A 576,716-nucleotide genomic window follows, 5' to 3' on the forward strand; every position below is an offset into this window, starting at 1 on the left:
CAGCTGTTTGTAATCATGTATCATTAAAAATGCCACACCCTTAATCACACATAAATTTAAGCATTAGTACAATTTAAACAGGTGAATTATATAAAAAATCCCATTAATGTAGTTGCCATGAAGTTAGCTATCCGGTCGTTAAGTCTGACGTCACTAGCCGTGTCTGGGCCTAAACTCCACTGCAGGTCCATATATCAAACGATCACTATGGCATTACTGAGTTGAAAAACTGTCTAAAGTCTTTCATCTTTAATAAAATGATCAGCGTTCTGCTCTACCAGGTGTAACAATTGGGTTTAACATCCAGGCATCCATGAAAACGGAATTTATGACATTTAACGGAGTTAGAAGTTAACAGGAAGTTAGCTCGCTAGCTTCTATCTAAATACAATATAGCATGTCCTGACTGCGGGGTTCTGGAAACAAATTAAAACGTACAGCTCTGTTATCACTTCCAACATAAATGAAGACAGAAAACTAAACAGCAGTGACGTTTGTAGGGTTACTGAAGTTGGGCTAGCTGCTATATAATGATGTGCTACGTGACCGCCATAGCTATGTTAGCATAATATAAACAAGCTAACTTTTTTTCCACTCGATAAAAGTTAACGTGAGTGTTCTCGGTGGTCAGGAACAAATGTAATCGCATGGCAGGATGCTGTAAAAGGACCAAACTTCAGCCAGGAGAACAACTGAGATAATCCATCCACAATACGAGGTTAGTCATTCATATACTGCTGCATGGGCTGGGCTGTAGTTACATCCTAAGGTTTTAAAAACTGAGCTTAAATAAATGATTAGTGGTAATAAAAGCCGAGGGAGGTCAACAGTGATCACTGATTGTTTTAGGAGCTTTTTGAGATTAAATAGAAGAAAATACATAACATTAAACATGTTAACAACACAAAAGCCATATTAAACGCAGACTACTTTAGGCCCGGAAGTAGGATTCGTCACGTCATCACTTAACGGCCGGATTGGGAGCAAAGCAATGTTTTGTATCTTTCTGCTGTCATTTTTTGATATTTTAACATGGCTATGGGAATTGACTTGCTATCAAACTATATTCAAGTGGCAATTTTAAGAACTGCAGTTTTTTGTCCCGAAGCTTGCTGCTCGATCCTGATACAAGTCCTGTAGCCAGCAGCAGTATAATTAAGTGACTGCGGTGGTCGAGGGAGAGACTGATCTGCTGTGGATGAAAGTGGAAACAAAGCGGACACAAACATCGTCTTGGGCCTCACAGATGTGCTCGACAGTTGCCTGTCAAAATGCGTAGACCAATTTGAATGCACAGCAGGGGGACTCCCTTCCTCTCAATTTGGTGTGCATCTTGTTTATTTCATGCTTTAAAGCTGCATCTCATTGCCAACCACACCGACATAATTCAGATGGAAGCGAGAAAGAGAGTCTGATGTTATAGTCTGCTAAAGGAGAAAAGTGGGGAAAAGGGTGACCGTGAGAGGGAGAAAGAAAAGGGGACAATCAAAGTCATACACAGAGGAACTGAAACTTATGAAAAGAAGCTGAATAGGGTTATAGTATTAAGCAATATACAGTACATGAGATAAAAGATTAAGGCTTACCCTGCCAAACAACTGTTCAGAGTTGAAGGGTTAGGTTTTGTGTAAAAGATGCTCCTTTGTCCGTTTGCCCACTTTGGCTTTGGGAGTGGTCTGCCAACTATGCCACTCAACAGAAGTGGTTTTCAAAGCAGGTATTCAGACCAGCATATGGACAGCTTTGTCCTCAAGCCAAAAGAACCTTTGGAGGGAGATGAGTATTTCTAAGAAGAAGCTGTTGCTTTTACGCATCCCATTTGGAAGCAAGTCAGCAATTTAAAATCACAGGTAGTGAGAGGCCTTTGGCCAGCCGTATACTACAAACCCGATTAATAAAAAAAATACATGCACCGTTATGTGATTGCAGTAATGTTTATGCCTGTGCATTCAGTTTTTAAGGCAGTTTTTTTCACAGTGGTCTGTTAAGAGTGTGGTCACATGAAAGTGGAGACTCTCCCTCATCCTGGTGGCTGTCACACTGAATCCCAGAGCTACGACTGAACAGCGTGACCTTTGGCTCTGCCTTTTAGTGCATTGATCCACCGGACACTTTAGTCCAAGATGGGCTCCTTCGTCTTGCTTGCTCCCACCCTGCTCACCTGAGCACTTGGTGACCACCTGGGCCCTAGCCCTCTGGCAGCTCTGTGCATGGCCCTGTTGAAAATATTGCTTTTAAAAATTGCCTTAAATAATGATGGGGGAAAAAAGGAACGGCGGCTTTTCTTCCAAACCAGATGCACGGGGTTATGCTTTCTAATTTTAGATAGTGTTAATTGCAGCCCTCTCAAGTGTCCTCACTGCCACCTTTGACAAAAGCACCATTCATAGTCAGGGCAGCCAGGCGGACTGGCAGGGTGCCCACTTTGCCAGTTGTTGCTGACATCTCCTTGGCAGCGCCAGGCTGGCACTAGTTGAAGTGTCTGCTGATGCCGCCTTCCCAATAAGAATACATTTACTTCCTATTCTATATGTACTAGTTGATAGTATTTGAAATATACTGTCAACTGGATATGTAAATAATGTAGCCTATGGAGGATTGCAGAAACAAGCTGCATTTATGATTTAAGATACATGCTGTAATTTCTAGATAAGGTTGGTCAAGTCACAGCTGGTAGAAGACAAAAATGGAACAGATCCCATGTAGTACATAAACCTCTTTGGCTGTCTTGATCTAAGTGAGGGCATTTTGTCACTTTAAGGCCTGGGAGTTCACCTCTGAGCCGGGCCTCGTAAACATGCTCCCTGCAAAAGCAATAGAGGCGCGGCACGTGCAGCGCAAAGCAATTCAGCATTCTAACGCCCTGTCACTGGGCTCACATTTCAACCATTCTTTATTCTCCGCCACAGTTACAGCAGGGTGTAAATTGCACAGGGCTGTAATTAATCCATGTCAGGTCAGAGACGAAGAAGAAGGAAAAACGAAGGGAAACGAGCTGAAGTATGAGGTGCCTTTGATGATAGCACCCCTCTTCCCATCCCGCTCCACTTCATGCTACACACACGGCTGTGGTACATTGTTTTGCATTCATGAAGGAAATCTGGAACCCCCAAGGAGCCGGGGTCCTCCTACAGTACTTTCATGTTTCTAAAGCCTGCTAAAGCTCCATTTGTCCCATTGTGCTCTTTCTCCAATATAGAACAGAAGCGGCCTTTTAGTGTGGGTGGAACAAAATATTTATATATCTGTATTCACTCTATAGCTTGCTGGGCTCATATAGTATATGGCCACAGTATAACCTTAATTTCAACTGGGGTAATCAAATCATGAGTGTAGAAATAACTGAAATTAAAATGTGTGATCCAAATAAATTTTTTTTTAAAGCTGTTAAGAATCTGCTGCCCTGCTACAAAAAGTTAAGTTTGGAGAATAAAAGTGTCTACAGCCAATTTTCAGGTGTAATGGAGGTGAAACGTTCATTACCTTCCTATCTTTGGTTGATATAATGGCTGCCACTGTTCCTGAGCAGTTGCTGGTTGACTTTTCTCAGCTTCAAACCAGGAATTTTTAGGCACAATTAACTGTCGTGTTAATTTTGTATTGTCTGTCTCCCACGTTAAACTTGTTGTTTCATTATTATTAGCCAGTCTGCAGGCTGCTACCTTAATGATAGTGGCTAATGCTGGTAAACGCTAATAGCTAGCGTGAACGTGTGCAACGGCTAGTGTAACAACCCTTATTGGGTTATAGCACTATTGGGGGGGGGGGGGTTTGCCCTACTACTGTAATAGTTGTGGGACTCTCCTAGTGGGTGTGTGTTTTTAGCGGTAGCCATTCCATGCTGCTCGTGTTACATTCTCAGGAAAAACCGTACTGTTGTAACGGGCTGGCGCCGGCAATACCGATCTCCGCGCATGTATGCATGCACGAGTACAGCCGTGGAGACCTGGCTCGTAAGGTGTAATGTTGCTGACAGCGAATAAAGGTCTGTTGTTTGATTTAACCAACTGGTTTCGAGTTATCCGCCTAACCTCCATACCACACGCTCGCTGAACCTGCTAGCCGCTCCTTCCTCGCCAGACTGCTGTTACAAAGATGCTAATAGCTAGCGTGAACGTGTGCAACGCCTAGGTTAACATTTATGATTATAAATCTGTTTACTACTTCGGCCTAACAAAATTCTTTATAAAGACTGGGGTGTCAGTTTTTAAGGTGCATCGCCAAGGTTGCTGTGTTACTGTTCATGTGTTCATCTGCTAATGACTCCCTGTCTTCTGCGGTCCTGCATTAAGTTGTGCGAAAGCGCCTTTTTGGTGTCCATACAGTAATAAATGAGTATCTAATCCGATCATTTTTCCCATCATTTTTCCTATTGATTGGTTTCTGAGTATCTATTTTTTTCCTGACAACCCCACTAGGTATACCTGTATTACATTTAGAATTTTGGTATTGAAAGATACTCCAAGTACCAGTTCTGGTGATGCCCCCAGTAGAAGCATTTACTAATGTGATAGGCACATATAAGTTAAATATCTTTGTCTTTTTCAGCCCTATTTGTGGCTCTTGGGAGTTATTGGTTTAATCAGGCAGAAGGTTTTATGCAGCCGTTTGTTTCATAACTACATTCCCCTAAAGCATCCTAATAATTGTGATGATACCTTCTATGACATTAGCAGATGGACATTTTTAGCTTCATGAATACTGATATGCTCTATGGACTGTTTGTTGGTTTGGTATTAAATTTGACAAATATATTCGCATTGCCCCAAAGGGTGAATCTATAATCATTTTAGTGATCCTCTGATTTGTCCTGTAGTGCCACCAGCAGCTCATTTGAAATTTGTCATTGTGAGTCAATGAACAGCAACATTTTTGGACTTATTTGCTACTATGCAGCTTTGGCCTCACCTGCGTGATAGTGTGTGTGTGTCTCGTAATCTTTTCATAAACTCTTTATAATTATATAAAGAGTTTATATTATAATATTGCTCATAGAAGAAAATTCTGAAGCATCTATGGGGTTTCCTAGGCCATTCACTGCTGATTGAGATTGTGCATTCAGCATGGCTGGCCCATACATTTTAATCAATAAAACCTTCAGGTATGAAAAGAATCTATATGATGCTGTAACTACCTGAATCAGAGATCTGACACGAGACTTATGCAGCCTGCGAATGAATAGAGTTAAGTAACCCTAAAGTGCCTCGTCTTCTCTCACACTTCTTTCTCCCCTCAGAGCTTCACAAGTTTTGCTTCATTATTACTTCTGCTGAACATCTCTTTCGTGAACAGAGAGATGAACAGGGGGAGGAATTAAAGTCGGTCCAGGGGAGAAAATGAGCGAAGCAACCGCAGCGTGGAAACTTTTTTCAGGCTTCATTTAAACTTAGAGCAGAATGTGTTTCACCCCAGACTCTCAAAGGATGAGGGATTTTGGGTTTCACTTTCTGGCCTGCTGCTCATTTAGGCCTTATTAATCTAATTACTTGCCCAATTGTACATATTTAACGTCGCCCCGGTCCTTTCCCAACTCTCCTATAAGAAAATGCGCCATGAACTCAGTTGGTTATACCTTTATAAGAAAAATTGCTGAAGCTTGCAGATAGTAAAAGGGAAGCTAAATGGCTGCAATTCATCACACGATTACACCAATTATATTGCAGGAATTTGGACGGGCTCAGATCACAGACCTCTCCGTCTGGGATTCCTGGCAGCCAATCCCATGTGCACACGAGTCTGAGTTACTAAGGCCCATTTATCTACCTTTGGGGAAGTCTGAGCCAATATCAATTCCCTGACTATGATTCCCCATCATCTGCTTCAGCCGGTTGGTGACACTAGCCGTTTACACATAGGTTATTAATAGTCTATAAATATTCACTTGATGTTTAGTGGGACTTTGTGGCAGCCATTAGGAAAAGACGTTTGTGTCGGGCAGGGAGCCAGACGGGAGTTTTTTATTTCTTGACGTGACAGCGCAATGGTGTAGCTAACCTTGGGGATGTAGCCTGATGGGGAATTGGACCTTGGTTTGAGGCACTTCTTTTATTCTCTGGCTTTTCATGACCAGTGAGGCAATGAATGATGAGCTGTATGCTTCAGACCTCTTATTCTTATTATCCCAAAACACAAGGTTAGCGAGGGAAGTGCCCCACCCCACTCTCCCTGTGCACAAAAGTCCATCCATTCTTTTGGAAAAACAAATCTATCAAAAACTTAACCAAACATCCCTCTCAAAAATACACAGAGAACTAAATTAAAGTACATTGTGAAAAATGAGTCAGGTGTCTCTTTCTGTATAATTTTCCTCTCTCAATAAGCGAGCAGCAGACAGATCTGCACAAATCCAAATGCAATCAGACAGCTTCCTGGAACATGCACAGCATTGCATACACCTTGCTCACCATGGATTAAATTGCCATTGACAAAGTCTTGTTGCTCGCTCTTTTCTGGATATGATTTGAATTGAATTTGTGCAGGCATTTCTGACACCGAGAGAGGAAGGGAGCGAGGGGGGGGGGGGGGGGGGGGGAGAGAGGAAGAACAGGTGCTGGGTAGGGAAGGGAAGGGAAAGGTGAGAACAAGAAGACACTGGCGCAATCACAGACTGTGGGAATGAGTAAGAGGAGAGATAAAAGGAAACAAATCAGGAAAGGAGGTTGAGCCGACGAGAGACAGCGACAGAAGAAGAGAAAGGGGTAAAAGAGAAAGAGAGCATGTCTGACTGTTTCACAGGTTAATTCTGATGCATGGAGACAGACAGGAGAATAGATTGGTAGCCTTGGGTGGATAAGGACAGAACCATTCCCCAGAGAGATGGATTAGACAAAGGAGTGGAAATAAATGATCGCAGATTTTAATGGCCTTTTGGCTTGCTGTGCTGTGCCCCACCCCGCATTATCCCCCCCCCCCCCCTTCCCATTTTCACGTGCAGGGAGTTTTACAGTGATGACATTTTTACATGCCACCTGTCTAGCTTTTGAAGTTTAACTCTCTAAAACAATCATCACCCTCTTCCAGTTACAGATGCGAGGCTCGATGAAATTTGCATCCAAGCATGTAGTACACAAACGTAAACTATACAAATGAGGGTGCTTGTGCAACGGCAACCATTCCGGAGGTGATTATACAGAGTGAGAAGAGTCTAAAATTTACTTCATTATGCTCTGCTAGAATTTGCACAAAGGAACAAACAGGCAATTGCTACTACAGTCAGGCGTTTCTATGATTTACAACACCGGGTCCTATCGGCTACAATTAGGGCTGCATCAAGAGATGTAACAGAGAGACGTGGCGGTGAATAGAAATAGAAAAACAAAGGTGATTGTTATCCTTCCTTGTTCCCAAAGAGCCTATCAACAGCTGAACCAGGAAACCTATGAGCCAATCGTGTTATTGCACTGACACATGTGGACAGTAGAAGTTCACAGTAGTTTTGGCTGTAGTAAAAAAAAAAGAAACAACGACTGGGAAAAACGTGTCTTTTAAGGCATTTTTACCAGATCCAACTAGTGCTCTTCTACTTTATTTAGAAGACCTTCAAATTAACTGCCCAAATAACCACCTCAAAACCTCTGGCGTAGCAAGACTTGCTGATAATTTATCAAAAGGATAGTAAAGAGTTACATATAGTAAAGTCTTTAGAAACTTTGCTAAATGCGTGTATGCAGTGCTTGATTTTCACAGACAAATGATCGCTAACAATTGTGCTAATTTGCCTTGCCCATGGCTCTAAAACTGTAGTTCACTTTTCAAGGTTGGCTGTTTCAAAGATACAGTGGGGCAAAAAAGTATTTAGTCAGCCACCAATTGTGCAAGTTCCCCCACCTAAAATGATGACAGAGGTCAGTAATTTGCACCAGAGGTACACTTCAACTGTGAGAGACAGAATGTGAAAAAAAAAAATCCATGAATCCACATGGTAGGATTTGTAAAGAATTTATTCGTAAATCAGGGTGGAAAATAAGTATTTGGTCAATAACAAAAATACAACTCAATACTTTGTAACATAACCTTTGTTGGCAATAACAGAGGTCAAACGTTTACTATAGGTCTTTACCAGGTTTGCACACACAGTAGCTGGTATTTTGGCCCATTCCTCCATGCAGATCTTCTCGAGAGCAGTGATGTTTTGGGGCTGTCGCCGAGCAACACGGACTTTCAACTCCCGCCACAGATTTTCTATGGGGTTGAGGTCTGGAGACTGGCTAGGCCACTCCAGGACTTTCAAATGCTTCTTACGGAGCCACTCCTTTGTTGCCCGGGCGGTGTGTTTTGGATCATTGTCATGTTGGAAGACCCAGCCTCGTTTCATCTTCAAAGTTCTCACTGATGGAAGGAGGTTTTGGCTCAAAATCTCACGATACATGGCCCCATTCATTCTGTCCTTAACACGGATCAGTCGTCCTGTCCCCTTGGCAGAAAAACAGCCCCATAGCATGATGTTTCCACCCCCATGCTTCACAGTAGGTATGGTGTTCTTGGGATGCAACTCAGTATTCTTCTTCCTAACTTGCACAATCGGTGGCTGACTAAATACTTTTTTGCCCCACTGTATAGCCTTGAACAGAATCTTGACAGGGTTTGTAAAAGTTGTAATAAGACTCACGATGTGACAACTTACACCTCATCAACTAATAGGTATCCACAAAGCAAAACGACTGGGATTCCAACAACGAAGAAAGTCGTGTCATACGAGATTGCTAAAATCTCATGTGGTCTCTAGGCACCTTAAGAGAATGTGGTCTCCTGCATGTCCAACATCTCCATTTCTTTGTCATCTTAGCAAAGCTGCAATAATCATTATTTCCCATACTTGCAATGAGTGAAATATTACAGAGTGTATGATATAGTTGGTTAATAGTTCCTTTGAGCCTGATTCTGTAGTTCAGTTTAAAGCAACAACTTTTTTAGCCTTTTTCTCTTACAGCCCACTATTCCCAACTATTCCCTACTTTCATTGGTCGTTCTGTTTTATTTATATAGCGCCAAATCACGACAAAATTTGCCATAGGGTGAGGTAAAGACCCGACAATTATACAAAAAAAATCCCCATCAATCAGACATGACCCTGTGAGAAAGCACCTGGTGACAGTGGGAAGGAAAAACTCCCTTTTAACAGGAAGAAACCTCGTGCAGAACGAGGCTCAGGGAAGGGCGGCCATCTGCTGAAACCGGTTGAGGTTTAGGGGAGGAAGACAGGACAAAAGACACACTGTGGAAGAGAGCCTGAGATTAATAATAACTAATGATTAATTAATTACTACTGCCTTTCACAAACCAGGTAGCACTAGCAAGGCAGCTGATACAGACAAAGTAGAGGAGCATTTTGCACCGTAGCTTCTGAGCCACATATTTCCTCCAGGAAAACACAAGAAGAATAAAAGTAGTGAATTCTGCCCTTTGCCAGGATTCACAACCCAGGATTCATTTTTTATTTATTTTTATTTAACCTTTATTTAACCAGGAATGTCCCGTTGAGATCAAAGACCTCTTTTTCAAGGGAGTCCTGGCCAAGAGGCAGCACATTTCAAGACAAATACATACGAACAAACAAAGTTAAAATTACACAAAACAATTACACATTATTGAGGCAGCCTGTAGGCCTTTGAGTTTAGTTTTAAAAACATTTAAAGACAACAATTCAGTTAGTTTCCAGTCTTTCTGTAACATGTTCCATGAAAAAGGCGCAGAGTGGACAAAGGCTTTCTTACCCAGCTCTGTGCGGACAAGGGGAACAGACAACAGCAGCTGATCATTTGAGCGCAAGGAGTAAGAACCACTATTTGTCCTTGTGACCAAAGTACAAATATAAGGAGGCAGCAATCCAAGCATAGCTTTGTAAATAAAAGTGTACCAATGCCCCTGTCTTCTAATGGCCAAAGAAGGCCATTGACATGAAGAAGAAGCGTTCATATACAGAATGTCACCATAATCTAACACAGATAAAAAGGTTGCAGTGACAAGACGTTTTTTTACTGCAAAAGAAAAGCACTGTTTATTACGGAAGAAAAAACGAAGTTTAAGTCTCAGTTTCTTTACTAGTCTCTCTATATGTGGTTTAAAGGTGAAGGAGTCATCAATCCAGACACCAAGGTATTTATATTCATGAACTATCTCTATGACATTTCCTTCAAGGGTGGACACCACTGGAATAGGCTCCGGGACCTTCTTTGACTTGGAAAACAACATTAGCTTAGTCTTGTCAGCATTGAGAACTATAGCTGAATAAGTGAATGCTGGAAAGCAACAAAGGCTTTCTGTAAAGTTTCAATGGCCTGAGCAAGAGATGATCCATAACAGTAAATAACTGTGTCGTCAGCATAAAAATGCAAATTTGTGTCTGAGACATTTTGACCCAAGTCATTGATATATAAAAGGAACAGAAGGGGACCCAAAACTGAGCCCTGTGGCACCCCCTTGTGGACAGCAACAAATTTAGAACAAAGACCTTCAAGTTTAATGCACTGGGTTCTATTTTTCAGATAATTTGAGAACCACGCTAATGCATGTTCTGACAATCCAAGGCTGAGCAGTCTGTTTTTTAGGACTGCATGATCAACAGTGTCAAAAGCTTTTGAGAGGTCAATAAAGAGTGACGCACAGTACAATTTCTTATCAAGTGCCACAATAATATCATTTATCACTTTCATAGTGGCAGTGTTAGTACTGTGTTTTTTCCTGAAGCCTGACTGAAATTTGGAGACAATATCATTAGAGTACAAAAACTCTTTCAACTGGTCACAAACTAGAGATTCCAGGATTTTGGATAAAACACACAAATTTGATATTGGCCTATAATTAGTCAACACCGATGGATCACCTCCTTTCAATAAAGGCAAAACGAAAGCTGATTTCCAAACCGCTGGAATTTCTTTGGTTTTAATTGAAAAATTAAATAGAATTGAGAGTGGTTCTGCAATAAAATCAGCTGCCAACTTCAAAAAATAAGGTTCCATCAAGTCTGGACCAGGAGGTTTTCTGTGATCCAAAGCCTTTAAAGCTTTATGCACTTCATAAACACTAAAAGGTACAAAGTTAAAACGGTCTCCAGAAAACATAGAGAGTTCTGGGCAAGTATTTGTTAAAAAAGTTTCTGCAGAAGCAAACAAGGAACCCACTGATAGAAAGTGTTCATTAAAACAATTCAAAATTTCAGTTTTATCATTAATTGAGACTGAATCTTTTACAACAGATTTAGGAAAGGTTTGAGTCATTTTATTGGCGGAAAAAGACTTGATTACTTTCCAAAATTTCTGTGGATCATTGAGGTTCTCAGTGGTGACAGACAAAAAGTATTCAGATTTGGCCTTTTTAATAAGAGAAGTACATTTATTTCTAAGCTGTTTGAAAACAGACCAATCAGTGGAAGTATCTGTTTGTCTCGCCTTGTCCCATGCTCTATTACGCTTGTGTATGCTATCTGCGAGTGTCTGCGAAAACCAAGGATTTTCTCGACCTTTAATTCTAACTTTCCGTAAGGGGGCATGTTTATTAACAATTCCCATAAAACTTTCCTTAAAATATGTCCAAGCTAGCTCTACATCTGGTAATAGTCCGATTTTTTCCCAATTAACTAATGACAAATCATGATGAAAAGCCTGTTCATTAAATTGTTTAAGATTCCTTTTGCACACTATGCGTGGCTTACATTTTGGAATTTTAGCATTTCTGCAAACAGCAACAACACAGTGATCACTTAGGTCATTACAGAAAACACCAAGTGAAGAGAATTTATGAGGTACATTTGTTAAAACCAAATCAATTAATGTAGACTTTTCAGGGCATTTAAGATTTGGCCTGGTAGGAAGATAGACTAGCTGGGTAAGATTAATTGAATCGCAGAATTCTTTAAATTCACCAGAAGTTGCATTTAGCCAGTCCCAGTTCAAGTCTCCAGCCATTAGTAGTTCATGATGCTGTGCTGTGTCTACCGGCTCACTAAGTCTCCTATTCCACTAACAAGAAAATCATAATAGCTTCTTCTTCTTTTTTTTAAACAGGAAACTACAGTGTGTCAGTGTTTAAAGTGAGTTTTGTGTCCCCAGAAGTGAACTGCACATCTGTTTTTACTGTAATGCGGCCCTTCTTCAGAGGGCACAAACACGGACTGCCGCTTCCACTGCTATTCCCATGCCAAGCCGCAACGGCACACATTAATAGCACGCCTATCGTATTACCCGGCTCCACCTTATCTCTGAATGCAGCACCGCATTAATCTTCACAATTTTAAAATTATATACACATATATGTATGTTTAAAGTACAGGGGAGCCAGCACATAAGTCAGCATAGTTGAGTAATATACTTGGCCATTAGTTTTTATGGAAATATAGCCTTGGGGTTGTGGAATAAAAAATTGGTCTCACTCCTAATTTCTGTTATGATAAGTTCCATACCTGATTGCCTCCATAAGAGGCAGATCTGTCTTCATAAGGCCTTGTGAGGCTCCTGACAACTATTTAGCTCTGCTAATCCATTTGTTTGATTTATTTCTTACAGTATGTGGCTAATGTCTTTTAAAGATCTAGCGGCTACAGGGAGATGAAGAAAAACCAACTGCTGACAGATAGCATCAAATTTTTGAGCGTCTAATCATTCTTGCATATCTTCCTCTGCTCAGAATTCCTTTTGGTTAATAAATGAGATGCCTTGATGAGCACAAGAGATACGGATGCTATTCTGTGCCAGTCGAGACAAGATAGTAATTCTGAGGGTGAGATAAGCATCATCTAAATAATGCAATGCACTACTCAAAATAAATTGATGACATGAAACAAATCACACCACTCCCGCAGCTTAAATTCTCCCAGAGAAGAACACGGAGGAGACAAAACCTTTAAAGAGGAGGATTTAGTAAACTTTTTTTTCCCCATTCCAGCGCTTTTCTCTCTCTCTCTCTTATACCTTTTCCATCACTCTCTGACCTCTAACCTACAGAGTCATTGCTGGGGGACCAGCAGGCCAGAAAGCTGAGGTGAGGGCTGAGATGACCTTAGGGGGGCTCTCCAGCCCCGTCCGACCAGGAACATCCGTCACCATCAGACTGACCACAACCAGAACTCGGCCTAGCATACGAGAGGTGACTGTGGTGGCGGCCGTGGAAGTGGGGGAGGGCAAAGAGGGAGAGATAAAGACTGATGGGTAAAGAGCTCCTGCTCCTCTATCATCATTTCACAGGTCTGGGACTGTGAGACAGCAGTCTCTCGCAGTGGGAATCACTGCTAGTTTGGGAATGGATGGGAGATGATAAAAGAAGAAAGGTAGGATGCTACAGGAAAGTGGAATGTAATCAGTTTTGTGGACTGGACTCTGCCACTTAAAGAACTACCGGCCAAAGCCAGCGGGTGAGTTGACAGACTGATTGAAATAGTACACAACAGCATTTGGAAGCACTTGAATTGAAATGTATTTGGAATGCTAAGTTGCAGAGTGAGGCACTGGGCGGCTTCATTCAATTTTTGTGCAAATACATGCAAATATACCCTCGTGAGGGGATACATATACATTGTACACGATGTGAAGACTTGTCTACGAAACATAATGTAGGGTAGAATATGAACGTAAGTGAGCGTTCACTTAAATACGCTTCTACATATTAAGAGCACACACAGAAAGGTCCATAAACTCACTGATGCCCACAGTCCCGGGAACGTGCACTCGCACACCTACACACAGATTAGGCTACTGCTGGGACTGAGGAAAATGGCTTTAGGGGACCCATGGCAGCGGCAGTGGTTCCCTGTCTCTGGCTTAGACAGAGCCACGTCGATAACTAATCCTGACCTTTCCCCAGACACCAAATTGAAAAATAAGAATAAGAAAAAATAAAATAGATGGCGGATGCTATCGAGACGGCCTCTGCTGCTTCCTGCGGGCGTAAGAAGCGTTCCATCTATTGGATCGTGAGGAGGGGGGGGAAGGAAAGGGTGAAGGGATGGGTGTTGGGTTGGCGGTATCAAGTTTTCACAGGGTTCCTTCAAGATGGTGAGACAAATTCTAGCCTTGGTTTTCCTCACTGGCTCTGTCTGACCATGAGGAATCAGTCATAAGGTTGATTTTGTCTGTCATGCAATGCAACTGTGTTCTAATTAAAGATACCAATCCAAATCGAAGAGGCCGATATGACATATACATATGTAGACGTTGGCCCGTGATCCCCTTATGAGAGGAGTTGTTCCTGCACACCCTCCCTTGCTCTGTCATACCTGTTAGAGCTCTAAATTAACTTTGCCACAAGCATGGCGAGTGTTGCCACGCATCTTGCAATATAGTGAATATATTTGGTTACATTACCCTACCACCTGTGGTGTGACGCTAAGGTGGCAAAGTGCTTTTACTGGACACCCCACTACCACCAGGATGGATCTAGCCATGTGTGTCCACCATCAGAATAATTGAAACAAACATCCCATTACGAATAAAGTCCATCATATCTGGTGAATAGTGCTCATTGGAAGTAAAGAATATCAGCGCTTCCGCAACATACAGATGAAATTCTTGTCGTTCCTTGATAATCAGCGATTGTGCAAAAAGGGAAATTGGGGGAGCCGAGCGTTACGTGTTGCACGTGGAAATGTCTATTTCATTTTATTGAACAAGATGAAGCAGTGACAAAAGCACGTAGAAATAGTGCAAAATGAAACAAGAGAAAACTCATTTGAAAACAGACATCAAATTACTGCAGTCTTGCCCAATGAGATCATTTTCTCGCCCTGCCCAAGCAAAGAGCGGAAGTATCATTTGTGAGGAATCTGTGTGCAGGAATTGCAGCGGACACGCACACACACAGAACCACGGAGAAAGTAAAGTCTTTAATGTGGATGACTAAAGAGCTCTCCATTATGATTCAATAAGTATAGGCAAATAGGAACAAACATAATGTACAATCCATGTGGGTGAAACAGAGTGATATTCCTATGAGATCCACTAGGGGGTGTAAAAGTTTTTAGTCCCAAAGAGCCTGCTTCAATTCCTCTATAACTGAATCCTTACTTTGTAAGGTCCTCAGGTCAGTTCATTGCATATATTGATTAAAATCCAGTGCCTTTATAATCCAGTGTCCATTCAATCATCACAAAGTGGAACATGTCCGAAAAGAAGCTCAAATTTAAAATACAATAAAAAATATCTGAGTGGAAAACAGGAAAAGAAAGTAGAAGACATTGTACTTGTGAGTATATGTTAACATAAAAGTAAAAAAAAGGTTTAGTGCACATAGATGCAAGCTAAATAAGACAAATGACTGGAGTATAGTAGTATACACACTATAGGATAGACTGCAGAGTGTTGAATGAAACTTCTCTTGCAAATTATGGGTGTTACGCAAAAAAACGAAACAAACCCCCCTCATCATACTTCTGCATTTCATTCCTCTCGCTCTACTGGAAGATGAACAGGTCACACTGGTAGTTGCTTGTCATTGTTAAAAATTTGGTACACTGCATCAGTGAAACCTTCCCTCATCTTTGGACACAAATAATAAACATTACAAAGAGACATTAGTCAGTCAGTGAGTAATGGGGCCAAAAAAGTAGACATTCATGTTTAATACCAAGTGTACTGCATTAATTGCATTATTAAATTAATTCATCATTTAGCATCTTGGGAGCAATGCAACAACCTGCCTAGTTATCTTTAAAAGATGGTCCACTACATCTAACAGGTAGTGGGTAACTTTGTTGTGTGTTGCTCAACAAGATTGGTCTCACTACCAACTCATCACCAATCAACATTTGGACAGAAATTTTTGGCTACATTTTAACACACTGGATCATTTATTAATGTACAGGATTCATCCAGCCCTTACATCATTAAAGCTAAACTATGATCTTCTCCTAAACCTAACCAGGTAAAGTTGGTGCAGAAAACCAATAAAAGCGTGACTGAAACTTAATGTAAAAGTGAGTGAAAACAAACTATGCAGCGATGAAAATGAAGCTCCCGCATGACAGAGGAACTTCTGTCTCTTAGAAAGTCTTCTCCTCCACACACCAAAGAAAACTGACCACCTAAGAATAATTAACCAAAGCAGCTTTTACTTCTCATTTATCCAGCAAAATCAAGTACGCATAGTCTATGTTTTAAACCCATGTTTTAAACCCGAATGAGATCTATTCAAAGGCGGAACAGGCAACAGGTCAAAGTGTCCCGTGTCCGGATGGAGCTCATCCTATACATCATCTGCTTTCCCAGGCTTTGTCAGAGAAGGTCACTGTAGAGCACCCTCCAGTGGTAATGGTAGAGCTATTTTCTGCTGTGTTTTAGCTCTTTTTAATGGAATGTTTGCCTCCAGCTATCACATCCACAGCATGGCTAATTAATCGGAGTAATTATTTGCTTAGGCGGACAAAGCGAGCGTTTTGTCTGTGTTCGGCAGTTTTCGACAGGAGAACATTGTGTCCGGATGAGGGTATGGGGACTAGAGCATGATAACTGGGGACGTAAAGACGGGTTTATGACTCATTAATAGAATAACTTTTTTCCCCTACAATATTCTTTTAGTATATGTGAGTTTGTGCTGGAGTCTTGTACCTTTGGTGCCAGTTTTGCAGTCTTTGCGTGGACACTAAACAAGCAAGTCTTGACTTGTAGGCTGAAATGTGATTCAGTGATCCTGTTAAACTTCTGACATTTGATAAAGAAACATTCAAACAAAATTAGAATTTAACAATGTGGGGAAATTCAAGGCTGACAGCTATTCTAACCCTAATATAACCTCTTTCCGCATTGCTGGACAGTCACACTCACAGATCATTTCTGCTTAGGTTTCCTCCAGTGATGTTCTAAACTGTATCTTTCAAGAAGAAGGGGCAAAATTTAGAGAGAAAACCAAGACCTTAACTACTTGGGCCTGTAAAAAGACATACTTTGAGCAGGTAAAATACACAAGTATATATAGGAAGGAAGTTCATCATCTAATTAAATAACTTCAAGATTTTCTGTTTGCTTGTACAATATGAAATATAAAATACTGCATGGGTAAAATTCACTCCAAAAGTGCTTTGTTCACAGTGATTTCATTGAAGGAATATGTAAAAAGGCTCTGCTCTCCTTGTAAAAGAAAAAGCATGTAGGTTAATAAGGCTACACAAGAGCTCTATAGCCTGTCTGGAGATATACATAATTAATAAAGTTTCCTGTGTAAAGTGAGTACTCCTCGTTTTTCAGTGGTAAATTGTATGGATTCTCCTACAGCTAAAGTCAAAGAAAGAAGGCCAGCTTACTGTGCTCCGTGTGAGGCAGAGTCTAACAACATATTTCAACATTTATGTGAGCTGGTAAATCTGTAATACAATACGAGATGGAGCACAATTGGAGTATCAGGAGAGAGCTCTGATCTTGCGGGCTTTGTAGTTACGAAAAGGCAAGAGTTTAAATTAAAACAACATACAGATTGTACCTTTTGATTATGACAATTATGGTATGTGTGTTGCTGTGATAATAAAAAAAGATGCCTCAACTGTAGCCAGATGAGCTGAGGATACACTAAATGATCTGACTTTGCAAGCACTGAAAACTTGGGGCGTATTCAGTATAAATACAGTGAGCTCCCAGCAGATAACCTTCTATAGGTGCTGTGGTTGGCAAACATAGCAGGTTGCTCAATGCACCCATGTTTCTATTTAAACAATCTTTTTGCAGCATTTTTCTGGGGTCTGAAAACAGCCCTGTTGTGCGCACTCCTTCACACAGCGAAGGCCCAGTGACAGCAAAACAGCCAACAACAACAGAGTAGATGTGGCTGATTCATTCTAGCGAGAGCCATTGAAAGTACAACAAAAAAATACTTTTAGCCAAAAAATAAAACCACTCATCCAAGTACTGCAGTCCCCAGCGATACATCCATCAAGTCTGAAGCAGTTGTTGAAAGAATGAAGAGGAGCCAGACTGCTGGATAAAGATTTCTTGACTTGTTTCATTAACCCTCTCAAGGCAGGCGTTGCAGATTTGCAACAGTTAAAAACTAGCAACCTGATTACCCCACATACATATTTTACAAGTTTTTTTTACTCAGAAGTACCACTGCAGGACTTGGTTGTGCATTAGCAACAAAAAGTTTAATTTGAGCCTGAGAGGGTTAAACAATGCATAATGCATAATATGCTATTTCTAAAATTACAATATTGGCAATATCTTGATAAATGCTCAATTATCCAGGTAAGTAAATCCCAAAAAGTTGATTCTGTTCATCTGGACGTAGCGTTTTCAGTGGGAGAAACGTTTCGTCACTCATCCAAGTGACTTCTTCAGTCTCAACTCAGCCACTGAATGAACAATGGGCTTGTTGATCAATAGTCATGAGAATTTCCATATTAATGATCAAGGAACTGACCTCCCAGCCCATTGTTCATTCAGTGGTGCTATTTTCAGTCATTGTGCAATGTACTGTTCATAAGGTTGGGGAAACCTGGAGTCAGCTGAGACTGAAGAAGTCACTTGGATGAGTAACGAAATGTTTCTCCCACTGAAAATGTTACATCCAGATGAACACAATCAACCTTTTGGGAATATTGGCAATAGATTACCCTCATGAGAAAGTCCTGAAACCGAAATGGTGTTCATGTAAAAGGTGAACTTTATGAAAGGTAATTGGTGGAATTTACTGTCTTGTTATCGCCGTGCGGGAGTAGAGCCGCTCCATGTCCAAGTCACCAAGCGTCGGTTCAGATTTGCCGGTCACATCCTTCGACCCAAGACCTGCCCATGTCGCGATTTCGTGGAACCCGAAGAATGGAAAGAGACGGCGAGGAAGACCCAAAATAACATGGAGGAGGACTTTCCTTGAAGATTTACTCTCAGTCGAACTGTCATGGGATGAAGCAACAACCGCTGCGATGGACCGGGTTCGATGGCGTTCTCTTGTCGCCCGATGCGCCGATGGGCGCGGGAGGATCTAAGTCTAAGTAAGACTGTCTTGTTAAAATGTTTGAGAACATCATCTGTTTTGTGCTGAGGTTGTGTTGGTATACAGCAAACAGCCCTATTGAACTGCTGTACTAGTACTTTTGTATTATGGCAATGCATGGTCAGCTTATAGAAAAGAAAGTCCAAATTATGTTACGCTATAAAGATCATTCAGTTCAGAAAATTTCAAAAACTTGGTTCATTCTCTGCAACAAAAACTTTCTCTCATAGTTACCATCCAAGCAAAGGAAGATGAAGACATACCCACATTAGTTACCTGCCTCAAAATCAATTAATGGCACCCCCAGATTGGAGCCTACATCAAAGGTTCACATTTCAGATACATCTCATATTTGTTGGGACGTGACAGTTGAATAGACTTTTTGTTCAAACTGCTGCAAAGAAACTACAAACAGGGGAATTTCTTGGGAAAAGTAACACAAGAAATGCACATCAAACAGGATATTTAGTGCAAGCTACTATACCCATAATAATTAGAAATATAAAATTGCATAAGCATGCATGGTTCCCATTCTGTACTAACACATCTATGCTTAACCAACATGGCTGTCACAATGGTTTGTAGCAACATGCCCATTTGGTTTAAGCATAGCGTGACATCATGTCAGGGTTTGTAAGGGCTATCTGACGAAGAAGAAGAGTGATGGAGTGCTGTATCAAATGACCTAGAGGAAAGAAAAGTATCCAACAGGCTCGGCACATGAGGACTCCTTCAACACTTAGTTAAGCGTTCCAGGTGACTGGTTAAAAAATATGTAAGTGTGTACAAAGCTGCTAGCAAAGAAAAAGCAGTATACTTTTAAAAATAGTGGGAAATTATATTTTGATTTCCTTACAGTCGTGTTAAACCGTGTCGTGTCATGTCGTGTTACAGTCGTGTAACATAAATTAGAGCATTATTTTATACCATCTCCCAGTCAGAAACTTAGCTAGCTAGCATACGTTGAGGACATTAGCATGCACTTGCTAGCTCAAGTTATAACTGGGGCGTAGTTTTAAATCTAAATAAGGATACTAGTATATGACTATGTATGGGTTTGGTCACTGTGTTGTAATGGCGGTAGGTTACTCGTTACATAAACTCCATTAGATTGCAGTACATCTCCTTTGCTTAATCACATCACTGGACTAGACTGACACAGCCATGCGTCCCTACCCATTACATGACTTTATGTATCAACGAGCAGAAATAAAGGTGGCATGAACTGTACATTTAGCAAATCTTAGCAACCACATATAAACAAGCAGACCCACACGCTAACAAACTCACACTCTTGCTCCTGCCTATATTGAACAGGCTGGGTCCTTCGAGCACTCTAAATCTGTTCATCTGTCAAAGTGTCAGAGTCTATGCATCATCCCTGAGTCTTAGGCGCTCACACAAACATACACACACAAGACAGGGAGCATCTCTCAGAAGCAAAGCAGAAGGCTTTACTATATTTTAAATGAAGCAGGCTTAGAGATATCAGATTGCTCTCCATCTTATGGGAGACTGTCGCTGCTCTTGTGTGCGTGGGAGTAACAAAACATTAACTATTTTAAAGGAGCCTTACCACATCGCTTCTTAAGACCAAAGGAATAAAACAGATTCATATTTCCAGAGTAGTCAAAAGCATACTGATTATGCCGTGCAGAAGAAATTTGTTTACCTTGTTCATATGCTGACAACATACTGAAGACATTTGGGTACACATTTGGATAAATATATTCAGGTTACTCAAACAGATAGGAACTATATATATATATATATATATATATATATATATATATATATATATATATATATATATATATATAATTTTTTTTTTTTTTTTTTTTTTTGTGAAGACAGATGAATATGTTTTTCTGCCAAGACAAAAAATTGGTTATTTCGATTTATGATGACTTGTCAAGGTTTTGGTCAATATTTCTGTTGGCTATGATACCTCTGCTCACCAGATTCATTTCTCATGCTTTTTTTTTAATATAGATAGACTATCCAAACCACTTTAAGAGTTCCAGTAAAACTGGCCACACTACAATCTTCTTGTTTTACAGAGAATAAACATATAAATACGTAAGAGTATGATACTATAACTATCAGATTTTGCTATACTACACTCCCCAACCTTAGTTTTATAGTGTTTTCTGGAGCAGGGTGGGGTGCAGGGTGGTGGTGGTTGTAACTGGCATATCAAATCAGAGTAAATGCCATTATCGGAAAGTAATAACACCATCATAGTGTATAAAGTTCGCCTAGAAATACTTAATAAGTCTCAAAAAAAAAAAGAAACAATTAAGAAAAGACATGTTAAGCCAGTATAAACAAGCATCACGGATGCATACTACATTCAGTTTTCACACAAAATATTGAATTACTGCTAAAATAGAGCATCGCACTACTGTGATTCAAATAAAGCAGCCACAACTAGACACACCTGTGTGTTAAAGTGGAGAGTCATGCAGATAATAAATCTCTTCGGTCAGTCTCAAGAGCTAAAGTCAACAGCATAACAACAGCCTATCTGCACCCGTGTGAGTGACTCAGCCTAAGCAAAGTCTTTCTAAAAGTCTTCAGAAACTTTGTTGGGCAGTTCACTGTCTTTACTCTTAATAGTAATAACTAGTGAAATTATTTCCCTTGTAGCATCAACAAAGTATCTATCTACCTACCTACCTATCTAGCTATCTATCTGTACAAACAGTGTAAAAGGCTTTCTATCTTCACCACAAAATAAGATCTTAAAACCTCCTTCTGCACTGTTGTTTATGTCGACTGCAATCTTTGTGAATGTTTTGTGAATGTGCGTTACTGAAAAGAAGACCTATCCATCATGGTGATTTTTTTTTAGTTCATTAACATATATAATTGTGTTTTGATATCTAAATAAAACAGTAATCATCAATACCACAATACAGGATGTATCAAAGAGAATCATTCGATTTCAAAGTGCTTTAACTGGGCAACCGTCCACCAGTAAGAAAAACGCATACTGTTACAAAGAGCAGATTCATGAGTGCTACGTGATCGTTGGTGTGTAGCCTAATAGCAGTGACTCAAGACATGCTGGCAAAAGTACAGGACATGTTATACTATCTCATAGGCATATGCCCTGCTCCGGTGGGTGACACTTAAAAACATTATAAGCTCTGTATGTAAAACTTTATATTCCGCCATGCATTTTTAAATTTACTGCAGCCTCCATGTCCATTACATTAAAAAATATGGCTTTTTGAAATCATATGATCCTTTCTGATACACCCTGTATTGCCTAACCCATTTATAATACTGAGAAAAACTCCAGGTTTCGTGTCCAAGAACAAGAACTAAATGGTCACTGTGGTGCGATTTTATCAGCTTTGACAGAATGTTATGGTTGGTCAAAGGTGAATAAATAAAAGTTTTACAATCAGTGCAAATAGAAGTTAAACTTGGATAACCTAGTCAGTCTGATCAATGTTTGCAGTCTTGCCTTGTTCCACAATCACAGCAATTAACTTGATAAGGACATTATAATAATAATTATTATTATTATTAGGAACAAAAAATAAAGCAGACATAAACCCATAAAAACATACAGCGTGGAACATTTTAGATAGACTTTCTGAAATGCTCAGTATAATAATGTCCTTATGTCATTGTACCAAAGTAACTCCACTTGTAAAGTACTTGAATTCTACAAAGAGATACTCAGCGACCACAGTTGTGTATTCCCCAGAGGCTCGGATGTAAGTGGCACCAGTACAGTGTGTGCGAATATGATTATGGTTCGGAAAAGGGCACTGAGCCTCCGTACAGGTAAGGGCAATTGTTCTGTTGATGCAGCTATAAACAAAAACTGATTCTCATGCTAGTTAGAGGGCAAAGTCATTTGCAGTATTACACTGTCAGTGGAATGGCAAAAGCACATACGCCTTCTGTTCCCTCTGTCGTCTCCTGTCCCCGTCGTCTCTTTCTCCCTCTCTCTCGCTCTCCCACGCACACATTCGCAGTTTCTGATGGCCATAATTCAAAGGTCACGGGCGCCCTGGAGCGTGTAGTATCTTACCACACCTCGGTGGTCCAACACAGCTCCCAGGTGAGAAGGGATGCTGTGGGCTCAGCATGCTGATGCAAGCATGCTCCTCCACAAAGAACAGAGCAGAGCAAAGTAATTTGTTTGTGTGTCATTGTCTTTGATTGTTGGCAGCTGTGCGTAGATTTATGCATGTGTTTCAAAACGCACAGGTTTTCCTACTTTTCCAGATGCCTTTATTGGCGGACATTGTTGCGGCGGACAAAAACATTATGTGCCGGAATCACTCTAATTCATCAAGCTGCCACTTTCTCCAAATTACCTTTGTTACAATGATTAGTTATTTTGACAGGCTTCATTTAAACATCAGCTATGAGACAAGGACCGGTGCTGGTGGACATTTCAAAAAGTTCTCTCTGAAAATAAAATGGTAAAATGGCCTGTATTTGCGCTTTACTCGTCCCTAAGGACCCCAAAGCCCTTTACACATCCAGTCATCCACCCATTCACACACACATTCACACACTGGTGATGTAGCCACAGCCACCCTGGGGCGCAGACAGAGGCGAGGCTGCCGGACACTGGCACCACCAGGCCCTCTGATCACCACCAGTAGGCATCGGGTGAAGTGTCTTGCCCAACGACACAACGACCGAGACTGTCCAAGCCGGCCAAGGCCAAGGCTCGAACCGGCAATCTTCCAATTACAATGCAAACGCCCAACTCTTGAGCCACGATCGCCCACATAAAAAAAGGTTTGTTCCAGTATTACCAAGGATTAATGTTGCAAACAAAGACACACACATACAATCAGATAGTTCACAATTATGTTTCTGGAGCCCCGATTGTTGTACCCATCAACCTTGGCTACAATTCACGACCCAGTAGTTTTGTTCCATTGTCCCCACATCTGTTTCTTTGACTGCTTTTTGTCTGAATACAAAATAAATTTTTTAAAAAAAGTCTTAAGTGGATGCCCCACAAACCTTTTTGGGGAACAAATGCAATTTTAGAGTAGGTACACAAAATTATTGAGACAGCCATTAGCTAATTGACCATTGGCTAGATTTTGTCCCAGCACAGATATTGTCCAGTCATAGCTTAGCATCTGTAGGCACAACAGGACTGTCAAACTGGATTTTGTCCCGTGTTAGAACAGATGTCATTGGTGCTGTAGTAACATCAATTCATAGAGTAAAAAATACATTTTCACACAACTGTAAAGAGTCACCCATACCGCTACAATTTGGTCTTTAAGTGATGACGTGACGAATCCTGCTTCCGGGCCCAAACTACCCTGCGTTTAATAAGGCTTTTGTGTTTTTAACATGTTTTAATGCTTTGTATCTTGTTCTATTTAATCTCAAAAAGCCCCTAAAAACAGTCAGTGATCACTGTCGGCCTCTCTCGGTTTTTATTACCGCTAATCATTTTAAAGCTCAGTTTTTAAAACCTTACGGTGTAACTACAGCCCAGGCCATGCAGCAGTATATTAATGGCTAACCTTGTATTGTGGATGGATTATCTCAGTTGTTCTCCTGACTGAAGTTCGGTTCGTTTATAGCATCCTGGCACGCAATTGCATTTGTCCCTAACCACCGAGAACCCTCAAGTTAACTTTTATCGAGTGGAAAAAAGTTAGCGTTCATCCTCCAGCTTCACTGTTTCTGTTATGCTAACATATCTTTGTCGCTAGGGATCATGTAGTGCATTGTTATATACCAGATAGCCAAACTTCAGTAACCCTACAAACGTCACTGTTGTTTAGTTTGCTGTCTTCATTTATGTCGGAAGTGATAGCAGAGCTGTACGTCTTAATTTGTTTCAAAAATCCGCCAGTCAGGACATGCTATATTGTATTTAGATGGAAGCTACCGAGCTAACTCCATGCTAACTTCTAACTCCGTTCCATCCATCCGCTTCCGCTTATCCTTTTCAGGGTCACGGGGGGCGTTGGAGCCTATCCCAGCTGTCATAGGGCGAGAGGCGGGGTACACCCTGGACAGGTCGCCAGTCTGTCGCAGGGCCTACACACAGAGACAGACAACCATTTGCACTCACTTTCACTCACACATTCACACCTAGTGGCAATCTGGATTATCCAATTAACCTATCCCCACAAGTTTCATGTCTTTGGACGGTGGGAGGAAGCCGGAGTACCCGGAGGGAACCCACGCAAACACGGGGAGAGCATGCAAACTCCACACAGAAAGACCCTGGCCTGATGGTGGAATTGAACTCAGGACCTTCTTGCTGTGCGGCAACAGTGCTAACCACCGTGCCACCATGCTGCCCTTTCTAACTCCGTTAAATATACCTGGTAGAGCAGAACGCTGATCATTTTATTATAGATGAAAGGATTTAGACTGTTTTTAACTCTTAGTGATGCTGTAGTGATCGCTTGACTTATGGACCTGCAGCGGAGTTTGGGCCCAGACACGGCTAATGACGTCAGACTTAAAGACCAAATAGAAAATAAAAGGGTTAACAGCAGCTAGCTGCTTCTAATACAATGCAATTGGTTAACTAATCATCAGCAAGTGTGAGCACCTCTATAAAAGCAGAAGTTTTGGCACTTTCCTGCTCTGGATCATAATCACAGTCTTTCTCAGGTAAATTTCAAAACTTCTAAGAGTCTCAGACTCTGTAGACATCAGATAGCATGTTAAATATTCAAGTTTAATTTGAAAAAGACCAAACAATTATGGCTTGTTTAGAAGAATTGGCAGGGGTCTTCTCTCTAGCACATGACAGCATGGTTTAGGTTTGCAAAGTCTTGAAATTCTTAAATAATGTCCTTTGACTGATGAGACTAAGCTGGAGATGTTTGCCACAACACCCAAACTCTGTCCCACCCCTCCCTTATACTGGCTGAAGATGTTCCTGTGTTTCATGTCATTGGCTGAAGTCTGATTCTGGCAGCCAATGGATAGTCTCCAAGGCCTATATAATCTGCCTGAAGCTACACTTCAGAGCCTTTTGACAATTTTTGTGGTTGCTGGAATGTCAAGTGCTTGAGCATGCTGCTGCCAACCTGTCTGAAATACTGTTGCAAGAGCTTAAGAGAGCTGTGAATAGATGAAAGCCTGCAAATCTCACTGAACTAAAGCAATATTGTAAAGAAGACTGGTCCAAAATTCCTCCACAATGTTGAGGTGGCTGATAACGTAAAACTAAAAACACTTACTTCAAGTTATTGCTGCCAAAGATGGTTCTACAAGCTACTATATCATCGGTTTACATTCACTTTTACATGATTGTATTTGTACAAGTCATGCTGGCTACCTTAAAATCTAGGAACCTAAGCTTCTTCACAACTGTGGTCTGTATCAGAGTATATGGTAGTTCTCTCCTTTTCCTGTTGGACTTAGGGAAGTGTGTCCTCCAACAACCCCAACCAAATCCATTATCTGAGATAGTGTTTTGTTTCATGAAGTGCATATTTACAAAGTTCTCAATTTAAAATGCCAAACTTTAGACACAAAGAAGAATAAAGCTACCTAATCCCAGATAAAATTGGCCAGTCAGCTGACATTTCAACCGAACATAAATCAGCTGCAGCCAGCTAGAACTGCGATGGCTGCTTTTGTTCATCAATGTATGAAATCAAGGGTCCCTTGTTATGAAAAGCCCTGAGACTATTTAGATTTAGGTAAATCTGTCAAACTGTATACTGTAAACTCTGCTCTGTGCAAGTGGAAAACTTGGCAGCTGTAGCAACAGTGACAAATGGGTGCAGGGCCTAGCGAACAGTCAATTAGGCTGCAACACTGAAAAGATGCCCCCCCCCAAACTTTTTTTTTTCTTTTCGAAACTTTGTCTTCCTCAATTTTTTTTTCAGCCTGCCTTTTCTTTTTTGTATTGTTGCATTTTTTGTCTCTCTGTCTGCTTCTCTTATCCTTCGTCATAGTCGTAATCACACCTTGTCCTCCACTCACTGTACCCTCATTCCTTCCCTCTCTCCTTCACCACCTCATCTCCTCTTGTGAGTAGTAAGATGAGAATGTGTGTTTGAGGGGGGCTGAGGGGAGGGGGGTTTAATGTCAGCCCGGGCCATGATCCGCTCTGAGGAGTTGATTTGCTGCGGCTCAGCACCCCAGAGGCTGATTAGCATTCCACCGCTAACTCCCCAACTCCCTCATACTGTACAGCGGCACAACCGCCTCAGCTTTCCCTCCTTACTTCCGTTTTTTTAAAAGTTTTTTTTAAGACAGTCCTGCCATCCTGTCCCAATAATGAGCGCTACAAATATCACTCTTACGCTCTCTCGCAGCTATCCTGGAGCACCCCGTTTGATTGAGCAAAACGCCTTTCCGGTATGAAATAATTATCAGTGGGCTGAGATGGCCTTTCGTGCCTCTTCCACCTGTAAGTGTGAAGTTTTCTTATTTTGACTGCGCAGTGACTGTTGGCTCACCCCTAAGACAATAAGCTCAGAGGAGCGGCCGAACTTGTGGCCGTCTAAAAACATTTGCCGAGCTCATTGGCATTAAAGCCCCGTGTGTGAGGCTCCTGGGGTTTGATGCTTTTCCTCTCACTCAATGAGACAGCCCTAATGATAGGTGTGCCAAGGCAGCACAGAGACATCGATTGGGAAGAAATAACCAGATTAGTCCCTCATTGGGTCTGGGAGTACGGATAAGCTACAGAACTGGGTGTCAAGATGAATTGGGCCAGATATCGAAAGATAAATGACAGCTCAGTCAGAGTTTCAGGTGCAGTTTTGACCGCCGGTGCCAACGAAATGCAAAGAAATGCCACTGAATTTGCAGAGGTAACCTTTCATACTTATTTTTAAAAGTCGCCATTTCACGATGACCTCTCTGCCGAAAGTTATAGCCCATTGTTTCCTATCTGAGAACGCAACCTAAGTGGACTCTTAATGGACCGCTATTACATCGTGTGATGAGAATACAGCTGTTTGCTTGAGCATCTGGCAATTCAATATCAGTTATGCGAGACATATCTCATGGGCAAATTGATACAGAGTGCTCCTTTATTGAACTAAAGCAGGAACAAACTTTAGGTTTATTGAATACACCCCAGGTGCTCAATAACCGCCAGACCTCATCAGACGACAGGAGCTCTCTATTGAGCAACACAGATTAAGTTTCTTGACTTGAGCCTCTCCAGCTGAGAACCAACATATATACCCGAATAATGTCGAGGAGAGAGACTTAATGAAAAATAAGATACAGAGGAATGAAAGACAGAGCATATATTGGCATCCTATTGGCATCTCTCAGCCCTCGGCCATTAATGTACACTCTGACATGGTGAATAGGACGCAGTGGCTTAGATAAATAATCCTAATGAAGAGTAAGAATTTCAAAATGCCAGATTCAAACAAAAGTGCTCAATCATCTGCATCCCCCACTCCTCCTCCCCACCCTTTTCCTTGCATAGGTGCGGTTTGTGAATGTCCCAGCATTGTGGGTAGGCATTAATTCACCTGAGCACTGTCGCTTTATTCTTTCATACATCAAAATAAGAAGTGAGTGTTGTCTTTTTTTTTGTCTGCAAGTGTATATTTACAAATGAGGGCTTTTAATTTAAAAGAATGACCCAATCCGTAGGTGGTGTCAAAGACATGATGACGAATGCTTTGCCTGGAGACTTGCTGCAAGTGATTGGTTTTCTGTTGCATCAAAATCAGAGATTCATAGATCATGATAAAGTGGTGCTGCTGGGACAATGCTTCATTAATGGCCAGAAAGGGACGCAGGCTGGGGAGGGTTTCTGAAGTTACAATATTTTTTCCCCCCTCATCTTCAGCTCAATAAGGTTTTAACAGGGTTTTTTTTCCCCATCCCCCTTTTTCTTTTTCAAATGTGGCCGACTTCAACTTGGCAGAAATTTGAAGCAAATAAGGGGACCCCTCTTCAGCTTGATCTGTGCCCCTACTGTTTTTACGTGTCTTTAATAAAGACGCTGTCCTCACTTCCTGCCTACTCCCTTCTGATTCACAGCTCTATTTACAGTTCCTGCATGGCCCTGCCAAATCAGGGGCCCTCAAATTGGGTAGTTAAAGGAGCTGCGGGCAGAGAAGCGCATTTTATCACCAGATATGCCTAGAAATCAATGCACCCTCTCAAATGGCTGTCTCTTTATGGACCGTCAGGGAAATATGAGTGGAAATGGAGAAGCGGGAGAGTCGTGATGTGATATGAGTGAAGGCCTTCATTCCTGAGTCTTACCTCCCGAGTTGAAAACAGACATTAACACCAAGGGTCCCATTGGTTAAAACTCCCCTTTCTCTGAGTCTATTGTGTGCAGTCATGCAAGGTTTGTACCTGATTACTGGACATAAAATCACAAAAAAATGAAAGTGAAGAAAGTACCACAGGACAAAAAAGAAGAGAGCTAACATTAAAGAACAGCAGTGTGACTGAGCCCACAGAGTCACATATACATTTCATGCAAGCTTTTCACTAACGAGATAAGTAACAAATTACTTTTCAGTGCTCATCTTCCTTGCCACCACTGTAATATTTGTCAAAACAGACAATATATACTTCAGTACTAAGTCAAATGTATCTGTAGCCCCGGTGATCTCTTTCTACATATGTAACTAGGATAATCATCAGTCTTACTAGTCATCCAGGTAGGCTAACTTACAGGGAATATTTTTCTAAGTTTGGACAAGAATTGTTTTTGATTGGTTCTCTTGTTAGAATTTGCACCGCCTGTTGTTTGGAAGCCAAATCAGTGTCTAAGCACCTGAGAGGGTGGACTTGTTGTTCCACAATAAGTGCTGTAAATTCATCAGTGCTTTACCTCCCTGAAATTTAAAAAAGGGGCTGTAATATTACAGATTTGAACTTGTTTACCCATAGTGCAAAAGCTGGAAACATGGCCATCCTCCATGTCAAACTGAAAGAAACATCTACAACCTGTTGTAGATTTTTTTTGTTGTTGCCCAAGTTTAGATCATTTGTTAGAATAAATCTCCCAAAGTAGCTAATCAAAGGTAATAAGCTCTATTATTTTGATGAAATAATCAAAATTAAATTCAGTTCAGTTTTTTCTTTATATATTTTATATAGCGGAAAAATTACAACCACAGTTGCCTCAAGGCACTTTATATTGTAAAGTAAAGATGCCATAATGATAGGGAGATAGCCCCAACAATCATAGAACCTTTGAGCAAGCAATTGGTAAGCATGGGAAGGAAAAAGTTCCTTTTAACAGGAAGAAACCTTTGGAAGAACTGGGATCAGGGAGGAGTAACTATCTGCTGGTTTTGGGTTGCATAGTTACTCACCATAAGTCTATGTAATAATGTGTATCTTTTACAAGTTTAGAAAGGAACCCTGTTTTAACCCTGCTTGTAAGCCATAGGATCATCAAAATTGGATTACATCCCATCTTTGAAGCTTGTATTTAAGTAATCCATGTATGGATAGCATGTGAATTCCAGAAGCACCTGGAGTACAAATGAACTGACAGAAAACGTCTGACTGCAAGCCAATAGCAAGGTCAGATATTCTATGGTTACAATGCCTGAGTTTTAAGGCAAAAATCTAGTGTTTTGGATTAACATCATTGGTTGTTATGTTAATTAAACCTCTCTCTTATCACTCTCTCTTCACCATTTACTGGTTACAGCAGATAGCTGTCCCTCCCCGAGGTTTCTTCCTGTTAAAACAGAGTTTTTCCTTCCCACTTTCACCATGCTCATAGGGGGTTGGCTGACATTTGGGGTTATCTCTCTATTATTGTATGGTCTTTATCTTACAACATAAAGTGCCTTGAGGTGACTGTTGTTGTGATTTGTTGCTATATAAATTCAACTGAATGTAATAAAATTGCACTGAAATCTCTGACAGACTGATTCAGCTCCACTCCCACAGTCTGCATAGCTAGACTGTGGCCTTGGAAGTGATTGGAACACCTGCCTTCAATGATATGGGTGGGTGAGTGAATGCTTTTGGCAATACAGTGTATCATACTCTTATATTATACGGTATCTATGTGGCAGAGAAGTGTCTGCCAGGTAATGCTAATATTATTCCATTAACATTTTAACTGTCGTAACAAGAGAATTAGTCAATTGTGGCATAAATAAAGTCATCTCAACTCATCACCTTATCCTGGACAGTTAAAAGAAAACAAACACTTACTCTTTAAAGAACAATAGGGTCAAACAATCATCACACAGTGACACCACTGCGTATTTCCCAATATTAGGATTAATTCATTGTAGTTCATGTGCACCAAACTGACATAAAGTAGACAGTAAAGTAACATGATAATAATAATAATAAAATTCTTTTGATTCTTTTAGTGTAGAGAAGTACAAGTAATTCACATTTAATGAACCATCCATTAACAGCCGAGTGAGTAAAATTTCAACAGTTTCTCATTTTTATCCACATATAGTCAGTCCGTTGTAATAAATCAAAGAAATGTGTCAATGCTTGGCTTGACTTCCCCGTCTTACTTCAGTGTGGTGTTTCAGGGCACAGATAATGTCTTTGTCAGGAAGCCTGACAACGGTTCAGACCTCTGACAAGAATCTCACGTGTTTAGTACCCCTGCCGTGCAACGTGAAAACGTTTCATCCGACAGCCAAGGGTCGTATTTACTACTGCATTTGAACAGTCTCTTTTGAGTTTGGTCATCTCAAAGTACATTCAAGGCCATTTTTATGGGTTTAGTGTTACTGATGCAGTTGTTTTACTGTTTGTATTCACATAGCAGTGAGCTACTACAGCAGTTTTGAAAGTCAAAGCAGTTTAACTTACATCAATCATGCACGCCACCGCTACATGCGAGAAACTGTAACGTGTCCATGTAATTGATCTGCGTGTGGCCATTGCCTAAAAGCTGCTGCTTTGGTCGTATGGAATACTCATATCAACTCAGTGGCAACCTGCTCTTTATTTAGAGGCCAGTCTCCATAGATTAGAACCCAAGGTCATTGCATAACACTTTGGACGCAGGCTGCCAACAAAGTAGCCTATCAGTCATCATCCTTAATGAATAGGGTGTGGTGTAAAAATAGATACAAAGACACGCAGTCAGAATACAAGCTTTCACATGCAACAGTGGCATTGGCACTTGGCGACTTGCACCTCTTATTATCAGTCCACATAGCTGTGTCTTTTCATGTCCAAAACGGTTATCTTTAGCTTGGTGAAGGTTATTTTAGGGACCACGTGCAGAATGAGATACACCAGACTACAAGGACAAACATTAAAGATCAGGTCTGAGTTCAATTAAGGGCAGTTTAAAGCTTGCATAGTAAACTCTTTTCATTCATTCTTACATTCTTATTTTTCTTCTACAAGAAATGAAACTGAAATATATGTAGAAAATAACTCACGACTAACAAGTCGCTTTATTTGATGAAACTGCACTGACGCATCTTTGAGAACGCACACATAGAAACAAAGCTTTTCCAAAGCTTGTGTTGATATATGATCAGTCTTTGCCCTCGTGGGATCAAGCCTTAACCAGTGCCCATCATTAGAAACTCTCTCAAAAGCAGGGATTTGCTGCTTGGTTTGATTTTAAAGGCGAGCTTAACGCCACGCTGCGAAGCAGTGTTTCTCTGTCTTTTCTGGGTGAAGATTTTAGCTTTGTTCACCTCGGACCACACGCAAATCCTCTACAGGCTGTGGTTCGGTGTGTAGCACGAATGACTGTTTTCAAAGCGGGATGCAGCCATTGTGAAATCACCCATTTGCCCAACTTGAGGCCTTGCTGGGTCAAAGGAGTGGACTGCTAAGTAATGACTTAACGCTAGCTAGTCCATAAAATGTATGGGTGTATTAAAAATCACTGCTAAATAACATGCATAAATGCTAGAATTTAACTGAGGAAACCTGTTCTACAGATGTTGACACAGCAAGCCATAAAATGTATCTGGTAATTTCATTAGAAATGCTCCAAATCGCTACAAATGGACTAAAATAAGCCGAAGCGGCTACATCCTCCTTTGACCTGTCACACAAAGCAGTAACTTTAAGCAAATATACCTCCTTTACAGTTGTCATGAAGACGGAAATTCACTATAGAAACCAATTATATATTTTTTTATGTGTTTATTTCTGTCTAAAGTTGAACATTTTAACATTTTGGAGTCTGTGAAAATCAATTTTTGCAACCATCCTTCAGGTTTTCTTCAAGTTGGCTTTGTTTGTCTGGACGTGGCTTGTGCAGCACCTGTAATCTGTAACCACACCCAGTGTCGCTTAAAAAGAACAAAAAAAAAAAGAAGATTTTTCAGGGGCTGCTAAATTACTTCTGCTAAATAACGATCTTAACATATTATATTGATAATAGCGTATGTATACATATTAGTACATTGACCGGTCTTGATGAAACTTTGCATAAACATTGCCTATTGCATTGTAAGTGCCTACTTCTACATGGCACATGCAAATATTTTATCAAAATTCCACAGCTATACGTATTTCCACATTTGACATTTCTACATGCAACTTCGTTTGCCGTGTACATATTTGCTGACGTCTCGAGTGTGCATGCTACGTTCGCACAGCTTGTGCACGCTGTGTATTTAAACAGTCAGCACAAATTTTTAATCTTCCCAGAGCAGCTGAGCGGCTGCTGATTATTGATCAAGTTACATGTTTGGTTAAGAAGACAAAGTTTGGATGAGGATCGTCATGTTGGGAGACACATTATGAAGCAACCCATTGAGTAAAATAGTTAAAAATATGACATTTAACAAATTTGTTATATTATTATCATGCAGTAATGTGTGGGAAAGTAATTTTGACCTTTGTGATGTGTTAATAAAGCATTTGTTGAAGCACAGTGTAGGAAACATTTTTCATATTGACTGTAAGAATGCAACGCCGTGTTAACATGCAAAAATCTGTATCACATTTTCAGTGATCAAACAAGCGCTGCGGGCTAGCAAAACCTGTCCATATGAAACATAGAGGAAAAAGATACATATACTTACTAAAATAAACATCTGTGAAACATTTTATATAATCACAATTAAGAAAATATAATTATGATTCTCTTAACAGTTGCTTATTGACCTGACACCAAAGCAAAAGCCTGTGGTAGTAGTGGGAGTTTGCTAGTGGGAGTAAAACAACAATGTTAAGGTTTCAGAAGTTTTTTTGGTCCAAAAGAACAAAAAAACCCAAAATACAGTAAAACCAGCCGTTTTAAAACTCCATTCACAACCATTAAAGTAGAAAATAAGCAAACAGGTTTCTTTGTAAGGCCAAAAATACTTCAGTCAAAGTGAACCAAACCAGAAATCCACAATTAACTTCAAAAACACTAATCTTGTAGCTCTTAAATCTAACTTAATCGTGGGGTCAGCTCCAAAAGATTCTCCATTACCTGCACGAGGCCACAGCCACACACAGAAATTGAGTTTTTTAACAGTGTTGTGTCGGTTCCTTTAATAAACCCAAACTGGTCCTTGGGATTTAGAAATGCAGGGCGGCAGATGGCCGGCCCCCTCGCAGAGTGGCTCCGCCAGCTTGGGCTAGCACACATGTTCCCTGAGTGCAATTAAGTCTAGCTGACCCCTCAGAGCCCCCAGCATCAGCGGGGTGTTTCCGTCACATTCCTCCATGCAGATGCTAGCACCGGCGTGCTCTATGTGCAAACCTTTGCCATGCGTATCACACTACGCGCATATGGCCGCGCCGTGTTCGCCATGTTTAATAACGCGGACATGTTTTAGCGGAAAACGTTAAGGCAGCAGGAGACCTGGACTAAATTGAACATCCGTATGACAAATAAAGCTGTTTCAGGTTTGTACAGTAAGCACGGGAATGCAAACAGTGATAAAGTAATAATAGATTGCAAAGAACACGAATGAGAAATGTGTGCACTCATTCCTCAGCTCTTTAGTTGTTTGCTTATGCATGGGGAAGGGGGGGAGTGTTTTGCTCTCTTGCAGCTCTTAAATCAAATTCTTTTTTTTGATTGCAAAAGCAAATCACTCACCATTTGCAATGTGACTCCTGAAACAGCATCTCACTCTTCCTCCCCTCTCCTCTCCCCCCCTTATCCATATGTACAGTGAATATATCTCTTTATTTGCATGCACAGACCGCAGTGAGGCATGACAATAAAAGAAGCAGCTTAATATATCAAAAAATCTGTTTTATTTATTGCCATCTGAAGTGTTTGCTGGCAACAAAAATCATTCCCATACCAAATAGTCTTTGTAAGGCTTGACTGCTATTTACTGTCATGCGTCTCATTTTAGTGTTATGGGTGATTATGATGGGGAGGCCTGTGCCGCCATATATTAGCATGCGCTGAATGAGCTGTGGGACATGATGCCCCGTGACTGCAAGGTAAATGGAAGCCGCTTGCTTATGCAGATGCATTTACAGCCTGACATGAAGCGAAAATGGCCCACATCATTATGCAGAAGTGTAGCTATGAAGATATCCATGCATTTTTGGTGTATTTATGGTTCATCCATCAATCCTTCACCCCTCCCTTTTTTTCTGCAAGTGCACATCCTCCTATCAGCAAGTCTATTTTTTTTCCCCAGTCGGTCAATCCTATAGTCCAACATCCATCTAATTTGGGATTTGACTAAGGGCCGACCCACTGTTCTCCGGATTCCAGCAGGGAAACCGGAATGCTTCAGTAAGGCTGTCACTCTGTGGGTAAATTACTGTGGTTCCCACTGTCCTGCAGCATGCCTGGGTCAGACTACGCCATATCTGCCCCTTTCATCCAATTAGGAAATGAGTTAAAACCCTTCACTTGTGCTGACACAGACAGACATGCGCACACATACGCACACACACACACATGCGCAAGCACAGGTGATGGCCGCTGCATCTGCCCCATCGGCCGCGCTATTTCTTAATTTAGATCTCAAGTAGGATAACCGGTCAAAACACACATACAAATACACCGAGGGATAAATAGACCGTCTGTCTCCCCACTTCCCCCTCTGTCTGCCACATGGTGCAGACACACATCAATTGATTTGGCATCTCTCTTCCCGTCTCCTTCTTTTTCTCTCTCTCTTTCATACACACAATCACATACACAAGCAGGAAGTCCCTCCCCTGGGGATGCAATCACTTACACACACACACACACACACACACACACACACACACACACACACACACACACACACACACACACACACACACACACACACATATACAAACACACACAAATATCGGGTGGCTCGTTGCTGGAGTGGACAGGCCTTTGTGAGATAACGGGCAAACGCAGCCTGACAGGCTCGGCTGGGCCATTATTGAATTGCAGTGAAGACTATATTACTTTAGAGTGAGATAAAAGACTACATACAAGACGGATGGGTGGGGGACATCAAACAAGACTGTGTCCAGATTGTGCCAGGACTAATCCGGCTGAAGGCAGTGCTGATTTCCCCCAGGCCAGGTGCCATTTCTCCTTGAATAATTCTTATGAGGAATCCAACAGCAGCTCCGCCTTTGTGCCATAATTTGTATCGTCTCTTCGATTCCCTTCCATCATATCTTGTTTTTTGGGGGCTTTTTTCTTCCCCAGATCTGGCCCATTCTTCTGTCTTGATTCTTGGATTGGTGTTGTGCAAAACTCAGATGTTACGATTGTTATTCCTCAAAACCATTTAACTTCATGTGTTGCACCCTCGACCCAGGGTTGTTTCGCAACCATGAATGGAGGTAGGTAGAGGCGGGGATCCTCAGGGGAAATACTTGTGATGGTGTTCGGGAGGTTTGGCCTAGAATGCAATATGGATCGCAGTGGAAGCCATCTGATGTCGAGGAAACATTTGGCACCTCGTGTCATCTGCTGAAGTTGTTTGCAGTCAGAGGCGTCTTTGATCTCCAGACAAAAACAATGTAAGCAGATGCGTTGTGTTTCCTCGCTCTGAACATCTTAAGCTGCAAAAAGGCTGACAGGTATGATGATGACAATGCTGTGAAGTAAGGTGACCATTACTCACTTCAAAGAGGGAACTTAACAAATAAAACAAGGGGAAAAAAGAAATCATGACAAGAAACTGAAATAACAGTGGCCCTGATTTTCCTCTGTTCTATTATCTGCTGTAAGGTAATAGCACTTTTTTGTAGCTGGCAGCACTGAATGGCATTGAACTTGACAGTGATGCTGGCATGTCGTTAATCAAATATATAAGCATGGAAATCATCTGGGCACCCCGCCATAGGTTATGCTCAGGTGGCAAGGAATAAAATAAGTGGAGTGAAAAGAGGCCTTTCCCACAAAGATTCAACACAGTTCCTGCAGACTTTAAACAACAACAACAAACAAAAAACTAAAAAAAAAATCAAGGCTGGCTCGAATATAAATCCATGGTCCACATTAATAAAATATCAATGCTCAGTGATTTGGGAAATCGATCTATTTGAGCTGCTTCTCAGAATCAAAACATCATGGAAATGTAACAGTCTCCAAGCTGTAGACATGACACATTATTAGAGTGTCCTCTGAAATATTCAGTTGCATTGTGGTTATGTTCACATGGTTGGTGTGGCTTATTCCATGCAAGTGCACTTAACAGAAACCATGGAGTTTTTGCACTTTGTCCAGGAGAGACCAAAAAGAATGCCAGTTGTGGCAAGCTGTGGCCAGTCATGAGCTGGTTTCAAACACAAGTGAGAGTGCCAATGTCTGACACAGTCACAAACAGGTCAAAATCCACTTGATATCAGAACTGCACATACATGAAAACAGTGGCGGTAACTGTCCTGTGAAATTACACACGGTGAGTGATTGCCCTGTTCTAGCAGTGTGCTCCATGTGAGAAAGGAAAACTTAAGATAATAATCCCCAAATTGGGAATACATTAGAAAAATTGACATAGCCATAGTTTGTGAAACAATTTCAAAAAGCATCAACAAAGGGGGCTAGAAGTGACCACATTTGGATGAGAGGGTGGCGTGCTAACTTTTTAGCTAATGCTAGCAGGCGTGGTTAGCATACTGCATTTCATTGAGATTTGTCTGCCATATTAGATGTAAGACCAACTTCAGTCACTAAGGGAAAAAGTGTATTCTCCGATCATTTTGTGGATGGTTCCTGGAGGTTGCTGGCTGTTGCTGGGTGATGTCAATCGTAATGAGGATGCTGCACCAAAAACCACCATGTGAGCACTTTGGCTTCTAGCACATCGCCATGGTTGCCCGTATGCATGGAAGATGATGAGTTGCTTTTCACTCATGACATAATGTTTGCCTCCAATGTAAAAGTTGTGCCTCAACAATGCGGCCAATACATAACACAACACATTAAAGATACAATTTTAACTTCAAAGGAAGCAAATTTCGTCTCTGGTCTGTATCACGTTTTTCAGTTTTACTACCACTCAGAGAGTAGCTGGTGAGTGTTTGCAGATAAGTCAAAACGGTCAGTCCTAACTACAGGTCACTGCGGCAAGCTGCTAGCAACAAAAGCAACTGTAAGGACGTTTTGGTTTTTTTGCCAACCAGAGAATTCATTGTTCCTTTGCAACAGGTGGTTGCCAGGTGGTGGCAGACCAGTCTCTGGCCAGTGTGTGACAGAGGTCTTATTAACTTGACAGAATATTATTATGTCTAAAATGGTGGACAAGTTAACGTCACATAGTTATTGGTCACATAGTTATTGGTCACATAGTTATTGGTCACATGGCTAGTGGTCACATGACTGCAAAACCTCAAAAAATATATGGGTGGGTGTCAGAGACATTTTGGGAATGAAATTGAAAATGCCTAAGCTGCAAATGCTTTAACCTTTTGACAGAACTAAACTGTTAAAATCTGCTCTCTAAGGCCCTTCTCATCTGTCTGGCTTTCCAGACAGTGTTTTATGAATAAAGTTTGCTTAGCAGAAAACAGTTTAAATTCCATCGCAATTATTGCTGCAAGAGTGCAAATATACTTACAGTGGCATGTCTTTGCTCCCTTCCTGATTTCCTAATGTTTTTGCATATTTGTCACACGCATCAAACAAATTTTAATATTAGACAAAGTTAACTGGAGTAAATTCAAAATGCAGTTTTTAAATGATAATTTCACTGATTAATGGAAAAAAGTTATCCAAATCTGCCTGGTCCTGTGTGAAAAAGTAATTTCCGCTCTTGTTAAATCATGAATTAACTTTGATTAACCACATTTTTTGGAAAGCTGAGTTCAGTCTCACTAAACACACTCAGGCCTGATTACCGGCAGCCCTGTTGAATCAAGAAATCACTTAAATAGAGCCAGTCTGACAAAGTAAGGCAGGGTAAAAGATCTTAAAAAAGCAACACATCATACCACAATCTAAGGAACCACTGAGAAACAAAGTCACTGACATCTATCAGTCTGTAAAGGATTACAAAGCCATTTCTAAGGCTTTGGGACGCTATTGAACCAGAGTAAGAGCCATTATTCACAAATGGTGACAACATGGAATAGTGGTGAAGCTTCCCAGAAGTGGCTGGCCAACCAAAATTATTCCAAGAGAACATCAATGACTCATCCAAGAGGTCACAAAAAAAACTGAGAACAACATTAATGAACTGCAAACTTGTTAATGTCAGAGTTCATACTTCAACAATAAGAAAGAGACTGTGCAAAAATGGCCTCTGTAGGAGAGTCCAAGGAGAAAACCACTGCTGACCAAAAAGAAGACAAAAGCTCGTCTCACATTTGTCAAAAACATTGTGATGATCCCCAAGACTTTTGGGAAAATACTCTTTGGATTGATGAGACAAAATTTGAACCTTACGGAAGTGTGTGTCTTATTACATCTGGCATAAATTTAACACAGCATTTCAGAAAAGGAACATCATACCAACAGCTAAATGTGGTGGTAGTGTCATGGTTTGGGACTATTTTGCTGCCTCAAGACCTGGAAGACTTGCTGTGGTAAATGTAAGCATGAATTCTACAAAAACATCCTGAATGAGAATGTTTGGCCATGTGTTCGTGACCTCAAGCTGAAGTGAACTTCTACAGCAGGACAGTGATTCAAAACACACCAGCAAGTCCACTTCTGAATGGCTTAAGAAAAACAAAGTGAAGACTTTGGAGTGGCCTAGTCAAAGTCCTAACGATTGAGATGCTGTGATATGACTTTAAAAAGGAGGTTCGTGCTCAAAAACCATCCAGTGAGGCTGAATTACAGAAACTGTAAAGATGAGTGGGCCAGAATTCCTCCACAGCGCTGGAAAAGACTCATTGCCAATTATCACAATTGCAGTTGTTGCTGCTAAGCTTGGCTCAACCAGTTATTAGTTTTAGGGGATGATCACTTTTTTTCACACAGGGCCATCTAGCTTTGGATTTTTCTCCCTTAATAAGAAACACCTTCATTTAGAGACTGCATTTTGCATTTACCTTGTCTAATATTTAAATTTGTTTGATGATCTGAAACATTTAAGTGTGACAAACATACCAAAAAATAGGAAATCAGGAAGGGGGCAAACACTTTTTCACACCACTGTACTATGATCCTGCAATGTCTCGTTTAAAATCACTAGTTCTTTCCAAGTATGAGGTTTACTACTTGGGAGATGTAGTCCAAGTGTAGTGTTAGCCTGGCAGTGTGAGCCTTTGAGTCTGACCTTAGGACTAATGAAATCCCTGAGCTACAGACCACACACATGTGAATACGAAATGCAAAAAGACAGCCAACCGAGAGAACTATATGAGGTGAAAATTAAGAATTATTCATAGTCCTAATATAGATTCTCATTTCTACTTTGTACGTTACCTTTTTTTTTTTGAGTGGATCTTCTGCACATGCACAACCTTTATGGATACTTGCACAAAATAATGAGGGGAAAACCTTTCTGCACACATTTGTAAACACGCTGTAAAACGCTTATTTGTGCTCGAGAGGCTCGTGTCATGCAGCAGTTCTAAAATTGAAGGCCTCGCTGCTAATGTAATGCACGTGCAAGAATGTAATCCTAACCTTTTGTAAGTTTATACAAGGCCTTTGAAGTAGAGCACCTTTCCAAATACTTATATGTAATTCAAAGAGTTTGTCAGAGCAGTTCGATTGACAGTCTGTAATCTTCTATTGTCGCCCCCTTATATAACCTTATTTTTCCTGTAATTGGAGTAGTCACAGTTCACTATAGATTAAAGTCTTTTTTTTAATCATTTACCCTAGATTGAATTCCCTGTTCACCCTGTAGTTTGTGTCAATGACTGTGAGCTAAAAGCTTTCAGACCCCTCTAGAAGAACAAAGTAAAGATATACTTGCTATTCTCTGATTGAAAAACTGGGTTGCGTGTTACCCCTCCCAACAAATGCTCCTCCTGTTGGGGGGTGTTATAGAGCAAGACAGCCTTATTGTCTTATTTATTTGCTGATGTGATTCACAACACCATAATAATAATTAACTGAGGTTATTAATTTTTAATGAGAGACCTAAATGGTGCACCCTAAGGGCCTATAACCTCTGGTTTTAATTAATATGTGGTGGGTGCACATTAGGCTTTCAATTAGAGTGAGGGGAATGGCCGGGCAATCACTGAACACTTTTAATCCATATGCTCATCAATGGTCCAAGTCATGCCTTTTTAATCAGGCACACCAGACCTGAAAAAGAGCAAAAAACACATGTACATCAGTCATTCGGCGGCAGCAGCGAGAGGAGCTAGAAGTGATTCTGGACTCGGAGAAAAGTGCCGTGTTTATTTTAATGAGCTTGGCTAAAGACAGTACTGTGGCATGGAACAGCGAGGGATTTTAGAGAGAAGAAGGAGGAGGAGAAAGTGGAGTTTTTCAAGAAGAGCTGGGAGGGGAGGTGGGATTAATGAGATGCAAATTAGTCCCCATTTTTTTTTCAAACGGTGACAGCTGAAGCGTCGCTTTGACAGGGGACACTGTCAGTCCAACAAGCCCAAATAAACACTTCTCTGTTTTTGCCGCACAAACAAATGGCTTTCCCAACGTGCCAAGACGTGGCACATTCAGCTGGCTTGCCGCAGGTGACTTAATGTCTTTTGCGAAAATGAGAATCATGTGCCATGAGGAGATACTTCCAATGCATGCGTGTTGGACGGGGGTGTTTGTACATCTTGTAAGACAATACCCCCAATGCCATCTCTTCCCAAGAGCGCACACAGAACCCAAACCTTGGCTGAATCACTGGATAAACCAGGTGTTTTTATGTATGTTGGGAAGTTTAATTTTCCTCATAATGGAGAGTCTTTGCTTTTAAGATAGATTTGAATAGAAAGGTTTATGACTAATTAGTGAATCTGTTTTTAAGCCTATATACGTGGAGGAAATGAAATGCTGCTTACTTTAATCACAAATTTAAAAAGCAAATAAAACAAAACACATGAATTTAGTTCTATGGCGCAGGCATAAAGTATGCAGATATAAATGCAGGTGAGACGAATCTTTTTCGAAATGCGTCAGAGGAGAGCGCGCAAGCCTGCATTAAATGACATCAAAGCGCTTCACAAGTAGAATCAGCATTTGAATTAGAGAAGAAAGGGGGGGAAAATAAAAATAAATTGAGACAGAGCGGTGACATGGTGAGGGAAATAAAAGCGAGATTTATGGAGGGAAAGGAAGTCAATAGATACATAGACAGGTAGACAGAGAGAGATCGGGAGGTGGGGGGGCGTTGTGCAGCAGCTAATGCACACCAGCAATTATGGGCCATCATAATCACAGCATCCAGTGACAACATAATCATAGCACAATCAGGTGGCAAATCAGAGGCAATTTGCAGACTATCTGTACAACTTGGAGGGGCTGGCGAAATTCCCCATTTGTGTGCAGCAGGCTGAGAAAGCTTAATTATCCTGATGAGGGGGTGGCAGGGAAGGCACCAGCGACCCCGGCATGTGCTTCGAGCCACCTATGAGACGAACGACGAGCGTCTTTTGAGGCCTTAAGACACCTGGAAAGCGGATCTGTGGGCATCACCGAGAATTCTGTTGGCAACAAACAGGTGTCAAATTGATCCTGATTGAGAAGACAAGGAGGAACAGATGCACGAGCCGCTTGCAATTGGCCCTGCGATCTCCTCTCCCGCGGCTGTATGTTGCGTGAGCTTTCTGCACCATGTGGGTGCGTTTAAATATATCATACATGCGCTTAAAGAACTTCGACGATGAGCTGCAAGAACATCCTATTTTCTTGCCACAGAGGCTGATTGTCTTGTCAAATTCTGGCTGCTGGCCGAGATCCGAGCATAATGATAATCTCTGAGAATTGATAATGTATTCATGTATAGGGAATGCAAAATTCGAAATCTACAAGGAGACAAAAATAACTGCAGAGGAGAAGCTCATGAAAATTTCTGTGTTCAAAGAAAAAAAGGAAACGAAATACCTTTGGGTTATGTTATTAAACTTAGAAATGAACAACAAGGAAGCTGAATTAATCTCCACCATGAAGGGGAGCCAGATAATTCCAGTTGAGCAAATTGAATTGGAATGTAAATGTTAAAAATGATCCACATGCCGTCCCTGGGTTCCTGTGAGCACGGGCTCCGAATTCTGTCTGCGCCTTTCCCTTCATTGCTCAAATATGTGGATAACAACAAAATTAATTATACATATTAATGCTTGCTTGCCAATTTTTCATGTGCATCTCCCCGAAAACGGCTTTCTTCAAAAAGCACCCGTCTAGAATTTGAACTAACTAATCTCCAATTGCCTGGGGAGAGAAAACAAGCGCTTTGAGGGAATAAGTTACATTCTGTTGCGGCGTTTACACGTGTGGCTGAGCACAGAACTTCAGAGCTGGCATTTCAATCGGGAGCCATCAGAGGCATCCTTGGCAGATAAGAGGAGCTGCACAAGCTCTTCTGCTCTAAACTCTAATAGCGTGTTTACGCTGGAGATACACTCTGCATACAGTAGAGTGAATTGGGGGCTACACTGAGACCTTCTGCAGAAGCTTAGTTTTCACTGGCCTATATTCTAATCAAAGGAAAACTTAAATGTAATGTTTATTAAAGTGGGCCTGTCATGCTTTCCCCCCCTCCCAGTACCATATTTTTGTTCTCGTAATGTACGAGATTAACTTTACACGATTCACAGTTCAAAATAGTCCTTCTTTATGTTAAACTAGACAGTACATCCAATATCGGAAACAAGTTGTTTTCAGTTGTTAAAGCAAACTTTCTTGACTTTTCTCCTCATAAGCAGAAGGTCTGAACAGCCGGTGGGTGTGGCTTCTATAGTTACAGCCAGAGCCAGCATTTAGAGCAGTCTGAAGTGACATAACAAGGAGCCTTGCATCGTTATTATTTGAGTTTGGCCAACTTCAGTGTGAGCATTCAAGATTGTAAAAGCAACCAGGCATAACACTGTGACCATGTGTTATATTGTGTTGGTCGTCGGTTGCTGCGCAGCCCTGATCTAACAAGACTGTTAGGGTCCTGGGTCGCCCTGGGCAGTTCTGGACATGTGTATTTTTGGTGCTGCTGTTCCTCGTCTTCCTGGTTTGTGTGCTGAGCACTGGTCTACAGGAGTCTTGTCTTGTGTGTCCTGCCAGGTGGCTGGCCACGCCTGAGGACCTCACACACCTGCAGCTGATCTGGCTCGTCGGGGGAGCCACATAGGAGTGTAGCTAAGAGCTCCTCGAGGCGGGATCGTTGAGTTGCACTCCAAGTTAGTGTGTGTCCAAGTATAGTATCGTGCCGGCCCGCGGAAGTCAATGTTTGACGGCTGCCTCTGTTGTTTCCCTGCAGGAGGAGCGTGGAGCAGAAAAGGACAGCACGCACGGGGAGTGCGGAAACACAGGAGCGGAGAGCACGAGCACGGACGTTTGAGCGAAGACACGACACGGGAGTCTAGGGAGCTAACGGGAATTTATTGTGTTCTTGTTATTTACTTCACTGTAAATAAATGCACTGCCTTCATTAAAGAGTCCTCCTTCCTCACATCCTCATGGTTGGCCGTGACAAATACACAAACTCTACTAGACCCCTGAAGGTGTGCTGTGGTATCTGATACCAAAAAGTTAGCAATTAAACCTTTAAGTCCTGTAAGTTGTAAGGTGCAAGGACTTGGACTTGGATTCGACATGTTTGTCCAGCACATCCCACAGATTCTCAACTGGATTGAGGTCTGGAGAATTTGGAGGGCAAATCAACACTTCAGACCATTCCTGAACCATTTTTGCTTGGTGGCAGGGCGTATTATCATCGCCCACAAAACAAATGGTTCAAATGTCAAAAACCACCTACTGGCACCATGGGAGCTTATTACTGCAGTATATCTTTGTGCTTTTTTGTACTCTTTAAACTAAAACAAACTGTAACAATGACATGATGTGTTAGGACAGCAAACTTTTTTCATCATCAGCAGAGTCCCTCCATGTTGATTCTGAATAATCATCGTTTCCTTTAAGCCACTGTCAGAGATCATCAAACATCCACATGTAATTTTTCTAAAGCCTTAAAGCAGCTACCATGTGTACATACAGAATGACTCAGTCGCTAATGAAAAAAATGCAATTGAAAGAGTTACATCTCCAGCGCTGTCAAGGCCGTTTGCGTTTGCTCTTCAAAACTCCTTTGTTATGTCAGATAGATTTCCTGGATTGCTCCCAATATCCTTAAGGCTTATTGGAGTGATGCATCCACACAACCCACAGAGGACACCCAAAGATAACAGGAAAAGTTGGACCTCTTCCTAAAGTGAGGTATTACGGTGGTTAGCCATGTGGTGCACTGGGATTTGAATCCACAGCATAACAGGTTTATAACACATGGTGTAAAGATTCATTGGCGTGATCACCGAAATTGACTTTTAAGTGACCTGCTTGCTATAAAAATGAGGCTAATTATGCCGGGATGGGATCTTGTCACCTTTGTGAAAATATCCCATCTATCGATGCCTTAATTTTAATGACACGTGTGACCTTTGTGAGTCGCACCCTCGAGCTAGACAAACACAGAAGAGAGATGTCTTGGCTTATTCCGGTGAGCTCAGAGATGCTCAGCCTTGCTGAAAGCTCGTTTCATCTTTTACATTTGCAAAGCCTCCGCTCTGCTTCCTCTTAGCTGTTTTTTTCCCCTTCTTTTAATTTAGTTTACTCCTACATAATTCAGATTTCACTAAATTTAAATAAAATGTTACTCACTTCCAGCTTGAATTGTCAGCAGCAGATTATTGCAACATGTGGCGGTGTCGACAATGATTAATGCGTCACGAGAGCATGGGAGCTACTCCGCTAGTGGTGCTTATCCTATGTGACATCATTTATGTTTATCATTACATGACCAACACACCACATGCACTCTGCATTAGTGTGAGAGGATTTTAATATGATGTCTGGCTGTCAAACACGCATCATGTTAAAATCCTCTCGTGCTATTGCAGAAATAGGTTTAGAAGACCATATGTGTGGCTGAGGGCAACAAATCATGTTTTCCACCACAGACGACTAACAAGTGGAAAAAATAAGTCAGTTGATTTTCTTCTTATCTTAAAATCGTATTATTCTTATGAGAAAAATCTAAAAATAATTGTAGTGCCTGATGATTACATTAGATACATTGGAAAAAGTTTTTCTAACACTCTATATAGGAGTGCTCTGCAAGTCCATATTTTCAGGCTCCAAAGGCCAACTGAAACTTGTATAGATTTCTTAAAAAAGAAAAGAAATGTTGACGAGTCAGCAGTGGCAAGCTGTAAGTAAAATAATACCACTGAAATGTTTATCTTGTGTCGATAACTGTGCTGAATATCTTGTGACTACAGTTTCACAGAGTACACTGCTCTTTATAACTCAGTGCTATATTCTCCTCTCTATTTGATTACTAAGACACATTCTTTTTTGTTATAGTGTTGCTATTTGTCTCGGGTTCAAACCCACATTATGACATAGGGGGTGGCTGTAGCTCAGGAGGTAGAACAGGAAGGTTGGTGGTTCGATCCTTGGCTCCTCCAGTCTGCATTTCAAGTATCAAGATACTAACCCCAAGTTGCTCTCCGATGCGTTCATCGGCGTGTGAATGTACTTAGGTAACACTGAGTATAGATAAAGTGATTGGGTGAATGTGGCATGTTGTATAGAGTGCTTTGAGTACTCCGGGAGAGTAGAAAAGCACTATATAAGAATCAGTCCATTTACATGAGCTAACCAGCTAAGTAAGGAGACACTCTCTACATCATAGTGTTTTGACCTCTTGGGCTGATCAGTCCTTTGTTATGGTTAACTGTCAACCAGAGCCTTCAACTGAATCTACCGTTGTTATTGCAAACCCTATCAGATCTTAGCACATACGTCAAACCCAACTAAGCATTACTAAAGCATTTACATGCTATCCCTTCCTATTCTTTTCATAAGCTGTATAAATGTCACACTTTCCCACTGTATGTTGTTGTATTCTATTCTAATATCTACACTATGTAACTTCACCATATACCAGTATAACAATAAACACCCCACTGCAACAAACTTTCACTAATTTCTTGAACAATGTTTACTTTGTTTAGACTGTTGTGTTTTTAAAAATGTGATGCCTATTGTATTATGCATAACATACACACTGAGATGCATAACCGCTTTTGATTTCTAGTAAATCCTTTGAGAATACCTAATAATCCCGTATATCACTGACTACTTCAAACTGCTATTTATGGGTTGGACCCCCTTTTGCCTTGAGAGTTGCCTTTAATTTTTACAGATTCAACAAGGTTCTGGAAACTTTCGTCAGAGATTTTGGTCAATATTGACAGTTACTGGATTTATTTACACTCTCCCATTCCACTGCATCCCAAAAATCCCAAAATTCTGATCTTATCATCTAAATATCATATATAATATAACACAATATTGACGATCCTGTGTGAAATATAGCCTCAGTTTAAGCTAACAGGAGTGGCAGCTATTGTGGTCTTCTGCTGCTGTAGCCCATGCTCTTTAAGCTTTGACCTGTGTTCAGAGATGCTGTTCTGCATATATTGTTTATTATAGTTAAGTAAAAGTAAATTAAAAACTCGAATTAGGTGTGAAAAATAATTTTAGGTTTAAAGATAAAAAAAAATAGAGTTAGAAAAAAACAATAAAACTAACCGAAACTAGTTTGTGAACTTGACTGATGTTGGTTTGGTGGATGTGTTTTCTGACTGATTTTTCCTAAATCCTGTCTCTGACATGCCATCCACACAATAACAATTAAAAAACCAAAGCTAACACTGCAGCTAATAGAAACTAAAGTGAATTAAACATTTTCAAGCAATGAAAACTAAAAGAAGGAAATCCATTCTGGAAACTAACCAACTAAAAATAGAAATAAAGTAACCAGTGGTTATTTGAGTCCCTGTTGAGTTCCCCTCTGACCTCGGGCATTAAAGAGACAACAAAAAAATACTGATCACAGGAAATCTTCTCATTTTTGGCCTATTATCTGTAAAACCCACAGATGATCATGTAGTAAAAAATCACTCAAATCCCCTTTTTCACCATTCAGATGCCTGGTTTGGACCTGATTAATTGATGATTGCCCGATTAGATATTTGCATTGTACCGTTCCAGCTGGCAGAAAGCTGATCACTTCTGGCTCAGAAAAACAACAACACGGTGTCAGCTAATATACTAACAATGATGCCTCAGAATTAGCCTTTTTAAAACAATGGGCGATATCATGTCCTGAGTTGCATGCCTCACTTCAATGTGCAGAAAAGAAAGAGAGTGAAAAGCAAAAGAATATAACAGGAACCACCCGAGTGTTTGCAAGTTTGGACATCAGTTATTCTGAGCTGCCACATACAGTAGACACACTGTATGCACACTGATTCGGCAAATGTCTGTACTGTCAGCTGGGAAACTTGATTGATGGCTGTTCAGCGCCAGAATTTGCAATAAGTTGGAGAGAAAGACAATCCCAGCGCTCCAACTTTTAAACAGGTGTACCTTTGTAAGAGCTGTGGCAGTCCGGTGTTTAAATGCATCGAGATTATGTAAATCACATTAGTGGTAATAAGAAAAAAATCAGCTCATCTTAATGTGCTCCCACACACAGCTACATAGACTATTACAACAACTCAGCCTCCTAATAAATCTACAAGCCCTCAGTCAGTGGTCACCATCATTTGAATGACACTTCCGTGTTCAGGCAGAAATCACATCCGCCCAACTAAATTGACGTGGACCAGTTTTCCATATCAGAGGTGCTCTGCAGCAGTCAAGTGTGTGTGTATCTGTTTGCGTGTGTGTTTGACTTTGTGTTCCTGCGTGCATGTGTGTGCGTGAGATCTCATTTCTGTATCGTTTCGGTGGTCTGATGCGTGCGTGGGACTCAAGCCCACAGCGGAGAGTCAATCTGAGACATCTATTATGCACTTCATCAATCTTTTTGGACTCTTGACATTTCACTAGCTGAACAAATTGTCAGTTATCAAAACTCAATTTCAGAAATGACATGTCGAAATTCACTCCTATACCCTCCCCCGAACCCCTCCTCCACTCTTACTCACTCTTCCTCTCCCCTTTCCTCTCTCTCTCTTTGCATATATCTCCTCACATTTACCTACATGCCATCACAGAGAATTCACCTAAACAAATTCACGCACAAACACGCGAGCACGTGCAGACGCATATGCACGAGGACAAATGAAGTTCATTTTTCTCCCCCTCAACTTCTTCCCACCTTTCCCCATTGCTTAAATAGCTTAGCGATGGCAGTTATGTATGCAAAGAGTTAACGGCTGCTGGAGTTAATCGCTCCTGGGCTACCGGCGTTCCTGTGAGCAGATAAGGCTGTTTCTAAATTGATTTGGTTATGCTTCATTGATAGTAAAAGGAGCCAGGCTTTGTTTACCTAACAAAACACATACGCACACACACACCACATGCCTTATCCGATCCCAGTTAAATGTGAGTGTATTGCACGTGTAGGTGCATAGGTATAAAACAGAGGTGTGTTTGAGGGTGTGTGCAAAAGAAAAAAATGAAAGAAGGAAAGAAAGAAAGTGCTGGCCATTGACAGGGTCAACCTTGGGAAAGGATGTAGGGACAAAAATCATTAGCGTAAAGTAAAAGTGAGAGAAGGCAACACTGAAGGGCCCCAATCCTTGCTCAATCTTGTTAATGAAAGTCATCAGTCACATTCTTATGAATACTAATGACATGAGCAAGTGTAGTGCCTGCAATCTCACACGTATGTGCACGCGTTTGTTCGCAAATGCGTGCTCGTGATGTGTGCGCTCCAGAACTTTTGTATTTAATTTAAACAAACTTGCAGCGTGATTCCATCTGCACATGGCGGGCAGTGCGACTCTTGTTTGTCTTTCCTCAGATTAACCTTTGAGAAATGCTTAATCCTGAAAACTAATCTGTAACCTGTGCCACCTGCTTCGTTTTGGTGCCTGGTTATCTGGTGTGTGATAAGCTATTACTCCCCCCCCCATCCCTTGTGAACACAACAAATACAGTGTTACTGGAGAAGACAAGCCCGAGGGAGGATTTAAATGAAGTCTCGTACCTGCAGCACCATCCAGTTTAAAATAAAGACAAGAGACTAAAGGGGAAAAAGGACAAGTCAAGGATGCAAGACAAAGTTATGTTCAAATTATTTCTGCTTATATGTTCTGATTAAACTCAATTACCTTTCCAAAACCCTGCAGGCTACATTTTTAACATTAACCCATCAGCCTCTGGAGACAATAACTGTTTTAAGTCTTATAGCCAGCAGACAGGCAAGCTTTTGTTCTGTCTTTCAGTCATTGTTTGCCAATCCAGATCATTTTTTAAACAAAGTCATCATCGGGGTATGATCAAGGATTTTGAAACTCTTTGTCACCAACTTACATGTAAACAAATCTTCCAAAATCTAAAAATTCATCAATAGAGCCCAAACTACAAACTGACTATAGATGAAAACCATAAATTTTCCAGTAAAACACAATGAATAAATGAAACAAGAAATTGCTGCCATAGAGATTGTGTATATATAATGTACAAAAACACTCCATTGAGCCACATCTCTTAGTCTTTAAATTCCCATTGTTAGAGTTATATAAAATGAAACATCTGGCCACACAAACATCTGTAAAAGAATGCGTCATTCTAAAAAGCGTAATGGATTACTGGCTGACTACTAATATGATGCCACCATTGCAACAAGCCAGTCTATTATATTTCTTAACTCCTAGCTATATCAAGGATTGGAAGTGGAAGCATCTAAGAACTTGCACCGTGTAAAGTGTATCACTGATTGTTGAGGTGTACAAATCGACAATGCTCTTCTTGCCCAATAACTGCAAACCTGCTCTGGCATTAACATCAGCACAAAAGCTGTGTGCCGGGAGCTTCGTGGCTTGGGTTTCCAGGGCCAAAAAACTCCTGTAGGTGTAAAGTGTAGGTGGCCCAGTACTTACAGCACACCTATTTGTAGAGATTATGTTAACATTTGTTAAGTTAGTATTTTAGTTACTAACCTAGTGTGGATCCAAGTCATCAGTGGTTTCAAAGTGATATTTAAAAACAGACTTTTTACCTTTCATTCATGCAAGTACACAGTGGTAATTCTAGTGCAAATGACATTTTCTATTATTAATAAAATAACAGAGACCTGTCCTTTTAGGTAACAATGACCAAGACAGAGTTGGCTGGTGATGAAGTATTAATCCTGTCCCTGCTAGCTTCTACGTTCGTTCAGGATGCTAGCTATGCTATGCAGCTGCTAGTGCTGACTTGCTAGATTAGTAGCTGAATACACTAGGCTACGTTGCTAGCTAAACTATGCTAGCCATGTCAACTAGGGTTGCCAACCGTCCCTTAAAAAACGGAATCGTCCCGTATTTAGAAACAAAAGTACACGTCCCGTGTTGAGCTAATAAGGGACGCACTTTGTCCCGTAATACAGTGAGAATCAAAAGTAGTCTATAAATGTTAATGGAATTAACACTTTGTTTGAAAGCATAACTCCCAGCCCCTCTCCTGCTTTGTGACCAATGAGCTGACAGCACACTTATGACAATTCAGATTACCGCTCATCTCATTGGTCGAGGAAAGGTCGCTTGCGGAGAAAATACCGGAAGACAACAGATGACCACAACAAGAAGCATGGCCAACAGGGGAACAAACGCCGACACTGCGGTCTCGGACAACAGTACACCTAAAGCTGGGCAGACACTGTGTGATTTTTTCAGTCGCGTTATTCAGCTCCTGCTCAAACTGCACGATTGACTCGCAGGGGTTAGAAGTTGGTAGGTCACGATGCAGGTCTCACACTATACCACCCGATGCTCTGATGCGACCCGAGTGCTCACACTGTGCCTCCATAACATGAAGGTTATAACAGAAAATCTGTCGCTCTGTCTTTCACTCACACAGACACACAAACCACCACCATCAACTTTGCTAAATTGCTAATGAAAAACATTGATCAGGCAGCTGTGAATGAGCAGCGATGTAAATCCAACTATTTTCACGGTTGTTGTGGTCGTGATAATTTTGTGATGCCACATCGAAAAGGCTCGGATGAGCTTTCCAAAGTTCTACAAGTTGTGCCTCCATCGCTTGTGTCCAGATCACACGCTGCACAGCCGTGCTGCTCCGTCTTTTTCACCGACGTTTACGTGTTTGCGCGTGAGCAGTGTGAGCGGCTCACGAGCGATTGATGATCGGGAGCTGCTCGAGGTGTTAATCGCTTCTCGTTACCCCACGTATACTACACGATGCACGATGAAGGCCAAAATTGGGCCGATCACCAAATCGGTCGCACGACTCAAAAATCGTCTCAAAATGGGCCAGAAGCCCAGCATTAGAGCAGCAATGTTTGTTCGCTCAGAGAAAGAAAAAAAGGCTGCAAAAGCACAGGGAGGAATGGGAAAAGGGAAACACCTGGCTGGAAAAGGTCACCATAACACCTATAAAGCGCACTGCACTGTGTGCCGGCGCACTTTTTCCATAGGCATGCTTCTAATGGTGGGCACATGAAGAACATGAGGGGCGTGAAAGCTCAGGGAACCCTTAACCAATTTCTTGTCCACCAGGCCACGGCAGAAGCAGATATGGTATGTAAACACTGGTTTGTTTTTTAAACCCTCTGGTTAAGGTTAATATGGGCATGTGCAGTGAATATCAGTGCTATGTGGCCAGAAGTGTAATAATATAATTTATTTTGTGTAATAAACAACTGCAAGGATAGATGATTACAACAAATAGATGACTAATACATAAAAGTAATACATAGATGAATAATGATGATGAGTTATGATGCGTAATCATGGGAACAAGCGGGTTTACAAACAGGAGCAGCTGATTAGCTTTAGAAAAGCTGAAATAATACCTCAACTGAAGCCAATTGTACTAAATGCACTATATGTGCACTGTTACAAGAATATTTTTCGTTCTATTGCTTTCTATTAATTTATATAATTTTAAGTTAAGCAGGACAGAGTTCTTTTAAAGAAAGATTTACTTTTATTCTCAAAAGTTAAGCATGACAGGCTTCTGTTTAAGAAAGAGACCTGTTTTACTGTGTTAATGTTGTCATTGTGAGCTAAAAATAAATGGCTAAATGATCATTTGTTTCCCATATGGTCATATCACAAAGAATATGCATCTGCTTAAATCAAATTCAAGTCAAATGGTTAAAAAATAATTTCACACACACAAAAAAGAGCTACCACACTGGGAAGGGTGAAGACAACTAGGTTGCCCGGCCCTGGCCACGAGGTGTCCCTTATTTATTTTTCAGGGAGTTGGCAACCCTACAATGTCAACTGAAAAGTAATCTGTAATCTGATGCTTCCGGAAGTCATTCAAGTGGCTCGGCCACACAGTCAGCAGCATTTAGTGGTTTCGATTATTTAAATGTTAATATCTGCTCCACTGAACTTTTTTCCTAGTCTTCCTCTTTCTTCTTTTTTTCAATTTCTGTTTTCGTTGAGAGTTGTCATTAGGTTTGTCTTAATGATTAGTGTGCCCCCATCCCCATTGCACAAAAGATTTTTAAGAACTAAATTAAAAAAATGTTGGATGTAACAAATATGATACAAATATAAATTAATGTTTGCAAATTAATGCTTCAATATTCTTTTTTTCATTTATCAGAAGGTAAAGAAACACTCCAGTTTCCCCCAGAATTTATTTTCTGGCAATTATTTTCATGGTTCAGGCTTTTCATGGTTAATCAGAACCATGGACGGCCCTTGGAAGGGCAGACAGTGGAGTCAAGCGTAGTCCCCTTAAGGAGTTCTGGTCTCTAAAACTGCCACTATCACAAGCTTTGCACATTGCCACTGCTGTAGTTTAAAGTTTGACAGCCCCCACTGTCCTGGGGCTCCAAACTGTTGCCTGCCTTGCCTTGTGGCAAATGGCCCCCTCTGCATGTACAAAATATGATGTTGACACCACACACCTCTCTGTTTGATGATTCTACATCAGCATTAATGGGAAGCGAACCTGAAACTAGGAAAGCTACCACTAGCCAGTAACAGCATTTTCAAATCACACTGAAGCCTAACTACACATTTGAAGAAAATTACTAACACCTCAAGCAGTTTTATTTATAAGGACATCACCATATACAGTAGCTTAGTTGAAAGTACCAAATATAGATGGATCACGCTGCCCCGAGAATCAAGCTGAAAAACAGGCTATCTGAGGAAGTGAAACATTTATCCTCCTTGGGGACTGGATAAAGAGTTTCCCAATGTTTCATTTTTTCTTGTTGGTGTGGCAGTACACATATCTGGGCCATTTCTGATTCAGTGGTTGAAAATATATATCTAAAAATATATATCATATCCGTGCATTCTCTTAACTGCTTACCCAACACAGGGGTGGGGGAGGAGCGGGAACCCTGTCAGAGGGCTAAAGGTGGGGCAGACTATACCAGCCTGTCACAGGTGTAAGAAAAAATTAAAATGTAATCAAATTTGAGTTAAATAAAGCTCCTTGAAACTGAGCTAAAATGCACTAAACCGGCTTTATGCATGATATTATTTTATTGTACTATTACCCATTTTTTTGGTCATTTTTTATCAGCCCTTGAACCGGATCTCCTGTTGTGACAAGCAAAGAGACATCCCGGTGCTGTGTAAAGGGAAAAAAAGTAACATTTCCAGCTTGCGTGTGAATGAATAACATTAGAGAACGTGTGTAAGAGAAATGCGATACGTGTTTTGCAGGGACGCACTGAGATGATTATACCAGCTGCATACGAGGTGAACTCTATTTAGTGCTTTTCAATTTTCCTTCAAGCAGTGACAGTGTGGAATTTAATTTAGCATTGCATCTGCCCGTGTAACCTTGACAAGTTTCTGGAATCATTTGATTTGCCTCTACTACTCACAATCTGTCTGTTTATTTAATGACATTACCGTTCCTTATTAAAAACCACCCACTCTCGTGTTTACAGTATACAGTATGAGGCAGAATAGGTGGTTAAGGAAGGCATGTCCACCTATTGGAGACAAACTTTGTTCAGTCCCGTACAGCCAGCCAGAAGATTTCAAGAACCTAACAGCAATGCCAAGAAAGACTGGTTTATTTAGACTGAGCCCAAATAGACTTGGTCTATCATAGTGCAGGAATTTTTTTTTCTCAGCTATTTCTCAGCTGATTTATGTTTCCACTGAAAATATTCTGACCTCTTTTTGACACTTCCCATAGAAACAATTCCCCCTTTTACACTAAAAACTGGTTGCATGGGAGTTACAGTGGATTACAAGATCAGTAGCTCCACTCAGGGGACACTACTGGCTCAAGATTTATGACAATCAGGAAGCTCATCAGAGGAAGAGGGGAGAAAAGGGGGAAAAAAAGAAAGAAAACATTGACTCAGAGGAAAAGTTCCAATAATCATAAACATCCGACTCATATTCCCTGAACAGTAAGTCCTGCGTGGAGCTCATTAGCATTCAGTGGACCCACCAGATTACTCGGGGCACTCTGTAATTTGCAATAAAAAATAAAGATGATGCCAAAACAAAAACAAATCTGAGCTGGTACAAATTAGAAGGAGCGCGCTTGGTTAGTCTGCCAAAGCAGTAAATTTCCTCGCGCCTCGCGTGAAAAACTCAGGTCACCAGGCTCGAGCACAGGCGGGGGGGAAATTAATGAGCTGTCTGTTTGTGTGACTTTATTCCCCTTGTATTTCCACCATTTTGCCTGGACAGCGTATCAATCTGCCTTTACGGTAATGATGCTGCGGTGCTGGAAATTATTGCATTAAAGTGATCGGGTTCATTTTGATTGGGGAAATAGGGAAGTTTTGAAATAAACAGCTGCACGCGTGCACACATCGCCGGTTTGACTGTTTTTGCAAGATGAAGACAAATTTTTACATTTCCCTCTTTAGAGCACAGAGTCCACCCCTGCTCTGGAGTTGTTATATGGGACATTTATCACATCTCTACAGTTGGCCTCAGCTGGTTTATCAGCCAAACCAGTGATGTCACCCAATCCTGAGATGTTTTAATGAAGCCAGTCCTTCCCTCCGTTGCCAGCGAGGGTCTCTCAGCATGTAGACTCCAGCTGCTGGCTGACACACTGATAAGCCAGACCTCTCACTCCAACATCTCACACTTCTCGTGCTGACTCATCACGCGGCCTTTCAGATTAAGAGAAAGGTCTGGTGGGTGTCGCCATATGTGGAGGCGTGGGGGAGGTGGGGGGGCCTAAACACCACCTGCCGGATCTCAAACCCTACATAACCTCTGTTTATGCTGATTGAAACATGCTGATATGGGAGATACGTTTCGTGGGGGGGGGGGGGGGGGGGGGGGGGGAGTTGGTATACAGACCAAAATAGGTTAGGGAATGAAACGCTTGCTGATGCTGCACTAACGTGGCAGATGGGAAATGAAATTGTCGGCTCTTTCCACTGCGTCCCTGTATCTTTTCACTCATCCATCCACCTAGTGAGCAATCCGCCAGCAGCAGGAAAAAAAAGCAGAGGTAGAAATGTAAGCCACCTGAAGCTTTCAGGTCAGCTGTCATGGGACATCACCCATGCATCCCCGAAGACTTGGTCACAGAGTCCTAACCTGGCAGCACGGCTGACCTCCCTTCATCAGCCTGCTGCACACAGAGTAACACAGAGGCACTGTCATACCCTGGACACCTGTGTCCAATCTCTCTGCTTGTGTATGCATCAAGCAATTTTCAGATGCTTGTAACTGCGGGGAAACATGGGTGCCCGTCTCTCAGAGCTGCATTCTAACCTGCTAAGTTGTTGTTCTCATTTCTCGCCTCGTGTTTCACTTGAGGTCGATAAAACTGACATTATGGGTCGCCGAGGAAGTTACAAAGGGCTGTGAAAGGGAAAAATAGAAAACACACAGCTACTGTACGACATCAGGGAAAGTTGTTGGCGAGTTTGTCACACTGTGTGGCTTTCACAGAATTGTACAGAACTAGTAAAACTCAAGTGTACAATGCCCTGCAGTAGTTTGTTTGGTTACTCTGAGCAGAGGAATACATATCGCACATTATCGCACATACATACACACATCATGAGACATATGATGTGTGTCTCTAGCTTGCTAGATGATTGGTTTGCTTCATTACTTAGATGCAAAACTTTCTCATCTGTACCACACAATAGGATTACCGGAGCTTCTTCTCGCTGAAAACAAGATTGATGGGTTGATGGGAAACCGGCTTAAAATATTCAAAGATGAAAAAATCTGACAGCTATCATGTTACGTCAAAGAGGCCTTGTCACAAAGATATCTGCTGAAGTTAGCATGCTTTGTGTGTCTTTGTGTATAATGCTTCTTTAGACCTCAAGATGGGATAGCGAGACAGTCTAGCATAGTTAGCACTCAGTCCACCATGTAAAAGAGAAGTAAAGGTTCAGTGATTGTATTTTCCTTTTATCTGCCTCAGTCACTGCAGAGAATGCGCACTTTTCTCACAACCAGCAGTTGTTCCCGGATGGTTGCTAACCAGTCTCTAGGCCTGTGTGACTGAGGCCATACTCCGTATGATTCCAGCCTCTTGCCAATTTTGTTAAAGGACCACTAGAGAGAACAGGATAGCTGAGAGATGAACTGGACTGCAAGAGTTTGCTTTTAGTCTTGAAATAGAGATAAGCTGAGCTGTGTGGCTGCATTTATTTGTATGTTAGTGCATTAGTGGCCAGGTCCTTACTGTAACCCAGTAGCTTTTTCCAAGTATATTTGATATTCAGTAGCTACCGTATGTTTAATTGCATTTAGGTCATTATGGTTGAATACTCAGAGGGTTTCTGCCTGTCTATTCCAGTATCTTGCCTGGCATAACTTTGCCTCATGCTGTGTACTTTTTTTTTTTTAACCCAAAGCTACAGTTGTTGTTTCCTAATTGCTTAATTAATATTATTAATGCTGCTTCATTTGACACATATGAATACAGCTTGAAAAAGACCATAAACAAGTTTAAAAAGGGATCAATGATTATTTTCACCTGATATCCTGACTAATATGTCCAGTAATCATTCTTTGCTGTGTGTGAATGTTTGTGAATTTGGTGTCTACAGTATCTGATTCGTGTGTATGAAACGACTACTATGTTTTGTTGTTACAGTTTGCATACTTGTCTCATGTGTTTCATATATTTCTACACAGCTCTGATAGGAGCTGAGTGAAACAGTCGGACAGCTAGTTCTGGTATTGTCATCTTCACATAAATCCCTGACATGGCTGTCTGGAGATATTTACGGAGAGAGAAGGCATCGGGGGACGGCAAAGTGCTGAGTTAAACTTCCCCTCATCCCCTCCCATTTTTATATTTGAACCCACAAATGTAAACATATACATTCCTATTTGCCAAATCAGTATGGCGGCTGAGATGCATGGCTGGCGACAGGAGGAGAAAGAGATGCGAGAAACGATCCATCATGCCCAGAAACTGAAATAGCAGCCCTAAACCTCTGTGGACAACCCAGGCTGTGTCTTCTGGCCTGGACTGCAAGGATGCTTTCTATAGGACCCTTGAGCAGCTCGAAGATTATGGGATGAAGGAAAAAAAATACCATCTTTGTCTGTTCCCCCAAGCTTGGCTGAGGTTCTTATTGCAGGCTATGTATCCATTACTGCCTTCCTCTGGTGCCCCTGCATCAATACGACGCAGAGAAAATCTGGTATGGCGGCACCTTCCATTGACAAAGCATGTCTGGGTGGGTCGATAGTGTATTAATATGGGACAATAGTGCTAGCCACGTGTGGCTCGCACCACTAGGCCATATCGGAGTCTCTAGCACGCCCAGGGGCTGTGTGAATGGCCCTTAGCTCCACTGGGGCAGTGGAGGCTTCTTGTATGTGTGCGTGTGTGTGTGTGTGTGTGTGTGTGTCTGTGCTTAGACTGTTTTTAAAGCCAGAAGTCCCAATAACTGACTACCGAACCAAAGAGAGAGTGTGAGAGACAGAACAAGGGAGAGAACCATGCTCCACTGCTAACAATTTTACTACCTGCCTGGGAACACTACAGCAGAAGCATGCAACGAGGGAAAAAACAACCTGCCCATTTATAGGTGAATGTCCAAAAAGTGTTTGAAATGTGCTATTTTGTTTCCTTTCAAATTAAACTGAAATTTGAAATTAATTTTTTTAAAAGAAAAGTAAACATTAGTAGAGGCACATGTCAAAAGCAGTCTTTTCTTCATGCTGCAAGGCTTAAGTGATTTTACTCTTGCCACCCCGCTCTTGCCAATTCAAAAATAGCTAACAGCATAAGGGGGTCCTCAGAATTACAGCCAACTTCAAAGAATCATCCTTAAAGCAGGCACGGCTGAATGCGCGCAAGTACATGTTAGTTTTACCATTGCTTGGGTTTATTTATGCGCCTGTGAGGGACCCCGTTCAGTCACCAGCCAGTCCTTGCTTTGGCCTAAATAGATTTTTGTCAGTTTAATCCATTTTCTAAACTCTACATCGCTGTGTTGGTATTAGATCAACACATGGTCACCGCTGTCCTCGTATAATTTGGTTAAAAGGAAAGAGAGTAAATCAAGATCTGTGCGAAAGGTAAAATGCAGAAATCTGTATGCGTTTATCACTTTCTCAACCCACCCCATGATTACATGTAAATATTGTACACAAAAATGACACAATTTAAACCCGGAGACCGCTGACACACCATAAACACACATATTCAGTCACCCAGTATGATGTCCCATCTTGTGCCTGTATGTACACACACATACACATAAACACACGAACACGTGTGATTTACTAGTACAGATGAGGCCCTGGGAGTACCTCTGCCACCACAGCACTCAAATCAAAGCTGTCAACAGGGACCCTGGAGGAAGGGAGGAATCAGAAAATATCTCCTTGCTTTTCCTCCTCACCATGACCTGTGTGTGTGGAGATGAGATGGTGTGAGTGCATATATCTTTTTTTTTTTTTTTGTCCCTGTGTGTGGAGGTAGGCTATGAGAAACGTTTGAAAAGATGCGCAAAACCTATCAGCTGGCTGTGTGGGAGATCAGCAGGATGCCAGCAGAGCCCAATTTACCTTCTCCCCCCTCTGCCTGGCCATTATACCTTGGGAAATATACACCTTTGGATGCACGGTGGCCAGAGGCTTGTTTACTTGCTAAACAACCTTGGTTGCGGAGTGGCATTTTCAGTGATGCGGCGAGGAAGATTGACTGTCCGCCGGCCCTGGGTGGGTGTCCACAGTCCTCGTGTATTCTTTACTATCCCTGCCAGCTTGCTCGCCTCCCATTACACACCAGCTCGCCTCACAGGCAGAAATGCACAGATTTGTGTACTCATCTGTGGGCTTACGAGCACATATGCAAATTTACACACACGGACACACGAACACACGCACACTTCAGACCATTTTCAGCCAAACGAATTGGCTGCTCCACGCGTTCATGATATACACCCCACCACCACCCCGATTCAATTTCCATGTTGATGAAACTGAATTTACAGTATAGATGCATCTAAACATACTGGTGTGTGAGGTGTCTATTATAGTGCAGCTGATGAGCGATTGCACGGGCTTTACTGTGCCATTATCATTGTAATCACTGTAATCATTTGACCCTCTTTTGGGTCTTTCAATGAACGTGCAACCTTCATACCTGGCAGTATCTCTGTGTGAAACGATGCAGGAATGACTTGGGGAACGGAGCAAATTGATTTAGGGAGGCAGGGGAGAAATGCCTGCCAGTTTGCTATCAAAGTTCATGCATTGTATTTACCCGAGCCCGATTAACTTAACAAGGCACATATATCACATAATTAATCCACAAGATTACCATCAAAAATCCATAAACCAGTAACATGCTTCCTTGCGCTCTGCCATTAATTATATTTGTGGCACTGAAAAGAAGAGATTGCAAGAAGGGGAGGCAAAAAAATTGAGAAAAAGGAATACACAAGATAGAGACGCAGCCATAGAAGAAGAGGCAAACCACGTTTTTAAATAAATATGCTGATTATACTGTACAGTAACTCATCATCTTCAGATAGCGATAAAAAACATATTTATATGACTATACACACATAAGACATATTATAAAGTGTCATAATTGTACTCACATACTAGAACCTGTAAAAAATATAATGGTGTCAGATGAGATATTTACATTCAGCACATACTATGCTCAGATTTAAAAAAAAGAAATCAAGGCTGACAACTCTATTACTGATCAATTTTGTCAAATTGCAGGAAATCCAGCTAAGCTGATTGAGGTTTTAAGGCACAAGGGTCGATTTCTAAAGCCCATTATTTTCTGACGGATATAGACATTGTCAGCTAGACATTTAGGCCTCCAGGCATAGCTGGAGGATGGTACTGGGCCCCATTGCCTGACTTTGATTCCCCTTCAACCATCTTGTTCTTTCTTCGTAGACATTCTTTCTTTTTTATCCCCATCAACCAACTTTGTTGTCGTTTTTTCTCTCGTGGTAGGAGTACTGTAAAATTATCTCACATCTATCAGAAAGTGTCTGCCACTGTGTATAACATCTTTATCACTTTTGGCGTTGGGCTGGTTTTGCTAGCCTTACCCGTGGCAGTTATGGACAAAAGAGAGAGAGCCCTGTCAGAAGGTCACAGCCTTGAGCGCAAACAAAAAGACACAGAGACACAAATCAAAGTTTTCAAGAAATCGGTAAAGAGTTTTTAGACTCTAACCCATTTCTTAGTTTTACAATCTGTGGACCTGATGCAACACACGGCGATGACTGGTTTCATATCTGAGGATAAATCGTACTCTTCTGTCTTCAAGTTCTGCCTTGCCAAAAGTGCATTCATTATCTTTACCCTTTTCACCCGGTGTCCCATTTACACTCTTTGCCATCTCCTCCTATATTCTTCTGTCTCCATTTGTTACCCTGCCCTCTCCGTCTTTCCGTTTGATGCCAACACCTAACTTTTTGTCTTTGTGGATCTTGTGCATCTCTTTTTCTTCGTCTCTTCACTCAATGTCTCATTGCCCCCTCCCCCAGCCCTCTTCTCTCTTCTTTTTGCATGATGGTGATGGATGGGGCCTATGGATGAGTGGGCCGTGAGAAGGGCTGTGATGAAGATCGGCCTTGAAGGGAAGAAAGTGAAAGTAAGATGTGGGCGGGGCAACATGAACAAGAGAGAAAGTAGGATATGTAGAAAGAAGGACAGAGAATGAGAGATGCAGAGAGAGGTAGAGGAGAGAAAATGCATATGATGAGGGAAAAAAACAGAAGATGAGTGCAATAGAGCTGAAAGATGATAATGATGATGGGTTTAGGCCCGATAGTTTTGTTGCGAAAGTAAGAGAAGGCGTGATGACCCTGTGCTTATCCTCGGGCTCAACCCTAGCAATAGCTTGCGTTGCGGTCAAATAGTGTTTTTTGCTTAGGAAGGTTAATACCAGAATGAAATGACCCAGAAGTATCTCAGGATCAGCAATAATAAGAGGCGGTCAAATGCTATAAATATTAATGAAATGTATTTCCGTGCTTTTTTTCTTATCTCCTTTGGTATGTATTTAACTAAACGAAGGATATAATGCTTCCCCCATGTTTATAACCTGCCTGTAACTCTATCTTCAGAACAACATACTTTCAAAACAGTAGACCACCTGTGTCGTGACGACTCTTTGATCACCACGGTTTTCTTTGTGAATTCTCCTTAACATGTTTCCTGTCATTCCTTGATACGGTTTTCCAGTGAAGTCAAGGAAAATTGTTTTGAAAAGTGATAGGAAGGAATCATGCGGCTCTAATTTGCCCTCACTTGTGGTCATATGGAGGGATGGGTACCGGTATCCGGTGCCATTATGGCAACGGTTCTGACATAAACGGTAGTAACCAGACCGAAAAGCAGCGCACATTTCGGTGCTTTATTTCGGTGCTTTTTTTTCCTGAGATGTCATACACTTTGGATTCTAGCCAATCATTTTACCTTTGCAAGCGTAGTAGGCGGGCCCAGGTACGTACGTTCTTTTAGAGCAGAGCTACAGATTAAAAAGGCGAAGCGGTCAAAGTCTGGCTGTACTTCACAGCAAAAGATGCAAACTCAGCAGCCAGCAACAAGTGCTTTAAGCTGATATTGTGCAAAGGAGGCAACACCTCGAATCTGATGAAACACCTGGCGACGTAGTGCATTTTGTTAAAAGCCGAGAAATGCGCCGTATTTGATAGCTTGCTGCAAGACCTCACACCGAGCACATCTACTGCGGGTGTGGTGCCTGTTATCGGACCAGGAGTTAGCAACATCCCCCAAAAACCCGAAGAGTAGAGTCCTGGCCCCTAGCCCTGTCAGTGTAGCAGAAATGATGACGGATGATGACGGCAGCAGCCGTTCTTCTCTGCGTGAGTAGCTTAATGTTGTTCGTGTGTAATTTACGTTGAGTAGGCTAACCACGTTATTACATTAATGCATGTAAGGTGAACTAGCAAACACCGTCATAGTTACATGAGGCTGTCTTCTTGTTTGATGGCAGAGCTCCCTTCACCCTGGCCAAAAAGGCTAAAATGACCAAAGAAAAAGTGGAAAACAGCTAAACATGAGAGGTTTTTGGACAAAGTTTGTGTTTTTTCCATTGTTTAAGCACTGCTTCCAGCCCAGAGTGATGCCATAAATCCCCTATAGTTTCAGAAAAGGCTAACATTGTTAGGGTCAAGTGGGTAAGGCTTCAGTCACACAGACCTAGAGCCCAGTCTATGAAAATCTCAAAACCACCAGTCATAAGGGAAAAACATGTATTCCCAACCTGTTGGCAAGCCCCAGTCATAGAAGCCTAGAGATTGGTTAGTAATCCCCTGCCAACCACTGATCCTTAGGAAAAAGAAATATATATCCCATCATTGTGATTGCTTTGGTTCTTTTTTTGCATGAAACATGTAGACTTCTTTACAAACACCTATTTGCTACTCTGAGTAGTAGTGAAACCCTAAAGATTCCAACACAAACTGATACCATCGTAACTGTTAGCAACCAAAGCAATCACGAGGCTCGTGAAGCAGCATCCTCTTTGTGACCAATTTCAGCTAGCGTCATCCAGCAGTCTCCAGGAGCAACTCTCGAACCAGTTGGGGAAGGAATATTTTTTCTCTGAAGACTGGTTCAATCCCATCCAATACGGTGGACAACTCTCGAACAATATGCACATGAGACACCTCTGTGCACATGATTTCAGAAAGTATTGTAACTGAAGACACATATGACTAAATAATCAAGAAATGGATGACACGGATCATGTGAGCCAGTATATATTTTGTTATATTAGCCAGAATATTCGAGTATAACAGGCTATGAAGGCTATTGTTAAAGACATATTTCATCCAGGTCTTTACTACCTTAATGGTTCTCTCCAAGGTACTTTGTTTCATCTGTATTATATTTCTCTGATCACACACTTTTGAAAATAGGAACTTAAAACATGGCTTGATCTAGCTCATCTCTGACTACATATGAACAGTCAAACATAATCCTATTGTTGCAGCATTCCGTTCAAAATGAGGTGATGGGTATGCATTGCGCGTTAGGTGCCAATTTCAGAGTCTGTCTTTGATATTAAAATTCATGTGGGTAAGAAAAAAACACGTCTGACAGGTGCGCAAGCATATATACAAGTGGTTTTTAAAGTAGAAATACACAAAGGGGAAACAGCAAAATAGAGAGAAGGAGACTCACGGTCTCCATGTTTACCACTTCTTCTGCAGTCTTTGTAAGGACTAGAGATATTCCCACATAATGGATATCATCTGATTTGTACAAGGCACAATAATGGAGAAGAATGCTTTAATACTGAGTGAGAAAATCTGTTTTACTCTGCCATATATCTTTACATCCCATTGCATCCTACACATAAATGCAGGGATCTTCAGATGATAGCCTAATTGTAAAGCCCTGTGATTTTCTGCTAGCATCATAAATATGCCACATCCCATCCTGTCAGCGACGTAGCCCATCCATTCCGCTTCCTTCTTGCATTCTATTACCGGCTAGGAAATGAAGGATTCCACAAGAGACCCTAAAGGAGATCCATTTAGAGAGGAGGGGAGTGGTGCATTGGGAGATTTTTGACCCCTTTCACCTTAAAGCCTATGGGGACAGCAAGGGCTCACATAGTTCTGTCACTGACAAAGCCCCAGGGTCTTGACACCTGCAGAGATCAGCAATGTGACAACAGGAGACAGAGGAGGCCAAGACTAGGTTCCTGATGACAGACCTCCTTATGTCCCACAGCTGCCAGACAGGTGAAGAAGGTCAAAGTGAGTTAAATGTAAGGATAAATGCTGTTGGAACCAATGGAATCATTCAATAGTTGGTGGGAGGTAGCTATTTTCATGTATTTAGACCAGGATTCATGTTTATCAAGTTCCTATGCTTTGGTTTAAAAAAGACTCTTTAAAGAAAACTGCATAAGCTTTTCTTTGTTTCTGTATTCTGTGTTTTCTACACTACTGTGAGAGTACAAATGATATAAAATGGGTTGTTTTTAAGACACTAAACACAAAAATCTGAACTTAGGGCTGGCATGTATATGTTCAGCATGCCCATTGCTTTAAGGTTCATTACTTAGGATTCAGAACAAATGCCTGACAATCTCAACTGGTGCCTTTGACGCAGGGGGAAAAAAAATCTCTCGAATGACGCATGTGAATCCTAAAAATACATTCTCACCAAAAACCTGTAAAAGTAAAACACAGTGTGATACCAAATTACTATTCATCAACCCTTTTAAAAGGCCGAACCCAGTTGAGTTCAATCAAATATTTGATTTTGTACAGCTGTCAGACTCCTGAACTCTGCCTCCTGACATCTGACCCACGTTAACTCATGGACTGAACATACACACACCCACAATGGACAACTGTACCCTCAAACACAATAATAACATGGACTGAACCACCACTCACAACCACTAGCACTTTATATAGCCTCTGTAGAAACTATCTACACCCTCACTTATCTTAACTGCACTACTGTATAGCTCTGTGTAAATAATCATTCTGTACATTCGATAATCTTTAATCCTACAACTGTTTACAACTTGCATAGTTCCCATTTCTGTATAGCTGTATATCCCAGATTCTGTAAAGTTATTTATTTCATATTCTGTATAGTTTTTCATATTTATATCCTGTTCATATCCTGTACATAGCTTGTACTCACTACAGCCTGTACATACTTATAGTTATAGAATATTCACAACATACTTCATACCGTGTACATTATAACATACCATAATAGACCCATTTCTGTAATATACTCACATATCTATATTATTGCTAATATATATTGTAATATATCTATATCACTAAAGCACTTCTGGATGGATGCAAACTGCATTTCGTTGCCCTGTACCTGTGCATGTGCAATGACAATAAAGTTGAATTCTATTCTATTCTATTCTATAAGCAATTGGACCAATTCAGCTAAGACAACCAAATTTGTGTTTGTGTGCCTCTGCATGTGGCCATTTTATCAGCTCTAACTAAATCCAAGAAAATGGGTCCAAACAAACCACTTTCATGACATTTTGTCCCACCTTTAGTCTGCCTCTACCCTATTATTCTTGTCTGGACAACAGCAGCCTCCTTGCCTTTCTTTCAAGGTCTACAACTGTTCACATCTTCCACCTTTCTTCACTATTTGCTAACTGCAACAGTTAACAGTAGTTCATCCTATCTAGCCCACACTGGTGATGGCTTAGAGGCATCTTCATGGATTAGAGTCAATAAGAATACAGTATACGTACTGTTTCTTCTACAAATGCGTAAAGTAATGACACCCAGCAGAACTCCTGGTCCTGGCGCTGATGAAACTCATGATCACTGCTAGTTTCTCTGCTTGAAATGTGATCATTTTGTGTCATTTAACAACTGACAAAGTTTAATCTTCTGAAAATGTCCATTGCTAGGTTCATCTAGTATTTTGCCACCCATAATCTAAATTCTTCCTGCGCCCTGTATTGACAAGAGGACTGTAGTAGATACTGTATCATTATGATGTAGGTCAAGAGTGCAAGCCACTAACTCAATGTACTGTACAGGTTTTGGCAGAGAAATGGAAGAAGAGTTAATTAGTATTGTAACATGCATCCAGAGCTTGTTTGCACATAACCTTGCGAGACATTGCATTGTCTGTTTGTATGCTATACAAATAAATCAACTAATTGATTATGCAAAGAACAGCAGTATATCAGTGGCAAACACAAACACATCGACAACCAAAGCAGAAAGTAGTGTGAGCAATTTAATACAAAAAAGCCATCCTATATCTTTGATTGACAGTGTTAAACATTGAGCATTAGGGCCACATTAAGAAACAAAGTATTATTGATGATTTTTCAGAATAGTCAAAATTCAGAGAAAAAAAGGCAAAATGGAGAGATTACGGCTTTTCCAAGGCAAACTGCCGAGGCTGCTATGCCCTCTAGAATGCCTTGTGTAGATGAGTTAGTGAAAACAAATTGATCGGCCATGTTATTGTGTCTTGTGATACAACATACAACCTGTTTATTGCACAAGGGTGTAGCCATCAATATCCTTCTATCTGTCCACTGCGCGCCAATTCATTTTGTACAAATCCGCCCAACTCTTCCAAGTTTGTGTTTTGTTCCTTCTGACCTGCACCATCTTTTCAGCTTTCTTATATCGATCAGCAAACTGTGGATAAATCATCTCTTTGTAAATAAAAATGATTCTGACGTACTATTTCACTAACTCATCTACACAGGGCATAGCAACAACTGTAATCTCCACATTTGGACTTTTTTTTCTCGAAACTGTATTTCAACTTTAATCTCAAAATTTCGACTTCATTCTCAAAATGATTAACACCATTGTTTTCTTAAAGTGGCCCTAATACTCCACCGCAAAAATAAGATGAACTGAAATGCATTCAAGATAACTTTGAGCTAAGAAAATTAATGCTACCCAATAGCTATTTCACCAAAGAATCAAATTTATTATGTTATTATAACTTGGCTGCTTCCTGGCTTTTCATAATATACTATTAAATAAGATGACAAGGTATGATAGTCGTGTCATACCTTTGCTTGTGCCTCTGTATGTGTTTTTCTGCCTGATCACTTAAGCGTTGTGCTGAAATCCAGGGGTCTCCTTTAAAGGGAATGAGCTGAAAGTGGCAAAGTCAACCCATCCCTTCTCATGCTCCAACATGATCTAGCACAGGTAAGCCCATTAACACGGGGAAAAGGTCACTTTGAGAAGTGGAAATCAAATACAGGGATTTGGGCAGGGCCATTAAGCTACCGGGGCTATTAGTATTCATGCGGTGCAGATTAATGGAAAATATGAGCCCTACAGAGGGACTGGTATTAAACTCGATAAGAGCTGATTTGCCCAACCTCTGACATCTCTGTTTTCCTATACCCAATTCTACTCTTTCTATATTAATATTAATGATTATATTTTTTTGTCATTTGAAGCACAATGCTGTTAGATTACAGGGTTTTCTGACTCACCCACCTGTCACCTCTGTGATTGGCAAAGGTGTGATTAATGGTCAACTACAGCAGCTAACCATGTAGCCATGCAGCGCAAAGTTTATTAAATTCATTATTCTTAAAGATACAGTGTGTAAAACTTTCACCACCAGATGTCAGTAGACTGCAGTTCGCCATCAACTGAGTTCTCCCTTTTTACCCCCCCCCCCCAATTCAAGTGATAATCCTACAGTGGCCTTGTAGGACAAAGGTCTTTAATTCACCAAAGAGAGATGAAAAAAAAAAAAACTATAATGGCCAGCGTGTTTCTATGATTAAAAACAGCTGTTTACCTCAGCTGTCAATGTCGGGTAAGATGCGTCAACGTCTCCTTTCTAGTTTGTGCAAGGAGTTGTACGGGTTAATGAGTCAAAAACGCTCACTTCTGACTCTGACGTCTGAGTTGTTGAGAAAATGCTAACTGCTGTTTTTGTGGCTGTTAGCTGAAATTAGCCGAGGCTAGCTGCTGTTAGCCGACATTAACGAAACTTTCTTTAAAGTGGATTTAACTATGGTGGACTCGGACATGGTCCTTCATATCTTGAGTCTGAAGATTTAGACAAGAATTGAAATGTTCTTTTGTTCTCCGCAGGATTATTCAGAAAGTAAATGTCCAAGGATGCGAGTGCTTGTTGGTTCTGGGTTGCATTTCTATTTGTGCTCGGTCCTTTTATTACATCTTGCCCCCCACCCCTTTTTTCTCCTGCCTGTTTTGCCTTAGACATTGTTATATTGTATACTACATACCTTCATTTAGATCATAATTCTAATTGCAAAAGCTGCCATGCAGGGCTGGATATAAAAAAAAAAGTTCTCGGCTACTGTTTTCAACTATGGCAGGGGAACACAAATCACAAACCCATTCCAATCTATTTTTAAGGGATTAATCAAGTTTAAAAGAACACGTCGGTTTGTTGAAGGACATAATTACAAACTAATCTATGTATATTTATGAGTGCTTCTCCTGGTAATATACTCCAAATGTGCCAGATGCGTGCTAGTATTTTCTGTTTACATTAGTATCCCCATGCAGCAAAGCAGGCAGTGCTGCGTGGCCTCTATATTTTATGGCAGTTAATTCATAATAGTCCACGTGTGTTATCGATGTACTTACCTTGGTTCCTTGCCCATCTCTGACAGTGAGAACAGGTTTTTATTATTGCTCAGAAATCTCAGCCCATGCAGATTGTAAAGCTTTGACATACCAGTTGCCACTCTTGGCAGATACCCACTGAAAACTGACAATACCCACCCCTCCTCCAGCTCCTACCCCTCCACCCTACAGCCGCCCCTGTCCCCGCAGCACACTCCGCCTTCCGCTCCATCTGTCGGCCAATAACCTGCTTGAGCCCACCATGCCGTTTACGCACCTGTGCCTGCCACCTCAAATAGAGCTGTTTGACGCACGCAGGCGGCATGCAACCACACACACACAAACACACACACACATCCTATATCCCCTGATAATACTGCAGTATGTCTGCTATCTGTGTCCTCAAAAGGCTGTGCCATTTCTCAGGAGTACGGCAGAGAAAAGGTACTTCATTGTTGCAGATATGAACTTTCTTCTCACGAATACACTTGCTTCCTGGGCCGTGACCACATGGGCACAATTGGCGTGCCTAAGGGCACAGTCCTACTGTGCCATTACCTTACCCAGTCCATGCTTCTGTCCACATGAGGCACACATGCCACAGGGAGTTTGGCCATCTTTTTCCTCATTAGTTATAAAGTAATGGCTGTAGTCCACAGAGCCTTGCCCTCCACCCTCCTGCACAACACCTGTGCCCACTGTCCAAAACCTTGCCCTTGCCCTAGCCCCCAAGCAACCATATATCTCTCTGCTTCTCTTTCAGCCTTGTGCAAATACACTCATCAAATATGGACCAATTATTTTGACATAAAAAATTTAGCCAGCAAATACTAAAACATCTTACTCAAATGGAATCCCACTTTGCTTTTTTAGTATGAATGTAAGCCATGTTATGGATTTCTTTCAAATGTCTAAAGATTTATAATCAGTCAAAAGTTTAATTGAGCACTTAGATTTTAACTTACTGTTTCTAACCACATGCAGTTCACAGACCTTTACAGATTAACTCCGGTTAATGCATCCCAACTGGGTCTTGAATGGCACTCCTCCAAAGGCAACGGCTTTAATCCTTCAGTTTGGGCAGGAGCATGCCGTTCCAACATCTGTCATGCAGTTCAAATGTGATTCAAGCATCTTAAATGACACTTTGAACTGATTTTGGACTGATTTTACTCAACAGTTTTAAGAAGCTCAAACCAGGGGGACATTTATAGACTTCATTGCCACAGACAAAACCTCAGTGAAATGAATATGATTAGCACATTTTAAAATGATAAAGCATAATGAACAAATATGCATTTAAATTGCTATTCATTCTCATTGCATACAGAATCGACTACAATGCCACTTCATAGTTTACATCACATTTTGATTTGTAGTTGTTATGCTAAATTCCTGTGAGAACATTAGCTATAAGTGTGCATTAGCTGGTAAGCAGGTCATACATTTTGAGCGTATTCGATTTGCTGCCTTTGATTAAATCTGCTGTTTGTTAATGTTAAGTTACATCTTACCAATAAAAATACAGAAAGAGCATAAAAAGGTAATGTTACCATCAGCGCACCATTTTGCACAGGAGCTGTAACCGTGGAAATGAATGATATTTTGCTAAAGAGCCACAGTAATAGCATGGAAGCAAATTAGCAATTATGCTAATGGCTGTATTTTAATGGTAATTTCTTGATTATGTTACATTTGTCAGGAAGCCTTCATGAAGTCTCACTAAAGTCTTATCAGTGTATGTTTTGCTGCATGTGTAATTTATGTAGAGAAGAGCAGCTTTTATTTAGTGCCATTTTGTATGGTTAACTGTATAGCTGTGCCCGCTGTGATAAAAAGTATTGTCTTTGTCGATTATGGTGCAAATAGTTTCTTTATAATCACCCTTCATTCACAGCAAGTGTCATCATGCGCAAGAAGGATGACAGTGATGTGTTGTTCTTTGGGGCAACCTCACAAATGTTGAAAGCTTGAGAAAATGAGTACCAGTCAGATGGTTGATGTATACACTAGTGCAAAGCATGAGTGAATGTTTCACGAGGCAGTACAGTAATCTTTGCCATTCAGATTAGAAATGTTTTTTTGGGTAAGAAATAATATTTGTTATAATGCATACTTTGGGGCAGTAGAACAAAGATAGAAAGAGTGACAGATCATTAGGATACCAAGAGGGAAGAAAAAAGCACTGCCAGCGATTGATGTGACTAATAGCAGAAAACTTTAGGAGGGGCCAAGTCAACACTCTAGTACATTCTTAAATAGAAGAAATACACTGATCAGCTTAGCCACACCAAACGGTCTGAAAAAAACGAAAGAAGAAAACTAAAATGTATGATCACAACATTTTTCATTGGTTACAACAAACTCTGCAGCATCTAATCAAGTTAAGAAAACTCTTAAAGAGGTCGGCATTTCATTGTCAAAGTCTATAATCAAGTGACACCTTGAATGGAAATAGAGAGGGTATTTTCAATAAGGTGCAAACCACTGGTTGCACTCACGAATGAGAACGACAGATTAGACTTTGCTGACATGATAGGAAGACAAAAGTACGGTGAAGGAAACCAAGCATAACCAAGCAGAGACCCACAATAAGCAGCAACTGAAGGTGGCTACAGTAAAGGCCTGCAAAGCATCTCAAGGGAGGAAAGGCAGCATTTGGTGATGCCCATAGATTTTAGACTTAAGTCAAAGGAGTTTCATCCAAGTAACAAAAACAATGCTTATAAAGTTATATTAGTTTGTCCAGTTAACCCTCTCAGGCTCAAATTAAACTTTTTGTTGCTAATGCACAACCAAGTCCTGCAGTGGTACTTCTGAGTAAAAAAAACTCATAAAATATGTATGTGGGGTGATCAGGTTGTTAGTTTTTAACTACGCCTGCCTTGAGAGGGTTAATGCAAATCTTTTGTTTAACCCCTTGAGTTAAAGCTGAATGTCTGGACTTCAGTTACATCTTGATTGTCTGATTAAAAATCCACTGTGGTGGTTTACCGTATTTAAAATATTTGTTTACGGATATTTGCCTCCTGATGTTTTAAAGAGGGTGATTACAAAAAAGCTCAATTTTAAATAACAGGCAATTAAAAAAGAAAAGAAAGCAACAAAATACTGATGTACCTACTGCCAGGCACAAAGCCTTATAAACCTTAGTTGAAGGCAAAGTAGTATTTAAGTAATCCAAGTGGATCAGAGACCCACAGTCCACAGAAAACATTAAGTGTCCTGGGAAAGTCACAAGTGTCACTCTTATTCTTCAACAAAAGTTGAGTCAGATGCTTTCACAATGTCTTATCATGAACAACAAAAAAGGGTCACAATTAGTCAGCATTAGTCATTAATGAATAATTGATTTTGATTTGAAATTCAGATTAGCCAGCGTATTCCCGAGTGAAAGCCTTGACACAACAAAGAGCTTGCGAGGGCCAAGATGTATGTTTAAGTAATACTTCACAACCCCAGTGGGAAGTGATAGTACCACTCCATATCAGCAGCCAAACCCGCTGTTCTTCTTGGCAGTCTGCCTTCATTTTCAATAATCAAGAGAAATGCTTTTTAAAGAACTGAGATCTCGTATTTTGCTCCGGTGTCAGTCTAACGAAGCAATAGTACAGGCATTTATTTTCATACTTGCTCATTCAATCAGGATTAGCCTTTGTAAACCAAAGGGAACTGCTGCTACAAAGATGGCTCATTTCCCACACACTTTGTAGTGGCAAAAAAGATAAAAAATCCCAGGACCACACTGCCAGAAGACAGCAAAACCTAATCTTGAAAAGCTGCTGTCTCAATAATTATATACACAAGGTGTATTATTTTGCATTATCTACAATTTGAATCTAATTGATGTTGCTGTAAGTGCCTGCATGCCTACACAAGCTTGGTCATATAGTGTATGTTATGCACCACTACATCTAAAGGAATTCCCATGAAAACATCCCTGTGCATCCTTGTAAGTGCACTACATAAATGTAGCCCTTCTAACACCATAAAAGCATTTCCAGGGAATGCAGTTGAAGCAGAAATTGTGTTTTCCCTCATTTTTTTAGCCATTTCTCTAGGATGTAGAGTTAAACAACTGAACCGTGTTTACAAAGATTTTGTTGACATTTAGCAACGTCTTCAAAATTGCCTTAATTGTTTATGAAAAGCAGTTCAATGTTCAAGAAACCAGTTTGAGATGATTTGAGCTTTGAGATCCTGTGGTTGTAAAGCCATGGACATGGTCAACAATATGCTGGTATGCTGTGGTGTTTAAATCATATTGAGTTGGTACTAATGGGCCCAACTATCCAAGAAAATATCCCCCACACCATTACACCACCAGCAGCCTAGACTCTTTATACAAAGCAGGATTCATCCATGCTTTTATGCTGTCTATGTAAAATTCTATCCCTTTTGTCTGCCCATCAGAAACTGAGACTCATCATATCAGGCAATGTTGTTCTGATTTTCTGTTGTCATATTTTGGTGAACCAGTGTGAATTGTAGCCTCAGTTTCCTGTTTTGAGCTGACAGGGGCACTCGGTGCGGTCTTCTGCTACTATAGCCTGTCTTGACTGAGGTTTGAGGTCTTGTGCATTTAGAGATGCTCTTCTACATACCTCGGCTGTAACAAATGCTTTTTTGAATTACTGTTGTCCTCCTGTCAGCTCAAAGCATTTTGGCCGTTCTTCTCTGACCTCTGGCATCAACAAGGTGTTTTCAGCAAGAGAACTGCTGCTCACTGGATATTTTCCCCTTTTCAAACCATTCTCTGTAAACCCTAGAGAAGGTTGTGTGGGGAAATTGCAGCAGATCAGCAGTTTCTCAAATACTCAAAGACCAGCCTGTCTGGCACCAACAAACATTTCACCTTCAAAGTCACTTTAAATTAGATTTCCTCTCCATTCTGATGCTCAGTTTGAACTTCAGCAAGTTGTCTTGGCCATGTCTACATGCTTATATGCACTTAGCTGTTGCCATGTTGTAGCTTAATAGTGATTTTATATTTGCGTTCATGAGCGGTTGAACAGGTGTACCTAACAAAGTGGCTCACAAGTCTATAGCATACTCAGTATGTTTGCGTAGATATAAATTTATACAGGAAGAAGGAGAAAGTGAGACATCAGAAACCGGGAAAGGAAATACAGGAAGAAGGTCTTGAGTTCTTGATTAACACATACATCCAAGGGGAAAGTTGCTAGTAAAACTATTTTCTTTTACTAGCTAACTGTTACCACCGTACATTGGCAGTAATGCGTAATCCGATTACTTTTTTCAAGTAACGAGTAAAGTAATTATTATATTGCAAAAAAGTAATTAGATTACATTTACTTTCCCGGTAGCACGCTGCATTACTGTGTTACTAAACTGTGATTTTGTTTGTGAGAGTGTCTCATGACGAACGACGTGAGTGGCAGCAACAGACGTGTGTAGATCAACAATGGATAATATGGAGCGCGGGGGAGCGTACGACCATGCAGCATTTAAAGCGGGGAAGTACTGACATTAGTTTGAGTTTGATTCTGTAAAAAGTGACAAAAACATTATCTTCTGCTGTAAACTCTTCTACAGCGAAAAATGAAACTTAAAATCTGAGCAAGCACCTAGCACGCTGCCACGGGAATGTGAAATTCACAGAGAAACCCCCGGATCCTCCCACTGGCATGACCTCTGCGGCACCGGGCAAATCTCCGACATCCCCACTCCTGCTAAACAGGTGGAAATAGACTTAAGAGTGATAGGACTTAATGGCGCTGAATCTTTGATTTGTGTTTTACTTGCATCTGTTTGAAAGAGTGAGTGTAAACACAAAAACTTATTTTATTTTATATGCTGGAATATGCAGAAAACAGGTTTAAATGTTAAACAAATTTCAAATTACAAGGTCAAAGAAAATTTAATTTTTCCTTAATGCAACGTGCATAAAGTTAAAAGATTAAAACGAATAAAACAATTTTTAAAAAGAGACTTTTTCATTTGATTCAGTTTTATATGATGGATTATGCAGAAAAACTAGAATTGGGCTGAAAGGTCTATTGCTTTATTACGTATTCAGGTTGTGCTTTTAGTTACAAGTAACTAAGTAAAAAAGTAACTATTTCGTTTTGGAAAATAAATAATCAGTAAAATAATGTGATTACCTTCTTGGAGAAGTAATCAGTAATTAGTAACTAATTACTTTTTTTAAAGTAACTTGACCAACACTGGCTACCACTGCTGTGCTTTGTGAATCCTGGAATACAAAGTTAATCTGGATACAAAAATTGCTTAGCTCACAGTTACACCTCTTAGCTGGGTCCAGGATTCGGTTGGGTCTGGGTTGTTTTGGTTCACACCAAAAAACAAAACAAATGTCTGACAAGAGTACAGCTGTGAAACTCTATGAATTCCTTTAAACTTCTTTTTAGTCACTAGTTGAAAGCACCACAAAAGAGTGTTCACCAGTCTGTTTACAACTGTGTGCTGCTTCCAAAGGACTCTTTTAAAGGTGGTATGAGTGGCAGTGATATTTCTATTTTCCAAATTGCTGTGTGACAATTTTGCCTGCAAAAGATGTCTTCTATTCAAGGACCAAATGTTCCCTGTGTTGCAAGATGACCTCTCGACAGGCGAGCAATCACAGTCGTCAGCATTCGTAAGCCCGGTGCTTGGCTGAGCTTGCAGACAGAACCAACACGTTTTCACTCAGCTTGATAAGACAGTAATACTGAGGAAATAACCTTGCCAGGTTACGCCTGTACACTATCATTGATCCACCACAACAGCAAATAAGGAAAATGGAGACAACAGGATAGAAACAGGACATTCTCCATCTCTTGTGTCCTTTTAATCGAGAAATTGTACTTTTTCCTTTATACAGTCCTCAGAGTAATGCTTCTCTCCTGCTTTTACAATTTAATAACTACCTCTGTTCCTTATCGGAAAGGGTTTTTTTTAGCTGTAGGTGGTAGGGGGGTTGCTTGTCAGATAAAGGCCAGCGCTGTCACCAAACTTCTCTTTTTGCTGCAAGACAAAGTCTGTTTACTTTTCCAGTCATCTCGCTCCTCTGTCAGGGAAAGGAAATGCAAACGCTCTCTATAGAAGCCTCCTGGGTATTTTCTTTGCTCATCTCTGTACCCCATTTACTCTCTTGTTCTCTTTCATCCACTTCGGGTAGCTAAGTGCTCATTGATATTCCGTTGGTCAACATGAGGACCAACAGACCTTTTTCTCATTGGGATTCGGAAGTGGCCACTTGCAGATTGCTCCTGACACTGCCTGATGATAATTTAACAAAGCATGGCACTGATGAAAAGGATTATGACTTTGGGCAAGTCCCACCCCTCCCTTCACATCATGTCCAACACTAAATGCATTTGACATCTTGTTTTGTATATTGTGCACAACTGATGGCAACTTGATATCATCGAATCATTAAATCAAGGTGCCACAACGGCCCAGTCAGAGTCTAGACTTCAATCTGATGTTGTGGTCGACCATTAGGAGAGCTGTGCATAAACGTGCCTGCAAACATTGTAAAGAAGAACTAATCAAGGTGAAAAAGATTATTATTGTTTCCTGTAAAAAAAGGATACTGACAGAAATTTTTTATGTGTTTTATATGAGTATTATGAACAGTTTCAGTGTGATGTCTAAACATGAAGTCATCAGGAGTGACAGAAATTCAGGGTTAAATACAAAGACTGGAGTTTAATAATCTGATTAGACGTATCCACAGGAGACCTACCAAATATTTTCAGCTCTTTAAAAACTGTGTCCTTTGTAATTTAATGTGAAAGTACTCATTTATTTCAGAAGCACATCAAAATAACACCGGATCATTTTCTCTATAATCTGTCACTATACCACAGATGAAATGATAGGCAGCTTGTTCTGCATTTATCTGCGCACTATTATCAAATTCATCTTTTAAGGTTCCACTAGAACGCATTTACCAATCTGTTTCTGCATCTGCACAGTCTAATTTTTCAGAGATGCAAGGAGCCTTGCATTAGATATTGCTGACCTGAATCTCAGCAGCAGAGTATTTTGAAATAGCAGCAACTGTATAAGTTATAGAGTACACTTTGTCCCAGTTTGCAGAGCGCTGTTGAAGAGCTACAGTATTTTAAATTCCAGGGAAAAAAAAAAGGAATGCTGATAATGTCTGGGCTATCCCCAAACTCCTCACCTCCTCTGTCAATCAATAGTCTCTTTCATCGGCATGGGGTTGAGCTATCATTAATAATAGCTGACACGCTCCTATAGTGGTAATAAACTGAGGGAATCTGGTATGTAATGGTACAGTAATGGCACCTGGGCAGGGTGTTACACACTCGACAGCTGCTGATGGATAAACCCTAGGTAAATGGATTTGAGCTCATCCAGGGGAGAGGAGCTGCTGCTTTTGGACTGCCTCTTTTTTCGAGCCTCAGTGGGTGAAAGGGGCCAGTGCCGGAGAGTGGAAGTGCCGGAGAGTGGAACAGAGCAGGTGGAAAAGAGCTTTCCACATTAGACAGCGGGGTGCTGGTGGGCACTGAAAACCGAGAGATGGACATGTAGATTTAACTTGAGTCCCTTAGCAACGAGACGCTGGCGTGTTAGTAGGGAGTGAGAATGTATTAGGTGAGTGCTAACTGGGGCATGTTAAAGCAATTGTCATTCCCCCCATCCCTGTCGCCACCATGAAGATTGATTTGCTGCTTGGCATGCCATTTTATCTCCTCAAAACATAGACAAATGTGGACCTGAGGATGGTTGAAAAAGAACCAAACTTCTTCCATCATTTCAGAAGTCTGGAGAACGTAGAATTATATGATTGATTTTTAGAGTTGATGAGTTGTCACTTTAGACAGTGGGGATAGGATGAGAGAAAAAAGTTGAGCAAAAGATGAGAGGTATTTTTACTCCTCCAACTGACAAGCTTGAAATATGGTCTATTCTGGTTAACCAAAAGGAACACATACATTTCTACATTAGAAAGAATTCCCATTATTTCTCTCTGAGCCATGAAAATCAATTCTAAAATGATTGCTTTCAGTGACGATGGGGAGAAAGGGAGAGAAAATAGTTGATGTGCCGTTGGCTGGTCCAATAGATAGAAATAGAGGTTGTTTTTTTCCCCTCTATTCTATTTTCTCATGAGAAATTGCTGAAATGGGGAGTGTCTAACAATTTCACTTGTTCTTTCTTCATTTTCTTGTCAACTTTCGGTGCAGCTCTTTGTTTATTTCCCAACGCAAGGACCCAAATCTTATAGCATTACATGATTCCTCTGTAGTTCCAAATCCAAGGGTTTGTTGTGCTGGTACCAAGTGCTTGCTTTGTTATCCCATTATGTGATTCGTGGCAAACAACAAAAACAGATTCTCTCACTTCATTGGCAATGCTCATCAGCTTGTTTCGCATTGTCTTTTCCCATTTAATGAAGCATTTAGCAGCAGATTAGGAAATAGCTCATCAAGTGCCAGTTTTACAGACTAAGTAACTGCTTAACCCTTTAAAAGAAAGTATTTAGACTATCTACTTCTTCTTTTCTCTACCCTACCAGATCCAACATTCTTGGTAGAGTGCTGTAAAAAAGTATTTCCCCCCTACATGATTTCTTCATTTTTTGCACATTTTTCACACAAGCTAAGCAGACCTACCTGGCCCTGTGTGAAAACTAATTGGCCCCTAACCGTCCAGAGGCGGACTTGCTGGTTTGTTTCAGATAACTGTCCTGCTGCATGAACCAAGCTTGAGTTTCTTTTTTCTCTTTTTATGAAATACTGTGTTAGCTTTATGTCAGATGTACCAGAATTCAAACCATTTCAAAAAAGTTCAACTTTTACCTTTTTAAACTACAGAATATTTTCCAAAAAATCTTGGGAATCATGAGGATCTCTTTTGGCAAATGTGAGAAGAACCTTTGTGATATTTGAGGTCAGCAGTCGTTTTCACCTTGGAGCTCTCACACGTGTTGTGTATGGGAATTCCCAGGTTCCTGGCAGAATCAGCAGTACTGAGAATAGTGGGTGTATTAGTGTGAGCTGCTTAGGTAACAAAAGGCTGTGCACCAGGAGTGGCCGGCCTTTTTCTTGCTCAGTGAACGTGGTTGATTCAATAAGGTCCTCAAAGCTAAATGCAATGTAATATGCAGTAAAACCCAGACCAGCAGTTCTTTAGATGTTGCTCTGGGTTCTTTTGTGACCTCCTGGATGAGCCATCATTGTGTTCTTGGAGTAATTTTGGTAGGTCGGTCACTCCATGGAAGGTTCAGAATCAGAATCAGAATACTTTATTGATCCCTGGGGGAAATTATTTTTTGTTACAGTGCTCCATTATAAACCAACATAAACCAACATTAAGACAAGACAGACAATACGCTAACTAAGAATAGTACAATATATTCATATATATACATACATAAGTCACTCATAAATAAATAGCTGGAAAAGAAACGTGTAGTTGTAGCATTAACCAGTGTGTTAAGTGGATGCGTTGTACAGGGAGATGGCCACAGGCAGGAAAGATTTCCTGTGTCGTTCAGTGGTGCTTTTCGGTAATCTCAGTCTCTCACTGAACGAGCTCCTGTGACTGACCAGCGTGTCATGGAGTGGGTGGGAGGTGTTATCCAACATTGTCTTTATCTTGGACAGCATCCGCCTCTCCGACACCACCTTGAGGGAGTCCAGCTCCATCCCCACAACATTACTGGCCTTACGGATTAGTTTATTAAGTCTGTTGGCATCTGCGACCCTCAGCCTGCTCCCCCAGCATGCAACAGCATAGAGGATCGCACTGGCCACAACAGACTCATAGAAAATCCTGAGCATTTTCTGGCAGGTTCACCACTGTTCCAATTTTTCTCCATTTGTTGATAATGCCTCTCACTGTGGTTTACTGGAGTCCCGAAGCCTTAAAAATGGCCGTGCAACTTCTTCCAAATGACAGATGTCAATAATTTTGTTTCTCTGCTGTTTCTTTATGTCATAACATGATTTGTTGCATATGGAGATCTTTTAGCCTACATCTATTTAAGTGATTTCTTGATTCAACAGTAATCAGGGCCGGAACCAACGTTCCAAAAATATGGTTAATTCAGTTAATTTGATTGATTGCAGTTTCTGATTGATTGCAGAATGCACTTTTTATTTACTTGTGTTATCTTTAGCTATAAGATTTTGTCACACTTAGATCTGAAACATTTAAATGTGACAAAATATGCAAAAAACTAAGAAATCAGAGGACTGTATGTTCAGATTAGTTGCTCATAAAATATGTTTTTCCAGTTAATAAAACACCAACTACTTGCTATGTATTGCCTCATCCAGCTCAGTCAAAAGATGATGTCAGATGTTCAAGAGACTTTCATACATTTAAACTGTGTGATGACCCTTGTCTAAGAACTCTAAATTACTGTATTGTGTGTAACCTTTCCCAGTCTACACTGTACCGTGTCAATGGCTTTCACTCAGAGTAGAATCGCTAACCCTTCAAAAGGCCGCTTTCAGGCAAAAGAGGCGAGAGGCCATCAATTCACCTAACTGCATTCTTATTCCATGAGTGCTGGATAGAGTTTCACGGCCTGGTCGTCCATGTAAAGTGACCCCGCCTTGTGCCACGGAGACAAGCTGTGTCTAAAATAAGCAATGGCAGAATTGCCTTCAGAAAGCCACAGGAGACATGACTCCCCTTGGCGATCTCTTCACATTGGTACTTGTTCTACCACAGAGAGGCAGAGGTAAGAATGAGTTCACTGAGGGAGATGGGCAAAGGGTAATGGATTGGGTGTCTGGTTGTGTATGCTGTGTATGCTTGGAATTACATTGTCATCGGATGATTCTGCACCTTACAATTTACAACCAGCGTTCACTGCTTGTACTATGTCATATAATGTATGTAGCAGCGCTGACCGCAAATGTGCGGTCGGGGAGGTGGATGAGACATACTGTAACTGTTTGTGTTGCCTAACCCGACCTTATCCTAAAACTAGGACGATGTGTTTGTTGCCTAAACATCCCACACATCAATAAATGGAATGCCTCCATAGCTTAAAGATGCGGATGTAAGCCAGTTTGAGTCTAAGCTTTATTGCATGCCATCTCCACACAGCTGTTATTGAATAATTATTATCTAATAATTACATCTCCAGAAAGCAACAATCTTAGCTGCTGAGTATAAAAGATGAGTATAATGACTTTACTAATCTGGCAGTATGATCGCTCACCTTTGAAAATGTGTTTTTGAACGTGTACAGCGGGGGTGTCGAATTACTCAGATGCTCGAGCCACTTCTGTCTGAGCATCCTCTGCCCCTTAGGTCTTTCCACATATGCTCATCTTTTAAGTGGTGGCGACTGATGCCCTTGAGGAGCTATTGCTGCCTCACCAAGGGGGCAACAAAATGAAAGAGGACCCGCTTGAAGATGGAGACAAGCAGTAAGAAAGACATATAGAACCTTCATGGGCAGGGAAAGGGAAAAAGAATTAGGTTATATGTGCAGAATTCAAAGACAGGGCTGCTTATGGGTAGGGAATGTAAAGAAAACTACAGCTGAGAAGAAAACCAGCAAAGCCACAAACCTGTTTACCTCATATGCACACATATAGCAAAGATGCACTCATCGTCTCGCTTTTCATGTTTTTCTTTCAGTCCCCAATGCTCAGCGACCTACCTAAACTGACCCCACATCTCTAATTTGACTTCTCGTCCATGTGTGCATTAAACATAAATGAGATGGGCTCGCTATCCCGCTCGTGGCTTCTTTGAAACGTAGTCACTTCACTGCCACAACCTACCGTCTTGAGTCTGCTTTGCCTATTCTGGCCCTGTTCCAGTTTTTTTCATTCTCCTCAAAGAATATTCAGGGTTATTACTCTCTCCAAAAGACCTCTTAGGATGCACAGAGGAAATATGTTGACTGATTTTTGAAAGGGGATTCAGTGTATTTCTGATCCCCTGGTGGCATTGTTCACTATATATGAAGCTGCAGTGTGGTTTTCAATGGACCTAAGGGAACACAATTATGAACTGAGTCGGTGGCACTGGTAGGAAACTATTTGCCTTCAGAAGCATGACAGTGGAGGGAACACCTTTTGCAGTGCTATATTATACATTAAAAATTGAGATGGGGTGACTTTGGTCTGCTACTGACCTCTATCAATATTTGATAGCTGCGAATAGCAACTAGTAAACAATAGAGAGAGAAGGTGACTCGGGGGATAGGTGAAGGGCAGGACTCATGAAGTCCAAAGAACCGCACGCTTGGAAAATACTTATACTAGAAACTGTTGCATGCCAGTTTCATGCTTAGACGTTAGGTTGGCCTTTGCTCCTACATTTTATGCATGCCTTCTCTCAAAAATTATGCATAATACACAAAAACATTTCTCCCATTCATTGCAGGCCAAAGTCATTGTAAAAACTTCACATCACATAGTATCCAGACACTTACTTGAGCAGTAAGTTACAAGATTTATCCAAATTAATTTGAACTTTAGTGGACACTTATACATTCACTAGCTGGGCCCACGTCCTCATTTTACGTTTGACAGCATTTTAGTAGGTAAAAGTGAATGCTTTGACATGAACTGAGCTGCGGTTTGGGGAAGGTCTCGAAGGGGACTGGCGATGGTTCCCAGGCCTGGCAGATCCCCATGTACTAAATAGAAATGAAGAAGTTAAAGAATTGAGAACAAGGAAGTAGGGAGGGTGGGGCACGTAAACGAGAATGAACAGCTTGCAGAACTGGGGGAACCTATGTAGATGACAACCGGAAGGAGTGTGTTTGGAGGCGTGGTCCTGCTCCTGAAATTCCAATACATAATCTCCAATAAACACCATCTCTATAGAATCATCAGGAATGCTGATAAAGAAAAAAAGCAGAAGAATTTTTAAATAACTTGCTGACTTTGCACGAAAATGAGGTTTTAAAGAGTTTCGAATTAGGTTAAAAATGGCATTAGAAGTTATACCTGTAATACCATCTTTGCTGCTGGAAAATTCTCCCATAGATTTCAGTTCAGGTTTTCCTGAGTGGTTAGTAAGTACTCACCTAGATTTGATGCTGGGTATCTTCTTGCTGGTATGATAATCACAACACTGTCAAGCTGATGGAGCTTCAACTAGGATTTAGCATGTGCTCAACTCGTGGTCTGCGTGGAGTTTGATCATATGTAATATTCTGTATTAAAATCTACATCTCATATAAGTTGATTTCAAATGACAGGGTGTACTGGCATGCTCCATGATATTTTGGGATATTTTTAGAACATATTTTGAATGGCAGGTGTCTATGCTGGTCACTTGAATAAAACAGATTATGATCTTTACATTTCTCATTGAAAAGGTGAACTGATAAGATAATAAAATATGTAATAAAATAAACATGATTAAAGAACAAAAGCCACAGAAATACAGGTATACGTAGCTGTTACAAAGAAAGTGACCCATGTACTTACTATAAAAAACAGGAGAGGTGTAAGTGCTTATTAAGACTTTAGGTCATAAATCCAGCATGACTCTTTTTGTTTGAGGTGTTTGATTTGATCCCCATCCCTGGCACCAAGTGTAATAGTCTCAATATCAGACTTTTCAGGTTGAGTCACTCCCACCATGTGCTTTTGTGTGGTGTTTGGCTATGGGATACTTCAGTTCCTGTCCCCCAGCTTCCTTCAAGTGAGACTTACATACAAACAACCGCAAGTGAATCCAAGTATATATATGACATGATTATTGTTACAATTTATGAAACTGGCCAAAGGATATATTTTATTGCTAAACACATCTTTAAAAGTGTTTTCACCATATTCTCGTAATAAATGCAATTACTGCACCAAAAATTGACCTTAGGCCAGTGAAGTTTCAGGTTTAAGAGCAGGAAGGTAACTCCTGACTAGTTTACCCTTGATTGTTGGGATTCCTGGGGCTTCAGTACAAACCTGCAGCAAAGAAGTGTCACTCTCAATAATGTCCTGATTTTTCTTTATAATACTTCTGATCAGGACAGCCTCTAAGTTTGCTCCTGGTTCCATTTAGAGCTTAACAGTTTCCTCCTGTCAAGTGAGAGAGCCTTGACTGAGGCTGAGTGGGCAGCTGGTGTTTGCATCTTCTCTGTCTAAAACACTGCAATAGGCCCAGAGATTAGAACTGCAAGTCTTGATTAGAATCTCATATGCGTCCTAGTCCCTGAAATTGTCCAAAAGGGATATTCTTAATGAGCCGTGGGGGATGAAAACTGTAATATGGTGTCGCGGTCAGTCATTTTTCTGAAGATGGAAATAGATCTGTAAATTCAGAAAGTTAATAGCCTGTAGATCATATTCCGAGCTCAACTTCAGATTCTCATTTAAGTTGTTCACATAAACTTGGTAATCTAAGAAAAAAATCTTCTCTTCCATGAAAACCCCCCAACAAAAATCATCAGAATGACCCCATTAATGTGCCTGCTCCACCACACGTTTATTCATTTTACTTTTGCTGATTGGACCCAGTGATGCTCAGGCAGATGATATCCTTGCATTTACTTCAGGTTTACTATAACAACATGTTGAGGTTACAGTTTGAAAAATAAATCTCGGCGAGATTGTCATGTTACGTAATCAAGTGAGTTCTGCTTTCTGGACCCTCCTAATTTAAGTACATAACTCTAGCTAAGGTGGCCACTGTAGGACAAACAGAGTGGCTGCTATTCATCTGTAGTGAGTGAGTAGTTCTGTCAGTCAACTGTTTACCTCAGCTGTCAATATGTGTCCATGTTACATTTATTCTTGAGAGGCTTTAAAACTTTGTGAAAGGAGCCCGAACTAACCAAGTTTTCTGTTGGTTAGTGCTGCTGTTTTGCTGCTGTTAGCCGCTGTTAGCTGCTGTTAGCTACTAATATTTCTGGACTCAAACACCTAGCAAATATGTTCTCACATGATGTGAGAATGTAATCAAACTGTTTATCAGGGGGAAAGTGTGTTTTTTTTAGGACACTCAAGTGTAACATTAGCTGCCACAATATTAGCTTATAACAATCTGCTCTTTTTGTTTAGCATGCTCATTGCTAGCTGTCCAGAGGCGCAGGGTTGCATGTCTGCAGTCAATAAGTATTTGCAACAATGCCATGCATACACGAGCATGTTTATGCACGTGTTCTTTTCTTTGAGCCCTGATTTCAGTTCAGGAGAGGAGACTTGATGCGAGGAGAAAAAGGATGGGATTTTATCCAAATGCTGGTAGTGTTTTTCTTCTTTGGTAATACGGAGCTCTTCTCAGATGATAAAAAATAGGTATGATCCTTCATATCTTGAGTCTTTTTGTTTTTGCACACAAAATTATAAACGCCCTAGCTTTAGACGCCTGCAAGATGTCTTCTCCTCTGCTTTTTGTGTATGTATATGGCCTGTCTTTGGCCACACTAATTAGGAGGAACGGTAATGTCCATCCCGGCCAGAGAAGCCTTTTTTGGATATACGCCCTAATCTATGCGTATTTATAGATACAACATTATTTTTCTGTTAAATAAACTAAAAAAAAACAACTGGGTGTACTTTAAAAAAAGATACTTTAGCGCCATCAACACATGCAAGACTGTTAAGGGCAACATACACCACTACACTTATCTTTGCACTGAGTTGCTATTTTATGTAAGCCTACACCCACATTCATTGTGCCCTTTAAAGCATTTTTTTTCCTTTAAAGATTTCCTAAACTTGTTTTTTTGAAGCTAAAAAGAATGACGGTAGACGTTTGGGGAATATTATTCCTTTATTAGTCAGCGATGGCATGAAGATAACACAAAATGTGGGAAGTGGGAGATGGAGATTGACACGTGACACAACAATCCCCCAGCTGAATACACAAACAACAAGCACAGCAGCACAAAAGTTCAAACGCCAGCGTGGCTCAAGGTGAGCCATTACTCTGCTGGATACTGCACTATGTTTATGAAAACAATCCAGTACACAGACACAGATCGACTTACAGTACGGACTGTCATCTCGGTGAGGGACCTCGGATTATTTAGAGACAGCTAGGGTTGCCAACCGTCCCTTAAAATACGGAATCGTCCCGTATTTAGAAACAAAAGTACACGTCCCGTATTGAGCTAATAAGGGACGCACTTTGTCCCGTAATACAGTGAGAATCAAAAGTAGTCTATAAATGTTTATGGAATTAACGCTTTGTTTGAAAACATCATTCCCAGCCCCTCTCCTGCTTTGTGACCAATGAGCTGACAGCACACTTATGACAATTCGAGTATGACAATTCAGATTACCGCTCATCTCATTGGTCGAGGAAAGGTCGCTTGCGGAGAAAATACCGGAAGACAACAGATGACCACAACAAGAAGCATGGTCAACAGGGGAACAAACGCCGACTCTGCGGTGCAAGTCTCGGACGACAGTACACCTAAAGCTGGGCAGACACTGTGCGATTTTTTCAGTCACGTTATTCAGCTCCTGCTCAAACTGCACGATTGACTCACAGGGGTTAGACGTTCATAGGTCACGATGTACTCTCACACTATACGGCCCGATGCTCTGATGCGACCTGAGTGCTCACACTGTGCCTCCATAAAATGAAGGTTATAACAGAAAATCTGTCGCTCGCTCTCTCTGTCTTTCACTCACACAGACACACCACCACCATCAACTTTGCTAAATTGCTAATGAAAAACATGATCAGGCAGCTGTGATTGAGCAGCGATGTAGATCCAACTATTTTCACGGTTGTTGTGGTCGTGATCATTTGTGATGCCACATCGAAAAGGCTCGGATGAGCTTTCCAAAGTTCTACAAGTTGTGCCTCCATCGCTTGTGTCCAGATCACACGCTGCACAGCCGTGCTGCGCCGTCTTTTTCACCAACGTTTACGTTTGCGCGTGAGCAGTGTGAGCGCCTGTGGTGACACCCTCACGAGCGATTGATGATCGGGAGCTGGTCGTGAGGTGTTAATCACTTCTCGTTACCCCACGTATACTACACGACGCACGATGAAGGCCAAAATCGGTCCGATCACTCAAAAATCGGCTCAAAATGGGCCAAAAACCGCACAGTGTAAGCCCAGCATTAGAGCAGCAATGTTTGTTCCCCTCAGAGAAAGGGAAGAATGGGAAAAGGAAAACACCTGGCTGGAAAACGTTAATATGGGCATGTGCAGTGAATATCAGCGCTATGTGGCCAGAAGTGTGATAATATAATTTATTTTGTGTAATAAACAACTGCAAGGATAGATGATTACAACAAATAGATGACTAATACATAAAAGTAATACATAGATGAATAATGATGATGAGTTATGATGCGTAATCATGGGAACAAGTGGGTTTACAAACAGGAGCAGCTGATTAGCATTAGAAAAGCTGAAATAATACCTCAACTGAAGCCAATTGTACTAAATGCACTAAATGTGCACTGTTACAAGAATATTTTTCTTTCTATTGTTTTCTATTATTTTAAGTTAAGCAGGACAGAGTGCTTTTAAAGAAAGATTTACTTATATTCTCAAAAGTTAAGCATGACAGGCTTCTGTTTAAGAAAGAGACCTGTTTTATGTGTTAATGTTGTCATTTTGAGCTAAAAATAAATGGCTAAATGATCATTTGTTTCACATGTGTTCATATCACAAAGAATAGAATATGCATCTACTTAAATCAACTTCAAGTCAAATGGTTAAAAAAATAATTTCACACACAAAAAAAGAGCTAGAAAATTCACCACACTGGGAAGGGTGAAGACAACTGGGTCGCCCGGCCCTGGCCACGAGGTGTCCCTTATTTATTTTTCAGGGAGTTGGCAACCCTAGAGACAGCTAAATAGGCTGAGTCTTCTCTGTGGCATATTGGCCTGTCACATAAAAACTAAAACACGTGCTCGCTTCTATATGTGTCATTAAATTAGAAATCATCTCGGTAGCATGTGGAGAGAAAGAGACACAGGAACGGGGGGACAAGTTAATCATCTCAGGGTAGCTTCTCCCATCAACTGGCAGTGACTTTAATCAAATTATGACCTTGTAAAGCATGCACTTGTCATTTGGGACCCTAATCTCCTCGCTAATGACTAATTAGCTTCATCACCTGTTCCTCTAAGCTTCCATTACACCCCCAACAAAGCTTTAACCCTTTACAGCCGATCGGAGCGGGCACGCTCTGTTTTGCGTAACTATTTTTAAATCCCGGTAGCTCTGCAACCAAGTAAGCTAGCGCAATAATTTTTTTTGCATATGAAACTGGAGGAGTTGTACTTACATCTTATGCCATCAGCTTGTCCTAGGTCACAGTTTCCTTCCACATATAGCTTTGCAAAAACTGCATAAAAATCACTTGCAGCAACAAAAACACGCTTCGCCGATCCATCAGCTGTTTGTAACACTTCCTACGTCCATCAGCGCGAACTATCACATGACCGCATGACCTGCCCGAAACCGGAAGTGACGTCATTTTGCGGAAATGTAGTTTTTTACGATCGGGGCCTTATGAGCTTGTGTTTTACTTGTTATGTGTTTTAAAAAGTTATGTTTGACTTTATGACTTTCTGTGTCGTTTCTGGGATGCTTAAGACTCATATTGCACTGCTGGAAATAGTTTATTTTGATGCATATGCTGTTATTTTGCAAATTTGCACTATAATATTTATTTTCGTTTTTCCTGCAGTATATAAAAATTGGTGTATTTCAAAAATAAAACTATGAAGACACTCAAAATAAATTTCCTGTGGTGGGAAACTAGTTTGTGTAACTTTTTTGTATTTACAGTTTTGAGGGATAAGCCTCTTAAATTTCTCTAACTAGAAATATATGTTAAAAAAACAAAAACGATTTTCAAGTTTTTTGTAGTTTATTGCACTTTTTTGCAATTTATGTAATTACTATGCACCTAATGCAGACATATTATTAAAGTTTGGGCTATAATGGTTGTATTGATGTATAGCAACTTGAAATGCTCCCAAAAATGGCTCCACAGCATGTAAAAATATAATATAAGCTCTGGCGAACTTGGTTCTATGGTAGGTCTTAAAGGGTTAAGATAATGGAATAAACAAATGTGGGGGAAACAATGCCACGAACTCACAAAAAAGCGAAAAAGCAGACCAGACAGACTGACACATTGATTAGAGACTGAAAAAAATGTCTTTTTTTTGCGGTTGTTGGTTTTTTTTTGTGATTTTGACACAAGGCCACTCTTCAGCGCTCTAGAGGACAATATGGATACAAAAAAATCATTAGGAGTAATTAATCGCAAATAGCTCCCGAACACAGGTGGGGAATTGTGAGAGAAATCAGCATAGTGACGGTACCCCAGCATGAGTTTGGAGCGTGCAGACAGTGAGGTTGTGGAAATAATCTAGCGGCCTTGTGGCATCAATAACTTCACCTTCAGCGGAGACAAAGCCCTTTAGACCACAGTTACAAATGAGTAAAGCTCACTTGTTTGCTTTTGTGTTGGGTCTTGTTCTGGATTAACTCATCTGCCTCAATCTGAAGCCCCGCACGTACACAGCATCCTGGCTTTTTGCTGTGGATTTCCAAAAAAGGAGGCGGGGGTGGGGTGGGACGGGGGGATTGGGCGAGGGTTTTGTTTGTGCCATCCAGCGCCTGTGCAGCTGCACTACTTGGCGGCAGGCACACAAACAGGCGGCTCCCATTCATTAGGCCTTTTTATATCAGAGATACTCTCCTTCTGGGGGCCCGAAGCATCTGCCTTCACATCAGTAAGAATGAAGGGGTGGGGGGAGACGGGGGTGGAGAGAGTAAGCAGGGAAGCAGAAGAGACAGAAAACTGATAAATCTGGGAGGGAGATAAGAGGTGCACTAGAGTTGCAGAAACAGAAGAAAACTCACAGCAGAGTGGCAAACTGCGCTGCAGAGCGAGTGCAACAGCAGCAGAAAGTGGCTACTCTGCTGCAGCAAACCTCATTATTCCGTTGTCTCTCCTCCTCTTCTTCGCGCCTCCTTCATCCTCCAATCACAGAGGCATCTGGCCCTGAAGAATAATAAAAGACCTCTGGACAGGCATTCATAGATCAGACACACACATTGGGCACACGCCTCAATAAGTTATCCAGGGGGACCCGTGGGAGTCGGTTCACACAGCACGGCACGGCTGCAGAGCAACAGCATTTTCTTGAACACCGATTACCCGCTGTTGTTTTTACAGATCTGACGGCAATAATGTTTTAGACGAGCGCATTTAGTGCTGTCAGATCGCTCTAGTTTTCTAATTTCATCACGTGCAGGACAGAGTAGTGAAACCAGTGTGACCGGATTCAACAAAAAGAGAAATAAATAAAAAACAACTTGCAACTTGTTATGGCAGAAACTGTGGCCTTTGGTTCTTTATCTCATTGTGATGAATGAGGCATGTCACATCCCAAATGAAGATATCCCACAGGCCACCACCATTGCTGTAATGAAGCACTTCAAAATGATACGGCCAAGCCCAATAGAGGTTGCGCTAAATTTCATCTCGCTGAATTTCATTAAGGTATATGCCAGCAGGTGCAAGGACAGTGGCTGTCTTTCCTTTTGTTTTTGTTCAGCACGTATAAATCATGACACCCAGAGGGCACCCGCAGGTTGTCTCGCAGGGCAGAAATAAATAAAACATCAGCTCCATCTTCATACAAATCAAATTTGATGAGAAATAAGGGGGGGGGGGGGGGGGATGTGCGGGAGAAACAGTCGAACCTCTCAACTAAGACTAAGACTGTACCGGGATCTGTCAGCAGGGGATTGATCTATGATTTTGGTAGGAGATGGGGGGAAAAAAGCATAATTGTAAATCTAGCTGTTTCTCTCTATCGCAGCAATACCAGTTATGACAACAAACTGACAAACTGAACAGGGATTTTAAACATTTTCTTATTTATTTATTTTTTTCCAGCACATGCACACTTAGTGACTGAGAATTCAACAGGCTGCCAAAGTGGCTGCCAACCACTGTCAACGCTGTTTTGAAAGATAGCGGGACATTATGCAACTTGGACGGCAAATCAGCTTCATTATATCCACAATCTGTGGAAATTAACATCCACAATTAACCTTTATCTGTTGCAGACAATGCACCTCTGGCCAGGTCAGACAGCCCATTTGCATGACATTTAATATAAAGCATCCTTGAATGCAGAGCAGAGGTCTGTGATATGTTAGAAACACAGCCTCAAATCTAAATGGAAATTGTGCAGGCCGCGGACCCAAGCGAAAGAAAATAACCTTGCTTTGTTGAACCAGGCCCAAAGAATACTGATATGTGAAAGAAAAAGGAGGGAGGGGTTGGGGTGGGGGTGGCGGCGTAGATACAGCAAACAAAATGATTACACATTTTAGAGCAATTTCTGGGTCCCGCGGTCATAATCATTTTGTCGATAGCCTTCCAGTGTGCAGGTGCGCTGATACAGATGGTTTTATGAAGATCCATTAAAAATAATTTCGCTCATCGCCAGGCCCAGGAGGGGCCCAACCCGACAACTGGGAGACGAGCCCAGATGCCTGCTTAGGCTACAGCTCTAAGCACTCGCCCCGCATCCCTGATATGGACCACCCTGTCACCATGGAAACGCGGTCAAATAATAAAACCCGAGGGTAGGTAGCAAGGCTTCTCGTGGACACGCGCGCACAAGCTTAGAATCAGACATGACATGCGCACGCACACATCTCAAGGAGAGGAGCTCCACTGGAGAAAGTTTAAAAAGCAGGCGTTTTCAACTTGGGCAAGAGTGATGGCAGCTTAAAGATAAAGTTTTTCCAGCGATGCAAATTCTTTGAAAAAATAATAAAAATAGGTGAGTAAGCACAAGGCTGCTGATTTGACTGTCACTTTAGGCTATTGCAATAACAAAAACTACTTTCTCAAAAGCATTGCTGCAAAACAAGGCAGCCAGCGAGCGAGGAATTCTTTCGACGTGGTTGTCCTTGGTGGCAAACATTTGATGTGTTTTGATTAGACTCTGGTGGGGGGGATTATCAAAGGCTAAGAGAAATCAATGTTCTTTTAATAAAGAGGACTTGGGTGGGAGGGAGACAGACAGTTCTGTTCATGACAGGGCCTGTCTCTGCCTTATCTCCTGCTCCTCAGATCCCCTAGACAGGCAAATATTTTAACAGTAAACACCCGTGGCTCGACAGTCTGCGTGGGCCTCCTGTCACAGGCTTTTCCACTTACTACTTACCTACTCTTTCGCATGAGCAAATATGTGCTCGTATGAATATAAAACCACATACAAGAAGTAAAATGATGCATACCTGCACACAGTGTACCGTACAATACCTTCTACAATTATCCCAAAGCCTCATGCATACGCATTTTTGATTTCAGAACAGTGTTACATATACTGAGTGACACCTCCAGCTGCCATCCAAATCCACCGTCATCCAGATTAGCCCAGACACCGCCAGATGCCTCACGGCCGGCAGAAGAAGAAAGGCATAGCGAGGTGCGGTGAATTCCAGTAATTAATCCCAGATTACATCCTGTGCCTCTCCATCAGGCGAGTTAGCTACAGTGTGCGGAGAGGCTGACTAGTTTGTGAGAAATACAATAATGCAAAGCCAATAGGGGCACACTTGAGTAGTCCTGAGTTACAAGGAGGTTTGCAAGTAATTGCATTGGAAGTAATGATCTGTTAGAGAGCCTCTGTCCTAGAGTAAAGAGCCCCTTCATCCAGACGAAGAATAGTAGCAAACTCCAAAGGATCACAAGTACAGAGGATATAGAGCGCTTCTTGTTTTTAATTAAAATACAAACATTTCATTGAAAGTCAACTTTACTAATGATATCCCAGTTCTTATGTATGTCTATGAGTATAAATATACTCATGACAACGTGAACACACTCACTTGGGAGGGAACGCTAGTTACATGCTTATGACAGCTAGCTTGCTAAGGGTGTCTGCCTTGCATCGCTCTTGGCTAGTAATGCAGAACACATCTGCTAGTTGTGGACCTTTCCTTTGTAAGGTTAGATAATCTACTGATGGATAAAATCAACAGCTGTCGGCCATGTATAAGTGATAGAAGCAAGTATGTAGGGGATGTAGGGGGAGCAGCCATTTTTTTTAGTGACGAATATAAGACAGAAAACAAATAAATGCAAATGCAGCACAAGCTCAGGATGTGCACCATCAACTGAAAGCTCAACAGCATGCAAAATAGAAGACAAAATAGAGGACCTCCCTCACCCCCCACATCAAATTGGTCTTGTCGCACCTGACATTGGGCACCCAGCTGTTAATTAGCTAAACTATTCATTTGAGGAGGCAGTGAACACGTACAGATAAATGGTTTGGCTCACCTTTCTGCTTGTACTTGATCTTCTCCTGGTGCTGACCATGCAGCTTTGAGCCACTTTCGGAAACACCTTAATGATGCCGCAACAACACAAGTAACTGACACCCCATTAGTGCTGCTGATGATGAACAGCCACCCCGCCACACTGATGATCTCACCTTTAACCTTGTCATCGCGACAAAATGGCAATCGCTATGCGGGAAACACCGTGCAAACGGCACCCGCCCTTATTCTAAAGGATGGGGAGGTAAGTGTTTTGGATTTGCAGTGAAACAGTGATTTACATCTGCTTATAACCTCCGCATGGCACGTAGGAAGGAAATGTGGAGCCTTAGCTACAAGGAGAGAGATAAAAGCTTCCCTTCAACTTCCACGCCGTGTCCCCCGCATACTGAACAGAAGCCTCTTTATCCATCAACTGAGGGTTGTTTTTTTTTTTACTCTATCATCAATAAAACTTTGAAGCAATTTGTTGCCGCCCAAAAATGTTCACGCCACATTTTCATACTCTGCAGAGGTAGATTTGTTTGAAAAACTAACAGAGTGCCGGAGTGCTCTGGAATACTTATATTTAGTCTGACCTTTCCAGCTTGATTCCTTTTCTGTGGCCATCAACTCTTAATTATATAAATGAGCTATATTAGACATTAAAAGGACATTTCAGTTAAAAATGGTGATCCTTTGATGCTGAGGCCTGAGTGGTTGATGTGCTCGGAAAAGCCACAACGCCCCCACCGAGAGGCCTCGAGAAGCTGCTTGCTTCAGATTAGGTCCACAGTCATTTCTCACTTGGGAGGGAAAAACTTTGTCTGTCTTGAAATAAACACGAATGGTTTGCAAACCTTTCAGGAAATTCTGAGTTTTGTAAAGAGAAAAGCCGGCATGTGTTTGCTGCGCGACTTCTCTATTCTGCCTTTTTTCCCCACTTCTTCCTGATATTTAATATGGAAAAGCATCAGTAAGTCATCTTCAGAGCCCGGTGTCCCCCCCCCCCAAGCGCCCACACCCCACCACCCTCTCTGAAGACAAGCCAAGAGCCCTTGAATTAAGTCAGTCATTTAGTCGTAACAAATTAATTAAAAGAATAATTAAATCATTAACACATTAAATATGGCAATTAGAAATCTTGTCCTACATGAGTGAATTTGAGTGAATTTAATGGAGGAAGCAAATGGAGCAATGGGGTGTGCCTAAACAAAATTTTTATTTAATGCTGCTTTTTTTCATAACAACAAGCACTTTGGGGTAACCCTTCACTAAATAAATAAATGGTCGGCTAATGCTGTCTCATAATGATATGAAAATAAAAATGGGGGAACTCACAGTTCTGTTCTTTGTCTGGAAGTAATACAGACACAGTAACAGCAATGTAAATGTAGAGCCTAAGTAGATGTAGATCATGTATATAGCTTTTATAATAACTGGGAACAGCTTGTCTGGCCTCGATAATGGCTGCTGCCCCTCCCTTTCTTGTTGCCTAGTAACTGCAGCATTGCCTTTAGGAGGCAGAATATGGGGAAGAAGGGGGTCAGGAGGGCATCAAGGGATAAAAAGGTTTTCCAACCAAACTATCCGGCAGCTTACGAAGCTCCGCAGGAAGGATGGCTCGGCCAGAGCAACATCCTCTGATAGCAAGCTAAGTTATGAGCAGTGTTGTGGAGCTTGTTAATTCCATGCTGTAATGCCCTCCATATATCCCCTGTCAACAGACATGATCTTTAAGTTCCCAACCTGCAGATGAGAGCACATATACTGCAACACTGCAATATACTGCCGGACAAATCCTATTAGAGAGACGCGAGTGATGGACTGAAGTTGAGATAATGAAGATAAAGCAGCTCAGTGATGCCTCGTTCTAGTACAGGCAGACTCAGAAGTTTTACTACACATGTTCCTTAATCATATATGAGCCTGACCTATCTCTGACAGCCAGGCTGTCCATGTGGACAAAACGGTACTCAGTCAGTGTGTTAACACAAATATTCAGTAGCACAGTCCTCAGCTCCTTCATTCATCTCTTCGCTCTCATTCCACTCTTATTTCTTTTTATTGATTTCTGTTTCTCAAATTAGTTCCAGAGCACTGTGGTACTGCCAAATGCATGTATTTCCTCCCCCCCCCTCGCTTTTTGTTTTGTTTAATTTGCAAAATGCACAGTCAGTTAGCTAACACAGGCTGGACACACGAATATGAGCCTGATTTCTTTTTAAATTGATGTTGTCATTGTAGCTCACTGCCAAGTGGAACAGCATGCTAGAGCACAGAGAGGCTTCCCACTGTGTTCAAACCCACTGTAGAATTATAACACATAATCTTGTTCCCTTTTTTTAGGCAGGTTACGCAAATGGGACTTGTGTTAGTGAGCGAGGCCTGGTGCATGCACTCTCTATTACCAAGACAACTCACAAAAACGTACCTCTAGGAAAGCAGTCCTCATCAGTGATCAGAGGATTTACTTCTATAGCTGTGTAGCACGGACCATAACTACAGACTGTATATGAAAGATGGATGTAGCTATCATCAAAACTGCGAGTTTCTAGCAGTTTGTAGGCCCTTTTTATTGCTAATGTGGGGCCATTATTTACAAAATAAACATTACATTGTATTCACAAAGACTAATCTACTGATTGAGACAGTAAACTCATCAGGTTGTTTTTCCACAGACTTCCATGCAATCAGACTTCTTTGGTAACCAGAGGAGTCGCCCCCTTCTGGCTGTTAGAAAAGTGCACGTTCAATGCTTTTTGCTATTAGCTTCATATCGCACAACAACAAGCTACCTTCATCTTTTGTATATAATCTGTAAACTTACCAATACATGCAATACTGGCCATATGTGCGATACTGACAAAACTTTAGGTGTAGAGCCCCAGAAATTTATAACAGCAACTTGGGCTATATACGTTAATACAAGACACTTAAAAGATTGTAGTATTTAGTTATTTTGGTCAAGTTTTTAACCATTTGCAAAATATAATGTTTTTATTTAAAAAAAAATTCCAATAACATTTTTTTCATTTTCAATCTGGAGCCCTTGCATTATTACCTGAAGTCACAATTTCAGTCACTTCTTAAGCAGTCAGTCTTTCAGACAGACACTATCTGACGTCCTCCTTCCTCCCTCATGCCTGCCAGTAAGACTAGCACCATGCAGTATTTTGGACAGCTACACCTGCACCTGGATTTCAAAGACCAAAGATGTTTGTGAATAAGCATCTGGCTTTGGCTTTGTTCTCTCACTCTGGTGTGCGTGTGTGTGTGTGCTGAGGTCACAAGTTCACCAGAATATAGCTGTATACATAAACCACATAGCTATTCATTGAAAGTCATCTTCATGTAAATAAATTTTTTCCATTTCTGTCTAAAACTTTGATGAAAATTGATCAAATGAGTAACCCATTGTGACTTTATGCCATAGCCTCAATTGACAAAAAATTTCACTGGAGACATTAATTGGTTGTAGTGGCTCATTTAATTTTGCACATACAATATATTTACATATTTCCTCTGGTTTTCTTTTCTCTTGATGGAATGATATGTTCCAATGTCATAGAAATGCATCTAGGCTTCAGGTCAACTTGTAAGTACTTAAAAACCTGCATTCTTTCAAATAGCCCGCAAGGGGCGACTCTGGTTGATCAGAAAATGTGTTACTTCTAGTTTATGACGTCAGTGTACAGTTTCCTCGTAAGGTAGTCACCTCAATCTCTCAAATCTAGTCTTAGCTGATACGGCACTGTGTTCATTTTGAACGCTTTTGTGCCATTTCTGGTAAAATAGTTTGGAAAGCAGAGCATGCTTTAGGCGATCCACTCCATGTGCATGAAGCGTCCTTCTGTTTCTCAGTGAGATCCAACCCTTTCCTTCTCACATTTGTTTTCCATAACACTGCAACTGCACAAAATCTCATCTTGAAGTTTCAGAAAAGTCGTGCACAAACTATTTTAGACAGATTATGTATCTCTACTAATTTATGAGTATGTATGACATAGATTAGAGCAGAAGAGCAGAAGACAGACAAAATATGAAAAGATACAAGAGTGCTTACACCACAGAAGCAGAAAAATAAAGGTGGCAGCTTATGATTGCTAAAAATATAAGTGGACATCAAGTCCTCTGCTACTCTAGCAATAAAGTTGACACTTTCAGACTGGTTCAACTTCCCCTGGGTCCAGCAATTGTCAAATAATGATCAACTGGCTTCAGAAGAAAGGCTAATGCAAATGACTCGACAACAGCTGTGTTAGGAAGTTTGCCATGGGAGTGCAGAAAAATACGTCCTCTGCTGAAAGTAGCAGGAAAGGAAAATCTCCCGACATAATCACATTGAAAAGAAAAGCGTCTCTGACAGGACATGCGCTGCCTTTCACAGGCATTATTCTAAGCGTGAGGTTTTATATTCTCTGAGACAAGCTCAACCTTGCATTATGATATGTAAAAAACTGTACGTGCACAAGGGAAGAGGAGCCAGATATAGTAGTAGTGGCTGCACGGGCTCCGGGAGTAGCATCCCGTCAACAACAAGGCAACATAAGCATAGAGCCCTAAGGGCACTCAGTACCATCAAAGGTCTATTTATGTATACATATCGGAGCAGAATGGGAATGATCTTGTCCATTGATCCCTCGCTGGTGGAAATATTTTTAGAAAGCCACTGATTATATCGGCCGGTATGTTCTGGGAAGCATTAACAGAAAAATGTAACTGTGTGCGAGTCTCCATGCTTTAGTGCAAATATACAACGAAATGTCTGCATATCAGCAGTATGGTGATAGAGCTCAGTACACAGAGCAGCATCGAGACCCCCAATGAATACTTATTTAATCCTACAAAACACAAGCGTACCTGTATAATTTGGGGGTTAAATCATCGCTAGTTTATGCGACTGGCAGTGCAGTGGTGCTCAGTGTTATCTCGTAACTGCTGTTTGTTTCAGCGATGGAGGCCCACTGGTTCTTTAGGAAATGTCACAACAGCAAGCCAGATCAAACAGCCAGCACATACCGCATCCTTATTTCTTCACATTGCAAAGTCGGCACCAAAAATACACACAAACAGCAGGTTTAAACAATCATTCTGGTACATTCCCTGAACCAGTCACTACATGCATACAAATGTGAATGCACAAAAAAAAACACCCTTCACTTTTTTCTAAACAACACAAATGGATGCTTTAAGGAATTGATCTCTCTGTGCAGTTAATCCATCGTTGCCTCTTTAATGAAAGTATTGCAAATTAGCACTATGCCCAACATTAAATTGTGTAAATAATGGATTCAAAAGTAGATTCTACCAAAGAGGCGATGCTCTGCTTCTAATTGCACAGATTTATCTGATAGCATAGCGTGTGTTGTGTGTAATCTTTCTGGAAAATTGCTGGATGCCGATTTAGCAGATATCCTGGGAGATATGTGTTGCCGCGGCTAACTGTACTGCAGGCGAGTTCTGTACCTAAAATCAAAGTGGTTCACATTCAGCGGCTTTTAACACATCAAAGTGTATACTTTGAAGGAAAAGATAGTTCTTTTTTTATCACAGTGGCAGCTGGAACTCTTATACAGCCACTGGGCCAAGTGTTAAAAACAAAGAATAAATAGAAGCTATTTTGCACATTGCACTGTGCACTGAAGTGCATGCAAAGTTATGCATGTTTAAGCAACAAACAATAATAAAAACAAGCACACAGCATAAACTTACTCTATCATATAAATATTGCAATCTTTTGTCCTGGCTTTAAACTATTTATGATGGTACGCGACAGCTCATGGTTTAATTATACCCCAATGACTAGAAGCCATTTATATGACAAAATACTATTAATATGCTTATTAAGGGCCAAAAGGATCAACTTAAATATTACCCCCTAAAACTAATGTATTCTGTATCTTTGTAGTCTATATGAATTTGGTAAGATTAACTCAGGACATTAGAAATTCAGCATTTCTGATTCATGCTCGTTGTTTACACTTTAGTATGTGACAAAGTGCAAGTCATCAGTATAGATGTAAGCACAGAAGATCCACCCACCTGCTATTCAAGCTATCTAGTTTGTGAGAAACTTCAAGAGAGAGTGGACTTATTTCAGACTGTGGATGAACTGAGGGAATGCATAAAATATATAAGGAATGAGGATTTTTTTTCAGTTGTGAATCATGCAAAGCAACTCAAGCAGAGTGGAAGAATAAAAATATGGAGCTGTAAAACGAGCTCGATAGGTCATGTTTTTATAAGGTATCGATGTAGGAGTACAGAAACCCCCCTTTCTTTTTTAACAGCCATCACTGACTGTATTCATACAGTATGTAGCTCAAGGAATAGAGCAGGTCATCTGCTAATTGGAAGGTTGGGATGTCTCATGCGTCTGATGTGTTCATCGAAGTATGAATGTGTATGAAGGTTAGATAGAAGCACTACGGTGTAGAAAAAAGTGCTTGTATGGCTGGATGAGAAGGATATGTGTTGCGTATATAGAAAGTGCTATTTATGACAAAATGTTACCTGTTGTCATATTAAAAGACTTATAGATTAATAGAAATAAAGAGGCAGTAAATTTAGCTAGTTGAAAGTCTGGAGCATCGGCCAGACCCAAGCAATGAGGTTCTTCCTTGGTTGGGTGATGGACTGCACCCTCAGCATGCTCCGCACACATATTGGTGCACGCCTACACAGAGACTCTGCAAAACCACCACACCACACTCAGCTATGACATGATTTAAGCACACATTCATGTTCTTACAAGACATCTTCTTAACAAAATATTTGTGAGTGTGAAAGAGTTCATCACAGTTTACCTGAAGGTCTGTCAGATCCCAATCCATTTGTGGTGATGAACCTTCCATGCATACACAGAGATGGGCATTCATGCCATCTCTGACTACAAGCCCAGCAGTTCCACACAGACAACCATGAATGTGTCCTTCCTCAATGAGCTAAATGACTTCTACGTCTGCCAAAACCCTACCCCCTGATGAATGCCATAACCTTACTCTTATCACCATAGATGTCCATAATGTATTGGACAGTAACAACACTCACAAAGCTGCTGGCCCTGATGACATTCCTGGATGTGTGCTTCAAGCATGTGCTGAGCAGCTTGGAGGGGTCTTCACAGACATCTTGAACCTGTCGCTTGCCCAGACAGTAGTACAAGTGTGCTTCAAGACCACTTCCATCATGCCAGTGCCGAAACACTCATCACCAACATGCCTGAACGTCTATCACCCTGTTGCACTCACACCCATAGTTATGAAGTGCTTTGAGCGACTGGTCCTGGCACACCTCAAAACATGCTTGCCCCCCAAACTGGATCATCACCAATTTGCCTATCGAAGCAATAGTACAGAGGATGCTTTATCCACAGCGCTTCACTGTGTACTCTCACACCTGGACAACAAGAATACTTATGCAAGAATGCTGTTTTTTGACTTCAGCTGAGCATTCAATACAGTTATTCCCTCCAAGCTGATCACCAAACTTGTGGAGCTTGGAATCAACCATCTGTAACTGGATCATGGACTTTCTGACCAACAGACCCCAGCATGTTAGGTCAGGCCATAACTGCTCTACCACCATCACACTCAACACTGGCACTCCACAGAGTTGTGTGCTGAGCCTGCTGCCCTACTCTCTTTTCACCCATGACTGCAGACCTAGGTATGGATCCAACCCCATCATCAAGTTTGCGGATGACACCACGGTGATTGGTCTCATCAGTGACAACAATGAATCTGACTACAGGGAAGAGGTAAAGCACCTAGCTATGTGGTGTGCTGGCAATAACCTCTTCCTGAATACCAGCAAAACCAAAGAGCTCATTGTGGATTTCAGGAGAGAGAAGAGAGACATCCATACCCCCACCTACATAAATGGCACAGCTGTTGAACGGTCTCCAGCTTCAGGTTCTTGGGGACCCACATCTCTGAGAATCTGTCCTGGTCAAGTAATATCTCCAGTCTGGTCAAGAAGGTCCATCAGCGCCTCTTTTTCTTGAGTACACTGAAGAAGAACCACCTGTCTACTGACATACTGGGTAACTTCTACCGCTGTGCGATAGAAAGCATCCTGACAAACTGTGTCACGGTCTGGTATGGGAATTGCTCTGTTTCTGACCTCAAGGCACTGCAGCGGGTGGTGAAAACTGCCCACCGCATCACAGGGATTCCACTTCCTGCCATTGAGGATGTCCACAAGAAGAGATGTCTACGCCAATCACGCATCATTCTCAGGGACTCCTCTCATCCTGCCAATAAACTCCAGCTCCTTCCCTCCGGAAGACTCTACAGGACCCCACTGACTAAAACCAGCAGGTTTAGGAACAGCTTCTTCCCCACAGCTGTCACCCTACTGAACTCAGTCCCCCGATGAACCTTTCCATGCACATTCACTTGATCTTTCTACACTCTTCCTTCCCCCTTGCCCTCCCAATCACCGTGATTATTACTGTCATTCATTCTCCACACATTCACCATATGCTCACATTGGTTACCCTTATAGTTTTAGGACACTGACATAGCATAGTCTCTGTTATAGTGCGTACACTATTCACTATTATAGTCTGTTCAGAGCCCTACGCTCCACTACTGTAAATGTATTCAAAGCAGTATGTAAATCTGTTTAGCACACACCGGCACATCTCTATATATTAGGGGTGCAACAACACTTGTATCAATATTGAACCGTTTGATACAGTGCTTTCGGTTTGGTACGCATATGTATTGAACAATACAATTTTTTTTAATTTATTTTATCAACTTTTCTTCTGCCGATGCTGTCTGTGTTGAGCGCTCTGTCGAGTGCAGATCCACTGAGCGCAGCGCAAGCTAGCAAGACAGAAGCTAAGCTCGTTGCAGCATGGCAACTGCCTCAACGCTACCCGAAACTGAACCTTGAACCTGAATGTTAGATAGAAGCACTACAAACCTTGGGTAAAGTGTCCAAAAGTTGATTCTGTTCATCTGGACGTAGCGTTTTGTGGGAGAAATGTTTTGTCACTCATCCAAGTGACTTCTTCAGTCTCAGCTGACTGCAGGTTTTCCCAATCTTATAAACAGTACACTGCATAATGACTGAAACCAGCCCAGTGAAGGAACAATGGGCTGGGAGGCCTGAAGAAGTCACTTGGATGAGTGACAAAACGTTTCTCCCACAAAACGCTACGTCCAGATGAACAGAATCAACTTTTGGAGATTTACTTACCTGGATGATTGAGCATGCATCAAGACCTTAGGTAAAGTGCTTGTGTGAATGGGTATAATTGGGTGAATGCATGAATTGTATAAAGCGCTTTGAGTGCTCAGTGAGAGTAGAAAAGCGCTATATAAGAACCAGTCTATTTACCATTTATATTGTTCATAGTACATCTGTATATCTGCCCGTCTGTATAGCAATATAGAACATCTGTATGCTATACAGATCATCTGTATATCTGTGCATATATATACAGCAATACAGCTGTACATTTGTCTGTAGTTCATCTGTATATTTGGTCTCTCTGTACATAATCTGTTCATAACTATTAGACCATGATTCTACCCTTTTCTGTAGATATCAGTATATCTGTGCATTTGCCCGTAGTACATCTGTATATTTGCTCTCTACTTAACTTATCTGTATATAATCTGCTCTTATTGCACTTACTGCTCTTGCCCTTCTGATTAGATGCAAATTGTATTTCGTTACCCTGTGTTTATACATGTGTAATAACAATAAAGTTGAATCTAAACCTAATGCGATCACACTTGCGGATCACACACACACACTTGTTTTCATGTCTTAGTGAGGACATCTAATTGACATAATTCTTTCACTAGCTCCTTACCTTGACCCTAACCATCAAAAATGAATGCCTAACCCTAACCCTCAGCCTAAACCTAATCATAACCTAACTGTAACCCTGATACTTAAACCACAAATGCCTTCAAACTCGTGAGGACAGGCATTTTGTCCCCATAAGTGACTGTTGGTCCTCACAAGTATAGTAGCATTCTAATTTGTGGTCCTCACAAAGATATCTTAACATGGTACACACACACACACACACACACACACACACACACACACACACACACACACACACACACACACACACACACACACACACAGTTGTGTTTTTATTAAGCGTATAACTTTTAGGAAGGATCATGTCAGAGGAAGTCTGGCGACCTGATTCATGGCCAGATATTCATTGGTATCACTTTAGTAGACAGCTATGGGTTTGACTCCCTCGCCATACAATCCACACATAGACACACATGCACGCACATACACAGACAGACAGACACACACACACACACTCATGCATATATAGCCAAGTGGTGCACAGTGTACATCTCTGAGCAGACCATCAGTGGTTGTAAAACAGTAGAGTCGTAATGTCCCCCCCCCCCCCCCCCCCCCCCCAAGCCTTGGGGGCTTATTAGGAGGCATAAAAGCTGCATGCTACCTTCATTCATATTCTCCATAAACACCCTGCCACATCGCACCTATTTATTTATTTATTTACTTACTGCCTTCCAACTCTGGTCAGTCAGAAAATATAAGCCTCTGCGCCACTGTTTTGTGCTGCATGATTGATTTGCAAAATAGGCCTGTACTGGAAATGTACCTGAATAAGGCTAGGATTTGCCTCTGTGTGTAAGTGCAAATTGCAGTGTCAGATCTCCGCGTGGATGTTATTTGTCAGCCGTAAACTCAGCATGGCGGCAATTTTTATTCCTCTCTTTACACCGATGTCTGTATAATCTGCAAAAATAGGAGCTGTCGTTGATTATAGTCGAGGAGAGAGAAAGGAGCGGGCAAATTGACATTTCCAACTCGGAAATTCGAGTGAATAAAAAAAAGCGCCGCGTGTCTCAAATAGTTTTCAGATATGAGAATAGAATTATTCATTTCCCCTACAGTGTGCAAAAGTTCAGTGCGGCAGAAATGTGCTGCAGCTCAAGTGCAGACAATTACAGGGGCCAGTGTGCTGTTGTTGGAATCTGATTCTGAGCGAGTATTATCTAGGTTTGAAAACAGGGCCAGGCCACTGAGATCACACCTCTTATCTCCTCTGCGTGTACGGTGTGGCAATATTGAAGACAATCTAAATCACTGCTACTGCCTCTTTCCCAACTGTCGGCTCACTGTAGAACTAGGTCGCTTGCATTACATGACAGGCAAGACGGGAAGCAGAGAAAGTTAGCGTGTGTATGTGGGTGTGTTTATAATGTGAGTGAGATCCTGGGAAAGAAATGGGAAAAGAAAATGAAGTGGAAAAATGTAAGACATGAAAAATAGAGACGTGGGGTAAAAGGGGGGGGGGGGGGGGGGGGGAAAGAAGAAGAAGAAAAAGAGGAGGAAGCGCTAGAGAGGATGTTAGTCTATTGTGAAAAGAATGAGCTATACTGAAGCTACATGTCATTTGGTTGCCCCTCCCCATTACTGCCATCCTCCTGCTGTCTCCCCGCTCATCCACACAGCACGGGAACATCTGGCTTTAAAGGAGACCAATAAAAGAGCCACTGGGAGGCGAGGAGTGAGCAAGAGAAAAGGTGTGGGAGAATGTGTGAAGGATAGAAAGATAGATAGCTGGCAGAGAGATAGCGGTACACAGGCAGTGGAAAGACAGTGAGGCTGGAGTGCTCGGGGGCTGTCATAACTGCAGAACCTGCCCCTTCAAATGACATTCTTCACCAAATCATATTTCACACGTGGCTACAAAAGCCACACCACATTTAGAACACTCCATCCCCTCCAGGAATGGCAACGGCATTCTGGGCTCTGATTCTCCTTCCCACCCAAGAAAATGGCCACTTACTAACCATGTGTCTACTTTTACAGCATGTAATAAAATAAATAGTACCAGCGCTGGCATGAAATAGTACTTCCACCTTACTACATGTGCATGTACGTAACAGTGAAAGAAAAGGTTTTAAAGTTAAAACAGTCTCTGGAATTCAAATCTTGTATTTAGTTACATCACGTACTTAGTTACAACAAGTGGAATTTATCAAATGTATAATAGCTGTATGTAAAATGAACAATTCCTTATTAAAGTTTATTTAAAAGGAGACCTATCGTGCTCACTTCCAGCTACATACTTTTTATTCTTGAAGCCTACAAGGCGAGATTTGCATTAGCTACAGTTCAAAATAACCAGCGTTTATCTTATATCGGCCCTTGGTGAAGGCCCCTCACTCCCCCTACTCTCTGGAACAAGCTGTTTTTGCCCACAAGTCCTCCTCTATTTAAGCTACCATTCTTCCAATTGGCTGCTCTTTAAAAACACTTTGAACCCAGTGTTGGACAGAAGACCTCTACAGGCTAGACATCACACTTGTTGAGATCCTTGGAGCCATTGTCAGACCCTACACTGGTGCAGTGGGTCCTGGGTTCCTCTTGGTGCACAACAATGCCTGGACTTGTGTGGTGAGAGGATGCAGGCTGTTCCCAGAGGATGAGGAATTGATACTATTGGCTGACCTCAACCATTGACTCACCTCACTTAAATCAAATGGAACACCTCTGGGACATTATGTTTCAGTCCATCTGGCGCGGCATGGTTGCACCTCAGACTGTCCAGGAGCTCAGTGATGCCCTGGTCCAGATCTGGGAGGAGTTCTCCCAGGACACCATCCATCGCTCACTAGGAGCATGCTCAGACATTATCAGCTAGGCATGTGGGGGTGGGGGTGATATAAACTACTGAGTACCATTTTTAGTTGCTGCAGTGAAATTTCTCCAAAATGGACTAGCCTACCGCATCATTATTTCATTTTGATTTTAAGTGTCTCTTTGATTTCAGCCCTCTGTAGGTTGATCATTTTCATTTCCATTAAATGATGTGGGGTCTTTTCATTCCTATCACATTACCCACTCTATAGCAGTACAAATATCCAGCATGATTTTTTTGAGATCTGATGTGTTTAATAAATGTTCTTTAATCTTTTTGTGCAGTGTATATGTCTGTGTCAGAAAATAACAATAATGAAAATACAGATCCACTTTAACAACAATGATTTCTTTAATGTGTCTGGTACTTGCTGTATCATTGGTTTTGGTCTTTTTTCCTTTATGACATGACTGCATTATCCTCATTTTCCTTCTCAGACCAACTGTGTGCAAGACCAAAATCCCTCGTTAAAAACACGGAGCTGCAGATACTGACTGGGCTCTGGAGCTGACAGAATGACAGGTAGCCCATTCTGACACATACCTGTCAAGCAGGTGGAGTGTTGTGCTTAAGTCGGAGTGTGATCACAGTCATTTGAAATGCTGAGCAGGTTTAAAAGAGGTCCTTAGGCAAACCAGGCACACTGTCAAGAATTTAAACCGTTCAAAAATCACCAATTCAAAACCTTTTCCAAGAAAACCACCACCAGACAAAATGTATCATGATCAGCTTTGAAACAACATCTTTAAAATAGTCAGCATCCATGAAATGCACTAAGTGTGGGCTATGTAGTCAACCCCCCCCCCCCCCCCCCCCCCAGTTGCATCATGTGCCTGGAAATCCTTGAAATCCAACAGGCAGGAAGCAACAGATTCGATTTGCATTGGTACTCAGCGCTTCAACAATCCCCGCTCCCAAAGTAGGTCAACACGAATCGGCGCCACAGAAAATAATAACAAAAGGTGAGCCCTTGCTCTCTCAGGGGTGAATGCTCCGTTTTCGTGCGTCTTAGACGCTCCCACTGCGAGATGTGCCACATCAGCATTCTCCAAATCTGTAGGCATTATAGTGGGGCATATTAAGGCACAATATTGCATTCAGCATGCGAAGGCGCTCTGCAGCCATTGTAAAATTTTAACAAGACAATAGCGGATACACACACACACACTGTAAATATGCAGAGTTTTGTTAGGAGGCACTGAGGCTGAAATTGTAATGATGTTAGTGTGTGACGAGGGCTCCTGCGAAGACTGAGTGCGCCGCTATAGCCTCATCCTTTTTCATCAGTGTGTTTCCCAACCCGAAAAGTGAGTTGGGAAACACATTCCTTTGGGGGTGTGTAGCTTTGAGCAAAGTGCACTTTGAACTGTACATGCAATGTCCAGAGACCAGGCTTCATGCACAGTTAATGTCTCTGCTGTCCAGATGATTAACGTTAGCCAATTCACATTCCCAAGCGTTGCCCAAATTCCACTCTCCTCCCGCCTCATCTCCTGTGCTGAGCTCACTCCTGGGCTTCAGGTAAAAATAGCGGCGCTAGCCTGTTTCTCTCTGCCATCACACCCTGTGCTTGTGCCTCCGCTGGGATATCAGACCTGGGAAAATTTGATTTTTTAAGGAGAAAGGCTTACAGATGTCATAAAATTCATTGCACTACAGAACTTTGGATTTTAGGAGTGAAGATAAAATTAATAATAGTAGCAGCCCCATTTTTGTAAGTTTTAACACAGAGACGTGCCTTGGGCTACTCTGCAGCATATTGTTCTCTTTGCAAAATGATAGCGAGTTTGCTGAAGAGATAATCAGGATAGCAAATCATGTGAAGAGGAATCAGGTTATATTTGTTAAAGCACCGGTGATGGAAAAATCATAAAAACACAGTGACAGCCACAGTGTGCATTAGGACCATGAGAAAGACAACATCAGATGGTAAGTTTCTAGCAGTGTGGTTGGGGGTAAATACACTGCTACTTAAACAGCACTTTCACTTTAATTAAGTGGTCGAAGCTCTTTTTCCAAGCGCCATTCACCCAATCACACGCGCATTTATACAGTGCTTACAGTTCTATTCTTTGCCTGAGGGCTTTATCTGACATTCACGCACACACTTACATGAATCATAGGGGCCAACTCGGGGTTCAGCATCTTGCCCAAGGATATGCCAACATGCAGATCGGAGGAGCTGGCGATCAAGCCGCCGATCTTCCGATTGGTAGACGACCTGTTCTATCTCCTGAGTCACAGCCACCCCTTAAGCCATCCAGTCAGTCCAAGCTGACAAATTAGGTGAGTGCTGTCCAAACTTCCTGTCTTCAGTATAAACTTCCCCCCTTTGTGCTGCTGTTCTTACTCTGCAGCTCGGCAAGAAACATTCACGGAAACACAAAGGAGAGACGTTTGTTCCAAAAATGTTACCTCAGAAGGATCCTCTCTTCATATGACAAATTCAGACTGTTAAAGCTGTCAAGGTTCCCGTTTGTTTTATTTCATAGATGTCCCTACTTGTACTTCTTAGTACTTGTCTTTTACTTATTCTTGTCTTTTTGTCTGGAGTATTTCTTCAGTACATCTAGGAATCTTTCAGCAGCCGCATGTGTCAAACTCCACATGGAGTTTGTGTTGTCTGGGTGTGAGAGTGTGTGGGGAAAAACTGAATCAGGCCAGAGTCTTTTCTCACTCTCAGCCTTTCCACCCTACTCTCCTTATACACTTTCACTCTGTTTATGTGAAGAATCCATCGCATTAAATGACGCTGGAATCACTCATTTGCCTGCTTTCCTGGCTGATCAGCTGCTTGTCTGTCCTTTACATCACTTCTACTTTACCATGCTGTAAAATGCTGACACCATTGCTCTAGTCCAATCATATTCGCGCCTGCCTTCTTCGAACCAATCATCCTCCACTTGGCGTGGTTTAAATCTCACTGCTCTTGTATCATTCTCCCTTTCAGACTCTCATTCATGCAATCTACCTCCACCCCATCTGTGCCTCACCCGAGTCACACATAGCTCCATCTTCATCTTCACCACCACCAACACCTGGACTAATCTCCTGATCTAATGCCTATGATCACTGGGATTTTGTTCTGTTGTGATGGTTCATCATCTAATCACCAAAATAGCCTAATTGAATTCTTAATTGTTCAGTTATTCCAATTGATCTGTCCCTAGTGAAGTGCTGCTGAGTGTTGGAAAGGAAGGAGGAGCAGGGGTAAAGGTGGGTTGCAGAGTGGCTTGCAGATGTGTGCCAACTGTGAGCAGAATAAAGCTACTTAAATAGACGAACTCATATGAGGTTTGCCAAATGAAAGGTAGGAGTGTGGAGAAGGGTATCACCTAAGTCATCAGCTGAACTCCCGGGATTGTGGCCAAGCTTAACTTTGAGGTGTGCCTCAAAAGTTAAAAACAGTCCCTGTGATTTTGCCTACTGATGCATGTGGAATAAGCAATGCCGGAACAACAACAAGCCAATCACAGTAGTGACCTGAAAGTCGCACTGAGCCGCAAAAGTTTGGTTTCTGTCACATTCTCACCGGGATCTGCAGTACAAACACGCGGAATGGATAAAGGGAGCTTTAACTTAGCACTGAAACTTCTAATATTTGATATGTTATACGAGTATTCAAAGCGTCCGCTTATTAACATGTTAGCCCTAAGCGCACGAAGCTGTGATGGATATCAAAGATTTTTCTTTTCGGTTTGTTTTGGAGTCTTTCTACCCCACTTGTCACAGATCACTTAATACAACTTAAAGTAAATCTGTCAGAATTTCCTTTTGACAAGTGATGCAAAACAGCTTTGGGAAGCCTCCCAGAATTCTTGGTTGCCATGTCAGTGATAGGAGTGGATGTGAAGTTGTTGCCTGTGGCCAGAATGCACACATTATGAGTGAGTGGAAGCTTTCCAGCATGGCATATTTCTTTATGTAATGCAATAGGATCTGCTGAAGGCATTGACATAATCCCAAAACTGAGCCATCCAGACAGCATGCCAACAACATTGCAGACAAGGTATCTAAAATTGGAGTTTTCTACCACTAAACTAGCAAAGAAAGAAGAACTAATTGTTGTGTAAAAGTTCTTGGTAGAGGAAGACAGTGTTTGCTGAGGGAAGTGGCTTCACAATGTGATAAATACCCTTTTAATTGGAAATAGTTGTAGTTTGGCCCAATGGCTCCAAGCTTTATCTCACTGTACTGGTATAAAGACAATATTAAAAAAATCTGTTTACTAAATAGGGCTAAAGCCAGGCTGTCATGTGAGCCTCATGCTTCGTGTTACCTTTCTTCCTGCTTCAGATTTGCAGAGGGAAAGTATCACAATGCAAGCGCATGCTGGTGTTCATATTTAACACGGCCTAAGTTTCACATAAAAAGGTCAGCGTGCATAAGGTCCTGTGAGCCAAAAACTCGTTTGTTTGGTTCGAGGAGTTTTTCTACCCCTGCCTCTGTTTGATGAAGAACAATGGAAATATGAAATAAAAACAAAACAAGAATCGCTCGCTCAGCTCAGCTCTGGGCTAATGTGTGACATAATGCATAGCATGCCTCTGGATATTTGCAAGTTAAACATAAAATTACGAAGGGAAAGCTTTATTTAAAAGCCGATTATTAACTTCTCCTCCTTCCCCAGAATTAGACTGCGTGTCCTATCAGCTGCGCTGTTTGCATGTGGGCATGTTGCCACTCTCCCAATCAACATTGATTGAGTCCAGGTGCAAGTTTGTCCTTCCAAGTGAATCGATAACAAATCGCCCGCCAAATTTGTTCATGCTTGCAAAAAAAAACAACAACTCTTGAATTACAGTATGCTGTGCGGGTTTTTTTTTTTATTATATGGAAATGGTGTCAAATACACATTGCAGACACGGTGGGCTGACATCACATGCAGTGTGCGGCAGACTTCCTGTGTCCTGTGTTGTCCTTCAGCGGTGCGTGTTAGATCCTTCTGTCCTTGTATCATGTGTCAGAATTCAATACACTGTGTCTGGCTGCAGGGGTGTCACCCAGAAAGATTCCTGCATGTTGCATGTTCCTGATGGTTTGCTGCAAAACCCTCAACTGAGTGCACTGAATTCTTCTTAAAAAGTACTTTTCAGAAGAAGCATGTGGCTCAAACTTCTTGAGATTATCAAACATTAAAAGCATTCCTTACACACTTACAAGACAAATTGCTAACCATAATAATTTTGACTATGCATTGCGAGTACTGACACATATATTATATGCATAGACAGCTCCTATAGTTCTAGTCAGTGTAATACAATTGGTTGCCATCTAACGCGATGAAGAGGCTTGTCACATTTAAAAATAAGCATTCATGAACTGTGAAGACTTCCCACAAACTTCCCTTTGTCCTACAACTTATTGCCCTGTCTCTCTTTAACAAGAAGCAGGCGTGCTTGAATGGAAGAATGGCTCTGTCCTTCACACTGTCTGATTTGCTTAGGAAAGGCGCTCACGTCTAATACTAATCTGAACAACAGCAGTGGAAATCTTGGCTCGGTTTCAGAGGCTAGATTGGGCCTGGCCCAATGACCTTCTCTGAGAGAACATGGAAAGTTTGCCGGCTCAATATGTCACAGGCAGCACGAGCTTAGAAAGAGAACAAGAGTGATTAAATGGGTTGGATCCACGGCTGGCTTTAGTATATGTCGGGAGAAGTGCAGCTCTGGTTGTACTATGAGATTATCTGAAGCCGCATCAAAGTGAAATTCTCTCATTGCTAACGCGTGCAACTTTGCAAAGGAGAGAACCGAAGGAAGAAAAAAAAGTTATTATATCAATCATTCCAAAAATATTTCAATCCTTGATTCAAAGGGGAAAGTTCAGTTCACTGCGTATGAGTATATGATACGTCAGCAGGACTCAATAAGGCTCTCTGTTTAGTTTGGAGACGCACAATAATTTGCCTTCAAGGCATCCCACTGGATAAGAGCACATCCTATCCACTGAGAATCAGTGCCTCACTGACATAAACAACTGATAATTCAGAAATTGGACGTTTCTTAAAGCATAATTATAGCAACTGAAGTAAGTTTAAAGCAAATTAGCCTCACAGGAAGTTGAAACAAAGTGTTAAAACGGGGTTAATTGAATTGTAAGCCTTGTCACAGAAGATTACCAAGTCCGAGAAACACCACTTTAATTGCGTTATTACCATGTGGATTAAGGCATGGGGTATTTTTGCCCAGTAATTATAGCTTGAATGTCTGTGCATTTTAATGCACTTTAGTCAGGATGATTTGAGCTGAAATTTTTGACAGTCCAAATGCAGAGAAAAAAAACCTGCGAATGTATCTGTAATGCTCTGGGATAACACTGGCATTTCTGTTGTAATTGTGCCCATAAAATAAGGATTAAAAGGATATGTGATGATAACGGGTAATTAATTTGACAAGACGTGACCTTGATTTGGTGCTATTTATGTATCAGAGGGGAGAATCTGTAAAGCCAAAATCAAAGAGACTTTTTATTTTTTATTTTTCAGGTTGTACGGAAAACGGTTCTTGAACATTTCATGCTAATTTAATTTAAAATCCTTATCCATTTCTCAGCAGCTACCGGATACACCACAAAGTTCAGACTGTTAGGGCTGGTCAGTCCACCATGGAAATTTTATATGGACCCATGTGGGCTAGCGGATAAAGGCCCGTGACTTTTTTTCTTTCTTTCTTTCTTTCTTTCTTTAAAGTGTAATTTCTTTGTTGATGTATTTGGCACATTTAGAGGAATTTTAGTCGTCCCGCAGACATTTTCTTGCCTGTCTATTTATTCATTGGTCAAATGTATCAACAAATTCTGAGTAAATTGTTATAGACTTTGGTTCATATATTCATGATGAGTCCTACTGAGTGACTTCATTTATGATTTAATGCCAAAGGTGGGCAGATCAATCCAAATATGGATGGTATCGATACAAATGTAGGTATCGGTACTGGATCAATACTATCGATGGGGTCGATACTTTTTTATCCCCTAAGGTCAGGATGTAGGCCACTGAATTGTCTTGCTTTTTTTTTTTGCTCACCACTTTCTACATTTGGTCTATTGGTTAAACCCCAAAAAACAACATCCGAGCGGCTGTGGGGATCATTGTTCGAGGTCACCATGGGACAGATGTGTCCAGACGCTGGAATTTGATCATGGCTCTCCAATTAAGCAGCAGGCATCCCCACTTTCTCCTACTTCTCACATTCGTGATTTCAACAGCCAAGGAAAGCCAGGACGGTTAAAGAATGTCATTAGCCTAATGGACGGGAGCGCAGAATGGCAGGAATGAATGATTGCATTACGGTGCCATTTGCTGCAGACTGTACATTGACGTAAATAGTGCAAACAAACAATAACTGTCCATGTGCCCATTCTACTGTATTGTGATGTCTTGCTTGTGTGATACATGGGTTCAAGCTGGGGTCTGAGAGAGAGGGAGAGATGCTCTTATGGGCCCTTGGGACAGTGTGCGCAGGCTCGGTGGGGGCTAAGTAGCTCGGAACTGGATTTAGACACAACTGCCCCGATCCGCAAGGACCACTCTGCGAAAAATACAAGGAGCAGATAAGCGAGAAGGAGAGGGACAGCGGAAAGAGTATGTACAGGCAGGGAGAGAGCACTCAGCTTTTCTCTCTTTTCGAGCCATCTTGTCAAGAATGCTTGAATGGAGCCATTATGAAACCCAGATCCAACTAGTATGGGACAGTTTAAATAACAAGAATATGAAGTACATGGCTAGCCTTACACTTTCTGAAGCAGTGGTTCCCATAAGGGGTTTAAATCCCATGAGTGGGTTTTCTTTTTCTGGAATTTTCCATATTCTTTTCCACCATTTGCTCTGATGTGCGAGAAGAAAAATGTCCTTAAAAATCTCAGAAATCTGGCATTGCTTTATTTAGAGGATAAAAACATTTCATACTCACGGATCTAGAGAATGCAGTATGTATACGAAAGCTAGAGTCACATCGTAACTCAGGTCTTTGATGCTATTTTTATTGGCAGTGTTTAGCAGACTGTAAATGACCTATTTGTATGAAGGAAACAAACATATTTGATTTGTCACTATTTTGAATGAAGTCATTAAGAAGTGAAGTCATGGAAATTACACTAATTGTTATTGATGCTATTCCATGATTGCCAAATAATTACTGATGATATGCTGCTCACATCGTCACATTTACATGCTGCTCTCTATATCAACTCGTTAATGGCGGCGCTGTGATGCCGGGCCCGATCGGGATCCGCTCTCACCAGCTGCACACTTGGGAGTCTGAGGGCGAGGTGGATGGAGCGTCTGCAGGGTGCCGTCACAGCTTTGACCCGGAGAGCGCCAATCGCGGCCTTGTCACGTTGAGTCAGTCGCGCCTCGTCTCTTTTCTTTCTTTTTTGGTCAGGTAATGTGAAACAAAAGCTGGGCTTTCTGCATCCTAACGCCTCTCTGTCAGCTGGCCATCCCTGCGGCTACCGTGAAGATTCATCTTTCTGGCAGAGAGTTGCAAGCTCCAGGCTTCTTAAAGGCCTGCCATGGCCCGGAGCCACGTAAAGCAGGTAAACACTAGCCGCGTCAAGCAACCAACCAACAGGAGCAAGTTGGTAAATGATCAAAAAGGCCGAATTACCAAGTGACCTCCTTGCGGGCCTGATTCCTGTATGAATTCTCACACATCATTACAGGCGTTAAAACACTGGGATCTTTTAGGTTTCCCTTTTTTTTGTTTTTCTAATTAATACGCCACGTCTTGGGCACACTCGAGGTAATTAACATTGTTTTTTGCCAGCAACACACAGCAGATGGTGATTGAAAATAGAGGGATGAGTCGCTCAATCAACCACCATTTGTCTGTAGCCATTAATTATCTAGCGAAGAATACATTCAGTCCCCAAAGTTGATAGTTTGGGGAGGGGGGGGAAGAAGAATATTGTCCTTCTGTTCCTCATTACTCTTTAACAGCAAAAACTGCTGAAACTAGAATGCCGGATAGGGAGATTGCGACTTTAATAGCACTGTCATTATCTTCTCCCATAAGGTGCCATATGATGGAAGGCTTGTAGGAGAAAAGAGGGAAAAAAATGGCGCTAACAAAAGAAGCGTTTCAATAATCGAAAGCCAGGCAACATCTTGCGGTTCATTCTGTTTAGATTCATCAAAGGCCACTTTCAGAAATGATAGGAACCAAATGCACAGTTTTATTCGAGACGATGGGTCCGCAAACCGCCGCGGGAAATGTTTATTTTCTCAACAATCAAATCGGTGCCAGCAGGGTCACATGACTCCTGCAACAGAACACCACCGGGCCATGTGACTTAACCGATCATCCCCGAGCTTGTACATGCAGTCTGATTGGAATAACAGCCTCTCGCCCGCAGCTATTGTGGTTATGATATCATAATGTTCCAAAACCCTGCTTCTTCTTCTTCTTCTTCCAGTTCTGGCAAAAATCTTCTTGATCTTGTTTCGCTTAGGCACCGACTGCCGCCTGGCAACAGATTAATGCTACAAGCTTAAGAAATCTCCTAAAAATGAAAGGGCACAGGGAGAAGGAGGGACCGAGAATGAGAGCGAGAGGGGCACTGACAGAGTTTGGGGGACTGAGCAAAGAGAAACCTTGAAGGGACACTAGAGGCAAGAGCCCAGCGACACAGCATTGCACCCTGGCATCACTTCTTTGATGTTATTTTGTCATTGCCAACAGCTCCCTAATCCCATGTCTTTGGCACACTTTAATCTTGTTGTTATTCTCTCTGCCAGCCTTTTAGTCAGAGATAATCAGTTTCAGCTAACTTTAATTATTGTGATAGAATCTGTGATGATTCAATGTCACTTGTCTATTCATAGAGAAGGGAAATTGGTAGTCTTGTGCTAGGCCGAGACCCCCCCCCCCCCCCCCCTTTTTTTTTTTTTAAAGGGGCTCTTTATAGTAAATTAGCAGTAGTACCGCTCATGTTCCACCCCACAGGCTTTAATTAACTAGTCTCAGGTAGTCTGATCTTATTATCAAAGACTGCTTTTTCCCACACGCAGCCTTGCTTACAAGATATTAAGACGTTCACCAAAGAGCTGCCAAAATTGCGCAGTTTATTTCTTTTTGTTTTCAGTTGCTTTGCCACCAGAACCATTTAAACATTCCCATCACATTGCTGGAAACAAAGGGTGTATACAGCAAGTGCCATTTTCAGGATTTTCAACAGCAACAGCCGCAGCTAGATGCCAAATAAAATACAAGCTGCACAACTCAGCGGCAGCATCTCAGTGTTTGTCCCACAGAGAGCCCAGCCCCATCAAACCCCATTATCTCCAAGGCTACCACTTACCTCCAACTGGAGTAGAGATAGCTGCTTATCTACTGGTTAATAATAATAAAAAAGACATATAACAGATAAAAGAAGAAGAAGAAGAAGAAGCCATCCTATCATGACAGGGAGCAGAGATTTCCAGGGACAGTTTCATTCTGTGGAAAGGGCAAGCAGAAGGAGACCTCCCGCTGTAACGCGGCAGCCAAGCCGAAATGAAAGCCAGCCACTCTCTTCTCCGGGGCTAAACAGCGGCCTTAATAAAAAACACAATCAGACCCCCAACCTTACAGTTTAATGCACATTCTTCCCATATTTCCCTTTGTGCCAGCAGAAAAGAAAAGGAGACGGTGGAAGCTCCTGGTGCGATTCCATCTCCCAGGCTAGAGGGTGTGCGTTAGTGTGTGTGAGTGTGTGTGTTAAAGAAAAAGACAGGATTGTTATAGTCATAATGAAGCCTCATTGAATATCAAGCACACCATCAACTCACTATAGCTCTCCATCGTGTTAATGAAATTGTTCCCCCTAACTTTTTAATTAACTTGCACGCTCGTGGTGTGGAGTCAAGTTGTGGACACAGACAAAAAGAAGACTGCCGCCTCCTCTCCCAGGTGATGTGAATTTCAAAGAGGGGAAGCTGCTCTGCATTAAGCCGACTTTCTTTATTAGGAGACAGATGTGCTGAGGACGGACTTGTGTCATTTCTCCCGCGTCAGTCAGCTCAGTGATACAGAAGCACGGCCGGGAGGAAAGGGGGTGGGGGGGAGGATGATAAATATGTTGCGAATTCACATTTGCGGCGTGAATTGTTTTCATAACTTTTAAATCTCCCGTTAAAAAGAAAGAGAAAAAAAAAATCAAGGATGTCTCCTTGATAGTAATCAGAGGGAGAGGAAATCATAATCATTCCTCAGCGCTGAGTGAAAACGGTACAACGGCGCTTGATGAAGGGACATTCATCACAAGGAAAGGAAGATAATAGGCAAGGCGCCGAAAGGAGAGAAAGTTCTTTTGGTTGGGTTTTGTTTTTTTCAAACACATTTCCCTTTATTGGCATGGTGAGGCTGATGAGAATTGCACATAAAAAATAAAATTCACAAGAAAGTCGTACAATAGGTAGAACCACAAAGGCATTGGTAAGGACTTGGCAGAAGGCAACGTGGATAGGACACAAACAGGTAACAACCCACAGCGACCCCTTGGCCCTCCCCTCCCTCCCCCCACAAACACACACACACACACACACACTCACACACACCGACATACACACACACGCATACATTTTCCAATAAACATATTGTCCTTCCAAAAAAAAAACAAGAAAAAAGAAAACATGATTACCCAACAAACGTTTAAGCAGTGGCAATGTCGTCCATATTATTAAAAAGTCCGCCACAGTTGAAATTTGAACCATAAGGTGTTATAATATATTGCTACTCTAGGCAATTTACAAAGCATTTTTTTTCTTTATTATTACAATGATTAAAGCCACATCTATCAAATGGGACACGACACCATTACCCAAACGCTATACAGACAGCAAAAAAGTAAAACAATGTCTTAAAAAACACAGGTAAAGGGATTTTTTTTCTTTCTTTCTTTTATTTTTTTGGAGGGAAATCCATCCCTAAACCAATTTTTGCCTCTTTGCATCACAAAAATTAGCTGTTTCTTGTCTCCACAATCAAACTCGATGAAAGGAAGCTTGTGATCAGCAAAGCTTTTATACAAAAGTTTTTTTTTTTTCCTTCCTGTGATGGAAGCCGGTTCTCTCATTACTTGGCTCGCGCTCGAAACGGGATATTAATTGAACCACAAGGTTACCTTTTATGTCATGTCGACGGCGCTGTGATATCTGGACTGTGTGTGTGTGTGAGTGGGGAGGAGGGGTGCAGCATGCGATACATTGTTGAGTAGATTTTTTTTCTTCTTCTTCTACTAGGCTTTATAGAGCGTCATTTAAAATCTGCCAAGTTAAGAGCTGAGAGGCAGTTATCCAAAGTGGTGTATACACCGCACCGGCGTGTCGTCCTGTAATAGCCATGCACTAACACAACAAACACGTTCAACTCGACACATTTTAAACACACGGGGTTGGGGTTAAGAGCCGGTCACATGTGCACTGATGTCACAAAGCAACGCGTGCATTACGACATACACAGACTCAGTTACGTATTAAAGGGAAGAGCGGGTGGGCGACGACATATTCAAGTGTTTTACCGCGCAAGGTCACGCCACGGTGACGAGATGCCGAGATGCTGGGGGGAATGGAGTCATCCTAACTACCAGCGACTGGGTAATGGGTCAAGTCCAAAAATCACACAACAATAGGAGCTAAAATACAACTCTGAAAAATAATTTATTGCTTTTTATATAGTTTTTTTTCCTTTCATTTATATTATTATCATTAATCATCCTGTCATTATTGTGAATAATATTAGTAGTATATGTATATATATATATACACATATATATACATATATATATATATATATATATGTATATGTATATATATATATATGTGTATATATATATATATGTATATGTATATATATACATACATATGCATATATATATATATATATATATATATATATATATATATATATATATATATATATATATATATATATATATATATATATATATATATTGTACATCAAATACAAGATCTTTTAAAAAATTCAGGAAAAGGAAATTGTAAACTTTTGTTTGGCATTCACATAATCAAGCGTGAGTGGAGCGATGACGGCGTGTGTGTGTGTGTGTGCGCGTGTGTGTGTTCACAACGGCACAACAAAATTCCTGCAAAATCATTTTATTGCTTCATGTTCTGTGTTTGTACGGGAGGAAAAGAAACAAACGGAAGAAAAAGAAATAAACCCAAAAAGATTTATGCGCTGCAGATGTGACTGTTAGGGGAGAGGCTGACCGCTGGACTGATTAGCTGAATGTTTTGATTGTTTCGGAAAGGCATAGAAGGTAATATTATCCCCACCAAACCATTTATTGTACACCCTGTCTAGTGATTGCGAGTTAAATAACACAAATCAAAGGACATAACATAAATAGCAAATAAATTTCATGAGGTACACCACGTTCAGTGAGGAGTCCATAAATATTTTTTTTCTGATTCAAATATTAAAATAAATAGATAAATATGTGTTTACACTGATTGAAAAGATGTGAATACAGCTTTCTCTCTCTTTGAAGGTAATCAAACAAGGACCATATATATATATATATATATATATATATATATATATATATATATATATATATATATATATAATGAAACAATTGGGTTAAAAAATGGGCTAACGTTCTTTGCAATCATGAAAAAGACGTTAAAAATGCATTTTACAGTGGCTGTATAAGCAAAAAACACCGATTGAGAAACTTTAAAAACAGACATAAACTACACATGGTTGACTGTTTTTTTTTCTCCCACAAAAAAATAACTTAAAAAAAAAAAAAGACACATGTTCACGTGCTCCCCCAAAACTGAGCATTCGGACACATCTTTTTTTTCTTCTTCTTCTTCTGTTTTTTTCTACAATCATGTCATGTCTTCTACACATCATGTAGGTGTACAATAATGTTTTTACAGTATTGTAATCACTACAGATCGACATTCTGAATTAAGAAATGTTCTCCGCATTTTTAAAAAAGGCTGCGTTTTACAGTGCATAGCTGTAACAAATAAAGAACTTTGATATTTACATAAAATAAAAATATTCCTTTTTTTTTTATAGTATTTGTAAATACACAGCTACAATTCTCCGTTAAATGTAGACAATGATGTTACCTTGAGAATTTCACCAAACTCTTTGTTTGCGATGTAACACCGGATCCAAACACCAGATTGCAAAAGGGAAAAAAAAAAGGAAAGAATAAACAAACAAAGAAGAAAAAAAAAAAAAAAAAGGTCAACAACAACAACAAGAAAAAAACAAATCTGGCCAAACAAGCTGCGTGTTTTCACTTCCTCACCCCAAAAGAATTGTGGGTATTGTAGTGCTTGGAGCAACAACAACAACAACAACAACAAAAAAACAAAAAAAGAAAGAAAAACAAAAAAGAAAGAAAGAAAAAATAAAGTTCTTTTTCTTCTTTCAGCAGTAGAGTGCACCAAACCCGTGCAGATTCTGAGGGTTCACTGGCTTCCCAGAACGCAATGTCTCTTCCCAGCTCTTCAGCAGCTATGTTCATGTAAACTTTATTTTTGATATATTCATTTATATTGATATAGGTCTATAGACTTATTCTTATATACTCTTTGACAGAGTGTAAAACTTCTGGTAGTCTCGTCATCAAAGGAGCGAGAAACCACCGTGAGGTATCAGAAGTCCCTCTTTGTGACAGACAGCAGGTGCCACTGAACAGGTTACCTTCTCAGGCTGTGCTGGGCCTCCCTCAGCAAACTGTCAAAATCCATGGAGTCGTACTTGCTTTTTGTGGAGGCTGGATCGAAGTCGTCTGAATGGGAGTCTGGAAATGGAGCAACAAGGTTGTGCGTTTAGCGTGAGGCGGAGCTGCATTTCTTAGAAGTCGCACATAAAACAACAGGGTTCACCTTTGTGTTCTCAGAAGTGTTTGCGGTGAGGGCTCTGGGAATATTCTGCACTTACGGTCACGTGCGGCTCTAAAGTTAAACCGATAGTTTCTATGCTTCCTGCGTTTTAGCAACAGACCAATAGGAATCACGGCACAAGGACAGAATGCTCTGCTTTTCTATATTTTTTACACAAAGACAGCAGATGTGTCCGTCCATCTCTCATAGCTCCTGTTTTTCTCGATCAACCTGATAATACATAAAGAGTATCTTATCTGTGCCAACAGACAGCTTCACAAATGGGGCCCCCCCAAAGGACTCGGCAGCACACACCTAGTGCTTTGAGAAATGGGAATGACCGTGGCAGCTGGGAGACGCCGGTTTGATCTAATGCAATGGCCAAGGGCTGGATTGTGTCACGCTGCACACCTTGAGGGATGAAAAATACCCCGCTGCTCTACTTAAAACTAATGGACAGTGTCTCTGAAAAGAAAAAAAAAAGACGAGAAGATGGGAAGAGGTTTGGATACCTCGCTATTAAAAGATTCTCCCTTCCTCTCAATCTCTTATCTCGTGCTATCAATATGGGGGCTGACCAAAATAGCCCATTCCTGACAAAGAGGTTGTCGAATGAAGGCCTTTCCATTCCAGCAGGCTGATTAGTCAATCTCAGTATAATGTCTAACCTCAAGGCTTCAGGATTAGCAACTGTTTCTCTGTGTGCCATGCACTCTTTTAAAAGGCTAACGGCTTCAAGAGCGTGCTTTGAAGAAGTAGAGTAACCGCCTCATTTAATGGGAAAATTGCTCTTTTTCTCTTAAAATGACCCGCTGACCCTCTCGTAGCGTCGCATTTTACATTTCTGACCTCACATATTGCTTCCAGAGCAGTCAATACTCATCTTTCATGTTGTCTCCGAGTGGAGCAGAGGATCTTTTGTGTTTGTGCAGTACTTAAAATAATGGGGCACATGCTACTTAAGTCCCAACGCTGCTTCGCTTCTCAATTGTCACCACCTTTTATCAAAGTGCATTTCTTTCCTTTTTCCACATGTCAGAAGCGGGGCATCACACCAGAAGAAGAAGAAAAAAGCCTCGATTTCACAGATAAGCTTGCATTATTTATCAAATGCGTCACTGCGGTTCGGGTTTCTGATTGAGATTCACGTGTCGGGCCAGTATAGAAGCTAAGCATGTTTACTCTGAGGAATAACTTATGTTGAATGAGTTCTGCTGTACTGCAGCTACATCCTCCACACTCTCAGCAAAGGCAGCAGATAAGCGCAGACAGAAGTAGCTGGTAGGTAGGCAGAGAGCTGCTGAGGCGGCCCCTCCCCCCAATGTAAATTATTGGCCCCTAAGTGCCACATCAAGGATCTACCTCGTTTCAGCACCACAACAGCTGGCAGCAGATGGACTTTAAAGGGAGTGGAGGGGGTGGGGAGGTTGTGGGATTTCACCTTGCTCCCACTTTCTTCTTCTTCGTCTTTTTTTCTTGTCATTCTTCTACAACATCTCGCTCCTACTAATTTCATCTAGCCCTGACTTGTCTTATTAATGAGATTCCCACACATACGTGAAAACACACAAGATCTGCTTTTAAGCTCAACAAAGTAAAAGCAAGCATCTCACGTGCACATGAGTAATGGAGTCTGCCTCGTTTTGCTTCAGATACCGAGGCTACTCGTCGGCATGTTCACAGCCCGACCTCTGAACTCTCTTTGCAATCTCGAGGCGGGAACGCCCGGCCGGACACATTCTGGGCTGTAGGAATTGCTATCAGCGCCGAGATGGGTACGTTTTGATCTGGAAGCGTCACTCAAGGCTTATTCGCCTTCCCTCCCCACGTCCCGCTGACAGTCTTGCGTGCATGCAAATGTACAGCACGACCGCAGGGGGCTGATGGAAAGAACAACAAAGCTGCACTCACCCAAGTCTGTGTAATGTGATTTGCAGAACTGCTTTTGTCCGCCGAAGCACAGCTCGAACTGGGGCTCGTTTGACCTGCGTAAGGTGTGTCCATTCTCAAGGGCGGCAAAGGCGTCACAAGTGTAGCGGTACGTGATGAAGCCAAAATTGTCCCTGGTCAGGAATAGAAAATAAACACGTCAGAGTGTTGCTGTGTGGCAACAATGACTCAACGAGGGTGGGGGTGGGGGCCTTGTCGGTCATGACCATCGTTCTATTTATATGCAAAAGACAATCAATAAAGGTGCGTCTTTCAGGCTCCACGGGCCTAAATGCAGATGAATCGGGAGACGCTCTCAGATTGCAAAAGCTCTGTATTTGTCACCGGCCTCTGCTGTAAGTTCAGCAGTTACAGTAGACCCCCCCCCCACCCCCCACAGTGTGCTAAAACAACACTAAAGCCAAGATAGGACACAGATGCACACAAAGACAGAACATCCTGAGGCCTTACCCATCGTCCCTCAAATTCACTGCGCATTCCTCTATTTCACCGAAGAGTTCAAAGCGGCGCTTCAGCTCCGTCCGGGTGCAGTCGGACCTCAGTCGCCCCACGTACACCACTCGTCTCTCCTCCTGCTCGTTAAGAGGACAGACAGCGCAGAGGGAAAGAGATTAAAAGGGGGAGTCTTGTTTTTCCTTTCCCCCTTCTCCTTTCTTCACCGAGCACCTAATGAATTGGTCTTGATCACTCCTGTGGATACTGCCGGCGACTTTGGGGGGCCCCCCCTGTTTTTGTCCCTCTTTTCCATCTGTCTGTTGTGTTCCCTCTGTGATTGGTTCAGCCTGCTTCCTCTTATCTGATTGAGTTGCAGTTTGGAAGCGCCTTCAATCTGCCTTGGCACTACAATTCCTCTTTCTCTCTGCAACTCATCAAGCAGAGGCAGAGCGATTTTTATCAAATGATGCCATGTCTTAAGTTTGGGGCTGCTTCTTCCTTTTTGTGAAGTCTAAAAATAAAGCAGTGGGAGTGACTCAGCTATATATCACAGAAGCCTGCTTCTTTCTTTCTGTTTTTCTTTCCAGCTTTCGGGAGTCCAACTCACAATACACAGCAAACTTGGCGATGTTCCCTAAATGAGAGGCCTGTTAATATTGTAAGGTTATTCATATCCAAGAGAGAGGAAGCATAAAGAGCAGCAGCAGAGCGCCTCGGGGCAAAAAAAAAAAAACCTGCTCCCTGAACCTCAGAGGACGTGAGGGTCATAGTGGAATAATTCAGGAACAAACTGCGCCAGGCTGGCTTTTGAGTATTTTAATTGCAGCTGCTAATCATATAATACAGTTGAGGCCCGAGGCTATCGTGTATGACTGGTATTATTTATTTATTCATTCATTTACTTGCCATTACTGGGCAAGTCCATTGAGGCCTGTTGGAATTCTGAAAGCTGTCTTCGGGGCAGTAGTGACACGTATGGAAATCGGATGCCTGGCGCTAAACTCAAAGTTCACCTTTGCTCATTTGAGCTGCAGCTGAGGAAAGCAAGTAAAGATTAACCACGTGCGGCTGTCCTGTGCTTGGTCCCCTCTTTAATGTTGCACACTGTTTGGAGGCTAAAAATGTAGAGCGTAGTTGCTGACGGCTGATAAACAAGGCGGCCTTGGCGTGCCCGTCCCTTTGACAGCTCGAGCTTTACCGCTGGGAATCTTTCGTCTCTCCATCGCCGAGATCGTTCGAATTACTGCGCCACCTAACGTGTGCTTTATCAACGGGTGGTAGCAGCGCCATCCCGCTGGAAACCCGAGTAATTTCACACTGAGACAAGGAGAGCGGAGATAAGGGTGGAGAAACGTGATGTTCACTGAATCTGCATGATTTTTCTTTAAAGTAGATACAGGAAAAAGAAGAGATTGGAGTGGAATTAGTGGCTATTTCCTTCTTTTTATTTAAAATTAAAGATCCTCTCCTTTTTTTTTTTTTTTTTGCTCTCTTAGTTTTCATCTATTTTAACATTTTTGCCCCTGTGGTGTGATTAATAAGAGTCGACAGTGTTTCCAGACGGGAGACGTTAAAAATACACAACCCAGAGATAAAGAGGAAGGGCCTGTCGCCTGAATCATTCAGGAACTCACTTTGTATGTATTCTTTCAGCACGCACACACACAGGGAGAGAGACACACTGTGGCACATGGCACCGGGCTGGAGGGCTGTGTCATCCCAAGTAATCTGTGCATGTCTGTGGGAGGTTTTTGTGCGTTGTGCCACAGCAGTGATTACATGTGGTCTTTTATCAGCTTTGTTGCAGGAAGACCCAAAGTCAAGCATCAAACCCCACCCCCACCCCTTTCCCCCTCAAAAAAAAAGCTACAGAGGGAATGTGATGGTAGTTGTGTCAGCTGACTCACAATAGCTTTCTGCCTTTGTCTCTCTCGCTGCTCGGCCCTCTCGAACTCCTGCTTCTCGTAGTCCCGGCGGTACTCCTCCCTCTTCAGCCTCTCGTGCTGGTACTCCTCGTAGCTGTCATACCTGTGGAGACGAGGACATATTGCGAGATCACTCCCTCATCCTCTAAATTCGCCCTTCCCGTTGATGCTTATGAAGAACAATCACCAATATTTGCCGCGAGGGCTGCAAAGAGAAGGAGACGGACACGTTAATAAGATGTCTTTTTTGCCACCGCCACGATTGCGAAGCCCGCGAGTGAGGCCCGCGGGAGTGCCGGCGAGCAGCGCAGTCGGGGAGCTGAGCAGCTGCAACTGTCAGCACAACTTCACATGTCATTACTTTCTGCTTAGTTAGGGCTTCATCAAGAAGGAAAGTGCAACTTTCTCCCCCAGCCTGGAACAGTACGAGACATGTCCGTTAAGTTTTCGACTGATGAGCGACTCTCGGGCTTGTCGGGTGTCATTAGGCGCGTGGGTGCCAAATCAGCTCGGAGCACTGGGATGGTGTCAGTCTGTCTCTCTGTCTCTGTTTCAGCACAGCGCGAGTACATCTCTGCATATGAAATGGTCCCCTCTGCAGTGGCTCATGCAAAACTACAGAGGCAGTAAGTTGAATAAGTGGCATTATACAGCTGGGAGCGTCAGCTCACGGGTGCGGCACGAACGCGCATCAGTGTGATTCTTTTGTCACTCGTCTAATAAAACACGATCAATTAAACATATTTGCCCTGCATGTTTGTCACCTCCCCCCCCCATCCCCCAACCCGTTGGGACAGGATGTGGAAAGGCATTCACAAAGAACTCAAAGGATTTCTGAGCGGTGACAGCAAAAAGTGGTGCTGTGCTTTCATGCACGCCATTAAGAAATCTTAAGAAGAAAAAACACACAGAAAAACCAAACATTTGTCGTGACCCGAAGCGTGTAACTAAAAGTTTTAAGCACATGACAAATTGAAGGTTAAATGATTCATTTAAAACAATCACCTTGGCCTGCGGCTCAGAGGAGATCGAGGCTGGGGGTGGGGGCTCTTGTGATTCCTGGAACGAAAAGCATTCAAATCTGTGCTGTGACGAGACCTGAAGGGAAAAATAAAGTTAAAAGTCACTTTTTTTGCAAAAACAAAGGAAACGCATTCATACTGTTGCAAACGTGTGACATTTGGTTAATTTGCTTTTGGCTTTAAGAACTAAATTAACCTCTTAGATATGCACAGGGCCCATTAGTCTGCATTAAAGAGCATCGTCTCCTCTCCTTGTGCTGACCTAACACAACCCTCGGAAAATGTGCTTGATTTGCTGCAGGATTTTTATACGCATCTGCGCTAGCATACGTGCACGTGCTATCTATGTTGTATGAAGACGTGGTCAATACTTATGGCCTTAGTGGCCTCACTGTAGAGCTAGTTCCCCTACACTGCTCGAGCTTCTGATGCTTAAATATTTAAGTGCTGCTGAAGAAGGAAGACCTGAATAATGGAAGGAGAGAAGTTTGGGAAGCTCAGTGTAGCAAAGGAATGCCAGTTTGGAAAGATCAAGGATCTTATGCTGCGAAATCTTAAAACAGTGAGGAGGGATTTAGAGAATTATTTCCCTGAAATTCTGTTTATCTTCTCCTGCGTGGAGCTATAACAAGCTTACTGCTCTGTCACGTTCAAACTCCAATCCCTATGCAGCGTTTTCAGAAAGCTTGTCAGTGTCAGATTTTGATGCAACGCCTTGAGACTATTACTGTATAATTTGTGAGCGAGAGCGAAGAACAAGGGCCCGAATAGAATAAAGTGATTCTATTGGCTCCGCGGAGTAAACTGACCTTTCAGTAATCATGCAAACAAACTGAGTCACAGCGGTGGAGTCGTACACTGGGAGTCACTCAATGAGCCGCTCCTGACAAACTGAATTTATTCACATCCCTCTCGGTTACTCCAGTTTGCCTCTGTTCTTTCACCAAAAGAACCCAACCAGAATCCCCCTCGGCTCTGATCAAAGGGAAGCATGGGAAATGTAGTTCTCCCAGAAAGCTATGATGATAGGAGTCTTTTTTAGAGAGGGGTTTGGAGACTATATTCCCACAGACTGGTTCTCGCTTTCATCTCTGGGGATGTAAAAGACGAGGGTTTGCCACTCAGTAAAAACAACAGCTGCCGCTTAAAACAATAGCCCGAGCATCAAACAAAAAACGGGAGCATGCAAGGGAGTGAGTGAGAAGGGGTGGGTGGGTGAGAGTGTTAGAAAGACACTCAAATAAAACTCCCTGCCTAGAGATGAAAACTCACACTGTTCAAAAGTCCAGTGCCTCTGGCACCTTTCATGTTCTGTTTTTTTTCTCTTTTGTCCTTTGTCTGTTAGTTTAGGGGGGGACCATTCAACTAATCTTTTTCCCCCATTGTCAGCTCAGATCTAAGTGTCACCTGGCATAAAGGCATCATCTGAGTCGTGTAACAACTGCAATATGGTTAGAATCTATTCCATCACAGAATAGCAGGAGGTGAAGAAACATCCTAAAAAGGCCAGGTCACGGTCTATCAGAGGCAGTTTTTTAAATATTATGAGTCAAAATCACATGCAGAAAGGGAGAGTTGAAGGGCGTGACCATGTTGTTTTAAAAATGGGCATACAAGGTGGTGTAAACATTTCTGAGAAGTGGTTTCCTGCTTGCTATGAGTCCTGTTTAAACTGCATAACTTTGAGGTGGAGCAGCCAAGTGAAAGAACAAAAAAGGGAGAAGGGGGAGTCTGGGGAAGAGACCGATAACTTACCAGGAGGACGGGCGTCTGTCGGGTGAGCTGGAGAGAGAGCGCCTGCGGTATCGTGAAGAGGAGCTGCGGGACCCAGACTGGGAACGGGAACGAGAGCGGGACCCGCTGCCGGCCCAGCAGGAAGGTCTGCTGGGTGACAGGAGCAGGGAGGAAGGTGGAGAGACAGAGCCTCGTGAAGGGGAGCAGCTGGATGGTGGGGAAGAAGAGGGAGAGCAGGGGGCGCAGTCAAAGAGTAGATCCAGAGGGGTGCCCTCCCATGGAAAGAGGAATCGACTTTCACGGCTCTCGTCCAGCTCTAGTTCGTCGTGAAAGGCCAGAAACCCCGGGTGAAGGTAGCTGGAGGCAGGCAGCCTCTGGGGGTAGCAGTCATTCTCTCCCCCCTCGAGGGACTGAGGAGCTGTAGCATTGTTCGTTTTGCTGCTTGATTCTTTCTCCTGGCTACCCGGGCTGTAGAGGGCTTGCAAAGGGTAGCCAAAGTGCTTGTTAAGTTCTGCTCGGATTTCCTGGTCGCACAGGAGCTTTCGGCTGGTGGCGCAAAGATTGTGTTGGTCCCTGTCAATAGTGGCCTCTTGTGAGGGGATCTGAGCGGTTTGTGTGAGGGCGTGCTCCCCTAACCCCCGAACCTGGCCCGCCTCTCCATCCACAGACCCAAAATTCTGCTGTTTAGCCAAAAAACCAGGTGAAGCTGATGATGGAGGAAATGATGAAGATGACGGTGGCATGGCTGAATCCTTAAATTCCACATGCCTGCTCTCCACTTTGCCTTCAGCAGGCACTGGAGCATCAGTGGCACCTGAGGTGAATGTCATTTTCACAGCTGTGGTTGTGGTAACAGTGGCTGAGCCCCCATCCTTCTTATTACCAGCTGTTGCCTGGCAATAGTCATGGTCGCTGTAGTTACGGGGCGTTGCCCGCTTAGTGTTGCCGGTGCTGCGATACTCCTCAAGGCCGCCCCCCACTGCGTGTTGAGTGACGGAGTAAGGGAGGGTGGTGGTTGCTTTGCTCAGTTGGGCGTAAAGCTCAGTCTGTTCAGGACCCTTCCTGGTGGGGCCCCTGCCTGAGGCACCTGGGGCCGGGGCCAGAGCGCCGGGGCCCAACTCACTCAGCCTGGCTCTTTTGCATGCCAAGGCCGAGGAGGAACATGAAGACAACTTGGTTTTGAGAGATGCTTTGAAAGGATTCTCTTGACTGGCTTTGTGTGGGGGCGTGGTAGGTGGTGTCAAACCTGCGAGGGGAGGAAGAGACACAGGTTGGGTTGGGAACAGTAAAATGAAAATGGAATCATAACGCAAACCTCCCCACCTAGCCCCTCCCTCCTCTGCCTCCTCGCCCACACTCCTCTATAAACTCCCGGGTCAGTTTATGGACAGTGGACACAGATACATGGCTGATTAAAATATTCACTTTCCCTCGGCCTAATCCTATTTTATTGCAATCTTGACAGATTAATGTAATGCTTGGTGTAACTTGATATGGCTGCACTGTAATACGGATGACTTGCCATTCTCTACCTCGCTGACCTTGAAAAGATCCCTTTTCGTGGAAAAAGAAAAAAGAAAAAAATATAACCCCGGAAAGGACAAACGTAATGCATCTGATAGCAGGCAGGAAAAAAATTAAAGTGAATGTATCATATCCCTGCCCGCTTCATAGAAACGTCTGGTTTCATTCCGATGAATTGGTCGCCGTCCCGCGCCAAGACCCTTTTGCATGTGTGTGTGTGTAGTCTCAAAGAACAATTGTGTGTGTGACGCAGTGCATGTTTAAAGATTAGCCAGCACCATCCACATTTTCTGTAAGAAGAGAACTGGATGTCACCGCTCTTAATGTTGCCTTAGCAAGCCTGGTGGTGGATCACTGGAAGCACTGGGAATAGGTTAACATTCCTTTCAGATGGCATGTCCCTATTGGATGTGCCCCCCGCCTCCTCTTGCTTCCCTCTCCCTCACAGATTTACAACCAGACAGATGGCAGTTATATGGGAAGTCCTGAGATGAGCCCACTTTATAGCATTGTTAATGCACTCACACAAACAGCCGACACCATTACTCTCGTTCTCCCCTTTCCTCCTCTTCCTCGTCGATCGCCCCCTTTTCGCTTTAGTTCGAGTCTGCCGTTCCGCCCTGTTCTCTCTTCCCGTCTGCCACCTTCCACCAGATCAATCTCTCCTTCTCCGGCTCTGTCTCCCTGCATCTTTTCCTGTTTTTATCTTCCGCAGAACAAATGTGCCCACACACGCAGGCACACTCATCGCTAACAGACTCTCACTGGAGTCAAACTCAGGCACTTTGAAACACCTACGCTCTCCCCTCTTCTTTGCCATTCTTATAATGCAGATCATTCTTCCTTTGCTGGCGAATTGCACCAAATGACAGCTATTAGTATCAAATCCCGTGTTAGGATGTGCACCGGAAAGACAGCCTGGCAACGAGCGTGTGGGATCGCAAAACATAAATGTGCATGTTTCGGCTGTGTTTGGAAGGCCTGATCCACCAGCTTATCATCCTACTTATTATCTGGATGTGCCTATAAGTAGGACTGCAAGCGCCCACTCCCCTTCCTCCCTTCCTTTCCTTCTCCCTTCTCGCTCTCCTCTGTCTCGTTCTCTCGCTCACTTCCCCCCAATCTTCTTCCCCAGTCATGATAGCGAGACAGACATATATTTGCATTATGCCAATTAAATGAGCTTTGGAAATGAGAAAGGAGAGACGCAGAGAGGGAGAGTGGATGCTACACAATGCCTGAAGAACTTCTGTTTCACCAATCAAACGCCATCTGTCCAAAACAACGTACGCACGGGGTCATAAACTAGGAGCCATTAGCGATAGGCGGAAATAAATCAGAATTAGATAAAAATGTGCCTCTCAGTCAAACTTGCTAGTGATGGATGATCTGCAGGTGTGAGCACCAATCATGCGGGGCCCGGAGAGAAAGCAGTGGCGCAGCGATCGAGGCAGAAAGAGGCAAGGTTTTGGGATTTTTGGGTTTTTTTTTTATAGTTCTATTTTCTCGTCCAGCTGCAAATTGTGAAGGGACCTCGGCGCGAACAACAACTCCAGGCTTAAAGAGTTGATCCGGCAGTAAGCTAGGCAAATAACAACACACAGACCACCTCTGTGTCATGAGATACAGTAATTAAAGACAACACAGCAGTACAGGGTAAATCTATTAGCTTGATAGAGATTAGGTCTGAACAGTCAGATCCCGGGGGGGTGCTCACCGTACCTCTCCGAGAAGGGTCAAGAAAACATGCAGTCAAACAGTCCAAACCTCGCTATTAATAACTACTAATCATCATTCGAGTAGGTACAAAGTGTACAAGTCCTCACAGTTAAATTTATCTTTCTTTTAATGAGTGGTTACTACTACTACAACTCATCAAAAAGGCATAAAGTAATAAACTACTGGAAGCAAGTCAAGGAAAATTCCACCAGCGCATGGTCGACTTGCCCTGGGATTAGAAGGTGGGACCGCCCACCTGGTAGACTGCCATTTGATTATCAGTAACACCACCCTTTATCTCTATTGTAGTGGGATGATTCTCTAAATCTACGAAGGAACGTGTAAGTCCGAACCTAAAAGCTGACAACTCTGCTTACTGGGATCTATATCCATCTGGCTCGTACAGCGCTGAGACTCAAAAGCTAATCTCTAAGTGAGAAAGGCGCTCAGCAGCCCAGAGCTTTCTGGACTAATGACTTTCCTGCTAATATTCAATCCTACATTTTCCACAGAACGGGTTTAAGTCAGGTGAAAGGCTTTATTTGACCGTGCTTATAAAATGGATGTGTTGGAAAAGAACAGATGGCTTAGATTTGGCCACAGGTCAACAGACTCGCCCACGTGCAGTAAAAGCGGAAGAAATATTAACTGCGTTTGATTGCCACAGAGATTAAGGGGCATTGCTCTTTCCAATCTTTAGGTCTCAACAGACATCCCCCCTCTGACCCTGAAAGCTTATCTACATAAATGGGTTAAACAGCACTTCAGCCAAACTGAGAAGGACAGGGGGATACCTCTGGAGGTTTGCTTTTCCACCCCCACAGGAGCTAAGTAGAAGACAGGGGGTATTATGAGGACCATTTCCCTTGCTAGTAAATAAATAGACAAAAGGGCCAGGGCTGCTATTTTGTTTTATTGACCTTAGGTAATTAATTGTAAGAAAACGTGGTAATTACTAACATCATTGACATAAAGAGTGAAAGAAATGGATGACCTGCAATACTGCAGCTTTTCCCCTCACATTTTCATCCCTTTTGTCTTTTAAATACCAATTACATATAGTTTTTTTTTCTAATTTAGCTGAGCATAACTCAATAACACGAAAGGATGAAGTGACTGATAATGAAGAAATATCCCCAGTCTGGCAACATCTACGCAGCTGCCTGTGTCCACAGGGAATTTGAGTAAGGAAGGCGCTGATCATACAGGCAAAACTCAATTACACAGCAAAACCCAATGAAAACAGCAGCCATCTGAATTTTCCCTGCCACGTGTAGGCTAAAGCTCCTTTTACTCGTACACTGCTTTCCATTTAATTTGACCATGTATGAACATGTTGGTTTCATGTATGAATGAGCCTCCTGGTCCCATTACTGCAAAGGTGATCTTTCAAGTTTGGACCTCATACACATTCACGCGTCGCTTTCACGACTGCAAAACGCCCCCCGTGAATTGCTCAGCTCAGTAAAACATGACTGTTAAGGAGAACCAGTTGAACAGCACAGGAATAAAATTAACGCGTGCGTAACAACAGCTCTCGCTCGCTGAGCCCGCGTGATTGGGGCAGGGGCAGCTTTCTCAGCAGCACCGTGCAGCGCGCGAAGACCCTGCTCTTTGCAAAGTTTTCAAACACCTGACTATACTTCACTCGTGTCCATGCGGACGTGCGCAACGATTCCTTTGCACTTCTTTGTCACTGTCGCGGTTATGTCTGAATGAGCTTTAATGCAGCCGTGACCTACGTCTAAATGACAGGATGCCATTACTTGAACAGATTGATGAAGCCAGCATAGTTGTGTATTCTGCGCCTGGAGAGGGCTTGAGTGAGCTGTCAGTCAGACAGCATTAGGATCTGGTGGAAGGAAAGGTATATTAACTCTTCACTAACAAACCAGTGGGCGTGGTAGGGGAATGGGAGGAGTTTGCTAATAGAAGCCGAGGAGATTGGAAGACCTAATCAATACTTAGGCGCATAAAATTGATCTCCTTATGTCTTCACCTTGAACTCTGAACTGTGATGGAACTATCAAGGCTCCCGAAAGGAATGAACCCATTACTTCCTACCACAGCTATAAGTACTCGGCCGGTCATTTAAAAAGAATTTACATTGTCAGAAAAAGTCTGCTTACCTGGGGTTCCAGCAATCTCCACACTTAATGTGCGTTCAGTGGTTTTGTTCTCAAACGGTGATCCCTTGTAGTCACTGGAAGACAAAATAAAACGTAGAACGTCTTACTTCACAGGTGAAAGTAAGACTAAAGAAAGATGTAATGGAAATGAATCACAAAAATGCCTCAGGTTGGATTCTAGTCTATATAGCTTTCTTTGATTTTGTCTTTTTTCTGTAGTTTCCATGTTGCCTTTTTTTTTGCCTAGAATAATGTGGAAAAACTTCTCACACTTACTTTGGAGACTCTGGGGTCAAAGGAAGTGGCAAGGTGGTTGGTTTGGCTGCAGAACACAAAGGAGCATGGGTAATTATTGATCTAAGTATAACACTCATGGTAGAAGAGAACAGATCCACAAGTCTGCAACAATTAATCCCAAATTGGCTCAACAAATGCAAATATTACTACGAAAAAAGAAATTAAAAAAACACCCATTTCTAGTTAGAAAGCCTTACTATGGACACTATTGTACAGAGTATATCTTTTTTTAGATTGACCCCATTTAAAAAATTTATTCTCTTAGGATAGACTGTTCACTCTGTGAGGCAGGATGAAGTGATGGTACGTGTTTCACAGGTGTCTAGACACAGACACCACGCTCAAGACAACAAACAGATCGAAATGTAAAAGGACATACAGAGAGAGAGACGATGCCACAAACAAGACACATGACTGTGGGTGAGCCCCTCCCTAGACAATAAAGTCATAATCGCATGCACCAACAGCAGAGGAGGGGGGAGAAAAGAAAAACAAAAAGAAGGAAGAAAGGAGAGTCAAGGAAGCTTGTGCAGTTGCCCGAGGCTCTGGCCGGCTTGTGCTCCAGCTAAGAGAAGTGTGGCTTTAGTAGCGCGATTCTAGAGAGCAGCACCGGGGCTCTGAGTCTAAATGTACATATTCAGCACACTCAGCTCAATCAGCCAAAGATGATTCAAGGATTGGCTTTGCGAATACAAGACGTACAGTAGCAAGACATGGCTCACCCCTTTTCCCACCCCCTCCTTTGTTTTTTCAAAGACAAAAAAAAACCCCACTCATTTTTGAAAATTGAAAAGAGTGCCTCTGCGACTAGCAAAAAGCATTGGCGAGCAGGCTGTTTTGCTGTCATTGTTGTTGATGCCCTAACAATGACTTGTTAGATTCAAATTAGGACAGGGGGTTAGTCGTGAAATCAAACCGGGAAGTGGTTAGAGCAAGAGAGGGAGAAAAGAGAGCAGAGATAAGGCCAGTGGGGGGGATGCAGTTCATGATTACCTAACAATGGGTGGCCCTGGTCATCGGGGTGCTCGCTGAGTGCCTGCATGTGTGGGTGCCCTTGCCCTTGTATGATGCAGGGAGGGGTGGGCTCTGCAATGCTAGTATCTGGGAGGAGTGGGCTCGGTGGGCCCTGTGAGAGCACCGCTGCGGGGCTGCCCATGACATGGTCATCATCATCATCATCACCATCAACAACAACACCATCATTATCATCATCATCATCATCATCATGGTTAACATCCTCCCTGTAGCCCCCCTGGCTTGGCCACCCCAGATCTAGTCCAAAGGCCATGTCTAGCCCTGGATCTGGCTGGTTAACCCAGCTCTCTAGGTCAAAGGTGAGAGGTGACAACAGGGGCCTTGAATCAGGCTCCTCAGCTTGATTTACTCCCTTGTTTCTATCATCAGTGGTCCCTCTGAGCTCCTTCTCCTCCTTAACCTTAGAAAAAGCCCGGGCTGGACTCTCAGACCTCGCTGCTAATTTGCTCTTACTGCTCCGTAAAGGGGTAATGGGAGTATGCGGGAGGACACGGGCCTGATACTGAGCGGGCCTGTTTTTGGAGGTGAGCAGCTGGCTAAGTAACGGGTGCCCCGGCTTCTCGTCTCTTTTCTTTATAGTCACTGTGATGTGCCTATGTGGCGCACGGCTGGCACTGTTACTGTTGCTACGGCCTTGCCTGCCAAAGCCCTCACTAGCCTGAGTGGCGCCTGCAGCCTCTCGGCAATGCTCACAGCTGTGACTCGCCTCTCGGGGAGGGAGGGAATAAGAGTGCATATACCTAATAAACCTAGCGGCAGCCAGGCGGCCCGCATCGCCTGGCGGCCTTCCTTCTTCACTGGGCGGCCCGTGCTCCAGTTTGGGGCGGGCATGGCCGCAGGCGGAGCTTCTGTGGCCAACAGGGATAGTAGCACCCTCCGACTCCTCAAACCCGTCATCGTGAGCGCAACGCTGCCACTTCCCAGCCCCAAGACCAGCCATACTACACTCGCCTCCAGCCCGGCTCTCACCTCGCTGGTGATGCTGCTGTGGCGGCTGCTGCTGCTGCTGTTGATGAGACGGCACAGCCGGCTTCTTCTTGGAGGTGGTAGAGGAAGAGGAGGAAGAGGTGGAGGAGAGGGAGGAGAACGAGGAAGTGGATGACGAGGACGGTGAAGAGGAGGAAGAAGAGGCACCGAGACCCATGCCACTCTTGTCCCTGCTACTAGCACCCCCCCAGGCGCTCTTGGCTTCGCTGGCTTTGGCGTGGAGGAGGATGTCATCGGTGGCGGTTAGGTATTTCAGCAGCTCGGTGCAGGGCCGCCTCACCGGGCGGTTCTGTTGGCTGGAGCCCCCTCTTGCTTTGCCGTTCCAGGGGCTCTCCGTCTGCGGAGGGACGAGCAGAGAGAGAGCGAATGACTTAGTTAGCTCCAATAAAAAGTTTTGCACAGTGCAGCTGATCTAGTTGCAAGAAATGTTAAGTATTTTATTTGGAACAAAAACAAAAGTAGAAAAGAGACGGAGGCATGGAGAGCCTAAGAGTGTGACTCAAACAGCTCGAGCGCAGTGGTTGCCCAACTGTCTAGGAGGCGATGGTGGGAGTGCTGTCCGCCCATCATTTTAATTGCGTGGCCCCCCGAGCGCCACCGCGCCACTCTGTACGCACACCACGTCCCCCGGGAGTCCTCATTCGCTCTGCTCCAGAAACGGATGACTCAAAGACACAGTATGAAAATAGACTCTGTGAAGAAGGGTTGACGCACTGCATGTGCAAACACGGTACGCAGAGCTAACATATGTCTGCGCCGCATTCACCACACAGTGAGATACAGATGTTCTTTACATTGTGATGATTTTGTGCATGCGTTAAGGCATAACAAATGCAGATTTCAGACAGTCCTACCAAGCAAGAGAACACAATTAAGTGCTATATGCTGATATGACACTGAATGCACAGTATGCCACATTCTGGCGTGAAATCCAAACGGGCGAGAGTGAAATAATCCCATTTTTTCATTTAGCAGAATTCACAAAACCTGTGATACTTACGCTGACTAAAATTAAATCTTAATCAAACCCACCCCTATAGAAAAACACTCTCTTCAGAGCCATCTAATGAGTACATCAAGTCTGATATTTTGATCTTGTCGTCTCAAGGCATCAATCTTGCCGCAAGAGCGCCTGTCGCTGCTTTTTTTTTTTTCTTTCTTTTTTTTTCCCGTCCTCCAACAGGCACCATACCAAGGCGGATAAGTGGTGGAGCTAATGAGACAACGGTGCCGACGCCTCGCCTGGAAAGCCCAACAGCAATCAGCCTGTTTTCATTACGAGATGGCCCCCTGGGACAGTAGACTGCTAGAGCAGAAGTCTAACATCTTCTAAAGGCGGCCACCAAAACAGGCAAAAAAAAAAAAAAAAAGTGAGAAGGAGGGAGGGTGAGCAAGTAGCGAGAGAGAGCAAGAAAAGAGTGAGAGAGATAAACAAACAAAAACAGGAAAAAAAGTGTGTGCACGGGAGTGAAATCAACAGCGTGTGCGTGTGTGTGTGTGTGACTCCCTACCTTGACGACGGCAGGTGGTGGTCTGATCCGGTGGTTGCTGCTGGCTGCATGGTTCTGTGCCTTGCCACCTGTGTATTGATTATAGCTGAGCTGGGAGTTTGCGGGTGCCAGAAGGAGTTTCTTCAGCTGCGAATGGACCCAAACAGAACCAGAAAGGTGGGAGAGGAAGAAGGAGGAGGAGGAGGAGCGGGGAGTCAGCGTGGGTTATGCAAATGGCACCTTTTAATTCAATTCGACTTTATTTAAACAGTGCCAGTTTACGGCGGCAGTCATTTCAGAGCACTTTACATTGTAAGGTAAAAGATTTACAATGGCAGCCTTTCAGTTGCTTTCATTTTTTAACTCTGCAGTTAAAAAAAAGACTTCTTTTTTTTAACTTAAGTGCATGCTACGTGACATGAAAAGTCAAGCCTCTTTTTTTTTCCAGTGCAGGTGTTTTTGTGTACACACCACTAGGCTTCTCTAATGTGATTGAATAAACACGCTCAGGCATTTGGCTAAAGGTCATTTGGAAGGGACCAGCATGGAATAAAATGGACTACAATGTCACATAACATAACGTTTTAGGTCAAAGCCTATAAGCTAGAGAAAAACCCAGATGGCACGGATGTGTGTAAAAATAACAGCACCAAGGTAGGCCGAGTTCTTATTTGTGGTGGTGGGGGTGTTTGCCAAAAGAGATGACACAGGGGGATTAGCCGAGACCCTGCTGAGAGCAGACGAGATGAGATAGATTTCCTTTTCCCCCCGACTTTCATTACGTCCCGGCTTGATTTCAGGGCCCGTGGCACTGTGTCAGCCGCAGTTGTCCCCAACCACAGCGTTCGTATCACTGAACTGGCGCCACGATAGCGCTGTTATGTAATTAGCGCTGAGCAGCAAACACACTGATCCTTTCCACTCATTTCCCTCCTACTTGCATCTGCATCCCTGCTTGCTGCGACTGCACATAAATGAACACATTGTGGCAAATACGGAGTGTGAAGTCAGGCAAACGTCACACAGACAAATGACCGCTACTGGGGTTCTGGTCTTGTTGAGAAGTCTTATCTGATGTGTGCTTTGGACTGCCAAAAACACAGCGTACGTGTGAGTACGTGCGAGACCGGAGGTCAGGTCTCGGGTATAACTCATGTCTGAACTGTAGGATGGTGCTGGTGTGAGAATCGTGATAAGGAAGAGCTGTAGCTGTTACCAGGGAAGGCTCCTCGGGCTCTGGGGTGCGCGGTGAGCCGTCGGGAGAGGAGGGACAGCTCTGGTCACTGGCATTGGTCACGTCCCCATCTGCCAGGGCCTCAAACGAAGGCAATCCGTCCTCATCCACCGGGATGCTGTCCAGGGTCTCTGTAAGCACTGCCAGCAAGTTGGCCTCATTTTCTTCATCTATCTTCTTAGGAGGGGGGGGTAGAGGGGTGGAGAGGGGGGGGGTAGGGGGGTGGAGAGGGGGGAAGACAGAGACAAAAAAGAGAGGGGGGGGGGAATGGGACATTTTAGTCAGAAGAAGAAGTTGCATCCCTTTTTCTTTATTTCGGGGAAGTAAAGGTGGTGGTTGGCTTTCATTGTTAATATAGAAAACATTTGTTTTTTCTCGTTTTTTTTATTTTTATTTTTGTGCAGCAGCTGAGCTCACTGCGTTCTGGCAGCCTTTTTTACAAAAACACTAAAAACCCAAACAAAATTTGCCTCATGTGCATGTGAGTCAAGCCTGTCACTCATATTTTAAGCGAACAGCTTACTGGACCAAAATAATATCTCCCCCAAGAAACCCATTACCAACGCTGACAAGTAGCAAGTATCTGGGGGAAGACAGCAATGGGTTGGGGCAGGCTGTGGTATGGAGGGGTTTATGGTGTGTGTGTGTGTGTGTGTGTGTGTGTGGGTGTGTGTGTGTGTGTGTGTGTGGGTGGGTGGGTGGGGGGGGATAAAAGGAAACAATGCGCAGAAGTTCGCTCTTCTCTCTCTTCAGCCCACAGCTTCGAGAGTCGTCGCTTGCCGACAAGATGTTTGCGAGCGGCCCTCAGATAAGGAGAAATTACGACTCGCCAAAGCTAAATAAATCTGATTTATTTAAAATTGCTGGTGTGACAGGCTGACATTCACAATGGGAGGGAACTCAGCTTCAACACTTTGCTATAAATAAAGCTTGTTTTTGCTACTCGGACCCCTTTTTTGAAGTGCAGGAGAAGTTGTGCGCTCGCAGCTTATAAATGTGTGAGGAGTAAAGACAGAGAGATGAATGTATGGAGAAGGCCTTGAGATGGGGAGGGTGAGGTGTGAGCTGCCAGCTATTGACCGGGGATAATAACGGCATGCGTGTCGGGAAAAAAAAGACAGAAAAACAAAGAAAAAGGAGAACGTATATAGATCAATGTTAAGACTGAGAGTAATGCAGCTCACTTGACAAAGGGGAGCGTGTGAGTCCATGTGAGGAACGACTGTGTCTTTTCTCTCGCTCGCTCTCTTTTGCATTGACAAGTGACGACAGGAACTTAAGGTTCCAAGGCCATAAAAACCCCATGGGGCTTCGGGACAGCAGAGAGATAAACAGCCTCATCACCCTGGGACGTTCTGTGGCCAGCCCAACAAGAGCAAATCCCTTCAAGCACACGATAGGATTCACGTGGCTCGGCGATGGCACACGGCCATCATTACGCCTCTCAGATATCCACGCTGTTCCTCAGAAAAATCCCACATGCGCACGCTTCTATCTACCCTCACTTATTTAACACAATTACACACACAGCATGGACGCCGCTGTTTTGGATCTGCCGCCGAGATAGCGGCCATTTTAATGCCTCAACCCCCACCCTCCCCTCCTCCAATTTTCATTTACAGATGACACAGATATCTTGGACGTTCACTTAGCTAGCTAACAGTGAGGAAAACGTTAATCTGATGTTTATTGAGTAGATTTTCTCCTAACAACACGAACACTCAGTCATTATTAAAAAATGATAAAGGGGACATATTTCACAGAGATAACGCGGCGTAGGCTGGGGCTGTGCTGCATTGGCAAGCACATGCTTTGCAGGAAATTGCTCTGTATGAGGTGGCGTGCTGTTTAATTACTTTCAAGAAGCTTCAAAATCCACTGTGCTGGAACCCCCGCTCTATTGAAATGCTCACCGTTTTCCAGCATCCCAAGTTATTACCTGAGCACTAAGCGGATAGGTATTAACTGCTGATAAAGCCGGAGCCTTGGCTTAACCCAAACGCACATCCTAGCATGAGAAATTAAAATTTAGGAGCAATTTCAGATGATCAAAACCGAGTCTTTAATGAACTGGCCTTCTGGTTAGGCACTCATTAACCATTCAATCAATGCTCCGTTTAAGGCGTGGCTTTATTTGCCTCGCAAGAGCGACTTTAAACCAATAAATCTATATCGGGAAGAAAGTGCATTACATTAAATGTTGGGAGAGCTGTGCAGGCTTTGTTATGTCATGGTTTGAAAGGGATTGGGGCATTTCTGCAGACTCAAATGTAGTCCTGTTTAAAAAAACACACACATACACACACAAAAAATCCTCCACCAATTGGCAGACTCCCACAGGCGCACTGTATCCCCAAAGATAACCCAGAAGGGACTCTCGTATTCTGTAAGAGACACTTGTGAAAACCCTGAGTCGTGACGATCATGCAACAGCCACTGCTGCGGCTCTAGTGGAGGCACTCATAGGCCAAGTGGGGATTTGAGAAACTGGGGTAAAGAGCAAACCTCTGCTCTGGAGAGAGAGAGAGGATGATCTAATGCCTCTGTCCACGAGGACGAGCTTTTCCACGCCAGCTTAAAGACCACACCTGGTGCACCAGAGTCAATCTACTGGCAGCGACTCTCTGGCCACTTGTTTATTTATAAACAAAGTCTCCATGTGGGTGGACCTCAGAAGCTATGGCACCCAAAGGGGGTAACACCAGCACAACCTAGCACCTCGCTGACGGCCCGCGTCCGCTTATATTGATTACTACAGCAGCTGCTGAGAGGGAAAAGAGGACAGAAAGAACAAAGAGAGGAGAGAAAAATTGTCTCGGCGGGAGCACTTTCTCGTCCATCCCGCTTAATGGACCTCACCGAATTAAAGAGATCTTAACAATCCTGGGCTAATTGTGGGATCACAATATATTAACCCCACTCCAATTCTAAAGGGTGCCGTTTTGCAGCAGTTTTATTCCAAATGCTTCAATTAGCCATAAAACATGCTGGCAAGTGCTGGCAGAGCTTCTCTTTACCCCCCGCTCCTCCTTCACCCCAGCCTCCCCCACGCTGGAGCAAAGAAAGCCAACTTCAGTTGTTCATTATTAGGTGAGGCCCTTTTGTTATCAGACAGGCTGTCTTTGAGATTGTCCTTGCCTTTAACTCTTTTATTGAGTTCTACAGCACAGCATTATGTTCCAGGAGATACTATTCACACGGGCTGATAACGGAAGGTGAAGGTGCTGCTTTAGACAAACACTCGCTCCTGCACGCCGGGGCAAATAGCCAAATTAAAATCTGCTAATTGCTTCCCGAGGATTCCACGCTTCTTAGCGAATTTGCCAGGGATCAAATTTTAACGGGGGCAATGGATGATTTACACGTTTAAGAAGAACCTAAAAGTGTTTTGAAAGTGCCAGAATGACAAACCTGGTGGCTGAGTAACATCGGGACGGGGTTTAGACGGGCTAAACAGCCCCTCCGCAATCTTAAATTGAGAAGCAGAACACGTGACAGACACTCTGGGTGCGCGAAGATAAAATATCTCCCATAAAATGGGTCATCTAGTATTTAAAGTGCTGTTTATTCTCGCTGCCTCTTCCTGCTCTTTCTTTCTGTAAATACAAGCACGCCAACCAGTTAGCGCAGACAGAAAACGTGCTTAATAAATTGGCCACAAAATTGGGTGGTAGGGTTAAAGCTACGCCCTGACAATTTAATTGCTTTGCTCCATCTCCATCTTTGTTCTCCCCACCACCTCCAACTCTGCTCCCTTCTCTGTCAGATTTCAAAAGCGTTCCCTTGGATGAGGTTAAGCTTGACACGGGCCAGACCTAATCATGGCACAATCAGAAACTGAAGGGTGTGTGTGTGTGCAGCATGTGGGGTTGTGGTATCAAGTCATCACATCTTGACTCTGCCAAGAGAAGCAGCCTTGGATTTGATAAACAAATAATGTCATTCTGTGTTATTACCCCCGGCCCCCAGATTTCAGAGGAAATAAATCAAAGTCAGGCTTGCCGTTAAGGCGTTAGTCAGGCCTGACACGTCGGCTGGTCACACAGGCACAACATATGGCAGCGGGGAAGAAGAGAGAAAGGAGAGGCAGGGAGGGTGAGGTACAACACGGCGCGCGGTGGAGAGACAAATCATGGCAGCCACCAGAGACGTCTGGTCATTTAGCATGAGCTTACTGAGATGGAGAGAGGGTGATTATGGCCTATACGGAGCGATGAAACCATACATAACACTGTTAAGTTCCTGTGAGTGTGTGTGCGCGCGTGGCCGTCTGCGCGAGCGAGGCGGCGGTGGCACACAGTCTGATGGTGTTCCAAATCATAAAACTAAATGTTAAACCTCAATTGTGGTCAGGGCTGTGAATGTTTCACGACATGTAGCTGTGAACTGAACACTCATGTCATTTTCCATGTGACTACAAAGTCAACAGAGCATCTCGTTATTTAGAAACCATTTCCAAAGCAAATGATCCTATGAAGTAGATATGGTGGCTCTACGTGTTCTGGACACACACCCAAAAAGAAAATAAAAAAAATCATAGTACTGGTAGTATAAAATCTTTTGCTTTCTAAATGGAGACAAGCTTGTCCAGGCACCAGGCAGCTGATTTTAGCCTTCCCCGTCCTACTTAGCTGTATTTCCATAACTGGTCTGGATAATCCTTTTTTATCGGGCACAAAGTCACTATTTTCCATTTAAACAAAAACGGCATCTCTGTAAATGAGACAGTGATGTCACAGGAGTCGACTGCTTAGATGCCAGATGCCTATCCGGGTTTAGAAGGCTACGTGAGTTATAAATCAGCGAGGAAACGGTTCGAGCCATCAATAAGGAACAGGATGTGTGTGCGCGCGCGGAGTTGATGCATCTCCGGGGAACCATTTGAGACTGTTACAGCACTATCAGATGAGTTGATGGGGGAATGAGAGAGGAAAAAGGGAAAGTGAAAAGAGGGGATATCTTTCTCTGCGTTTGTGTGTGTGTGAGACAGAGTGAGCCGAAGAGAGAAAGAGAACTCTTGTTACACTTTTTGACACAGGCCAGATCCGATTGTGACACCTACCCAAGGGATGTTAGCAGTGCTGTTCTTTCTGGTTCTGTGACGGGGGAAAAAAATCCTTTGACTGGTAACCTTGCTGCTCAAACTCACCACCTGAACTCTGTCACACATCTGCTGAGATCAGCTGTCACATGCCTTCAGACCCGTCAAGCCCTTTCTGTCTAACTTTGGGTCACGCGGTCTCGGGGTTTGTGCCTTTTCGCAGAAGCACACGTGACCCGGAAAGATTTGCAATCTTGCAAAAAAAAAAAAAAAAAAAAAAAGCATCTCTAGAGACAATGCAAACTGCCGTTGAAACACATTATTTATGACACAACCGTAAAATAATCCAGTAACCTCTATCTAAACACGTCGTAAAACGCACGCACGCACGTCTACATATCACACATTCTCGCACAGCTAACCAAATAACAGCTCGCAGGAGGCTCCGGTCTGTCCCGGTACAGCCTCCCCATCTACAGTCCTGCCCCAAGCTGCTGTTGTTTTCCTTCTACAGCCATCCAACAGATGGTCCAAGCAACCGTTTGCTAACACCACCAAATCACACACCATCATAATGATTGGACACTCTTTTGTTTTGGCAGCTACCTCCCAATCGGCTTGGCATGTGGAAACACTGATTGCTGTGATTGCTCTGACTGTGCCTTGCTCTGACAGCCACAGCAGGAGGGAGAGCAAAACAGAGATTTGGAGCTTCAAATAAGGAATATTCAGCTAGATGCAGAGATGTGATGAGGAATGGTGCTTCTCTCTGCTTTTTTTCCCCCTTCTCTTCCTAATGGCATGCAAATAGCTATTTGCTTAAGTCAGCAGCTCTGAATGTGCACTACTAAGCAAGGGGCCTTTGAACCTACTGTTACACTGCTGATAATGTGTTGGAGGAACACAGGGAGGGGGGACAGAGTGAGCGCAGAGAGGGGCAGAAAAAAAAGAAGCAGACACAGTGTTTCCACTGTCCATCTTGCCGCTAGATTTCCTGGCTGGAATGCAAATCTGTCATCGGCTGTCAAGTGCAGCTATTCATAAAACAATTACATACAAAGAGAATGCAGGCCACTTCAGTTCTGACATTTACACAGATTTGAGAACGAACCAGAGTTTGTTGTTTTTTTTCCCAAAGAAGACTCAATGTTATTATCCTCCGCTGACACCACCTTTAGACACACACGCACACACGCGCACCTTCACAATGCAGCTCCCTGACCTTTCGGGCCCTGCCGAGCCCATCGAGAGTTCATGGCGTTTCATTTGTCATGGTAATGTCTTCCTCGGAAAGACGCCAACCCGAGGAGAACCAGGATGGAGTGGACAAGATATAGTCGTCTGCAGCGTTTTCAAACCACAAGACGCCTCGAGGTGTGCTCCTGTGTCACTATCCCGCTGAGCATCTTTGCGTGCGCGTGTTTGTACACACGACAGGGGACCCTATATCGGAAATTTATGGTAATTGAAAAAGGCCCAATCTTTCGGGAGGGGAAAAATGCAGTCAATTTGATTCCGCAGCGCAAAAAAAGGTCACCCTATTCAATTTGCACTCAATGCCATATGTGGCACGACAGGGAAACACCTGAAAGCAAACGATCTTATCGTGGCCTCGCAGGCTTCGCCACTTAACCGCCGCATAAAGCTATTTGCTGATTACTAAATAAACGCATTATCTTTCACTTTGATTTTTGCTTGTGCGCGCAAGCCGGCGCCTCGTCGCTTTTGGATTCAGGTAGAAAGCTGCCACAGCGGCGTGTGCGCCTCTTATCCGTGTCGTGACTTTGCGAGCGTGTTATCTGAGTGTTTCTTTCTTCTTCTTCTTCTTTTTTTTTTTTTGGCCTCGCACACTTTCCACTGCCGTGTGTGTGCGGGCTGCACGTCTGGTCGAGCATGTAGGGCTGCACGAGCTCTCGCATGTTGAGTGAGCGGTAACAATGCGGGGGTGCGCCCATCTTTACAAGCAAAGAAATGAAGAAAACATCAAAGGAACGGTGCACGTAAGTCGATACAATCCCAACCCATCGATGTGAGGCAGGGATACGATGAGAAAGGATGAGGGGTTGGGAATGTGTGGGGGCATGAAAGCTCTCACGGTCTTTCTTTGTAGCTGCCAGCGCCGAATTCTGAGCTGAATTTCATCTTAATCTGGGATCTATTCTCTGTGGAATACTGATCATGTTGCCTTTTTGAATGGATAGGCTTTACATTTACATTTAGCCGAGCAGACCCGACACACCTGCACCCACTAGTAGAGTGCGTAACGTCTGCCAAACACAGAATGATCAATGGTCGTTGACCACTTGATGACAAGCGTCCAACACTCGAAATCCCTTCCCTATCTGCCCATCAAGTTATTATACAACAAAGCCCACAGCAATATGAAAAGAGGTTTGGCAAGCCAGTGTGTAGCCTGAAAATGGGTTTCTGGAAAGAGCTGATCAACAAGCAGACAATTTTAGAGCCGTTGACTTCCTGATGTCAACAGCACTATCATGGCAGACACATCCAGCAGATATATCCCAAATACACCACTTCACAAATTCACAAAACACATATTTTACAGTTAAATGGAGTCTGTTTTCAATGTGTTTGTGCCAAGTAATAATAATGCTTACACGTACATCGTAATTTTGAATTGAACACCTGCAACCCATAACCCCCATTCTTTTGGAGACACCCAGCCTGTTTCTACATCCATCTCTGACACAGCTAACCCCCCCGCGACTGACGTCTCCTTCTTAAGTCTCAGTCTAATCCAAATGACATTTTAATACGCTCAATTTTTGCTTTTCAAAAAGTCAAACAAAAAGCGGCGTTTTTCCCTCCGCGCTGACAAAATGTCTGCAAAAGCATCAGCTCCTACTGCAGCTACTGATTGGGCAGCAAGTGAGTCATCCAAGCATCGAGTCACTCATGCATCTGCAGAGCCTCCGAGAGCCTCTTGAACTATTTGAGGCCTGTGCAGACTTAAATGCTTCAGGAATAAGCTGGAGCTATGAGCATGCAGTGCACATAATAAAGCTCCTTTCAAATGGGGAGGGGTTTTTTTTCCTCTTTTTTTTCTCTTTTCCTCCAGCTTTTACAAACTGAGTCTCAAACAAGGGAAAACCTTCACATGTACAGTGCAAGACTGCAATAAGACACGGACAAATGCATTTACCTAAACTGTATACCAGCAACAACAAAACAGACGTTTATCAAAGAGCACTTTCTCTCATAAACACGGAAACTTGCTTTTATTTCATTACTAACCTGTCGTGCAAGTTCGTGTGGAAGTCGTGTTACAACCAGCAGAGCCTGACAGAATATGGCAGACTGACGGGGTAGAAGACTTCTACAACTGCTGGGTTTACCAGCATAAAAATATAAGCAGGCCTTTGCTGAAGACGGGCAGCAGCGTTTTGTCCAAAACTGACAGCGTTTCACCCCAAATCGAGGCGCGCACTGATTGAAGACTTGTCTCCATGCTGTTCCCCTCTTTCTCAGCATTTCTATATATATTTTCCCCCCATTCCACTCTGTTATTTTATATTGCTTTCTCATTACTGGCTAGTGCTTTCTCTCTTACCTTTGCTCATCTCTCCCTATCAGTCTGATCAGCTCATTTTATCTCTTTGCCCAGGAGGAGCCTGCACTTCCCGCCTTTGTTGCATTAGAGAAAGAGTATAAAAGCATTCCAGGAATCCCTGTTTATATATCTTCCTTCCACTCTAAAGTGTACACTGTTAAATAGTACAAGGAAAGTTGGCCTTATCGCGCGGCATCAGCGTGACATGTTGCTGTGTGAGTGAGAGTATAAGTCGGTGGGTGGGGGGGTGGGGATTATTGGCTTAGTGTTTTGGCCAGGTTAAAGTGAAACAGCCCTGAAAGGCTCTTAGTGAAGATTACCCCACGTACTAAAAATAGTCATTTTCACCCAGTGCACACACACGCACACAGACACAGAGACAGGAAGCAAGTGTCTAACGTGATGTGTCTGGCCAGAAAAAAACCCCCCACTATCTGATCTTAGCATTGGGCGTCTCAATTCCACAAAGACACAAACACACACATGCACACACTGAAGGCTCTGCTCTGATGAGAGAGATGGGTATCCACTTGGGGCATGGGATCAGCTGGGGCAGGAACACCAAACCATGCCTCAATCAGCAGCAGTGGCCCAGTGGGAATATGTGTTGAGTGTGTGTGAGAGAGAGATGAGGGAAGGGGGGACTAGACAGGGAAGCCAAGCAGCCACCACCAGACCCAAAGATGTTCCCTTGCTTTTTTTCCAAACATTCCCTGTGGGGACTTTATTTTGGCTATATTCACCATTCTGCTTACTATCCTTTTTTTTCCCTCCTCCTTTGCTCCCATCTCCCTTCCAGCCTTTCCTTCCAGAAGCGACTGTTGGGGGGCCAGAATATATTTGTTTAGCCACTGCTGCTCCAACTTGCCATGAGCCAGGGACAAATGCCTTGCCTTGGGAGTGAAAAGACAGAGAGCGGGAGAGAGGCGGAAAAGGGAGCCTACAGTGTTATGGGGCAGGCGGGTTGAGAGCTCTTGTTGTGGAGTGGATCTGACAGATGCTCCGAGATGACACAGGCTTGGACAACCCATGTCGGCATCTCTCTCTACTATACATCTGAGCCTATTTGTCTGCGCTCCCTCTCATTTATGTGTCTTGAAACGGAGCAGCACAGCAGAGCTGCGGGCCCGAAAGCCGCGGCTTGCCTTCAGCTCGACAGTGATGGAGGATTTCTTCCAGCAGACAGTGCAAACAATGTCTCGGCACAGTAAAACTGAAGGGAACTCGAGATGAGGAAAGTATGGTGTATTCTAATAAGACTCACTTGAGAAAATCATATTATACAGAGGAATATGATAATTCATACACCCTTTGCTGGAGCAGTGAACTGATGCGGGTGGTGTACTCTCAAATGTCAGCATAAATTTGCAAAATAAACGCAACCGGCATTCAGCAGGGAGTAGGAACAGGGACAATAAGGGTCTCTGCTGTGTGTGTGTGTGTGTGTGTGTGTGTGTGTATATGTGTGTGTGTGGGCGTGACAATTCCTCTCAGAGGGTCTATGGCTTTTTGTGCTTGTTCCTGTTTCAACTCACAGGAGCTATAACGCCAACAAGTGTGTGAGCTAATCTGTGCTTACACAAGTAGGCAGGGCTGCTTGAGGAAAACATTTCATCACAGCATGTTTTATCAAAGCCTTCTAAAGATGACCCAATAAATCTAATCTGCCTTTACTTAAGAATAAGCGCCTGAGCATCTGTCCAATAAGGCAAAAACAAAACAAGACAAAGCACCATAATGCCTTTTGAAGGCGAGTGCCATCACATACACACACACACATTCTGAACACACAGCATCCTGTTGGAGTAATATAAAGAGTTTTCATATGTGACACGGACCACATGCATGCTCTCACAGCACGTCTCTGTATGATATCTGAATAATGCTTTAAGCCTCGGCTTCTTATTTTACTACATACTAAGCCCATAACATTTTACTTCCAATCCAGGGGCTTTCGTTCGGGCTGGCACAAGCCCAAGGCCCTCCTGGTCTATACGTTTTCACCATCCATCTGTCCCCATGCCTCTGCATCTGTCCTGTCATTTGCTGCTCTTTCCTCTTTGTTTCACTCTTTATCTCACCCTTGTCCTGTCTTTCCACCTGTCCATCTATCATAAGCGCATCTCACACGTATCGAGGTATAGGCAGCCCTGACATGCCAAAAGTTGCACTCGGAGCCAGTTTTCTTTCATAATAGCGCAGGCTGACTCGCAGCAGAGAACAGCTGTAAATGCCTTCCCATGCATACATGTGATGTGACCGTCCCACGTCCCTGAGGGACCGCCGCTAGGACGTCCACAGTGGAATTTGAATTAAGCCCAGACCAGTGTGACACATTTCCATCACTCAAACGGTTGACACGAAATCTGAGTAGAGACCTGTGGTTCCAAAGACACTGGGTCACACTTCTATGCTGTTATCTTTGGCAGTACATTGGGAACTTATTGGAGTAACTACCCCTCAACAACTGCAGCCCAAAATAGACCGTGGACTTTCACAGTCGGCCCGTTTTGAAGAGGTGTCAAACAAGCCGGGCCAGGAGCAATAGCTTTTATGTGTGTGTGTGTGTGTGTGTGTGTGTGTGTGTGTGTGTGTGTGTGTTACAGAGGGGAGGTGGGGGTCTATCATTCTCTACATTGATGTCAGGGACAGTTGGGACAGTGGCAGGGAAAGGAGCAAAAGGCCAGCCAGGGGACAGCTTGTGATCTAATACCAAGCACTGCTTCCAGAACAGAACGCATATACACACAGAAACAGACACAGACAAAGTATTTTTACACACACATGCTGCTTAAAAAGTGTGCAAACACTTCCCATCGACCCCTTAATAAGAAAATAAAGACCTTCAAAGGGATGCACTCTTTTTATGCAACCAACCCAGTAAAAGCCACATATCACTTTTAACTCTTTACCCCTTGAAAGCCAACTATGAGGAACCATTGAAGGTCTGTTCTGAACTGAGCGGTTTCTGTCATGTTTTAGGCCTGCTTATAGAACAAAATGACTGCGTGTGCATCAGAGGGTGGTCTCTGGCTATGCAGCTACCCTTTGAAAAACCTGGAAACTATTCAAACAAAGTCTTGATTGATATACACGAATGAGTCAAAGCATGTCATTAAGGGTACAGGGGAGGTCTTCAAATGTGGTGTTATGGTGGAAAGAGTTAGCATGGCACTAGCCTGAAATGCACAGAGTCACATTAAAAGACAGGCATGCACATAGGAGGCCTGTTAGTGGTGATGACAACAGCAATGGCGACTGTTCAAATGCCACTTTTTGTTCTTGTTGTTTTTTTGTTTCTTTGCACACCCTAGCTTGGGCTTCTTTAGATTCTCCAGATAAAGCTGTGTAAAAGTGACCCACTGTATTTGTAAAAGAAGGACCGCCATCACTTTAACCTCTTGCTGTACTCGAACCTACTTTAAGCTGGCGACGTTACCCACTCCCTGCGTGAAAATGGCCCAATGATTTCCATGATGCAATACTTCCTGTCCCAACTGTCAAGTCAGACCCCGTTTACTCATTTGCTACTGTACTGCGTCGCATTAAAATGCAACCAGAATAAATGCTCCGGTGCAAAAGAAACAGCGGCATGTTTTTCCTTCTGTCAAAGCTGCAACCCGTTTCAGCAGCTGAATCACTTAACAACTGAACGCAGGTTCAAACTTCCAGGGAGTAAACTTTAAAAAGAGGGGCATCAGCTTGACAGCTGCACCCAGCTGTTACACGTTTTTGGAGACAGCCTTGATAATCTGCTAGCTGCTTTTTCTCAGAACGCACATATAGTCAGACTCAGTGAGTGAGGTTTATTTATTTGGAAGGAGAGGAACATGCATTAAAAATAAATAAAAATAAATAAAAATAAATAAATAAATATATATATATATATATATATATATATATATATATATATATATATATATATATATATATATATGTATATATATATATACACACACACACACACACACAATTACAGGCTTGAAATCTAGCCATTTATTAACAATTTCTCTAATCTTTAACTTTTCACTGGATGCTTCTCTGTTCTGTGTTGAAGCCAATCAAGGGGGTGGGGTGCAGGAAGTACAGCTGCAGCCCCCAGCCTTCTGATCCTTGCCGAGCAGCAAACTTTCCTCTGTCAGATTAAGTAGGATTAACTGGGTCCTGCAGTATGATGAACTGAGTGCTTCATATGGTGACTAGAAACTTTCCAAAGATGGAAAAATCCCTGGTCAGGGAAATGTATTACTTCCTTTGAAACCCCAGTTTTCACTGCTTAATTGGAAGCCCTTCCACATTCTTGGCATAAAACAATAGCTGCTGGCTTGATGAGCGCATGAAAACATCACCCGCTTACTGCGACGTACGGCGTTCACGCGCTGTCGGACACGTGCCGTAGGTGTGCGGGAGCATGTGCACTTGTAGGCACGCAAATACAAGCTCAGGCTCACAGTGGAAGTCAGTCACAGCTTCTCGCTCGGAGCTAGTTCCCTCATCGGGGTCCTCAGTGGGTGCTAAGTTCCATTGTGTTTTAAAAACGACACACACACGCACGCATATACACTCTCATTGGTATTTTTATCCATCCCCTGAGCCACTCGGTGGCTGCAAGCCATATCACTCTCAGACGACAGAGGAGCCACAGTCACACCAGCTAGTACTTAAGACCCCACCACCCCCCTTTGTGTGTGCGCGTGTGTGTGTGTGTTGGGGTGGTCCACGGTGGGAGAATGTCTGGTGATATAAAGGTGGTGGTGGTAGTAGTGGTGGAAAGAATTTAGTCTGTTATCAACTGTTGCCTGCAAGACCACCGAGGACACGCACAGCCGCACAAAACACACAACAGAGACCCGAGGAGTGTGACTACAGGACTGCGCTACAGGTACACACATGCACTGCCTTCTCAGATGGGGTTTTTCCTCCTGAGGCGAGGCTAAAGCATCCAATCTCAGTCTTTCTTGTCTATCTCTGGCACTGATAAAGGCTTATAATGAACTGGGGACTGGAACTCAGTCCCAAGACCAATGGCTTTATGGCCTCGGCCAGATCATCACCCGCTGACGTCTGTCGCCGGGTGAGAAAAGAAAGAGAGTCCAATGGAAAGAATAGTACAGAAGTGCAGAGAGAGAGAAGCAGAGGGGGAGAGAAGTGAAGCGGGGCAAAGATTAAAGTTTTACACTCCAACCTTTGAGAAGCATTTTGCAACACAGTGGCCCCGACTATAAATTTACTACGGACGCGTTCTTTCAGATGTGTGCCGCATTACCAACTCTGAACTGAAATAAATGCTCCAGGATTTGATAAGGCTGTCTCCCGTCACGGCCAGGGTCCAAAAAAGGGGACAAAAGTCCTTTCGGGCTTATCGTTCCTCACACCGACTCCTCCTGCAAAAAGCGTATTTGTAAACTGGCAACAGTTGTGCATTGTGTTTGGCTTGCATTCAAGAATGCGATAGCCTGGCCGTGTTTTTATCCCAGCTCAGTGCTGACCCCTCGGAGAGCAAATAATGAAATGACCATGGATGCAAAATGTCCCACAGCATTTTGCTAGTCGTGTTATGAATAATTCACGTACAATGAGAAAGACATTAATGAAGGCCGTTAATAGTTGGATTTGTGATATTTATGTACTTACCTCAAAAAGATTGGACGCTTCGTTCCCATACTGAGCAGAAATGATCTCTGATTGGTCACTGTACCATTTGAGGCCGCCCAGGAAACTGTCTGCGTCTAAGTCACTGACATCCAGCTCTGAGAGGTCAAGTTCAGGTAAGTCTGGGCAGAGGGGCTGGTCTTCACCAACCAAGGCAGCACACTGGAGAAAAGATTAAAAAAAGAAAAACATCATGGATGGTTAGACAGAAATGACAGATCTTTCATGTGCAAATCAGAAAATGAATTATCTGAGCCATCCTGCAAAAGAATAGAGGGACTGGTAATCTGGGCATGACAAGGGGAACTCATACATTTGTATTATGAGCCCGAGCTTCTCGTCTTAGTGACAATTCACGTTCTAATTCCCTCATTTGATCATTCTGGATGCCTCTGCTGATCTGCCACTTTCATGTGACACACTAAGTAGCTGGAATTCATGACTTCTCTCACTGTCGCTCCATCGATAAGTAACGGAACAGCTTTTCTGACGGGCTTGTTTTTGCACAACAACGTGCAAGCCCCGCAACCTGTTTCCACTCAGCTTCTCTTCAGCCTCCCAGTGTGCTGCTTACACTGCCACTGGTAACGGCCTCCCCGCTACTAAATGCTGCCTGTTGACATTTTGTTATTCACCAGCCACTTTTATGTAATCTATCCAGTGTGTCCTGTATGCAGAAGATGTTACAGCTTCTGCCACACACAAATCATCAGATGTGGGGGTGTGTGAGTTTGTTTCCCCCCTGAACCAGCAGCTGAACAAGCAAAAGTCTGCTTCTTCTGGGGCAAACTATGAATCAGAGAGTCAGTGGTCATTAAAAAGGAAAAATTAAAATTAAAAAAATAAAATCCCCCAGAGCGGGGGATGTTTGCATGTTTACACTTTTGACTATGCAAATGCTGAACCCAGCCTGTGAAAACAGCTTCATACTGTAGTCTACACACTCCTTGACAACGCGTCTGTTTATGTATTAACGCCGGCCTTAAGAACGACATAAGAAGCCCGGATGTGTTTGGCCCGGAGCCTGAGGAGGGGTGAGAGTCGGGTTCGGCTCAGGGCAAAGCTGAGAGACGGATGCTGTGCCAAGAAGGAAAAACCGCCCAGACACCGGTGTCACAGTTCATCTGTCCTCGGAAACGCACCAACACGAATACACGATGACTTAAGACCGTGATGAGACAAATCCGTTATGTTGCGACTGCGAAGAGGAGGACAGATTCACTGCGTCTTAGGTTTCCCCCCACCCCCAGATGATCCAGTCAGACAAGACACGGAATGAAGAAATGGCAATAAAGCCGTTAGGATATTCAGAGGATGGACGTCCCTGTGCTCAATTATCTTATGGATTTCTTAGCGAACAAATGAAATAGCGCCGCCAGACAGACAGTCAGGGTGCACCACAGCGCTCCGGTGATTTACGCACGCACCGCGCATAAAAGCACCTGCTAGAGAGATTATTAAAGTAAGGAGCGCGGCGCTGATTGACAGTTAAATAGCAGGGCTTTAATACGTGCATACATTTTTTATCAGCATCGATCGGCTGAAGGAGGACACGCACATTGGTAGGGTTGAGAGTGGAAACTAAAATCGCAGTCTAAAAAAAGAAAAGATAAGGAAAAAAACGATGCTCTCCTGGAGCGTACCTGGAAGTAAGTGCAAAGGAGGGTGTCCGAATAACAAACAATCCCGAAAACGGTCTGCAAAACACACACACACACACACACGTCCATATACAGATACAGATACACAAACACACGTACACACAGAGCCGCATTTTAATTAGATAAGAGCTGATTTCTTTCTCATAATCTGATCACGCAGACCACAAAATCGCAGCCGTGCAGCCGGATTGCAGTTATGTAGTTACTGTGAAAAACCCTCTCTGAGGCATCACTGAGATAATGAACGCAGACAAGTACCTCTGTATAACAAGCTGGGTGGACTCGGAAGATTAAGGGGTAAAAAAAAGGGGGGACGAATAAGTATCCTTTTGATGTGCGTTATTGTCTGCATGCGCTTTAACCAGGTAAAGTAAGCTGCATAAAAAAAGACAGGAGCGATAGTGAGCTAATGACTTGGATGAAGCGTTTAAAATCAGCAGAATGTTGTAAATAAATTCGCAAGAACACGGAATGATCTACTCTAGCTGGACGCGATGTTGCCGTCCAGCCAGGGCAGCATTCCTCCGGCAGGAATGTTGACACACAGACGTGGTACCGGTACCGTTAATATTAACATGCTCCTGCGCAATGCCAGATACCCGGTGCGTCAGTGTGGACAACCTTTGCACTTGCATTTGAAAAAAAAAATCACCTGGCTATCTGGACACAGCACATCAAAGGAATTATTTTCGTCTTTGGATTTCATGCGTCAGCGAAATACCTGACTTTGAGACATTTCAGTCATTTCGGCACGAAAACCTTCTCGGCACCGGAGCGCGTACAGTCCGCGGTTGGAAAGATATCCGCCAGCTTGCAAGCACTTGCTCCGACTAAACAGGGATCCTACGTGGAGAGCAATGGTCCCGAGCCCGTGCACGCGTTACAACAACTACATCTTTAACTGGGCTGAAAAGGGAGATTCCGCACATTCCCTCCACTTGTCATATATTCCCGTGTCGTATATCCCTCGCATCCTCAACCGTGTCCAGACGCGCACTAAGCCACGAACAGCACCGGCAACAGAGGAGGAGGAAGAGGAGGAGAGAGAGAGAGAGGGAGAGAGGGAGAGAGTGCAGACTTATGTGGAGATCATCGTGCCAGTGTTGTCCATCGTTCCAGAGGGGAGAAAAAAAAGTCCAGAGGGCTAGAGAGATGAAAGAAGCCGGATTTTATTTGATGCGCTCACCTCTAATTCTCTCCACACCGAGTCCTGGTTACACCTGTCCCACGCCATCCAGCCACTGAATGACGCTCCGAAAAATTAAACAAAAAAGAAAAAAAAGAAAAAAGAAAAAAAAAAGGGGGGGGGAAGAAACCAAGTAAAAAAAAAAGGAAATCCACACACGCTTCCCACTCGCTCTCACAGAGGCAACTGCTGCCCCTCGCCGAGAATGAACCGAGGGCACCTGTCTTACAACTGCTTTCCATCACATGACAAAGCTATTAAAAGTAGTCAGGGGAGTGACTCCGCGTCCACACACTACTCGCCAGTGACGCGCGCTGAGCAGGCGGGGTCTGGCTGCGCACATAGTAAAATCCTTTCCGTGCACTGCAAAAAATGCCAAACTCAAAACCCATCTATCCATATGCCGGGCGGGGGGGGCATTATGAAAATAGGTTAAGAAGGGTGGTTCGTGGGATTTGCACAGACTAAAAAGAGCAGTCCTTAATTCAATTTACTTGCTTTACTGGAAGATTAACTAGAACGAAATCAGTAAGATTCTGGATGTGAACTTGTGTCTCAGCCTCGTGATCTCAGTTTGTTTGCAAATGTGCAAGGCATATTGATATTACAATTCTTCTGCAGCAACTTAATAGTAACTGTATCACTGATTCCAGGAAAACTTGGAGACCATATAATGGAGAAAGCACAAGTCAAATGATGTCTCACCAGCACTGTAAAGCACAATTTAATGAGTTTAAGCACCAGTGCAATCTGTCATATTAAGTTTCAGCTTTGTAATTATAGGGTTTTTTTTCTCCACAATAAGCAAAGAACATATTGCATTTTCTGCTGCATGAAACGATTGTTCATTTAAAGTACTTTCTCAGCCTGATCTGTTCCCGTTTTACAACCCCTCCCCATGCCCCCCGGCTCTCTTTTTCCCCCCTGCAGACATGCTGCTGTGATATGCGCAGAATGTGGTTTGGCACCGTCTTACTGAAATAAGCCAGTCTCTGCCTAAAAGATATGTCATCTAGTCGGCAGCACATGCTGATCCGAATCCTGCAGAGACTGTTCAGCGTTAATGGTGCCCTCGCAGATGTGCCTGCTCATGCGCACCTACATCAAGATAACAAAGCTGCAGGATTTCGGGTTGGAGGATGCAGTGTCCATGATTTTCAGAAAGAACCTCTAATCCTGAACCATCATACCGCAGGATGATTTCCTGACGCCCTCAGAGTACATTTTTAAATGAGGCTGTTGCGCGTGTTGTCCTTTCAACCTTGTTTATGTGTTTCTTTTCTTTCTTCACTGACAGTGATTCTCAGAGGTTTTTCTCAACTTCATGCAGCAACGCAGCCATAAAAAAAATTGGCTTTCGGTCTTGCCAGCTAAATCCAATAATGGAATTATAATTAGGGGATAATAATAATGATATTAGAATGTTTAAATGTTTGAATTACTGAAAATGTTCTGAAATTGCTGCACTCTTTGGTTGTGCAGAGTGATAAACTGTTCCCGTCTTTACTTCGTAGAATAGACTAGACTTTATTGTCATATATGGTTTGCAGTTCTACATGTGTTCAAAAGATTAAGCTAAAGGTATAAAAATAAACATAAATAGTAAGAAAGAAAATGCAACAATACTGTGCAGAGGTTCAGCAGCATGTGGTGTGAAAATGCACAGCGGCTGATATTCACAGATCAACACTGCAGTGTTTACTTAAAGACTCACTGCCATGCTCTTTGTACACCTAATCATATTACTGACCAATTAACCTAATTAGCTGTGAGATCTTCAACCGGGTCAGGCAGCTGTGAAAGTGGTGATGTCATCAAATCCAAACAGAGTATTCAATTCAACAATCACAAGCATTACTTTGCATTATTTTCTGTAAATATGGGGGTTAAATCATTTGAAATCCTTCCTTTTAGATTCTAAAATAGGTTTGTTCTTTCATGACTGGAAAAAAAAAAGAAAAAAGAAAAAAGAAAAAACAGCTTTGTTTTTTTGGCATATAATATATAGTACAAAGAAGGTAATTCTGCCTTTTGGAAAGTAATTCTTTGTCCATTCAGAGGCAATAAAGAAAAGGACAGGTGGCAGTATTAACCATGTATACAGTGTAAACAAGAGGTGTATAGGCAACAGTGCCTCAGTAAAATAAAAACAAAAGCTTTGTGGACATTTCAAACAGTGGTTTTTCTGTTGGAGCACTGACAGGAATTCAGCAGGAGTAATTCACTGTGTGCTAAATGTTATTGTCTCCCTTTCATCATCCATTACAGCTCAGTTCTGCACTGAAGCCGTCAGGAGTTAAGCGTCAGTTGGGAATTTTCTCAGCGTTTTAATGAAATATGCTATTACAAACCCACACTATTGCATTAGACTGTAAACAAATAACACTTGTTAAGATGTAAGCATTTTCTTGTTTGGATATTATTCTCGGGAAATAACTTCAATTCTGACAATACATTTCTGCAATAAGAAACTCGCTCGACGGGATATTTCATCCCCTATCCGATTGTGTGTGCATGTGTGTGTGTGTGTGCACGCGTTGTAAGTCTGTTAAGCCAACCTGCATGCAAGGAGCAGCTGCCTCCCAATATTAGCGATCCACTTACAATAAATCTCATTAAACACAAAATTGCACACAAAGCTGGAAATGCAAATTGTAAACTGCACCGATTATGTTCAAGGAAAACCAGTGTATGCTCAGCGTGCGTGTGTGTGTGCGTGCATACCATATGAGTGTGTGTATGGTACGCTTATAGGCATGTGAGGGCATGTGTACCACTAAATCTATACATCTGCCTCTCCACGCATGCCCAGAGATGCCAACCAGGAGCCAAGGCGAAACCTGATCGGAGCAGGTGGCGTGTGCAGTGACCTCACAGAGCCCAGATGGACCAGCGCTACACAGTTAGTAATATAGGGGCAACATGGGAGTGACATGGAGAGTAAAGGTAGGCGGCTTTGTGAGTGCGGCACGGATAAAACGCTCAACAACCTGGACTTAAGTCCTTCTGTGATCAAAGAAAAAAAAACGTGTAGATGAAGTGGGTCGACACTGTTTGTGTGTCTAACAAATGTCTGTTAGTGCAATGACAGGAGATACCGGTCGGATAGACACTTTAAGGTTCATGGTTTACTAAAAAAGAAAAAGAAAAACAAACCTTGGTAAAAGACCAAAGCCGGTAAATGATATTTCTCCCTCTCCTGAAGCAGCATGTGAGTCACAGTCAAATGGCTTATCTGATTGTACTCTTCATGCCAATTAAGACTACAGAAGCTAAATATAGATGTACTATGATTTTCTTTCTTGAATGGCCTTTGATTCATTTTCTGTTGTTGTTTTTTCTGCGAACACTTTCTTGCTGTAGGCTGGCTGTTTATGTATGCAGTGGTGGAGATGTTTGTAGATATAGGAGTCGTTTCAAAAGAGGTGGGGGGGAAAACGGGGCTCTACAGCCCTACTGAAGTACAGGTAATCTTTGAAATGCCACAGCTTTTGTTTCAGTTGCAGAGAGCTGATAATGAATGGCTAAGTACGAGGGGAGACTGACGCAGGCTTGTGCAGAATGAGAAATAGGTGATGTTTAGTAGCCCACGTCAGAGGAGAAAGTCGGGCCAAAGCACTGCGAGCTACGGGACCAACATCACGACGTGTTCAATCATTCTGCTCCCGCGAATGGCCCGGGGGTCTTCGCTTTCTCACCACCCTTGCGTTTAGCTGCTCTTATAGATATCACCTCGCAAAAGGCCCAAATCTACAAGATGGAGTGTGAAAAGTTGCCAGCACCTATTTGATGCATAGCATGTCTAAAAAAACGCTGCTAACGGCTTGAATATTGCAAACTGCTGAGCGTTAACCTGCTTCAAGATGGACCATAAAGAAAGAAAGAAAAGCGACCGCTGATCCAGTCTCTAAAAAATCAAGCAATGTGATCTGTTAAATGAGACATACGTGCTTTCACAAGGAGGCAAACTACATGGTTTTTTTTAAACAAAGGATTAGAGGAATTCAATGAAAAGTCAGTTGACAAGAGAAGTCATCAAAGCCAAAATGGGTCTAATCCACAGATAATTATCTTTGTTTGAATATTCAACATGGCCTGACTCGTGGAACAGAGCCGCCTATTTGCATTTCTGGTCTTAGATTGAATCTGATATTAACATTTCTATTTAAGAGCAGAATTTACATGGACGGGTTCTGCGGGTGAAATTAAGATCACGAGTCGACTTCGAACGCATCCTGTTTAAATCCGCGTCAGCTGTGACTTAAACTTTAAGTGGCCGTGTCTTGTTTTGCTTTATCTCTAAATTGTGTTACTGGCCCTTTGAGAGTGTGCTTCTGCACACCATGGGTGTGTGGGTGTGTGTCTGGTGGGGGGGGGGCGTGATTCATATCACTTTGTTGCATGTCATTGCTCCCAACTGAATCCATCCTAGCATCTGGCCATTTTAATACATGGTGGCTGGATTCATATGAATTAATTGAGGGCAGAGGTAAAGCAGAGTGCTGCATCTATTCATGTGCCACTCAGGCCTATAATAAGACAGCTTATGCTTGGCATGGCGCGCTGTCGGTGGATGTGCTTTCGGATCTTCGGTGCACGGGGGTCGTTTTTCCACTGGATGAGTCATATTGTTTTCTCCTTATTAGGGGACAGAGGAGGAAGTGGTCACATTTCGCAACAGTCAAATGCTCTACAATAACATAGGATGTAATGCCATACAGAACTGGCTACAGGAAATGTAATGGATACACAGTGCATGCATGGGCTTCTGATATGGTGTCGAATTAATACACTGGGTTGTGTTCAAAGTAGGCTTTGCTAAATCAGAAAAAAAAAGACAAAATACAAATGGGTTAGACTTTTAAATGTATGGCAACTTTTTAAAAACAGTTTTCATCTTTTACCTCTCAGCACTGCAGTGCATGTCCACACATCTGCTCAGGCTCCATAGGCTGCCAACTCATGCATTATAAGTGAGATAAACAGTGTGACGCTACAAATTATGCCGACGCTCGCCCCCTTTGACATACAGTAAGCTAGTGCGTTCTCCCCCTGTGAAGATTCGCCTCTCTTTGTAGTGCCCTTCAGAGGACCCGTTGCCTCGCCGCCCTGCGTGCAAGCATGTAATCCTTTCCATCAATGAACTCCACTGTGTCATTTAGCCACTCTCAGGATGGCAGCTACTTTCCCCACGGAGCATCCAGCCCATATTATTAAGGCAAATGGCATCAAGAGGCTAGGGCCAGTTAGACATGGCTGAGACTTGGAATTGAAAATAGCATCAGTCCCACGCAGGGACTGGTAAACACAAAAAAGGAGCCTGGGGCGCAGCGCAGGACCACCCTCCCCCTTTTCCTTACTCCAGCTCTGTTTTTTTTTGGGAGGTGGAGAATAAGCAGTAGCGGCCGTTCCTCCACCACCACCATCACCAGCCCCCCTCCCACCACTATGCTCAAATAATATCACGGTCAGATGGCAAAGTGAGTTGTAGACTCCCTCCGAAGCCGCGTGTTGTGGTGCTGTTGTTGGGCTTGTGAGTCATGCAAGATGCATGTAGAAAGTGGCAGCAGAGAGAGAGAGAGAGAGAGGGAGAGAGAGAGAGGGTAACTGCAAGCACGGGCCTGGTGTGAAATGCATCTTGGTGGAGAACTAGCGCTCTGTGTAGGGACTTGTGAGGCACTTTGTGTTTTGCTTGGGTATAGTACTCACAAGCAATATTAAAATTTATGGACCATGAGGGTTTGGGTTGCGAGCGCGCGCACACATAAACAAGACTCGCACACTCCCTGTGCTTAAAATGCTTCATACCCCGAAACTTTGAAATTGCTGTAAAATCCAAACAGATGCCACATGCCCAAAGATGTAACTAGAGGAAATGAGATGCACTTGTTTCGCAGTCAAATATATATATATATATACATATAAATTTTATTATTTTTTCTCCTACTGAAAGGGCATGTGAAAATAGTGCTTGTCACGCTGTCCGCTAAGGCAGTTTTTGAAGTTTAATGCAAAGTTTAAGCTGGTGAGCCAAAAAGCCGTGGCCTGTAAAAACGGATCTGTGCGGCACAGTAATCATACAGGCAACAGAAGAACAGGAGTGCCAGTTTTCTGCTCGTTGGATCGTGTTTAACAAAGTGAAAATACGTTAACGGGGTCTCATCACTGGGCTGCGGGCAAATGTAGGTGCATTTTTTTTCTTCTGCAAACTGCAAAATGATCTCCAGTGACTCACGAGTCGGGGGGGTGGGGGCACAGCACAACAGATGTTGCTTGATTTCTAAAATAATAGAGTGGCAGGGCTCAGTGCCTTGACAGCGCAGTCCTTATGAACTCTTAACACTGGAAGAGTGCCAAGGAAGAATTAGGTCAGCTAAAGTGCGCTGCACCTTGTGGAACTCCACATTAAAACAGCATCAGGGGGAAAGGCGGGAGGGGGGCGTGTTTAGTGGCGCACAGGTAGAAATTTCTGGAACAGCACAACCGGGGTTTTTTGTGCTTCAACTCACTCTTGTATCACAGAAACGTGAACAGAAACGTTACACCCCTGAGTCCAGACTGCAGTCTAATTATTTTGAGCAATGAAAAGAGAAGGAAAAGGGGGGAATATGAGAGGGGGGGGGGGAGAGAGAGGGAAAAATGCATGCGAATTGCAATTCTTTCATGCAGCCTGCTGCATACCGGGTGTATAACCACAAGCCTGAAAAAAATCCTTACAGCACAATAAAACTGATTGTATCATCACCTTTTTTTCCCCTTACAGGGTGCATTTCTACTAGTCTTCACATCACCTCCTAAAAGGAGCTTGTAGTGCTGGAGTACACAGTGACGTTAAAAAACAAAATGAAATAAAATAATAATAATAATGATAAAAAAAGAGCAGGGATGAGAGGAAAGAGAAGACACAGTCAATACCCATTTTTTGCCAAGGCATCCTAGTGAAAAAGAGCAAAGAGACAAAAGGAGCAGATGGATGGAGATGGAGCTAACGCTGAAAGAGAGTGTGACAGGGAGTAACAAAAGCAAGAGGGAGCTGCTGTGAGTGATAGAAAGCGTTGGACAAAGACGGGCATGAATTAGAGGCAGATATGGAAGGAAGGGAAGGAAGATGGAAGCCTAAGTACAGGAAGGCGTGATTGGGGGGGACAGGAAGTATCGGCCTGACAAAGGGTCAGAGCGATGGGAGGCCGACGACCGTCTCCCCGCGCTCTCCGAAGCTGTTCCATCTCTCATCTGAAAGATAAGCCACCTCACGATCCCCTGCTTGATTTCCCAGTGCCAGTCTGTCCACACCCAGTATCTCAGGGTTAAATCTAGTGGTTACTACACTCCCATCCCGCGCATATTCCAGTCACGGTCTGATATCTTTCTGCTTACGACGGGTATCTGCCTCACATGTCCTACATGTTCGTTTATGGGAAGGTCTAGATTTTCACACACAGATATACGCACGCAGGCCCCCGCTACCACCAGCATGGCCTCGTTGCCCCCTCGCGATTGTCACATTTTTGGAAGTAAAACTGAGTTGCAAAAATACTCCCCCCCACTCTCCCGCTCTCTCTCGTTAGCAACAACAACTAAGAGATAATGAGATGCGGATTTGAAGACGACAGAAAGTAATTGGTTTTGATGTGTGTAAAATCGTGATTTTAACTGGACATGATATTCAAATGACTTGGCAGCCACCCATCAGCACGAAAGCGTGTGTAAGCACATTGCAGGGCCCGGGCTGAGCAATAATGCTGGCTTTTTCCTCGTGAGTAAGCAACCTCAGTGTTTTTGGCAACCAAAGCGTTCCTCGTTTTTTCCACTCAGACGTCGTTATGCCCCGAGCCGTTTCCACTGTCTGGAAAATAAAAGCGATTTTCATCACTTATTTTCAGTATATCTGATTATCAGTGGTTGAAATTTACAGCGTTGGGGAAGTGTCAGGCAGCCGCTCAGTCAGCCAACCCTTGCCCTGGCTTCCCTGTCCCTGCAGCCTCCTTTCCCGATGCCTTTCATAATCCCTCGTTGTGTGCTTTTGTGGTCGTCTGTGTCCACCGGGACTGTCATCAGTGCCACAATAAACAGGATTAATCAGCACTGGCATTGGGCACTTTGGTCCAGATGACGCGTGTAATTAAGGAGTAATTGGCATGTCATCTGTACATGAGAAAATATGACGCGCGCGGGCCAGATGTAGCCGTCTCACCGCCCTGCAACAAACCGTGCTTGGAACAACTGTGTCCTCAAAGGCTTTTCTGAAGAGAGAGATAACTTCCTTTGCAGTGCTGACACTCGCTTCCTTAACATCTTTATTCAAGCCTGCGAGCTCCCTCGCATTGTAATTCACTTGCTTATTCATTTATTTACATGCTAACACACTTAAACTCTAATTTGCTAACTTATTCATTTATTTACATGCTAACCCACTTACTGCCGCTTGCATTCAGCAACTTATTCATTTATCCACATCCAGGATGACACAGTTACTTCCTTGAGAATTCATTTATGCACGTAGGAAGTCACTTACGTTCTCGCCAGCTTAATTAAGAGGCCCCTTCTCTTTTCACTTCACACAAAAGGATGGGTTTATGCAGCTCAATATATACTGTAGCTGCACACAATGGTAGATGGCCGAGATGGCCTTTTATGTTTAGGGTCATGCCGGCTGCAACAATAGGTCTGAACTGCCCTTATCTCTCCTTGTAAACGTGAGGCTCTGGGATAAAGTCGGAGCCCGATTTCATGGCTCACGAGGGAGGCGTCGGGATGAACATAACCGAGGGGAGTTTTTTTTTTTTAAATTCTCATATACCTTATGTTTTACTGGTTGTAAGAGAAGCCATATACATACATATATATATACAGTGGGGCAAAAAAGTATTTAGTCAGCCACCGATTGTGCAAGTTCCCCCACTTAAAATGATGACAGAGGTCAGTAATTTGCACCAGAGGTACACTTCAACTGTGAGAGACAGAATGTGAAAAAAAAATCCATGAATTCACATGGTAGGATTTGTAAAGAATTTATTCGTAAATTAGGGTGGAAAATAAGTATTTGGTCACCTCAAACAAGGAAAATCTCTGGCTCTCACAGACCTGTAACGTCTTCTGTAAGAAGCTTTTCTGTCCCCCACTCGTTACCTGTATGAATGGCACCTGTTTGAACTCATCATCTGTATAAAAGACACCTGTCCACAGCCTCAAACAGTCAGACTCCAAACTCCGCCATGGCCAAGACCAAAGAGCTTTCGAAGGACACCAGGAAAAGTATTGTAGACCTGCACCAGACTGGGAAGAGTGAATCTACAATAGGCAAGCAGCTTGGTGTGAAAAAATCAACTGTGGGAGCAATCATCAGAAAATGGAAGACATACAAGACCACTGATAATCTCCCTCGATCTGGGGCTCCACGCAAGATCTCATCCCGTGGGGTCAAAATGATCATGAGAACGGTGAGCAAAGATCCCAGAACCACACGGGGGGACCTGGTGAATGACCTGCAGAGAGCTGGGACCAAAGTAACAAAGGTCACCATCAGTAACACACTACAACGGCAGGGAATCAAATCCCGCAGTGCCAGACGTGTTCCGCTGCTGAAGCCAGTGCATGTCCAGGCCCGTCTGAAGTTTGCCAGAGAGCACATGGATGATACAGCAGAGGATTGGGAGAATGTCATGTGGTCAGATGAAACCAAAGTAGAACTTTTTGCTATAAACTCAACTCGTGGTGTTTGGAGGAAGAAGAATACTGAGTTGCATCCCAAGAACACCATACCTACTGTGAAGCATGGGGGTGGAAACATCATGCTATGGGGCTGTTTTTCTGCCAAGGGGACAGGACGACTGATCCGTGTTAAGGACAGAATGAATGGGGCCATGTATCGTGAGATTTTGAGCCAAAACCTCCTTCCATCAGTGAGAACTTTGAAGATGAAACGAGGCTGGGTCTTCCAACATGACAATGATCCAAAACACACCGCCCGGGCAACAAAGGAGTGGCTCCGTAAGAAGCATTTGAAAGTCCTGGAGTGGCCTAGCCAGTCTCCAGACCTCAACCCCATAGAAAATCTGTGGCGGGAGTTGAAAGTCCGTGTTGCTCGGCGACAGCCCCAAAACATCACTGCTCTCGAGAAGATCTGCATGGAGGAATGGGCCAAAATACCAGCTACTGTGTGTGCAAACCTGGTAAAGACCTATAGTAAACGTTTGACCTCTGTTATTGCCAACAAAGGTTATGTTACAAAGTATTGAGTTGTATTTTTGTTATTGACCAAATACTTATTTTCCACCCTGATTTACGAATAAATTCTTTACAAATCCTACCATGTGGATTTATGGATTTTTTTTTTTTTTCACATTCTGTCTCTCACAGTTGAAGTGTACCTCTGGTGCAAATTACTGACCTCTGTCATCATTTTAAGTGGGGGAACTTGCACAATCGGTGGCTGACTAAATACTTTTTTGCCCCACTGTATATATATATATATATATATATATATATATATAAAGAAAGAAAGAAAGAAGATAACCAGCAGGCTTTAGCATAATACTCAATCTAAGCTCCATGAAACACAGCAAAGATTAATCCCTGTTTATTATTATCCTATTCTTACTTGGAGTATCTGCAGCCATTTGTCAGTGCAAATGCAATTTTGAATTATATTAACATAAGTAACATTAGGTATTCTAAACTTTCACCGCATCCTCTCTTTAAATTCAATTGTTCCAGGATTATTAAAGGTGTGACAAAGTAAATAAATACTGCGGCTCATATGTGTCTGTAACGCAATTTTGAACACGGCAAAAGAATAAATAAATAAATAAATAAATACAAGTGGGCAATGAAAGCCCAGCATCAGTGAAACAAAGTTTGGGCATAAAGCTGGTAGGAGGGCTATGCTTGGCAGGGAGCGAGGTCAGCCATGCATTTGGCTGGTAACCTCAGATAGCTGCTGGCTAATTTGCAGTATGCCCTCAATCGCAACAGAAAGCCTAGAGCCACGCTGAGGGGAGAGAGGGTGGCCATAACGGCAAAGCAAATGGCTCATAGAGATATCCCAGTTGTTTTTCATCACATCAATTTCACGCCTTTGTTGCCAGTTTTTCAGAAATGTGACAAGATGGAGACAGGGATGAAAAAGGAGGAGGAAAAAGAAAGCAGGGAGGGGGAAAAAGGGACGGGGGGATAGTGAGAAGAAACAAAACGATGAGCTTGGAGATGCATTAAGATGGCAATGTTAATCTCGATGTTAATCTCGAGGCCTGTTCCTGGTGCAAGTGAAGTCATGCTGTCAGAGCTGTCTCGAGAACAAACAAATGGAAGGGGGAAAAAAATCTCTTAAGCTAATATCTTCACTGACAACGATGCCCACATCTCATTTTACTGATGCAATGCAGGAGTTCCTCCGGCAATTCACTCGTTTCTTTCTGGTACGTTTGCAGAGAACTGAGAAAAAATGATTTGCTTTCCTTACTACGCCTTTACTAAAACTGTGCTTTTACTTCCCAGAAGCACAGCTGCTGATTAATGTTACCCGTGGAATTTACTGATGTTGAGTCAACGTTTTCCACTGAGATCCTATTAACTGTGAACCAGTGACGCACTACAACTAAAAGTCCTGCTACCTCTTTCATGGCATTCTTCTATGGGCTACCTTCTCTGTGTTGTGCTTCTTAGGAAAATTACCCAGTTTCCAAAAACTTCCACTAAAGATGTTACAGCTATCACAAGGTTTTATCTACAGTGCAAACATGTCTGTTTATACAGGTCGACATGGCAGATATTTAACCTGAGAATTACTTTATGGTCTCTTGACCAAACACATTTTATTGCAGTTTGCATAATTCCAGTCTTTCATCTGGTAAAACCTTCAAACAAGCCGTGTCTTATGGGGCATTATGGCACAATAAGCACCAACGTGTATAGCAGCACATGTAAGCTCTATCACACTATCTAATTATTAATCCCTATAAACAGATATCTTTACATGAGTTTTTACGGACTTTATAGGCAGGTTGCGAGATTTTTGCCACGTGCACTTTGTAGACCATTATAGTCCAAGGACTACTGGCAAATTACATCTTTTGTTGTAGTACACAGTCCCTGTCCAAATGAGGGACCTCGTCTGATAAAATATAATCTTGTAAACAGTGGTATTTTTACTGGCTTCTTAAAATTATATGAAGATTATATGAACTCCCCTAGGCAAGATTTCTTGTAATTTCTTTAGTTAGAATTTCGAGGTAGTTCTCCAGACTTCTTGATAAATGTTGGCAATGTTGGCTGCCTTTAGTTCTGTTCTCTGTCAAGATGATCTCACACTGCTTCAATCATTTTTAGGTCTGAACTCTGGGGAGGCCAATCCATGATGTTTCTTCACTGTTTGTTTTCTATCCAGGTGTGCTTTTACTGCACTGGCAGCCTGTTTGTCATGCTGAAAAATGAGGCAGTTTCTAATCAGATGCTTTGCACACAATATTGCATGTTGGATCCAAATCTGACAGAAATCTGACAGAAATTGAGCCTCAAACTATGAATAGCCTCCAACTTGTTTTACAGATGGCTGTAGACACTCACTGTTGTACCTTTTTCTCTTCCAATTTGAAGGAAAAAAAATCAAGACTGGAGGAGGTCAGGAGAGAGTTTAACTGGACTGAAAAGTCTACTGATTTTCTGTTACAATTCTTGTGTAATTTGGCACCCTCTGCCTCCTGTTTCTTTAGGATAAGACTTTTAGATGCTGTCCATCCACTACAGTTCTATAAGCAGGACTCTTCTTCTGTCTTCCATTTGTCCACTTTCCTCGAAGTGCTTACTAAACACTATTCTGCGACATGCCATGTTTTCTTTCTCATGTTATCTTTGGCAGTTTTCATAGATCGAACAAAAAAATTGGAACAAATGATGTGTTTCTGTGACAGACCGCTAGTAACAAGGCACTCAAAGATGCAGTTTGAAATCGGTTCTTTGCTAAGTTGTCTGTTATGTGTAGACACAACACTGTTTCACCTCTTGGGTTAGGTGTCTTTATTATGCTTGAATGACTCATAGGTCAGTGTTAGGTGGCTTAACAAAAAAACATTCCTCTGAAAACGGTCGGGTGAAAGCAATGGACTGAAAATGAGTAAAAAAGCAGCCAATGTTCAAAGAAAAACTTCAAAAGACCACTTTAAAAATCAGAACAAAGTCTGGCTTCTTGGAAGTAAAATAAAAACAATGAGGGATGCTGAAGACTTTTGCACAAACCTGCATAGACTCACGCAGTGCAGATAAACAGCAGGAAGCCCAGGACCGATAAAAAGTCTGTGTTTCTGCTGAGAGTCTGATGGAGATCTTTGTGAATAGCTAACTAGAATCAAACTCATTGGAAAATCTTCCATCCAATATAATTAATGACAGTGAATTTTTAATTACCCCTATGCAGCAGTAGGCTCTACAGCTTTTGTTTATTGAGCCCCACTGATACCCATATTAACAAAGTTAGGTTAATGATAGAGGTATTTTACTTAATAGCATTTTTATTACTCCCACCAAGAATGAAGCAATTAATTAACAATGGGCAAATTAAGTTCCTCTCCTGTAATGGCCTACCAACACAGGACATCATTACCAATCGTCAAAATAATTCATAAAGCGATGACTCAGGTGGCAGGACGGTGATGGGAAAAATGAATATTCCCCGGCATACGTCTGATTTTTCATTTTTGAATGGAATAAATTATGGATAAGGTCTGTCAGTGGACATGTTGGCGGTACTGCATGCAGAGTGAGCCAAGGGATCAAAGATGCAGTACGTTAAGTCACAGATGTGACATAGATTTTCCAGTGGGAGGAAAAAAAAGGGGGAAAAAAAGAAAGTCTTGCTTCACATTAGGAGCAGGTGACTATTATCTGAATAGATAAAGCAGTGAATTAAAGATACACGGAACAAATACAAAAAAGGAGAGATGGGGAAAAGTGAGGGAGAGCACCGAATGTTCAAGAAATGACATCGAATAATGGACCTCAAAGACATATATGAAAGCGCATAATCTTTTAAGCTTGCATTTGAAGGTAATCTCCCATTAAAAGAACACTAGCTATTTCTTTGTGGAAGGGGAAATGCAAAGACAGCAGAACTGATGGGGACTATTGGTGTGACTTTGAATAGAGGAAAGACTGAAATGGCAAAAAGGTGCAATTTCTCAGGCGCCGGACTTCTGTGGTAAATTCTTTCATTCCAACAGAACTACTAAAAACAGTGGCTGCTGAGAAATATAATCCTCCACCCCCAACCTCCCAACACACAAACACACACTGCGCCCAAGTACACATGCAACAAAGAGGAAGAGATTAAAGCATTAATTCAGTGAGAGGGAATAGGATCCTGGCATAAATTTAGAGTTAATGTTTTGGGGTTATCTTCTCTGCTGACTGCCGTTTCTACTCTCCGTACTCCATTGCACTCCACATACAAATGTAAATCAGGGTTACACCCTGTATCCTATAACATATAACGCCGTAAACTCTTGTTTTTCTTTGATAAGCTTTGTATGTATGCGTGTGTGTGCGTGTGTGTGCGTTTGCAGTGACAACAGGTGCACGCTCGTTTACGAACACGGAAAAATACCAAGCCGTCTATGTGCATGCATGTATATTTGTGTGAAAGGTTGCCTGTGAATGTGGGTATTTACATCGCAGACAGAAAGTTTTATGTCACGCCGCTTGGCTTGCAGAAAAAAAAAAGGCCTCAAAGAGAGAGCCTAGTTTGTTTCCTTGTCACTGCTGGGTGGGGCGCACCTTACCAGGCGCACCGGCTTCCTCCTGGCGTCACACTGGATACCAGCTGGTGTGTGCTGGGGCGCCACAACACATCGTGCCAGTGTCACAAACGAAGGGGAAAGTGGGTGCCTCATCATATAGAAAACTATCCTGGCAGCCTCCGTTCCTCATTAAAAATGCACTAACGCTGAACGCTCCCATTAATTTAAGCAGGCTGTATTTAGCGCGGGTAGCCTCATGTACAGTCTATAAAACACAGCAATTAAAGCAGGTAATTTTGGCTTCATCAAGGCCCAGCCGAGCGTAATGGGCCAGAAATGTGAAAAATTCCTCTAGCAGCCAAAGCTCGATGTGTGAACAGCTAGGATGCTGCCCATAGCACAAAGACAGATATGGAACTAGAAGATGACATGATTTAATCTTGCTCCTGGCTGATAATGGAAAGAAAATCTGTTAATGTTCTAGCTACGGTGTTGAAGATAATCATCTCTGTGGTTTCAATTCTTATTTCAAGACATCAGTCATCCTAATATAGAATAGAAAATGAGGTAGAAGGGTATCATGATAGACACAATACTAATAAGAGAGAGAGCACCTACCACTATGATAACACAAATGTAGAGGCAATGAAACTTAAATGGCCCCAGCAAGAACAGATGCGGCTTATTTGGGGTGTTTTTGTGTTGTATTTTGTAAGCAATGTATAGCAAATGTTGTGTAAGGTGGAGGACATTCGATTATAGCATCTGTCATGACATCATTACGACGCCTGCTTGAACTTCTTATAGCTTCAAGGCGAAGTGCTAAGATGCAAGCTGCCAAAGCATGCATTCAACTGCAACCCGAGTAGGTTACAACGTGGAGAGATCACATGTGCAGACTTCAAGACTTTGCTCAAAGGGAGGGACAGAATAGCTCACATTGTATCATCTCATAGCAACAACTTTTCTTTTTTACACCCTTCTTCTCACGTTTGAAGCTAGCACAAACATATAAATGTTTTAGGTTCGTGCCATTTATCTGTAGAGCGCATCCACAAAAGACTGAAATATAGGAAACATTTTAGGTCTTTTAGTTTTTGCTTAAATTTGAAAACATGCCAGCAACTAGTGACGAAACACCAATGCACAGTTGGTCACGTGTCCAGTACTGAGGTCAGAAAGACTGCAGAAAAATACTGCAGAAAAATTTAGGCAGTATTTGAAAAAACATAGAATCAAATGACTACTTTGTTTCCCTACTAGTACATGCATGTGCTGTCTCCAACCTTTGTGTACTATGCAGAACTGAAGAAGCCTTTTAGATGAGAGGTGAAACGTCTTCAAGAACCTAAAAAGAAGTCCATTAGCCTTCAACCCAGGCGCTTAAGACTATCCAACCTATGCGACATATTTCCCAATAACTGTTGTCCTCTGCTTTTTCTCTCTGTCTTTTAAGTGGTGGTTTTCTTTAGCGTTGTAAGAATTTGAATCAAGAGTTGAGTCAGTAGTAGGGAACAAACAGTAAGGACCACTTTAGTCCAAAGACTGCTATTTCCATCTGCAGCCATTTATATTCGGTGGCATGGCTCTGCTCTGGGGCCTCCCTGCCCCACGGACACAAGGAAAGCTGGAGGGGTGGGTGTCACTGACAACACATATGACACAGATTAAGCCGGACACAGCATGAAAGGAAGAGTGGAGTGGAGGTGGGTTGTAAAGTGGCATGCACATATGCAGCAACTGTGTGCAGGCTAAAGCTTTAAAAAAAACAGCACATCCTATATGAAATGTATGAGATTTGGTTTGGTGTGTAGAATGGTATCATCCAAAACTCCAACTACGGAAAACTCACAGAAAATTACTCATAAGATGGAGGGTGATCAAAGAAACACTAAGCATGTGATATATAAACAGAAGCATGGGAGAATATTACCTGGCTGAGGAAATAGTTGATTGGACATGGGTGTGACAGAAAATTGTTGAGATAAAAGCTTACAAGAATAAGGTGAGTAATTTTAAAATAACACTAGGAAATAATTATTTTGGCAAAAGCTCTGAAAAAAGACAAAAAAATCGGAGCAGTCGGGGTCAGTGTTGGCAAAGCATTGTGGTTAGGGTTAGGCTGTTCAAGCCTCATGACTCAAGTGACTGTCATATAAATAGATGAGGCCACATTCCTAATGAAAAGACACAATCCACAAAGTAGCATTGGGGTGACACGACTTAAACACTTTACAGATTTCAGTCAGCATCAGCGGGAGAGCGACTCCCATGTGGACGAGTGTCAGTTACTCGCTTTGTGTTCTTGTGAGGCATCTCGTAAGTGAGGCACGCTCGGGTATGTACGGCCGTCCACATTTCCATACCCCAATAATAATTACCCTCAATTTACTCTCTGCCCCAGAGGCACGAGGAGTAAACAGTCCAAGAATATAACCACATCCGTGCGAAAATGTGATTTCACATCAGGAGGTTGCCACATGGTATGGAGGATAAATCATTTTCTATATGTATGAGAACTACTGTGCCGCCAAGTGCAAGACAAAAAGTCAACTTCGTCCACTGTTGTTTACAAGGCTCCTTTTTATGGATTTTATTTATGGCGGATCATGACCTTGAATAATATTAGTGAGTCAATAACATGAATTCACTAAATTGCAGTCACTGATAAGAGCACGCTGCAGGATTGTTTCATAATAAATACTTCCCACGGATAATGAAACTTGGGCGTGATTATGTTTAACAGTAAAACTGTGCTGTCTATGTGCTGTCTAATGAATAATAGCAGTGTGATTTTAATGACTGCTCTTGCTGCTGCCATGCACTAATTCAAAAATGATTAGTTAGTAGTTCCCTTTCTTTCCTGAGTAAAAATGTGGGCCATCAAATGTGGGACCATGATAATACAGTAAGTGGCCAATGTTATAGACACTCTACCCATGTGTGTGTGTCCTGTGCACAGTGGTGTTTGTGGAGGAACATTTGTGTGGAAATTCTGAAAAATCTTAATGTTGGTGGGTGTCTGATAACAGCTGTCAGTCCTTGTTTTTACTTTGGACATTTAGGTTTAGGACATTTTCTAAAATAATTATGTCAGTCACACAGGTCTACATAGAGACATATCAGGAACTCCCTGCAGCACCAGGTTGCTAGAAAAAAAACATACTCATAACTGGTTGCCGAGTGAATGTGACAATCACAAGGTGAAATCAGTTGCAAAAACGTATATAGCGCTGCACTGACACCCTCCTTGCAATTGCTTTGCTCATCTGTAGTTTACAAAGAAAACACAGACTTGTCTGCAAACCCTCACCAACTAGTTGCAGACCAGTTGTGAAACTGTGAAAAGGTCGACACAACACAACGCAGAAGTTTCACTCTCGGCCAATGAGTAGTTTTTGCAGACAAATTGGTGTCTTGCATGCAAACTATGGCGATCAGGTAGCCACCTTAGCAACCACCAGGAATATATACATCTTCCCTGGCAACCAGTGGCTGCAGTGCATACAAATTATTATATTAGAAAATGTAATTTTCATACTTATACGTGTGTTTTGAATCCGAAAGAAGGAGACTTTTAAACACTGACACAACTGACATTTAAGTTTCTAATAATAAACTAAGTAACACGACAGGACTTGACAGTTATGTTTGGAACAAATGCACCTCCATTAAGCAGAAGGGCTTCATATCATGTGAGCAGTATCACTGTTCAACATAAGCTGACACCCAGTGTAGTATAAACTGAATAGGGTTATATAAAAGGAAGCTTTTAATGTTGCTGCACGTTAGCCAGCTGTAAAACCACCCTGCCAGTGTTAGTGTGTAAGTTATTGTGTATAGTTCTGCCATGTTACAGATTCTGGGTCTGGGAATTAAAGCCTGAAAGCATTTGTTAAGGTATGAAAAAAACCAATACATTTGTCTTATGTGTTATGTTCTCCAACACTACATCTCCTTTGAGACGGCCAAGCTCAAACCACAACTGTTCCTCAACCATTTTCACATTCAGCTGGCCCAGACTGGGGCAAGGCAATTTGGCTCTCGGGCCATCTATACAGTGCCTTGTCTGGGAATGGATTTAGTGATTCTGATCTTTTTTTGTGCCCATGTTCTTTGTCTCCATTGTGAAGACTCAGGGAAAGAAAGAGAGAGAGGGGGTAAAAAAACAAGTTTGACCGAAGCCCAGTCAATTATCTCCCAGGTGTTTGACTGAAGTGATTGTAAGCGATCGCGGCAGTTCCCACGAGCCCCTGGACTGAGACGGGCTGGAATTAGCCAGGAACAAAACCCAATTCAGCAGAAGTGAAGAAACAGCAGTTTTGAATAAAACCAGGCAGAGAATGCAAAAGAAAAGGTTCCCTGCAGAAGATAAAGTCGAATCTTGGCTCCTTTTTTTCTCTTCTTCCTCCATTCCCCTGTTACACACAGCCTATCATATAGCCTCGTCTTTTAAACAAACTGTGGGTCTGGAATTGTGTCTGTGGTGCTTCCAATACCTTATTGTGTGAAGGTTAATTACTGGCAAGGCATGAGAAAATTACATTCTCAAAATAAAGTATTATGATTGGCCCTTCTGCTGGCTATTTTAAGTCATGCGTGGTCTTCATACAAGATAGCTGGGAAACCAGATTTTTAGACTTGTTCGATATCAAGTAACCTCTTTTCAAGTCCTCTATTAAAGGGACTATTCTGACTTGCAAATTACCTTTCTTTCCCAGGCCCCAAACACCATTTCCTCACGAAGATTAAGTTATAGCCTTTACATGAGTGCACACAGTGTTGTAATAACACAGGACACTTTTCTGTTGATATCAGAGAATTTCCTTGTGTCTTCTCACATCTCTTCCTGAGAGAATCCAGTCATGCTGAAGGGCAGCATATCTGTACAGGAAAGATACTGTGGGGAATGACATTTAGAACTGGACGGGGGAGGAAAGCGGTGGATTTCTCACTCACAACCTGAGGTAGTGGTAAGCTAACGTGTGGGATTTTAGCCTAAGCTAGCTGCTGCAGGAGACCAAGCACATTCCTCAAGTCAATTCGTAACCACTAAAGGATGGTTAACTGAGTAAAGACTTTAACTCAGCCTCAGTGAAGAGTCGAAGTAGGAGCCTGCTTAGGTTTGCATGAATCTCTTGACGGGAGGCCCCAGTTCCCAGGCAATGATTGTGCATTTTCCTCCCTGCTGGAATCTTATTTACTCTCGCCTTCCACATGAGATGGCCACGTCAAGCATGGTTTGCGTCCGCTGCGCTCTCGCCCGGCTGCTCATGCTGCACGCCAGCTCACACACATCAGTGCTAATAAATATGAAGCCTGGGGAAACTGGCTTCTCCTGGTGCGCAACGCTGGAGGTATGTGCCAAACTGGCAACCCGGAGTCAAAGATCACGTCACGAGCAAGCCCGAGCTGCTTTGGACTGTGATGAGTGTGTAAGCACAAACGATGACTCCGGGGGCTATGTGGCATTGCCACAGCAAAGCACACGCACCCACCCATGACCAGAAAATGTCATTCCTATTTTCTTTTTAAATAATAGATGAGCGAGTCTTTCAGCTGCAGCTCTCTTTGGTTCGAGTCACGTGCTAGCATATAGCTTTTCTTGACCCGACACATTTTCTTTTCATTTATAATAATCCATATGTCTCAGTTCACTGATCCAACATGCAGTCAGTCACACGTGCGTTATCTGCCAGGCTTATTAAATTAAAGCAACACAGAAGGGAATAGCAGAACCCAAAACAGTTGCTTTCCCCCATCCTCTATAAGACTTCATGATATTCTACCTCTAAGCTGTGGAAAATTTAAAAAAAAAAACCCACTGTGTGCATGTGTCCCTGGCAAACACCTTCACACTGAATGTGAGTTGAAAAGACCCTTTGAGCAAGGACAGGTGACACCTTAAGCTGCTGATGGAGTGTGACATCCTGCAAGAAATGATGCTCCTTTTTTTCCTAATGACCCTCCCATAGTCAGACTAGTCTCTCTCATCAAGCTAATTTGTAGTGTCATTTCCTGCCCCTGCCCTCAGTAGTATCACCCCCTGCCCTCGGTTTTCACACATTAGATACCTTAATGCCATGGCCCCAGTCATTTTTATAACATTTGAAAAATAGTTAATGTGTTTACCCACACTAGTATTTGACACTACCACTATATTTATCTTTCTGGGAGAAAAAAAATTCAAAAGAATTTCAAGGCTGAGTGGATGAAGAGAAGCAAGAAATGAGCTGTGATAAGAGTTGCAGAAATAATACAGGCAAACCTCCTCAAACTGAAACAAATTGTTCTGCAAAAATCAACAAAAACAGTATTTTGAGATCTACCTGTTGTGTGATATATATATATATATATATATATATATATATATATATATATTAGGGGTGCAACGATATTCGTATCGATATTGAACCGTTCGATACAGTGCTTTCGGTTCGGTACGCATATGTATCGAACAATACAACATTTGTAATTTATTTTATCAATTTTCCTTCTGACGATGCTGTCTGTGTTGAGCGCTCAGTGAATCTGCGTTCGACTACTCCGCCTAGGCTGCACTGTCGAGCGCAGATCCACTGAGCGCTCAACACAGACAGCATAGTCAGAAGGAAGAGCGCAGGGCAAGCTAGCAAGACAGAAGTTAAGCTCTACTTGCAACAGGCAAATTGAACCTCATTCAGATCTGGCGTTTGGAATTATTTTGGTTTTCATGTGACGTATGACCCTGAAGGTAAGCGAGTCATGGACTAAAGTAAAACAGTATGTTGGATGTGCCACGCAATGCTCAATTACATTGGTGTGAACTAGTGTGTTAGCGCAGTTAGCTCGTTAACGTGTTGGCCGTCTAGCCCCATGCACGGAGCGATCGGCGGTAGCTCGTTAACGGAGATTTGCCGTGTTGTGGCGTTAAGGTCATTTCAACGAGATTAACCTGAAAGCACTAGTGGGAACACAACGAATATGACTGCACATTTACGCCGACATCATCCTAGTGCAAAGACAAAAACAACAAGCATGCTACTAACTTTAGCCGAGTCATTTAGACAGCTGTTAGCACAGGATTCTCCTTATGCTGCTGAGAATATAGCCCAGAAGAAGCGGATAGTATAGCTTTTATTTTGGAAAGAGCCATTTCTCTGTAATAAACTCTCTTTTCCAAAGATGAGTGATTCCTCAATCAGATACAGGGCTTGCAATATCGCTAGCCCGACGTCCTGGAGCTAGCGATTTTTTTCAGTCGGGCTACCAAAATCTTTCTCTTCCCTGCCCGTCGGGCTATTGTAGGAAAAATATATGTCAATGCTTTTGCATTCTTTCAGAAATGTAGCTGGGTAATTATGTCATTGGCATCGGTGAGCCACTGTCAATATGTGACATATTGAAGTCGCGTTTGAATTTGCGCTTGTTTTTTTGCTTTCACTTTGCAATCGTGCGAACTGTGTATAGAGAGCGACAGCACTGATCTGTGAGTGATGATAATTTGTGCACCAATTCCTCTGACATCGTCTTATTAATCGTTAGCTTACTATGCAAACATGACAAGTGAAATCTCCCGCAGCTTACACATGTGAGAGGTTGATCGCGCAGAGAATCGCTGAGCTTATGTGAGTGAGCGTGTAAAAGCATTTCAGTTCTGCTGAGCCAAATAAGACAGGTCAGGGTGAAGAAGTGACAGCCAAAGAAAAGCTTACCACAAAACGGAAAAGTTATGACAAATCAGACTATAAGGCAAAAAGAAAGTGCAGCTTTATGGTTTCATGGACAAAAGAATTTCTGTGGCTGCAATATGACGAGCTAAATAACCAGGGCTGCACATAAGTGGTCCGCAGGTGCGCATTCGCTGTCAAAATAAAAAACACGCACAAGGGTTAGGGTTAAATTTAAAAACTGTACTTTTGAGTTAAAATATATATTTATAATTTTAATAAATGACAAATTAAAAATGCATGAACATTTTTTTGTATCGAAAAAATATCGAACCGTGACACCAAAGTATCGAACCGAACCGAACCGTGAATTTTGTGTATCATTGCACCCCTAATATATATATATATATATATATATATAGAGAGAGAGAGAGAGAGAGAGAGAGAGAGATAATGATACATTATTTGCGACCCTTGCTTTTTATCGTGTTTTCAGTAATGAGCATACAGAACAGGGTTGACTTTTTTTTTTTTTTTTTACATCAATAAACCGACGACAGCTCCCACCTACTCAACAAGCGAACAGGAGATGATCTGCTGAGACTTGTGTTTTAACAGTAGCGACAGAAAACACACGCTCTGATATAAATGACCATGGTGAAGGTACAGTATCAGTATGTTTAATAGATAGGCAATGGATCCGTCATTTTGATTTGTTATAACTGAGGAGTTGCACTGCTCGTGCAAATTCTTTGCAGCTGCTGAAAATACATTGCGGTTTTTGTCCCAGTCATGGAACGCTAGACAAGCTCTTTATCCTCTTGAGGATATTTGACAGCACATGGTAGGTTGCCTAACCAGTCTAGATGGGTTATATGGATTTGGAAAAGGTATTCGACCACATCTTTCAAGGTGTCCTAAATGGGGGGTGTTCTTCAGTATGGGATATCAGACCCACTGTTGCAGACTATCTGGTCCCTGTACAACCACTGTTGAAAGCTTGGTGCACATTGTCAGTAATAAGTCAGACTTACCAGGCCTGGCCTTTGTCACTGATTCTGTTCATGATGTTTATTGATAGAATGTGTAGGCATGTCTGTGGAGGATGTCCAACCAGACATCGCCTGATGGCCTCGGGATCTCATCTCTACTCTACTCATCCCTTGGCGATTGAGCGATGAACTCCAGCTCAGACGGGTTTGCAGCTTATGAAGCATCTTGCATGACAGGTAGAACATCAGAGTCTGAGGACATGGTTCTAAGGGACAAAAGGGTAGCATTTCCACTCTGGGTGAAGAACAATTTACTGCCCAAAGTGGTAAAAAGGGAGCTGAGTGTCAGTTTACCAGTTGATCTAGATTCCTATTCTCAACTGTGGTCAGGTACTCAGTAGTGACTGAATGAATGAGATTGTGGAAACAAGTGGTGGAAATGAGTTTCCTCCAGGGTTCAGCCTCAGCCTTCGCTCAGTCATTTGGAAGGAGCTCAGAGAAGAGCCGCTACCACATCGAAAGGAGTCAGCAGAGGCGGTCTGGGCATCTGCCTTGTAGATTCCTCTTAGCTAAGGTGTTGCAGGCATTCATCACTGGAGAAAGCCTAGGGACAGACTCAGGGCATGCTGGGTGGATGGATGTACGCATCACACATGGTAACACTGGCAATGGAAGCAACTCAATGATTTTATCAATATCTGCTAGCTTATACCTTATATTAAAATGAATAAATACAATAAATAACTAAATAAATATTTTAATGATCAAACCAGTTGCTTTGAAATGATGAGCCATGTGTGAATTGTCTCTACTGAGACTGATAATGAGACACAATTCATATCATCTCCCGTCACGTACATGTTCCCATTACTGGTAAAACACACAAGCCATGATATTGTTTTAGACCAGGTGCCATTTCCACCCTCATCATAATTGTGCAAATCCTCACTTTCTGCTCGGTAGAAGAATTGAGGTAATATAATCAGTCATAAAAGGTGCCACAACAAGCAATATTACTGAGACACACCAAGTAAATCAGATTGATGCTTTCAGTAGAGAAAAAAAAAGGTAAAAGATTTCAGGTGAAAATGAAATTCTGGTCGCGATTCACTCTCCCTCCCTCTCTCTTTTTTACTTTTCTTTGTACTGTCTATTTCTCAGGTCAAACAGCTTCACTCAGCCGCTACTAAAAACAGACAATATTGACACCTCCTCTCCCGCAGCAAATGGACAGATTGATCGAAACCAGAATAAATGTGGAATTGTTGCAGTCGCATTGGGATTCGTCTCTGAAAATGTAACTCTGTTACAAGGGGAGAATGCAGGCAAACAGAGATAAAAACAGAACTAATAAACAGAAACTGTCTGTAGTTTAATACACAGTGGAAAGAAACAGAAGCCAGGGTATGTCATCAAGCAAGACAGATTGACAGAGTCATCACCGGCTAAAACTCAGGGCTTTCACAGCCATACCCAAAACCTGTTTGTAACATCTTATTTCCAGCATGTACCCAGAGGCCACTTCTGTGTTCCTCAGAAAGCTGTGCTTTGCAGCCACGCTAGCATGAACCCCCTGATGGCTGGTAGAGCCCTCTGATCTGGCTGCTCACACTCTAGTCCACACTCCCGGGATCGGGGATAAAGGACCCTTTTCTCTTCTCAACCCAGTTTTTCTCCCCTCTCTCTCTCCAGCGCTCCCCCCCCCAACAACATTTGTTTTAACTGCCTGCCTCAGTCACTCACACTTTTTTTTAACTCCTTCCTTTCCTGCTCCTCCTCTCACACTTGACCCCCCCCACCACCACCACCACCCCTTCCCCTTTTCGACTAGCCACTGAGTGCACCCAAGGCTTTTGTGTGCAGAGTGGCTCTTTATTGAGTGTCCCGCTGGCTGATAATCTCTGTTTAGTGGTTATCGCCCCTCCACACCAGGCCCATTAATTAGGATTAATAGTTGAAGAATCAACTTTTAAGAATGCACTCGCGTAGCAACGGGGCCACGGTTATGAGACGCCACTTGTTTGCACGCGTCCTCTGACTGTGTTTTTATGAACGCGTGGACGGGTATTATTTGCGCGTTTGTCAGCGCAGCTAATCAGGGGGAGCCAGTTGTAAGTGGTATGTCTGCGGTTTATCTAGTCGATGATGTGGCGGGTGAACAATGGTGCCAGAAACAATGAACGGGGGAGCGGTGTCAGCCGAGATTGCAAATGTCTCACGAGCAGGGAGCCCTCTCGGATGTCAGATCACCATATTGTAGGGCTAATGAGATGGCGACACACTGTACACAAAGGTGCTGTAAAATCCTTTCTCTGTGATGGCTGGCTCGCTGTGACATTTCAGCAGGGGTCATATTGAGGTGAAACACAAAGACAAGGTCTTCTGAGAAAATAAGGCAGAATTGGCTTTCGAAACAAATCAGAATCAGAATCAGAATCAGAATACTTTATTGATCCCTGGGGGAAATTATTTTTTGTTACAGTGCTCCATTTTCAAACCCTACAAACTCGGTTTTTCAGCGTTACGCAAATAGCATTGTCAAGTTTGGTGACACAGTCTGTTTTGTTGCTATTTCTAGCCGGTGTAATCTACATCGTGGGTGTAAACACGTTCGTTTCTTGACATGCACAAGTGTTCTTTTAAATTTCCATCCTCATTAAAAGCTACGGGCTCATTTGCTGTGAGAAGCCCCAGTGAAATAAACTCCAAATATTTGCGCGTGGCATCAAAAGGGGCTTACATTGCAGACAGCACGTCCTCAAACAAATATTGGCGAAAATGTTGGGGAGGGATTTTGTTAATTGATGCTGTCCTCTTCCCCTTTTAATCACATAAGCCCTGGATGAATCTTAGTTTAATTCGCTGATAGAATGCCTCTTTTTCCAGCCTTCCTCCAGCTCGTGCTGAAAGCTGAAGGGATCAGGCCTAATCCAAACCGCCACCCCCACCCATCCCTGGGTTCTTCCCCAACGTCCCGTGGCTGGTCAAGTTCGGCCTGCTCGGGAGAACAGAGGAAGAACAAGGAAGCTGGCAGGCGGAGGTGGGGGACTGTTTGTCGGACCTGGTTATTCCGCTCCGTGGATCCCATCAGGCGAGTCGTGACATGTCTCGTCTGAGGGCACGTCCCACCTGAGTGCCGTGAAGGGGGGGTTAGACTCGGCGAAGGGGAAGAGTGTTATTACTGTCTCATCTGGTCACACTCAGTTTGCATCTCTGGAGTAGTTTGTTATATGAAGTCTGCCTGTGCCTTCTTTTTTAGTAAGTGGTCAGCCTACCTCTGCAGCATTTTATCAAATGTTCTCTTTGTTTGCATTGACTGTTAAATGAAAACGGTTCAAACTAAGATAAGCGTATCACCCCAAAGGCTTACAGCAGCAGCTCAATTTCCCGTATTCCCCCCAATTTCCATATTTTCTCGTCTTCATTCAACAGTTTTTTGGGTTTTTTTTTTAGTTCTCCAACTCTCCATTTAATAAACTGTGTACCTTTTTAATTTAGAAACGTTTAACCTCTTTATAGCCGGCAATACAAATTTGTCAACTCACGCAGAATTTACAACAAGCTAAACCTCTCAATTTGCATCATTTCTGGGAGCTCCAAGCATTAACCGTTTCTTTGATTAACACCAGTGCAAACGTCCTCCCCCCAGCCCGTTTGGCACTATGAATGCATTGACTCTACAAATAGCGGTAACTCAAGACCCCAAGGGAAAATGGTCCTCTGAAAAGCTTGATGTGGTTAGTATCTAGACTTACCGAGTTTCAATCAGTGACTTTTGTTTGCGTGCCTGTAAATTCGTCACCAGTAAAGGAAGAAGCCCACGTGATAAAGGGAAAGAGGGAGGAGGACTGGTTTAAACAGCATCCCATTAGCGAGAGAACGAGAGTAAAGATAAGTGTACAGCGTGACAACTCATGCATGTAAATGTGAAGGCAGTCAAACTGATTTGCATTGTTTTGCTTTTGTCAGCTCCAACAAACATGTAGCACACGTGCACCGGTACCAGCTCGTATCTACCTTTGTCAGACATGTTTGCATGCATGTTTTCGCCTGTGCGCTACAACACATGAACATTTATGCTGCTGTTTGTATTTATATTCACTTGTCTCACGGTGACACCCAGATCATAGCATGAGTGTAGCTAATTACAACCAGTGCTAAACCTCTACCCTTTCTTAGCTACCAACACAGGGCCGTTTACTCCCTCGTGTCATATTCTCTGAACCCCTCTGTTTGACCTTACTACAGCTGTCTCCCTCATAAACCATATTCCACAGTACCGCTGCTACCTCTGCTGCTGTTGTTGTTGTGGAATGACCTTTCTTTAAGACTGTGGGGAACCCATTTTTTTTGTTATTTACTTTTAAATACATTCTCTTTAGTGAGCAAAATGGTTCCTGCAGTGACAAATAAGATGCCACCGAATAAAGAAAAATAAAGGTTGGAGTGATGAATCATATTTGTTTACATTGTCTGAAAAGCAAAGTCTTTTGAATCATTTATTTTACGACATTTAAAGAACAACAACAAGAAGAAAAAAAGCTTTCATTTCAGTCCACATATGTTTTTGAAATTGGGAACATTTCCAGCTATGATTAATATTGTTTTTATATGTAAACAGCATTATTGGATTTAGCCGTTAGCATGTGGAAACAATATACAGTGCATTTTGGAGTTGGTGTAGCTTTTAGGATATAAAGCAAATGGTGGCGGGTACCTGTGCGACAGGTGAAAACTTTAAATTGACCACAGCAGTATGTTGCCTCAGCATGCACACACACTGCACCCGGCTATATGCTCCCATCATGTGGCAACATATGCCGGAGCCAGGAGGCAGCTTCACATTTAGTTACTTTGATATTGCTATCGTAAACTCCATATCCTCCTGCCCACATGACTCCACAGACAAATCGAGGCAGGCATGTGACAGTCTAAGTGTTCCATATTTAAAGGATATGTCAGAGTTTGTGTGTGTAGTTGTGCGTGAGTGTGTGTGTAAATGTGTTGGAACAGAAAGGGTTCAAGTTGACAAACTGCAGACGCCAACATTACGAGAGTGAGAAAGCAAGCGCATGTGGTAGTGGAGGGGGGAGGCTGAACAAAAAGGGTGGAGGATAGAAGAGAGTCGGGGTGAAGCAGAGGGGAGGGGTCTAAATCTTTGAGAAAACGTCTAATCCCTGGATTGCTGAAGCTTCGGAAATCTTGGAAATAGATTAGGAGCTTCGCTGGCCCAGCCGCCTTTAATAAGAAGGCCCGTTTGGCTCCAAAGTCATGGCACAGCACTTGCATAATGTGCAGAGCCGCCACTTCTTGTAATTATCGTTTCCCCTATTTGGAAAATGATTCAATAAACACTGATCCGCTGTGTTCTGCGCATACTGACAAGCTGCGGACGGAACACGCAGAGACCCCGGTACATGTGCGACACCCGCTCCGGCCCGGCCACTAATCCAGATACGGGAGGAGGCTGAGGGGCACGCTAATCGAATGAGAACCGACTGTATCGACGGGAGAATCTTTGTGCATCTTCTCTCGCACCGGACAGCCACTGAGGCTACTGATACATTTAGAAAGGCCCGCCATCAGATAAAAAAAAGTTGCAACGCTGCTCACGACTTTATCTGCCTTCACACATCAGCAAACTTTGGTCCTTTTTTTTCTTTTCCCTTTTTGCACACTCCGCCACCAACGTTGCCTCTGATATCATTTCTGGAATGCGCAAGCATTGAGGACCCGTGGTGGGGAGCGACTGAGGTCATCTTCATCTGTTTGATCACAGTAGGATTACATTTCCCCCCTCCAATGAGCTTTGGTGGTTGAGACCATATAGTTCCTGTTCTCAGACCCTCAGAGAGGCAAAAGTGTTGAAACACATATTTGATCTGGGTCTGCTGAACACAGGGAGGAAAGTTTCTTCATTCCTGCCTTTCATTCACACTTCAAAGTGAAGTATGAATAAAACACTGAACAGATATCATCATCAAGTTGCGTTAGCAGCTGTTGCATTTTAGTGCACAGATCTGCCAACCCAATGAAATAGCAACAACCTGAGCGAGTACAAATGCCATTCTCAAACAGACTTCAAAGTCTGTTGGGCCAATAAATAACTTCACCTTCCTATCGTTTTTGACACAAGGACACGAGGGGTGTGGTTTTTGGCATGAGTAGAAGGTCAGAAATAAATAAAGCTGTGGCAAAAAAAAAAAAATGTAATCACGGTTATGTTTTACTGCGTACACCTCCCACCCCTCTTCCCCCTCCCCCTGATGATTTCAAAGCTCTTATTTGCACATCCCTGATGTAACTTCAACATCAGCAGCAATTTCAGCGAATGAGTTTAGCATTTCAAGAATGACCCTATTACCAGACACTGTGTCAGCCAAAATCCCTCGCAATTCATTCTCATCTATTGACACATCTAAAGCACCAGTGGACGAGGCTCCACGACCATAATGGACATGTCAAAATGACAAATATTAGCTCTCCTTTCCCTCAATCAATTAAGAAAACTGGTCAATGGGAGTCTATTAATGACAGAATCTGTGATTCAGGGTCCTTTAACAAAAAAAAAGATTTTTTTACTCCAGTATAAATAACTGTCTTCTTTCGGTTTTGCTCTCCTGGCTGCATACTCTCTCTATCTCTCGCTCTCTTTTTGCCAAAATGAGGGTAATGTGCTATGAAAGGTATCCCAGATTTCACACCTTCTGGGGTCCTTGGAGATGGAGAGACCAGCTGTCCATATCACAGCACCCGTGTTCCTGGCTACCCCCGGCCAGAGAGAGCCACAGGCAGCCAGAGAGGCAGATACAGAGTGAGAGAGAGAAAAAAGACAAAGAGAAAAGAAGCCAAGAGGTATTAAAAAAAGACCTAATCAACTAGATTTTACCTGGTGGAGACAAGAACACTTCAAAGGCATGTAGGCATATAAACCATCTACTCAAACAGATAGTAGATCGGCATGTCGTGTGAACACGTACGGCTAAGCCATCTCATTGACGCATGAAAATTCAAACTCTTTTACTTGCTCTTTCAGTCACACACACACACACACACACACACACACACACACACACACACACACACACACACACACACACACACACGCACACACTTGAGAGCCTGAGACGAGCCAGGTTTGCAAAACGCTAGAGAAAAGAGTGACCTAAGCATCCTGGAAATAGCGTTAAATCTGGCAATATCATGGATCAGAACAACTGGGGCCAGCTTGCACCCATTCTGTGACATTACCCTTGCTCAAAAAAAACCAAGAAAAAATGTCTAAAGTAAGATGTCCTTTCACTTCCTTTGTGAAACTGCCCATAAAGCTCTCCCCCACCCGCACCCAAACACCAATCGTAAATGCGAGCGCCATAACACTAGTGTGGTGTACTGCTGTAGGGTGCAATTTTCCATAGACTTGCTCTATATTGCCTTGTGAGAAAGCTGGATCAAAATGGTATGGTTTCACTTTGGAAGCCAGAATATCATTGTAGAAATAATCATAGCAGGAATTTGGTTTCAACCTGCTATTGTATGCATGTCACAGAGGTGCACCTCTGCAGAAACCTATTGTGTGTACACTTTCCATATCTTAAATGTCAGTGACACAAAAGTTGAGACAAAGAATTGATTAAAATGTAATTACCAAAGAAGATTGATAACATAAGGGGTTTAAATTTAGCTGCAGTGCTACATGGGTAAGTATAATCTTTAAAAGTCTAACTTCAACAGTGTTTCTACAGCCTGTGTACAAATATATTAAGGCATTTGCTGTCAAATTGGAAAGAAAAACTATCAAGTCTGAGAATCAAAAGCAGGATTTATGATCATTATCAATTGTACCCAGGCAGCACGGTGGTACAGTGGTTAGCACTGCTGCCTCACAGCAAGGGGGTTCTATCTATGTGGAGTTAACATGCTCTCCTGAGATTGTGGGGGTTCTCTCTGGGTACTCCAGCTACCTCGCACAGTCAAAGACAAGCGAGTGTTAGGTTACCTGGCAATTTAATGGTATGAATGTAAACCTGAAAGTCCATTTACCATAACTGGACCGTTTGTTTTCTTGTTGAGCATAAAATGAGGAAAACATTTAATGTTAGCCTAGCAAAAACAACATATTTTGCTACTCTGCTAAGCCAAGCTAACCTGCTTGGGAGTGTTTTTCTTATCTAACTCGCGACAAAAAAACCCCCAATTATTACATTTCCTAAAACATTACTGCTAAATCGTTACTTTTTTGTTATCGCGTGTACTCTGACAACTCGATATTCTCTGTTGTAACCTACCAACAGCACTAGCATAAATCAGTTTGGTGTAAACCAAGTGCAAAGCTAACTGACAGAGGTGGGTACATCAATCCAAATACGGATAGCATCGATACCAACTCTGGTATTGGTACTGGATGAATACTAGCGCAATACGATAAGTATCCTGCTAGTGAATTCTGTAAAATAAATTATTCAATTTTTGGAAAACATATACCTCAAACATGCACTGTGAAAAATATCTGAACTTTTTCCATTGACTGTCAAGTCTGTTTTATTTATAGCCTATAGCACATTTAAACAAGCTGACCCAATACTTGGTATCAGATCAATACTAAAATTTACAGTATTGCACAGCTCTACTGACCGAGGACACTGAAATCATATTTGGTTGCTATTAAAGCATTTCTGACTGCCGAAGCGTCAAGTGTGTCCCCATATTAGCCGCCAGTGCGCTCATAGCCTCGCATATTGTTAGACAATAAAACAACACACAGGACAAACTAGATTGATCCGTCACTCAGTGAAATGTGTGTAGTTTTACGACTAATGACTTTAAAATACGAGTAAGGGCAAAGCCTTTGAAAGGTGATCGCTCTGCACGCTATAACCTTCCTTTGAGTCGTAAATAGTCACATATTACGTTTTCAAAGTAGCGGTTTCTCAGAAGGCTAGTCATCTGAATGTGTGTGGAGATCACTGGAAGTAGTAGCCCTAAAGGTTTTCACCTGAAGGGAGCAGGGCCATTTATTGATTGAGGAGTGTTCATTGAACTATATCAGTGAATGATTGACTGCATGCTAATCCCGCCCATGAGTGCGGTTCAGTAGCTTCATTTTACCCCTCACTGCGTTCTGGTGGTGATCATTTATGCTTCATTTCTGACAACACATTTTCTATGTGAGAAAATGAGAAAAAGAGGGAGAAAAACCTATTTGCTGCACTTTAAATCACGAGGATTAAGTGTGTAAGTGAGTGAGAGAGTGAGAGAGAGAAAGAGCGAGCACAATACTATTCCAATCTCAAGTGCCAGAAATACTGAACAAATAAGCCACAGCAATTTATTCCAAAACGACACAAATCTTGTTCTTTTTTGTTCAAATGAGCGTTGTGGTTTTCAGGCTTGTGAAAAGGAAGACTATAGAACAAACAGAGCTAGAAGACAAGGAAGCAATGCCAACATCCCTAATTATATGCTATTCATGTTCTCTCTCATCACTTTGCAGCGGAAACAAGAGCTGATGTAGCCGTTTTGCGGACAGCTAATTGTGTGAGCAACAGCGTGCGCTGCCAATGCATGAGTAACTCTCCGAGGCTATTTCTCCGTGCTGGAAAATAAAACAAAATTCAGCATGAGGATTTAGAGGCTCAGAAAACATTTAGCATTATTGCTACTGTAGCTCATTAGCAGTTGCTCTCCAGCACAACACTTGGTCTGTGCACAGAGCGCCTGGTTGTTTCAATCACCTGGGGTGCTGCCTCTGAAAGGCCCGTGGCCGCAGAGGCTTGCCTTTCATATCTGCACCAATTGTTGTGGCTATTTTGATTCCCCGGCTGCTCAGGCCAAACGGCCTGCTGCTTATTCCAGTCACACACCCTCCTGGAGCCTGATAGAAGAGGAAGCCATTTTGAAGGAGTGGCCAGTCTCAGTGAAATGAAAAATGTCTGGTGACTCAGTAAAAAAGAGCAATAAAAGTAAAAAGCCAATTACCAATATTTATGTCCTTTTCTTGCCCTTGTCTGTGTCTCTTGTTGTTGTTTTTCGTCTAAGAGCGTGTCCCGTCAAAGTCCTTTGTCTGGGGTCCGGTTGGTTGTTGGTCACACATAATGACAAGTGAGTCTCTGAAGTCAGTATGATCCTCGGGCTCTCTCACTACCCCTGCAGTGTGACGGGGCACCGGGTCCAGGATCCTAACCCGAGACTGCCAGAGTCTTTAAGTGGCTTTGAGATGGGAGAAGTGATAGAGGCTAAGCCCTTAATAGCCATTTCTCTGTAATCTTTCCTATGAAAGGCTAAACTATGGGGGTATTGATTTGTTTGAAGAGGAGGAGAAAAAAAATGGAGGAGCGTATGAGAAAAGTACTCCATCAGGACGGGACATCTTGAAATGTGACAAAGCTGATCGTCGGTCCAGGAGATAAGCTCAGATTGAGCCCATTTTATCCGATAAACGCTGCACAGTTTGCTCCAAGAGAGCAAAACAAAGACAAACTCATCAAATCCAAGTTGACAAGACTCACAAACACTGGTGGTCTTTCTGTCTCTTTTTTTTGCCACTCTTTACTGTCTCTACCAAGTCTGCAATCTAACACAGTGTCGGTCACATCAAAGGCTTTTTTTTGTGTGTGTGCCTCCACTGCGTTGGCTTCAAGCTCGAGTCAGGCGCTCCGGTTAACAGCGCATCCATTGTCATGAAAACTGCACACAAACGCTGAGAGGAGGCTGGGAAGTAAATGTGCCACAAGTGTATGTGCCGGGAATGCTAAAGTGTCATAAGTCTGTTTGTGACAATGTTAGGGAGATGAGTGCTTTTTCGAATGACGCTAAGCAACACTCCATGCTATATCTCACTGCCCATGCCAGCGCACATTTCCCCATAGATACAGCCCTCGAGGATATGGTAATTGAGCTATTATTAGATACGGCAGCGGCAGAAGTGTTCTCTTTGTAGTTGCAGAGAATACATATTTCTCCATTTGATCTGTTTAAGGGAGTCTACAGTATATCTACCTGATTTAAGGACCTACATAGTGTCACCCTCTTACATGTGGTTTCCACGCTTGAACATTTAAGGACTAATAATTCTGCAACACCAGAATCTGGACCTGTTGTCAGCATAGAAGACACATCTCCTCCCAATGTTGGTTCATATGTCGCCCGAGGGAGGGCAGGTGGCCTCAGCCATATTTTTGGGCTTTGTGTTTGTGGTCACTTCACCTGGTCCTCCGCCCATTTCTGCTACTGAACACTGAAGCTCTCGTCTGGCCAAAGCTCACACTTGACATAATACCTTGGCTATAATTAAAGCAGCCATTCTTTTTAATAGCCTTGCTGTACGACAGTGACTGGACAAAGGGTTTTCTTTATGTCATTATCAAAAAGTAAAGAAAAATACATCAGGAAAAACTCTTTGGGCTCTCCTTGCAAGCAGAATATCATCATAAAGACACACACAACATTGTTGTTTTCTCAACCAGCTGTAAAGGCAACAATTTTCATGTCATCTAAGATAGTTCTCTCGCACACGCACACTCCCAGACAGCTGTAAAACGCCACACTCGCGCACACTTGTGCAGTCAGAAAGTGGTATGTGTGTGTCTGTCTCTCTTGCCTCTGCTTTCCTGTTTTCTTTCTTTCCAGCAGTCATTAACCCTTGTGTAGAGTTTATCTTCCACACACAAGGTTCTTGACCCTTTGACCACCAGGGGTTATTCATTACCACATGTGTGTGTGTGCATGCGGACGTGTGTGTGTGTGTGTGTTTGTGTCTCTGCTGCGAGGCTGTGTCAGGAAGCAATTGTCTTTCCAGCAGCTGCCAAACTGAGACTAGTCCTGTCAATAGGCTCAAATGAAAGCCATTGAGTGGACTTTCAAAGGGAATTTGAAATGAGTCATTTATCATTTACAGCTCACTCACCTATAGGAAGCGACCACGTTAAAAGTGAATTAAAAAGAAATATTAATGAAAGTTTTAGAGGAATTAAATACGTGTGAAGCTTATTTGCAGCCCTTTGAGGCGCTGCAGGAAATAAAGGCTTACATATTTATAACTTTTAAAAAAGGTGTCCAATTAAATTTTAAAAAACAGGTAAATGGACACAAGAGGCGAGGGAGTCGTTACTCTCATTCATGTATAGTCATGTGTGCGAGCCAGTGGCCGGTCAAAGGTTGAGTGTCTGTGTGGTAAAAGTCCACACTGGCCTTAGTCTGTCTAAGTTATTGGCTAACAGGCTGCTTGGCTCTGAGAACTATCCTCCCACAGACGTCACCAGCACCAGGCTTATGCAAACATTATAGTGGAGTGATGAACACACGCGCGTACAGTGCACTCGTACACGGAGGTGGAGGAATACCAGCCAATTACACAATCGCACACCACTAGACGTGAGAGGGAAGAAAATCATTCACACTCGCTCCTCCCGCCTACTTTCTCACTTATCTCTCTCTCTCTCTACAAACTCAAACATCAGAAATTTCATCCTGCGCAAACCTTCACACGCGCCTGCACACAAACACACACGCACACACACTGTGAGCAGGACAGAAAAATCAATACTGATCATGGGGCCAGCTGTTTTGGGCCCATCACTCCACTGTGATGCCGAATGTGAGGTGATTCATGACAGGAAACGCTTTCCCACTCCCACGCCTCACAGAACGACAAATCCCTCTCTTTTTCTCACCCTTCTATTCCTCGTGCACGCGCTCTCTCTCCCCCTCTCTCTCGTGCTCTCTCACAGGGTCCAGGGTGATGAGAACGACACTGCACAGAAGGGGTCTTTATGCAAATTAGATCAGCGATCCCACCACACCGGCGCCCACCCCGCATCCCCCAGCTCATTTGCAAATCCATGCGTTATGGATAAAACAACCTGACCAGAGCTGGTGGGCTGGAAAGAGGTGCTTAATGCAGACTAAGTGAAGATGCTGAGAGAGAGAATGGATGACCTCCCCCTTACACCTTCCTTTTTTCCCCCTGCTGGGTAAAGAATGCACATCAAAATCAAGCAATAAGCCACGAGAGGCAGTCCTTAAATGTTGGCCCTTGTGGATAACAGCTTCTATAAAACAAAAGCAAAAAAGGAAAAAAAATGGGTGTAATATAAAACAAGGACATAATCTTTTATTTTTCATCCGTAATATTTGAATGGACGCAAACTATTATTGTCCCACGGAGCAGTATAGTTATAGTACCGGCATAAGAAATGATTTCTGGTTAGTGCATTAATATTTAAATCAACTATTATGTGGTCAAAGGTGTGCGTTTACTGGACGGTTTACAGCGGATTCAAACGTGACTAGCCCATCAGATTAGACTTAAAGGAGCCTTACTATCTGTTTCTACTTGCTTCCTCGAAGCTGGAGCTTCTTTTTTTTTTTAGGTGTGTGTGTTTCGTCGTTGTGTGTTAGAATGTCAATGAGCCTTTGTCTTGTTACCCATACAAAGCAGCAGCACCGAAACATAAATACGGGCTTTGAGGTGCGCTCATGACAATGTCAGTATATGTTGAAAATATCAGTTCAGGAAGAAAAGAAAGCAACAGCACGTCTGTCTAGTGTAACACACCAGGTTTGTAGACACACACACACACAAACTAAATCACCTGGAAATGGCCCATTGTTTTCTTAGCACCGCAGTGTGATGCACAAACACACACTCGCACGCACACAAATACACACACTCCTTTTGACATTTGGTGATTGTTTGTTTTGGTCGACTTCAGGCATCAACCGTACCCGTGGCAATGACTCTGTTTTGGGTCCTGACTTGTCACACTGTGTGAGAGGCGTCAGGAGAAATGCCCGAGGCCAAAACTGGCCCTGTTTAGCCCCGCAGTATGCCCGTTTGTAATTGGCCAAAACACCAGGCGGCCTGTGGCCATTTGTCAGTTTGAATAATTGATACAGGGAATGGTCACACTGGCAAACATGCTGGCACTTTTAGTTCGCGTTCACATGCAGGCGTTCCCCTCATTTTTAATTTTTTTCCCCCCCAAAGCTCGACGCAATAATTTCGCGTTCGGTTTCAATGTCGTGTTATGAATTATTTATTTCGTTTCATACAGATTAACATCTAAAAACACAGGCCCCGCGTACCATTAGTCCAACTAATCAATTATGAGATGTATAGAAATGAGTGCAGATAAAAAGAAAATGGAGATTAAATTGCCAGTCAAATTAACTGCTTCTTGTAAGGGAGGAGAAGATGAGATTCTTGTCTGCTGCCTGCTCGTTAATACAGGCTTCATTAATGGCATGTTTTTCATGGTGTCACTCTTTAAAAATCATGAGGCATTAAAAAAAAAAATCTCTCTCTTTAGCAGAGGCTGATCATCCAGTCAAAACTGTCTAAATTTTAAAAATCGCTCAAAACCCCTGTTCCACCCTCCCTCCAACCCTTCATTCTCTGACATGCCCTTTTCATGCTGCACAGTCAAGAGAAGTGATAGTTTTGATGAGTGCCTTTTGTTTTATTCACATTTTCTCCGTTTCTTCTTCTTTTTCCCCCCCTCATGTCCTAATTAACTCCCTTTTGTTTCACTGTGTTTTCTAAATGAGTGCTGTGATTCTCTATCTCGGTGTTATTTTTGTCACTAATAAATGAAGGTTGAGCATGCGTTGCCTTGTAATTAGCTGGAGGAACAATGCAAGACTGCAGCATTTTTGGCCTTGGTTTATTTTGGTGTGGCTCGGAGTAGGAGAGACAAAAAAAGACAGACAGCTAGAGAGAAGCAGAGAGGAAGCACAGCCAGAACCCCCTGTAGAGAGAACATAAGCTGCGTTGCAGGACTGCAGAATATGCTGCCTTGCTTCTAATGCCAGATTAGTGATGGCAAACCATTGTATTGTGTGCCATGGCATCAGCATGAGATCGGTGTGCATGTATACAGCCTAATGAATCTGTCACTAAGTTTGAGGCAGTTGGGATTGTTCTGGAAATACAATCACGAGCTTAAGCTTTCCTGGTCCTGTGCCTTTTTATATGGATTATTATGAGGGTTTTATAGGTTGCTGTGTGTTTATTTTTCCAAACTATAACACTGGCAGTGAGGTATTGTACTTCTGTTTGTCCTAACGACTGACTGTTTAGACTGGAAACAGTCAGTCGGGTTTTTTTTTATCTTTGGTTTAAATCATTGTCAATGTACAGAGGAGGTACAACAGTGAGTGTCTACAGTCATCTGTAAAACATGGTGGAGGCTTTATCATGGTTTGGATCTGCATTTCATCCAGTGGTGTTGGCGAGCTTGTCAAAATTGATGAAATTATGAACACAAAAAGGCATTATCAGATTTTGATCCACCCTATAATACTCTGATTCAGCATGACAATGATCCCAAACACACTGTCTGTGCAGTAAAAGCATACCTGGATAGAAAAACACACAACAGAACACATTGTGACATTGTGGGAGCCAACATCCAAGGAAGAGTTTCAATAAGCCTGGAAAACTTTTAATGAAGACTACTTAAATAAATACAAGCAAGTTGCCTGAGAGCTTTCAGGCTGTTTTGAAGAATAAAGGTGGTCCTATTAAATACATTTATTCGAAATGTACAAACTCTGTTTTTGCCTAAAATACTGTATTTGCATATATGTTTGCACATTTCAAGAAATCTCTGCAGCTTTTTGCCTGTTCGTTAGTAAAATATGAAGAAATAAGAGGAATCCACCTCATTAACAAGTCATTAATTTGTTCACTGAGCATTTTGTCAACAAGCAATCTGTTTGAACCATTTCAGTCTGCTTTTAGACCAAATCACTCCACAGAAACAGCTTTAGTAAAAGTGGTAAATGATCTGCTGGTAAATGCAGACAACGATCGCACTTCAGTTTTATTACTGCTGGATCTAAGTGCTGTGTTAGACACTGTGGATCATTGCATTTTATTAGATAGGCTTGAACATTTTATTGGAATTACAGGAAATGTTTTATTGTGGCTGAGATTTTACCTGTCTGGGAGGTCTCAGACTGTTAGTTTTAAAAATGATCTCTCCGAGACCTGTGCAGTGAGGCATGGGGTCCCTCAGGGCTCTGTACTTGGACCATTGCTGTTTCTATGTACCTGCTGCCTCTTGGTGTTCTTTTACGTTCTTTTAATGTAACCTTTAGTCCTTTTGTCAAGCGACACTGCAGAGGTTCTTGTCCATGCATTTGTGTCCTCACGCATTGATTATTGCAATGCTCTTCTTTCTGGGCTACCAAAGAAAAGTTTTAGAGGTCTACAGATGTTGCAAAATGCAGCTGCTCGCATTTTAACAAGAACTGGGAAATTTGAGCACATTAGCCCTGTACTGAACTCTCTCCATTGGCTACGTTGTCAGGTTCGAGCAGATTTTAAGGTCCTGCTGCTCACCTACAAGGCTTTAAACGGACTGGCACCTTCATACCTCTCCGATCTTTTACATCTTTACGTTCCATCCCGTGCTCTCCGATCTCAGGACTCTGGCCTTCTAAAGGTTCCTAGAGCCAGAAAAAAGACAATTGGAGAGCTTTTTCTTTTCGTGCCCCGTTTCTGTGGAACAACCTCCCTCAAGATATTAGGCAGGCATGCTCTGTGGAGGTTTTTAAAACTAAGCTGAAGACACATTTGTTCACCCTATCTTACATGTTACTTTCCTTGGGCGCATGCGCACGCAGCGACCGGCAGTGAGTGAGAGCTTGGCATCCTAAGTTTTTAAGTTTTTATTATTTCTTTTCGGTTTTATTTGTTGCCGTGTGTTTTGGTTGAAAGAAGTGACAGTTTCTTACAAAGTGACACACGCTCCACAACAGTGAGAACGTCATGGATTCTTTCTTCTTCATTTTGGTTGGATTTCTACTGTGCTGGCTTGTTTCCAATGAGGTGGGTGAGGCCGTGAGTCAGCTGAGGATTGTTTACTCCCGCGACGAACTGTTACAACTTAACTTACCGTATGATGGTAAGGACCTCACCTCATGTATACCGGATTTTATACATAAAGACTAACAGAACGAGTGAGAAGAGGAAGAGGAAAAGAGGGAGACGTGGAGGTGTTAAATTGCGTATGAGGAGACAACAGGTCAGTCGGTTTCCCCTGCCGTCTGTTATCCTTGGAAATGTTCAGTCTCTTAGGAACAAACTGGATGAACTCCAGGGAAACGTCAGGTTCCAGAAAGACTTCAGGGACAGCTGTGTAATGGCTTTTTCCGAGACATGGCTGACGGAGCTGGATCAGGACGGCGATTTTTCAATCGACGGTTTTGGAGCTCCCTTCCGCCGGGATCGAGATGCACGGGTAACAGGGAAATCTCAAGGAGGGGGAGTATGCTTGTATGTGAACAAACGTTACTGTAGCGCTGTGACTGTTAGAGAATGTATTTGTAGTGGACCACATCAGTCCAGCTCTGAGGTCCTTACACTGGCTGCCTGTCCGTCAGAGGATAGACTTTAAAGTTCTGATGCTGGCCTATAAAGCTCTGAATGGTTTAGGACCAAAATACATCAGTGACCTCCTGACCCAGTATGAACCTTCCAGATCCCTCAGGTCATCTGGATCCGGTCTTTTATCAGTTCCCAGAGTCAGAACCAGACACGGAGAAGCTGCATTCAGCTTTTATGCTCCTTATATCTGGAACAAACTCCCAGAAAGCCTCAGATCAGCTGAAACACTCAGTTTATTTAAATCCAGGTTGAAGACTCACCTGTTCTCAGCTGCATTTGAATAAAGCACCAAATCCACACTTTAAGCTTAAATTTCAAAACTTACATTTAACTACTGATTTTATCTACTGTTCTGATTTTATCTGTTTTGATTTTATATACTGTTTTGTTTGTTTGTTTGTTTGTTTGTTTGTTTGTTAGTTTATTTGCTTGTTTTAATCAATTTTAAATCATGCTTTTTATTTGTTCTTGTTTCTAATATCTCTGTAAAGCACTTTGAATCACCTTGTTGTTGAATTGTGCTATACAAATAAACTTGCCTTGCCTTGCCTTGTACACCAGATGTTGAACTTTTATCTGTGTCACTGCGCCCTTTTTATCTCCCTCGTGAGTTTCCACAACTTTTTATAACCGTAGTTTACATTCACCCGAAGGCTCACCCCGCCTCCACTTGCAGCATCATTTCAGACGTAGTGCAGAAGCTGCAGGCGCTTTCTCCTGATGCACCAAACTTTATAATGGGGGACTTTAACCATGTCTCCCTTAAATCAACTTTGGGCAATCTGTATCAATATGTATCCTGTCCTACCAGACGGGATAAAATGTTGGACCTCTGTTACGGATCGGTGAAGAATGCTTATAAATCCCTCCCGCTTCCTCCTCTGGGATCTTCTGACCATAACTGTGTGCATCTTCTGCCCATCTATAAAACTGTCTTAAAACGAGAGAAGACAAAGACTAAGGATGTTGACATATGGTCAGAAGAATCTGTGCTTACCTTGCAGGAATGTTTTAAGTGTACAGATTGGGAAGTTTTTATTCAGTCTTGTGGAGATGATCTCGACGCTTTGGTGGATGTTACTAGCTCTTATGCAGTATTTTGTAAAGACATGATTATACCCCGTAAGCGCGTTAAAATGTACGCTAACAATAAGCCATGGGTCACTAAAAGTGTCAAATCCTGTTTAAGGAAAAAGAGACAGGCCTTTAAAGAGGGGGCTGTTACCGATTTTCAGACAGCCACCAAGGAAATGAAAATCGAGATCTTGAAAGCAAAACAGAGCTACAAAAACCTTCTTGAAAGCAAATTTGCTGCAAAAAATTTGGGGTCTGCCTGGACCTGTATGAAAACCATAGCAGGGTTTCAAAATCCCCAGAGCAGCAGTCAGGTCATTTTAGATGGTTTTAATTCAGACAGAGATTTTGCAAATGCTTTAAACATGTTTTATGCTCGTTTTAGTTCTTTTGATTTTAGCGAGGATATTTTGGAACTGAAACAGAAACTGAGAGATACTCAGCACTTTATCATTGAACTCAGCGATGTTAAAATTTCATACAGTCAATGTGAATAAGAGCCAGGGTCCTGATAATATTAGTGGCCGCCTAATTAAATCTTGTGCTGATGAACTCAGTCCTATATTTCAGGTTATTTTTAACAAATCCTTGCAAACACAACATGTGCCCTCTCTTTGGAAAGAAGCAGTTGTGGTTCCTGTCCCTAAATCTAGTCGTCCAAAAATTCTAAACGACTTCAGGCCTGTTGCCCTCACTTCAGTTGTCATGAAAGTCTTTGAAAAAATCATCAGAAATGTGATTATGAAAGAGACTGAAGGTCAGCTGGATCCAATGCAGTTTGCATACAGGCCCAACAGAGGAGTGGAGGACGCACTTTTGACTTTACTAAATCTAATTCTTAAACATGTAGAGAGTAAAGGGACTTTTGCAAGACTTCTTTTCATTGATTTTTCTTCGGCTTTTAATACAATACAGCCCCATATTTTAATTAAAAGACTTTTAGAACAGTTTGAAATCAGGAAAAACCTGGTGGGCTGGATTTTAGATTTTCTAACTGACAGGTCACAAAGAGTGAGAATAAATGGGGTTCTGTCTGACCCAGTGTTCTCCTCCACAGGTTCTCCTCAAGGGTGCGTCCTATCGCCCTTATTATTCACTCTCTATACAAATATGTGTCAGGGCAGACATGAAAACAGGGTCATTATTAAATATGCAGATGACTCTGTTATTGTCAGCTTACTGAAAGAGGGTGAAATTAACCACGGTCCAGTCATTGATGACTTTGTTCAGTGGTGTGAGGAGTCTTATCTCCAGCTGAACATATCTAAAACAAAAGACATGGTTGTTGATTTTAGGAAACAACAAAATGGGCAAGCAGTCACTTTAATTAAAGGTCAGAAAATAGAGCAAGTACAATCATATAAATATCTTGGGACCATAATAAATGAAAAACTGAACTTTGATCAAAATTGCAAATCAGTTTGTAAAAAGGGTCACCAGCACCTTTATTGCCTTAGGAAACTTGTTCATTTCCACATTGACCAAAAAATTTTAACCTTGTTTTATCGTTCTTTTATTGAGTCTGTTTTATCCTTTTGTTTGGTGGCATGGTTTGGTCAGACCTCTGTCACAGAGAAAAACTCTCTAAATCAGATAGTGAGATGGTCCAGTCGTCTGATAGGTGAGCCACAGTCTTGTTTAGCCTCCCTGTACTCTAAGCAGGTACAGAGGATGGCTTTATCGATCCTTAAAAATGGTTCCCATCCTCTAAGGGGTGAATTTCAGCTTCTTCCCTCAGGACGGAGGTTTCTATTTCCGAGATGCAGGACAAAGCGTTATAAAAATAGCTTTGTCCCCGTTGCTGTCACTGAATTAAATAAGAACTGTTTTTGATTCGAAATATTAAAGTATGTGTCACAGTGAGTTTTATATATTTACTAGGTATGTGTGTTTTTAAAGGGATGTCAAATGCTGTCATTTTTCTGTAAAGCAAATTTACCTTGCCTTTAGGTATAAATAAAGTTACCTTACCTTACCTTACCTTATGTCTTAATTCTATGGCTTTTAGTTTTTAAATTTTTAGTTTTTTTAAATTGTATTGTGTCTTTTACCTGTATTGCTATGTATCGCTTTTATTTTTTTTTATGTTTTTAGTTTCAAATAGTTGTACAGCACTTTGTTTGAAAGCGCTTTATAAATATTAATATAAATATTATTATTAGTAGTAGTAGTAGTATTTGTTTTTTAAAAAAATGGTTAGAAATTGTGAAAATATAAAATTCCAATTGCATCATTTTCTTTTCATATAATAAAATAAGTGGAATTACTTTTGTATTAAAACATCTGTTAAAATTACTGTTTATCTCAACAATCAAAGTGATTTTATCCTAACTTGTACCCAGTCCAGTAACAGAGAAAGTATGTGAATGTGCCTTTGTTTGTGTACTGGGTAACAGAAAGCATCTTGTAACTGAGCACATGGAGGCACATATAGCTCAGCTTCAGTTCCACCCCATCCCTTTTTTTCCGTTTGTGTGTCTGTGTGTTGTTCGATGCACGTGCATATCAGCATCCAAACCATATTTGCAATTCACAGCAGCCTCCCTCGCGCATTGTCCCAATCTCTGCCTACTTACACTGCTCTTTTTCTGTTTTCCTCTGTGCATTGTTTTGGCCTGCAGCTATTGTATCTGTTTAGATTGACTGGAGGTTTGGCTTTACCTCTTGGCTTCAGAATGGGAAATGGGGTAGCAGAGAAGTGAGTAGATAACAGAGACAGACAAGGTCTTGATCACCCACACTACCCACCCCCCACAAAAGAAAAAAAAAAAAAAGAAACTTAAATGAAGACCTCTTACCAAAAAAATAGGACATGTTAATTTCCTTTCTTTTTTTTAAAAGAAAATCTCACCTGCTTTTTGCAATCCCCTGCTTCTCCCACTCATTTTTCATTTTTCTCTTTTTATCTCATTTTATAGTCCTTGATTCTCTTCCGCAATCTCTCCTCATTTCTTCCCTTTCAGGTTTAGCAGAAAGGAGGAGTGCCACTGATTAGAAGGCGTTAGAAAGAATGGACGTGCTGTTCCCATAAACTGCTTTATGCTGTCAACACCAGCTTTGGTGGAATGGAATCAGATAAAAGAAAAGAAATCGCTGAGGCCGAATGTGCGTGTGTGTGTGTGTGTGTGTGTGTGTGTGTGTGTGCGCAAGAAGAGGGTTGTTGGAGGGGGGGGGGTCAATTAGGAGTGTAGCCCTCCAGCACCAGTGAGACACATGACTCTCTTGCCTACTACTGTAAAGTCGGTTTGCCCTTCAGCTGAACTTTGCCTCATTTGAGCTCAGCAAAGAGAGGCCGGACAGGGACGAGCGAGAGAAAGAGGGAGAGGAAGAAAAGGGCAGCAAAAGGACTGACTCACAGTGGTGGAATTAATACCCACGCTCCCTTTACTCGTGCACTCGCACACACGCACGCAAATATTTGGCAATGTACACAGTGAGTGATGTGACACTTTGGCAGGGGACGGTGAGACGGGGGGATGGGGATATGGGGGTGCAACGTGCACTCTGGTAGAGTCTACCAGGGCAAAGGGAAACAGAAGTTGCAATGGCGTTATCAGCTGCCCGCTGCAATTCTTCCATTTCACATGGATTTCATAAACTTAAACAACAATACACTTTAAGGACAGGTTGAGTCTAGCCTGATTCTCAAAATGACAAATTTTTAAGTGAGTTTTGAATGCAAAAGTGAAGATTTCCAAAGACAAAGTTTGTCAAACTCATTTTAGCTCATGAGATCCACTTTCATCTCAGCTGGGCTGAGCCTGTAAAAGCCTTTGCATAATAAACTACAAAAACACCAAAAATGTTTCACCTTCCACTTCAAAAAAGAATGATGAACAGCCTGAGATATCTTAAGAGACAAAAAAAACAAAACAAAAAGTGCAATTTCAACAATATGTCTGAGTTTTAATCAGCTGGCTGCCAGTGAAAAGAAAGGCTAGTGTTGCAATTCAAGGCAACACGCTGGCACGGATCGTTGGCATAACTGTCTTACTTCGATTTGGTATGGCAAGCCGTGAGTAATGCCACTGCCAGGTTAAACTGACAATGATTCAAGCCTCTGGCTCAGATGAAATTGAAACACAGACAGCCACTCATGATCTGAACTATTTTTAACGGCTTGCAACACAAAGCTTCCTGGTGCAAGACGCACTGAAAAGTCTAACAATTATGCCTTTCTCTATGCAACTTTCACATTATGCAAAACCATCCAGTGGGCCAAATTGTTCGGGCAACGGCAAACTGTCGTGACCCGGTGACGCAATATTTTGTGAGAAGGGGGCTGAATGAAACTTTTCACAAGAACAAATTACAGACAAAGCATTTTTTCGATTATGTATACACTTCAGGCAAAGAACAAAGACATTTACTGTACTTTTATCATATATTTCCATGTATCTATTACTGCACATCTATTTTGGTGGGAGTTCAATCATATCCAATAAATCATATGGCCTAACAGAAAAATAAGAGATAACTTTTCTTAATCCGAACAAGCTGATAAATTGATAACCACAAATGACTTGACTGTGGGTTTTAACTTAATGAGTCCATCCAAATTGGAAAACAGTGTTGCAATGTCCCAATCAAAAAAAAATAAAGTGCGAAACTAAAGACTGTCATGTCACTGTTTGAATTATTTATGTGCGCTGAGAATATCGATGTGCTTGGAGCAACAAAACAATAAAAGGTAACTGGCAGTGCTTTGTGTAACAGAAAGAAATACAGTCATCACACATTCAGCGTATCCGACCAGCACTCGTCACAGAAAGGAACAGATTTAGTAACAACTCAAGCTAGCACACGCACTCTTGGGTACTGTCAGGGCTTATTGTAGTTAGGATTGAAAATGTGTGAATGCTGTTATTTTTATAGTTGAGTTATATATTGCAAACTAGTCATACGTTGTGATTGTCGGGTTTTTCTGACAGTAAGTGGGGTTAAAAAAAAGTATGTCTTAAGTCAACTGGTGCTTTATTTGAATACCACTGTTGCTCTTTGAAGCAGTCTCAGCAGAGAAACAAAAGGCTTTTGGTACAGCAGACAGAATTTTCTTCATTATTGTTAGTGTTTTTGGGGGGGAAATATGAGACACAAAATATTTTACAATGGAAGAAATCAGGAGGAAAGTTGAGTCTTGAAACTGGAAAGAAGATTGTTTTTTTTCCCACCTCCCTGTGCTCTCATTTTTCCTCTTCCCTTCTCTGGCCCTCCCTGAGGTATCTTCAGTCCTACTGTTACCAAGTGCTGTTCACAGAAAAAGTTCAAATTTCAGAAAAGGTTCATGCTGGTTCTGATAGAAAGGTTCAATTCAGTTTTATTTATTTATTTATCATAACAGCAGTCACCTTAAGGTACTTTATATTGTAAAGTAGAGACGCTACATTAATAGAGAGAAAGGTGTCAGAATGCACAGTGCATCGCAGTTTGTTGTGTCAGTCAGGCTGACCTCTATCCACCAGCATAAGCACCAACAATGTGCACATCAGGATCAATATGGACCACGGAGCAATGATAGAAGGTGGCATGGGCTGAACAATCATACTTTCTTTTACATCACGTGGATGTAACTCATCAAGTGTGAGTGTGCCGTTTACCTGGGGAACACCAGACACCCAGATGAACTATGGGAAGAGGGCAAGCCGGCACAGGCAGTATGATGCTCTCTGGGCAATGTGCTGCTGGGAAACCTTGGGTCCTGCTATCCATGTGGATGTTACTTTGACATGTACCACCTACCTAAGCAGAATTGCTGGACACCATGTACACCCTTTCTGGAAACACTATCCCCTAATGGCTGTGGCCTCTTTCAGCAGGATAATGCTCTCTGCCACAAGGTAGAAATGGTTCAGCAATGGTTTGAGGAGCATAACGACAAGTTTGAGTTGTTGACTTGGCCTCCAAATTCCACAGATCTCAGTCCAATTGAGGAACTGTGGGATGTGCAGGACAAACAAGTCCAATCCACGGAGGCTCAAACTTGAAGCTTAAAGTTTCTGTTGCTAACCATTTGGTGCCAAAGCACACCTTAAGGGGTCGAGTGGAGTCCATGCCTCGATGGGTCAGGGCTTTTTTGGCAGCAAAATGCAGGACCAACACAATATTAAGCAGAGAGTCATAATGTTATGTCTGATCAGTGTATATGCATTGTAAAAATATTACATTATCTCCACCAACAAACACATTCTCTGTAAATTAGAAGCAGCCACAATAACAAGCCGAGACTAAAAACGCCCAGATTAACTGTGTCATGTGGTGCACCTTGCTTTCTACCGTTAAACCAAGTTGTAAATATCTGACAATCGTGTTTATGTCATAAACACTTCATGACTCACAAATGAACATTCACATCTTCCATCTGCGCTTCACACACGTGTCATGCGTACAGCATCTGCCGTTCCTGCGACTGTTTATTTTTCTGAACTTCATGCAGGCCCCACACGTCCTGCTAAGTGGGCCAACTTGCTCTTCATTCACTCATAGCTGAATTAGCAGGATATAAGAGAGAAACGGTGCGTGTTCGTTGTACATTCTCATTTGCAGTGGCCATGCATCATCTGCTTAGAGAAATCAGGGTGAACCATCAGAATATCAAAAAGGTTGACATTTACTAGGAATGTAGTTGTGTGTGTGTCTGTGTGGGTGTGCGTGCGTGTCTTTATACTTAATCATTGTGTTCAGTGCCTTTCTTCATCTCCTCCTTGGCTCTAATACTCCAACAAATACAGTACCAACACACCTATTCGTGACGCATTTTGAGCTGCCTGTGTTTGCAGCCATTAGACTCGCTGTGGCAGAGAGAGATGGAGGGAACCGAGCAAGAAAAGAAGGAACAAAAGAAAGACTGACAGCCAGAGTGAGTGGCTATTCTCTCATGCTGACTGAATAGAGTGTCAAAACAGGAGTGAAGTGTAGCAGTACCATGAAAGATTGAACACTCAGCGAGACTCCATGTTCCACATAGCATGTACAGACAGACGAGAACAGACAGAAAGAGAAGGGAGTCACAGAGATAATGTAGTTTGAAATAGCATAGAGGGACTCGAGGCTTATGAAAAACATCATCGCTGTGGGAAAGTGTCATGCTGCAATGGATAATAGCGATAATATAGTATAGTTATGAGTCTGAGTTTGGCATCTTAAGATCAAGCCTAGCTATCAAGCTCCACAGTAAGCCATTCCCCAACTCTTGCCTATTTGCTATTGCTTTACACTACAGCCCAATAAAGCGGCAATGCCATAAAAATAATCTTAAAAAAGCTCATCAAATAGTTATGGATTCTCATAAGTTCAGAATTCAGTGAGACGTGAATCACAAATCTAACCGAGGCATTTCCAAAAGAGCATTCCACCTGTTCTCCTGTGACTGATGATTACAACTTTAGCCGCTAATTGGCACTTAGGTGGAAACCCTCCCACAGACATTCCCTTCCTCCATCACTTCCTACACGTGCACATATACACACCTGGGAAATGGACTGACCTCATTCACGGGGCTTGGGGAGGGGGCTGCATTAAAGGGTCTCTCACTCTCTCCCTGGCAGACTGTCAAAAAGCAGGTGGTCAGTATAAGTGAGAATCATGCCCTAGTTTGGCATGCTCTGTTGGGAGCAAAGTGGTCTTTCTGACAACGCTTTTAATGGATTAGATTTTTCTATGTGGATCAGGAACTTTCACACTATACTGAAGCAGCTTTCTGAACCGTAAGTATAGTTAACTGTAAACTTGAAGGAAGTTCCTGCTATTATTCTGGGATGAGATTCCTGTGGATTGCAACAGGGCCTACAATTGAACCTTGGGGAACTCCCATGTATTCCTTTCCTTTCTTACTAGCTCTCAACTAGAACTTTGAACTTTGAATGCTGTTGGCCACAAATTTAAAATCCAGGCTGCTTTTCGTTGTTATACCTCCGTTCACGTTGTTTGTATTTCTTGTGCGCAAGCAATCTTTCCTCAAGCTGTACTTCAGACGTTTCATGACGCAAATAACTGCAAACTTGCCAGCTAACATGCGTGCGGTCACGCCAAGACACAAAAATGCTCACAGACATACCCGCACTCAAAGAGCACGCAGCTATAAATCATTTAAAGCACTAGTCTTCTCTGAGAAATGCTTTGGATAAAAACAGCCCACCTGAGTCCAGCAGCACATAGATCAATCACGTATCACAAGAAAGTCAAGGAAAGAGTGGGATAACAGAAAGGGGAGAAGGGGGAGTGGTGGCGGGGGTTCTCAGCACTGGGTACCCTGGGGCGTAGCTCCCTTGTTGGGAGCAGGCTCTTGCATGTGGGAGAGATGTTATATAAAATGGTCCTGATGCACCCTGAGAATCCATGCTTGCATTTAATGATACAGGATTTTAAAGTGCAAGCTATCAATGCACACAATGCACTTTGCATCAGACAGTTAAACCAGTGTGTTTACGCATAAATACACACTGAGCTGTGCCAAGGAGAGTGTTAAAGTGCCCATATTATGATTTTTGTATTTATTATATAGGGGTTTTTTTTGTGCATGTAGCAAATTGTTTGCAAAGTTACAAATCCGTGCTTCTCCTGTGGGCAACCAATGCCTCGGTCAGAGCAAGCTAACTGAGAGGAGACTAAAAGATGTAAAAAAGCAACAAAAACAAAACAGTACGATGATGATCTGTGTTGTTGTTTTTTTTAAATTATGAACCACTAAAAAAAGCACAATAGTGGTACTGTAAGGCATGAGAATCTCAGCTCCCTTCCTGACTACAACACCTTGTTTTTTCCCCTTCATCTTGTCAGGGAGAAAGAGGGAATGAGGATAAGATAAGGCCAGGCTATCTGCTTGGGTTGCCCTCCATTTGAAAGGGGCAATGTAGCAGTATGTAGAATAGGAAGGGAAAAAAGAAGGCCTATCATAAAACAAGCTTGTTTCAGGTTAGTGAAGGGCGCTCTGTGACAACAAGCAGTAATCCTTCTTCCCCAGGCCTAGAAGGGACAGAGCGATAGCATGGCAAGAGAAAAAGAAGGAAAAAGTCTGAAAAAGAAAGATAGCAACGGGTATATCTGCTGACCGTGTGCGTGGTATATATTCACAGTGGGGGGAAAATAAGTTAAGCATATGTGTTAGGTAGATAACAGCAATCTGACAATGAGGAAATCATTTAAATGAACTCTAAAGAAACTCGGGCATCTGTTATGAACTCTGCAACAATAATAGCAATAAAAGTTTATAAATTCCTTGATATCAGTATTAGATTTTTCCTTTTCTTTTACTCCTTTGCCAATTCCCTCCTCAAGATTTGCAGATGGCCCGTGCGTCTGGAGAGAATTTTTCTTTGTTCTTGACCTAACTCAGTATCAGGCGTAGCACTCCTTCAAAAAGCCGGTTCTCCACTGGATGCAATCTATAAAATAGCTGGGTGGGATCAATTTGGGCCTGAAGACAGAGCTAGTGTCAGTCTTCCCATGAGTAGCGGGGCTGTGTGTGGCCTTATCCCCTGATGGATGTGGAGAGGGCTAGCTTTAATCCTGGACTAACAGGCAGTTCTCTGGCCCTTGATTGCTGCACAGCTCAGAAAAACAGCCCAAGGGGCCAAAAGTAGTCTTTCTTTGATACCAAGGGACCCAGGTAAGATTTATATTTGTGACTACATATGTGCATACATGAGATGAAGTAAGGAAAGGAGGAAAAATGTGCGAGAGCAAGGTTTATTTTATCATTTGTGGGCACTGTGTTCACTCCAAAACTCTGGCCATCAATAGCAATCTCGCTGAATAATAAGGTAAAAAGACCTTGAGCAGACAGAGTGAGTAGGCCTTGATTTTTACAAAAGGCAGCACAAAGTTTTAGCAATCTTCTTATGAAGATTATTGCTAGGAATACATAATATGATGGACATGAGCCTAATACAGAAGTGCTGTTTACGCAGACCACAACTCAAAAATATTTGAGTTGTATTTGAGTACAAAATTTACAGTTTAGGGTTAGGATTCCAGTCGAAGGCCAGAAACACCCTGTGCACCCTGGAAAAGAACAACAAGCATGTGGACGAGGAAGGAGGAATTCGTAAATATGCTGCCTAGTGGTGTGGAGACCTTTCAACTTTGTTTCAAGTATTTATGACTACCCTCAGCTCCTTGAACTGTGTCCTTGACAGCTAGAATGGGAAGCTTCTGTCAGTTTATATGGACGTGGGGTGCAAAAGCACACATATGGTCATAAGCATACTGGACAGACAGCAACAGGTTAGGGTTCTGCATTAGCTGAGCTTTGGTGGCTCATGGAAACGTTTAAAAGGGATGTTTTACTCTGAAGGCTTGCTTCCCTCAGGCTTTTTATGTCATAATTCAAATTATACATTATTCTCATTGTTTCAGGGTACATAACAGACAAGAAATTTTTTTTAGGTCGCACACAGTGCTTCTACGGGTTAACCAAAATGTGGCTAACATGAATGAGTAATGGAGTGTGCTAAAGTATAACGAGCAAAAATAATTCCCTTTAACACTCAATTATCTGCATGTGCCAATCCCCTGGGAACAAATACACTGCTTAAAAAAAGGGCCCCCTGTGGCGGCAGTGATGCCCAAGTCATTGAAGGTGACAGTGCCAACTTGTGCTGGCACCCTGCCCGGGCTCTCCGGGGACCACATGTGGTATGCACCATTGCACGGTTATACATCTGTGCCAACAAGCAACCCACTCCCTGCCTTTATCCTAAAATATGCCCCTTAAAATGCACTCACCTGTCAAAATGCCCTCATGCACAACGGCTCGTGCAACCTTTAGAAAACCCTCACTGTCATCTCTTCAGCTCACCCAGGAGGGCAGTAAATGAGGAAAATATACATTTAATTGAGCTACTTAGAGTGCCTTATGCCCTTGTGCAGGCAAAATGACTGTAACTTCTATACGCACACAGTGTACAGTGTTCCGGATCATCCATCTCTGCCGCCAATGAAGCTACCTTGCCCGAGGGTGCAGCTACGTACTACATTGCCTTCCTATAGGGACAGGACCACTGACACTTCAAGTCACCTTTTCAGTCCTATTTCTACTTTTCCTTCTTTTCCTCCTCTAAAAACTTCCCTTCCTCCTTCATGCTGCTGCAAATAAACAGCAAAAAGGGCTTAAGGGTGGCCAAGGGGCTGATTTCTTTTTTCTCCACGCTCCTTCCCATTTCCTCTAAAGTTACGGTCTCCAAAAATGGGCTTTAATGGGAAACTGAGGACAAGGTAAATGGGGACTTTATCTGGCCATCAGTTTGGCAGTTAGAACTGCTGCCGAATGGGCTTTGAAATCTCCTTAAGGCAACTCTGAGGTGGGGAGAGGAAGAGAGACAGCAAGGTGGGGTCAAAAGTAGGAGAGAGAAAGATAAGGGACGTATACCGGATAGAGGGAGGACGGTGAGAAAAAGATTGCAAGTGATGGGAGACAAGGATGGCTGAAAATGACTGTATGAGCAGAGTGTACGGAGAAGAGAGGAAGAGGTGGAGATATGATCGGTCAGTGAGGACTAGAGGAGGTCAGAGTTAGATTAACCTGCATTAGGATTAGACAGCACTGTGAGGGGAACCTCGGGCCTGCAGCAGCTGTTGCCCATGGTGCCAGTCGCTTTTAACTGCAGGTTATTTGTGTGTTCAATTTGATGAAGAGTCACGTGTAAGTGTTTGGGATTAGTCAAAAGCAGTTAAAAATACATAGTTTGAATAGGAGAGGGCAAGCAATATTTGTTTTAACTTAAAAAGAAAAAATATATAGATCTCAAAAGAACCCATCACAGTGACTACAGCGTGACATTTTTTTCTGTCGCCATGCTACACTAACAAAAGCATTTATAGATTTATAATTGATACTGGCACAGACAGCAAAGTGGGATTTACTCTAGTTTTAGACAGAAGGGCTTTGTGTGGCTCTCTCAGAATGCAATAATGATGTTTGGCATGAAAATACACTGCTATTCTAACTTGATTTATTTTGCAGCTATCATAATTTAATCTTTACTTACACTTCTGAAAATGTTTTGTAATTCATACAAACTACATTTTAATTTACTATTTATTTTTGAATACATCTTACCCAAATCATTTTATATTACTCTCAATGAAGTAAACTCCTGCTTTCTACTTATACTAAATACAATTTTAGTTTTAGTATCAATTAAACAGTAACTGCTGCATGTAAATTTTAATGAAAATTTGAGGAAATGAAATCCCACCTCTCATGTACCTAGAAATTTGTCAAAATGGATAGTTATATAAAAAAAAAAAACCTGCATCTATCAACTGGTGTTCCACAGGGTTCAATACTGGGCCCAGTCCTATTTGGTACATATATTAAATGATTTGGCTTCAGTGTATGGGTAATTTAATGTGATGATGAAGGAATGAATGCTTCTTTTTCATAATTAAAAATTAGTAAATACATCAAAAGCACATTTTTTTTCCTCCCAAAAATAAGCCACATCGTAGACACCGAGAAAATGTGTAAGATAAAGACTGCAAAAAATGTTAAAAATACATTTACAGTCAAACCTCAATGCCAAACTCGTAATGAAAGGGTCTGTAATAAGGTAACATTTAATTCTCAGCTCTTCTAGAAAGTTTCTATTAAGTGCGACAGCAAAAATATGCTTCCAACTAATCGTTCCCTCCCACTGTCTGACAAAGTAGTTGAATATACACCATACACCCATAAAACCACTGGAATCATTGTACAAAGAAGCACTTAAAAATTTAGACAAGAAGCCATTCAGTTTTCATCATTGCAAGTATAATCTGCTTAGCTGAGGAAACCTTGTCGAGTGCAAAAATGTTTGTCTAGTTTATAAGATTATGCACGGTGTAGCTCCTCCTGCTGTGGCTGGCTTCATCAATTTGAAATATACTGCAAACACAGCTACTAGAGGTGCCGCTAAGGGGGACTGAAAAATTCTACAGAGAAAAACTATACTTAGTCACACTGTCTTTTCTTGCAGAGCGTCACATCAGTGGAATTTAAATGCAACCAATTACTCATTTAAGGATAATTTTGTAAAATGTCCTTCTGAGAAGTAGCAATGCCAGCAGTCACATTTTAATCTTTCACATGACTATACTCGGACGATACCCATAGCTGGCTAAGGAGCACCTTCATAGTGATTCTAAGAAATTAAGTTGTGAACTTATGAAACTTGTTTTTTAAATAAAGAACATTAAACAAGTGCAGTGTAAAAAAATGCATTGTGATTCGGTGCATCTGGGTCAGGACAGTCTCCCGTTGGAGGAAAAATAGAATTCCCAGTGTTGATCCTTTCACCTCCGTGCCCTCTATCACAAGGACAACATTGCTTTTCATTCACACCTACACTTGTAATAGGTTAATAAGTAGTCAGGCTTTATACTTACTAATCAAGCAGAAATACTACCAACTGCATGTTGCTTTTCCTCTCAAGTTTCAAGCCAAGAATCTAAATCAAAGTCTAGACCAAAGTCTAAACCACTAGTTTTGGTAGTGCCACCAAAAACTATTCCAGCTCCCTGAGGAGAGTTACCAGTAGCTACCAGGAAAAACACAAAAGCTGTCCTTGCTACATTTTGATTGCACATTTTAGCCTTTCTTTTTGTTTGGAGTGGCAGACAGAACTGCAAAAAGCTTAAAGGCAATCCAAACACTCCAGGTGCCATTATTGTTTAGCCACTTAGAATGACTTTTTCTTTTCTTTTTTTTCAGCGGAATTACTTCATGTAAAAAACTACAATTTTCCATTGGGTTGGTGATGCAGTCAGACAATAACCTTGCAATAACCACAGACTTAAAACTACTACACAACTTCAAAGAAAGAAGAGACATCTTTTGCATATCCAAGATCATGACTGAGCAGCTTTGCAAAAAAGAGTGCTCCAAAATTCATCCTTATAGTTGTGCAGCTGTGATTCACAGTTAGCAGAAGCTCTGGCTTGAGGTTATAGCTCCAGAGGATGTTTGACAATTTCACAGATCACACTGCTTTAGCCTGCAATATAGGATGATAACCTCTCTATTCTTAGTGCTAAATATAAAGACTTGACTGTCAGCTGTTTTTCTTACTGTGGAGACACAAAATCGCTGACGAAATGATGGGCAGCAGATCAGCGGGCTGGAACCTGGCTGATATAAGCCAACTACAGTTATTTCTTTGTAAATTAACTATTAGAAACAGATAAATAGGACACAGTTGCACTAGGCCATAACTCGAAACAGTCATCGTTAATGCCACTAATACTCTGTCTCTGGTAGTGCGCGCTAGAAACTATGACGTCCTGCTGGTTTTTAAATGAAACTTTGTGTGTGTTTTTAATAATTTACATCTTCAGTACAAAGAAAATTGGATCACACTGAGCAATTAACACACATACACACACACACACACACACATAGACACACAGTGCTATGCAAAAGTCTTAAGACACCCTTCATTTCTTTATATTTTGCATCCAATGAGCCAGATCTTCCTTTCATTTTTTTAAAGCAGTCTTGAACAATAGTTCAAAGACTTGACTTAACACTTAGCTATGAGTCCTTCAAGCATAAAAAAGGCACTTAACTAAAGAACCAGTTTTGTGTCTGCACTTAAAGGACAACTTAGCGATTAACTAATTTTTTATTTTGTCTTTAGACACTTTGTTACCACAAAACACATAAAAACATGTTTTTGCATTTCTTCAGTTTCATATAAAAATGGCAATGATGATGGGGCGATTGTGGCTCAAGAGTTGGGTGTTCGTCTTGTAATCGGAAGGTTGCCGGTTCGAGCCTCGGCTCGGACAGTCTTGGTCATTGTGTCCTTGGGCAAGACACTTCACCTACTGGTGTTGGTCAGAGGGGCCGATGGCGTCATATGGCAGCCTTGCCTCTGTCAGTCTGCCCCAGGGCAGCTGTGGCTACAACTGTAGCTTGCCTCCACCAGTGAGTGAATGAATAGTGGTATTGTAAAGCGCTTTGAGGGGTCCTGAAAAGCGCTATATAAATGCAATCCATTATTATTATTATAACACAGTTTGACAGACATAATACAGTATTTTTGTACCAACAGGTAAAGAGCTATTAACCTGAACATTTTTATCTCAGCATGGTGTGCAGTAAAAGTATTTATTAAAACAAGACAACAAAAGAAGTGGCAGATGAAGAGAATCCATCAAATAAAATCCATTAGACCTAACACAGGACTGCAGATTTTTCTGGCAGAAGTTTATAAAAATTTTCTTCAAAATGTCTCAAGAAACCATTATTAGGAAGGCAAACTGGGAGAAAAGACTAAGCTAATGCCAAATTACACAAGAACTGAACTGAGAATCAGCAGCAACAGGTCTCGTGGAGGGAAGAATCCAAACTTGGAAATTTTGGTTTATAATGTCATAAATACACTCAACAAAAATATAAACGCAACACCTTTGTTACTGCTCCCATTCCCCATGGGATGGACGTAGAGACCTAAAATTCATTCCAGATACACAATATAACCATCCCTTCCAAACAGTGGTCACAAATCAGTCCAAATGTGTGGTAGTGGGCACATCTGCCATATTGAGATAATCCATCCCACCTCACAGGTGTGCCACATCAGGATGCTGATCTGACATTATGAGTAGTGCACAGGTGTACCTCAGACTGCCCACAACAAAAGGCCACCCTGGAATGTGCAGTTTTTTGCGCTATTGGGGGTCTGGGGACCCAGAACCGGTCAGTATCTGGTGTGACCACCATTTGCCTCATGCAGTGCAACACATCGTCGCATGGAGTCTATCAGATTGTCAATTGTGGCCTGTGGAATGTTGGTCCACTCCACTTCAATGGCTGTGCGAGGTTGTTGGATATTCGTGGGAACTGGTACACGCTGTCGTATACGCCGGTCAAGCACATCCCGAACATGCTCAATGGGTGACATGTCCGGTGAGTATGCTGGCCATGCAAGAACTGGGACATTCTCAGCTGCCGTCTGCCCTGAACAATGTGAATCATGATTCATCCGTGAAGCGCACACCTCTCCAACGTGCCAGACGCCATCGAATGTGAGCATTTGCCCACACAAGTCTGTTACGGCGACGAGCTGGAGTCAGGTCAAGACCCCGATGAGGACGACGGGCATGCAGTTGAGCGTCCCTGAGACGGTTTCTGACAGTTTGTGCAGAAATTGTTTGGTTGTGCAAACCAATTGTTCCAGCAGCTGTCTGGGTGGCTGGTCTCAGACGATCTTGGAGGTGAACCTGCTGGATGTGGAGGTCCTGGGCTGGTGTGGTTACACGAGGTCTGCGGTTGTGAGGCCGGTTGGATGTGCTGCCATATTCTCTGAAACACCTGTGGAGACGGCTTATGGTTGAGAAATGAACATTCAATGCACGGGCGACAGATCTGGTTGACATTCCTGCTGTCAGCATGCCAATTGCACGCTCCCTCATTGCTTGTGGCATCTGTGGCATTTTGCTGTGAGACAAAACTGCACATTCCAGGGTGGCCTTTTGTTGTGGGCAGTCTGAGGTACACCTGTGCACTACTCATGATGTCAGATCAGCATCCTGATGTGGCACACCTGTGAGGTGGGATGGATTATCTCAATATGGCAGATGTGCCCACTACCACACATTTGGACTGATTTGTGACCACTGTTTGGGAGGGATGGTTATATTGTGTATCTGGAATGAATTTTAGGTCTCTACGTCCATCCCATGGGGAATGGGAGCAAAAACAAAAGTGTTGCGTTTATATTTTTGTTCAGTATATGTACAGAGGAGGTCAAGAGGAGGCAATCTCATCTCAGCTGGAGGGTTGGAGATTTTATAAAAATTGGTTGAACACAGAAAAGTATGGTCAGATTATGATCCACCATATCACCTGGAAAGCATTTTCCATCAGTTATCCCAAACACACTGCCAATCCAGTCAAAGCATAAGTGGATAGAAAAACCACACAGTGGAACACTATAAGTCATGGATTGGGCTCCCAAGAGCCCAGAGCTCAACATTATTAAAGCAGTGTGGGATCATCTTGACAGAGATTGAACCATAAGGCAGCCAACATCCAAAGAAGAGCTTTAAATGTCCTTCATAAAGCCCAGAGAACTATTCCTGAAGACTACTTAAAGAAATTACCCAAAAAAGCTTACCTAAGAGAGTTTAGAATCTTGTGTTGAAGAATAAATGTGGTCATACCAAATATCGTGTGATTTGATGTTCATTAGAATTATACAAAATCTAGATACTTAGATACTGTATTTCTCTTTCTGTTTGCACGTTTCAGTAAATCTCTGCTTCCATTTCCCATTTTCCTAGTAAAATATAAAGATAAGTGGTTTAACACTTCCACACAGTCCTGTATTAGATAAAAATGGCAGCCTTATCCTTTAAACTTTTTAAACAACAGGTTAAATCACCTTGCCGTAAAGTCAGCCTGAAGTGACTAGATACTCTATTTTGCATTTGACTTTAGGTTTCTGTCAAGATTTATGTGCTTAAATATGCATATACATGTGACCAAGTGTCATCCTTCACACTTTCAAACACACAAACTGTTTCACCAGAGCCCTCCACCATCTGTGGAGCTGCCCATTTCTCTTTCCCCCTTATCTTTTGTACCTGCAGAGGGGCTCTGGGCTATGTCATCTTGTCTCTAAACACACACAGACACACACACACACATACAGACATAGATCTTTCCTCCATCACACTAGGAGACAGTGGGTTTGGCTTTCGCTCTGATCTCTCCATGCAGCCTCCGAGCCTTGGAGATAGGGTCAGCTCAGCCCGTGATGGCCTTCCAATCCATCTCTGATACAAACAATACAGACACACACACATACACATCCCTGAATATACACAGTCAGAGAAACACACACATCACACACAGCATGGGTCAATAACCAGGGTATACCAACAGCAATCACAGGACTTCTGGACGTGGGGGTTGTGTATTTGCGTGACATTCGGTCGGATGGATTCGCCTTGTTGTTTGCCAGTCTCCCAGGGGATGAAGCCGAGGGAGGGGAAACGATCTGTGGCATTCTTTCAGGGATGATTCTCTTCTCTGTCTCTCTGATGATGGTGGCCTTGGCTCACAATGGGTACACTACGGGTCTCGCATTGAAACAATTGCTCCTCTACGGAATCCTGGTATTCTCCGTTGAGCCAGGGGGTGGTGGTTTGTACACCGTTAAAGGTTTTCATTGTGTGCGTGTGTGTCTGTATGTGTGTAAATAAGTCGGTGCATCATCGGTGTGTGTGTGTGTGTGTCTATCTTTGAGCAATGTGTTTAGGAAACTGAGAGAGAGAGAGATAGCTTTTATCTGTATTGTCAGGGGATAATCACACGGCACACCCTTGAATATCCTGTGCGATAAAATCTGATGCGACACTGTGGGATAGCAGGGATGATTGAACTGTTGTCTTAAAGAAATCAAGCAAATCCACCGTCGCTCTGCTTGAGATGGATACAACAAAACAATGTCAGATGACTATGTTTGGAGTATGAGGCAATCAGGGAAATAGTTACAAGGTAGGCCAACATACCTTATGCTACGAACATGAAACCCCTTTTACACCAGGGATGATTTATCTCAAACAACCCTTTAGTGGATTGAATCTCAAAGAGAAATCCTCCTATCCCTCTCTCTCTGTGTACCCTCAAATCACACAAGGACATTAAAAAAGCTGAAAGGAACCAGATTAAACAAGGAGCAGACTTGAAATAGTTAATTTTGAGGTTTCTGTCAGCAAGTATGAAACACATTTCCTGAAGCTGTTAGGGGGGCAGTGTCTTGCTTATAGACTTGTTGAGAGACATGAAAAAAAGCCAAATTACAAGCTTGTACAGATTTTGATGCTTAAACATTAATGGGAGCAAAAACGTGAAGCAAACCATCTGTATATATACGAATCATCCCCTGATTTCCACTTCCTTTCAGCTATGACTGACCTGGAAACCAGCGGCCCAGTCAGCTGAAGAAACAGCTGTCTGTCTTTACCAGAACAACATGCAGCACTCAACACAAGCAGTGCTCAAGGAGGCACCACAATCTGCATACAGGAGGAATACGGCATTTAAAAAAAAATCATATTATTGATATTATTTCTGATACGATGTGGAAACTTGAGTATCATAATGAACTGTCTGCGTTGATTGATAGTCAAGCACCCAGTGGGAGATTTGCATCAATTGAGTTCCAGAGTGAAAAAAGGACATCTAATTGCTTTAAAACAACATTTAAACACACACACACACACAAACACACACACACACTTGATTGTTCACGCTTTGCAAAGTTTGACTTCGCATTAAAATCATCTACCTCACATTCATAGTTCACAATTTGGAACCGCGAACTAAGTTTACAGCGTTCATTTCTTTCACTTCATTCGTTACCAATAATTGACACATTCCAAACTAAATAAATTCGTGTTTGCTCCCTCAAGAATCACAAATTACTTTCAAAGTCTAAGAGAAAACAGTGTAATTAGGCCAACTCAAAAGAGATCAGTTTGTTAATGTAAAATAGCTGTCTAACGTTTACGGCTCTTTACCCGCGGTCTTAACCTTTAGTAATGATTTCTTGTCGTCATGACTCAAGCGTGCCGGATGCCTCAGCACTGAGGCATCAGATTTGAAGCTTATGGCTGTTCTGAATGAAACGTGAGATGTTTTTCTGTCAGAATCTGTTTGATTTATCCCTTTTGAGGGATAAAATCCCTCAAAATTTATTATGAACTGTCTTCGGCAAAACTGCTTGTAGCTACATTGCCCAAACTGCCACTTGCATCAGCCATGGCGGAAAGCAAACTTTGCACATTGCCTCTGTTCTGTAAGCCCTGCAGACCACTTGGCCACTACTTTTAAGGTATTTAAGAAGTTTGGCTTAGTTCATTGACATCATGATGGGCAGACACGTGTTTCATAAAACAGGAAATGCACATTTGCCTGCTACCACCGGCATCTTAAAAGGGGACAAACAGCCTAAAAATGGCAGCCGTGTCCATTAGCATGCAATCTGTAGTGCATACAGATGTGAGAGAAGCCAACCTCATAAAGTCTCTCTGAAAGATTCTCCACGCTTGACCTTACAGATAATACTTCCGCTAGATTTTGGAGTGCTTAATAAGTAATATTCTGCTAAAGGCCAGCAGGTATTTGGAGCAGGGAATCATTATTGAATGAGGCTCAGACCAGGTTTATGGTCCCAATTATGCTGGGCTATAAAACTGTGATACTGGCCAAGCAAAAAGTTTCAGCGAGTTTCCAAGTTGCTGAAGAGAGACTCCAGATTAGAAATTCATTTGAGAAATGGGATGTGTAATTACGGGGCGAAAGATGTTGCATCATACTTACGCTAGCTTTTATCTCTGGTCATATCAAGGCTAATATCTGTTTAAATATGCAAGCTTTCCAGACTGGAAGTGATTGGAATGAGACACATAATGGCTGGATCCTTATAATGACTCCTGGGTTTTGGTATACAGAGCTTTAATTTAAAGCATCACTTGTACAAATCAAATCTCAATAAGCTAACAGTTTTCAAACACAATCTAATCCGAGTAATATTACTATCTAAATGTGTATGAAGAGATTTCACCCAGAGACAGAGTGTACACAGGAGATGAGTGGTAAATATTGCATTTTGATTTCTTGGGATTAGGCTTTATTATTGATGATGAAAGGTACACTAGACATGCTAGCGCTGGGATTATGATAAAAAGGATATTACTCTTACCGAAGCCTTTAAAGCAACAAACCAAACCACGTGGAAAAGTTAAGTCTTCCATTCTCTGTCTACATGATATCAGCTCTTCCTCTCCAGTCATTCCTATTCCTCCCCACTTGCCCTAAACCCACACCTGCACCCACACTCGTTCCGTTTTTCTCTTTCATGGTCACATTTGTCTTCTCGTGTCTCTCTCTGCCAGTCTCTGTCATGCTTCCCTCCTCCTCTCATCTTTCCATTCCCCCCTCCCTCCCAGTAACGGATTCAGGTGAGCCAATTTCATCTTGGTCATGCCTCTTGTTTGCAAGAGTCAATTCGGCTTCTCGGGAAAATGGCCTCCTCTCTTCATCGAGGGCCTTTTCATTTGGACAAGTTGGCTTCTTTGCCCTAACCCTGAAATTACTTTTGGGAGGTTGTGAAAGGGGTGATGCGTTAGTGTGATATGGTGCTGTCTTTTTATCACTGGCCAAGTGGCAATAGTTTCACTCGGGCTGAGGGTAAGTAAAAGGCCGCTATAGTGATTAGGAAGATGCCATTAGCTGCAGTTTTTTCTTGGCGATACTGGACGTGAGGGCTTACTTCATTGATATTTTTGTCTGCACATTCCCCCACTCCAGCTATGCTGCTATGTGAACAGTAGCATGCTAAATGCAAAGTTTAGCATGCTAACAAAGCTAATGTGCTGAAGTTTACCTAGTACACCATGTTTATCTTCTTCAGGCTCCGGTCACATTTGAATTATTGTATTAGAAAATAAAAACACTGGGGAACCTATCAACCAATACTACTTCTGCCAGAAATCCCTAAAACGACGCATGTTCCTTCATGTTTTTTCTGCCAAGCAATTAAGCTGCATAGAAGTACACGATGAGCTGTAGCATTGGGTGTTCAGTGAAACTGATTTTTCTCTGTAGCTCATTACGCTCAGAAGACCACGATGGCATGCAAAGTGGGACCGGATGTTCCCTTGACATGGTGCTTTAAAGTGAGGATGATGTAGTCAGCAGCTCATTAATGCTTTGTTAACATTTTCTGTAATGGGAAATAAATTAGGCACAAGCAATATGGCAACCTGCATTAAGAATATTCTCTCACCTGTTCATAAGCCTTGACATTTCAGAAGAGAGAGACCTTTAGCTCACCAATCAACTTTCACATTAAGTAACAGACATGAATACACCCCACTGCTGATTCAAGTGAGCAAGTGCTCACGGAGCGTGCTTCTCGAGCTGCCTTGCTATTTCTCTACCTTTTTTCCCCCCCCTACCTTCTTTATTTCCTCTCTAAGAGATCACACTTTGTCCACATGCTCCGGCTATTAGCTAATAATTCTCTCAGATCACGAGTCGTTTACTTCACTCAATCAAGCACTGCCACGCTCGTCTAATGGTGATGACCTGGGCGTAACCATGTGACCGAAACGTTTGCACGTGTGCTAGCGTGCGCGTGCTTATACATACTTTGATGATGCGTCTGTTACCTGCTCCACTGCCTTCACGTGTCATTGGCTGTGGGAAATGAGAAACCTTCACCTCAGCCTCCCAAGGAATAGGAGGTGAATGTCGTGCAGCTCTGACCGAAGGCAATCAGAGTTAGCGCTAACGTTCGGAGCTAATGAGAGAGGGCTAACGTTGTGGCTGTGCAAAGAGGGTGCAGGGCCGTGGCCAAAGCAAACATGCTGAGTTGATACACACTGATGCACTGCATACATACATGTGCTGAAAACAGATGAGCTGCTTAAATTGTACTCATTTAAGTTGGTACAAAGTAAAGACGGTACTCTGAATAGTGTACACAACGAGTAATAATCAAGTAATTTAACGTGCCTTGAATAACTTAGCTTAGCTTAAATGCTTAAGTCACACCCTGTCACAATCAACTCATTAAAATGGAACATGCCTCACTCTCTCACTTAATATTTCGCACACAAAGCAGTCCATTACAACTGCACACTCAAGGGAAATCCTGCCATTCTGACGACTGTATATGTGTCACATGTTGACATTATATCGTTATCATTTCTTGATGCACAGAAGTGGAATTAACACAATTTCCCCCAAATATCAGGCAACGCTTATGTAAATGTTGAAATACGCAAACAATGGAAATTTGAATAAAACTTGGGCGATACACAAACAGGAGAGAGAGGCAAAGTATATAAAAAAACTCCTCTACTTTCAGATAACAGACACACACACACACACACCTGCATGTTTATCTGCTCCACTCTTCTGACCTCACTGATCCTTCCAGTAGAGAAATAGGTATAAGGAGAAAGAGACAGGAGTAAGAAGAGAAGGAGGAGGAGGAGGGGACTGGAGGGAAAGAGAGAGGAGCGGAATGGCATTATGTCTATCGGTGTGGATAATTGAATGTTGGAGCGTTTTTCTACAAGCCTTTGTTGTCCAATCAATACGGCAGTTCCCATGAGAGCTAATCTGTATTAGCAGAATTAGCCTGCTGGCTAACTCTGATGTCTCAACAGAAGGCCCTGTTTCTTGTCTACCACAGTGATGTGGGGAGACAGGATCACTGACAGCTGTGTGTGGTCTGGATGAAGAGTCTTTTACTGTAAAGTCCGAGTAAATAGAAAGCTGCACACTTATTGTTTTAAGCCTCATTCTAAATATTTTGCTCGAAAAATGGGAAATAGGTGCCGCAATTTATTGATGCATGCGAACAGAGATGGAAATGCAGTATATAAGGCAATAACAGACTTCATACAATTCTGAAGAGCTTGAAAGTCAGTATTTGGTCCGACTTTATTCTTTAACACAGTCTGAACTCTCTTAAGCTTAGACTAAGCTGTCTTATAAATTTTTTTTGCATAGTCTTCAGGAATAGTTCTCCTTCTTGGCCATTTAAAGCCTTTCTTTCTGTTCTCTGTCAAGATGATCCCATACTGCTTCAATAGTGTTGTTCCCTTCCCTAAAAATTGCTTTTTGACAGCCAGCCCGAGCCACTGAGACCATTTCTGATGAGACTTCAGTGAACAGTAGATGGATCAGCTGAAGGTTCAGATGCATCTCTCAGCTCCTGTGTCAGTTCTTTGGTGGGTTTTGGCTTTTTTGTTGATTCAGCTAAAGAAATTGAACCAAATTACACATTTTAGGCGGCTAAAACTGGTTCTTCGCCTTTATCTGTCATCAGTCAGCAGGCTGGTTCATCCCTTGAGTTAGATGTTTTTTTTTGCTTGAATGATTCATAGGTCAGTGTTAAATGGTAAAAAATAAGGAGAAGAAAACATTCCTCCACAAAATGCCACTGAAGCACTGGAATGAAATGATTGAAAAAGCAGCCAATGTCCAAAGAAACCTTTAAAAGACCTGTAGAAAGCCTGGAGAACTATTCCCTAGGACCACTTTAATAAATTACAAGAAAGCAAAACATAAAGAGGGATGGCTCAAGACCTTTTAAAGCTTTAGATTAGCTGTTAAGAATGCAAGTGTACATTAATAAATGTGCTTTTCACTGAAAGTTGCTTATGTGGTAAAATGCCCTTCTGGGAAAATTTAAAATAAGTAAAATATTATTTAAAAAAAAAGTTTTACATGATGCCAAAATAGGGATCATGGTACCACGGAGGATGTCGTCACTGCCTGTCTTTCACCATTCTGCAAGAACTTTTTCTGCCTTGAGAAAGAAAGCGAAACATCAGCCTGCGATAATTAACACCATCAATCATGCAAAGTGCTCGGTGGTTCCAGGTATTGTGCCCTGAATTTGAAAGAAAATGATGAATAAGAATGATGTGAGGGAGCTGGTGTTTACCAGTAGCGCCGTTCACACAAGTTACAGACACATGGAAAACGGCTCTTTTCAGTATTTACAAAGCTTAACATGGGACATATGAGAATTAGTAGGGTGTGTGTGGCACACTCCACTATGCTCCATTTGTGTTCAAATGCGTGTTCCACCCCATATTTGTGTGCATGTGTGTGTGTTTGTGCATGTGTATGCACAAGCATTAAGAATGAGCGGCCTGTTCGTGCTAATGAGAGGTGAAGGGAGACAGTAATTGAAACCCTGGGGAGAGTGGGAGACGAAAGATGAGGAGGGGTGGGGGCACCAAACGGAAAAAACACACTCCCTGCACTCCCTTTATTTTCACCATGGATCGAAGCAGTACGTTTCCCCGGGAAACACAGCTGGAGAGGAGGTAGCTCTCCTTGTCTCTATCTTTTCACACATTTCATGAGTGCAGTTACGCAACAAAACACAGAGTAAGGTCTCGAATGACCAAAAATAAGGGGAGAAAAGTCCAATTTCAATGAGCATGTCACCTCAGATGGAAACTGTTTTTGACCGTCCATGTGCTCCTGGTGAAAATTACGTATAGTATACATAAATAAAGAGCTGAACACTTTTGATGTGTTAGACAACTGCTAGTTTGAGCATTTCTAAGGCGTGGATGGAATTGAAACTCTTCTAGATTATTAGTACAAACTATATAAAAATGTAAAACAAAGACAAAGTAAACACATAAAGGCCGAAGTGTATTTTTAATCCTTAAAAGGGAAAAATATTCAATCAGTCAACTTCAGACGAAGCCACAAAGCCACTTTGTAAAAATTCGAATTCTGTAATCAACAGTATTACATTTCTGTACTTTTGGCTTCTGACAGTAGAAATAAAAGAAAGGTTACACAAGATGAAATAACATAAATCACAGCTGTGGAACATTGAATTAGTTCAGGAAGAGCAGCTGCAGGTTACATTTGTTCATCTGTATGAACTTGTTCACTCTAAACGAAAAGAGAAATGTTAACAGCTTACGTGGAGCACAGTCTCTGCTCCATGTAAGCTATGTTTCTTTTTGAAATAGCTGCGTCAATATTTATTGTTCGGCAGGTTTAAAAAATCAGTCCTTTGTATCACTTACATTCTTCATGAACAGCGTGTTTGGAAAGTTTGAAGATCAATTCAAGTTTTCCACTTTTTATGCTTTAGACTCCTCCTGAAACTAATTCTACTTATTTTTTTCTATCATCAATCTATATACTGTACTTCACTATGAAAAAGCAATAACTTTTATTTTTAATTGATTCAAAACAAAAGAGTAATTTACATTTACAAAGGTTCAAACTCCTTTGTTATGACAGTGTTGAATGAATCTGTATCCTTGATATGCAGCTACATCTTCACATGTGCACATGTCCATGTAATTGACTTTAATGGAGTTAAGAGGAAAGGTTTTCAACTCTCTGTTGTTGAAAAACAGGTCATAAGGTTCAGTGAAGTGTCTGTAAACCAGATCTGGGAAAGGATGCAAGGACATTTTGGCATCATACAGTATGAAGTACACAAAAGCAGAGTAACCACAAATGTTCTTTCTTAATCTGGTCACTCAGCCAGGCTGGATAATTAGGAAGCAGGAATAGTAAGGAAGCAGGCCTAAACAAGAACCCAATTCCCACTATGAATGAGATCCAGAGTTTCTTTGTGGACATGGGTGAAGCTTACAGAGGAATAAGCCTAAGTGCAGCACTCCACCAATAAGGCCCTTAGTGTAAAGGAGTCAGACGGAAGCCATTTCTTACAAAAAGGCAGTCTGTTGGGAGTGAGGGGGTGTCTATATTTATAATATATTATTCAAACCATTATCGATTCCTTGATTGATTGTCAATTTTCAGTTTGGAAAAAAATGCCAGCGCCAATAACCCTGGAGGCACATGGCTCCTTTAAAATGGCCAAAAGACTCTTGATTCCCATCGCTGGCTGGGAGTTTGAGAATGAGTCATGAGAAGAAAAAACGAAAGAGACGAAAGAGAGACTGAACAGTTCCTAATGGCGTCTGTGGATGAAACCTGGGTCTAAGCATCTCTTTATTAATACCATCCCTACAGCAAACATGGTGGTGGTAGCACAATGCTTCTTCCGTGACAGGGACTGGAGCAGCATGCAGACTGGAGGAAAGATGGATGCAGGAAACTATAAAGCAATCCAGAGTAAAATCCTTTTCCAGAGTGCTTGGGATCTCAGGGTTCGGGCCTGGCAGCTTATATTTCAACAACATGGTGTCCTGAAGTAAAGTGCCAAGAAAACATAAGAGTGGCTTCAGGAACACTCAGTGAAAGCCCCGTAGTCAGATGTTTGAATGATTTCAACACAAGTGCAATAGAGAGAGTTTAACTTTAAATAAAACCACTTTTTCATTTCTTCTTGTTATCATTATCATTCTGTTTATACACACACACACACACACACACACACACACACACACACACACACACACACACACACACACACACACACAAAGACTACCTTTAGCATCTACAAACTGCATCGTTATTTTTGTTATTGTTTTTGTTTTTTTTTATTGGGAGATAAAAATAGCTGAAGCAGTATGTAATGGTCGTGCCTAAGGATGGTTACTCTGGCGTTGTGGAACATTTTAATAGGCTAATTAATTAACTGTTGAATATAGTTTAACCTGTTTAACAAAACCAACCATGGGCCATCTGTGCATCTGTGTCCCTTCCTGGTCACCGATAATTCAACACAAAGCCGCGTTCCCCAAAATAGAGGCTGTGTGTTCATACGTCACAGATAAGGCATTGAGTTGCTCGCCGTCCTCCTGTTGCCCTCATCGTTCGCTTGCATGAAACGATGTGCTTTTTTGCCTCTTTTCTGCCGTCTGCTTTCAAACCACTTCTTTCTTCCTTTATTTAAAAAAAAAAAATCTGCCAAAGCTGTTTTCTCTCCACTTGGAGCTGTTGTTACTGTTTTCACTGAGTAGGTTTTCTTCTGTTCATGATTTCAGAAACCAGGCGATGAAATGAAACACAAAGCATTTTCTCCACTTCACTAATTAGTATCTCAGGTATGCATTTGGTGGAATTACGTTTCTGGATGGCTGTTGTTTTCACTGGTATGTCTGGTTGAGTTGGTTTCTTATTGATGAATTTATGCAAACAGCCCACAGAGTGACATAGTCAGAGACAGGATCTGAGTAAAACGGCATCTCTGGAGAGCGCTGAAGATGGCTTTGCATGTACGCACATATATCCTAAGAAGATCTGGCAGCAGCGCCAGTTGTGATTTAACCATCCAGCTGAATCCATAACTTAAAATGTAGAAAATATAGAAAATCTAAACTAAAGAATCTACTCTTCAGTGACCGACTGAAATCACCTTGAAGATTCCCTTTCGTGGAACAACCTGCTCTAACAGCTTTGCAACTTTAAAAGCGGCTGAGATTCAGGAGTTTAACAACTAAAATTGTTGATGCATGTCCATGCATCTTTAGCATTCGTAGCTATTTACTCTCTTGCCCTTTTTGTTGTTGCTTGAGCCAAAGTGCAGAACATGTTCTGTCTGTTCTCTCCATGGGACAAATTGTGCCTCTGTACTATTTCAAGTTGGCTGTGAAATGCAACAAGCATGGGTTTACTTGACCCCGGCCATTTCTGGATGCTATGCTCTGCTATATGGGACAGAGATGCTGTAATGTTGTCATCAGGTAATAACTTCTAGCCTTATGACACCTGAGGTACTTCTCTCACTCTCTCGCTCTCACACAGACACACATAGACACACACACACACACACTAAACACACTCGCACAAACAAACTTGAGCATCTGGACAAGGCCTTGAAAACAGTGTGAAATTACCCTCCAGTTCAAATTGCTTATGATATTTTATGTGAACTGGGTGTTACAAGCTTGCCTTTGTCACAATGTGAGCAACTGGGAAAAGGTAAGAGAAAAAAAAGCAAGGTCTTTAATCAACTCTGCAGAGCACAAGAATAGAAACAGCGTGTGTATGCATGTGCACATATGCACACACCCAGAACACACACACACACACTCCTGGAAATCTTCCCGGGAAGCTCCAATTGATACCATCCCCTCTGGCCTAATAGCCTACAAAAACACACGTAGTCGCACACGCACACCGACCAACAAACACATTACATTCGTCGAGGCTGCAGCAAGTGATGTGAATGAACAAATACTGGGAGTTGATAACAATGCTAATGCGTACTTCCACAAACATTACAGATTTTCCAGGCTGTTTTACTCTTCTTTAGATTGCATTCTTAAGACCTGCTTTCACGTAAGCAGGTTCGGAAAAACGGTTGACATATGCTCGATTTTACTGTTGGAATGCTAAAGATTGGCAGACAGAGTTTAGCTTCATAGATGCCTAAATGTGTTTCCTTCAGAGGAATCATGCACATGTCTTGAAAACAAGCCTTTAAGGTCAGTAAATTAGTAAATTTACTGACCTTAAACAGTAAGCCAGCAGATTTCTGGCATGAAGCCAGTCTAAGAAAAAACACTCTAAAATAACTTGTGCACACACACACACACACACACACACACACACACACACACACACACACACACACACAGAGAGAGAGAGAGAGAGAGAGAGACTACTGTAAATACACTGCCCTTGAGCTGACTTATCCATTAATGTCCATACACACGTGACACACAAAAGCGAACTACAAACTTTCCTGGAAATCATCGAGGAAGTCGTTTCAGAGCCATGCAACTAACTGCACACAAACAAAGGCCACATAATGGTAATGTCATGATGACTAACAGCGATCATAAATAAGCTAAAAGAGCAGCCACTAAACGGACCTAAGCTCTGGAAATGAGTGAGGAAAGAGCAGTGGTGTGGGAGGAGAAAGAGATGATGAAAATATACATGTACAAATATTAAACGGCCATATATACTTTAAAAAACACTATTTGGGATGTTTAACTTATACGGGAACCACATATGTGGTTGGTTTAGCGACATACATACATCTAGGCAATTTATTTAAGGTGGGAAGGCAACCTGAAATAAGGAGAATGCATCAATTTGTTGGAAATGTGATTACAGAGAATGGGTACAACTTTGTTATTTTCTTTTAAATAACCTCAAAAAGTTACTTTTAAGGTGATCCATTCATTTGGCTTTTGGCTTGTAGGGATTACTTTCCTTGGACATGGGCACCATCACTATTGTAACAGTATGTATACATGACAGAAAATAAACAAGAACTTAATAAGTCCGGTTTCAAGCCAATAATGCTGTATGATTTACTGTGGCCAAAGAAATGTATGATGGGTTGCGGTTTACGGTTCTATATTGAAAAATATCAAATCTGACCACAGAAATATAGAATATAAAGTTATAACAAAGAGTCTCCGTGTAGCTGGGTTCACTTTTCTAAAGGAAGTAAACTGACAAGGTAAAATATGGCGTTATGAACCGTAAGACCTTTTGTTTCAAGTGTGCTAGCCAAGGACATTGCTTGACTTGTCATCTTGGCTCTTGTTGGCAACTGCACACCAACTGCAACATACTATGAGAGTCTCATAAAATGGTGGCAGCGCAATCTAGAGAGAGGTGCGACAAAACATCAAGGGTCTTATCGTGACTCATAATTCTAATGGCATCCTTGGAAAAGAAGTGATTGTCAAAAACAGCCGCACGATCTCATGAAAAACAGATAAAAATACATCGAAATTTTCTCAGATGGCTCACATGCACCATGTAAAAAGACCGTTATACTGCCACATGTAGATTTAAATATAGGTTCCCCATCAAGACTCAACATTCATGCACATGCAGGAACCTCAGCTCTCGAAACACTCCAAACAGTCTTGCAGTTGCTACCCCCACGCCCTCCAATCACTCCACCAAGCTCCCTCACTCACAGGAGCTGGGCTTGCATCCAACAGAGGGGTCAGAGTCTTACTTGTACTAAGCTAGTGCACACATTTGTACATGTAAGCTGATGCATGACACGAGATGGTGGCCGCCAGCCACTCTGAACTGTGAAGCCAAAATTCCACCATGCATGCAGTGGTAATTTATAAGCCTGCTGGGTAACTGGAAAAGTTAAAGCTGAGGACAGGAGTTCAAATGACTGACATATGCTGGATTCAGAACATTGCATGAAACAGCACAGTGTCTTGTTATACCTCTATAAAGATTTTTTTTTACGAGGTACATTCTTTGAGATCTGAACTGAAGGTACAGTACAGGTACTTCAAGCTTCCATATTTTCTCCTCACATTTAAAAGACATCCTTAATATAGATTGCTCTAACTATTACTACTATGCAGATTATCTCTGGCCACTTGCTATTGCCTTGCAGGGTTACAGAGGTTGAAAAAACATGGATGAATGGAGGGGGCAAAGAGCGGATGGTGCACCTCCCTCTCGTCTCTTCTTCCTCTCCTCTCAGAACAGATGAAGAGCTTAATCTTTGGTGCTACCTCATCAGTCCAATAATCTAATTAGGGGGAAAGTGAGGGTGTCGGGATAGATTCATACGTTGGACTGCGCCACGCCCCTTTACCTGCCCCTGCTGCCAATGTCAAGCGCATAAATCACAGAAAGAACCTCCTTTCTTTCTCCTAGTGGGAGAAAGAGGTATAGAAGGAGGAGGAGGAGGCATGAAACAGACACACTTTCCAAAAGGCCTGGCTTACATATTTCATGGCACATTACGGATGTCTTGCCTCAGCTCCACCGACAACTCATTAGGACCTTTATAAAGGGGGAGATGAGAAAGAGCGAGGAGAGGGAGAGAGCAGGAAAGCATTCTTAATACGAATCTGTATATCTGCCTTTCTTTTAGATCTTTCCTTCAGAGTTTTAGCACAAGTTAAAATGGATTACCCACGGGTGGGTTTAAGTGCAGCTTTTTCTCTCTGAATTTTAAAATGATGTACAAGCTTGTTCTCCTCTGGAGTGTGTATGGAGTCATGCACTTCATCCAATTCCAGCAGCTTTTAATCTAAGGAGGACGAGACGCTTCGCCCTGTGCATACAGAGGCTCACGATTTTCATGCACAGATCATAACCCATGCACATGTCACAACCAATCCGATGGAGCTAATCGTGCAGCAATCGGAGTAAACATCCTTGCAGGGTTCCCTTTTCCAAATATCGCACACTGCATTTGAATGACCAGTTGTCTAACCTGGGCAAGAACTGAAAGCATGCTGCTGTAGTCTTGATTGAAACTTGTGTAAAATTGCTACTGAAAAGAGCATTAATCTGATCAAAATATCAGATTAATGGGTACTCTAATGTACCCAAATGTGATATTGGTCCGAACTGCTACCCTAAAGCATGTTGGCTTTAAGTCAGAATGAACAGTTACAGATTTGACCCTTTATGGAGGTTCTGAAGATGCACATTTGATCTTAAGCCCAAATTGTCTGTGATGGCAGATTTATGGTAAATGGTCCCTGTTAGGATCGATACAGTTGCAAGAAAAAATGACGTTCTGTACAGTTTGAAATAAAACTAAAATGTTTTCTGATATGTTACCAGTTAATGCGGTTAGGTTAATTTGTGAGTCTAAACTGGCTAATGGGTATGAATGTGAGTACGAATGGTTGCCTGCCTCTCGGAGCTCCCCTGTGACCCTGAACTGGATAAACGAAAGAAAATGGATTCAGGGATGGATATTCAAAAATTACATTAGGATCTTCATCTCAGTCTAATTTAGCCACAGTCTGACTAAACTAAAAAGTGATTATTCAATGCGTTTGACCCACAAAGAGTTCAACTATAGTCGTCTTATAACTCATCCAGAATATGTCGCTCTTTAGTTGCCACTTAGCTAAAAATCTGAATTTCATTTATAGTAATGAAGAGGGAAATTATCAAAGCATCAATATGTTTTCATCCTATACAACATCTGAGTGACTGCATAATCAAATGACGAGCGTGGTAGGGTATTTGACTTTCGGCAGCAAAACTTTTGTGTGAGGAGATGATTTGTAGGGTAATTCTATTTATGAGCAGAAATCTATTTTAACTGTGTTTACTACAGATGTTGCTAAAGATGCATCACTGTGCCAGGAGGGTAAATCACTGCCATTGCTACACAGTTGCAACACGACATGTCTGTGATCAGAATGAAGGGAGAGCCGGGTGATGCACACAGAAAGGAGAGAGCTCAGCTGATGGCCTGTTGGTGGCCTGATTGCTCTGGCCTAGCGGCCCACTGAGCAGTGATTGCCACAGCTGGGGCCTCCGGGAGAGATTCCTGCAGCACTTCCATAGCTCAAAGCTGACACCTCCCACTAAGCACTGTCTGCCCAGACCAACCTCTCACCATGCCATTTGTCCTGACAGATGGAAAGACACAGGTTTGAAACTATCCTATATCTTCTTCCACTGATTTGTCCTTTCTTTTGTCTCCCCCGGTTCCCCCATCAATCATTTTCACCCACACTTACTCACTTTATGTTGCTACCTTCTCCTTTGTCCTGCCCCCCTATCATTTCCCTGCGAGCCTCTTTCATCACGTCATCCACCTGTTTCAAGAGCACAACGCACGTCTGCCTTTTCAACATTCCTTCTCAAACTCTTCCAGCCTTCGCCCTGGCATTCGCATTCATTTATTTGGATCGCTTCCACCTCGGAGGAAATAATCCACTAACTGCTTCATTCATACAGATGACATCATCAAATCCCTCCGTTGCCGTTGGCTGGATTAATCCTGCTCATTCTCTTCCACTGACTGAGTTCATTATTGAGACACAAATCCAGTCACTTTAAAGAAGGCAAAGGGGTCCGGGCTACTATTGAAGAAGCTTCAGGGGAAGAGAGTGACATTGATGGTGAGAGAGAAGACAGAATGAGAGGGAGAAGGAAAGAGAAAGTAGCTGTCACTTCGGGCCACGGTCACAGCGCCGTGTTAAACAAAAACAATGGATTTTTGAATCTGCATCGGCACAGGTTTGAAACAATTGAAGCCATGCAGTGTGGAGCCTTGAAAGGGTTGGCAAGGAAGCCAATGCATGTTAATATGGTACAGTGCAAAAACTGTCTATCTCTAAAGTAATGCTGACATTCCACATTTGTATTTAGTTCACCGTCTATTGCAAAGGTTAAACAAACATTACCTATTAAGTTCAGTTTCTAATGTCCTGTCAAAAACAGTCCCATACATAATACTCTAACTATGCCTATTAGACCATGACGTGCAAAATGACTGAAGCCACTGAATATATAGGGACTCCTCTAATGAGCTACTTTAGTTGTAGTAGCTGCCTTTTTTTCACACCAGTTAACACCATAGATGTGTAAAATTTCTCTTGACAGTCCAAGTAGCGGTTTTTCCAGAATGACAGTCATTAGAATTCCACAATTAAAACACATTCACTCTGTATATTCACTAATTAAAAACAATTTAGAAATGGAAAAAAAGCATGTCACAAACACAAAATTAACACGACACATCAAGAGGCCTATTGTCCTAAAAAAATCCGACGCCAAACCACTTTGCTCTGCTTCCCAGAAATGTGCAAAGCTACAAAGGGAACTCCAGCGATGCCAGCTTTGGGCATACAACACTTGACAGCTAAATGAAAGAAGCGGGGAGGCCACGGAACGGGACAGCGCACTCTCCACAGGTGCAGTGTAATAGCGGTAACACAGCTGCTCTAGCCATATCCAGGTTAGCTATTGTTGGAAAGTGTGCAGTATGTCCTGGGAATACTACAGGGATTGACTAGACTAGACAAGACTAGGTGTCTTATGAGTGGGTGGGTGGGTGGAGAGGGGCTCTATAAGCTCCTCGTCCTTGCGTGACGTAACCGCTTTGACGAACCGGCATTCTAGTGCGACTTTGACCCAGTGGCAGTTAATGAGGTCAGAGATGACACTGAGCCCGTCAGTCACATTGTGGTCCAATGACAGTATACTGTAAATAAGCTCAGCTGTTCCACATATGCATTATGTATAACAGTTGCATCCATACGTGTGCTATCCATATGTATGCCTGTGTGCAGTTTATCCAGGATGAACGCGCACTCACTCATTTACTTGCTGAAGTTTCTCAGAGTCTTCCAGATAAGTAGGAAATATTCAGAGGTGGAATAAAGATAGTTACTTTACACCACATTAGTTCAAATGATGACTGCGGGTAGAGATGAGATCAAACTGCCTCAGTAATCAAATCAGGCAGGGTTCGAGTTAACATGATTCGTTTTGTACTTGCAGCTTTCCTCTAAAAATAGGGACGTGACAGAGTGGATTGAACTACTCTCCTACTGTAGTGTGTAGATATTATTTTTGCTCCAATTACCAGGGACATATCCATGTATCAGTACAAGCACCGATCAGATTGCCAAAATGTGTGTAGCTTGGCGTACACTTTGCTGTTCTGTTGAACTTTATGGGACGACACCGCTTCAGTTCAATTCAGTTCGGATCATATAGTACTTCACTGGGCTATTAAAGGCTATTAACGATAGCCGCAGTGTAAATTATGGAATATTTAAGCAGGAATTCCAGTTGGAAAATTACTTTTGTAGTTTAGATGGGGGTTTTTTGGCGTTATTTGGCGAGGTTTAGATGTGGAGAAGTGGTATTCCTGTAATTATAGCAGATTTTATGATGCTGAATATGTTATAAGCGCTACAGGCACATACAGGTGAGAATCATTATTAATTTGAATGCAGCTAATTTATGTCAAAAAGACAGAAAAAATCAGTCTGTATAATTTAGATAGAGCCCAAATATATAGATATATATATGGAAAAGTTATTTAACTTTAAAGATATGATTATCCTGCATGATCTTGGAAAAGTTTGTAACTGTATTTTTATGGGTCATATTGTTAATACATGCATGTATTTCTTTCTTTCTTTTGTCTTTTTTTAATGATGATGTGTATTGAATGACTCTTTGCTTTGTTTTTGTATGTTTTTTAAGTCTCAATGTTAGAAAAGTGGAGAGTTAGTGAAGAGACCTCCAACAAAACCAGACGATAGACATCTGCTGTGACCGGCGTTGGGGGAAGGGGAAGAGATGACAGAAAAGAAAAGCACAGAAAGACAAAAAACAGGACAAAACACACATTTGGGGAGTAGACAAAGGTTTATGACATGCAGCATTATATAAACTCAAGGGTGGAGAAGAAGGTGAGACTATGGAATCGTTTGGGGTCAGCTGATCCAGTCCAAACTGTAAATCCCAACTCCAAGCTGGTTCCAGAGAAGAGACTGATAACTGAAGGCTGTGCCAGTTTAAAAAAAAACCTCACAGGGGAAGTGCTCTAAAGAGATAATAAAGTACTCTGAGTTCTTTAAAATATGACAGAGCATGATAATTCAGGACTTTTGTATTCAAGGCAAAGGATTTTGAACTAAATGACAAATTTGCTACGGACAATCACACTGAAGTGAAGATGAAGCAAAGCCTTTTCCATTTTGCGTATGCCATGAAGTTTCCTATTGCATCACCCTCATTAAACCTTGTTATAAAATTAGCCAAGTGCATTTATCCAAGCCTGTTATTTCCCTTTCTGCCACCCTCATTAACTTGGCACAATTGCCAGCATGCTGTTTGGTTCACCCATTGTACGGTGGAGAGTGAAGAACATTGCAGTCTCTTCAAACCTTTTGCTTATATATTGTATCAAAGACATTTTCAGCTATGGAATGCATCATTTCTCTATTTTTAGAGATCTGTAGGTTTTAGAGAATCACTTTTGTGTCAGCTAGATGTATTGTATGTGCAGCCTTATGGAAATAGTAATGGCAGTGACAAGGGTGATTACCACAGAAAATGAAAGGCTGCAATAAGGAATAGAAAATGTGAGTCCCACCCAGCGTCTTCATGTCATGTTTCACTATTTGTCTGCCAATCTTGTGAAATCCTATCTGATATCCACACATTTGCTTACATTTCTTGCTATGTATATGTGCATGGATACCTTCAGTAAAATAAAAAAAAAGTCCCGTGCATGTGTGAAGACACCTCTTAAGACAACAAAGCCGTCTGTGGTTCAGCTGGCCATTTCCTATCTATATGTCCCCCACCCCAGTCCTCCTCCTCTCCCTCCTCCAGCAAGATGACACACATTGTGGCTGATCTGACAGTGCGCTGGCATCATTGGAGCAGGACATGCATGATGTGTCAGAGATAGAATGTCACGCTAGGGGATTCTGGATGGAGAGAGGGATGAAAAAGGGGAGCGATGACAGATGAAGCGAGATCAACAAAAAGAGAGCGGAACACAAAAGTGGGATGGAGGGAAACAGGTGGATTGAAGGTGTTAGGCAGAAAGAGAGACAAGGATGGAAAGGAGGGATCAAGTGATGGGCGGGGGTGAGGGGTGGGGGATAAGCACATGAAGACAGATAGAAAAAGATTATTTTTCGAATGCCAATGTTGCACACTCCTAGCGCAGGCGTAAGGACGGAGAGGTGACTGTTTGTAGAACACACACACACACACACACACACACACACACACACACACACACACACAGAGCTTCATGTTGCCAAAAAGACCTGCTGGGCGCCTGCAGAGATGTGAGTCATAGTATCCATATCACTCTGCCACAACACATGCAAACAACCATATTGTGCTGCTTGAATACTGTCGTTACAGGCATTTTGACATTTCCCTGACAAAAAGCAGGAGATGTGAGGGCTGTTCCTTTGCATTAAGTTAGTGTGAGGAGAACAGAAGCTTTGTATCGCTCTGGATGGTACAAGTACAGGTAGAGCAGTGAATTATAGCTGGCCTCTTTCAACCAAAGTTAGAGCCTGTGCTGCGTGTGGAGGTAAATAGTTTGGAAGCGTGCTCTGTGTGGGCTGGTGTGTGCCAGTAAAGACATAGATAGCTAGTGGTTGTGTTTACTAATGTGCGTTAGCAGAGGACGCAGTGTGTGAAAGCAAGAGAGTGTGTGCGTGCGCGCATGTGCGTATGTCTGCGTGGTGGCGAGGATTTAATGGGATTTCCAGCTCAGCAGAACGCACCTGCTCGTCTCGCACCCCCAACATGTTCCGGCGTGTGCGCGCACCCACGCACACACTCCTCCTATCGATCTGACCGCCAGCCGCAGGGTCATTCATCAGATGGCTGGACACACCCAGGTGTGTTTTACTGTTGGCCAGTGCTCAGCAGCGCAATCGAGGAGCAGACAACCATCATCAGAGACACACCAGAGAAAAGAGAGGAAGATGGAGTTGGGTGGCTTGTGTGTGTGTGTGTGTGGGGGGGGCAAGAGGAAGAAAATGACACAATGACAAAGGGACAAAAGTGGACCTGTGGCAATTGCACAAAGTAACATTTTGTGCAAAAAATAAAAATAAATCACCGATATGAATACAACATTACTAACAGCACTAAAAGGCTATAATCTCATTTGTCACTGTCTGCGTCATGACAAAATGCAAAACAAACTGAGGTACGGCAAAAATATATTAGACGGATTGGCTTGGCAAATATATTTTGGAGAATATGTAATTGCTAGCTAGATTACACTGTCTGCTTTTCAATCCATAAAGTGTGACACATGTTCTTGCTGCACACCCTGCTGACCTGCATCTCCACTGCTTTCTACCTCAGTAAAAATGGCAAGTTGCAGAACTGCTCCAAATGCAAGTAATTCCCTGTATCTTGCATCAAATATATCCTGTCTGCTTTAGTCCAACTTCCGTCATCTTGGGGCCGTTAAAAACTGGTTTTGTGACCGTTTGTGAAAGTTACAAGGTGTCCTTGAAAAATTTCCTAGCATGTAACTGGTCAAAACGTCTTAGCTTAGAAAACATCTTTTTCTGCATCGTCAAAAAAATGTGTAAATAAACCTCTGTTTCCATGTGATTTACAAACACCACACCGAATCAAAAGCTTGATCATCATTTCATCACTTCTAATGTTGAACAGTTCATCTCAGCAGTCCACGATCAGGCGTTAGACATTATGCAAATTTACCCCAACCAGTAATCAAGTCTGTCAGTCGCCTAATCTGGCAACTGATAGTTACGAAGGCTGATCTCGCTGATGCTGACTGTCATATCTGTGAGATACAACAACACGACCTGACGCATAGCAGTCTCAACAGTCTTAATGGCAGGTTAACAGTTGCCCCCTGCGCCATAGCAACAACTCCTTGGCCTCGTGATCAGTGTACCTCCAATTCAATTACCTTGACCTCGGCGGGTGCCTGGGCCTCCCTCCCAGTCTTGCTCCTGTAGCCGGGGAAGGTTAATTGAAACGGAATGCAACATTAATTTCCTTATTAATGAGAGCAGGTGACTGGCCGCTAACTGTAGGTGAGGGTGACCTCACTGAGAGATTTTTTTCCCCAGCTTTCCCTTGTTAGGAAATGCCACATGATGTACGTGTAGTCAAAATGTGGTGTTGATGCATCTGTATGAATGTGAATCTGTGTCTTTGTGCGCATGTTGGCCTTCAGAATAAGTCATTAAAAGGTACGTTTATTGGCTGCGCTTTAAACTTTTTTTTTCTGAATCCACATATTGTGTACCGTACTCGTGCATACGAGCAGTTTCTGTATACACACAACTTTAAACACACTCTGGCCCCAACACATTAGGCATTCAGCTTACTTTGAAGTCCTGAAGTGCTTCACTTAGGTTACGTACAGCTTGGCACTAATACTTCTGAAGATTAGCGAGCCCATTGTTGCTGTTTAAAGAGAGTCTATTGTCAGCGATTAGCTTCTTGCATTGGGTTTCTCTCTTAATGCTTGAACGGTAGTCGTTAGCTTCCATTCTCTCTCTTATTCTTTCACTGTGATTAATGGTTCAACACGGAGGGGGGTGGAAGCCAGGTAACCAGCATTGATAGCTGCCTGAGCATATTTGCATGACAACACAAAATGTTGTGATAATTTGCATGGTGCAGACTTTTAAGACACATTTATACGCAGGTAAAACCGCACGTTCTTTCACCCCCACATCGTGCCAAAAGAAAAAAAAAAAAAAAAAAAAAAAAGCACATGAAAACTTCACGTGCGAGCCAAAACTTTAATTCGTCGAGCATATCCACAATGCAAGAATGCATACTCCACGTGTGTGCATCCCAGTGCCTCGCGCCCCTCATCTGTCAAAACACGATAAGATGTAAAACTCAGTGGTGAAGGGAACAAGCAGCCTCCTCTTCAATCTCCTTAAACAAATACCAGCCAAATGAATGAATTTTGAGCAGCCACTGCCGCCTCTATCACAAGACGAATCTCTGCTTTATTTCATTCCAGCACCTTCGCACAGTCTTCCGGAGGATGCGAGCAACTTGTTCTAATAAGATTTCCTGCACTCCCCACACCCTCCACCTCCTTCCCGACCCCCGTTTTGTCTCCCCACCACCACCACCCTAACCCAACTTCCTTGTTTAATCACAGAGTCTATTAAAAAGGCAATTAAACATCATGCAGGTAATATGTATAATCCATTGAACAAATCCTGGATCAAATATGCAAATAGCAGTAATGGAATGTTGATTAGTGTGCCATTTTGCCTGCACTATTGATTCAGCAGAGTTAGAGCGAGACCTCGCTCCCTTAAGTGGCATGTTGCCTGCACCCATGGTCTTGCATGAAGTGCGCAGATTTGGCTTTTGTGCTCAATTTATGCAGTGCAATTTTGGAGGGAATTCCCAGTTATTGCTGAGAGTCTTTCGTGGAGTATGTCTACACATTTGGCTGGGACAGGAGTTTTTATAAGTGCACAGAGTCTGCGGGAGGTCTTGTAGTCTTTATCCCCCCTAAGGCAAAACCCCCAAAGCTGTGTGAACATGCACAGGCACACACCGTTTTTAAGAGATACCACTATAACCGAGTCCAAAAAAGAAAGAAAGAATAGAAATGCTCACTAGGGAAATTTCGGCTGGTGAAAAACTGTCTGGCTGCTCTACCTGTGGGTCAGCCACACACCTGTTTTTGTTTTTTTTGTTTAAAGTCTTTAAAAGACGATGGCAAGCTAAAATAAAGAACAGAGTCACACATCTATGAAGGCGGGTGTGTGTATATGTGCACAAACCCCTCGTATTGTTATGATCTGGCATGTAACAGCAGTTTAATGCGATACAAGGTGCAGAGCTCAAACAAACTGAATGCAATTAGAGGAGCATCCAGATGATTTGAGGGTGAATACACGCTGTTATCACTCTTCCATTTTGAAGTATGAAAAAGGAAAAAAACGTCTCTCTTCATCATCATAAAAAGGCAGCACCGGACACAAAGAAGTATAATCAAAGCGTGAATCGTGCGCTACAACAAAAGCTTTGGCCTGACCAAAAGATGGCATTAAAAAAGGGTTTGCTTGTTAATGTCTGTTTTGTTTTTTTGTGCGGTGGCGTCGGAGTTGACAGAAGCGACACAAACAAGAAGCACAGATCAACAGGTTATTAGCAAAAAGCCCAGGAAGGTGCCCCGACATTGAAATGTGCAAATCATTCCACCGGTCTCAAACACATAAGAAATAAATATATAAATAAATATAAATATATAAACAATAAAATAACTGCTTTATCACTTTCTCAGCTTGATGCAGTTTCTCATTGGGGGCTCTGGCGTTTTGTTTTGGAAGATTAAAAGTGGAGGAGTACAAGCTGGAGGGAAAGGAGAAAGGGGAGGAGGGGAGGGAAGGAGGAAGGGAGGAGGAACAGGGGGGCGGGTGGTGGTGGTGTTTGTGTTATTGATGTGCAGCGCTGGCTCAGATAAAGGATTGGTGGGAGCCAACCAGCTCCTATCTGGCTCCTCCAGCCAAAGGCCTGTTTGCTTTCTAGGAGTTGCCGTCGACCAAAGTTTGTGTGCGTGTGTGTGCGTGTGTGTGCGAGTGAGCTGGGAGGCTGGAGAATGGAGAGAGAGATAGCGGGGAGGGTAAGCGCGTGGATGCTTTTTTCGGAATTAGATTCTGCTTCTCTAACAGCACAATTAAGGTACGATCGGAGAGAGAGGGAGGGAGAGACAGACAGAGATTCTCTGGCTTAAGCAAGGATAGTGTATATTTACGGAGTGAGCGCAGTGTCACAGATGGAATATGATTACCATAGATCCATTTCTGTCATGCTTTCAAAAAAAAAAAAAAAAAAAAAAGAGGAGGGGGAAAAATAGAAATTCCCCCGTGGCTGAAAATAATCTGAGGAGGAATCAATACGGTTAGTAACGGAGCTTCGGAAGACCTTGATGAAGAGGCAGCTTTATCAAAAATATATGCTTCATGGATAGGGGCTCTTGATTTATACAGACAGGGACCCTATGATGCCATGTGAATTACAGGCTGGTTATAATACTGGGAAAGAGAAATGGAGGGGTAAATGAAGCACTGGAGTGGGGGCTGGGTTGAAAGGGAAGGATGTCTTCGCTCCATCAGCATCTTTACTGTCATCACACGGAGCGCACCTCGTGCTGAAGCACGAATATTAAAACCTTACTTGACTTTGCATCTCTGAAAGTGATGAACTGTGCCAGAATTTGATGTGATTCGATTGTTGTTCAGCCATTGTCTGCATTACTGTGGGGTAAGAGTATTTGAGTATTTTTTCCAGCGACAAACATGGCTTGACATGAGTAGTTTTCATAGCTGGTTAAAAATGTATGTACAGTAAAGTTTGACTAAATCCTCCACTACAAACTGCTTTTGTGAAATGTTTTGGGCGTTTGCCATACTATTGTGTTTTTAAAAATACTCTTGTTATCAGTTAAAACTTTGTGAGAAACAAACACTGATCATGCAAAACCCTCTATTTTCATAATACACGGATCAGACAGGTGAAGTGAATAACACTGATTATCTGTCCATCATGGCATCATGGTGGGACATACTATTGGAGCAAGTGAGCATTCTGTCCTCACATTTGATGTTAGAAGCAGGAAAAATGGACAAGTGTCAGGATTTAAGAAAGTTTCATGAGGATTAAACTGTTCTGGCTAAACGACTGGGTCAGAACATCTCCAAAACTGCAGCTCTTGTGATGTTCTGTGTCTGTATGCATCAAAAGTCCACCACTACTCCATGGAAGGAGCAGTTATGAACGAGTGACAGGTTCCTGGGAGACTCCATGATGCCGTGGAAAGCAAAGGCTGGACCATGTGGCCGGATCAAACAGATGAGCTGCTGTAGCTCAAAGTGCTGAAAAGGTTAGTGATGGTTCTGACAGAAAGGTGTCAGAATAAACAGAGTATTGCCGTTTGTTGTGTATGGGACCAGTCAGGATGCCCATGCTGACTCCTGTCCACAGGTGAAAGCACCAACAATGGCCACAATGCCAGAGGCAGTGTGATGCTTCAGACAATGTTCTGTTGGAAACCTCCTGCCATCCATGTGGATATTACTTTGACATGTACCACCTACCTAAGCAGCATTGCTGCAGACTATGTACACCCTTTCATGGAAAGAGTATTCCTTGTGGCCTCTTTCAGCAGGATAATGCTCCTCTCCACCAAGTAGAAATGGTTCAGGAATGGTTTGAGGAGAACAGCAACGAGTTTGAGGTGTTGACTTGGCATCCAAATTTCCCAGATCTCAGTCGAACTGAGGATCTATGGGATGTGCAGGACAAACAAGTCCAATCAATGAAGGCCTCACCTTGCAAGTTAAAGTGTCTGTGGCTAAGATCTTGGTGCCAGATTCCACAGAACTCTTTCAGGAGTTTAGTGGAGTCCATACCCCAACAAGTCAGGGTCTTTTTGGCCACTAAAGGGGAATCAACACAATATTAAGCAGATGGTTATAATGTTATGCCCGATAAGTGTATATACAATGACACAAAATGGAAAAAAATGACTTGGGCAAGTGGGTGGGAAATGCTTGTGTTAACTTCTTGAACCAGTAATCTTACGAACAGATGACTAATTAAAGGAAAAATGAACCATTGAAATCTATAGTGAGTGGGATTGGTGTCTGTCTTTTGCTGTTCTGGCATTTTGCAGGCATGGCTTAGGTCCACATATCATCTATATTTCCTATTTTCTGAGCTTAGCTTCACTTTAGATTTTTTCCCCACCTGCAGTGATGCTATTTACTACCATTGTAACGCACCACACAGTTTGAGAAGCACTGCAACTGCAAATCAGTATAAAGTTGTTATAAATCCTCACCTTTAACCTGTGATCAAGCATTTCTGTCCTGATTGGAGTGGTCCTTTTCAAGATGACAATCCATAGGGCATGAGGGGGTCACAGATGTGATGAGTATGAAAATGATGCGACTCGTCACAGACAACGCTCCCTATCTCCATTACAAACATGTCAATTGAAGAAATATCCTTTGGAAAACTGCTGTTCAATCTCTCTGGTCGCCCTCCACACGAAATAATGAAGCACATCAAAACTGTGATGAAATTTCCGTTGGTTTTTCTTTGACACCTGTCTGTGTGGGCAGTGCTTACATTTGAAGATATTGTAATGATGTTGTTCTGACAGGCCACAAAGCACAGTAATCCAATGTAAATGAATCAGCATGCACAGAAGAAAAGCCTTACAGTGTGCCTTCAATTGGGGATTTTAAGAATATCAGGGTTACCGCGATAACCATTTAAAAAATTATTTAACTGGTGCATAAACATAGCTTGTGTATAATTTTTTTTTTTTTTTTTTTTGGGGGGGGGTAATATACATGAACATGTCCTTGTAGTGTACAGAGTAGACGTTAATACATTCACATGTGAAAGATCCTGGTTTTGAGACTGGGAGGAGACACAAACCCAGCCCCAGGGGTTAATGTACTCATACCTTCAAGCCTGAATTAATGGAAGGGTTGTCTCAGGAAAGTGCCTCTGATGTAAAAGGCCGTATCAAATCAAATATGCAGATCTATCTCCTTGGTCACCCATTGGAAAACAACAGAGCAGCTGAAAGCACCAACCTACAAATGTATGCCCTTTTGACATGGAAAACCTGAGTGATATTTTCCAGACTTGAAGGACAGGATAATATGTAACTAGAGTGAATTAATATTTAAGGGTCACACACAACATGTTATTTATTCTACTTTACAGCTGACAGTATACGGTAAATCCAAAGCTAAGCTGCCAGTGGCAAAGTTCACCAGTGCAAATCATTCACTTTTAGAACAAAAGACAAAAGCAAGGGATGAGAAAAAATTTAACAGTGCAGCAGCACTGCTTAAAATGTGTCAAATTAAAAAACAACAACACTGTAAGGTATTTGGGGACTTTCTGAAAAGTCCCAATTAGGTCTCTTCAAAAATTGATTTCAAACATGTTCATTCATCACAACCAGCCTTTTACTTGACATAATAAAAACCAAAAGCTATTTTGAGAATCAAGTTTCCTCACGTCAAAGAAAAGGGAAAAGATTATTCTCCTTATTCTAATCTTTTCCACGTCTCCCTCCTCTGCTCCTTTCATCATGAGTGATACAGGCTCTGCGCTACCCTCCATTTGTTTGACCCTGCAGGAGGGGAACTGATGTGCTGATCCATCAGAACCGCACGGCTCCATTTACGGGATGGACCCCTGCTTCTAAAGCAGCTCCTCCAGCCGGCGCCAACAGCTGCCCGCCTGTCTTAAACACAAGTCCACCAAGGGCAAGGGCAGATTCCCAAAGCTAGCACTGAAGCTTCTTCGGCTCCAACGCTGTTGACTTGTGCAGCAGTTTGGGAGCGCTCTGTCAAAAACAATGAGGTGCAACACATCTCAATGTCGATCTCAGGGACGTACTGATAGAGCGTGTTGGCTTTCTTTCCCATTGAGCATTGCTTTGACACTAACTTATGGGCATCTGAAAGATGCAATCAATTGTAACTGTCTGAAAATGCACAGAAGGTTTAGAGCAGTTCTTCTGAATAATTAACAGGATTAAAATGTTCTTTCTTTTCCGTTATATAAAATTTAAGGAATCATGTGCCTCGGCATTACGTATAGGATATTCTATCACTGACATCTCTTCTCAGTCTACCCATTCACCCGTCCCATTCAAGTTTCCTTCTTACTGAATACGTCACAGGCTGAGCACACTTGTGTGAGGCCTGACTTTTCCATCCCATTCATGGTCTCGCTTTGCAGGGGCAACGCAGGACATATCATTAGAAAGTAGCGTCGGTGACATGTGTCTGTGTGTGTGTCAGGAGGAGAAGAAGGAGCAGTATGAGGAGAGGTCCAGTGGTGCCTAACATGTAGAGCAAAGCAGAAACCGATACCCCCTGACAAAGGCAAATGTGCGAGTGAGAAAAGGGGGTGGCAGTTGGGAGAGATTCAACCAGTGCAAGCTGGCTTTCCAATTCCACTCCGGCAGCTCAGTCATGGGACTGAAACTCCATCCGCTCTGTGGAAAGAGGACGACAGAATAGACTGTTTCAGTAGATGGTTCTGATTGAGCGGTAGTGGCGGTGCTGTTGGTGGGAGGGGCATCCATCCAACAGGAAAAGGAAGCAAAATGCCTTATTTTTACAATAAGGCACTTAGCAAATGCAATCTGTCTACACATACATGTTATGTAATTGATATGTACATTTATGTATGCTTGTGCATGTGTGTATATATATATATATATATATATATATATATATATATATATATATATATATGGGCTATACCATCTGATGAAAAGCTGAACTGCATACTATGGAAAGCCTACCCCACCGCTGTTTCTGTGTAGAGCGATCTCATTGATTTCCTCTACATTAAGTAATGGCCCTGATAACAGTTTTAACACCCTGCAGATTTTAGTGTTGAACATTAACATGTCCTTTACGCCACCTGACTGATTCATCCATGGACACTTTATACTCACGTGTCCTACCCATTTCTTTAACACATTAGCCTTAATCCCCAACAGGTAGCTCACTTTCCCAGGGACCATCACAAACGCCTCGCCCCTTATCCAGCTGACTGTAACTCTAGCCTCATCTCGGGGTGCGTAATCTCGCTCATATTCCTGCCTCTCACAGACATCACCTAATCTAACCTGTCCCCCCTGCTGCTTGACCTGGAATGCAGTCGGTCATGGCTGGGGCATCTAATGCAAAGGTTAAGTGCAGTCACAAGGTATGTTTCCATGGTGGCAAAAATACGCCACTGATTTTTGTTTTTAGAAGGCTTAGCACATGGCATCCAGAGATCCCTCCCCCCCCCCTCTCTCTACTCCCTCGTCTCTCTCGGCATCTACATTTGGCTCTCTCCTGGGCTGTGTCACGAGTTGTGTCAGTAGCAGTTGCAGTTTGGCCTGGGAGAGCGCTCGTCATGGGCAGAGGATTGGGTAAGAATCTTCCATTAAAGTTAGCCTGCAGTATGTAGCACATGATTTGAGTCAGAGTAGTAGGGGATGACTCAACAGGCACAGTCACTGCCAGATAAGGAAGAGCCGCACACACAGCACTTAGAATGATACCACTACCCTGACACGAGAGAAACAGGTCATATTTTCCACATTTTGTCGTCCCGTTCCACTTTTTTCATTTTCCGCTGGCTAATCCCTCAGCCGTTCAATTGATCCTGTATTAGATATCCATAACATTTCGATATTCTGAACTGTCCCTAATCAGATTGAGGTCAAGTGAGCAGTTTGATTTGTGAGCACAACGTTTGACAACATATCCCAGAGGCGACCGTGCCACTGCGGAGCATGACAACGGCACACAGCCATCGCACTGACGAAACAATGCTCCCGCTGACAGTGGGTCATCACAGCGTCAGCTGTCAGTGAGGTGAAGCTGAAGGCTCTGAGGAGTATTTTGATTTTGCTGACTGTGACGTCACCCCCCGGGCCGATTTGCATAATTAACAGAGCTGTTCTCCTGGAGGCTGTACAAGTAAGTAAGCCACATTAAGCACTTATTACACCTGCTTTCAATGCCGCTTGCCTTTGAAATGATACCCTGCGCGGCACAATATCAAAAACCACATCCCCGTCTTTTTATTTACTCAAAGGGTTACCACCAAAAAGGGAAATTGCACATGGAGTAAATTAAAAGACAGCACAGACTTTGTATTGAACCTGCAATCTCGAAATATCAGATGAAACAGACTCCATAAACTGTGGCATAAAAACAAACACTCCTTTTCATTTCATCCACTTGATTCTTCCCCACTACTCCTCATCACTCTTCAAAGGCGAAGGTTGACTCTCACAGCTCCGGGGTGTGCCTGTTCTTCGCCCGCGTCTGTATCCCTTGCCTCGTTACTGAGCTTCACAGACAGTATAATTTCAGCCTGACACCGCCTTGAATGTGCCGCTGTCAAGACGGCGCGCGGCAGAGCGCGAGTTGAGGGATGCAGGCTCAAAAATGTCACTTTAATTCTCAGCAAGATGTGAGGGAGACAGCAAAGAGGAGCGGGCGAAGGGTGCAGGGGAGGAGCTGCGAGTGGGCGGCTGGAAGAGGCCTTGGAACAACAGTTTAAATCATGATGGGAAAAATGACCGGCGCCCGGAGTGACTTGTGCGTGTGCCTGTGTGTTTGTGTATGCAAGAGGAGGGCTCAATGACATGTGCGAGAGTATCTGACTTTATTGTTTACGTTTTTGTTTTCTTCTCTTGGTCCGAGCATATGATATGATGGCGTTAACTGAACGTAGACTGCGCACTTCACTACACTAAGACAGGAAAAAAGTGTGTGTTATCTGTTTTTTGAGCTCCCAAGTCCATCAAATGGGTATAACAAATGCGTATTTGTGTTTGTCTCCATATGTGCGAGTGCGTGTGCCCGGCCTGTGCTCCAGCGTATCTGGCCATGACTACAAAGGCCCTCTGTTCTTAGCATGAGCTTCATCTGTGGGCCTTGTCAAACAAACGGCTCCTGGCGCCTCTCTCCTGGGCGTGTGCCATGGCCGCTGCCAGGGTCCACAGTGGCTAGTGGAGCCCCAGTTCCTGGCATCTTCCGAAGTGCTGCTAAGCATCAACGGAAGTCCCCTCCGTCCTCGTTTACATTCATTAAAACGGTAGCACCAGGCTCCCCCAGAGCGTTGGGAGGCTGCGCCAAGCCTGCCGCGGCCGATAAACTGGGGCCACCTCTCACTGCCCATTTGCTTTGCTTTCTTCTGATTTTCCCTGTGCCGCTCTCTGTCTGACATGGTGCCCCACAGCACCCCTCTGTGGGCACTGCACTCTGGTCTATTGGCAGGATTCTATTTTGGTTTTTACTCGAGCCTTGGTTTTTTTCTTTCTTTGTTGTTTGCTATGTGAGTTTAAAACAGTGCACTGTTGACACTGTTCCAAGTCTTAAAGGGCGACTACACGAAGCTGCATTTGAACCTGGTTTTTGTGTTTTTCAGTGGTTATGGCCCACTTTGGCTCAGGCCTAGCACTCACACAACTAAACAATTTCATTGCTTCTTATGTTTATTGTCTCCAACCCCATTAAATAAATGTGCAATTAACACATTACAGTGCAGGACTGGTGTTAGGTGGCCTGGTCATCTTAAGTTAACAAATGGACAATGCAGCAACTATGTTAAGATTTTCAAGCAACTGAAGAAACAGGACCAGCTCTGCTTGAATCGCTGCCAGGTGTGTGGTCTGCCCCACTCTGATAATATCTTAACATCGGCAGTGTACAGCTTGCTTCAGTTTGGCTTTAGTTTCACCTTTCTGTTCAGTTTTTCATCATTCATATCTATGATAGAGTCAAGTGTTTATTAAATGCAGCTCCAGGATAAAGTCTAAATAAATAAATACATAGTTTTTACAAAATTATAACAATGTGATGCTTCCAGCTGCTTCTAGGACTCTTTCCTGAGTTTCCATGCATTTTTGCAAACAAAGAGTTGCATATAGCACAGCATTGGTAACTGTGTACATTATTTAAAGCAAATTATCCCCAACAGACAGAACTGCACTTCACTTCACATAGGTTAGCAGGCTTATGCAGAGTAACTGTTTTTAAGCTGCAATAAGCTGCCATGCTGTAAGCTAGAGTTAAATAACTGTCTGATACGTTTACTAAAGTGCGCCTGTGTTTACTACCAAAATATAGCCACAATATTAATAAAACCAGTAGCTTGAATTAGATGTCACTTCATGTAGCGTCAAATCTTGCACAAAATACCGTGCCAGCCGTGGCTTATTCTGTCATGTATGCCTGAATAAACAAGATGAACTCTTTTCCCCAGTAAAGATGGCATTTGAGGACCTCCCCTGTACCCTTACTGATGAGTTTTGACATCTCGGTATATAAAGACAAAGAATAATAACTATAAAGAAGTGATTTGATGACCATTAGAATAGGTTCCGTTGTACTAGATGACCATTAAAATATCTCAGAAAAGAGAAACAAGAGCTACGCCCTAGTAAAAGGGCGTTAAAAGTGAACGATTCTTTCACTGTTACAGATCAATCAATCAATTCATGTATCTTATGATTGAAAAGGCCTTGGGATTTTTCCCCTGTCAACATGGTAGCCCTTAGCCCAACCTCAAACTGTCATGGTGCTGGGCCATGTTGGCCCATCCATCCATCCATCCATCCATCCATCTTCATCCGCTTTGTCCGGGGCCGGGTCGCGGGGGCAGCAGCCTAAGCAAAGAGGCCCAGACCTCCCTCTCCCCAGCCACCTCCTCCAGCTTATCCGGGGGAATACCAAGGCATTCCCAGGCCAGCCGAGAGATATAATCTCTCCAGCGTGTCCTGGGTCTGCCCCGGGGCCTCCCCCCGGTGGGACATGCCTGGAACACCTCACCCAGGAGGCGCCCAGGGGGCATCCTTGTCAGATGCCCGAACCACCTCAGCTGGCTCCTTTCGATGTGGAGCAGCAGCTGCTCTACTCTGAGCCCCTCCCGGATGGCCGAACTTCTCACCCTGTCTCTAAGGGAGAGGCCAGCCACCCTTCGGAGGAAGCTCATTTCTGCCGCTTGTATCCGCGATCTCGTTCTTTCGGTCACTACCCACAGCTCGTGGCCATAGGTGAGGGTAGGGACTTAGATCGACCGGTAAATTGAGAGCTTCGCTTTTACACTCAGCTCCCTCTTCACCACGACGGACCGGTGCAGCGTCTGCATTACTGCAGCTGCAGCCCCAATCCGTCTGTCGATCCGTCTCCTCCTTGAATCGCTACCTTATCGTGGTGGAGGGGTTTGTGTGTCCCAGGGATCTCAGGGGCTATGTTGTCTGGGGGCTTTTGCCCCCTGGTAGGGTCTCCCATGGCAAATTGGCCCTGGGTGAGGGACCAGACAAAGAGCGATTCAGAAGACCCTTATGAAAAGGATACCGAGGGAACAGTTTACCCTGCCCGGGATAGGGTTACCGGGGCCCCGCCCTGGAGCCAGGCCCGGGGAGGGTGCCCGAGGGCGAGCGTCTGGTGGCCGGGCCTTAGTCCATGGGGCCCGGCCGGGCACAGCCCGAAGAGGAGACATGGGCCCATCCTCCCGCAGGCCCACCACCCGCAGGAGGCGCCATAGGGGTCGGGTGCATTGTGTGCCGGGTGGCGGCCAGGAGCGGAGGCCCTGGCGGACTGACCCCTGGCTGCCAAGACTGGCAATAGGGACATGTTGGCCCAGAATTCTGTTTTCATGCGTCTTGTATTTTTCTTTATTTATGCCTTGGTTCCCAGGTTGTCCTGTTAAAATGTTCCTTATTTGATTACCCCCTGTGTGCCCCTCTGTGTATCTGTGAGCCCTCATTTCCCCTCCTTGTGTTTCATTCAATGTTTTCCCCAGCCCGTTATGTCTGTTCTCTCTCTCTCCTCCTGTCTGCACCTCTGTGTACTTCCTGTTTTACTTTGACAGTCTCCCGTCAGTGTTGTGTTTACTCCTGCCATGTCTCGTTATGATTATCTGCATCAGCTGTGTTCCCCGTGTGCTCCCACTTCCCTCATTAACCCTCCGTGTATTTATGTCCACGTCTCCCTCAGTTCAGTGTCACGTCGTCAATGTCTCCTCCCCGAACCTGTGTGCCTTTCTGTGTTCCCTCGGTCCTTAGTTTAGTTTTGCCGGTTTAGTTCTGTTTCTTTGTAAAACCTGCAATAAAGCACTGATTTTCAGTTCAGCTCCTGTCTCCGTGAGTTTTGTGCTTGGGTCCTCATCTGCCTTCACACAGCTAGTTCATGACACAAACATGACAACAATGCACCCAACACAAGACACAACGATAACACAGTGACCTCTGCGCTAGCTAGTGCTCTGTGATCTGTGAGGTGAACGGAGAAACATGTACGGCAGGTAACATGCCAAGTCTGCTCAGCCTTAGTCTCCTTAATGCCAGAACAATTTGAAATGAAGCTGACTGTTGGCTAACATCACTAGCTTCCAGTTCCCCTGTGATCCAACAGTGTGCTTGGGGTCATACTGTTGTAGCAAATGAACATTTGTGTGTGTGTGTGTGTGTGTGTGTGTGATGGATGAAGGGATAGAGTCAGGGAGGGGGGCGTGGCTGGCGTGAAGAGAAAAAAAAAATAGTCTCTGCCGAGATGACAGGATGTCTCACCGGAGGAAACTCAAAGTGTGCGTTACTGGAGAAGAGACAAGGCCTTTGGAAGAGGGACTGAGCTGCCAGAGTAGCTAAATAGAGAGATGAGGGAGGCAAGTGTTAATTACAAACAGCAAGCATGGATAAGGATAGGGATTAGGTCAACCATGGAGTACAGAATTAGAGGAAGAAGGGAAGAAAAAAAATAGACTTTAATTAGCTTTGTTGGAGGGGCAGTCACGTGTTAGTGTTAACCCCAAAGAGCTATGGCTAGTTGTCATTAGCATTCATGTAACGAGGGCTCAGTGTAACCAGGCCATGTTGGTAGCAATTACTTTAGCCTGGCTAGTGCTGACATGCTGGGACACTACACATAAAGATAGTCACTCGTACTGCAGGGGCGACAGAGGCCAAGGGAGTGAGTGATTGAAGAAAAGCGACTGGATATTCACTCCAACCAGCCTTAGCATGTCATTAACTTCCTCCTCTTCCCCACCCCCTTCCAGAATGGACATTATGAGCTTATCACATAGAGCAAAAGGGAATAATTACCCAAATACTATCCAGCGCAGCCATCTTTAATCAGAGGAGTGTGTAATTACTGCCACACAAATGACTTCAGTTCATTACGAGGCTGCCGTAACATGTCTAACGATGGATTGTTCATCATTCTAGAGTGTATTATTTACTAACACCGCAGCAAACCAGGGACAGATAAATACACAATTGTCATTAAGGAGGAAAGGAAAAATGAATGTGCTGGTCAAACAGGCATTTTTCAAAGATGCGCATTAAAAGCCTAAAGTGCTGAGAGACATTAGAGGGCAAGTGAGATAATAGATGATCCCGGGGCGACTGATGGCATGTTTTAAAAGCAACTTCCACATGATTAACTCCCTCTTCCCTGAAAAATCTAATTTCGGCATATTTACATTTATATTTGCATTCATTCTCTGACATACTCTAATCTGTTTATGGCAGGGCTTTATTTCGTCCCCCAACAAACTGCTCGGGAAAGCAATTCTGAGGCTTGTTGTTTCTTGTGTTCCTTTAAGTACACGTGATGTGTATTTTCCCGGGGTCCAGTAGCACACTAATCTTCTGCAGCCAGATGTGCTGGTAAAAGGCAAGCCACAAAGACTCCACAACTAGACATCTCTGCATTGCTCCTGGCCAGATATGATGCTACATCCCTGGGGGCATTAGCTGAGAGCTTTGCTGGGCTCCAAATAGAACTATGTTCCTGCTCTGGAGACAGCAGCATAATGGAACAGTAAGGAAGGAGGACCGGTCTAACTCGACTTCTATCATGGAAACCACGAGTACAGCATTTTCAAAAGTAACATACATGTGTTGTGGAATGATAACTTGTTTAGTTAGCAGCGACAGGAGGAGAGTTCTTATCATCACGTGTGATATGAGTTGCAGTATCCTGATCAACAGGATACTGCAACTTTAACCTTTAAAAGCCGTGTTTGAAAGCCCCATTAATCCATAATCTAAACTAACAGTAAGATAAACAAAAACTATCTTGGCATCAGGGAATAGTGGGAGGGGCTTGTGTGCCTAAGATGAGCATATTCAATTCTATTTAATTCAGTTTTATCTATAATGTGCGAAATTACAACAGAAGTCGACTCAATGCCTTTTATTTTGTAAGGTACTAAAGACCATACAACAATAGAAGGAAAACCCCAACAATCACACGAAACCCTGTGAGCAAAAACTTGGCGACAGTGGGAAGGAAAAACTCCCTTTTAACAGGAAGAAACTTCCGGTAGAAGCAGGCTCAGGGAGGTGCAGCCCTCTGCTGTGACCAGTTGGGGGACAGGGGAGGTAAACATGATTACCATATTAGAGATATTGGCCCTAAGTAAAATTATAACATGAGCTTTTGCACATATGCTGAGTTTACCGGACACGTTTAATATCAGCTTCCAGGTTGTAACCTAAAAAAAGGACTAGCGTTATAGTCCCCCTTAAAGGAGAATATATTAGCAAACTAAGATTTTTACTAACTTTTTCTGATGTCTTTTCGTTGTCTACAAAGCTAGATTTCTGAACTGTTTTTAATTGCAATGATTACTCTTCCCAGACAAATCGTACCAGCAGAAAACGTGTTTCAGAATTTAACTATGCTGAAGCTGAATTGCATCTTAATCTGCTTCAACTATGAACCGTTTAATGTTGTGCCACTTGGAAAAAGGCAGGAAAAGCAATGCAACAACAACAAGCACCAGCAGCAGCATTTCCATCCCGATTGAGTGGCGGTAATTGTTGAGTTGTCAAGCGAGCTTTTGTGGCTGCAGACGGAGCTGGCAGAGCCCATTAGTAGAAAATTACAGAGCAAAAGAAAAATCCGCTTCTCCTGTGATACTGAAAAAGAAAGAGTCGCCCAACAACGGAAGGATCCAAACGGAGATGAAACCAACCCAAAAGGAGGCTGTTTACCTCACGTTGTCTTTGTCTTGAGAGGAAATGTCAATGGAACCCAAAAAGAAGAAGAAAAATGAGAAAGGTAGAAAATCAACTCAAGCCACCATTGCTCATTCCTCAAACATCTGACAACAAATCATTATGCCGTCACTACAATTGATTAACAGTCACCTGGTAATTGATATCAACAAAGGAAGGGTTGTTTTTATTTCAGCAACCTCAAAAGCAGCCATGAAAACATTAGAAATGCTCTTTTTATTGCCACTTGTCTCTAAGGCAACAAAGCCCAATTCATCAACTAGTGTTCAGGGCAATGGAATTAAAGCTATACAACTGTTCAAACAAGATCCCGTTTTAACGCCTGCAGTTGTTGCAAACAATCACATTTTGTTTCACCCTTTGGCCATCTACCTTTTTGACACCCGTGTGGCACATCGATTCTTGGGCAGCGTGGCAGATTGGATTAAATGAGTGTCAGCTTGGAATGGCAGGTGGCTCCAAATTTACCTCAAGTAAGAACTGGAAAGACAATACTGGATGGTCTGGCATAACTGCAGAGGCAAGCTCTTCTGTTTGGCCTTGATCTTTGTTCATTTTTAGCTGGGTGGCGCACATGAACCAACGCCAGATCTCTGGATCTACGAGTGAGCTCATTCTGCCATTTGAGGGGGTCGTCGCTGTCACCACATGCTTCACCGTTCACGTATGTGAACCACTTCAATGAAGAGCACATATGTCACCACTTCATGACATCCTCGGTGGACACACAAACTAGATCACTAGCCCAAAACAAACCTTTAATGTGTAATTACTCGCTAAAACAAATGACATTCTGAAGCACAAATGCCCGTCTGTATTTGAGGTGGTCTGCCTCTCTTGACATCTGGTTTTCACTGAATCGCAGCGGGCCCCCATGCTGAGCGGCAAACAGGCAACCCATCTCAGAAACGTGCGAGTTGGAAAACAGTTATCAAAGGTTTGTATACACCTTCTGTACAGACCACAGGGCTACAGAAGGGCAGCTGTCCATCGCAGGCGAGTATCCTTGAATAAAGTCCACCACAGGAGTTCAGCAAAAAAACAAAACAAAACAACACTTAAACTGAACTGATGCTCATATTCCAAAAGCAGAAAATACACTGAAGTGAGAGTCAAGGAAAAACAGGTTATGCAAATAAATATATCTGGCAGTTTTTACAGAGAGCTCACCGAAGTGTGTGGCTGTGTTTTTTTCTTTTTTATGAATTTGTGTGTGTGTGTGTGCATTAAGAAGAACAGTGACTCCCCGGTGTTAATGTAGGGTCTTAATGCTTCATTTCATGCAGCACTGGTATTTCTGAAAATTATGCTGCTACCCCAATACAGCAGAAGTGAATGGAATTTCAGCCTTGAGAGAAAACAAAAGAAGACGAGGAAAAAAAGAAAACAGAAACACAATCCACAGAGCGCCCTGTCAGCAAGGTTTTTCATAGGAACTTCTCTGGGATTTCTTTGGTACAACATATTTCCAATGAATTCTCAGTGCTACATCTCTCAAAAAGATCTAAGAGCTAATTTGGAAAATGTCTTTTTGCAATGAGCTGAGAGACGAATAAAACAGAGCATCAAAGGAAAAAGGGGTAGTTAGTGGTAGGGGGGATATTTTCCTTCTTTTTAAGATAACTGGCTGCTTAAGTAATGATATCCGAATGACCGTCAACTGTTACCCGAAACCCCCTAACCCCACTCCATCGTCCAGCACCATCATCTCCTTGATGGACACTGAAACCCAGCAATAACCCCACCTCCCCCACTCATATGGCCTTGTCAGGCTCAGAAGCAATCTTTGCATATAGGCGCTATTACTTTCACCAGGGTGCACAAAGATCGGGGAGGGGCATAATACAGACTTCTGTTGCTAGGGAACAAAGTCACTTTAAATCTATGTGTATTTGTCATCGCGCTTGTTCCTCGGGATAAGGGTTGCCACTCGAGGAAGAAACATAAAAGGGCAAAGACATTTAGCCGGGATGTGAGGCAAGAGGAAACATGAGTTTCCTGCAATTGGAAGCACCTCGATGGTGGGAAAAAGATGAATGGAGAGAAACTGAGGTAAAGAGGTTGAGAGAGTTTGAGAGAGAATGAGAGCTTGCTTTGGGCCATGTTTTAACATGAGGAGGAAGCTTACTTTGCATGCCCGGCTTATCGGGGTGTAGAGGTACGCTTGTGCACAATATGCAGGTTTGATAAATGAAACTGTTCAGATGTGTATATTTTTATTTAAGTCTGGGTGATTTTTGTCTTTGGCTGAGTATGAACAGTGGATGTGTTTGTGTGAAGGTACTTTTCAAAGTACACACACACACAAAATACACATGTACTCCACATGCTTTGTAATAGCAACACTGCTTCTAGCTTGTGCACAAGTCCTTTGCTTGTGTGTCACATCAAGTGTACAATGTGGTGTTCATTGGGAGCAACATGTCAAAAGGGTTTAATGCCAATATCTGCTCCCCTCTATGGCTAGTGCTGAAAATCAATACACCTGCGTTCTCCTTGGAGAGTGTTTGGAGCAAAGCACAGCCATACACACACAGTGTTCTGCTAGCATACGGTCTCCCCAGGACACTGGGTCGCCCCAGGCCTAAACTACACCTGTCCACCTGCACTTAGGTGGATACTAATATGTTTGATCCAGAGTGACAGGGTCCACACCTCACAACGCTGACAATTTTCTGCTGCGGGGACAAGACTCTCAGTTCTTGGTTTTACTGAGGTTAAAGTGCTGCTGAAGTTGTGTATTCGTGTATGTGTGTTGGACTAAGGCTTATACTGATGTAGTTAAGACATACACTGCTAAAAAAACATTAAAGGCACACTTTGAAAACACACATGATATAGGATTGGGAATGTGTTAAGAATGGAAGGATGCTATACTGTTTGATGTAAATGAAAATTAACAACCTACAGAGGGCTGAATTTAAAGACACCCTGAAAATCAAGTGAAAAAATGACGTGGCCAGATCAAAATCACACAAGTTGAAGACTCGATGCTACACTCTGATTAAGAAGTGTTCATGTAATTTTTTTTGAGCAGTGTACATAATACTAGCATCGGAGTTTCTGAACATGATAACACAGAGCTTTCAAATCCTCTGTGTGGATTTAAATCCAGAGAATTAAAATCCCTCAAAACCAATAATATATACATTTAGCAGACACCTTACTAAAACTTTTTTATCTTTTGGTGACCACAGATGTGTTAAATACACGGATCTACAAGTGGCTGCCATGCTTAACCCAGTCAAACATCCACATCACAGGGTGAAATAGATCCCCCTTCTTGTCCCCGGTGGTCTAATTTTCTACCCGAATGATCTTCAAATTCTTTTTCCCTCAGTTTTCTGGCACATTCTTTTTCCAAGGCTTAGCATCGTTTCGCTCCATCAACCAAAAGATTTATCATGTCCCGCAAAAAAACAAACAAGCGGCGTGTGGTCATCCTACTGTAAGTGTTTCTAATTACCTCCTTAAAATTCTGCAAACAAGCTATTAAAACGTCTACGTTTTTGTTTTGTTTTTTGTCCCCCTCTTATTCCCTTTCATGCTCTTTCGTATCTTGAAACACTGCGAGCAATTAGTCCGAGTGACTTTATTCATTAGAGGGCCCGTCCTAATGATTATTAAACTGCACACAAGTCAGAAAGTAACCGCAGGGCTGCATGGTGGGAGAGAGGAGAATGGAGGTGGGGGGTTGGGTGGGGGCGCTGGGAAGGGATGAGGGAGCTGGAGGGAGAGTAAAGGAAGGAAAAGACAAAAGGATAAGGATGAGTGTGTGGGAGAGATGATTGGGATTAACAGAAAAATGGGGCAGGACTGTTACGGACCAAGTTGAACGCAGCAGAACGTATTAATGGGGACGAATGGACTCCAGACCAAACTGAAACGAGCGCAGATGAGGCCGAGCTGTCCACTACAAAATTAGGACAGATCATTTGCATTGTGGCAGGTGGATAATCACCCATTAAAATCAATCATATAAATCACTCTGGCTGCCAGCAAACATGTGTATGATGCAGAAAATAAATGGCAGACGGCAGATGCACCTATAAAACCTTGCAACAAAATGCACGCACGGTAAATAGTCGCAGGTGCTCAGCAAATGTGTACACACTCGGAAAGACTTGCACCCGCAGTGCAAACATGCGTAGACTTTACCGCGTCCCCGCCGCTCCCCGGCTCTCGTCAATCCACACCTGATGTTATCTGTAAGGTGAGATTTATGCACTCGCGGGAGTGAATTTATGACAGACGGCCCCCTCAGTCAGAAAGACGGCGGCTAAGAAATTGCTTTGTTGAGTGGGGGGAGAGGGAAAGAGGAAGAAAAAGCAGATTTGAAAGATTTATTTCCATCTTCGCCAAACATGCATGATATATTCAATCTGTTCATTTGAGTGAAACAATCATTTCAAGGAGGCGAGGCGACGAAACACGATAAGGCCGAATTGTGTTTTGCGTCCCCCCTCCAAAACCTCCTCCCCAACTATGCCTGGAAAGCGCCTAGTTCAGATGTATTCAGTCGTCACTGTTTCTGTTTGTGGAGGCCGGAGGGTGGGGGGTGGCACTGTTGGGGTGATGCATCATTTTCTGCCTTTTGTTTGTTTTGCTCTTTATTGATAGATTGATTGTTACCTTGGACATGAGCGGTGTGATGGAGGATCTCGGGACCAAAACACAAGTGGCAGCTCCTCGCCACTGCCTCACCAGCCAGACTGGCGAGCTCATAAAACATGATCAATATTGGTCCCCCCCTCCCCTGCCGTTTATTCATCTATTCATTTTTTTCAGGCTTGGGCTTAAAAAAAAAAGTTTGCCATCAAAAGTTAAAAAGGCAGACCTCGTCCCTCCATAGTTCATACTTCAGTATCAATTTAGTATTTGTTGACTCTTATTCCTCTGTGTAGACACAGCAGGTCGGTGCACATAATGAGTGAATTTGTGCTGCAACGAGTGAAAACACTAGCTTAAGGTCATCTGGTGGTCCTGACATTAGATATGGGAAAGAAAAGGTTAGAGTGTTAGAAGGTATAAATGCCCAAAGACTGTATATAAAAGACAGGTTGTTGTTTGTTTGTTTGTTTATTTTGTGCTTTGATGAAACGCTGGGTTGCAAAACTATCACACTAGAAAGCCAGCAAAGTGCAAGAAGCAGATACCTAATTAGTAAAATACAGTCAATTTAACTCATCAAAGGTGAACCATGTTCTTCTTGGATGGGCTGTTATAGGCAATTAATCACACACTAAGCTGAATTATTTGTCAGATAAGGACTTGGAAATGCTCTAAAGGCGCCAACACAACATAACGTCAATTCCTCCCGTGCATTCAAGCTGCGTTTTTGCTGCACTTTTTGGATTTATCAATGAGGAAATAACAATCATCGCCTCAGTATAAGCAATAATAATCATAGCTCCAATATAGGGGCTCACACATGTCAGCAAATTCCTAGAGGGTAATTGCTCAAACTATTGGAATGGATGTGAACAAACAGAAGTACAAAGAAGTGGAAAAACTTGAGGGATAAACTAGAGATGGCACGATACCACTTTTTTATGTCCGATACCGATACCGATATCATAAATTTGGATATCTGCCGATACCGATATGAATCCGATATAGTGTTTTTTAATCAACAAAACTGTTTTTTAAAATATCTTGCTGCATTTTGCAAGTCTGCAAGTTCATACTCAAGTTTAAAACAACAACTACACTAAAGCTATTCTGTTATACCTGTATACAAAAAAAATATTTCATAGTTCAGCAATACTGATCAATCTAATAAACTTAGACCTACACCATCCTCCCTATTCTGGTATTTTAAAGAGTACTTAGCGTAAATATTAAGCAACCTAACTAATAGGGTTCCAACTCCCAGCAACAACAAAAATAAATAAATAAAAAATAGGGAACCACCCCTCACACTCCACCTCATGATGCTTAATCAACGTAATCAACCTTAATTTGATGCAGTGTGAAAAAAAATGCACAGAAATCAATTATTTTTCAAGAAATATTAAATAGATTCAACATCTTTCTTCAACAAAATTGCAGACTGCACAGATGGTACCTTCCCAAAGGAAAAAGTACTATAGCTTACTAGGGTATATATATTAGACTTAATAGTCACTATATACAGTAATTGACTTCTATTCATTTTACATCAAATTAAAACTTTGGGTGTCAGATAATTATTTATTAAAAGCTAGACATTTTAAATGAGAATAAGAAAGAAAAGTATGTCTTTGTGCCCCCTTTTCCCAGTTAATGCCCTATCGGCCCCCCTGGCTAAACTTTGCTAGATCCGCCCCTGCACAGTTACCAGCCGTCAGCTACGTAGAAAAAGATCCTGGTGTAGAAAGTAATATTAAATAAATTGTAACAACAGCTTATCAAGCTTAAACGTGCTGCTGTTGTTCAGCCGCTGGTTTGCTCTTTCTGGCGCAAAGTGGACCAAAAACAAACAAGAAAGACGGACTCGCGACAGAAAAGCCGATCAGCTGATCATTAAGCAGTTTCATGATTGAAGTAGCAGCCGGAGAGCGAGAGGCAGTCGCTCGTTAAGCTTAACGTGGGAATGCTTTACAAACATTCAGAGATGGACTTACACACTTGCTTTACTTCTCTCGGGGATAACTTTGTCGGAGATGAAATGCCAGGTTGCTAGCGAAGCTCCAAATGCTATCCAGACCACCGACAGGTCCCGCATGCCACAGCTGCTCTATCACGTGATGCATACTGCTCCGACGTTCTGAGGCGAGTTACGGCGTGTTGCAAGTTTTGTGAGGTGCTTTCGTGATATTTAATGGATCGGATTACATTTTTTATTTTTCTCCGATATCCGATCCAGTAATTTAGGTCAGTATCGGACCGATACCGATACGTAATATCGGATCGGTCCATCTCTAGGATAAACATGACTGACCATGATGAGTGGAAACCTTTTATTTGGTTCTGTTGCCTGTCACTGCATATAAAACAATGGGGACAGTAATCAACACATAATGCAAGTGCCAGCAACAATGTTGGTCACTCTTAGGTTGTATCGTAAGCTTTACAAAGTTAATCAAGCAGCCACAGCCACAATAATGCAAACTTTAAGCTTTAATAAAATGTAAATGGGTGAAAAAACACCCACTGTACAGCAGTCACAATGCTTAAGGCTATAAAAAGCACTCAATGTATGAGCCTGTGGAACTCAACCCACATTTGGTGCCAAGACTAAGGGGTCTTTCCAGGAAGTTCAGTTTTTGGCACTTGCCTGTTGGCTCAGCTGTTGCTGCTTTCTCACTATTCCTAGAGACAGGTGAGAAAAAAGGGGAAAAAATCTGTTGCCTGTATGTTAGAAGTATTCCAACTTTTATATCAAGCGTCTTAATGTGAAACCGATGCATTGATCACCACAAAGCATGAGTAGCATGTTCATTTGAGGCAGGACAACAATGTTGGATGTGCTTCTCTGAGGACTTTTTAAATTCTAAGTTAAATATACTCCTACCTTTTTTATGCACACAATGTTAGAACTAAAAATGTAATTTCTTTGAAGAAAAAGAGCTTTAATACATGTGTGATTAATATATAGTTCAACCTTTGTCACTACGGTGTGAAATGTTAGGAACAGAAGCTCACAACATAAGGTATAATGGTAGGTGATCCTTGATCAACACTTGATATGACGCTTTCGGTCACTATGACCCTGAAATCAGTGAAACCATTGATGCCCGCTAATGTTAGCGAGGCCACATGTGGTCCAAATTTAGAGTGAACGCTGGTCTCTTCTGCCATCGAGGTCTGAGTGAATTTCTCTGATTAGTGGCGGGACAGGGAAGACGACGGCATAGCAATGGGCAGAAAGGTGACAAAACCTAAGCCGAGGCACTTTCTGAGAAAAATGTGTCATGGCTCACATGCCTCGGCCAATTAAAATGTCTGCACCCAAAGCAGAATTATAGCATAGTTAACCATAATGAGTTGCAGAGTTTAAGATCACTGCCTGCAAGACATAAAAGAAAAAGTTGGAAAATCAGGACCAAGTTTCGGGATACGAGTGATGCTGTCTGCGTGCTTTGCGGCTGCGAATATTAACTGCAGTTATTAACCGTTCTAGCAGCTCACTGACGACCTGGTTTTTCTAATCTTGTTGCCTCAATCATCACCTGCATGCTGTTGCTCCAGGACAAAAATGAGGAAAAGCTCAGTTATATCAAGTGACAGCTTTTAGATTATCCTATTCTAAGGTAGGCTGAAATGTTAAAACCTTCTGCCAGTTACAGTAGTTCCATTTCTTTCATTGATTTACTGTTCTGATGTAATTTCTTGCAGCCAAAATCAATTTTGCATCTCGTGCAAGAGTAAAAGAAAAAAATACCCCTCTTTCAGCTTTGATTAGATATTTATGATTGGACTGAGTAGAACAGGGTCCTTGAAAGCCCTAGCCTTACCAGTGTGCTGTTTTTGTCTTTACACTTTTACATATGCAAGTCAGATCCAAGTTCAGACGCTGCTCGTGTGCCTATGGAGATATCTCGCTTTATCTGGATCGACATCACCTTGAATCTAACACCGACTAGCCCCAGAGTGGACTCGGATTCACCGAGGTTATAGAAGTAAAATCCCACGCCTGCTGTAGTCCCTCCCCGCCTCCTACTCTTTGTGCTAATCTCCTGGTTCGGGTCAGAGCCCGAACAATTAAACGAGGAGAGCTGAGCGGCTCCTCCAGGGGCCGTGTCGCACGGGGCGGGGAGGTTCGCTCGGTACCACTGGCGGGAGAAGATGCATCTTTAATGGATCAGGAAGTGGAGACCGAGCTTCTCGGCACCCCCGGTAAACTCTATTAGACCACATCTCATTGCCTTCCACTAATGAATAATGTATGACGCCCTGCTGGTTCCAGGTGTGACTTGACATAGCAGTTTAAAAAAAAAAGGGAAAAAGAAGTATATGAATATTCAGTGGCGGGTGGTAATGAAATCAAAATGTTCAGTATGGGAGTCCGTTTTTAGATTGAGTCTATCTCTGCTGTGCGGAACTGGTAGACTGTGCTGATGGAGAGAAATGAGAGACTTTATATGCACTGACAGGGCTGAAATTTTGCCCTGCACTTTTAATGGTTTGTCTGACAGCAGATGGAGATGTCACTGTGCGCGCACTGATGGAGGCCATTTTGTTTTGGCAAAGCCACGGTGATTTGTTTGTCTGGGAGGACACTGATGAGCTTGAGGACAGATAAATGACCTATTGGTCAACACTAAACAGACTTCATTTACCTGCTTTAACAGGGGGCTTAAAAACCCCAATGTAAAAGAAAGGTGCTTGCTTCATTGAACATGTACTCAGTCTCATTCGGCTGCCTCAGGCTCACGTGAGAGAAGAGCTGCAGACGTGTTTTCACCTCAAACCAGTGACTATGTTTGGTACTTTGTCTGGAACTGCAGACGAACCTAAAATACACAAAGATATCCTCTGCTATATTCTTCTATGTCCTTTCTCCATGCTCCACCAGTTCCATTACGGACGGAAATGCAGCCCTGGCATTTACAAGGTCCATCCAGTAGCAGAAATACAAAAAAGAAAGCTTGTGAACAAGAGAGCACAAGCCCGTCATAGACAAACGACCAAGCCTCCGAAGGTTAATGCCCACCATGTGTGAAACAGGGAGCTGCGGGGGGCCACGGGAGGCCAACATGGTTGCAAAAAGCACGTCGCAGACACCCCGGCAGGCGTGAGGGGCTCTAGCCGCTGATTAATGCCATACTTTGGCTAATTACCTCCTCAGCGGACGTTAGCTTTAATGACACGAGTCATCAGAATACGTCAGTGTGGATGGATAGCCGGTCGAGGGAGGGGTGGGGGTTGAAAGAGGAGGAAAACAGGAGAGATATCAGTGCAGCCGAGCGTCAGAGAGAGCCATCGACTGCACCTTCCCACCCCATTAGGTCGATTTCAGCACGCCTGCCACTGCGCATATCTGAATAATAACTGTCGCTTAGTCGCAACCCCTACCACCCCGCTGCCCTTCCCTCAGTCCACCAGACCAGCATCAACTGGGTCCATTTGGTACCCTGTGACGCTTTCAGTCAAACTCTAATTTACTAAGAAATAAATGGTCTCAGTAATAACAAGGGCCCGGGAGCTCCAATCTCGACCAATCTGCCTCGTCGTCCCACAACAATTCATCCCGTTGCAACTCGGCAACACAGAGCCAAGCAGCAGACAGCGGTTTCAGCTGGTGGCCCGCCCAGCTGATGAGCTACAAGTGCCTGATTGGCTCAGTGTGCTGTCCTAAAGTGTGGTCATTCAAGCCCCAGTGGAAGAAGTGAACTCTGATGGCAAAGCTAATTTGGATATTCTCTCAAGCGTGAAATATGGAAAAGAGTTACTAAATGAGCAATTAATCCCACAGAGATACCATGTACCCTCAAAAACTTAGATGGAAGAAGGGAAGAGAACAAAGTGGGAAAAGAAGCTGATTACCATTTTAACTTTCCTTAACGTTACACACATTCTGATTTACTGAATATGATGAGATTAACACTTCTGAACTGCGAGGAATCCAATAAAGTGTGCTCAAATGTTCACACGCACGTTGTTTGTCATTGCTTCTGAGCTACGTTGTGCCATTTTCTCTTTGAATGTTCCGGCTAATTGCCTGTGGACCGCTTTAGCCTTTTCATTCTCCGAAGACCTAATTGTTATGTATTGTTGTGAAGGTCCGCAGGGCTCTCCTGGAAGTCTTATTTATTTTTGCCATTCATCAGTCTGCTATAGAGCCGAATTTCCACGGACGAGGGAGGCGGAAAGGACCTTCAGACGGTGCCAAGAAGTGTTCTTAAGTGCGACACTGATGCTGATTCAGAGCCGAAAGAATACGATGGAGGAAAAAAAAGTATGAGATGGAAGGGGGTGGCCCTTGTCTTTTTGTGGAAAGGATTCATCCCAGTGCCACAGACAACAAGTGCACGGCTTAAGTGTCTGGCACTGTGACATGTAGCTGAAGAAATGGTTCTACATCTCTGTTTTGTCTCTTTTAGGGACACGAAGAGAGAAAAGTAAAGGGATGTGCATGTGACAAGATTTCAGTCCTGCCGAGCTCTTACGAAACATAACACATCATATTAACGCATTAGCTGTCATCTGCTGTAGTGCCGGGTTTTGTCCTTGAAGTTAGGGTGGACTGGCATTAAACTATTTCAATAACAATTTGTACAAGACTGCCCCCGTCTTCTTTATTCAAAGAGAAAGGCTCGGAATAATCTCCCTCATCCCCCCTGCATGTGTGTATGTGTGCCATGAACCCCACATGCAAACACACACTAATAACTAGCAATCATGATAATCTATAACTGCACTCCAACTGAGTCCCTGGACAGGCATTACAGTCATGTTGCAGGCCAATAAATAACAGCACAAATAAAGCGCCTGTCCGTTCCCCGCGCCCAGTGTGTATGCCAAATAGGTCAATAACACTATCCTGGAGGTCATTGCCAGACCGTTGGCTCCTTTATCGACTGTACTGCAATTCCAAAGGAATTAGGCTATGTCACAATTCATCGTGGCCGCAGCCTCTGGGTCTTTGACAAAAAGGGAGCCTTCTGTGGGGATGACAAAACTCATTTGTCTTACAAGGTTGTGTGTGTCTGTTTTGTTTCAGCTTTGCCTTCAGTGACCTGAATCAAAATGGAAAAGAGCCTTTTTGCGGTATGTCTTTTACTTTAAGTTCCTGCCTTTTTTTTTCTTGTTTAAGAGTGTTGGGCGGGCCTTTGCGATAAAAAGCCTCCTTTTTGTGCCACCTGCAATTAAAATACAAACAAGTTTAATCACATCACGTAATCCGTAAGCTAAATCAGCACATCTCAGCTTTCAGCTGCTTAATTTCTCTCAATTGATATACAGCTCTATGCATTACATGTCAAGCGTTTCAGAACGGCATCCCATTTGTTCTTCCACCATCAACCTCCACTCAGTGTCATAGATTTTAGGATGTCAATTTTCCCAAATCCTTCAAGCCCTTCAAAGCTTACTGATAGTCTCCTTGCAGCACCGGCGTATGAATATATTTGTCGGTTCGCAACGTCATCAACAGCTCCCTTCCCTGCCAAGGGCTGAAACGTGTGGCTTGGTGCCCAGTTTAAGGAATGTCCTTTCCTTTTGTCCTCCTCCACTCATAATTGATGGATGATGGAGCGATTGAGCAATCTTCAGAGACAACTGTCACTGCCCATTTCATTGGGTCTTCCAAATGCATGTAATTTCTCAATCAAGGGCGTTGCAACGTTTAGTCCGGGTCTAAATTCTTCTCACATGCATGCAATACGACTATTATAATTTGAGCCCAGACACTACAAAGTAGCACACTCTTTGCAGTGGTGATAGTTGGATGAAGAATTAGCGAACGATGCTGAGCACGTTCCTAGCAGTACAGAAAACCTGGAAGCTAAAGAAATTTAGGATTTTGCCACAATGTAGCATGAAAGTTTGGGACCTTTTTTTTTCTTCCGTGAAACTTTAACGCATTCTCGTCCCAAGGCATCAAATGCTGCTGTTCAATCAGATAACACACAAGCTGGAGAGATGCACACAAGGGTCCTTTGGCGTTTGTTTCTCGATGCACCAGCTGCAGCAATATTGGAAACCGACACATAATGGTCCTGTTTTTTTGGATGCAAGTCCACATTTAGAGACTGGAGTGGCGTCGGCGGACTAACTCGCGTGTTTTGGAGCCAGAAGAATGTGGTTTGTGACCCATTTAAGAGCTTTGTGTTCTCCACTTTGTTCCAGCTCTCTGATTAGCATTGTTTTCACTTTTTTTGCTTTCAGTTAGATTTTAGGCACCAAAAAGAAGTCCAAAGGACAAAAACCACAAATATAGAAATAGGCTTTTATCTTTTATTGTTAGGTGAAAATCTTGTGATCTCTCTCAGCAGTACACATGGAAGAAGTAACAGAAAAGAGTCATTAATTAGGATGGCCACAAAGCTTCTGGTTTTGTCCATGACACCCATCATTCAAGCTTATAATGTCGATGAGAAATCAGGTATAATTTAGTTTCATTTCTCTAATTAACCAATTTTAACTGCTTAAAATATTTAGCCTTTTTGATTCAAAACAAAGCAGTAATGTAATAGCATTAATAGTTTAACCGACCTAACACTGCAGCAGCGTTGTCAGTAGGTTTCCACTAACGTCTATCAGAGCCTTTTTTACCTGTGTAAAGCATTAGCTGCTGCCACTAAGCCAGTGGCAAACCCTGTTAAGAAAAGCTGACAGACAGACTGGGGAAGGATGTCTGGTGGGTTTTGATACTGTCAAAAGACATCTCTTCCTTCCCCTTTCTGCAATTCTTCTTTGTCCATTGCTCTACTCACTCCTCTCCCAGTCCCATCATGATGGCCTGAGCATGAAGGAGCCATCTGTCACACTGTGCTCATTCCTGCTCGGGTCCTGAGAGCCCGCCACTCACCTCTCACCCGCCTTGGCTGTCATGTCTGCTGGCTGACGGGAAAAGTGACGAGCGGCGACAAACGTCCCCAGCTTGAGTCTGTCACTAACCTCCCCTCCCTCCTTCTTTTTCCTCTCCTCTCCGACTTCTACACGAAAAATCTGCTTGCTATATCTATACAGACAGCCTTCAGAGAGCTCACATGCGATTGATTTTCTCCATTTGGCAACAGGGTGACATCCTGACAGGGAAGAGGGTGAGCAGAATAGAGGAGGAGGAGGAGATGGAGAGAGACAGGCAGAGTGTGGTATTCCCCGATCTGACCATTATGAGAAGCATGTCAAACGAGGGCGAGAGACAGAGGCCTTGACATGGGCCAGCCCACACAGGGAGAAGTGGTGAAGTGGGGAGCGATGGAAGAAGGGGAATAGACAGAAATGAAGAAAAAAAATGTAAAAACAAACAATAATAAAGGCAGGAGGGCTCCAGTTAAGAAGGGTTGAAAAGATTGTGAATGCAGAAAAAGTCTGTAAGGAAAACGACAGAGGAGAAGAAAGAGAAGTGGAATAATGAGGTGGGGCAGAGGGAGAACAGGAGGCGGGGAAAGGGCACTCTTTACAACCTCACATCGATCGCGCAAAGTTAGCCCAGCTACGGCGGCCTTACCTTCTCCGAGCCCTTCCATTCCTTTTGCCCCCCACCACCACCACCACCACCCCTCCCTCCCAGCCCCTCTGTCCTCTCTGCTTGCAGGGGCCAAAGTGATAGACAGTGAGAATCTAGTGATAGCGTTTGATTGTCAGCTGAAGTGGCAGTTATAAATTTACTCCAGGATGGCCATTTACTGTGACGGTTCAGGCAATTGAGTGAGTGTGGCACGGGGGCGTGCAAGCTGAGATACACAGAAAGAAAGATGAAGGTAGAAGGGGGGCAACCGTGGGAGGGGCCGGCTCTCTGATCTTTGTCTCCCATCATCCTTTGTGATCAAAAATGCTTTTATCGGGGCCACCAACAGACACAACCAACACCCCCCCCCCCTTGCCTTCTCACACGACATTAAACCTTCAAAACCTACAAATGGCTGCTGTCTCAATTTGGGCAATTCAGGGCTTCTAGCTGGCTCAAAAAGGAAGGAAAAATGACCTCTGTTTCGTGTAGCTTACTGGAGCATCTGTCTTTGTTTACAATATCTTCCCTGATATTTGGAAGCAGAGGGTGCAGCCATTTCACAGCACTCCCTCACCCATGTCACCCATTCCTCCCCCCCCCGACAGACACACACACACCACCACCCCCATTCCTGGTGGATTATTCCTTCAATTTCTTAAAAGCCGAAGCCTCCATTGGGATGGTCCAATTGCAGGAGAGGGGGATAGGGTGGGGGTGCTGGAAAGCTGTTGGCATTTACAAATGCTGCGAGCGCAGTGAAATATGGGAGCCATATTTCAACACGTGTGAGGCTGAACGTGCGCGCACGCCGAGCTGCACACAAACGCGGGTGCGACGACACACCTCTGCGTAGGTCTGCCGGAGTCGGGTGCCTCGATGTGCAGGCGCTTGCTTGTGCAGGTGCTCACGGTGGTGGTAGTAGTGGGGGGTGGGGGTGGGCTTGTGTGCACCTTTGACACCAGCCTGACAGGCTCTTAATTGCGTCCGGGGGTTCCGTGATGTCACTTTTTTGCAGACATGGCACAGACGTGCAAACACACACACACACTCAGATGCTAATGTTTCACAGGATATTAAATAGCATTTTTTTTATACGTGCAACCTGTTAATTAACAACAACACCAACAAAATGAGAAAAATTGTGAACTTTGCAGGGAAAATCTGGAAGCTGTAGCAAAAAAAAAAAAAGAGAGAGAAAAAATGTAAAGCACAGAAGCACCCACACAGCCCTAAAACTGACATGAGCAGGAGGAAAACAAGGAGGAAGAGAAATACTACAGGCATGTCTATCTGAAGGCACAGGCTCTAACTAGCAGCTAAACTAAACAAAAGCAGCTTTGTGTCTATGTGTGTGTGTGTGTGTGTGAGACAGACAAGCTATACCCTGCTGTTCCCGGGTTCCCCCAGAGTTAAAATCTTTCCCCTGCTGTGTGCCCTTGTTATCAGCTCTTTGGCTCTTTTAGAAAATCTTATTTCAGAACATTTTATCCACAAGACATCATGAACGTCGGCATCAGGCCCTGGTATTTGTGGCATCCCTGGCATCGTTGCCCACCTCTCAATTTTAAATACACGTAGACATTGAGGGCTAGCAGGAGGGACCATGCGCTTACCTGCTGCTCTCTGGCAGGTAGCTCCATGCCCTCCTGGGTTTTAAATGCACCTTAGAACACACATGCATCAACATTACAATGAGCGGGTGGAGGGAGGTTTGGAGTCTTCTCTCACCCCCGTTCTCTGCGACCTGCTGGAGCAGGGGGGCTAGGAGGAGGAGTTGGCCGTCCGACTGCGGTCTGGAGTGTGGAGCCTTCCTGCTGCTGCGGAGTCGGGGCGGTCTGCCTCCCCCCACCGCAGGGAAAAGGGAAACACCACCTGGGTCTGGGTGCAGTTCCCCCCTCCAGGGGCAAGGGTACCTAGACCCGGGGCTTAGAGTACGCTTGGGGAGTGTGATCGTGTGTACAACGTCTCTTTATGTCTGTCTCCACATTGGTTGAGTGTGGAGTAAGTGCATATGAGAGCATGAGGGTGGGAATGGATGTTTGTGTCTGTGTGTGCCTGTATGTCTGTGTCTATATGTCAGGTTGGGTGTCAGGTGCCACCTCTCTGGGGACATCTTAGGCCCTCCAAGGTTTGGAGGCCTATCTCCCCCTACCACCACTTCCCCTGCCAGTGGCGGACCCCCTCAGACATCGGTGCGTTGGTGGTTCTTTGTGTCCGGGGATGGGCGTCCAGGTACACACCGGCTCACTCCTTGGCGGCCGCTTATCGGGGCCTGGAGCCTGGGGCTCGCTCGGGCCACTTCGGAGGTGGGGTGCCCCCGGCCTCTCGGCCTGGGGCTCGGTCACTCAGGCGCAGCTGGCTGCCGGCGGAGCTCACGGGTGCGTCACTGCAACTCCCCCTGGCTTCTGCTCCGCGGCTGCTGAGTGAGCCCTCATCTGGGACTCTCCTCAGCTCTTTCCGGGACAGTGGCGCAGCTGCCCCTCTGTTGGTCTTCCTTGGTCTCTTGTGTTCTGGGGGCCTCTGGATGTCTGGAGTTTTGATCTCCTCCACACCTGCTTCACGCCCTGGAGGACGGGGCTGTGGCCCCCCCACACCCTCTAGCAGATTATTACATGAAGGAACCTTTTAAAAAAACAAAAAACAAGCGCGTCCATGCTCACAGGTGTACACACGGGTGATCACACCCACAAACTACACCCTTTTTGGCTCCTACGTCAAAGCACACTGTGTTCTGTTGATCTTATGTGCTGCACAATAATGTTTAACATTTAGTATTTACTGTCATATTCCCATATATCATTGTGATGTTGTTTATTCTATTACTCTTGTTCTCTTCTGCTTGCTTTCTTTTTTCTTTCTCAGCAGGTGATCCAGGTGATTGATATATGCATTTTTTTCCTCTGCCCGTTCTGTTGGTTTTTGTCTTTTGCCCTTCTCCCCCGTCCCTCTTCTCAGCTGTTTCTCTTTCCCTCTTTCTTTCTCCCCTTCTTTCCCCCAGTCAAGTCTGTCCCTAAAAAATTTAAAAAAAAAGAAAAAAAAAGAAAAAAAAAAAAGAAAATTTCTCACCGCGTGCCGCTTTTCTACATGCTATCAAAAACTGTGAGTCTCCAGAGACACATTTAAAAAGCAGATTTCTAGATTTGATCTCCAAAAGAAAGCTTACCAGATTTATTCCATCGCGTGTTTCCGTTTGTTTAGTATTAACATATCCATGGGTGCTCTGTATGTGCTGAGGTTTATTCATTTAATAACATGCACTGTAAGCATATCCCGCACTGAGGCTAGGGCTCCGTTTATGGTCTAAGAAGATGTTCAGCACACACATTTGCATATTCAACAATGACACGGCCGGCAACAAAATATAAAGCATGTATGGTGGCTTTGTGTTGGAATATCTTTCTTTTGGAAGTCAGTGTAGGCAGAGATGAACACAGGGGAGGGCTATCGTGGGCTTCCCTGGCATCCTTGGGAAGCTGAGGTACAACACAGACAGGTATAGCAACTGCATAAGATAAGACAATGTAATTACTGTGGGAAACAGTATAGTGAGCATGAGCCATTCACCCACATCCATACCCACACAGCTGTATTACATACACAAACAGCAGATTATATTCTAGGCATCTTTCCGCACACAGTGACAGTTTTTTCTGCTCGTTTCTGAAATTCAGATAACCTAAAAGTGACCCGTACCGTTAGCTTCCCTCTCTGCAAACCAACAGATGCTGCTGCTCTAGAGCTAGCAAGTCATTTAATAACTCCCAACCAGAACTGCACAACATTGGTTTCAATATGATGATGACATCAAGCTGTGAGGAAAAATAACAAAGTGTGGCTGTAATTGCATTTGTAGCTAATTTAAAAAATATATTTGAATGATTTTTAGTTATCTGTTACATAAACCAGACATTTCAAGGCTTTTGATTCAAACTGCACACTCACAGGCACACACACACGCACATTATCATGCAACCAGCCCTGCTTTGTCTATCAAGCCTTGTTTACAGCATGCACATACGAGCAACCCCACCAGTAAGTAATCAAATCACAGCGACCTTCACCTCTCTCTACAACAAGGTCCTCTACATAACTTCAGCGGTGGAGTTTATTTATTTTTTTTGCATGAGGTTAACAATGTTATATATGCACACAAGACTCACTTCACATAAGAAATATGTTTCCACACAGAAATCGACCAAATATACAATGCTTCTTAGGTTATATGTAGTACCTAAACTTTAGAGCAGCCTTCCTCAGCCCATCATTTGGGTTGAATCTGTGCTCTTTTAAGATTTTAAGAGTTAAGAGTGTCATCAGTGTGACATATTTAATGCATGTATGTAATGCTTTACTCCAAAATTTAAAAAATATTTAATAGTTTTGACATATTTGTGATAGCTGCTGAAATGCCGGGTGCACCATATGGATAAACAATCATGGGCACCCACCTGCTGTTCAAACCTTCTGTTTGTGAGGAGCAGCCAATCAGAAAACAAGTTAGCATGCCAGGTTGGTTCTGTCTATTTGGGCCCAGGATGCTCTCATAAACTAGGCTGTCGATCATAAGATTTCCCTGCCTGGTTAAATAAAGGTTAATAAAAAGAAAAGGTGCTAAAACAGCCTGTTGCTGGACCCATCGTAACATAAAGAGAGTATTATTAACAGTGAATTATGAAAAGATACATGAATGGGAAAATAAAACGGTACCTCGACATAACCTAGTTGGTCCATTCTTGCCCTTTCCTTAAAATGAAGCTCTCTATTTCAATCAGGAACACTTTCATCTCTTTAGCTTGATCTTTTTCTTCATTTGAATTTTATCGCTGGACTTCAAAGTGATGTATAAAAATCGTACTTTGGTGAACAACATTTAGTTTTATTAGAAGTATCCTGATGATCCTAGATCTATGCTGGACGCCACTTAGAGACGTGTGCTGTTATTGTAATGAAAACAAATTTGCATGTTTGTATTTTCCCCCTTTTGTTCTTTTTTCACTATCCAAACCATCGTCCTGTTTAAACTGGGGTCAGTTATCCATTGCCTCCCTACCCAGGGAGTTTGTAAAACTACAGGCAATCATTCAATGAGCTTTGTATGCAGTGTGCATGGAGGAAGGGAGTGGGTGAGTCCCCCAATCATAGACACACCATTTTCAGCAAATGCAATCATGGACGAGCTTGCAGCAAACAAAGAACACGAAATATACCCATGTGGAATTATTTTGCCTTTAAACTCAACTGTACAGCAAGTCAAACGAACTAAACAAAGCAATCAGATGGAGGACGCCTCCTTAAACAAGAACGAAAACAAGAAGAAAAAGAAGAATAGAAAAAATTAAGTTGGTGGTAGCATATGCTAATGATCTGGGAGCACAAACACTTTTTTTTGGTAAAGTTTACAAATATGACTTTCAGTAAGCGCCCTGCTTTGTGTGGAAATCAGTACAAGAACATGCATAATAGGACCCAAGTCCAGTTCCTGCTAGCAGAGGTGATGGTTGGACAATTTGAAGACAGTTTGTGTGGTTTTTGCTCCTATATTTTCCTAGCAGTCAGCCTCTTTCAGTTCACCACACTAAATAGCACACATGTCAACCCTCCCGATTTTTCTGAGAGAATCCCAAATTTCAGTGCCCCTCCCGAAAATCTCCCGGAGCCACAATTCTCCCGAATTTCTCCCGATTTTCCACCTGGACAACAAAATTGAAGAACCATATCCCAGAATGGCCCAGCCAATTCCAGTTTCGAGCAATGACTACTACTACTGCAGCTATTTAGTTTTAATATTACTCTTATTTCTCTTTCTGGGTCACAAAATAAACTTTTAACATATTTCCAGGTGAGAATGTAGCTGTGTCAACTTCAAATATCTGAGCCGGCGAGAACAGCAAACTCCCGGCACATCGTTTTCAAACCCCCCCGGTCTTTCGCTACTCAGGTTAAACATGACAAGTCACTTAAATAACTTTTTCGGTGTTTTATTTGTTCATGAGTAAATCGGTTTGACTGAGATTAAAGTTAGTAGATTAGATTAGATTAAATAAAACTTTATTAATCCCTCGGGAGGGTTTTCACACAGCTGAATAAACGTCGAACAGAAAACTGATTAAACAGAAGTGTGAGATGGTCGAGAATTTACGCCAGCGTCCGGTTATATTTTAGACAGCAAGGAACAGACGACGAGTTTCACTCCACCGAGGGAGCTCGTGACGTAATTCTGAAGGCAAGACCGTCCCATTTCACAGTTGCTCACTTCCGGTCAACCTGGCTTTTGGAGGACGTGGCCCACTTAGATCGCAAAGGCTGGGTCCGCCAGACAATAACAACAGTGACATTGAACTTATTTTATCCGATAAATAAACTTTTGAATGTCTCCCTAATTCTGAGGTCTCAAGGTTGGCAAGTATGCTAAATAGTTAACGTGTAAAAATGAATTGCCAATTAGAGTCAACAGGTTATACTTCCTTCCTTGTTATTGTATTGAGCTCGAGTTGTACACAGACTCTGATACACACTTTGACTAGTGGATGTAGTCCCATGGAGATCTGGCTTTTCATGGTTGATGTTAAACATTGTAGAGTGAAGCAATACTGTGAAAAACTCTATTCCTGTGTACAACACATTTATAATAGGTGCCATTTTTTCTTCAGTGGCATCACTAGACCTTACAAGACGTGCAGTCCGATCATGGATTGTGTTGTTTACAGATTATAATACCCCAAATGAGTGATTCTGTATTATTTTCACACCAGAGGAATGAACATTCACAAGTCCATGACTGCTGTATACCATCAACTAATGGATGCGGGATGATGACCAGTTGGAAGATGTTGGTGTATCACTCATCCTAGACCACATTCCAGCTGTGCTTTACAGGTTTAGCAAGTGAAATGCACACGAATAAATTATTAATACTTGCTGACAAAAAAATAAACCAGTGACGTATTCAATCAACAAACCCTCCCCTACCTTAAAGTACCTAATACTACAAGCAGCTGGAATCACGGGAACAAGTTATATGGTATTATAGACTTCACCTAGACTTTTTTTGCCAGTTATTTTCTTCTTCTTTTAAGTTTTTTTTATCCACATTCAGTCTAATTTCTCCTGATCTTAGTTATTATAACTGGCTTTCCACATACATTCGTCAATATGCCCTAGCCAAGCTTCAATCCAGCACACAGCGGCAAAGCTGCTAACAAAATAGCATGTAATGCATTACTCCAACTGTCAAGTGTTTTGTAACTATGTTTCCTAAAGTGCTTTTAAACAAAAGCGATTATACAGTTATCTTGGTACGCACATGGTGATTTAGAGCACAGAAAGCCCATTTAAACAGGTTGAATGATAAAATAAGGCATACATGGTACTAATTAAAGAAAAAAGCCTGTTTGAAATGCACTACAATCCACTTGTTTGTTAACACTTCCAAGTCTGCTGGTCTCTGATGAGAGTTTGTCTTTGAACTCTAAATTCCAGCTTTATATGAATTGTTCTCTGTTTTGGTTATAAACAGTTGATGTTCAGATGTTTTGAGTCTTCGGTCTAGAGCTCATCTTCTGTACTGTATGTCTTGGAGTTCAGTTTTAGTTACTTTTGTATTCTTGGTTTTACAGTGATTATTTATTTTGATTAATGGAGTTTCCCTGCGCCTCCCCTTCTCAACCTCAGGTGTTCGTTTATTAGTTACTTCTTGTTTTACTTTGATAGTCTCTTGTCTCACATGCCTTGTATTGAGTTTACCTTCCCTTGTCTCATTATCTTTGATTTGTTCCTGTTGTGTTTCCCACCTGCCTTCTCCACCTGTCTTCCCCTGGCCTCATTACCCTGTGTATATTTTGTCTGAGTCTCCCCCTTGCCCTTTGTTGTGTCTTCCCTTAATACCCTGTGCTCCCCTTTCCCGTTTTCCCTGTTTCCGTAGTTCCTATACATGTTTTTAAAAAAAACCCTCTATGTGTTTTCTCCCTGGTTTGAGCTTACCCCCTAAATTATAGGACACAATAAGGGTTCCACTTCTGCATCACGAGATCTTCATTTGGGTCCACAACCAGCCTGCCACACAGCTAACTGACATTTAGAGGTTTCACTAGGTTTGTCTCAAATGCTTTAATAAGTCTAATGAGCTCTTTTCATTTCTTGTTTAATCTGAAGGCATGCAAATATGCAAGACTTGTATATCTAATATAAAACAAAGCTTGGAATCTCAACACTTTCTGGGAGGAAGGGAGAGGTGTTTAATAAGGTGTAAGGATACATTTGGCCACTTTGGTTCTTAAATCTTTGTTGATCCATTACTGCTCCAGTTTTTTATTATAGTTTATGAAGCTTTTGCTAAATGCAGGTTTGTAATTAAAGCTAATGTGAACAAAAAGCCTTACAAACGTGTGGATTTTTACTGTGGAAGTCAAAATCACTGTAAGAAAATACAGAAAGCTGGGATGTGTAATTAAAAGTCTAAATACAGTTAGTTAGTTACTCAGATAATTATAATATTCATAAAGCAACTGTAAGTCCTACAGGTTTTGATGAAGCAGATGCTTTAATGTTTGTTTTTAACTTTCTTCCTCTCCGAGGGTATTCCTCATTGTTCTCGCCATTATCTCCTGATAACAAAAATACAAAACAAATAAATACACCATCATCCCCACCTCCCCAGTGGGCAAAAGAAAAACACATTTTCATGAGGTTTTCGAAATTTATTAGCTGCTTATTTGTGTGTGTGTGTGTCTCTCTCAGAGTCTTCCCCAAAATAAAAGCATAAAAGATGAATGGATTGAGCACTCCGCTTTAAAAGCGATTCAACGGGCATAAACTGAAACATTTAAAGTTCCAGGAGTAATTCAATCTGGACTGCTGCACTTGGAAAGGAGCAAGTACTCAGAGCAACAAGCTTTCACCTCCATAAGATCTGTGAATGATTCTCGCCGTTGGTCTTGTTTTTCCCCCTGCTGCGTGTTTGCATGAGGGTGAGTACAGGGAAGGCGGTGCTTGCTGGAGGGGAAACTGTTTGTTTAATATGGATTCAGGCAGTGGCATCTTACGGGCCTGCCCACTGTGGGCCTCTCAGACCTCATTGTAATTTCATTAGCTGCTGCAGCGACAATGAGGGCCATGTCGCATCAACACATCAAACCCCTGGGCCGCCGAAACCCTCGAGCCACCAACGTGTGCGTGCGGCACATAAACACGAAAGAAACACATTTGAGCACATGCATGCATAAATGTAGATGCGTACTTTTCGCACTCTCTCACACACATTCCCACACTTTCACTCCACTCTTCTCCACTCCTCATCAGTTTTTTCCCCCTCCCCACTGGTAGATGTCTGGTGGGTAGAGGAAGCAGGATTTCTTCTGGGGCTTTCCCTGCCTTCCTGTTTTAGAACAGCAGAGCTGGGAAGGAGGACATTGTGGAGTTAGAGAAGTGGAAACGATCGGATCGGCTTTGATATATGGAACCAGCTTTGATAGTCTTTCCTTTCTTCTCACTATAAATAGCTTGCTACAGCTTCGGGGAAAAGAAGAGAATGCCAAGAGGAGGAGAAAGGGAAAACGAGGGAAGAAAGATCCCTGGGGATGATATTGTGTGCTAATAGGTACACACATGTATACACACAACATATACAGCAATCTGTCTTTCATGTCTGACAAGGACGAGAAATTGTTTACCTTCTGGAAAGAAAAAACAGCACACATAAGGCACTGACGTCTGGATGTGGAGAAGTCAGAGTGCCTCTCTGTGGTTTGGCTCCGTATAGATGGAACAGTACAGGTGTCAAAGAGGGTAATATGACAAACAGCAGCCATAATCATCAACACATGCTAGCACTTCAGTTCACTACCTGCTTTTTTAAAGCATAATACATTCATTGATTATGACAGAAAGTGTTTCCGAGCTGTGTACCTAATAATGTCCAAACCAAGAACTTCTATTCTGTGTGCCAGTCACTGTTTAATAATGTATATGGATTTCAATAGATACATAAAAAGCTAAATCTCAGTCAAATGATAGCCAGTGGTTGTTAGACTGAATTTCAGAAAATATACTCCTTTATTTGGCCTTTGCAGGGACTATTTACCTGCATGCAACCAAAGCCTGTTCAAACCTGTGTGCTCAGTACTACTTAGGCTACAAACAGAAACCCGAAAGCTTTCGTAGAAATTCTCCATATTCATATGCAAGTATCGGTTTCCAGAGATTAAGTGAAAGGACTTGTAATTTGCCAGAGAGAATGCAAAGCAACCTTTTTGTAGAGAGTACGCTCTCCCGCTGAGCTTAAAAGCTTAAAAAGGAGCTAAAAACTAATCTTTGTAAAAATTGCTTTTGGGTAACTTTTTGTCTGTGTGTTCTTAGGATTTTGTTGTGAAGCCCTGATATTTATCTTGAAAGGTGCTATCTATAGAAAATTTGACTCATTTTTTAACTTATTTTAGTTCATATTATAATATTGATTGACAGGTTACATTATTTTATGCTGTGATGGATTTTAGGATTCTCTGGTACAACTTTTTACAAATTGTGTTGTAGCCACAAAACAAGTTTGAAGTCTTAAATTTGCCGTGTCCATTCTTTGAATGACTGTGGTTTAGTAATGATGCGAATAGATAAATACCTACTTGTAGAGCATTCATAAGTGATTAAAGTTCTGGTAAAAATCAATCACAATCCACACGCCGTTATTGACACAGGCTGAGGATGTGACGTCATCAGAAAGGGGGCAAATATGGCCGCCTGACTCCTATGCATGTGTGACTGAAATGTTTATTTGCAGTTCATACATCAGAAACATTTTTCGCACACTGCTGCGACAGATATTTGCAAGTTAATGCTGATTGGAAATACTAGAAACTGTGGCTGTTTTTGATTGGATTGTTTGGCTGTTTGTGCACAGCTGGGAGTCTCATTGTGCATCTTTGGCCAACTCTGGGCCGACTTTTTGGAATTCTTGTAAAGCACGGTTAACCACATGCAGCTGAATATAGTATTTTATCATCTTATAGATGTTTACAGATGACAGCAAACCTTGGTTTAGTCCTAAATATGTAAATATGTAGATATCCGTAAGAATGTGCTCTTCTTGGATTTAAAAATGTTTTTTCATCACTGCTGGAACTCGAAGTAAATTTATATTTGACTGGAAAGGCTTTTTACTGCTCTGAAAAATCTATCTAGTTAAATCAGTAGATAAATGTGTTCAAAGAACAATCGAAGCAAAGCGAGAATCCTCCCGTGAACGGTTTCTCTTTGCGGCGTAGGCCTGAAAGGCCGGCATCCATCCTTCTTCACTGTAGCTTTGCAGCTGGCTGTCAATGACAAAGTCTAAACAATGTCAACTGCAGCAACCAGAAACTGATTCAATTTAAGACCCGCTTTGCTCGCGTTCCCTCGCAGCGAGCCTTCAAAATCTGTCGCCTCCCTCTCTCTCCAACGCCCTCAACGACGCACGTCCGCACAAATCGAATGTAAACATGCAGACGGCGCGTCTCCATCAGCCACGGGGGACAGGTGGTGGCAGCTCGATGCACACCGCCTCATTTTTACCACCCAGAAACAAATGACCAGTCCTTTCATTTCCCTGCCCCGCCACGACGCTGTCCCACCTAATCACTTGTCGTCAGTGAACATGACAGAGCTTCGCCTCAAGTTATGATCCTGGATGATGACACACTTAGAGGCCGGCAAGGGAAGTTAGCGCTTCGATAGATTGATACATTTGTCGCTTCTCTGAGGACTCTCCCCCCTCCGCACGCACACCACCACCACCACCAATAAATGACAAATGAGTTTAACTGCCACCGTTAAAGGCATTTATAATATTGATCTAGCAAGAGTCAATAGCCAGCTCTATGCTCAGACACTCATAATATTACTTTGAGCGGTGCACACATAACTACATGCAGTAGTGTGCACACACTTGCATACTGTCTCTAAAAAAAAAAAACCAACAACACAAAAAAACCAAAGGAAGAAAAATCAATGGACAGTGGTGCTGCTAGGGGAAAGACTAATGTTCCTAACTAATGAAAATAAACACATTAGGAATGTACGACGTTAACCGACCTCTGCGCTGACCTCACTCCATCTTGACACAATTAATCCCTCGTTAAGGGGGTAATTGTTTGCCACTGCTCATATTTATTGTTGATCATAGTGGCGAAGGTGCCCGCTGCGTCTGAGACCAGGGCGAAGCCCATAAACAGCACAAACGCACACGCGGTCGCGAGTGCGTGCGTGCTGAAGATAACGGCGGAGGTCCTAAAGCGCCTGTGCCCCATGTTGCCAGGGGCATCAATCGATAAGGAGAGGGAGAGAGAGTCGGCACGGGCTCTAATTGAAATGAATGTGGTGGTAGACAGATAAACGATTGGACATGTAAAGAGAGAGCAGGGATGAAAGGAGAGGGTTAGTTCAAAAGGTGGGATTGGGGGTTTTGGGGGGAGTGAGTTTTGGTTTTTCCTACCATTTCAAAGGGCGAGTGTCTGTGGGATCTTTGACTGAGAAATGTCACTTTATCATCAGAGTCACCAGTTTAATGTGGGAAATGTTTGAACAGAGGCAAATTTGCACCGTCTAATAACGCTTCTTTAACCTTCTCATTTGTTTTAACCTCCTCAATGACGAAAGAATTTCCCTCGATGACAAAAGAATTTCCCTCGGGATAAATAAAGTTCTTCTTATCTTATCTTTATGTTATTTGGTCACTTGCAGCATAAATACGTCAGCGTGTCACTTCTGTTTTATCTTCCGTCTCGTCAATATTACGGTTCCGTTTAAGCGCTCTGCGGAAACAGTTTTGCTGAGAAGCGATCAAAGCCAAGAAAGATCAAAAAAGTCAAGAGCAAGATTTGAACCATATTTTTTTTTACCATTCTGTTTTCTGTACAATGTCATGACTATTTATAACAGCACTGTGTATTTTATCATCAAACAGAATGCCTTATGTACAATCAGATGATTGACAGCTGGGCTTCCTCGAGGGATAACAACCATGTTGTCCGAGGTCAGCCCTGTCGCCGTGCACGTGTTCCTCTATGGAGTCTGGCACCGGGGTACGGCCCCGACAAACATGTGATCTTAACCTCTTTGACAGGAGGGGGGTGTGTGCGCTAGCGTGCCGGGCGTGCCGCTCTGTGTGCAGAGGCGTCAGCGTGCAGGCTGTCATTCCTGTCACTACACAGAGATGAATACATGAATTCTGCAGAGGAGCAGGAGAAACATTAGAAAGTCGGCGGGGTGAGCAGACGCCCAACAACCGCTAGCCTACATTAAAAGATGAGATATACTCAGATTTGCAAGTGCAAATGCTTTCTCTCGTAATGACTCCTTTCACGTACCTTGTGAGGATGCTTTGAAATATTAATGCCTGTTTGATTGGTATTGCAGGAGAGTGTGGAAAGGGGTCAAAGGTGAATAGAGGGTAATGATGTAGAACAATTGCAAGGGCTTCACTTGTTGACTACAGCCTACTGCTTGACAAATGTGAGCCAAGTGTGAAACACAATATAGACTCAGGATGACATGTTTGGGATTAATTGTTATAAGCTAACATTTCCAGATCTTCTTATAATCTTATAATTTTTTATTTCAGAAAAAGAACTAATTCTACATTTTTGTTTGATTTAAGCAGTATTGTATAGTTTTGCACAGATGCTTACAGATTGAAAATAAAAGAATAAAGACATTAAATCAAACTACCTGAGAAGTGAAGTGAAGGCGTTTCAGTATCCAAACCAAGCCAGGCCACCAGCGGAGGCACATAGAAGAGAGAAGGAAAAAATGATCAGTAATTGATAAGAAATAGACAACTTATGAGAAAGAAACAAAGACATTTAATCTATTATCTCGAAGACTTAATTCCCTTGACACATGAGTAAATCGTGTGTTGCTTCTCTGTGGTCATCAACATTTATTTGAATAGACATTTATTTGTTTTGGTCATGATTTCTGTTTTATCCTTAATGATTAAACCAATCGTCCGATTTAAAGAAGAAATAATCAATCCATCAGCTGCCCGCAAGCTAAACTGCCTTGACAGCCTAATTTGGTTGGTCATCACAGGAGCTGACCGCACCAACATCTCCGCTCCTCAGTAGGCGCGGTTATGAGAGCGGCCACTTCATTCAGGGCAACCGTAATTAAAACATGCTGTGCTTTAAGTCCACTGCAAAAATGAAGCAAATTAACCGCCGGAAAATGAATTACCATGAAACTCCAATGAGAGAGATGATGGATGACAGCTGTCCGCCACCCCTGACAGTTTTTACATTTGACTTTCTAATTAATGTGGGGATTTAATGTGTTTGTTAATTCTGTCAATAGCAATTATGTCTCTTTTGGCTAGCTTTGCCACACGGATGTGCCCGATTTTATGCTAATGTACTGTTCTGTATGTGTCGGAGCCATGACTGCCAAACGAGCCTGGCCAGCAAATGGGCTTTGGCTCCCCTTGGAGAAAGTGCTACGCTGAATATACATAGCGCAGCATATGAATTCCAGACAGCTCCGTTCTGTTGTATGCTTAAGGAAATTGGCAAGTGACTTGGGGAAGTGAATTGAAATGGTTTGTTAGACGAATGTTGGGAATGGATCGTGTTTACAGAACAATGCAGATTAGCTGATGGTGATATTAAATGGAGAAAACAGAAAACAGTGCAGCAGCATTATGTCCAGCGCTTTACTGTATATACTGTATCCCCCTGGGTTGACAAACTTGTTCGATCTGCATTTTTTAATTTGGTACTTTCTCAACAATCCAAATTTTGAAAGTTTTTTCTTAAGTTTCTTGAAATCAGAGACCTTGGGCAAAGTTTTGTAATAAGGCTGCAGTCTTGGTACTTTCTTTTTTTTAGCGGGACAAAGACAAACCCTGCCTCGTCAGCACTCCCTGCCCAAGGACAGAGAGACCATAGTTGAAGAAGTAGTGAGGGAGATAGATTTAACTTGCTGCGGGACAAGTCCCTTGCTACCTCCCACAGCTCCTCTCCTCTTTCACCTGGCCCACCACTTTCTAGTGGGATATCAATCCCTTGTCTGCCCTCTGTTTTCCCTCCATTCACTTCCACGCCTCCCACCTGCAAGCCAAACATAAACGCACAGAGGACATCAATCACAGGGATGCTGTTACTTTAAGTGACTCACTTGTCACACTCCAAGGTGTGGCTACTGTTTCTCTTCACCAGGGCTCTTTGACATCAGAGGAAGTGTGCTTAAGCGAATGTAAGCGGAAGACAAACAGTACTGATGAGGTTGTCAGCACTCATTTCACTTTTTCAATTTACCCTGAAGTGCTTCCTGTGAATTGACCCCGTAAAATACACAAATTAGAGCTGCTGATAATATAATTCTAACAGGTAGATCCAGATAAATGAGGGGTCCAGACAGACTAAGAGAGAAAGGAGAGGTACTTTTTGTGATTTCAAATGACACTTGGAATTAATGTGGTAAGCCATAGCTAATTCTTTATTATTTTATGTTTTATAGCTTGGTAAAGAAAGAGATATTTAATTAGGACATTTCTGTTAGTAAGCAGCTGGCTTGATGGATGGATGAATGGAAGTACACCAGTGCTAGTGGAACAAGATCTGTTATCCCAAACCATCACTTCCAGTTTTCACCATGGGGAATATGAAATCCTTCGACGATAATGCTGGGAGTGTCAATTAAAACCCAGATGGAAGATCAAATTCCTGGACCACACTGCTACAGTATCTGGCTTCTGATCTTTGCAAGCAGATAGAGATGTTTATCTGAAGAGAACATTATCAGCCTTTCAACAGCATGTAACTGTACCGCTAGTGACAGCAGAGGACAACTCTTGCTGTGTGCGAATGTTTCAAATGCACCTCAGAGTGGGCAGTCTCAGTCGGACCAAGACCACATCTCTCAACTCTTTGCAGCTTGCAGACAGACCCTGAGCAAATATGGGAATGCATGAGACAGTCCTCTATATGCTACACAGATATTACTCCTGCACAGTGTTGGTCAAGTTACTTGAAAAAAGTAATCAGTAACTAATTACTGATTACTTCCCCAAAAAAGTAATCCCGTTACTTTACTGATTACTTATTTTCAAAAGTAATTAATTACTTAGTTACTTAGTTACTTTTTAAAAACACGATTTACAACCTGAGTAGGTGATAAAGCGATAGATCTTTCAGCCCAATTCTACTTTTTCTACATAATCCATCATACAAAATGTAATCAAATGGAAAAGTCTCTTTTTTTAACTTGTTTTATTAGTTTTAATCTTTTAACTTTATGCATCAAGCAAAAATTTAATTATATGCAACATTCTGACTTGAATAAATTAGTTTAACATTTAAACCTATTTTCTGCACATTCCAGCACATAAAATAAAATATTTTTTGTGTTTACACTCACTCTTTCAAATAGATGCAAGTAAAACACAGCAGAAAATAAAGTCAAAGACTCAGCGGTCCTGTTGCTCTATTTTCACCTGTAAAGCAGGAGTAGAGTAGGCGGAGGTTTACCCTGGTGCAGGTGTGCCGCGGTCAGTTGAAGAATCCGCGAGTTTCTCTGTGAATTTCCCATTACGTCGTTGCGCACTCTGTGCTTGCTTGGAAGTTTAGGGGGGGTTTTTTCGCTATAAAAAGAAGTTTTCTTCCCACGCACAACGGACGCTAATGTTTTTGTCACTTTTTATGGAATCAAACTCAAAGTAAGGTCAGTGCTTCCACGCTTTAAACGCTGCACGCTCATACTCTCTCTTGCACTCGATATATGATCCACTGTTGATCTGCACACAGCTGTTGTCACCAACGGCGCACTCGCTTACGTCACTGTCATGAGACATTCTCGCAAAAAAATCACGGTTTTAGTAACGCAGTGTTCCTACGGGAAAGTAACGGTATTCTAATTACCGATTTTGCAATAGTAATCCCTTACTTTACTCGTTACTTGAAAAAAGTAATCAGATTACAGTAACGCGTTACAAGTAACGGGTTACTGCCCATCTCTGCTCCTGCATAGATAGTGACGTCTGCAGGGTGGCATTCATCTTCTTTGTTGCTACTGATTGAGAAGCTACAGGAAATGTCAATAAACACTCCCACAATCTTGTAGATTACTGACTTCCTGATGGACAAGCCATGGTATGAAAGATTGAGCAGAGCTCTGTCTGATATGTGCAATACAGGAGCTCCATAACAGACTGTGCTGTCTCCATTTCTATTCACCTAGTACAACGTAGCCTTCAGCTCTACTCTGGGTCATGCAGAAACTGTACATAAATATTCTGATTCCAATGATTCAGCAGTATTGAGATGTACAAGTGATTGGCAAGTAGTAGAGATGACTTTGGGAAGTGGTCTGGTAATCATCTGCTTCTGAATGTGAAATAGACCAGAAAGATGGTGACTTGCTTCAGACAGATGAGGACATGAACCATTTTGACCCGATGCGGGTAGAGGGGTATCAGTACCTGATTGTCAACACTGACGAAAGGCTGAAGCACAACCCCAACACAGAGACTGTATACAAGGGGAAGAAGAGGCTCTACTGTACTTCTCAAACTGCAAACTCTTTCAGGTTGCCATATTGTGAAATCTCTGAAATCATATTGTGGTATTGATCCTCCTCCAGCATGAAGCAGTTCTATTATTCACAACCAAGATCCTTTTAATTCTGAGGTGACAGATTACTTATAGACCCCCAAATCTGTCCGGGTATTAACATTCATATTTAGAGATTAGAAAAGGAGAAACCCGAGACTCTTATTTTGCAAAACTACTATACTAGCCAAACAGTACAATATAATTCCCAAATTTAATTGTTGATTTTCTTTGGTTGCTATTTAAATATTCCACTAACTCATACAAATGCTTTTTATAGCTTATCTGCTGTATATATAATCATATCTTAAACATGTCTCTCCCTCAGAAATACAGTAAAAAAGACAAAGACAAACTAACAGGGAAGCATTTTGGGGAGCTGTTTTGTAGTCGAAGAAGCGAGAGGGAAAAGCCAGCCGTACCTTGCAGACACACTACATTACTTTTTCATCAGCACATGCACTCCCCTAAGCCTTGGTCCATGGGGGTGTGCATATTGAATCACAAGTACGGCCTGGACTCACTCTCCCCTGCTCTCTCATATATTGCATAGTGTAGGAACGGAGGGTATGGTTAACTAATATAAAGGCACAAACCCACAAGACGCTGTCAAAAACTGCAGAGAAACACAAATAAACAGCGGCTGTGAGTTGTGCATACATCGCATAAAACACACCCAATAACAAAAGAGTTGTGGGACTGGAAAAAAAAGGCAGGAAAATACACAGAAGCAGGATCAAAGTCACATTCCCACTAAAGAGGTCTTCGTCATATCGCAGGTAGACTTAATGAGGGGGGTAAAGTGTGTCCAAACAAAGCCAGCCAAGAGATGGAGGAGCAGCAGCCACCAGTGCTGCAGGACACGACCGTTGTGTCAGATTTACAACTTAACATGAAAAACACTTCTTTGTGCCCTTGACAAAGTTATCGGAGTGTAATTACAGCTTACTTGCTCTTTATTACATATCTGGCTTACCCGGTAAGCCCTAAGGGGCTGACTCCCTGTGTGTGACATCAAAGTATAGCTGTTTAAATCTACAATAATAACCCCACAGCCAAGGTATGATTATGGGAGGTAATTTGTCGTACTTATTTTTGCTGGTTTCCTATAGCCTGGAGAAATGCTTCCAGAGTAGATATGAGAATGTCCATTATTGCTACTTAAGAGAGTAGAGAAAAGGAGCTTGTAGCAGGGCCGGGGAAGCGAAGGAGAAGTCAATCAAGGCAGGAAGGATGTTCATTCTCTCTCTCTTCTTCTTTAGTGGGCCATAAAAGCTAACAGGCCCCGAACAGCGCTCACCTCGGAATCGCCCAATTGCTTTTTTTTTCTCCCCTTCTTTCCCCCCTTATGTCTCCCCCTCCCGCTGCTCCTCAGACAAACTGGCATCCTGGACAGAGGTGAGGGTCATAAATAAGGGAAAAAACGGTAGTCGCCCTCACACGCGCCTCACACGGTAATGCATGCACGCCTGCGCTGGCTGTCTCACATGCGTGCACACCTCGAGGCGCTTCTGCTTCCTCCTCACTGTAAGCAGACAGACACACAACACACCCGAGCGCACAAAGCCGAGCACGCTTCGGCTGAGGACCTCCCCAGGAATGGCCATCACTCTCTCTCGCTCTTCATTTCTTTTTCTTTTTTTCTTAAACCACAGGTGGAGGGGAGGGGGAAACACGAGCAAAACTTCTAAAAATACAGCCCTACAGAGCAGTTGGTGCCACTGCAGAGGTTAAACAATCTGAGAGCTGCAGGCAATCATTCAATTTAAAACGCACCAGGAGCCCTTGGGGCACGAGGGGAGCAGGACGCATAAAGAAATTTAACAACTCAATGTTTTACGGCCCACGAAAATGAGATCTGAGTATAGGAGTAGGTTGGGGTTGGGTAGGGGGGGAAAGGGGGATTTTGAGAGCTCTATGTGTTCCCCTACACACAAGCACAAAAGCTGTTGGACAAAAAAAAGGAAAAAAGAAAAAGAGGTCAGCCACTGAGTGTTGAGTTGAGCTCATGACCCCTTCCCCAGGACTAAAGTACACCACCGCCGGAGCGAGCCAGAAGCGTAGGAGGGAGCGGGAACAACAAATCAAGTCCTGTAGTGCTCCCTGGTTTCTCTTTTTCACCCTCACTGCTTCTCCATCTCTCCTCAGCGTCTGCCACATATGTGTTTGCTGTTTTCCAGATTGTCTGCTTTTTTTCCTCTTAATCTGCAAATAATTTAATTTTTGTGTTCAGCAAGTCATCTCATTCATTCATTCGACACTCAACCAAAGCTACCGCTGCATATGTGTGTTGGCAGGTATGCGTGCGCTCCTCTAGTCTGGCTTACTCTAATAAAACATTAACACTTTTCACCTCAAATGACTAAAGCAGTACTGATGGGAATCGGTCCTTGATTCCACCTGCGATAAATCAAAAAATAAAACAAGAAGAAGAAAAGAACAATCAGGAAAGTCAAAGGAATGAGACAAGACAGCTGGTGACACAAAATAAAAACAGACATTCGGGAAGAGGAAAATAAGCAGAGACAGGCAGATAAAGGGAAGACTGGAGAAAAAGACAATGATACATACAGATAAAGACAGGTGAGACAAGCTGAAACCCGGACAGACAGACAGAAAGACGAGCAGGCAGGAAGGCAGATGAAGCCCAGGGAGGACACAGCGCAGCTAACCAGCGAGAGCTAGAAACAGGAGCGTGTCACATGCAATGAAGTCAAGCGCACAAGACGGACTGTATTTTTAAAGACTTGAGAGGACAGTAGGCAGTGAGGGAGGTTGTGCAACCTACAAAATATTTCTATTAAACTTTTACCATTTTCTTTCAGTCGAGCAGCATTTTCAGGTGTACCTCTGCTTTAGAGTTTTGCGTTGTTTCTGCTCCACTGTACTTATAAATATTTTAATGGCTAATGTCAGTATAGTTTCCTAAAGAACAGAAACAGAACAAAAACATACGATTAGTTAATAAATACAGTTTTATAATAAACTACCCAGCCGACAACCGGCTAGATTAAAATGTATTTACATGTTGATGTGTCAGAAGATGAGGCGTGGATGAAGAAAATGTTTAGAGATCCAACTAATTATTGAAGTGAGCCAACACAGGACAGATCATAAAAAACATATAATCATCAACTGGACAGTTTTGAAATTTAAGGCTAGTTTGCTTCTGTGAGCAAGAGAATGTCCAAAATACACATTTAGCTGTTTAATGTTCTGTCTCTGAGGTTCACGCCAATCTGTGCCTATTTAATGAGATAACAGCTCATTTGAATATTTATAATATAATCTGAGAAAACATAATCATCTTTATTAAAACTGAAAGACCTCTTGTATCCTAAATGTGATTAAATGTGATTTTCCAGCAAAAAACTTTGTCAAAATTATAAATAAACTGTATGCGCTTTAAAAATATACATCTTTAAAGCCTGCAAAAAAATGTCTGCAAATGCAAGCAAATAACTGGAAAAGTTAAGCTAATAAAAGCCATGACCTAACAAATATGTCAACAAAAACTTCCTATCTGACAGCCTTAAAACTTGAATTGAACAATTTCTCAAAATGGATCAATTCACCAGCTTTTAGTTTAACTTTTAGTGATGTGAATCACTAAAATAATGATTCAATTGACTGCATTTAAATCTTAACCCTCGAATAAGCTCTAACTCTATACTGCCAACTCCTAACTATTGGCACGTTCCAAGTTAAGTCGCAAATACTACAATTTCCAACTTGGAAAGTCGGAGCTCCCCCACCAAACAATCCAAGGTGGTGGCAGTGAACTTAAATAGTAGAAAAACTTTGAGTCTGTACTGCAACTGTTGTGTATTTTGTGACTCCCTAAACCAGCTAAGGCCAGCACTCACCTGGATTTCGTTCTTTGTTAGAATGAAATGCTATTTTGTTTGTGGTTGTTTAATCACAGTTATTGGTTGGTCAGTAGATGAAGTCCACAGCGTTTACATTGGGAAGTAACCATCCTAAAATTCCTTCAAGCTGTCTCTGACCACAAGACCATATAAAAAGGTGAATTTTGAACTCTCGCTCTGCAGGATCACCATGGAGCCGCAACCAAAGCCATCGTCATTATTTCATGAAAGTCACATTTTGTCTGGGACTGCAGAAATTGATGTACAGCCAGTTTTAGGTGCATCATATTTCACCTAAGGCAGCTCTCCATTTTGCCTGTAGCATCCATTTAAACTTTAAACCTCCCAACACCTTTATTTTCCTCCACACAGACAAATAAGCTGTGGTTTCTTTAGACTAGATCAGATAATTAGTATTTTATTCCTCTTCTTATTTTAACTTAACTCCACTGCAGTTCTTCTGTGCACCCTTACTTTTTAAAAGAAAATTTTCTCCACCACTTCCAAGTCTAACTCATTTCTTGTTCATTGCACTTCTTTTATACCCTACAGTCCACCACGTTTAAAATACATTTCCACACATTGATCACACTTTTCTAAGCTTTTTTACAATTTCTCTTCACTACACCATGCACATCATTCTCCCTTCAACTTTTCTCCTTTCTGCCCTTTGCTCTCCTTGAATCCAACCTTCTTCCACATCTTTCTGTCTCTGTTCCTTTCGACACTTCTCCCTTTCTCCATCCTCACCCCTGGCAGTGTCCCCCTGGCAGAGGGCCTGATTGTGGGCCTGTTTCCACAGCAGGCAGCCGACCGCTGCATGCCCGCATTGTGAACAGGGGAAATGTGCTCCATTGTGTCTGTGCGGCGCTCGCCCCTCGATGTGGAAGTGGTCTGAATGCAGGCTCGTTAACCAATCAATAGAGCAGACGTCCTTGAAACCTCTCTCAGCTTTTGTTCCATGCATGACAAATGAGCTAAGTGGAAGAAAACATTTGGGGTTTTTTTTCCCAATGCAGATTTTGCCTTGTTTCACTGGCTTTCCTGTAATCATTCCCTCATAATATAAAAAGCATTCTGACAAATCTGATCAGAACATTGAGAAGAATCAGACTGGTTTTCTTCTCAGGTCTCAATCTTACAATGCAATATAAGTAAAAAGAAAGCCACGGCGAGTTAAATGGAACATACGCTTGACCGGCATGTAAAGAGAGTTGTGGTTTAAGGGAAATGGCTCATCCTCAAATAGAGGAATGGGTTTAATAGTGGTCTAATAGAGTGCTGTGGTGTATGCATCAGGTAAATTATCCCTTTTAACCTGTAAAAGGATGTCAGCTACATTCTACTTCATTTCTGAATATGATGTCACGAACGGGGGAGAATGATTTTATTGTTAACTGCAATAGTTAAACGACCTGTTTTCAAGTAATTCCGATTATAGTAGAGTACGCTTTATGGCAGCAGACTTCTTCAACCTGCTGGACGTGAGCCATTTGGCAGCGCTCTCCGCTCCTTTCCAGACACTACCAGACAATCTTATAGACACTCAAACCATTAATTCGGACATACCAAGGGCACTTTGTCAAGCCTGTCCTGGATACAGAAGCACTGCGAGGCACAATAATGTTAAGAGATACAAACACAAACTACATGCACTATAACGACAACAAAATGCATATATAGAAAAATGTTTTTTGAACAGAAACCAAACACAAACCGACTAAACTAAAGACACACAAACAAACAGTTGTACCTTTCTCCTGTTTTTCTTTATTATTGAACATATTCAAGCAGTTTTCAGGTTGAGAAACCTAAGTGAACTCTTAATTTCTGCAACTTGTAGGAGCTTTTCTTGATATTTCCTGCAGGTGTTTTTGAGACTTCATCAATATTTCCAGGCAACTCTGAGGTCGTGATGCAGCATCTCAAAAGAGTTAAAGTGAAGACGTTCACTCGGCCATCCTGTAACAAGAACTTGCTTCCACTTCAGTCATTCTGTTGTTGATTTTTAATGACCCAGCCTCTTCCAAGCTTCGTGTCATGGACTGCTGCCCTGATATTCACCTATAAAAATGTTCTGATGCAATTATAAATGTATCAACTCCCTTAATTTTTTAATGTTAGCCAGTTCCTGATACTCCCTCCGCCATGTTTCACAGATGGGATGAGATTCAGGTGTTCCTTCCTTTTTCTAAAACAAAAGTTAAACTTTTGTCGCATTTGTCCACAGGAAAATGAACCAGAAGTTTCTTTTGAACATTTAATCCATTGTAAAATGCTTTCCCCAACACCGCCTGTGGTAGTAGTAGAGTACAGGTGGGGTTACTGTCCTGCCCACCACAGGGTAAAACACTTCCCCGACACCTATTCTTACCCTATCTGGTTTGGGGACTTTACAGAGAGAAGGGAAGGTTAATCTGAGCAGTGAAAAGAAATGTGAAGGGATTGCAGTAGCAGTGATTGAAAAGCAGTGTAATCCTGGGAATATTACTATGAAGGTCTGTGGTTAATTAATGCATCCCAACCTTCGTCTGCAGCTGCTTAGTGGTCATGCAGCTGAACACTTTCTCCAGTATCTGGTTGAGCTCCGCTGCCACACAGCCATAACACCCCCATTCATTTTAACTTTAAGCTGCTTACTCTATCCTGTTTAGTTTTTGAATCATTGAGCTATCCACTTTTTTATTTTCTATTCAATTGAGCTCTTCCTTCAGTGTAATTTTATACCCATTTTATTCGGTGATATTTTATTTATTTCACCGAGAAAAGTTGGTTTTAATGCTTTGGCTGCCGTAACACAGTAATTTCCCACCTTTTGGGATGAATAAAGTATTTCTTATCTTAATATGGAGCAGCCTGTGCTTTTAAATACCCTCACTGAGTATTTTTCTGTGAGACCAGTTGGTGCACAGATCTTATTTTTTAAATATTTCAGAGATTTTTTTCTGTTTCAATTTTCTGTTTTTATGATTTGCTTGTGTGCTTTTTGGTTTTTTGGCTTCACTACAGAAGAATAATAATAATAAGAAAACTGACAGACTAATAAGGAGAAGAATGAGGAGAAGGGAAACGAACACGAGCGGAAGACACGGTGTACGAGAAGAATAGGAAAAGAGTAAGATGAGTACAAATTGAAGATCTTTAAACAGGAAAAAAGTGGAACTATCACTACATATAGATTAAGTACACAGGCTACCATAAGAAAAATGATATCAGTAGTATGAAATCCTGATGACACAGACTTAAAAGTGATTCAGTGACAGTGTCCGATTTACTCCCTGGCATCAAATCAATCCAATCACTCCCTGAGACGTCTAGACAAACTCTAATCACTTACAATTCAGAGCAATCACTTTCATCCCGTGATGCAATTGGTCGGTGATAGGATGGGTCTCTTTCTGGGTGACAGTGCCGCTATCATCTGGGCAGCAATTACCGTAGCACAACAGCTTTTGGAGAGCGTGACAGTGATTCGGCGATCATGTGGCAGTGAGCAGTCATACGCTGTTAATAATTAGACAGTTCGGTTAAACCGCATGCTGTATGCAATATCAGTTCTTCGCTATCGTTATTATTCAGTTGACACCGATACTCACGCTGCTTAAAGAGCGCACAACAGAGGATTAAATAACTTTGTGAAACTGAGGGGGCAACCGTGGTGCCAAGGAAGAAGCTGTTAGCGATAAAAGAGTACGGAGTGAGTGATTTTCTTTGTCAAAGTTTTAACTCTGTCTACACGTTGACAGCTTTAGTCATTCGTCTGCGGATAAAAATAAAATAAAAGAAACAAAGGAAGCACGCGAGAAAGGGGAGGAAGGAGGGAGGGTCGAGCGGAAGAAAACAGGAGACTCCTGCTCTCATATCTCAGGTTTTACCTGTGTTTCACCTTTAATCCTTCCTATCCTATTTTCAAGGAAGAACAAGGCTTGTGTCTGTTTAGTGGAAGAATTCCTTTCCAACTGTGAGACGAAGGCTCCAAGGGCTCCAGTATTTGTCAAAACTCCTGCGCAGGCCTCAACCCAAGCCCAGAAAAAACTTTTGTCAAACATTTGTCATTCTGCCGTTGTTGTGTCTCGGTCTCACCCAAGGCCATTAAACTCACAAAAGAATAAATTACATTAATTGCCAGACTCGATGAGAACAGCTGGGCTGAGGTGCAGAACAACAACAATAAAACGAATTACAAGGAAATAAACCCCAGGTAAGAGAAGCGGCTCTTCTGACTTTCTCGGGGACGGGGAGCGTTTGCAAAGCAAAATGGCTCCTGCTCGACGTAACTCACAGAAGATTGTGCTCTTGTTTTGGGTCTGCACGAGGATGAGTCAAGGAAGATGTTCATCTTTTCTGGGGTGATGCTTACCCTAGTTCATTGTGACAACCTCTCCCCATTAGGGCCCAGGTGCATAGCTAATGAGGAGCAGGTGAAGCACACACCTGTGTGCTGCGGTAGGAAGGCGGGAGACCCAGCAACTTGACTAATGCCCTCACCTACGCTTCCTTCTTTTCCCATCTGTCTCCATCCCACCTTCCTTTTTGTTCTGCCTGAACAAGCAGTCTTTGTTTCCATTTCCATCAGACTTCGGCTGCCCCCTCATTTCTCCACTCTGCTTTTCTTTCTTCATCACACGTCTCCCTGGCTCTGCTCTGTGTTTCCCGGGCGTTTGTACCTTTGGCTGAGGCTGCCCCGAGCAAACGGCTGAGACGTACCTCTAAGAAGAGCTCGTTAGAAGGTGTGACCTTAACCCCTGATTGATTTCTGAGCATGACGCAGGGAGAGAGCTCGGTTGTAGCACAAACACTTCTTTAGATGACTGTGTGTGTGTGTGTGTGTGTGTGTGTGTGTGTGTGTGTGTGTGTGTGTGTGTGTGTGGTACAAAGAAACAGACGAGAGTTGAGGGTTAGGGGGATCAAGAACAAGAGAGTGAAAGAAAAGACGGTTGAGAGGAGATAGCCAGTAGAGACAGAAACTGACTATGCTCTCTCTTACTTTTATGTGCTTTTATATTTTGTTGTTGTTTTGCTAGCGTTCAGGGCTGTGCAATGAACTGAGGAGTGGCTAACTCGCTCCAATTTGTCAAGAGCTCTCTGACTGTTGTTTGGGCTGTGGTTGGGGGTGAGGAGGGCGCAGCCGCTGATGCCAGCCCTCCAATCGCAGAGTGATTACTGGGCACTGGGCCGTGCTGAGCTGGGCTGGGGCGTCAAAACATGCCGTTGCACTTCACTAGACACCGCTATATAAAGATATGAGCTGAGACCTATACGCTCTGGCAATGTTATGGCAAATTTAGAAAAACCACACGCACAACAATAATGCGTTATTTGTTTCTTCGCCTGAAGAAGAGAGATGTAAACACGTTACACACACTGAGAAGGACCAATTCAATAAAGTTTGTTTACAGAGATCAAATCTTGTCTTTTCACATCAGCGATAATCTCATCAAGCATCTTTTGCATTAAATTATTAAGTTTCAAGGTAACTGATCTCGATCTGCCCTGGTAAGGTATTCTCAGATAATCCATTTTTAATTTACAGTACTTGGGCATATATTAGAAAATATATTAATATGGTTAGAAGGGGAATTATGTGAAACCTCTTATTTCCAAGAATCAGAACTAACTTACAAAAAAAAAAACATTCCTACTTTACATCCAAATTTCTGTCGAACATCTTCTCATAGTCGAGTTATATGCTGACTAGTCTTGAACTGCAGGACTAGAATGACAATAATGCATTAACCACTGAGGAGATGATCCAGGAGTGTCAAACATAAGGCCCAGGGGCCAAAATCAGCCCTGCAAAGAGTCTAATCTGGCCACCTGGGCAGCTATGGACAATGTAAAGGTGGACATAAATTTTAGACTTAAACTAAAGTTTTACAGCATACTGATAGAAACGGGAGTTTCACTGGTCAGGATCAAAGCAGACTGTATGTGGCCCGCGCCATAAAATTAGTTTGATATTCCTGAGATAATTCATTCACTAGACATTTTAGACTGTTTCTCTGTTTAAATCAAGCAGATATAAAATATGAAGTGATTCCAAATGTTAGTCATATTTGAAAGCTGCTATTTAAACCAACAACATCTGGTTAAAGTAGTTAATTATGGAAGTGAAATAGGCCGTGCTTATGTAGGGGAAAATTCCATTAGAGAGACAAAAGGAATATTAGGACTGATAAAATCAAAATTCTGGCACATTCTAGAAAAGACAACACACCGGGTTGTCAAAGTGAAAAGGTACTGACATCCACTGTAGACATGCAGTGGTGGATGATCACAGGATGCTTTCCATTAAATGAAAAAACCCTTCAAGAGAACATCAGTCTCCAGCATTTTACCTGCCGAGACCAAACATAAAGGCGGAAAGAACAACTAAAAGACAACAACTAAAGAGAGCTGCAACAAAGGCCTTGCAAAGCATTACAAATGAGGAAAAACAATCCTTGGTAATGCCCAAGGAATCCAGATTCAGTCAGAGCTCAAAGTCTGCCCTTCATCATATGGATGGCTGGTCAAACAAGCTGAGCAGACCTAACTTTAAGAACAGCATGTGACAGAATAAGTTCCAATAAAGTACCAGGGTCCTAAACAAGGAAGGAATTAGCTAATCAACAAATCTTGTCCCACGTAAAATATCTTACAACTGTGTCTAGTTTCCCCCAAGTTTGTGTGAAACATTTTTGCTGTATAATGAGAAAGAATACGTCCGTGTGTCATAAACTTTCCTGTGCATGTATCTTGTTTCATTTAAACCCCAAGGAAAATTGGGCAGCATCATTTACACCTTGAGAACGAAATAGCTCTGTCTTGTTTACAGCTAAATTAAAGCAAGTGACAATCTATATTTCCTGGAAAGCTTTTGCAAAATTATGTTCTTGTGCGTCTTTAGGTACTTCAGTGTGTTTGCGATCCCTTTCTTCGGTCCCTTCGCACACACTCTCCTAACAGCGACATGTAAACAACCTTGCGTATATCAATTCCCCGTAGTAATTCTTGTTCTCTGTGCCCCGTGCCCGCATATGATTACTGATTCTGAAAAGAGGGGCCCTTCAATAGCGTCAAGGCATTTAGATTTGCATTTAAATTCTCACTGCGATGGTGTTCTTCTAAAGCAATGCAACCTCTCACTTGCCCAGGGATGAGTGCAAGGAGGGAGAGAGTTTTGATAAGGCTGTCGTCATTCATTTCAATTTCCTTATCAAGCCTAAGTACCTTTTATGAATTGGCCCTTTAAAGTACACAAATTGGAGCCATCAGTTATGCTAGTATGAGAAACAAGTAGAGGGAAGCAATGAGGGAACGTTACTGAAGCAGAGAACAGTGTGAGAGTCACGGGGAGAAAATTAGACAAACTGCAGAGAGAGAAAAGAGGAGCGAAAATAAAAAAAGACAGTGTTAATGAGTGTGTAAGACAGTGAGACCACTGTGTGAAGCAGACCTAAAGAAATGTCTCTAATGTTTAATTCCACAGGGAGCAGTCAGGGTACGGTTCTTATCATTTTATAATGATGATTACTCAGGGTCTGTGGAATGAGCACCCACTCAGGGGCCACATCGAGAAAAAAAAAAAGAGCAAAGTCAAGAAATGGCAGGAAGTAAAATATATGCTGAAGAAAAATTACAAGACATTCAATTGCAGAGATTATGTGTTTCCTCCCTAATAAGTGTGATAAAAGAACAGAAAAAACTCATGCATTTAAATATGCTTCTTAGCCCGTATGTTTCCCTAGTCTCTGTGTCATTGTGACGCTGGCACGAGACGCACCCAAACAATACTTCTATACCAAGTACTGTTTGTTTGCTTTACATATGAATAGCCCACTTTATTTCTGGAAGTACACCAATCACTTTTGGTCCATTAAATTCTAATTAGTCGAGATAGAGCCTAAAGCCTCACAGAGAGAGATAATATTGTAGAGGCTGGCAGAGAGCTGAGAAAAGGAAGAGGGAGACAGAGAAGACTGGAGCAAGACTGACGGAGCGTCAACAATGCTACATAATAGAGAAGGCCTCTGAGCTAGTTTGGGAACATTAACCCTTTCAATTTTTAAGGACCATCGACTCACAGCTCTGTTATTTGTGGAAATGGTTTCAGTTTATTTTCGTTAATTATTAGTGACGTGGGACATCACTAAAGAGAAATCATATTTGGGTAGGAATTCTGAGAAATGTGACTTTTGTTGGTTGAATCACCCAGCCAGCTGAGTTATAACATATTACAAACAACCAGGAGTGAAGTAGTTTGCAAAAGTCTTTATCTTCTATTTTTGACTTTCTTGTCATATTTTAAAGTTCAGAAAGAGACTTTCTGAAGGTCTCTCAGTTTTTCTTTACACTTTCCTTTTTCACTCATTTTCAGTCCAGTCTTTTGTATCTGACCATTTTCATAGCAAGCAATAAATCATTTAAGCATAAACAAAGGATGAACCAATGTTGTGTCTACAGTAAACAGTCACCTTAGTAAGAAATCCATTTTAAAGTGTACATTCGGCACTATGTTACTAGCAACCTGTTGCAGAAACATAATCTGTTTCAATTTATTTAGCTGAATCTATGAAAAATGCTAAAGATAACACAGTTTGACAGGCATAAACCATTAGCAGAAAACGTGGCATATCCCTAAGCCATGAAAGAGTCAACGACAAAAGAAGAAGTGACAGGGCTAAATAAACTATCTACAGCAGATGCACTGTATCTGGAAGTCGTGTCCTTAACAAACGGGGGGAAAAACACAGCAAAGACCTGACAGAGCACCTGAGAGATACACCTGACCACTCAGTTCATCCAGCTACCATTCACTGAAGCTTCATCAAAAAAATTTAAGGACTCTCTGCACACCGCACCGAGATTTCATCTAATAGCTCATTTGGTATTATGATGTCTGTCAAGCTATTTTACCTTTGGTATTCTTTATAGATTCAACTCAATATATTGGATGTAGGGCTGCCAGTGGATTCAGGTCACTAATATCTATTGATGATTTGATTCCTTATAGAAGTGTCAGGATGACTCTCAAGTATACAGGGCTGTACTCTCCTCAGATTAACTCAAAAGCTGTAAAACCAATCAGACAGCGCTTCACAAACAAACAAGCAGCAACTGAAGGCAGCTGCTTCAAAGGCCTAGCAGAGCATGTTAAGACCTCATACAGTCACTGACAACAATAGATTTTAATTTGAGTAGTAAAAACAATTCATATATCTAAAATTCTGTTCGCTTGTCCAGTTACCTTTGCACCTCTGAAAACGTGGCTGTAATGCCTGAACAGCTAAAGAAATACTTTAGTTAAATGCGTTGAATTTGAGTTGAAAGTCTGCACTGCTTCTTGAATGTCTTGATTGTTAAAGGTGTACAGAAGAGTCTAGACTCCATGTTCCTGGATCCCACCAATGCTTTGAACATTATGTACGAGACAGAAAGAGACAGTATTTGCTAGAACTACCCGAAAAGCCCAAAGTTGTAATAACCCAGAAATATTATGTTAAAGTGGATTTATGCTTGACTAAATAATAAGCAATACAGTTAGAGTTCTGTGAAGTTTATCCAGAAGTAATTTGGATGTTGTTGGTGTGTGAATGGATCTGAGGCAGCCCATAAAGCAGCCCCAGTCTGATTAATGCACCGATAATCTGGTCCATAAATAGACACACCAGTCTCTGTTTTGTATTTTATGTATCTGCCTTTACTGCAGCAATAACTGTTGGACGGCTGTATTTCATGGCTGTTCAGCCGCCAAACTTCTCCTTTCCGCATTCACTCTCTCTCTCTCTCTTCCTCTCCGGCCTAACTTTGCTTTGATGAAGAGTGAAAGAGCATGTTGTTTAAAACTTTTTGGCAAGTGGTGAGAATACAAAAAAAAAAGAAAGACTGAGAGAAAGAGGCAGCTTTCACAATACATCAAGCTCTCTCTTCTTTAGCACCTAGTGTTCGCCGATACCTATGAGTCTTTTTTATCACAAGTCTCTGATAAACACAAAAAAGGCTGGCGGATTAGAGGAGGAGGCTGGAAAAGAGCCCACCACCATCCGTGAGAAGTAGGCTTGCCAACCAATAACATGGGTCACCGGTTCCCAGGCCAAACTGTATCGTGACAGAGCACTGGGATGCCAGGGCTCAACCAAGAGCGAAGGTGACAAAAGAGGAAAAGCTTTTACCACATCAGCAGCAGAAACATTTGTTCCTCACTACAAAGGGAACATGGCAGCAGTCCCTAGTCCCAAACCCCATCAGACTGGATATATAGCTCCGGGGTAGTCATGCTCTCTCTCAGACCTCGCCTGAACCAGATTCGTCTCCCACATTAGCATTCTCATGTGAATAAATAACTGCGGTGACGGTAATATTGTACTGCATGTTTAATGGGAGATGGTGGTCTGCCAGGTCACAAAACTCCCAAGCGTGAAAAAGTATGCTCAACGAACATAAGCTGGAAGACAGAAATTTCAAAACTTATTAGCCAAGAAAGAAAAAAGAAAGGCTAAGGGCCAAATCTGGCACTTTTAAGTCATCATCGAGTCCCTGAAAACAATTTAAATAGCTAGCATATACAGTTTTATGGGGGGTGGAGGCTCCATGGCAAAAAATAAACCAATAAACAATGCCCTTTATCCTCATTTGAGAGAGCACAATACTCAATCTCACCCATTTACACTCCTTATGAATATTCTAATTTAAAGCATAAAAACATCCTTTTAGTGGCCGATGGCAGTTCAGCTATGATTGCGTGCCAGCAGAAATGCAGCTTAACAACCTCTGCATGATCTCCTAACTTGACCGCTGTTTTAATTACAAAATTATAATTACGGTTAGTTGGGTAAATGTGTCTACTGGGATTACAAGTTACCAAAAAAAACACAATGAGCTGTGATATTCACAATTTTATTTTGTAAGGGGAGAGGAAAGGACCCTGAAGCAAGAGTTAACTCACGGTATCCTGAGATACGGCCTTAATTTATTGATACCGGTTTGTTTTCGATTTTGGGGTGAAGTGCTTTGGGGAGTATTACTGAAAGAGGGGGGAAAATTTTTCAATTATGTTGCTGGGGAGAAAAAAAAAAAGCGACAACAACAGGAGCCTTTCAGTGCACAAAGCTGCCCTGTGACTTGATGAATGGCCAGCCTTTAATGTTATGGGGGATTAAAGATAACTTCTGAACGATCAGCAGGCCAACATATAGGCAGCTCCTCTTTCACCGGCATAATAAGTTCTCAGCTGCCACTGGTTTAATTACCTCCTTTTAAAACTCAATCCACGTGGACCTCTCTTTAGAAAAAAATTTATAAAATAAGATGGCAGTAGGATTAAGTTAAGGGGGGCAGTGGTGGTCAGGTATTCCATTGATTACAAGGTACCATTAAAGATCAAGAGAGGAGGCACTTAGAGACATCCATCAGGCTTAGATTGAAGTGGTCGTAATGATCTTCCTGTACACCATAAATAAAACTGATGTGTTGCTTCCATCTCGTCCTTACTGCTCTGGATTTGTTATAAAGCAGCTTAGCCCTCCTCCTTATAGGCAAGCGAGCATCCGTTAGGACAACCCCCCCACCCGCCAACACCCACCTGTGCCGCTGAGCAACTTTGCAAGAAATCCATCAGGACTGCGTTGGGATGAACAGATCATGTTAGCTACCCCCCAGGGAGAGAGGTCATTGGAGCTATGAGTCACGGCTGTCATATGAAAAACACAGCGGAGGCGTGTTTAGACTGCCAGATGAGCATCTCAGATGCACGTTTACGCCACTGCCAGGTGCTGAACACGAACTGGGACTGGCATCTAAAGACCCGAAAATGTAAAGAGTGTCAGTTTCGCTCACTTAATTGTGAGCATTCCTGACAAAATGAAGATCTTCTAAAGAAAAAAAAACAAATAACCTCCCCAAACAATAGTATTTCTGTCGTTTACACAGATTTCTCACCATTCATACATCACATCTGGTCAGGCAACACTGGGAAGCAACAATAATAATGGATAATATGACAACTGCTGCAGAATTTATGGAAAGGAACTCCTGTCTTCCACTACAGAATGACGTAATATGTTTACAACATGAAGAACAATTGTAAATTAAAAACAGCGTGACAAACATCTGCTGTGGATCCACAACACTATGAGAGGGCTGCCCCCTCTAGGTTTTCATCTCCATTTGCTTCCTTTGGTTTGTTGGTTCCAGGATTAAAGAATATTTAAAAAAAAAAAAAAAAAAAAGATTGTTTTTGGAGATCTCTGTTAGTTTATGATGGAAAGGCCTACTTATAAAAAAAAAAAAACAAGTGCCTGTTGACCCTTACTGTGGGTGAGGTTAGTCGATGCACAGCTGTAGGTAGGTCTGTAGTGCAGGGTTAATGGAGAGCACAATTTACAGTGTGCATTTATATATTCCAGGAGGAAACCAAATTAAGCTGGTGGAACATCAAATGCTTTCCTGCAGATTTACTCACTTTTAAATAAAACCTTCCTGAAAGCATGCAAATACATTAACATTGTGGTGCACGATGTATGATTTTCAAATGGTGTTCTATAAGCTTCTATACAATGACACACAGTCCCCAATCCCCAACCCACTAAGCAATCGAGGAATGCAGCATTCCTGCTTTTAAAAGTCCACTGTGCCTCATTATTCAGCAAAGCTGTGCATCATCACCCTAGGTGATGGCGTGTTTTTCGCAGCACAACAATGCAAGCTGGGTGGGATACAGGAAGAACAACAGAGAGGTGAAATCATGGGCAGATTCTAGTCGCCCTGTCAGCGACAGCAAAAAAAGAAAAAAGAAGAAGAAGAACTCCATACAGGGTCCCATGGGGATTCATGCTACAGCAGTTGACCCTCAGCTGAGGTAGATGCAGGGCATCCACATGGTATGCCCCCTACTGGTATAAGGTAATAATAGGTCACAGTACCTCCTACGGCTCACCACGAGCCAGCGAGAGCATGACAGGAACCTTTTGTATCTCTAGATGTGCTGAAGGCAAATGTACTCAGTCGAAAACAATGATGCAACGGCGCTGATCAGGTGCATGTTTATGTACATGCTCGGGTCTCTATCACTTTCTGTGCACTATCAAGTGGCTGGCCGTTATGAGGGCTAAAAGCAGCTGCAGAAATGCTGGGAACTGGAAAAGAAAGCCCTTTCTTCTGTTTTATTTAACTATACAAGCCGAGGATGTAAAACAAAGAAAGTGAAAGAGGGCAGTAGAGTAAAAAAGATCAATTAGACACTGATTAAAGAGAGTGCTTCAAAAACCACAATTTGTGCACTTTTGCTCTTTTCGTAACCAGATGATTTTCTTTAAGTCTTTACTCATTTGTATTATCATACTGCAAATAATACAAGTGATATCATGGCAGTGTAATTTCCTTTGCATACGTAATTGCTTAGAAATATATGCAGAGTTTGCCCTTGCTTTTAAAACAGTCTGTTCGAGTGCCTAAATAAAAGCTGTACTGCTATTACACCATGAGGCTGGCTGCAGGATGCAGACTATGACTACTGCTACTCTTGGAAGGGACTAACCCAGAAAAGGCAAGCAGGCAGGCAGGCTGGCTGCTGGAGATTGGGTCTGGCAGAAAGCAGGTCACACATACATCAGAGACCAACGCAGTGCATTTGCCTGTTACAGCTTAATATCCATAGAAGCCAGAGCCAAGACATACACACCACCATGGACAGACGGGGCGAGCCAGGCGCAGAGTAAGAGAGAGAGAGAGAGATGGAGAAAAAGTGAGAAGGGAAACAGACAGCTGGATGGAAACAAGGACAGAAAAGGAGAGAGAGCATTAGAGAGGCAAACACAGCTTACAGGAAAGGGAGCGCAAAAGAAGGAGGAGAGAAGGAAGAGACAGAAATGATGGGTTTGCCAAAGGTGTGTAGCCGACAGGGGAGGGAGAGTACAGAGCAAACAGGACAGTTACGGGCATAAGAAAAGAGACAGATATGCAGTGAATAAATCAATGATAGAGAAACAGAAACTGAAAAGAAAAACCCAAAAGACAAAGGTTGGTTAAAATTCAAGTGAGCAGTACATTACATGAAATAGGCATTACATCTACAAAGATACATTCCTCATTAGGCAGTAATTCATATTTAACTGTACAGATAACAGAACACAGCTAGCACGCTGACATTGTTGCTACATTAAAATCCTGGATAGATTAAATAAGACAAGAGCAGGAACACAAACAAAATGTTCTCCTCACTGCATTTCAGCCAAGACAGAAAACACATATATAAAGGTGTATCAACTGAAAGAAACCAAAGGGGCAACTAAGGAAAGTGCAAAAAGCGCTGACAGGCTCTATTGAAGGAGTACAGGTTGTGAAGGGGGTATAACACAAAGTAAGGGAGGGAACACGCTTGCAAGAGAAAGGGAGGGAGAGATAGCAAAGAGAGTGTGTGATAAAGTAGAAAAAACACAAGGCAAGCTCCCATAGGAGGAATGCACAATAGTGCAATAAGCTGGTGATATAATGGCCTTTTTTTTTGCTGTATCAAGCCCATTCTCTTCATCTTTGGCAACCCTCATCAAATCAGCACTCTGCCTCCTCAGGTGGCGCTTTAATTACTCAATCTTAAGTCCAGGTAGCAGACAAAACACGTTTCTGCTAATTCCACCACATTCAAACACACAAATGAGCACAACTGATGAGATTAAAAAATTAGAAAATGCAATTAAATTTGGAAAAAAAAACTAGGAGAAAAGAAAAAAGATTACTGACGTCTATTTGGGTTGTCTTTTAATAGTATTTCTTCATTTTGTGTTGTTTTGTGTTCACTTTAGATTCAGGACCTGAAAATGTTTATGTTTTATAATTAAATGACTGATCATGAAGCAGTAAACGGACAGTGAAATTGATACATGAAGTAAGAAGTAAAATTAGGTTCTTTTACTTTGTATTTTTTACACTTTTGTCTCACTTCTCCTGTGCTTTTGATTTTGCTGCACTGTTTGCTTTTTATACCAAACCCAAACACTATATGCTATAAACTGCATAAAAATGGACACAGCTAGTTTGGGTTTTTGAAAACAGAAGTCAACAAATATGTATTAGAGAGTTACATGCTAAGTCAACACTAATTTGCATGTGCCTCCACTGGAGTTTCACCCACTAAAAATGGAACCCAGTTTTCTGGTTATTTAATCTCAACTACATTATTTCATTCAACTGCATTAAAAATGGTCCATTGGGCCCCAGCACCACCAACGATGTCCAAAGGCCCACTTCAGTGACACAAATTACTTGAGGTTAGCCTAGCTTACAACTAGTGGCCTAGTCACCTAGCTAACACCGAGCTGTCACTCAAAGCATCTCCATCCCTATATATCTGGGCATTTTTACACAGAAGAACTGAGGACTGACCAAGTGGCAACCTCTGGGACTGAAAAATAAAGCCTACACACAAGTGCCAAAAACTGCAGTTCTTCAACAGCTCCTTGAGGCTGGTTCTAAAAGTCAAACCCAAACTCGCATTATTTTTTTTGTGAGTACAATTTCAGTATTTTATTAGTCTTTTATTTGGGTCTAGACAAAAATACTGAGTCACCTACACAAAACACTATCAGGAGCTTTTGTGACCATGATCCCTTCTAAACTGATCCCCCTCTTTGCAGCTCCAGTATAACAGCTTCCACTCTTCTGGGAAGACTTTCCGCAAGATTTCAGAATGTGTCTGTGGGTATTTTTGTTCATTCATCCATTCAGAAAAGCATTTGTAAGGTCAGACATTGATGTTGGATGCTTGCAATCTCTGTTCTGCCTCATCCCTAAGGTTTTCAATGGGGCTGAGGTCAGGGCTTTATGCGTGCCAGTCAAGTTCTCCACACCAAACTCATCTGACCATGCTTTTACGAAACTTGCTTTGTGCACTGCGACACAGTCATGCTGGAACAGAAGGGGACCATCCCCAAACTGTTCCAACAAATTTGGTTGCAGAGCATTGCCCAAAATGGCTATGATTACCTATGATTATCACTGGAACTAAGAGGCTCAGATCAAGGTATAAAACATAATGATTCTTTACATATTAGCTGCATTTCTTGTTCTGTTTTACTCAAGTTATCTATTCTATGTGGTTGTGCTTGTTGTAGACAGCAAAGAAAGATCTTCATTGTACAGGGAAATATGTTTCTTTACTCTGCATATGAAAATAAAACTTTAAAAAGTGAAACTGTCTATGAGAACTGAGCCTCTTTTGGAGCCAGCATCAAGCTGAAACTGGAGCAAATGTAGCTCTGCTTGGAGGTTTAACAGTTCTAAAAATCACTAATTACTTATAACTTACACACAGCTATAATTAGCTTTACTTGCATATATAATAACGTAAACACAGACTAGATATGGAAATGAAAAAAGAAAGTACAATGATAATGTTATTCTTCATGGATATACACAAACATCTTTTCATATTCAGTCATGTTTTTGTTGTTGCCATTAGACTTTATGGAACGGACAACGGTCCCAGGCGGATGCACGTCTGTAAGGCAAACCATCGGTGACATCCTAAGCACGGCTAACGTGGTTACGGCTGCAGCGACACAGACGAAGAGCCTTCTCAGGATACTCGGCGAGGCATGGCAGCACACCGCCACAGACGGGCCCAAATGAGATAGCACTGAGGCCAAATCTAATTAGGGGACGAAGACACAGCACAAGAGGCACAGAGACGGCAGAGGAAGAAATGGAAGTGAAAGAAAAGTGGGGGTGGTTTAGGAGAGGTAAACAGAGACAGCAGAGGCCGAGGGAAGAACAGTGGGAAAGAGAAGAAGGGAGTTACTGAGTGGGTGACAGAAACATAAACTGCCAGCGAAAGTGTGAGGCAGAGCAGGAAAGAGAGAATGAGGCAGTGCAGGAGAAAGGTTTGCATGCATATGTGTGGGAAAGCAAGCCGAACTGTTTGTTTACCCCCCTCCCTGTTGGTAAATGGGAAACACAGCCAGCGCCCGTGCACCCTCCTCCTCGGCCGTTCAGAGCCACTTGCACAGCCTTTTCTCAGCCAGCGCTACACAATAGCTAGCTGATGAACCTGGGGCTAACATGCCCTTTGAGCTGAGTAAAGGCAGAACGCATGGAGAGTCCTTAATGATATCAGCCCCGCGCAGCAAGCACACCAGCACCCACTTGCTAACTCTTTTATTTCCTCCCTCCCTCATCCCTCTTGAAACATCGCCTCCCTTCAACCTGTTCAGGATTGTTACAGGGAATGGACATACCAGTTCAATTATTGAGCACATAAACGCCATAGGATTTGACACAAATAGCACTAGTGCATCATCTGAACAAGAGACTGAAATTAAATTCAAATGTTTTATTTTTAAAACTTAAAAATGCTGCCTTGAGTGATCGTGGCACTCCTCGGAGGCAGATTTGATGGAAAGATTAGATTAAAAATACCAAAAGATAATTTATTTATTTTTTGCTTGACGTTCTTCTCTTCCTTTTTTCATGTTTAAATGTTCAGTGATGTCTGATGAGAAGGTAAAGCTAGAGAGAAAGACATGCCTTTTAACACATGCTGGTGCTACTGTTGCCACAAAAAGGAATAAAAAATAAAAATACAAATCCTGAGGTTTTCAAATATATTTAAGATGTAAAATCAGATATGGATGTATTGTCAGGTTGAGTTATTTGAGCTGTGCAGCTCGAGTGTATACTTGAGAAAAACTACAAGAAAGGATTGACTGAATAATTGAATTTCTGCAATTGGGAAAGGTCACAACAAATGAGTGCAGTGATTATGGAACTGCTCTTTTTTTTTTCTCCTGTTGAGATGTGGCCTCTGAACCTTGATCATTACATTCTGCTACTAATTAAAGTCAAGTGAAATCATCCTTTAAAATCTGAAACATGTAAATGTGACAAATATGCCAAACAAATAAATAAATAAATTAGGAAGGAGGAAACTACGCTGCACTTTATATAGGACAAAGCAGGCTCACTGTAATATTTTGGATTCCACATATTCCTCAAATATAAAGATCAATACATTCTTTAAACCAGGATTTACTGTAAAAACTCCATGCAGAGCATCAACAATTTTTTTTTTTTAAATCAGCTACAAAAGTTTGAAGTTTTTAGCCCAAAATAAGGCTTTAAAGCCTTTCCCCCTTGCAAGTTGCATTTATACTGTGCATGTGCAAAGTTACAAAACACAGCAGCTTCAGTATTGGCTCAGTCCTTTTCCAGTGTATCCTACCAGAGCAGCGGAACAAATGCCATGGGGATCGAAAAGTAGACTTATTTCATCTTTTCTACAGTAATGAATAGATATGCCTGTCATGACATAGCTGAAACTGTCATGAACCTGTACTATGCACATGCAGCAGTGCAAAAATATGATTGGCTAATACGTTTCCCGGTTTGGTTGTTAACAGGCTCTTTGAAGACAGGAGCGGGACAACCACCATTTTTACAGTAATGGAGTTCTCATATAGATTACTACTCTGGATTCTTTGAGTGCTTTTTCCTTTAATAATCACTTTGCTTCAGGTGAAAGACTGCCGCTATACTGCAAAAGTTACATTTTTATAATCAGAAGCACAGATGTAACATACATAAAATGTATCCTTTCATATAAACCTCTGTTTTTGAGTTGAGAGAAAAGAGAAAAAGCGGAAATATGTGTAACTGGTCATAGTCTAAGAGTTTAAGTAAATGTGTAGTACAAACAGTGAAAATAGACTCTTAGCTGTTTACTCCCAAGTATAAAATCAGTCAACCAAAAAAAGACCCATTAAGGCACATTTAAGCCAGGAATGCAACGTCACCGTTAAAAACGACTGCATTTCACTCTATTTGTTAACACTAAGGACACAGCTCATTATCAGCGACAGCTGATGCATCTCTCTGCTCATCATGAATTTCCTCTTTGACAGTAAAGCACATTACAGAAGCCTCCACATTCTCCTGCAGATAAAACTGGGCTAACAAAGCACTTATAGCTGATTAACTCGGAAAGAGTACTAGCTTAGCATCAAAAACAGTACCAAATTAGACTCTGCATTCAAGAATATTAGGTAAACACAGAATTGTCTAGTCTCCAGTAATATACCAACTTTGTTGTTTCATCTTTGTTGCTCAATTAAAATGTTTACATTATGTTTAAGTTTTAAAATTGTAGAAAAAAACCCTTCTGTTTACAGGCTAACCTTGCTAGCATCCTATAGCTAGCAAATGGTGCACTATCAAAACAATTTTGTTGGCACTTCAGAGAGCGCAACTTTATTGACTAGGTGGGTTTAAAGGGCATCCCAATCCAATCACATTGTGTTTCAAACCACACAATGCCATGTGTGTCAAACAGTTCTGGAAAAACATATGTGCTCTTACACCCCATAAGCTACTTATGATATGTACCGAAGAGCAAAGAAACTGATAAAGAAAAAGGAGAAGGAGGCAAATCCAAACACGAGAACTTTACATTCATTATTCTTAAATCCAATTTAATGTTGACTAGAATGTCCGTCAAGGCATGTGCAGAAAGTCAACAGCAGCAGCATCGACACAGACCATTTTAGATGAATATTTTCTTCAGTAGGGCATGTATTTGCCAAAAATATTGCTGATTCCCATTACCCAAGATTGCACTGTTTTCATCAAGTCAATCAAGCTATCAAATCAACCACTAAGATGTTTAAAGTCTGACAAATGTAATTTACCAAAGAAGATCAGCATGTGGGCTACATAAGCATCCTCTCCAAAGCCTTTTGAGTGTTTGAGTGATTACATTTTCATTCCACTCAAGTTTCATGTTCCATTTTTGGCACCATCTGTATTTTTGCCCTCTTTCGAAAATGCATAATATGCTGATGCTAATAAAGCCTGAATTTGTGTACGTGTGTGTGTGTGTTTTAATTCTGATAGCTTTATCTTCAGGATAAAGCTATCAGCTAAGCTTGAGGGTCAGTTCTATCACGGCTGGACACAGGGGCTTAGCACGTTCCTTTAATTCATCAAGGTTTGATTACTTCTGTGAAGATTTTTTTCTTCAGCCTGATAACCTGATGCTCCTCAATTAATGCCTTTTCACAATCCTGCCGACTCCGACATGATCAGAGCACGCTGAGCCTCCCACGTGTCTCCGTTCCCCCAGTTTTGTTAGAGCACTCCTAGAAAGTTGCACCTTGGAGATCTTTTTAATTTTCATTTTCATTCTCCACTCTATCAACAATTACAGTTCATCAAACAAGATAAATTAATCTCTCTGGCACTCTGGCAGCGAGCCCAGGTAACTCAAGGGGACTAGAAATCCTGTCTAAAGCAGTGCCCACATACAGGTATATGTTACTTTTCGTTGACGAGTCATCATCTGTTCAATTACTGATAATGGCATGAAATAAGAGATGCAACCATCGACATATCGCAAAAATCAGCAGTGGCAGGTCACAGTTAAGAGAAAAATCATTCAAGAAAATGACGATCGATGCTTAAAACTTAACATTAAAGTCTTGTTTGTTGTATAGTATCCAGTGACTAGAAATGACAGTAATCTACAGTAAATATTATCTGAAGATACAATACAGTGACCTTAACATTCAGCTCAGCACCCACCTTCTACTCATTTACAATCAGCACCAGGGAGATGCATTGGATGACTGCCTTCCTGACCTGCATGTGCCATTTTGATTCGTCGGACCGCTTGACAGGAACGGTTAAAACCCCCCCCAAAAAAACCAACAACAACAACAACATCCCTGACAATTCTGACAGGTATTTCATTGCTTACGACCATGACTCCGGGACACACAAAACACATTAAAGTAGAAGTAGAAGTACACGTTGTCTCGGATTTATGATTGTGAGCAGTAACACGTATGATACCCAGCATCTTACGGCAGCTCTGGACTACTGGGTCAATCTCTGAGACTCAAAACACAAAGAGGCTGCTTCTTCAAAGTCAGCAATCAAACACCCACAGCACAAAAGCACATTTATCTTCAGTGGCTTGCATTAAAACAGCACGCTATTCATTTGAAAATTAAATTTGCCCACTGAATTAAAGAGCGGAAGAACATAATGGATGGATCTGGATTGTCTGGGGGGCGAGAGAAGCCCTGTAAATGAAAGGAAATGGGAAGAGAGCTGAAAGAGAAGGTATGCTCAGAGGTTTGCTGGATCAAATTGCAGTATTGTGTTATGTCGCTGGGGAAGAGTTTGTGTGCGTTCGTGTGAACTGGGTGTAGAGAAAGTAGAGGCTCTCCCCCAGTTTCCCAAAAAAGTTCAGTCACGTTGTAAAACCGTTAAAAAAAAAAAGAAAAGAAAGAAAAAGAATGCAGTGTTTTAATGTTTTGCATTGTTAAGCCACTTAAAACTGACCTATATCATTCGAGTATAACAAAGGCATCTAACTCAACTCAAGGGATGAACCAGTGTTGTCTCTAGATATAACAGACAACTTAGCAAAGAACCAATTTTAAAGTCTGGCTTTTGCAATTTGTTGCTGACAGCCTGTCGCAAAATGCCAAAGATAACACAGTTTGACAGGCATAAAATATTAATGTGCAGCAGATCAACAGCATCTGAAAGTCATGTCCTTAAGAAACGGGGGGAAAATCCAGCAAAGACCTGACATCCATCTGGCCCTTCAGTTGATCCATCTACTGTTCACCAAAGCCTCATCAGAAATACTCTCACTGAAAGGGTGGCTGTCAGGAAGGAAAGGAAGGAAAAGGGAAAAGGCTGAGGTATGCCAACTTACATAAGAACTAGACTGAAAATCAACAGGTATTATTGAGTGATGAATCCAAATTTGAAAATGTTGGCTCAAATCATCATTAGTATGTATGGAAAGGGTAGAGAGAGGTGCAACAGTGAGTGTCTTCAGCCACAACCAAACAGGGTGGAGGCTCTGTCGTGTTTTAGGGCTGCATTTCAGCCTGTGGTGATGGGGATCTCGTCAGAATTGATGGAATTATGAATACAGAAGAGTAGTGTCAGATTTTGATCCACCATGCATTACCATCTGGAAAGACTTTGTTTTTAGGCATGACAATGATCCCGAACACACCGCCAATGCAGTAAAAGCATACCTGGATAGAAAAACACTATAAGTCATGAGGTGACTGAGCCTCAACATTATTGAAACCGTGTGGGATCCACCCAAAAGGCTGATTCTGTTCATCTGGACGTAGCATTTTCAGTGGGAGAAATGTTTCATCGCTCATCCAAGTGACTTCTAAGTCTTTTGGGATTTACTTAGCTGATTGATTGAGCATGCATCAAGACAGTGTGGGATCATCTTTTCAGAGAATGGAACAAAAGGAAGCCAACACCCAAAGAACAGTTTTACATGTCCTTCAAGAAGCCTGGAGAACTATTCTCTAGAATATGTTTGCCTTATATGCCATATCTCTATCTATGTTTGTGCGTGTTTCTATAAATCGCTGCACCTAGTCACAAGTGCAGCTACTTGAAATATTAAGTAATTAAATAAGCAATTAAACTACATTAAAAACCCTTTGTTAGAAAACACACATTTCCTATTGCACCCTACTTGTTTTTTTATTTCTAAGGTAATACGTTTAGGTGTGTTTTCTTAGTAATATTAATTATTTAGAATTTACGGTGCAGGTTTCAGAGCAATGCTTGCAGCTAGATTGTGTCTTTTTCAGGGAAGGCCCCACTTATGTTAGCAATGTAATGCTAAACAACATTCTGGAGAAAGAATAACTGAATGGTGCAAATCCGAGGTGAAAATATTGGAGCTTTATAAAGTTAAAAATACAATAAAGGAGGCACTTACTTTTCCACCTTTAATAGCTTATTGTACATGAGGCAAACTGAAGTGACACTTTGCTTTCAAAAAACTACAGCAACTGGTTTTCTCAGTTGATATTTTTCAAAGTAAACCATAAAATGTAACATTTGTCAACATGCTGTATTTACGCTTAATTTTAAATGGTAAAGAGTTGAATTGATTTACAGTTACTTTGTTTTTAAATTTTCCAAACCATATTAGCCTGTTCTGCTCCAAATCAATCACAGGAAAATCAGATAGTCACTCATGGGAATGATTTTTTTTTTAAAATGGAGCTGCAGAGACTTTGAAGCTGAATCACAAAAGCAATGAGTAGAATAGAGAACTTCAACTATACCTTGCATTTTTATTAGGCCGTAAGCAATAAACTTTTGACTAAATCTATCTCCAGAAGTGGAAAATGTGTTAATCGCACATTAAAAAACAAAAAAATCAACATAAAAATTAGAGATGAAGGCATGTTGGTGCTTTAAATGAGATCTGAAAGGTCCTATGACCAGAAGCAAAACATCAGAATCAAACTACATAACAAATCCTATAATAAATACTTGTTGATCACAGTGGGGACATCAAAGAGTAGTGTTATTTAAACCCTTTTAATTAAATCTGAATAAAGTCGAGGGAATAAAGTCTAATACAGAATGACTGACCCTTTAGAAGAATGCAGCAAAAGCTTAACTACCTCAGATACTTAAAAATATATCAAAGAAATTAGCCTCTACTGTGGGACATCATAAATATGACCACATAATGAACATCTGCTCTGAGAGTGACTGTGATAGGGGCCATAAACCCTCTCAACTCATTCGTACTGTCTGAAGAAACCATTTGTCCTATGAAGGACATGAAAATAATTTTTTGCCCAGGTAGTCTTCTACGTCTCTCCTTTGGCACTGTTCTCCTATCTACATGTCTCAAAGGGCTTTTGAGTAATGCATTTCTATTATTGTACCTTGCGTAGTGTCACATTGGTGGCTTTATCAGGAAGTTGTTGTAGGGTGAAGCTGGAGTGGGTTGGAGGGGTTATTTTGTGGGGTTGGCTGGCATTAATCTCTGTCACTTGTCCTCTCTGATTTATACTCTTTCCCAATAAGCCAGTCTACGGCCTCCACTTCAATTGCTACTTTGTGATAGCGTTCCATGTTCAGCCTTCGTCCGCACCGCAACTTGACATTGAAGGCTTGTTCTCCAAACCGGTGGAAAATAACAAGCACGGTAAAGAATTAAATTTCCCGCACCAAGAACAAGAAGGACAAGATAATAGGAGCCTGAAGCTCCCTCCACCCCCATATAGAGAAAGCCATTCTCCTCTGAGTCTATTACGCCCGCTGCAGCTTCTGCTTGACGACTTAGCTCACGAGCAATTAATCTTTATCCAGGAGTAAGAAACACGGTAAAGGCCAGGCTTGGGCACAGTCAAATTTTAAAGATGTAGAAAAGATGTTTTAACAGGTACAACGGCGGAGATGAATCAGAACAAGCTTCTGACTAATGAACACAAAGGCTTAGCTCCAGGCTATCTGATCACAAAGACTCAACAGCACAACTCCTCCAATCGCCTCCTTTGTTGTTCATTAACACGCCACCATGTATGCGGCTATGCGGCCACCTACCATCTAATACCCCTCACCACCACCACCACCACATACACACACCCTCTGATGTGGTCCGTATATTTCTAAAGTGTTTAATTACAGATGATTTATCACCAAACTGTCATTTGGTAACTGGGCCCTTCCGTTCCCTCTCCCCACGCCACGCTCCTGCTGCGTTGAGGAGACCTTCACATCATTATGAGCGAGCTCATTTATATTAAAATGAGTATTACCAGTTAATTCGCCCCATACATTTTGGACACAGCGTGTGCCATGCATGAGCTTCGGATCGCACCTGGTTCGCGGCCACTTCGGCATACATCAAATGCTTTATTGCAGAAGAGCTAATGCGCATTTGATCTCGCTGCGATTCCCCATAAAAACATGCAGCGTAACGCATATATCATGATTTATATGTCAAAGAGGACATTAGACATTATCCACTGAATTAAGCAAAGACCACTAAAGAGCTGTTTATGCTGAATCTCATTTTCTCGGTTAACCTCCGCTCTGGGACGTCAGTCATCCTCACCAGTCAAGGGCAATCACGACGCGTTGGATAAAGCAAATTTGAATAACCGGATAACACGTGTGACAAAAGTAGTTCATGAAAATAAGCAAACTGCACATGTTCCTCCTGAACGTACTCGCAGCAGAAGCAAAACATCCAGCTAGATCTAAGGAGACCACGCGCTTTCGCTAACAACACACAGTCCTGAAGGACTCCAAACAAAGCTCACACAAATAAGCACAAGGAGTGAACTGCCACACATACCTCCACAACAATGTAAATGAGAACCAATCCCAGACTGCAAAAAAAACAAAGATTCGAGTTGGGACGGGAATAGCTTCCTCTCTGTTCAGTGAGGGGAAATAATGAGGGTATTAAATACAGCCAACAGATGAAAAATAATAACATATCGATTGTGCACGTAGCGCTTTCAAAGGAGCGTAATGGCCTGATTCCTGGTATTGATCTGCTACTGGGCTGGAGGAGAAGCGGCTCGTCGTCCCTGTAAGACCCCCAGTGAGAATGAGATAGGTGAAGCCATCTGAGGTTCTGTTTCTTGTTTCACTCCGTACAGGCTTTATTTCAAATGGCTGTTTTTTTTCCCTCTGAGCGGATGTGAAATGAATGCTGCTGTAATGGTCGGACATACACAATATTTTCCATCTTGCGATCATACTTACCTGCGACAATGTGGCTGTTGGTGGCAATACAGGAATGTGCATTTTGTAACGCCAGAAGAAAAAAGAAAAAGCAACAGATTTTCCACATAATATCTACAATTCGTATAGTTTCTTTCTTCAATCAATAGTATAGAGTGATTCTTTGTAATATAGCGGATTCCCTTGTGATGCAAAACAAAATTTAACATTCCGATTAGAGTTCGGTATCTAATGCAAAAAATGAAGTTTATTTTGCTGAGGAAAGCCATTATGTGGGATTAGAATTCAATTCCCTTCAAAGTACGCATTAGTAATGAAGTGCATTCAACAACTACTATGTGTATGTTTGACTGTGAAAAAAGACAGACAAAATTCAATCTCCAACTTAAAACATATGAGCCCTAACCCACCTCTCACAAACTCCTCAAGTGATCTTATTTCTAGCTCAAAGAGACAGAAAAATCTATATCTCAATTTGGTACACTTCAACTCCGCTCCAAAAGTGCCCAGAGAGAAAACTGAATTAAACTGAGACAAGCTGATTCAACACCCTGAAAAATGAATTTAAGTAGTTGTTTCTGAAATATGTATTTGCCATGTGCAATATCGGGCTTCTCAGCGAGGCAAAACGTGATAGGACTTCACAGCAGTCCTTTCATCTGGAGAAAGGTGTGCTTTCCCAGAATAAAAACGTGCATGCCAGGGAATACATTAATCATAACAAGGTGACAGCCAGCCTGACAGACAAGCAGAGGCACGGGAACAGATTTGACGCTGCTTTCTATTCCTCAACATCTTCGAAAAAGCAAAAAACCTACAGGGCAGTTAAAGGAGCGTCGATAGCCGTGTCAGCTGGATTACGGGCTGGGCGTGAAATTGTCACACAGTGTGTCAGGGGTGCTCTGTTAACAACTCGGCCCGGCTTTTGCCACAGAGTGGCGGAGGGGGCCCCTTGTGGAACGTGACACTGGAAGAAATACCGTCAAGTCTGTGCAAGGCCGGATTAGATTAGCACACTGGAACAGGTGGTCTTTTATTGGCTGCGTGATACTGTCAAGGATCCTCTGAAACTGGATGCAGCGTGTGCATACAGGCACATGCACAGGAAACATTCGGGGGGTTAGGGTGGCACAAAGCTTTTTGTGCTGGATACCAAAAGGAACCACGGCTCGCTCACGTCTGAGTCAAATGTAATTTGAGAATGCAGCACATGTAGTTTGATGTCGCAGTCGCTGCTAGGAAGACAGGGAGGGTGGGTGGGTGGAAGCGGGAAAGGAGGGAGGTGACGCTTGGGTTAATACGCTTTAGGCAAAAAAACACTGCGACGTCTGCTGAGTGACGGAAAATCCAGGGATTGCCCAGCTGTCTACAAGGCAACAGGCACAAAATAACACAACCTAACGATTGAGGGGAGGCGAGTGGCGACAGTGGCGAGGGTGAGGCAGTTTGCCAAACCATTCTTCACAACCTCCAGTATATTTAGTGTCACTTACTGGAAACATATTAGCCATGAATAATACATGTGGTGATGTATGTCGCACGTTCGCTTTAGATAAATTATATAGTTGGGCTAAACCAAATAGTACGTCACCCACCCATATGGACGGTGGGGAATAAAAATGCAGGGAGACACCTCTGCCAAGCTGATAGTGGGTAATATACAGCCTCTTTGTAATCTGGCTGGAGTAAATTTACTGAACACGGCCAAAAACAGGGGAACCCAAATGCCACCTTGGCAGTCCGCACAATGCAACTGACATCTGGGGTTATTCTGAGGAAGCGAGACAGATTTGGAGCTGCTGAGGTGTTTTGATGTGATATGTATACTCTGACGAAGAGGGTCTATTGAAACTAGGTCACAAGGGATGCCAGTTTGTCAAAAGCCTGAGTGAAAAGCATTGCGAGAAACATAAAGCACATTTCTATTCAAGGAAGAAAAACCTTTTAATGTTTCTCAGGCGACGCCGTCCTACATTTACGGCTTTTTGCTGCAGAAATGGGAAGTTTAAACATTTCAGAAAACGCTAATGTACAACAAGTGTCTGGAGAATGAAAAACAATGGAATAAATGATGCGTTTAAAGTTTGCTGGGGCGCAAGAAGCAGACAAATGTAGTTTACTTGATGTGTACATTTTTATTAGGTCAACTTCTGCCAAGCATGCTTGTTGATTTGTTGATAGACTTCACAAAGTGAGCTTATGGACTCTAAGTACCACTTACAATGTTAATCTGCAGTGTATGTGAAGTTACCTTTTCAGCGATTTTGATAACAGCCTGGTTTGCACAGTCTAAACATTGTGGATCTGAAATCTTTTACTTTCAGTCTGAGCAACTTCCCATCCCCTTTAAAACTTTTAAGCAATTTCACTCAGTGCAGAGATAACAATTACGTCAATTCAACCATTAACTCCTCAACCAAGCAGAATGAAAAACTTCAAAGAGAACGCTTTGAAACTTACAGAAAAACACTCGTGGTTAGACTGCGATATATGGAACTGAAACAAAACCAACAAGGAAGGCGTACAGTGTGTCTATTTAGGGCAAAGACTGCAAATGAAAATTCATGTTAGTGCCTTTGGAGAAAGCTGAGGTAGAGCCAGAACACAGGGGACAGATGAGATTCAAATCCCGCACCACTCTATCAGACAGTGTAAAATGAGATTTGGCACTATATCTAACACAGAATGAGTTATGAGTTGGAGAACTATTATAGCTAGATTCTAATTGAAGGTGTCCAAGAGCAGGTTTTTTTCCCCCTCTCTCTCTGTCCTCGCAGCAGCGATGGAAAACGGGTAATATCTTTTACCGGGCTAGCATTGTGAATGTCACAGTCTCAAGGTAAAGGAGGCTCCAGCTTTACTTTGGTTTGTCAGAGTTTGCATGCTGTAGTAACTACAGTCCTTGAGTGCAGCAGAGAATGTTTCGGGACGTGGGGGTAGAGACGTGAGCACAAAAGTTGAAGATATGCGCGAGATAAAAGCCTCAGCTGAGGGAATGTTTTGCCTCTGGCTATACACGGTCTCAGATGGATGATTAATTGTTTATTGCCACCTTATGAAGCTGAAGAGTCATGGGCAAACTGTGTTTTTTCCTTGTTTTGTTTTTTTTTAAACGAACTGCACCAGCCTCCTTCAGCAGTAAATGCTTTATAACCATGCCTGGCCAACTTTCCATGAATTCCTATGTCCAAATTCCGTGCAGGTGCCCGTTTGAGTTGACGATTAATAGCTGCAATTTACAGCAAATGGGCTTTTGCACAATATGTTTAGCGGGGCTAGATAAAATGGGTCCCTGGCCACTGATCTGGAGACAGATTAGGTTTTTAGTCGGCTATGATTAAGGCATGAATAGGGAATGGGAGATCAGACTTTGGACCTGCAGTGTTTAATGCTGCCCACCTGTTATAAATGAGCAGTTAAATGAGTCAAGCATTGGTGGTCCCAGGCCAATTCAAGGGCATGAGGCAGCTACACACAAACTCTCAGCTCTCCACCTCTTTCTTGTCTAGCGACCGTACCGCTTTTTAGGTTTCCCCACACTATCGTCGCTGCGAGTGCGTGCAAGGTGCTGCTGCACGCACTGCAAGTCGCCGGGCCAGCGGATGGTCCACGGCTTCCTTCTGTGTGGCAAGGCAGTCCAAAAGAGAATCTCAAAAAGGACATTTATCACTGTGGGGAAATGAACAGATCTGCTCTACTGCATGTACAACCAGACTGACTGGGCTGAATCTGTAAGTGGTAATAAATTACTCTTTAAAATTACTTTTTTTTTTAAACCAGAGACTCATCCTCATCCTCATCCAAGGCAATGAATCACAAATCTGCATGTTTTTCATAACCACCAGACCCAGTGTCGCCACCGGCACTGTAACACCGTACATTTTAGTGTTTAAAAAGAGCATCTCTTGCATCTGCGCCATGAAAGTGTGGGCTCCAAATTGGGTCAACAGACTGTCGCTGCTTCTTTTCCTTCTCGAGAAGTCACTCCTTATACCTGCAGGCTGAATGTGCTTAACACGTTCTCTGAAGTTTGACTTTTATCCACACCGTAAAGCGTCTGAAAATACTCTCGTTCCGTGTGCGCGCTCGCCTTTGCCACCAAGTGTTGTCCTCGTTTATTTCTAAATGGGCTTATTGTATAACAGCCCATGGAGGACAATGTAATTTAAATGGTACAACATGAAAGCGCTGTAGAACAAGGAACTGGGGCTATCCATAGAGAGGGGCTAGCGCGGTAACACGGGCTAAAAGGTTAAAGCAGCGGGGGGAATTAATATGTCTTAATGACATTATAATGAATGGGAAAATATGGGACATCATTCATTAAACAGAGTCAAGTGTGTCAGGGAAGTGCGAGGACTCACAAACGCATTAATTATCTCGCGTCTCTCTTCATGGACGGGGGAAGAAAGCGTTGGTGGAGAGGTAATGACAGGCCCGGAACGGACATCATAAATTACCACAGGGGGGCTTCAAGACGACAAGGTCTCGTCTCACTCCTGCACTCACGCAGCAAGATGTCTTTTCATGTGTCCAAACCGTCACTGGGAATTTGGACAGAAAATCAGAATTGCCTTTTCTAACTCTTAGTCATTTCCCGACAAGAAAAGAGGGAAATGCCCTTTTTTCTCTAAAGACTTGATATCATACTGGCAAGACATGACTTGTTATTCATCATACCTGTCACTTTACGAGAAGAAGAAAAAGAGAGGGGGAGAGAGAAGCAAGCACGAGTCCGGTTTTCTACACTTTATTTTCTTGGGACCGAGATAGGAGGGTGGGGTTAGCGAGGGTTGCTCGAGAACAGTCATCCATAACCACACATACGTTTTAAAGATGATCTGATCTGGGTAGCTTCCTCTCCATCGAGTTGTCTGGGTTCCAGTGACAACTTGTGGATTCAAAAAGAGCCTTCTGTAAAGCTACCATAAGTAACTAAATTGAATTTATGTAAGTGCTTTACAATTGAAAAATGAGAGAAAAAGAAAAACAGGGTTCCTGGACTCTCTCTACACATATTCAGACTACTTACATAAAATACAGTAACACAACAACAAACTGTATTCCACCCACAGTCATGCAGATCAGCAGCTGCCAAACGCTTGATGGAAATGTACATCTTCAACTGAACAGTTGATGCATTTCTGAGGCCACATGGGAAATTAGGCCATGATGCAACAGCATGATCCGTGGGATGGTCAAGAGTAACTGGGAAGCAGAACGTAAGGGTCTAAAGAGATTATCAGGATGCAGCATATTTTCCTTATACACAAGTACAGGACTGTTTATGAATTTAAACACAAACTGTGCCCATGGATCCTGGACAAATGAAGAAGAGATGATTCACTACCAACAAAGGTATGTATACGTTTCTAGCACTAATAGGTTTAGAAAGTTTAGCTTTAAGATTGCTCTGGAATAAAAGAGAGGCTCTTTAAATCTCTCTTTATCTCTTGAAATTTAACAAACAAATAAATTACATGGTCAAAAGTTCTCCTTCATGCTTTCAGGTGGAAGGGGAGGGCCATACAATATAACTTCTGTCTAGCTGTTTCTAACTGCAATAAACGGTAGTACAATTTTTATTATTAAGCTTTGAACAGGGGAGTGGTTTCCAAGATTAAAAGGTAAGAATATGCTGTGTTGAAACTAATCTAAAGCCAAAAAAGGACAAAATGCAATAATGATTTGTGTATGGCGATAAAATTATACTCTTCCAGGAAGTCCTTCCTGGAATTAATCACCATTATAGCTCAAAATTACACTCCAAATTCTGAACTCATGAAGCGTTTTCCTTGGGACATACTGAAGGAGTGTGACGGTTTTTGACTCACTGGCCAAAAATATGAAATAATAAAAAACAAAATGCATCAATCGAGCACACCTTTAGTGATGAAAATACATGTTTTATGTGACTTATACATTAGCTTTATTAAGAATCATTGAGGTAATATGGAATCATGTTGAATTCAAAACTAAAAGTCTGAGTAGATGCTCGTAATGACACTTTTAAATGTTTTCTATGTCAGGGACAATCATGATAATCACAGTGTACACAGGAATTTAGTGGAAGTAATGCTGAAGTCATGCAAATATTGTGCCATTTGTTTATAACCAGACAGCATTGTACCTGGTTTTGGGGGAAAACGCAATAAAGCACTTGAATGTGTGTCAGACTCGGTCAGAAAAGTTGAAAACCCAGAATTTAGACAAGCTTATCTCTTGTTATGTGAACAGCCTTCCTGTCAGATGATCACAGTGGACAAATTTCAATGCTTAGGGGTGTCAGTATATTGCCTAACAGTAATGATGACAGCCATAATATTTGATGTATTACTAATGAAATAAGTTCATAAGTTTTTCTTTTTGTACAGCTTCTGTGCTATTATGGTTACAGACTCTCTCTCCATTTTTCTGAGAGTGAACACTGTCATAAAGGGGACAAAACCCATTTAAAAAAACAACCTACCCACATTTGGAGTCTTTTCAGCTAACAGTAAACCAGACCAAGCACATGCCACAAACATTTACTCAGCAATTTTAGCCAACTAGTGGGTTAATGTTGGACACTGAATGCCTGTTGTATCGTTTGAATGTGCAGACACAAAGGACTATGTAGTCTTAAACCTGAGAATTTATAATCTTTTCATATAAAAATCGAAGCATTTCCTGCTTAGGTAGTCAAATTATTATGGCTGCTTTTAACTCTAAGTAAGAAATCTCACAAAATTCTTCCCACTGAGGTAATATTTTGTAATATCCTATCCTTCTTGTTGTTACTGTCACACTGGAGCAGTGGGTATAAATCTTCCCTTAACTTGAAATTATGTGCATGTGTGTTCATAATAAAGCTATTCCATCTTGCCCCAGCATAGTCCAGAATGAAACATTCCAGCACAGAGCACCTGTTCAAATCTCTCAAACTGATTCTGCACCGATACATCACTGCAAACAACTGTGCAACAGCCTGATTTTCAGCTTTACAAATTGGTTAATTCCTCACACAATAAACCTGCCAATGTCATTTGAGGGAATATTGCCCAAACAAATGCACAACTGAGCTCAGTGAATCTACAGCTTGGTGGCCATATGTTGTTATGGCAATAGTGGCTACCCACAAACAAAACATGTAGCACAGCAATCCTGTTTTTGTTTTGTTTTTTCCTTCTCTGTTGTTCTTTCTAATCTCTTAGTGCTCCTCATGTGTCAGCGTTTCGCTTTCTGACTCCTAGAGGTCAGGTGAGTAGGTTGTCAAATGGACCGAAATTAACACAAACACAAAATAAGTTTTGGCCTTCTTGGAAAACATCAAGGTCACGCACGGTGTTCCAGGTAAAATTTGATGTGAGATTGGTGACAAGGTAATGCAGCATAGTGGAAGAAAGTGAAAGTGATATGCTAGTAAATGATAGTAATCAAGGTAACGCATGGGGCTGCTGGTAAAACTCTGGAGACTTCGGAGCCTCCCACACTGGTGCTTTGTTTTCATAGAGCGCTTAATATGAAACATGATACAGGCCTCAATAGGCCTACATTCAATAATCATATGATAAGAACCTCCAACAGGGTCTGTGAGCAATGCCTAGTTCAGCCTTTTTTGTGTTTATTTCAGTCGCTATTGGACAATGCATTGAGCGACTATGAGAATTCACTTAGCAGGCTAACAATAAGCTTCTGGAATGGTCTTCACAAAGCCCCAAAAGTTTGTAGACTATACTTAAAAGCCTGGTCTGAACCGGGACTTGCACCAGAAGCTTGTTGATCACTACCAATAGCTTCCTGCAGAGATACAACTTGCTAAGCGACATTTAAACAAATGTTAGTACACTTTTGACTCCGTATGGATTTGAGAAAATTCTAAAGTCATAGCTGTACAAACAGTTCAAATAAATTATGAAAAGCCCAAAATCTAATAAAGGCAAGAGAAGCCCTCTGAAAACAGCACAATTCTTTTGGTGTGTTGTAGATCTCAAGCTGAGACAGAGAACCATAGTCACTGTTCTCTAGACTTATTCACAGGGAAGTTGCGGCCTGTCACGGTGTGAGTGAAGAAGTCCTCAAATGCTCATGTCATTCTGGAAATGAGTAAATGATACTGAAAATTGCAGCAATTATTGCCAACTTAAGGTCCACTTCTGGGCCCTAGGAGAATTAGAGGAGAAAATACAGACTCAGTCTTCAAAGGCAATTAGTCTTCATATTGTAGTGTGTCCATTCAGCGAGTGTTCTACCCACTCATGGGACAGCACATGTGGACATGGCTAATAGTCTCTGTTAATGAGCCAATCGTTCATTATCAATCTTCTGGGAGGCACAGTGTGAGAGCGGCATCCTGTTGACACATTTAGAAGAAACGGCCACTGCATGCCGTTCTCTACGTATGCACAGCGCTGCGGTGCAATTGTCGCTGAAGGCTGCGGAAGAGCAGCTTGATTCCACGTGTCCTTGTGGAGACGGCTAAATTGGACAGATTTGCATGCAAACGCACAATACACGCACAGTTTGAGTCCCAGCTTATTCTGGAGGGGGGGATTGCCCTTTTTGTCCCCGGCCACCTGGTCAAAATACTAACAGCTGACTTGTTGCTGAGCCCTGCAATGGCGATAAATCACAGCAGACCCCTCCCACACATATACGTACAATTACACACGCTCAGGGCCGCGTGCCTTTTCTGGAACACCAACTTGCTATGTTTTATCTGAGAGTTTGCTTTTTCTCTTTTATTTTATACAGAGAAATTACTTCTGCCTTGTTTACAACGATGCTTTGCTCTGTTAGCCCAGAGTTAATGACACTTGGACTGCTCTAGAGAAACAGTGGAAACAAAACTCTCCTTGCAATTATCATTAATGCCACCTATCTTAGGAAAACCTCTTTTTACTTTTACATAAATGAAGCCTTTAGACTATTTTTCTCCACCCTGTTTACTTAAATATGCAGCTTGTTACTCTGCATCTTGGTTTCTCCACACCGTCCCTGATGTTAGCTAGATGCAGTGGTTTCTACAAGCAACCCGCAGTAATCCGAGCTCTTAAAAGCCCCGTACATTCCACCCTCACTCATTCATTATCACTTTGTCTACCGTCTTGACAGACTCCATTTTTGCGGTAGTCCAACATTCTCCATTGACCTTACAATGCTTGATTAAGGGCATTGGGCCTCTGGCGCCACTCTGTTTCCTCCATGTTTAATTAAAAGGTGAAGAAAGTTTTCTGTCTTGTGATGATGGCTTGAGTACATGATTCTTTCACTGCCAGTCCAAAAACCCCTCTCTCATGTCTCCAGCCCCAGGCTTGAGCGTACGCAGGTCCTTTCACTTTAGGCTATTTTCCTAAGCCCGAAACTTTTCTTGACCTTCCGTATTATCGCTCCATCTTTCAGTTTCCCTGTAATATAAGAAACTCCACAAGATTATACAAGGAGACTTTCACTTCCCAAGTTGTTTACTGACAAAATGTCTTTCTTGTCGAGCAGGGAAGGAACCTATCACCATGCTCTATAATGTAAGTTACCTTGTCAAAGCCTGTTTAGAATACATCCTCAGAGGAGCCATGCAGAGAGGAACACAGGGGTGCACTTAGTGTCATTGCCGCTGGGGAGGGGGTTGTCGAGCGCTAGAGAAGCGAGGAGAGGGGTGCAGTTTCATATGTCTATGGCAATTAATGCTTATGTGACACATTGAAAAAGGTCCCCTGGGACTGACAAAGCCAACAAATTGACTTACTATTTGAGCACGAAGATGTAGGAGGGGAGGGTGGGGGGGGGGGGGGGGGGGGGAGCATGTGGCTTCATCTTGTCATAATGAATCTGGAATCTATTCCTGTCGGTGTTGTGATTGCGGTTTATTCCCTGTATATGCCATAAAGTACAAGTGTGCTTACAGGGATACCATGTAGTTTTTGACAAGATGGGGGTGGGGGCTGCCTTGAAGTAATGACTTTATCGTGTGATTCTTGTAACTTACAAGACAAACAAAACTGTTACTTTGCTGCTTGCTATAAACGTCTCTTTAGGGCCTGGAGCAATGCAGGGACAGAGACAGATGTTTCATTTCATGCCATGTTTTCAAACTCTAACGCACACACACACACAACACACAAATATTGCATATCTTAAAACCCTCCACTCAGTCCTGAATGATAAATGAATCTCACTTCAGTTCTTGTGCAGAATGGCCCTTCAGATCAGGGAACCTGGTGTCCATAAAGGTTCAACCAGTGATTTGGGCTTATAAGGAGTCTTCAAAATGACAGGAGTCATTAGGTGGCCAATTTGTTTTCTCAAGGGATGCTTTGTTTGTGGCATTCAACTTTCCTCAGGGAAACAAGACCAATCAGCTTCTGCTTGTCAAGGACTACAAGGGCTGCTGACCTCTGACCCCTGCTGTGGCAGTGACTAAGTTTCAATAAGAGGGTTACCCACACATAGACTTTGTCCCCCAAATAGAGCAAAGCCTGCCCAAGAATACTTGGGAACTAATTTTAGGACACTCTGCCCTCCCTTTTATGGTTATTTAGAATAAATAACCATACAAACAAATAAATAGCTAAAAATAAGAACAGATCTAAAAATACTAACCATACCGTTATACAGATATGCAAAGTTGCTCTGAAGCACTGCACTTTTCTTGTGTGGTGGTGATGTGCATGTTTATGCGTGAGTGTGTGTTGCTGTATGTGAGTTTTGGTATGGTATGTGTGTGTGTGTGTTCAGTATCATGATGGTTTGTGGAAAGAAACTGTTTCTGAGTCTGTTGGTACTGGTTTGAATGGGCCTGTAGTGTTTCCTAGAGGTTGAACATGTGAGATGCAGGATGGGTGGAGTCACTTAAGATTGCCTCTTATTTAGTGAGGTCAGTTCGTGCTAACCAGATTGACCTGTCTCTTCCTGTCCTGTTTTTTCCTACCGGCTCGCTTAGTTCTTCTATAGTGAATGTGTACTTCTGCTATCCAACAGTTCCAGCACCACCATGCAAATAATGCCAAACACATGGCAGCAGCTCACATGGCACATGGCATGTAAATACGGTAAAGATGACCTGCTAAAGTTCAAACTGGGCATCACAATGAGGTAGAAAGGTGAACGTGGCATTTTTGTTGATGCCGGACAAGCTGGTCTGGCTTTTTTAGAAACTGCTGATCTAGTATTTTCCCACATAACTATCTCTAGGGCTTACAGAGAATGGTCTGAAAAGGAGAAAATATCCATTGAGCGGCAGTTCTCTGGGTAAAAATGTCTTCTTGGTACCAGAGGTCAGATGAGAATGGCCAGAAAGACAACAGTAACTCAAATAACCAATTAGTACAACATGCAGAAGAGCATCTTTGAACACAACATGCAAATGCTAAAATTCCAGCACATTCCAGTGGGAAATTTGCATCATGGATGTGAACCCAACAAATCAGCAACAACCGAGTGATGCTATCATGTCAATATGAACCAAAATCTTGAAAAACCTTGTTGAATCAATGCCACAAAGAAGTAAGGCCACTCTGAAGGATAAATAATAATACTAATAAGGTGTACCTAACAAAGTGTGCAGTTACTGCATTACTTGTTTATTAGGGTTAGACTTGTTTTAGTTTTGTAAGTGAAACTGGGGTCATCTCGAGTTAGAATTAGTTTATTTTTAAATGTAGTTTTATTAAACTAGAACACTCAGCACCTGCAGGAGGAGAAACAGGTGGTTCTGTTGATCCATTATTTATTCATTAATACATTAATACATTAATACATTAATACATACATACTTGGATTTTTGTAGAGGAACACCTAATAAGCATGTAATTTAATAGTTTTTTATAAGAAGGTTTGTGTGCACCTCTGTTTGCATGCACACACTTCTATTGTGACTTTAATTACCACATTACAGGTACAAATGTATTTTGGTACAAATAACTAGATGTGGCAGCTTATCCATTCCAATAAGTTACCCATTGTTTTCTGCTCCCTCCACACAAGACGACAATATCATCATATAAAACAAGGGTTATTGTAATGGCATGAAAGTGGTTAACAACTGAACGCCATTAATTACACCTTGTAATTGCACTTGATCAATACAAAACCTCATTGAGTAATGCACACATGTGTATAAAGTGTTTGCCTCGAGTGTGAAAGTGGCAATGAAGTGGGACTCTGTGGGGAACTCTTACACATGTAATGTCAGTTCACAAGAGCTCTCTGTGCAGCTGAAGAGGAGGGGATGGATGAGCGTTAGGTGGCATCGAGGTGGTTGGTGGGGCAGATGTCTTCTCTGGGCGGCCATGCGTGCAGGCTTGGCCCGAGGGATCTCTACCCACTATGCATCTATGCAATTAAACACAACTCGTGCTGCAGTTCACGGATGGAAACAGGCTGAAAAAATATGCGTTACGCACGCGCAAGCAGCCTTAAAGGACAGGGCGGATGGGGAGAAGTACAGCGCCACAGGCAAAAGTTGTACTGAATCCAGAGAACAAAAATAATCCAACAATTTGTCATGGAGAAAAGTGAAGCACATTTCCAGTAACAGTATTAAGCATCTGATGGCAACACATGCCTCTCCCTGCAGGCTTTGACCTAATCTGCACTATTCTTAAGCTGCTCCTTTAACAGTCTTACAGCTGCTTACCTGCTGGCCCTACAAATGTACAAAAGAATCATAAAACAAACTAGATATAAATACCTACAGCAGGTCTGCATATGAGAACACAGCAGGTACTGCAAAGCCTGTCATGGGTATAAACAGTAAAATCAATGGACAGTATAACTGTCCCTTTCTTTGCTAATATTATGCAAGGCATTAGCATTCATCTAAGTATTATTAACAACAGTAGGAAAATAAGGTTTAGTTTCGGTGCACATTTAATCAAAAAATGCTAATTGTTTCTCATTAATATGCAGCGTGGAGTTTAAAGTCCAGGTTGGTCTACCTTGCTGCGGGCCGGACAAGGCTACACTTTGGATCACTTAAAAAGAGTAATTTGTTAAAGGACCGATGGCATGTAAGTCTACTACTTTGCTTAACATGTGTACACTTCTTGAGCTCAAATTGGATTGCAACAAACTCGAGCTTTTTTCTTTACTCTTCTACGTAAATCCGAAAATAAAAGAAGAAAATGTATTTTTTCACTTCCTCTGTCAGTTTGGTTCTCTTTAGAGGCCTGCCAAATTAATTCAGCACAGTTATAACTAGATTTGGTGGCGTGCGGGAATAACCAGCATTCTGCAGTTAAATCAACATCAGACGCTAGGCTGGTCCTCTGGGGGCGCCTTGCAGTGCCTCACTGTTTCTTAGTCAAAGCAGTGCGCTTTTCCTCCAGCCCCCTGTGGAATATCTCTTAATGTAACTGGCATCTTCATTTTGGCTTTGCTCTGATGTTGCATTAAAAAAAAAAATCAAATCCTCCATTTTAACTCAGAAAAAGTAAAAGGTTTGGGGAGAAGGGGGGATAACAGAGTAGGAGACCAACAGAGGAAAACGGTGTAAGCTGTTAATGCTATGTTAATCCCCCGACTAAAACAGCTGAAGGTAATGCAGAGCTAGATAGCTAACAGGAGAGGTGAGTGAGAAAGAGTACACGGGAGGAAGAAACATCATCCGAAAGTCTTAACGTGTTAATGGAATATGTTCTGGAATAATTATAAATCTATCAAGACGTCATGCCTTTTAAACTGTGTCACCACACAAAGCCATGAGAGGAAAAAAAAGAAAGCAAAAACAAACAGCGTTGGTCAAACGGTCAGTTTATTGCTTTGCAATTGTTACCGTATAATTCACACAATCAAAATAAATCAAGTAAAAGATGGGCCTAAATCTATGTCTAAATTTACTGTCTGTTTCTATGTCTTAGTTGTGGTCATGGGCCCAGTTGTGCAACATTATAGCAAAATTGCACGTACTAATTAATAATAATAATCTGAACATAACAATGTTGTCTTTACTTTTACGTTAGAGCCTTACATATACAGTCGTGGAGCTGATAAATTATTGCATGGCTGTGAGACTGGGTCGTTGGCCTGGCCACCAGAGATGAGCAATAACGTGTTAAAAGTAACACGTTACTGTAATCCAATTACTTTTTTCAAGTAAGTTCTTTCTATAGTGAAAATTCAAATCTGAGCAAGCACGTAGCACGCTGCCACGGGAATGTGAAATTCACAGAAAAAATCCCAGATCCCCCCACTGACATGACTGCTGTGGCACCGGGCAAACCTCCACCAGCCTCACTCCTGCTAAACAGGTGAAAACAGATTTAAGAACGACAGGACGTAGTGCTGCTCAATCTTTGATTGTATTTAATTTTGCTGTGTTTTACTTGCATCTATTTGAAAGAGTGTGTGTAAACACAGAACATTATTTTATTTTATATGCTGGAATATGAAGAAAATTGGTTTAAGTGTTATACAAATTTCTTCCAGTCAGAGAATGTTACATATAATTTCATTTTTGCGTGATGCAATGTGCATAAAGTTAAAACATTAAAACTAATAAAAAAAATTTTAAAAGAAACTTTTTAATTTGATTCAATTTTATATGATGGATTATGCAGAAAATGGAACTGGGCTAAAGGGTCTATTGCTTTATAACGTATTCAGGTTGTGTATCATGTTTTTATAAAGTAACTAAGTAACTAATTACTTTTGAAAATTAAGTACTGAAGTTCCATTTTCTGCATAATCCATCATATAAAGTAAAGTAATGGGATTACTTTCTTGGAGAAGTAATCAGTAATTAGTAATTAATTTTTAAGTAACTTGACCAACACTGCTGGACACGGACTCTCAGTCCAAACATAAGCACAAACCCCCCACCCCCAAAAAAAGCAACAGAATACTGACTAACGAGTTTTCTCCTCCTCAATAAATGCTAAAGAAACACTTAAGTCAGGGGTGTCCAACTCCAGGCCTTAACAGCCGGTGTCCTGCAGGTTTTAGATGTGTCCTTGATCCAACACAGCTGATTTAAATGGCTAAATGACCTCCTCAACAAGTTCTCCAGAGGCCTGCTAATGAATCAATCATTTGATTCAGGTGTGTTGACCCAGGGTCATATCTAAAACCTGCAGGACACCGGCCGTTAAGGCCTGGAGTTGGACACTCCTGACTTAAGAAGTTCAAATGAGACAATGTGTTAAGTAATCTAAAAAAAAATGAATAACGGTTTCAAACAGAACAAACCCTTAAAGCATTATATCGACCAGCTGATAAAAAAGGACTCTTAACTAAACACATAGTTTTATTACTGCAAAGGTTAATCTGTTGAGTTCTGTCAGGATAACACATTTTCATTGAACAACACCTTTCTTAAAAGCAGGTGTAAAAGAGGAAGTTGATGATTAAAAAAAGCATATTACTGATATTACCACTATTTTGTTTGCGTAACGTCCTGAAGATGTCCTAACACTGATGGCATTATTGCAGAATGTGGGTTATAAAGTGGTGTGCACACAAATGCCTTTTGTTCATTATTCATTTATAGAGTGGATAAACATACAAGGTCACTGATTCAGGCTGTGTTGCCTTTCTCAACACTGTCAGGTGAATAAAAAAAAATGTTTTGCAAAGAAAAGGCCTGAAAAATGTATTCAACACCTTCAACCAGCATTCTCAACTACCTTCAAAATAATGTAAATAAGGGGAGGACCGGAGACACAGCCTTTAAGGCGCATCAGCCAGACACAGTTTTTTGTTTCCCCCAACCAGATAAGAAGTCAAGGTTTTTAGTTCGGCTTTGAAAACCCAAAATATTTTAAATCTATTTTAATAAATAATATTTCGTGTCAGTGTTCTTCAAAGCATCAAACAGTTATATTTAATAGCCTTCAATCAAGATTTAGATTGTTCCAGTCATATAAGAAATTTAGCAGACATATGCAAACAGTGTAACAATAGAGTCCAATCATTTTGTCCAGGTTAAGGTCTCAAAACGTATTTAGAAAACAACCAAAATTGAAAAAGTAAAATGCTCCTGCAAATTTCCTCTTGACTAGTACATGCCCGTGCTGCAGCACTGTCTGGTCTGTTGGTGCTGTTGGCAAACTGATATACTTAATCACATTTTCTCAATGTGATTAAGTATAGTAATTAGCCTATTTTGTGTGTCCCCTGCAATGCTCAGGCCCTGCTCTACTATATAAATGCCATTTTAGTACTTGTTAGGTGGTTACCAGGCAACGTGATGGCACCATATATATCTCAATATTCAAGTTTTGTGGATATAAATTACATGTTTTTGTAAAATTAAAATTATACAATGCTTTTGCTATATAAGGTGTTTTTTAAGGGGGGCATCAAGATGACATCACAATAACTGATATAGATAGGAACCTTCAGGGGCCTGAGATGTACCTGTGTGCCAAAACTAGTTGCTCAACTCCTGACTGTGTGGGACGAGTTCACAGACAAACAAACAAACAAACAGGCGGAGATTTCATGTATTATATTAAGAGAAATGGTCGCTAGGTAGAGTGAAAGTGCTGAAATGAGAAGTAAATGACTATATGAAAACACATCGAGATCAAAGCTGTTCAAGTTATGGGATGTGAGACCTCTGTTCATAATTTTGGAAGACAATTGTTTCTATCTCTTAAAATACAACTAAACCAGCTAAAATGTATATGATGCTCACCATCAACCACTGGGACATTTCCTCTTCTAGCTTAGAAAAATAAGCAAAATAATAATAATAGAAAACTAAAACCCAAATGCTTTTACCCTTTCACATGTATAACCACCAGCCTAACCGCTGTAACTGAAACAATGCAACACAGATAGGAGGAGGGGGGATAAACATAGTGTTTTTTATGGAGGACACACTGAGCTAAGCAATAGCGCATGAATATTCATGTGCACCACAACAAACTGTGAAAATGGCTTTGTTAGTGAAACCAAATCCCCGGCTCATGTTCAGGAAAAGACTATACTCTCCGGAGGGGGCTTGGATTCCAGCCTGCTAAGATGGCTGCCACCAGTGGTGGTGAATGATGCTAAAAAGGCTGGCGTCAAAGAAACAGTATGGCTGAAATGTTGTTTACCTCCCTGGCAAACATCAACTAGGCCCCATGCTCAAGCACCAACATGGGTCAGTAAACGGCACCATCTCTGGCAACCATTAACTGAGGCACTGAAGTGATAAATTTAATGTCCCTAGTGTGAATTTAATATCCTTAAGTGTGAAGGAAACAGAAAAAAAGAGGTCTAAAGATATAAATCTCTCAGTTTATGTCAGACTTTACAGGCTATAAGATACTAAAATGTCTACAAGTCACTAAGAGATGATGAAATAACTTCCGATTAATGATGGCAGCACAAGTAGTTAATGCAACTAGTTCCTACATACCTCTGAATCCGAGATCAGTCCTTGATTAGCAGCCGTGATGGCACAGCTGGCATTGTTCTCACCTTGGGAGTCTCCCCATCTGTGTGTGTGTATGTGTCACTATGGCAAAATGTGATTCTGGAGACACCTACTGCAGCAGGAGCTACTGCAAAGACAGGTTTGATCCCTTGGATGGTTGTTATATTTTTGTCTGTGGACAGATTTTGTCAACATGAAAACAACTGTGCAAGCTGGAGTAACAAATCTAAACATTAGTGCAACTGAGACCAAAATGGAAAGCCAAGTTAGAAGATAGGTGTCATTACAGAACCCACCGGCATTCCAGCTGGTGTAGGGATCTGCTCAGGGGTCAGTTCACAACCACCCTCAAGCTGGGGGTTGATTTTAATTTCTGCTACACACATGTAAAAGTGTAGTTTCTACAAGCGTGATACTAATCTAACTGGGGGAAGAAAGTCAACGGAAAGACAAATAAACACTAGTCAGAGCACTCAAACCTGGCTTTGTAGGAGTTCCGGGTAGATGCGTAGGCTTCCTTGACCACAGTTCGCCATGACGAACACACACAGACTCGTGGGTGAAAACAGTACTAGTGCGTGCGTGCGTGCGTGTATTTTATGCTTTTATTTTAGATCGATGTGTTAGCATGTTGAAGTCAAATGCAAGGTGAAAACTTTAAAAGAATTAGACCACTGGTCTAGTTAACGGTGTGGTTTTATGCATATTATTAATATTAATATTACAAAGATTTTAACATTGGGATGTTATTTGAAAACATATTTGCTATAGTAAGTTCAGCAAGTTCGAAGGGTTACTTGGAGTCTGATGGAGGACTGATTTTAGTTTCACAAGGTGTGTAACTCTCTACAGTTACACTCATTGACAACTAAACTACTTGGTAATGCAAATACATAATCAGCCAGTGACATTCTATTATTGTAGGGGCTTTACCTTACAGTATAAAGCACCTTGATGTGACTGTTGTGATTTGGTGCTTCATGGAATGGCCTCCACAGCCAATCCATGAAGGCACCTTTGGGTCATGAATGTTGAGCTCACAAATCTATAAACACTGTGTGATGTCATCATGCCAACATGGACCAAAATCTCTGAGGAATGTTTCCAAGAACAAGGTGTCTTACACTTCCACATACAGTAAGACCACTCTGCAGCTACACTGGATGTGTCTTGTGTCTTCTCGGCGAGTTTTCAGTATCACTTCAAGCACCTGACAGAACACTGTCTGTGTAATAAATCAAGTATTATTTCTATGTTAAATGTGAAATCCAGATATTTAAAAGCATCTTTTTAACAAAGCCAAGCTCTTTTGTTGTTTAAAAGAAATTCATGTTTTTGAAAGCTAAATTGACTCTACCATTTGGTCGTTATTTAGAAACTACTTGTTAGAAGTTAACAGTTTATTTACTCTTATTCACTGGTAACTTGTCGTGATTGTGGTAGCCAAGAAAAGAATGAAAATGACAATAGAATCTGAAAGCAGATTAAAGTGGGAGGACTAAGCTTCTTCATTTTCGTGGGTGCTACAGTTGAATAGGATTTGAGAATATGCCCCTGAGATGCACATCTGCTCAGACCAAGTCCCCTTCAGGATGGAAGTGACTCTCCAAGTCATGCTCCAGTGGGTGTCTTCTGAAGCCAGCTACCCACCAACTGGACAGCTTTACCATGTGGTAAACCTACTTCATCTGTATACCTGTGTATGTGTGTGCATGTGTGATTATTTATGGCCTTTGTTTTCATCTGGATTACCAGAACAAAAAGTGTGCACAGTGTGAGCGTGCATGTGCTGACCGCATTATTTACCTACTATGTACATGTGGCTATTGCGTGTGCATGTGTGTTCACGTGCACTAGTACAGTATGCGTGCCAGCTGTCCACTGCTGCCCTCAGGAAGAATGTGTAATGGGGATAAGCTCTTTCTCCTGGCTTCGATCAGCTTTACTGCAGATGTGTTCCAGGTGTGTGTGTTTGTTTGTGTGCTTGTGTACGTGCAGGGACATTAGGAGCATGTGTGTGGCCCGAGTTAAACTTAAAAACAAATGCAATACAGCCAAGCTCCTAGCAAACTGTCCAATAGCTAAAACCATCTGCATCTGAGAAAACTGCAGCAGTAAGTCTGCACTGACATAATTATGTCATACTGGGCCATTTCAAGTTGAAACACAATCGCCAAAGCTCCCCCGTCGCTCAGTCTCTACAAAGATATGGAAGCAAGGCTGTGCCTCATTCTTCTACTACAACTATATGTAAGAAAAATACATCTTTTTAGGGAAAACAAAGATCCCCCCCAAAAAAACAAAACTGTTTAATGTGTAGACTCAATGCTTTTCAATAATATAAAATCCAAAAAACAATGAAAACTAGTATTAAAATGAAAAAGATTATCATTCTAGTTTTGTTACAAAGCCTCAAAGCTCAGTTGTGCTGTTTGGCCAGAGGTAAAGGCAGAGAAGCGGATTATGGTTGACGTTATTATAGAGCTGATGCAGCAGGGTGGAGATAGAGTTCGTTGTGGAGGAGGGTCTGGTGGGATGGAAATGGTGTTAATACTGGGGTTTCTGACCTTGGATCAGCCCCTCTAAACCCTCCATGCATGGGTACCTGTGACACCACCTCCCTCCCTCCCACGCAGCCCCGAAGCTCTCCTCGCAACAAGCCAATGAGATAAAGGGACAAAGCGAGGAAGGAGGAGGAGGATGTGGCACTCGCAGGAGGCTGTTTACTTGCATTGTTAATTTCATTAGCCCTCCAGCAACCACTTCAATATTTAACATTCTCAATTTAGTCCACCCCCCCTTTTTTCCCCTTTTTTAACAGGTTTGCCACCAAAGTCCAACAATTAAACAGAGTGGCCAAAGGTAATCTATCAGCACTCTAGTCTTACTACTTAATATAGTGGCACTTGTTTTGCACTCAACTGAAGGAGGCCAAACCTTGTAAAAGCCACAATCCTTTTAAATGGGCAATCAATTTGGCAATGTGACTTTGCAGCCCTGGTAATGCTCAGGCATGGTTGTATAAACCACTGATGTATGGTAATAGCAACCTTGCAGAGGCACATAGGAAACAGAAGTGGATATGGGTGACAACTGATGCATCACTATGCAGCAACAACAACAAAAAAAGGCAACTAATTAAAGGCAAAAAATTGAACTGAAGCCATTTCCAGTTCTTCTTAAAGTATCCAAGCACCCAGGGTCAATGCCACGGTGTTGGCTCTAATTTATTGTGTGAATGTGAGCTGCAGTCAGTGTATTAGCAGTAGCCGTCACATACATACAGCGCGCCGAAGAGTGTGACAGCCTGCTAATGGCTCTGTCACAAAGGGACTGGAGTTTAGACACAGTTATAATCATGATCTCAATAAGCGTAACACCCTACCAGCAAACCAGCTCGGTTGTGTCCCCTGATATCCATACTGTGACATCATATGCGTACAGCCCCATGAAATCTAACTGCAGCTGAAGAGATGGCTTTGCATACTGCCAACATTTCCAGTTGGGAAAGCAATCGTGTGACTTGCTTCGCACGCTCCTGCAGTGCTGTGTAAACTCATAGAACCCTAGGTGAATAATATCCTGGCCTCTCCTCCAGTTTCCCCCCCGCTCACTCAGGATTGCATCGTAGGGGTCTTTCATACCAACGAGGCTGCAATTTATAAACTGTTCTTTTCACCGTAGCGTACGAGCAGCACACCCAAACCGCCTGACGTACAACCTCACCCCTTATTTGATTTATTAAACTATTCACAAGCATAAAGTTCATTGCTAGGTGTGCTGGCATGCAGAGCATTAAAATATTGCCACAATAGCAGCAAAGACCTTTTCATTATCCATTCAAAACAAATCAGACTGCAGTCGGCAGAAAATAAATCCAGACTTGTACGTAAATACATGTAATTGAAGCAGTGGACTGTTGAAAATGCATCAGGAGCAGGCTTTTTCTATTATGGGGATATTTATCTTCCTTCCTAAACAAAAAGGCCAAGGGAGAAGGCGAGCAGGTGGGTGAGAGATGTGTTTGTTTTCTGGCACTACAGTACCGTGCGCGGGCTTGTTTGTGTGCACGCATGTGAGTGTGATTGCTGCCTGTTATCATTAAGCAAGCTAGAGTGACCGGAGGATGCACAACAACCTATGAAGGGCAAACCTGGGGATATTGTGCGTGACATTGGACGTCTGTGGGTAAGTAATGATCAGAGCACCGTGTGACAGCCCAGCCTCAGCGGCAACAATGGAGCATTGTTCGCTGAGCTACGCTGCCCGTGTCCGGCTCCTAACCACTTCTTCATTAATAAGGAAGCTCCCACATTTGCCCATAAAGTTCTACAATGACGAGACGCTACTGAAGATGCTTCCACGATGCCAATAGAGTCACTGTATTTAACAGTAATTTATAGGATTCCTGCATGGGTGTTTTCACATAGCATTTTTTGTTTTTCATGCTGAGGCCAAACAGAGGGATTTATTCTTCTTTCTAGGGTCATTCACTTATCCTCTGGTGCTCAAGCAGGTTCAAATCAGGGCCACGCCACCATGAGCATGAGGCGAAATAACCTTTAATTGAGGCATAATCCCTGAGAATTGGATCGGGGAGTGGTAGATAATGAGCAATTGTCTGTTAACAACATGAGACAATTTACTTGGAGCTGAGACATCAAGATGACAGAAGCGGATGTAGGCGAGCAGAAGCAGATTAATGAGACCAAATGCAAGTGCATATAAATCCAAATAGTGGACCACTGTGGAGCAGCTGAATTTATGTATGTGTCTTTAAAGGATTAAGAATAGTTTAAGTGTTTTGGGTTTTTTTGAGTAACAAATCCCATTTGAAGACTAAAATCAATTCGATGCATTTGTTGCCTCTGACCAAAGCCCACTTATTACTTTTCCAGTGTAAACAGGTCATAAATACATGCTATTATCAAAAATGTTCTGCTGTTTTTCAAAGTCATTTAATCGAGATGAAGAATTAATTTATGAAGCACTCTCAGCCTCCACTTACAAGGTTTACAATCTTCATTTTCAGCAAACAGCAGAGGGGAAAATGTGTAATTTATGCAGAAGTCAATATAAGGAAATGTATGTAAGTTCTAGCTTTAAACTAAAGTAAATTCTGTGTTCTTTAAATACCCATAAGTCACTGAAAGAATGGTGTGCATAATGTTTTTAATGTTTTTTTTTTCCTGGATCAATTTTCTACCTTATCAGTTTTGTCTATTAAAGTGTGTGGATGGAAAACAAATAAAAAATAATAATATAAGAAATATAAAAACAACATGTACGATATGCTACACTGCTCTCAAAAAAGTCGGATCACTATGTAAAACATAATAGCTTTATTATTTTCAATTTCATAGTGATATTCTTAAATGCCTAAACTATTTAGCCAAGAAGTCTTTAACAAAGTAGTTAGACGTTCACCACCGTTACTTCAAAAAATAATTTTTGAACTGATGAAGCAACTTACTTCTTGCCAATTAAGATAATTAGTTGTGAGATGGTCCGAGCAATGTTCACCTTATAAAACTTCCTTAGTCTTTTATTTTCATGTGGATAGCCTCCAATTCAAACTATAAAGTTATTTTTTGAGCATTATTTTTAGCCTACTGAACCCACCAATGAGCAAGCACTTGGCGACAGTGGGAAGGAAAAACTCCCCTTTAACAGGAAGAAACCTCAGGCAGAACCAGGCTCAGGGAGGGGGAGCTGTCTGCCGTGACCGGTTGGGGGTGAGGGGAGGAAGACATGCAAAAGACAGACTGTGGAAGAGAACCAGAGATTAATAATAACTAAGTATTAAATGCGGAGTGGTGTGTAAACACATGGAGAGAGTGAAGAAGAAACACTCATCATGCATCATGCACCTGCATCATGGGAAGACACTGAGCAGTCCAGGCCTACTCCAGCGTAACTAAGGCAGGATTCAGCGTCACCTGATCCAGCCCTAACTATACTGAATACATTTTCACATTTTCAGCCCAAATGTTATCCAAATAGTGGTTTTGGTACCACATTTTGGTCTTTTTTGTTTCAGTTTTTCCATCTCCTTGTGCTCAGGAAAGACACATTGGAACTCCTTAAAATGATCCCTTTTACAACATATTAGCATTAGCAGATATAATTCTTCCAAGTAAATGCTGCAATTAAGCACTTTGCTGGCTAGCTTTGCCTTCAACCCAAAATTTCCCCATATGAAACATAGAAAACAGCTTCATCTCATTTAATTTTTCCAGAGAATTACAAAAAAGAGGAGTCTTGATTTTATGAAGAACTACAAAAATGGATAGCTGAGGATTACCATTTACACCCAACTCGGTGACAATTTGGGTAGATTGTCAAACTTTCATTGGTGTTCACTGGATTTTCACTGGATTCACTTACAATTCACAGTTACTGGTGAACAGGATGTACTGACGCTTCCTTTTCCAGGGCATTCATCCTGGTATATACAGTATGTGCCCACAGATGAGTTTAAGAGACCATGTTTCACAACTAAGTTCAGTTAAAACAAGCTCGGCTAATTTTGCCTCGTTAGTATGATTCATGTGGATTGGTGTAAAAACCTTCGAAGGATATGCCCACAGCATTTCTGAGCAGAGAGTATGTCGTTCGTTTATTTCTTTTCTTTAATACACAAATTTTAAAACCTAACTTGATATCTTTTTAATTATTCAAAAAAGTGCTAGGCGGTTAATATATTTCTCTCTGCTGTTACAAGCACAAATCTATTAAAACAGACTTCAGGGTCAGGAGTTGTGCTGTGCAGCAACACCTGAATAAACAAGAAGACGCATTTTTTAAGTCACTCTGTAAACATGTCAGCACTGCAGGTAGCACACCCGTAAATGCCACTCAAGGGGGAGTGTAATTTCATTTTGTCTGGAATAAATAAACCTTCGTCCCTCAAACTGATTACATTCCCATTGGAATCTTTTTGGCTTGATTCCCACTTTGATGAAACAGTTCCCCGTTTAATGATGCTGTTGATTCTTATCCAGTGGGTATTACACTGAAAGGGAGGGAGAGAGTGAGGCAAAGGCTCAGTTGCTGCTGAAATCAGTGAAGCCCCCTGCAGAAAAGAAAATGGACAGACAACAGCAATTCTTGTTTTTGCTGTCATGAATAAGTTATATCAACCTCCAATGTATGAGGGAATATGAAAAACTAATTACCATATTTTCCATTAATGGGAACAGAAAAGTTTCTGGTGAGTTCTCAAACTGCAGTAAATTCAGTAATTATGGGCCTTTTCTTGTTATTCTTGTTTGGTAAGACGGGAAACTCACAATGAACAATATTCAGTGGATTTATAAGCACCCAGAGAACTCTGGTTGTAAGCTGATAAAGGAACAAGCTGAGCTGGTTTGGCGTTCTTGGGCTAAAGACAGATTTTTAACGGTAATAGGAAGCATTTATACGAACTCAAAGCCTGCCTTTGTGCCTGTTATTAGAAAAGTTAAGACAAACAATAAAAATGTCTGTTAGAACTCTTTCGGTTTGTAATTTCAGGCAGAAGCTCATATACGGTGGTATCAAACAACCCACAGCTGGAGGCGAAATAAACTGCTGCATTCATGAAGAAACATGATTGATTCATTAGGCCAATATTTTTTATTAACTCTCAGTTGTTGTAAATATTTTACATTTGAAACAGAGTCTTGCTTTGCTATAAAACACATTTGTCCCGGGAGCTCCCGGAGGCTTTCTGGAACAAATCTGCCCTGCTGCTAAGGGTGCCCCCTGTACTTAAACGCCACATGGCCAAAAGAAATACATGTGACTGAGTGCAAACATGAACTTAATATGACTTTCCTTTCCGAACACCAGAAGTGGGTTTGCACAGCTATAGGAATCTGGGGATTTTGTACACTAACCCCTGCATCGATCCAGATCAAGCACTGGCAGAAAGCAGTGGGCGTTAGAAGCAGAGCCCCTTTGATCAAACAGTGGTCATGACTTCTTCGAGAGGCAGCAGTCTCCCACTGAAGTCTGGGAACAGTGCGGAAGTCCCACAACGGATTATGTCTGAGTGTGTCAATTATAGTATGTATGTAGAGTTACTCAAGGGTAGGATCTGCCAATCTCTGCAGCTCCGTAGATCTTAGCTAAAAAATAGGTCGGTTGTCTGTATTCCAAAAATTCCACCTTAACACTAACAGCATACAGTGGTAATGATCACAAGTTGTAACAAAAGTTACCACTTGGTTGTGAAGTCTATTTCAAAAGCCTTCACTTTACCATTAAGTCGTGACCATCTTCCTTATTTTGGAGGTAAAAGCTGCTAGTTACCAACTGTATGTTTATCCATTCATTATATGAGTGCTTCGCAAGTGACCAAGTTTGGCGGTAACCACCTACGAAGTCCACTCAGTCTGGAACTCAGTCATTTTTTCCTCAAAACAACGTGAGACAGTTTAGATGGCTTTTAATTTGAAAAGACTCTACAGGAATTCAATGATGGGCAGTGGCGTGTCCAGCGGGGTGGCCTGGGGGGGCACAGGCCACCCCCCCAACCAGACTGGCCACTCCAGGTGCCACCCCAAAGGCAAAACAATAAAATTCAATCAAATATCCGATTATGTTTTCACGGTGAAGCTCAGATATCCGAGTGTAAGTGAATGCAGCATCGGCTTCCGCGCTATGCGCATCACGTTAGCAAAGGTAGGAGAGCCAAGCACGAAAGACGGCACCGCAGGAAACAATTTTTCGGTGAAAGAAAATGAGGACAGAATAAATGTCCCGGTAAGTAATATTAAGTTTGTTGAGTTTAGTAAACTTCAGTGAAATTAGAATCCCAAGGAAAAAATAACACTTAAAGAATTATTGCAGCCCTCGAATATTTCAGACAGTATGCTACTGAGGGCAGCTAACATAAGAGTTATGAGTTATAAGATATAATCTAAGTCGTAACATTGCTGTATGGAGCTGCAGATTTGGTTGCAGGTTAACATAGCTGGACTGGCCATCGGGCATACCGGGCATATGCACACGGGCATGAACAATGAGAGGTGGTGGATTGGCCAGATGCAGGTCGATGTGTAAAAATAACTCAGTTGTTTGGTGGTGGCTATGGCGGGGCTTCCACAGAGGCCAGCAGGTGGATGAGGGAAAGGGGAGGCAGGAGGAGAGCCCCGAGGCAGCCACCAGTCCGAGTGTCAGGTGAACTGAACTTCAGGTAAGAAGTTATGACCTGCAGTCTATCTGGGTCAGATATGAACCAAGTTTAGGTGGAGTTCATTTTCGTTGTGCTGACTTTTTACTGTCAGTTGCAATAACTCATACTGCCTGAGCTAGCATGACGGAGTTTCTGTACAGCTGTTCAGTTGCTATGATGTTACTGATAGTGAACTTTATTTTATTCATAAGGTTAGTTAGTAGAGTTGCCAACGGCTCCTTAAAAATGGAATGGTCCCTCATTCAGAGAAAATATTACGCGTTTGGTATTGAGCTGAGAAGGAACACAGTTTGTCCCGTACTTTAGCTAGAATGGAAAAAGACAAAGCTGGATTTATTCTGTGTGTTTACGCTGCACAGCTGCCTCTTCTCTCATCTCCCCCTCCCTCTTCTGTTGCTACTTCAATCATGAAACTGATCAGTGATCAGCTGATCGGCTTTTCTCTCTTGTTTGTTTATCGCCCACTTTGTGCCAGAAAGAGGAAACCAGCGGATGTCGCGCTAAACAACAGCAGCACGTTTAAGCTTGATCAGCTGTTGTTAGAATTTATTTAATATTAATTTCTACTATCAGCTGATGTTTGCTGGAGCCACAGCTGTAAAGCTGCTGGTCATGATGTCGGTTTGTATATGTGGTGAGAGGGAAACATGAAGATGAAACCAGGAGATGTCCTTACTGGATCATCAGAGCTGAACAGGTGATGGAGAAACAGGTTTACCTTTTAGGTGACATGAATGAGTTGAAGGGAAGTTATGAACTGTTTCTGAGAGACTAATAACACCAGGATCCTTTTTTATGTAGCTGACAGTTGGTAACTGTGCAGGGGCGGGTCTAGCAAAGTTATGCCAGGGGGCCAGGTAGGGCATTAACAGGGAGAGGTGGGGCACAAAGAAATACTTTTCTTTCTTATTCTCATTTAAAATATCTCGCTTTTATTAAATAATTATTTAAATCTTACAACCAAAGTTTTTATCTGATGTAAAATGTATAGAAATCATACATAAACCAACAAGACAGTACATCACTGTCACAACAGCGTTTGTTTTCAGTCAAAGACTTTATGGCTTTAATACCTGGGGGGCCGGTCTCTAGTCAAAATGCCCGATTTTCTGTCCCAGTCCAGCCCTGCAGGTTAATACTGGCAGTGTCACCATGCCAGCTGACTGTATTTCATCATCAGCCAGTGTTGTTCTTGATCAATATTACCAAAGTTTACCATAAGGCAGCATAGAAAGTATTTACTTGCTTTCAGGTTTTATTCAAATGTTAGTCTTTTCAGTTGTTTCCCCACTTTTTTCCTGTTTCAAAATCAAACACCAGTTTGTGAGAAGATTATCTTCTTTTTTTAATAGGCAGGTAAAGTTTTACATTGGAACTGGCTAATTTGTCAATTGTTTGTTACAAATGTTCGTATTTTAATATTCAAAAATGTTTTTGCCCAAAACATACGTATGTGCACTATATGTCAGTAAAAATACTATGCAAATATTGATGTCCTTGACTGCTGAGTAAACACTGACAAAGCACTGATTGTATCTCTTGTACTTTATCAACGCAGTATCTAAAAACTTTGCACCATAGTGGTTAAAATCTCATTCTAATAAGAGTTAAAAGCGCATTCGGTTATTAGGTTTATAGGATTATTGAATTATGGTTAACGGTTGGTAGAATTTTTTTTTTTTTAAACATTATCTGCCAATTACATCTGCCACCCTTCTCCAAATCTGTGCCCCTACCTGGCCCCCCCAACAAAAATTTTCTAGACACGCCACTGATGATAGGACCTGCAGTGCAGTTTTTTGAGGTATTTCCATTCTTAAAATTTGTAGCTTAAAGTTTAGATTGCATTAAAACTTTAAGTCATGGGTCAGAGCTCTAGAAAAAGACAGATATTGGACTTTGTATTAAGGGAATTTTGTCAGAGTAAGTACAGTGCAAGTACGGCTGCCCCTTCACGAGTTTATAGTGAGTTTTGCCATTTTGAGATATTTCATTTTTAATGTGTTAATTTTGGCAAACCCTCGTGGCAAGCAGTTTAAAACACCTCAGAGAGTAATTGCCACAGAACTGTTTCAAATTCCAACAGACACAAGTGTCGCAAGGCCACAGAGCCGAGGATAATACGTGTAAGGAAAACAGAAAGGTTTCTAACTTGTCAAGTTAAAAGTAACTTTTACAAAGCATTAGCGAAAATATATTCACATCCAAAAACACAAACACAAAAACCAGACAAACACCTGGAACCTAAAAATTAATAAATGTTGAAGATGTTCCAACACTGGCAGGTTTGTATTCTCTGCCAAACAAGATCAGTGTCTCAATTCCCAAAATATGTCAAGTCACTGTACGCTTGGAGCTGATCCAAGACCAGATTAAAAAATGAAATGAAGATCTTTTTTTTTCTCTCCTTCTGCTCTTCCTAAGTAAACACACTAATCCGCGCACTTTGCTGCCTCGTTACTTGGGCTCTTAATTAAAATGCAAGCACTTCTCCTTCAGGCGGTTACCAATACTTGATGCGCTGGATTACCGGCGGTGAAGTCGGACATAATTTGTTTTTCATAAAACATCGGAGGGATTAAGTCGATGGAGTTTACCGAGATTTGGCTCCAAGGAACCCGATGTCTTGTAAATGCCGAACACAAACAAGCCAACAAATGTTCTGGCATCTTTAATAGGCATTTAATTGCTCATAATATAGAACAAATGATTATAATAACAGAGATTCCTTACATAAATGCAGCAACTGTACACAGAGAATGGGTGCATACTAATGGGAGACTTACCTGTATGTGTTTGTATTTGTTTACCCTAATTTTGGGTGAAATGGCTGGGTATAATGTTGGGAAGAAGTAGTATTAATTTGTAGCCTTAATTAGGAGTTTTATGGGTTGCCACAGTAGAGAGCGCATAAAACGACAGCGTCATCACTAATTCAACATGGCAGGCCTGCAGAACACCATCTGCTGCCCAAGAAACTGTTAATAAAGTCACAATTATCTTTTTGTAAGCACTTTATTGAGAATAAAATTTGCAAATTAATTAGCTGCAAGTCAAGTCCACCGGTAAAAGGAGAGAAAGAAGGGGTGGGGGAGAGGAAATATTAGAAAGAAAAAAAAAAGACAGAGGCCACACCACCAAAGGCAGAAGCAAGCCATTTGATTCAAGAACATTGTGCAACCAAACATACCCGTGGTGCTAATGATAATTTCGGGTTTCATTGCCGATGATTTGAAACAAAGGCTTTGTTTCACTTTTTAATTGCGCCTCACATCCACTTACACGCATTTTTGTAATGAGGCTACACATTTAACCGTAGCCTCCCTCCTCTCATCACAACAAACAACACCAAAAAAAACAGAAAGAAAAAAAAAACAAAACGTCTTCACAGCCAGTAATTGCGCAGTGTGTTAACAGCTGGCTATCAAAACCCAGCAGGAAAATACAATTCACCCTGTAAAGTTGAGCACCAAGCCTATTCATGATCAATACTGCCGGGCCAAGAAAGCACTTATCTGCTGTGTTTACATTGTTGTTAGTTTCTCATCAAGAATGCTTCCCTCATTACCGCCCTCCCTCCCTCCACCCTCGCTCTGCCTCACCCGCGACTCCGTTTGCTGCCTTTCCAAGCTTTTGTCAACAGCAGCACCGACAATAAATGGCCAGAATAGAGGCCAGATAATTTTGTTAATCCCCTTTGCCTAAGACCTTGAGGAGTTTAATTCATGGTGATTGTTCTGACTCCCCTCTGCTGATGATCAATATAGCCCATTTCAGCACTTTTTTTTTCCTTTTTTTGCCCGGCTCAGAAACAGAAAGCCCTTGTCGCTCCACTCTTCTTTATGAAGAGTGCACTCAGGCACACAGTATCCTTCAAATTCATCAAAATGGGCAGACGGACGCAAACAAACTCGGCGACTGCCAGTGAATTTATAGAAAATGTCACATGCTTCTGTCTCAGATCCTCTTACATGTCCAACAGTTTCTTTAAAGTTTCTGTAATTGGTTGGGGCGGGAAAATGTTGGCAGTAGCAGTGCTTAAGGTTTAGGGTGTGGGGTGGGGGGGCTGTTATTCTTTATATATGTTTCTGAAGTGCTTATCACTGCCCCCAGCAACTCAGTGCCCTCTAACCTGGTCATCAACACACACGACCTCTTCATTTTTTGTTGCCAACAGACAGACGATATGAGGAAACCTCGCTGTAAGATTAAAAGAAAAAGAAACACACATACTGACATATATAGATATATTCAGTCCCAAGTGATTTAAACAAGCGAGCGGAAGCAGGGAAGGCTATGGTTTAAAATTGGTGACGGAGAGGTTGCCAAATTAGCTGCTGGTGCTCCGTTTATTTCCTGTTTATGGCAGAAAAGAGGACACACGCAAGAGGGAAGACCTAGAAAACACTAAGCAGAAGTAAGGAAAAGGATGTGTAGGTAATTGGTCTAGTTAGCAGGATTTATGATCAATAATTTCTCCACTCACCTTGCGTTTCCTTTGAACAAAAAAACAAAAGGGGGGCGACCACCAAATTTCCCTTTTTTTCAAACATTTGTAATGCCTAATTACCTGGGCTTGGCCGGCCCTCTTATGTATTGATGTGAAAACACCAGGGCAATCACCCCAATTCTCCAGTGTTTTGGTAATGAAATGTGCACGGCTGCCTATGCATAACCAGATTTGCAGTAAGCAAGTGCACAAATTAAGCATGCCCATCGCTCAGACAGCGGTACCTCCTAAGTGGCATTTGGAAAATTACCTCATACATTTTATTTGCGGGCATGTTTTGTTCACAGAGTGGTAATTGACAGCGGTGTAATGAAATTGCAAGTAGAATCGCTGAATGTGTTTTTAAAGTCAATAACACAAAATGTAATGCCCCGCTGAGCAGGAGTTTGGGAATACAATTATGATCAATTTGAGTGCTGAGGGCGGCCATTTTGAATCAGCCTCACACAGAGACAATGGGTGCCTCTCACTTGGCGAGCTCATAAAACAACTTCATCTGTATTTGTGCTTATGGGGAGACGGAGCACAGACAAAGCAGATGCATGCTGTGTAACAGCCTAACCTCTAACCGCAGCTTCTAAAAGGTCTCTCGATGGAGCAAAACAAACCTCCCCCTTTTGACAGCAGGCAGATACACAAAAGCTCGAATTACCCTCAAGGCTTCTGTAAACAATGTTGCGCAACCCCTCTCTAAACTTGCGTGTACCCCATCAAAAATTTAATTCAGTTACAGTATCCTTTTTTCGACCGAGTAATCGGCATTCAGGAGCGCCGTTCGAAACCTTTATGAATCGAGTGTGGCAAAAGCTCCAGCTGGAGCTCCACCTCAACCGTGTCACTTGGCAGCCATAGTGCGCGGTTCAGGCACTGCACTCTGGTTTAACAGCTTCAAGGAGAAGCCACACCGCGCTGCTTCCTTTTTTCTCCACTTTTGAGTGACCACTCGCCAAGAAGCCCCGTCTGATTTATCGACTTGAAAGGGTGAAAACAAGTTTGGCTGGGTTCTGGGTCTCCTTCAGAGGTGCGATTATAATAATGGGAACCTTGAGGAAGTAAGGGGATTGATGGGGATTATGTGTTTCCGAGCCTCTCTTTATCAAGTGGACGTGTGAGCACCATCTCTATGAGGACAGAAAGGATGCCCTTTGTTGTGTACCTTTGTAGGACAGACGCGCTGGCTTACAAGAAGGATACACTTTGCTTCTTAAAAGTATAATTAGTATAAATATTCTTTAAGCAAACTATCGTGTTATATAATTATATATGAAATTAGATGATGATAACTGTGATATTAATAAGATGGGATTTTTTAGACTAATAGCACTTAAACAACTGCCAAGTCTAACTTTTCTAATGTAAACATTAAAAAAAACCACATAAAAACATAGACAAGGCTAGTAGCTTGGATTGTCACACTAACATGAGCATATACTACAATCTACGCTGCTCTCTGATAATGGTATTGTCTGACTCAAGTAGGGGGGCCATCAGGATCCAACTGGTCAGACAACATGATCAGATTGCACGCTTGGTGGACGCCTTGGGAACAATGTGAATGGATACAGTGGATACATGGATACATGGATACATACATACATACATACATAAATGGATACATTGTTTTTCTCATTAGATGCTCTCAGGTAGTATCACCTGACAGGACAGGTGACAGCTACATAACCTGCTGACTCCTTGTGGCTGAGTGGTTCACTCCCATAGGCCACTACGGGAGTGAACCCTCTGAACTCATCACTCGGGTTACCAGTGTTTTGTTTACCAGATGATTTGCTTGATTGTTGAAATCTGTCAAATGCGTGTGACACAGTGTCGTCTGTCCTTTATCAAAACGGCAAATCTGGTTATCTCTAACAGACAACAAGTAAAATTGCTGATCATCTCCAAAAACATGAGGGCTTTAGGTGGAGCTGTTCTGCGAAAGGGATTCTTGAAGAGATAAATAACTCTTCTTATGATGTGGGTTTCTAAATTGGGCTCCACACCTGTGATCTTTGATTGCTTGCTCTGCAGATGTCCAAAACAGGTTCCCCACAGAAATCAGGTCCTAAACTTTAAAAAGCAACAAAGGTGCCTTTACTCCTCAACTGTTGTTTTGCCTTCAATTAAAAATAGTACATTACTGTTACCTGTGCTCTTAGTGAGATGACTCAACATCATGTGATCATTCTACTGAAACTGTTAGCCAACTTCCAAACAGTGATAGCCTTAGTTTTTCACAGACATAGATCTTTATTTAATCTCTCACTGTGGAAAAAGCTGATGTTGTGAATATAAAGGTGCCAAAAGGATTGCATGGGTTTCCGTCAGTGCAAGTGGTGCACAATGGAACAAAACATCCAGGTGTAAATATTCTTCTCGGCCAATACCTCAGAGTAAGACTTATGCCTATGAGAGCAGTTGCATGCCACACATTATGTGTTGATTTTAAAGCTCTTTTGAGCACCATTTGCCCCAGAGCTTAAATCCAGCAGCCTGGGTTCAAGTCTGACCTGAGGTATTTCACTGCGTGTCTTCTCACACTTTCCTGCCTACTCTGTACTACTACAACACTATCTATTGAAAGCAAAAGCCCAAACAATAAGAGAGGGCCAGAAATCTGTTGATATATATATATATATAATGAGGAGGAGTTTAGTGAGGGGTTTTCACTAAGAACTATCTATTCTAAGATATAGTCTTGCAGTTTGTGTCTGGTTTGTGGTCATTACCCACGAACAGGTCAGCATGCTTGACTGACATCAAGTTGGACTGCCTGGCAACCAGTATGTTATTTCCTGTTCACTGTACAGCTCAACTAATTTTCTTGTTTCATTGTTAATGAAATCGGCTTTTCTTGGCTTTGATCCTGCGAAGTTGCAGCAAATCACAAAAACCAAATCAGCACGACACATGCTGCAAGAAAAAAAAAATTCATTAGCATGAACATGCAGCAGTAACGCTGGTGGAGCAGATGTGAAGTCCATTCTAATGACTGGCCTTTTTTTCTAAGATCTGAGTTAAGACCACGCTCATTAAAGATCAGCTTTTAGAATTCAAATTTTTGAAGAAAACACATTTCTTTACTAAATTCACACCAAGTGTATACATGGAGATTATACTAACAAAAAAAGCACATTGAGTTGTGGTGAAGAAGTAAGGGCTCAAATAAGGAAATCAAATCGTCTATAGCACATCAGTAGTCACATATGCATGTGAAAATTTCATGAAAGCACTTAGTTGCAAAGATTTTTAGCCTAAGTCCTAACAATTATCCAACCCCCCCCCCAAAAAAAAAACAACCCCTACAACCCCTACTGGAGTAACTTATTTTTTGTTGCCAAAATTTTATACCATTATCCAGTAAAGCGCTACTCAAAGACATTTATTAGCATTAAGTATACTAGTCTGAGGAACCCTATAGTGAAGTCTTCACATTTCAACTCCATCAATTCAAGACTGTCAGCCAAGGCTGCCGCTGTGTTCATGTTTGTAGATACTAAGATTGGATTGACGTTAGATATTGCTGTTGTGGCCATGTCAATAACCTTTCAGGCTGTGAAGGCGAGCCACAGGAAGCTTTCCATTCCCTGATCTAATTACCTGCCGCCTAAGCTAACTCAACCCGGGCAACCCCACTGACCACTCAAACCACCAACAGCAGCCAGCTGGGCAGAGGCCATAAGGTGAGCTGCCACCTAAACTTTCTACACTGATTACAGCTTCTCCCCCGTGAATTTGTGGCAGATTGTGCTTCTGGTCTACATCTTTCTGAGGCCCGCTTGCATATGGTAAAAACCTATAGGCGGGACTGAGTAAGCAGTGCCAAAGCTTCAGTGCAGCAGTAGCAGAGGCCAAATCTCGCTGGCCGTTAGCAGTTGAATGAAGATGCTTTAAGATGTGAGCCTCCACATTTCTCCAAGGAGGAGGTTGTTAAATCTCTATAGTCGATTCAATATGCAGTTAAAATTGTGCGGGTGAGCTGCCAATAAGAGCTAGCGTGCTTCCATCCACAGTTTAATCATTTTTCAACCCAAGCTCCATCAAACGTCTAGCAGTCTTTGTAAAACTTCACAAGCACCATTTTTCACTCCTCGTGTCAGCCATTAATTAGCAGTTTAACACGCACAGTCTGCCCAGAGACAGATGAGTGCACATCAAAAGGGGCAGTCCAGCAAAATGGCTACTTTGGTTTCCATGTGTTTATCCTCCAGTGGCTACACCCTGTAAACTTGATACCACATAGAGGGCAGTCTGTCACCACTTAGACTGCCCTCTTTCTCCTTTGTGGTCCGCCAGCTGTCCCCCTTTTTGGAATTCTTGCAGACCTGCTGAGGACTGAGCGAGTCTTCCTGTCTCTCTCGCTAACTTTTACAAGTTCAGTCAAAACGAACGAGTCGCCTCTTTGACGATGAAGCCTTTGTGCCGAGCATCTTGCCGGTCAGCTGCCGTCCGAGTGAATCGGCAGGAGGGGTTTAGTTTCACCGTCAAAGTGCAGGTTAAAAGCGATAAGCAGAATGAGCATATGCCAGGGGGAAGATAATGACTAAAAATGACTTTCCATCTCCCTTACACAAAGAGAGACAGGTACAAGGGGCACAGCTGCTGTGGAAGATTAATGGTGCTGCCAGATGTAGGGAATCTGGAGAGGGGGTGACCAGCCCATGGTGCTCTTCACCATGCTGGAGAGGACAAAGCAGCCATCAGAGAAGCATGGGAGGTGTTGATTCATCGCTACATGTAGAATATATGACTACATGAGCTAAGAGATGACAAGCTGAAGGCGCATAAAGATTCTAATAATTGTGGATTTTTATTTTTTTTTATTTTTACTGGCAGTGGTACCTTAAAAGCTGTGCCTAAATCTCTTGAATACACACAATAATCCTTAAATAATGAATCACCTTGCATTGATGACACCTTTCCAGTTATGCAAAATATATTTAAAAAAGATTGACTTCTATCCCACACCTCATTTCACTAAAGCTCTCTAACACAGGCTGAATGTGAGGGAAGTAGAAGAAGAAGCCTAGCATTGTCCGCGGCTTGCTTTATGCATAAGTGGATTCGTTAAAGGCCCAAATACCACACAATTTAGAGGGAGACTGGAAATAGATAGGAGGCTCTCCGTACCGGACAGCGGCGCCTCTCTTTTTCCTTAGAGTCACCGCTGACTCACCTCTGGGTCACCCGAGCAAACGACATGCCATCACAGCAGTGTCGATACTGTAATTTGTTTTTCCATTTTCTCCCTTATCAAGGTTAAACGGAACAGATCAATCAATCATCTTAGCTCGTGCATGGGGGTGGAAGTACCCTTTAATGTCCGAAAATAAAGGTTAGGGGGAAAAAATAAAAAGGCAGCAGAAACCTAATGCTTGGGATACAAATTTCTCAAAAAAAAAAAAGCAATTAACTCTGGGGAGGAAGAGAAGAAGAAGCGAAACCTGAAACAAATGCCTTCTGAAAGCCCTTCTGCCAAATCTCAGATGCGGGGGACACCAGTTCCTTGTTCTCAGTACAGAGAGAGAGTTTCAATTACATGCAGTTTGCCCTTGGTTGGGCTATTTCAATATTTTATGTTGATACATTACCACTGCAACACGCCTTCATTCATTTTCATTCAGAGGAAGGAGCTTTGAGCAAAAATAGACTCTTTATCAAGCCGTGTGCTCGGTGTTATATTATTGTGTCTGTCTCGATAGAAAATAGATCATAGAGGAGACAGACTGCCTAATACATAAATGAGAAATGCACAATTACTTTTCACATGGATTCCTGCAGAGCCGAGAGTGGCACCGCGATCGCTCTCGCGTAGCTCGCGCAGTACCGGTGACACATCTTGTGAATGTTGGCATGTAATTGGTTCAACCAAACGCATGCAGCGATATCGTGCAGGTTGTGTTATTCCTCCCAGTTTTGCATAACACAGGGTTACTGACACAATGCACATTGCTCATAAAAGCAAATAACACAGAAAGGCATTTATAGTACACTGAGGACTGGTCACTTTAAATGGATATGACATCATGTGATACCAATGTGTACCAAAGAGGTCACCAGACACCTGTGCGACATACAACTTCCTCAGACAATGTGACATTTTCATGCACGGAGCACTTGACAAGCAATGACAGATATGTGAGTGCAGGCCTCTTGTGACCTTTACAGCACATTCACAGACTCGGTCCAGGAATTTCAACTGTAGTGCTTTGAATTGTCGCTGAGTAAAGGCCAAAATGAGGGTTAATACTTCCCACACCAGGCTGTATTATCTAGTCGCAGTTTTCTGTCCAAGATTTCATGAAGCTCCTTAGCGGGGAAAGGCTTTGAGATTGATTGGCCGCTGGTATTTATTGGGCACTGATGGCCCAGGTGCTGTGGAACACAAGCATCAAGCCTTGTTTTTATATCTGGTTTATAGCACAGCTGTTTCCTCTGAGCTGGCGCCGTGCACATAATCACTGCAAAGACACATTATCAAAAGCTCCTGAAATGCAAATAAAAAAAAGAGAAAAATAGGGCAAGCTTGGAGCTATTCTCTTAGCACTACAGGCATTGGGGTAAAGGTCAAGATGCTTGGAGGAACTTCGAGGATCCCGCCAAGTTTGGACGGGGCACCAAAAGTTTGCAGCTCGTAACAGAAATGGGCTCATTAAAAATATTATACACCCCCCTCCTGCGCCAACACCTTGCCGAGGAGCTCTGCGTCCTCTAGAAACATTATTGGAGCGTGTGGCAGGTTCGCTGGAGTGCCACTCTAATCATTGTAATGCATCTCTGTTCTTTTAATTAAGGGATAATGTCCAATTTCATGACGTTTATGAGGTTATAACATCCATTAGCCTGCAACAGATGCTGTGGCTGAATAGCTAACTAGCCTCGAGCTGAGCCACACAGGTCCTCCTCCAGGCCAGCAAAGCCACACTGTCCAGCACTTACCAGTGAAAGACATTCCCCTCCTTCGTCTCCACTTCCTCTCTATTTCGGAGGCTAATTTCACATAGTTTTTGTCTCCTCTTCTGTCTGCGTATATTCCTTTTTTCTGCCTCACAGCAGAAATTGGAAGGAGATTTAAAGAGTATAGCTATTGAACTTTAAACAGCTTATAGCCATGGAACATAAAACTGGCATTTAAAATTTGTGATTGCAATTAAACGCAAGTTATTCGCAATGAGAATGTCAAAAGCAGTTCTAATCATTTTTATTGTGCTGCTTAATTATTGCGTTGCACTTTTTCCTCACCCGAGCCAAATGCTTTCTGGGTGCATAATTTCAACCTTTAGCTCCTCTTCTCACGCTTATGCCAACAGCAAGATGAGCATTCTGCTCGCTAGCCCCTCAATTCCAACAAAATGAGTCTGCCTGAACCTCTCCAACACTCTATATTCTTTGGGCCAAGAGCCAGCCCTCCTCTCAGTGGTGACCTCAATTTTCTTATAAATACCTTTCCTACCCATCCCAGTGAAGGGTGAAGGACACAGTCTACTCAAAGCATCAATTGAGATATTATTAGTCTGCTGTGGCACCAAACTATGAAATATTTATATCCATAGTAGAAATTAGCAGTGGTCACATGCTAAGTTGATGGCTGATGGAAAGGCAGAAAATGGACGGCCATTTGGGGAGTGTGCAGCCCGCGCTCCTTGATGGATTTCATTATTGTGAGTTTTTGACTGCTTAGCAAAACATTATGGCTCGAGGCTAATGTTGTTAAATAACTCAAAAAGCACTTGAGAGGAACTTAGCTCGCTTTAACTGAGGTGGCTGTGCTTCAAGAGGTAGAGCAGTTTATCAACTAATCGCAAGGTTTGTGGTTCAATCCCTGCTCTGTTCTACGTGCCAAAGTATCCTTGTGCAAGATAATGAACCCAAGTTGCTGAAATCTTTTTAGTTTTTTTAGTTTTTTTTAAATAAATTGCTTATAAAGTTGTTGTAAAGGAGAAAATTAAAAGGAAAACTGTTTTTGTACCTGGCTGTAACATATTTAATTGCTGAAGTTGTGCCCTGACTTCAGCTTTCAATCCCCCGAGCTTGTGACTTGGTATAAGCTTTGTCTAAAATCATAGCTGTTTATTCGTCACGGGATGTCTGAGCGATAACATATTAGCTTTTAAAGCCCCGCTCCTCACCCTATCCCGATCCACCACATCTCCCCTGAGGCTCCCCTGCCAACTCCCTGTGATGGAGACAGACTTAAATTGGCCACGATGGTGCCAGGTCTTAGGTCCAGGCTTGGAGGAGGGTGTGGGCTAGGATGAGATAGACTGTCTGTCCCCAGGGCAGGGTGAGGGTCTGCTGGGCAGCTGTCCGGTAATTAGTGCCCTCCCTCGCGCTTGCCCCCTGGCATCTGTCGGAGCAGCGAATAACAGCGCGCGTGGCCCTCATCCAGCTCTAAGGACGCAGTTCACTTAGAAGCATCAGGCTTTATTTAATCACACACACCTGCACTTAAACATACACCTGGTCAAGTTATGTGAGGGACGTGTATTTCTTTGTCTTGCAGTTGGACCACGTTTTTAAAGATGAGCCACATGTATTGATGTATTTGTATTTATTTATTTATTGTCATTGTCAAGAACAATGAAATTGCATTTGGGGCTTCCATACAACCCAAAAAAAAGAAGAAAATAATAAATACCCCTTAAAACCCAAGTGTACATATTTAACCCAGTGTGACTCCAATGCAATAAGACAATCCTTAGCAATAATGTCGTATAACATGTTTTTAAGATACAGCACATGAGACATGGTCTTCAAGTCTCAAATCCATTTATTAAGAAAACTTCTTGTAGGAGTCCCTTGTGCCATGCAGTTCATACCGAGCTGCGCATTCCCTAACGATCAGTGCCTGAGCTTGCACTGGCCACTTCCTGCCACAATACTGAACTTATCCAAAGAAAAACTGCTTTCCCCTCGAGCCCAATCTATCAGCAGTGCTTTAAGAAGTCCTCTAAATGGAAAAGGATGCTATGCACCTTCAATGCTTCAATATGGATGTGCTGTATCTTAAAAACATGTTATACGACAACAAAGGCACTCTACTTTTATTGCAAAAGCCCTGCCTCTGGCTTTCACAAAGCAGTTAGTGTTTACCACACTTGGCTGAGTAATAACAATGTCGTTCAGCAAACACCGCCGTACCCCGAAGATATAACTCAAGAAATTGGCGCTGGTCAAGCCTCCATACGTCGCTCTCTTCCCACTCTTCCCTTTCTCTCAATTTCACTCTCTTTGAGCTCGCCTTCTATTACTTATACGCTACACTATAGTTTAGATTATCTTGGTCAGAGTAACATGGTCTGTTATCCTTGCCATTGTTGCCTGAAGCTGTCTTTATCCAGTGTGCTCCTCCTTTCCCTCCTGAGTCTTCACTTGATGCTCACACATAAATCCCGATGCACAAGTTCAAATTCTCATCTCCAACTTCAGCATCATGCATCTGTGATTTGGAAATATGAGCGCTTCTTTAAGACAAGTCAGTTCTGACTAATTAATCCACCCGTCCATTTCCACTGAAGCTGCTTTTGGATGGCGCTCGAGTCTCAGTGCCACGCTCTGCAGCTCTTTTCTTCTTCGGGTATCAGTCTCAACCCCCTCCGCCGCGCCCGCCGTGTCGTCTTCCACGGTGCATCAGTCGGCCTCGGTCGCACTTGGAGTGAGAGCCTAAGTGTCCTTGGGTGAAGGGGGTTCCTGAGGAGCTAATGGTTAGCGCGGTATGACTAATGGGGAAAAAGCGTGACAAAATAAGACAAATGGTTTGGACCAACTTCATTACCTAAGTGACAGCTTGACGGTCCTGCTGTATAATATGGTATTTTTCATCTGTGACTCATTTGGCAAAGGAAAATGACGGCGAGAGCAGGGACTAAGTTTTTTTATGACATCAAAGCGCTGCTTATTTTATACCTGCCTGAGCAGCAGCAGTAGTTGGGAAAGTTTGGGAATTTTTTTTAAAGCTGTTGTGGGCTTTGAAAAACAAGCATACAGTACGTGGAGCGAATTTGGGATTTGCAGTGGTGATACGGTATTCTGATACACTGGAAAGCATCTTAGGTTTTCCGACATCAAACTACCAGGCAGATTGGCACCTAAAGGCTAGCACTGGCAGACTGTTTACTCGCCAACCTCCCTTTTTTGTATTATACATCTATGGATAAGTTCTCAGTGGAGACTGAAAGCACAATGGCACATTGAAACCCTTATAAGGTATCTGTTCTCAACAAAATAAGAGTTCACAGTTATCTCTGTAGGTCACGCAATAAAAACGTAGGTGTAATGATTAAAATATTAGTAATCATACCCACAATAGAAAAAGACTTAACCAACTGTTTAATAGTAAAAGTATTTCTCTAGCTTTTGATAATGATGCAGTTCCTGTGTTTCACATCTGCTTCTTAGCTCTCATTGGAGGATTGCACTGGATAAAGCTTCATCTGCTCAATATCAGGCCAGTTAATTTTTCATGAAAGGAAAGGTCATATCATCCACTGTAATCTCAAGTCTCAGTCCCTGTGTATCAGAGGCTGCCTGTCTTATGCTGTAGCATGCATTATTCAACAAATACTTGAGACTTCTTCTAGAGGAATACCGCAGTTTGCTTCACTGTATTCCTTTGAATTACACAAATTCTACTACAATATTGCATAGGTGGCCTAAATAATTTACAATGTGCTTTCCCTCTCTCTGAGTGGAAACCAAAAAGACAAAAAAAATCTGCTGTTTTTTTCTGCGTGTTTGTTTTCTTTTCTTTTTTCTGCAAAGTTGGCAAGTACTTGAAAGACAAGAAAAAGAAAAAAAAAAGTTCAGAGCGTTACCAAAGTCTAATTTTGTCTTTGAATATTTGCATAAAATCACAGAACATATGTTTGGGTTTGATTTTTCTTTTGGAGCATGAACGTCAGATTGAGGTTTTTACTTGGTGATGTATACATCCGCATAATGAGGTCACGAGCCGGTTATTGTTCAGCATCTCAGATGAATTCAAATATTTTTCACCATTCACACTTTTTATTAACTCAAACTCAGCCGAGTTACACAGAATTATTTTTTTTTCTGTGGTACATCTCCCAGACTCATTCCTGTGTAAATGCTGCTGGGCCTGAGCTAGCTGCACGCTGTGTTAAAGCCAAGGAGTCGTTGCCTCTTCTGAGGGGAAGAATCCATCAAAACCACCAGGGAATAGCTAAGGTAGAGCAGCTGTCTCCCAGTAAGGAAAGTGCAAAAAAAAACAGAAGAAGAAAAAAAGTGGCAGAGTTGCAGATTATGTGTTATTGTTGCTTTAGTCCTGACTTTCTCTTTCATCCCCTCCTGTTTCCAAACTCCAACTATACTTGAAGTTTTTTGTCTCCAGTAGCATCTTTGTCACTGTGGAAAACACTGCAGTCATTGCAGAGCACCACTTTTAACTCCCCTCCACTGCAAACGGCAGCTTGAACTTTCAGGTCAAAAACATCAAAATGATACAAAAACGCACAACGTTAAATAACAGGATTACATTTGAATTTATATAATGATTCATCTCTGCAACAGAAGCCGCCCACACGCAGGTCACTACTGAGTGAAATCCTCAGTTGACGACAAACAAGGCCAATCCAGGAGAGCCAAAAACTGCAGTTCCTCTAATGGACATTAAAGGCCTACAGCAGGGATGTCAACCTCATTTTACATTGTGGGCCACATAAAGCCCGCTGTGGTCTCGAGGGAGCAGGATCAATTCAGTTCAATTTTATTTATATAGCACCAAATCACAACAACTACCACCTCACGGTGTGACCTTTCTGTCTGTATAAAAAAGTTTAACTATTCCTAACATATCATATGTGTCTCAAAAGTTCTGGGAACTCACTGAATCAAATATCTTACAATTAAAAAACAAAGATTTTGTTGACTTAAAACGTTTTTTTCCTTCCTGAAATATCCCCTGAAATTGCCACGGTAAATAATGAAAAAACAGGAACTTTTAGTCGTTTTTCTATTGCTTAATTATCCTAACATAGCATTAATGTAGGAAAAGCTGTCAAACTTAAAGAAAAAAACAAAAGTCTAAACTTCATGCCTTTTTTTCACATTTTCCAAAGCCATGCAGTGGGCCACATTAGAGCGTTTGTTACGCTGATTCTGCCCTCTGGGCTTTATGTTTGATTCCCTTGGCCTACGCACACAGACAGGTACAGATCCTTACCTTCAAATCCCATAATACACAATTTGGTTGGTGACATCAGGGTGGCGGTGTCTAACTTTTATATACACTGTAGCATCACTTTGTCTTAACAGTAGCTAAAATAATTAAATCTGGGGGAAAAAAATCAGCATTTGCACAACTGTAATAAAATGAGCTATAAAATCAAAACAGTTTTTGTACCAGACTGTAAACATGTCATTTGCAAAACTGAAGCTGGCTATTTTAATACCAGAGTCTATTGCAGGGGTGTCCAACTCCAGGCGTCGAGGGCTGCTGTCCTGCAGATTTTAGATGTGTCCTTAATCCAAAACAGCTTATTTAAATGGCTAAATTGCCTTCTCAACATGTCTTGAAGTTCTCCAGAGGCCTGGTAATGAACTCATTATTTGATTAAAGTGTGTTTACCCAGGGTGAGATCTAAAACCTTCAAGACACTGGCCCTTGAGGCCTGGAGTTGCCCACCCCTGGTCCGTGGTAACTGACGTGCTTTAGAAGACACCCTCAGGTGGCCATTAGATCAACTTGAGGCCCCAAAATATTAAACTGGAGACTTAAACCAGTAGTTGATATCACAACATGCATCTTTTATGTGTTTCGTCACTCTGAGCTAAGGGTGCTGACAGTTTAAAGTGTCACAACACAACACTCAAACACACATAGCTCTCAGGCAAATCTAACAAGCAGAACTTTAAGAAAGGAGAGCAGAATCAGAGTAAAGCAGCACATCACTAATGCGAGGGTGTAACATGAATTATTTTGAGGTCGTCTCAGTCCCCTGGACTAGACAGAGCAGACAAATCCAGCAGATGTTCTGGATGTTTCAGTCCATGCCACAGAAAGTTATTTTCTCTCTCCCTTCGCCTCCGATCCCTTTTCTTGTTCACAGCAACATTCCGAGAGAGATCCACAAAAATGTATGAATTAAAGCCTGAACTCAGAGTCCTGCTCCCCACACTGAGTCCATCCCTCCGTCACCCTTCCTGCAGCTTCAGTCGAGGGAAGTCTGGAATTTACAGACTCCTCGGAAAAGCAGACGGGTCTGCCCACATTGCCTATCTGCCTGTCCGTGCTGACCAAACCCTGATGCAAGCTGGGGAACAGAATCCTTTGAAAAGGGTTGCAAGGTCGACTATGTACACAGTCACAATGTGTAAACATCCATTCAGAGGCCCTCCCTGAGATGATGAAGCCACTCAGCTGGGACTAGAGAAGAGGGGACAGGAGGTTCAGTACAATAGCCGGGAATTTCACCTCCGTGAAATGGGTCAGCGTGAAGCAAACTTTAACAGTGAAGTGTGCTGTGTGAACATACGGTGCATTCCTTTTGTCCCAAAATGCTCTAAAAAATGAAATAATAGAAAAGAAGAAGAGTTGGAAGAGGGATAAATAAGTTGTATTTTTATTATCTCCCATCATCCCTGTGTAGAAATCATTCATAAACTGTTTTTTAAATAAAATAAAGCATCACTTAAAACCCAGAGTAATATATCTCTAAATACTACGTTTATAAAATTGTTGTGCTTTCATTTCAAACAGCACAATTAAACCTAGCACATAGATCTGAGCCTCAACAGCAACAATCTGTGCTGCATTTTCTGACCAACTGGAAGTTTTAAATGAAATGAAAATTGCTGCACAGTCACTGTATATTCACCTTTATAGCCTCGCACAAGGAGGCTCCTTGTGCCACACTGATTCACACATTTACGACTCTGTTCTGCATGAGATCTTTTAGTCATTATCATTTTCCTGACTTGCCCCACATTGGATAATTTCCACAGATAGGCCAAATTCTCCCATCCTGTATATTCCAGCCTGACCTTCTCTTCCGCATGGCTGCTTAGACCTACATTGCCTGCATTAACGCTGTGCATTATGTGAACTGATGATGGGTTGCTACTGTCATACTACATGGGAGCCACCAAAAAACATGAAAATGAAGGCTTTAGGTTTGCACTACATCACTGGTACTTAATGTGGTACATGTGGTTTGCCATGATGCTGCTGTCTGTAAGCACACATAAGCTGCTACTTAAAGCTGCTATATCCTACTGGTTGCAAAGGTGTAAATGACTACATGTGATGGACATCGACAGCGATAATCACCTCTGTGGTTGGTGTATTTTAATTACTACACCTCATTTTGTTATTTCTGGCCTGAAACGTTAATGTCTTAGTCACTGGAAATTAAACTGATGAGAGCAGTGGAGCTGAACAAAGAAAGCTTGACAAAGTATAGACAGACAAGGTTACCATAACACAATAGAGCAATAGCAGCAGAGTCCAGTATTTCTGTACCATATGCACTTATAAAAGTAAATGGCTGTTTTTCTTATAGTGCCAATACTCTTTTACTTAACAAGCCCACTCCCCTTTATTCATGCTCACTGGGAAGGCCCATGCAAAGCATTTGTCCATCAGCCACAAGCTCACATATGTGTAGAACATATGCAGAAAGTAAAGTATAACTCACACACAAACTAATCGTTCTGTAGTGTAGTAGTTCGCACCTTCGTTCAGCAAGTGCACGGTTCCTGGTTCAGCTCCAGCCAGAGACACAATTCCTCTTTGAGGTACCATCAGGAAAGGGAACCAGCCAAATCAAGCATGCAGATCTACCTGCTGTGGTGAGCCCTTATAACAAGTGAGCGGCTGAAAATAGCTCCAAAAATTACAGGTCATGAAAGGTGTTAAGAGAAGATGAGTTATGTGACCTGCTTGATCCAGGTCCCCTCCCCCCAACCAGGGCTCCTGAAGGTAGGCGTCTTGCTGATAGACACAAAACCAACAACTGTCCAATGAAGTGTGCTTGATTCATCAAGTGCTTTGTGCTGGCATGCGGCTTTTTTTGCTTTAGATTTTACTATAATTGGTGTCACATGGTGCACATATTGTTACTGTGAAAGAAAATCAGAAGTTCGTTTCCTGTGTGAAATAAAGGACAGATTTTTGAAACTACTAATTTAGCTTATTCCAGTGTCATAGGGCGATAGGCGGGGTACACCCTGGACAGGCCGCCAGTCTGTCACAGGGCTGACACAGGGAGACAGAGAACCATTCGCACTCACATTCACACCTACGGTCAATTTTAGAATTACCAATTAACCTAACACCATGCGTGTCTCTGGACTGTGGGAGGAAATCGGAGTACCTGGAGAGAGCCCACGCAGCCAGGCAGGTATGGGGCAGTACAGGACAAAGGACCTTCTTGTTGTGAGGTGAAATGCTAACCATTGCACCACTTTGCCACCTATTAGCAGACAAAAAAGTCAAAACAGTCTGCTTACTGTGATTCAGACAGGAGAAAAAACAGAAAATGCTCACATTGGAGCATTTTACTTGAAAAATGAGTCTGCCGGGTAACCAAATATCAAACCATTTACACAGTGTTGCCTTTTACATGTGTGTAGTATAATTAACGAAATGTAGAAAATGTGGAAATGAAAAAGAATAGACAGATGGTAAACAGACGGGTGTTCTTATACAGTGTTTTATAAAGCACATCTCACTCTTCCATTCATATAAGTACCTTCTTCCACATCTAAATGCTTTCTGTCTAACAACCAAACTCTGATGAACATATCAAGTGCAACTCAGGCAATGCAGACTGCAGCAGCCAGGGATTTAACCATCAACCTTCCAATCCATAGATGCCCTGCTTTACTGGCTGACCTACAACCCGTTTTGTGCTGCGTTGTAAGTTACATGCATTATATGTAACATCTCAAGCTATTAGTTACCCATAAGGTTCAAAAAAAATTTATGAGAGAAGAAAATTCCATCACGGCACATCACGAGTGCATCAGGAATGCTGGGAGTTAATTGCCCTTCTTTTATCTTTGTTTTTTGCCTCCACAATTAAGAGCCGGTCCTTAATGGAGAACTTGGCAAGAAATGAATCGCATCAACATCAATAATTAAGAAGCAAAAGACAAAAGTCTAGCACTGAGATGAGGTGATAAAAGAAGCTACTTGAAATCTTCAAACTGTTTTCTTCCTCCCCTGGTTAAAGAGGTCTTCACTGCAGGCGAACCTCATCTGGAGTGTGTGTGAGTCTGTGCACTGAAGTGCTTTTAAATTGCCATCGCCCGGTAAAGCAGCCAAACGTGCTTCCTTTCAACTCCACCTCCCCTCCGGAGCACCCCGGTGGCCGAGCATCACGGCTGGACTGAGGGGATAAAAACGAGAAGATTCACGAGCGAAAAGCTATTTATCATTAACGATGTGCAGAGATCTACACCACCATCTCCGCTCAACTGTCCTCTTATTTTTATTTCTTTCTGTTTTTCTGAGAAGCAAAAATTAACCCTGGTGAATTCGGGGCCTCCTGTACTCTGCATCTACAGTCACTTAGACGCAGCTCAGCACACAAAAACAAACACAGACATTTCACACCGAGGGAATACAAATTAACCTGAGATGCCATCAGCAATTAAGCCTAATTTCAATAACGTTCAACATTTCATATTCGTGTGTGCTTCCCCATTAGCGTAATCAAGCGACAACAAATGTTTCCCTGCATGATAATGGCAAGCTGCCTCCACTGTGTGGATAAATTGAGGAAAACATACAAGTACTGATTAAATTTGACCCGCCATGAGAAAGAACTGCACACCTTGAAGACGGCAAATTCCCACCCTGCCCCCTGATCCAAGGTCTTATCAAATAAAAAGCCAGATGGGTATCCCAAAATGTGCATAGTGAGCTAGCCTTAAAGCTCACCCAAACCCCAGGATCAATCACTATTCAAATGCACCACTCTTAATGATGTTATTGCACTGATGAGGTGACGTTGCTGTTAAGAGTTGCTTGGCATTAATATTCAAGAGTACTCCTGATCGCATCGAGGAAGGTTGACATAATTAGAGCTGATGGGCTCCATAAGCATTAATATTGTAGAGCATCAGCATTGTGGGCCTCTTGCAGCATGCTCTAGAGCTTTTAATTCCCTGCTGGGAACTTCGCTTTTTTCAACTGAAAAGCCAGATAATTAAAGGGTATGACCACTGATTGTTATAAAAAGAATATGCCTCTTCTGCATAAATATCTATCCATAACTCTGGATACAAAAAAACCCCACTGCTTAAGGAGAGAGCAGGCAACTACATAACCTCTACACTCAAAGCTCCTCCAGGAGAAGGTAAACATGGATCACATGAGATATGAAGACAAAAATAGCCTCTGTCATTGGTGCTGACAACCCACAGCCAGAGCAGTGAGTATTGATGTCAATTACCAAGACTTCCATTAGCTCTGAAGTATTTTGAGAGGAGTCGGTGTTGGCCATGTCGTGCAGTTCAGTTTCACATTGAAGGAATGACCCTGGGAAAAGCAGCTGGGTTCAGCTAGAACTGAGGCTAATGGGCCTAATGCACAATACAATAAACACGTGCCTTTATAAACCAGCCGGAACTTTTACTGTGGCAGCAGGCTCTCAAATGACACGCGCTCGACATTAAGTCTGCTCATAAGACTGCGCAGCATAGTGTGATTACATTAGCGATGTGTTCAACACTGAGCGGTATGGCTCAATGAGGTGATGCTGGGATAGTAATTACTGCCATTCCGCTTTGTGCTCGTGTTGTACAGTGAGGAGAAAACAGCTGGTTCCGAGGTCACCTATCCAGTCTCGGCGAGTTTGTATCACAGACGCACATTAAAAACAGTCCTTTTGTGAGCGCAGCCTGGTGTGACACCCTCGAATGACAGCACTTGCAGAATCCTCACACATAAATATATATATACACACACGCGTGCACACACACACACACACACACAATGCACCACAATCTGCTTTTAGCAACACTGCAGAGATAAAAACCAAACTCTGAGCTATCTCTTGAGGCATGATATATTGACCTGAGCCAGTGTATCTCCAGCCAGGTGCACACACAGGAAAACTGATACAGTGTCATAAAGAGTTTGAACCAAACTGCAGTCTAACCCTGTCTACAAAACACTAAGACAAATCTGAAGCCTTTTTTGGAGGATATGGTGATGAAAAATGGAGCAAGATAGTTACTGCCAAACTCCGAGCATGGTCTGTGTTTAGGTGTGCAGCGGGTACCAGAGCAAAGCCGAAACACGAGATATTAGCTTGAAGGACAAAATGACGGCAGGAGTTCTCAGTGTGTGTGTGTGTGTGTGTGTGTGTGTGTGTGTGTGTGTGTGTGTGTGTGTGTGTCTAGATGGGTGGGTGGGTGGGTGGGTGGGTGTCTGCATGGGTGTGTAAATGAAGAGGTAATCTCAGGAGTGAATGCCTGGCAAAGAGCTAAGAGATGACCTCTCCAAGGAGGAAATCGAGGAGAAGAAGGAAAGGACTATAAAAACGAGAACATGCTCCAGCAAAGGATGAGGAAGAAATAAGGTAAAAGCTATCAGGGAGAGGAGAGGTCAAGAGGACAGCTCGGCACAGGGCAGGAAGAGCACTATGATGGGATTGGTCTGTGATGAGGACGGTCCCGACTCATGGCTCTGATTAGAGACTTTATAAAAAGCTGTAAAGGCTGCAGGACAGACTTCAACTTGCCCGCAGTCGGCACTTCCATTTCCCCACTGGTAATGTCAATCCAGCAGTTCGCCACATCTGTCCGGAATGAAATGTCCCCAAAACCATCAAATTTAAAACACACATTCATTGTTTCCAGACTGGATTCTGATGACATTTCTGATTCCCGTGCCTTTATTTGGAGAACGATTCCTGGTATTCAGTGAAATATCTACCTGTATACGGCAGGAACTGCCAAGACTTTGAGGATAAATAGCATGTTCCTGTCATAGAAAAGATGAATGTAGTGAAGTTTTGTCCTGAAGCCTCAAGCTGACTTTTGTTGGCTATCGCTAAGACAGCATTTTCAAACTTATACAACATGTGAGTGGTGGATCTGACTACAGAGGAGGCTCGAGGACCATATGGGAGCCATTTTTGTGTTATGAAAATCAGCCAGTCCAAACCAGTCTATTTTGACTCTGATCATAATTTACAGAATCGTCATCATGTTGAAACTATCAAAAAGTGCTCAGTTAGCTCCTAAATCATACCCCATACACGTCCATACAATCGGACTTATTTTGTGGAACCAGAGTCACTGCCCTCTGCTGGCCATAAGAAAGAAGGCAGGTTTAAGGCAGGCTTGGGTTTCATTCTTCAGACCTGTAAACTGCTTCTGTCTTTTACACACACACACACACACACACACACACACACACACACACACACACACACACACACTTATAGTTCCCATTGATAATCAGTTGTCTGCAAATCTAATAGTATTCCCATCAGCCTCAGCTGTAGTCCATGTTTAGAGCTAATTAGCAAGGGTTAGCATTTAATTCAAAGCACCACTGTACCAAACACAGCCTCTCAGAGTCACTAGCATGAAGTTAGACTCTTAACCTTGTTAAATTAGGTCAGCCAGGAATGATCATCTTACATTTAGTCCCAAAACAAGACAGAGAGACAGAGGGCTTGCAAGTCATGTGTGTAAGTGTCTAAGAGTCTCTTTTAGAGAGCTGGCCGCAGGGTGTGTCTGTGTGAGATATGGGCATGCTGAAGTTAAGCACCCATTGCAGCATTAGTGAGTAAAAATGGAGTGGACAGACAACACTTTGGCAAAGTAAGGTGAATATTTCATGCGAAATATGTTTGCGGCATGTGAGCACACTGCACATAGGCTCATTTTCATTTATTAGTAAGCACAAGCAGACTGACTGAGCCCCAAACAACTAAAAGGAACTGCCCTGCACCATAAACAAACACGCACACAAGTAAAAACCCATAATCACCACTCAAATGGAAAACATGCTAAGGCTTACAATATGTATATGTGCATCAGGAGAAAAATCGTGCAGTGCTATGTATAATTGGGGATGCACAGCAGCATGCACAAATAGGCCTCTTTTTTGTTTTTTTATTAGCCTGCTGCGACCCGGTTAGTGCACTCAATTTCACAAAAAACACAGAAATCCAGCTCTTTGGCATATTCCAAAAATGTTTGTTGTGGCCGAGAAGAGGCACAACGGCCTCCTAATGTCTCCCAGCAGGGCGTATTGCATGTCCGCATGCAGCAGCCATCACTGACTGAATTGCAATGTTGCCACGAGGGCCATTTGTTGGGAAAAGAAAACTACTGTACACAGCCTCATGAATATAACATTTTTTTCTGATCCAGCATGGTGAACTGTGGTGAAGTGACAACCAGTACACAAAAAAGATGCCTCCAAACATGGCGTGCCTCACAAGCACACGGACTAATCACGTGCTGAACATGTAAGTCAGCAGAGTGAGCTACACAGACCTACGCAGGCAGTACAAGAAATGAGGACTAGAAGGTTCTATATATAAAAGAGATATGGCATGACAATCCCATTAATAATGAAGACTGACCAAACAGCAGAGAACTAAGGACAACCAGGAGGAGAGAAGGGGGTCGGTTCCATTTCAGCAAGCGCTCAAAGCATCGTCTGTAATCAGACCATGCTGCCGTCCCCCCACCCCTCTCCCCCGCCCCAACTCCTATCTAGGAAACCTGAATATGAATGCATTAAGCGAAAGGAGCCACAGAGAAGATTATGAATAAGAAAGTACCGCTGTTGATTATGCATTTTCGGCGCGCAAATACAATTTACAGCTATCAGGTCCTGTGATGATTGAATGCTGTCTGTTGCCCCCTGGTAGTTGAATGGGAAAGGAAATGAAGAGTGGCATGCACGAAGGGAAGACACGCACTTCCAGAGGAGGAGAAACTGTACACCAGGCTATCATTTCTGGTCCTGTTTACCTTCCAAAATGATCCATCAGTCAAGCAACAGACAAATCCCTCATGAGTAGATTACACAGTGGCCTTTGTTGGATGCGTAATATTTATAGTACTATTAGACTCTATGCATTAGATTATGTGCCGTGGCTCTGCGGAGGGAAACGCAGAGGAACTGTCTTGTGTATCGCTTGATTATCATGAAATGAGAACGAGGCCTCGAGATTGAGCACGAGTCTACTTCTAGGAAGCCTGGTGGAAAGAGAGAGAGAGAGAGAGCGCACGAAGTTTCCATTTCAAAGGATCTAACTTAAAAGCTACTCTAACAGCATAAACAGACGGCGGCACATGATACCTGTTGTGGGAGAGAGCCAGAAAAAGGGGGGAGGGTAGGTAGGAAAAAGATTGAGGGAGAACATTAAAAAGGCGAGTTATAATGCTTGTACACGTCACGCTGTAGCTCTTATCTGTTCCAAACAACACATCTGTTCAAAACAACAGCATATGAAAAACACACCACTTGAAGAATGCAATCAGAGATGGTTAGGTTTCCGTGACAGGGAGGCACCCCTTCATCTCTCTCCGCGCAAACAGAATCCTTCTTCTGCATGGCGGGTGGCGAGGCGCCGGTGGCAGCTGCGATTTCGTGAGGCTCTGCCTCAACCGCACGCCCATGCATTGTGGAGTTCACAATTATTGGCGCCCATGTGTGACAATATGATGTTTGTTGAGAGCTGCTACAAGTGTCTTCAGTAATAAGTTGGCATGCGGCAGAAAGAGAGCGGTGCTGCTTGAGTAAACAGGCAAAGTTATCTCTGATGAAATACCAAAACACACAGCAGGAAGTAGCTCACAAGCAAACTAGATCCTCTATTTGATGTAAATTACTTTTTTGGACAATTTGAATTTTAGACATGCATGCCGTTTTCAAATGTTGGGGTTGTCTGGGACTGGAAGTAACACAAAAATCATTAAAGCCACAGTCGGGTCTGCAGCGCTTTAAAAGAGTTCTGACTATTTGAAGATTTTTTAAAATGTTGCTTTGAACCACACAGATGTAAGTTACTGATGAGCCCAACCATAAACTGTATATGAAAGAAGTAGCCTCTGGATCTGAAGAGTGAAGAAGTTCAGAAGTGAGTCAGAGTTCAATCCCGCAAAAAAAAAAAAAAAAGAAAAGAAGAGAAAAAGTATCCACTTTTAAAGAAGTCTGTGAGAATTTAATTTATAACCTCAGCAAACAATTATCTGACTTTATAAAACATCATATGCATTTTGTAAATGATCACGTCTTTTAGAGTTAAACAGACAATAAAGCAGAGGATCCTAGGGCTATTTTGAGACCCTACCGGAAGCCTGCTGTGTCTTCTGTTTCTCAGTCAGATCCAGCCATCACTCATTATGTCAGGTTGGGAATGAAGATGGACTGAAATTTATACCAGTCTTACTGACCACTTGGAGTGCTTTAGACCACAAGCCACATTTGTTTAAACACATATTCACATTTCATCTCCCTCAATTTAGAGTCATCAATTAAATGAGGGAAGAAGCTAGAGTGGATGAAGGTCACGGGTAACGGATAACATCTCTATAACACAAAGAATGAAAGCCTGAGCCAAGAGAGCCACTCAGGAGAGTCGAACAAATAACCTTCTTGCTGTGAGGCACAGTGGTGGTTATATACAGTTTATGGTCCTGTGACAAACAATTAAACAGGTCTGTTGTGATATATGGCTGTTTAACATAAACAGATACCAACCAGATTACCTCCATGCCCCATGGCTGGCAGACCTAACTAGTTTTCTTCAGTCTAAAAAAAGGAATTCAGAGAATTTATATATAGAAACTGACTTTTCAACAATTTGCTTATAATAGTTTCCATCTCTAACTCAAAATGAAACTATTTAGTAATTTTGCTACTGTGTGTATGTACAGCAATTTTGCAACATTGCCAAACCATAATTTGAAAGCTGAAGAATGAGGAGAAAATAAGATTGTTTTCTGTGCCAGTTACTAGAGTCTGTTTCAGTTTCCATTGTAGGGCAAAGACGTAGTGCTTGTTTTTTGTCGCACTGGATGACTTGGTGATCGTGTTTGCAAAAGGCAATTAATCCACTCAAACACATTTACCCAAAGTAAAAATGTTTAATTATACAGACTGACAATTACGTGACACAATTGTCTAATAGTCTCTGGTACAAAAGAGGAAAACTGTTAGTGGTTTTAGGTCCTATTCTGGCACAATACTGCAGGACTGGTGCTGATTATTAATCATGTCTAATCAGGTGACATCTGCATATTAACACTCAATTGATTTGCATAATTCTTAAACCTTTTTTTTTGCGATTGTAGAAACTGTTTCGTCTGTCGTCGCCATGATATTTCTGATGTTGGTGAGCAGCCACTTCATGCCATAATGATCAAAACCAATTACAAATCGTCCAGTCACTCTAAAGATGATGTAGCAAAGTTGGTGCTCAAAGCTGCCCAGGATAGCTGAAGACAAATTTCATGCTAGGTTAATGCTGGCCAATTGCATGCCACTTTCAATTAAGTTCATTTTCTCTTCATAAAAGCTCACAATTTAGATATTTTGGCCGATTTTAAAGCCAAGCATGCAGCGGCTTTCATATCTTGATTCAGACTGAGCTCGGACGGGAGAGGTTAGTTTGGCTGAAACCATCCACACCTTAATGACTGAAATCAAATTAGAAATTTGCTTACATGCTTACGTTCGCAGATTGCATGTTTAGCATTCAATCAATATTTGGTGCTGTGGCACAATAACTTTTTGAAATGCAATTAGCTTCATGGCACAGGGGGGATGTATGTAAAGTGTTTCGGCATGAATAGACTTGATTCAGGTTGTCCAGTGCAATTATCTGCTGAGGGGAAAGTGGCAAACAGAGTGGCAATTTGGCTGCGGCTCGCACACAATGTACTGTTATGATTGCCTTTATAGTCCCCATTGATTTCCTGATAACATTATGACTTGTAATTTGAACAAGCAATCTCCATGAGAAGAAGCTTGCTGTTCATTTGAAAGTCATGATTCCAGTTCTTTCCGTCACTCTGGGTATAGTATTCTTTTTTTCCCCCTCCTTCAATTCTTTCATCCTTTACCCTCCTCTCTTCTCTGTCCTCGCGCTCCCTCATGCACACATGCACAAACAGATGGGAATTTCTAAGAAATTAAAATCCCATTTTTGGCTCGAGTTCAAACCTTTTCTCTCTCTTTTTTTTCCTCCCCCCTCCAAAGCTTCTGGCACAGAAATGGGCAATTCATGACAGCAAAGCTGAGCGAGCACACTAGTGCACACATTTACCCCTGGCAATTTCTTCTAACAAGATGAGGTGTTTTTCCTCTCATGTTTGATGTGATACAGGTATGGATGTTACCTTTGTAAGCCCAGACAAGTGCACTGTAATATCCCTCCGGACAAAATATGCCGGCATGACCATCCACTGGAAAACAGAGTCAGAGAAAGTGATGGAGGAGGTGGGTCGCTGGGTGGGGGCAGTAAATTCACAGATAGGGTAATGCATGTGAGTATTTACTGTGCCACTTTTCTAAAACATTCCTCTTATCTTGCCTTTAATAGACAGCCTTGTTCCTAACATGCAAGATATGAGAAGGGGTTGGGTGATAACCTCTATCTCTCGCCCCTCTTCTTATAATCAAAGTCACTCACCACTGCCAGTGTTGCACTTGCAGCGCGATTCGCTTCTCGATAGCCCACCATCCCTCTAGCAATTACAATTCTGACAGCTCCACTAAGACACGCTTCTCTGCTATAATTACCCATGGCATATTTATCCAGAATGGGTATGTAAGTGTGTGCGCACAAATGTGCCGGGCCGAGGGACTTTGGACTTGTAATAATGATCATTGGGGGACCTGATCGTCTAACGGGTGGCATGTTTGTGCTAAATAGAAAGGGAGATCCCCATTATGTTCCCTTCATTTCTGCAAGGAGTCTGTCTGCTATGTTATTATAAAGCAGTAGTTAACAAGCATGTCCTAACATGGAGGATGTGATAGCAGAGACGTTTGTATCCCTCCCACAGCTATGCTAAAATTCTTCTGTTGATGAATTACATTTTTCAGACACCACAGCACATCAGCAGTACAAAAATGTAGAGGTTTTTTTTAAAAAACAAAATTCTACTGTGCTGATGAGGGTCAAGTGTGCGCTGCAACCCAACAGGCAAAATTCCTACAAGCTCTCTCTTGTGATTGAAATATATGATGAGATAAAGAAGACGGAGCGCTTCTGGGCAAATAGGTGAGGTTGCTCCGCCTTTCCCCACTTGTGACCCTGTCTGATGAGATCACATTTTGGGCTGATGATTGAACCAGTCCCCCTTAGCCAAAAAAAAGAATTTTTGTAAATTCACTCAAGTAATTTACAAGAGAATACTAGATTATACAACAATCAGGTTTAGCTTTAATCAGTTCTTATGGAGAAGTGGAATATAATGATAGGAAGAAAACCTTAAGATTAGCATGTTTCATGTTTTATATTCAAGTTCTCAGATGCATGTAGTTGTGTAGATATTAGAGCTAAAGTTGAGCCCAATGTACACTGGAGAAGGAGGAAGGAGAAGCGCGGGAAAAGGAAGGGAAAAAGTAATAGAAATGTGAGTGTTTGGACTGGAACCATTTCTTTTCTTTTTAGGGTCATTGGCTTAGGGTGATTTTTTTTTCATAGAGATTTCATGTTTCGAGTGAGTGCTTCTTTTATATCTCCCTTTTTGAACTTCTTGTATGGCCATGTCTCGTATTTCAAAATATAAAATTATTAAAGAGAAATAGAACAGACAGCAAACATAGTAAATAGGATAAAGGTTAAAAAAAATAACTAGAGTTAAAGTCTGGCAATTTCAGTGGATGTCCACATCAACCCTCAAGCTAACAATGTGATGATGGAATTTTCCGCACTGGGACCCAAACGGACATATAAAATTTAACCTAAGCTTTAAAAAAAATCGGGCGCCCCAGTGGACTCTCTCTCTCTCTATGTCGTCTATGGGCAGGACTCTTGAGGCTCTACCCAACTCACAAGTGGCTCGTTCCCCACCTTTGGGAAAAGTGCAATCAGGGGGCTCCAGTCATCGCTGGAACGTTGATCTACTTTGGTAGTAAAACCATGGCTCCTGAATGAGTTTCAGGAGTGTCTTCTTCTCAACTGATGCCCTTGGCATCACCTCAGTGTCTCGTCTTCCCTGTGTGGCTTCCCTGTATTGTCAAGTCTAGAATGTGAGAGAGAGTGTGTTTTCCCCCCAAAGGTGAGTGTGGGTGGTTGGATCGTGTGGAGTGGAAGTTAGTGTGGTTGCTCCCCTGGACCCTTCCCTTTCCTGAAAATTCCGTCACTAGTCTGCGTGATCTCCAGAAAGCACCTATTTCTAAATAAACTCTTTGAACTGCCTTTGTGAGCCCTGTTTCAGAGTCCACTCACCTGGTGCCTGACGTGACAGAAAACATTAGGGAAATAACACAAGAAGACCAAGGGATTGCATGCATGTTACATGTACGTCTGGGAGAAGGGTAAAAAGGTACAGGTGAACTCAGACAATAAGAGGGTGTTGGTTTAACATATAATTCCCTCCGCGATTAATAAAGTATTATGACAAGAGAGTGAGAACCAAATGCAGGAGGCCTTGTGGAATATCCTTCAAAATCAGCTGACAGCAAGACGAACTTATCACCCAGATTCCGCTTCAGCCTTTACGTTGACTTCCTATGAACTTTTAGTTGTGTTTGTTTTGTTTTTTCATTAAGGTTCTGCTGCATTAAGGGATGTTCCAAAGCAGCTAGCTTTAACTAGAATTGCATTCGAAAGCATTCATCACTGAGCCCAGACCAACCATTGTTTAATAATGGCATGCTATAAAGCTGCTGCAATTGTTTTGTATCCAACATGGAGGAAACTCCACGCACGCAAGAAAAAAAAAAACTGGTTCTTTTAGCTAGCTAGGATTGGCAACCATTCTGGTAATATATCCTCCTCCTACTGCCTGACAGTTATTTGAAGTTCATGCTATTATGATTCCAAATCCGAATATTTATAGCGCACTTCAGGTTGGCATCACTGTGAATGCACTTGAAATACCAGGTATAATTATGGTAGTGCAGGATTTTCAGAGACAGGGAGGCACAGGGAAAAGGAAAACACTCAAAACGAAGCAATACAAAGACACCATATACTGCCTCCATTTCCCAGAATGTACATACATCAAAACAGGAATTTGCAATGTGTAAGTGTATTACACTCGAGATCCACAACATGATTCATCGCTTTGTAACTTCACAATGAGAATATTTCTGAGAATTTTAAAATTGACTTACCCTTTGGTGTTATTATAATTAATGTCAATCTGAAAACACGGAGGGCTGATACAAATTGTTCTTTCTCCAAGCCCAGCAGCAACTGGTGACTAAAACACTTACATTTTCCAGGCTTATAACTATACGTCTTAAGCGCACCACTGACAGAAAGCTGACAACTTTTGAAAAAGAGAAATGGATGAATGTTGAATGTTTGCGATTTTCTGTTGCTATTTTAGTTGGAGCGTTGTCTGCATCAAGACAACAAATGATCGCAGTGCAGTTTTTCTGGTGCTTGTGGAGGTGGTGGTGGTGGGGGTCACGTTGTTCCTCTGACTGGCTGTCACTGCAGTTCTAAATCAGGCGTCATAGCCTCTTCTCATTAAAAACCCTCCATTAGACACATGGCCCTGAAAGCCATCCAAACAGAGCTTGTTTTGACCCTTTTACATTCCCTTTTCTTCATGTGCCAGCAAGACGAGCAGAAAACTAGTCTGCAGCTGGTGCACGATTGACAAGGTAATTTTAGATGCTCTGCAGAGGGACTCGCAGCATTTTCTCGCTGCACGAAAAATATACATACATTTGAGATTTTTCTAATCCCCACAATTTCCGTGTGAGCTCAATCCTACAGACTGGCTCTAAGACAGCGTTTCAGTCTCAATTACGTTTAATGGATGGATTAGAAACCAAGTCTATTCAGTTTGCATGTTATGCAGTTGAGCATGTGAATTGGGTTGGAAGTGCAGGGGAACACCGCTTGTTTTCTTAGGACCAGCCACTGAGGTGTTCCAGGACTGGCTGCCAAAACAGTCCGTGTTCGCTTCCGTCAAAATTCCCAAAGATAACCTTGCAGCAAGTAAGGTGGAAAAACCGACATGTCTTGCATCTCTGCACAACAGTTCATGACATGTCTCTCTGCTTTTCCTCTGCTTGGATGTTCTTTGCAACTTCAAGCGAATTATACAAAAAAAAAAAGCAGCCATTCTGGCAAGGGGCAAGCTTCTTTTCTTTTTTTTTTCGAAGATGAAAGGTTGGTACTTTCTCACAATACTGTCAAAACCTGTAGCTTTCTATCTAGCTATTATGCCCCAACACTAAACTACAGCAATTATTTGAACCAATATTCTGGGAAATAAACAAACTTGAAATTATTTACATGTATGTAATAAGTACTGTACCTTGGGTCAGTGTTTGACTTGGCTTTGAATAAACAGCTGTGCGTCAATTCTAACATATCTATTAGTACACTGTGTTCATTGCACACTTTATTGTTTAGTGCATAAACATCTAAAAGTTAGTGTAGTCTTAAATTAACCCTTTTTTAACCAGCAGCAGGCCCATTTTGCAAGCATTCTTCAAATGACCATAACTCCCCATACCATTTGTGCTAGACACAAAATTCAAATGGAACGGGAGAGATGAGAGGATAAGCTATATGGAGATATTTGATGTGTCACAGTAGCACAAAACATTCACAAGGTAATGTTGTCTGAACGCAGACAGAAAAATCAGCTTCGCTTGGATTTTAACTCCTCAACCACTTTGGGCTGGGGAGAAAAATTCAAATGGTTCGTGAAAGATGAATATGATGCAATAAGATGATATTTTGTAAATTTACCAACAGAATTACAAAATAAGTCCAGGTAGCCTGTATGATAAAGGTTAAAGATAGCAGATTCAGCACATGCAGTTGCAGGAATATCTAAAATCAGCTGAGCCTCAGACAGCAACAGAATACTTTTTTCTACAATGAAAACAAAAATTTTATGATAATCTCAAATGAATCTTTGCTATTTGTACCAATGCCATATCTCCTACTGGTTATTAAGTGATGAACACCAAGCAGAACTCCAAACTCAAGTTTTTGACCATTATGAGTTCACCATCCTTGTACGTGTAGTGTGCTTCCGGTGTGGAAGCATGAGATTCGAGGCACAGCAAGAGCGACCTAGCTATTCTGGAACTTTTCAAGTGTAGCTAAACTGCCTTTCCGCAACAAATCAATCTAAAAGCATAAAAACAACTCATTGCCATTGTACATGGAGGTTCGGAGGGAGACTTTTAGCTGGTGCCAGTAACTTTCTCTAGTCTATTCCAAGCCAAGAAATTCAAACTTGGAAAGAAAAAATATATATATACTCTTGAGAATCCTCCACCCATTAACTTCTGCTTATCAAAAATCAGCATCACGGGGGCGTAGGAGCCTACTCCCAATCCAGCCTCTTGCCCTATGGCACATACAGTAGAGCAAGAGGCTGGGCATACCCTGGAAAAGTCACATGTCTATAACCAGGACTAACACAGAGAGACAGGTAACTATTCATACCTATGGCCAAGTCGCTATTTAACCTAACACGCATTCTTTGCATGAGCCAGAATAACCTGAAGGTACCCAGAGAGAACCGATTCAGGCGCAGGGAGAACTTGTGGACTCCACATGGGAACAGTGCTAGCCACAGAACCGATCATGGCAGCTGTGTGACACTTGAATCACCGCTAAGGTGTTCAGCTAACTCCAGATGACATATCTCAAATGGCTAATGGTATGTAACAAAAAAAGATTAAGCAAAACCAAAAGGCATGCTCAGTCACACAAAACCATCTAGTTTTGTGTGACTGCAACAAACTTGTTTACCACTGATAACAAGTGTCTACAACTCACAGAAAATTGAACAAACACCTGATATCACTTTTTAGTCAGCTTATGATCAAAGTGCGGTTTTAAACATCAAATGAGAAATCTTAAAGAGCTCGATAACTAACAGTTTTTCTTTCCCCTATCCATTTCGGTGTGCACACATTCATTATGTGGCACGCTGAGGGACATGCAGTAGGACATGCTAAAAGGCCCTCTGTCTGCAAACAGGCTGAATACACACATTACTCACCCTCCATCTTTTCTAATCAGTCTTTGTCGTGCCACAGATTCATCACAGTCATGGCACGGAGGAACAGATGCCACCTTGCTTCATGTTAGCGAATGCCACAAGAAACACGGAGGGTTTTCAAATACTAAAGTGATTTACGAAGAAATACTCCAGAGGCAGATGGTTGGACAACAACACAGAACAACCTTTGGAAAAAAGGAGAAGAAGAAGAAGAAGAAAAAAAAAAAAGAAGTAACTTTCTGTGTAACCCCTTTAATTTGTTTCATTCTGGGGTGGGAGGGGTGGCTGTTATCATTCCAATTCAAGTAATTAAAACATCACTCTGCATGTGCCAGAGAACTGCTGTTTTTCTCTTTTTTTTATTTTTCGCCTATGCACAGGGACTCCGAAGCATCAGCACATTACAAACCAATTTCCCTATATCAGCTTATATTCACATTTGATTCTGTCGCAGTGCTGATGGGAGTTGGAACACGGGTCTCTGTACACATGAATCTAAATAACGTTATGAGCCTGGCGCAGAACTCATTTATAATCCAATGCCTTGGCTGAATTCCATTATGAGCCCCCCCCTCTTTTATTTGTAGGAAATAAGGGAAAACTGAGATTATAAAAATGGCATCAACATATAGTCGCTGGTTGGAAGCGTTGGCTCCGCCGTAAAAGCTATAGCACGGGCACAAAAGGTAGCCGAGGACAAGGTTTTATGAATTATCCTCCCTTTGGGGACAGCAGCAATACATCAGCTTTGCTTGCTGAACTTTTATCATAGGCTATTGATACTTGCTCCCCCACGGGCCTCATTTTGAACTCGGGTCCAAGTGCTTCATGTAAAGACACAGAGGCTGCGTGGGGGAGAAAAGCCGAAGTGACGTCTTTCTCTGCGTGGTAACCGGCCGAACTGAGGAGGCTTAACAACGCAAATTAATCTCAACCTGAACGTGTCACCATAAGCACCTGCCTTTATCACAAACACCTCAAACACCTGTGAGCCGAACCAACATCTGGACCAGAAGCGATAAGGCATTTCCTGCTACGAAGGGGGGGAAGGAAAACTGTTTTGCATACACTGAACTTTGGAGGAAAGTCACTACACAGACACTCAGGTGTCACAAACGCAATGTCAGGATGGTGAATCGGGGACAGCGGCCCCAGCACAGCACTCGGAAACCTTGAAACATCTGGAAAATCCCTTGGTGAGCGGCTGACAGCCGGGCTGGGAGGAGGTGTCAGACCTGAGTGACACACAGATGTGCGGCCACGTGCCCGTCCGAGGCTACGAGGCTGGGATAACTCATTAATCAGAGGACCCCGCCAGCCGGAGGGTGCTACCGCCGCCAAGTGTCTCCCTCCGCAGCTCACAGACAAATTCTGTATTATCTGACAGCTTATTTCCTGTTCCTTTCTGTCACATTTTCAGCCTGAAACTTTTCGATAATTGGCACAAATGACCACAGCTGACAAATACTAATGCGCCCACAAAACATGATCTATCCTCTTTATAGTTTGAGACGCAAAACAAGAAACTGTGGGCTGTATATCATCATTACAGAGCTACTATACAGGGATTGGGTGGGGGTGTGGGGGTGTAAGAATGACAAAGGGTTACCTGTCACCTTGTCTTGAGTCGAGGCTATTTAATTACTTATCAAATAGCCTTCAATGTCAACAGACTAAATCTGTTTCATAAATGTGCATGTAACAATTTTTTACTTTTTCCACTTCCCAAGGGGAGGAAAATCAATTTTAATCTAAAGTCCTCAAGCCATTCCATATGTATGTCCCAGTGCAGCATACTGTACATCATCTGAGGCAATAAATGGCTGTGTGACAGAAGAGTGGGGAGGGAGGAGGAAGAGGAAAGAAAAAAAAACATAATTGAAGTTGTTGTTTGCATTGCTTAGTAAGGCACTTTTTGCTGAGTGGTGCCAGAGTCGTGTTATATTGTATTGTCAACATTCCTAATGAGTTGCTCTTATAATTTAGGGAGCTGGGCAGCTGATGAAACGATGGAAGAAATAGATGTTCGGAGAAAAAAAACAACTAAATATGAATCTTTGCCTGTCTGCCATGTTGCTGGATGATTACAGCTACTGCGCACCCCCCCCCCACCCTTTCGCTTTTAAAACAACCCACTCGTTCTGATGCTTTTCTGTACGTGTTAGTCACTCCACAAACCCTCCACAACACTATATATAGGAATGTTATGCAAATGTGAGAAAGCTAATGCTCTTTTTTTTTAAGTGTGCTCTCTGTGAGATCGACACCAAGGTTGCTTTCTTAATTCAACTCGGATTGCATTTTCTGACCCTTAATCCCGACAATGGCATTCGGGAGGGAGGATTTCACATCCACTTAAAATACATATATATTAATACCGAGTTTGAATTTGTTTATTTCTGTCTAAATGCTAAAAGGGAGGAGCTGACTCCTTTCATCGTCGGTTGGACTCTTGGCAGGCGAAATCCCTACAAATTAGCTAGAATGACAACTCCGCCTTAAGCGTTGGAAGGAAGCTCATTTGAGGCCAACATCTAGAGACTAATCTATTTATCACACTTGGCATTAACTTGACCAAACGGCTCAGACCAAATGCAAATCAAAACATTTGTTGGTTGTTATGTATCGAATCAGTGTGTTACACAAAGCGATTTTTTTTTTCTCTTTTTTTGTACATTTTCATTTTTCTTTCCCCCCCCAAGTGATAGAAAGTCAGGCATGTTTATACATGAAATGCCCAGTGAATATTTGCTCTGAAGGGTTTCCTCCATGAATCACAATAGCCTTCTTAGGAGGAGGGGGGGGTGAGAAGAGGGGGAGCGAAAGAGAGAGAGGAGAAGATGGACAAATCTGCTTACTTTGGAGCTTATTGAGCAGAATGAGTCATGCACAGAGATAAAACGTGACTGCAAAGCAAAAGGTAAGGAAAGCCTGACGAGAACAGAGGGGCGAGGAGATGAGACGGAGGAAGGAGGGTACGGAGAGGTGAGGCAGGAGAGGGGCGATCACGAGCCGAAACAAAGGGCAGGGAAGGGGGGAGGGGAGGGGGGGGGGGGGGTCAAGAGTATAGATGGGAAGGTATAAATATGTGTACATGTATATATATGTGTGTGTGTGCGTGTGTGTGTGGTGAGTGAGTGAAAGCAGGGAAGGATGGCAACATTAAAAAGGCCAGATGAAATTAGTTCCATCAGGTCTCTCTGATTGTTCTTTTTATAGTGTGACCTGCCACCAGGGGAGCTGCTGCCTTCTGGGAGTGTCACAGGCAGGGTTGCTGACACACAGCACTTTCAATATCACTGACTGAATTGTTCAAGGTGTCACTATTGATAGTGACACAGCACGTTGAAAAGGAACCAGCCTTCACATTTTGCCCACCACCCCACCCCCGTATCCGCTTCGCCCGCCTTCGGTCGCCGGCTTCTTCTGCCGAGGCCGATGTAATCGTTTTCACTCCGTTTTCAAAAAACTGTAAAGTCAATGGGGGTAAGGGGAAGTCCGCGTGAGAGGGTGGAGTCCTCTGCTTCAGATTTTTTTCTTTTCTTTTTTTTTTTTTTACGACTGAACAGCATCACTGTGGCTGCAAATCCTCCTTCCGTTTCCCCTCCTCCTTGTCAATGTCATGACCCGAGTGTGGCAAACCTCAAACCTGCATTGGATTTCCTCTCATTCAGAAGGAATAATGGCTAAGGGGTTTCTAGGCTACTTGAACATTAATGACTCAGGGGCCTTTAGCTGTCAATAGGGACCAGGTCTCAGTCAGGCACAATATACCCGGGACAGGAGGCTCTTTTTAATGCTATTGATTGTTTAACCTGACCTTCAGCCATGAAAAGAAAGAGAAGGCAACGGAGAAAGGGAATGTTTCCTGAGCAACTGAACACCTCGGTCTCTCTGTTTCCCCGTCTTTTATCCACTGCTACACTCCCCCGATTTATCCTATCCTTAAGCCCAGCTTCCTCTCCCCGTCTCACTGTAGTCTTTAAAGCTCGTCCAAAAGAGTAATCCCCATAACTAAAACCAAAAAAAAAAAAAAAAAAAAAACATATCCAATTCTAACAGGATGAGATAGCCAAAGCACTGGTTTGATAGCAAACAAACAACCCTCTTCTTTCCTCAGGACCTGTGCAGGATTATCAATCCTCATGGAAATAAACATCATTTAATATTTCCTCAAAAGTGCCACCGAGCTGTACCCATCCATTGTGCTAAGTCAAAGTGCTGTAATTCACGCAATGATTAGAAATTAAGCAAAATTTAGCATTCGGATGCCATTTTCATTTATTCTCTGAGACAGGTATTATTGTTGTTTAAAGAGCCACCTGAATGACTGCGTTAACTGTACGTTTAAGAAAATGGAAATCCGCCGGCCATCAGGGGAATTTACAAAAGCAGAGAGGCAAGTTTCAAAGCCAGCAGTTAAGCTTGTTGACACATTTTAATCTAGGAGAGCCAGACGTGCGCCTCCCAACCCATGACTTTGTGGGGAGATGTAAAGGCTGGAGTGTGCTTGAAACAGATGTCAGGCTCTCCCCCCGTCCCTCTGAGTGTGATATGGAAGCCATCAACATCACGGGCTGCATTCATAACAGCATTATTGTACCTGGGCTCGGCTCAATTGGAATTCACTACCACGCCACTGCTGTTAAGGCTCTATCTTAAAACATGCACCTTGCTACGTATGGAAAATAAGCTCGTTACCTGCTGGAGGGAGATGAGGAACCCCGCTGGCTCTCAGCAAACTCACCTTGAGGCCCAAACGGCCTTTTTATTTTCTATTTTTTTGGGGAAACAAAGTCTCTACAGTTTCTGGAAAACAAGGGATGTGCTATTGATCTTTAATTTGCATAATCCATTCGTGATTACACGGCTAATTTTCACCTCAGGTTTATCGTAACTCTGCCAAACTTTGATATGACCAAACGTGAGCGCATTTATCAAACTAAGTCCCAATTTCAGATCAGATATTTTTCATTGCAGTATCCTGGATATGGAAGGAATTCTTAAAAAAAATATCAATGAAACAGACACCATCAGAAACTCCACATCCAGAGCAACGTAACTCATGTTATGCTTTGCTGTTTTGTGTACTTAACTACAGCCGAGGCATAGAGAAAAAGCAAGAAAATATCTGATCATCTAAAAAGGGGACGACTCAAAGTGTGACACTACATGAGTCTCCATCAGATCGTCTTTGTTCCCTTGAATTAGCTCCAGTCCATCAAATCCCACACATGCATGCCCTGTGAATGAACAGAAAAGTGATGAAAGTTGATTTTCGCTCTGCCCGGGAAGGACATTTTCTGCCTAATTGCCATGCCAGTTGATGCCCTTATGTTAGAAATATGCCTACAATGACTAATGCAGTGCAAAATCTCCACCCCGCAGATTACACAAGCAATTCAACTAATACATTTTGTCAGCTAAATGAAAGTTAAAGTGAACCGCTTGGTGCTGGGGACTTCACTGCAGGATGCACCAGAGCTCGCCGGTGGAGTAAATCAAATGTTCCTGAGAGTTGAGGCTGTGCCGTTACATCAGTGACCTCAGCTTTCACAAGACCGTCCAAAATCTAGCTGCACTGACTGACTATAGATAGCTGGATAAAATCTGAATGATTCATCAATATGTCAAAAAAAAAAAAAAAGATTAAAAAAAAAAAAGCTAGCTTCATTTCTTCATATTTCATTATTTCTCTCTTCACATCTCCGAAACCGTTGCTACAAACTGTAACAGCATCAGCCAGATTCAAGCAAAGAGCTGCTCAGGATCAGTGAAGTCTTCTCTGAAAGCTCCATAATCAAAAGCCAACTCACAAGCTCGGCTGTCACGCTGCAGCTTATGGGGCGCGCACGTCACCGTGAAACTTAAGTTGTACATAAACATCACTGTCGCTGAACCAGATAAGCGACGGGGGCATGCATGGGGGAGATAGCGGAGGTCAGTCCCCTTGTCCATTCATATTCTCCTCTCCCTCTCTCTGTCCCCTATCATGCTAATTATAAGATTTAGCTGTAATCCCGCACAAAGCCGCGGTCTGCCGTACAGGAAATATTTGTACTCCTGCAAGCCACTATCGCGCATATTGTACATTCCCTACACTTAATGGGTTATGGAATCTCTCCTCACCTCTGCTCGGCGGGGGTCGCACACTTACAATAGTTACACGGACTTATGCAAATCTGGTCAGCTCTCCTGCAGTGTTTGTGTGTGAGGCGACGCGTGTAGTGTGGAATCGCTGGCATAGCGGTGGGAAGGTGGCGGGGGAAGGTGGAGGGGCGGGGGCAAAGAATCAGAGTGGAGTTTAACTCCCAGCGGGATAGGTTAACAGAGTAACACAGCCTGAAGGTCAATTATTCTAACTCATTTGTTTGTTTAGGGCTGAGTGGCGCTGCTTTATCAAGGCTAGCCTTGACACACTTGGATATTTGCCCTCTCAACGGCCCATGCAAGGTAGTTTTCTCTCAACAATTGATTGAACACACACCTGCGCTTACTGAGTACATGCTGATTGCTCAAAAACAATCGGGCCGTCTCTATAGGAAGACTGCGGCTGTAGATAATTCATCAGAGGGGGTCTATTGTCTTTCACACAAAGACGGATAACTGTCCAGTTGTTGGCGGCCAAGGTCTCGGTCCAGCGGTTACGGTGTTCCAATTAGAGGGGACACAGAAGAAGGTCTTGACCCCCATAAACCTTGTCAGCGGAGAGCTGTCAGTCAGAGCACGGCAAAGGGGAGGACCCGTCACCTGGCACGATGGGCAAAAGCGGGCCCGTCGTGATGAGTGCGACATTGACCCAAGCGCTTATCTCCAATCGAGCATCTGCTGCAGATGCAGGCACGTGGGGGGGGAGGCGCTGGGGCGAAGCTGAGCGAAGCCCGCATCAGTTACGGGTTAAGAACACAACGGCACAGATGAATGAATGGCCATTCAATTAGAGGTCACCTGGATGCTTCCCATTGTCATGCACGTACCAGATTAAATATCCTGATTGCCCGAATGTGTCCTCTCATCTCTAGAGAAGCGGCAACATGTCACCGCAGAGCTGCACGAGGCCCCTTTAATCTGAGCGAGGAACGGCAAAGTGCTGTGAAGTTGCAAAATGCATCGCCCGTGCTTGGAAACCGTTTCACGTTACGCCACGAAATGGTCGGGGGAAGAAGGTATTACATCAGACTGTGAAGGAGTTATTTATTCAAGCCACCGTTTTAAAATGCATGAGATGCAAGAAACAAACAACAAATCTAAATGGAGATGATTCTTGTGCTCCGAGATGTTTTGATAGCAATAAGGAGATTTCACATGTAACACGACAGAATCTGAACCAGTTAATGCTGCATGATTAACTGGTTATTTTGTTTTGGGAGAGACAAAAATGGCTGACAGAAATCCCAGTACAGGAGTTGCTGATGGCTGTTGGTCTCAACTCTTAAAGAGCTCTGATAGTTGTACGCAGGTTGCCAGGTATCATACTTTTTCAGGTTACTTTAATTTCCATTTTCTATTATAAAATTCTAAAAAAAAACATCGTCATGTTTTCTTTTATATCTTCCTGCTTTGCTTAGCTAGAAAAACAACTTTTTTATTTAGTCATCAACTTATTTCTCTCTTTTTTTCCCCAGTTCAGATAGTTTGAAATCTGGATCTTGCGTAGGGAATGCAGTCAGGGTGAATCTATGTCCAACTTTGAAAAAAAAAAAAAAAAAAAACAACCCAATTTTCCAAGACAGCCCTCACAAATCTTTCATCTCGTGCCAGAACAGAGGTACCGTAGGAAAAGTAAAATGAAAAAAAAAACAAACCTAGCCAGCAGTAAACACAGTTGCTGTTGCAGCACAGTCACAGAAGCATAAAGCAGCGCCAGTACAACAAATGCACTTCGAGCTCTGCCTGCCCACTAACCTGCATTTCCTTCTTCTCCCTGCGCAAGTGGATTCGGGAACAATCTTCTTTGTGAAAATCTAAATTTGGAAGACTTCGAGGAGGTGAATATACTCTATAAATGGGATCAATTCTTTTAAAAATGCAAAATAAATTATAAAAACACACAAAATGAATTCCACAGCTCATCAGATATTTGAGGACAGAAAACCTCCAGAATGGATCAATGCTTTGAATGAAAGGCCCTGTATCCTCATGTTATGTTTATTCAGAGTCAAGATAACTCAGTTCAGTGACTTTGTGCCACTCATTGGACATCAGAGGATTAGAGTTCCTAATTAAAATGATATTATTGCAGGGGAAGTATCCATTGATGATGGGAGCAACGTGATATTTTGTGGCCTGAGGGTTCATTTTGAACTTAGGCCACTGGAATCGGCAACTTCTACAGAAATAAAACAACAACCAGAAAGAGTTGACAGACTTCTGAGAATCCACATATCAGAATTCTGTTCCTCTCACCCATAGACTGTATGCTCCCACCACTGTGTCCACGCCATGTATGTGTGCACACCAAAGATGCAAATAAGTGCATTCGCCCTCACTTGGCAAGGCGCGAAATGTTCAGCTGCTTTTCTGCCAATAATATTTAAGCAGTCTGGCAAAAAGGACTGTTAGAACAAAGGACAGGTTAAGGAGAGACATTGTTAGCCTATCTTCAGTTTCAGTTAATACGACTGTGTATTTGCTATCTAAATAACTTTATGTACATATTTAAAGTAGGAGTCACATCAGCACTGTAAATGATGCTAATATGCATACGCTGCTTTTGCGATTAACTGTGACCTCACAGCTAGAATCCAGCGCTCTGTGTGGAGTTTGTATGTTCTCCCTGTGGTAGGTAGCCTGGCTTCCTACCACAGTGCAAAGAATGAATTCTTTTGCCAAAAGTAACTGTGGTGAATTTTGATTTTGTGACAGCCCTCATCGAAATTAGCTCAAGTGATTGTTTAAGTCAGTCCCTGACAGTATCACGCATACTTGGAAAAAGAAAATACCCATTTTTTAAATATTACATTGGCGCTGCGTTTCTTCAGCTTACCAAGAATCATCTCGCACTTATTTCAGGCATTAGATCACACTGATTATCATCCCACCTGGTCCGTGCTGTGGCTTTTCGGCTCCTGCAATATTGTTCGGTCTCACATCCTTGGAGAACTCAGACAAGGTGTTGTCACTGACAACGCAAACCATCCTCCCCTCCTTCTCCGCTCCAGACATGTGGAGGATTCCTTGACACTGACAACCAAGTGGCAGTGCTATGACAACCTGTTAGTAAGGTAATGTGTGAGCGTGTGTGTCTGTGTGTGTGTCTAAGGGGGTGTTTGATGGAAAGATGATTGAGGGGACGGAACATGGCAAAAGACATGCAGCTCTAGTCGCTGTCACTTTGAGGGGTGTGTGATAAAGTTGTGTGTCTGCAAGCCACTTGTTTTTCTTTCCGTCTTTAACTCCTAACTGAGCACGCCCTCCCGTCCTTTCCCAGCGCTGCTTCTCCTCCTCCTCACCTCGCCTTGTCCCAAAGCCCAGCACAATACATCAACGGGTGTCCAGACCGCCGCTCTGTAATAACTCTGCAATCTCGGGAGGAAATACTCTGTCACAATGCATGAGACAACATCTTTTTTTAATCAATTGAGCGAAACAAACAATGCGCGCTGACAAACACTGCCAACAACCACCAAAAACACGCTGAATGAAGAGTGATACACAAATGGAAAACTAAATTACTGTCACCATCTATCTGAGTATAGATCCCTTATTGGGAACGGATGAAAGGAACGGAGAGAAAGACGGCGGTGCGAGGAGAGAAGAAAAAGACAAAAAGAGATGAACGCGTAATCTTTAAAATTACAACCATTCTAATTTTGCCCCCTTTCATCACTTTCAATTATTAAGCGCCGCCTTTAAGAGCGTGTTACTTTATAACTACAGAAAGACCAATAGTCCCTAAAGCTGCACGTTACATTAGTAGACTATGTGGAGAGCAAACGACTTTCATTTAGCTTTACAGCTGACTCGCTTTTATGTCCCTGTGAAAGCTATCCTCAGAGCCAAATGGTCACGTGCTGGAGAACGCGAGTGGGGGAAGAGGGGGAATAAAGATAGATGTGAGGAGGGAGTATATCAGTCCATGAGCACAATGGCTATAATTAATCATCAGCTGTGTTATTTCTTATCGGGAGATTATTTAGGGGAGGAGGGGCTGCAAGATGAAAAAGGTGGAAAGAGATTGTTCAACACAGGGAAAGGTGTGCACGGGAAGCATTTTAGGTGCGATGCATTTTAACAGTCACATAATCAAATGAATATTTCAGACACAGCGAGGCAGACTCTGTAGATAAGGCTGAAATACATTTTTGGGAGAGTTCATCAAGGAAAAATTGTAACTTTCAACACAAACAGCCACAAATCTTACTCCAATAAATGGATCCATCCATTTTCTTCTGCATAGTGGGGGGGGGCTGGAGCCCAGATACCATAGGGCAAGAGGTGGGGTCAATCTGACCCATGGCTAATACAGAAAAACAGACAACCATTCGAACTCATGGGCAATTTAGAGTCACCAGTTAACCTAACCTCACTAAGTACATGTCTTTGGACTGTGGGAGGAGGCCGGAGTACCCTGAAGAGAAAGCAAGAAAATACAGAGTCGAACTCAGGACCTTCTGGCTGTGATGAAACAGTGCTAAACACTGCGTCACCATGCTGTCCATTGCCAAAACAGTAAATGATTTAATAAAAATCTGCTGTGTCTTTCAGCTTCATTTAATAAACATAATTTCCAATAAAGAGCTGTTTGAGTGGCGTCATGAAGAATTTTGTATATTCTCTAAAAAGCAAAGATTACAGCTAAGACAAAAGTAAAGATAAATTGTCTTTAAATCTGTAGTTACTTTGTGTGCTCATTAAGTTTGTTTTGCTGGCAGAAATATAGAAAAAGGGAGAATCTGAAAATATTCAAACCACCTCCTGCAGATCGGTCCCCTTTGTTCTGAGCTGCTCCTCAGACTAGGCATGCACAAAGTTATACAAAGATGTGTTCAGGTTCCATATGGCGTAAAAAAAGCAGTTTTTTGGCTTCATATGGGAGTCAAACCCTGTACTCTGAGATTAAAGTCGCTTTTATCCCATCAGTTTATCCTGTTCCACCTTGTCGGGTTTTTTTCCATTTTTGTTTTTTAAATACGACTCAACTGATCTCATCTGAAAAGACCTGTGATTCCCCAAAGCTTCCCCTCGCAGGTTGGTTTTTTAAAGCCTGAAAATGGAACCTGGACGAGCAGGTGAGATGAAGGAGTTTGGTTCCCTTTGAGATGATCTGAGTTCCAATAGGCTAAAAGGTTATTATGGATTTTGTTTTAGGTTTTTTTGTCCAGTGATGGTTTAAGTTTGCTGTCACAAAACTTCTCTTTGCATGTGTGGCAATAAATACCAAGTTGTGTTAAGATAAGAAAACTAACAACCAAGATTATGTTCATTTTGTTTTCAGATAAATCGATAAAGAGGCTAGCCAAGGAGAGGTATCAGTACCTTGGTAGACTCCCCACCCACCACTAATTTAATGATGCTGATTTTTTTCAACATAAAAATTTGGTCCAGCAAGAAAGGCAGAGCCAAAATGTCTGTGCAGGGATAAAAATAAAAATAAAAAACATCCTGATGATAGAAGATTTCAAGACCATGTAGCCGAACTACAATATAAAATCCAATGACAGATTACTAGATTCCTTATCTGCAAATTTAAACCCCATTCACAAAACTTAAGTTATACTGGATTTAAACTCTTGACAGTCTAGTAGAGCAAAATAATGTGTCTGAATAAAGTTCACAAGGTCATAACAGATGGCTAGTAAGATATTTGTGCAACACTGCTTTTGATATTCTATGCTTCACTACATCCCCAAACGAAACAAAACCGAGAGGGCCACATATCGATTCTGTATGCTGTGGCATGGCCTTTAGTTGGCAGTTTAGTTGCCCACAAAAACTGGGGTGAATAAAAAGTACCCAGTTCTAGTTTTCCAATGCAGAAAGACATTTTAGGAGGGAAAAATTGGTTGAAATCTTTTCCTGATATTGTGATATCTAAACAAAGAAAGAAAGAGAAAAAAAATCCCAAGCGCATATATATATCTCTACACCGAGGTGCAAAACAACTCTCGTCTAGTCTCAGGCCAAAAGGAAATAAGAAGAAACGGTTATTTTTGCAGCGAAAACACTAAAAATCAATACAAAGCATACCAAGGACCCTGGGAGCTGCTGATGAAAGCCCGTCACCTTTAACTGACCTTTAAGCAGCTTTAATTTGCTACTTCTATCAAGAGCAGGATTTGCAACATGACGCATCAGGCAGCAAAGAGAAAGTAATGATTGCTGTGGTGTAATCCTGCTGTGGTCACATTTAACATCCACATAAACATGAGAATTCTTTCAAGTGAAGGTATGAGATGTTAGGCGTTTGGGAGGAAGTTGGGTCTTGGACTGGTTTTGTTGGCTTGTCATTAAATTTCTCACAGCTTAGTATCTCCGAATACTACGGAAAACAAAAAAAAGGAAGTCTAGATGCGATAGAAGTAGAAGCAACACCAGAACCGCAGAATCTTTTGACTAGGTGGCGCTTAACTGTTTTACCATCAATACAGGATCAAGTACCCTTTCTAATGGCTCTTATATCGATGCCCTGCACTTACAGAGCCACCGAGCCTCCAAAATGTCAACAGTGGCATTTTATGTGCTAATGCCATATGGGTGCAGTGGGGTGGTAAAAAGCTTTTCCTCCTGCACGCTACGCTCAAATGCTAATACCTCGCCACTCTGTGGTCTGCTTCATTTTCACTCCCCGTTATGCTAGATTAGCGGCTGACGTCTCACAGCGAGCGGCCAGCTTGCGTTGATACAGAGGAAGTAGTTCGTGGGTGGCCATTCTGACTCAACCCCAACAGATTGGTGTGCCGTACAAAGCGAGTACACTCAGTGCTCTGCCCCTTCCAGCTCAGTTTCTGCACGGTAGCAAGGTGAAGGACCCAAGTGCAACCTGTGCAACATGTTCCACAGAAATAAAAATTATGTAACTGCCATATTTTGCACCCAGAAATAGCACAGTGGGGCTGGCACAGTGTTGGGGAGCCATGCATGACAGCACCTGAGAAGTGTGACAAAACAAAAGCTGCAGGAGACATCAGTCAACCGTAGCTTTAGCATCTTTTTTTCATTTCCCAATTTGGCTCTCGCCTTTTCACTGCTCACTTTGTTAAGGAGTTTGCCTTTTTCTTTAAACTTTATTAAACAGATTGCAGTGCTGAAAACTATTTACTCCAACAGGTAATATTTTTGTGCCCTCAAAAGTCCTGAAAATCTGAAAATCTGAAATTGTGGTCCAGTGGTAAAGATAGGTAGAGTGAGACTTGGTCTAATAGCTTTGCTCTTTGACAGGCGTACAGTCTCTTTGTTCCTCATCACACTCCATAACCCAACTGACGGCCATGACTCATTTTGTCACTCATCTCCCACACAAAGGCTGTCCTTGCCTTTTTGCCCCGTCAACTGACTCGCTCTAAATCTTTCTGTAAAGATGGGAATAGCACTCAGGCTTTCCTCCCAGAATGGATTTGAAATTAGGTAGATAACCCCTGGAGCGCTTACTCTTTCTGCCATGCCTTGCACACTTGTCACGACCTGCAGGTGTGCCAACGCCTCCTCACTTCCCCCCCAACCCATCCCCCACTTGTACCCCCATTCGGCCTGTGATGTGACAGGAACAGAGCACAGTGGTTCTCTGCAAATTGCAGGTTGTAAAAAAGAAAAAAGAAAGAAAGAAAAAACGCTGAGGCCCAGAGAACGACGGTGTTTATCTGCTCCGAGATCTGCAGATGAGCTGACTGATCTAAAGCAAGCAGGGCTCGGGGCAAAATGAGATTTCTAATCCTAAACAAATTCTGAAGCAATGCGGAACAAAAGAGCAGAGCTCCCTTATTTACATAGGTTGGTATCACAAACACAAAGCGACGGGGAGGCAGTCCAGGCAGGCAAAATGTCAACCTTGTTTGAGTGACCTCATAATGCAGATTAACACTGACATAACCTGCCATTTAGACAGGCTCAAGTAATCCGGAGGGTTAAGATTATTTGAATATCAATAGCTTGTAGGCCTATTCACAGATTCATTAGGATGACCATCGCTTTACAGGACAGAGAATTCATTTTGGAATGCCTCAAAGCCGTATTGAAATGTCACAGGCGCTGTCACTGAGATTTGATCAGTTTCAGGGCAGCAGGCTGAAGGCATATTAAGCCGATTCTCAATCCCCAATCATGGAATCAAAAGCTTATGTCATATGTTGTGTGTACAGGTCATACATTTAGGTCTTGTCATGATTTAGATATGCTTAAAAGAGCCTGAAACCAACGCTAGAAAAATCTAACACCACGAAAAGTCAAGGAATAACAAATGGTAAATGGTCTGTATTTGTATAGCGCTTTAGTTGGTCCTAAGGACCCCAAAGCGCTTTACACTATACACAATCATCCACCCATTCACACACTGGTAATGGCAAGCTACAGTGTAGCCACAGCTGACAGAGGCGAGGCTGCCGGACACTGGCGCCACCGGGCCCTCTGACCACCACCAGTAGGCGGTAGGTGAAGTGTCTTGCCCAAGGACACAACGACCGAGACTGTCGGAGCCAGGGCTCGAACCGGCAACCTTCCGATTACAAATCAACGCCCAACTCTTGAGCCACGATCGCCCCACAACAGATAATAACAAGAAGAAAATCTTTAACATATTTGGATGGTGTCACGTAAAAACAGAGCAGTGACTTATTGTATGTACATACTACTTTAGGCTAATAAGTGTAATAGTCATTATGACTATTAGAGCGACAGTAAATGCCAATGCTGTTTATTATTTTTATGGTTAACTAAATGTGCGCTCGTGAGAGTTTCCTTGTTTTGTTTTTCATACATGAAGGTTTGTTTTCACAATGAACATAAACGTAAATACATGGATTATTGTAAATAATCAGATCAGAGGTCATGGTGTTATTATCGCTTTTACATGGTGTACAGTAATCTCAGGCTTCTTTGTTTACTCAAAAAAAAAAAGTGTTATGTCCTTGCAAATATTAAGTATTGGATGGGACACAAGACACCTGATTCTAAACGGACAGAGTTGCACTGAGCACGATTTCTAGCACAAAAATAATTATTGACAAATTTGTGTCTGATCTTATCTGTACCTCTGCCAAGTCTGATCAAGTATAAACCGATCACCTCTCGTGGATCTGCATACTTACTAATGCCTGATTTTGTGACAAAATCAGACAGAGTTTTGGATTTTCGCCTATTTGTAAATGAGAAAAAATGTTATACATTTTTATAAAGCTCAGGCGAAAGCCAGCATCTGAGATGCTTTTTGCTCTCCTCATGCAACAAAAGCTTCCCCAAACATTTACTGGCTAAGACAGCTTGGACTGTAAGCAGACTACAGAAACGAGAAAGCTTCTTGTTCCAAATATCTTTCTGCAAAAATATTCTGCATTTTATATGCACCTACTCATTTATAGTGCCGTACATGATCCTATATGCCCTATATTATCATTTCAAACTTGAAAGTCTAAACACCTACTTGAAAAACATGGCCCTTATTAAAACAATGTCATTCTTAGCCTGCCAATACTGGCAAAATGTGCTGAAGTCCTGTTTTAAGCAGTAGGTTATTACAGTACTATAGTATACTAGTATACTATATACACAATGCAAAACGTATATATTTTTGTGGGCAGTTTATGCAGTCATTGCTTCTCAGTAATCTGAAAGACCATCCTCGCAGCATAATTGTGTTCACTCGCAGTGATTGTACATCTGCCATTAAATGGTAAAGATAACGCCCACACTTAAACTCATTGCGAGTATCCAAGCATATCCATCCACTGAGAACAATTTGGAAACATAGTCTAATTTTAGAGCTATATTAATTTTTTTTAAAGAAAAAGAATCTGATCTCCTCCAAATTAATTAGGCAGGGTTGAGTGAATGTAGTGAATGCTGGGGGAGCAACCGGGTAATCAAAGATGGTCTTAAATCATCAGTTGTTCTACAATACCCCCGCAGCGAGCCCAATGAAAGAGTATTGGAAATTAAAAAATGACCATCATTTATTGGTCACCGCTTGAAGCCAGCCACCAGAGCAGAAGCCCGATGGCTGTTCCAAGGCCTGTTTGAGTCCACGTCCTCGCAGGCCCCCGCAGTCACACCAAGATTAAGAGCTCTGCCTTTCCTTATGAAAACACAGTTTCTGGGGCGATTCCAAGAAGCGGAGTCTCTCTTAAAATCAGAAAATGGGCAGTAAGACAAAAGGCTGTGAATAATTTACACTAAATAAACACTTTCTTCAGAAGAGTTATAGTTACTGTTTTAGTGTATGCAGCATTTAGTACCTTTTGAGTTTGTCATACTGTACATGCGTTTTTAATCACATATCTGGATTATGCATGTGTTGTGCACAAATTTGATGGAGCAATTGGACTCAAGACCTTCTTGCTGTGAGGCAACAGTGCTAACCACCACGCCACCCAAATTTAATGTAAAGACGTAAAATCAGGATGGGCTAAAAAGTAAAATGCAACATTGTAACGGGTGATATAGACCAGCTCTTTTCTAGTCCCATGTTGCCTCTTCACACACATGAACATGCACACTGCATATTGAATGTACATGAACATTCAAGATGCAATATGGTTTCTTCCTTAAAGACACTTTGATGTGAGGACTGCAGGAGCGACGGATGGGCCACCAAACTTCCAATTATCAGACGACCATTCAACTGACTCTGAGCCACAGATGCTCAGACACAACATAAAAGACGAGGCTTCTGTCTCCTCTTATTCTTCAGACATTTTGCATCATATGTTCATTCCTCCTGTGCATCCTCTACATGCCCTCCTCCTTTCTGAGGAGATGTTGTTAGCAGTTGTGTACACAATAACTGCTGGGCAACAGTAGGGTCACTTTAGGAAGGAAGCATAAAATTACAAAACAAGAAGTAGATTGCAGTTGGTGCATGGACACACACACGGACACACACACTATACATTATATTGACATCCAGCACATGTGAACTGGTTCCTACATGGAAAGCTCTACTCAACTGAGCAATACAGCTGATCATTCAGAAGTGCCAACCTGAAGCTTAGGGCACAAAGAAAAAAAACAACAACAAAAAACCCCCCCGCAGAGATCAACAATCCCGTTCAGCTGACTCCACCTTATGACCCGGCCAAAACAAAAAGTCCCTTTTCATTTACATGGAGGGGAGTCAGCTGGCAATGTTTCACACCATGAGACCTTGGCACAGGCTAATGGACATTCATGCTCTCGCTGCAGCTGGCATCAGTTCCTTTCTAAACCTATGCAAAAGGTCCAGTGACGCAAGGTGGAGTATTTTGGGATGAAATGCGTGGGTTCCCAGAGAGGGACTGGATGAACACGATTCCTTCCTATTCCAGCATTCCAGTGGAGAAGTTATTTTTGGGCAATGCTTTACAAGGCATCAGGCACAGTGGAGAGAAATACCACACAGTTGGAAGAAATGAGTGCATGACACATCTGACACTGTATGAGGTCCTGCCACCAGGGATAGGTGCTAAAACAGCTATATCCTACATATAGCCATTGCAAAGCTTTTGGCTGGAGAACAAGTCTAATTTTGTGGGTGTGATATTGTTCCCCACTTCTATAAAAGATCAGCTTCACAGCTTGTGGCATGTCAGTGACTACAGAAGCCATCCCTGATAGTACGATTATATTACAAACTTCTAATGTGATAATACGAAGACTATTATGCATATCTGCTTTATTTACACTGATGAATTAGATTACACCGGTGGTTTTGCAAATGAATGTTTGTCTTGCATTTTCTGCAAGCTAGAGATGAATAACAGGGCACAAGAATCAATGTGAACAGAACAAACACCAGAATCTGTTGGCTCAGGAAGCCACTACACATAGCAAATACAGGAGGACACTTTTTTTCTTTTCTTTCTCTAATTCATATCTTCTCTTGCACACAGAGGCTCATTACATTATCAACACCTTCCTGGGCACAGTGCCATGTCCTAGATTTACACAGCACACCTTGCACACTTCACTCACATACTCAGAGCAAGAGAAGAAAAAAAACAAAGAGGCCATCATTCCTTTAAAACTTTTTTTCTGTGGTTCACAAGCTACCAGTTTCCGGGTTTCCTGTTGCAATGCTTTATGCGAATCTTGCATTTTCTCTGTTCCTGGGTTTCATGTAAAGCGATCCTGGCACGCTACTGTTCCGGACCATCTCGAGCGATCCATTACTCAGCCGTGCCAACTGCACCCTTTTAAGTATTCCAGCTTTGGCAGCTTGTAGAACAGGCACACAATCAGAAATTTCATCCCAGGTGTCTCTTGTGGTGCATGTTTCTATTACAAATGAGTGATTTTTCTTCTTTCCCAGTGTCCACATGCATAAACATGCCCTGTTTATACCCTGCGTGGATAACCATTAAGTTTACATCTCCATCAAGTCTGTGTCTCAAAATTAAAATATTATGAAACACGGTCGATGGCTAAAGGAGAGGCCAGTGTATATCACTCATAATAACCTGCGAGCAAAATAGGTAATTTCACCATGTGGGTTTATTTAAATGTGTTTGGCCCCAGGCTTTCAGAACTGAGCCAATGGAGATTCTGATTGTATTCAGACAAGGACAAATGGGCACAATGCATTCATTGAAGCTCATGCAATAATTAGCTCCCGTCAGGCCCAAGAAAGGTTGACGGTTGAGTGGTTGAAATATTAAAGTTAATAATTAGAAAAGGGGGGGAAAAAAAGAAGGTGAGGGCCAAATGTGAAACATGACACAGCTGCTTGGAGTCTAATAGTCCCCTCTCTGACATGGTGCTTGCTCAGTGGCTAGTGAGAAGGTGACACGAGGTGACAAGTGCTCGGGCGGATTTTAGAAGTGGTTGAAGTAAGGCTAACCTAACTCACTTTTTCCACCCTGTGTGTTTGTGTGTGTGAGCTATGTGCGAGTGTGAGAGTGCAGTAAGCCACGGTGCTCCACAGCTCGTTCTCCTAATCGTGCGGAAACTCAGACTACTTACAGGAGCAATGAGGGAGGTAATGAGAAAGTAATTTTTACTAATTTCAGCCAGCTCTACTTCCATTCTGTATGATTGTGTGTGCCGTCTGCATCATTACGGGCAACATCTGCAACGACTTGCCATGCATACACCACCAAGAAGGCTGAAAAAAAGAGGGAAGAAAAGAGAGCGACAAGGAGAGGAGAAAGACAACAAGCTGGTGAGTGAGTTTTGATGTAGCTTGAAGAAAACAAAGCCTGCCAATCCTCCATGCTCATACTGCCTCCTGTTGTCGGGATTCTTACTCATCAAGGTGGTTGTGGTCTGAGACAATGAAACCCTCTGCCGAGATGTCGTTTCCCCCCCTTCTCCCCACAAGTCTGTCGCCAAGCAGCTGCCGCTAATCTCTGTTAGCAGAGCCCCACTAAACAGCTGACTACAGCCTTTAATCTGGTCCCACCACAATCATTACCTCCGGAGCCAGGAGCGGGATGGCTAACACAATTGCAGAAGAGTAAACAAATGGAACCCGATTTGTGTCCATTTGTCTGTCGTTCCTCTAGCTTTCATGTAATCTCATTTGAATATTTGTTGAGGAGCCAAAGCTGCTATCGTTTCATCAGGCTGTTGCACACGTGTCCTTGCCTCGGGCCTGTATTTGCGCAGTCTGCCTGATCGCCCACATCCAGTTGTGGCAATCTTTGTTTGCTTTAAAATGTTTGGCCAACTTGAAGCTCTTTGAGCTTCAGGTTTTCCTTGTGCTCTGTTTCACCTTTGGTCCCCAGGAGATCAAAGAAGGAGCTTCTCCTAAGCGTGAAAGCAAATTTCTTCAATATGGTATAACCTCGTCTAGGCAACTGGAGCTCCTGGAGCTCCCCAATTCAACGCTGACTTCTATTTGATCTATAATTTTGCACTGCTCTACCACTGACTATATTTAAAAGATGATGGCACCCACTGGTTTCTCAACTCTAGAGAAAAAGTTATTTTTAGCCGTTATCCTTTATAGACCTTTCAGTATCTTTTCAAGGTCTTCCACAGTATTCAATCGCTCTTTTCAAAATAAAAACTGATATTCTACTTGATACTGATTCTGGTCATTCTTCTTTCATAGATCTGCTGGACTTGACCTACTCATTGAGCACATGGAGCACTGTGCAGAAGTCAAGGGTTTGGCTCTTAACTGGTTTAAATATGATATTAAGCAAAGAACCTTCCCAGTAAACATTGGAAAATACTCTTGTGTGTCAGCTATTATGACATCTGGAGTTCCACGGTGGTCTGTCTTGAAACCTGTTCTTATTTTCTTTGTACATGCTCCGTCAAATTCTTCACCAATGTGACAAAGTGGCACATTGGTAGGCTTAAACTTATTTACCACTTTAACCTTTAACATATTGATAATTTATCCCATGTATTTTACAGGTGGCCATAATGCTTTAGTTTAGACATTGCTGGTGTAACTTTTCTATGCATACTATCCCGGGTTTGTTTATGGTGGCATTACGTTACAATTTACATTCATGGATATGCTTTTAAAGTAAATACTGCTGAACCATCAGGAGATTTGAATTTTCTTCTGTTGACAGGTAAATGTCTGGTAAATTATGTTTGCTTATGTCGCTTTGGTTATACTTACTTTTGTTTGTCCCTTTGTTCAGGTCCTATACCCAAAACAGGTGTGTGGGAGGGGCTAGCCCAGCACTTCCTGTTTATATAGGGTCGTGACTGCATCACTGGGTACAACCAAATGAAGGGTTTTTCCTTTTGTATAGTGATGTTTATTTTCTTAAAAGTAACCTTTTGAATTGCACTGTATGCAGTGTTTTAATTTTCAAACCATTTGGCTGTGTAAATAAGTTTGTCAATTGGATGAATAATTTATTCCTGTTTCTTTGTTTAGATTGTAATGTTTGGTCTAACCTATTTCTAAATGGTAGAGACTAATGAGGTTCATTTTTGTGTAAAACAAGTGAGATTTTGACAACCAGTGTTGTGTTAAGATGGTAGAATGGAGATGCCAGGAAATAAAGTACACTTAGAAGACGTATGACCAGTCTGCTGATGCTGTCTACTTATCACTTGCTCTATACTACCTCACAACCAACATAACATCTTTTTCCATGACTATGCAGGTGATTTGCAACTATATTTAATTTTCAGTTCACTGCTTCATAAGAAGGCTCAATGAATGCATTTTGGATATAGAAAAAAATTGGATGTACCACAGTTCAGCAGAGGTCCTATTGTGTGGCTTTCCAATATCAACCAATAGGTTGATGGTTAGCCTGGGGTTTTTAACTCCTTTTATGAAAAACTTGAATTGAAAATCTTGCAAATTTATTAAAAATAAAAAAATAAAACGAAACATCTACATACATATTCACAGCCTTTGTTACATACTTTGTTACAGTACCTTTGGCAGCAGTGAATGCCTCAAGTCTTTTTGAGCACGATGCTGCCAGCTTGGCACACCAATTTTTAGGCAATTTCTCTCATTCTTCTTTGCAGAACCACTTAAGCTTCATCAGGTTAGATGGGGAGCGTTGGTGCACAGCCACTTTCAGATCTCTTTATAGATATTCAGTCAGGTTCAAGTCTGGGCTCTAGCTGGGCCACTCAAGGACATTCATAGAGTTGTCTTGAAGCCATTGCTTGTTTATCTTAACTGCGTGCTAAGGGTCGTTGTCTTGTTGAAAAATTAATCTTTGCCCTAGTTGGAAGTCTAGAGCACTGGAGAAGTTGCCATCAAGAATGTCTCTGCAAAATGCTGCATTCATCCTTCCCTGGATCTGAAAAACAGCCGCACAGCATGATGCCGTCACCTTCCATGCTTCACTCCAAGGATGGTATTGGTCAGTCAGGATGCTTCAGGCCACAGAGTTCCAATCTCAGTTTCATTTGTTTGATCCGAGTAGTCTTCAGGTGCCTTTTAGCAAACTCCAGGCAGGCTGTCATGTGACTTTTACTGAGGAGTCTGGCCACTCTATCATCTAGGCCTTATTAGTCGAGTGCTACAGAAGCCATTGTCTTTCTCAAAGGTTCCCCTCTCTCCACATAGAAACACTGGAGCTCTGTCAGAGTGACCATCTGGTTCTTGGTCACCTCCCTGATCGTTCAGAGTGCCCGGAAAGAGTCCTGATGATTCCACATTTCTTCCATTTATGAATGATGGAGGCCCCTTGGATCTTTAACAGTGTAGAAGCTTTTCTGTATCTTTCCCACATCAGTACCTCAATGCAATCCTGTCTCGGAGAACTACAGACGATTCCATGGCTTTCATGGCTTGGTTTGTGCTCTGACAAAAATAGACAGGTATGTGTCTTTCCAAATCATGTCCCAAAAACTGAATTTACCACAGGTGGACTCCGATCAACTTGTAGGAACACCTGAAAAATGATCAGTGGAAACAGGATGCACCTGAGCTCAATTTTGAGTGTCATGGCAAAGGCTGTGAATTCTTATATATGCGTTATATTTTTGCTTTTCTTTTTTTTTTTTTTAAGTTACAAGAACTTCAAGTAAACATTTTCACTTTGTCATTATGTGGTAATGGGTGTAGAATTTTGAGTTGAAAAATGAATTTAACCCATTTTGGAATAAGGATACAACATGACAAAATGTGGAACAGGTGAGACGCTGTAAATACTGTCCAGATGCATTGTATATGGGAGCAACACATCTGCTTATAAGTACTAATTAAGGGAATCAAATCAAGGGAATTATCCAGAGATTTTTTTGTACCAGTAAACATGGGAGTCTATAGGAATTTACTGACATTTGGAGCCAGCCTGAAGTGGTTAGAGGATCAGTTCTGGAAGACCAGTCACTAGATGAAGGGCACAGTTTTTGGCACTTCCACCTTGACTTTATTTCCTCATCTATCAGTTAGTGTTACTGTTGCTAGATTTAGCAACTTTACATACTACTGGATAGTTTCCAACACAATATTTATTTTAAGTATTCTACTGCTTTGCAGTGACTTCTTGCTCTTCTGGCACAGGAGCACCGCTCTCTCCCTCTGTTGTGTTCATTTGGTGAGGAAAATTTCAGGCTTCAAAGAGTGACAGTGAGCACTCATGCACTGGCTGTAAGAAGAAAGTATGAGAATTTCTGCCGCTTCTAACTTTCTTTCAGAGTTATCCTTTATGTGGCAGAAATCACAGCATAGTCATTGTCTTTAACTCATTTGTATGGTGATTTTGTCGTGCTTCTAAAATCAAACAAGTCACTGTAGGCCCCCCAGCCCTGCTGTGCAAACCCCTCGATTTTTCAATGCTTATTAATAACAAAGGCTAAAAGAATATTGTATCTGGGACAGCTTAATCATTTTATTGCCATATATGTATATCAAACTCCCACAATGCAGCGCCCGTTTGTGATAACAAACCTCAACACATATAAACCTCTCTCAAGCATTGGTTTACATGTCAGAACCAGACAAGTTCATCATGTAACGTGGTCCTGCAGCACAGGCAATGTTTGCTCGACTTGAATCACAAGTCTGTGGTTTGTTCCCAGTTCCTATATGAACGTCTGATTTGACTCCTCCACCATGAGCACATGAGGGAACAGGTGCCCGTGAAATTAAAGTCAGGGGGCTTCAGAAGTGTGGAAGGAAATGCAGAGAAACCCCTGTGCTGCAGAATGCAGATTACCTCTATATGGCGTGAGGGCCACTGGAGAGCTGAGGCAGCCCCCTGTGAGGAACCCACAGGGAATATGCTACCAGCAACTTGACAATGACATCTAGACATTTTGTTCTTCGCTTCTCTGAGGGGGGAAAAAAAAACTGGACTTGTTTGGTGATCACAGGGGTTTTGATGCTTGCTGTGTTATCAGAAGATGCAGTGTTTTGCCATTATTGAGCCCCTGCGCTTATTATAGATTCCATTAAGATGGCAGTTAAATTGGATGTCCCCATCAGCTCTGGAGCATGTTGTTTGTTTTAGAGAACGGGATGCTGAGTCACAGAAGTATTATTAAGTCTTTCAGAAGATAACAGATGAATTAAAGCAACAAAGCGAGCAAGAGGCTGCTGGCTTTTTTCCCCAGCAGCTTTATTAAGAAAATGAGAACTCAAAACACTGTTAAGGCATAATCTATATCTGAGATAAATTAGTGTTATTTAAATGATTTTTTAGTTTAGTCTTAAAGCTTGTTACATCAATGACTTGAATATGTGATGTCAAGCAATGTGGCAGAGCAGTGGTGCTGATAACAGGCAGGAGGACTGATACTGACGGTACTTTAGTCAAGGAAAAAATGATCACTTCAGTTTGTTCAAAGTAAAAGATGATGAAATTGGGGGGTTTTTGACAGAAGATTCTACAATATGTGGAGAAACAGAACATATATAGAAAAAAAAAAAACAATTTCAGTATTAAAAGTGATTTGTTTATGAATCTATGTGCAAAAGAAAAATAATTAATTTGAAGACACAAGTTTGCTTTTTTCCCCCCGCAAAGAACGGCATTGCAAGGCTAGATCAACCTCTATTACACAATGCAAGACTTAACATGGATTGTGCATGCAATGGCCTGATCAAGTTCCGGTCTACTTTGCAATAAGCTTTTGTAATGAGAGCATAATTAGAAATAAGGTGCAAAAATATCGCCGGTTACATCATCCATACTGTTGCATCCCCTAAAGACTAAATGCACTTCATCACCAGTAGCTGAAGTTATACAGTGATACAGTTTTACTGGGGGGAAAACTTTTAAAGTTTTTTCTTCTTTTTTAAAGTCGAATCTCAGAATCTTTCACATCTTGTAATTTTTTTGCCTTGTGAAATTTCTCACAGGCCTGGAGAAACTGCAGCACTATTGAGGAGCAGGCCTTGGCTTTGCTGTGGGCACTTCGGCACTTCAAAGCGTATGCCAGTTCCCTTTTCCGACCCTTTGGGTATGGCCGGTGTAAACATGTGATGTAGAAACACGGCAGGTTTAAAGAACTGGGCCAACATTGCCCAAACGTAAAAATCTGTCATAAGAAAGGTCAGAAAAATGTTGTTGCAGATGCCCTGTTGTGCTTTTATGAGTAATGTCACCTTTTAGGTGCCATCTTTACACAGTGCTACATCCTGTTTATTGGTGTTTTCTATTTCTATCTCTAGCCTGATCAGTTTATTGGTTAGCACCTGTCCTGGCTTGCATGGGGGCGGTGTGCGTGTGTGTCTGTATATGGGGGTGGGGGGTCTATAAAGGCTGGCTCTTTGTTTAGCTCTCTCTCCTCTCGTCCTGCTGCTGCAGTATCTTTAAGGTGCTTGTATATCTTTTTCATTTATTTATTCATCTTCTCTACAATAAAAGTCATACATTAGCACTTCTTCCTGGAGTTTGTATTTGGTGTTTGAGCCACCTGCAACGTAATTGCCTGAATTCCAGTATATTCATGATGCTATTTTTTTAACTCAAGTTTAAACTACTGTTATTTGTTTGAAAGTGAAATCGAATCGGAAAGAATACATAGTTTTTACCATTAATAGTAGTAAGATTAAAAAGGAGCACTAAGTCTTCCAAAGGTGAATCAATTCCAAATCAGGACAGGAGAAACAAATCCTCCAAATCACAACAGCACTGTAACTACATCTAAATACGATAGCCGACTAAATACTTACCCTTCAAGTTGCAGCAGACAATTTCAAATGACCTACTACCTGACCCATGATAATGAGATAAGAGGCACTTCCAGGATATTTCACACATTTCACCCCAATTTGAAATTGATATCAAACAAAACCTTTAACAGCAATTTCACAGGATCATCTAAGGAAGCAGCTCAAATGATGAGCAGGAAAGAAAACCTCATTCTAATTCTTCTGTAACGTACTATTTCTTTCTTTGAAGCCCAACAACAACAATAGCTCCGAATACACAGTAATCTTGTGGCACTCCCATACAACCGATCTGATTTTTCCACTGCAGCTTTCAAGACATTTTCCTTGCATGGCTGAGGTAGGAGCACATTGCAAATGAAAGATTAGTGCGATTGTGTTACATTATTGTGAGGTTCCCCTCTCAGCTTAGGCTGATTTGTGAGCCTGTTCAGCAATGTTTCTGGCACACTCCCTTTGTAATAGATGTACTGGGCCTTGAATTGTTGTGCAGTAGAAGCAGTTCAATTAATACAGCACCACCATAAAATAACTATTGAAATGACAAACGGGTAAATGAATAAGCATTTGCCTCTGCAGGCGCAGCGAGGGAGTGCGTGTCTGCTGAAATTTATGCCCGCAAATCAAGCGCTTTTGGGGACGATGATGCCGTCAACTAAATATATCCCGCTGTCGCACACAAGAAGGGGCAGGTAAAAGATGGACCCGTTATCTCTCTCACCATCGACTGATGATGGCTCATTTGAATATTTACAGCTGCATCTAAGGTAGGTAGAATGATCTCCTATCATTAGGCCACAGCCCTTCAGTGTAGCATAAAGATGCATCAAAGACAGCGGGAGAGAAAAAGAAAAAAGACATTGGCATGCACTGTGCTCAGCTCTCTCGCACAGTGAGAGACAGAAAAGCCCCAAGGTGCCTGATGCACCTAGTTGACCGTGTGGTGGGATGGAGAACGCCCTCTTGCTCTTGTCAATATTCATTTCCAGCAGCATTGACAAAAGCTGCAAGGATAAATATGCAAGAGGGCTGAAGGAGGGAGAGTCAGAACTCCTGGTTTTAGTCAACAGGCCCACAGTGTCCGCTGCATGTTGATTAAACACTCAAGTGCAGGATGACTAAGTCATGTCTGACAACTGCAGGGTGAATAAGACTTTTTTTAATTTACACTCTGCCACATCCAGGAGGTTGTCTTGTCTTAGTCATGGCTGCTGTTTTTGCTCGCTTTAATTGGACTAAGACGTTTTTGACTACCCAAAGCTGGTTATTTTTGGTATTGCATGTCACTGCTGGTTCTAAGCATATTATTTGGTTGTGCTTGTCTTGTGACATTTCCCTGCAAGATTTAATGGCTATCATTTGCAGGGCTAGGGACTGCTCGAAAAAACAGAAGAGACACAAACTCAAAAGAGAAAAGGGTCAAGGTGAGTTCATCCTGCCATCACCTACCAGAAAAAAAAAAACAGAAAACAAAAGCAATCAAATCACATACACAGTTTCCCTTTCAGCAGTGGCTTGTAGGAAAATGGATGGTGTCCAGAGTGTAGTTCACATAGGTTTCAATTAGCAATGTCTAAATGAATTAAGAGGTTTAAAGCCATTGCTGTTCTAGAGGTGGTATTAACCTGGTGCTTCTCATTAGCCACCCCTGGCTGATAAAGAGTAAGGGGAGCGGTGGTGCAGACAGACACCTCGTGCTGACAACGGGTGACAGAGTGGATCACACTGCCTCATGAATAGTAATGGCCGCCAACTTGTCCCACTCTCCCCCATGTGAGAAGTGACGGATTCTTGTGTCAACAGGGCCCATGGCTAGGGAAAAAAAGGCTTGACAACAGACTGAGATATTCTGGAGAAAGGAAGACTGGTAAGGAGAGAGAAAGAGACAAAAATCCAGTCCTGACATGAAGGCTGCATCATAAGATTGTTTGTCAGTCAGAGCCACATTCATCGCCTCCCTGAGAGCGAGTAAATAAACACTGGGAGTGAGACTGGATTGCTACCTGGTGCCTTCAGGGTGCAGAGAGAGGTGTTGGCGTGTCTCTGTAAATCAGGCTAAGCAGCTACTCTTAATGCACTCCCCAAACCGTCGATAAGGAAAAGGAGAGGCGAACGCTGCTTTTCTGAAGAGTGATGTCACTGATAACCTGGCGGGCACACACTCTTCCCGACTGACCAGGTCTCGGCCAGTCAATAGCAGAACAATGCCACGCTTGGCAAATGCACCGGTGAAGGGAATGTCAAATAAGCAGCGAGAGACCGAGCTGAAAAAAAGTATAATGGAGTCAGAAGTGGCAGAAATAACAGTGATATCCTTCACATGGCGACCACCTAAAGCTCTTGTAGATGGAGGAGTCCTACTTGCAGTGAAATGGCACCTCTGCTCTCATTTTTCAGCATTTCTTTAATGAAAATCTCCCTCCTCCACCTTTAAGAAGAGACGGAGGAGGTTACTGAGAGCTGGGCCCTGCACCTGTTTCTTCTGAACTCCCCTCGGCCGCGGACAGAGTTTGGAAGTAGGTGTGGTTACAGGTAACAAAAGCAGTCACTGGTCAAATCTGTCAATAGAGGCCAGTCGTGACAAAATAATGTGCAACATGTCTTGGGTCTTTGAAGAGCACAGCACAACAGTTTAAAAAAAATAAAAATGACTCCTTCCAACCACAGTCACTTCATCCTATTTTAAACTAAGCCCTATTTCCACACGGCTGCCATGTGTATTTCTCACACCCAGGACAAAATTATCCCACAGCATTTCCTCTGCCACACAAAGAAACCGTGACCAAATAATCCAATAAAAATATAAAACTTAAAAATAAAAATCCATTCCTGCACACATGCTGTCCTGCTGTTACCTGAATGCAAAACATCTAACTTGCCTTGTGGCCAAGTCACTGGTTAGCGTTTTCAATGCCAGTCCAATGATCATGGTTAAGTCTCCCATGGCACACATTTGTCCTCTGTCTTCATATTTATTCAAATATTTTATTTTGTATTTTTCCTAAGACAAAAAGAACTTCTAACTCACTCATAACCTCTTATTCACATTTAGCATCCTGCTTGCCAGCTTGTACCAATAATAGGTACACAAACAAATAAAAAACACATTTACAGCAGTGATTTTTGCCACAGCTCTAGGCTGAGAGCGTTTTAGTTCAGTCTACATTTTTTTGTGTTATTACTATTTAAGTTGTTATTCTTATATCAGGTTTGAGGACTAGATTAACTTAGTGGTAAATAATAATAATCGCCACAGTCAAGCAGCTCTACCTGTCAGTTGTGTCCAATAAATTCATTTATCCAGTGTTGCATCCATGGATTTTTTGTGTTTCCTGATTGGAAAACTACTGACAGCAGCTAGTACTACCCCTCGGCCTCCTAGCAGATACGCCTATGGTATCAATTTGAAAATCCTACATCACCTTTTTCTCAAGTATAGCATTCACGAGATTTTCAGAAAACTTGACCTCTGACCTTGAGGTCAAGGTAACTGAGATTCCACCTCATTTGAGAATTTTAGGAGATGCACCTATGGTATTAATTTCAAAATCCTCGGTGACTTCCTTCTCGAGTTACTCCATTCACAAAATGTTCAGAAAACTTGACCTCTGACCTCTGACCTTGAGGCGAGGTCATCTAGAGTCAAACTCGTGCAAGACTTTTAGTAGATGCACCTACGGTACCAATTTGAAACTTCTACATCGCTTCATTCTCAAGTTATGGGATTCAAAAACGTAGGCGTCCACACCACCCGCCCCTATCAGCCTTTTACAGCTGAGCGGTAAAGACAATTAGACCAACAATAAACAGCAGAGGTGCATCTCTCAGTGATTTTGGGGAAATGCAGCCAAACAAAAACAAAAAAAAGAGGCAGGGATTATGAGAGCATCAATCATCGAACCTCATTTAAGAATTGGATTTGTGAAACGCTACTATTCACATATTTTCACATTCATTTCACATTCATCAGTCATACCTCAACCTGTATGCTAACAGACAATAATTACAAAAGTTTAAAAAACTAAAAACCTTCAAGGGGACCCATTATGCTAATTTCCATTCCCGTGTATTTAATTCTTGGACTAGAGTTGATTTGCAAGACTCACATGTCTCATACTGGGCCTTTGTTCTTCTGCTGTCTGAGTCAAGCCCCTCTCCCTCCTCTGCTCCCAGCCAGAGGTGTATGCGTGATATGACCATATTATAATAATAATCCCTTCACATAATTTGCTACAGAGCCAAACTGCCTGAAACTGAGTGTTTATAGCAGTCTTAAGCCGGAGCTTTTGGATCATGTGGACTGATTCTACTGATGCTGTCCTCCTTTGAAACTTTGGCCAAGTTCACATTAGCATCCTCCATTTGTGTTGTTGTGTTTGCACATCTCTGTTGCTTGTGGGGCTCGCACACAAGAATTTCACTCGCATGTGCTGTGCCAGTGTGCCTGTACATGTGATGTGACAATAAAAAGTGATTTGATTTGATTTGATCATGGTGCTGTTTGTCAGACAGCCCTCAGACGGAATATTTTCCCCCCCAATCAAATTGGAATGAACTATATTTTCAGGCTATTTGTTGTCACAAAATCACCCATTCTTCATATGGATGTGATATGTGCCTTGTCCCAGCTGTCAAAGGCTCAGTGGTGGCAGAATGTATTCATATCTTAAATGAATGATAAAGTATGCTGCAACAGCTCAAAACCGATGCTATTTGGAAAATAAAATGGTTTCAATAGTTAAAGAACTGTGGCCGTTGAGCAATACTCCTCTAAAGCTTGTGACAAACTGCAGTGATGCACGCTCCATTAGATAATCTTTGACTCAATTTGTTTCTAAATTTATGTTTCTAGTCGTTTCAGTGAGTCGAAAGGAAGGAAAATGTTCCCTTGAATTGGATTTTTACAGCAGAAAAATGATGGGATGCTAATCTAAAAATCTTAAAGACCATATTAAAAGCAATGCCAAGACATTTGCTCAGCAGTGTAATTTATCATGTGCAATTTTTTTTTAAATTTCCATATTAATGTGATCACTGTACACACACACACACACACACACACACACACACACACACACACACACACACGTCATAGCTGTTGATCATAGGCATTTGTAGACAAATTGAATATTTTGGGTTGCGTATGTTTATGTGCCTGTATTACTGCAGTTGTGGGGACATTTGTTTATATAATACTATTATGAGGACTTGGTTTAAGGTTAGGCTGTAAACAAGTGGCTAAGAGTCCCAGAAATGATTATAAACGGGTGTAATGTCCTCTGTTGGAAATATTAGACGGTATGTGTGTGAGAGAGACTATGTTGGGGTAAAGGATAACGGGGGATCATTATGAATTCTGAAAAGCTTAGCACGATTTCCGGCATCAATTATTCAAGTGTACAGCCTGTTTTTTAATCGCTCTCCTATTGTCCGCTAAACGTCCCAAATCTCCACAAGAAAGACGACCGAATGCATGCTCAGCAGGAAATGATAACATGCATCTACCTCAGGCATTTTTATTCATTTTTTAAGCTTATATGATCTGGCAAACAGGATGTACTTTAAATCATTCTGATTATCTTTCAAATTTAAGGTAATACCCAGAAAGCACTGACAAATAAAATAAGATGTTTTAGGGTTGTACTCCTCTTCTAATACTAAGACAGGATCCTAAATGCCTCTGTATTTACACTTGCTGTTTAGAGTGCATGAGTGCTTTCACACCACAATGTACAGCTACATGCAGTGCAAGATGGTGTACTCACAGCGGTCAAAAAGCACACTGTACACTTCTCACCAAAGCTCTTGTCAATGTTTTTCCACTTTTTTGGCTACACAGCAGAAATACAAGGACCACCACAGACTATACAAAAGAGATAGAACATCCATCTGTCCCTCAGCCCTTAGATCTATGGCCTCAGTAAACACTTTCTTGGTAACTTTATGCACTCAGTCTGGTTTCAACTCACACTGAACACAGCCTGATTCCAATTAAGTTAAGCCGAGGATGCTTTCTCACTCAGATCTGTTCATCTCTTGTCCAGTTTCAAAACACTAAGATGGTAAAAGTTAAAAAAAAAAACGCTTATCTAGGGGCTTCACAAAAGGAAATTCCCTGACCATCATATTTAATATACAATACATGTGACCACCCACCAATTTACAGCTAATAGTAGAATAGAGGAGATAAGTGTTTTAATTCACTTTAGGTGAGTAAATGTTTACCAGCAGAAGTACATGAACTGAGCCAGCACATTGACAGTGACAATGCAAACATGTCAACGTTTTACTGATGTAATGTTGAACATGTTCACCATATAATTTAACATAAAGGCCTAAGTTTAACTTGTTTAGCTTACTGACTTTTTATTATTTGATGATTAGTCATTCACTTTGCAGTAATGTTGTCCAACACCAAGGTCTTTAATTCCTAATTGCCGTACACAAAAGTCCAGGTACTCTCCCATAACTTCACTCAGAATTGCAAATTTTAGCCTCTTAAAAAATGGGAAATGATCACAACTATTAATTTTGGGTGATGATAAAGGGAACAGTAATATCAGGATCCCATGGTTGAAATATTTCAGTCTGGATTAACTGACAAACCAGCACTGCCATTCCTGGAGCACCACTATTGGGGCTAAAATGACAGACACAACTTACAATAACAATCCTTCACGTTAGAGCTGGGCGATAGAACGATAACGATATGTATCGCGATATAACTTTTACTCGATAGAGAAATCAAGCTATCGCGATAGACCTCGCCGCTCTTGTCCTCTTAATATAAAAAAAAAAAAAAAAAAAAAAAAAAGGTCAGCCAATCCAAATCAAGTATCGTAGCGCAGAGCCGAACCAATCACAGCCACAGCGTCACGTCGCGTTACGTACAGCACAAGTACCAAGCCGCACGTGTGTTTGTTTGGGAAGCAGCCGGCGGGTAATGGAAGCAGCCGGCGGGTAATGGAGCCAGCGCATAATGGAGGAAATGAGTGTGCCGACTAGAAAAATCAACCGAGCATGACCGAAGAGAAAACAGATGATGTTCCAATGCCGGAGAGATTGTCGAACGGAAGAGCCATAGAAGTTCCGTAGTGTGAAGGTATTTCGGCTATTTCAAGTCTGACAAAAAACAGAGTAGCGTGCCGAAAGCAAGTCTGGAAATACAATAAACTGGTGCATGCGTCACACTGTGCGCCACGTTATTGTTTCGGTGAAATGAATTTCTACAATACTGTTACTGTTAATTCTACTCTCTGCAGTGTTTAAATGCTTACATATACACACAGTTACTGTCCCTCCACACATACGACTCGGTTCTGCTTCTATGCCCCAGCTTTGTTTACTTTTTCCCACCGAGGCTTCTAGACTTCTGATTGGCCAACATTTCTGCACGGTTAGGAATCTAGCGCCACCTGCTGCTTTGGCGTGTTCATAGCAGCGTTTTCCTTCATTTCTGCCTTTATGTGTGGACGGGATTATTTTTTAAAACGAAAACAGGAAAATCTCCGTTTTCAAAAATACCCGTGTACGTGTGGACGTAGCCTCAGTCTCTGACTGGAAGCGCTAATGCGTCATTCGGCTTTTGTCAGACTAAAGTAACTGTTAAAACTGTTTGAAAAGCTAAGCTATACAACAAGGAGAGATTGAGAATTTCCTTTTAGTTCTCAGTTTATTTGATATTGACAAAAGTTAGTCAATTTTGTCTGTTCTTCTGTAAAACAAACTAAGATTTATTTTTAGAATTAATATTTTGTTTCTAAGTGGAATTGACAATTTAGTCTGTTTCGTTTGTTCTATTTTGAAACTTAAACGCTTTAGCGGCTGCCTTTTGTGTAGTTTGCAATATTTGCCTTTATTTATCTGAAAAAGTCTCATGTTCCTTAAGTACATCTACCCTGTTGAACTTATTATGGGAAATAAATATTTAAATAAAAACAAGCTGCTGATTATTTCACATTTTACTTGTGAGCAACGGCACATTTAAATCTTACAAATATAGTTATTTGGCTTATATCGTGATAGATATCGTTATCGCCTGAAATGAAAAAAACATATCGTGATATGAAAAAATCTCATATCGCCCAGCTCTACTTCACGTTGACACTAATTCCCTAAATGACGAAAGCTCAGACCAAATTGCCCAAGTAATGTTTCCATACTTCAAAGGCTAAGTTTGTCCAGTAGTGAATCTCGGGAATGAATGTCCATTTTTTGTTGAAAATGGAATTTACTTGTTTTCCATGGAGATGTAATCCACAAAGGACTCAGTACAGCTGTCATAATACCACAATCATTTTTCACAGAGACTCAACAGCATCAATCCTCACTTGTTCACATTTAATCAATCACTTCTCCAATCTTGTTTTTTTGTCACCCACTTTATTTTGCAGTTGGATTTTGTCCACTGACAGTCAACAGTCATATCATTTATTGTCTGGTTTACAGCAAACACAGAGGTTGATGGTCTTTTTTCTTTTGAAGGGGGTGGGGGTTTACTCTTCTGAGGGAGCTGGACGGCTCCTGTTTAAGGAATCAATTTGACTGGACAGCCTTACAAATTGCATAAAGAGACAAAGTTGTCCTTGGAGTGCGCCACAATTGATTGATGGCTCAACACACTTGCACCGTAAATCCTCCCGACAGAACGGAGACAAATCAGTCGCCGGCTTCTGCTCTCCGCCCTCCTGCACTACTTACCTACCTCCCATATCTTTTCTCTTGCTGCCTCTTCTCACACAAAATGTCACAAGACTCAAATTTATTCAAAACAAAGTCAAATTTCTCCCAGCCTTTATGTGTTGACACAAATTGTGCAAAGTGTGTTGGCAACATGCAAATATGCTTATCAGACACTTTATATGTAAATTTGCAGTCTCAGAATTGAATGACAGTGAGTTTACGTTGTGAGGCTCTTACAAAATTAAAAAGCCATTCTACGTGTAGACTAGATGAAGCTGAATCCAGCACTCTTTATTAAAATCAGCTCTGCTGCCATCCTAAACAATATCATCATCTCGTGATGTGAAAAACAAGGCATTGGCCTGTACACGTTTTAAAGCCCAAAGTTATCAGTGTCTGGGAAACAATACAAGTTCACTGGAGGGTTGTTCAGTGCTAAGAAAATGGCAGTCTTCCCTGGGGAAGCCGCACCACTGTTTGTTTCTGGCAAAAAACACTGCAGGCATCTTTCTAAAGCGCCCTCTCTAATCAGAAGTGATCCGTTCACATGTGCTATCCGCTTTCCCCCTGGGAAGGGGTGTTAAAAAAAAGTGCAGTGCAGGCGGGTCAGAGACACAAGAGAAAGTAGTCGGAAATAAACATCCAGAGAGTAAAAAGAGGTTTCAACTTTAACTAGTATAAAGACTTGGCACTAAAGAGGGGTACGACAAAATATTGACATCTCGATGTGTTGTTTGCTCCTGCGAGGCGATGCCACCAAAATCAGTGCGTTTATTAAAGCATGCAATAGCTCTAACCACTCTTACTACTTCATAACTCCTTATGCTGGCACTTATCAACTAAATAAGGCTAAAGCACGTGGACATTGCTCAACTTACAGTGAATAACAAAGTCACAGGCGGAAAATTGCAAACAACAGGAAAAGAAAATTTACCAATTACTATTCATGCACATGCACACACACACATTAAAGTGAATAAATGAATAATTTCCATCATTTTAGGATTATTACTTTTTTCTGCAGTTAAACATATATTGGGACAGATGATTGTGATTATAGACGATTGCGTTGCAATCAGTGATGGGAATAACAGTGTTACAAGTAACGGACAGCAATCACTATCTGCCCAACGATCACTTTTTGGCACAACACCTGGAGCTCAGGGGAGCAAAACAATCGCGTGAGTGCTGCTGTTTGGCTGAGGAAGAATATAGCAGTCGTGGTAAGCCAATCACATGACCACTTCAAGATGACAAAGCAACAAGGTGATATATACCAGTTTTTAAATTGTGTCGATAGGCCACGTAAAACCAGAGTCATGATAAACAATATATACGCTTTTTCCTCAATAGTTTCACCACGTTTACTGACTAAGGACAGCGCTAGCAAGCACTCTCTGCTTATGACAAAAACCCCCAAAACAAAACAAAAGAAGTTTTAGGAGTGATGGAGGGAGAGAGAGAGAGAGAGAGAGAGAGAGAGAGAGAGAGAGAGAGAGAGAGAGCGAGCGAGCGAGTTTTGAGACGTGAGAGATTTGTGACGTTTAGCGTGTTTGTAGTGTGTAGTTAATGTGTTGTCTTGTGTAGTTAGTGTGTAGTGTTGTGGATAGTTTTGTGTTGTCTGTCAGGACAATGAGGCGACTGCTGTCTCCAGGTAGAAACAGGAGTGATACACCTGCTGCTGTCAGACCTGCAGGTATCAGGCTGTGATGTTCTCCTTTATAATGGACAGAAATATTTGGAGTGGCACAAATAATTTGTGAGGCATCTTATCGAATGCAGAACAGCTGATTGTTCTGTAAATAGTTTGCAATGGTTATTTAAAAAGGATAAAAGGTAAATGGCTACAAATAACTTTGTTGTTTGCAAAACTTGTGCATAGGATTTTAAAATTTACAATTTATATTTGAATTAATTTTATGAAATATGATTCATTAAACATGTTTGTGGTTGTTACAGTAAATGAAAACTGTAAATTCAGACACGTTAGGTTGTGCTGAAAACAATGGTACCAAATAAGGCAAATAAACAGTTTTTAAAGGTAAAATGTGGAGGGAAAATCACAAGTAGTTAAAAATGGCCAATTATACCCTGGACCCCAGAGGGTTAAAAAAATTTTTTTTAAAGTAACGCAATAGTTACTTTTCAAGTAATTAATTACTTTTAGAATCTTGTAACTCTAATTACTTTTTCAAAGTAACTTGCCCAACACTGGTTGCAATGTATTGAGTACTGCTGAATACCTTTATTATCTCATTTACCTCATCAGCTTAGAATAGAAAACCAAGTCTACCATTAACTGGCTCACCAAAACTGGACAATAGAAGAATCGAAAAATGCTGCCTGGTCTGACCAGTCTTGATTTCTGCCACAACAATCAGATGGTATGGTCTGAAGTTGGCATAAACAACATGAAAGCATGGCTTCATCTTCCCTTGTATCAACAATTCATACTGGTGCAGTGGTGTGGGGAGTATTTTCTTCAAACAATCCCCTTAGTTCCAACTGGGGATTGTTTGTCCAGCACTTCATGACCACAGTGCACTCATCTTCTTCTTCTTCTTCTGCTTCCAGCTCTATAATGATGTCACAAAGCTCAAATCACCTAAAACTGGTATCTTGAATGTGACAGTGAGTACTCACGGTACTCAAAGTCACCAGATCTCAATCTAACAGAGGACCTTTGGGATGTGGTGGGGCTGGAAATTTGCATCGTGGATGTACAGCCGACTAAGCTGCAGAAACGCAGTGTGAGAGTATATGAACAATATCTACCAATATTTCCTTTAAAAAACAATTTCAAAAAATCACTATTAGTCCCATTTTATTAAATTGCTGCATTTAAAAAAATGGTCCTAAACAGGAATAAAATCAAACCATTTTAAAAGAATCCACCAGCACGAGTTAAAAGAAAAAAATATGCACACAAGAGGGCAGAGTGGGCAAACACAAGCTGTCTAATGAACACACAACTGGATGACACAGTGGTACCAGTGGCATTTGTGACTAAGTGGGTAACAGAGATAACAGAGTGATTTTATACTGTGTTCTCTTTATTGAGTATGATCATGTTGGTGCATCCGTACACGCAGATAAAAAAACACATTACATGGTACTGGATTCAGCTGCTAAGATTCCCACTAAACAGGATGAAGGATCAGTAGAGATTTAAACTCTAAACGAGACACATTATGAGTAATATTATGTTCCATGTGTTTCTGCCGTTTACATCTGCGCTGTTTACATTCCACCAGATGCTAATGCTAAGCTAGCGTTAGCACAATTGAGCAGCAGCATCAATAACAGCCTGGTAGCACACCCGGACAGTGTCTTTATTGTGGCTGGGGATTTTAACCACGCGGACCTGAAATCTGTACTTCACAATTTCCACCGTAATGTGAAGTGTGCTACCAGAGGAGATAGAACGTTGGACCAGGTGTACACCAACATGGCGAATGCGTACAGAGCCCAGGCTTATCCCCACCTGGGTCTGTCAGACCATCTCTCCCTTCTGCTACACCCAATATACACACAAAAGATCAAGAGCACTGGGATTACAACCAAAACCGTGAGAACATGGCCGCAGGACGCTATTCCGATGCTTCAGGACTGTTTCCACTGCACAGACTGGGATGTATTCAAGGTGCAGGACACTGACAATCGTGTCGCATTGGACAGTTACACCTCCACTGTCTTGGACTACATCTGTTTCTGTGTGGACAATGTAACAACTTGGAAACGATTCCGTGTGTTCCCTAATAATCCACCCTGGATGACACACGGAGTTCAACAACTTATTCGAACAAGGAACAACGCTTTCAAATCCGGGGACCAGGAGGCATACAGTGCTGCCAGGGCCAACCTGAGAAGAGGCATCAAGACTGCCAAGCAGCAGCACAGGAGGCGTATCGAGGCCAGGTTTGAGAACAACACAAACCCAAGGCAGGTCTGGGAGGGCATCAGGGCTATCACGGACTACAAAAGAAGAACACCATCACCCTCAGCCGACAGTTCTACTCTGGCTGAGGATCTAAATCTCTTTTATGCCCGTTTTGACAGGGAGAACACCGACCCTGTCCTGTCCCCTCTCCCCTCAACCGACCCTGCTCCGGTCCTGAGCACTCATGAGCTGAGGCGTGTGTTCCGGAGCATTAACACCAGGAAGGCGGCCGGGCCGGATGGAGTGCTGGGCCGGGTGCTAAAAGACTGTGCTGCGGACCTGGCGGACGTCTTCACCTCTATATATAACACCTCGTTGTCCTGTTCACTGGTACCATCCTGTTTCAAAGCAGCAACCATCGTTCCCATCCCAAAACAGTCAAATGTCACATGTCTGAACGATTTCAGACCTGTGGCACTCACCCCCATTCCCGCCAAATGCCTGGAGAGACTGGTCATTAAACACATCAGAGCTGCTTTTCCACCATCCCTGGACTCGCACCAGTTTGCATACAGGGAGAACCGGTCAACCGAGGATGCGATCGCCACAGTGCTGCACACATTACTGAAGCACTTGGAACACAGGAACACCTATGCACGGCTCCTCTTTGTAGACTACAGCTCGGCTTTTAATACCATCCGGCCATACAAACTCCGTCCCAAACTCCACCAACTGGGACTTAACTCCTCTCTGTGCAACTGGATTGTGGACTTCCTCACTAACCGTAGACAGAGTGTCAGAGTGGGTAAGAACACCTCTTCCACCCTTGTGGTCAACACCGGTGCCCCTCAGGGGTGTGTTCTGAGCCCTCTGCTATACACTCTCTTCACCCATGACTGTATTTCCTCCTGCGCGTCCAATCTCATTGTTAAGTTTGCAGATGACACTACAGTGCTCGGACTTATATCCAACAATGATGAGACAAACTATAGGACAGAGGTGCAACAACTAGAGTCATGGTGCCACGACAATAACTTGGTCTTAAACACCAAAAAGACCAAGGAGATCATTGTAGATTTCCGGAAGAGGGGTCATAACAACCATCTGCCTCTCTTCATTGGCAGTGAGGCGGTGGAGAGGGTGAGCAGTTTTAAATTCTTGGGGGTAACTGTGACCGAGGACCTGTCCTGGGGCAACCATATCACCTCAGTTGTACGGAAGGCCCAACAGCGCCTCTACTACCTGAGGAGACTGCGGAGCGCACACATTCCCAGATCTCTGATGTTGAACTTCTACAACTGTGCCATCAGCAGCGTTCTGACGTATGGATTTCTAGTGTGGTTCCCCAGCTGCACCAAGGCCGATCAGCAAGCACTCCAGCGGGTGGTGAAAGAAGCTGGCAGAATTATTGGAACAAGTCTGCCAGAGATCAGTAATATCTTCCCCACTCGCTGTCTGAGGAGGGTGCACAGTATCCTGCGGGACCAACATCACCCTGCGCGCCACCTTTTCCATCTGCTGCCCTCAGGGAGAAGGTACAGGTCTATACAGGCCAGAACATCCAGACTGGCCAACAGCCTGTATCCACAGGCTGTGAGGCTCCTGAACTCTCTGCCCCCCTCTCACGGACAATAACCATATCCAACTTCTTAATAGCAATGAACTGGTCTGCATTGGTGCATCATATCTTTATTCTCTTCCCCCTCCTGCCCCCCCCCCCCTCTTTCTTAAATAGATAACTATCATATCTGATATCATATCTCACAGTACAATAATATTGAATGGGTTGCATTGTTGTATTTTGTCATGTTTCTCAGGTCTTTGTCTGAATTTCTACGAACATTATTGCTAAGAATTGTCTTATTGCATTGGAGTCACACTGGGTTAAATATGTACACTTGGGTTTTAAGGGGTATTTATTATTTTCTTCTTTTTTTTTTTCTTTTTTTTTTTTTTGGGTTGTATGGAAGCCCCAAACGCAATTTCATTGTTCTTGACAATGACAATAAATAAATAAGTACTAAATACTAAATACTAAATGTGTGTTAGTGTCCTCCCAATTTTCCCACTGTAATGGATAGGTATAAATAATTAAGAACCCTGTTGCCCTGAATAGCAGGAAACCAAGGAGAAGAGGGAGGATGGAGGAAAATTAACAGCGATAAGCACTGCTTGCAGCATTTTAAAGCAACACAACATTGTCATAATAAGACCTCGTCTCTGGGAATCACCAGGAATCTCTTCTGCAAAGAGAGAAGACTTTTACATTCAATGTCTCATACTGAAAATACAGCCTTTGCTGCTGCTGCTGCTTAAATGCACCAACCTCTCCCTCACTTTAATGAGAGTGAAAAATGCTATGCTAGCTTTGGCTATTTAGAAATTTTATGGCACAAATTGTGGCATAAAGGGCACAAGTCAGATGAATGACAGACGAAGGACAGCTGCGGCATCATCCCTCCATTAAAGGCGGAAAATGACCAACTGTGGCCCGAGCAGTTAATTAGCCAGAGAGGGCCTAATCACAGTTTTGGAGCCGTGGTCCTCCCCAGGTGACACACTAATAGGAGAAGCTTGTGGAGAAGTGGAAACAAGGTAACTATTGGCTTTGGGCTTCTCATAAGAAAGGCATGACTGCGCTGACCTGTGTTAAAAGAGATAACTTTTGAATTTGGTCAGCTTTAATTTGTTTTTGTTTTTTTTTTTTAATAAAGTTGTTCCACATGAGGCAGTAGTTCACCACCTGATGGTTCAAATACCCACTGAGTTGAAAGACAAATCAGCCAGGACACAAGATGATTAAAAACTGCCTGTGGAACTTTCTTGTAAACCAAGTTACAATTAGTGCTGCTCACTATACCAATGCTAAAACCTTAAAACCTTCAGGTGCTTCAGGTCATTTTGCAGCACCATCCAAAACAGACAAAAGACAATCTCCTTGCCCATATTTTGAAAATTCAGCTGCTGCTAAAACATCTAGTCCTACCCCTTTCTGTCCCATCAGTCCTTTACAGAGTCAGTCAGCTGGACCTCTTCATGGTCATTTTTGATCGTAGCATTTTATTTGTATGCTACATGGCTCTAATCCAGTCTTTAAGTGATGACCTATAAACCCTGCTTCCGGGTCCAAACTACTCTGCGTTTATTATGGCTGTAGTGTTTTTAACATGTTTTAATGCTTTATATCTTGTTCTTTTTAATCTGAACAAGCCCCTAAAAAAGGCAAGTTTTTATGACCACTATTCATTTTAAAGTTTTTAAGACCTTATATGTAACTACAACCCAGCCCATGCAGCAGTATATTTATGACTAACCTCGTGTTGTGGTTGGATTATCTCAGTTGTTCTCCTGACTTAAGTTTGGTCCGTTTACAGCATCCTGCCATGCACATACATTTGTCCCTAACCATCGGGAACCCTCACGTTAACTTTTATCGAGTGGAAAAGGTTAGCGTTCATCCTCCAGCTTAACTGTGTTTGTTTTATGCTAACATAGCTGTGTCGCTAGTGATCATGTAGCACATCATTATATACCTGCTAGTCCAAACTCAGTAACCCTACAAACGTCACTGCTGTTTAGTTTTCTGTGTTCATTTATGTTTGAAGTGATAGCAGAGCTGTACGTTTTAATTTTTTGAGAAATTGAATTAAATTTAATAAACTCTGTTTTCATGGATGCGTGGATGTTAAACTTAATTGTTACACCTGGTAGAGCAGCCACACTGATCATTTTATTAAGGATGAAAGAATTTAGACCGTTTATAACTGTCGGAAATTGCTAATGACGTCAGACTTAAAGACCGGATTAGTAGGTATCTGCATCTGTATGATTCACCCTTATATATCATCTATATATGGTCACTTTGCTATGCTCCAGCAATCCAAGCTGGCATTGGCCATAAAATTAAAGTCGAGGACAAACCAGTGGGTGACATCACAGCGACTGTTTTCATCCCTTAGCATCAACTATCAACAAGCACCCGCCTCATGTATGCCTTTTACTTGCATGACAACTAAATAAAGACATTCCTATTAAAAACAGAAGTTACAAAGTACTGCAAGTGGTACAAACAACACACAACACACAGGATGTAGGGACACATTACTGCCAAATGTTATCTGCTCCAGCTTTCTCACATCTTTACTTTTCTCCTCCAAGACATACCAGTGGGATGTCCCCTAGAGCTGCACTTGTAAACTTCCATATTTTGACATGTTTCACACATAAAAGTAGATCCTGGTGGTTATACAGCTTCCTTAACTGAAAGCAAAAGACAGGTGCCACACATGCATTTCACAAAAGAATAATCAACCATAAAGATTACATTTTTTTAAACAAATTATTATTATTTCTTTGCAATACTGTGGCATTTGTCATGGGTAGCATTTAACGTTGACAAAGTTTAACATGAAAATATATATATATTAATAAATATATTTATTTATTTATTGTCTGTTTCTAGGAACTTCTTAGCTCTTAATGCTCATAATATAACAGTTGTGAATAAGTAGGAGGACTGTAGAGGTAAAGGCGATGAAATCAGTAAACAACAAGGACTGTGAAGCAGTTGCATCCTGAAGTTATTTGGCCATGAATCCAGCATGTCGTGTTTGCTCAAGACAATAGAGGACGTGCACTCTCAAACTCCATCCCAAAGACATTTTACATACATGAATTAACCTCCTAGGACCTGGCGTCCACATATGTGGACATCACATTTTGGGTTATTTAGGCCAAAATACTCAATTTTGCTCTACATGGGCCTGATATCCACTTACGAGGACATTATACTGCTACTGTTCTATCAAAATTTTAAACAAATATCCTCATATGAGGCTCTTATTTTTCCTAAAAACAAAAATAAGGTAAAAAAAAATCTGGTAAATTAATTTTTACATTCATCGGGTCCCAATATGCCCAAATATCAAAGAGAAATTCAAAATGCATGTCATGGAAGAGTTCGGGTCTTAAGAGGTTAAAGACCCCCGGGACACCAAGTACACTTTACTGTGACAATCAATCAGAACAGAAAAATAATAATAATAGTAAAACTTATCTCTGCTTCAAGTACTATTAGCTATGTAATTAATGTCATCTAAAAAAATTTTTTTTACAATGAATTAGCATATTTTGTAAAACACAAACCTACACCAAAGCACATTCACATTATTAATTAAAAGCTCATGTACCATTTTTGGATTCTGGTATTAATCGGTTTTCAGTAATTTCATGTAAATATTATTTGAGTTGTATATACATGATGAAACCACGATGGATCATTTGGACGCCAATATAAAATAATTCCAATAAACACACAACCAGCCCAGAGACTTTTCCAGCATGTCCTGGCTCTGCCCCGAGGCCTCCATTAAATGCCTGAAACACTTGACCGAGGAGGTCTCTTGGTCAGATGGCTGTACCACCTCATCTGGCATAGCAACTTTACCCTGAGTCTTTCCCAAATGTCCTGGGCTTAGAGATCCTTGCATCTACAATCACTTTCTTTTCATCACAACCTGCAACTTTTGTGATCATAGTTAATGTGGCAGTTTTGGGATCCACTCTCCCTTCACCACAGCAGACCAGTATAACATTACTGCAGACATTAAGCCAATCTTTCTGTCTATCTCCTGCTGCACTCTGCCCTCACTCACGAACAAGACCCCAAAATAGTTGAACTCCCACTCCAGATCAGGTACTCATCCCTGACCTGGAGTTGGCACTCCACTCTTTTCAACTGAGAGCCATGGATTCAAACCTGGAGGTGCTTGACACTCATCTGCAAACTACCCTAGTGTGACCTGGAGGTCATGGCCCAATAAAGCCATCATCTCCAGCAGGGAAAAGACCACCAAACCCTTCACCATCCACAAATTGGCTGTGCCTAGAACTTCTGTCCATAACTATTATGAACAGAATATGTAACAAAGAAAAACTTTGTCTTCTCAGTCTTACTTATTGCTGGCAATCTTAACTTGACTCTCACCATGGTTATACAGGAACCAGAGCAGAAAGGACTAAAAACAGCTAAAGCTAAGAACACACAACAGACAGACACAATTTGCTTCCTGCCATGCTGGCATGTCACAGCAGAAGCAAACAGTTGATGCCTTCCTGTTGAGGTGAGTGTTGGATAGTCACATCAGCAGGTGGAGTTTTCCTCACCCTTAGGAGGTTCATAGCTCCTAAGATTGAGGTTTGTAATGTAGCAGTAACAGCTCTCCTTGTCATTTATGGCATGACCAGGCCATGCCCCGGCTGTCTCAGGTACAATAGATCCAGCTACATCTCCAGCATTCTGATAGCTTCCTGTCTGGGAAGTTCCCCATCCAGATGATGTAGGCAGTGATTGCATTTGAGTCTTTCTTCCTTTAAAATAACAGAGTGCCCCAGTATTACCTGGATATCTTGTGTTACTTTAACTTAGGACTCGCTGCAAAAGAGTGAATAAATAGTTCCATATATTAAAGCTGTACAGACTGGGATCCACTGGGAGCCCAAAACATTTATATTTTCAAAAACACCAATCAAAGCAGAAATAGAAAACAATCATTTAGCGTTATTAGAAACAACTTGATGGACAAAGTCATAAAAATTTCAAATGATTTAAAAAAAAAAAAAAAAACACATGTGAAGAAAAAAATGACCTCTTGGGTGTGTGGTCAGTAGGATTAAGCAGATTTAAGACCCTGAAGTTACCCAGAAAAGCGTTTGTGTGCATATAAAGTAGGTCCCCCGAAATGAAATCCAGCCAGTTCCCGTTACGTAATCTAGCAAAAACTCAGCCAGCCAGCACGCACCACAGAGAAGAAGGAGGAAGAGACAGAAAGAAGAGAGGAAAAGGCAAAAATAAATGAAAGTCAGACTGTCCTGACTGATGATGGGATGCTGTAAACAGGGGAGGTTTTTTTCCTAACAATTAAAGAGTGGAGGAATATTGATTTCCAATGGTGCTCTCAAGTGACTTGCTGGCTGTCACAATGAGGCCCGGGGTAAGGTGACCATGTCTCTGCTCAACGTGATAAACCTTGCATGTCATCAGGTATGGAGGACGAGGTGTCCCCCTTTCCCAGCCCCACCCTCGGCGCATCGCAGACTGCCGCTACAGCTTTTATTTGTGGTGGGATGTGGAATTATGGGTTGCTTCATTTAGTAATGAAGTCACAGAGGAGCTGGTGAGTGCAGCTAGCACGTGCTAACACAGGTGCAAGCGAGTTGAAATTAAGAGCTTTTAGAGAAGCAGCGAATTTTGCCTCCTGTGCATTAGGAGTTTTAAGCAAGCAAGATGTTATTGTGCGACTCCACATGCAGTTTTTACAGGCATCGGGGAAGGCAGACGCCTAGATGAGAGGTCAACTTTCAGTCTTACTCCTGGGATAAATAATCATAAATCAGAAGGTAAGCCGTCACTGGAGTAGATCCATCATGAGCGTCTAACACATGCACACAAATGAATGCAGTACTGCGTCAAGGAAAAAAAAGGCTCATGCAGATTGATTGGCTCTTTTAAATGAGCGAGAGCGGCATTATGTTGATCGATTCTACGGATAATTGACTGATTCTAGTGTTGTTTGAAGTTGAGTAACAACTGCGCATCAGCGCTGCGAAGGGACACAGCCTGCAGGCATCTTAAGCTCTAAGGAAGACCAGGAAACTGAGACAGGAAGTTGATCAAGTGCAAAGGAGCCTGTCCTGAGCTGCTGCTCTGTTCTGACAGCTTTGGATTCTGTTAAAAGGGTTGAAACTGGGGCAAGATGTTCTAACAATTCACTTATTAAAAGCAATTACGAAGGGGGTAGTAAAAATAAATAGTAACACAAGCTATAAAATTGATATACTTTCATAATAAAATAAGATATTTGAAAGTATGAAGCTGTGCCTAAGATCCACTGTCCATATCAAGTAAAATACCTGTTTTTAGAGTCACTTGGCCTAAAAGTTAATTAGCATTTTTAAGGTTGAGAATTCAGCTAGAAAGGATGGCCTTCTCATCTAATATTCCTATACACCTTCATCGGCAAGTCACCGTGCTCTTGAGTCTAGACCAATCAATGAATGAACTCGTTACTGAGGCATTAAAGGAAAAGCCATGGAGAAGTAGAAGTCCATTTCTGGAAGTGTTCCCACTTTGTGACACAGCAGTCCACAGCTGTTCAGAACTGACTGTTGACTGGGGGGGGAAAAAGATTTAAAAAAAAGGAAATGAACTATAAATTCAAAATGAGTTTCCCATGGCAGATCATGGGGAAGATTACGAGACAGGAAAAGGTCTAAAAAACGCCCGATCACCTTTGAGTGAAGGACTCCCCCCCCCCCCCCATGCTTCAGCCAGCTTTATTATGCCAAGAGGTGGCCACTCAGCAGAGGAAAGGACACTGATGCATAGAATGCAAAGCAACTTTTAATTATTCTTGGGAAAAGAGCACAAGCCCTTGGCTTGTTTACTACTTTACTGGAAACTGCTTATGATTGCTTTGTAATTATCTCCTTGATAATGTAAAATTTACCCCCCACCCCTTTCCGTTCACTCCTCTCCATAGAACACCGGTGCAGAAAGTGATCAAGCATTCATCATTTAGTCCAAATGTTTTAACTTTTACTTGGGGGAGGTGGAGGGAGGGCTAATAGATTATGGGTAATGAAGCAGCTCGAGCAGTAACACAAATAGGACTTGTAGTGAAAGACACAGGCTAAGGCACGCCTGTGTTGTGATAATCAGTCTCTCTTTTTGTCTCATGATAAGCCGAGAGCCTAACCTTCACCCAAAGAGCACATCATTTCCCCTCTGTGAGACTTAATGAGACATTAGCCATACTAACAAATGGTGGACGAGAAAGTGAAAGTGACTTTCCAGGTAAGGGCTGTTTGCCTGACCATAATCAGTCCCCAAACGCAGCTAAAGGGTGGAAACAACTCTGAGTCTCCGTCTCGACAGCTTGCTGTGGCTTTTATGACGGGCCTCCCAGGGCCCATTGAATGGCATATAATGTCTTAATATCCCTCAAATATAACAGGTAATCTGCTTTTGTTGTCGCCTTGTCTGCTCTGGTTCAGACAGCGCAGTTTGTCTGTTTTAGCTTGTAATGTGTAAAGTGTACGATGCAACACAGCAGTCCGAAACTAATGCACGTCACATTGACATTATTCAAACCGGTACTTCAACATGTGCTTCGACTATGTCGACAGAGCAACTGCTATCATTTTCTACAAACTGCGGCTTTGCGATGCATTTCATCCACCTGTAACTCGTATCAATATGAGTCTAGCACTAATCAAACACTGGGTGATGAAGTAAAATCATTCTTGTAAGCAGCACTGAGTGGTTTGGAGGTATGGGACTATAGACGCAAGGGTGGATGGGTAAAGAAAGGAAGTGACGAGCTGGTGTGAGAATGGGCCACGTTCCCCCGCCGGGCCTCCCAGCTCAATTAGCTCAGCTCATCCCGGCTTTCTGCTGATGGGGGAAAAAGGAAAAAAAATCAGCAACACCACACTGTGCCATACAGTCCTCAGAGTCTAGCCTGTTAGTGAGTGAATGAGTGAGTCAGTGTGCACATTATGTGTCTGCTCATGCCTCACATGCAGATTTTTGCATTTGTGCATCCAGAGCGTGGTTATGTGTGGGCTGTCTCCTCTCCTCTTAGACTAGAGCCCCACAGTGCTCTCTGTATCAAACACCTGAACCAATTAGGCTACATTCGCTTAAAAGAAAATCAAAAAAAAATCCCTAAAGCAAAGTACAGTAATGTCATAAACAGTCACGCAAAACTTAAGCTGTAAGAGAAGTTTCTCTGGATGCAGAAAATGATGAACTGGAGGGAGACCAAGACTAAAAAGTCAGTGTTATGGATTAGAGAACTCGAAAGGTTATATTCCAACACTTGCCAGCATCTTGAGGCTAAAAAAAGAAACTTTCATGTCTATATTTTGACCTATCAAGTCTGTGCTAAAAAGTCAGGAAATAAATCAGCAACAACTGAAAAAAAAAATTGATTAAAGCTTTCTTTCTCCCGTGGCAAACCAACCGCTGGGTCATCCTGAGAACATTTTAGCACAGCGTTGTCCAAACTGTAAAAGTATAGTAGGTGGTCTGCATGCGAGATGAAACGCATTAATCATTGAGAGATGGCCTCTGGACGAGCTTTCAGGATGTCCTAAAGGAAGGGTGGGAGGAAAAAAAAGCAGGCCAAGGTCTGAAGGAGGGAGTTCATTGCTATATGACAGCATTTGGAGGCAAGGGCTGGGACCTTTTCAGAGATGTGATGCACATGCATGTCTCAAAGGCAAAGTGAGATGGAAAAGAGCACTCAGTGTTGGAGGAAAAAAAAAGGAACTCAAATTGCTTGGCCAGCACAACTCAAGGCCAAAATCTATTTAATCATAGAATAAGGACAGTTTGGAAATAGAAAAAAAAGACAGTATAATATTCATGCCCTGCCGCTTCACTTGGTCACACACAGACACTTTGTGTTGTCAGGTAAATGTATTGTATGTCATAAACTCCTCTCATCCGGTCCTGTAACTCTTCCCTCAAAAAAAAAAAAATATATATATATGAATGCATGTATCACACATGCTCAGCGTGCCATAAAAATGTAGCTAAGAATGCTGCAGTGCACCAAGCCACTAGCTAAACAAACAAAGTAAATACGCCTGATAATGCCGACGATAACATCCGAGGCAAAATGAAAGGATGAAGGTCAGTAATTGGGAGAAGGTGGGGAGGAAGAAGCATGGCGCGGTTTGTTTTTCTCCTGGCAGGGGTCCATCTGGGCGCGTGCGGCAGGCTCTGGGGCGGTGTAGGAGCACGTCTGTGCAGAGGTTAAGAAAAGCAATTAATCGGCAGCAGAGATAATCAAAGGAACCTCCCCCTCCAGACACCTTGGTGGGGGAGAGGGAGAGCAGAGAAACGGAGAGACAGACAGAGGAGAGGAAGATGGGAAAATACTTGTTTACAGGCACTGCTGGTGCGATCAAAAGCGCAGGGGTTCAGCTCTGCCACCGGGGCCCTCCGTTTCAGGTGGAATTGATAACACTTCAGATGTACAATTCAATGTTTGTGAGAGTACTTTTACCTCCCGGTGAGAAGGCAAGGATTTTTCACAGTCTAAGCTGCATTTCCTTTCATCTCAGATTTTGCAAGGTATCAACAGATTGTCAATGGTGAGGAAGACATTTTTCCCACACATAATCAAAGAATGTAGTCTGCACTCACCCCGCTTAGACGTCAATTCAGACGGCGCGGCGCGAGAAAGCTACAAAACAAGATTAATATCACTGGAAACTAATATTTTGATTACATTAAATTAGCTGTGAACCTCAGAGAGACTAGAAGAGCATAAAAGTTGGGTTTTTTTCGCAGCTAACCAATTAACTGTACATATTATGCACTGGTGTAGTTAAAAGGCTTCTCCTGCTGCAAATAATTAGATGTTCTGCATGACAGATTTTATAGTTCCACCAGGAATCAAAGCTTGTTGCTCTCTCTGGTAGTTCACGTTTCTCTCTGGAAATGAAATGAAGTGTCACCTAGCGTAGATTTATGCCTCATAAATAACGACATAAGCTGGTCTGGTGTTTCTTTGCGACTTTAAGCACCAACTTCACTGTTAAATATTAACAAAATGACCACAGATCAACAACTACTGACAACAAGATAACACCCAATAGAGTTGCTGTTTAAGTAATTTAAAGTCCTCTAAATCGATGCCCCTTTTTAGCCTTAAAATATACTAACACTGTCACCAATACTGAAACGTACCCTATGATCATTTAGCAGTATACATCTTGGCAAAAAGGCTCTGGCAGACGGTTAGCAGGTCAGCAGTGAGTAAGGGGTGGCACTTTCACAGTCTTGATTAGATAATTATCCATCCATATCTTGGCAATATGTTGCAAGGGAACAACGCGCTTCTCATTACACCGCTGACAGGCCCTGCATCTGTGGGTTGCTATCAAAAGCAAGGTGTTCAGCAGGCACGCACTTGTTGATTAAAAAAGAAAAAAGAAAAGAAAAAGAAATAAGATGTGCCAATGTGAAAATTAGATATACCCCTTCAGGGTTGGTTGTGAGAGGTGGTAGGTACACGGAGCATATCACGGACTGAAAGCATGACAAACAATAAGTGAGTTCCTGGAATCTGGAACGGGTAATGAGGCTATTTAAAAATTTACCTTTAGCTCCCCTGCTTTTAGCCATTCTCGCTCTATTTGGAATAAGCGCTCCATCTCATATTGTTGTCAGTGACGCATTGCACTGTTAAAGGGACAAGAGGTCTCCACTGATCAGTGCAAATAAGCGTAGGCACTTGAGGACAATTTTGAGGTACTTGTACACTGATATATCCATTTTACAATGTTTTGGCATTCTAGTGCGCTGCCTTAATTCAACAGGCGTAATGAATAGCTCCATTTCAAGTTCACATATAAACATCAAACATATGTACAGCCTGGAAAACATAAGCTTTAGTTTTCTGTAGATACAAATAAAATATTTAAGTAGAGCACTGATTTTTAAGGGTGATGATGTTATCAACATACCAGCCCATATTTTTTTTAGACATCGTACTCAGATTTACACACATGCACTATGTTAGAGTTGTACAGTGTTTCATCTTTCAGCAATTTATTTTACCAGTCGGCACAGCGCCGTCAAATTCTCAGCAGTGATGCGTACCCTGTGCACCTGACACAATTTCTGAATTAAACCCATGTGTTGTTTCAAATGGGAACTTTTATATGAGCTCATCCATAATAACAAACATACCTATCATGATATATCTTTCTACAATATCAATATATCAGATGATTTTTTTAAAAAGTAAAAACGACCATTGTATAGCTGTATAAAAATCAGCTCTTTTACACACGTGTGTAGTTCTACTTTTAATCATTTAGCCGCTAGCATTTCAGTCCCATGAAAGTTTTGATTGCGTGACTTTTACTACATTATTTTATAGTGTGTTGTTACTTTTACCTGAAGAAATAATCCATAAATTTCCGCTACCACCGTCACATTGCAATTGGTGAAAAATTTCACAAACTACCCTAAATAAATATGGCTTTTATCCCCTTCATGGTAGTTTCCTTGTTCAAGCCCTCATAACTTTGCCTTCCACAGCGAGGGGAAGTGCACCAGATAAGGAGGAGCCTCTCTTTTTTAATTTAACCACAGGACACAAGAGTTCACCATCACCACAGAATAAAGGCCTGAGATATCTGAGAAGAGAACAAATAAGTAGAAAAAAATCTGCACAGTGACAGAATACAAGATTTCTTTGCCATGCCCATACAAACAGCGCTCCGTGCTTGCCCTTTTCACCATATCTGGCCCCCTGCAACCTCCTTCTTTCATCTTTTTTTTAAAATACAGTGACAGAAAAGCCCAAATGCAAGCCAACAAGTCACTGGAACAGAACTTTCAAGGAATAATCCTGATGTAGTACGAGAACTGGAAGTGGTACATGACAGTAGGGGAGACTAGCTTGACTAGTTCTTGTACAGACAGTTGCAGACACTGGATTAACAATGAGGAAATCCTGGCTTAAAAAGGATTCCATCATTTGAAAAAGAGAGAGGCCAAGAGATGTGCAGGACTCCAGCCTGCAAATTTTCTTACCGATTAGTCATTTGAATAATAAAACTGAGAAAATTTGTGAAAGATACTTGGTTTCAATGCTATAAAAACAGAAAAGCTGGAACTGGAAAAAAAAAAAAGCAAATAATGAATTGATTGATACCAAACAGCTGCCAATTACTATTCCATCGACTGACTAATGATGATGAGTTTGTTTCCGCTCTGAATGAGAGCTTTTATTAACCCAAGTGCCACATAGGCATCCTGACAGCTTACAATCAATTTTTCTTATACTTAGCTATGAACACTAAATATATTTGAAATTCTACCCTTTCCCCTGCCAAAAGTGGAGTACAATACTGTAAACTCAAAGAAAGGAACACATTCTCGCTCTCTGCTGAGTCTGTGATCTCTCAAAAGGCTCTCCAAATACAACCCTGTTTAAACAGTTTTTAATTCCTTCCTTGCTGTAAAGTGCCTCCACCCACAAAAAGCAAAACAGTGAAGCTACTGTCTCATTACACGGAAAAAAAAGGGACTCACGTGGATCAAATACTGTACATAAGAGCGCACACAAAGGAGGTTTCATTTAACCAAGCCACTGAGTGAGTAGTAACGGAGCTTGAGCCTCGCTGTGATGAAACATGCTGTAGGCAGAAGCAGACACATAAAAAAAACGCATTAGTTCTTACTGCTTCTGAGCGCACGCTGTGTTACCTGCAGCTTTTTTGAAACGTCTTGAATGATAGAGTTCACCCTTTTGAGTCGGACTGCCAAGCGCTGGCACGCTTTTTGTCGAGACAAACTGAATACATTGCTTTTGAAGAGCGACGGAGCCTGGGAAGGGACCGGAGCCTGGAACTCCAAAAAGACATGCACAAAATGTGTGATGAAACTTTCAGCACCACGGACAGCAGCTCTCAAGAAGCCTGATGATTAAGAGGGGGAGGTGTTGGCGAGGGGGTTGTGGAGAGTGGGGAAAAAGAAGGCGATGGAGTGGAGGGAGAGGCAATAAGTTCATTTGATAATTAAGCGAAGACAGCATATTCCCCACCGCTTGCGTTTCAGCTATCCCCCATGTCTGCTCTTTTAAAAGTGGAAGCACTCACCCCAAAGAGCGCACGCACGCACACATACGCACACACTCCTGCGGCAAGACCCAGCTTTTCCACGGTTTTCCCCTGTCTCTGTGTCTTAGGCTGAATAATGCAGGGCCTTTACCCAGCGCTCAAGCATGAGTGGATAATCTGGCCACAAGGACAGGCTGTGTCAACATTTCCCTTTACTGCCTTATTTATTTATTTACCCACCCGCCCTAGGACTTGGGGAGGGCGAGAGAGGATATATGTGCATGGCTAACAACGTGGTGGCTGAGCAGATGACCTGCTTCCAGGAAGATACTTATTAAAGATTTTTCATGGGAAGCATACAGACTGTGCCAGGCTGATTTGGGAAAATATGTGAAAGCATTTGAGGAAGACCATTTTATGTTAACTCTTCATATAGGAACGGGAATGTAGGGCTAATAGTCCAACCTTTTCGCTGTGGATTAAAGCTTCAGTTGTGTTGTCTGTTAATCTAATATCAGCCAGTCTGAAAGGAGAAATATGCTCATTACAGATCTCCATAGTGTCGTGGTTTTCATATTGGCCTAACAAGCAAGACCCCTGGTTTGATCCCAGGAGGAGGCACAAATCCCCCAGGGGTTGCATGAGGCTGGGCATCCAGCGTAAAAATCTGCCAAATCAAATACTCAGCGCTACCCGCTGGATGTCAGATCAATTAAAAACAGAAAATGATGGAGACATTGTTTAACTCATCAACAATATATTTGCCAAATTAGATCTCGAACCATCGTCCGCTCAGCTGTGATGCTACTCTGCTACACATGCTGCCAGGCTGGGAAAATTATGAAATGATTTCTGAAATACCCCAGCACCTTTTCCAGTATTATAGCAGCTCTGCTTTGCAGAGGTTAACACTTTTCCCTTGTGTGCAAAAGATCCCCAGTTCAAGAGTGGGGAGCAGATGCACTGGGGGCACAAGTGTACACCTAGTCCGGATCCCAACCCTGGATAAAACGGGAGGGTCCTGTCAGGAAGGATGGCTGGTGTAAAAACAGCCAAAAGTACTGACTACATCTTGATTTTCTGTAAATATAAAGATTATATTAAAAAAATATAAGCATATACCAATGTACAGGCCACTACTGACCAATAGGATATGCAGACTGATACATGGGTTAGGCTTATATAGTGCTTTTCTACTCTGGTATCAGGAGGAGCTTAGGGTTCAGTATCTTGCCTAAGACAGGAACAGCCAGGGATCAAACCACCAACCATGTGTCTGGTAGATGACCTGCTCTACCTCCTAAGCCACACAGCAGAACCACCCACTCTAGAAAAACAAGAATCCATCCAAGTGAACTTAGATTTCTTATATTTTCAGACCAGATTTCCAAACCCCCAAAGACAGCAAATCTGAAGTGACGTGTAAAAGTAAAAACGATCGACTGAGCGACAGTGTTTGAAAGATGAACTGATTACAAAAAAAGACTTAAAAACTAATTTTCTGCTGATCAGTTTATCAACTGTTCGTTTTAGCAGGTGTAAGAAAAATAAACCTAGGTAATGGCCTTTTTTTCTCTCGATATTTTCAGCTGAACTACCTTCAGTCTGCAGTTTCAGCCTTGAACAACAGCGACGTAAAGTTCTAAACTTTCCAACCCTGAAGACTGATGCAAATGCAGCAGAAGTCTACAACGCTAAGTCAGTTCTCTGCTGTGGATTTCAGTGTCTTAAATTTGTAAATGCGCTTGCACTCGACTGATGTGCCGAAATCCACTTTGCAGCCGAGGCTTAATTGTTGCACATTTAAAATGCCATTCACAGTGACTTTGCACTTCTGAGTCATGTTTTTGGGGTGGCTTTTGTTTCTTGTGCCTAAATAACTGTTACAATATGACTCTCGGCACGGCCAATCAGGAGCTCAGGCTTTAAGAGCCTAATCCTCTTTAATTTGCGATTACTTGTAATTCAAAATGCTAGCCCACTAAACCACAGGAGATTGATTGTTTAAGTGTCCTCCTCTTCTGTATTGCAACCTGGATACTGATAACAGAAAAATAAATTCCCCGCGTATATATCCCGAGCTCTCACGGTGGCATTCAAGTAAATTACCATAAAAATCACTGTACAAATATTTTGGCATCAATCATTGAGCATAAACTGCTAAATAGCTGAGAGCCCTCTTAGCATTCATAGAGAATGATTTCATTGGCATTCTTGTGGCAGATGACTTTAGCCGCACGCATTCCTCCCTCAAATTAGAATGTGAGAATTAAGAGGGATTTCATATAGCACGATAAGTGTGTTTTTAAAAAGCAAAACTGATTGAGCTTGAGGGAAGAGGGAGGATGAATTAGGTAATTATCTCCAAACAGACACAAGTGCTTCTCTGCTGTGTGAGAAACAGGCCCGACACTCCAGGATCAAAGTGCTCAGCATCAGCAACAACAACAACACTCACTCCAATCTCAGTCTGCCTTACCTGATTTCCAGACCCACATGGCAACCCACGGGTCTCAGGTACACAGGTATCTTTAGTAAGAAGCCGGTGTCTTATGATCTCTGTTTGAAAAAGCTTCACTCATAACACCAAAAAGATCGTGTCTCTCAGATACTTCAAAGGAATAATGGCGTGTGTGTGTGTGTTTACCTCTAATTTATTGATAACATTCCCGGCATAAGATTTATTTTGTCTACTAGGTTCATCCATTATTGATTTTAAAGGCAGAATGTTTGAGTAACAGAAAGCTTAAGGGAAGTTGAGGAAAGTATTCGTGTGACCCTGCTGGCAAAACACAAAAACCCCAAGTTTGTGAAGTTGTACCTGCTCTCACCTCACGTGCTGAGTCAGTCATTAAAAACCAGCCCTTTAAACTCCCCCTTTAAACACTTACATATCTCTATATATATATATTTGTGCCATTTTAAATCACAGCAGCGGAAACAACGACGCTGTTCTCTCCCGCGGAGAGGGACCTGTCCTACCTGCTCGTAGCACGTCTCCCAGGTGAGGTTCACGAGGCAGGAGGAGAACAGCTCATCTTCGGTCCGGCCATAGCCGTCCATGGTGTGCCCGCCGCGTCTGGTGAAGGAGTCAGCAAGACGGAGATTTTGTTCAAGTCTTCCCTCGACGACTGCTTCTTCCTATCTCCCTCTCTTTCTCTCTCTCTCTCTCTGTCCCGCTCTCTTCTCCGTCCGGCGCCGTGGATGCTATCAAACGAACAGCGGCGGTGTGCGCGCGGATGCTGCCGTTACCTCGGTCACGTGGCCGTCGTCTCCAAAAAACCAAAGTGGGATGTGTCGGGGTGCATCCCACCGCCTTCAGGTGTCAGGGTCAACGGTGGCTACCGACGAAAGCGATGAAAAATACTTTAAATAACAAGGCAGAGAAACGACTGGATGCCTGGAGTGTGGTCGTTAGCTGTTTCTCTTTCGGTCACGGTGAGCAAAATAAGAAAACTGCTTTTTGTTTTTACGTCTCTTTTTTTTTTAAACAAAAATTCCTTTCCCAGCTAATGAAACCCGGGGCATTATGAAAACAGTGACATGAAAACGGTAAACATGCCGGTAGAAAAAACACTTTAGGGAAGTTTGAAGAATTAGAAAACTTTTAAATAGTTTTTATGTCCTCGTGAACACTTAATATGTATGCCAAAAAGCTAGCACCTGTACAAGGGTTTTTCCAGGATTTTTACAAATGGGGTACCAAGAATAAGGGTGGGGTGTATGGCATGTATAAGCAAAGTCATCTGATTTCAAAGGGCTATTTTTGTAGTAACTGACACAGAATCCTGTGTTATATTTAAAATACATTGCTAAATATAAAGTTTTACATATAAAACTTTCATGTGTCCACCTCCAGACCCCACAGGTTTATGTTTATATGATAGTTGCTATCTACCAGCAACCACATCTCATGAACCCCCTATCCGGTTGTTCAGTGATGACGCGACAAATCCTACTTCCGGGCCTAAAGTAGTCTGCGTTTAATTTGACCCCTTTACCACTGGATCCTGCTGTTACTTATATCGGTCAGGTGTGTTTCCCCTCTGTAAGGAGGAAAAACAACCGTGAAATACGAACTCTGTTTCAAAAAGACAGAATTTGTGTCCCAACAGCTGTCGCCTACTGGAATAACTTATACCAGGACCTGGAATGGGAGAAGATTTGGACCTTACCGTCGAAATTTCTATTAAATAACAAAGTAAAGGAAATATCTTTTAAAGTTATTCATCGTTTTTACCCAACTAGGTCTTTTCTTGTACGTTATAAAAAGGACATTGATGTTAACTGTACATTTTGTAATTGTGTGAAGGAAGATATTTCTCATTTATTTTGGTCATGCTTATACACGAATCTTTTCTGGCAAGAATTTTGTGTTTTTGTTGTTTCCTTTATCTTTTCTGAGTTCTCTCTTTGTTACGAGAAAATATTGTTTGGTTTCTTTAAGTACCCCATGCACAGGGCAAACGAATTTTATTTGATTAATTTATTGATATTATTGGCTAAATTTCATATACATAAGTCGAAATTTTCTAACGCAAAACCATCCTTTCGGTGCTTTTTAAATGAAACCAAACAATATGTTAAAACCATACAACATTCTCAAAGTCAAAAAGCTGTCAAAACCATAAACCTATGTTCCCTGTTCAATATCATGTGATTCTATAATAGACTGTCTATTTTGCTTTTTTATACGAACCCCCTGACATTGTGTTTGCTATTTTGTATTTGTATATCTGTATTTTGTGCTTTGTCAATAAAACGTATTCCAAAAAAAAAAAAAAAAAAAAGTAGCCTGCGTTTAATATGGCTTTTGTGTTGTTAACATGTTTAATGTTATGTATTTTCTTCTATTTGATCTCAAAAAGCTCCTAAAACAGTCAGTGATCCCTGCTGACCTCCCTCGGCTTTTATTACCACTAATCATTTATTTAAGCTCAGTTTTTAAAACGTTAGGATGTAACTACAGCCCAGCCCATGCAGCAGTATATGAATGACTAACCTCGTATTGTGGATGGATTATCTCAGTTGTTCTCCTGGCTGAAGTTTGGTCCTTTTACAGCATCCTGCCATGCGATTACATTTGTTCCTGACCACCGAGAACACTCACGTTAACTTTTATCGAGTGGAAAAAAAGGTAGCTTGTTTATATTATGCTAGCATAGCTGTGTCGCTAGCGGTCACGTAGCACATCATTTTAAACCAGCTAGCCAAACTTCAGTAACCCTACAAACGTCACTGCTTTTTAGTTTTCTGTCTTCATTTATGCTGGAAGTGATAACAAAGCTGTACGTTTTAATTTGTTTCCAAAACCCCGCAGTCAGGACATGCTATATTGTATTTAGATAGAAGCTAGCGAGCTAACTTCCTGCTAACTTCTAACTCCGTTAAATGTCATAAATTCCGTTTTCATGGATGCCTGGATGTTAAACTCAATTGTTACACCTGGTAGAGCAGAACGCTGATCATTTTATTAAAGATGAAAGACTTTAGACAGTTTTTCAACTCTCAGTAATGCCATAGTGATCGTTTGATATATGGACCTGCAGCGGAGTTTAGGCCCAGACACGGCTAGTGACGTCAGACTGAACAACCGGATTCCTGACCATTACCAGTGAACAGCCGTGCAATTCATTGTATTTGTAATTTTATTTGACTGAAAATAAATGTAAATTATGAAAATAAATGCAGAAACTTGTCCACGTCTTGAAATACATTTAAGTGTAAAATACATAGTCACTCCTTGTTGTAACATTGGTATCACCACACTATAAATATCTTGTACATTTAAAAGTATTGATAACTTCTCTTCTCTCCCAGTTTAACTGAGCTGTCTGTGATTTAGTCTCTAATGGGTTTAACAATTTGTAGTCTTATACAGACAATTTGGAAACTTGTAAACACAAAAAGCACATGTGCTGACTATCAGATTTGATTAACTTTGGTAACTTTGTGCCACTCAGGTCAGCACAGTTGTGCAGTGGTTAGCGCTGCTGCCTAATAGCAAGAAGATACTGGGTTTGAATCCACTGTCTGACTGGGCCTTTTCTGTGTGGCGTTTGCATGTTCTCTTCAGATACACTGGCTTCCCCCCACAGTCTAAACATACAGTTAGTGGGATTAAGTTACCGGTAATTGGGGATTCTAAATTGGGTGAGTGATTGGCTGTCTCTGTGTTGGCTTGTCCAGTTACCTGACCTGTCCGGTGTGCACAAACTTACATCCATCCAGCCAGTTTAGGGATGGATGAAACCTTGGAGCACATTCCAGGCTGTGTGGCAGGGGTAGCATGAAGTCCAGTTTTTTGATGAATTTGTTTACTTCTTTCTTAAAATTAGAAGGACTTTTTTTTTTTTTGACTGTAACATAGCCTACTGTACTAGCACAACTAGTCCCCCAAACCCAAAGATGAATGTCTGTGTGCAAAATGGATTTTTCTCAGTGTTTCATATACTTTAAATGTATCCAAAAATATCAGACTTTTTTGCATAAAATATAGGGGGGTGATGTAGGCACTAGGCAGTGCATGAAAGAAACACGTAGAAGTCACTGTCGCCTTTGCTTCTTTTAAAACAGACTCAGTTCTGTCAAAAGGTGCACAAATATTGTAGGACATAATACACGAGTTCAGTACTTAGCCTTGGCCTACATGTATCCTGATCTCTATTTGGGATTTATCTTGACTAAAGATATTTCATCCCACAAAACACCAGCTTACATTCTGTCCAAAATATGTATCCAAAATGGGGCTTTTTCTTTTTCGATTCTGTGTTCTAACTAATGCTAAAATGTAAAAGGCATGCAAACTTTCAAACCCACAGTGCACCCACACAGGTGTTTGAGTGTACCGTGTGTCTCCTCAGATCTGTGTGGGCCTGTGTACTGAGTTGATTGACATCTCTCTCGCTCTCCTGTTAGTTTTCTTGTGCCTGTTAGTGTGAGGCAACCTCCACCTTTACTATTTGTCCTATATATTCACAAAGACTGCTGACAGCACATAGTTCCCATTTTCCGGCGTAGCTTGGCCTAGCTTCAGCCTTGGCAGAGGTTTAATCATTCGGAATAAGCCAAAACAACTGCAGAGGTAAAATGGGCCTTTACTGTAAACAAAAGTAAGTTCTTGCTGAAGCTTTCTGTCAACTCTTGAAAGCATCTGTACACCATATTTGTCTCACAGAACTTATGTACAAAATGTAACAGCACATGGCACCAGATGAACATATAACCGCAGATTAATTCATTTATTCCCAGATCATGAGATAATGAGTGCTTGAATTGCCTTGTAATCAAAATACACATGCAATTACTCCACATATTTAATAATTTGTCAACTTATACAAAAAATATGGCTAAACTACTTACATTTACATACATAATACACATACTTACAAAGCAAAAAATGTAATTTGACATTTTAAAGGAAAATTGTAGGTTTTTACTGAACATCTTAAGATTTATTAACTCACTGTAGTGTTTATACTGTCTTACTAAAGTTTAAAGTGAAATCATGACGTTGCTGCTGGTGTTACTACACCTCAAAATAGTTTATGTTCCTTTGAAAATCCTGGAGGGTTGACTCATAACTCCAGAGCCTCCATGGGGCTACACAATATATCTAGACAATGCAACAAGGGGGAAGTAAGTGTTCCTTTATGTAAACCTGCTAAACAACTCTAGACACATCACTTGTCTTTCATGACTAAGATTAGTGTAGGTGGATTGAGATATTAAAATTTCTGTTTTAAAAACCCTTTTTTTCTGCATTTCAATCTTCACAACCCTGCTCTCCATGTGTTCTTCAATGTGCTTTATCATTTTGTAAGTCACAGATAGAGGCGTCAGACTGAATCAAGCCCATTATGACTGATTAAAGGCCTCCCAATTAAAGTGAAATTACAGCTTTAGACTAAATTCCCAACTGCACATCAAACCATCAGAATAATTGTACAGCATTGTGGGAAAACAAGCCCTTAGAAGCCAAACCAGTACAACATTGTGCCACGGAATAAGTGTTACCCGCGTGCAGCCATGCTGAGCACGGACAATCTCTCATTTTGCTGCTAACAGGGCTCATTTGAAGAACTGTCTTTTAGCACACCATTTATTGTGATATGAGACCCATGCAGTCAGACGGGCCTTTCGAGCGTCAGTCTTCTTCGCCGGCCTCTTCGTTTGATCAAGATGCGTGATCTGCACCCTTTTGAAGTATGGTCAATTGGCACAGTGTTGCATATTCTCTTTCCTATGCAGAAATTGTCAAGAATTCACTGCGGCAGAGAGTGGGAGAAAGACAGCGAATGTTTGCTACAGTGACTGGCCGTAACCCAGCCTTCGCGTTTCATCTAGCTCATTGCCGTGAGGCTTGCGAGTGGTGTCAACATCATACATTATGATAAAACACATTACAATCCTCTGTGTTCGGGAAAAAAAAACTTAAAATAAAGAATTTAGCAAGATTTTGATCTTTCCGTGACACTTGCGCTGAAGTCGGGGGTTGGAATGGGCGGGATTCTGGCAAACCAACTCGGTGTCTCGAAGGAAAGCAGTCTCTGATCTGGAGGCAAAGAAAAAGAATGATGCAAGCAAAACGAATGGCAGCTTGTTCTTTAGCCTTATCTGTCACCATCAGCCATAATCTGTCCTGTGCTGTAGATTAATTTAAAGATTATGGAGCCCTATACATTCGTATGGTGCGGTGGAGTGCCGCAACACGAGAGAAATCACAAATAGCATCCGGCTTCCCTCTGAGAGTGAGGCGCAGCTCGGTTTGTTCCTATACTTGTGCCTCGATCCTCTGTGTTCTTTCAACTTGTTTCTTCGTCTTGCCCAGTGACACATAAAAGCTTTTCACTGAATCAAATCAGCAGTCTGCGATAATTCAGTGTGACAATGTAACAATTGTGTTGGTGTGATCTTATGTGGGGATACTTCTATCATTCACACATCTCTCACAGAGGCTGCGGCAGCAAAACTGGGTGAAAGTTCAGGGCGGCAACCAGCGTTGTGGGGGAATAAATGAGGTTAAATTTTGTCGCCTCCCCCACTCCCCCTCTGCCCACAGGTGGCGGCTGCACGTTTCTGCACAGGTGCCTTCGGTAGTTGCGTGAGTGGTCCGAAACTGGCAGGCCATTTTTAAACATGCAGTCTACATGCCACGTCTCCCCTACATAACCAATCTATCAAGCCCTAACCCGGCGGTACGTGCATATACTCCCTGTATCACAGAGAAGGCTTGGAAAGCAACTGTCATAGATGGCGTGATTGAATTGTTCCCTTGCACTGTCACCAGAGGGGCTATTACTTCAAATTAGCATACAAATTCAAACCAGGACAGATGGATTTGTCACATTGCGGTCGCCATCTTCCTGGAAGATTGGCTGTGCTTGTGCTGCGCGATGGAGATAAGACACCTGTCTTGGTGCTGGTGGGGGGAAGGACCGGCGTGGGATGGGAGGACTGGGTGGGCGGATGGATTTCCTGAAACGCTGAGGTGTTCTGCAATAAACTTCCCTACCCACGGACTCAAATGATGATGAGGCACCATCCAGGACTCTGTGGGTGGTAGGAGATTGAGCTGTAGCAAGCTGGTGATTCACACTGTTTGGAAACACAGTGAACAATACCTGTCTGGAATTTGTTTGCGGTTGCTACTTTTTGGTGAGTTACTGTCAAAAAGCCACATAAATGTCCTCCGCCCACTCCACACACGACATCAGCACAAAGTGTAAGGATGGATGCGTAACAGCTGTGGGATTAAATGCAGAGACGACTCTCATGCGGTGCTCCGCAAGCCCTTGGCTTCAACTTTTAATAGCCAAACAAAGGATGAACCGCATCCCACCTCGGTCCAGATTTCACTGTTAATAATACAGAGACGCGTATTCATATGTATGAACATCCATCCCCGTGCAGACGCAAGAGTAAGAGCAAGAAAATAAGACCGCTTGCTCTCCTCGTGTAGCCTCACATCAGACACTAACAAAATACAACTTGGAGACGTAATGATTTTCATTTGTAATTATGGCAGGGTGAATCAATGGGAAGTATTGAGCATGAAAAACTGTTCTTACCCCAGGATCAATTCCATATAATTTCCAGATCAGCTCAAACTAATGGGTTTTCTATTGGCTTCACTTCGGAGAAAGACTAATCTCTCTGGTACCATTTTGTGGTTTCTGTGGATGTTTCCAAGCAAAAGGCCATCCACTTAAAAACTCGTCTCCCAAAAGTCCAAAAATATTGAAGCGCGCATGCTAATTTCCTGACTTAGCATATTACACAATCTGCAGGCTTAATTTAAAACTCCCTTAGTAGCAGGTCTACTATCTCTGCCTGCCTACATCCAGACACTACAGAGATTGTGAAAATGCTTACTGGTTCATTTTTTGCCTCTATCTTTAGTTGAGGCTTAAGTATATTTCCTTACAATTGATGTAAAGTTGAGATGCAGAAGAGACAAAAGGAAGGTTATGGTGATACGGTCGACAGTCCACCTGCAGGAGAAGAAAGGTGCAGAGAAGCGGTTAAATACATTGCCCACAGTGTAATGTCCGTTTGCTTTGCTTACTCCATTGTGAAGTCTTAAAGACATCAGATTTCTTCTTAACACCCATTTGAAGTGTCTTAAAATGATGCATTGTTAATTACAGCCAGGTGGGAGCCAGCAGGAAGCTTCACCTCAGCTACTTTAAGTCGGGGGCGATCGTGGCTCAAGAGTTGGGAGTTCGCCTTGTAATCGGAAGGTTGCCGGTTCGAGCCCCGGCTCAGACAGTCTCGGTCGTTGTGTCCTTGGGCAAGACACTTCACCCGTTGCCTACTGGTGGTGGTCAGAGGGCCCGGTGGCGCCAGTGTCCAGCAGCCTCGCCTCTGTCAGTGCGCCCCAGGGTGGCTGTGGCTACAATGTAGCTGGCCATCACCAGTGTGTGAATGTGTGTGTGAATGGGTGGATAACTGGATATGTAAAGCGCTTTGGGGTCCTTAGGGACTAGAAAAGCGCTATATAAATACAGGCCATTTACCATTGAACTGGATCCCTCAATTCCTGCCTTTCAGGCATATTCTAGTATGAATGATTGTAGTATTGTTCATATGTTAACTAAGAATCTATTAGCTTGTACCCGTGTCTGTGTGATGCACACAATCTTTATTTAGAATGGTTTGGTGTAAGTCGTCATCACTGCAGTATGCTGCTGCACAACATTCAAGTTTCTGTTAGATGTTATTCACAAACAGTGTTTCTTAACATGTCTGCTTGTTCTTGACTCGTGTAACTGTGGGATTTTAGATTTATGTATTCATATGTACACACTTCTACACACATTTCATATTACATCATTTATAATGTGTTTGCAGGCCACCACGTGCAATTCTTTCTTCCCTGGTTAAAGTTATCTATCTATGGATGCAGCTCGGTAACCAAGATTATAGTGTGACCAAGTAAGAGTCCACACACACCATATCAAGTAAATAAAGACAGTGACAGCTACGATGTTAAAATCCATCCATCTCTTACATGCTCTCTGTGGCAGCATGTAAGCTAACCTAAGTAAGCTAGTTCTGGTTACTCCCTTATTCACAAGGGACCATCACAGCAGGTGGCGCCACATATTTGATTTGGCAGGTTTTTACACCAGATGCCCTTCCCAAGATCGTGTATCCCCTCCCTGGATTAAATTGTCTGTTAAGTGTATGTGTATACCACTGCACTACTGAGCCAGTGAAGCTGACTTAAGTGACAATTGAAATATCTTTCGGATTAAAATATACACAAGCACTCCCAATATAATTTGGGAGTGCTTCACTGGAAGCCAGTTTATAGATTAAAGGGTAAAACGAGGAGCTACGTGCTTTCACTCTCCAGCTCAGACAGCACTTTGATTATATGTTAAAAGGACAGAAACTTGTTGTGCACTAAACTGCCACCTGCAAAGCTGTGATGATGAGGCATCAAGGGTGGTACAGCAGAATCTTTTTCCCCTTTAGTCTTGTTCAAGAGTCCTGCTGTTCATACTCCTCGTGGTATTCATGCATCGCCAGCCACACAGAGCTTGTCTAGACTAAGCTGCTGACCCACAGAATGAGAGGGGAAAAGCTTCTCAAGAAAGTTTGTCAGAGCTCAACCAACTTCGTTTATAAGGAATCACTTCTAGTTTCTAAGTTTAATCTAGCAAGGCACACTTCTCCCAACCGCAAGGTTTACCTTCAACATTAGAGAGGCAGTGACACAAAGCAGTACAGCCAGAACAGGCTCCAGCGCAGCAGGGATTTCACACTGATCTTGCTCCGAAACATTTGCAATTAACATCCCCCTCTCCCCAACTGTTTCTGAAGCTATCAATATCCCAGTAAGAAGATTTAACTTCCCTCAAGAGCCGGGAAACGAGCTGGATTTGGCAAGTCAGGACGTGTGCGCACGTGAGGGTGAAGACAGAAAGTTTATGTACAGATTATCCTGTTATTTTAACGCAGACAGAGGAAGAAACATCTTATTACAAAAGCCATTTTATTAAGTTGAACAGATGACAGGAAATGTGACAGGAAATTAATTATCTCCATGACAAGAGAACATTACATTTCACCTGCATCAAAATGCAGTATAAATTACATTTGATCATCATAACAAAGCAAAACAACAGCCAAGAATCCCAAGGTGGGATTTGTTATTTTGGGTGTTTTTTTTTTAAGAGGAATGTTGAAATTCACATGAAACAACATGCTTCAGGTGTAAATGACTAATGACTAAACTCCTGATAACCACTCATCATCTGTAGTCCTTTTTTCTTGTAGTGCTCTAACCATGTTGGCTTAAAGAAAACAAAGTGGCCGTCGAAGGTCAATTCATCATTGATTTTAAAACCATTACGCATTCAATACACAGGAGCAAAAATAGAGTTCAGAACGATGAAAATAAAACAAATAAAATATACAGAAAACCTAAAGAGCGTCTTCATTTTGTACAGGCGGGCGAGGACGCGGCTCCTGCAGCGGCACATGCAAACCTTCTTAGTACTGAGTGTATTCCTTGGATGAGAGTTTTGCAATGATACGCTCCAACTGTCTCTTAGCTTCACACTGGGGGAAGTTACTCATCTCGTAGTACTGCGGGGCAATTTTCACCAGCCTAGAAAAGAAAGCAAGTAAACATTAGTCACAAAAATTGTCTTCGGTGTTTACTTGTGGGAGAGTGTCGTTCTTCCATATTCACACTCCGACTACTGGTGCGGGTTCGACAATTTGATCCTTAATTGGACGAGGTCACAGGGGGAGGAGGGAAACGTGCATACGAGGTTTGTTGTGGTTTTGCTGCTAGCGCAACGATGCTCATAAGTCGACTCTGGTATGACTGCAATCTTATTTTTATTAGATCCTTGTCATAATTGCTTTTGTCAGCCTTTTTATAACCATAAAAATCACAACATTTCAGTGGCTCCAGCTGGTCGCAAAGAACAAGATATCACAATTAGCTTTGGGAATGTGTGATAGGAGGCCTTTTTTTTATCATTTGATAACATTTTTATGGAGCAAACAATTAGCTGATTGTGAAAATAATTGCTAGATTAACCGATAGTGGCTGTGTGCTGCAGTGACTCATAGCTGAAATGAAAACTTGAGAATTAAAAACATTTAAAGACTTTCACGTGTAGCAGGGTCATTTTTACGCACAACGTTAGTTCCTCATAACCATCAACGTGATTGCCTGTGCTGGTGAAGAGTCTTGGTAAACATTTAAAGTGCACCAATGTTACTGGCAGGAATTGTGATGTTTATGGCGGACACAATTTGCCTTTGAGAAGCAGGCCACAATTGGGATATGTTTGTGACCAGTAGTTTATCGTGCACCAGCACCACTCATTTGAGGCAGAAATGCACAAAGGTAGTGCAGGTTGATAAATTAAAGTGCCCCTTACTCAGAATGAAACTGCTGAAACTCACCACTCGGGTTTGATGTCTGTGCATGTGCGGATGTAATTCTTGGTGGTGAGCACAAACTCGTTGTAAAGCACCCACTCCGGTTTGTGGTCCAGCACGGTGGAGGGGTGCAGCTGTACGACTTGGTTGTCCTTCACGGTCAGGTAGTGGCCTGTGCGCTCCAGGTGAGCAATCTGTTCAAACCGCAGCAAGACGGAAAACCCCATGAAATCCAGAAAAAGTCAAAACAAGTACACACACACACATCTTTTACTGGTGTGTGTGTGTGCGTGTGTGTTAATCATGCAGTCCCATTACAATCTAAGAAGTAAATTATTAATGCTTTGATTAAAAAAAAAGTAGCAAGACATTTGAGGCTAATTCGTAGCGAGTGAGGTTTTTTTTTGTGTGCGCTGTGGTCGAGCTGCATTGGCGGCTGTGATTAACCAAGGCAATCAGTCTCAATAAAGGCCTTTCCAAACAAAGACATGATCTCAAACAGTGCGAACGCCTGAACACGAGCTGCAAATTTGTCTCCGAGATAAAGGTTAATGTTGACAAATATTTAAATATTAACGCCATAATTCAACTTGTCAGGTTGCTTGTTTCAGGTAGCCCTGAAAATGGCTTTTTGCAAAACTGCCATTTGTTTTCCTGAGCTGGAAACAAATTGATTTCATTTCTTGTTATGTGCTTAAAACAAGCAGCTCGCTGGTGCGTGTGCACGAGTGCGCGTGTGTTTGCTTGGGGTAGAAGAAGAAGAAGGAGAAGAAGAAGAAAAACAGGCAGCTCTCGGCTGCATTTGCAGTTTGTACAAATGTTTGGCACAAAAATACTTCAATGAGCATCAGATTAGCAGAGGAGCTGTATACAGACAGCGTTTGCTCAAATATGAAATGTCACAAAACAACAACAACAAATAAATAAATAAAGGAAAGCAAAATAATGACACTGGCAACACGATGAGAGACTAAACAGCACATCGAACCTTACAAAACTTAAGAAACAAAAAAGTCCCAGATTCACACTGACCTGCATGAAAAAGCCCGTGACCAGTGCTCGGCGGATGTTGATGTAGTAGTCTCTGCTGCTGAACTCAGTGCTCCTTCGCGGTAGGCTGAAGCGGTCCATGATCCTGGACAGCTGCTGCCGTACGTTATCTGCTGACATCAGCGAGCGGTAGTTGACAAAGTTGTCATAGCACCACTGAGTGGACTCGTGGTCTGTGTGGGAAGAGAGCAACTTAGGGTTAAGGAGCATTTAAAAAAGGAAAAAAATGAATCTAATCAGTGAAACGTGTGGGGAAACAGGCCGCTCACTCTGTTTAAAGGCATGGTAGACGTTGAGCAACGTTAGGTGGTCTCCGTCGATGTGGGCGAAGCGCATCTTGGCCTCGTCAGCCACCTTCTTGGCCTCCGTGGGTCGCACAAAGCACTGTGGGACTAAACAAGGTTGGTATAGGCCCCAACACAGCCGCCCATAGGGATAAGTTAAGCAAATCCCACAGAGAGGAACAAGGCCTCAGCTCAAGAGAGGCACAGAGCACTTCACAGGGCACACTGCATTGCCAAGTGATTACGGTGGAAAAAGGAAAGGAGGGTCCAAAGAGAAGGGAAGGAGGATGGGTTTCTCTGTCCTGATCTGCTACACTCTGGCTACAGCCAGTCAAAACAGCCCCTCCCACCCTACACCTGACAGTGATGTGGACTTCCCCCGGACTCTTTGTTCTGCCCTCTCCCCCTGCACGAACTCGCTCTGAATTGCTTAACGCCAAACCTGCTTGATTGTAGCTTTAATGGGTAAAAGCTGTGTTTATTGAGCCTCATGGTTGGTTGCTGTGGCGGCACCGCTCTCAGGTGTACTTTTGCTGCTTACTTTAATGAACTCAGCAAAAACCTGCCATCCTGAAACACCTGCTTTAAGTGCGCACCACGTCCGAGCACCTAGTTAAATCCATTTCCCCGCTCTCAAAGACCCTCACGCTCCCTTCAAAGGCGTCAAGATTCATCTCAATGAGCAGCATTCTGCTTTGGCAAGCCCAAAGTGCAATTACTGCTGTAGCATGCTGGTGCTGCTCCAGCTACACCTATACATTTTGTACAGACATGTAGTTTTTTTTCCCCCCTCCCCTTCCTCGCAAATAACAGCTGACACCATTGACTTTATCAACTGCTTTTCCTGTACTGAAGTTCAGTAGGTACACATTACGCCAATACTAAGGAGACCTCAACTTCTGGACTGCTGATATTTTAATAACCGCACACAAAACCTGAAACCAGTCAGGGCTTTGGTATGCATCAAATAGACCCATTTAAATCCTTGTGTCACCACTACTAGACCAACAAGAAGGGTCAAAGAATGAATAAAGGGCTCTTAGAAGATAAAGAAGCTGCTCTGTAAATTTCCTTACAGCTCACTGGTCATTTGGGAGGAATGGCCAATGAGCACAGGAAATGGAAAGAGTAGCAGATCAGACCCAAGCAGCGGGGCCAGCCCTGAGCATTACCTGACAACATGGCAGTGATGGAGAGGATCTCATTGGAACAGTTGAATTCACAGCTGGCGATGACCATCTTGGCCAGCTGGGGGTCCAGGGGGAACTCTGCCATCATGGAGCCCAGCTCGGTCAGGTCACCGTCGTCGTTGAGCGCTGCCAGGTAGTTCAGTAACTCCAGGGCTCGCATCAGGGTCTCTGGAGCTGGAGGAGACAGAGCGGGAGAGATGGGCCATTAAAATGCTCCAAGCCCATGGGCAAAACACACACAGATGGCTGAAACAGACAATTTGCAGAACTGTCATTCTTTCATTGCAGCAACACTTGAGGAGGACAGTTTGGGACTCATTCACACACAATTATGTCAGAATTGATTAATACTGCCGTACTCCATGCTCACATTTAGAAGTGAGATAAGAGGTCAAGTTAATAGTTTAGCTAATTTAGCTAAATGTGCTAAATGTGCTAGTCGCAGCTTTGTGGGTTTCATATGACAGTGAGCTAAAACATCTGAGACACGGTTCCTGCCAAGAGAAGTCATTTGATCCTGGAGCTGCAACAGGAAGGAGGAGTGTGTGAAGGTTTCATTAATTTTATTAATGTACTGCTGCTATTTCACTGACTGCAAAAGTGTGGCGGCCACAGATTGTCTGATTAAATCAGACAATCTCATGGCAGCAACTTGATGCACTTAGGCACATAGAAACATACACTTGGTAAAGATGGACCACTGAACTTTAAATGAAACAACATAACAAGAGAAAAAAGGTGCAGAAGAGCATCTCTGAACACGCAAAACGCAAAGGAGATGGGCTGCAGCCGCAGAAGTCTGGGCCCCACTCCTCTCAGCTAGGAAAGGAAACAGGCGCTACAGTACACACGCTTATGAAAACTGAGCAACAGAAGATTGTCTGCTCTCATGAGCTTTAATTTCTGCTCCAACATTCAGATGGCAGGCTCAGAGTTTGGGATCGACAATGAAAGCACAGCTCCATCCTGCTTGAGCAATGTAAGATGATGAACACTGTAGGTATACTTCAAGCAGGATAACAAACCATGTCACAAAGCTAAAATCATACAAACAGGTTTCTTAAATACAACAGCCATGATTGGCCTCCACAGACACCTGATCGAAATCCACTAGAGCACCTTTGGGATGTTGGTGGAACAGGAGATTCACATTATGAATGCACAGCTGAAAAATCTGCAGCAACATTTTTTTATTTGTAAAAATAGTTGCTGGTAACATTAGTCTGAAATGATGCATTAACTAATGCAAATCTAGAATATAAAAACAAGTAAAATAAAATCCACTTGGCAATGGCCTGGCAGAAAGCGCCTAATCTGCAGATTCGATTATAGCAAACAATATTAATTAACATCCTATTTTGATTTGCACACCTAATAAATTAATCTACTTAATCAATGCCAACTGGACGAAAATATTCAGAGCAATTGAGGAGCAGTCCGACACGCTAGGGTTTCCTGTTTGTGTCTTCATGGTCAGATTAAATTTACAGCTGTTAATTTAAGTAGTACATAAAGAAAATCAATCACAATCAAGCTACTGCATTTCAAAACTTCACTCTTTAAATGTGGGGAAACAGCTGGGTCACGAGTTAAAATGTACTGACTAAAAGCGATTTCCTTATTCAAGGACTTACTAAGACCTGGAAAAGAGAAGCACAGTCCATGGAATCAGTCATAAATTAGATCAACCAGCACATTAAAAGAAGTTAAAAACCCAAAGAAAAGGAAGAAAAGGTAGCGTTTCCATCACCTGCTGCGCTCTGAAGTTTCACTATGTGACGGCCAGAATTACACCAGACGTAATCATGGCAGAGCTCATTTTTCATCCTCCGCTCAGGCAATCCTAAACAACTAATGCAATTACAGGGGAACTTTCTACTTAATGCTTCAACACAAAAGGCTTCCACTGTTTGGTTAAAAGATTTTTCCTCCAGATGCAATTATTGACCTTTGGCTCCCGAGAGCTGAAGCCTAATGACCAGTTGCATGTTAACTGAAAATTAGCTCAAGCGCGGGCTGCGGCGCTCGCTCTCTTTCGTTTCTCTCAAGTGCTTTCCCCCACCCCCCCAAAAAAAATTCAATTTCAAAAAGCAGGGAGGTGTTTTTTTATGATTAACAAATATTGATTTGGGGCATCAACGCTACTTTTTTTCCTTTCTATACACAAAGTGAGTGCCGGTCACATTACTTAGCAACAACAGTAGCTTGTGTGGGCCTGCACAAAAGGTGAAAATCTGATTTCCAAGTACCGCTAGCGTTAAGAACCCGAGTGGAAATTCAATCTATACCCAACGCGACTCATCAGAAAGTAAGTATTGACTGTCTCAACACACAAGAATCCGATATATTAACCAAGGGCCAAATCAATGAGGCGAAAGGCTAAAGGTACATTAAACCACATTGGCTTTGAAAGGTACTTCTTTGGAAATGTCACGAGGAAAATGAATCCCACCCAGCCAAGTCCTTGTGTAAATCGCTACTGATTTCTTTTTGGATTTTCCATTTGGTTGTCTGGCTCGCACTGTCGCTCCTGTGTTTAGCGAGCAGGAAGCGGCGTGGACAAAGGAAGAAATAACCTACGTACTTGAGCATTTCACGGTAAGGGGGGAGGATTAAGGTTCCAATTCACATTACAGACAAGCAAACACAAAAAACTACTTTGGGTTTGGAGGCTGATCATCACTGGGGAAAAGGCCTGGACTCAAATCCAATATGCGTGGAAATAATAAAAAATGTATGTCGACCTTGTATCCGAACAATAATTACAGTTGCCTCAGAAAGTTGCCAATTTGAAACGTACACCTTCATGCCAAAAACATGATTAAAGGGGTTCAATGGCCAAAAAAACAAAGAAAAAAACATTCTATCACGAGACTATTGTCTCACTGTATTTCCCGACTGCCCAGAGACACTACACTGACCTGTATTTTCTCCGAGGCAGGCCTCTGACACGGCATATCACAATTGATCCGCTGTAAATAGCCGTTATAAAACCCTCTCTGGGAACTCCTCAGACTTAAAGCAGACTTCATTTGTTGCACCCAACTAGCTGCAGCTTCCAGCCTGCTCAGGAGCTATTTAGGAGAAACCTTCTGCAGAGAGTGGCTCAAATCAATAAAAAGGTGATCCTCCCCCCTCTCTTTTGCCCGACTGTTCCCGGTTAGACTCGGCCGGTCCTCGTATGTTGATGTATACCCTTGCGTTTTTGCGAGAAACGTGGGAGTGGTGGTGGTGGAGGTCAGTCACGTTTCTCTGGAGGAATATAAAGGGAAGGCAATAGCCAAGGTGATAGCACTGCTATTGATGTAACCAATTTCATTCTCAAAATGGCGTTTGCCACAGTGGACGGGGAGAGATGGGTTTAATCTCAGAGGTGAGATGAAAACTATATTATGGTGAGAAAAAGGGTGGAGGGAAGAGGAGGTGGTTAAGGAGAGGGAAAGGAGGGGTGGTCTCCTCCAGAAGACGTGGGAACACACACACACACACACACACACACACACACACACACACACACACACACACACACACACACACACACACTCTCTCTCTCCTGGTGAATGCCATAACTTAGCACCTCGAGGGAGAAGAGGTCTGTGTTTTGGCACAGATCGAGCAGGATTCGGATATAATTCAAGCAACAGTGACAGGCGGTGCATAAACTAAGTGATCAGCCAGAATACTAACTGCACACATCAGTCATTTCTCAGTCTGAACAGCAATAATAGAAATTTAGAGCGGATTCCTCATAAAAACTGCAAGATACTAGTGTGTAGTCCATGTCTATCACAACACATATCCTCAGATCTCCAAACATTCACTATGTTTTATTTGATGTCTGCCAAGATCCCTTCTTTGCTTTGTTGTTTTTCCCAAGTGACGCTGCCAACCCAGATTTGATATCGTACATCAAAGCAACTGCAGCTCGACTAAATGTTGCTCGATTTCATAACAGTTTGTAAGTGTATTCATCCTGATTCAGAGAGCGCTAATCAAATTCAAGATCTCAATATTCTTTGATTCTTTGGTTAACTGACACCTGTGGTCGCTGTCAGCTGCAAAGTAATATAAATCTACATGAAATCGAACAATAAAGAAGAGCTATTGTGCTAAACCATGCAAACAGAAGGAGGTAGGCTTAAAGGGGAGCTGAAACTGCTTGTTTCAGACTGTGGATGGACATAGCCCACCGTGAGATAAACAAGGATCATTTCAAACTTTAATCATGCAAAGCTACTTAAGAAAAAAATAACATGGTGTTGGAATTGTTTTAAAAAGCAGAAGCATAAGTGATGTATCCGTTTGCGTTTAGGAATGGTTCCGATATTTGTTTTGGATCCAATATGAAGCCGATCATACCCGGAGGTTTTAGAGTAACATTTGTGTTACACTAACCTGGTGGGTCCATGAAGTCGAAATGCACCAGGTCATCAATGCCCAGTTTCTTGAGCTGCAGCACCACAGAGCCCAGATTAGACCTCAGGATTTCTGGATACGTGTTGTCCTGTGCCAGTAAAGAGGTACAAAAGAAGCCCGAGGAACAATTCAAAATGAATTCGTCAGGCCTGCTTATTATCTACTCATGCATCACTCATATGTCAACTTGAACAGAGACCGGGGGCATTCAAAGGGCTATTTAACTTGTTTAAAAAAATTCCCTTTGCCACTCGGCGTGATGTGAAAGAATTAGCTTGTTAAAGTGGAGAACTGGGCCCCCACGGGTCCATTTGTCACAAGGTGGCCGTGTCATTAACGGGGGTTATGAGGAAGGGTGGAAAAAAGGTGCGTTTTAGCACCGGGCTCCTGGAATGATAATTCGCTTGAACTGGGAATCGAGGAGTTCTAAGAGCAAATATTGCATAATAGAAAGCTTTTCCAGCTAGAAGGCTGCTCTGGGGGAATACAAAGTGCTTGTGGCACTGCAGAATGTGAGATATGAGAATCAATCATGTGTTTACAACTTGTACAATTTTAATGGTTTTCAAACTGCTTTGCTTCTTACCTGCATTTCTGTCTTGTAAGCTTTCTCTGTGTAAAGCCGGAAACACTTTCCCGGGCGTGTACGTCCGGCACGGCCTGCCCTCTGCTGGGCTGAGGCCTTGCTGATGGCTGTGACCAAAAGGGATTCCACTCGGATTCGTGGGTTATACACCTGAGAGGGAAACGAGGTCAATGAGTCATTTCATCTGAATAAAAACTAGGGTAGAGTAAAAAAAAAAAAAAAAAAAAAAAAAGCTAGTATTTTTTATTCATTTTTTTTTAAACCCACCTACAATCTACTATATATACAAGCAGCAAACAAAAAGAAGACGTACAATACACACGCGCGCACAATCCACCTTGGAGCATATATAATCTCTTTTTGTGCCATGTGTATGACTTGGCTCTAGGCTGGTGAAATGTCAGAGGAATAAATAACAGGCTTTTCCATCTTTGCTGCTGTCAGGTGTGCACTGCTGTGTTTATCTGGGGATTCTCAGGCAACAGAAGCAGATGATCGCGGCAGATAAAGAGTGGTGGGAGAAGATGTGGGGTGGGGGGGGGATGGTGGCAGGGAGAAAAGGGAAGCTAACCTTTTGCTTGGCAAATCCGGGATCAATTACAAACACCACCCCATCGATGGTCAGGGACGTCTCGGCGATGTTTGTTGACACGACGACCTGTGAAAACGAGAAGACGCGAGTTAAGAAATGATCCGCCCGGGGACTTTGAAGGGACTGATGAGACCCGAGACTGGTCTGCTACAATTTGATACATAAAACTGCATGAAAATAGTTTGAGCAAACCATTAAGATGCATAAAAAACATAGCATAAATACAAAAACATCATTATACCTATCAGAAAGAAGTTCCTCTGGTAAGAAAGGTTCAGATAACCTCATACAAAGTGCTGAGAAATCAGTGATCCTTAAACATTAGAGAGAAAAACAAACGTGGATATCAGCGTCTGCTCTGATGTGAGCCAGCTCAACGAGTCTGCAGAGATCAATGTTTGCAGGCTGCCGAGCGAGCCCAACAAAGCGACACCACAACAGTTTCTGCAATCTAGTGCTATCAACAGATTTGTGCACAGTGCTGGCTTGGTGCTCGGTGTCTCATCGAATGAAAATTACTCGAGTTTTGTGTGCACACGTGTGTGTGTGTGGCTGGAGTCTCTATCTCCGGCATGTCGCTGGGTTTGTTGGGATGTCAGCTTCCCTCTTTTGGAAAGCTTTTCAAACCCACAGAGCAGTCTTAATTTAATGGGTTCTGTTAGGTGGCCTGCTTTTTAAAACATGGTGTGCAACAGTGGTTAGCACTTTCATCAAAAACATCTTTTTCCTCCCCTCTAATTGAGGGCTGCTGCAAATCTCTCATGTGAACCGAAAACGCGTCTCTTGATATGTGCGACACCGCTGTCTGCAGACATGCCAACTTACCCCTCAACGCTGCAATGCCGGCTCCTTCAAAGCCACACTTGCAACACAACCAGAGACAAATAACACTGAAAATATCTCACATTTAATTTAGTTCTAAATATTCTGGAAGACTGTGTCAATCAAAGTTTTGCTACACAATATATGTACACCAATCAGGCGTACCATTATAACCAACTGCCTAACATTGTGTTAGTCTCCCATCAAAGCCACACACGTGCCCATTATTCCTGCTTCAAACATCAACTTTGAGCACAAAATATTCACTTCCTCCCTGATATATCCCACCCACTAACAGGTGCCACAATGAAGAGATAATCAGGGTTATTCACTGCAGTCATAATGTTATCCCCGATCATTGCAAGAGCTGTAAGAAAATAGTAGTTACTTATATCGCTTAATAAAAAAAGCAACTGAATAAATCTGCAGAATTATTTTCATTCCAGGCATTCAGGAGTTATGAGCTGATGGATTAAAAATAGTTTAAGGAAGAGAAAAAACGGGAAAGGAAATAAGAATATAAGTGGAAATTAGCTGCTTGGTTTATGAGATGATGAATGATCCCAAACAGCAAAGATGTCAATGACAAATGACAGCTGAATCGAAGCAAATAAAAAAGATGTGCATTGAATGAGTCACATGAAACTATGGGTCTCTCACTGTCAGCATAAACACAAACAGAGGGAAAGTAGCAGGCAGGCAGATCTACAGCTACACTCACGCAAACCTTGACCGCTGCCAGGCTCAGTTCTGCTTATATAACGCTGGAAACTGACCGGACACAGAAACCTTTTTAACTCATCAAGGTGGTGGGGGTAGTGTCACAGCCCACTCTGCTGGCAGCTGCCAGTTTAAAATTTGAGGGTTTCTGGGGTGAAAAAAATAAAATAAAGATGCCTCCACACTTAGCCCCCGCCTTCTGGCCAGCTCAACATTTACCAGGTCAGGAACAAGCTGCAGGCTGACCTGAGGAGCAATTTGGTGGTAGCTGTCCGCGCTTCTTGGTTAGTCTTCATAATAAAATGCCAAGCACAAAACCAAACAGGTCTCTGTGGTCTTTGCTGATACAGGTCCACAGAACCAATTTTGCACACTTGACACACTTCCTTTGTAGCTGTGCCTCTTCAGCTGTCTTCAAGCTGTGAGCCTTGGAGACTTTTAAATCCCACCTTTTAAGCGAGGATTTTACTTCAGCCACAGAATGCCTGACTATTTAGTTATTAATGCCAGAGAGGGCTTCTTTTTTCCCCTCTTTCAGCCCTTGACCTCGAGTAATTCACCTGTCGAAACCACATTCCCCTTAGCATTCAAGCCCGCAAATAGAGAGATGGCAAATGCTGGTATGAAACTGATCACATGGCAATATCTGCCAAATGGCTGGCTTTTATACAAGGAGTTCCTGGCTATTTTAATTTCGATTTAAATGAAAGTACTAGAGGCTTTATAAATAACAGGCCAAACGGTTCAAAAGCTAAAAGTACAATCATGGCCTACTGCCACAGCAATAGGCTGTGAATCTGTGGTAGTAATATAAAACCACTGTCAAAGATTAAAATGTTTATTCCCAGTGTTTCTCACACACTTTGCAAACAACTTCCTGAAACTAAGTCTGCAAAAAAAATATCAAAGTTTCAGGTAATTTCGGAGGTTTGAAACAAAGAAGACAGAATGAAAAAGGCTTTTCATGTCATTACAATAGAGTATGCTCATATTAATAAAAATCCCCCTGACTCAAACCTTCAGACTGCTCTAAATGCTCAGTTTAAACTTGGGATGAGCCTCGCTCCAGACCAAGATGCTATTCTTCAAGAACCCAAAGCCACGACTAGACCTTAATTTATTACCGCTTCGATTTTACTCTGCACAACTTTGCTCATATTTGCCGTAAGATTACTTTGAATCTGCGCCGCCTTTTCCTTTTTCTTCAAGGTAATCAATGTGTGTGCATTGTAATTTATCCCGCATGATGCTTCTCAGCCAATTAAAAGATTTATTCAGAGCGCGTGTGAAAAAGGAAAACTAAGTGAGGAGACACAAGCTGTAAGAGCAGTAAGTCCGGGAATCAGAGAGAAAATAGATTTTAAGTTTAGTTTACATGGAAAATGTAGTTGATGAAAAAAAAAGAAGGGGAAACCTGAACTGCTTTTTTTTCTTTTTTTTATGAACACAAACCTTATTTTACTTAAAATAAGAAAAGAACATTTATTATTTTATTGTGAAAATGAATAATAAACATTACTGAAATAATGCTGAATTTAACTTCCTTTTACTTGACAGCCAACTGTTGACTGTATATTAATACTTTATGATATTGCAGAGCTTTGTGTGAGGAAATGTTCTCTAACTAGACCTCATTAAATTTTAATTGAACACCCCTGATCTACAGAAACAAGGGTATGGTCATCTCGTGGCACAGAATGGAGATGAAAACGTTCGTAAGAGGTCAACTGTAACAAGGCTGTTTACATACAGCTGGAGTGAGAATGGCTCCGAACAAAACTGTTCACGTGAAGTCAAAGAAATGGAGGGTGTAGCATACGGCCAAGAAGTGTAGTGAAAAATATTCTGCATAGTTAACAAGACAATATAACCACATAATAAAGAGCGTAATAATAATACCCCATCCAGGTCAGTAATGGCTCATCCTTTCCTTGTGCTAACTACGTTGGGCATTTCTTGCATTTTATCACAGTGGAAAACAAACAAAGTGAAACATACTTGAGTCAATGCATGTAGTGGAAACGTCTTCTTAAAAGGTCTCTAAGCTACTGGAGACAGGTTTTATGTAAATGTAAAAGAAGGACACCTTTTCCTTTTAGGTATATATAAAAAAATACAATCCCAGGCTCTGAACTACAAAGCAAAGAATCACAAGGTACCTAAAAACGATCCCAACGACAGGTAATAGCTTGAAGGGCTGTTGGTGACCTAAAGTTTGAAAACAGCCACATGACTGGGAGACCAATTACCCGCAGCAGCAGTCTGGGATTAAAGTAGCCGGCCAAAAAAAGGGACGAGATCAGGCGATCGGACAGATATGTCAGCGGCCAACATCTCAGCGAGCAATGAAAGGCATGGAAAGCTTCAAAGTCCAGTTAAAAAAAAAAAAGAAAGCCTAGTGAAGGTTGCCACCCTCCTGCGTGTTGGGATGCAGTCAGTTGCTCTAGCAGATGCCTCACATGACACCCTCTCACATTTCATGATCATATGGGTGAGACCTCATTGACTGCATTGATTCTGAAGGATTATCCAGGCCAGGCCCATTACACTGAACGCAGGCTTGCTCCTTCCAGTCTGCTGCTGCACTGGATAACCCTGGCCTCTTCATCAGTAATATCATTAGAACATCATCTCTGCATGTTATGTCTGGGTTATTACCTGCAAGAGAGCAAGTACTATAGCTAACTCGGGCCATCTTTCACATCCCCTGCTGAGGAACGCGTGCTTGTTGACAAATAAAGCCTTCCCCTGACCGAGGGAAGCAGAACGTGCAGAGTCGCTGCACCCACACTCAAAGCTCATTGAAACAGAATAGAAAAGTGACATTTGGAGGAAATATTTCAAACGTGACAATGCTAAAAAACAATCCTAACACTCATCATAGCACACTTATTAGAGACAATCTGTGAGATGCTGGAAAGCAAAGCGAGATTATGGTCTTTATTGGCAATTATTCAATTTCTGACTTGATTTTAAATGATAAAACTGCTCAGAATGGAAGATCAGTGGCTTTCCTGGAGAAATAGAGCAATGACGAGCTAGTGCTTTATGTTAATTGAGGGGTGCCTAATGCAGTCGTTAGCATGCATAGTGGCAGATGTGGCGAACCTTAATTCTTCTTCACTACTTTCTCTTGGGCTGGCTTAGATGACATCTCTGCATTTTTCACTTGATGAGTCGCTCAGTCAGTCACTGAGGAGAAGCACATTTACTTCAAGCGTGGCAACTTTAGATGCCACCTCCACCAATTCAACAGGCACGTGACAAATGGGGGGTGGGGGGGGGAAGGACAAACTGCTGCTCTGAAGCTCAAAGTGCTCGCCGGCTCAACAGTGAGGACCAGCAAATTCACTTTATTTCATGTATGAACTGAACACATGGGTATCGTGAAGACATCGACGAAATTTATCCACCAAGAGAAGAGCAAGGTAACAACATCACTGTTATTTAAGTGGTGCAGTCCCAGTGGGGTGAGCTCTAGCACATCAGACAAATGTCCATATACAACCGCAACCAAACGGGGGCCACTGCCAGAGCAAAGTAATATTAAAAGGCTTCCCCTAAGCAACACTGGCCATACTTCACATCAACATCCCCTTGAACGGCAAAAGAAAATACTGGCAATGATATCTGAACTTATGAAAAAGATCTTATCCAATACTGGGCCACTTAAGCCTCTGCAGCACACATGCAGCTCATTTAAACAGAAAGCCTGAAGAAATTTCAAGGCTCAGGACAGTAATTGGAGGAGGGATTTGTGCCCAAATGTATGATCTACACCACGAGGGGAGGACCTCTGTGTGGGCCTTGCTGGAAGTTAGGCTTGGGCAGTGCGCTGGTACATCAGGGTATTATACATCCCAACAGTATGATTTTCGATAGTGTTTAAAATAAATATCACAGCTTTTCCTCTTTCTGTTAAAATAACACAGATGTTTGGAAGTGAACAAAAACACAAAGCAAAAAGAAGGAAGTATGTGCTCGTGAAGAGCCAGTTGAAATTACAACTGTTTCCCTCCACAGACAGGTGGCTAAAGAGCGTAACTCTTTAAAATGCCAGTTTGACAACACCACTGGTGGATCGTGTCTATTCAGCCCACTTTGTCTGTGCCTGCAGCAGCAGAGTCACAGGACCGTTTGACAAGTATCTAAGGAAAAGGCAGTTAGCTACTAATCTAATCTAACTCATCTAAACGTGACAAAACACTGCTGTTAAATGCTGCAGAGCTAACACTAGCAGCTTTCTTTCTACAAGTCATAGTGTCTACAGTATTAACCTGCACTGGACGTGTCTATGCAGTGCTCCAGCTGTATATAGTAACCACTGTTACATAGTATGGCATTCACGTATTATATTCCCCAAAGTCCTGTGCCTCCATAAGAAACAAAACAATATAGATGAAGAATTTAAAAGGACTTTTTTTTCGAATTTCTTGTTGATTTTAAAACATTTATAAAGTACTGGAATCAGTGTATACAACATAGTCACAGGAAGAAAAAATAATAACCGGGCCACCAGTTATGCATTTCCATTTTTCTTTTTCAGAACTGCTACAAATAAGTGTTTTACACACTCCTCTATAAATCATCTACAGCAGTTTAATTTAGGATCATTTTTTAAATGAGACACATTGAATAAATTGCTTATATGTGGTCGTTTTTCCTGAAGGAAACGTATATCACACCTGGTTAGTTCGAGGATTGTTGGAAAGTTAAAAATCTGTCCTTTTTGTAACGAAAACATGTATCTGCAATTTCTTAGGTTTCTCTTTTTTGTAAGGAAGCATGTCATGTAATAAACTGCTCTTCGCCGGAGTGTAATGGCAGTTTTTTTTCTTGGTTTTATTCATTATTAAACATAAATACCATCATATGCCATAAACCCTGGCAAAATGTCAGTAAGTTAGGGAAAAAAAAAAAAAAAGATACCACACAAGCCTATAAGAAATACAAACTTGATGGCCGACCTGCTTAATGTGACATATTTAACTTTGACAGCCCATAAATATTTTCGCTGCTCATATGTCAGCCTGATCTGCCTCAATTAGAGGGGTTGTAGCAATGAGTCATTCATCAACACCGTCCCCTATCAGATGTTGGGATGAGTGTTTACTCATTTGCTGGCAGCTATGAGATTCGGATATTCTGTCAGATCCCTAGCCAACAGTGTGACGGTGCAGGTGGTGCTGCTGCTGCTGCTGTGGTTATGAGCCCCTGTGAATAGAAACTGTCACACAAAAGAGAGGAACTCTTTCGTGTCTGTATCAATAGAAGGATCATCCACTCCTCTGCGATCAAGTGACTGAAGGAAGATTGTACGGTGTACGGCAAGAAGAGTCCTGTTTTCGGTCATCCCATATAAAGTGCATCTTTTACACGGTTTTATAAAGCAGAGGTCTGAGGCCTGTTTTTTTTCCCCCCAGTACCAGCAGGCTCTGTGTAAATGTAGAGGAAAGATAAAAACGACTGAGAATGCAGTACTTTCCTCAGGCTCGGAGGGCATGAGTAATACCCCAGTTATAATTCAGAGCAGAGAATTGCATGCTGACAAAAGCAGCATATGTTGTGTGAGTCAGTTCTGTGCTAAAGCTGAGAAAGGGAAAAAAGTTTCAGTCCCTTCCTTCCTTCCAGCTCTCTCACTTTACCCACCTTATTCCCCATCTGGCCTTTCTACACCAACCACACTCAATTTCTCTTCACTTAGCCTCCACCCCTCCCGCCCATCTCCCCGTTTCTACCTCCCCCTCTGTGTGTTTTTATAGCAACAGGGCAGCTATACCTTTCTTCCGATGGCACCATTTGGTTTATTGGGCGGGGGTGGCTCAAAGATCCTCTGCTGCTGCTGTGGAGGCAGCGTCGAGTACAGCGGGATGATTTTGATATCTCCGACTTCGGGCCCCAGGTCGTCAACCTCCCTCTTAATTCGCTTGCAGGCTTCGTCGATTTCCTGAAAGATTGGGAGCACGACAATTAATCCAGGTGCTGCTTGTGTATGCAAACGCCAAAAGAAATAAATAAATTGAGCCGGATGCGAACAACACCTGGATAAACAATGGCGGTGAATCCGGATGACAGAGGGAAGGCAAGAGGAGGAGGAGGAGGAGGCAGCGGCGGCCGGGGGAAAGCGTGATTCCCTGCTACAGTACATTTGTTCTAACTATCGCTCCATCTCACGGAGGAAATTAAACCTGGACTGCAGTATGCTTTGCTGAGCTCCCTGTGGCTCTGTTGTCAAATGCAGCAATCATGGAAAACATGGACGCGCATGCTCTGAAGGCACACGCACAGAGCCAGACAGACTCAAACAGGGTTCATTATTCCACAGTGCAGTATTGTAGAGGGGGAATGTGATATGAGACTGCAGCGCTGATGCATAACCAGCGGCAAATCATGGCAGATCAGTTTAGTGAAGCTGAACGTTCCAGAGCCGGTGGGCTGGCAGACAGCAGGCCTGAGTTGCACTAGGAATGAGGAAAGCACCATAGTGAACACTGGGTTAGGGCCTGTTCTCCAAAGAATATGACAACATCATTTTAAATCTACTAAATATGCTTAAATATTCCAGAGCCCTGGAATATGATTATCACTATCACTCTTCCCACAGATATACTTTCATGTCTTTAACATCTCTGAAAGTTTTAAGAAGTTTCTTGCATGGCCCCAAAGAACATTTCTGAATAGCTCCCACCGTTGAGAAACATTCTCTTACTTCCTTTAACACCAATCGTTTAATCTCATGAAGCCGCAGTATTATTAGTGCTACGGGTGTCACTTTACTGCTGATGCTGTTGCACCACCTGCAGGCCCGTGGGAGCAATGCAGCAGCGGAGGCACTGACGAGCATGCCCTTTGATTCCAAACTTATTCTAGTGGCGCTCACAGAGATAAAAATGGGCCACATCAGAGGTCTCTACACACCCTTTTCATCCCCAAGTCCGTAAATAAAATATGCATTCTGAACTTCTCGGGGATTTTTCATCCTCCTTTAAAACATACTGTGCTTTTGTTGAGTTTAAGCGTGACTAAAACTGACTTCATTTGGAGCCGCCGTGTGAAGCCACACTCGCCTTGATATGAGAAAAGACCACTGTGAAGCCCCTCCCTCCCTGTTTTTCTTCTGGACTGCGAATGTGTTACTAGCTCTGTTTGTCCCCTTGTTCATCGCATTAAGTCAAACCCCGCTGATGGCCATGTGCTTCTTAATCAACACAGTGACAAGTGGAAAACGGTAAATCTGAATGGATTGGTAAAATTAGCCTCAGTATTAATAGCCTATCAAGCCTCTGGAAGCAGCAGCTGCCATGGAGGGGAAAAAAAGTGGACCTCTTTGCCAAAGTGCTGGAAGCAAGCTGGCTGTCTAGTCCCTTAGGGACATGGAGACAAAGTATGTGTGTTCGTGTCCCCCTGCGTGTGTCTGTACACACACAGGGGCACTTGGCCAGTGTCGGGAACCTGTCCACCAGCTCTCCCTGTGACCCCAGAAGCAACAATCTACAGCCAAGCTGATAACCGACACATTTAGGAACTCCTCTTGACTAGCAAACAACCCCCGCCGCCAATCATGTTTTGATGTTAGCTGCTGAGGGGGAAGCTTAAATATTAGGACTTATCTTTGCTCGACAGCTGTGATAAGTTTCGACTTTCTTGTTTGGAGTTGGTGCTTCAGTTCTATTTGTTTATGGAAGCTAAATATCTCAGAGAAGAAAAATAAACTGTGGAAGAGAGAGGATGGGAGTTGTGTGCATTTCCTCTCCGTCTGTTATAAATTAAACAGTCAGATAAAAAGAGTCTATGGCTTTGCTGTGGATCTGCCTCCCAATCATTAGTCTACATCAAAGTTGCTGGGAGACTGAAGAGGTTAAGAAGCGCTTGAGGGGCGTGCTGCTGCACCCTTTGAACAACCATCTCTGCCAGACCTAACACACATTAACTTCTTTAACCCAATTAGGGGAGGGTGATAATGAACTCACCATGGGAGTGCGGTCAGTAATACCTTAGCTTGACACAGCGTGTGGGTGTGGGTGTGTGGGGGGCTGGACTTTAAATCAACAAATTACATCTAAACTTAAAAAACAAAGGAGAAAAAAAAAAAAAAAAAAAAAAGCACAGCCTCTCAATATCCCAGACCTTTCTTCTCACTCATCGGAGCAGCTGGGATGCCACTAAATCTAAAAATCAATTAGCGCTCCTCAAAGGAGACCACTTCAAACACCATGCCACCCCAATGACTTTATCCTGTTTGTAACAAGCTGCATATTGATCCTGCTTTGACAAATGAAACCGACGTAGGTGTACTACAACAGCCAAGTAGGTGTCGACTGACAAATAATTACTGCTAATAAACACCTCACTGTCCCATGGAAATGAGAAACCCACAACAACCAAACTAGTACGTTGCAGGAAAGATGGGGACGCGTCATTGTAAACTTACATCCTCCTTTACATCCACCACTAATCACATGATCTCAGCACCATTTTGTCAAAATGCTGAGAGGATATTCACACCAGCACGGCCGCTGCTGGATCTGTCAGGCTTCTCCTGTCTAGTGATCAGGAGATTGAAACATTTGTTGCTGCTTTTCTGTGTGTGTGTGTCTGCGTGTGTGTTCACCCAGCTGTGACCAAATTCATCACTTTGGGCATGGACCCTGCCCTCCATTACACATCAGTGGACAACATTTGCAGGGAGGGGAAAAAAAAAATAATAAATGACTTAATTTTTGAGATTTGTGGAAAGGGCAGAATCTGGGTCACTTCTCTCTTTTCTTTTTTTTTTGGTTTTCTTTTTTCCTCCTCCCTCCAGCCGCTGTACAAATCCTGGAGGTTTCCAAAAACGCATCTATCAATCTGAGAATTATTAATTTCCTGTGCAGAGAGTACGCGCCTGTGTGTGCGTGTGAGTGCGCTCCAAACTGTTTATGCGAGCGACTGATCTATGTAATTAGATTAATATGATTAATTAATATGCAGATGCTTAACTTAAAGATGAAATTGATTTAATGGTTTCAATTTCTATGAAGCACAGATAGCACACAGTCACGAGTTCCAGCTGCTTAAACCTTTTATTTCATAGCAGATTAACGATATTTGTGTTTAGGACTGTTAGTCTGAAAACTAAATGAATAAATAAATAAACTGGGATTGGCCATATGACATAAAATTATAAATTAATAAACTCAGTTCTACTGTTTAGAACATGACACCAGTAACATCTGGAGAATCTGCAAGGCAGTTTACCTCTTGTCCAGTGAGGAAGAGCAAAGCGTCCCCCTCATCCTCCTCACACATGTGGATCTGGATCACGGTGCGGATGGCCGCCTCCAGATAGTCCCGCTCTGGCTCCGGTGTGTAGAAAATCTCCACGGGGTGCGTGCGTCCCGGGATGGTTAGCAGTGGGCAGTTGTCAAAGTACACCTGGAACTTACCGGCGTCGAGTGTGGCGCTCATGACGATGACCTGAACCGAGAAGGACACGGGAAATCGAGAGAGCGACGTGTTAACGCGTCTGTGAGGCTCAACGTGCTCGTGAAAGCGGTTAAAGAAAACGTAAAGACAGCAGAGTGTACATCACCATGGCAGCGAGCACTCGAATGAGGAATCATTTAACATTTTAAATAGCTTGATGATGATTGGAGGATGAGGACATATATTAAGTAGACACACGTGTGAGCAATTAAAGGATAGATGAGGACGGGATGGATAACGCTGTGAATTTAGGTTGAAGCACAAACTCAAGATGGCGTCTATAATGTGGTACTTGGCATTACAATCCAAGTCAGTGACCTACACAGAGCTATGACAGTCCTTGTTCCTGATGTTGGATACACAATGTTCTCTCCAGATCCATTAGATAGAGTGCATTAGGATTCTGATGGGAAACGCGTCTCCCATTTTCAATCTCAAACATTTTCAGGGGCCAGCGTCTCTGCATTTCACTTTACGCTCTGCGAGACATCATAATTGCTCTTAATCAAGGCAAATTAAACTTTCAAATTCGGTAGGCGATAGGGATGAAGGAGATAGAGGGGTGTGGGTGGATGATCATTCCCAATAACCTAGACCTCATTTAACAGTCTGCGAACAACAATCTAACCTTTGATTCCACGCTGACAAACAACCAGTCATTATCCATCTGCTTTATGAGAATTATGCCTGGCACGCTCTACCCTATAAAACTCCTGCTTCTGCTTCTGTGCTCCCATCCACACCGACACGTTTGCTGTTCTGCTACTGGTTAGCTGGTTTAAAAACAGCCCTACGTCTCTGAGAGGCAATCTCCACCGTTGCTGCAGTGCAGAACACATTTCTGCATTTCTGAAGCTAACAGGATTGTTTCCTCCCCCCGTTCCCTCAGCAGATACACAGCTGTCAGGCATGAGGACACTGTCAACAAATGTGACAAAAGAGACGAGTGACAGAAGAGGGACATAAACACCGGCTGCGAGCGAATGTATCCTTAGGGCAAGTATTATGTACGTCTCCAGCAGCGTTTTAGAAACCGTAAGAGGAACACATTTTTGCAAATAATGCAAAACAACGATTGACAGATAAAACCGGAACATGTGGAAGCTCGCTCCTTAAAATCAATGTATCAGCTGCCCAAAAGCACTGCAGTAACTAATGATGAAATTAAGGCAATAGGAACAAAAACATTGAGTGAACTGAGTGTATTTCTGAAAGCTGTTTTTTTACCTTTAGGTCAGGCCTCTGGCGGACCACCTCCTTGAGGACCCCCATGAGGATGTCTGTAGCTAATGTGCGTTCGTGGGCCTCGTCCAGAATGATGACACCATAGCGCTCCAGCAGGGGATCGTTCATGGCCTCCCGCAGCAGCATTCCATCTGTCATGTACCTGGGAGAACAGCATCCATGCAGTAAACACGGTTTGTGAAGCCTGATCATATATTCACCCTCTATCATTACGTAAAACCGCATTATCTGAATAAAACCTGCTTCAAATAGAAGCAAGTGGGGATCCCAAAGGGACATCCTCCCCTTTGAAAGTGCTCTGGGCAGAACTGTGTTAATACATTATACCTGACTACTTTATTACAGCTTATTTATTTACTCGGGCTACTGAATGAAACTGCAACCAGCAAACTGCTATTGTTATTCTTGCCAGTTTTCTGCAATTATCAGTTTCAATACAGCTGTAGGCTTTAATTTGAAAAACATCCTTCTTACTTGAGGACGGTCTTGGCAGAGCTGCAGTCCTCAAACCTGATGGAGTAGCCCACCTCCTGGCCCAGCATGACATCCATCTCATCTGCAACCCTCTGGGCAACGCTCATGGCCGCTACCCTCCTGGGCTGGGTGCAGGCTACGGCTCTCTTTGGTCCCGGCAATGACCGGACCATGTCTACGCACCACTGGGGGATCTGGAACACAGCGGACAAGTCGGCTTTTGTTTGAACCAAAGAGTGTTTATAGATGTGCGAGAAACAAGAGCAGGACTGCAGGTCAGATAAAAGCAGGGCGCTGGATGTGAAGGTCAAATGCAGATGTCTGATTAAAACCACAGAGAGCAATACTGCGTTCATTAATACAACCTGCTGGGTCCTGCAAAGCCTTTACTGATTAAAGTCAAAACATTTACTGCAGCTATGCTGCTAAAAACAAAAGGAGCTACATAAGATATTTTTTAGAGTCATCCATTCTCTCCCAGTTCACTGTCTTCTTCAGCAGGAACTGACTTGCTATCCGCAACATCAAGCTTGCCGAGGCTGCAAAGCAGAACAAGGACCGCTGTCGCACAAGTATAAGATGCTGGAGTTCATGTGCAGGACAAGAAACTCACTTGAGACGCAGCAGAATCATTCAATAGTCACAGAGTACATTGCAAATAAAAGATCTGCAGTGAGCTATAGTGTTACAGCAGCTAGTACTGCAGCCTCACAGCAAGAGGGTTCCTTCAAACGGCAGCCAAGGCCTTTCTGTGTGGGTTCTCTGGGTACTCCAGCTTCCTCCCACAGTTCAAAGGTATGCATGTTAGCTTCAACTGTTGGATTTGTGACAGACTGGCAACCGGTTCAGGATGCATCTTGCCTTCTGCCTTATGACAGTTGTGATGGCCTCCACTTCCTCTGCAACCTTGAGCTGGACAATCATGTCCACACATACCCACTAACAATGATTTAATTGAATGATTTATCACTATTAAAGTGATAAGATGACAATCATTTAGCGCACATTAAAAACAACTTTTACTTTGGTGGTCCTTTACTATGGTTGCATCTATATGAGACCGCTTTTCTGCTGGGTTTTAAAATTCACAGTGACTGTGAGGAACACATATTTTATACCATTGCCAAAGCAGAAAGCACTGACAAGATTACACGTTTTCATTTTAACAAGTGTTTGGAAGATACTTTATATTCACCTCAGGAGGAGGCCACAGCTCAGCCAGTGATTTACTCTAATTTTCTCTCATGTTAGTATAAAAAACAGACAACCCAGCTCTTTCAAGAACTTAAAATAAACTTAACAACCGCAAACTGGGAATCAGCTCAGCAACGGAACTGTTTAAAATGCATCATCTGTTCATTCCACCCTGTTTTTAAAGATATAATTATACCAATTTTAGTCGCAGAATTTCTAGCTTTCATTTAATGTGACACAGTTTCATCAAAAGATTAAAAAATATATATATATTGGAGGAGGCTAATGGAAAATTATAGAAATAAAACTGCTGCATATTTTGCTTTTCTACCTGTGTAGTCTTTCCAGAGCCTGTCTCTCCCACCAGCACAAAAGACTGGTTCCGCATCAGGATCTCAGTGAAGCGCTCTCTGTACTCCCACACGGGAAGCTGCAGCCGCTTGTTGAGGATCTCATAGTAGCGTGGCGTGTGGGGCAGGTTAGTGAAGGGGTTGATCTGCTGCTGTATACCGGGTTGCTTAAGGAAGCCGGCGATGCCTGCAGCTGGGTTCGTAGGCACCCCGGACGGCTTCACATCTCTGTCCTTGTCACGGTCTCGATCGCGGTCCCGCGACCTCTCGTCACGGTCTCTGTCGCGCCTGTGAGGGCGAGATGCATGAGTTTAAGATTTCATGAAGCACTGCCACACGAACCAACAGATTTTTTTGCGACACAACAACACATCATTAAACAAAGATACGCACATAATTAGACACAAGAGGCCCAACTCGGGACAAACATTGCTCAAATGTTAGGCCACGTCAAGAGCTTTTCTTTAAAAAAAAAAAAAAATCCCATGAAAAGGTTACTGCACATTCTTATTCACGGTGGCTTACCCACTGCAAAAAGCAATCTAATCAAGTGTAGCATGCAAAGGTCACAGATAAACTAATCGTCCACGGTATTCTTGCTTCTTTTGCAAAAGGATATATTAAATGCCTTAAGATCACACGAGAACCATAAACACTGTCGCATCAGCTGCAAAAAGCTTTGAGGTGTCATAACTAGACATTATTAGACAGTGATGCTGGGTACACACACAGGCCAGATGCATCAGATGCTGTGCTTATATAACACGTGACACATTAGTACCTCTGATACACAAGGTGGTGCCCAGTATGACAGGGCAGCCTTAAACGCTCAGCTGCGAATTTAATCAAATATGTAATACAAATGCAACTAAATTTTAACTACTAAAAACTTCTCAGCTCTACACAACTCTAGAGATTCACTGACAACGAGGCCAAACATGACTGTCAGAAGAGGGGGTGGCAAGACTTTTTGTGTGTGCTAGTAAGCATCTCTTAGCATTCACGTCCTTGACTGTGGGAGTGCTGCAATATACACGCATAGCTCCTTCGTGTTCATTTACACTTATTTACGTTAGTAATGGCACTGAACTTCTTATAGGTCACATAACGGGTTGTTTTATCTCAACGCCTCCTGCCGTGTGTTTGTTTTATTTCTCTGTCGCCTAAGGTCAAACGCGATGGGAGATGCACAGCAATGACCCTGAGGCTGAATCTGCAAGAGTCCTCCTCAACTTGCTCCAGGCCCGGCAGGTGCCTATCCACACTGCGGACCCTTGCAGACAAGGTACCAAAGCAGCCCGGGGTATGACAGCGACTGTCAGGGGTCTTCTTTTGTACGCTGACCCAGCCAGCATGGTGTCCCGTGTACAACTCATAAGAAACTTTCCTTGTGCGATTTTTACTAAGCGCTGCACGCCATACCAGCCGAGAACTCAACATCACCTGCTGAGTTTGTGTGACGAAAATTTTGACCTTAGCACTAAAGAAACACTTAGCACCGGTTAGCATGGGACGTTAGCCACGTGCAGAAAGGACCAGGCCGATGGCTGACCGACTGTGTGCTAAGTGCTTTGGTGGAGAACCATTGCTAGATTTCACCTCCATATGTGACCCCATCAGTAGAATAACTGAACACTTTGTTACCTGCTGGAGTTAAATTGTTAGCTGACCGTGTTTAGCATACGTGCTAGCATAGCTAGTTAGCGTCAGAGCAACAACAATCAGGCTGCAGAGGTTTAAAAACAGCACAACGGCTTAACGCTAAAATATGAGGACTACCGTCACATACCCATCGGAGGACCTCTTTTTACTCGACGAATGATCGTCACCCAGATCTAAACGATGTCGCTTAGACATCTCCCACTGGTATCAGTCCAAACAGCGGCTAATTATTCCATTCAGATTCTGCCCAAACCGTTACACACCGGCAAAATGGCGACCGGAAGCTCTTACCTCATCATCATTATCCTTGACAAAAATGACTCGAAAGCCGCGATTTTACTGTGAGACCCGCTAAGCACGCTGTAAAAAGAAAAAACCCAAACAAAATCGTCCCGACTTTACTGACTCGTGCGCATAATGCGGTCCATGAAGGTTATCGCGGTGCCCGCAGATACAGTGCAGCGGGTTTGGGATGTGGGGGAGGATGCAGGAGGTCCGCTGCTTCTCTCGAGGAGAGTCGGGATGATGTGCCCGCCAAACAACATCATACGCACACATACAGACACGGGCACTACTTCAGGCTCGCCCCCTTCAGTTCAGAGCTTTGTGTCAACAAAAGATCAAATCATCTGGAAATATTTTTAATGTGCATACATTTAAAAAAATCTATATGAACACATCAGAATGCAAACATTTGTTCTGGGGAGTAAAACTGGTGGGGACCCTTAAAGCCTCTGCGGGGACTCAAGGCTGTATTTTAACCTTTAAATTTACATATTTGTATCTACTTAATATTTTTCACATAACCAGAGCAGAGCTGCCGGTTCACATGCCACTGCAAAGTTGCTTTTCTACGTGCCTAATAAACTTCAAAAGCCTCTGTTTGTGCATGTTCATATATTCTGTTATTTTCAGTTAACTTAAGGCAAACACTGACTTCACAAATAACAAATAACACATGCAAAACAATTTGCAGTTTGATTTAAGTAATGAGCTTATATCCATCGGTTAATTTCAATTTTATTTATATAGCGCCAAATCACAACAACAGTCACCTCAAGCCACTTTTTATTGTAAGTTAAAGACAATAAAAACAAAGTAAACAAGCACTTGGCGGCAGCGGGAAGGAAAAACTCCCTTTTAACAGGAAGAACCCTCCAGCAGGACCAGGCTCAGGGAAGGGCAGCCATCTGCCCTGACTAGTTGGAGGTGAGGGGAGGGAGACAGGACAAACGACTCAATGTGGAAGAGTTCCAGAAGTTAATAATAACTAATGACTAAATTTAGAGTGGTGTATAAACACATCTAGATTGAAAAGAGGTGAGTGGATCAATTCATTCATCCATCCACCCTTCACAGGTCGCCGGTCCGTCGCAGGGTCCTCGTATCCATTTAAAGCCCTCTTAATTAACACTCTTTGAAAACCCTTTTTTTGGCTGCCTCCATCAGGATATGTATTGTCATGCACTCAGTTTTTCATTAATGGGTGCATTAGCCTAATTATTATCTTCAGTTTCATACACATGTACCACTTGTCTAAAACTAACCCAATAAGTTTGAGGGCTCTTATCAATAATTCATGCTGTATGTGTGTGTCTGTGTGAATTAAGCAGACAACTGTGGAAAATACTCGCAGGCTCTGTTAGAATGACTTCAAAATCCCTCTTTCAGTCTCTGCAGTTATAAAGTGATGAATAATCCGTCGCAGAAGACAATCATCGCTTTTGACACAGGTAATTACTCAGCCTGGACTTTGCTAACAAGCTGTATAATAGCAGATGGTTCATTGCTTATAGCTGATGGATTGATGGTGATGGTTAAAGAGAAGTCAACGCTACAGCTATAAAGTAATATTGGTATAAAAGTTAAGGATAATTTAAAATACTGGGCAATTTTCTACCTTGCTGTCTGCCTCTCTTTCACAGGCTATTAAATATCAGTGCAATTGTGTATGAAATAGCTCTGGCAAACATATCTGGCAGTGAGAGCATGGATGGGGGGCAAATCAACATAGCCAGGCAGTATCTTAAATCTGTCTAGGATAGAACATATGGAGAAAGGATGGCCAGCGCCAGGGATCACAGGGGTCATGAGGTCCTCATCAGCCTTTGTTTTAAGTGAATGCTAACATATCTCGCTTCAATCCAAATCAAATCCAGGACTTTTGTTGAAACTTTCCTTTATATCACCTAAAGTAACATTTCAGAACCTGAAGCACAGAATGACCACAAAGAGACTCAAAGCTAAAGCAGCTACAAAGAGGTGGATGCACAACTGTACTACAAAAGAAATACACAGTGGGAAGCCCAACCTGAAGAGACAGTGCAGCTAAAAAGAGACAGAAAATGACAACAAAAGACTACAAAGTTATGCAAAGCCAGCACAAAGAGATGGCAAATTATCACAGACACACAAAACAAAACTACAGAGAGATGCAAAATGACATTGTAGTTGTTTTATGATTCCTTTTTTTAGTTTGAGAGAGGGGCACAGTGAATTAGCCTGAGTAATTTGTAGTAGAGATGGACCGATCCGATATTACGTATCGGTATCGGTCCGATACTGACCTAAATTACTGGATCGGATATCGGAGAAAAATAAAAAATGTAATCCGATCCATTAAATATCACGAAAGCACCTGGCAAAACTTGCAACACGCCGTAACTCACCTCAGAACGTTAGCAGTCGGAGCAGTATGCATCACGTGATAGAGCAGCTGTGGCATGCCGGACCTGTCGGTGGTCTGGATAGCATGTGGAGCTTCGCTAGCAACCTGGCATTTCATCTCCGACAAAGTTATCCCCGAGAGAAGTAAAGCAAGTGTGTAAGTCCATCTCTGAATGTTTGTAAAGCATTCCCACGTTAAGCTTAACGAGCGACTGCCTCTCGCTCTCCGGCTGCTACTTCAATCGTGAAACTGCTTAAATGATCAGCTGATCGGCTTTTCTGTCGCGAGTCCGTGTCTCTTGTTTGTTTTTGGCCCACGTTGCACCAGAAAGAGGAAACCAGCGGCTGAACAACAGCAGAACGTTTAAGCTTGATAAGCTGTTGTTAGAATTTATTTAATATTACTTTCTACACCAGGATCTTTTTCTACGTAGCTGACGCTGGTAACTGTGCAGGGGCGGATCTAGCAAAGTTTAGCCAGGGGGGCCGATAGGGCATGAACAGGGAAAAGGGGGCACAAAGACATACTTTTCTTTCTTATTCTCATTTAAAATGTCGAGCTTTTAATAAATAATTATCTGACACCCAAAGTTTTAATTTGATGTGAAATGAATAGAAGTCAATTACTGTATATAGTGACTATTAAGTCTAATATATATACCCTAGTAAGCTATAGTACTTTTTACTTTGGGAAGGTACCATCTGTGCAGTCTGCAATTTTGTTGAAGAAAGATGTTGAATCTATTTAATATTTCTTGAAAAATAATTGATTTCTGTGCATTTTTTTTCACACTGCATCAAATTAAGGTTGATTACGTCGATTAAGCATCATGAGGTGGAGCGTGAGGGGTGGTTCCCTATTTTTTATTTATTTCTTTTTGTTGTTGCTGGGAGTTGGAACCCTATTAGTTAGGTTGCTTAATATTTACGCTAAGTACTCTTTAAAATACCAGAATAGGGAGGATGGTGTAGGTCTAAGTTTATTAGATTGATCAGTATTGCTGAACTATGAAATATTTTTTTTGTATACAGGTATAACAGAATAGCTTTAGTGTAGTTGTTGTTTTAAACTTGAGTATGAACTTGCAGACTTGCAAAATGCAGCAAGATATTTTAAAAAACAGTTTTGTTGATTAAAAAACACTATATCGGATTCATATCGGTATCGGCAGATATCCAAATTTATGATATCGGTATCGGTATCGGACATAAAAAAGTGGTATCGTGCCATCTCTAATTTGTAGTATAAGTAATAATTCTGTAATATTTAAGTTAACTTGAACTTGCTGTGCTACTTAGGTTATGTATTTCCATCTTATCAGCGTGTATCCATGTTAGCTACACATACTTCAAAGCAGTTTGTGGCTTTGCATAATAAACCAATACCGTATTAACAAGAAGTTTTAACAAGCCTTGTGGCAACCAATGAAATATCATAAGGATCAGGCGTTTTGAAATACTGAACAACGGTAAATTCAGTGTGCTTAGCACGTAGGCAGCTGGCGTTGCAGGGAAATATGCTAATCATTTCCCAAACGTTCAGAATGCTGTATATAGAATTAGCTTAACTGCGAAAGTCACTTATTTAGGCAATTACAAACTGAAAAAATGATTCGGGTTTTGATGTCTACAAATGAGCAGGAATCTATGTAAGCACGCTGCAGGTTGTGGGAATGAGGAGGATGTAACGAAGTAGTGAGGATGCATGACGGAGAAGTGGAGTGGGAAAACAAGTCCAGCTCATTCGAAAGTGAAAAGTTAAGACAAACTTGAAGGAAGCTGCTGGTTGTTCCGTCTTTTTTAAACCACAGGGCTTACAATACAGAAGGAGCTGTTATATCATTGTCATGCAGGACTCGGTGAAGAGACTCTTAGGTCTATGCAGGCTTTGTACACCTCGATTTGGGCAGGCTATCTCATTCTTCCTGGAAGATGCTGTCAAGCTTCATCACACTGGATGCCATTTTGTATGGAGGATTAAGTCTGGGCTTTAAGGACAGTCAGACGCTTGTCCTGATGCCAAGGACAAGTGTCTTGGCTTCACGACTCCAACCCAGTGTTGTCTTGGCTGCAAGCTTTGGCAGCATTCACTCTCCCTTCAGCGTAGACTGGCCCCCCCTTGTCCCCGCTGCTGAGAAGCACCCCCTTCCCCCCCCCCCCAGTAGAATGACAACTATGTCTGGCAAATATTAGGCATTGCTCCTCATTTCACTTTTAAAATGGCCACACTGTGGTAAACTCCAAGCAGACTATCAGAAGTCCTTCATGCAAGTTTCCTTCTTTCGGTCTAGCTTCATAAAAACCTGACTGATGGAGTGCTGCTGCGATGGTTCTCCTTCTGGCACATTCTGCCATCTCTGCAGGGGCCCTTCTTGCTTGGTTACTCGGTTTGGCCAGATGGTCATATCCCAGGATTCTTGGTGGATCCAAACCTCCCCAGTTTTGCGATTAATGAGGCCATTGTGCTCCAGGGAGTGTAAAGCTTTAAAAACAGTCCTATAGCCTTGTTTCTGATTTGGCTGCTGTAGTGAGCGTACCCTGTCAGTCCACTATTTAACTCTGCTGTTAATATGTGTCTATGTCCATTTACTGTGGAGGAAGCTATAAAACCTTGTGAGAGGAACCCAACAGAAGTCGATGAGTCACTTCTGACCAATGACAGCGATACAGAGGTGAGTTGTTTAATATATCCTTAACTTTTATGTTGTTTTTGAGTGTTAAGAGGCTTGAGATAAGGAAGCAAAAATAATCAATACAGCATTATTTTTCTCTCTCTTTTAAATGTACTAAAAAAATGACCCACTGTACCATTAAATATGAAAATGTTTCCGCATTAGCAGTATCCTGTAATTACCAAAGTTCTATGAAATCTGAGCATAATTGAGGACTACCTCGCTCTCATCCAGAAAAAGTTCAGTCCAATTCCCCTGTTGGTTAGGGACAGTGACATCTGCAGCTGGTGCCCCATCACTGTTATCACATCAGCAGGTCCTGTCAGCTCTTATCACACTGGCCCACCATCTCCTATCTTAATAGAGATCTGACTGTATGGTGTGACTACGTGCTGACCCTCCGTGTGGCCTTTTTGCTTATCGGCTGTCCACAAGTTCTCGTGCCTCCAACATTCAGAGTTTGCTTTCCTTGCTTCCCAGCAGGGTCCCGGGAGCCATGTTGTTGTTAGTGTTGTCAGTTTCAGTCTTTCCACTAAGACATTTGGAAACTGAATACATTGCAGGTTGCAAAGAACTTTCAGGAGTTGGGCAGACAGTACTTTGTGATGAAACTTCTCTATTACTATGACTGATGCCATTTTTGGTAATTTGTACTGGCCTTTGCCTGGGCTCTAAGGTCAGAAGTTCAGATGGCAGCATAAGGCTTGAAGGAATGCCTAAGTTGTCTTGCGAGGATGTATCTTTATTTTTCATTATTATATAGGTTTATATATTTTATATTTCATCTTACATATTCAATAAACTCTGTTAGCCTCCTTTTTATGTTGCAGCTTAAGCGCTGGGTGATAATGACTTTCATACGTACAAGGGTCCAGCCTGCTCAAGTTAGCTTAGCTTTAGACTTTATTTTAATATATGGTCACTTGACTGTATGTTTGGGGTTGTTGTCCTGCTGCAGAATACATTTGGGGCCAATAAACAATCATTTATATTTCTGAAAGCATTCTTTGTTTACAGCATTTTTTCCACACCTACCTAAAACTTTTGCACAGTACCGTACACTGCTCAGATAAATTACAGGAACACTGGATATCTATACTGATGCAGACTGGTTAATGTGTTAGAAATGCAGGGATGCCACATCGTTTGATGGAAAGGAAAATGATCAACCTGCAAAGACAGCCCAAAAATCAAAATGAAAAAATGATGCAGGAGGTTAGTCTGTTTTCCTGGAATGTCATTGCAGCAACTCAGAATGGTACTAGGTAGTTTATTTGGCGCCCACCCGTGCTTGTATGCTCGCCATCGGAGCATGCACCTAATGAGGTGAGGGATGGTGTCCTGGGCGATCTCGTCCAGATCTGGACCAGGGCATCACTGAGCTTCTAGATCATCTGAGGTGCAACCTGGCGACGTTAAAAGGACTGAAGCATATTGTCCCAGAGGTGTTCTGTTGGCTTTAGGCCAGGTGAGTGCGGGGGCAGTCAGTGGTATCAATTCCTTCATCCTCTGGGAGCTGCCTGCATACTCTCACCTCATCACGCCTGCACTGTTGTGCACCAGGAGGAACCCAGGACCCACTGCACCAGCGTAGAGTGACAATGGCTCCAAGAATTTCATCATTCTACTGCCTAGTCTGTAGTGAACTGTACATCCCTCCATGGATATGCGTCCCGAGACCATCACTGACCCACCACCAAACTTGTCATGTCGGACACTGCACTAACATCTGGCAGGACAAACCAGATGTCAGGAAGTAAGTCCACTGTCAGAGGCCATAAGAAGATCATTTGTGACCTTCACTAATGTTGTTTCTGTACTGCGATGAATTCTGAATCCCGACTATAAGTCTTCAAATAAACCTTTCCTCTGCAGATGATCAACCAGCTGTTTTACAACTAATCTTTCAAGCACTACATCTCTTCTTTTTGGCATCATATAGCTTAAACAGTAGCAAAAACCAGGGCTGTGACCCATCGGGATTACATGCACATATGCTGACATCATTATATCAAACTTTGGCAATATTTAATGTGGGCATCATAATAAGAATTCAGCCAGTATAGCTGTAACACAGATGGTAAAGAAAAGGATAAACAGTCCACTTTAACAAATACAAAATAAACACACTCATTGCAGCAACAGCTTATATAAAAGGGGCAATTATGCAGAGTGCATCGTTGATACTTTAGAAACTCCATCCTAACAAGTACAGAAAAGATGACTGACATGTATCTTGTGTTTCTTCTTCTTCTATTGTCTCAGATATTAACAGCCTTGTCAGCAACAGAGCAGAAAGTCCTCAAATTGCAGCACCCCGAGAGCAAACCTGCATGGCTCTGTGAACTCTAGTGTCTCAAAGGGACTACATGATATAAAACTCAGGTAAGCGTAAAAAAGCAAGGTGAGTGAATGGTGAATGGATCGTAAGGGCGCTGATCATTACTGGTAGGGGGCACCTGGTTGGTATAGTAATTAACCCTGCTGAATGGTTGGCCTGGAAACTGCTGACTTCAAACGCCCCCATCCCTCGAAGTTGCAGAAGACCCACAGATGATGGGGTGTCAAAATCTCCTACATCCACCTGGCACCCTGCTCACACTTATTAGAGCCAGTGAGCACTGCTGTGACCTGGCCAGTGTCTCCCACTTTTCATGCTCCAGAGTGCGATAAATGGGCGGCCAGGGAACAGAACAAAGCGAGTTAATACTGACAAGCCTATATATAATATATACAATACTACACAAGGCATTTGAACATCTTAAACATGTAAGGGTATCAGATGAGCACAAAGAGACAGAAATCACAGAATGGCCATACGCACACAGAGGAATTATTCTTGTCTTGATATCTTTTAACACAAATATACAGATGCAAACGCACACCTACGTGATTTCAGCACATTTTTTACTCGCAATACAGTGAGGGATGTCGCTGTCAAAGATAAGGGGCTAAGATTACTTTTTGGCATGGGCTACTTCTGTAGCCTCATTTTTATCTGTCGTGGTGATGATTGGCTACAACAGCTCTCAGCAATTTTCTTTTGCTCTCTGGGGGGGGGGGGGGGGGGGGGGCTTAATCTTTCAGCTTGGTGACAAGACCAAACACCCACCAATGAAATTCTGACGGGTAACAGTTAAAGAGGCAGCGTCTCTGCTGAATCCTAAGCAAGTATAAACTCATATTATAACATCATACAAGGTTAATCTTAGTGATAAGTATTTTATCTTCAATAGCAGATCCCGACACTTAACTCATCTTCACTGAGAAAACATTTTGGAGTATTTCTGGCATAACATGGTTAATGCAGGATTTCTGGAGGATGTACTGACCTCAGTGTTTGGTAGATTACTGTAAAACAAAAAAATCAAGTATTAAACAGTTTCTTTATATAAAGCTAGGAAATGGGAAATAGGTGCAGCGATGAAACATTTGCAAACATACATAGAAAAGAAGCGTATAAAGCATAAATAGAGTTTGTAGAATCTAATGAGCTTCAAAATCACAATCTTTGACAATCTTTAGTCTTCAACACAGCCTGAACTCTCTGAGATAAGCTTTCTTGTCATGTCTTTTAGTAATATTCAGGAATAGTTCCTGAGGGTTCCTGGAGGACATTCAAAGCTCTTCTTTGGACGTTGGCTACGTTTTGTTCTGTTCTCTGTGAAGATGATCCCACACCGCTCCAATAATGTTGAGGTAGGAACTCTTGGGAGGCCAATCCATGACTGAAAGTGTTCAATTGTGTGTTTTTACTATCCAGTTATGCTTCTACTGGACTTAGCAACATGTTTGTCATGCTGATTTTATGGCATGGTGAATCAAAAAAAACCTATGCTCCTTTTCTGCACTCATAATTCCATCCGTTTTGACAAGACTTGGATTCAGCTAAAGAAAGGGGAACAAATGGCAGGTGCTGGTCACAAAATGCTTGAACATACAATTCAAAATTGGTTCTTTGTTGTTTGACCGTTCTCGCCCCTTTCCACTTCACCCTCAACACAGAGACCTGCCATCTTCAGAAGTTTCCTGATGACTCTGCGATGGTTGAATGCACCAGCTAGGGTGATGAGATGGAGTAGCGGGCTGTGGTGGACTCCTTTGTCTCATGGTGCGAGCAGAATCATCAGCAGCTCAGCGTGACAAAGACCAAGGAATTGATTGTGGACTTTAGGAGGACCAGGAAACCAGCGACCCCTGCTTTAATCCAAGGGGTCGATGTGGACATAGTGGAGGACTATAAATACCTCAGAGTACACACTGACAATAAAGTGGACTGGGTTAAAAACACCACTGCACTCTACAGGAAGGGCCAAAGTCGTCTGTATTTTCTGAGGCGGCTGAGATCTTTTAACATCTGTGAGTACTCGTGATTTTCTATGAGGCCAACAGACTCAGTAAACTTACTGTATGTGCAAGGCCAGTAATGTCATGGGAATGGAGTTGGACTCTCTAAAGGTGGTGTTGGAGAGGTGGATATTCTTTTAATTCTCTAATGGACCTTATTTTTGATTAGTGGCCCATAATTTATACCAGTATAGACATATAGTAAACAAATGTATGGCAGATGTATGGGCCTGGTTTCTGATAATACTTCAGAATCTTGTTTTAAGTTCATGGTTAGAAATATGACAAAACCTCCCCCAAAAAACACGCAACATGGAGTCAGCCCACAAGAGCACCCGATGTGGCTCATTCTTCCACAGTCACCCGCCTCTCCCAACACATTACTTCTTCTCTAACATATGCAAAGCTGACTAATTTCCTTAAGCGATTCACACGCTTGCACACAATCAAAAACTGGTCAATGACTTTATGAGGAAAGGAATCGCAAGCTGGTATCATCTTGCAAACTGATTAGTTCAGTTTCCATCTGGTTTATAAACTTAAACCTGCTGCAGTGTGCCAAATCAGCTGCCTGGCATGGGGCCGACGCTGGGTGCGCACCACGGCTTCCTAGCTTGAATTCTTTCCCTCTCCTCGCCTCTATTTTGTGTCAGAGATTAAAAATAGCAAGTGGCCTTCTGCAGAATAAGCAGTTCATAGATTCTGGCTTTGACGCTGCGTTTGCCTGGAGAGGCCAGCTGTCACCTGCATGCAGGCAGAGTAGGCCTCGCCACTGATTCTCTATAGACACTGGGCTCTGGACTTTGGCTGTAAGACAAAACGGGTGTGTTTGCGCATCCACTTTATATTGCAAGACAACTTCTGGTGTTTATAACTTTGTTTATGTTGAAGATAAACAATCACACTGAGCAAAATGTGCATGTGGTTGACGATGTTGATTTTAGAAAGGCATGCAGCAAATAAATTCCTGACATACAAGCATCCACTTTTGACCCATAGCTAATGCCAGTATCAATATTTTTAGTTTAATTGATTTTTTTCATACGTTTTCTCGCTTTTATCCAGAGAAACTGTGAAATTATCATTATAAATAATTGCTAAATGTTTCTTCATCACACTGTCTTTGAACACGTGAGGCTCTAAATAGAGAATCAAGTTAAGCACTTCAAATCTGTCACTCAGTAAAGGACTGAAGCTGCTCCATTTAGAATTAATGAGACACCAACCTTGTGAACACTTCGTTGGAACAAATTTCATTTTCTGGTCCAGAACATCACTATCAAACCTTAATGTGTGTGTGTGTGTGTGTGTGGAAGCTCAAACAGCTATTACACCAGGTTCACAAAGTCAGCCTCTGTCGGCTGAAGTTTTGATCAGATAAAATTTCTGCCTGGGTGGTTTCTAGCTTAAGAGCTGCTACAAACATCCAACTTTAAATCCCACAAGACCACTGGTTCGCAACCTTTCGCTTATATATCAAAAGCCCTGTCAGATAAGCTGAAGTACTCCTTTGACACAGCCCATCACGTTCCAAACATTTCAATTGATGGTAAGCCAGATGTTCTTTTTAAGTCTTAACAAAATAAGTGAATATTGTAGTAGTCATATTCTTGTACAGGAGCTGGTTGGGTCTACTTTGTGTTTGTGCTACTAACACTTGGTAGAAGCTGGATGTTCATCAATCACGGCACAAAAATGTACTTTTCACCACCTACTATTTTCATTCTGTAGAGCTAGAAGGCTTGGTATTATGTTTGCAGAAAGCCTGCATTTATGACTTTAGGCTAACTAGTTCAACTATTTTAATGGTTTGGTCTCGCTGTTTACCGCCTACATAAAATAAACATTTTTCTTTCTTTTTAAAATAATAAGTTCTACTTTTGATGTGTGTGTGTGTGTGTGTCTGCAGGATATAAAGGACCAATAAAGATACGGTCATGTGGAAAAACCAAGTACACCCTTGATACTTCCACTGGCATTGTCAGGGAAATAGCAGCCAGGTGCTGCTAATTAAATGCACTTGAATAGCTGATCATCAGCAGGTGTGAGCACCTCTATAAAAGGAGAAGTTTGGACAGTTTGCTGCTCTGGCGTTGTTGTGTGTTGACATAATGCCACCATCGTCCCAGGAAAGAACAACCCAGCAAATTCAGTTGAAAGGCAAACCGGCAATTCTCAGAAAAGCTGCAAAAACCTAAGATCTACAACGTAGACTCTACGGGCCTCAGTTAGGTTAAATGTTAAAGTTCAGAACAATACAATTACAAAAAGCTGAAGTATGGCTTGTTTGTAAGAAGTGCCTGGAGAAAGCTTCTTCTTTCTCAGAAGAGAATCGTAGCAGGGCTTAGGTTTGTAAAGTTGCATGACAACAAACCACTAGACTTTTGGAACAATTTCCTTTGGAAAAATGAGACCAAAGTAGAGATTTCCATATTTCCATAATGCACTGCAACACATTCAGTGGAAACCAAACAGTATATCAGCACAAACACCTCATACCAACTTTCAAGCATGGCGGTGGAGGGACGACGATTTAGCGTTGTTTTGGAGCCACAGGACCTGAAGACCTTTGAGTCATTGAGTCAACCATGAACGCCGCATACCAAAATATTCTCAGTCAAATATGAGGCCATCTGTCTGAAAGCTAAAGCTTGGTCTGAATTTCTGCTGTGCGTGAAAGTCTACAACAGAATAAATGATGAGACTGTGAGACACTCATAAAATCATATAAAAAAATAATTATGTAAAGTTATTACTGCTAAATGTGGCTCTAGAAGCTACTCAATTATGAGGTGTATGTATTTATAAGAGTGCACAGATTCCTATGAAAACTTTCTTTTTCACATGACTGAAAGTCTGTATTAGCTTAATCTGTGAAAAGAAAAGTGACAACCACCAATGCTGCAGGTTTATACATTTATAAATATCAGCGAGTTCCACATATAAGGCACATGTAGTGTAGTTCAAAAATCAACTGTTAAATATGGAAAAATAAAAATGGACTCATTAATAAGATTCACCCATAATGCTGAACAGACATCAATAGAATCTCCGGTATTAAGATTAAATAATTCACAATTATGTGCACATTCATTACAAGTTTTGGTATGAAAATTTGAACTCATCTAAGAGTGACAAAAAATGCAGCATTCAGTTTATTAACATCCCTTAGGAAGAAGAAAGCAAACAAGTGGGATTATCTTATCGCAGGGGAAAGGAAATATGGGGCATAGGAACGCATGTTGCCATATTTGTTATTTTCCTAGCTACAGTGGGGCAAAAAAGTATTTAGTCAGCCACCGATTGTGCAAGTTCCCTCACCTAAAATGATGACAGAGGTCAGTAATTTGCACCAGAGGTACACTTCAACTGTGAGAGACAGAATGTGAAAAAAAAAATCCATGAATCCACATGGTAGGATTTGTAAAGAATTTATTCGTAAATCAGGGTGGAAAATAAGTATTTGGTCAATAACAAAAATACAACTCAATACTTTGTAACATAACCTTTGTTGGCAATAACAGAGGTCAAACGTTTACTATAGGTCTTTACCAGGTTTGCACACACAGTAGCTGGTATTTTGGCCCATTCCTCCATGCAGATCTTCTCGGGAGCAGTGATGTTTTGGGGCTGTCGCCGAGCAACACGGACTTTCAATTCCCGCCACAGATTTTCTATGGGGTTGAGGTCTGGAGACTGGCTAGGCCACTCCAGGACTTTCAAATGCTTCTTACGGAGCCACTCCTTTGTTGCCCGGGCGGTGTGTTTTGGATCATTGTCATGTTGGAAGACCCAGCCTCGTTTCATCTTCAAAGTTCTCACTGATGGAAGGAGGTTTTGGCTCAAAATCTCACGATACATGGCCCCATTCATTCTGTCCTTAACACGGATCAGTCGTCCTGTCCCCTTGGCAGAAAAACAGCCCCATAGCATGATGTTTCCACCCCCATGCTTCACAGTAGGTATGGTGTTCTTGGGATGCAACTCAGTATTCTTCTTCCTCCAAACACGACGAGTTGAGTTTATAGCAAAAAGTTCTACTTTGGTTTCATCTGACCACATGACATTCTCCCAATCCTCTGCTGTATCATCCATGTGCTCTCTGGCAAACTTCAGACGGGCCTGGACATGCACTGGCTTCAGCAGCGGAACACGTCTGGCACTGCGGGATTTGATTCCCTGCCGTTGTAGTGTGTTACTGATGGTGACCTTTGTTACTTTGGTCCCAGCTCTCTGCAGGTCATTCACCAGGTCCCCCCGTGTGGTTCTGGGATCTTTGCTCACCGTTCTCATGATCATTTTGACCCCACGGGATGAGATCTTGCGTGGAGCCCCAGATCGAGGGAGATTATCAGTGGTTTTGTATGTCTTCCATTTTCTGATGATTGCTCCCACAGTTGATTTTTTCACACCAAGCTGCTTGCCTATTGTAGATTCACTCTTCCAAGACTGGTGCAGGTCTACAATACTTTTCCTGGTGTCCTTCGAAAGCTCTTTGGTCTTGGCCATGGCGGAGTTTGGAGTCTGACTGTTTGAGGCTGTGGACAGGTGTCTTTTATACAGATGATGAGTTCAAACAGGTGCCATTCATACAGGTAACGAGTGGGGGACAGAAAAGCTTCTTACAGAAGACGTTACAGGTCTGTGAGAGCCAGAGATTTTCCTTGTTTGAGGTGACCAAATACTTATTTTCCACCCTGATTTACGAATAAATTCTTTACAAATCCTACCATGTGGATTCATGGATTTTTTTTCACATTCTGTCTCTCACAGTTGAAGTGTACCTCTGGTGCAAATTACTGACCTCTGTCATCATTTTAAGTGGGGGAACTTGCACAATCGGTGGCTGACTAAATACTTTTTTGCCCCACTGTAAATTCTTCCTGCAGGGCATGAAGTTTGCAACTCCATCGATTTGAAGATTTTCTGTTCCTGTGCAGCAACAAGCTTGTCTGGATACAAAGTGCACTTCGAGCTTTGTCAGTGGTGGCTGAAAAAGTGCTTTCTCTCTCTTTTATTGACTAAAGCGGTGGAGAAGACAGCTCGTGAGCACTGGCTGTGTTGTGGGAATGCAACAGTGGATGATTAATGCAATCATCAATAACGACGACAAGGACGAGGATTTAAATAAGCTTCTCGGTTGGATCATGCCAAGTTGTCACTATGACAGGAGTCACTCTGTGCAGAGGGACACTGAACGTCCCACTCTCTTGTACTCGACACCTCTGCAGCCTGGCTCTCTGGAGCTGACACAGAGGCTTCTTCATGTTCAGGTACATTATCGGACTCACTGTTCTGGGATTCACAGGGCCGCTGACCCACCTCCGAATGACTGACAGAAGCTTGTTTAATTGAAAGCCACTGAAGGTCTGATTCAGTTTGTGGGACATCCAGCGCCAGAGCTGCTTCCTCTCCTTCCTCCACCGTGGAACCCAGCTCTTCATCATCATCAACTCCTTCTATCTCATGCCCTGCCTCTTCCACAGGGCTCCGCCCCTCCTCCAGCTCTACGCCTGCATCTTCTGTAAGGGTCACCAGCTCCCCCCCCCTTCTGTCAATCCCATTCGTCTCCACCCTGTCAAGAGTCTCCAGGCTGCTGTGCAGTGCAGGTGCGTCTTCCCTGCTGACACCATCTGTGCCAAGGTCAGCGCCAGCGGTGTGGCACTCCCAAGATGATTCATGTGAACTTCTGTCGTCTAAAAGAACTGGGAAAAGGAAGATGAGATGACTGGTCATTTTAATCGCTCACTTGATCTGAAGCTGGAGCCAAAAAAGTTTTTTAAAGAAAAAGAAAAAAGGAAAACTTTCTAATGAGTAGCTAGAGACAATAATTATTGTCATAACTGATAACAGTAATAAAAAAAACCAACCCAAAAACCACACACACGAAACAATATAACAAAAATTGCATTAGACAAGAGTTTAAAATGCATGAAAAAACCGAAACAGCAGCCACAAATGAAAAAGCCCGTATTGATTCTGCTAGAAAAACTTTCCTCTCTCAGAGTTGGATCACAGTGTCAATGTAGAAACTTATTTCAATTACTTATGTGACTGAAGTGCTTCCATGGCAACAGGCTAAATATAGCAGCGGTGCCCCAGACAAGGGGACGCAAGACAAGTGTGACGCCCTGCATCTCAGCAATAGCAACAGCTTAGTTCTGCTTCTTCGCCAAAATATGCTCTCACTTTGGGGATTACTGACCCATATTTGTGGATGTGCAGGCAAAAAGGTTAAAGACTGCACACATAGAGTCCCCCCACCCCCACGCACACACAGACACGCAAAAACACGCAAGAAGAAAGCAACATTACTTGAAGTGGCATCCATATTTATAGTCCTCCCACCCTGATCCCCCCACCCTCTTTCAAAGAGAACATGGCAGAAGTTTCTGAATGTCAGTGGGCGAGAATTTGCCTCACATTTCCAAAATGCCATGGCATTTGGGCATCTTGCACCAATGAGGAGCAGGGAGAAGTGGAGGCGGGAAGGGAAAGGACTTGGGTTAAACATGGAAGGTAGAAAGGAGTGTTTAGCATGCAATGCCTAATTGCAGTGTTTACGCCATTAGCGGTAGGAGTTCTTATCATTGACTGGAGAAGCCAGTCACTCGCAATTACACACTCACCTTTGGGTGGATGCACTCTGGGCTGCATGTTTGGCTGAGACGTGACACGTGTAGGACGGAGCTCTGGCTGAAGGTTCTCATTTAGTGTGATACTGTCTCTTGTCCCTGTAACATCAGCGCCAAGGAGAAAACGCTCCCAGTTACTCTCTGGTCCAAATGAGAACAACAAACAAGTGATATGTAGAGGGTTTTTTGGAGGGTGGAGGAGTGTTAGATTGGATGGAGCACATGTACGATGGTGCATGCAAACACAGGCGCACGTATGCATTGCAGTGCTCACAGGAAGAGGCTCCAGCTCCCTCTCATCTGTCTTCATTAGTGATGGCTGCACGCCTCTTAGGCTGACACCATATGCTACTCAAAAGAGACTGTGCACTATAAACCAGACGTCACGAGTATACACACAAAACTATATGCACAGACACTCGGCTGGAAGTTAGCAGCCTCTGCCGTCGCACGTAGCCTGTGAACAGGCGAACCTTTGCGTGTGTCTCCGACCGTTCAAGTGTGCGACAAGAAAACAAACAGGAGAACGAGAAAATGGATGACTGGAAGACACAATGCATGAGAATCATGAATGGTGAACGGACACCATATTGTTATGAAAACAGTCCATATTGTTATGGATGCTCAATGTTTACACTGACATGGGAACAGCGAGCGAGGGAGAGACTGTTAGAATTCGTCGTACCAGCTGGGTAAATCAAAAGAAGCAAAAACAAAAAAGTCATGTTGTCTAGAAAGTTCCTCTAATTATTTAACTGTGAGACTGTGTTTAGCCATTAATATGCTGTTAGGCTGTTAAACTGCATTCCTTTTGGTTACTTCAATAGGCCACTACTAAGATATTTAAAAATAATAAACTGTCATAAAACAAAACCAAGATCAATTTTATGATTGTTTTTGACTAAAAACAGCCCGATTAGCCAAATATCTGCTAAATAAAGCATAAAAAATCAATACAATATTTCCACAAATCATTTGTGATTATTCTCTTGCAAACTGCAACAACCCAGTACAACACAGACTGATGATCTGTGGAGGCTTTTATATTTTCACCCAGATACACTTTGAGCTTGATCTGGTCTATTTTTGGCACTAATAACAACTGCTGTGTGAAAAAGACTTGACCCACGAGTCAGAAAACTGAGCCTCATGATGTTTTATGGCAAGTATTGTCAAATCTAATCCCACACGTAACATCAGATCCATATAAGGTGGTGCAGCAGCTGAGTCTAAGCAAACAGACCAACCCTGAGCCACTGCCATCATTCAAGGCCAAAGATATGCAGATATGGGCCATTTTGGGCAGACATAAAAGTGCCATTTAGGAAGATGCTAGAATGCTGAGCAATATATCGACATCACATAGGTAAGACTGGCCAGTAGTGTGTGAAACTGCATCTAAACTTGCAATTGTGTTAGGACAGTTTAGATTTATTTTTAGGAGAACAGTCGAGGAAAACTTCACCAGACTGCCTTTTGAAGCCAGTAATAAAGCGATGCTGGTTACTGGATATGCAGACGAAGACCCAGACTGAGCACAGCAGCTGTGTCTCCATGAGGCGTGCAGAACTCAGAGATAGGAGGCACCAGTGGTTTGCTTTGAACCCTTACTGACAGCTGCCTGTATCGTCATCTAACCACCTCTACACCTCTTTGAAACACATCTAACAAACACGCAAATATATATGTGTGTTTATGCGCATAAAAAAGGACTATTCCATATTATGTGACACCAGATCATACTGGATATTAAAGACTATATCACAAACGGGAGAAGTGTACATAGCTGTCAGCTAGTCACAGGAGCTTACACTATGCAGTGCTGTCTAGCTCGACATTGACAGGAAATGCCTTCCTCTTAACTGGAAAAAGTCTGTCAGTTGACCAAAACAGGGTGCATTCTGTATCCACTTCTGTCTTTTCAATCTCTGATGCACTCTGACAGGTTTTCACTCGCAGTGTTACATTTCAGCTCACACTCATTCAGCACAGGAGGTGGGGGCGCTGAACTGGAGGACTGGGGTGGGGGAAGCTATCAATCACAACTTTATCTGACTCACCGCATCGATGTCACTGTTATTGTTTTTGGCTCTCTCTCATCCGTAGACAATGTAGTCACCTCTAGTGTTTTCCGGGACTCAGGTAGGCAGCCAAGGCCCTCCATCCTATCCCGTTTGCCTTTAATATCAATCAGCCCAACTTCATCTTGCATCAAGGCCACAGACGCTCACATCTCTCTCTATATCTCTGTCTCCCTAACTGTGGTGGACAGCGTGGTCGTCAGGCACTCTGGGCCCTCGTCTACAAATTCCCTAATAACGGCACATTCCCCTAAATGTGTTTGTAATGTGGGCAATCATTTTCAGTAATGGATGCTTGTCAGTTTTATGGCGGAGAGAATGACGGTCTCATGACAGGGCACCTCCATCCAGCCGCAGCCCCTCCACCGTTCAGTCTGCTTCATAGACGGCACAACATCTCCCTCCAGTGGAGATAAAGGGGAACTGCTTTCTAAGTGAGCAAGCACGGTCCCCTTGTTTCAGGCCGCAAATGTTTTTCGATTACGTTTGGTAAATAGTTTTATATTTTTGGACTGGTTTTGCTCTACTGAGAGTCGGATGTCTTTGCAGGACAGGAAAAGTCACGAGCTGTGTCTTTGAGGAAAATCTGACAGCCGATACAGCATTTTTTATACTTCAATTTTAAATACAAATATAGGATCAAGGGTTAAAAAGTGGTGCAAAAATTCACTTTCTGATAAAATAATAAGAACTTTGACTTTACACCCTCATATACCAAAACTGTATATGACAAACTGTCTTCAACAAGGCTCTCATCTGTATTATGAGAGCCTCGAATCCTTCTACTACTACTACTCAACAGTACTGTGCTGCCCTTAAAAGAAGCCCAACTGCATCACTCAAAGAAAGCGCTTTTTTTTTTTTTTTTGGTTTCTCTTGTGAGTAAAATTTAAGACAGGTCCACTGGACCGAGAGCATCAGTGTGTGGCACTCCGTCGGCCTGATTCAGTCAGCGGTATCATGAACAGACACATGAGCTGGTGGTCAATGGAGTCAACACATTGTAAACGGTGGGCATGAGGTGACATGTTTTCTGGGCGTCTGCCCAGATTTGTCCTGGCATGACATAGTGGAGGGCATGGATGAACTAAGTGGGGCAGAAGGAATACATACTCCCAATTCCCACAGATACGTGGTAGGTCAAGCCTGAGACGCAGCCAGAGAGGAGAGAAAGGCACAGTGTTATGAACAGAAAAGCTCATTAATGAAAAAGACAGGAGAGGAAATGAATTTAAACCAGCAGGCCAGCTAGAACGATCCCAGCAAAGATCTCCGGGTCATTTAAACAACCTTTAAATGCATCAGATGGACAACACTGAGACAATTATTAAATGATTTTAACTTAAATTGAAAATCATATTTATTATATGGATGCACTTCAATACTGTATCCATGATTTTAGGAGATTTTACATAGACCTTTAAAATAAAAGAGGTCCTAATTTGTTTAAATCAAAATAACTTTAAAGTCATTGTTATCTTTTTCTTGATTTTAATGGAATATCTATGTAGTAGATGATGACTATGATAGTAACAGAAGATTATTAAAAGCTGTTTTAGCTGATTAGCTTAAAGTTTAAGTAGTCGCGTGTCTGGAGCTTCAGCCTGTGTGGATTTAAACAGACAGAAAAAACAAGTCAACTTTCCAGTTTTTCAGTTTTCTTGTTCTTAGACGTGAAAGATATTCCATGAGGAAAAATCCCCAAAAAAATTAAATAAAAATGAAGTACAACAGTGTGCACTTCTCTTCAAAGAACAGAGCAAACTGGCTCTAACCAGAGCAGAAAGAGAAGTGGGAGGCCCAGTGCACAACTGAGCAAGAAGACATCAGAGTCTCGAGTTTGAGAAACAGACGCCTCGCAGGTCCTCAGCTGGCAGCTTCATTAAATGTTACAAGCATAACACCAGTCTCATTGTCAAGAGTGAAAAGGCGATGCCGGGATGCTGGTCTTCAAGGCAGAGCAGAGCAAGACAAAGCTATCTGACACCAGCCAACGTCTGATCTTTTGCTTATCTTAATGTTTTATTGGCTACACACACACACACATTTATGTTTTCTAATGATGTGGGAAAGATTACATGTTCTCAGCGGTAGTCTTCAAACGATACATTAATATGATTCATTAGTTTTACTCATCATATGTGATCATTTTTCCAAAAGCACAAAAGTGTCTCAAAATAAACATTGCTGAACTACTTTTAGTTTTTAATGGATTCATAAAAGGTTTGATGGTGGAACAGCTTAGGTGTTCAAAGACCCACCTGGAAGACTCCATAATCCTGAAACCTCCAAGGTCTTCAGCTTCCTTTCCAAATCTGCAACTCTATTTCCCAAGATCCTGCAGGCCAGGTGAGAAGAAGGGTCAGTGTGTGTGTGTGCGCACACTTATGTCATATTCCAGTGTTTGCTTTATAGGAGGAGAATTCTTGTAACAGCTAGACAAACAATGTAACTGTGTTAGGGGGTTAAAGGTGAAATATTACCATTATGATGCCATCAGCGGCAAAGCAGGAACTATTAATACCTGTTGCTGTGTCTCTGGTGCTGGATGACCAAATTCTTCTCATGGATCGTCTCCAGGAGAGCAGTGGCGAGAGACTTGAGGTCGGCGATTGACTGAGGCGTGGCTGGTAGACTGCAGCCCTGCTCTTCCAGAAGCATCTCTTGAACTAAAAAGGAGGGAAAGGGGGAAAAAATCAGGATGGGAAGAGAAAGGGACAGAGAGCCACAAATGGAGGGAAGAGAAATGCCAATAATCCCCCAATAAAACTTACACAAAAGTTAAAAATAGGTAACAAAGAAAGCAGGGTGATATAACAAGAGACAGGGAACACAGCATGATAAGAGTAAGACAGAGATGGAGAGTTAGAAACAGATGTCTTCTAGGTGACACTCTCCTAACTTTAACTCCAGAGCCCACTGTGCTGCTTCTGCCAGCAACTGTCAGTCATCATGGCAGGCTCATTTCCCTGCCAGTGGTGCTCTTTACCACTCAGAATACAATTAGTAACCCAGCTGGTGTCCGGCAGTGGCTCGGAGGATCGGCAAAAAGAGAAGTTATTAAATAATCCATTGAGACACGGGTAGAAACAAAGGAAGTGGTTGTTATACTGAAGACACGCCATCAGTTGTAGAGTTTATTTGGCCTGAGAACATTCGCATTAGTGCCTTTCTGCAGTTTCCAGATCAGCTAATACTACATCTATTTATGTCTGAGTTTAAAGAACTCAAAGTGAGCTGAACAGGTTGTGTTTTCACCTTGTTTGGCTGAGAGGACTCCAGTAAGAGGACTGTTATTTGATTTCCCATATGTGCTGGAGTTTTTCCTCCTCTCCAGGGCTGTCTGCAGGCACAGAAAAATAAGAGAATAAAGCTCACCCTGCTGATTCACACGAACATTTTAGTAAAAAGTCACTTCCTTTGCATTAAGAACGTTCACAAAACCATACACATGTAAAGAAATTACATGCACTGAGTCAGGCAATGTCTGTGTCACATTTTAACTGCAGCATTCAATCTGTACCTTGTACTTCATGATGTTTGACTTCAGCAGGTTCACCTCCTCTTGCAGTTGATTTAAACGGTCATGTAAATACCTACAGGAACATTGATTAGAAAGACACCCAGCAAAGTCAAAACACACATGACAGACAGAGGAGTTCCACATTACATGTATAATCGCTGTGCACTGTGAGCAGGAGGCAGTGTCAAAAAGAGCATTTGGTAACGTGAATGACTCTTGTTTATGTTTGTCTTGCTGTTTGTCATTTAGCTCACCCTCTGCCATGTAGAACACAGAAGTCACAACAACATAAAAAATGCATTCATATGGAAATGAAACCAAGCATTCTCTTCATCCATGCCTTTTTGATCTTTTGTTAGCTAATGTCCACCCCGATTAAACATGACTACCACATAAGACGTGGGTAAAAACACTGAAGCGCATGTACAGTAAGGAAGAACATGTCCAGTACTGCTTAGTTAAGCAACAAGAAATGGCCATCTAAATAAAGAGAGAAACAAGTTTATATTATTTCAAAAAAAAGGAGGTCAGTCAGTTCATTCAGTTTCCCCAAGTGCCATCTCAAAATCTATCAACTGTCTTTCATGACAATTGCCTCCAGACAGGAAGACCAAGAGAGAAGTTTATTAGGATTACAGCCTCACAAGTCAATCATTGGCACTTCAGATTAGAGCCCTCAAGTTTCACAGGAACCAAACACATCTCAGCAGGAGCTGTTTGGAGGACACTGTGCAAATCACACCTTTATCATCTAAGAAACAAGAAATGGACATGCACGTGTCTCTCATTGTTAGTTATGGCAAAGATGGTGTGATACTGTGAGGACATCTGCTAGTGACACTGCTGATGATTTACTCAGAATTCATCCTGCAGCAATTTCTGACTTCTATTATTATTGCACAATAGGGGAACATTAAAGCCCCTCTCTCAAAAAAAGGATGGTGTTCAGAATCAGGAACACCTGGCATCCACGGACATCCAAACCTAACCACCGTTGAAAAGGCTTTTGGATGAGATGCACCACAGAGTAAGGAAGAACAGCCAGGAGGTGCTCAGTGTGTGAGAACTCCTTCAAGACTGCTGAAAAAGGTGATGATGAAAGGTAGCTGAGAAAATGCCAGGAGTTTATGAAGTTAATACTGAAGTCAAAGATGTCTACTTTCAAGATTTAACATACCTTTTAGTTGGTTTACACTAATTACGTTTATTAGGTAAATTCGAAGTTTGGTATTAAATAGTTTTGATGTTTTAGAAGATAGTATTGAGACTGAAAAATGTATTTTAAAAAGTGTCAAATGATGACACTTCTGTCTGGCACATCTCTAACTCACTTGTTTTCCATGCACAGGGCGTCCACATCAATGATACGAGCCTCGTGGTTCCCCAAAATATGATTCAGCTCCATATTTAGTCGCTCCGCCTTCTCTCTGAACACAGTGCGTTCAGCCTTCACGTCCTGGAGCTCGTCTGTCAGTGCTTTCATGTTGTTCTCCATCTCCTCCATCTAGAAAAAGGCATACAGGCAGAACTGTTTGTGAGGGAAGCCACGGAAACGTTCACGTGATGGATATTTCAAAGCTTTTGCTCATTAAAGTAGAGTTTGCTGAGGCTGCATACACTGTTTTTAGCATTCAGCAACTCAGGAGCTCCCCTGCTGTTTTAAAGTGAGCAGCTTCCACTCTAGTAGATAACAGTTAAGTGGCTCCACTGCGGGTTTCAAAGAGGAGGAAGTATTGTTTATCAGTCTAATACATTTACTGTGTTTAATGTGCAGAGAGGATTCTGCCAATAATAAAATGTTCTACTCTGAAATTAAATTCAAAGCACATGGACAGTAATGCGCCGAGTGTATTTCCAAGCAAAAAGTGTGATTCACTATGGAAAGTTTTAAACAAAATGAATGAATTACTGAGCTTACGTCTACTGAGGAAATCTATAATAAATGTCTGTCATGAGGCCCTGACTAGAAACGAACAGTTCCAGAAACATCAGGTTTCTTTAGAAACTTAATAATTAGATAAATCAGTCTTATTAATATGTAGTTAAAAATGATACAAGTCACTACATTGTTCTCTACATAAACTGTAGGACAACTTAACCTTTGAATGAGTGTAATGAACACTTGACCTTTGACTCCTGACCTTGAGCCGAGGTCATGAAGTAGATACACCAATGGAATAGATTTAAAATTCCTACATTGCTTCATCCTCGAGTTATCAAATTCAATAACTTGCATGTCAACATCGACCCATCAGGGTTACGACAATACCCGATCAACCAAGACTATGAAAAGCAGAAAAGAACACTCTAAAGCCTCTACAGTAGTTACAATCTGCACCAGTTACTGGTTTTCAATAGAAACTGTCACTACTGAATCACTTACTACTGGACTCAATTGCCATTTACACTCACCCTGTTCATCCTACATCCATTTACCTAATGACACACACATTTTCAAACCCTGAATGGACAAAAGATTCAAACCTAGATCATTGTTGTGAAGTGACAGGGATAACTAGAGCTGTGCCATATCATGTCATCAGCAACAACACCGGCATAAAGTTTTATGTGATAAAAAAAAATGACATAAGACCAAGTATATGTTGGAGCGATTTAGTGCCTAAAAAGGGAGCTACTTCAATAATCTCCAACTAAGCACAAGGCTTTGTAAGATATGCAACAAAAAAGTTCCTGCTAAATGTGGAAACTACAAACATGTTTCACTATTCCATCAATCGTCAGTGTCACTGGAGCACTCCCTATGACAGGAAAAGTGAACAGTGGATGGAAATTACTGATGGAGTTATATGTCAGAAAACAGGACTTTAAGCATCTGGTTAAACAGCTCAAACCAAGCTCCACCACCCCACATAGAAAATGCTTTTATTTGTATTATTTGACAGTACTGTGCAACTGCTAATATGTTACAAAGCGATCTTAGGACTTTACCAATAATTAACATCCTAGGTAGTGATTTAGACTTTTTTTTTTTAAAAACAGTCTTTCTTTTGGATTAAATTTGTAAATGACATGTCCCTGGACGGAGTTCCCTCCTTTTCCTTAATCCTGTAGCAACATCCTAATGAATATTCCACAAAAGAAGAAATGGACCTGAAAATGAAGGATTAATTGCCAACCATATCAAAGTGCTTTAAGGTAAGAAATACATCCACCTGTAGCCCAGCTCTCTCTAGCTTGCAAACCAGATCCTCACGCTCATGGGCGGGGAAGTGACGCACCCCGACCTCTTCATCCCCCAGCCTCTGTCGAGTAATGGTCATCCTCAGGAGCTGCAGAAAAGAGAAGTTCAACTTTTTACTTCTCTTAAATAGTTAATCTCCATGTACGTTTGTGCGAGTACCCCTGGTTACTTCACCTTGTTATCCCCCTGGGCCTCTGCAAGCCTCTGAGTGAGCTCCTTCACCTCCTCGGCAAGCTGTTTTGTTCGTTCCCTTGAGTCCCTCAGCAGCTGAGCCAGGTTCACCTGCGGAGCAGGAGGAGGAGAAGAGTGAATGCACAACAGCTTGTGCCAGGCCAGACAAGGTTCAAATACCCCAGGAAATCACATTTAATCAGCATCAAACATTTTCCTTCTTCAACTCAAGAAAAAAAAAATGCCTATCTTAACATCCACAAAATTTCAGAGATAAAACCAAAGCCAGTCCACAATCCTGTTCTAATGAAAGAGACAATTATTTAGTGCCATCTAGTGTACACATTAGTATTTTCATTTTTCATTTCACTGGTGTTTTGTTACAATTTCATTGTATTTTATAGTGCTATTCAACCAGCAACTGTTCAGTGTCACCATGTCCCTGAAAGCACAATAAGACAGAGTCATGCAGGGCCCTATGTTACAAAGCAAGTTCAGCAGAACATCTTTCTGTTATCTGGATTCACTTAACCTAACACTGGCAGTCAGGATAAGCAGTCACACAAAGCTGGCTGTCAAGGCGCTAAGTTAATCCAAGGTTTCCCCTGCGCGTTCACATGAAAGGGTTGGCATTGGCAACATTTAGAAATAGCAATTATCGATGGGTTTACTGGCATCAGAGTAGGTCATCTTGCATAGGAAAATAAAACTATACTGTACGAAAAATATGAAGAGGTTAAAAAAACATAATACAGACTAAAACCAACACAAGTGCCTCAGATAACACAGCAGCATGACAGGAAAAGCACTGTACAGCAGTTTAGTGTTGAATGAATGTGTGAGCACTTTCAGAGCTTTGGGCAGTAAGACAGGAAAAGGCTTACAATATTAATAAGGTTTAGGCTATTTGAAGATGCAAACTCTCTATATTAACAAACTTGTCAATATCATGAATCTATCATTAAGTTTAGAGGGCAGTTTCACTTTTTATTTTCTCAGCTACAGATCTAGTGGTGTTGGTGGAAGTGAAGCTAACAGAAAACAAATCATGGAACAAAGTTGCATCTAAGAATCCAGATTTATCACGGATGTTGATCAAGGAAAGACAAAGACTCCAGATGGCACTAAAAAAAAAAAAACTTTCGATGCTCCTATTCTGTCCTTCTGTCCCGTGCACAGAGGTCCCATGGATAGTGCCACTATTTTCCAGAAAACTGAGTGTTCAGTAGATGAGGATCTCATGCCTGCCGATCTCTAGTCTGGGAAACATCCTGCTCCATAGCAGGTTAGGTTCACAGCACATGTTACGATGGCGATGTACACTGATAAGGAGTGAGCCACCTTTGCAGTACAGAAAAGTCAGGTTTAACCAGGAAGTTACCTGGAAAATACAAAATCCTGCTTCATAGTGCAGGCCTCAGGACTTGTAGAAGACACACCCACCCTAGAACAACAATAGTCTGGAATTCTCACCTACTTAAGTGCATTCAATAAGGAGAGAGAGAGGAGTCTGATTAACATACACCCTGATATTTATCCTGCAGCACAAAAGAAATGGCCTCTGTATGCCAGCACGAAGAATTTCAAATAAACAACCAAGCTGTGAATTTAACATAAGCATTGGATTAACTGTTTATGAATTACACACATTTTTAATAGACATTACCTCATTTAACTGTACCTATTAGCATATGTATTAATAAAATTAAAACTTACTTGATTGCGTTTTTCAGGTGGCAAAGAGGGGTCACCATCCTGAAACATGAAAAAAAAGACTTCTATCATCAGCTGCAATAATACAGCAAATACTATAAGCTGTAGCAGCGTGTAAATGGAAAACTGAATATCTACGTTTAGCTGCTGCCAAAAAATTTAAAATATTTTCTTTCTTTGGGGTGGGCTTGAATAGAGAAACTCTATCAGAATTACACAAAAAAATCGATATTCCTTCAAGAAATCTAGAAAATACATAAAGACAAAATCAGATCAGGATCTGCAACATTAAGCAAAGTAATGATCCTGTTAACATGACAAAAAATACCACGAGTGTGAAAATGAATTTCAACATCTTGGAGCGGACTGTCGATTCATTTTGCTCATGGCTGTAAAATACTTCATGCTAAAGGGTGGTCACAAAAAAGTACCACCTTGAAGGCTGAACCACTCACAATGAGTTCCCTGTACTTCTTCTTGAGTCCCTGGTGGCGTTCTCTCAGCTGGTTGGCCATCAGCTTGTACTGGTCTCTTTCCTGCTGACAGGTGTCCAGCTCTTTGGACAGGATGAGGAGGGCTTCCTTCTTACTCTCCAACTTCCGCTTACACACCAAGAACTTAAGCAAACAATGCACGAGAGCCATGGTGCTATGAGATATATTACTGTTGACTGAATTGGCAGTAATGTTTATTTCAGGGACCACAGCTGGACATGTAACATCTGTATTAAGCTTGTTCTTGGTTTTATCATGTATCTTTATGTTTATCTTATTCTGTGATGGGAACGGTTACATTAATTGTGCAAACAAAACCAACCCTAACCTGTTTCCCACAGGTGGAAAAACACACTGGAGTGAAGTGTTTGACGTACAGATAAGGCCCACAATAATGAACAGTGGAGACCGATAGCAGTCAGACCAGCTTATAACCAAATAGCAGCTCCTATCATGCAGCACGGTGTGCTGTAGTAGTTTTGTTAAGTTCAGTGCTTGCCATGTCTTTCAGTTACAGTAAAATAAATCAAAACAAACAAACATAATTTTTTTTTTCATTACTGCGTTAAATGCTAATTATTTTCTTATTTCTATGGTCTTTCAAATGTTATAAAGGTGCAGGTTATTCGATATTTGCGGCATATAGTGCTAATTAAATTAGCCTACAAGCTTAAATGACTGCGTTAGCGCCAAAATACATACACGCTTACCTTCATATATACAAATAGCTTACTCGGTAATACTCTTAACAGGTTAAACGCGAGCCCACAGGTGGGTCTACCCTATCTGTACACAGTAGCATCATCATATAGGGGTGGGTTGGTGTATTTGCACCAACACAGTCGTATGCTATCAGCTTAACGGAATAGCTAGCAGAAGCCATCAATGAAGAGCCCACCGGTGTCAAAAAACGTTGAGCTCGTGCGTGTATTAATGAACGTCCAGGTGTATGAAAGCTAAGAGACCGAGGCTCGTTTCCATATGGACACTGGGAAACATCTATAAAACCGGTCCGTGTCTGCAGCTGTTTACGGTCTCTCCCCCTCACTTACCTCGCTGACTAGCCCCTGCCAGTCACTCTCACTCCTCTTGGAAGACTGCATTATTCGTAATATTTTGCAAAAATGTCACGACACACCAGCCCCCCTCTCCTCATCCGTTTGTTTATCCTGCAACGTCACTTTCTTAGCCTCTGCTGTCAAGTTACGCAGAAAGACAAAACATGGAAACGACTTCCGGCAAGTCTGTGAAAATAATATTATATTTGAAGAAATTCAGTTTTGGACAATTTTATACAATGAAGTTTTAAACGATTTTATAAGAACGATTCGAGTTATATATGTAAGAGATTTGAGATAAATAGTGGAGAATCAGTGAAGCTGACAATGACAAAGCGGAAATGGGTTCCTTCATAATAAAAGCACAAAGTCTTCCACTAAAAAAAATTCCGTTTCAGCACTTTTTGGAGAGAAACGAGCAAAACGCTTAAATAATACAAATTATATGGGGTAAATGCACTGTTTTCTTTATGTCTATAGACCCTGTAAAGTTTGTAAACAGTGATGGCCTGGGCACTATAAGGTCAATAGGGGGTCCTTTTGTCCCTCTTTGGGGGGACACTCCCACTAGGTTTAAAGCTGGGCTCCCTACCATTTGACCTTAGAACTGAAGAATCTTGTCGGATGAGAGGTGAAACGTCTTCAAGCAACTTAAAGAAGTCAAGACGCTTTTCTTTGCAAGCTCCTTTAATTATAAGGTCTATAGTGATCATTTCCAGGGGAGGACACGTAATGTGTAAGAAATTATACACATTGTGTGAAATTATACATCATTTCCAGAAGCTGTTGCTAATCCAGGGATCACGTTGCTCAGCTGCTTTGTCTTATATAGTAAAGTTAATACAGACTGATTAAGGTGTTTAGCCCTGCCCCCATTTTAACCAACTTTATACCAATCAGATACCCCTCGCAAACACCAGATATCAGCTTATAAAGGCAGGAGCTTGTTGAGAGGCAACCTGTTATGGAAAATCTTGCTGGGAACCCTCAAGCCAGGCGTTTTCACTGTAAAAAGCCTGAAACAAACAAACAAGGGCCACTGCTCATTCAGTGTTAATAACATAGTAAAGCATGTGCTGTTTCTCCTCCTTTTTGATGCTAATGTAAACGGAATATATTGGCACTATATAGCCATATAGATTAGTATTCAGTTATACTTAAAACAATTGACTGCAGGTCATGAACTCGTGAAAAATACTTTTGAGATCATGCACAAGAGTGCTGAGGGGTTATTTTGCCCCTGTACAACTGGACATCTTTTTAAAGCCAGTCAAGTTTCTCACCCTTGGCCTTGAGAAAGAACACAGGTTCAAGACATTTCAGTTTTGGTTTCAGGTTTCAGATCTGCAAGCTACTATGTTTTTAATTGAATGAAATTAAATGAAATTCAGCATTTCCACATTCTGAAGCCTGATTTCAACTATGCTGGCGAACGGAAGAAGCACATCTTTCAACTTTTATTTAAAAAAAAAAAAAAAGGAATTTATTTAGCTACTAAACATTAAATTTGCAGTTTTTTACAAAATGAACATGAGATAAAATCTTTAATAAAACATACAAATTCTAATATATTTGGTAAATTCTCAATGACATTCACTTTAATTCAAAATACATGAACAGAAAAGTTGGCATAGTACATAATACTAGTATACAGTTGACATGTTATATATAAATTTTCAAAAATGAAAATGCATACTTAAGCTATGTATTTGCTTCACACAACCAAAATAAAATACATTAAAAAAGGAAAAAGTAGGTTTATCATTTTCCTATCTGGACTAACACTGTCTATAAAAACAGAAGTGGAATAATTTATTCTTAAGTATCGCCAGTGTTACCATTTTTTTCGGTTCAAAAAGATTTTTATTGGGCGCCAGTTTAGCTCAGCGCGTTGTGCAGACGCCCACATGTCATATGGCCGAGAAGGGCCGGCCCGGGTTTTAGTCTGACCCGCGGTCCTTTGCCTCATGTCTTCCCCCTTCTCTCTCTGCTCCTGCTTTCCTGTCGTTTTTCCACTGATCTATCTACTAAAGCCGAAAGTAACAAAGAATTTTTATCACTAACATTTGCAAATACAGCCACCATAATAGCACATTTTAAATTAACTACTAAATATAAAACCATACAAATAACATTACTGACATCTAGTAGTAGTAGCTCCCTTAAAATAACATCTCTCCTTCTATCAGGATTTGGAAAGTGGTCACAATGAACAACAGGTGCAAAACTTTGGCTTATTGTGCAGAACACATTTTGATTTGCTAGTTTGGTTTCGGTGGTGTGCTTATATATACACGCTTGAACAAAATATCCTTCAAAGCTTTGATTAACATCTGTACTTCTAATAATAGTATTTGCTTATATACATTTTCCCTGAATGGTTGTTATGCTGTACAGTCCTTTATGACAGCTTTCATCCTTACTGAATTCAACTTTGTTTAAAGTCACTACTGAGACTCCTGAACTGGGACACTCATAGGTTCGTCTATACTTATAGACATCATTGTAAAGGCGGTACAAATGTCCTTTGTTTCTTCTTTTTGAAACATTTCCTTCTTTCCTTCTAAATTCCAGCCTTTATCCTTGGTAAACTTGTAAACACACCCAAAGAGATCAGGAAATAACACCAATACGTCAATGTGAGGAGCGTCCTCACGACTGTGAACAAGGAAAGTTTTATTAATGAGTAGTAACAAGAGAAGTAAGCTTCCAACTCTGTCATAGTATCAGAAATATTTGTGATTTGTTCATATAGTTACAAGAAATTAACAGATATACACATATAAATATGTGTGTTCATGAATTACATCACTTTTCATTTAGTTTAACTTACTTATGCTCATTGAAATTGCGTATAAAGCGCAGTAATCCCAGTGTGGTTTCAGGGTACGGCTTTCTGCCATCCATCTTCCGAACCAGCTCTTCAGGAAACTGCAACAACAAAACATGGTGATCATGAACTGGACTTTAGGAATACAAAAGTTTGACCTCTCATCTGTAAGTCACCTTATTTTTCCACAGTTTGAAGGAACCATTAGCACATGCTTCTAGTGAACCAATCAGCTTTTCATCAGCCTTTCGACAGTTTGCCACCTCCTCCCTGTTGCCGGTCTCTCTCAAATATTGAAACTGCCTGGAAAAAAAGTTGAAATTATGCTTTATGAGTACAATAACAACAAAAAAACTATGAGGTATATCTTGAATAATAACAGGAGCAGCACAAAAGAGTCTTGCTTAAAAAGACAAGAACAGAAGGGTGGGAAAATAATTTAGTAATTGCTGCCAATGTTAACGTGCCTGTTTGAGTACAAGACAGTTTGACCTCATTTTCCCAACATATAGATTAAGCCAAGTAACAGACTGAAACTCCCCCCCCCACACACACACACAGTTTAGGCTCTCATTATTATACAGCATGTGTCTAGCTTTACTGAAGTGAAACCTGAAATCATAGATTCTGTTACAGCATGACTTCCTTACTTTTCAGAAGTCCAGAAGAAGGGATGGTCCAAGCATTCTTCTACTGTGGGTCTGTCCTTTGGCTCTTTGTTGATCATCCACTCTATGAGATCCTTTGCCACCACATCTTGAACTTGATCCAAACTGTAGTTTCCATGGTAAATGTTTGACTCACATTTAAAGGGTTTAATGTTCAAGTCACCAAATGGATGCTTCCCTCCAGACAGGATATAATAAATCAGCATGCCTGCCACCTTAACAGTAACACATCAGTTTAGGGATTTTTACCAAGGTATCTTTCAGTCAATCAAGTTTGTGTAGCAGACTTTACCTGTATGTCAGTGCTTTTCTTGTATGATGCAGATTCTTCTTCTAAAGTCTCTCGGGCCATCCAGCATCTGGTTCCTGCACTGCGTGTAAGTAAAGTTGTTTGGCCTTTGAGTAAGCGTCTGCTTATGCCAAAATCAGCTAATCTTGCCCTCCCAGTAATATCTGCAGGAGGAATAACATGCAAAACTCATGGAACTAAATCATTAATTTATATTTACCTGACACATGTTTATTTTTTTTGTTTTTCCCTGAATTTCAAACATGTCTCACCAATCAAAACGTTCTGGGGTTTGAGATCTCGGTGAATAATTTCAGGATTTCCACAGTGAAGCACTTTTAGGCTTTCAAGAATTTGTTTTACAAGTTCCTTTAACATCAGTGGGTCATGGTCATCATTCTTGATATGTTCTTCCAGGGTGTATTCACAAAGTTGCAGACAAAGATATCCAAAGTTCTCGTCCTCTGCAGCATCAACATATCGTACGATATAAGGATGATCAAGTTCTGGATGTCGTAGAATTACTTCTTCGTTCTTCAGCACGTCGTAGTTGCTTTTAGACATTCTCTTAATGGCAACTTCTGTGCCGTCCTCTCTCAGCCCCAAGAAGACTTCAGTAGCATCGGTTCCCTTCGCTATTCTGAATTCTGCATCATTCACATAAATGATGCTTCCGATTCTGGATATTTTACTGTCATCTGAGCCAACAAGTTTCTCCAGTTTGTCCTTCCACCTCTTGCTGATTTGAAGCCATTTTTGTTTATCTGATTTTTCAATGATGCTGTAGTCAAAAGGCTTTACATTTGAAGTTGATTCTAAAACAGAAAGCTTTGTTGTTAGTTCAGTTGCTGCAGTGGAAACTTCAGCATTTGGGTCTTCTGTCTTTTTCTTCTTTTTCTTCTTCTTTTTCTTCTTCCTCCCTAAAGTTGAGGCTGTGTTTCCCTCACATTCTGAGTTTGGTTTGCTCAGATATTCTTTCAGACCTCTCACCACCTTTTTCAGACTGTCATCCATTTCCATTTCTACAGATGTCAGTATGTCCTCGGGCACTGAAGTTATGCCCACTGATTTTAAAATATTTGCTGTCTGTTCAACTGACAGCAGGTTTGCGAATATAGCGTACGTGTAAATCCTGATCTTAGTGGAGTGTTGCTCATTTACAAAAGGGGCAACTGTTCTGCATAAGTTCTCTAAAAAGTTGAAGTGCCAGTCCTTTGTGCCTTTTGTTTTCTGTGTTATCACATACAATGTTTGTAGCACTGATTCACAGATGTCCGGTCTCTCTTTTAAGCAAAGCAGTTTCAGTAGTTGTTGAACTATAGCTACTGCATGCTCATTTGTTATGTCTTCCATTGTGCAGAAAACTCGGTTTAAACTATAGACTGCGCTCCCTACATGTGTCTTGGGAATTTTTGAAAGGCGAATGGCTGCACCTGCAATGTATGTATTTACATTTTCAGTTTCCTTCAGCCATTTAATACACGAATGGCCATATTTTTCTGCATCAGGCCCTGAAACAGTAAAGAGAAGTTCAATCATGGTCAGGTGGAACTGAGGATGTTCCAACAGCATGTGGCTGTTAAAATTTCTGAACACATCTTCAGGTTTTTTTTTTTCAAAAAGAGCAATGTCCATACTCAAAAAATGTCTGATTTGGGAACACACTCTATCTCCATTTTCTGCAAGGTGATTAACCATCTGAGATATTTTTTTACTGGTAATAAGCCACTGAAGATCATTCTTGGGCAGCAGTGTCACCAGAGCACCAGCAGAGATGAGTTTTTTCATGATATCCTCCCTGTCTTTAATGGCTGCAATTTGCATTGGTGTGAATATCTGTTGTTGCAGAGGAGTAGGACTCCATCCATCTGGATTAGCTTTTGCTGCAAGCAATAGATCCACAACATCAGGTGCTGCTTTGGAGAGTGAGACATAATGCAAAGGTGTCCAGCAGAATTGAGAAGGCATATTTGGGTCTGCACCCTGATGCAAAAGGTAAGAACATATATTTGTTTTTTTATTTACAACAGCAGCAATCAGTGGGGTTATATAGTCACTATACTCTCTAGAGGGGTAAAGTCCATTAACACTAAAGTCCTTCAGTAATTTCTTGAGGTTTTTGAGGTCATTGTTTGTTATGCACTGGATTATAGGATGTGTTTCTGTTGGTGGGGGGACTGCTGCCCCACTAACAGAAAATGCCTGTTGTAGCTGAGTGATAATTTCCATCTTTTCTTCAGATTACCTGTGAAAGACAAATCACTGAAATTAGCCAAGTAATGAGAAATCTGGTTCCAGTTTAATCTTACGAAAAGACAAAAGAAAGTCAATAAAGTTTGAGTTTAAAGAATATCAACAGTTTGTAAAAGTTTTCAGAAGCGAATACCGTAATTGTCGGGCTATAAGCCGCTACTTTTTCCACAAGCTTTGAACCCTGCGGCTTTTAGTCAGGTGCGGCTTTTCTGTGGATTGTCCATGATTTTTGTCATATCGTAAGACGATTTGTTTTGTTTGTTCCGCTGTTGTACGGCACTACGTTGCCTGGTGGAAGGGCATGTGATCAGACACACAGTATCGGGGTTCAAGAGTGGTGTGTTGGTCACGTGTTGTCCGCCAGACAACATAGTGCCGTACAAGTAGCGCGAAAAACAAACTTCAAAGTAGCGCTACGCGTTCAGCGGGAGTTGTGGATGATGTGCGGCGATAAACTTGCGAAAAGCAAGTTATGCTCAACTCCACCAGTGGAATCTGACAGCGTGGAAAAGTGTGAAAACATCAATGATCACCAACGGATTTCGAAGGGCTGAATGCTGCATGATGGAGAGGACGACACCGCCACGGCCCTTCTGAGGGTGTTCGACTCCGACACTGACAACGAGGATTTCTTTGGTTTTGAAAGTGACAACGAAGGAAAGAAGCGGAGAGTGGATGACGAAGCCACCCTGAGCCTGTTTGTTTCCGACACTGGAGAAGAGGACTTTGGTGGTTTTAGTGGGCAGGAAGATGGTGGTGAATGACTGACTTTTCTTCTTGTTAAAGCTGTGTCGCTGCACCTGAGCCTAAAAGGTAGTCTGAATCTATTTTTCTGGTGTGCTGTAGGTTATTGTTATGTACTACATTTGTTACTCATTTATGAAGCACAGTACATGTTTCGTACTTGTAATTACCGCTACTTGTACATATACCTAAAAGGTTATGCAAATATGTACCCACAACTTGTTTTTCAAAATATTAATAAAAGGGGTGTGTCTCCAAACAGCCATCTCTTTCCTGACAATTCCCTTTGTGCATATTCTCTTACATATGATAAGTCATCATTGAAACACCTGCGGCCTTTAGTCAGGTGCGGCTAATGTATGTACAAAACAGGATTTTCCCCTGATTTTAGCTTGTGCGGCTAATATTCAGGTGCGCTTTGTAGTCCGGGAAATACGGTAATTCTATTTTGGCTACCACATTGGAAGATTCATGTACATAATAATATTTACTTGCCAACACTGACACCCTTAGTTATAATTAATCAATTATATGAATTTTGCTTGTCTTATAATGAGGTAAATCCTCCTAGTAATAAGAAAGTTTTGGGCACAAAATGAAGAAAATCCTGCTTTCACTTTACTTTCAAACTGTATTGAGCAAATATGTCAAATATGAACATTTCTGCATTTATCTTTATTAGTTTCTGAGACAGTCGTGTTCAAAAATTCACTCCAATTTCAATCTGCAAGAAAAATGGCTTGAAAGTGGTTTGGTGGGCCTTTTTAAAAATATGTACAAAGGTAAAATTATCAGCAGAGATGGGCAGTAACGCGTTACTGTAATCTGATTACTTTTTTCAAGTAACGAGTAAAGTAAGGGATTACTATTGCAAAAACGGTAATTAGATTACCGTTACTTTCCCGTAGGAACGCTGCGTTACTGCGTTACTAAAACCGTGATTTTTTGCGAGAATGTCTCACGACAGTGACGTAAGCGAGTGCGCCGTTAGTGACAACAGCTGTGTGCAGATCAACATGTATGAGCGTGCAGCGTTTAAAGCGTGGAAGTACTGACCTTACTTTGAGTTTGATTCCATAAAAAGTGACAAAAACATTAGTGTCCATCGTGCGTGGGAAGAAAACTTCTTTTTACAGCGAAAAAAACCCTAAACTTCCAAGCAAGCACCGAGTGGCAACGACGTAATGGGAAACTCACAGAGAAACTCGCGGATTCTTCAACTGACCGCGGCACACCTGCACCAGGATAAACCTCCGCCTACCGCAGTCCTGCTTTACAGGTGAAAATAGAGCAACAGGACCGCTGAGTCTTTGACTTTATTTATTTTCTGCTGTGTTTTACTTGCATCTATTTGAAAGAGTGAGTGTAAACACAAAAAATATTTTATTTTATGTGCTGGAATGTGCAGAAAATAGGTTTAAATGTTAAACTAATTTATTCAAGTCAAAGAATGTTGCATATAATTATATTTTTGCTTGATGCATAAAGTTAAAAGATTAAAACTGATAAAACAAGTTTAAAAAAAGAGACTTTTCCATTTGATTACATTTTGTATGATGGATTATGTAGAAAAAGTAGAATTGGGCTGAAAGATCTATCGCTTTATCACCTCTTCAGGTTGTAAATCGTGGTTTTAAAAAGTAACTAAATAATTAAGTAATTAATTACTTTTGAAAATAAGTAATCAGTAAAGTAACGGGATTACTTTTTGGGGGAAGTAATCAGTAATTAGTTACTGATTACTTTTTTCAAGTAACTTGACCAACACTGGTTATCAGCAATCCTTGTTTACTAAATATTTAAACTTTGGACCATAAAATCAGAGATGGCGGAGCACAAAATATTCTAAAAGTTATGATGATTTGAGACTGGAGTGACTCAAGTCTTGAAAATGAAAAATAGGCACATAATTAACTTAACTAACTAATTAACGCCAGTATTTTATTCTTTGTGGCCAGGACAATTTATTGATATTTTCGTTTTTGTGGTAAAAGTTGCTCAAGCCAACTGTTTCCCCATGCTATGTACATGTCCAAACATTACCACAGATTTCAATATGTGAAAGAAAGGTCTGGAAGTGTGTCAACAGACCATTTTTAAAATAAATGCATCTTCAAAAGGTATATAACATATCAAGCTAATATTTCACAGCAATCATTATAATGTTCCCATTTTCTACCATAACATATTTATGTAGCTCAGAGATGGTTGATGATGACCCAGCTCACATATATCACAACATTTTTGTTGCTGTGATTAAACAATAACATCGGTGTGGTTTTTTCAATCAAGCATACAGAGCCCACTGTTTCTACTGGTGTTCTAATCATGTTAATAAAATTTCTTTACCCAAAGAAAACTTTTATTATTTTAATTAGTAACATGTGTGTTTATCTACAGTTTTATTCTATGCATTACAGAGAATAAAGTAAAGGTTTGAACAGTGAGGGCTGCAGCAGTACAATTGAAGAAGAGTTATAAAGAAAACAAGACAAGCTAATTAATAAATTATCGTATGTCTTGTTTATGGTTGCAGTGGCAGTCTCCGATGTTTTAGATTCAATGTGTTGGTTAAACAGATGTGTCATAGATTTGCCTTGCATGACCCGCTACAGATAAACAGGAAATCATTGTGTCTGTAATTTCACCAACATTAAAATGTTTGTCTAATGTTCTTGCTGCTGTTATTATTATTATCACACACCTTTCTGTGATGTGGACGAGGATGGTCAGCACTACAACTATTGTACACACTTTGTTATCTGTACTCAGAGTGGCTGTTAGCCCACCTATGCTACGCTGTCAGTGTGACAGTCCAACCAGATTAATGGCTGAAAGGTGCACTTGGATTCATTCTGACCAGATTTCAGATCAGCACTTCTTGTTTGATGTTCAATAGAGACAAAACCTCTGCAGCTTTCAGTGTTTTAATGTACTGCTCTCTTTTGTCTCATCGTTTCCATTTACAATAATGTGAATGTGAGAGTGAATGAATAGTGGCATTGTAAAGCGCTTTGGGTGTCTAGAAAAGCACTATATAAATCCAATCCATTATTATTATTATTATTACACAGCAGTGGGAAATATATTTTCATCACAGTAAAGTGCTGTAACTAAATTTAAGGTTGTAATTCACCCACTGTTATCTTCTTTAATGCCTTGTACTAACATAGTGCAGCCTCGCCTCTGTCAGTGCGCCCCAGGGTGGCTGTGGCTACAATGTAGCATTTACACACTGGCTAGTGTGTAGCCAGTGTGTAAATGTGTGTGTGAATGGGTGGATGACTGGATGTGTAAAGCGCTTTGGGGTCCTTAGGGACTAGAAAAGCGCTATACAAATACAGGCCATTTACAATTTTAACCATTAGAGAAAAAATAGCCTATAAAAATCTTGCCAACTTAACATTATGCATAGCTACTTTCAGCACCATTGATAATTATTTATTTGGACTCTTTTTCTTCAATTGATCTTTCTCAGTTAGCTTCAGTAATTACTTCCTCCAAACCATCAAAATGTCAGAATTTGCAAATTGACGATGATTCATCTCATAAACTAAATGTTATACAATAATATTTGTCACTTTCTGCCAGCTAATTTTGAATAAATCAGTATGCAGGCCTGTGTAGGTCTTAGCATCTCTTATAAATGTGCATTAAACCATTTGTTTTGTTTTATCAGGGTCAATTTATATTTCATTTATGCAGACTAATTTTTTATGACTTTATTTGGGATGGTTTGGTAACTAAACTCGTTCTACCAGCCAGAGTAATCACTGGTGGAATTTAGTAAAAAACAAATAAACAAAAAAAAAAAAAAAACCTTTGATGCAGACATATAGACTACGAGTTATTACACAGCCTATGTATGTACCTAAAACACTCACTTTAACTCCAGCGACTGCGCCCAGTCATGGCGTTTTAGCTAATCATCAGTGCACGAGTTGGACAAAGCAGGAACTCTTACAATTGTGAATAGATTGGCCCATACTGTGACTCCCACACTGTGGAAAAGGAAGGGCAGCGGTGAAGCTCTTTTCCTGAGTAACTCTGACCAGCTGATATTATGGCTGATATGAAGATATTTTTGGAATCTCCGCAACAAAACGCAACCCTCGACGCCAATGAACATAGGGTGTGACCAAAGAGTTAAAAATATTCCGAAGAGGGCTCAAAGCGCACGCTTTCACATGGGTCATTTCATAAAGAAAGCAAAAAGATTATTTTACGATGAAGTTTTAAGATAACTGGTGGAGGATTGTCAGAAAATTTACTTACAGTTTCTAAGAGCGGTGTCTGTTGCTCTGATGAGGCCCACACTTGTCAGGTTACTGGACTTTCTTCACTGTGCCACTGTGCCACTGGACTTTCTTCACTGTATTCCCGGAAATGGGAGAAACCGGAAGAGACTTCCGGTTTCTCCCATTTCCGGGAATACATTCCAAAGTTGTTGGACCGATTCAGGCTAGAGAAATGTATTGCTGGGAGGTGAGTCGAGTCCATCTCAGGTTTGTGGGATGTCTTCGTGTTTTTTTTGGCGGCTTACAGATCACAGTCTACTTCAGGGGAACCTTGGAATTTTGTCTATCCCCGACAGAATTTGTTTGCCCTGCGTCAGGAGCGCGCACTGAGCTGTTTTAGTTCAGAAACACTTCTTATGGTGACTTAGTACTAGAGATGGACCGATCCGATATTACGTATTGGTATCGGTCCGATACTGAGGTGAAAAGGAAGCGATTTGTCCCGTACTTCAGCTTCAGCAAATAGACACAAAGCTGGAGTTATTCTGTGTTTTTGCTGCGCAGTTGCATCTACTTCTCTCATTCTCTCCCCCCCCCCCTTTCCTGTTATTACTTCAAACATGAAACTGATCAATGATCGGCTTTTCTGCCGCTAGTCCCGTCTTTCTTGTTTGTTTATCGCCCACTTTGCACTAGAAAGAGGAGACCAGCGGATAAACAACAGGAAATGTCAGGAAATAGGTGTAACAACTGCATTATGTTGTTGTTATTTGCCATTGAGAAACATTTTTTATGCCTTTACTGTCATGTTATGCTGGAGCAAACACAGCTTCTCATATTCTGCTTTTCACTCTTGTTCTCTCTCTCCCTCTCTCTCTCTGTCTCTCTCTCTCAAAACATGACAGTCAACAGTAAAATTCTTAAAGGTAATGTATTAACACAGTGATCAAAAAATAAAAGATAAAACAGTCCAGTGTCCTATTTGTGTACAAAGTAAAAACACACAGTCCAAGGCCAGAGCCAGCTATGCCACAAAGCCAGTTGCACTCCACACGTTGTTCACTTCCACAGGGGTAGCAGTTGTCCTCTGAGACCCACCACCCCGTAAGTAGATAGCCAGTGATCACTGGCCTCTGCAGCTCAGCTGTCTTTAGGCTGTGGCATATTACAGGCCCTGGTCTGCACAGAGAGACAAAATAACACGGTTCACTATATAATTCACAGCGCACAACCCACCCATCCCAAACATATCAGGTCATCCGAGGTTTCATCACATTACATACCTGCACAGAGAGACAAAATAACACAGCAGTGTTTGTAGTGTGGGCTATAAGTAGACTAGCGTATGAGTGCAGTCAATTACACCTCCCTCCAATTCGTCCAACCCCATTACAGCCATTTGGCTCACTGCAAATGTGACACACACAATCACTCTCAACCCAGTGCAACTTCACACAATAGGAGGACATGACATGAAAGAAACTGTTAGCCCGACACCGACTGAACCGTGGTGGTTTGAGGCCTTTGGGGACCGATCTGAGGTTCAAGAACGACAGCTCCTCTTCGCTTCTTAGCTCCACACTGGCACTCATAGTCCAACTATGAGTCCAACTATGAGCAACTGCAGCAGGGAGCAAGAGGAACAGGTGCATTCGAGTTGAACTCTTTCACAGATGAATTACATATTTGTGGAAGGCTGCTCACAGAATGGAGTCTCACTGAGCCTCGATGTACCAGGTCCAGGGAGAGGTGGAGGTAGTCCTCCCGCCCAAAGAACTGCACACCACATCTGCCGAATCACATCATTTCAGAGGTTACAGACTCACAGTGAAGAAATATCACCAGCATCATGAAAACACTTAAAGTTTACTTTGTTCCTACCTGTTGCAGCTCTTTGTGCTCAATATCTTGAAGCCATTGTGAGCTCTAACTGGACAGATGTAAGGCTTGTCCAAGGCAGCTGCTTCTGCCAGCAGCTTAGAGAACTCACACTGGAGCACGTCCAGAGCACAGACGAGGAACTCGTGGGCATCCTGCACACAGACACACACAGAACAAAACACAGGTCCAGGTGCAAATGTACAAACTAAAGCAGAGATGAGTGTGCTGCGTAGTGCAAAAAGACAGCTGCTTACTTTCTGATCGTCATCGTCAAACTCTGGATGAGACGCAGCAACCGTGTCTTTAAAGGCAGTCAGGACGGAGCTTTTGTGCCAGCTGTCGTTTCTGAAGCGGCTCAATTTGATGTCCACAAACAGCCTGCAAACAGCAGAAGTGAAGAAGACACAAAGTTAGTTTTATAATAAAGGACAAAGTCCATCATTAAATATGTCACCGTTTACAGCACACTGTTATGGAATAATAAGACAAACATTTAAATTGAATAACAATTTAAAATCAAATTACACTGAAAATGTAGTTTATATTTGATATTATTTTAACATTTAGTTCACACACATTTAAAGTGCAAAAAACAAACAAACAAAAAAACTAGGTTTCACTTGTCGCTTTGTATTTTTAACATTAATCTGAAAATAATGAAGGGACACGTCCTACAGTCACAGTTTTATACATTTATTTACACAGGAAAGAATCAATCTGCAGTTTACTTTGCGTTTAGTTTTATGAATATGAAATAATGTTTATTAAATATGTGTAATTTATATGTTTTACAAGTTTACAATACCATTCACTAGAAAAAAAACTGTATGGTTGTACAAATGTAGAACTAAATGGTCGGGACTTTGGCGTTCTTTGGATCTTTGGAAGATGTCGTCCGAGTCAACTACAAATAAAAGCGGTTTAATCTCTGAGTGCATCATTGACCAGGGTTTGGAAAGTGAGCTTCTTAAACAAAACAAGAAAGAGTCACAGTGCAAAATTCCTTCTTAAATCTTTAATTTTACTTTATGTTCTGGGTTTTTTCTTTTTCTTTTATAAGAGTGATGGCATCGATGGGTTTGTCCAGAATATATACAACTCATGACTCAATGTGGACTAAACATTGTCTTACACCAAAGTCCAGCCAGGCAGCCAAACACGGTTCCAGGTCAGGCCCTTCACTCCTACCTTAAAATTTATAATTCATGGCTCACCACCATAAACAGAATTATTAAAGTGTAATTTCTCTTTTCACCTCATGGTGGCAACACCATCTGATCTATGTTGCAACCAATGACTGTATAAACGTTTTATACACTCACACATTACACACAATAGTAAGTCATGTTTAAAATGAACCTGACATAATGATATTCAGCAGCTTCACTGAACTTTTTATAAGAGAGCTCTGATGTAAATACAAATCAATACAAATCATGGAAATTTTGTGTTTAACTAGTTGACAGTTATTAATGAATTATATGGTAAAAAAACATTTTAATGTGAATAAAAACTTAATAAAACTGTTATCATTACTCCTATATCTTGAACATTGTGAAATTTACACAAAAGTAGAACAGCTGTAATTGACTTTTTACTCAATATCAAACACTGAGCCATGCTTGGGCCATGCTACCATTTACATCACACATCAACATATCCTGACACCTTCACTGATTAATTTGCTCCAAGTAATTAGCGGTTAGCTTAATGCTAATGTTACATAAGAAATCCCCTAGACGGGCTAACGTGTTAGCATCGCAGCCGTTTTTCACACAAAACTCTGAACTCTTACACAAAATTATTGCGGGAAAGCTTAAAACAAAGGATAGCAACTACTTACAGGCATGTGCTTGCTTAGGCTCAGCAAGAAAAAAATGACCAAAAAGTGGAAAAGACAACAGTTTATTGCGTATATTGCTCAGTCCTCTGTAATGTCCATATTATTGTTAAGATATACTACTTATTATCTGAAAAATATTAAATGAATATTAAATTAAAAATCTAAAATTTGAATTATTACAAAACTGGACTATGGACTGGTGGCATATTTAACAAACTTGGTGCTGGCTCTAACACTGGATTGACTTCTGCTTCATTTCTATATGCTGTTCCAGTGTCCTAAAAACAGAGTTTTTTTTTCTGCCACCTGCTGCCATGGATCTTGATAAAGCTTAAATATGTGGAATGTTCTTGGACTGTTTAAAGTCATAGGGATGGGCCTCAGTTCCTGTAAAGTAGATCATATCACACCTGTGAAATGAAAGTGAAAGAGCAGCTCACAGACCAGAGGGAAATTACACCAGGACAACATTAAGTATGTAGCGTGTGATTCCCTTGTGTTTTCAGTCTACACCTGTACAGTGAAACAGCTCTTTGTCCTTTCAGCAGACAGGTAAGATCAGCAAAACTACACCATATGATGGTTTATACTTAAGAGATTTTCTATAATATATTAATAACATAACAAGAGGAAACATAGATTTGATTCTTTATTTGTTCATTTCTTTTATTTTCTTTCATTTTCTCTCAAGCTCAAAAGCTGTTTTTATTTCCACAGTGATGGCAGCAGCAGCGTTCAGAAGCAGAGGACTGGCTGGTGTCAGAAACACCAACGTTTTAATCCTCATCTTTCTGCTGTCCCTGGTTTATGTCACAAATTCACTGACAAAAGTAAGAACAAAGTCACTGCTGAATTAATTGTTGCTGAAGGTACTTATTTGCAAATGTAAAACTACAGACATTATGTAAGTCATTATAAGCAAATCAGTTTGAACTGACGCATCCTGTTTTTGCAAATTTCAAAAAATTCAGAAGCGTTTCTTAGATCAACTTAGGAAATCAGAAAAAGCAAAAGCAGCCGGACGGAAGTTCGTTTGGTCAGTTTCATGTCTATTGCATGTGTAACGGAGCGAAGGTGATTTTATTCCCACAGTGTCGTTTTTCTAAAGGAAGGAAACCTTCCTCCAAACGGACAGAGCAGTGGAGCCGCCAAGGGAAAGCACACGATTAAAAAAACTGTAGAATTAAAATATAATTTATTATATTTAAATAGTTAAAAATGTAAGATAAATTAAAACAACCTTGGCCAAGGGATAACACAATAAAAATCAATAAAACACAACATTAAAAGTCCAGTGGCATCCGCCACGATATAAAAGTCCAAACGGTGCAGAAACCAACAGGATTGTCGCCGTCCTGTCGGCCGCTTCATTCTGATGCCAACTAGAAAAAGGAGAGAGGGCCAGCGGCAGTCACCATTCTTAAATTCCACTGGAGGTTCGTCTTAGACGGGATGAATCGGGACTTACCCCAGATGGGCAGAGCTCCTAACTCCGCCCACCACTGTATTGTGCTTCACACGCGTAGCCATAGACTCGCCGTCCCGGGGACATAAGGCGCCATCCCGCTGCCTCTCTATCCCCTGCCGTGGGCCTCTCTCGGCGAGGAGCTACCTCCCGTCAACACCAGCACAGACCTCTCCGCTCAGCTCCGATCACTCCCTCCAGTGCGCGGTCGTCCGCGATCTCTGGTCTCGTTCTCCTTTGCCGCACGCCTTGGCCAGCTGCCTATAGCCGGGCCTCTGTGCCGCTCTGCGCGGCCGTCGCCCACACCGGTTACCATGCCATGTCTCTCCTCCTCTCAAGCCTTCTCTCAAGCTTTTCCTCCCCCCCTGCTCTATGGTCTGCCAGGCCCTCTTATTGGCCTCTCTGGGATCTCTCGCAGGTGTGATCAGTTTACTATCAGGTAGGGGCGGAGTCTTTCCAGGACAATTTGACAGTATAACGAAAACATGCAACAACATAACCACTGCACAAAACATGACCAATACATGCAATATAAAAACTAAGTAAATACACTTCATATTAAAATATTAAAAAGGTAAAACAACAAAACATGCAAAACTTAAATAACTTGTCCTTTTCCACCCCGTGACACATGTTATCAGTCAAATTTGGTGATGCAGGAAACAACAACTGCGTATCAGTGCATTTGCAGTGATGTGATACAGTGCACACTAAGAGAACTGTGACTCGGTCTGACTGTAGAGGTAAATTAGACTTTTTCTAAAAATAAATGTTGTTTTCTTCTTCAGGCAGAATACAAGAAGAAACAAGCAAGTGAACTTGATGAAAAACTACAGTTTTTTCAATCTTTGGAAGAACTAATAAAGACATCATCATTTTTTGATGATTTTCCTGCAATGATGGACGTAGTAAATAGTTTCAGACGCTTTATTGTGAGAACCAGCATCACAATAGGCGGAGAGGAAGAAGAAAAATGGTGAAAATGGGGAAACAAAAGTGGAAAACATGAAAATCATCCTAAAAGTCAATGGAATAAACTTTAAAACTTCCTGTATAATGTCTTTAAAATAAATAATAATATGAAACAAATAATAAGAATAAGAATTATTAAATATGAATGGACTGAGTGGTTTTCTGTAAGAGAAATGACAGCCATATGCCGTTCTCATTGGGAAGCAGCCATTTTTGCAGTTTGCATATTAGACTGGTAATCCAGGTGGTATTAAACTCAAACTTAGAAAAAACTACTTTTTACTAACTTGTGTTAAAAAAACAAAATAGAAACTTGTATTCACATATTGTTATCTTACTGTGTTCCCTTGTGTTTGTGTCTTGGATCGTCTGTTATTTTCCCCCTTCTATTTAACTTCAAATTCTGAACAACAACAATGAGGGCTAGCCCTAAATAATTGTCCTAGTTGAAATAAATTATATCATACTAATTGCTCTGTGTGTACTTTTTTTTTTTTACTCTTTCCTCATCTTCTATCATTCGAATGCATATAGCAGACATGCTTTATAAAAGCATACTATATACTATTTTCTTTCTTCCCTTAAACTGAAAGAATTAGAAGTATGTAACTAGTATAGCAAGTTGAGAGTTACTGAGTCGTACTGTACCAAAAGAAAACAAATATAAGTAGGCACCACACAGTTCTCCCTGTCTGCTTACAGAAACATGATACTAACAAGATAATAATCATTGAAACATTCCATAACTTGTCAGATCTGCTTTTTCTATGTATTATTGCTATAACTGTGCAATTGTTTTTATGTGTATCATACTTGGTATTTGTTATGTACTACCGATTAACCCATATATTCATGCATACAAAGATGTTGGTTTCAAATGGTGATTTGATAAAGGTCTGTTATGTGCATCAAACCCATTTGTCTAAAAGTAACAGTGGAAAATGACCAGCTGATAAAGACATTTTTGCAGATCTGCACTCCCCTGTTTAGTTGCTAAAATACATGAATTCACAATTTTAAACTGACTGAACTAGTCTAACCAGAGAACAGACTCAGTTATCAGTACTGACACCTCTATTACAAAAAGTGCCATCAGAATATATTCATTATAGCTTTTTATCTGCTTGGATTTTAATTGTAATTTTTAATTAAAGGAAATGGCTCAAATAGGTAATATAATCCAAACTTTACTGGCACTTATTAAACACTCAAGGGAAGAGCTTGAAGTAGAAAAACGTGTTTTGTCATGTTATGTCCTAACAATAAATGATGGGCTTCTATTCCTATAAAGCAGACTAGACAAAAACAAAAGACAAAAACAAAAGTGAAAGGGCTGCTCACACGTGTGAGAGGTGGGCTGAGTTAAGTCACATTGCATACAAAGCATTTGCAGCATGTTATCTCATTATGCTTTCATTCTTCGGACGTCGCCCGGATCAACAAGGTCCGCGTCAGGTGTTGAGGAACCAGGGCACCCTGACGAAAAGTGGGCTACTGGAACAAGAAGGCATCGGTGGGCAAGGGACGAAAACAGGGCGTTGTTGGAATGCTACTACGCAAGTAACCCCGGCGGAAGGGGCTACATGAATAGGATGAGGGACCTATGGATTCTTCGATACCCAACATCCACAATGACGGCGAAACAACTAGTAGCTCAGTGTTCCAACATTCGAAAGAAGGGACTGCTCTCACAGCTAGAGATTGACGAGGTACAACACAAATGCTACGGCAAGGAGGAGTCAGGACGCCAGGTCAGGGGGGAGATATCATCACCCCCACCCGAGATTGGGTACATAGCCCCAAGTGCGATAGGAGAAGGATCGTTGAGTGCCAGAGGAACTGACCTGAAAAATAGGATCATGGCCAAGCTTGAAACCTGGATCCCCCGTAGCCGGTTACCAAGATTACGTGAAGTACCCTCAGAAGGTCTGCTAGATGATGTTAATGTAGCACTACGGGCAATACCTACAACCACGATTACCGACACTAACAAGCTGATCTACAATACGGCAGCAGTGATCAGTGAGATGCTTGGCTACAAGTTGAACAGCCACAAGGGGCAGTACCCTCCATGGAGAAGGAGGCTAGAGGGCAAGATCAAAGTAGCACGGAGGGAAGTTAGCCAACTAACGGAGTTGCAGAAAGGTGCGACAAATAAGGTGCCTAAGAAATACAGCAAGCTGTCCATACCTGAGGCCTTGGAAACTGCCAAGCAAAGACTCACAGCCTTGGCCAGCCGCTTGAGGAGGTACACCAGAGAGATAGAAGGCAGGAGAATAAACCAGCTGTTCTCCACAGAACCAGCAAAGGTGTACTCTCAGTGGCAAGGGAACAATAAGAGAATAGCACCACCAAGGCTGGAGACGGAGCAATACTGGAAGAGCATACGGGAGAAGGATGCAACCCATAACGGCAATGCTCAGTGGCTAGAGGATCTGAGGGCAGACCACAGCGACCTCCCTGAACAGGGTCCAGTAACCATCACAGTGGCAGATATCCAAGAAAGGGTCTCCAGTATGAAGAGTTGGACAGCACCAGGGCCCGACATGGTTCACGCCTACTGGCTGAAGAAGCTGACTGCACTCCACGAGCGTCTGGCAGCACAAATGAACCAGCTACTAGTTAACGAAAGACACCCGGAATGGCTAACTGAAGGCCGGATGGTCCTGATCCCCAAGGACCCCAAGAAGGGACCGGTCCCCTCCAACTACCGACCAATAACCTGCCTCAGTACTACATGGAAGCTCCTGTCAGGCATCATATCGGCTAAGATGAACAGGCACATGGGTCAATACATGAGCGGGACACAGAAAGGAATTGGCAAGAATACCAGAGGTGCAAAACACCAGCTACTGGTAGACAGAACAATCAGCCGAGACTGCAAGACCAGACTGACCAACCTGTGCACTGCCTGGATTGATTACAAGAAGGCCTATGACTCAATGCCCCACAGCTGGATACTGGAATGCCTAGAATTGTACAAGATCAATGGGACCCTAAGAGCCTTCATCAGGAACTCAATGGGGATGTGGCGTACAACACTAGAGGCCAACTCCAAGCCCATAGCACAAGTTACCATCAAGTGCGGGATCTACCAAGGAGATGCTCTGTCCCCACTGCTGTTCTGCATAGGCCTGAACCCCCTCAGTGAGATCATTAACAAGACTGGCTACGGATACCGACTACGGAACAAAGAGAGGGAAGGTAGTCAGAACTGAGGGGATTGAACTACCAGAAGGCAACATTGCAGACATAGAGGACAGTTACAAGTACCTGGGGATCCCGCAGGCAAATGGGAACCATGAAGAGGCCGCTAGAAAGGCTGCAACCACCAAGTACCTGCAGAGGGTCAGGCAAGTCCTGAGGAGTCAGCTGAATGGTAAGAACAAGATTCGGGCCATCAACACATACGCCCTGCCCGTGATCAGGTACCCTGCTGGGGTAATAAGCTGGCCAAAGGAGGAGATAGAAGCCACTGACATAAAGACAAGAAAGCTCCTTACCATGCATGGAGGGTTTCACCCCAAGTCCAGCACCCTGAGGCTGTACGCTAAGCGGAAGGAAGGGGGCCGGGGACTGGTGAGTGTCAGCACCACAGTCCAGGATGAGACAACGAACATCCAAGAATACATTGGGAAGATGGCCCCAACTGACCGAGTGCTCAGTGAATACCTCAGGCAGCAGAAACCCAAGAAAGAGGAGGGAGACGAGGAACCATCATGGAAGGACAGGCCCCTGCACGGTATGTACCACCGGCAGATAGAGGAGGTGGCTGATATCCAGAAATCCTACCAGTGGCTGGACAAAGCTGGACTGAAAGACAGCACAGAGGCACTAATCATGGCAGCACAAGAACAAGCTCTGAGTACAAGATCCATAGAGGCTGGGGTCTATCACACCAGGCAAGACCCCAGGTGCAGGCTGTGTAAAGATGCCCCAGAGACAATCCAGCACATAACAGCAGGGTGCAAGATGCTAGCAGGCAAGGCATACATGGAACGCCATAACCAAGTGGCCGGCATAGTGTACAGGAACATCTGTGCCGAGTATAACCTGGAAGTCCCGAGGTCAAAATGGGAGATGCCCCCAAGGGTGGTGGAGAATGACCGAGCTAAGATCCTGTGGGACTTCCAGATACAGACGGACAAAATGGTGGTGGCTAACCAACCGGACATAGTGGTGGTAGACAAACAGAAGAAGACGGCCGTAGTGATCGATGTAGCGGTTCCGAATGACAGCAATATCAGGAAGAAGGAACACGAGAAGCTGGAGAAATACCAAGGGCTCAGAGAAGAGCTCGAGAGGATGTGGAGGGTGAAGGTAACGGTGGTCCCCGTGGTAATCGGAGCACTAGGTGCGGTGACTCCCAAGCTAGGCGAGTGGCTCCAGCAGATCCCGGGAAAAACATCGGAGATCTCTGTCCAGAAGAGCGCAGTCCTGGGAACAGCTAAGATACTGCGCAGGACCCTCAAGCTCCCAGGCCTCTGGTAGAGGACCCGAGCTTGAAGGATAAACCGCCCGCAGGGGCGTGCTGGGTGTTTTATATATATATATATATATATATATATATATATATATATATACGTATATATGTAATAAAAATTTTTAATTAGCACAATTGTTCCTTATTTACTCCAAATTTCTCTGTTTTCTCAACTTTTTCTCAAGTTGAGCACTTGTTCCACTTTTACAAGCGATGGCAGCAGCAGATTTTTCCAGAACCCGGGGACCAGCCGGTGCCAGAGGCTTATTTCTCATCTTCTCTCTGCTGTGTCTCGTTTCAGTCGCAAGTTCCCTGTATCCTCAGGGCCAACTGGTGATCTCATTCTTTCTGATTTCCCTTTTATGATACAACAATTACACACTTCTGTGTACATGTACAATTACAAGCTCATTAACTGCTGTTATTTTTTTCTTTATTTGAAATGGACTATAGATGCTTGAGCAGATGAAAACAGCGATAAAAGACGCAGAAAGTTGGAAGGTGGGTCACTCAGGCTCCAAATTAGTTTGTAAAATCTGCTGTGTGTATTTACCTAATGAGTGCATTTTACATTGAACTGTCTATAGTGATATACTGAAAGTATAGTAACTGCAGTGTATGCAGAATAATCTAGTAAATTTAAATGTGCTACTTTTTCCCCATCAGGCAGAAGACAAATATAGACAGGAAACAATCACAAAACTGTTTGATCTCTCAAGTTCACTGAATGACAAGGAGCAACTGGTAAATGCTAATGTTTCCTTAACCTTTGTGGTTTTCAATGTATCCTTCAACCGGCTGTCACACTCACTATGCTCTCCTTCTTTCTGGGAAATTTTCAGAAACTATTCAAGGAAACCCTGCAGAAAGCAATACAAGAAGAACAAAGGCTAAAGGTGAGTTAGTCAGTCTCCAAGTTACTCACATTTTGGCTGAGAAAGTGTTTAATTCTAACAAAAGACTCCAATAACATCAGCATACCTTTAGTGATCGGATAATTAGTGATTTGATTTAGTGATTCTGCTAAAACTTTTATTTTTCTCATTCAGGCAAAATATATGTACAGAATAGCAACATCAGGTTTTGAGGAAATTTATGACCAAAGCACTCGTCAGCTGGAAATGGTGAAGAGATTATCGCCTGATAGCCCAATCGTTAACATCTGTTCGCACATGTTGAAGAATGTGAGAACTTTCCTATACAAGAAGATGAGTTTGCTGCAAAAATAGAGAACATTAAATTAATTTGGCACAATGTTGTAGTAAACAGAGAATGTCTTTTGCTTTCCTGATATTGATCAGTGATTCATTACTGTTAATCAATTATATGTTTAAACATTATACATTTGTATGTTATCTAAATAAATGTATCATGTGAAAAAATGTTCTTGAGTTTTCTTTGTCAAACCCTAAAGTAAAAACAAGAAATCAGAGCTGATGCTGCTTGTAGAAACTGTACCATCCTGCCCACTTACAACAGAGATGTGGCAGTCATAATGTTTTTTCTAAGTATTTGGATAATTAATGTATTTCTTCCTTTTATTTTTATCTATTTATTTACTCACTTCCCTGCTATTTTACCTTTGTACAGCCCCACAGTGTCATTTTGTTACACTGTTTTAAATCAAACAGATACGATTCAAGGAAACTTCTCCACCGTGTCATCATTTTCTTTGTGTACAACAAAATCTAACTTTTCAGTTTCATTTGTACATTTAATTAAAAAGTAGCATTAACTTTACATTTTCTTTTACTTCAGAGTTAAGTTTTAGTTTTAAACATATAAAGTGCAACTTTAAGAAGTTGTTGGATTTGTAAGCTGGGGTCTTATTCAGATACACAAACTCACAGATGAGAGCTGAGTGTTAGACCTTCGTCATTGACCCAGAGTTTTGAGTTTACATTATTATTGAACTTTGATTTTGAGATTATTTATCATTTCTAGTCTTTTGGTTTCTTTGTCAGAGTTCTGCCTTCTGGTTTCTGTTCTGTGTAGTTGCTCTTTTCCCGTCTGCTGTGTCCCCGTGTCAAGTCCACGTCTCCATGTTATGTTTCCTGTTTTACTTTGAAACTCCATGTCTCATGTTAATGTATCTGGTTTTGCTTCCCTTGTCTCGTTAGCCCTGATTTGTCCCAGCTGTGTTTCCCATTCCCTGATTGCTCCCTCTGTGTATTTAGGCCCTGAGTTCTCCTTTGTTTGTGTTGTGATCTCCATCTTCTTGCCAGTTTAGTTTCTGTATTCCCAGTTTAGCCAGTTTTCTGTTTTTGTTAATTAGTACTTTTGGGTCCTCCTTACCACCACTCCAGCCTGCACACAGCCCACACATGACACTGAGTCTGCTTTCTCCTTCTAGTGTGTAAAATAACTTCTTTTGCATTTCAATAATTTTAAAACTGGTTAGCACTTCTGTCTAAACATTACAGCTAAATTTGAATATAAAGGTAGATGCACTAACTGGATGAGTTTTGATATAATATTACTGTCAGGCTTAGGAGAGACTCAGAGGCAGACCGTCTCTAAAGTTTCACAATTTATTTACACACAGACACCAGGTGCAGGTAAGTTGCGTGGGCACACAAGTAACTCGTGGAAAAGCTCAGACTTGCAATGACACTGACGAGTGTTACACAATAATCCAGCGAAGAAGCGTTCTCGGCAGCCGCCTTGAGAAGTGAGCGTGGTGATGAGACGATTGCTTGCAGGTGTCTGAACCAGGGGCTGGAGTCGTCATGACAGAGTCAGCTGAGAAGGCACAGGGTCATGACAATTACATTGTTTCTGATGCTGTCCACATGTTATATCATGTTTGTCAAACTCAATGCTGACATTACTGCTCTGTTCTAATCAGCTTCTTGCTCAACTTCTCTGAGGCAACCAGCCTTCACTCTGGGAACTTTAAATCTCTCTGTGTTATTCTGCCTTTTAGACTCCCATTTATGTAACCCACCCCCTCCCCAACTTCACCACACGCTGGTCCAAACCTCCAAACCTTTATCTGGGGGTTCCTGTCCAAATTCTTATCACTGTTGAGATTCCATTACGCTGTGATGGGGTTTAACTAGACGAAGCCAAGGTCTTATAATTTCTTGTTAGTGGTCATGATTGACCTCATGTAGTAGTTTCTCCTCGCCAGCATAAAGAAACTTTCTTTGACAACAGTAATCAGATTGAACAGTGCTTATAACAATCATAAAGTCAAAGAAACCCAGTAAAGATGTAAGAAGGAGAATTTTAGATTTACAAAAGTTGGGTAAGTCTCTTGAACCCATTTCCAAACATCTGCAGATTCAGAGAGCATCAGTTCAAACAACTATATGTAAGTAGAAGTTATTTGAATATGTCACCACCAGAATTATATGCTAGAATTGGATGTTTAAATTTATATTTGCCCAAATTTACTGTGTCTGAAGTCACATGACTTCCAGCTACTTTATACGAACATGTAAAGAATCACTTTATTTCTTTCATGCTTCACCAACAGATTGAATATTTGTTTATTTTCACATTTAAGTAGGAAAATGAATCCTGGATGTACTCCCGAAACGACCTCAAATCTGACACATAATTTTCATATTTTACAGATTTACAGACTGATCATCTTCTACCGTTGCTCCATTAAACGCATGCTGACATCCTGCAACTCTGTGTGGTTCTCCAGCTGCAGCATGGCACACAAAAAGCCACTTCAAAGGGTCATTAATATGGCTCAAAAAATCATCAGACATCCTCTTCCCTCCGTGAAGGACCTGTACAGCACTCGCTGTCTCAAGATAGCTACAAGATTTCTCACACCCAGCACACCGAGTGGTTAAGCTGCTGCACTCTGGCAGGAGATTCAGGCTGCTGAGGTCGCGGACAAACAAACTCAAGTACAGATTTTACAACAAGAGCAATAGCCCTCATCAATACTAACAGTTGACCTGATTGGCTACCTCCTTGGACTTTCTGGGGCAATATTGTGCATTGTTTCATTTATTAAGCCAATACCTTTTTTGCTCATAGCTTTCTTGGGAATTTTTAAAAATCCACTTTACTGCGTTGTGTTGTGTTTAGTTTAGTTGTGCTTAGTGCCAATTTTGTTGTACAATTGTACGAAATATGATTGTGCGATGACAATAAAGAGTTATCCTTCCTTATATCTGATACTCTCCCTGTGGAAAGCAGTTGTCTCCCATTCTCAATGCAAAGGCCCATTAGTATTGGTGAGTATTCAAACTGTATTTATTGTAGCTGTTTGTCCCTAAAACAATTTGAAGTATTTGCACCAATCATTTTAAGACAGATCTTTTAATGAGATCAAAACATGCTGTAATGTCTGCAGTCCGAACGTCTGAACATACACTCACAGATACAAATGTTAAACCACTGACGTGTCAGTTTATACTGAAATAGAAGTTGTCTGTATTAGACCAATTTTTAATTTATAACATTTTTAACTAGGTGTTTGAGGCCTTTTCACAGTGATGAATAGAGATGGGTATTGATATTTCGATTCTGTTTAAAGATTCGATTCTTTATCGATTCTTTTTAAAAAAGGAGAACACAAAAGTCGATTAGCTTAGAACTTTGTTTTATATCTTCTCTTTGAACAAGATAGAAATTTAAGAGTAACAAACCCAGCAGTGAGATCTTAAGAGATCCACAGCCTTCGGCTCTTCCATGGGGTGTCACAGGGTCCCCAGGAAAAAAAATTGTAAATGTAAAATAAGAAAATAAATATTCTTCTGTAGCAATAACAAAGTATAACATAAATTATTCTGTAGCAATTACACAAGAATATCCAGTAATGTCCCTGCCTACAATTAAACACATTCACTTACCAAAAATCGGGGGCGTCTGCTGTGGCAAATGGGTGCAAACCTTTTACCACAAACTTAGTCACTGCTCGGTGACATTCGTCTATCCTGCCTGAAAGGAGACGCTACCGGTAGACTGCAGCGAGAACTGCCAGCATCTGAGCCAGACTCTGTTTCTCATCATGGTCGCCTAAATGCACAGTAATGGCAGGTTTTGTAATAAGGCAGATCGCGCTAACATAATATGCACTGTTAGTTGATTATTTACCTGCCGCATTAACGGGAGAGGACGTGCAAACGTTACCGCTGCTGCTGGGTTGGCGGAATTAAAAACACGACATTCATTTAAGGTCATCGCGTGTTTTGTGAGCAAATGCTTTTGCATAGTCGTAGTGTTTCCTCCCTTAAATGAAATATCTACTTTGCAAGTATTGCAAGTTGCCCTGTTGTCATCCGTTCTCGTAAAGTATAACCAAACTTTTGAGCGTTTGAGCTGCTTAGGCGCCGTGTTTCCTGCCAGGTAAATGACGCTCCGCAACGTGGTGACGTCATTCGGGGCGACTGGAATCGATAAGGGAATCGTTTGCAAAAATGGCAAACAATTCCAAGGAATTGAAACAGTGGGAACCGGTTTTCAACAAGAACCGGTTTTCGATACCCATCCCTAGTGATGAAACAGAAAATGAAGGAATTATGTGCGTAACTATGACTATGACAATACAAGCTATCTGTTACAGGATGGCAGACAGCTAGTATGAACCCATCAACCCACATGCAAATTCTGAATATTTCTGCAAGTTTCTGTTTCGTTTTGTTCAATGTGGAATGTCTTTCAAGGTCACAGTAGTTCCTGTAAATGAAGTTGATATTTTCATGTAATGCAGAACGTGACTTTTCGGAATTGAAATGAAAGAAGTACTTTGACACACCCACAGCTGAGCCGTGTCATAGAGGAGGGGCCACTCTGTGTGTGAGTTTGTGTGTCAGTCCTTCATGTCAGCATTCATCAGTTCGTTTTTCACTGGCAGGTAAGAACAGCAACATTGTAGCATTAAGAAATATTGCAGGCAGATTTTCATGCAACATCTCTACTTAAACTTAGAAAGTTCTCTTTGTACATTTCTTTGGAAATCTTTATTTCTTTAAAACTTTATTGATACTTTTTAATGTGTTTCAGAAACTTTGATGGCAGCAGCACAGTTGACCATGAGTGGTGTCACAACTGCCAAAGGCTTAGTTATGATTTTGACTCTGCTGTGTGTGCTCCATCTTTCAAGTGCACTGATAAACAAGGACGAACTGGTAAACTGGTTATTAATTTTCTTTTTTTGTTGTTGTTTTAATAGAGAATTTAATTTCAAATTAAACACTTTTACAGACCGATTAATGGTTAAGCTTTCCTCTTTACTTTTGAAATGCTCATTTTGTCAGTTACATGTTTCACGCGCGTGTTTGTTGACGTTCTTTCTGGTTTTGCAGGAGGAGCTGAAGGGAAACGTTGAAACATTACAAAAGGAAACAGCGAGAAGGAAGGTGAGTCTGTCAACGATGTTGTGGACATGGATATTGACAGACTGCTAACAGAAAAATATGTATTGCTATAACAACTAAAACCAAACATAATTTTCCATTATACAAGTCTTTTTGCACATAGTTACTTATTTTTGTATATTTTGTTACATTAATTTGGTTTATTTTTGTCTTCCAGGCTGAAAATAATTTAGACAGAGCCTATGTTCCAGTTATTCTTGATGATGTTAAACGTCTCATGGATCCTATGTTCGAACTTATAAAGTCAATGAAAATTTTTCCATCACTGCTTACACCAGTGTTGGATTTAATGGATGACCTAAAGACTTTCATTGGAGCCAGCAAGGAGTACATGAATAAGTACTTTGAGACAACAGCTGCAGAAATCAATGACAATGAAGAGAAACTACGCAGTGTGATGGCAACACTAACACAACTAGAAAATAATAAAGATGAACTGTAGCATGTTAGTCAGCGTCTGTCTCTGGTATTAAATGTTCTGTATGTGAAAAACTTCTCTTTCATACTGTGCTGCTTCTAAATCAAAGCTAACTGAACACTTGACTTGTAAACTCTGACAAGAATCGTTTTGTCACACTTTTTCATTGTCTTTGTTATATCAGGTCTAACGCAAACACAAAACACTAAACTGAGATTTTTGTCTCTTTGGAAATCATATTAAATCTGACAGTTGTTAATGATAAAACTGGTATTACTGGTATTAAAACTGGTGTTTCTGCAAATTGTGACATTTGTAATTAAAGACAGAAGCAGTTGCTGATTGTTCTCTAGTGTGTGTGTGCGTTTGTGTGTGGATGCTTTATACTGGTGTTAAAAGGTGAGTTTAGTGCAGTGTTATACTCAATCACATTACAGACCACAAAAAAACACCACATCTTATTTGACTTGTAAATCCTGGAAAATCCTGGACATCCTGGAAAAGAAAACTAGCAAAATTCATAAACAAATATTTACTAATACATAAAATTTCATATGATCATAATAATAATTGTTATAGGTCTATTAGCTGCTCTGTTATTACGGGGCAATTGTGGCTCAAGAGTTGGCAGTTTCTTTCTTGTAATCGGAAGGTTGCCGGTTCGAGCCCCGGCTCTGACAGTCTCGGTCGTTGTGTCCTTGCGCAAGACACTTCACCCGTTGCCTACTGTTGGTGGTCAGAGGGCCTGTTGGCGCCAGTGTCCGGCAGCCTCGCCTCTGTCAGTGCGCCCCAGGGTGGCTGTGGCTACAATGTAGCTTGCCATCACCAGTGTGTGAATGGGTGGATGACTAGTTTAAAGCACTTTGGGGACTAAGTAAAGCGCTATACAAATACAGGCCATTTGCCATTATAAATATATATGATGTAAAAATGATTAATATTTCTGCTACAAAAACTCATATAAGTAGACATAAAATATACAATAATGTACAAACATTATGTACTTCAACTAAGAGTCAACAAAACTTATTGTTAGTGAGCTGCTGAAACTGGTTGACTGTGTGTAAAGACTGCTGTAATTAACAGTTACTGCAATACTTCAGCTGAATTAAAGTAATATTCTGCACTTCAGATCTTGATTGTTTAGTTAACTGCAGTGAGGCAAAACTACAAAGAATTAAAAAAAAGTGTAATTCTGCATGACATGCTATAAAAACACTGTGTATATTATTTGCTCCCTTTCATATTATATAAATAATCAGTGACACTGACATTAGATGCATAATTTAATGTGCACAATACAATAGTACTATGTTTTGTACACATTCATTTTGTTATCTTTGTTTGTTTTAACATACTTGAAGAAGTTAGTGGAATAAGATTCAGATAAGAGTAGCGTACAGATTTTTGTAGCGCAATCACTCAGTTCCTCCTAATTACTTTCACAAATATGATACCAAACAGATGGTTGCATCAAAGATGGGATCCAAAACTTGTCAGACCTGCTTTTTGTGCCATTCTCGTCAAAGATAACAGCAGGTTCAGGTGTTCTCACTGCTGGTCACTGGTCTGTGAACACACTGATGGACTTCATGCCATCCTCATAGAATACTTTTCATATAGTTTTGTCAGAGACATGAACATCAAACATGCTCACTAGTGGTACTTCTGTAAGCAGTGCTCCTCAGATTCATATCCCTGTAGTAACAATTAGGAGTTCCTATTTCTTTTCAACAGTGTGCTATAATTTACAATTCATTTATGATGGTTATTGGGAAGTCTTACTAAAGTGATATTAAGAAACCTTACAATATGATTTTTTGTGGTTTATTGAGTGCTTTCATTCACAAAAACAACCAGTGGGCCCCTATTCCTATAAAGTGATCTAGAAAAAGACTTTAGTGAAAATGAAAGCTGAAAGAAAGTGAAAGGACAACAGAGTATAGAGCATTTCAAACACACCACCTCATCATGTTGTCATTCTTCATCAGTACAGCACAACGGTTCTTCCTCTATAAACTAAACAGGTAAGATGAGTAAAGTATGATGGTTGCAAAGATTAAAATAGTGTGTGTGTGTGTGTGTGTGTGTGTGTGTGTGTGTGTGTGCGCACACTTATGTCATATTCCAGTGTTTGCTTTATAGGAGGAGAATTCTTGTAACAGCTAGACAAACAATGTAACTGTGTGTGTGTGTGTGTGTGTGTGTGTGTGTGTGTGTGTGTGTGTGTGTGTGTGTGTGTGTGTGTGTGTGTGTGAGTTCCTTATTTATTTCCCTGACATGTTGTTGTTTAAACCTGATAGATTGTTTTAATTCTAACAGTGATGACAGAAGCAGCTACCAGAACAAGAGAGCGAGCTTGTGTCAGCTTGTTCTGTTCATCTTATCTCTCCTGTTCCTTATTACATTACAAGTTGGACAGCTGGTGAATTCATCTTTGATAAAATCTCTTTATATAATAATAACAATAGGATTATTTGCACATACACGTAAACACTGCCAGTAATTAGGACCTCATTAACTTTTGGAATTTTTCCGTATTTACGATGGGTTATATGAGCTTCTGTTGTTCTCTCAAGTTTTAGTTTACAACGTCTAATTACCAGAAATCAAATGTGCTGGCTGCTTCACTCCCTTTGATGAACAACATGGGTTCTTTTTCTCACTAAAGCAAAGATGCTGGCAGGTCAAAGCTTGGAGTGTCCCTTACACAGGAACAAATATCACTGTATAGAGAAGAGCTATCAGTAGTAATATACCTGTACTTTTTTTGCCCCCCCCCACCCCCCCCACCCGAGGGCATTTTCCCCCCTCCCCTATCCCCCGCTGCGTCCATGTGCGTGTGCATGTGCGCGCACTTTTTGCACGTGCGTGTGTGTCCAGGGGTCATATGAGTTCACATGTTATATTCTGTAAACTTAAAATAAACCACAGAAATTAGAGTTTAGTGTTTTAAAGTCATTATTAAAAACATGAGTCAACATTACTGAAGTGACACTTTAACAATGCTTCATATCACAGTCTTTATGATGATAAAACATGTTCTCTCATTAGTAGCTGTCTGCGCTGTCACATGCCATGAAAATGTCCTGAGTCAGGGTTCCTCTTCAATCACCATTGATCATTAATAGGACGCACAAAAGATTTGTTGCATTATCCCCATAAACAACACACTTTTATAGAAATCATTGTGACACAAATATTTAGATTCTTGCTTCACAATGTGCACGAACTCAAAATCTTTAGTTTCATATTTATAAAGTATTGCAAAGAATACATTTATACCATTGTGTGAGCTACACTTCTTGTAAAAAACTGATTGGTAATGCGTTTGAGAAAAGCTCCTGCTGTGACCTTCCTTCTGTGAGGGCACACTCTCTCTCTCTCTCTCACACACACACACTAGAGATGGACCGATCCGATATTACGTATCGGTATCGGTCCGATACTGACCTAAATTACTGGATCGGATATCGGAGAAAAATAAAAAATGTAATCCGATCCATTAAATATCACGAAAGCACCTCACAAAACTTGCAACACGCCGTAACTCACCTCAGAACGTATGCATCACGTGATAGAGCAGGATAGCATGTGGAGCTTCGCTAGCAACCTGGCATTTCATCTCCGACAAAGTTATCCCCGAGAGAAGTAAAGCAAGTGTGTAAGTCCATCTCTGAATGTTTGTAAAGCATTCCCACGTTAAGCTTAACAAGCGACTGCCTCTCGCTCTCCGGCTGCTACTTCAATCGTGAAACTGCTTAAATCAGCTGATCGGCTTTTCTGTCGTGAGTCTCTCTCGTTTGTTTTTGGTCCACTTTGCGCCAGAAAGAGCAAACCAGCGGCTGAACAACAGCAGCACGTTTAAGCTTGATCAGCTGTTGTTAGAATTTATTTAATATTAATTTCTACACCAGGATCTTTTTCTACGTAGCTGACGGCTGGTAACTGTGCAGGGGCGGATCTAGCAAAGTTTAGCCAGGGGGGCCGATAGGGCATTAACTGGGAAAAGGGGGCACAAAGACATACTTTTCTTTCTTATTCTCATTTAAAATGTCTAGCTTTTAATAAATAATTATCTGACACCCAAAGTTTTAATTTGATGTAAAATGAATAGAAGTCAATTACTGTACATAGTGACTATTAAGTCTAATATATATACCCTAGTAAGCTATAGCACTTTTTACTTTGGGAAGGTACCATCTGTGCAGTCTGCAATTTTGTTGAAGAAAGATGTTGAATCTATTTAATATTTCTTGAAAAATAATTGATTTCTGTGCATTTTTTTTCACACTGCATCAAATTAAGGTTGATTACGTCGATTAAGCATCATGAGGTGGAGCGTGAGGGGTGGTTCCCTATTTTTTATTTATTTATTTTTGTTGTTGCTGGGAGTTGAAACCCTATTAGTTAGGTTGCTTAATATTTACGCTAAGTACTCTTTAAAATACCAGAATAGGGAGGATGGTGTAGGTCTAAGTTTATTAGATTGATCAGTATTGCTGAACTATGAAATATTTTTTTTGTATACAGGTATAACAGAATAGCTTTAGTGTAGTTGTTGTTTTAAACTTGAGTATGAACTTGCAGACTTGCAAAATGCAGCAAGATATTTTAAAAAACAGTTTTGTTGATTAAAAAACACTATATCGGATTCATATCGGTATCGGCAGATATCCAAATTTATGATATCGGTATCGGTATCGGACATAAAAAAGTGGTATCGTGCCATCTCTAACACACACACACACACACACACACACACACACACACACACACAGAGAGAGAGAGAGGGGGAGATCATTAATACAAAGGATTGGAGCCGTTTTTGGATATTCACTTGTTGGCTTTAATATGAACAGTCACATAAAATTCATTCCAGTTTTTTTTTTTGCCTTTGCTTCAATTAAGATGTTTCTTTAAATCTACAACAGCTTCCTTTTCAAAAAAGTTTACTGACATAGTAAGGAAGTAGCTAGGGACCTCAGTAAGTATGAGCAACAATAGCTTAGGGACAGTTTCTACAATAAAGAGGATTTCATCATCTGCTGTTCGTCAAAAAGTGCCGTATTAAAAACAATTCAGCAGACCCTCAGAGTGCGGATACAAACTGTTTTCAGCTGTAGAGGTAGAGGTACGCTTCATGTACTTATCAACATACAGTTTAGCGGAGTGGATTAGAGTGCATTGGTGCTTGGGCCTCTTTTATTTAGCACGGTTATACCATTGTGAATTTAGCTATATAAATATGCTCAAGAGTCTATCATATGTTTGACATGCAACTAAAAATTCGAAAATATATATTTTTTAAATCAGTAACTTTGCAAATTTAGAGGAAATGTTTTCGGACAACATATGTGTCACGTTTTAAACAGGTTTTGAATAATTAGCACTGACATACAGACATTTATGCCCTAGGTATAACAGACATGCTTACCTTGTGAAAGGCCCTCGGATTTCTTGGAGCAGAGAAACACTCTGTATTGTTGCTTTTCTTTATTGTATAAGCAGCGCCCTACTGCCAGAAACACTCTGTGCGGGTAGCAAAGTCGGCTCCAACGCACATTCAAGTGAAAAAATAAAAAGTTAAAACGATATACGGCAGTTGTGAAGTGCTGAGGAAAATACTGTGTGTCTGATGGGGTGTTTTTATATAGGTGGGGCTACTTTCAGTTGACCTCTGAGATGTAGAGATAAAAGAGTATGATGTAAGGAAGAAAGGTGGAAAGTCTTTGGAGACTCTGTTGGTCATGGTTTCTGCTGGCCTCTGACATGATAAGACTAGTTGCATTAAAGCCATTAACTGTTTGTGAATATACACCTTTGGGCTGGGATGCTCTTGATAAGGAGCATCTTTTGTTGCTTCATACCTTTTTACAGACTTTTGGGAGCCTAGCTGCTGCACCCCCTCTGTCTAACTGTTACAGAGTGTGTGAATATGTGTTTTTTAGAAGTATCACAGCTTATTTCTAAAAGAAATACATGTTGTTTGCGGTGCTCTATTTAAAACTATTGGCCTGTGAAACTTTTAGAAAAGTGAAATGCCCCTAAAGTAGTTAAATCATCTATGTGTAATCAGCAAGTCTAACTGTTGCAGACTAGTAGATAATTATAAGACTAGTTGCATTAAAGCCACATTGAGGTTGATACAGCTCTAGTGTGAATATGTACTTTTAGAAGTATCACAGTTTATTTCTAAAGGGATACATGTTGTTTGTGGTGCTCTATTTAAAACTATTGGCCTGTGAAACTTTTAGAAAAGTGAAATGCCCCTAAAGTAGTTAAATCATCTATGTGTAATCAGCGAGTCTAACTCTTGCAGACTAGTAGATAATTATAAGACTAGTTGCATTAAAGCCACATTGAGGTTGATACAGCTCTAGTGTGAATATGTACTTTTAGAAGTATCACAGGGGGGGGGGGGCAAAAAAAGTACAGGTATATTACTACTGCTATCTATCACTTAATCTTAGTTCAATGACTTTTCCCTTTCTTTCCTGTTTGTTATTGAGATGTTCTTTGCAGATGTGCCTGTATTATTGACTGCTTTGAATACTTCATTGAAAACCTAAAGACCTGAAAGTGAGGTCAGAAACATACTCTGATTGCAAACATTGTTATACAATGAAACATTAAACTGGTGTCACACCAGGGAGAGTTTCCTTTGTATCAAATGGTTGGGGTGGCAGAATATCCGAAAAACACTTGATTGAACAAAGTGGGATTTTTGGACTGCCTCAGCCCAGGTCATGTAAACGGCAGTGAGACAGAGCGAGTGATCGAGTGAGAGAGAGCGAACGAGTTTTGAGATGTCCGAGATTTGTGACGTTTAGCGTACAGTTGGTGTGTTAGTTAGTGTGTTGTGTAGTTGTTTTGTGTATCAGTGAAGTTCAAGGTTCAAGGTGCAAGGTTCTTTATTTGGGGGGGGGGGGGGGGGGGGGGTATATAGGAAGAGCATTATATATATAATATATACATTAGGTGAATGTGCAGTAGTAGCATGTATGCAGCGAGCAGGTGAATTCTGTACATTAAGTGAATTAAATAAGAATAGACAATCTGACTATTTTACAGAATAGAAAATATAAACATATTTAAAATTAAAGGAATTTGAAATGTACATTAGAGTGTCTGGAAGAGAGTCCTGTCTCAAGTCACTTATGGATGATGTTGCCAGGATGGAACGGGTCCTTCAGTATCTGCGCTGCTCTAGTCCGGCATCCCCTGGTGTAGGTGTCCTGAAGCGGGGGAGAGCAATCCTGCAGCAGCATGAGGATGCAGTGTGAACACTGTCTCCAGGTGCAGAAGGAGCGATACACCTCCTGCTGTCAGGCCTGCAGGGTTTCTCCCTGTGATGTTCTTCTCCGTCTTGTGGTAGACAGTTTTTTTTCCTTTTCTTTTTTTTTTTTTTACATCCACAGTAACATTTTCCACCATACGACTGCACTCTAAGGTCAGCACGGTGGTGCAGTGGTTGGTACTGTTGCCTCACAGGAAGAAGGTCGTGCATGTGAATCTGCTGGCTGCTGTTTGCATGTTGTGTTCTCTGAGGGTGCTCCGACTCCATCTCACAGTCCAACAACTCGCTTTTTTTTAGGTTAATTGGTGATTCTTTTGGGAAATACAATCATCTATTGGGAATGTGATCATGAGTGGTGAACTGCAGTGTGTACCCTGAGTTTTTCATTGTGAAAGCTGGGATAGTCTTCAAGCCATCTCCAGCAACCCTTAAGTGCTTAAGAGGAAGGAAGAAGGAAAGGAAGGAAGGATAACCACAGTTTATGACCTCAGCTGTGATTATTAAAGGTTTGTGCTTTCTAGACATTCCCAGTAATAAAAAGAGCAGAGGGGTGTGATACTTCATCACGGCCAGAGGGAGGCACTGTGGAACCATCAAACAAAAGACCCCACTGCTGATGAGGCAACATGCTGTCCATTACCACCAAGTATGAGGACACAAGGTAGGTGGCAAACTCATCTGATCCATCCTGCAGGTCCGCCTAAAGGAGTTGTACATCAAGTGGATGAATCCTGAAACAAAGACAAAGGATCAAATCGGAGACGCCATCATCATGGAACAGTTTCTCAAGGTTCTGAATCCTGATCTTCGGACGTGGGTTAAGGAACGTAACCCAAAGACTTCCAAGGAAGCAGCAGAACTGGCTGAAGCTTTCTTAGCAGCTCGTCGACCATCAAAAGACTTCACACCAGTTAAGTCAAATTCCAACATGCCATTGAACAAGTTAGGTGGTAGCACTGACTTGAAAGTTAAGCACACAAGAGAGAACTGGTATAACTCAGATCCTGCCAGATCTGAGACAAAAAATAAAACCAATAAAGCATGTCATTTGTGTGGTCAAATAGGTCATCTTAAAGCTCAGTGTACAAAGATGTCAGTTAGTAAAAATTACATGTGTTCTGTTAGACAAACTGAAGTCAGTGAGAATCACAAAAATGAAATTGAATATCATCAACGTGAGCCATCAATTGGGGTATTTGTTTAAGACAAACCCTGTGTAGCTCTGTTAGATTCCGGAAGTAATCGCTCTCTGGTTAGACAAGACAGTTTTCCTAGGGATGTGATCTTTTCAGGAGTGGATATGTGCTGTATTCATGGTGATAAGGTATCGTACCCAGTTGCTGAGGTTGCAATTGAAGTAGAAGGCCAGTGTCACACTCTTTCAGTGGGAGTGCTGCAAACTTTGCCTTATCAAGTGGTGTTGGGCTGTGATCTCCCAGTACTCCCAGAGCTAATAGCCAAGCATCCCTGTCAGACTGAAACCGTTGAAAGTTTGTTGGCAGTCACAAGGTCAAAAGTTAAGGAGCAACAGGTTAATGCTTTGGGCTGGGATGAATTACCTTTTGCAAATGAGGATGTACCATTGGACAAGTCTAGCACTCGTTCTAAACCAAAAAAACAAACAAACCAAGAGACAGAGAAGACATGAAAAGGTGAAGGGAACAAGAGTAGCTGAACACATTTTAGATCCTTTAAAGACTGAGTCTCTCCCCAGTGCTAGTCAGGTTGCTAGGCTTCAGAAAGAGGATCTAACACTTAAACCATTGTTCTCTAAATGTGTTCCAGAGTCAACTAAAGTTGAGGGAAGGCAGGAAGTGTTTGTGGTTAAGGGAGATTTGTTGTATCGCCGTAGCAAGATTGGTGACCAGTTGGTGATTCCCCCAGAGTTTGAGATCTACCATTTTGAAAATGAGTCATTCCATTCCCTGGGCAAGACATTTGGGACAATCTAAAATATTTTCTAGAATGATTCCCAGATTTTACTGGCCCCAACAGTTCAATGATACGGTACAATACTGTAAAGCTTGCCCACAGTGCCAGTTAACAGCTCCAGGCAGGAAAGCAGATAGAGCTCCGCGTATCAGTATGCCCATCATTGATACACCCTTTTCACGCATTGCCATGGACATTGTTGGCCCATTAGAACAGGGTAAAGCAGGTCATAAGTACATACTTGTAGTTTGTGACTATGCCACAAAATATCCTGAAACCTTCCCCCTGAAGAATATAAAGGCTTGTCAGATTGTTAACTGCCTGATTCAGTCGTTTTCCAGAGTAGGTATCCCAAAAGAAATCATCACAGATCAGGGGACCAACTTCTAAGATGTTCAAAGAAGTATACAGTTTGTTAGGGATTCAGGGTGTTAAGACCAGTCCCTATCACCCACAGACCGATGACCTTGTGGAGCGATTTAACAAGACCTTAAAATCAATGCTCAGGAAATTTGTGAATGAAACAGGGTCAGATTGGGACCAATGGCTCCCATTTTTGTTATTTGCCTACCAAGAGGTTCCACAAAGTTCTACTGGGTTTTCACCATTCCAGCTACTTTATGGGCATCCTGTCAGAGGTCCAATGGATGTTCTGAAAGAAGCTTGGGAGGGTTCGATGCAGAGCAGAGGTTTAGTAAACTCTCATATGTCCTCAAAATGAGAGACAAGCTGGAACATTTCCAAGAACTTGCTAATAACAATCTGGCCCATACGCAACAGCAGCAGAAACAAAGATATGATAAAGTGTCAAGAAGAAGAGTCTTCCGTGAGGGACAGAAAGTTCTTCTACTGTTGCCAACTTCTGAGAGCAGTCTTCTTGCAAAGTGGCAGGGGCCATATGAAATCACAAAGAAGACAGGCCCAGTCACATATGAGCTTCATTTGCCAGATCGTCGAAAGAATCATCAAGTGTTCCATGTCAATCTTTTGAAAGAGTGGACTGAGCAGCCACGGGATTCAACATCCATGTGGGCATGTACAGTTGTGGATGAGGAAGAGCCTCAGGAGCAGTACTTCCCTTCTTCAGCTGTCAAAACTGTTTCCAGGCTTAAACCATTTGCCTTTGGAAAGACGTCAGGAGGTGCAATCACTTATGACTAAAGAACTCTTCAGTCTAAAGCCAGGTCGTACACACCTCAGTGAACACAAAATCACTTTGCATTCTCCAGACCTTGCCGTATCCCAGCTAAGCTATTGCCTGAGTTGAAAAGTGAGCTGGAGGAGATGCTGGCTGCAGGAATCATTGAGCCAAAGCACAGTGAGTGGTGTAGCCCTGTTGTGCTTGTACCAAAGAAAGATGATCCTAAGCTTAGTCAAAGGAGCTTGCAAAGAAAAGCGTCTGGACTTCTTTAAGTTACTTGAAGACGTTTCACCTCTCTCTGCTGAGTCTTGTCCTGTGGAGGTGACAAGACAAGACTCAGCAGTCCATCTGCATCTTAAGGATAAAGGACACTCTTTCGAGGATGCCAAGGTTCACATTTTGGACAGAGAGGACAGATGGTTTGAAAGAGGAGTGAAAGAAGCCATCTATGTCCACTGTGAGCGACCATCTTTGAACAGAGGCGGGGGTTTACGACACCAACTCTCTGGCATCTATAATCCAGTTTTGAGATCCCTTCCCAGACGCCTTAACGCCTACTCACATCCTGGGCCATCTGATCTCAGGAATTCGCATGATAAGGTGGGGCCAGGTTTCACAATGAACTCACCCGAAACTCTGGCTGATTGGGACCCACACCCAGTTTCACACCTTGGCTCAGGCGATTAGAGGATCATCAAGGGGTCCTTTTGTCCCTCTGTGGGGGGTTACTCCCACTAGGTTTATATCTGGGACTCTCCACCATTTGACCTTAGAACTGAAGAAGCTTCTCGGATGAGAGGTGAAACGTCTTCAAGTAACTTAAAGAAGTCCAGACGGTTTTCTTTGCAAGCTCCTTTGACTACGATGACCTGGATGACTGAGAACCTTCACAGACATCCTAAGCTTAGATTTTGTGTAAACTTTTCTAAGTTAAATTCTGTCTGCTTTTGATCCTTATCCAATGCCGAGGGTTGATGAACTAATTGATCGTTTGGGAAGTGCTAAATTTCTTACTACCCTTGACCTCTGTAAAGGTTATTGGCAGGTTCCCTTGACAGACTCATCTAAGGACTTAACAACATTCAGAGTGCCAAGTGGACTGTTTAGATTCACAGTGATGCCCTTTGGTTTGCATGGAGCACCAGCTACATTCCAAAGGTTGGTGGATCGAGTGTTGAAGGGTGCAGAACAATATGCAGCTGCATACATTGATGACATTGTTGTTTATAGTGGTACATGGGAAGATCATCTGAAACATCTTGCTGATGTGTTTCGACATATCACAAATGCTAGACTTGTCATAAATGCCAAGAAATGTCACATCGCCAAGCCCGAGGTGCAGTACCTGGGTTATGTAATAGGGGGTGGAGGCATTCGCCCTCAGGAGGGAAAAGTGGATGCAGTTGCTGCAGCACTCTTGCCAAACACAAAGAAAAGGTTGAGATCATTTTTGGGATTAGTGGGTTGGTACTGTCGACTAATTCCAAATTTTTCATCAAGAGCAGCTTCATTGAATGACATGACAAGAAAATCTAGTCCTACAAAGATCAGGTGGACGAAAGATGGTGAGAATGCATTTAATGATTTGAAAGATTGTGTCAGAAACCTGTTTTGCAGTGTCCAGATTTTAACCTTCCCTTTACAGTACAAACGGATGCCTCTGAGGTGGGTCTGGGAACTGTTTTACTGCAAGGAGAGGAAGGGCAGCAGTTGCCTATTCAGTACATCAGCCGAAAACTTTTTCCAAGGGAAATGAGGTATTCGACCATTGAAAAGGACACCAAAAAGATATTATCACGTTGGGAAAGAGTTTGTTCTTGAGACTGATCATTGAGACTGATGCAATGGATTCATAATATGAAAGACACTAATGCCAGGATAACAAGATGGTATTTATCTCTCCAGCCTTTTCATTTCCAGGTCCAGTATAGACCCGGACATAAGAATGTCATTGCTGATTTCCTGTCCCGTGACTCAGAGGAGTAACGGTCATAAGGGGGGGGGGAGTGTGACAAAGTGGGTGAGAAGACCATTTGTCTATATTCTTAGTTAGCGTTCTTGTTTTGATTTAACCATATTTCACATGTAATCTGCAACAGGCAAACATCTACTATCCCGGGTTTGTTTATGTTTTGCACTTTTACAGATTATATAATATAACATCTTGGTTTAAATCAGTCCCTACAAGTTTGTTAAGTTAACATGTTATTTATTTCAACTGTTAATTTGTATTGTTTAGAACTTACCTTACCTACCTGTCTTCCAGAAACAAAAGGAGGAAATGTAGTTTTACTTCCTGCTTTATAGCTTCTGGGTTCATCTGAGGTCACAGGAAGAGACCAAGTGCGAGAGGGGAAGAACTCTTATAATTTAATAAAGTTGATTTTAGAGGGTTTATGAATAGATTTATTGTTGTAATATGTATTGATTACACCACAGAGTTTATGTTGCCAGTAAAGAGGAGTAGTAGAAGTTTGAATATAATCATGTTCATCTTACCTACCTACTGAATGGAATAGTCCAGAGGAGAAATTGTTTGGTTAAGTGGACTATTTAAGCAGAACTCAGGTGTTTCAAGAAAAAGATTCAGGTCAGTGTAGCTGTGTGCAGTTTGACCTTAATTTCCGTTGATTTAAGTTCAGTTTTGTTTATTTGAACTGAGTTAATTATAGAGTTGAGTTTCTTATTTGTTTCTTTGTAAATATTGTTTGGGTCACAAAATGGTGAATAAATCACTTGCTACACTGGACAGCATCAGTCTCCTGCACTTCTTTGACCGCTTAAGTCAAGTCCTACCACAGGCATAAAGTCTGTAATTACCTTTTATCACACACTGTTATGGAATAATAAGAAAAAAATTACAATTAACCTCCTAGGACCTGGCGTCCACATATGTGGACATCACATTTTGGGTTAATTAGACCAAAATACTAAATCTTGCTCTACAAGGGCCTGATATCCACTTACAAGGACATTATACTGCAACTGTTCTATCACAATTTTAAATGAATATCCTCATATGTGGCTCTCATTTTTCTTAGAAACAAAAATATAATCTGGTAATTCTTTGTTTTTACATTCATCAGGTCCCAATATGCCCAAATATCAAAGAGAAATTAAAAATGCATGCCGTGGAAGAGTTCGGGTCTTAGGAGGTTAAATAATAATAATAATAATAATAATAAAACTTAAAGTGTAGTTTATATTTTAGTTCTCAGACCTTTAAAGTGCAAAATAGCTAAAACAAAAGAAAGCTAGGCTTTACTTTTACTTTGTATTGTGGTGAAAAGATTTAAAATTCAACAAAAAAAACCATGAAGGGACATGTCCTACAGTCAGTTTTACAGATTTTACACAGAAAGAATCAATCTACTGTTTACTTTGTATTTTGCTTTAGAAAACATGACGAGAAACAAAATACGAAATCATGTTTCTTAAATATGTGTAATGTATATGTTTTGCAAATTTGCAGTACCATTCACTAGAAAAAAAAAACCCCCTGCATGGTTAAAATCTCAAACTCTTAATATTTACTAAAGCCACTTGTGGCTCTTAATATTAAGTACAAAGATTTTTTCAATTACTATGTGACATACATGTTTGTACAGTTTGAATCTGTCATAGGCCCGAGGTAATTTCCACAAAGCAAAAGGCATGTCCAACGTATTTATTCTGTTTATAATCTGTGAAAGGCTGCGATCAGAAATGGAAGTATTTAAAACTATAATAGTGTAAACTTCTGCTCGTTTATTACTTTTGTATTTGTGGAAGAAATCAAAAATGTCTCTATATCTGGAACTCAAGGACGTCTAGCATCATTTTGTGTCTGATATAAACGCATACAGAAATAAAACAAACATGGCTTCTCCTGCTAAGATACAGAGCCAAGATTAAACAGTTAACAAGGTACATTTTCCCTCTTACCCACAGAGATAGTATAATACAAGTGTGAACTCAAATACATACAGTGCATTACCCCCAAAGAAACAGCGCCATCCAGTGGCATGTCCCATAATATCGACCTTCCACCTGGCTACATTAACATTACAATGAAGATTAACTGAATAAAAATATAATGGTATTTTTTCTAGAGCTAGATCTCTGTTTGCTACCAATCTTACCAAGTTCCACTCTTTAAGTACACCTCATTGTTTCTTCTTGTGTTTCTTAATGAATGTATGAATGAATTAGAAACTACAACCTAAAAGTAGCATAACTGTGTGTAAATACAGTACACAACCTCACAAAAACAAAATTAAATCAAAGACACTCGAAAAATAGTAATTCTAATCTATTTCTTTCATACTTTTAAAAATCAATAACTACTTTTTTTAAAAACATCAGGCACTTGTTTTACACAAGACAGTATAAATCATACACCGTGTCTAAAATCCATTTAGCTGGTTTAGTCTCAGGGTCTTGGTCGTGGCTCCATGAAGGCACAAATCTAACTTCAAGTTGGTGCATTATTAGTGCTGGTGAAATGTAGGGCTGTGTGAGGAACAGCAACTATGTGCAAACATGTGGATCACCACAGCAGATCAGTGTCTTCTGTCGTGATGCCTTAAGAACTAACAGAGCAGCAGGAGGCACACTTGCTCTACTTGCAGTTATTATTTTATTTTTTATGGCTGCTGACAACTTTGACTTCACTGGGTTGAGACTCTTGAACGGGGACACCCAGGGACTCCTCCGTGCTTTTAGATGGCATAATCAAAACTGTGCTAATATCCTCGCTGTCTTCTCTTTGAAACATTTCCTTTAATGGTGTCTCTAAATTCCAGCCTTGGTTTTTTGCAAATGTGTAAATACTCCCAAAGAGACCAGGAAACAATGCCAGAACATCAATTTGGGCTGCTTCCTTGGGACTGTGAACAAGGAAGGTTTTATTACTGGTTGGTTGGTTGGTTGGTTGGTTGATAGATAGATAGATAGATAGATAGATAGATAGATAGATAGATAGATAGATAGATAGACAGATAGACAGATAGAGTCACTTGTAAATTAGTTTAACTCACTAATGCTCATGGAGATTGCGTATAAAGCGCAGTAATCCCAACGTGTTTTCAGTGTAGGGCTTTTTACCTTCCAATTTCTGAACATGCTCTTGTGGAAACTGCAACAAAAACATTGGTTATGAAGCTGATTTTAGGAATCTAGACATTTGATATTTGATGTTACAGTCACCTTATTCTTCCACTGCTTAAAGGATCCGTCCACAGCACATTTTTCTACAGAATCAATCAGCTCCTGTTCAGCCTTTCTATAGTTTGCGACGTCGTCTCTGTTACCGATCTTTCTCAAGTATTCAGTTTTCCTGGAAAGGAAATTATTAAAAACAAATACAAAAAATAATAATAAATAAATACAAAAAAACTGCATTGAGCATATAAAATTTTAAGGAGAAGTATGTAATAAAAGGATTTAGCATTAGCAGAACATTTTAGCATTAATGCTTAACTAGGTTGATCAGTTTGTTCTAACATGAACATCTGTATCCCTCTTTGACAGGCAGAAATCAAGAATTTAAAAATATGTTTTTTATTAATTGTCAATAATTCCCTCACTTTTCAGAAGTCCAGAAGAAGGGATGGTTTAAGCATTCTTCTACTTTGGGTCTGTACTTTGGCTCTTTGTTGATCATCCACTCGATGAGATCCTTTGCCACCACATCTTGAATGTGATCCAAACTGTACTTCCCATAGTAAATGTTGGACTCGCATTCAAAGGATTTGCCAAATGGATGGTGGCCTCCAGAGAGGATATAATAAACCAGCATGCCTGCCACCTTAATAACAACACATATTATCAGTTTCGGTATGATTACCAAGCCATTTTTCAGTTAATCAAGTTTGTGTTCAGACTTTACCTGGATGTCTGTGCTTGACTTGTATGATATCACAGATTCTTCTGCTAAAGTCTCTCGGGCCATCCAGCATTTGGTTCCTGCACTGCGTGTACGTAAAGTTGTTTGGCCTTTGAGTAAGCGTCTGCTTATGCCAAAATCAGCTAATCTTGCCCTCCCAGTAACATCTGCAGAAAGAATTATGTGAAATAAAATCACATCTGGTAATCATAAATTAAAATGTTTGTTTTCTTGAATTTCAAACATGTCTTACCAATCAAAACGTTCTGGGGTTTGAGATCTCGGTGGAGAATTTTAGGATTTTGACAGTGAAGTACCTTTAAACTTTCAAGAACTTGTTTGACAAGTTTCTTTAGCATCAGTGGGTCATGGTCATCATTCTTGATATATTCTTCCAGGGTGTATTCACAAAGTTGCAGACAAAGATATCCAAAGTTCTCGTCCTCTGCAGCATCAACATATCGTACGATATAAGGATGATCGAGTTCAGGATGTCGTAGAATTACTTCTTCGTTCTTCAGCTCGTCATAGTTGCTTTTAGACATTCTCTTAATGGCAACTTCTGTGCCGTCCTCTCTCAGCCCCAAGAAGACTTCAGTACCATCGCTTCCCTTCGCTATTCTGAATTCTGCATCATTCACATAAATAATGCTTCTGATTCTGGATATTGTACTGTCATCTGAGCCAGCAAGCATCTCCAGTTTGTCCTTCCACCTGTTGCTGACTGAAAGCCAGTTTCGTTTTTCAGATTTTTCAATGGTGCTGTAGTCAAAAGGCTTCACATTTGAAGTTGATTCTACAACAGGAACCTTTGTTGTTGGATCAGTTGCTGCAGTGGAAACTTCAGCATTTGGGTTTTCTTGCTTTTGTGTCTTTTCCTTCTTTTTCTTTTTCCTTTTCTTTTTCTTCTTGGCCACAGACGATGCTGCATTTCCCTCACATTCTGAGTTTAGTTTGCTCAGATATTCTTTCAGACTTCTCAGCACCTCTTTCAGCTTTTCATTCATTTTCATATCAGCTGATGTCAGTATGTCCTCGGGCACTGAAGTTACACCCACTGATGTAAAAATGTTAGCTGCCTGTTCGATTAACCGTAGGTTTGCCAATATACCGTATGTATAGACCCTGATGTTAGTCGGGCGCTTCTCATTTACAAAAGAGGCAACTGTTCTGCATAACTTCTCAAAAAAGTCTAAGTCCCAGTCCTGTGTGCCTTTTGTTTTCTGTGTTATCACATACAGTGTTTGTAACACTGCTTCACAAACACCACTGTCTTTTGAGTCAAGCTGTTTCAGTAGTTGTGGAACTATTGCTACTGCATGCTCATTTGTTATGTCATCCATTGTACAGAAAACTGCATTCAAACTTTCAACTGCCAGCTTTACATGTGTCTTAGGGATGTTTGGAAAGCGACTGGCTGCACCTGCAATGTAAGTATTCACATTTCCAGTTTCCTTTAGCCATTTAATACACGCCTGGCAGTATTTTTCCGCATCTCGCCCTGTAACAGTAAAGAGAAGTTCAATCATGGTTATATGGTTATGAGGATCTTCCAACAGCATCTGACTGTTAAAATTTCTGAACACTTCTTCGGGTGTTTTCTCAGGAATAGCAATTCTAGCATCCAAAAAATATTTGATTTTGGAACAGAATTCATTTCCTTTGGATGCAATATTATGAATCATCTCAGATAATCTTTTGTTGTGAACTGAATGCTCAGGATGAGTTATAGGTAAGAGTGTTACCGGTGCACCAGCAGAGAGGAGCATGTTTACGACATCTTCTCTGTCATTGGTGGCAGCAGTAAGCAGTGGTGTGAAAGCATGGCATCCATTTAAATCAGCTTTTGCTTCTAGAAGATTTTCCACAAAAAAAAGTGGAGCTTTGGAAAGTGAGACATAATGCAAAGGTGACCAGCCACACTGAGAAGGTATATTTGGATCTGCACCCTGTTTTAAAAGATAAGAACATATATCTGTGTTGTGTTTTACAACAGCAGCAATCAACGGCGTTATGCATTGACTCCACTCTCTAGAAGGGTAAAGTCCATTAATGTCATTGTGCCTCAGTAACTTCTTGAGCTTTTTGCTGTTATTTTTAAATATATACCGTACTACAGGATGTGTGTCTGTTGGTTGGGGGAATGTCACTTGAAACTGAAAATTCATTTCTTTGCTTGCCTGTGGAAGAGAGAAAGATTTAATATTAGCAAAGAGATACTGAATTTGGTCCTGCTTTAAACTTACGAAAAGCATCTCGGTTTGTTTTATTTTAACAGCAGTTTGTGAAATGGTGTCAAAAACCTAAACAAAAGTCTGTGAAAACATATCAACTTGGAATAGACAGCAACAGATTTGGACACAAATAATGAACGTAATATTATCCATCCATCTTCTTCTGCTTATACGGGCTGGATCGTGAGGGCAGCAGCCCACGTAATGTTATATTACAATATAATATAGTGCATTTGTATTTGGATACAATTTACACTTGTTCTTAATCTCATCCTAAGATACTAAAGCATATTCTTAATAAAGATATCTTAGACAAAGGTTGCCATGCCACTTCCTTGTTGAACAAGGCAAACAAACATAACCCAACCCAAGGATTTCAAATGGGATCAAATTACAACCCAACACTCACTGTGGGATCAGTGCTTTCGTTAAGCAAGCAGAGATTATTTTACAATACTGTTATATATATATAAGAAACTCTTGTTATGGGCACCGGTACAGCCGACCTGACTGAGCATGTGACCCACATGCTATTGCCCGGAAACAAATCCTCCCCTAGGCCTTTTACTGCATGTCTGCCCCCTGCTTTCTCTCTCCCAGTTTTTTGTCTTTTCTCAATAAAGGCTAAAAAAATACCTTCCCCTAAAAAACAACTATCAGAGGATTGTAAGGAAATGAACTTACAGTGTCGACGTAAAGTAGGGCTGTTACATTTAGGTCAAGATCTCAGGTATCTTCTGGCTCCTCCCATTTGTACAACACATACAGCAAACCTGTTAGACTGGGAGTGGGAGGGGTTGAGTGCATGTCAGGATTTGTAGGCTAATTATTATAGGTTTGTTAAGGTGTTTCCATAAGAACAGATATTTCTCAGTAAGTATGTGACACACTTAGCATAAGGAAAATAGAATAATTTTAAGTTATTTTAGTAATTATAGTTACTTTTGCTGAGACACCAGGAGATGCCGGACTAGAGCAGCGCAGATACTGAAGGACTCGTCCCATCCTGGCCACAAACTGTTCCAACTTCTGCAATCCGGTAGAAGGTTCCGCATCATCCGGGCAAGGACAGAGAGATTCAAGAGGAGCACCTGTCCCCAAGCCATCCGGGCCCTAAACACCCAATTCCTTTAATTTTAAATATGTTTATATTGTCTATTCTGTAACATAGTCAGATTGTCTATTCTTATTAAATTCACTTAATGTACAGAATTCACCTGCTTGCTGCATACATTTGGTCACATCAAGTGCAGCTGAGATGATTTTGAAGTGAAGCTGATTATGCTTAGATTTATTCACTGAATACCCTTCATACTGTTTAGTATAAACACAACATAAACAGTGTGCTGTCAGTGTAGATGATGGAAGTCAGCCAGGACAACTCATAAAACACCTGCTTACATCTTGTTAAATTCAGGTGTGTAAATCCACAAAGAGCAGTAAACCTCAAAGCACCAGCAGCCCAGATCAGCTGATCACAGCCTGTATACAAAGAAAATCTACTGGAGCTCTGAATAGGAATTGCAATTCTTTTTCCATTGTTGAGCCACTACGACCGATTTTCCCCCACCTGCTGAATCCCACTTTAACCCGTTCATTACTCCTTTTCTGTTTAGAGGCAAAGTCGCTCTCTACAATGTAGAGATACTTTAAAATTGTCTTCTTTTTCTCTGCTCATGTTCTACCAAACTGATTCAAGCTGATTATATTTATGAGAATTAAAATTTAAGCAAGTAAAGTTAATTTTCTTATGTATTAATGTTACTTTAATAATACATTAATATAGAACAAGGTTCAATTAGCTTTGCACAAAAATAGCTGGTAGAAAAATCCTCCAAAGAGCTACTTTTACAGGAGTGGTTTTACCTCTAATATCTGTACTTCTGATTAAGTACAGAATGTCTTTCATTTTGCCATCTCACACTCTTTCATGTTTAAATCCATCTTTAATGGGACCACAGAGGAAATATTTGCTGGAGCACACCTCATGTCTCCCAGAATCCTTACTTTGTCAATGTGAATGTTAAACAATCAAATACTATGAAAATGGCCACAACTTGTATATTTAACACAGATATAAAGCTTCTCCCACAGGAGTAAGGCTGTGTACATCTTTGCTTTTGTAAATTAGATTTAAGTTCACCTCTTTGCAACAGTCAAAACTGGCACAAGGCAGACACTGAGAGGGGAAGCAGGTTCACAAGTTTTATTGCACAAGAGAGCCAAACCTTTGAGCTTTTGGCTCAAAGGTTTGAGCCAAAAGTTGACAGGTGAGGATCCACCAGTGAGTTTTTTCCCCACAGAGAATGATTGTTTTCTTTGGTAAACAAACAAACAAACAAACAAACAAACAAACAAACAAACAGTGGTGGTGCTGCAGTTGAAATGAAGTAATAACAGAAATTCAGTTTGAAATTATACTTGCATATGTACAAAAATATTTATTTATGTAAAAGGTGAATTGAAACTGGTAATAGCAGGTGGTTAGTTTGTAATATTACTCATTACTCCGACCTTATTTCACTGCTTTGTTAGTCAAGTTTGTGTCCCAGTGCCAGGTGGGTCACAATAATATTTCCAAATGTGTGGCACCTGCAGGTTGTTTTGCTTTCACTCTTGTGTCCAGTTCATCCTAAACCAGCTGGATGGGTTCAAGTCTGGAGACTGTGCTCGCTACTCCATGTTTTCAAGCTTACCATCCTGTTCTTTGCTCCTCAGGTAGTTTTGTCTTGCTGTAGGATGAAACCTGACCAACTAGGCACATACCAGAGGGTATTGGTGCTGCAGAATGCTGTGGTAGCCGTTTTGGTTCAGGGTGTCTCTCACTCTGTACAAGTCACCGACCCTGGATTCAGCAAAACAGCCCCAGACCATCACACTTCCTCCTCTATGTTTCACAGTTGATGCCACACACTGTGAAACCATCCTATCACCTATTTGACGGCATACAAAGATCCTGTATGATGAACTGGACTATAATCCCACCCCTACCTCGAAACCACCGATCCTTTCTACTACACTGTTTCACTGCCCTTATACATGTCCTGCACCACTCTCAATTACTCTCATGTTTTTTCCCTTTCCTGATTTTGTATTTGTTTTGTATGTTTGTCCACCTGTGAAAAAAGCAAGCATACAGCACCTGGAACACAATAATTCTTGTGAGTGTGAGAGAGAGAATGAGAGAGAGTGTCAACTGTGAGTGTGTGTTTGCCACAAAATGTACTTGAAAATGAGGCTGGGAAGCCGCAATAATGCCCCCCACGAGCAAGAGACAGACAGAGATGTAGTCAGGATAACCGAGCCATTTGCAGCTGCACAAGAGTACCGAAGGCCTGAAGCCACACATCTCGGCGATATCTGCGCACTCATCCCTCCAGGAGCAGGAGGGAGGTCCTTAAAGGGGCCCACATGAACAAGGGGTGGGAAGCCCTGAGACAATGGGCAGCCAACTCGGTGTAAGCCGAGATGAAGGTCAGCACCCCTGGAAGAGCCCCACCCCGACAGGAAAGAGGTCCAATTATGGACACACTGCACCCCAGTCTGAGATATGCTGCAATACATTTTGGGTACAAGGACTGTACTCAAAAAGGACTGAAAAGCAAAACTTTGAAAGAGCTTCAGAAAGCCTCGAGGAAAAGCAGTGATTGTTTAATCAAATGTAATAATACACATTGACCAAAATGTCCCAAAGTAAAGCGATCTCTCTGCTTTCTTATCAAACAGCTTGTGTCAAAGCTTTGCAGCCAACCTTTACTTTGCCGCCATCTTGTGGCAGCAGCTGGCTACTGTTATTTGCACATGCACATTGTGTTTTTCTGTTCAATCATATTTTAAAACAAACTCCTTGAACTGATTAGTGGATTGAAGTACTATATGAAATACACACCAGTACAAATACACACACCAGTGGATTCAAAAAAAGTGTTTTGTGAGTAAATAAATACTGCATGAATATAAAGAGTTATATTCATATATATTTTATATATATGTCATATATGTCTCTCACAGTTGAAGTGTACCTCTGGTGCAAATTACTGACCTCTGTCATCATTTTAAGTGGGGGAACTTGCACAATCGGTGGCTGACTAAATACTTTTTTGCCCCACTGTATTTCTTGGCCCAGTCTTGACGTTTCAGCTTGTGTGTCTTGTTCAGTGGTGGTCGTCTTTCAGCCTTTCTTACCTTGGCCATGTCTCTGAGTATTGCACACCTTGTGCTTTTGGGCACTCCAGTGATGTTGCAGCTCTGAAATATGGCCAAACTGGTGGCAAGTGGCATCTTGGCAGCTGCACGCTTGACTTTTCTCAGTTCATGGGCAGTTATTTTGCGCCTTGGTTTTTCCACACGCTTCTTGCGACCCTGTTGACTATTTTGAATGAAACGCTTGATTGTTCGATGATCACGCTTCAGAAGCTTTGCAATTTTGAGACTGCTGCATCCCTCTGCAAGATATCTCACTATTTTTGACTTTTCTGAGCCTGTCAAGTCCTTCTTTTGACCCATTTTGCCAAAGGAAAGGACGTTGCCTAATAATTATGCACACCTGATATAGGGTGTTGATGTCATTAGACCACACCCCTTCTCATTACAGAGATGCACATCACCTAATATGCTTAATTGGTAGTAGGCTTTCGAGCCTATACAGCTTGGAGTAAGACAACATGCATGAAGAGGATGATGTGGACAAAATACTCATTTGCCTAATAATTCTGCACTCCCTGTATATGGGGAAAATGCACTATTTACTTTATCTCTATAGACCATTTACAGTTTGTAAACAGTGGTGACAAAGGCAATGTAAGGGTCTGTAGTGGTCATTTCCAGAGGAGGATATGTGATGTGCATAATTTGTAAGCAACTAAGCGTTATAAAAGTCATTTCCAGAAGCTGTTGCTACTCCAAGTAGCCTAGGCAGTTTATATAGTAAATTTAGTACAGACTAATTAAGATGTTTAGCCCTGCCCCCCCTTTAACCAACTTCATACTGATCAGCTACCCCTTGCAAATGTGAGATATCAGCTCTCATGCTATCTTATAAAGCCAGGCGCTTGTTGAGAGGCAAACTGTTATGGAAATCTTGCTGTGAACTCTCAAACCAGGCGTTTTCACTGTAAAAAGTGGAAAACAACAAACAAACAAGGGCCACTGCAAATTCAGTGTTAATAACATAGTAAAGTATACACTGTTTTTCTCTGATTCTCTGTCTTTAAAGGTAATGTATTGACATAATTTCGTCACCATTACAGGGCGGGGCCCATGGCTCAAAAACTGCAACAGTTTCATACAGGTGTTTTCAGAGAGATAGTATACATTACCTTGTAAGCGCCCCTCTTCTTTTTTATTTTTCTCTTTCTGTGGTCTTAGGAGGACTTCCACCTTTGCACTCACTGCAGCCTCAACAGTGACATGTGTGTTTCCTGTCTGAGCTAAATGTGTCAGCAACAGATATGGTGTACACTAATAGTGAACTAACGAATAGTTAGTGAACAAAAGTGTAGTTCAGTGACCTGTTATACAATAAGTCCTTTTAGTGTCAATGATGCATGAAACTAATAGCTAACAATAACATCAAATACTTGCAAAACACTTCATGTGATCACAAAATGCAAACACCAGTTAATCGTCCTTCCTTTTATAGTGTAAAAACCCCGGCATGGGTCAGTTACTGACACTTTAGAGTTAAGTAAAGCACTAAGTGAACTAAGACTAAACACTTCACACCAGTGGATTCAAAAAAAGTGTTTTGTGAGTAAATAAATACTGCATGAATATAAAGAGTTACACTCAACAAAAATATAAATGCAACACCTTTGTTACTGCTCCCATTCCCCATGGGATGGACGTAGAGACCTAAAATTCATTCCAGATACACAATATAACCATCCCTCCCAAACAGTGGTCACAAATCAGTCCAAATGTGTGGTAGTGGGCACATCTGCTATACTGAGATAATCCATCCCACCTCACAGGTGTGCCACATCAGGATGCTGATCTGACATCATGAGTAGTGCACAGGTGTACCTCAGACTGCCCACAACAAAAGGCCACCCTGGAATGTGCAGTTTTTTGCGCTATTGGGAGTCTGGGGACCCAGAACCGGTCAGTATCTGGTGTGACCACCGTTTGCCTCATGCAGTGCAACACATCGTCGCATGGAGTCTATCAGATTGTCAATTGTGGCCTGTGGAATGTTGGTCCACTCCACTTCAATGGCTGTGCGAGGTTGTTGGATATTCGTGGGAACTGGTACACGCTGTCGTATACGCCGGTCAAGCACATCCCGAACATGCTCAATGGGTGACATGTCCGGTGAGTATGCTGGCCATGCAAGAACTGGGACATTCTCAGCTGCCATCTGCCCTGAACAATGTGAACCATGATTCATCCGTGAAGCGCACACCTCTCCAACGTGCCAGACGCCATCGAATGTGAGCATTTGCCCACACAAGTCTGTTACGGCGACGAGCTGGAGTCAGGTCAAGACCCCGATGAGGACGACGGGCATGCAGTTGAGCGTCCCTGAGACGGTTTCTGACAGTTTGTGCAGAAATTGTTTGGTTGTGCAAACCAATTGTTCCAGCAGCTGTCTGGGTGGCTGGTCTCAGACGATCTTGGAGGTGAACCTGCTGGATGTGGAGGTCCTGGGCTGGTGTGGTTACACGAGGTCTGCGGTTGTGAGGCCGGTTGGATGTGCTGCCATATTCTCTGAAACGCCTGTGGAGACGGCTTATGGTTGAGAAATGAACATTCAATGCACGGGCGACAGATCTGGTTGACATTCCTGCTGTCAGCATGCCAATTGCACGCTCCCTCATTGCTTGTGGCATCTGTGGCATTTTGCTGTGAGACAAAACTGCACATTCCAGGGTGGCCTTTTGTTGTGGGCAGTCTGAGGTACACCTGTGCACTACTCATGATGTCAGATCAGCATCCTGATGTGGCACACCTGTGAGGTGGGATGGATTATCTCAATATAGCAGATGTGCCCACTACCACACATTTGGACTGATTTGTGACCACTGTTTGGGAGGGATGGTTATATTGTGTATCTGGAATGAATTTTAGGTCTCTACGTCCATCCCATGGGGAATGGGAGCAGTAACAAAGGTGTTGCGTTTATATTTTTGTTGAGTGTATATTCATATATATTTTGTACAGAGTCTTCCAGCCCATGCATGTAACGTTGCTGAACTGCAAAGCTCCTTCAGTGACAGACTGCTGCATCCTAAATGCCTGAAGGACTGTGTCCACAGGTCCGTCCTCCCTGCAGCTGTCAGAATTAAAATCAAAAGTAATCCTTACAAACATAGTGGTTTACATCAGCGCTGTAATTTGCACTAATCAACCAAACAACCACAACTGTTATAACTTGCACACTATTGTTCTCAATTTATATCTATCTATCTATCTATCTATCTATCTATCTATCTATCTATCTATCTATCTATCTATATATATATATATATATATATATATATATATATATATATATATATTAGGGGTGCAACGATACACAAAATTCACGGTTCGGTTCGGTTCGATACTTTGGTGTCACGGTTCGATATTTTTTCGATACAATGTTCATGCCTTTTTAATTTGTCATTTATTAAAATTATAAATATATATTTTAACTCAAAAGTACAGTTTTTAAATTTAACCCTAACCCTTGTGCGTGTTTTTTTATTTTGACAGCGAATGCGCACCTGCGGACCACTTATGTGCAGCCCTGGTTATTTAGCTCGTCATATTGCAGCCACAGAAATTCTTTTGTCCATGAAACCATAAAGCTGCACTTTCTTTTTGCCTTATAGTCTGATTTGTCATAACTTCTCCGTTTTGTGGTAAGCTTTTCTTTGGCTGTCATTTCTTCACCCTGACCTGTCTTATTTGGCTCAGCAGAACTAAAATATATATCCTGCTGCTTTTACACACGCACTCACATAAGCTCAGCGATTCTCTGCGCGATCAACCTCTCACATGTTTAAGCTTGCTGCGGGAGATTTCACTTGTCATGTTTGCATAGTAAGCTAACGATTAATAAGACGATGTCAGAGGAATTGGTGCACAAATTATCGTCACTCACCAATCAGTGCTGTCGCTCTCTATACACAGTTCGCACGATTGCAAAGTGAAAGCAAAAAAACAAGCGCAAATTCAAAGGCGATTTCAATATGTCACATATTGACAGTGGCTCACCGATGCCAATGACATAATTACCCAGCTACATTTCTGAAAGAATGCAAAAGCATTGACATATATTTTTCCTTCCTACAATAGCCCGACGGGCAGGGAAGAGATAGATTTTGGTAGCCTGACTGAAAAAAATCGCTAGCCCCGGGACGTCGGGCTAGCGATATTGCGAGCCCTGTATCTGATTGAGGAATCACTCATCTTTGGAAAAGAGAGTTTATTACAGAGAAATGTCTCTTTCCAAAATAAAAGCTATACTATCCGCTTCTTCTGGGCTATATTCTCAGCAGCATATTAATCCTGTCTAAATGACTCGGGTAACGTTTGTAGCATGCATGCTTGCTTGTTTTTGTCTGCTTCCACTTGTCTTTGCACTAGGATGATGTCGGCGTAAATGTGCAGTCATATTCGTTGTGTTCCCACTAGTGCTTTCAGGTTAATCTCGTTGAAATGACCTTAACGCCACAACACGGCAAATCTCCGTTAACGAGCTACCACCGATCGCCCCGTGCATGGGGCTAGACGGCCAACACGTTAACGAGCTAACTGCGCTAACACACTAGTTCCCACCCATGTAATTGAGCATTGCGTGGCACATCCAACATACTGTTTTACTTTAGTCCATGACGCGCTTACCTTCAGGGTCATACGTCACATGAAAACCAAAATAATTCCAAACGCCAGATCTGAATGAGGGTGGGGGAGGTCCATGTTGCAAGGAGAGCTTAACTTCTGTCTCGCTAGCTTGCCCTGCGCTCTTCCTTCTGACGATGCTGTCTGTGTTGAGCGCTCAGTGGATCTGCGCTCGACAGTGCAGCCTAGGCGGAGTAGTCGAACGCAGATTCACTGAGCGCTCAACACAGACAGCATCGTCAGAAGGAAAGTTGATAAAATAAATTACAAATTTTGTATTGTTAGATACATATGCGTACCGAACCGAAAGCACTGTATCGAACGGTTCAATATCGATACGAATATCGTTGCACCCCTAATATATATATATATGAAGACCTGTACTTTAATCTTAATAACTGTACAGCACTCTGTTTTTATAACTATTGTCCATGATGTAAGTGTTTCCTTCAAACATGTTTCAGTGCTTTTTGTATATGTGCTTTTCTTCTGCTGCTGTTACAACCAATTTCCCCTTTGTGGGACAAGTAAAGGATTATTCTATTCTATTCATATATATTTATATAGAGAAATAGCATAGTTTCATTTACCGGGGTGTCAGACTTCTTTTTTTTCCTTCTTCTCTACACTTAAGACAAGAAACTAATTTTTAATTTTTCTGCCTTATTTTCTACCTTATTTTTTTCAACATCAGATATCAGCTTGGTGAGTGAACTCAGTTTGCCTCAATTAAGTATGAGCATGTTCACCTAAAAGTGTTGGCAATGGCAACATCTGATTCACAGTTACATTGGTCAGTGCACCAAAAACTGAGTGGATGATTTTACATATGGACAGTGAACTATACAACTACAAAGCCATGAACGCTTCACACACATGAGTCAGGATGCAAGTAAAGCTGCTGCTGCAAACAAATCAGTGAGAGAGAAAAAACGGTACTCTAGTTTAGTGTTAAAAAATGCTCACAGACAGCTGCATGCTTGAGCTAAATAGGCTATAGTAGCTCTGTTTCCCTTCCTCTGATGTGTTCTCATGCAGTTCCTGCTCTGAAAATTAAAAATGTCCATGTCTCTGTGTAACTGCTTAGAAGTGATCATAGATTTAATTCAGCTTTGCCATTTTCCATCCAGTGACTTTTTTTTATCAATAAACAATACAATAAAATTATATATAAACATTACTGTGTGTGTTTTTCTTGAAAAATAATGCATGAAAAATATTTCATAAATTACTTTATCTGTATAGATATTTTATATTATATAGCTAGCAGACCCCATCAATGAAGAGCCCACTGGTGTCAAAACAACGTTGAGGTCATGCGTCTATTAATGAACGTCCAGGTGTATGAAAGCTAAGAGACCGAGGCTCGTTTCCATATGGACACCGGGAAACATCTATAAAACCGGTCAGTGTCTGCAGCTGTTTACGGTCTCTCCCCCTCACTTACCTCGCTGACTAGCCCCTGCCAGTCACTCTCACTTTTAGCACTTTTTGGAGAAAAATGAGCAAAACGCTTAAATAATATAAATTACAGGGAGTGCAGAATTATTAGGCAAGTTGTATTTTTGAGGAATAATTTTATTATTGAACAACAACCATGTTCTCAATGAACCCAAAAAACTCATTAATATCAAAGCTGAATGTTTTTGGAAGTAGTTTTTAGTTTGTTTTTAGTTTTAGCTATTTTAGGGGGATATCTGTGTGTGCAGGTGACTATTACTGTGCATAATTATTAGGCAACTTAACAAAAAACAAATATATACCCATTTCAATTATTTATTTATTTATTTATTTATTTATTTATTTATTTATTTATTTATTTTTTTTTAAATGACATCAGAAACAGCAGTATGCGACATTACGTGATGGCAGAGCTTCAGTTCATCCTTTGTCATTTTTTTTTTTTTTTTTTTTTTTTTTTTAATAAATAGGACAGGGGGAATGAATGAGAGAGAGAGGGGGAGAGAAAGAAAGAAAACCCAAGGGGAGAAGAGACGGTGAGAAGGGGGGGGAAGAGAGACAAAAAAAAAAAAAAACTCCTGGGTCACCTGTATGGAGAAAAAACAAACAAACAAACAAACAAACAAACAGAGGAGACAGCAAACAACAAAGAGCAACATAATAATAGAGAAAACAAAGCACCATCACAATAAACTAGCTAGTCATAGATATCAGTATTTACTAAGTAATAAACGATATTGTGCAGCACGCAAGATAGACAGCGCACAGTGTGCTTTGAGGCAGCAGCCAAGAAAGCTTTAGTCCGCGTCTGTGAATACCCATGTGTGCATACCTGTGTGGATCAGCATGCTTGCATTCCAAAGGTTTCTCCATGTAATGATCTGCTAGGGAGTGTGGGGGGGCCACAGCCCCATCCTCCAGGGTGTGAAGCGGGTATGGAGGAGATCAAAACTCCAGACATCCAGAGGCCCCCAGAACACAAGAGACCATGGAAGACCAACAGAGGGGCAGCCGCGCCACTGTTCCAGTAAGAGCTGAGGAGAGTCCCAGATGAGGGCTCACTCAGCAGCCGCGGAGCAGAAGCCAGGGGGGGTTGCAGTGACGCGCCCGTGAGCTCCGCCGGCCCCCAGCTGCGCCTGAGTGACCGAGCCCTAGGCCGAGAGGCCGGGGGCACCCCACCTCCAAAGGGGCCCGAGCGAGCCCCAGGCCCCAGGCCCCGACAAGCGGCCGCCAAGGAGTGAGCCGGTGTGTACCCGGACGCCCACCCCCAGACACAAAGAACCACCAACACACCGACACCTGAGGGAGTCCGCCACCGGCAGGGGAAGTGGTGGTGGGTGGAGATAGGCCTCCAAACCTTGGAGGGCCTGAGGTGTCCCCAGAGAGGTGGCGTCTGATACCCAACCTGACATATAGACACAGACATACAGGCACACACAGACACAAACATCCATTCCCACCCTCATGCTCTCATATGCACTCACTCCACACTCAACCAACGTGGAGACAGACATAAAGAGACGCTGTACACACAATCACACTCCCCAAGCGTACTCTACAAACCGGGTCTAGGTACCCTTGCCCCTGGAGGGGGGAATTGCACCCAGACCCAGGTGGTGTTACCCTTTTCCCTGCGGTGGGGAGAGGCAGACCACCCCGACTCCGCAGCAGCAGGGAGGCCCCACACCCCAGACCGCAGTCGGACGGCCAACTCCTCCTACTAGCCCCCCCGCTCCAGCAGGCCGCAGAGAATGGGGGTGGGAGAAGACTCCAATCCTCCCTCCACCCGCTCATTGTAGTGTTGATGCATATGTGTTCTAAGGTGCAATTAAAACCCAGGAGGGCATGGAGCTACCTGCCAAGGAGCAGCAGGTAAGCGCATGGTCCCTCCTGCTAGCCCTCAATGACTAAGTGTATTTAAAATTGAGAGGTGGGCAACGACGTCAGGGGTGAGGTATACACCCTGATGGTGATTTGGACTCCGTGATTGTGCCCACCCCCAAGATCCTATATGTATGTGTAATGAGAGTGTGAATAATGTGAATGTCTAAGTTGTGGGATAAAATTGAGGCAGAGGCAGCCAGAAGGGGACAGGGGGGGGGGGGGGTAGCCTCCTCTGCACCCTGGTGACATACCCCCACTCCAAGGCCCTGCATGTGTGGGTGGTTGTGGAGGAGCGGGAAGAGGGAGGCAGCTGGAGATGGGGAGGGAAGGAAGGGAGGGGCAGGTAACCCCTCCCTGGGGCCAGCTCCCCCGCTGACCCCAGTAGGCACTCCCACCCTCCGCGACCCGCCAGGGAAGGGGGGCCCAGGCCCATCAGACCGGGGCCCAGTGCAGTAGCGCCCCCCGGCTCCACAGAGCCCTGGACAGTCCACCCAACCCCACCACAGAGAAAACTGCACCCACCCCACCAACCACACATCTTCCAGACTACATAAGACGGTAAACGCCCAGGCTGAGATCTTCCTCCACCTCTCCTGTATCTCCCCCTCCTGCAGAGAGTTCCTGAGAGAAGAAAGCTCCTGCCAGATGTGACCATCCCCCCCACCAGTTGAAGAGCCCCCCAGGCGGCTCGATGCACCGGCGGCACCCTGCTCCAGGGCCGGGCCCCCATGCACCCACCCGCCCACAACCCCGGCAACACACCAACCAGGACCCGAGCCCCCGAGGCCCGGCCCGGGCCCCCGCCCAGAGACGGAGCACCCCCAGAACCTCACGCCCATCCCGGACCCACCCAGGGGCAGCCAGGTTGCCAGGTCAGTAACCCACGTCCGTCAGCACAGACCCTCCCCTAGCCCCGCTGCACGCAGCCGCGAGGAAACAGTCACCTGAGAGCCAACAGAGCCCTCAACCGGACGTGACCGCTACCCCGGGTTGAGCCCCCCAAGGAAGATGCCTCCGGGGAACCCCCCGACGCCCTAAGCCTGTCCCTACCCCCTCACCAATCACAACAGTGAAGGCGGGACCAAACTATGACCCCCCACCCCCACTAGGTGATGGAGCTGATAAAAGGGGCCCAGAGCAATTGATCTGATGTGGTGGCAGAGGCTGTGTCAAGACTAATGTAATCTAATAGATAATTTCTATATTGGTTAGAATTAAGATTATTTTTATTTTTCCAGTTCATGAGGACTGTTTTCTTGGCTATGCATAGGGCAGTGAAGATCATATGGGCTATATTCTTTTCTGAAGTGACATTATCTAAGCTGCCCAACAAACACACTAAGGGGGAAGTTGGAATGTTACATTTCAGACATTTTGATAAGTCTTCACATATCTCGCGCCAAAACTTTTGCACTGGTGGACAGAACCAAAGAGCGTGGATGTAATTGTCTGGTGTATTGTTTTGACAGTGTGAGCAGTTGTTGGAAGATGTAAAGCCCATCTTAAACATCCGATGACCTGTATAGTGCACTCTATGAAGTATTTTGTATTGTATTAATTGCAGACTGGGATTTTTAATTAATTTAAAAGTTTTTAAGCAAATCTGAGACCAGAAGTTTTGGTCTAGGTTGACTGATAAATCTGCTTCCCACTTTGCAGTAGGAAGGGATATTGATTCATCTAATTTAGAAAGTGTTCTGTATATTTTAGATAATAATTTGGGGGATTTAAGAGTAAGAAAATGTGCCGCACTTAGTGGTGTTTGTAATTCAACTTGACTGAGGTTAAATTTCTTTTTTACTATGGATTTAATTTGTTGATATTCTAAAAACCTTGTCTTGTTGATCCCATATTGTTCAACTAGTCTGTCAAATGGAATAAATTCTGTTCCCTCTAATATATGTTCTAAGTATTTAATTCCTTTACAACTCCATTCTGGGAAATTAATCATATTATTGTTTTGTAATATGTCAGGGTTATTCCAGATAGGTGTACGTTTGCATGGGATTAATGAAGACTCCGTTATTTTTAGAAACTCCCACCATGCTGTTAGAGAAAAGCTGATGTTGATACTTTTAAAGCATTCATGTCTTTTGATGTTTGAGCTAATAAATGGTAGGTCTGAAATCTCTAGATCCTTGCATAGTGCCTGTTCAACATCTAGCCAGGGCTCAACTAAGAAGGTATGTTTTAACCATTCTGAGATGAACTGAAGCCTGTTGGCTAAGAAGTATTGGTGAAAATTAGGCAGATCTAATCCTCCTCTATCCTTGGTTCTTTGTAGCGTTTTTAAGCTAATACGCGGGGGTTTATCTTTCCAAAGGAATTTGGAAATATATGAATCCAGAGATCTGAACCAATCTTGTGATGGTTTGTTAGGGATCATCAAAAATAAGTAATTTATTTTTGGCAAGATCATCATTTTTATAGTGGCGACCCTTCCCATGAGTGATATGGGTAAAGATTTCCATCTAGTCAGATCGCCTTCTACTTTCTTTAGAAGTGGGATGTGGTTTAGTTTAGTTAAGTCTGAAAGCTTAGGAGAGACATTAATACCTAAATATTTAATATTTCCGGATTGCAGTGGGGCAGAGGAAGAATTATGGAAGGAGCAGTTAATGGGGAGAACTGTAGATTTTGGCCAGTTAATTGAATAATCTGAAACTCTTGAAAACCAGTTTATTAAAGTAATTACCTCAGAGAGGTTGGTTTGTGTGTTTTGCAGAAAAAGCAACACATCATCCGCATAGAGACTGATTTTATGTTCTATGTTCTTACATTTTATGCCCTTAATTGTTGTAGCCTGTCTAAATGCTGCTGCTAGAGGTTCGATAAAAATTGCAAAAAGTGAGGGGGAGAGTGGGCATCCCTGTCTGGTGCCCCTCAGGAGATAGAAGCTGGAGGATGTCTGGTCATTTGTTCTGATACGAGCCGTTGGGGAATTGTATAATATTCTTATCCAGTTTATGAAAGAGTTTCCAAAACCAAATTTGTGTAAAGTTGCGAATAAAAATTTCCAATTAACTCTGTCAAATGCTTTTTCTGCATCTAGAGATAATATTATGGCTTCGATGTTTTTATCGTATGAGTAGTCTATTAAATTAAGTAATCTACGAGTGTTTGTTGAGGAGTGCCGACCCTTTATGAAACCAGTTTGGTCAGGATGAATTAAGAGGGGGGTCATTTTCTCTAATCTCTTTGAGAGAGCTTTGCAGATTATTTTAAGGTCTACATTTAAAAGAGAAATTGGACGATAGCTTGAGGGAAATAAAGGGTCTTTGCCTGGTTTTAGCAGGAGACTAATGTTGGCAGAATTCATATTTGGTGGTAGTCTGCCATTTTCCTCGATTTCCTGCAACATGCTGTGGAATACTGGTGCCAAAATTGTCCAGAATTCTTTGTAGAATTCTGCAGGGAAGCCGTCTGGACCTGGAGCCTTATTATTGGGCATACTTATCAGGGCTTCCTGGAGTTCACTTGGCGTCAGTGGCGAATCCAATTCCATTGCTTGACTGTCTAGTAATTTTGGAAGAGTTACGTTGTCAAGAAACAGATCAATTTCATTTTTAGATGGGTTTATTTGTGGTGAGTATAAAGTTTCATAGAAATCCCTAAAAATGTTGTTTATTCTTCCAGGATCATATATTGTGTTCCCCGATAAATCTTTAGCAGCACATATAGTTGTTTTTTCTTTATTTATTTTTAGCTGGTTAGCTAGAAATCGACCTGATTTGTTACTGTGTTCAAAATTCTGCAAGCGAAGTCTTTGTATAAGGAATTGTGTTTTTTTATTAATAATTTCATTTAATTCTAGTTTTGTTTTGCATATTTTGTTCAATGTTTCCTGATCTTGGTCGCACGCGTAGGCTTCTTCTAGTGATTTGATGTTTTTTTCTAATTCCTGAATATTTTTGTTTTCTTCTTTCTTTTTGTGTGATGAGAAAGAAATTATTTTACCTCTCATCACAGCTTTCCCTGCTTCCCATAGAACAGAAGCAGATATTCCGGGAGTGTCATTAAAGTCTAAATATGAAGTCCATTCCTTTTTAAAGTATTTAATAAAGTCTTCATCTTTAAGTAGTGATATATTAAATCTCCAGTTTTTACTTGGCGTAGTATTATTCTTGTGCATTAGTGTTAAAGATACAGGAGCATGATCGCTGACAGCTATAGGATGAATCTCAGTGTCTGAAATGTCACACAGCAGTGAGCTGCTGACCAAAAAATAATCCAGACGAGAGTAAGAGTGATGAACATGCGAGAAAAAAGTATATTCCTTACTGGTGGGGTGAAGAGAGCGCCATGCATCGCAAAGACCAAAGTCGTTCATATACTGTTTGATTATATTTGTGGACTGCCAATTACGCTGAGTTCCTGTTGTGTTGAGCCTATCCATTTCTTCATTTAGTCCAAGGTTGAGGTCACCGCCAAGAATGAGTGTGCAATCAAGGTGTTCAGAGAGTGCACTAAAAAAACCGTGGAAGAATGAGGGTTCATCAACATTTGGACCATATATACTAACAATACATAGTTTTTTGTTCAATATTGATAGTTTAATAATTAGAAATCTACCCTCTGGATCTATAACTGTATCGAGTACTGTAAAATTAACATTTTTATGTATTAAAATTGCTACTCCCCGTTGTCTAGAATTATAACCGGCTGCAAACGCGTTAGGAAACTCAGGTGTTTTAAGTTCGTTTAAACCTGTGACAGGTTTGTGAGTTTCTTGTAATAAAACAACATCTGCCTGTAGTTTTTTAAGCTGGTTAAATATTTTTAACCTCTTTCCTCTGGTGCCAGCTCCATTTACATTCCATGTGACAAACCTCAGCATGCCCTTAATTGTGCGTGTATGTTTAATGATGTATGCTGGGTGTTTCGTTTAGACAGGTGGAGAGAATATGGAAACATCCCTTGTTTGTAAATAGAAAGAGAAAAAGAAGTGTGGTGAGAGACTCCATAAGTCTGACTATGTGTGTGAATATTCACTAATATGAACAAGCGTGGCTTGCTTATGTGTCCTGCAAGTCTGTGCGTGCTGTGAGGCTGTTGTGAATGTGCTGCCGTTGAGCTGATGTGTTTGCGTGATCGTGTTGTGAAAATATGGAGAAATAGAGGGTGTTGTTTGTAGGTGAGTGGGGAAGTAGGTGATCACAGCAGTGAAAGACAAGAGAAAGAAAGAAACCACATGAACTGTGAGCGACAACAAAAAAAAGGAAACGAAACGGAAACATTCCAATTAAAGCAATGACGGAGGGTGACGGTATTATATCTGCTATGACATCCTACTGATATTACTAGGTTAAACACATTTTAAAGGAGAAAGTGTGAATGAATAAGAAAAGAGTGTAGCGGGTTCTTATCTGGAGTGCAGTCAGTATAACCACGGTGTGGTGCCGGGGTCGCGGTACAGCTGTCCGTCCACGTAGAGCCGGTCCACAGCGATGACAGCACGGGAGCCTTTCTGGATAAAGCTACGTCGAACTGGGAACAGGACCTTGCGTCGTTCCAGGATCTCTTTGGGGAACTGGTCGTTCACGCTGAAGTCCGTTCCTTTCAGCTCTCTGCCGCGACTCTTCACCTGTTCCTTTTGTTTGAATTGGCTGAATTTGGCCACAATAGGCCGTGGTCTCCCGGTCCGCGACCTCACGCCCCCCAAGCGATGTACTCTATCGAAGTCGATGTTCTTTACGGTGTCCTCCGGCAGCTTCAGGTGGATTTTAATGAAGCTTTTCACCGTTGCCTCTGCGTCCTCTCCGGCAGTTTCTGGAATACCAGAAAACACAAGATTATCTCTCATGCTACGGGCTTGTAAATCGATAACGGACTCTTTTATTTTTTTATTTTCAATGTTTAGCTGGGTCACGTTATCGGTGAGAGATTTAACCGACTCCCGTAGCGTGGCATTTTCAGCGGCAAGCGTTTCCACCTGCCGCTGGCTGAATTCCAGGGATTCTCTCAGAGATTTAAATTCCCGGTGTAAGATCTCCACCAGGGACAGCCTCGCATCGAAACTGGACAATCGCTTGTCGATGGACTCCAGGATTTCTGCGATGTCTTTGCCGGCAGGCGATGTTGTACCGGGGGAGTCTGCCTGGCGACTTCTCTTCGATGACGGCGTCTCGATTTTGGCCGGGGAAGATGCACTCTGGGCCTTATGCATTACTAAATCTTGAAAACAGCGGTCGATGTAATCTTGGAGAGCGTCTAAACTCTCCCCGTTGTCCTCCAGGGTGTTAGAGATGATAAAACAGATGTTGTTAGTTATATGACAATTGATTAGTATATTTGGAAAATATTTGGAAATACTGAAGCTTGGAAAACCTTTGTTAAACTCTATGCTACCATTTGCTTTTTCTCCGCCAAAATCTCCGGCGTCTGACGTCACCTACAACATCACTTCCGTCACTTACCTCTCCTTCCGTCACTTACCTTGGTGGACTCTGCAGGTGACTCTGTCAATTATTTATTTTTACCAGTGAAACCAATATAACATCTCCACATTCACAAATATACATTTCTGACATTCAAAAACAAAACAAAAACAAATCAGCGACCAGTATAGCCACCTTTCTTTGCAAGGACACTCAAAAGCCTGCCATCCATGGATTCTGTCAGTGTTTGGATCTGTTCACCATCAACATTGCGTGCAGCAGCAACCACAGCCTCCCAGACACTGTTCAGAGAGGTGTACTGTTTTCCCTCCTTGTAAATCTCACATTTGATGATGGACCACAGGTTCTCAATGGGGTTCAGATCAGGTGAACAAGGAGGCCATGTCATTAGTTTTTCTTCTTTTATACCCTTTCTTGCCAGCCACGCTGTGGAGTACTTGGACGCGTGTGATGGAGCATTGTCCTGCATGAAAATCATGTTTTTCTTGAAGGATGCAGACTTCTTCCTGTACCACTGCTTGAAGAAGGTGTCTTCCAGAAACTGGCAGTAGGACTGGGAGTTGAGCTTGACTCCATCCTCAACCCGAAAAGGCCCCACAAGCTCATCTTTGATGATACCAGCCCAAACCAGTACTCCACCTCCACCTTGCTGGCGTCTGAGTCGGACTGGAGCTCTCTGCCCTTTACCAATCCAGCCACGGGCCCATCCATCTGGCCCATCAAGACTCACTCTCATTTCATCAGTCCATAAAACCTTAGAAAAATCAGTCTTGAGATACAGTGGGGCAAAAAAGTATTTAGTCAGCCACCGATTGTGCAAGTTCCCCCACTTAAAATGATGACAGAGGTCAGTAATTTGCACCAGAGGTACACTTCAACTGTGAGAGACAGAATGTGAAAAAAAAAAATCCATGAATCCACATGGTAGGATTTGTAAAGAATTTATTCGTAAATCAGGGTGGAAAATAAGTATTTGGTCAATAACAAAAATACAACTCAATACTTTGTAACATAACCTTTGTTGGCAAAAACAGAGGTCAAACGTTTACTATAGGTCTTTACCAGGTTTGCACACACAGTAGCTGGTATTTTGGCCCATTCCTCCATGCAGATCTTCTCGAGAGCAGTGATGTTTTGGGGCTGTCGCCGAGCAACACGGACTTTCAACTCCCGCCACAGATTTTCTATGGGGTTGAGGTCTGGAGACTGGCTAGGCCACTCCAGGACTTTTAAATGCTTCTTACGGAGCCACTCCTTTGTTGCCCGGGCGGTGTGTTTTGGATCATTGTCATGTTGGAAGACCCAGCCTCGTTTCATCTTCAAAGTTCTCACTGATGGAAGGAGGTTTTGGCTCAAAATCTCACGATACATGGCCCCATTCATTCTGTCCTTAACACGGATCAGTCGTCCTGTCCCCTTGGCAGAAAAACAGCCCCATAGCATGATGTTTCCACCCCCATGCTTCACAGTAGGTATGGTGTTCTTGGGATGCAACTCAGTATTCTTCGTCCTCCAAACACGACGAGTTGAGTTTATACCAAAAAGTTCTACTTTGGTTTCATCTGACCACATGACATTCTCCCAATCCTCTGCTGTATCATCCATGTGCTCTCTGGCAAACTTCAGACGGGCCTGGACATGCACTGGCTTCAGCAGCGGAACACGTCTGGCACTGCGGGATTTGATTCCCTGCCGTTGTAGTGTGTTACTGATGGTGACCTTTGTTACTTTGGTCCCAGCTCTCTGCAGGTCATTCACCAGGTCCCCCCGTGTGGTTCTGGGATCTTTGCTCACCGTTCTCATGATCATTTTGACCCCACGGGATGAGATCTTGCATGGAGCCCCAGATCGAGGGAGATTATCAGTGGTCTTGTATGTCTTCCATTTTCTGATGATTGCTCCCACAGTTGATTTTTTCACACCAAGCTGCTTGCCTATTGTAGATTCACTCTTCCCAGTCTGGTGCAGGTCTACAATACTTTTCCTGGTGTCCTTCGAAAGTTCTTTGGTCTTGGCCATGGCGGAGTTTGGAGTCTGACTGTTTGCGGCTGTGGACAGGTGTCTTTTATACAGGTGATGAGTTCAAACAGGTGCCATTCATACAGGTAACGAGTGGGGGACAGAAAAGCTTCTTGCAGAAGACGTTACAGGTCTGTGAGAGCCAGAGATTTTCCTTGTTTGAGGTGACCAAATACTTATTTTCCACCCTAATTTACGAATAAAGTCTTTACAAATCCTACCATGTGAATTTATGGATTTTTTTTTTTACATTCTGTCTCTCACAGTTGAAGTGTACCTCTGGTGCAAATTACTGACCTCTGTCATCATTTTAAGTGGGGGAACTTGCACAATCGGTGGCTGACTAAATACTTTTTTGCCCCACTGTATTTCTTGGCCCAGTCTTGACGTTTCAGCTTGTGTGTCTTGTTCAGTGGTGGTCGTCTTTCAGCCTTTCTTACCTTGGCCATGTCTCTGAGTATTGCACACCTTGTGCTTTTGGGCACTCCAGTGATGTTGCAGCTCTGAAATATGACCAAACTGGTGGCAAGTGGCATCTTGGCAGCTGCACGCTTGACTTTTCTCAGTTCATGGGCAGTTATTTTGCGCCTTGGTTTTTCCACACGCTTCTTGCGACCCTGTTGACTATTTTGAATGAAACGCTTGATTGTTCGATGATCACGCTTCAGAAGCTTTGCAATTTTGAGACTGCTGCATCCCTCTGCAAGATATCTCACTATTTTTGACTTTTCTGAGCCTGTCAAGTCCTTCTTTTGACCCATTTTGCCAAAGGAAAGGACGTTGCCTAATAATTATGCACACCTGATATAGGGTGTTGATGTCATTAGACCACACCCCTTCTCATTACAGAGATGCACATCACCTAATATGCTTAATTGGTAGTAGGCTTTCGAGCCTATACAGCTTGGAGTAAGACAACATGCATGAAGAGGATGATGTGGACAAAATACTCATTTGCCTAATAATTCTGCACTCCCTGTATATGGGGAAAATGCACTATTTACTTTATCTCTATAGACCATTTACAGTTTGTAAACAGTGGTGACAAAGGCAATGTAAGGGTCTGTAGTGGTCATTTCCAGAGGAGGATATGTGATGTGCATAATTTGTAAGCAACTAAGCGTTATAAAAGTCATTTCCAGAAGCTGTTGCTACTCCAAGTAGCCTAGGCAGTTTATATAGTAAATTTAGTACAGACTAATTAAGATGTTTAGCCCTGCCCCCCCTTTAACCAACTTCATACTGATCAGCTACCCCTTGCAAATGTGAGATATCAGCTCTCATGCTATCTTATAAAGCCAGGCGCTTGTTGAGAGGCAAACTGTTATGGAAATCTTGCTGTGAACTCTCAAACCAGGCGTTTTCACTGTAAAAAGTGGAAAACAACAAACAAACAAGGGCCACTGCAAATTCAGTGTTAATAACATAGTAAAGTATACACTGTTTTTCTCTGATTCTCTGTCTTTAAAGGTAATGTATTGACATAATTTCGTCACCATTACAGGGCGGGGCCCATGGCTCAAAAACTGCAACAGTTTCATACAGGTGTTTTCAGAGAGATAGTATACATTACCTTGTAAGCGCCCCTCTTCTTTTTTATTTTTCTCTTTCTGTGGTCTTAGGAGGACTTCCACCTTTGCACTCACTGCAGCCTCAACAGTGACATGTGTGTTTCCTGTCTGAGCTAAATGTGTCAGCAACAGATATGGTGTACACTAATAGTGAACTAACGAATAGTTAGTGAACAAAAGTGTAGTTCAGTGACCTGTTATACAATAAGTCCTTTTAGTGTCAATGATGCATGAAACTAATAGCTAACAATAACATCAAATACTTGCAAAACACTTCATGTGATCACAAAATGCAAACACCAGTTAATCGTCCTTCCTTTTATAGTGTAAAAACCCCGGCATGGGTCAGTTACTGACACTTTAGAGTTAAGTAAAGCACTAAGTGAACTAAGACTAAACACTTCACACCAGTGGATTCAAAAAAAGTGTTTTGTGAGTAAATAAATACTGCATGAATATAAAGAGTTACACTCAACAAAAATATAAATGCAACACCTTTGTTACTGCTCCCATTCCCCATGGGATGGACGTAGAGACCTAAAATTCATTCCAGATACACAATATAACCATCCCTCCCAAACAGTGGTCACAAATCAGTCCAAATGTGTGGTAGTGGGCACATCTGCTATATTGAGATAATCCATCCCACCTCACAGGTGTGCCACATCAGGATGCTGATCTGACATCATGAGTAGTGCACAGGTGTACCTCAGACTGCCCACAACAAAAGGCCACCCTGGAATGTGCAGTTTTTTGCGCTATTGGGAGTCTGGGGACCCAGAACCGGTCAGTATCTGGTGTGACCACCATTTGCCTCATGCAGTGCAACACATCGTCGCATGGAGTCTATCAGATTGTCAATTGTGGCCTGTGGAATGTTGGTCCACTCCACTTCAATGGCTGTGCGAGGTTGTTGGATATTCGTGGGAACTGGTACACGCTGTCTTATACGCCGGTCAAGCACATCCCGAACATGCTCAATGGGTGACATGTCCGGTGAGTATGCTGGCCATGCAAGAACTGGGACATTCTCAGCTGCCATCTGCCCTGAACAATGTGAACCATGATTCATCCGTGAAGCGCACACCTCTCCAACGTGCCAGACGCCATCGAATGTGAGCATTTGCCCACACAAGTCTGTTACGGCGACGAGCTGGAGTCAGGTCAAGACCCCGATGAGGACGACGGGCATGCAGTTGAGCGTCCCTGAGACGGTTTCTGACAGTTTGTGCAGAAATTGTTTGGTTGTGCAAACCAATTGTTCCAGCAGCTGTCTGGGTGGCTGGTCTCAGACGATCTTGGAGGTGAACCTGCTGGATGTGGAGGTCCTGGGCTGGTGTGGTTACACGAGGTCTGCGGTTGTGAGGCCGGTTGGATGTGCTGCCATATTCTCTGAAACGCCTGTGGAGACGGCTTATGGTTGAGAAATGAACATTCAATGCACGGGCGACAGATCTGGTTGACATTCCTGCTGTCAGCATGCCAATTGCACGCTCCCTCATTGCTTGTGGCATCTGTGGCATTTTGCTGTGAGACAAAACTGCACATTCCAGGGTGGCCTTTTGTTGTGGGCAGTCTGAGGTACACCTGTGCACTACTCATGATGTCAGATCAGCATCCTGATGTGGCACACCTGTGAGGTGGGATGGATTATCTCAATATAGCAGATGTGCCCACTACCACACATTTGGACTGATTTGTGACCACTGTTTGGGAGGGATGGTTATATTGTGTATCTGGAATGAATTTTAGGTCTCTACGTCCATCCCATGGGGAATGGGAGCAGTAACAAAGGTGTTGCGTTTATATTTTTGTTGAGTGTATATTCATATATATTTTGTACAGAGTCTTCCAGCCCATGCATGTAACGTTGCTGAACTGCAAAGCTCCTTCAGTGACAGACTGCTGCATCCTAAATGCCTGAAGGACTGTGTCCACAGGTCCGTCCTCCCTGCAGCTGTCAGAATTAAAATCAAAAGTAATCCTTACAAACATAGTGGTTTACATCAGCGCTGTAATTTGCACTAATCAACCAAACAACCACAACTGTTATAACTTGCACACTATTGTTCTCAATTTATATCTATCTATCTATCTATCTATCTATCTATCTATCTATCTATCTATCTATCTATCTATCTATCTATCTATCTATCTATCTATCTATCTATCTATATATTAGGGGTGCAACGATACACAAAATTCACGGTTCGGTTCGGTTCGATACTTTGGTGTCACGGTTCGATATTTTTTCGATACAATGTTCATGCCTTTTTAATTTGTCATTTATTAAAATTATAAATATATATTTTAACTCAAAAGTACAGTTTTTAAATTTAACCCTAACCCTTGTGCGTGTTTTTTTATTTTGACAGCGAATGCGCACCTGCGGACCACTTATGTGCAGCCCTGGTTATTTAGCTCGTCATATTGCAGCCACAGAAATTCTTTTGTCCATGAAACCATAAAGCTGCACTTTCTTTTTGCCTTATAGTCTGATTTGTCATAACTTCTCCGTTTTGTGGTAAGCTTTTCTTTGGCTGTCACTTCTTCACCCTGACCTGTCTTATTTGGCTCAGCAGAACTAAAATATATATCCTGCTGCTTTTACACATGCACTCACATAAGCTCAGCGATTCTCTGCGCGATCAACCTCTCACATGTGTAAGCTGCGGGAGATTTCACTTGTCATGTTTGCATAGTAAGCTAACGATTAATAAGACGATGTCAGAGGAATTGGTGCACAAATTATCGTCACTCACCAATCAGTGCTGTCGCTCTCTATACACAGTTCGCACGATTGCAAAGTGAAAGCAAAAAAACAAGCGCAAATTCAAAGGCGATTTCAATATGTCACATATTGACAGTGGCTCACCGATGCCAATGACATAATTACCCAGCTACATTTCTGAAAGAATGCAAAAGCATTGACATATATTTTTCCTTCCTACAATAGCCCGACGGGCAGGGAAGAGATAGATTTTGGTAGCCTGACTGAAAAAAATCGCTAGCCCCGGGACGTCGGGCTAGCGATATTGCGAGCCCTGTATCTGATTGAGGAATCACTCATCTTTGGAAAAGAGAGTTTATTACAGAGAAATGTCTCTTTCCAAAATAAAAGCTATACTATCCGCTTCTTCTGGGCTATATTCTCAGCAGCATATTAATCCTGTCTAAATGACTCGGGTAACGTTTGTAGCATGCATGCTTGCTTGTTTTTGTCTGCTTCCACTTGTCTTTGCACTAGGATGATGTCGGCGTAAATGTGCAGTCATATTCGTTGTGTTCCCACTAGTGCTTTCAGGTTAATCTCGTTGAAATGACCTTAACGCCACAACACGGCAAATCTCCGTTAACGAGCTACCGCCGATCGCCCCGTGCATGGGGCTAGACGGCCAACACGTTAACGAGCTAACTGCGCTAACACACTAGTTCACACCAATGTAATTGAGCATTGCGTGGCACATCCAACATACTGTTTTACTTTAGTCCATGACACGCTTACCTTCAGGGTCATACGTCACATGAAAACCAAAATAATTCCAAACGCCAGATCTGAATGAGGGTGGGGGAGGTCCATGTTGCAAGGAGAGCTTAACTTCTGTCTCGCTAGCTTGCCCTGCGCTCTTCCTTCTGACGATGCTGTCTGTGTTGAGCGCTCAGTGGATCTGCGCTCGACAGTGCAGCCTAGGCGGAGTAGTCGAACGCAGATTCACTGAGCGCTCAACACAGACAGCATCGTCAGAAGGAAAGTTGATAAAATAAATTACAAATTTTGTATTGTTAGATACATATGCGTACCGAACCGAAAGCACTGTATCGAACGGTTCAATATCGATACGAATATCGTTGCACCCCTAATATATATATATATGAAGACCTGTACTTTAATCTTAATAACTGTACAGCACTCTGTTTTTATAACTATTGTCCATGATGTAAGTGTTTCCTTCAAACATGTTTCAGTGCTTTTTGTATATGTGCTTTTCTTCTGCTGCTGTTACAACCAATTTCCCCTTTGTGGGACAAGTAAAGGATTATTCTATTCTATTCATATATATTTATATAGAGAAATAGCATAGTTTCATTTACCGGGGTGTCAGACTTCTTTTTTTTCCTTCTTCTCTACACTTAAGACAAGAAACTAATTTTTAATTTTTCTGCCTTATTTTCTACCTTATTTTTTTCAACATCAAATATCAGCTTGGTGAGTGAACTCAGTTTGCCTCAATTAAGTATGAGCATGTTCACCTAAAAGTGTTGGCAATGGCAACATCTGATTCACAGTTACATTGGTCAGTGCACCAAAAACTGAGTGGATGATTTTACATATGGACAGTGAACTATACAACTACAAAGCCATGAACGCTTCACACACATGAGTCAGGATGCAAGTAAAGCTGCTGCTGCAAACAAATCAGTGAGAGAGAAAAAACGGTACTCTAGTTTAGTGTTAAAAAATGCTCACAGACAGCTGCATGCTTGAGCTAAATAGGCTATAGTAGCTCTGTTTCCCTTCCTCTGATGTGTTCTCATGCAGTTCCTGCTCTGAAAATTAAAAATGTCCATGTCTCTGTGTAACTGCTTAGAAGTGATCATAGATTTAATTCAGCTTTGCCATTTTCCATCCAGTGACTTTTTTTTATCAATAAACAATACAATAAAATTATATATAAACATTACTGTGTGTGTTTTTCTTGAAAAATAATGCATGAAAAATATTTCATAAATTACTTTATCTGTATAGATATTTTATATTATATAGCTAGCAGACCCCATCAATGAAGAGCCCACTGGTGTCAAAACAACGTTGAGGTCATGCGTCTATTAATGAACGTCCAGGTGTATGAAAGCTAAGAGACCGAGGCTCGTTTCCATATGGACACCGGGAAACATCTATAAAACCGGTCAGTGTCTGCAGCTGTTTACGGTCTCTCCCCCTCACTTACCTCGCTGACTAGCCCCTGCCAGTCACTCTCACTTTTAGCACTTTTTGGAGAAAAATGAGCAAAACGCTTAAATAATATAAATTACAGGGAGTGCAGAATTATTAGGCAAGTTGTATTTTTGAGGAATAATTTTATTATTGAACAACAACCATGTTCTCAATGAACCCAAAAAACTCATTAATATCAAAGCTGAATGTTTTTGGAAGTAGTTTTTAGTTTGTTTTTAGTTTTAGCTATTTTAGGGGGATATCTGTGTGTGCAGGTGACTATTACTGTGCATAATTATTAGGCAACTTAACAAAAAACAAATATATACCCATTTCAATTATTTATTTTTACCAGTGAAACCAATATAACATCTCCACATTCACAAATATACATTTCTGACATTCAAAAACAAAACAAAAACAAATCAGCGACCAATATAGCCACCTTTCTTTGCAAGGACACTCAAAAGCCTGCCATCCATGGATTCTGTCAGTGTTTGGATCTGTTCACCATCAACATTGCGTGCAGCAGCAACCACAGCCTCCCAGACACTGTTCAGAGAGGTGTACTGTTTTCCCTCCTTGTAAATCTCACATTTGATGATGGACCACAGGTTCTCAATGGGGTTCAGATCAGGTGAACAAGGTGGCCATGTCATTAGTTTTTCTTCTTTTATACCCTTTCTTGCCAGCCACGCTGTGGAGTACTTGGACGCGTGTGATGGAGCATTGTCCTGCATGAAAATCATGTTTTTCTTGAAGGATGCAGACTTCTTCCTGTACCACTGCTTGAAGAAGGTGTCTTCCAGAAACTGGCAGTAGGACTGGGAGTTGAGCTTGACTCCATCCTCAACCCGAAAAGGCCCCACAAGCTCATCTTTGATGATACCAGCCCAAACCAGTACTCCACCTCCACCTTGCTGGCGTCTGAGTCGGACTGGAGCTCTCTGCCCTTTACCAATCCAGCCACGGGCCCATCCATCTGGCCCATCAAGACTCACTCTCATTTCATCAGTCCATAAAACCTTAGAAAAATCAGTCTTGAGATACAGTGGGGCAAAAAAGTATTTAGTCAGCCACCGATTGTGCAAGTTCCCCCACTTAAAATGATGACAGAGGTCAGTAATTTGCACCAGAGGTACACTTCAACTGTGAGAGACAGAATGTGAAAAAAAAATCCATGAATCCACATGGTAGGATTTGTAAAGAATTTATTCGTAAATCAGGGTGGAAAATAAGTATTTGGTCAATAACAAAAATACAACTCAATACTTTGTAACATAACCTTTGTTGGCAAAAACAGAGGTCAAACGTTTACTATAGGTCTTTACCAGGTTTGCACACACAGTAGCTGGTATTTTGGCCCATTCCTCCATGCAGATCTTCTCGAGAGCAGTGATGTTTTGGGGCTGTCGCCGAGCAACACGGACTTTCAACTCCCGCCACAGATTTTCTATGGGGTTGAGGTCTGGAGACTGGCTAGGCCACTCCAGGACTTTTAAATGCTTCTTACGGAGCCACTCCTTTGTTGCCCGGGCGGTGTGTTTTGGATCATTGTCATGTTGGAAGACCCAGCCTCGTTTCATCTTCAAAGTTCTCACTGATGGAAGGAGGTTTTGGCTCAAAATCTCACGATACATGGCCCCATTCATTCTGTCCTTAACACGGATCAGTCGTCCTGTCCCCTTGGCAGAAAAACAGCCCCATAGCATGATGTTTCCACCCCCATGCTTCACAGTAGGTATGGTGTTCTTGGGATGCAACTCAGTATTCTTCGTCCTCCAAACACGACGAGTTGAGTTTATACCAAAAAGTTCTACTTTGGTTTCATCTGACCACATGACATTCTCCCAATCCTCTGCTGTATCATCCATGTGCTCTCTGGCAAACTTCAGACGGGCCTGGACATGCACTGGCTTCAGCAGCGGAACACGTCTGGCACTGCGGGATTTGATTCCCTGCTGTTGTAGTGTGTTACTGATGGTGACCTTTGTTACTTTGGTCCCAGCTCTCTGCAGGTCATTCACCAGGTCCCCCCGTGTGGTTCTGGGATCTTTGCTCACCGTTCTCATGATCAGTTTGACCCCACGGGATGAGATCTTGCATGGAGCCCCAGATCGAGGGAGATTATCAGTGGTCTTGTATGTCTTCCATTTTCTGATGATTGCTCCCACAGTTGATTTTTTCACACCAAGCTGCTTGCCTATTGTAGATTCACTCTTCCCAGTCTGGTGCAGGTCTACAATACTTTTCCTGGTGTCCTTCGAAAGTTCTTTGGTCTTGGCCATGGCGGAGTTTGGAGTCTGACTGTTTGCGGCTGTGGACAGGTGTCTTTTATACAGGTGATGAGTTCAAACAGGTGCCATTCATACAGGTAACGAGTGGGGGACAGAAAAGCTTCTTGCAGAAGACGTTACAGGTCTGTGAGAGCCAGAGATTTTCCTTGTTTGAGGTGACCAAATACTTATTTTCCACCCTAATTTACGAATAAAGTCTTTACAAATCCTACCATGTGAATTTATGGATTTTTTTTTTTACATTCTGTCTCTCACAGTTGAAGTGTACCTCTGGTGCAAATTACTGACCTCTGTCATCATTTTAAGTGGGGGAACTTGCACAATCGGTGGCTGACTAAATACTTTTTTGCCCCACTGTATTTCTTGGCCCAGTCTTGACGTTTCAGCTTGTGTGTCTTGTTCAGTGGTGGTCGTCTTTCAGCCTTTCTTACCTTGGCCATGTCTCTGAGTATTGCACACCTTGTGCTTTTGGGCACTCCAGTGATGTTGCAGCTCTGAAATATGACCAAACTGGTGGCAAGTGGCATCTTGGCAGCTGCACGCTTGACTTTTCTCAGTTCATGGGCAGTTATTTTGCGCCTTGGTTTTTCCACACGCTTCTTGCGACCCTGTTGACTATTTTGAATGAAACGCTTGATTGTTCGATGATCACGCTTCAGAAGCTTTGCAATTTTGAGACTGCTGCATCCCTCTGCAAGATATCTCACTATTTTTGACTTTTCTGAGCCTGTCAAGTCCTTCTTTTGACCCATTTTGCCAAAGGAAAGGACGTTGCCTAATAATTATGCACACCTGATATAGGGTGTTGATGTCATTAGACCACACCCCTTCTCATTACAGAGATGCACATCACCTAATATGCTTAATTGGTAGTAGGCTTTCGAGCCTATACAGCTTGGAGTAAGACAACATGCATGAAGAGGATGATGTGGACAAAATACTCATTTGCCTAATAATTCTGCACTCCCTGTATATGGGGAAAATGCACTATTTACTTTATCTCTATAGACCATTTACAGTTTGTAAACAGTGGTGACAAAGGCAATGTAAGGGTCTGTAGTGGTCATTTCCAGAGGAGGATATGTGATGTGCATAATTTGTAAGCAACTAAGCGTTATAAAAGTCATTTCCAGAAGCTGTTGCTACTCCAAGTAGCCTAGGCAGTTTATATAGTAAATTTAGTACAGACTAATTAAGATGTTTAGCCCTGCCCCCCCTTTAACCAACTTCATACTGATCAGCTACCCCTTGCAAATGTGAGATATCAGCTCTCATGCTATCTTATAAAGCCAGGCGCTTGTTGAGAGGCAAACTGTTATGGAAATCTTGCTGTGAACTCTCAAACCAGGCGTTTTCACTGTAAAAAGTGGAAAACAACAAACAAACAAGGGCCACTGCAAATTCAGTGTTAATAACATAGTAAAGTATACACTGTTTTTCTCTGATTCTCTGTCTTTAAAGGTAATGTATTGACATAATTTCGTCACCATTACAGGGCGGGGCCCATGGCTCAAAAACTGCAACAGTTTCATACAGGTGTTTTCAGAGAGATAGTATACATTACCTTGTAAGCGCCCCTCTTCTTTTTTATTTTTCTCTTTCTGTGGTCTTAGGAGGACTTCCACCTTTGCACTCACTGCAGCCTCAACAGTGACATGTGTGTTTCCTGTCTGAGCTAAATGTGTCAGCAACAGATATGGTGTACACTAATAGTGAACTAACGAATAGTTAGTGAACAAAAGTGTAGTTCAGTGACCTGTTATACAATAAGTCCTTTTAGTGTCAATGATGCATGAAACTAATAGCTAACAATAACATCAAATACTTGCAAAACACTTCATGTGATCACAAAATGCAAACACCAGTTAATCGTCCTTCCTTTTATAGTGTAAAAACCCCGGCATGGGTCAGTTACTGACACTTTAGAGTTAAGTAAAGCACTAAGTGAACTAAGACTAAACACTTCACACCAGTGGATTCAAAAAAAGTGTTTTGTGAGTAAATAAATACTGCATGAATATAAAGAGTTACACTCAACAAAAATATAAATGCAACACCTTTGTTACTGCTCCCATTCCCCATGGGATGGACGTAGAGACCTAAAATTCATTCCAGATACACAATATAACCATCCCTCCCAAACAGTGGTCACAAATCAGTCCAAATGTGTGGTAGTGGGCACATCTGCTATACTGAGATAATCCATCCCACCTCACAGGTGTGCCACATCAGGATGCTGATCTGACATCATGAGTAGTGCACAGGTGTACCTCAGACTGCCCACAACAAAAGGCCACCCTGGAATGTGCAGTTTTTTGCGCTATTGGGAGTCTGGGGACCCAGAACCGGTCAGTATCTGGTGTGACCACCGTTTGCCTCATGCAGTGCAACACATCGTCGCATGGAGTCTATCAGATTGTCAATTGTGGCCTGTGGAATGTTGGTCCACTCCACTTCAATGGCTGTGCGAGGTTGTTGGATATTCGTGGGAACTGGTACACGCTGTCGTATACGCCGGTCAAGCACATCCCGAACATGCTCAATGGGTGACATGTCCGGTGAGTATGCTGGCCATGCAAGAACTGGGACATTCTCAGCTGCCATCTGCCCTGAACAATGTGAACCATGATTCATCCGTGAAGCGCACACCTCTCCAACGTGCCAGACGCCATCGAATGTGAGCATTTGCCCACACAAGTCTGTTACGGCGACGAGCTGGAGTCAGGTCAAGACCCCGATGAGGACGACGGGCATGCAGTTGAGCGTCCCTGAGACGGTTTCTGACAGTTTGTGCAGAAATTGTTTGGTTGTGCAAACCAATTGTTCCAGCAGCTGTCTGGGTGGCTGGTCTCAGACGATCTTGGAGGTGAACCTGCTGGATGTGGAGGTCCTGGGCTGGTGTGGTTACACGAGGTCTGCGGTTGTGAGGCCGGTTGGATGTGCTGCCATATTCTCTGAAACGCCTGTGGAGACGGCTTATGGTTGAGAAATGAACATTCAATGCACGGGCGACAGATCTGGTTGACATTCCTGCTGTCAGCATGCCAATTGCACGCTCCCTCATTGCTTGTGGCATCTGTGGCATTTTGCTGTGAGACAAAACTGCACATTCCAGGGTGGCCTTTTGTTGTGGGCAGTCTGAGGTACACCTGTGCACTACTCATGATGTCAGATCAGCATCCTGATGTGGCACACCTGTGAGGTGGGATGGATTATCTCAGTATAGCAGATGTGCCCACTACCACACATTTGGACTGATTTGTGACCACTGTTTGGGAGGGATGGTTATATTGTGTATCTGGAATGAATTTTAGGTCTCTACGTCCATCCCATGGGGAATGGGAGCAGTAACAAAGGTGTTGCGTTTATATTTTTGTTGAGTGTATATTCATATATATTTTGTACAGAGTCTTCCAGCCCATGCATGTAACGTTGCTGAACTGCAAAGCTCCTTCAGTGACAGACTGCTGCATCCTAAATGCCTGAAGGACTGTGTCCACAGGTCCGTCCTCCCTGCAGCTGTCAGAATTAAAATCAAAAGTAATCCTTACAAACATAGTGGTTTACATCAGCGCTGTAATTTGCACTAATCAACCAAACAACCACAACTGTTATAACTTGCACACTATTGTTCTCAATTTATATCTATCTATCTATCTATCTATCTATCTATCTATCTATCTATCTATCTATCTATCTATCTATCTATCTATCTATCTATCTGTCATGGTCCTGGGCCGTGTTGGCCCAGTATTCTTAGTTTCCATGTATTTTTGTATTTCGTTCCTTATTTAGACCATGTTTTCTGAGTTGCCCTGTTGTGGTGTTCCTTATGTGCGTTCCCTTTGTGACTCTCACCCCCTGTGTGCCCCTCTGTGTATCTGTGAGCCTTCGTCTCTCCTTATGTTTTATTCCATGTTTCCCCTGCCCGTTATGTCTAAGTTTTCCCCGTGCTCTCTCTCCCCCCTGTGTGCCCTCTCTGTATTTATGAGCCCTCGTCTCCCTTTGTGGTTGTTCCATGTTTCCCCAGCCCGTTATGTCTGTGTTTTTCCCCGTGCTCTCTCTCCTCCTGTCTGAACCTCTGTACTTCCTGTTTGACTCTGCCCGTCTCCCGTCAGTGTCTCGTTATGGTTATCTGTGTCACCTGTGTTCCCCGTGTGTTCCCACTTTCCTCGTTAACCCTCTGTGTATTTCTGTCTGCGTCTTCCTCTGTTCGGCGTCGCGTTCTCCCTCATGCCGTGTGTGGTTCTCCCCGTGTCTTCCAGTATATGTTACTTTAGCTTTTCCCAGTTTAGTGTAGTTTTGTATTGCTTTTTGTATCATCGTTATTGTTTATCACTTATCAGCATTAAAGCTGCATTTTGAGTTTATCCCCCGTGTGTGTGAGTTTGCAATTTGGGTCCTCATCCTGCCTGCCACGCGGCCGAAACATGACAGAAGAACGCGACCACAACATGGACCCAGCAGTTCACAACCCCTCCGCGGACCTCCAGGACGACGCGAACATGTCGGACCCAGCGACACGGAGGAGGGGGATCGTCCGGACAGTGGAGTCTCTCTGCGACAAGTGGCTGCACTGTTCCAGTGAGGAGGAACGAGAGGAGTTCGCCCGCCAAGTAGGGGTGTGCGTATCTGTGTTCCCCTGGTTATGGGAGACGCTGCACCCCCTCGTCAGCGACTTTCTCGTCTCCACCCTCCAACTCCGTCCGCAGGAGCAGCGGCCCGGTGGGCGTGCACCTTCACCAGAGCCGTGCCGTTGCGCCGTTTCCCCGCTGTCTCATGAGCCAGTAGCGGTCAGAGTTGGAACGGTGAGGCTCGCCACAGACACACCTTCCGCCCGCACCCCGCCGGCTTCCGCGTCTTCACCGCGGTCTGGCCGCACGGCGTGGCGCACGGAGACAACGGAAGCCATAGACTTTGGCGAGGAAGAGCGGCAGCGGGTGTTACGGGCTTATCGGGAGGACGAGCTCCGGCGGAAACCCTGGCTCATCCCGGAGGAGGACCTCTCACCTGCTGCACAGCCTACCAGCCGCTCGCCGTCTCCGATCCGCTTAGGCTATTTTTCGCCTGCCTCATTTCTGGCAAGGATGGGGGCGGACGACGGGGAACTCACCACTACGTCACCCTCTGTGTTGGCGCCATCAGCGCCCATCGCGCCAGCTTCCTCTGCTCGAAGGAGGCGGCGCGCCCGCCGCCATAAACCGGACAATGCTAAGACTACAAAACATGAAGTGGACGGCGGGTTCATCTTTGATAGAGCTATTTTTGTCGACCCTGAGCCTGCCATTTCTCGGACAGTTTTTTCTGAGCCTGCTCCTTTTCCTGCTCGTGTTTCTCCTCCCAGGTCAGTTCAGTTAGCTCCCTCGCAGCCCCTCACAACTCAGTTAGCACCCTCGCAGCCACCCTCAGTTCAGTTAGCCCCCTCGCAGCCACCCTCAGTTCAGTTAGCCCCCGCTGCCTGGTATTCTCAGCATCGGCATCTTTTCCCGTCAAGATTTATCGCTAAATCATTCGATCCTCCCTTAAGAGAGAGACTGCATCCTCGCTGCCTTCACCCCAGTACACCAGTGTCACCTGGGTCTCCAGTGTCACCCCCAGTTCAGTCTCCAGTAGCTCCAGTGTCACCCCCAGTTCAGTCTCCAGTAGCTCCAGTGTCACCCCCAGTTCAGTCTCTAGTAGCTCCAGTGTCGCCCCCAGTTCAGTCTCCAGTAGCTCCAGTGCCGCCTGTTTCAGTTCAGGCCCCAGTAGCTCCAGTGCCGCCTGTTTCAGTTCAGGCCCCAGTAGCTCCAGTGCCGCCTGTTTCAGTTCAGGCCCCAGTAGCTCCAGTGCCGCCTGTTTCAGTTCAGGCCCCAGTAGCTCCAGTGCCGCCTGTTTCAGTTCAGGCCCCAGTAGCTCCAGTGCCGCCTGTTTCAGTTCAGGCCCCAGTAGCTCCAGAGCCACCTGTTTCAGTTCAGGCCCCAGTAGCTCCAGTGCCGCCTGTAGCGCAGGCCCCAGTAGCTCCAGTGCCGCCTGTAGCGCAGGCTCCAGTAGCTCCTGTAGCCCAGTCCCCGATAGCAGTACGGTCCGCTGGTCAGCTCAACATTCAGCCAGGGGTCTCAGGTCTCTCTGGCTCTACTTCAGCTCCTGCTGGAAGCTCGGATGAGCTCATCCAAGACTCCGCGGCTCCCACGCCGCCTTCTACCTCGTCAGCTGGAGGGTCCGAGGGGCCCGTTCAGCCACCTGTCTCCGCTGGAGGGCCCGGGGAGCCCATCCAGCCACCTGTCTCCGCTGGAGGGTCCGAGGGGCCCGTTCAGCAACCTTCCTCGTCAGCTGGGGGTTCTGGAGAACCGCACCAGCCTCATGCCACGTCAGCTGGAGGGTCCGAGGGGCCCGTTCAGCCTTCTGTCTCCGCTGGAGGGTCCGAGGGGCCCGTTCAGCCTTCTGTCTCCGCTGGAGGGTCCGAGGGGCCCGTTCAGCCTCAAGCCTCGTCAGCTGGAGGGTCCGAGGGGCCCGTTCAGCCTCCTGTCTCCGCTGGAGGGTCCGAGGGGCCCGTTCAGCCTCCTTCCTCG

General features: G+C 42.1%; 6 protein-coding genes and 4 long non-coding RNA genes across 22 annotated transcripts; 5 read left to right on the plus strand and 5 right to left on the minus strand.

The window, feature by feature from the left end:
- Positions 1–44,368: 44,368 nt before the first annotated feature.
- Positions 44,369–44,737, plus strand: LOC147335876 (uncharacterized). Its single transcript, XR_015128667.1, has 2 exons — positions 44,369–44,481; positions 44,562–44,737. It is a non-coding gene; the product is annotated as an uncharacterized LOC147335876 (long non-coding RNA).
- A 75,530-nt stretch (positions 44,738–120,267) lies between these two features.
- On the minus strand, positions 120,268–430,639 carry ppargc1a (peroxisome proliferator-activated receptor gamma, coactivator 1 alpha). Of its 6 annotated transcripts, XM_086283565.1 has the most exons (14): positions 430,334–430,639; positions 215,597–215,722; positions 153,265–153,444; positions 139,001–139,195; positions 137,806–137,931; positions 135,266–136,631; positions 134,252–134,297; positions 133,976–134,049; positions 128,625–129,849; positions 126,853–126,945; positions 125,830–125,950; positions 123,938–124,059; positions 123,449–123,600; positions 120,268–121,455 (listed from the first exon to the last, which is right to left on the minus strand). In XM_086283565.1, the coding sequence occupies exons 1-14, from the start codon at positions 430,412–430,414 to the stop codon at positions 121,352–121,354; spliced, it is 4,011 nt and encodes a 1,336-aa protein (XP_086139691.1). In that variant the 5' UTR covers positions 430,415–430,639; the 3' UTR covers positions 120,268–121,351. The 6 variants fall into 6 exon arrangements, with proteins under 6 accessions (XP_086139691.1, XP_086139694.1, XP_086139696.1 ...); XM_086283568.1 differs by lacking the exon at positions 215,597–215,722 and having other exon boundaries at positions 430,334–430,638; XM_086283570.1 differs by lacking the exons at positions 215,597–215,722; positions 430,334–430,639 and adding an exon at positions 156,130–156,391.
- On the plus strand, positions 393,381–395,575 carry LOC147335878 (uncharacterized). The gene is made up of 2 exons (XR_015127202.1): positions 393,381–393,747; positions 394,642–395,575. It is a non-coding gene; the product is annotated as an uncharacterized LOC147335878 (long non-coding RNA).
- Positions 430,640–439,918: 9,279 nt separating the features above from the next.
- dhx15 (DEAH (Asp-Glu-Ala-His) box helicase 15) lies at positions 439,919–465,826 on the minus strand. Of its 3 annotated transcripts, none has more exons than XM_086283558.1 (14): positions 465,601–465,826; positions 463,629–463,935; positions 462,104–462,297; positions 461,612–461,771; positions 460,157–460,375; positions 456,699–456,866; positions 449,357–449,443; positions 448,786–448,935; positions 448,179–448,287; positions 443,766–443,957; positions 442,579–442,701; positions 442,292–442,482; positions 441,284–441,453; positions 439,919–440,471 (listed from the first exon to the last, which is right to left on the minus strand). In XM_086283558.1, exons 1-14 carry the CDS (start codon positions 465,609–465,611, stop codon positions 440,354–440,356), a joined length of 2,199 nt encoding a protein of 732 aa, XP_086139684.1. In that variant the 5' UTR covers positions 465,612–465,826; the 3' UTR covers positions 439,919–440,353. The 3 variants fall into 3 exon arrangements, with proteins under 3 accessions (XP_086139684.1, XP_086139678.1, XP_086139687.1); XM_086283552.1 differs by lacking the exon at positions 465,601–465,826 and adding an exon at positions 465,437–465,576; XM_086283561.1 differs by lacking the exons at positions 456,699–456,866; positions 465,601–465,826 and adding an exon at positions 465,437–465,576.
- A 4,397-nt stretch (positions 465,827–470,223) lies between these two features.
- Positions 470,224–476,821, plus strand: LOC147335880 (uncharacterized). Its single transcript, XR_015127209.1, has 4 exons — positions 470,224–472,404; positions 472,914–473,033; positions 474,227–474,347; positions 474,654–476,821. It is a non-coding gene; the product is annotated as an uncharacterized LOC147335880 (long non-coding RNA).
- Positions 476,822–479,823: 3,002 nt separating this feature from the next.
- ccdc149a (coiled-coil domain containing 149a) lies at positions 479,824–493,996 on the minus strand. 3 transcript variants are annotated; one of them, XM_086283590.1, is made up of 13 exons: positions 493,867–493,996; positions 492,776–492,937; positions 492,324–492,362; positions 490,611–490,718; positions 490,408–490,524; positions 488,566–488,738; positions 487,235–487,307; positions 486,970–487,054; positions 486,236–486,380; positions 485,973–486,049; positions 484,825–484,857; positions 481,625–481,729; positions 479,825–480,700 (listed from the first exon to the last, which is right to left on the minus strand). In XM_086283590.1, the coding sequence occupies exons 1-13, from the start codon at positions 493,915–493,917 to the stop codon at positions 480,141–480,143; spliced, it is 1,728 nt and encodes a 575-aa protein (XP_086139716.1). In that variant the 5' UTR covers positions 493,918–493,996; the 3' UTR covers positions 479,825–480,140. The 3 variants fall into 3 exon arrangements, with proteins under 3 accessions (XP_086139729.1, XP_086139716.1, XP_086139722.1); XM_086283596.1 differs by lacking the exon at positions 484,825–484,857 and having other exon boundaries at positions 479,826–480,700; XM_086283603.1 differs by lacking the exons at positions 481,625–481,729; positions 484,825–484,857 and having other exon boundaries at positions 479,824–480,700.
- A 1,473-nt stretch (positions 493,997–495,469) lies between these two features.
- Positions 495,470–505,020, minus strand: LOC147335882 (uncharacterized). Its single transcript, XM_086283613.1, has 7 exons — positions 504,932–505,020; positions 497,932–499,904; positions 497,663–497,823; positions 497,353–497,585; positions 496,879–497,005; positions 496,706–496,803; positions 495,470–496,530 (listed from the first exon to the last, which is right to left on the minus strand). Exons 2-7 carry the CDS (start codon positions 499,886–499,888, stop codon positions 496,320–496,322), a joined length of 2,787 nt encoding a protein of 928 aa, XP_086139739.1. The 5' UTR covers positions 499,889–499,904; positions 504,932–505,020; the 3' UTR covers positions 495,470–496,319.
- Positions 505,021–509,065: 4,045 nt separating this feature from the next.
- LOC147335883 (uncharacterized) lies at positions 509,066–511,026 on the plus strand. The gene is made up of 3 exons (XR_015128614.1): positions 509,066–509,170; positions 509,336–509,448; positions 510,872–511,026. It is a non-coding gene; the product is annotated as an uncharacterized LOC147335883 (long non-coding RNA).
- Positions 511,027–521,514: 10,488 nt separating this feature from the next.
- LOC147335884 (uncharacterized) lies at positions 521,515–522,501 on the plus strand. Its single transcript, XM_086287562.1, has 3 exons — positions 521,515–521,636; positions 521,814–521,867; positions 522,043–522,501. The coding sequence occupies exons 1-3, from the start codon at positions 521,520–521,522 to the stop codon at positions 522,325–522,327; spliced, it is 456 nt and encodes a 151-aa protein (XP_086143688.1). The 5' UTR covers positions 521,515–521,519; the 3' UTR covers positions 522,328–522,501.
- Positions 522,502–535,899: 13,398 nt separating this feature from the next.
- On the minus strand, positions 535,900–541,501 carry LOC147335885 (serine/threonine-protein kinase/endoribonuclease IRE1-like). Of its 4 annotated transcripts, XM_086283635.1 has the most exons (8): positions 540,652–540,722; positions 540,288–540,491; positions 538,796–540,043; positions 538,546–538,709; positions 538,244–538,464; positions 537,864–537,993; positions 537,695–537,792; positions 535,900–537,544 (listed from the first exon to the last, which is right to left on the minus strand). In XM_086283635.1, exons 3-8 carry the CDS (start codon positions 539,883–539,885, stop codon positions 537,295–537,297), a joined length of 1,953 nt encoding a protein of 650 aa, XP_086139761.1. In that variant the 5' UTR covers positions 539,886–540,043; positions 540,288–540,491; positions 540,652–540,722; the 3' UTR covers positions 535,900–537,294. The 4 variants fall into 4 exon arrangements, with proteins under 4 accessions (XP_086139761.1, XP_086139746.1, XP_086139753.1 ...); XM_086283620.1 differs by adding an exon at positions 541,461–541,501 and having other exon boundaries at positions 538,796–540,722; XM_086283627.1 differs by having other exon boundaries at positions 538,796–540,491.
- Positions 541,502–576,716: the final 35,215 nt, after the last annotated feature.

The sequence above is a fragment of the Aulonocara sp. 'chitande type north' Nkhata Bay genome, linkage group LG3 (genome assembly GCF_057382095.1).
Source record: "Aulonocara sp. 'chitande type north' Nkhata Bay isolate Kocher_YH1m ecotype deep benthic linkage group LG3, A_spYH_male_GT1.1, whole genome shotgun sequence".
Classification (NCBI taxonomy): Eukaryota; Metazoa; Chordata; class Actinopteri; order Cichliformes; family Cichlidae; genus Aulonocara; species Aulonocara sp. 'chitande type north' Nkhata Bay.

Bases quoted from the DNA above. Each gene is read 5' to 3' on its own strand.
- ccdc149a (XM_086283590.1), bottom strand. From the start codon at position 493,917: ATGCAGTCTTCCAAGAGGAGTGAGAGTGACTGGCAGGGGCTAGTCAGC. The intron at 488,739-490,407 runs GTGGATGTATTT...GCCTTTTTCTAG, and splicing joins TAGAGAGAGCTGGGCTACAG to ATGGAGGAGATGGAGAACAA. The intron at 487,055-487,234 runs GTACAGATTGAA...CTGTGCCTGCAG, and splicing joins CAAACATCATGAAGTACAAG to ACAGCCCTGGAGAGGAGGAA.
- ppargc1a (XM_086283565.1), bottom strand. From the start codon at position 430,414: ATGGACGGCTATGGCCGGACCGAAGATGAGCTGTTCTCCTCCTGCCTC. The intron at 215,723-430,333 runs GTAGGACAGGTC...TGTTTGTATCAG, and splicing joins GGGAGACGTGCTACGAGCAG to AGATGGATTGGAAGGCCATC. The intron at 134,050-134,251 runs GTAAGTGTGAGA...TTTGTCTTCCAG, and splicing joins TTGACCCCAGAGTCTCCAAA to TGACTACAAGGGATCACCGT.
- dhx15 (XM_086283552.1), bottom strand. From the start codon at position 465,504: ATGTCTAAGCGACATCGTTTAGATCTGGGTGACGATCATTCGTCGAGT. The intron at 443,958-448,178 runs GTTAGTGTAACA...TGTCTCCTCCAG, and splicing joins CGACTTCATGGACCCACCAG to CTCCAGAGACCCTGATGCGA. The intron at 442,483-442,578 runs GTGAGCGGCCTG...CTTCCCACACAG, and splicing joins CTACCATGCCTTTAAACAGA to ACCACGAGTCCACTCAGTGG.
- LOC147335884 (XM_086287562.1), top strand. From the start codon at position 521,520: ATGGCAGCAGCACAGTTGACCATGAGTGGTGTCACAACTGCCAAAGGC. The intron at 521,637-521,813 runs GTAAACTGGTTA...CTGGTTTTGCAG, and splicing joins TGATAAACAAGGACGAACTG to GAGGAGCTGAAGGGAAACGT. The intron at 521,868-522,042 runs GTGAGTCTGTCA...TTTGTCTTCCAG, and splicing joins AGGAAACAGCGAGAAGGAAG to GCTGAAAATAATTTAGACAG.
- LOC147335885 (XM_086283618.1), bottom strand. From the start codon at position 540,797: ATGCTTTTCGTAAGTTTAAAGCAGGACCAAATTCAGTATCTCTTTGCT. The intron at 538,710-538,795 runs GTAAGACATGTT...TTCTTTCTGCAG, and splicing joins ACCCCAGAACGTTTTGATTG to ATGTTACTGGGAGGGCAAGA. The intron at 537,793-537,863 runs GTGACTGTAACA...TTTTTGTTGCAG, and splicing joins TTAAGCAGTGGAAGAATAAG to TTTCCACAAGAGCATGTTCA.
- LOC147335882 (XM_086283613.1), bottom strand. From the start codon at position 499,888: ATGGAAATTATCACTCAGCTACAACAGGCATTTTCTGTTAGTGGGGCA. The intron at 497,586-497,662 runs GTAAAGTCTGCT...GTTACTGTTAAG, and splicing joins AGAAAAGCACTGACATACAG to GTGGCAGGCATGCTGATTTA. The intron at 497,006-497,352 runs GTAAGGAAGTCA...CTTTTTTTCCAG, and splicing joins TTCTTCTGGACTTCTGAAAA to GCAGTTTCAATATTTGAGAG.